The 576,716-nt window shown below is 37.2% G+C and overlaps 1 protein-coding gene across 4 annotated transcripts; it reads right to left on the bottom strand.

The window, feature by feature from the left end:
• Positions 1-277,121: 277,121 nt before the first annotated feature.
• Positions 277,122-497,919, bottom strand: CDH12 (cadherin 12). Of its 4 annotated transcripts, XM_005243727.4 has the most exons (13): positions 497,697-497,919; positions 497,483-497,626; positions 431,578-431,993; positions 399,153-399,447; positions 353,010-353,129; positions 347,032-347,199; positions 327,027-327,214; positions 317,554-317,807; positions 298,071-298,207; positions 291,862-291,983; positions 290,167-290,284; positions 284,917-285,168; positions 277,122-280,219 (listed from the first exon to the last, which is right to left on the bottom strand). In XM_005243727.4, the coding sequence occupies exons 3-13, from the start codon at positions 431,806-431,808 to the stop codon at positions 279,720-279,722; spliced, it is 2,385 nt and encodes a 794-aa protein (XP_005243784.2). In that variant the 5' UTR covers positions 431,809-431,993; positions 497,483-497,626; positions 497,697-497,919; the 3' UTR covers positions 277,122-279,719. The 4 variants fall into 4 exon arrangements, with proteins under 4 accessions (XP_005243784.2, XP_055656752.1, XP_027651561.1 ...); XM_055800777.1 differs by having other exon boundaries at positions 497,483-497,919; XM_027795760.2 differs by lacking the exon at positions 277,122-280,219 and having other exon boundaries at positions 284,912-285,168.
• Positions 497,920-576,716: the final 78,797 nt, after the last annotated feature.

The following is a 576,716-nucleotide window of genomic DNA, read 5'->3' as shown; positions in this document are numbered from 1 at the left end:
TGCTGGATTAATTTAAACTTCTGTTTACTGAAGAAACTAGCACTGCACGTGATTATAATGGTAAAAGGGGAAAGAAGATAGCATTTCAGGATATATATCAGCAAACGTGATTCTTTCTAAACTAAGCATAACATTATTATTAGTTTTTAAAACATGATCCTAGGAACGTGATGCATTCTAATGAAGTAATTCAATACTGAGATACAAAGCATCTGATAGTCAGTTATTAAGTACATTCATATTATATTAATTTCAGCAGCAGTACAATAATCAGCATTTTTTTTGCAATAAGGTTCTGTGTTGCTGTTAAGATTAACAAACCAAATTTTTAGATTTTTGTTTAGATTTTGTTTAGATTCTGTGCTTCCTGGCATCACTGAAGACTGGAACAGAAAGCGTTCTCACATTGTTTAAATTCCAGCTTCTAAAGAAGAGTGGAATAAATATACAATATGGTGACACAATATTTTATTAAATTTCATCTTGATTTTTCTTAAAACTGGGCATTTTGCAGGTTCAACTAAGTAAAAGAACATTAGTAAAAATGCAGTTAAGGAATTAAGATAGTTTGTAAGGTTATGTAAAAGTTTTAACATCATTAATTCTTCATTATTCTGATGGAAGATACACTTACAAAATAATTGTTCAACGAGTAAAGCAGTGCATAGCATAAATGATGGGAAACATCAGTGCAGGAAAGTGAAAAAAATAAAGGGAAGTATTTCCTCATATTTACATATGCTGTTCTAATGTGCTTAACTGACTGTCTTTCAGTGTTTCTAGTGCCAGGCAGGGGCGGAAATAACAGGATAAAATGGTGAATTCTTAACCACTTGTGACACTTCAGGAGGGAAATAGATGTTCTCACACTTTGTATAGTACATTGTCAGAACAAGATGTATTTGAAAAGAGAGAAATTAATGAAATACTCTGAATCCCCAGAAATTCATTTGGAGTAGCTGGTATATTGTTCCTTTGAAAAACTAGGAGAGATCATCAATATTATACTGTACACACTGGAAAACTGGGGATGTGGGGGTTCAAGCTGCATTAGCACAAAGATGTGGGAACCTGTAGGGAAATATTTTTCTCTTGCTACTTCTATCATAATAGGTAGGAGTTCCCACGTAAAAGCTAGATTATTTACTTTCACAAGTTATTTATTAAAATTTTGCACCTTCCAAAAAAAAAAAAAAAAGAAAAAAAGAAAAAAGAAAAAAAGGTTTTTTTAAAAAAAGATCAAGTTACAGTAGAATATCTAGTAAAATTAGGTTTCAACAGTGGCTGGTTGACTATGAAGGCACATTGGTATCCTGTAACTTAAATAAAGGAGGTAGTGTTCTGTGCAAGGGCCTGGGACTAGTTCCTTGAAATGGCAGTCTCTCAAAGACACGTAGGTGAGAACAGATATATGAAACATCTGTGACATGATTGTGAGATTTATTCATCAATGTTGTTAGGAGATAAAATAAATAAATACCTTATTTTTGTGTTTAAACTCAGTAACAAGAAACAGTAAGCCCTTTTTGCCAGCATTACCATAGGTACAAAGAGTGCAGTACCTGTACAGAAGTTAAATGAACTAGGTTAGGCTACTTTTTGAGAGGCAAGTATTCTGACAGGACAAGTAATGTTGAGGGTACAAATTTTACCCAGATTTTTCTGTTTTAGTACGAACTTGATATAATGAGTAGTTGTGTCTCAAGAAAATCACTTTTCTTGAAAGAAAACAAAGAGCCCACACACCTCTTGACTATCTTTTCTCCTTTAGATATCAGAGTCCTGAACATCTAGGTGAAGTACCAGGATTTATCAGATAATCTCACTACTTTTGAAAATAAAAGCCTTGTAATGGGCTTCTTGTCAGTGAAATCAGACATTTCAGAGGTGGTTCATTGTGGATGATTGATTTTTAAAACTCATCAGTATGGGATCATTTGCTACTTTTATTCAGTAGACACATGGATTGTGAAGAACAGCAGTGCTGTGGGAGAGCTGCCATCAGCCTGTATGTACCTGAGGTGGAGTGCTTACTGTTGCCAGCTGGACTCGGTGCTTCCTGTGTGACTTAATCTCTCCTTACTTCTGTCCTACCTTTATGAAAGGGAATAATAGTAATTTATTTTTCCCGAGTTTGCTCATGCAAGCACAGATAATGAAGTGATCATTGTGCATTCTGCAGAGCATGAGTGTAGGAAATCAGAGGATGTTGGCTCACAGACTTCTGAAATATTTGTGAAAATGTGGAAATACCAGGTGGAAACTCTGAAAACTCGTAGCATGGGGAATAAACAGCAAAAACTAGAGATCTGTGTGTGGTAACAGGGCCATGATCTCATTGCAATTACAGAGACGTGGTGGGATAGTTTGCATGACTGGATAGCTATCATGGATGCCTACATACTTTTTAGGAAAGATAGGCCAGAAAGGAGAGGTGGTGGAGTTGCTCTTTATGTGAGGGAGCAAGTGGAATGTATTGAGCTTTTCCTAGGGGTGGATGCAGAACAAGTCGAAAGCTTATGGATAAAGATTAAGGGGCAGGCCAACATGGGGGATACAGCTGTGAGTGTCTTCTACAGGCCACCCGACCAGGAAGAGGAAGCCAATGAGGCCTTCTACAGACAGCTGGATGATGACTCACAATCACAGGCCCTGGTTCTCATGGGGGACTTCAACCTCCCTGATGTTTCTCGGAAAGATAACACAGCGAGGCACACACAGTCCAGGGGGTTCCTGCAGTGCATTGATGATAACTTTGACACAAGTGGTAGAGGAACCAATGAGGTGATGTGTGCTGCTTATTGAATGCCTTCTTTGCTTCAGCCTTTACTGCTTAGGCCAGCCCTCAGGAATCCCAGACCCTGGAGGCAAGAGAGGTCTGGAGAAAGGAAGACTTTCCCTTGGTCGAGGAGGATTGGGTTAGAGATTACTTAAGCAAACTTGACACCCACAAATCCATGAGCCCTGATGGGATGCACCCTGGAGTACGGAGGGAGCTGGCAGATGTTATTACTAAGCCACTCTCCATCATCTTTGAAAGGAGAGGGAGAACGGGAGAGATGCCTGAGGACTGGAGGAAAGCCCTTGTCACTCCAGTTTCAGAAAGGGCAAGAAGAAGGACCCAGGAAACTACAGGCTGGTCAGCCTTACCTCCATCCCTGGAAAGGTGATGGAAGAGCTTACCCTGGCTGTCATCTCAAGGCATGAGGAGGAAAAGGTTATCAGGAGTTGTCAATGTGGCCTCATCAAGGGGAAATCATGCCCCATCAACCTGTAGTCTTCTATGATGGAATGACTGGCTGGGTAGATGAGGGCAGAGAGGAGAGCAGTGGATGTTGTCTACCTTAACCTCAGCTAGGCCTTTTACACTGTCTTCAATAACATCCTCCTAGGTAAGCTCAGGCAGTGTGGACTAGATTAGGGGACAGTGAGGTGGATTGAGAACTAGCTGAATGGCAGAGCTCAGAGAGTTGCGATCCATGGCATAGTCTAACTGGAGTCCTGTAGCTAGTGGTGTTTCCCAGAGGTCAGTATTGTGTCCAATTTTGTTCAAACTATTGTTTAATGACCTGGGTGAGGGGCCAGAGTGTACCCTCTGCAAGTTTGCTGATGATACAAAACTGGGAGGAGTGGCTGGTATACCAGAAGATTGTGCTGCCATTCAGCGAGACCTGGGCAGGCTGGAGAGTTGGTACATAGTGGAACCTAATGAAGTTCAACCAAGGCAAGTGTAAGAACCTGCACCTGGGGAGGAGTAACCCCATGCACCAGCACAGGCTGGGGGTTGACCTGATGGAATGCAGCTGTGCAGAGAAGGACCTGAGAGTCCTAGTGGACAGCCAGTTGCCCATGAGCCAGCAGTGTGTCCTTGTGGCCAAGAAGACCAATCGTGTCCTGGGGTGCATTAGGAGGAGTGTGGCCAGCAGGCTGAGGGACGTTATCCTGCCCCTCTATTCTGCCCTGATGAGACCACATCTGGAGTGCTGTGTCCAGTTCTGGGCTCTCCAGTTCAAGGGAGACAGGGAACTGCTGGAGAGGGTCCAGCGGAGGGTTACAAAGATTAGGAAGATTAGGGGACTGGAGCATTTGCCTTATGAGGGAAGGCTGAGAGCTGGGCCGGTTTAGCCTGGAGAAGAGAAGACTGGGAGGGGATCTTATCAATGACTACAAGTATCTTAAGGGCGAGTGTCAAGAGGATGGGGCCAGGCTCTTTTCAGTGGTGCCCAGCGACAGGGCAAGGGGCCAGGGGCACAGCCTTCAACACAGGCAGTTCCATCTAAATATAAGAAAAAAATACTTTGGGGGTGACAAAGCACTGGAACAGGCTGCCCAGAGAGGTTGTGGATTCTCCTTCGCTGGAGACATTCAAAACCCTCTGGACATGACTGTGCAAGCATGACTGTAGGTGAACCTGCTTTAGCAGGGGGTTGGACTAGATGATCTCCAGAGGTCCCTTCCAACCGTGATCATTCTGTGATTCTGTTGAATAAAACTCAACAAAAAGAGATAATGCAAAATGCAATTGCTCACCACCTGCTGACTGATGCCCAACCCGTCCCCAAGCAGCAACCACCCTCTCCTAGCCAACACCTCCCAGTTTATATAGTAAGCATGATGGTTCTGTCATATGGGATATCCCTTTGGCTAGTTCAGTTCACTTTGTCTTCTGTCTTATCTTTTATTCCTTATCTTCCTATGTTACAAAGTTAAATGTTTTGTTGTATTTTGTTTTCTACTATCTTTTGTTATAAGCTAGTTCTTCTTTCCTCCTTTTTCTCTTCTTCCATCTCTTTCCTTTTTCAAGCCTTGCTTCAATACATTGGATCTCCTCTTTTTGCTATCTTACTTACATATCTAAGTCTTAAAATAAATCTGAGATAATAACTTAATCTTCTCTGTACTCATACTTTCCAGCTGTTGCTCTTTCACCCACAGCCTGAAACTCCTAATCATTAAAAACATCCTGCTTGTTTTAATTTCCCACTTACAGCTTTTAAACAAAACAAAAAGTATACGGAAGAGTTTCTAACCTATATAATGGAAGAGACAACAGGAAAAAAAAAGCCCACCTTCTTAAACTGTGCAATGTACACATCGCAAGCAATGAGGTAAAATACATTCTGAACAAAAAATAACGAAATATCTTTTTCATAACTCTTATTATTCGGCAGAATAAGAAGTTTTGATGAGTGATGGTTGTTTGCTTGCTGTGAAGTTACAAGTTAGACGGATCCTACCAGAGTCAGAACAGTTAATTGTAATTAAGTTGCCAAATTAATGAGGTTAGTTATTTGAAGCCATGAATTTAGATACTGGGAATTTCACATGCTAATGGCTCATCACTGGTAAGGAGAAAGAAAAAAATTAAATTAGGAAAGCCTAAACCAAGCTGTTTTGTTCTTCTTGTTCATATTTCTGACCAATGAAAAAATGACTGGCAAAGCAGAATCTGATCGCTGATCCTGTTCATAATGAAAGACACACTTTCTTAGGGCCAGATTTCAGCCTCTGATTTTCAGCTTGCTACAGCGCAGCAAGATCAAAGTAGGATTATTATAACAGCAATGCTGGATAGCAGGCATTTAAAAAATGTAGGAAACAACAGTCATTATATATAAAACAGACAATTCAACCCCTGATTAAAAAAAAAAAAAAAAAAAAAAAAAGGTTATGATGTTGAAAACAAAGTTTTGGAAAAATTGCTGTAGTGTCAGACAGGAAGTCTTATATGAACTTTTGCACTCAGACCGTGAAATAAAATCACAGATTATGAAAGACAGGAGTTCAGATGTGACTTCTGTTGATTTCTGCTTTGTTTTGAAAGTGCTGTTGGCTAAAAAAGCACTGACTGAGTTTTGTTTACATAGGAGACCTTTCCTAGTCAGACTAATAAAATGCTGTTTGGATACTCGTATTACAAATGTGACCTTATATAATGCTCACTTAAACTGCATCCTACCTGAAGTAAACAAAGGCTTTTCCTATATGTATCATATCACTAAGGTATTTTATGCAATGTATATTGCCTAAATCTTGAGGACAGTCCAAATGCACCTGCTTACCCACTCAGAAACAGAACCAAGGTAATGCTCTTTCATTACAAACTTGTCTTGTGTGTAATTTTCCATTTGCCATGGAGTAGGAAGGGGCACAATCACAGCTGCACCCACTGACTCATGTGTGATGACTTGTTAGTCCGTGATATATTTCTTGGTGGGTCTTCTATAGTTTTAGCATAGTTGAAGAATGGATTAGGTCAGAACTTGATATTTACTTGAAGACTTTTGTGCCTCAAAATCTTTTGTATGTATTCAGGGCCTACAGGATTTTCTCTTAATAGATGTGCCTCTTATAGGACTGTTCAAAACACCTCAGCTCAGATAAAAATATTCTCCACAGGTACCCTTTCAGTGTATATAATCAGTAAAGTTGAATTCTGAGGCTAGAAATGTGATGGTTTTGTTTTCTCTAATCCTTTCCAATTTCTCAGCATATAGATACAGGGTTTGGAGGGTAAGAGAAAGATTTTTCTACCATCCTTCACTGCTCTTCCCCTTGAACCATTTCAGAAATAAGGAAGATGGCTGCCGAGAGCCATGAGAGCACAAATGTAGTTTGCAGTGACAGCTAATGGGATGTAACAAAATGCAGAGCAGTGGCAGAGTACATTGCACAAAACCCCTATATTGTACATGAACCTACTGTGTGGAGGAACGCTGGCATGTTCACATGCAGTTTCTGCTGCAGTCATTTCAAATAACATATTCAAATCCACAAGAAATCCCACCCACCCTTTATGATCCATTTAGGGCATTGTTTATTTTTTCTTAAAAAGTGGAGATTCCCTATTCAGCAAGATTGGAGCTATTTTATTATTGGAGTCTTGTGGAAAGCAGTAACAAGCCTATGTATGCTCAGGAGTCCTTCAAATATGTTCATTTTGGAGAAGCTGGTTCTCATAGTATATAGCTGCCTTTGACTTCAAGATAAAATATTTTATAAGAATTGTATGCAAAAAAAATGCAGAACTGTAGATAGGAAAATGTTCTTGAAAACTAGCAAAACCTTTATGCTGAACTTGGCTTGTTCTCATACAAAGAATCAAACCCAATCATTTAAGCAAATTTACAAGAAAACTAAGGGCCGCCCATATTTTGACAGGGGCTGTAAAACCACCCACTGCTCTCATTGTATCACATGTCCTTGCTGTACTGAATCAGCAGCATCTCTTGTCACTCGCTTCCAAAAGGTTTGCTGCTGCAGATATTTTTCAGCAGAGCAGGCTCTGAGTAAGGGACAATGGAAGGAAGGCCTTTGAATAGTTATAAAAAGAAAGAGAAAACAAAAAGGAGAGCAATGAAAGAAGCAAGCAGAAAATACAAAAGTGAAGGCATGGGGCAGACTCATGGGAAATAAAGAAAACTGCAAATGGTTGGAAATGATTAGTTTTCTGACAGTTTATAAAAATAGGTAGTAAATCTGAGAAGAAATTGTAATTGAGCCAGTTTAGGAAAACTCATGTGTCTTTATGCATGTTGTTTGTGAAATAACATAGAGAAATTATTTAATTTCTGATAGAGAGGCTCCCTAACCCTGGGCTAGCCTCTCCGTCTGTGTGTAACACATCTGTGCAAAACACTGAAAAAGACAAATGAGTCCAGAAGCAGCTATTGTCTGGTATTTTTCCGTGAAGTGTACGTTCTTAGGAATAGTAACACAGACGGGTGGGCAGGAAAATATTTTTATAATTCTGTCTTTAAGGATAGGAACCTGTTAGTTTTCTGTTCTTTATAAGAACTCAGAAGTAACCCATCTGAATATGTTTCAAACTCAATCACAGAATTCCTGTGTTAATTTGTACAATTTACCCTGCTTCTTCAGTTGCTTAAGTTTTTCCTCAATCAAAAACTTAAGCTTTAAAGAGCATGTCCCATTTTTCTGTGTTGCTGGTATGTTTGGTTTATGTTGATTTATGCTCTTTTAAATTTGTCTCATGTTTAGTCCTCCTTGAGGACTTGAATGAGAACTCAAAAAACAGTGTGATCGAGTCACAGGAGTATCAGAATCATAGCTGGACAAGGGATTATGGGAGGGGGGATGGTAAGGTAAAAGAGGAATCAACAGAGCCGTTATGTCCGGTTTGAGTGCTATCTTCAATATGACACTGTAGCACCTCATCAGGTGAGCTTGTGTTATGGGGACCTCACTTGCAAAATCTAACAGAAGATAGACAGTGCTTGTTTCAGCCAGCAAGGATCACACTAGTCTTGTCTAGATGTCCTTTTTCCTCTTGCAAACCAGAACAGGTTTCATGACAGTGTTGAAAATATATCAGACCTTTATGTTATGCCAAGAAAAGACAGCACACCCAGGAGCAAGTGCTGAAGTCTATTAAACGGAGGTGTCGCACCCCTAAATTATATCATGGCAAAGATTGACCTTCATGGTTAGAACATAAAAAATGTTTTAATTTTAATATAGTGTGTTTCAAGGCATCTTGGGAACCTTCTCACAGTGAACGCTTCACACAGTATATTTCTTTGACAGTTTGTCTCCTTTTTAAGCTCTAAGGTTCTCTCTTTCATCTTTCTCTAGCTTTTATTACAACTTGCTTTATTTAAAGTATGTATATGAAGGGACAACGATGCCTTCTGAAAAAGAAAAGCATGCAATATCTTCAGTTAAATATGGCACATGATCCACAGTTTGCTGCCAGTTTTTCTTTATTGTGCAGTTTTCATTATACCTCTTACATTATGTGTTTTCTACCATTGATTCTGGCTGGAGCAAGAACTTAAATGACTGGTAATTTAGGCATGTGGTGAGTCCCATTTACTGCAGAATAACAAACATTTGCTTGAAACTAAGTATCTGCTAGCTGCTGTTGTGAAGCTGTTTGAGGCTGATCTCTTGGTTAGGTTTCTTTTAAATATTACCTAGGCATTCAAAGACAAACACAGCTCTTTTCACGCAGAACTTTGAGAAATTAAACTCTAAGAAATCCAGAATGAGCCAGTGTTCCTGGATAACGTGCATATTAAAAACAAATGGGGACTAATGGAAGTTATTCAGTATCTTAAATTCTTGATGCTAGAAGTCAAGGTTTGATGAATGTTTCTGTTTGGATGAGTTTAAATAAAATTATTTATTTTGTGGAACTTCAAGCAATATGGTATCAAAGGCATCCAAGTATTACACATATTACTTAAAAGAAATAAAAGCTGAGAACACTTAACTGTTAAAACAATAATAAAAAAATCCTATAAAGTTCTTTCTTTTATGAAAATAACGGAATTCAAATTTGATGCATATGTCCTGTAAACCACACCATCGTACTTTGAAGTAAAAAGAAAGGCAGGATAGCAAGTCGGTTAGTATCATTATTTTGAACCTACCTAAATTACAAGACGTAAATATCACTATTCTCTTCTTGTCTTTGGCTTCAAGAGGCTCATTCAGATTTTTATTACGTATTCATTAATTTCTCTGTAAATTAAATAATTCAATTTTGTAACCCCAGTACTCCTTTTATTCATGCTGTGAACTTCCACTTATCTGTTAGAGAATAGGCAATGAATCAGAAGTCATTTTACCCTTAGAGAAATGAATCCAACTTAAGTTCCTTGAGTTTATTTATGACGTCTCAGGTTTTGAGCAAATATAAAAGAAGAAAGACATTAGTGTCCTGGCAGCCAAGAAGAAATTTGAACAGAGGTTGTTTCCAGTCAAATAGATATCTGAAAAATATTTCATTACTTCATGGCTTCACAAAGCAAGTGATGGTAGTATATTATACTGTAAGGGTGTTATAAGACTTTTATTTTTCTATATTTATTATTTGTTGTTATATTAGATAAATGTTGATTTAATGATAGCAAACTGAAGCAAGTGTATAAGTATTTTTGAAAGAGTGGATTCTTACTACAGCCCCTCAGAAACTGTACTTATCTTTATAGAACTTCCTCAAATAGTATAGGTTGTCCACTGTGAGATATTGATAAAATCTCTTAGACTCTTCCTGTTCCTTACACATCTGGAAAAGAAGTTAATTCATTTGTAACTCTGCAGAATTATATTTTAATGTTTTGAGGCAAAAACTATCTTTTATGGCACAGTAAGCTAGGACTACCTATCCTGTGTGAGATACTGTTATACAAATAATTTAATAATAAAAATATATTTTAAATTAAAGCAAATTAATTCTACTTACTTGTGCATATTCCACATCATAGATTGTTGACCAGAACCGTTGGAAAGTGAGGCGATGGGAGCGTAGGCATCTGCTAGCATAAATGTTATTCTTAGAATATTGAAACATAATTGCATAGAATGAATTCTTCATGCAAAAGATTTCAAGCCACTTTGGCTGTCCTCACACTGACAAATAATAGGTGACAAGAACAGGCAATGGAAGATGAAAGATAGGTAACAAGGGCAAGAAAAGACGGGGTAAAGCTGGGAATTCATATTGTGAAAGAAAAATACAATGAAGCACTTTTAATATGAAAGTGTAATCAAGAAAACTAGGACTGTCACAGTTAATATGAAAGCATATGTATATTTTTTGTCTAATATTTTTAAGCTTAATTGAAAATCATTAGGAACACTTTGAAGGAATTCTCAGTTCATTACAGTTCCACTCTGAATGTACTTACCAACATCCATTAACAGTAACCAAAGTTCATTTCATCGCAGCACGTGCTGCTTACATTGAAGAATCTTGTGTTTGGAAGTCAGTCACGCTCAAAGACAAAGTTCAGCAAAACCAAAACCTTTTTCCACTTCAGAACTGGCAGACTATTTTTATTCCTTACCAATATGTGGTAATACCCCATAAATCAGAGGTGATCAGTATATGCATTTTGAGCTATATGCAGATCAGACAGTGGAAATTTATCATGAGATGGGTATGAGGGCACTAGAAAAGGAAAACCAAAGCTATCAGACTGCCTTGGATTCAGAAGCACATCTATCCTAGCCTCATCTTCCAGTACAATATACACATTTATACCTTTTTATACCTATGGAGGTCCCTCACACACTCTTTGAAGTGCTGTCTCCTGCCTTCTCTCTTGCAGATTGCAGAAGTATGTTGAACATGTCCTATGATTCAGGGATATGGAGGTTGGGACCAGTGAGGGAAAGCAGGGCTTGTTTTGTGACCATCTTACTACTGGATAATTTCCTTATTCTGGGGATGTTATGTGACAACATTGTGTTTAGACCAAGGTGGGTGTATGGCGACAAAGAGGGTGGTCTGTGTGAAGATTATTGGCTGTGCAGAAGCCACTTTACCTTGTTAATCTCATGGGAAACCAGAAGCATGAGAGTGTGTGTAAGGAACAAGGGCTCATAAGAGCATTATTCTTAAAAGCAGTTTGCAGACAAGTTGAGGTAAGAAGAGTGAGGAGAGCAGCCGGAGTTCTTAGACTATTATTAATGAAAAGGATGACCTTAATGAAAAGGATAACCTGTCAGTTAACCTGCATATTGCTATCTTTAGAAATCTTGGAGGGAAGATCTGGGGAAGATGGAAAAGGGTTTTGTGCATCATTCTTTCATAGAGTTAAGCAGTGTCATCTGTCACTGTTCACTCTGCCAGCTGTCAGTTATTGGTAGGCGATACAGCTTTTTAAAAGCCAGCTATTCCTATAGTAGCCATAAAGACTCTTTCTGTGTAGTATATTGGATCTAGGAGAGCATTGTTGGTTGGTGAAATATGTTGTGAAGGAAAATGAAAACATGAGGATAGACCAGAATCTGAGATGCATGATAGATATTGGGGAGGAAACTCTCACACTAAGGTTTTGTCTTATTTGAAAATTCAGTCACGTGAATGAGAGGATAGAAAACCTACGCATTCAGAATAGGACAGAGTTTTAGTTCAAGGCTCCCATTAGACAAAGCATCTCTACAAGTTAAGATCTAAAGATGTGCTTAAAGTACACATTCTGAATAAGAATAAACTTAAACACTTAGTTTATGTTTGGTTGTTTTGGTTGTTTTTTTTCTGAATAACCATCTAATTCAGTAAGTACTTATCCAGAAGGAAAATACTGGTGTTTCTGTTGTTGCTTAGTTCAGAATAGGCAAGCCTTGTAGTATAACAGAGGCTTGAATGTAAGATGGGAAATTATGGGCATCTGTTGTGGGGGTCCCACTGGGGACAAATAAATAAGAAAGCATAGATTTCTGTCTCCTGCATCTTTTTGAGCTCATATTATAGTAGGAGTGAGCCCATGCCTTTCACAGAGCTACCACCCTTTCTGTTTTAGAGGCAGCTGCTTTGGCTAGGAAACATTGTGGACTCAAACTGGGTGAAACAAATTGATGTCTGGCCTCAGAAGCCACAGTGTCTTTTAGCTGTGATTGTAAATCTCTCTCTTTCTCTCCTCTGCCTTCTGGTGCCTCTTTCTCTTCCTTCTGCTTAACATAGAATAGCTTTCAGATGGAAAATGCAGCATTTCTCACCTGAAATACCACAATAAGAGTGTCAGCACTAAAAGAAAGACATCTTTTCTCATAAACAGTCTAAGAGGGCTTTCATGTAAACAATAAAACCCACCATACTTCATTCAGTTTAAAAGGATACAAGTGAAAAGACATACCTCTTCTTCAGTACTCTGAGGTGGCTTTTTTCGCTCAAAGGTGAAATGCCAGGCAGGTTTTACTGCTCTCTTGTGTTCTTGCAGAGGTAAAGATATAGGATGGTGTAAAGAGTATGTTGTATATGGACTTTCTTATATTGAATATACAGCATGTTTATACTACCATGTGCAGTATACAATAGTATGTAGTATTGTACGCTGTGTAAGTCTTCTTTACTACACCAGAATATATGAAATATACTTTTCAACCTTGGACATGTCTTAAAAAATGTCTATGCCTGTATTTGTTTTTCTTTTAATTTAAATCCACCACTGATTAGCAAGGTGTCACTCATGCAAGCATATGAATATCCCATTAAGCGATAGTAGATACTATGTAGAAAAGGTTTTTACTTTCACAGCCAGTGTTTTTTCTTGAGAGAACAGATGGTAATTTGAGATTTCCATTTCAGGAGTATTTAGTTTCATTTTTATAACCATACTTAGTTTTATAAATTATAGATAAGATATTTGAAATTTCAAATTTCTTTCTTATTTTTTCTTTCTAAAGGAATACTATGCACAGTTCATTGTTGCATGTAAACTGAAAGATACCTTAGTACTTTTTTGCAACTGTATACTAAAAGCAGCCACTTATATACATCTAAACAAAATCAATCACAGATAATGTTTGTTATGATAGTGGCAGTGAACTGCAAGTGGCATGCTGTTGGAAAGAAGATAGCAGGTATGGGGGAAATGAGCTCAAGACAAAGACTGCAGGGTAAATTCACTATGCAGTGCTCTAATTCCTGTCAGCTGTGTTACTAAATCAGGCTTATAGCAGAAAAGAAGCACTATTTGATTATATGATTTTAGATGGAAATTTTAAGAAATAAAGAACAGAGCTGAATTCATGGAGGCTATGATGGGACTGTGGCAGGTATGTTACATTCCACACTCAGTTGCCCTGTTCCCCCAATTACCTCTAGCAAGAATGTGACCACTCAAGGGCACTGTAGCCCCTTTTGAGCTTCCCTGGTGTAAAAGACTGCATCGGTGAGAGCCACCATCGCCACAGCAAATGTTTGTCTCAGCATTGCTATGGCAGGAAACTCACACCATTGCCATAGCAGAGGTTTATCTCAACATTGCTATGGTAGGAAGCCAACACCACCACCACAACAGACGTTTATCTCAACTGCGTTAAGGCATGAAGCCAACACCACTGCCGTGGCAGAGGTTTATCTCAGTGTTGTTAAGGCAGGAAACCTACTGATTGACACTATGGAGCAACAGGGGTGGCTAATCCTGAGAAACTTAACCAAACCCTTGTGCATGCGCCCAGACCTAGGGTTGGGGGAACTGAGGGGCCTGGAGACCTCTGAGGACCACGTGATGGTATTGGACATGCACACTACTGCCGGGTGGAAGGTGTGGTTAAGCAGAACAGTTCATGACAACCCTATAAAAGAATGGAACCAACCAACATGAGAGGGAACACTCCCGCATCAGACCTGGAAATGAATCGGACTGTTGGGACACCGCAGCTCTGGGGTGGTTGCTACTGCTGTGAACTATTTCACTTTCCTTCTTCCTTTCCTTCCTTTCTTTCTCTCTCTCCCTCTCTCCTTCGCATTTGCAAATTGGGCAAATAAAGTTCCTTGGCTCTTGACTCCATTTTGAGTCTTAATTCTGTTCTCGAGAATACAAGCAGAACCTCACTCTGGTCTTGGACCACCATGCAACACCTGGTTTTCTTCTGATGGAAATGAGGCAAGGTACACAGTAATGCATGCATGCATCTTTGCAGACATTGAACCATGATGCCACTGGATGTCATATCTAAATGTGAGAGTCAGAGAGACTTCCATAGTCCTGTAGTTTAGGCATAGCTGGAGGGACTTAGGTGTTGAAGCATTCATTTTAGATTTGTAACAGAATTCACAGCTGGAGCTACTCCTACTCCTGTAGAAGGATTTTGGGGAGATTTGTGCAACTCTGACCTGGACTCACAACTGCCAGCTGGCTGAACAGGGGACATCTTTTTAACCTGTAAATTATCACAGATCTTGTTAATGATGATAGCTATGCTAAAAATCTTATATTTAGGTTAAATGAAAGAAGCAATGAAACACCACAAGGAGTAAAATAGCTGAGAAAAGAAACCAGAGTAAAACACTTCTCAGGGGGAGTGAGAGAATGATTTCTGAGTAGTGATGAAGTGATAAAAAAAGAGTTTAGTCTGTTGCTGTGTTTTCCTGTATGTGTATATGAGGCAAAAAGGAGAAACAAAGCAAGCAGAGCCAGTCATTTGTCCCAAGAGTGGGTGAAAGACAAGATTCCTTAAGTCACCAGACTGTCTGGAAAAGTAGCTTTGGAAACCTTTTCATGTTTGTTCATCCTTTTCAAGGAAGCAGAAATTCATGCTGTTTTTTAATAACAATGAAAGAGTACCAAAAAAGAAATAACAGTAATATCCCTTCCTTTCCTCCCATCTCCAGACTAAATTTCACAGAGAACAGTCCAGCAGGATGCTGGTAGGCAGGAAAATACCAGCCAAGAGAGAGTGCTGGAGAACATGATTTCAGACTATGCTGTCAGGGCTTTGGTCCTCAACATAAAATTCCTGTTAATCTCTAGTGGACTTATTTATTTGACCATTTTGAATGGCAGTTTATAATTTCTGTGTTCCAAACCACTGTGAAAATTTGACTCATCAGAGAACCAGTTAGACTTTAGAATATTGCAAAAGTTAATGCCCTATTACACAATGAGCTATAATACTATTATCTTGGTAGTATTTGCAATAAATGACATTTCATTACCCTATTATGAAGCCTCTGGTCTAAAGTCAAGAACTTTGCCATAGTGCAAATGTAATGACTTTTAGAGCTGTGTCATACAGTGACATACCAAATATCCTTATTTTTTATACTGTTACAGTGAAGTATTAATCATGTGTGTGTCAGAGATATCCCTGGGCAAAATAAAACTTTGCTTTAATAATTTAGCCATAGTCTTGCCATAAACTGTATGGGAAAAATAGAATGAAATCTGAGGGATATGACTAATCACCTGCTACTTGTCATCTAAGGCTGGAAGACTAGAAGAAGAAAAGTTGGTGTTAGTAAAGGCCAGGAAAAACTCTGGAGCTGGCTTCTGTAGAAACTTTTGGGTTTATTTAGGAAAGGAGCTAAACAGAACTGCATTCCAAAACAGAAAGAATTGTGAGAGTGATCCAACAGACTTTGGGTAGGAAGACCTGAAAATGAGGTTGAAATCTTTTTCGTTTGCTTGGATTTTGACGTCCAAAAGTTGTAGAATTTTACGTCCTGTTTGCAGCATTATTTTTTTTTTTGTTTGTTTGCAACAAGAATAAGAATACTGTGCATGAAATGAAATAATTTGCATGAGGATAACAGAAGGTTATCATGTGGGGCAAGAAACAGATGGACATCTGTTATCATGTGGGGCAGATACCAGCTGTTTGGAGGGAACAGAAAACCCAATTCAAGCTTCCAGAGAATTACTATAAACCAATGACTGCTGGAGCACATTTTTCTCCAGTGCTAGAGAGGTCCTGATATGTTTGGGTGAATGAAAGCTGCATATATTAGACTGAAGGTAGTTATCATGAGGTTTCTAGGCAGCAGGTTTAATTTTTATGCTTATGAAAATTCCTTTTGTTAGTTCATGAAAATGGCCTTTTGAATGTATAAGCAGTTGCATAACAGTGTCTGGTCAGTCTTCAGAACTTATGCCAGAAGGGCCATTTAATATAAACTTAATATAAGGTTTGGTTCTGCAAAGTAATTTTGATGATGTTCAGCAAGGCTTTTTTTTCTGTGTCACTGGAAATAAAAGCATATGAGTTATTTCATGCTTTTATTTTTAAAGTTATCAAAAAAAAAAAAAAGCCAGTTGTTAAAATACATGTTTTGAACATTAACAGATATAAAGTAAAATTCTGTGGTGCTATTCCCTCTATGGAATTATTGTCTAACTCCAAAGGCGTTGTGTACACTGTGCTGTTTAATGGGTTATGGCCCTTTTATAGTCCTAACAAATACATTGATTCTATATAACATAAGAATAATCTTCTGGCTTCATAGTTGTTTTACTAAGAATAAATAATAATCAGCACTTGACGCCCTTTATTTCTTTGTGAAGAAGCTCTTGCAGTCAATTGCTCTATTTCTTGTCCACATCAGGGTAACAACGAGCTATTGCTATCAGATTCCATTAGCAGGTCCACAAAATGAATGTACGAGTTCAGTCATGCTGATGAATCATGTGGGTGTCTAGATGATGCCTATGAGTGGAAAAATAATTGCATATTCTCTATAACAACTCAAGAAATCATACAAAGATATGGGGAAAAAAAAAAAACAAAAAAGAAAAACAAAAAACCAAACATACACCCCCTGTGTAGCATTATTTACAATCAGAGATTGTAGAGCTAACTCCTGAAAATTAGGTGTATTGGGTTTGCATGGCAAGGTTTTGGTAGTGGTGGGGAAAACAGGGGTGGCTTCTGTAAGATGACAGAAGCTTCCCCTGTGTCCAATAGAGCCAATGCCAGCCGGCTCCAAGACAGCCCCACTGCTACTAAGGCCAAGCCCATCAGCAACGGTACTAGCACCTCTGGGATAACATTTAAGAGGGGGGTGGGGAGGGGAGGGGGGGGAAATCTGTCTAACAAATCGCAGCCATATAAGGAATGAAAATATGTGAGAGTAACAACTCTGCAGACACCGAGGTCAGTGCGGAAGAAGGAAGAGAACGTGTTTCAGATGCTCCAGGCACCAGAGCAGAGATTCCCCTGCAGCTCATGTCGAAGCCCATGGTGAGGCAGGCTGTGCCTCTGCAGCCCATGGAGATTAAGGGTGGAGTGGATATCCATCTGCAGCCCATGGAGAACCCCACACCTGGGTAGATGGATGCCTGAAGGAGGCTGTGATGCTGTGGAAAGCTTGTGCTGGAGCAGGCTCCTGGCAGGACCTGTGGAGAGAGGAGCCCACACTGGAGCAGTTTTGGTGGCAGGACTTGTGACCCCACACGGGAGCAGTCTACTCCTGAAGGACTGTGCTCCGTGGAAGGGACACATGCTGGAGCAGTTCATGAAGAACTGCAGCCCGTTGGAAGGACCAATGTTGGAAAATTTTGTGGAGGACTGCCTCATGTGGGAGAGACCCCATGCCAGAGCAGGGGAAGGTTGAGTTCTTCCCCTGAGGAGTAAGGAGCAGCAGAGACAACACGTGATGAACTGACCACAACCCCCATTCCCTATTCCCCTGTGCTGTTTGGAGGGAAGGAGGTAAAGAAATGGGGAGTGGCATGGGAAAAAGGGAGGGGGGGGAGGTATTTTAAGATTTGGGTTTATTTCTCATTATCCTGTTCTAATTTGAATGTTGATAAACTAAACTGATTTCCCTGAGTAGAGTCTCTTTCGCCCATAACAGTAATTGGTGAGCGATTTCCCTGTCACTATCTTGACCCACAAGCTCTTCATTATCTTTTTTCTCCCCTCTACAGTTGAGGAGGGGAGGACAGAGCGGCTTTGGTGGGCACCTGGCGTCCATCCAAGGTCAATCCACCACATTAAGAAATGCCGTCATTCAGGGTTCCCTTGATACAATCTCTTGATATAGCTAAATACCTTATCTCAGAATAAATTTTAAATATCCATCATTGCATTCTCAGTTTGGATTGACTAACACATGATCTTTCTTTCCTATCTTAGTCAAATTGTGTTAAGTCAATAGTCAAAATTTTGCCAGTGAAGTTTTTTTTCTTGCTACCATCCGTTATGGTTTTGATGATTTAATTCTGAACCTTTTTTATTTTATTTGAGTTTATTCAAATAAAAAGCGTGCTTGATATGTGAGGAATACACCTTTCCTAAATTCCAATAGCCATGCACTAGGGGGGAAAAATAATAAAAGCTGACAAAATGGGTTATCCTCCACCACAGACACTCAAAAAGAGAAAATAATTACTCCCCAATTCAGTCTTCTCAAAATGCATGATTGCTTTGTTTCATTATGCACTATTGAAAAAATAGTTTATAAGCTATATTCCTGCCTATAAAAAATAAAATTTCCTTTAATATTCCAATTTTGTTCTGGACAAGATTTCTGTAGTAATATCCTGCATTTTCTGCATTATACATCAGAAAACTTTGTAACTAGTAAATTTGTAACATTGTAAATCAGAAAACTATATGAAAAGCTCTTTCCTCACATAAATTATTTTGTTTGTAGCATTATTCCTTTAAGTATTTTAAAGAGCTTTTTGCTTAATAATAGCATACAACATACTGAGATAGCCTAATTCACTTTATTGTAAATGCTTCTATATACAGTATCTCTGTAGATTAGTAATCTTATCAAATATATTATAGATTGTCTCAATACTAATTACTTTCTGCATGTCAGGCTGTATGCTATAAATCATCTTTGCTTTTCAAAGTTCCCATTCAGAAGCTAGAAAAAAAATATCTTCCAATCGACTGTATAGAATGATGGTTTCTTCCAGTATTATGTCTCCTGCCTTTCAATTCTCCTGGAAGTGATTTCTGTATGTATATAAAACCCCTCTACTTGGGATGCCATCTGTTAGGTTAGCGTAGTGATAAGCCACTGACAATTCATTTGTTTATATTTAGCATATCCCAGCTTTTGTGAATATCTGTGGTGAAGCAGGTATTTCAAGGAACCTGAACATCAGACTGCAATGGATGTTTTTATTATCAATAAAGAGCCCTGCTTAGCTCTGCAGAGCAATGTGATTTTTGATAATGCACTGAAACAATGGTCTGAACGGAGGGGAGATTTATGACAATATCACAGTGCACCCTCACATTTTATTATTGTACTATGACAACGGGCTGTAAGCTCAGCCATAGGCAAAACATGCAGTTGCCTAATAGGGCAGTAGGTAGCAGTCTAGTGGCAGTCCAACGTTCCTCTTAGTGATTTTGTTAGTATGATCTGCTTGTCTTTGCTGTGGGTCCACTTTCACTCTGTGTACCCTGTTACCTCTTTGGTGCTAGAAAAAGAGATAGGATGGCAGCAATCTGCTGTCAGCACACTGAGCCAAGATCATTCCTTATTTTCCCCCATTCTTGAATAGCTAAAGCCAGAGAAACATAAAGGAGTTAACAGTTTGTGAAATTCCTGGCTCATTGGGTGCATCCATGATCTTTCAGTGATGAACTGAAGTCTGCTGACTTCTTATAGCCAGCTGTCTGCCTGTCCTATGCGGCCACTCCAGCACATGAATGATCTATTGCTTTGGATTATCTTTAAAAATATACAAAACATCTACATTAAGTATGTACGGAAGACTGACCTATGTGAACATTTCTGCATTTGCAGGAATGGTTTCAACTGACTACTGAAGATGTCCTATCTATCTACAGTCTGGTCTATTTTGGAGCAGCAACCATCTGGGGAGTCTTCAGTATAGCCGGATTCTCCATTCAGGATGCTAATTAGTAATTGAAGCATGCAAATAATGCTTACTAATTTATCTAGGCACAGCAGGAGCTACCTGGGAGAACCTCCAAGACTGTAACTGTTAGTCAAATGTTTTCATGTGAAGGTGGGGAGGAATTCAGTTAATCTTGTCTTTCAAGTCATTCCATTGGTTCATCTGTGCAGAAAGTAGCTGTGGGGTTCCTGGACAAGCCAGGGAACGGACTAAATGCGCTGTGTCCACGCACACAGGCACAGCCTTTGCACCGAGCCGCACTAAGCTGTAACTGTAGGACAACTACAACATGAACCTTGAGGCTTTTGCCACATGTTGTTAAGTACCATAACGGATGCTAAACCGACATCCATCCCTCCCCAGGGACTTGTTTTGTTCTCATTCATGTGAAAGAATTAACGTTTTTCTACACCCCTGCAAAGCCTGGAGGTAGCTGTGGACGTAGTTCTGAGGATTCACTGCACCTCCTGGGAGTATGCATCAGCTTGTTTATCATGTATTTTTGTGCTATTTTGGAGAGCCGGTTTACGTCTTGCATCTATTATAATTCTGGTTTAAATCCTGAACTCTAAACTAGCCTGGAGTGTTGAGGCAGGGCATGTTAAAAAAGGAAAAAGAATAAAGAAAAAAAAATATAGTTGCCCATGTACAGAGCTACTAGAAGAAATACTCCCCCAAGAAAAGGAAACAATGTCAGTCATCAAAACTGACTGCGACGTTCTAATTTGACGTAAGGGGGAAAAAATTTCCCACCTTGAGCATAATTAAGCATTGGAGCGTGCTGTCCGGAGAGGCTGTAGAATCTCTGTCCTTGAAAGATTTTACAGCCCAGCTGGACAAAGTTCTGGTCAATTGGCTCTAATCCACTGTTGACTCTACTCTGGGTAAAATACTGGACATGAGGACCTTTTGAAGTCCCTTCCAACCTGATTTATTCTATGATTCTGTGTTTCTATGAGAACTGGAGAAAGTAAACAGCTGAAGCAAGGAGACAGACATTTGAAGATACAGAAAAAAAAAATAATAATAGGTTAAATCAAACTTTTACACACACACACACACACACACGCACACATTTATTTTTTCTTTTAAAATGGGAGCAAACATCTCAATGGATTCTCTGTTATAGCCAAAATTGACTATCAACTAGAATATTGTATGCAGGAGTAGAAGAATTGGTTTAGTTCTTTTCAAAGTGCATGCCCACACTGTACACAATCTCATTTGCTCAAGACGAAAAGTGAAAATTAAGAAAATCTATCCAAAAGGAGAGAAAAGGGGCATAGAAAGTGGCAGTAATGCCGTGAAAAGATTTGACCTTTGTTTACTTCACCTACTTCACTATAGCAGCTTTTTCACAAGCAGTTTCCATGTAATAGAGTTGCTTCTGCAGAAAATTGGAATAACATTATGGTGAATCTAGTTCAAAGAGGACTTTTTTATCTGCTTTTCAGGGCAGGATCAGGTCCATAAATCAAAGCAATTCTGGTCTGAAGGGAAAAAGATTTTCCAATGTCAAACACATTCCTAACAGAATGAATTGCCTAAGGAAGGCACTGAAAACAGTAACCAAAAGTGGAAGCCAGGAGAAATCTTCTGGTGAAATTGGGGTAATATATCAAAGTGACAGAAATAAGACAGTAGGGTTTCTTTTAATCATTGTGTTCTGTGTAATTAAATGTGTTGTAACCAAAGAAAATTTTAACTGGGAAAAAAAATAATAAAAATGTAAACATATTTTTTTATCACACATTTTTGGTAAAAGTGAAAAATAAAGTTACAAGGGAGGAAAAAGTACATTTGTTTTCTTCGTGGGTAAAGCATAAAGCCACAGCTTTGTTCAGTGCATATTGTTAGGACCAGTAAAAGCTCTTTATATTAGTTCTCTGGTTACAAAGCAAAACAAGGTAGAGAGGCAACACATCATTTAACTTACTACATCATGTAAGTCAAGTAGCAGAGCTAGGAATAGTTGGGAATATTCCCATGTATTTGCTAATTGTGTTGCCATTTACAGATAATGTTCAGTGTGAAGTCAACAGAATATATGGAATATTTCACAGCTACTTTTGAAAATAAGCAGTATATATGAAGTGATTTCCTTAAAAAGTTAAAAATGCTGTTTCTTCAAATAATTGACATTAAAACCTGAATAGTTCAATCATGACATCTAAAAGACTATATGGTAGGATGGCAAGCACTGCAGCAGGTAGGTAAAATAGATGTCTGATTTTTTTATAGCATGCTGCCTTGAAGCACACACAATTACTAAACAAGTTTCAGATGTAGCATCTTGAATTGATTACATGCAGCGCAGAAAACTGATTTATGTCATGAGTTAGCATGTGATATTCAAGTGTTTTCATAGCTTCTAAAACAAACAAAAAAACAGCAAAAACATTTCTATATTTAATACAAAGTCAAATCTCATGAGGTCCTAAGGTTATAAACCACCTTGACGTATGCCTGGCTCTGAAATGTCATCTGATTTCCATGGGCTTCTGAATATATTTCACTTCACATTCTGCTGTTCACTCAAGGATGATCGTTTAACCCTCTCTAAAATAGTTTTGATCAAAATACAAAACTCCTTTTTCAGGGTAAATCCTCAAGTCACTAAGATTTTAGTCTGAAGACTGACTTTAAGATTTAACTCCTTCCATTTTAGCTTGCCTACATCAAAGACAATTAGCTTTCTGCAATGCTGCTAAGTAAACTTCTCCTTCCCTAAGTTTTTCCCTTTGCAGCTGTCTGTCTGTCTCATTTTCTCTCCATTGACTTGATTTATAGTGACAAAAGGGAAGGGAGATAGGCAGTATTTTCAAACTGATTCATAGGTAGGAAAGCAAATGTTTTATTGCCACCTCCAAAAGTTTGAAGTTTCTCACCTTTATTTATCTTTTAGGTCTGTTTGCTGAGTGAGATATCACCTAGGGAAAAATAATGGTGAGAAAGTGAGATAATACAGAAATATAAGCTAGAATTAGTCTGGGAAACTAGTGACAACATTCTCTATTCTGACAGCTGTTGCAGGATACTGTTGTTTCAGAAAGTCAGCAGTAATGGATGCCTCTGTTTAACATCTAGCCTGGTGCTTTATACATATTTATAAAGCTAGCTGTAGATTTGAACTTAGGATATTATCAGCCTTTGGTTGCCTCAAAGCAAACTAAGTAGTTACTGACAAAGGATAAAGTTTACAATTCACTGGATTAAAAAATATTTTTGGGAATGCTCAGGAATGTAAAGTTGGTGTGTCTCCCACTGTTTGTTCCTTGAAAGCTTCTTTATGGCTGAACAAATCCAACAGTTGGTATGCATAATGCACAGATACAGTGCCCAGTCTGTTTGGATTACTATTTGCCAGGATTTTTCATGGACTGCAGTTTTAGGAGACTCTCTTAAAAAACATACAAACAAACAAAAAACCACAAACAAACAAACAAGAAAGCCAAACCAACAAACAAAAACCACCTATTTCCTGGAATAAAAAGTTACGGTTTTCCAAGTATTAACAGCAATTTCTACTCTTACGAACGTAGACATCTAAAGTAACTTCATTAACACTCTGCACCCACTCTGAATGTATTTGATGAATGCTGAAAGAAAGTTTTTATAGCTTTTATATAAGAGAATTCTTCCCCATCAGAAAATGTTATAATCAGGTTTGGGGCATATTGCCCTTTACCGTGGAACATATGAGGGAAAAAAGTCAAACTTTGGGCCTTGATTTGAACACAACATGTTCAGGTCTATAAAAAGCCCTAGGAAAGTCAAGTTTCCAGTTGTATATGCATACTTGTGGGACATGAACATTTTAAAAATTACATTCCATGCCACAGAAATACTATAGGTTTTGTATTATGTTTTGAGTCACCACCATGAATCATTGAAGCTTTTTGTTTTCATCTGTGCACTTCCCACAGCAAGTTAATTATAGCACCTGATGCCTGCATTTAGGTTGCTGTGTGATGGCTTTGTACTCAGATTTTTTAGTATTGGTGTTGGGCAGGTAAGGTTTTAAAACTTCATCCAGAAGCTGCATCCTGAGAGGAACTGTCCTGGACAAAAGGACTTAAGCTGAATTTATTATATCCAGGATATAATAGTATGAAAATCTTTCCCATCATCTTCAGGCTAAAACCCCGATGTTTTATTTACGGGTCATAATCCACTTTTGCAGGAAGAGGCACAAAAACTACCTCAACAGAAATTACAGTTTTATAGTATGATTTGAGACCAGAAGGGAATCAGATGTCTCTGTTTTCTGGCTGTCTACTTTGGAATCACCTTCTCTGCAAAAACAGACCCAACAGAATGCCACACAAATATCACATCACCACCTGAAGAATTAAATCCACCATCTGGTCAGACAAGCCTACTAACAGGCTCCAGGGAATTGCCTCCAAACTTTGCTGAGACTAGTAAAAATCCAGAGCCCTGTATTATATGATCTGTGTTTAGCTCCTAGTGGCAAGGGCAGGAGTGATGCTAGAAATAGGGAAGAGAGCATAAAGTAGTAAGAGAAAAGCTGTCATGGTGATTTATGGGCCTGATGTTGTCAGCTGATTTAAAAACATATATTTCCTTGAATTATTCTGGCAATAAAATTCACAACTTACATATTTTTAGTGTCTAGATTTTCAGCACTTCAATCTCTGCTTTAAATCTTCAGATTTTTTTTTTTTTTCTTAAAAGAAAAAACAAGCCAACTGTTTGTCTTAGTATGTCTATTAGCGGGAAGTTTTTACTTAGGTGTTTTAAATAATGTCATATCCATTTTCATAATCATTCTTTGGATTTAACTTCTTATTGAAAGAAAAAATCATGACTCCAAGATTTGTTTTAGTAGCATATCTGCAGGCTACAGTAATGCTTTTAAAACTTAAGTTTGAGTAGAAGCATTTTAAAGCTATCAAACACACCCAATGTATTCAATCTTGTCTGTTATTTCTCCTGGTAGTAATATGTTGGCATGTCATTCAAGAAGCATGCATAAGGAGGTAGCTTTGGTTAAATATTTAAAAAAAAAATACTCGCACTACTCATCAAAACATCATCCTAAATTTCATTTTTTAATTAAACGTTATTTCACCCTCTGAAAGACTAGTTGACTTTCACTAAGAAACATAGCACACTGTAAGAAAGTCTTTAAAAGCTTGTTTTCATTAACTGTCACATTCATCAGAAAAGAAAGTGCTTACTGAATATATTTCCATCATACATTATGTAAGAGTTTTTTTTAATGTTTAAGAAAGGTGAGGTCTTGTTTATTCATTTAAGAAAGCTTATATACATTCCCAAACACACCATAAAAACCCCAGACAGGAAGGAAAGTAACTTACTTCATTGTTTGGCACTTCAAGAACAATTATTTGTTTCTGTAAGTCTCTGTGGTTTCTTAACATATAAGCTTTAATTTTTTTTTTCCCTGTGTTGCTGTGTGGACTAAAACAAAGAAGCAAAGCTTATCAGTGGAGATTCAACCCCTTTATTTTAAGAAAAAGAGGTTGCATATCACAATTCAGAGCTTTGATAAAGTTGCATTCAGAAGGAGATGATGAGGAGAAGTTCCTATGATGTTTCTTGCTCCCACGTGCACCCTAATGTGTTTAAGATCACCATGCAGTCTTTTGGTACAAGTGTGGTGACTTGTGACACACAATTGTGAAGATCAGAGTTTAGAAGGCTCTTGTTGATACAGTTAGAACAACTCCACCAGGGACTGAAGCTAGAACTCAACAATAAAATAGAGAGAAGAAGGTTATTAAATGTTCTGACAAAGCCCTCAATTCCTATCTCCCTTTCTGCCAGAACTACATTTGAGATTTTTCCCTAATGTTCCATTTTTTTAATCAACTCCAAAATGAATTTCAAAAAACCATGCTTTTATCAACATTTCAGTATAAATATTTTAACCAGTCCTATGTGCAGCATACTGACCTCCTCCATGGCTTGACATGACTAACTTTTTTCTGCCTGAATTTGTCCTGCTTGAAATTTTAGGATGCAGCTCGATATTTACTATTACCTCTCAGTTTTTGTGTATTGGAACTATCTTGATTTGTTCACCACCCGTATAGTTTCTGATACAGCTTTCTGTATCAGTATGACCTAGTGCAGGTGTGTAAACCTGGGAGGGATGGTTCATGTACTTCAGTGTGGTGATTATAGGGTGACCTGGCACAGAGCTGCTCATCTTTCTAACAGCTATGCCTCTGCGGGGACACGTTCAGACTCCTTTTTTCCATGGATTTCACATCAGCAGCCACTCTCTAACTGGGTTGTCAATACGGTCCCTTTCCAGTCTGCCATTTTCCATCACAAAATCAAAATGAGAGTAGATTAATTGCAGTGCCCTCTCTTGACTTAGGGCTTATGCAATTCATTCCATGTGTAAAGTAATTCACTCGGAGTATTCCCAGGGTAAAGCTACATATTTTCTGAGTCTCCTTTGTGAGATTCTTTTAAAAACTCCTTTAATCAGATTGCTTTCTTATGCTATTTTTGTGAAAGACAACTGCAAAATCTCCATGCCCTATTGTATTCAGACATAAAATTATCCCAAAGTACAATCTAAGCACAGACACCTGGCCCATGGAGATTTTTGCATTCCCTAATGCTTTACATTCTATAAATACATATAATACACACTTTCTGTGAACATTGCATGAGATTAATTTTAAATATAAGGTGATATAGTAATGGCATCAGCTTGGGGTTTTGGTTTGTGGGTTGTTGAGGGGGGGGGGTTGTATTATAGCAGTTTATCATGAATCTTGTTAAAAGTTTTGTTCTCATATAACCTTTATTACTCCTTTTTTTTCTATGGTAAAATAATGCATAATAATTTCCCTTCTGTTATTGCCCTCTCTGATCTGACCTTCAAATGTCAGACTTGCTGCTTTTTGATCATGCATATAATATGCACCTTGACTCACTTATGTGAAGCTATATCAGACAAAGGTCCTTTCATGATTCAAGCTTTGAGTGAAGTAATCATTTTATATCCATCATTTATACTGAAAGAACATATATCTCAGGCAAACTTAGTATCTTTCCTACTGGTGTAAAATAAAGGTGACAGAAACACACAAAAAATACAGCTTAAAGCACAAACCCAAATGTAATATATGCTCCTTTTCAGTCATTAGTGGTTGAGAAAAATCATATCGGATTGTTTAGAAGCCTAAGTAATTGTCTTACAAGCACACTTCAGTCTTTAGGCTAAATTGTATTTCACGCTACAAGTGTTTTCAGAACTGGTACAATGCCTACATAATATACTTTGTACTACTAATCTCTCCAATCATTGCATGTTAGCATAAAAACCCAAAACATTTTCTTCCTCACATAATTTTTTAACACCATTGTCTGCAAATTATTAAGCATCAGGTGTCTTTCTTTCACTTCATTATCAGCTGCATTTCTCTTCACCAATAGAAAGTTTTATATAACCCAGAAGGAAACATTAATATGTTCCCAGAGTAGATGAGCTTAATGTTGTTTCAGATTTTGAAAACTGGAAGATGTTAAAGATAGATGATTAACAAAGGAAGCTTATGCGTAAAAAATTCGTTTTTATAAGGAGTTGAATATTTTCAGAGCCAATGAAGTTTGTATAAAGCTCTCTAAATCAAGAAAAAAGAAAAATAAAGAAAAAAGGAAAAAAAAAAAAAGAAAAAGGAGAGCTTAGAAGACTTCATTTTGTTCTCCCATTCAGCTGTGTGGATCAGAAATTGTATGCTTTACTGAAGCCATTTGTTTTGCATACCTATAACAGGGGTGTAAATAAAAATCAGGTCTTGGAAAGATTTGAATTTGTTACAAATTGAATTATTATTATTACTTCCCTTAAAATTTATTTACAACTGAAATTTGTTATGTGAAAGCTTGGAAACTGTTTTCTTTTATCAGGATGGAGCATCAAATGTAAGAGCTTTCACAAGTGATCCCAAGGGTACAAAATAACATGATCAGTGTTGCACTTCCTCCTTATTGGCAGAAAAGGAAAGAAACAAAACTTTTCCTGCTCCAGCTGCTAGGAAGATTGACCACTTACTTTCTTGATAAGGAAATTGTACTTATCTTACTCTCTACTTTTTTACACATTTCTATGGAAAACATCTATCAAATAGAAGTTATTCAGCATGAGCAAGCTTTACACATTGTAAATATCCAACAAATGAAATTACTAAGTAACCAGATTTTTTATTTTTTTTTTTTAATTGAGATTGGCTAAGAGATATATTGAGAAATGGAGGGCCTGGGAATGAAATTACATGATGGAATAGAAATACCAGTTCTTACATAGTTCCAGGTCATTTCCATGTGGGAAGAAATTTGAGCTGTTCACCACTAGTCAAAATGAACATCTTTCTTTTCCAATGAAACCAAGATATTCAGGCTTTTGTGATGTGCTTCAGGGAATATCCTATGGAGGATGACTGGAAGCGAAGGACTGAGATGAGCATCATACAATGCCTATTCACTGCTCAGTAGTCTATGATTTAACGTAGGTAACTAGTGCAAGACCAGATTTTACAAGAAACTCCCAGCAGTAAAGCCAACTGATGTAATGCAAATGTCTGCTGAGGTCTAATACTCTTCTTTAATCTGTTTTCTCCCAGTATTGGCACTTTTATAAGCAAAACCTGTTATTATAGTTGGTTCTTGCTATTTCTCTCCCTTTTAAATAAGACTTTTTTTAAAGGAAGGAAAAACCCCGAGTATTTATTAAGAAGCTAGTTTATTTTGAAAACATTTGATTTAATTTTTCAGCATTACAATCATTCTTCTTCATATTAAATATTTTTAGTTTACAGCACTTCAACATTACATAATTGAACGACTGGTTTTCATTAAGAATTATTATTAAAGTTTTGTGAATTATTATTGATTCCTTTTTCTCTCAGGAAGGTGACTCTCATTTTATCTTAATCTTTACAATCTATCTTCAAACACATATGGGTGCCTCTATCATAATAGATGTGCCATTATTCAGTCTGTGGCATATTTGTGCTTGGGGGAGGGCTATCATACCCCAGTGGTTTAAGACTTCCAAGAATTAATAAACTTGTAACAAGAAAGAATCTGTAATTAGTGCTTTTATCAGAAGGTTTTCTACTGGAAGTGTAACCTTAAGCTAAATGTAGAAGAAACAAGAGTCCAAATGTATGTCCTTAAACTACTGTGAAAAACTAGATTATTTTAAAGGTTTTGTCCTTTCAAGGTATGATGGCCAGGACATTTATTTTACCCTAAACTGGAGAGCCAAATGTTTGAAATAAGAGGTAGAGGCTCATCTTTCACAGTTTTTGAAATAATCTGTTTTAAAAAATGTTGCTATGAAACCAGTTTGTGAAACAAAAATGGCTTCTTACTTCCAGTAATGATTCAGATCTGAGTCTTTTAACTGTTTTCACATCTACAAAACTAAAAAAAGAAAAAGAAAAATATTTGAGTAAAAGAGACTTTTACCTTTAATTGATTTAGTTAATCCACAAAACCCTATTTTATTCACACTCTTTCCTAGGAGCTTTTAATGAATGGAAAAGGGAATTAAAGTTACACATTGCTTTTAGGAACAGTAACTGTGGGTTGCTGACCTTTGCACCTGGATAAAGCATATGGATGCATATTTCTCACTGACAACTCACTGGCTCACATTTTTCTCCATGTCATTTGTCACAGCCTTTTGCAAACAACATGATGAGGGGCTGATCTGTGCTACAGCTGCTGATTGTGGGGTCTGTCACCCCAAACAAGTCTAGAACGGTGTACTATAGCAAACAAAGTATTTGAAACTAGTGCAAGTAGTTACTGTACAAAAGCAAAAGAAATAGGAGTTGGCAATGCTTCCAAGTTTATCAGAGATTATAATATATATGCCTGCACGTGAACGTGTGAAAACCCTGTACAACTGAGAAGGAGTAATAACAAATAAATTAATAGTATCTCTAGCACTCTGGAAATAGTGTGGTTTAATTTCAACAGAACTGGTAATAAGTGGATTGCCTTACCTGCAAAGAATAGATCTAAACCCAATGAAGAGACTGAGGAAACTGCCATGTTACCTGTTGGTAACGTAATTCCACTGTTTGGAAGGTAAAACACATTCACACATAATACATGCAGATTCAGTTCACATTTCTAAACCTTCAGATTAAAGTATTACTTCCCTGCAAAATGCATGCTATTTTTAGCAGTCCTCTGTCTGTCTGCAGGTAAATATCTGACAGGAAAAATGATCGTAAGTGGTACTTACCTGTATGCTACTTATTTGTGTGCTTTGTAGAATGAAAAACAATAACAGAAAGCTGTGAATGGCTTTTTTTGCTGTTTCTTTACCCCATCTCTTTTGGATCTGTAGTCTAAGAGACATTTTGCTACGTATCATAGCAATGCTATTTGTTAGTTTTCCTTTATCGTCAACTAAGAGCTTTGTGCTTTCCTGCCATATGCATTCTGAAAAATGATGCACCAATTTCTTGCTCTACCTTTGATAAACTATAGGTTACACCTTATTGGACCCTGTCCTGGGACCTATCAAGTCTGGCAGACCATTACACAGCTTCTACTGCATCAAAATTATTCATGTGGCAGGAAAAGTCCTCTACATATAAAATACATGCAAAGAAAAATGATACCCCTGACAGAGGCTGATCATGACAGAAGCTAAGCTTTTTAAGGTGCAAGGTGAAACACACAAGAAAAAAAAAAAATAATTTGTGCTGAAAATATGAAATACTGTATCTTTTATAGCTTGGCGAAAGAAGTAAAAGAGAAGGTTCACAGCTTCTGCACAGCCAAAAAATAGAAGTAGATTTAAAAGTAGGATGTCTTGACCAAAAGAGAACTTCTGTGGGGGGATACAGGCAGGCAGGCCTGGGGCAGCAGGGGGTGGTGGGCCTCTCTGGGGCCAGCAGCAGCGGCAGCAGGGGGTGAGCACTGGCCAAGGCCTTGAGTCACCAGGGTAAGGAGCTACAGGAGCTGAGCAGGCTGCATGCTATCAGGGAGGATCGACATGAGATTGACAGGGGCTGCACAAGAAACCTTGCAGAGGGAACACCTGAGCCCTGTGATGCAGGGAAAGAGGGGCAGGAAAAGGCCGTGCTTTAATGGGCGATGGATAGAAACTCACAAGATGGGGCAGGCTTGACACTTGTGACCTCTGGCCACAAAAGAAAGGCTCCTTTAATCTACCCTCAGATCTGAATTTACAGAATTGATAGTAATATCCTGTGTTAGGGAGCAAGCTCCATGAAGAGATGCCTCAGAGTGAGCTGGGCCTGCACAGAGCACTAGCACCAGGAGGAAGTCACGGGTGATGGTGGTGGTGGGTCCCCTTGTGCAAAGTTGGAAACACCCCACATCTGAACAGATGGCTTAGGTTGCTCTTTGCTTTCCACGAGGTTTGCTGCTTGCAGAGGTCCTGGGCTGGGGTAGGGAGGATGGTTCCAGAGAAGCTGCCAAGGGTTTTCCAATTCTCAGGCTCCCTTTCATTTTGTCCATGTGCATCACTGCCATGGGACACTGCCATGGACACACTGCCTGGAACAAATCAGGAGGGACTACAGAGGTCTGGGATGTTCCCCTCAATCCAACACCTGAAGGGATAGGTCTCAGGTAGGAGTAGATACACCTTGTGAGTTAGCAACCACCTGGTACCATGGGTAGTGCCATGGCTTTTATGACCATAGGTCCCTCTCTGAGGAATGAGGACTACTAGCAAGAGCTGGGACCCATTTGACAATGATGGTGTAAAAGTATCTTTGCCTGCAGCCTTGCTTCGTTGTTGAGGAGGATGTTGAATCTGGTATACTGGGAATGATGATGACAGTTTACAGGGAAGTGAAAAAAATGGAGGTCAGGGATGGTAATGATGCAGAATTGAGACACAATAGCAATAATTGAGATGGGGACAGCTCATATGTCTGGAGTGCTGTGATGGATTGATGGATGGATACAGGATCCTTAGGAAAAACAGGCAGTGGGAAAAGTAGACGGGGTTGCCAGTATGCTAAAGAGCAGCTGAGATACGTGGACCTTTTCAGCTCTGCAAACAGATAACAAACTTCTTGAGAGTCTGAGAGTCAGCATTAGGGAACAGAACAAGGGCAACATTGCAGTGAGAATTTGTTACGGACCACGTGATCAAAGTGAGCAAGTGAACAAAGTCATCTTTAAGCAGCTTCAAGTCTTCAGATCAGAGACCCTTGTTCTTATGGGAGAAGCCCTGACATATCCTGGGAAGATAACACAGTTGGACTCCTATAATCCAATAGGTTTCTGGAGGGTGTTGGGGCCAACTTCTTAACACAAGTGCTAGGTGGGGCAACCAGGAGTGGAGCATTCCCTATACCCACTACTCACAAAAAAGGAAGAAATAGAGGTGAGATAAACAGGGAGAACTGTGACTGCAGCAGGCAGGGAATAAGGAAGTACAAGATACTAAGGGGAGTGAGGAAAGCAAGTCGCACACTACAGACCCTAAGATTCCAGAGAGCAGATTTCGGCTTTTCAGGGAACTGGTAGGTGGGACCTGATGTGGGAGCAAAGGAGCTTAGGTCAGGTGACAGTTCTTTAAAAACAATGTCATCCTAGTGTAAGAATTGTCCATCCTGATACTGAGGAAAATGAATAGACATACAAAACTTGGCTAAGCAGGGAACTCATGACTCAGCTGTAATGCAAAAAGGCTGTACAAAGGAGGTGGAAGTGAAGACAATCTACAAAGAGCTCTGTAACAACATATTGCCTGGGCACGGAGAAATGGTGGCAGGAAAGCCAAGTTCAGCTGGAGATACCTGCGAGGGATCTAACGTGAAGAGCTTGAGCTGCTACATTAGCAGTAAAAGAATAAAAAAGGAAAATGTAGGCCTGCTACTGAGTGTTGTGGTTCAGTGACAGCAGGTGAAGATAAGGTGGAGGTAGTCAATGGCTTCTTTGCCTCAGACTTTACCTACAAGGTCTCCCAGGGCCTCTGTACATATAGGCAAGGCTCAGGGAAAAGTATTGTCAGCAGTGGAAGAGGACTGATTCAGAGAGCTCTTGAGAAATCTTGATCTACACATCTGATGAGAGGCAGAATAGCATGCCTAAGAGCTTTATTTTTCTTTCTTTTTGGCTATTCACACTTGTAAATTCTGGTTCTTTCCTTTGATCTGTGCCACAATAAAATCTAAGGCAAGCTCAGCCTGCAGCAGCATAGGAAATGAAGGGACTGAGTTCAATACTTCATCTACTGCCCTTAGACTGGATAGACAGTAAAGCTACTAGAACCAAATGTGCAAGAGTTCTTGCATAATTTTAATAAAATTCTTTTTTATTCATATAAATATCTTGGTTTTCGTTGACAGTTGGACACTGAGGTAAAAGCTAATATCATGAAATAGTTTTATTAAAAGCACATCAACATGCTATAAGTATTTTCCACTTCATATGCCAAATTTTTGTACAACATTAGGACAAACATTGGGCAGTTAAATCATTCATTATTCTTGTTTTATATCACATCATTGTGGATGAGAAAAGGTTTGTTTTCTTAAGCCGTGAACTTTCCATTTCCCTGTTAAATAAAGCAGGACCTTCAGCTTTACTAATGCAAGCGGTATTTATGGCATTATATTACAGGGGATTTTTGCTTAAATGATGACTGACATTTAGAGATCCTACCAAGTGGCTGAACCTCAAATTATACAAGATACACTAGTAGTAGCTAGAAATTCTGTCACATGCTGACCTCCTAGTCCTAGGGATTGAACAAATCAACACAAAAATACTATTCCTACTCTGAAAAGCTAGTAGGAGGGTGGATATTACAGTTTTAGATACACCTTGAAAGTGAAAGAAAAGACTTCTATAATGAAATAATATCTTGAGGGTTTTATGTAAATTAGTAGATCAGGTTAAGCATAAGTCTGTTTTAACTGCATTGCAGCCTTTTGGAAGGCTGTGTTCTTCTAATAACACAAGTGCATATCTTGTCGATATCCCTCACACAACAGCATTGTTTCTGCTTTACTGACAGGCTACTTTAGGCAAATAAAGTGCTGTGCTCTTTCAAAAAATGCTATAATATTATTTATTTGACCATATTTTTGTTTACTTTGATCTCTTGGAAGGAGAAACAATATATTAATTTCGAATAATCTGAGAACCTCAGGATTATAGTAGTTATCTGACCACATTTTGCACAAGGCTTGTTTTCAAAGCTTATCCAGCAGATGGAATTAGTTTTACCAGCTATGAAATGCATTGTTTTATTAGAAAACCATAGAATTTTTCCCAGCTTGACTTTCTCTGGAAATACATACACTATCTGTGAACCACTGATAAAGATCTGTTGTTTAAAATTACAGTTATTTTACTTATTAAACCTTAGTATTTTCAGGAAAACACAAGCTATGCTGTAAATATATATGTCTATTCGGACACAAAAAATGGCGTGCTGGGGAATTTTTAAATCTGAGGGAATGCCAGTTTGAATCCAACTGTTTAGTCCTTTTAACCGTTATGTTTATCGATGAATGCTTAGATACTTGCAGGCATATGGCAGCCTGGGAACTGGGCTGTAATAGAAAGGGTGACAAATGATCATTATGGCAATACCAACCGAGTCAGAGCAGTGGTGCCTACCACAGTGCTTGGTCTCCAGCAGCATCAGTGGGAAATACTGTCTTGGTAAACTGCATAAGCCTGGCCACTAGCCATTGCCAGTGGCCTTATACTTCCCAGTGTCTGCATCAGGCATTAGCACTCCCCGTGTACAAACAATCCCTCTGTATAGGAGACTGGTGCTGAGCCTCGGGAATCTGCTCTTGAGCTACTGCAAACACTATGCTTTGGTATTAAAGCAAACCAGCTTTGGCTTACATTAGTATATGATTTCTGCTATGTTAATTTAGCTGAGAAGTGGGGGTTCAGGGACCAATTAACAATCAGTTCAGCTATGCCTACCCCAAGGGTGGTACTATCAGTTGGATGGGTTGTTTGATCTTGTGGATCTGGAGTAAATTATTTTAAGAATACATACGTTTTTTAATACATTAGTCATTGTCTCCCATGACCTTCATACCAAGTTATTTAATCTGCTGGACATGGTAAATAGATGGTCTCTCAGGATTAATGAGAAAATGACATACAGATGACAATTTATAGTGTGTAGAGAAAATTGCTTTTATTATTACAGATGGTAAAATAATCTAAAAAAGTAATATTATATAAAACCAGCAGCAGATAACTATATTGGTGTGTGAGTACAGCATGAAGTGAAACATTTGAATTGGAGGAAGTACAGAAAAATTTTTCAAAACACCCTTCAAATGCGTTCTCATGCGTTAATAATACCTGTGGTCAAATGTTCAGGTCTTTTCTGAGATAGAGTTTGCCTAAAGGTTTACTTTGAAATCTGATATTTTACATCATACTTATGTGTACTTTATTGGGAAGTCTCCTGTGAAGATGGATATTTATTTCACAGTTTCATTTTTTGTAGCTTTTTTGAAGAAAACCATCACTTTCTGATGGTTGATGTGTTTTGAATCAATGAGCAGATTAAAGTTTCATTGTCAAAAGCTTGTGATTTCAAGATGTCAGACAAGCTTTAAATAAAAAACAATAACAAAGTAAACAGCTGGCAGAGAAAATTTTACAAAGCCATCTTAGAATCGCCACTTTATAAAAAAAACTGATTAAAAAGCAAGATTTTTCATTAAAAGTTTCCATAATATAATCTAATTCTAACAAACAACTTTTCCAAGTCCACTGCCTCCCTCTTTGAATGGTTTCCTTTTGCTCTATAAGTAACAAAATGACACAGGTTAATTTACAACCATTACTAATCAACATGAATTAAGGATAATTATGGATTAGAGATGAATTTCAGTATGGAAACCCAACTGTTAGGTAGGCACAAGCACTGTAGATTAATCATCATCTAGAAAATAAATCCCATATCTCTTACGTGGCTGTTTCTTGCTAGTTTTAATCTGGATTTTTGAAGTGAGTGGGTATTCAGCCATCTTCTATTATTTCTGTTTTCTGAAATTTTGTTTAGTGCTTATTTGTGACATTAGCTCTCTGAAAGTTTCTGTTCCCTTTCTCCCCTCTCCTCTCATTCATTAGATGCCCCAGAACAGGTAAACGATTTGCTGTCATTGTCTACAGTAACCCTGCCACCTAATATGGGGTGATTGTTGAGATGGTACTGCACATGTTTCTTAGCATTCTGTGAGACAGTGCATATCTAGGCTTTGTGAAATAAAGCAGTAGTTAATTACTTTTCTTTTCTTTTTTCTTTCTTTCTTGGGTTTTTTTTTGTTGTTTTTTTTTTATACCCAGCCTGTTTTCTAGCTGCATTGGCCCAGCTGCAAAGCTTCAAGTGCATTGATTTGTTTTGTGAGCAGTGTTGTAATTTCAGTGGTATCCATTTCAGCTGAGATTGTCCTTAGTAGTTGATGGGCTTTTAATGTTCTGATGATCAAGCATTTGCCAGTTACAGTTACAGGCTGCCATTTAACAGACTGTGTTTTATCTTTGTATTTGTATGCAATGGAGACCATACAGGTAGGTATCAGACTTTTGCAGCTTTGTTCATCTCTTAAAGGGAGTATTATCTATTAGCTCACATATAAAAAGGCATTTCATTTCTTTATATGTACATAAATGTGTTTAAAATTAGAATTTTGAGGCTGACCTTTTCTGCCTCACTCTTTCCTTTATAATCCATTACAACCATGTTATTTTCTCTAATACCATTTTTTCTGTGGTTCAAAGCATCACAAGTAATTGGCCCTTGCTTTCCACAATAATTTTTTTCTCTCCATGACCTTGCCTTTTGTCATGGTTTAACCCACAGTGTAGAGCACGGTTTTTACATCTTGCCCTGTCCAGACTGGCCCAAATGCTACTGCACGAACTATCTCCTGTTTAATTTGTTCAAAGGCTTGCCATTGCTCATGGCCCCATTCAAAATTATTCTTCTTCTGGGCCAGTTGACAGAGAGGGCTTACAACCCAACTGTAATTCAGAATGTGCATTCTCCAAAAAACCACAATGCCAAAGAGAGATTGTTTCCTTCTTATTTGTTGATGGAGACGTAGCTGTTATTTTGCTGCTCACATCCGTTGGGATCTGGCAATGTCCATCTTGCCATTTTATTCCCAAAAACTGGATGTCCTGTGCTTGCCCCTTAACCTTACTTTGTTTTATGACAAAACCAGTATTCAGAGGGATTTGGACTATTTTCTTCCCTTTCCTATAAACTTCTGATGTATTACCCCACACGATGATATCTTCAATATATTGAAGGTGTCCCAGAGCTTCACTCTCCGTTCCAGTGCAGTCTGGATAAGTCCCTGGCACATGGTAGGGCTGTGTTCCAATCCATGGGCAATCAATTCCAGGTGTACTGGACACTCCTCCAAGTGAAAGCAAACTGGCCTGCACTCTGCTGCCAAAAGGATGGAAAAAAATGCAATGTGATATCAACTGTGGCATAACATTTGGCTGCTTTTTGACTCCACTTCATTGTAAGTTCTAGCATGTCCAGGACAGCAGCACTCAGTGGCAACACGAGTTCATTCAGGCCATGATAATCTACTGTTAGTCTCCATTCTCCATTGCACTTTCACACTGGCCACGTGGGGCTATTCAAGGGTCAGTGAGTTCTGCTGATCATTCCTGGGCTCTCCAGTCAACAAATCAGGTTATGGATGGGATTCTCATATGGATGGGATACCGCAGTGTGATAATGCGTGATCAGCAGGACCCAAAATCCCAGTCATCCAGGAATCTTAGAAGTGATCGTGGGCTGGCCAAAAGGCTAAAGATTTGGGAATGTCACCATAGGAGGTGGTGATGCAAACTGAAGAGGTCCCATGCTGGGCATCCAAAAATGACTTGTCATGGTTTAATCCCACCTGGTAACTAAGTATCACACAGTTTCTTGCTCACTTCCTATCCTCCACAGTGGAATGGGGAGGAGAATCGGAAAAGGTAGAACCCATGGGTTAAGAACAGGTTAATACTTGAAATAAATTAAAATATACTAGTAGTAGTAGTGGTAGTAGTAATGAAAAGGGAAATAAAAGAAAGAGTAATAAAATGGGGTCGGGGAGAGAACAGAAAAAAAAATAAAATAAATGATGCACAAACCATTTGCTCACTGCCTGATGACTGATGCTTAGCCAGTCCCTCAGTAGCGATCCACTTCAGTTTATGTACTGAGCATCATGTCATATGGACTATCCCTCTGGCCAGTTCAGGTCAGCTGTCCTGGCTGTGTCCCCTCCCAGTTTCCCATGTCCCTCCAGCCCTCTTGCTGGCAGGGCTCAAGAAACTTGACTTGTATAAACACTACTTGGCAACAACTAGAAACAACAGTGTGTTATCAACATTATTCTCATACTAAATCCAAACCACAGCACTGCACCAGCTGCTGGGAAGAAAATGAACTCTATCCCAGCTGAAACCAGGACAGCTTTGTAAATTGATTATGGGATGCTTGGACAGTAAACTGCTGTACAGAGTGAAAGATTTGGACGTACAAAAAACAAATTCATATGAGCTGCACCTAGACTGGGACTGTGAGGGTGGGAAAAAGTATTAGCAGCAACTAACCTTGGCTTAATCTCTGGAGGCTTCCTTTACTGGTGGAGGAAAGAGACACACACTCCCAAACGCTTGATCTCTCTCTCTCTCTCCATCCTCATTCATTCTCTCAATTCCAGAAAAGTACCTAAATTAGTTCCCAGCTCCAGGCTGCATTTACAGCTACCTCACTGACTGGTTGGAGGGCTGGAGAGCCTCCTCAAGCTGAGGGAGACCTTTTCCCTCCCTCCTCCTCTTCACAGGGGAGCAAAAGCTGATCTCACAGAGGCAGTAGGCTTAGACCGTTCCACTTAGGGACTAAAAGCTAAACATTTTTTGCCCTTTTTTAAAAAAAAAAAAAAAAAACAAACAGCGTTTTCTACCCCTGCATGCAGTTTCTCCCATTCCTCTTTCATATCTGAAGGCAGCAAAACCCACTTGTTAAACCTATTTTTAACCACTTGGGAGAAACAGTTTCTACAGTCAAAGCCCCATTAACTACCCATCTCCCTACTGATACAGGCTTACATCCCTGGCTGCTTTCCTGACACTCATAGGAAGTCAGCTGTGTTTGATCTAACCTCAGCACTTTGTTGGAGTACTCCTGCCAGCAGCACCTTTTATTTAGATCTGCATTTGCAATACTTTTTTTTTTCTTACACTTAAACTCTTGTCGTGGGTCAAAGGGAACATGGCACATATATGCAGCTAGGAGTGTGTTAGTTGTTCTAAAGTAATAATTTTCTAATTAGATACTAAAAATTCATTGTAAAATAATGAAAAAAATCAAATACAAAAAAATAGCCTAAAATTATCTTAAAGGATGAAAATTTTGGGATTTTTTTCCCCAAGATCTTGTGTCAAAGTATTATGAAACCTGCTCTGTTGCCACACTGGGCTCCCTGTACGTAGGTTCAGAACTTACACCATCCAGGCCTGACTAGAACTTGGGCCAAAGACTATCAAATAAAACCAAACAATATTATTAACAGTGGTAAGAAAGGCATGAACCACAGAGGCCATGGCGAAGCCTTTGAAAATATGAGCCCACAACAATAATTTTAGAGGAAGTATTTCATATAGCTGTCTGGCTTGTCCAGATGAGAATGAAAAATAAAAAATCACCAATTTCAATCTGTGTCTCATGAAGATGGACTAAGTTAAATATATGGTTGTTTTGGGAGGCATGATTTTTTTTAAAAAAAATCATTAAATACTGAGTTTTTTAAATTGTCCCATGGGATTTAAATTCTTCATTCTTACTTTTGATTGAACTGGGATATTTTCCTTAACATTATGACTTAGGAGGTGGGACTTAAATGATTAATCAAATGAAATTTTTCTTAGCAGATTTGATACAATTCTTGCATTGATTGTGAGGAGGAATGAACTGGCCTTCTAAACCCAGTTAGCCCTATCATCAGTTGTTCATGCACCTACAGCTGAATAAAATCATTAGGTTCAGCTCCACAGATACATTTTTTTTTGCTCTTATCTCCCCACCAGTTCTAAAAACAGCTCCAGGAACACCTTGTGATTCCCCTTCCCCTATGCTCAGAAATATAATTTAAGATATAGAGTAGGATTTAAATTATGGGAAAGTCTTAAATGTCCACAACTTCACCCAGAGCCCCACAAACCCAAACTGTATTAACCACATTAGAGCTGTATACCTGCTCAGGTTTCTCTGCAATGATCTTTGAGCCTGATAAATGCAGATTAGTTAAAAAAAAAAAAAAACAAACAAAAAACAAACACATAAAACTCTAGTGTTTGTGCATCTTTTCTGATACATTGACAAACAAGTATTATAATAATAAGCAATTTATTGTAACAACTGTAAAAATAATAGAGGTCCAAAATGGTGTTGCAGTTGTTTGTGTTCTTTATCATGGGAAAACTGGCAGCTGAATATTGGACTAAGCATAGCACGACATTGCTAGTTATGTTGCTAGCGATACTAACCTTATGTTTGAATAATCGTTACTAGAATGTCTTTCACTTTTTCTGTCCTATTATGTCTTGCCTTTTTTTTCCTGATAAAACCACAAGCAAAATTGATAGTAATAATGATACATTTATTTCTTACTTATTTTAAATCCCAATGAGAATGGGACACAACAGGCGAACAACTGCTAAAGATACTAACTGTAAACTGTTACCACCAGTCTGGTGTAAATGCAGGTAAGTAAGAACAGCTGTTGTGAGTTTCGTGTTTCTCTTCTGCCTTTGTAAAGGAGTGTGGTGTGATGGCAGCACCTGATTGCTTCAGCCCAGCATTCAGCTAGCTGGTGAGTGTGTCCAGGTAAAAACTTGGGTGAAATAAGAGTACCTTTTAGCCTGTGACTTCCAAGGGATGTCAGCAGCCTCTGTGGTACCATGGAAGGATAATGTATATTGCAGGCACTTAGTGGCCTGGTTACTTGTCTGCAGTCAGAGGTGACAGACCTTGCAGACAATGATGTGTTATATGAGGTCACATACTAGTAGGAGCTCAGGCAGCCAGAGTGTGTGGCCAAGGGAAAAGCAGGACTTTCCAGAGGCATCCTTCAGTGAAAGGCAAAGGAGATGGCTTTGAAATTCTGGGTTTGCAGCCTGGGAGCAGGGCTTGGTTTCCTGTCTTTTTTCATCCAAGGGAAAATGCTTCATCTGTTGGGCCTGCTACTCCACCTAGCAGAAAGAGTGAAATGTACTTGTGAGGAGGTAAGCACTGCTTAGTGAGTTAAAGGAGCTGGCTTCTACATCCACATTTCACATCTATAATTGTAATTAAGTTTTAAGCACTGGCATGTAATTATCCACATTGCTTAATTTGTAGAATGTTAATGGGCATGATTTTGGTCCAACTAATGTTCTTGCAAACGATGTCTGGGCACGGTTTGTGAATAACATTAGTCTAGGATTATTCTAAGGAAGCAGTATGAACAGGACTATGTTGGGGATAGCAGAGTTTAGTCATGTTTACAGGTGCTTGACTGCTGCTGGCCTTTGGAGTCAGAGAACAGGCCTGTGCCTCTTTTACTTAGCTGTGCAGGTGTAGATCCTGGGCTCGATTTGGTAGATTTGTGTAGGGATCTAAAGGCTCATGCTCAGACAAATAGATGAAAAAAAAAAACCAAAAAAAGTCCATTAGAGCCTTCCAAAAGTTTCTGTAGCATTCATATCTTCAGAATTTGATCAGGGAACCTGTATCAGCTCACACATGGTGACAACTTCCAGTAATTAATATATTTCCAAGCATGATTATTTGCCTGGAGTTAAGAGCACACCTTGATTACTTGTGGGCCACAGAAAATTGTTCAGGCTCTGTAAGCTGCAATCATTCCTAATTGTCAATGGAAATTCTGAGCACTGAAATGTAAAAAAAAAAAATGTTGATCAATCTATTGGATTAACATGTCCCTGATCTACCATCCAAAGTTTATATTAATGAAAATTGACAAGATGCTTTAACGCAAGGATGTGTTTGCTTTTAGTTAACTTATAAATAGTGCAAATACATTTTAGGAATGCAATGGAGAAAAACAAAAATCTATTTTTGGATCTCTAATTCTTTAAACAGTTCTGCCAATGCCATCTGTGGTTTGTGCATTGGGATTTTAAAACTCAGCAGTGCTGATAGGGATAGATTTCTTCTCTGTTGACCATCTGTCACAGGTGCAGGAACAAGAACACATGTTATTAATTCTATAGATTAAAACTTCAGTTGGACTAGCGTGCTGGTTTATTATTGTCTGCTTGAGCCCGTGCCTCTGAACAAACTATATCCAGTTGAGCCAGCTTTTTTTTTTTTTGGTGACATTCAGAAATGAGTGTGTGGATCTCAGTTGAGTCTCTGTAAAAGAGAAGGGAAAATGTTCCATTAGGTTCTCATTAATTTACAAAGCAGAAATGTTTGCAGGAGGAAGTCTTGAACAGCTTGTTTGTTCAGCTCAGCAGCAGGGACAGCCTGCAGATGATTAGTTCCACTCATGCCCATATGTGTCATGACAGTAATCATTGATTATTACAAAAGGTTTTGTAATAATTTAGCAAAAGTTAGCAACAAATGTATACTGGTTGTTTTAAAGTGTGCAAATAACAAGGGGTCTGGTTCATGTTTGCATTATTGACTTTAAAGGAAACAAAGTTATGCAGATGCATGTAAAAGTCTCTCTAGAGTGTTATTGGTTATCATGTGTCACAGCTTTCCATTTTAACGAGCTGTCTCTTTAAGACAAGACTTAAGGACCAGATTTCCAAAAGCTCTATATGCCTCAGAGGCATGAAGAATGTGACATTCATTTCACGGTGCTTTGAGGTTTCAAAATTGTGGATTTATTTCATAATGGGACTAAAATCAAATGTGTTCCAATGCTTTTATTAAAATGGATGGCTGGGAAGAATGATTTTGTTACCCTTGTACAGGTCCAGTCCCAGTTTCCACTTCAGACTATGGCTCTCCATCTTTCCAGGGTGTCCTGAGTCAAAACAGATCAGATTTCTTAGAGAAATTATTCTTTTCATGATTGCTGTGGTATAGTATGCAAACAACTGCCTCTTCAGTTGTTGTTTCAGTCATGTGAACAGTGCAAGCTTAGGTATGTATGTAATTTTTAAGAGTGATTATGATGCACAGGCAATACCTGATTTTTAATCTTTTGACTGAGGCCTCACAATGCAGACTGAAAAGCGTAACTGTAGAATTTTCCATTTAAAAGTTTAATGGTTTATTAAGTATAACTACTACTCCACTATTGTTCATAATTAATCTTCATAAAGGACTGAAATACTTGGTAGGAAGTGATATTAACCTTTGACTTACCTATGTAATACCCTTGGTATTTACCATTGCCTTTGTTAATAGGAAGATCTTGCCTTATCACATACTTCAGGACGATGTCTGCAGTGCAAACAGGTGATGAGTGTAATATGTTGCCTCTGGAAAAGTCTTTTTTGCATGCATTATCTTGGATACTATCTTCAGAAATAGGTTAAAAGCTTTTTTTTTTTTTACAGAGGAACCTTGGAGACTAACATCTACTTGAGTTTGTGGACACGTGCATCAAATTATTTAGAGATGTGTTCCTCCTCTTTCTCTTTTAACAAAGCCAGAGAATTTAAAGGCCAATAAAACTTACTGGTAAAAGTCAACATTAATTATTTCATTGTGGCTCACTTTTATTGCTGACCTGGCTGAATGATGGGTTGGAAGAAAACAGATAGCTTTTTAATAAAGCTATGAACCGTTAACAAATGGGTCAAAGGTCTGTGGCTTCAATGGCTAGGATGTAGTAGCCAGCATGCAATGGCTAAGAAGATGTATTAGCTCTATGAAAGATAATCACAGCTTTTCTTTTAATAGGAAGATAATAATGAAGTGTCCCCTTTAAATCAGTACAAAGAAGAGTTATTAGGGTCAGCAAAGAAATGCAGAAGATTTCATTATCAACTATGCCTTCACTCAGTTTCAAAGCATCAAGCTTTATGTCCCAGCTATTTTTAGTGATTTAAGGTGGAACATTTTAAACTTTTTTCTTACTACAGTCTAACTAATTAGTCCGTTTGTCTGCTTATTGAGTGGCTATTGAGAACATTTCCTATTTTTTGTTGTGTCTAGATAACCATAGAATCATAGAATATCTCAAGTTGACAGAAACCCATAAGGATCCTGCCCTTTACAGGACTACCTAAAACTAAATCACATGGCTAAGTGTATCATCCAGTTGCTCCTTGAACTCTCACAAGCTTGGTGCCAATAAAAATGGTATTCCTTTATATTTTTCCAGATTGAATTGCATAAGCCAATTATTAACTTTATACCTTGTCTCTACTCACGCTGACAATTATTTCCCTTCTTTCTTGCACTACCTATTCCCTATTCCAGAAGAGTTTAGAAATGCCAGTCCTCTATCCATCCTTTATGCAGAATATTGAGTTCAATGACAAGTAAGCCAAGTTACACAAAGCTGTAGCACTGCAGTCTGTGCCTCGATAAAACAGGACAGGTACTAAGCAGACTGCTTGCTGAATTCCTGCTGTCTCTCAGACTTAGTTAAGTTGTTTCACATTGTGGTACAGTAGCAAAACAGCTCAGAAAAAAAGCTTTGTCTGTTACTGTTCCACAGAAAAATAATTCAATCAGCAAAAGTGTCATTTAGCATTTTGTATTGACCATTTAATGAAATCAATCTTCCTTCAAGGAAAAAGCTTGTGTTGTTTATGCTTTGGTTGAAGATTCTTTCTTTGTCTTACCTAAAGTAACCAATTGGCTGGGGGTGGGGGGGTGGGGGCTGGGTATGTGATGCAACTTCACTGTTAGCAATACTCCCCAACATTTTTTTGTTGTTGTTTGGGGGGGGGGGGAGGGGCAGGAGCAGAAGGGTGTTCAGCTTCCCAGCATAGCTGTTTTTTTAATCCTCCTCCTTAGGAATAAAGGGATTCCAAGAAGTATGAACTTCCAAGTTTTTCACAAAGGCACATTCTTCAAAAGGTGAAGCACAATGAGCTCTTCTTTCATACTTTGTGCTCTGTCAGCCTTCCTGGTAACATGTACGTAACTACTTATGTCATGTATGAAACCCATAGGAAAGAGCTTATTCCAGATTCTGAATACCTTGTGTAAAACTGTAAAGCAGAAGCTGCTGTCAGCCCTCAGCCAAGCACATGTAAACCGCTGTCTCCTCTCTGCTGTAGTCCTCAACCAGCCTTTCAGCTTGTTTTATGCATCCATTTTTCCGTTATCCATTCAATCCATAATTTCTAGACTCCTGTGTGCCCAGAATATACTGTTCATTTTCCTGCAACTTCAATTTCACTTAGAGTGTAAACATGGGGTCTTGACTAATGTAATCCTCTAGGAAGTTCTCTGACTATCACTCCTAAAATAAATTCAGATAAGTTTAATAACTGAAACCCTTGGGTGCTCTACAGAAAATCCTTAGTGTTTATACAGTTTCCTAACAGGCAATTAACTGCTAATGTGTTTGTCTATTCACAGCCCTAGAGGTAGTCTAGTTACAAAAAATAAGAAGTAGTTGTCTATTCCCAGAATAGTTGGGGGACTTTTTGTGGGGTTTTTTTGTTTGTTTGTTTGTTGTTATTTTTAAACTGAGGTTGAGTATGTACCTTCTATGCTTCAAGTGTTATCCTTCAGATCAGTCAGTTACTCTAACTGTTGGAAAGGCAACAAAGATGAAGATCTCATGGGTTTTTGAAGTACTAAATATTACATTATTACTCATTGCAAAGGTACGTTATTACTCATTGCAAAGGTTATATAAATCTTTGAAAGCGCAGTGAACTTTACGCAACAGCCTCAGTGTTTTCACATCATTACTTGAATTTAATCTGAAAATCTATCTTTTGTCATCCTTCCATTCTTGCTCTTTCTGCTCTTAATTACTGCTCTTTAATGTTGGTTTAACTCTTAATGATACAGTATCCAAGAGATACTTCCAAATTATAAAATAAAACTGTCCTGTTATGTTTGACAGGATTAATTGCATTTGGGATAAAAACTGAACATGAGTCTGCAGTATACTTCTAAATTTCAGCAATAGATAAATGCATGGTTACCGAAGCTTATTCTTTCCAGACAGATATATACTTGGAGGTATATTGTAATGTATTTTTTAAAAAGTGTGAGGAGGAAATGCAAGAGGGAAGCACTCATGTTCACCGTAGTGTAGAAACAATTAATTCAACTGAGCATCATTATCACTGAACGGTCCCAACTGTCTTCAAATGATATGTCCCAGTGCAGCTTCTCTTTACTCTTTTCAGCCTTTGTTCAACATGAGTGGTTAACTTTCCAGTAATGCTACTATGCATAAGAACTGAATAATCAATCTGAGAGTTAAACATTACATAATGATTAAGCATCTCATCCAGCAACAGGACATCTGTGCTCAGTGATCTCTGCTGGGATCCAATGGCTCGATCAATTAAATGGTTTGCAACTAAATTCTGCCATCTCTGAGCTGCTGTTATCTTCAGTGGTAAGGTTTATGGGTTTGTTTAGGGTTTTTTTCAGAGTTGTGAGAAAATGATGAACTGCAAGTGCATCAAGAAATTAATTTCCAGGGTTTGTTAGCATACTTGCAGTGCTTTAACTACTCTTAGCTAACAGCTTCTGTAGTAGAAGTTAATGTAGTCCACACCTATTTCTTACTTCTCTATATACTCTTTTAAAATTGCTGCAAATTACACAAAACTTAGTATTGGCAATGTGTTGTGCACAGGCCATCTGTGTGCTTGATACACCACATTGGTTACAAGATCAAATGAAAGCTGTAAAATAAATGGTGTAAGGTACCTCTTTGTTCATAGAACCATATGAAACCAACTCAAACCATAGAAATCAACTGTTTCACGCAGGCAACTCTTCAGTCTAAGCAGAATATTTATGTCCAGGATGGAGGTTTGACTCTAATACAATGCTAGCAGGCCAACCTACTCTCAGACTTAATAATAGAAATAATCGTATTTCATTGTGGGAAATAGCTCTACTCAAACAGCTCCTGCAAAACAGGCTAAAAGAGTATAAGCTGTTTATATGTGCAAGTATGATAACATGTAAGACTTGGCTGGTTTGAGACTCTGCTCTCTTCCTATTTTTTGCATTGTCCTTCTAGGATTAAGAACTCAGTTTGCGGAATAGATCTGGGAATGTGAAATATTCTAAAAAAACTGTAGCTGTTCTGTGTTGATTCATCGGTACCTGAGACATTTCCATAATTGTTTTCCATAATATCCATCATCCACTAAAAATAGTTTCTCATCCTGAAATATAATAATAAGTATTAGTGTCTAATCATGTAAAATCATGAACAAACTGATATTCTGAATAATCCAATCGTTGCTTACTGGAGTAGGAATAATGTACAGCTCTTTGATACTACTGAAAAAAAGAAGTAATATCTTCACATCACATCAACACTTTTCACAACGAGCCTTTTGAAGAAAGTCAAATAGTTCTCAAGTCATATTTTCTAGACTAATTTTATTTCATAGTGTAGGAAGCTATTGTGAATCCAGGGAATAACATCAAGACAATCTGTGCATAAGTCCAAAAATCTGGAGTAACAAAGAGATTTATTAGGTATAGTTCTGTATGGCCATAGAGAAGTAAATGTTTGCGGACAAGTTCACCTCCTCCTTCATTCCATAGTAAAACATATTTCTGTCTTTCTTTTTTGTCCTCTCTTAATTTCCCTGCCTCCTGTCCTTGCTCTTTCAGCCTCTAATTATTCTACCAATCCTCTGCTCTGGTCCACTTATCCTTGATGTTTAGTTCACCACCCTGTGCTGTTTTTTTGGTTTTTTGTTTTTCCTGTCCGACAGTTGAGAGAGCAGTGGGTGATGACTATAATAGAGAGCCATATACCTCTAATGCACAGAAGTGATGGGAGGAGCTGGAGTACAGAGTCTGGTGGAGTCTTGTGCTATGGCAGTGAGGTGTGTGACAGCCAAAGGGCATTTGGTGGCACACATGCACTAGGCATACAGAAACCGTCATGTAGGAAGGTGTCAGGGGCACTGGATAGGGTGGGCTGCTACAGGTGAAGGAGCATGAATTCTGTTAATGTGGGTTGATGCATGGCCAGCCAAAGCTACTAGAAAGTAATAATAGCCTCTTATTAGAAAAAAGGAATATCCCCCTTGGTCAAGTGGGGCAGGTAGAGACATCAAGACTGTACAACACTACTGTAGATTTTTTATTATTATTTTATAGAACACTGTTAATACATTTATTAATATTCAATATTAGGTCAATATTATGCCACAGGGAAAAGTGCACTCCTGGTAATTATTGGCCTATAAACCTAAATGCTGAAGTTAATGGGGAAGTGTTTAACAAGAAGACAGTAAGAATCTAAGGCAATTTAAAATACTTTTTCTTAAGTAAATGAATACTGGAAACTCTGAATGTTAAAATTCCTTGAATTTGGGCACTTCAGGTGAACTGTTTGTCCTGTTTCAGAAAGGGGCAGGAGTTCACGTAGTTTAGGACAAATACATTTAAAGATAATGGTTAAGAAATAGATCTCATATCACACTTAATTTATAGTCTTCTGTATAATTCACTGCTTCCTATAAGTGAACATTCATTAATATTCAAAAAGGAAAGGCTATTAATAAGTACATTCATGTAACTACACAAAAGAGAGCCTGCATATGTTGGTTTGATTTACACAAGATTAATGAATCTTTTGAGACATTTTAATATAAAGAAATATAACTGTTAAGGAATTATTTAATTGAACTACTTCATGAGTACATTATTACAATCATTATGGTTTATATCAGAATAATTTAATATTTATACTCAATAAGCAAATTCTACATGCTATACAAAATTATAATTGTGAGGATGTTATTTTTGTATAATAAATACTCCGCGTGGAACATAACCGTTATGTATTGGAAGCTTATTCCCCACTATGTCACTTCTTATTCCTGTATTGCATTTCACATTGTTCAATAACAGATTCACAGGCTGTCTTTCAACTGAAATTTTATATTCCTTTTTATATGGCTTTTGCTGATCCATGGGGTGTAGATGTCTTCAATCTGAAGGTAATTCTCTATTTAATTTTTAGAAAAGCTATACTGGAGGAAGATGGTTTTCAATCGAACTGCAACACCTTTAAAAATGTGTTGTAAGCAAAGTGTTGCATTTTATGCTTTCAGCTGAATTGTACTGTTTTTTTGAGAGGATCAGCTCCAGTCATGTTGTAGCTGATCCTAGGTAACGTCCCATGTCATGGCCCATTTTTGGGTCTCTCAACTTCATAGAACACTGTACTCTGTAAATTGAACTTTATTTTGTGAGCTCATTAGGAAAGAACATAAACATGACATCCGAGGTTTCAATTCTAATTGTACAGAGTAGTCTAATATGTGAATTCATTAATTCATCACTCTTTTAATGAAGTTTCTAATACACAAGTCCTCTAACCTGCAACTTGCAACCCATGCACCTGTGAGCAAAATAGATACCTGGCTTATGGTGAGAGTGCTCATCCTTCCTTCCCCACCATGCTGTGGGTATCCCCTGTATCGTACTGGGAAGCACAAAAGCCTCAGAATTTCAGCTGCTGTGGAACTGCTTCAAAAACTTTTTGGGCAAGCTGATGTAGTTCTGCCTCCCAGCTTGGAATGTGGTCTGTACCCTTCTCATTATTTAACGGATTCTGAAGAAACAGCCAGGCCATCGACATGCAAGGATTATAGTTGCAGAAGACAGCAAGCTGCAGGTGATATTGGCTGCATAATGGCCTTTACCCTTCCTGGTCACTGTGCCCTGCCCATGTGTTGCCCTCACTTTGACCTAATGGCACTGATCTCAGCACACATCAGCCCTTAGCATGAGCTGCATTAGCCGAACTTTGACCAGGAGTTGAGTGAACAGTCACACTCCTGCCACATGATTTCCAAATTCTGTTTATAAGTAACAATCCAACTGCTAGGAGATGCAGCTGTTTTTGCAGTATGTTCTTTATGCAACAGAAAGCCTTCTGGTCCCAAGAACTTGCACGCATCTGTCTTGGCTACTTTTTCAAAGCACACACCACAACATCACAATTCTTTTTTCCTTAGATATTTTTTTTCTTTTTAATCTGAGAAAAAAAATCAGATATTTTGAATAAATTTATTAATTTTTAGAATCTGTGTTCCTGGAGTATTTCATAACCCTTGTACCCCATAAACCTTTTAGAATATAGTACCCATCATATTAAATTGTTACAAAACTCCAGATTAAAAATCTGCTTATGATGACAAATATCAGGAACTTTAAGAGGCTGCTAGGCAGCTGTATCTCTCAAAATTCTAAAGAAGTTCCATACCACCATCAGCAACTTAAAAATCATTAGTCATAATTACAGAAAGTGTAAGCAGTCATAATGTAACATACTTATTGGCATTGATTAAGACAGAAGTTATGCACTTTGCAGGCCACACAGGAAAGAAATGGGAACTTCTGTTCCCTTCTAAGTTACGCTCAGGCTAACTTTTACTTTGGGGAGCTGAGAAGCTTTTCCTTCGGTTGAATGAGCAAATGAAAATTAATTAAAGCCATGGATCTGATTCCCTTCCTCCTCATATACTTTTATTGCAGATGCCAAGCAATCCATTATCCCACATGTTCAGTGTTAATTTAATACACAATTTTGTCAAAGTGCCCCTAACAATCAAGACATAAGCAACAGGCAGAGATAATCCCAGAGAAGACATAAGATTCCTTCTTTAATTATGAAATCTGTGGACTGGTTTTGGTGATGTGCAGGTTTTTGGAGGTTTTCGGATTTTTTTTTTATAGAGTCAATCTCTCCTTGATGCAAAGCCATACAGAAGTATTTGAATAAGATGGCTATACAAATAGGAGCTACAAGGTAGGGTACTGTGTGTCTGGCAGGAAGATAAAATTTGATTAAAATAAAAATTAAATAGATAGCTTGTATTAATATGGCAGTGAAAGTCATCCTGATGTTATCCCTGCATTGCCACCCTGAGGAAGGAAACATGGTTAAAAAGGCATATCAATACACTACGTTGACTAAGATTTACACATTAAATTTGTGCTAGAGAACAGAACTGACTCCAGGTTTCCTTGAGTTTCAGATAACTCCTCTAGCCCTGATAAATCATTCCTTCAGACCTCAGTTTTCTCTGTCTTTCTACAACAAAAAAGAAGGATGAATTGCTTATGCTTTCCCAACTGTCAATAGGAACTTGAGTATGTACAACTGCATATTAAAATCGTGCACACTGAAAAGGGAACTGAGCAGATCAGAGGTTTTGCAACTAGAAACAAAGAGAACATGTGAGGGATAAAAAATCTTCCAGAGTATTCTTTATTATATGATAATTTGATATTATAATACTTTTCATACATAAATGTTAGTTAGATGGGATTGCTCAGTGATATTTAATAAGCGAATTCTGCCCCATATCCTCCCGCTCTGCCCTGCCCGGTCAGGCTGCATCTGGAGTGCTGTGTCCAGTTCTGGGCTCCCCAGTTCAAGGGAGACAGGGAACTGCTGGAGACGGTCCAGTGGAGGGTTACAAAGATTAGGAAGATTAGGGGACTGGAGCATCTCCCTTATGTGGAAAGTCTGGGAGAGCTGGGCCTGTTTAGCCTGGAGAAGAGAAGACTGGGAGGGGATCTTATCAATGACTACAAATATCTTAAGGGCGAGTGTCAAGAGGATGGGGCCAGGCTCTTTTCAGTGGTGCCCAGCGACAGGGCAAGGGGCCAGGGGCACAGCCTTCAACACAGGCAGTTCCATCTGAATATGAGGAGAAAAAAAATCTTTACTTTGAGGGTGCCCAGACAGGGTGGGGAGTCTCCTTCGCTGGAGACATTCAAAACCCTCCTGGACACAATTGTACAACCAATTGTAGGTGAACCTGCTTTAGCAGGGGGTTGGACTAGGTGATCTCCAGAGGTCCCTTCCAACTGTGATCGTTCTGTGATTCTGTTGAACAAAACTGAAGAAGAAGGGAAGATGTAAAATGCAATTGCTCACCACCTGCTGACTGATGCCCAACCCGTCCCCAAGCAGCAATCAGCCTCTCCAGGCCAACACCCCTCAGTTTATACACCAACTATGATGTTCTATGGTATGAAATATCCCTTTGGCTAGTTCAGGCCAGCTGTCCTAGCTCTGCTCACTTTCAGCTTCTTGTCCTTCTACTCACTGACCGAGCATGGGAAAAATCCTTCACTTAGAGTAAGCAGTACTTATCAACAACTAAACCCATCAACCTGGTGTCAACATTATTCTCATTCAAAATCCAAAGCACAGCACTGTACCAGCTGCTAGGAAGAAAATCAACTCTATCTCTGCTGAAACCAAAATGCTACTTCATTTCATTTTCAGAACTTCAGAATGCAAGCTTTAAGTTGTACCATTTTATGGATTTGTATGCTTTCTTAGCAAATTTAAGGATAAGCATAGTTTATATGAATAGCTTCAAATGCTAGCAGATTTTCTTCTCACTTTATAGTCAATATTAGCAGTATATTTAGATTGCATTTTCCACTGCAGTGATCTATACCCATTTTTTTTTTTTTACTTGATCTTCTACTTTGTTGGAAGACAGTGTCTTTCAAAAAGCAGCTTCAAAGTCTACAAAATGCCACTGGCATGGGGACAGGGTTTAAGAAGCTGTTTCTTTGAGCATGGAATTAAAACAGGCTGAAAATTTCACCTTCCTGAATGGATAAAGAGGAAGTGCAAGGGAAAACCTTGCCCTACAAATATGCCTTATAAAATATTATCATTCATTCAGAATAGATTTTTCATCAAAATTTTGCTGTTGCCTTCTGTAAACCAGGAAAGTAATTAAAGGCATATTTATTATAACAAAATGTTCTTCAAGGCTTCTTTTAAGCTTAAAAATAAAGTAGTTTCATATGTACAGTAGTACTACCCACAGAAAACTGTATTAAAAGAGAAGTATTAAAATAGTTGTGTCAGGCACTCAAAAGTGCCAAGTAAATTTGCCTGTGGTAAAAGTTATTCTGTCATGCTTCAGCTACTGATTGTTCTATAACATGCATAAGCAGTATAGAACTGTTTCCAAGGGCAATCTTAGAATATTTGACTTATCAGTCTAGGTATTCATCCACTTAGTATATAGTTTCCAAGGATGTATTACCTTTATTTGAAACTAGCTATAATTTATCCGTGTGCTTAGAGACTCTACACCTGTTATATAGACTTCTGCTAATATTGTACACTAATGAAGAAACCAAGGAGATTGTCATCCTATGAATGGACTGTAGGTGAAATAGGGTGCATACATAATTACATACATATATACATGCATACACATATATAAAAAATACTTATGTAATTACTTATATAATTCTTTACTCAAAATGTAAGCTTAAGACTCATCTCGAATTGCATTTAGCCTGCTAGCTTCTGTCCCAGAACTGGGTCTTCTCTGTCCTGATCATGATTTTAAAAATTTGCTGTTCCCTTGATTGCAAACATTTTAACACTCTTCACTCAGTCACACTGTCCTAGCCTATGGTGAATTATTTCAAGTACTTTTATTCTTGAATTGTTAGAGATTGCTTTTGTTTGAGTTTTTCTCTGCTTTTTCTGCTTTTCATTCCACTGTTCCCAATTTACCCCCGGACAGGAACTAGCTCTCAGTCATGGTAGCACTTATCAGTCAGTTCAAAATTTAATGAAGGCACCTTCAAGTGCCAAGAAATCCATAGTCTATAGAGCTTTAAATCCTGCAGACAAAAATCAAGAGAAGGGCCTGCACTGTTGTCTGCACTGGCACACAGTTTTTCTGTAGCAGTATGCTGAAAACATTTATCAGGTACTTGTAAACAATTAACAATATTTACAATTATTTTGTTTTACAGATGAATTTTAAAAGTCAGTTTCTGTAACTGAAATATAAACCCTGTAATTCTAGACTCAATTCTTTTGTTGTCCTTTACAGTGGATCTGAGCAGGATCACAGAAGCAGCATTATCAATTCTCCAATAGATTTCACAGCTATTTGATGACTGCAGATGGATGCTAAGGTTTCAAGTGTTGACTTTCTGGACTCAACCTCTGGAGAAGCCTACTGTATATTGTGGAGAAACCTTCTGCCCATTACTCTTTTTACTTCTTGTCTCCCCAACGCTCATTTCCTTATCATTGCTGGCTCCACTTTCACACAAAGGAGTTCCCAATCTCTGTTATTTTTTCATGTTTCTCTTTAGCAGTCTTGATCTTTATAATTTCTTTTGGCCTGTCTATTTCCATTCTTGGTTATGGGCCTGGGTAGAAAGCATTTGGAATAGTCTTTCCAGGTAAATTCTACCTGGAATTTCAAAGTTGTAATGTTGTGCTGGAGAGAGAATGCTCATTTTAACCTGTGGGGATGCTCTGTATGCTGTGCAGTTACAGATAGGAGCTGCAAAGGGACAGAGCATGCTCTGTGCAGAAGGCAACTTCTGAGATCTTCAGAGCTTAGCATCTAACATCTGTGATTTCCTGCTGAGATCACACCATGTATTTCAGAGGTTTACATTGAACACAATTTTTCAGGCTTGGCAAGAAGCTTATCTTTTTCTGAAAAGGATTTGACATCCCTTGTATAGCTTAAATATTTGCTCCAGTATCTCCACCTCCCACTATACACACAAACATGGGTTTGGATGTGGGTTTTTTTTTTTGGGGGGGGGGGGTTGGTTTTTGGGGTTTTTTTTCTCAGAAACAGCTAAACACTCTTTCACTTCCACTTCCACTAGACAAAAATCTGACTTAACCAGCTGGCCACAACAGACAGCTGCAGTCAAAATGGCTGAAGTGTCCAGGATGTTAACAAGGGATACAAGATTAGCATAAAATGGAAAGTGTTTGGATATTTTTCTGCCACTTGTAAAAACTATGCAGGAAAAGAATATTATGATAATATGGACCAATAATGTCTTAACATATTTCTATCATGAAATAAAAAAGAAGGTAATTATGTCAGAAAAATATTTTCATGTCTTTAATTTTTGCAGTTATCATTAATGGCATCATACTCTTTGCAAATTTCTTGTTACCCTCCCTTTTTTTTTTCTGAACTCCTGAAATAAAAGCTAGTCTGTTCTTTCCTTCTTCTCTCCTTTCCCTTACAGTTGCAAGATCAATGCACTATACTCACAGTATTTAGTGTTTATTCTTAGAGGAGTAAATGTTCTCAGTTTTTCCAGCATATTGTAGAAGTCTGACAAGAATAAAAAAAATATTTGGTAGTTCTCCCTTTTGCCTTTTACACTGTTACTGTTTCAGTTTCAAGGGGGATCAAACTACAGCTATCTGACAAGGTTTGTTAAAGAGAACATGCATGAGCAGTAGGCATCCAGTACCATAACACCCAAACAGTTGCTTAAGCAAACATTGCTCAGAGGCCAATACATCCACAGGGCATCAAGATTCCCTTCTTTCAGCATATTTAATGATGCTGTTTGGATGAATCCAGAATTACAGATTTGTACTTTGTTATTAGAAGCTCTATGGCAGAGCCAGATACAAACATTACCTTCAATGATCAATTTTCTGATTTATTGAGAGTGTTTCTAAGTTTATTAAATACCTCACTAAGAGTTAGATGCAGCACCAAAATCCATTCATCAGCAAAAATTCATCTTATAATTCAGTATCTTCTCATATTTTGACTTACAAAAGCAATATAGCAATACAGAACTGTCCTGGTTTCATCCATTCAGTTCTTCTGTAAACTTTTTTTTTAATATCAGAAAATATTTCTGTCAGTAATAAAAAAGTTTAGGAATATATCTGCTGCTGTTCTGGTAACTTTTTGTTTCTGAGATGCTACAAAATCGTTTGAGAGATCAAAGCAATGTCTTGAAATAGTTGGAATAATTAAGGAGATTGTTACTTTGCAGAATAAGGAGTGGGGAGAGCAACATCACAAAAATTAAATTAGTAATTTCTGTTCTTTCAAGTAAGCTATCTGACTACCATTCCGGGAATGCAGATATAAGAACTTTTAACTGTTCACAATTAATAGTCAACATGTGTGAATGTCTTTCTTAAATGACAAGAAGAATAACATTTGGTGTGATGAACCAGTAAGATTTTGGACTGATCCTCATTTACAGCTGTTTCTTGGCATTTTGTATTTCCCTCTGAGTAAAGTCTGTGCTTTGTGATTCTTCACTGTGTTTCATACAGTTCAATCCTATCTGAAATCAGTGTCATACAGACCAAAGACAGCAGAAGAAGCATAAGGAGAAAATACTATTGCATATCACACGCTTCTATGAATTTGCCTGTGTACTTTCCTCCTCATAAGGTATTGTAATTAAAAGATCAAAAGATAGGGTAACAGATTCATATCCACTGACTGGCTATGGAAAAATATCCTGCTGTCAGGCAGGTTGTGTGTCTCACACTTCTGACCTGCCTTAAGAACTGCAAGAAGGCAGACTGAAATCTGAACCCTGTGTGAACTGATTCCATTTTAGTATCAATACACTTTTGACACATTTTTCCTATGATCTCTGTATCAGAGAAGTACTATTTTGATGTTCTGTAGTTTGAGCTAAAATTGAGCAACAAGGTACCAATATTTTTCAGAAAGAATTTGGAATTTGAATTTATAAGATTACAGAAGACAGCCATGGATATTGAAGATTTAATTTTGACATCTGTAAAACCAGAATTTATATTTGCATAGAACTGATGCATATTCTTTAAATTATCTCAAAAATACTAGAAGTCTCCACAGTTTGCTGCACACCTGAATTTTGTTTGTATAGCTTCAAGTCTTAAAATGCAAATTTAAATCAGCTCATTTCAGTGAATGGAAACTCAGAAACATTGTTAAATTGGTAGGATTTAGGTTCATTACAAAAAAATCCTGATCCATACGGATACAAAGTCCTTAAAACCTTACCTTCTGCTCAATTTTGTCAATGTCACTAAGTTATCACCTGTGGTGTGGCATCTGGTATAGAGCAGTTATCCCTAATCTAGACCCAGCTGGACCAATATCTCCACCATAGGATAGCACAGAAATTTTCAACTGTAATATTTTGGTCTAATAAATAATAAAACTATTTTAGTGCAGAAACATGCCTAAGCTGCTAAACTAGAGACTAGTAGGAAAGCTGTCCAAGTGTTTCTTCATGTTTCTGGTCCTAGAGAAGACAGTTTGAACTGGAATGTGTTATGTAGTAAACCAGAGCTTACAAATGTTTAAAACTACTTAAAATAAATTGGTATATCATTCCTGAGTGGAGAAGGCCCTATTACTAATTTTAAAAGTATGTATTTTTAAGTACCCTTTTTTGCACAAGTGCAGTGTGCTTAATAACACATGTATTTTGGTTTGTAGATGGAAGAATTAATTACCAGCACATCTACAGGTGCCATGAATCTATATATTCTCCATAAAAGATATGGTGTTCAGATTTGACACCTGCTCCATTTTGGAAAATTTGGTAACTCTAGCAATACAGTGTAATCCATAGCAGAGCTTGAACATGACTAGACATATTATTCAAACTGGGACTGTCTTCATACCACTTCCTTTCTTTGTCTCTAGAGTCTTAAAAGTAATTAAAGAATTTTGCCTTCTTGTGAGTTTCAATTACTTACTCTTTTGACTATTTAAGGAACAACAATTGACCACACCCTTTTATCTCTGTATCACTTTGAAAGATATCTTGCAGGGTCCTTGTGCTTTGTTTCATGGAATTTAATAACTACTAAAAACTCAGGAGTGAATATTGGATAGTACATCAGCTGCTGAGTGAGATAGTGTAGCTGTCTGCTTTTGAATTACACTATTATATCAGTTAATGCGATACAAACTTTTTTTTTTTAGGTATTTCTGTATTCAAGTGCAATGGAAAAGCATGGACAGCAGGAAGAACTAGAGAAGTTCTTTCAAAGAGACAATAAGAGGACCACTGTAACGAGCATCCAGTTAAATTCTATCACAGTACGGTCCACAGACTGACACGTATGAATAAGCCCTATGAAACCCTGGGGAAATCAGAGCACTGCAAGAAATGACAGGTTCAAATTTCATGCCTGTCAGCAGAAGGAGGAGCCAGGAGAGCAGTAGGCTTTGAGTTTCATATTTAGTTGACATCACTAAAATTGGAGTGTGGATGTGTAAATGGTAATAGTATTACTCCATGACGAATTGTATGTAGCCTGCATATTTACATATTATGGACTGGGCTAAATGAGACTCTGCTCTGAATGTATGTCTTCCCTAAACTAGCAAAGCCTGACTCAACCTAGATGGACATTTCTAAGATTTAGAGAATGATTAAAAGCAAAATATAAGGTGGTAGAATCAGGTTCTCAGTTGCCTCCAATATCCATTATATAGTAAGCGCAAATGAAGGCTGGTGTTTACAGTACCTTCTTTATGAGGCAATTTCTGTTCATGTACAGGATCTTCCTAAAATGGCTGTGGGAGCAAATGATCTGCTTATACTCTGTGTGGAGGATTCTGCTGTGCTAAAGAACCAATGTGATGATATTTTTAGAAAACATGCTAGATAGTGTCCCATGCTTCAGAATCTATAATATTTTTTTTGTCTCTCAATCTGCAGGTTAGATCTCAGAAAATCACGTTATCTCAGGATCACATTTTCCCTCCCCCAGACACCCAGAAATGGTTGCAAAGTGGTCATAATGCTTCCGTCCTGCATTTCATGCTGATGCACAGGAGTAATAACAGTTACAAGGAAATATGGAGTAAAGCCAGTAGTTCTGTGTGAATGTTGTAAGGAAAAAGAGGTTGTACCATATCTGAGAGCGGGAAGAAAAGAAGAGAAGCTATCTTCGGCTATCAATGAAGGTAAAATTATTGAAATAAGTAAGTCTGCAGAATGAAAGATTTTCTTGAAAATTAAGACATAAAGAACCTTAGAGGAATAGTTGAAGTGGTATTTGAGTTTAAAAATCCAGAGGCTTGCAAAGCTAAGTAAATCCTAATTCAGAAAGAATGTTTCAGTAGAGTTTTTCTGAGTTTCAGTGTCGCGTTATTTTTGGAAGAAAATAGATAAAATGTGGTTATGTTGGCATATGAAATGTTATCCCTTTGGGAAGAAGGGACCTGAATTAATTGCTTACCCCATCCCCTTCTCACTTTTTATGTACAGTTAGGTTGAGGAAAAATTGATCTTAAAAGACTTGTGTAGAACATGAACACAGTGTTCCTGTCCAAGTACATAGTGTATTTTCTGTAGCTGGCTGTTATATACAACATTTTTAAACTGTTAAACATGTTAAAATCATACAGGGTTGGAAGAGCTGTGAAGATTATGGATGTTCTATTTCTCAAGAAGCATCCTCAAGGAAAAAAATCTGAAAGCAAACAAAACTTGAAGATTCTTAAATGGCAAAATGGAAAACTAACAAAAAAAAAATCTATTACTGTTGACTGAATGTTTCATATTAATTTTCTTTTTATGTTTTGTTACATTGGCCACAGCTGTCAAGATCTTATTTTGGGTTTTTTTTCTGGTTTCTTATCAATTAATTTTTGCATCCCATGGGAGGAAGCTTTTAAAAAGCACAATGTAGATTCTGAGCAAACTGTAAATCCTTCACATTTTATCTTAGTTACTCTACAAATCTAGTTAAAGAGTCAAGAGTAAAATTCCAACTTTGCATAGATTTCATTGGGATTTTTTATTTTTTGTGAATGGGCCTGAATTCTGGGGCCTAAAGGAGTGGCTGGCTTTCTAAACAGGTGACTGTTGGTTTGAATACATCACCAGAAAGAAACATTATTTATCAAAATAAATGTCAACTGGAGTCTTTCTCTTAAAAGATTTTAAATTAGAATATTTCATGTTTTATTTTTGCTGTAGTGCTTAAACATGGAAGTCTTCAACTAAATGTGAGGTTTTTAGATTTCCTTCCATACTGCTGGAGGTTCTTTTGCCCTTCTTTATTCCTGAAGGTTGCCTGGCAGAACTTGTGTGTGTTTCTGAGTGTACCGTTCACTATGTGGACCCAGCTGTTTGCTGCTCCTACAGACCACTGTAGGCTAATCATCACCTTGAGAAGTGTTTGCTGTATTTGCTGCTTCCAGATACAAAACTGAGATGCCAGGGGTTCATAAAGTCATTTAACTTCTGTGTATTTTGAACAACTGTGCCAACGCTGGCAGAAAAGGGATCTCATGTCTAGGTATTTAACACTAACAGTGGCAGGCTTATGCAGTGAGTATAAAATCAGTGCAGTAACAAGCTTCTAACAAAAAATGTGTGCAAGTGTTTACGATGTTTATATGTAAGAAGGAGAGTAAATACTGATTACATAGCTTGAAAACTCCTCTTGTATTTGCAAACCATCAATAAATACGCTCGGCAATCCTCATACAGTGAATCTCTAAAAAAAATCCTTGAAATTACTCGAGTAGTTATCTTGTAATGATAATGTGCTATAAAGGTTTGTCATGGAAATAATTAAAATTATTTTTAAAAAAATGAAGAGAAAGTAGACCTCCAAGTGGGACACCTTGGAACACTGTTATACAGGTGAAACACCTACTTCGTTCTGTGAATCTCCACAGTAGTTATTAAGATGCTGTGTCAACTGTCAAATAATGTTATAGTAGTTCTTCACCCCAAAATCAATGGACATTAATATATATCATTATTTCAGTTTATCTTCCTAAGATGCATGTTGTCTATGAGGTGCAGTAAGCAAGATATCAGATCCAAATATTTTTCATGAGCAAGCCATAATACTCTGCCTGACCCAGGAGAGGTCATGACTTCACAAAACACTTGTGAAATGGCTTCTAACCTTTCTGTTCCTATGTTGGTGTTTCCATGTAGGCTCGTACTTATTTAATGCTCTTGCTGAAACCATTTCTAAGCAATGTGAATGTTATGCCCTCTATTTGCACACACAGCCAGTTACGTATCACTTCGATATCTGATGTTTGAATCTGGAGACTGAGTGTTCTGTGAAGCTGTCTGCTGATTTCCTGCATGTATTGTTCTGTCTCCAAATACTTCCTGGCTTTCTAGGAACCGTGTCTGCCAAATTTCAGTTTGAACCCTTCTGCTTTTAGGTAGGACCAAACTTATACTTCTGATAGCCTTGGATATAAAGGTTTAAGCCTGTGCAATAGGTGTCTTAATTTCCTCCCCTTAATGTTGCCTCTGCTTTTGTTGGAAATACTGGGAGTTTGGTTTTGTTTTGGTTTTTTTGGTTTGTTTTGGGTTGGGTTGGGTTTTTTTGTTCTTTTTTTTTTTTTTCTTTTTCTTTTCAGGTTTGTACCTTTAGCACCTGAAAACCTTTCTTCAACATGCCATTTCCTGTTGATGGCTCAGTTTGTGTGAGCACGCAGCAGCTGTGGTGCTTTCATCAACATTTGCCATGGATTTGGAAATCCCAGGCATAAGCACCATCTGGTTGTGCAAGGTACTCTCATAAGCCAGCAGTTCCTAAGTAGCTCAGTCACTGTAGATACATGCAACAAGCTCTATACTTTAGAAAGCACTGGGATTACTGAAGAAGAGCTAAATAGCTTATGTCCAAGGCAGTCTTTTGTGATGCTAGCTTAAGTATAACTTTAATTTTAAATGTTCTCTGGTTATCTCTGATTATGTTTTTGTACGATGTGTTAATACTTTGCTAAAGTAGGGAAAAACACAAGAAAAGAATGTAGTTTTGTGCTGAAAAGTCCTTGTCAGAAAAGGTAACTTGCATTCATTTAGTAAATTAACTCACAGATGTTCATTATAATAATAATAGGCTTGGAAAGACATCCTGTGGTCAGGCTGAAGGTTTTTCTGCTTTTGACATCGTCAGTGCACTAGAGGGGAGTAGCAGATGCTATGCAGCTATTCCTTACCATGCTCTCTGGTGTTTAAACATATTTACCGATAACTCACTGCATGGGTAACTGAAATATTTCTAATGTAGATCAGTTGATTGATGTTCTCATTAAGAAAAAACTGCAAGCCAAATCATCATCTTCATCATCTTTCTTCTTTCCAGCATTTTTAAATGCATTGGTTTGTTATGCATATGCATATGTTTGAGAGAGAAGGGTTCTGCTCAACAATTCCTTTTATCAGTTCATGTTCCTGACCATTTGCCCCTCCTTTCTGTTCCTTTTCCTCTTTTAGATTGTGATAGCACAGCAAAATTATAATTAGATTACATTTAGGGCAGTAGATCTAGACAGAGATTGTTTGATAGAGAATTGTGTTAAAAGGCAGTATCCTTGAATACAATGGTGATAGATTTACTTTATCTTCTGGCATTCAAGTTGGAATACAAAGCTATAATGCTAAAGCTAATTTCTTAAAAATGCTGAAGATAGCTAGCTGAATGCTGATGTTTGCTCAGATTTCAAACAGCTGGTTTTGTTGCTGTAGGGTTTGTCTGGCTTTTTCTTTTTCTTTTTTTTTTTTTTAATACAGAAGCTTTTTCTTTACTTACCCTTTTTATCTGCCTTTTATAAGCATTTGTAAGAATGGCTGCACTTTTTAAGAATGCATGTACTGCTATGCATGCAAAAAATGTTCATTAATTATTGCTGACTATTCTTCTAGATAACATTTAGGTTAGTCAAGCCAGAAAACAAAATTATATCACTTTGCCCGTAATACATTCCCAGTAATAAATACTGCATACTCTTAACATGTTAAGACCTATATATTCTTCTACAATCAATACAGGCAGAACAATTCTGTGTTGAGCACAGAGAAAGCCTGCAGAGAACTGAATTTGAAATGATCAGTTAGCAAGAAATTCATAAACTCTAAATTGTCCAGATTATTTTGTAGGCAAGTTTTTGTTGCTCAATCGAACAATAGCTAGAGATGTTCCACATCTTAGTATTACAGTAATGTGTCCATTTGACGTTTTGGGAGACAGGGATTTTGGCAGAATCAGAAGTCTGGAAGCAGTTGAGGAGGACGAAAAAGTGGAACACCTGGAATACTCTTATAGTCTGCGAAGGTTGGTAAGGACTTGATTCTTTCAGAGGATTTGAATAACCTGGCTTCTTGTTAAATTCAATTTCCTTTCTTAAAGAATGTCAGACCTTAATTACTTCTTTGACTTGAAGGGAAGTTTAGATAAAACATAGAGCTCTTAGGATATATTTTTCCTTTCTCTGGGCACATCTTTGAACCACCAAACCTGCTGGAGTTTGTTAAAAAAATTCTATATTTGTAAGCATATCAGTGGTAACAAATTTTACTCCAAACTGGTGAATTCCCTACAGATTAATATAAGCTATTCCAAAATATATATTTGAAACTTGCTATCCAAAAAGGAAATGTGTTTAAAATTTTCTTAAACCTATGTCCTTTGTAATTAATTTAAATCCAGTCATAAAATCCAATGACTTCTGCTAGCCCTTGCTCCTCTAGCTTTCCTTTGATTCTTGCCAAGTCTTATTAAACTATTTCAGTTGCTGAATCAATGCCTTATTAGTTAAGCTTAGCAGTAAGATGTAATTCTGTTTTTTGGCAAAGTTCCAGCTTCATATTCTTGATGCAAACAAGCACTGCTTACATGAAGGTTCTGTGGCACTGATTTAAATTGATCTGTCTTCAGCTGGTCAATATCCTTTACACGCATAATTTCCTTTCAAGTAGTGATATAAAAAATGATTGTAAAATGTGTTTTCTATCTTTTTAAATATAAAACTTAAATTAAATTAAGAAGGAAAACCAGATTTGATATATTTTGTTAGAGATTAGGTCAAGGCTGCTAAACCAGTAAATTCTTACTTTCTTTTTCCTAAATCAGGGTAAATGTACAGAAGATATATCTTAAATAAGTCAAAACTGCATATTGAAAGCAATAACATTAATAACTCAACTTTTACTGCTTTGCTGTACTTCTTGTCCTGAGATACACCAATCAGCCTCTAGAAAGCAGAAAGCACTAGCAACTCTTATAAATATCTGCAAAGCTTCTGATGAAAGCACTTTGCTACTATTTATAATTTAAAAATTGCTGATAATGCTAAAGCAGAAAGACAACAAGTTATTGATATAAGGGCATACTTTTTTCTACAGAATTTTTGTTTTATTTTGCAGTTAAAACCTCTGGGAATCATGTGAATCTCTGCATATATTTAAAAACATAAGAGTGATTTCAGATTACTTTTGGGAAGATAAAATTATTTTATTATTTATTAACTTTCCATGCAAAAATGTCAAAAGATTTAAACCCTTAATCCTTTATATTTAAAAAATATAAAACATTTTAAATAATTTAATGTTTTGAACCCATTGCATGTTTTTAGCCCTGCAGAACCAATATTATCAATAAAAGGTTTACTATAGTCAAACCTCAGACATAACTTTTTCAGTTACATCCTTTCCTGTAGAATTGATATTTAAATGGCTTTTCATGTCATGGATGATGTTGTTTTCAGAAATAACAAGGGTATATAGGTATATTTTTAGAGATATGGGTTTACCTTTTCATACAAAATGGGAGAGCATGTAAGTTTTCTTGCTTTGCTGTTTTGCTTGCTTGCTGTACGGGGCTGATGCCAAGCAAAGCTGAGATGTGAGAAAAAACAGCTTTCCCTACCCTACAGGAGGCACTGCGGAATGACTACAAATACAGCAATTGTAAAGAAGGATTGGCAGAAAGCACTAGTCCTGAAAGAGAACTTGTTTTCAAGTGTTTGTTTTTCTTTTTTTTTTTTTCTTTTTTTTAATATTTTCCCTGCTCAGCAGTGCTGTGTTTCCTTTGGAAAGCTGCGGTATACATGACTTCAGTGTTCTAATAAAACACAGATTTAAAATACTTGCTACTTTTTTGACATACTGTAAGGAAGAGTGAGCACAGCAGATCCTTGTGACTTGTCTGAGACCTCATGACCAGTTTTGTAGCCATATTCAGTGATTTTTTTTAAGCTTATCAGCTATACAAGCAATTCAAAATCTGTCTTGCAATTCATGTTCAGATCATAAACTTAACAGCATGAAGCATACAAATGAAATCTTTTGAGTTTCAGATATGAAATAACTTTTCCTGATCACTGAAGAAGATTAAATCCCTAGAGAACCAACCCCCTCTATATTCCATACAATGCTTTAGTGGGCTTGCAGGAAGCAATGAACTCTCAAAGTTTGCTTATGTTACTGCTCAGTAACCACTCTGTCCTGCTTAGGTTAAAGAAAATTGCAATAATATAACACTTGCAATTTTACAGTACAAATTTGTAACCAAGGCATACCAACGTTGTATGAATACCTTTCAACTTAAATATCTCAAATTCTAACAGTAGGGCACATAAAAAGAAAGAGGAGTGTCGTGAGTGAAATCATACCCCGATTTTGGCAATGTACTGATTAGAGTTCTCCAGCTCAGCAGGGTTGATTCAGATCACTGACTACAGTTTGGATGAATGAGCTGGTGTCAGAATCAGCCACCATTCTGTCCAAATCACTACAAAACTGGAGACTTGAATGCATGAAAAATGATCAGATTTTAGATAAGACAGGTCTCTGTCCTGTGCGGTCACTCATGAGTGGGTTGAGTTTTTCTTACATTGGCATAAAAATAAACTCTAAATGGCCTTGAGAGATGAAGTAATCATGAAAGAAATTGTGCGATAACTTGGAAAAGGGTAAATTTGTTCCTCTGCTGGTTGAGCTGAGTTTCTTTACTATTTGCTCTTTACCAACACACCTTTTTTTTGTTTTATTTGGTTATTGTTGTTGCTGTTTTTTAATTAACCAAAGAGGAAAGGGCTGCTGGAGGCTACATCTCAAAAATCCGAGGAACAGTTCATGACCCCTGGTCTGCTGTCTCATGACACCAGCTACATGAGGACAAATTCACAAAAGAACTTGAGTGCTACAAACTTTTGCAGTATTTTCTGAGTTGTGGACTACTTTTACCATAGCTGTGAACGAGGTAGGGCACACCCTATGGAACATTGTATATTGGAGTGGGGTGCCTGAGTGCAAGCACTCTGACTGGGGGACATAATGGCAAATCTTGTGGAAACTAATATGTCTTAAACTCTGCTCCTTTCTGCCGTGTGGTGCTCTTTCCTAGTCTTAAGGGAATGCTGCTGTCCTCCTGGGAATCAGAGCCTCCACCTCGTCCTGGAACTGACACTTGAAGTTTGCTTGTCTTCTTGTTTTCTAAAGCAAGTATGTACTCACTTGTAATGCTTCCACTTGGACTGTTTTTATTAAATAGCTTGAATGTTTGGCCATTTGAATGTGATGAATGCGTAACTACTTATTGTCCTCCCCTGAGTAAGTATGGAATAAATCTTTATCACTGATACTCCTACAGATCATCTAACTTCAAAGAATAGGTGAGAACACTTTCCCTTCTTTGTATTGAAACCATGTTCTGGCCCAGAGAGATTTTCCCAGATCTAGCAAAGCGGTCAGGCTTGGCACACCCTTTCTCACATCAGGTTTGGAATTTTTTTCAGTCTTCATGTAAAGCTCCTCAGAAGCTAAACATGACAATCTTGAAAGAAGTTTGTAAACCAATATTTCTCATGACAACTAATTGGTGAAGTTATACTACTATGCTTTATGTGGCCTGCATGTGAAGGAAAACAGCCTCAGGCCGGATGCCATGATGACTCTAATTAAGGTACAAAATGAAATGTTAGGAGTGGTTGAGGAGTAGAGGAGAACCAAAAGTATCCCCTGCACTGCCATGTGTTGCATCACTGCCCAGTAACAGGGCTGCTTTTCCCTATCTCTTGTGAAGGGCAAATGAATTATGGTATATATTGCACATTGGGATAAAGCATGGGCATATGCTCTGTGAGGTAGTCTTCTCTCACTATGGGAACAGGAAATATTCAGAATTATTCAGGGCATTACAGCTCATTATGACTTCTAGAGCTAGTAGTACAGCCTCACAAACATATCGATATGCTAGATCAGGAAAATGAAAGGCTTTCAAGTTTAAATTGACATCTTAAGCATATGTTTCTACCTGTTACTGCATTATTGTAACTGAGCTACAAACACACTTTTTTTTTAATCATCTTGCCTAAGCTAATGCTTAGCAAAACTGACAAAATCATGGGCTAGGTAAATCCATTATGGCAGACTGTAGTAGGCAGCTATTTGAGTGTCTACAATGCACAGAGTTGTGGACTTCCAGAAAGCCTGTAGAACAACTCAACATTTTGCTCCTGAAGCCTTGTCATACATAAGCATGAATGCTTCCCAAATATGAGGTAGCTTTTGTCATTAGTGAGAGTCCTGTTGGCTAGCAGAAGGATAATATGAAAGGAGACCAAAACTTTGATTCTTCAGAAGTTGCTGGCACACCATTATCCAGGTACAGTGTATTTAAAGTGTTTTAAGGTCATTGGCCTGGATAAAAACGATATGAAAGGGATCATGACTTCGAAGCCTAGTGATTACAGCACTCGTGAGAAAGTGTTCACATCTTGCTTGACTATTTAGTATATTAGCCAAAGGCTGTTTAATGTATAATAACTGAAAAGTTATTGGAGCAAAGACTGCAGCTCAGCTCCCTGGTGAATGTCCTATCACAAAACTAGATAGTCAAGATCATCCAAGTCTCCGTGACTCTCTTAGTCCATCAAATTATTAGTTGTTCTCTACAAAGTCATGTAGCTTCATGTCTCCTCCTCTCATCACAGGGAATGGTCTGAACACAGCTTTTGTTGTAATGAATCTTGAATTTGTTTTTGGCATAGTACAAATCTATTGTGTGGAGAGTTATTAATCGATGAAAACCTGAATTCTGGAGCCTAGCATACTTCACTGGAAATTTGGAGCTGGGGTGTGTGTATGTTTGGAGTTTGACTCCTTGGACCTGAAGTGTAAGGTCAACATTTAAGTGCATGTAACTTGTGGGTGTCTCCACATTTAAATGAAGTTGTAGCTGTGAATATATAAGTGGATGTTCCCAAAGTACCTGGTACTACAGTAGAGTACTAGGTCTGACTTCAAGTCTGAGGATTTTTTTTAATGGTCTCTTTACTTGGTCCTCAAAACAGAAAAAAACAAAACAAAACAAACCAAACAAAAAACATTTTCCTACCATGACAATGTGTAAAATTTGCTGCTAACACCTGTAGCAGCTGGTTTGCATCTCATTTTAATCCTGTTTAAACAAATAACAAAATTTCACTGAGTTACCTAACATAGGGTGGATACAAAGGAAGGGCATCCTTGCAGATACACTAAATAGTTCATCTTACTGGTGCTCAGCATTGCCCCATGACTGGGTCTGTCCCTCTAAGGAGTCATTACTAGCTTATCAAGCAACGAGGTGCCAGTTAAAGGTGCCTAACATTACCTTTTTAATTCTTCTTATTATTACTATTATAAGTAGTAGTATTTTATATCAGCTCTTAATACTAATTCAAGAAATGCCTGGCATAATCCAGAAAGACAACTGTAGTATTTGAATTGTATATGGGCCTGGGTTTCATTGATTAGGACAAGACTGACTGATAAAAAACTAGTTTGTATCCGTGGTTAGCTTCTACCTGGACTGAAGGAAAGCTCTTTTCTTTTGACAGCTGGTGTCAGGGTTAGTTTGCACAAAGCATTTTGGCTTCTAGCAGCCAAAATGTTGTTTTCCTCTCATACCAGACCCTTGTGATTGCAACAGTGTGCAACTGTCACTGTGAGAAACACAGAGAACAGCGAGTCACACTTGTCTTCCGAGTGCCAATTTGGCAAGTAACTTTGGCTCATGAGCATGTTCCTGACAGCACTGAGAGCCAGCTGTGAGCCAAGATGGCACCTGCAGTGTGCAGAGAGCCAGCTGCTATTAAGAAATGAACAAAGGTGTGCTCTACAATTTTAAATATACTTTGGCAACAATTATAAATATACTTTGGCTAATTGTAAGTTTTTTATCCATTAAGAACTCACAGAAAAGATGCCTGCTTTAATATGTGGTGCAGGTTATAACAGGCTCAAAAAAAATTGTTTAACTTGGCCTTGGTGATAACAAATCAAACAAATGGTTTATGATATGTATGAAAATGAACAAAAAAGTTGGGAAATATAGAGGGTTAGGTTACCCAAAATTGGAGTTTTTGTGAAAACAATACTCAGGCTGATAGATAGTCCTACTAGGCAGCTTATCTTAGGATCTTTCTTTGCCTCTTGTCACACTCACTTTCCTTAGGAATTTTACTTTTTTAAAGCAATCCTTACATACGCCTCATTCTTTTGTAATGATAGCATACTATAAACACAAACATTTCACAAATTGCAAAGTTACCAGTTCCCTTTGTAACCAGTTTTACTTAAATGCAGAAAATAAACAAAAAATACTAATAATTGTTTGGATTAAATAATACATAATCTGCCAAAATAAGTCCCCAAATTCCTTCCCTATAGTTACAGATCAACTTTCTGTAAGTAAGTGACTTCTTGGTTTATCTCTGAATAAAAATATTTCATCCATATGCCCTTGCTTTCTGAAGTCCAGGACTGAGTCCAGACTGATTACAAACTTGGGCTCCCATCCCACAGAGAACTTAATTGCCTGTTTAAATAATGAATAATCTCACCTGAGAAGTATGCAAAATCTGGGATTATAACAAGATGAAACAAACTAAACTCATCCCACATATAAAAACATCTATATCTGGGCTAAAGCCATAAAGAATTGTACACCTCTAATTCTGTGCTTCTTAAATAAGTGTCTGTCACCTGCACTCCTAAATTTAAGTTTCTGACACAAAGGGCCAAGTAATGGGAAATATGCTTACAGTTTTCTGGTATAGGTGCCAAAAGCTAATACAATTTCAACTCAGATTTGGAGTTTTTAAGCAGTAGTCCTGTTTTAGCTTGTCTCTCCACCAACAGAAGTGGCTGAAATACTGTGGTTGTATTACTCCTTTGCCACTCCTGTGACTGCAGGATCACAGGGTATCCCTTATAACACTCTCTCTCTCTCTGACATCATTACAATGCAGTTTGTCTGTTCATCATCTTCTCAATGAAAGAATTATGAATAAATGATGTGCTTTCCTTCAGTAGGTTTTGGATGAACCACTTCTATTGTTAGGGGTAAAAGATGTTTCTCTGGTTTGGAAAAAGCAGATAAAATGGGCTTGGAACAAAGTCCCTTCCAACCCAACCCATTATATGATCCTATGAGAGCACTTTGTAGTGATCAGCACAGCTTTGTGGTAGTTTTTAGTACTCGAGGGCAGATTCATTCAATGGTTTTGTACAGTCTGCCTGTGAGACTTATTCTGATGACAGAAATCTCTATTGCATTACATGGTGAAAGCACTGAGGCTTGAATCCCAGAGTTCTCAGGTGTTCTGGGCTCAGCACAGAGTTTCTTAGGTAAAAAATCTTGTTTATGGGCAAGATTACAGTACTTCTACACAGAAAAATATCAAGAATAGTAAAAATACAATTAAAGCAGTAGTACACACACCTCCTTAGTTTCTGTCCCTTTCCTTGGGTTTATACTCACCCTCCTGTTCTTTGTCTAGGAGCACATATTTGGAGAGGTTAACAGCATAAGTCATCAGCATCTGGAGTTATTCATTGGGAACAATACGATATTGATGTTAGTGGCATCTTCTTCCACCCCTGAGATCCAGGTCATTTTCACATTTGCTAATATGCTTTTACAGTTCATGGCTTTGCAGCTCCGTGTTACATCCAGATTCACTGCATAGGAGCTATGGCTTTTATGCATCTTAGATTCTGCTTCTTTGTTTTGTTACCTGAACAATCAGTTTTGCCTAGCTCCAGATCTGCATTTTTTTAATCGAACACTGGTAAGTTGTTTATAGCCATGGGGTCTCCACTACAAGCCTATGCCTTACCTCTTCTCATCCCATGTGTGTACATCCCTGTGCCACATCCCATGTCTCCATGGAGAGCTGCTATCGTACCAGGCCTGTATTTCTATGCACTACATCACGTTAGAGTTGCAAGTATCTCCTATCTCCTTCTAGACAGAATAATTGCTTGTTCCTACTACGTCTATACAAATGTGGTCATACTACACACAAAGATAAACAAAAGCAAAACAAATTAGCTATATAAACACCTGGTCGACTAGAGAAATTGCTGTCACAGCTAAACCAAGTTGCAAGAAGGTCAAGAATAGTTCAGGCAGAGCAAATCTGACAAACCTCAGTCTCGATGCCTTAGTGCAAAACTTGTAGATTGTTAGTGTCAATGGCAGCACTGTCTTACAGGGCTGTGTAATCACAAACTTCAGTCCATTATTGTACAATACAGCCATTAAAAAAATGTCTGGAATCCATTTCATCACTTGCAGCCCAAAGTCCCTGTGACTTTACCTCTCAGTGATGTATGGATAACTTGTTTCAAGTCTGGTGATAACAGAAAATGTATTTTTTAAAGCAGAAGCTTGAAAATATTTTAGTGGCAATCACAAGAGAATCTACCTAGAATATTATTTTTGAAAGGAGTATCTAATTAATGTGTGTCCCATCAGAAAAGTATGTGATCTGCCAGTTTACCCTCTATTATTTATTTACTAAATTAAGAGCAGTATTTGTTTGTTTCCATTATAAAGGTAACAAATGTTCTATCCCATCAGAGTTTTTAAGATTTGAATTATTTTTTCCCAAATCATAGCTGAATAGAAACAAAATTTAAAGTCATGTTTAACATCCAACAGATGTAAGATATTTTGGGGGCTAATTAAATTGTTTACTTTTTATAATACTTGATCTTATTTTCCTGTCTAAGTTTTTTTTTTAGTTTTATGTGGTTTTAGTTTCAAAGTTAAAGATTAATTTTATTTGACTATCAAAATTGTCTAAGTAGAATCTAAACTTAAATAAAAGATACTGTTGTGAAGTAAGGAGGTAAGTCAAAACCAACCAGGTTTCACCATCTGTTGCTTCTAATGATTCAAAGAACTTCTGATCAGTTTACTTGCAAACACTTGATAATAAACAGTGTTCATAATCAGAATGTCCGCTTACCTTTTGAGCTTTGAAAATCATCGGTTCTGTTGTAGATGCACTTTAGGACAATCCGTTGGACCAAATGTAAAAGAAATGACAGTCTTGTCTTGGGATGGACAAAGTGATAAAATAAAATGGCAGCTAGGTTGAAAAGTGACAATAAAGGGAGAACTGTTGTTAGACTTTTCATACTGGTAGCTCTTAAATTTAATCTCTTAAAGAAATCTCTTAACAAAAAAACTCTAACTGCTTGACTTAAACCAAGTTCTGAATAATGCATTATTATATAGTGCAATGCTGCAAGAACAACCATTTAGCATGCAACTTAGTTGAAGCTTTTGTTCATTCTTATCATTTGGCACTTCGATTTCATGCAAAAGAGCCTTTTACTAAAGAATACTTGCTAAGAAATCTCCACAAGTTCTGATTTTAAAAGACTATGTATTTCTTTTCATATATGCTATTATAAAGTATAACAAAAATGTTTTAAAAAATCACCTTGTTAATTGGTTACATTTACTAGAATTCATATCCTTAGTGTAATGTTAATATTTTCATCAACTAGAACTGTTGGAGTTTTATGTTTTAATCAAGTTTGCTATTAAGGCAGGTCATTATAAACACAAAAAAAAAATCGTTTCTCTTGAGTAACTGTGTAGCAGGAGCATTTTATAGAGCAGGATTATAGGGAGAATTTAAAGGAGGTAAGTTATTAAGAGCTAAAAGCAAGTGATTCTGATTAAAATTTCTGTTCTAAAGTGGAGGATTTAGTTATTAAGATTACATCCATATTTTCATCCAGAACAAGAAGTAGGATGTATCATTTAGCTTTTACTAATTTTTTATTTCTTGTATGGAATTTACATCCTTTCTTTTTCTCATACATTGACCATTCTTTTTACTCTGGAAAGTTATGTGCAAGAGTCATTATGCCAAAGATTTGGGTAGTAACCCCTTTTTTTCACAGCACATCATGAACTGTATTCTTGGACAGAATACATCAATTTTGAGCTGTACTATCAATACATTTTGGCTAATGTAGACACATTCCCATTCCCGATTCATCAGAATGCCTATATTCATGTCAAAATTCATGCATTTTCCTAGGCTGATCATTCATTGTTGCCAGGATTGTTCTACCAGACAGTCACATATTTCTTTAAAGATCCAGCTGAGCTACTGCATCCTTGTTGATGAATAGGAGAAAGGGTACATAGCAGTCATCTCCTAGAACAGCACCAACTCTACATTTGGTTCTACGAGTTGATGTTTTAGTGACATAGCCATTGAAAAGCACGTTTTCACCTTCAGAGTCTAAAACTGGGGGAATATAAGGCAATTTTATATAACTATATATATATGTGCCTTGGTGTCTATTAAAAGCTGACTGAGAAAATTTCAGATTAGGCCTGGGGTTAATCCTACATATACTGAAAGTGGAGTGTTCATCTTGATTATTTTTTAGTCTGTATTTCTTTTTCCTTCAGTTTATTCTTAACAGTGGATTTTCACAGTTATTTTCTTTCTAGCAAGTTTGTCTTTTTATTACTTGATGGTACCTAGGTCTGGTGGCTGCTCATTTTTTATTTTTTTTTTTATTTTTTGAGTTTCTTCTGTGGCTCTTTATCTCTACATTTTGAGAAAAGAAAAAAAGACCCCAAACCCTGAGCTAGGGAACAGATTGACAGGCACTGCTGTTGTTGTCAAGCTATTTCCAAACAGCATGGCAGGACAGCATTATTAGACTCAGGTCAACTGAAGTGATTGTGCCTTACCATCAGTCATTTCTTGACCTCTCCATTTTTTCTTGTCTCTTCTTTTATCAAAGAGTGGTAGATGACTGCAGCTCTGTGATCTTCTCGCACTATGCTCTTGCAAAATAGCTTGACGCATTCACTCCTTTGCTGTTCCTTCCTCCTTTTGTTATGTAGTCTGCAGTTTTTTGTCTTGTCCCTTTTACTTTTCCTGCTTTTATGTGTTCTAATTTTATGTAATGTTTTTCTTTCTCCATCTCCTTTGTATAGCAAATGTAAGAAGCAGGTGGCCCTTGTTAGCACAACAGGACATAAGTCCTTGTCACAAATGAGTGGTTCAGGTTAAGTCACACAAAGAACAACCATCATGGGTATGGGTGAAATAGTTTTAATAGGAATTTGTGGGAGTGCAACTTCACAAAGATTGGTGCCAAGGTTCTCTCTATTGCCTATTACATGGATAAATCATGCAAAGAAGAATCAAATTTAAAATAAATCTGAAATGGTTTACACAGACTGAAAGTGTAAAAGGGTACAGGAGATCCTCCCATTGAGTTACAAGGTTCACGGTGGACCCCTTTGCTTTCTAAACTCTTAATAGAGTTTAGGTGCAGCTAGGTTCAATCTTAGTCTCAGCCTTGGACAACAGTTTATATCTAAAGAGTATAAGGAATAAGGGAAATCCTTCCATTGGGTAACAATGTTCAGAGTGGACCCCCTTTCTTTCCAATTTCTTAATGGAGCTCAGGTGCGACTAGAGCCAGTCTTAATCTCAGATTTTGTCAACAGTTTATTTCTAAAGGATGTTTAAATTTTGTTCACAGTTTAATATTGATCATAGGATTTTAGCAGCACTTAATCATTGACTAATTTATAATTTACGAAGTGAATTAAATAAGATGTACTTAATTGTAAAAGTGGCTTAATTACAGATTCAAAATGGTAATACTTATGTTATACTTATTATGAAGTACCTAAATCAATTCACACACATATGCACACATACACAAAGGAATAGATGTATAGACATATATATATGTACAAAGGTATATAGTATATACCTGTTAACCTTCCCCCAGCCTTGTAGATCAGTGAAATACTCATGTTGAATGCCTTTGCATTTTGCAACGGGCAAAGGGTTGAGCCTCAAAAAGTAGGAAAATCATCCCAGGCCCTGTCATGAGCTTTTGGCAGTAGTCCCCCTAGTATCTCAACTTGTGAGTTTGCCATGTCTGAGAGTTGTCCCACTCAGAGGGAGATGCTGTTTGCAGCCTGTTGCAGTCCAAAAGAGCTCAAAGGGCTTCACTTAGGACCACTGTTTATAGGGTCAAAGATAATTTGCTTTAGTCAACAGTAATGCTCCATTCTGGCCACAATCCAAGTCAATAATTACTGGAATTTTTCAAAATTTCTGTGACAGCGGTACTGTACCACTTGCATTCAGATAAAGAGTGTTCTCTGCCTTGTTAAGAGATCTTATGGTTCAGATAAGGAATGCTCCAAGGCTGTCAGGTGTTGCTGTGGTTCAGGTAAGGAACGTTGCTGGTACAGTCAGTGCAGTTCCCCACCTCAGCAATGTAAGAGTTGCTGGTATGGTCAAGGGATGCTTAACCACCCAACTCATTACACAGAGGTTCAGGCCTAACAGGGATTCATGAGATCATAGACTGTCCCAAGAGAGGGGGTGAGATGCACCACCACAGTCCTCAAGATACAGCTTAATTAAAAAAGTAAAAAAAAAGGGGGGGAGGGGGGGGAAGCAAACAAGCCACCCACACATTTCCCCTGCAACAACACTCTCCTACACGCCCACATCCCAAAGACTCACCTTGCATACCTTACATATTGCATACTTACATGGAAAAAAGACTGACCAGTGAAAACATGGACCCATTGCTGAATGGTGTGCATGACTTGGTGACAGCAGACACAGAGAAGACTGAGGCACCAGATGTTGTCTTTGCATCTTCACCAGCAAGGTCTCTCAAGCCTCTATGCTTTAGAGGCTGGGTTTAGGGAGAACTACCAGTAGTGGGTAAGGATCAAGTCAGGGATTAAATTCAAGGATTTCACTTATACAAGTCCTTGGGACCCAACAGACTTCATCCAAGGTGCTGAAAGAGAAGGCCTGCACCCTTCCAAAGCTGTTTTCTATTGTCTTTGAAAGGTAGCGATTAGGGGAGGCCACAAACTGGAGGAAGGTAAATGTCACACCCATCTTCAAAGAAGGCAAAACAATCAACCCTTGATGCTACAGGCTGGTTGTCTGACTTCAGTGCCTGGAGCAAGTCCTTGCAGAGCCCATTTCAAGGCACAGGCAGGAGAAGATGATTTGAAACATATAACATGGATTTAACAAAGCGTAAATCATGCCTGATCAACCTGATTGCCTTCTGTGGTCAAACAATCAGATTTTTGGGTCAGAGAAAACAGTGGCTGACTTTTATTTGGACTTTAGCAAGGCTTGAATATTGTCTGTCCCTACATTCTTTTATCTGAGTTAGGATGCTATGGACAGATGAAAATTGTGTGGCTGATCAGGCTCAGAACCTTGTCAGTAAAAATTTATAAGCTCCATCTGAGCAAAACTCAAAAAAAAAAACCCAACAAAAACCCAACAACCACAAACCCAACCAAAAAACAAAACCACCTAAACCAAAATAAAATAAAAACCTCAAAACCAACCAACAAAGGAACTCTACACAATATATTTTTTCTTCCAAGGGGGTTGACATAAATGTATTTCAGTGGAATTTAATTGATGCTCAGAATCCAGTCCTACATTGAATTTCCTCTTTTTAAACAAAAAACAAAACAAACAAACAAACAAAAAGAATAAAGGGATGCAGTGTTAGAAAGCCCGGAAAGGAAGACCCAGACCATTTTTCACTGTATTTTATATTACTCTCCCTTACTGAAGATGACCTCCAAAACTTTTGGCTGACTCTGTAGAACTTGGAGTAAGAGACAACATGGTCCCCATTTCTTACTCTGTGAAATCGTTCTCTTGAGCCTGTGCCATCCTGTAATTGTATCAAAACTTCATAGAATCACTAGAAAATATATGTCTTCTGAAGGGAATCCCTTCAGAAAGCATTTACCAACACAACCCTATACCAGCTTCAGCTGGTAAAGGAGAAATGAAAGATTATTGGGTGTGGAGTATCTGCTAAAACACGGGTTATCTGGATTGTTGACAAGACAGTGAAGTCCTGAGGCAGTGGGTTCTTTTGGAACTACAGAAGTGCTAGATCTTTTGGACTTTATGATGCACACTCTATCCAGTGCCTAGCAGCACATACTCCTATTTCCCTTTCTTGCAATCTTCCCTTACTACTGATGGACACATTACTATAGACTTAACTGCAAAACAGAAGAAAGTAATTTCCAAGGCTATTCCTGCAACACTGGTGAGTGTGTACTGGTATAAACTGATTTTGGTGGAGCTGTGCTAATTCTTTTTATTTAGGAATTGGCCCTACATGCTGCTCAAAGACCTTAGAGTAAAAGCTGTATCCTGTTATATGTACCATCTCAACATGGTTAGCTGATAGTGCTTGGCACTTTGGTATGTACAGAGAATTGAGTCATAAATCCTCTCATCTATGGGCACCTGATTTGTAGAGGAAATTTGTGTTTGTCTTCTACCATAGCCTGCAATTATTGAGAGATTAATTATGCCAGGATTTTAAAATTTAAAATTAGGTTTTAAAACCTAAAATCAATGGTGTATAGCTCAGAAACAGAGGGCTTTTTGAATAGCTCTTCTATAATATTTTTGTATCCCAGGGATATTCTTATTCTTAGAAACATATGCAAAGCTTGGCCATAAAAAAGAAGGTAAACTATATATTTAATCTTTGCAAAGGTCTATTTAGGCAGTAGAAAACCTGAAGTCCTTCTCATGGCACCATCAGAACTTAGAAAATTACAGCCTACCTAAACCAAAATTGGCTGTTTACCATCTTTTCAGTTCTTCCTGCAACATGATTTTCTGATGCTTCACAAGGGATTCTTTTGTATCTAAAACCATAATTTCTTTCAATTGAAAACACCGTTGCTGTCCTTAAAGTCACATAGTTTGGCACCATTCTTTGGAAGTCCCATTTGAACAATTGGAACAGGCTGCCCAGGGAAGTGATTGAGTCACCAACCCTGGAGATATTTCAAAGATGTGTGGATGTGACCGTTAGGGACATGGTTTAGTGGTGGACTTGGTAGTGCTAGGAAAATGGTTGGACACAGTGATCATAAAGGTCTTTTCAAGCCTAAATTATTCTATGATTCATCTGGGTTGTATTTCCAAGTTAAATGTGCCAACAAGGTTCCAATTTCCCAGGATTATTACAGTTTTTTGAGGAAACCTTGCTTTATGCGTGACGTATAGGGACAGTTTTCCAGCCACTGATCTAATAGCCATGGCTCCTGAGCCATAAAAACAAACAAACAAACAACAAAAAAAGTAATATAAATGTTCCTGTAACATTCAGAAATTCTTCTTTGTACTCCTTGTGTTCTGCACAATAACTACTCATACACAGTACTTGGTGACTTTTTAATGAAGCATGGGTGGAAAGGGAGCAGAGAAGAATCTGCAAAACATTCTGAAGAAGGCTCCATCATTTTGAGCAATTAATAGGGATGTAAAAATCAGAGACTGGCTAAGAAAATATTAGCATTAGATGTACTCAGAGGCCTGTGTTGTTTCCTTCACTTGACGATCAGCCTAGACCCTTCCACAGTGCTTTAAAACTAAGAGCAGAATAGCGCATAAACTGGAAGGCAGTCAGTGAGATTGGTTGATATCTTCAGGGTCCTCACTCATTTACGGCTGTAGATTATGGATCCACAGCAAGTAAACTATATCCACAGTTCCTGAGTCTGCCATCTCTCCCCTCCTCGATCAGTGAGCAAGTGTTTCTAGAAAAAAGCTGGCAAGACTACAAGGGCTGAACAAAACTGTTCCTAATGCTGAACTGTACTTTGAATGTTGACAGCAAAAAGACTAGGGGAGTCCCTGGTACTATGACAACTGCTTGCTTGGAAGACTGAAAGTTAGCAAGAGGGTTAGTAAGCCTTTTAATCGCATAGCTATAGTAACCAACCTGATTAATGAAGATTTTCTTTCATGTAAATCAGAATTAATTGGGGTGACTATAACAGTTGCATATCACAGTGCCATCTGGTGTCAAAAGACTGAGAAACAGGAAAATTAAAGCCTGTTTTCTGAGGATGCTTCTCCACTTGAAACAGCGTCACATTTATAGATAAAGTGAACATGTCTGACTACCTAGGAATTGATGTGACCCAGGAATATTTCCAAATTTGGACATGCTTTTTATCTGTATCATACTTATATATGCTGTACTGCTTTTCCAGCATTTTTGGATTTCAGGATACTGTATAACCCCAAAATTAGTAGAGTTCCTACCTTCATATAATGTGCCACAACAGTTCCTGGAACATTAGAGATTAATAACCATAAATTATTATAAATTGTGCAATAAAGAGTACATTTGACATTTCAAAAGGGTGCTTTTTTAAGATAAAAAGTTGTGTGGGTTTTTTTTTTCTCCTGCAGTGATGGTCACTAACATAGTGATATGAAGGACAAGGCTTTCAAAGTTAGTTTTCTTTTTAAGGTGGCTTTCTCTTTCATCATATTGGAGTCTTAAATCCCCATTAATTTACATTAATGGGTCATTCCTGTGACTATCTGAAAATGCATACCTTGAAGGTGAAATAGTGCCGTGTCTGACTTAATATAATGACTTACCTGTCTCCCTCCCACCTTGACTCCATTATGGGCACATTACTGAATGTACAGCCGTATCATTTACAAGGTGTAAGCAGAACCTGTCTACAAGTACTTACTTGTGCATAGGCTACCTAGGAGTATGTGTACAGTTATTTGTATTATAATACCTGATGCATGCTTGGCTGTTTGCATTCAGAGAGCATCCTGTGGCCCCAGAGAAGACTGAGGTTCATTCCACTGACTGCAGGTTATAAAGATGCAGAAAATGCCCCAAAACAGCTTTATATAACTTTATGCACAAGTACAGATGGCCATGCAGCTCTTTTGCTCCTGGTCCAGGACAAGCTGATGGAAGCTGGTTGTAATCTGAAGCAGTGCAGTAAGGGTGGTGCACAGTTCTGAGCGAGCGCCACAGAATACAAGCCATAGCAGTAGGGTTGAACAGCAGCCTCTGAGCACAAGTGCAGCAGATGCAACTGCCCATCTAGACATGGCCTTAAAGATGACTTCTTCACCTCATTTTGCAGCTGTAGTATCATAGGCTAATATCCTCAAATAATTAGTGGTTTTCACAGTTTAGTTTACTCTTAAAACTGGCTAAGACCATCTTGGATTGCTGTTCTCTTATAAACTAGTAAATGAGGAAATTTTGCCTCTTTTAAATGTGCACAATAATAATAGGGATATAGCATAAACTATTATAGAAGTTTGTAATGGCTGTGTGCTTATGCTAGAAGAAAGAAGATGAAGGGCTGGACCAAGAGCTCTCAACAACAAAAAGCTACTGAAAAAAGAAAGGAATAAACTCTTCTGCATGGGGAAAAGTCATTATGAGCTTGAACAGCAGCAAAAGAGATTCAGTCCTGAGATTAGTAACATATTTTTAATAAGGATAGACAAGCACTGTAAAAGATTGGCTAGGGGACTGGGAATCTCTTTCTTTTAGCAGTTATTATAGAGCTGTGTCATGGTTTAACTCCAGCGGCAACCAAGCACCACGCAGCCGCTTGCTCACTCCCCCTACCCAGAGCGTTGGGAGGCAGGATCAGAAAGGAATGTAAAACTGAAGGATTGAGATAAGAACAATTTAATAGGTAAAGCAGAAGCTGTGCACGCAAGCAAAGCAAAGCAAGGAATTCATTCACCACTTCCCATGGGCAGGCAGGTGTTCGGCCATCCCCAGGACAGCAGGGCTCCGTCATGCATAACGGTTACTCGGGAAGACAAACGCCATAATGCCAGATGTCCCCCCCTTCCTTCTTCTTCCCCCAGTTTATATACTCAGCATGATGTCATATGGTATGGAATACCTCTTTGCCTAGCTTGGGTCACCTGCCCTGGCTGTGTCCCCTCCCAGTTTCTCGTGTCCCTCCAGCCCTCTGGCTGGCAGGGCCCAAGGAACTGAAAAGTCCTTGATTTAGTATAAACATCACCCAGCAACAACTAAAAACATCGGTGTGCTGTCAACATTGTTCTCACATAAGAGCCAAAACACAGCACTGTACTAACCAAGAAGAAAATTAACTCTATCCCAGCTGAAACCAGGACAAGATGTTAGACAAATATCTCACAAGCACTTTTGAGATATGGTTGATCCTGCATTGGAGCAGAAGAAATGTACTGACTTATTGAGCTAACTCCTTTCATCTGAAATCTCCTAGGGTTTTGTGATTCATGGATCTAAAAGAAAGCAGATAGAATAGTCACTGATAAAGATTTACAGCCTGTGTCAATCTTACCTTATGAATCATACTTTTCCAGGAGAGATCTAAAGATCCATTTGTGATGGTACAGTTACTGTCTGAGGTACTCAATCTGTTTTATATATATTCTCATCATCCTGATCACCATCTGTGCGCCTTCAAAAAGCCTGAAACATTTTCTCTAGCACTACCAGTCTTACTCAGCTTGTTTTTACCTTCCTGCTTCTGCCAAAGGTGAAAAGAAAGAAAAACAAAAGGATTGTGTAAAATAAGCACTGTGTTTTATCAGAGGGAAAATTGTTGTACTGTCTTTATGTGCTGTATTGGTTGTAATTTTGAAATTAATTTTACCACTGCTACATAAAATGTTGTGGGTTTTCGAAGATAGACCTGGTTGGGAAATTTGTGGTAAATCAAGATTTCAGTGAAAAATGCTTCTTGAAATGCTCCACAGAATCAGATAGATTTAGCCTCCATGGCTGTTTTCTGCCAGCTTGCCTATTGGAAATTAGGTCAGAAACTCTAATTTTCTAATGTTGTATGTTGGCTAATCCAGTAGTGAATATTCCCTTGAAATAAAGTTACTAGTGCTTCAGGCTTAGCAGCCTTACTGAAGGAAAACCCTGACATGTGAATGACCTAAAATTCAGCACTTTCTGGCCCTTTTTCATGGACTCAGCAATCAATTTGGGAATAAAATCTGTGTTTGAACAGACTTCAAAGTGCATTACAACTGTGGTGTTAGAAATGCAAATGCCTAGTGGCTTTCAGATCCTGTAGGACCAGATAGATATCAGATGAGCCAGGGTTTGGGACTTCTTCGCTGTAGCTCATAGGAAAGGAGCTCTACTTCTCTTATTACGCTTTACGTTCGAACTATTACCAAAGCAAGGAAGGAAAGCCTAATTTTTTGTCCATAGAGGTTATGTTCACTTTCATATGCACACATTTTTTCACATATTTTCTTGCCTATTGAATATCCCCTTTCACAGCCATAAGCACAGAACTACCTTCCTGCTCTGTAGCTGAGTTATGATTTCCAAGTTGTGCCAGAAGGCAGAAACATTCCGAATGACTTGCTTTCATTCTTAGCTTCACTTATATATCCAAGAACCATATGTAAATAACTTCTTTGTAGCTTCTAGAGCAGTATCTTTTAATTCTTCCCAGTGTTCTTATGCCATCTACAGTTCTTTTCAAACTGCTGAATTCTTTAAATATTTTTCGTATCAGGTTTCATAGCAGAAAGCTTTATTTTCAAATCAGTTTTCATTATTTTGTAATTTTATATGCTACTTAATTAAACTTCTTTTTTTGTAAATATCTTATATTTTTAAAATACAGATCAGAGAAACTGATTAAAATTACATGAAAGCTTCAAAACCCTTGACATTTCCAATAGTATTTTTGGTTTAATGTTTCAGTGGAGATTTATTTTGCAGTGTTTTATGATATAAAAAAAACTGTCTTAAATCTTTACATCAACAGTTTTGTTAAAATAGTATTTATTCTAGGAAAAGATAATACGGAAAGCTAAGGTTTCTGGAAAGATAATATTTAAAATGCAACCAAATAAATTTTATAAATGTACCTATAATATGTACATATTAAAAGCCATTTTTCTTTAAGAATTAATAGAAAAAGAAGAACAGACTACTTTTTCAAAGAAACATTTGATTAATGATCATAATTTTATATTTAAAGGGATACAATTAACAAGTTTCCTTTAATAGATTTCACTTATCAAAATATCCCACGGTCTAATTCTATATATGATCAGTCAAGCTGTGGTGACAAGACATAAGGTGGAAATATGGTATAAGGAAGCACAGAGATTTGTGACAACAGGATTAGATGCATTTCTTGAAAATGATATAGCCTTTCAATCATTTTTGTGCTGTGTACAGTTAAGGAATACACGAGTGCCTTTAGCTGATGAGAATTTTACATGTGCTGTCAAGGATAAAAACTTGTCTCAACAATAAAAACCCCTTCAGTGAGGTTCATTGTGCTCCCTATAGATAAGCAAACCACTTAACACTGACAAAAGTCAGTGTACTTGCAGACATTAGTACAAATAAATGGATGCATAAAAATCAAAATACAAGAGAAATGTAAGAGTAAGTATAAGTATCTGACTCTTAGATGGAGATTAATCTATGTTACAAATATTCAACTAAAGCATATTATGCTATAAAATATTGTTGAAAATATTTTTACTGAGAGACGCTCTTGCCTACCGGCAAGACATGATATGTCTTTTTTTTTTTTTTTCTTTTTTTACTTTGTTTTACTCCACATGCAATAAAATTAAGTTATGGAAATTTGTCTGTGAATATTTCACTTGTGGTTCAGCTGAACATACAGTGACAAAAGCTTTTTTACTTGCAGAGGTGATTTGCATTAAACATGCTGCATAAACCCCCAACCATGGATACAAGGTACATTTCCACTGAAAAAAACAACAACTATGAAGCGCAATGAAACCCTATTGTAGACAGAACCAATATTTTTCTCTAAACATTCAAAACACCTCTTTAGGTCTCTTCTACCAAGAAAAAAGAAATAACCTAAATTGTGCTGTTGAATATTTCATTTTTTACAAAATGTACTGCCATTCCTATCTGATATCTGAGGGAGAAATATTGAAGTGACCTTGTTTCCCAGTAGACTTAAGATAATTTTTCCAGCCAAGAGAAATGGGAGTTCAAAACTACCACTGCAGTTATGCAAACTATGACTAATCTGTTGCACAGATTGAATGAAATGATAGGCAAATGACTGACTAATTCTTTGAAGTATTTTAGCTTTGAAAAGACGCCAGCATGGTGCTCTTGTCATGGTTGACAGGATTGCCAAGGGAAAATGCAGAAGCAGGTATGGTAATTGATTTGCCCAGGCAGCAGTGTGGTCCAATGTACTCAGTTTGGGCCTGGGCCTCAGAAGACACATTTGTCTCACAGAGACAAAGTGAGACTTAAGACTTGCAATTTGTATTGAAAACATTTTCCAGATATACAGTCTGCCTTCAACTTTAGATATATATTTATAGCTGAAAGACACCAGGAAGAAACTTAGGCAATGGAGTTTGTTAATTTAACATTATAATTGTTTTTTGCAATTACTTAATTCTGTATTGGCTTATTAGTTATCAGTGTCAATCAGGTATCAGGGTGACCTTCCTACGGTGTGTATCCTCATCATTACTACATACACATTTATCCATCTCAAAAAAAAAAATAATCTTAGACTTGTTGCCGTTTCATCTATGCAAGTACTATATTTTTACCATTTAAACACCATATTGCTCACAGAAATGAGAAGAATTCCATCCAAAAAAGAGAAAGCATAGAAAGAAAATACTGCAAACTTAAGAATATCTTTAAAGATATTTTTCACATATTGCTGACAGTCCAAAGATTTGCCAGTTTAATCTTATTCAGCAATAGCAATCTTCTGCATTTTACTGACGCAAAAGGACCTCAGAAGTAAGAAAGAGCTTGGCTTGATGATCGCTACTCTACTGCATTTTCAGATTTGTAAGTGGAAAGGAGATAAGAGGGGAGCCATAAGCAGAGTCCCCATTTGTGATTCCCCATTACCAGAGTGTTTTCTTGGGCACACAGGCAGCTTCTACTAGAAACGTGACCTGAAACGCTCTCAAAGCTGCCCCAACTTTAAATAACCCCAGTTTAATAGTCACCAGATCATCAAAAAAATATGCAACCATATGCAAAATAACAGCCTAGGCAATAGAAGCAAGTCTCGTTGAATGCTTTTTGAAAGAGTTTTTAAGCTGCTCATGCCCATGCAGTCTACTGTATACAAAGGAACTAAATCGCTGCATTACCTCTACATTGGTTTTTTGTTTTCTACAAATTTTTATGGAAAATTTGGTACTTTGTAGGTCCTTTCATCCTGGCTGATCATATGGTCTTTTTTTATGACAATCTTGTGTAGCCAAGTTGAAAACTTCAGGACACACTGATAGAAATGCTGGATATTAAGGGTAGAGGAAGCGACTGCTGGATTATTAAGAAAGTTCAATGTTGTGATGCTACTAATTTTACTAATCTAACAGTTTAGCAGAATTTGAATATATGTAGAAATCTACTTTGCTTGAATCAAGTACTGCTACCACTTGCAATTTTTCTGGTAATTTCTTGTAGATTTTTCTACCACCTGTGTGCATGTTGCCCGGATGAAATATTTTGAAGTTAAAGACTTGTAACACTGGAATTCTTTTGGCCTAAAATGAAATCTGACTTTTGGAATTGAAATTATCAAAATTCTGAAGACCATATGTAATTTTAATGTAAGCAACACCATAGACTTTTGTTGAAGCATCTTATGCCTCTAGGAACATTCTGTTGTGTGTGCTGCATATCTTTGAAGGGGAGAATAGTATTGCCATAATCCTACAAGAGGAAATGTTTCTGTTAATTATTTGAACACATGTGTAGCTAACATAGCATAGGAACAAAAAGGTCTTAGTAAGAAAAACCTTCTCTGACTTCTGTATCCAAATAGAAAAATATTAAAACTGAAGGACTGGCATATTTCCATGTAAAGCAGGGTAAACCAACAGTTGTTTGCCACTTTTAAGGTTGACTAGTTGTGATCTGTGATTCAATCAGCTGTAGTGAAATGGTACATGGGAATCACACTGAATCATATCTGTAGCCCACTGAGAATAATCTGAAACTCTATATAAAGATGAAGGTCATCTAGTACGCTCCAGGTATCTAAAACGAGATACAGAACAGAACACATTTATCACACACACATATACACTTCATGATTGCAATCAGAGTCTTCACCAATAGACACACTATCCTGTTTAATGAATGTCAGTTATGGTACAACATATTGATAGAATATAATAATCCATTTGGGGGTCACAGTATGGATAAAAAAAAGAGAAATTTGTAATCATACTGAAAGAATTGAATCAATAGAAGAGAAATATAACTGTGCAGTCTTTTTATTTTGTGTGTTTGTAAACAGGATTCACTAGCACAAATGTATTGAAGACTGCAGTCTTACGCCAAGTATCTAGTAAAACATTCTTACTAAAAGCTCTATGTAGCCATATGAGACTAGATCTAAAACAAAATCTTTCTGTGATAGTTTCATATAGTGTTGTTTGTTGTTGTTCTTGTTTTGGTTTGGGTTTTGTTTTGGTTTTATTTTTTCCCCAGGGTGGTTAAATATCTCTTAAAAATACAGTCATTTTTATAAGTTGTTTTACATGAGTTTTAATTACATTTTTGTGAATCAGGTTATGTGTCTTAAGTTAGTATTACAGAAAGAAAACATTTATCTATACCATCTATTTTTGCTTTGTGGACAGGTATATTGACAGCTAACTCTGCAATTATTTTTTAAATGCAGTAATCCACTAAAAGGAAAAAGATGCCATTCCTAATTTTCAGATAACTGGAAATTTAATTGTCTCCAATCTCCAGAGCTGCTGCTGCCTTCTAGTATCTTTCCTTGTCATTGTGTTGTTTTACTGAATAGTAATACACATGCCTGAATAATAATGCCATGTGCTATATTGATTCAAGGTACTATAACTGCCAAGATGATTGAAATGCTGTCTCCAATGGTCCTTGACACCTCATATATCTAGATTATGATTTGCATTTGTTCCCATGGGATTTAGTGATTGTCTATATCTGTATGTCCTTTGAAACTGATGTACTTTAGATCTCTACTTAGAAGAAATCTGTGTGGGTGATGAACCATTTTATTCATAGCCCAGTGGGAATCCATAAACATAATTTGTCCTTTGCTGTCAGTTCATTGGCTCCTAAGTACAACTTTCTATGGCTTCCTTCCAGGTCACAACATATTTTGTGAGAAAATTAAAAAATAAAAAGCAATGAAGTTTGAAACATCAGTTTAAAAATCACATTCTGAATCAGGGTTGTAAATGATCTTCTGAAGTTCTGTATTCTATGAGTGTGATGAAGGGAAGGATGACTTTTGTCTTCTATTCTGCTGCAGCAATCTTCTGGAGATATTGAAAGTGTTTGATGAGGCAGTAAATTCAGGTTCACATGAAATCAGTAGTTTTCTATTTTATATTTTGAATTAATTTCTGACTTACTGTGATTCTGTCAGTTAATACACAGTTCTGGTTTCTGTTCGGTTTGGTTGATTAAAGTAAGCTGATCAGTGAATGTCCTGTGCTGGTGAAGATTTGTCAATACCTCCAAAAGCAGGTGTTTGATTTACACATATGTATGTATGTATGTATATATCACACACACAACTTTTTTTTTCTTTCTTTTTTTTTTTTTTTTTTTTTTTTCCCAGAAATGACTCTGCTACCTACTTCCCTGTTACATTTAACAGCTAATGAAACAACTGGAACTAAATTGCAAGTTGAACGATAGTATTACTCAAGACTAGCAGAATTGTTTCAGTTGGACACTATTAGGAAGGATGGGATATTGCTAAGAGGACTCGCCATGAGTTTTCAGGTCAAGATGTGTTACTATTGTTCATTTGTAATCTTAGACAAAGACCAAGCTTCTATATTATCCTTTTTTTGGCTGCTTTTGATAAATTTTATACATAGAATTTTGTTACAGAGCTAGTCTCCTTAATACTTTTCATGTTACTATGAAGTCAGTATGAATTATGTTGAGCAATATATATTGCCCTTTAGATATAAAGATGTTTGGGTTGTTTGGGTTTAGTATGAGGCTATTAGAAAAATTAAATGACTTGGCACAGTCTGCCCAGAAATACTGGCATGTCTTTCATCTTGAGAAGACACCCTGGTAACTTCTCATTCATAAAATCCCTCATATATAGGTTTCCTAAACATGTCTGATTTTTACAACCTGGCTATAGATTAGCTTATTCTCACAAGAATTATATCTCACAAAAAATGTTCTAAAACAGGATAAAAACGGTTGCAGAAAACAAAACTAACAGAATCAGACTGTGGATTTTTTTTACAAGATGCTTCCATTTGTGTAAAAATGTACATGTCTCCGTTAGAAAGTTGGCAGCCATATGGATCTAAATCATGCATAACACTTGCTGAAAAATGAATTTATAGATGGGAACTTTGCTTAGAGGGCAGATTTTGTTTTTATTGTCTAGCACAGCAAAATCTAACCAACTCTGGTACTTCACTCTACCTGCATAAATTTGTACTTCAGCTTGTATGAGCTGTGTCCTCCATCTATATGCTCAACACCTAGATCTGTCTTGTGAATTTAGGAGAAAATTATATTCTTTTTCTGGAGAAAAAAAATACCTCAGCTTTAGCTGGTATGAGAAGGGACAGATCCTTGTGTGTATTCAGATGATGTTTGTGCTCCTGGTCTTGCATCAGTTCATTTCAAACCCTGAAAAATTTTCCATGATACAAGCTGAAAGTATTCTACGAAGGTTATTCTTCCTTCTGTTGCACAATGTGGATTACACCCTCATTACATAACTGGGCATGTTGCTCTTCAGTTACAATGCAACAGTCACACTTTGCAGCATGATTACTGTTATCATATTTATAAAAGATATTATTGAGTTTTTGAGACATGAAAATTATTTGACTGCAATATCCGTTACTACATAAAAAAGATATCGCAGGTTGTTCATAATCTATTAACCCCTTAAAACCTGTAAAAATGGAACTGGATTTCATAGACTGGGAGCAGGCATCACTGTCCAGTTCACATCGAAACTGCTTCTGTGGGACTCCTTTACAGTTATGCAGACACTGAGAAATGATTGCAGATATTCATTGTAGAGTATTGTTGTCCAAAGAAAATGTCATTGGTGAGTCTCTTAAAACTTGGGCCAAATTTTCCAGTGACGTTAGTGGATGCAAAATCCTTCATTCAAAGGAGCCATTGGAAGCTTGTTGTTATTTTGTTCTGGGGTGGGGTTTTTTCTGCAAAAGTAAGGCCTTTGGTCTTTAGAAAAACTCTTTCAAGATTTCCACTTCTACAGGAAAATATTTATTCCTTTTCAATCACAAGAAGTCAAAACTGAACAATTTAGGGCATAATCACGTATATAATTTTCTTTCTGTCCCCATTTCATGACTCTAAGGAGGAAAAAATCCTTGTTACAATGAAATTAATCTGTTATTCTACCACTTCTAATCTGGACAGATTGCATCAAAAATGGTCCTAAAATTAATCTAGATTAATTTTATGAGTTTTGCTTTTATCTCCTAGCTCCAGTTTATATTAGGGCATGAATGATTTTGGCATTAAACTGCCTGCCACGCAAGGCAGTAAGAAAGCTTGAGGCTACACAAGGCATTTACTTTTCTTTATGTCAATCTTCAAAATTATTGGTAGAGAATGACTACTGCTAACACTGCCTTTTAGGGTCAATTGTTTAACTTTTTTCTTTGGTGCAGACTGTGCATTAATAGAATAGATTTGGAAAGCGAGGTCTTCCTGTAAGAGTGTGGAGAAGTGCATAAGAATTCCAGCTTGATGTGTGCTTCATACCAAGGATGTTGGTCATAGCATGAATTGGCCCACTGTTAATCAGAAGTATCTGTCTATGAAAACATAATATTGAAGTGGATTTTACAACCGTGACTCTGACTGCTATGGGATAAAACTATCTTTAATCTTGTTAGAAAGATAAATACTACTGAAAATTAGAGGTGATACTGACTTTCTAGGCAAAACTTAGAGACAAAATAATATTAATAATACAATAATATTAGTAATAACCTTGGATCAATCTGGATTAAGTTGATTTCAGTTTAAATTAAATTAAGTGGATGCACTAACTGAAGTAATTCTAACTATTGCACTGAATTTCAAAAGACAAAGAATTATGAACTAAAAGATGTAGGTAGGGAATGCATTAAGCTGCTCAAAAATATGAATGTGACAGGGGCCTTTATGTCTATAGAACTAGATGTATCAAAATAAATATCTTAAAAAAAAAAAAAAGAGGTTGCTCAGAAATTTGTAGAAACAGCCTGAACGTTAGGGGTTTCCTGTGTATCAAATAGGAAGTTTATTTAAGATACTGTGGTCCAGACGACTGGATTTAGATAGGCACATATATTCATACTGAAATATCTTCACTGACTAGGTAAATGTAGCATTGTGTGAGGCTAAAGAGATTTACCACCCTAATCTGTTGCAGGTTTGAGTTCAGAAAGGGAAATTCACTTGTCTTCTGAGCAGTTAATTAACACTGTATACAGCTTATTGCTTACCTGAGATGTGCTCTTCTGGAGGTGGGGAAAGCATTATTTTCTAGACAGGGAAAAGTAGAAGGAACAGGGAAGTTTGTAAAATATTATCTGACCAAACATAACAAGGGTTTTTTGTAATTATGTGTGTTACCTCATCTATTAAACAAGTTCTGTAGGCATTATTCTGTTCAGCCTCTAAACTCATCGATACATTATGGATTTGCATTGTCAACTGATTCTGCAGCTAAGACTACAAGGAGGGTGAGGGGAAGAATCAATTGCTATTTTTACCGATGAGTTGATTCTAAAAATATAGCCAACAGAATAACTTGAGGAGTTCTACAGTCAAATGACACTTTCAAAATATATTGTCCTCTGACTCAATTTCATAATATTTTAGAAGTAGCTATCCAATGTAGTTTTGTCCTTGGCTTTCAATCTTGCCTGTTTGTTTACTTTTGGGGCTTTTTTTCTTTGTTTGTTTTTTAATAAAGGCAAAATACCAAGAACTAATGTTTTCCTTATATTTTATATACATAGCTGTATTTTCTGTGCAGTGATACTCGGTATATTAATTCAAAGCACAAGTACCCCTCAGCCTCTTTGGTCTGCCATGTTGTTTAGTTAAAGCTAGTGTTTCCCTTCCTTGAAGCCTTCTGCTGGAGTTCTGTGCACCTGTGAGGGCAGCTGTGATTCCTCCCAGAGCACTGCTTCATGCACTGGATAGCGGTGTGCTTTGAGGAGTGCGTTTTTTATGTACTGTATTTTCTTTCTGTTTAACTTCCACTTTAAAAGAACGCCTCAAACGGTGTGATACCTTCTCTTCTGTTGCCTCTAAGAATGTATCTAAAGCTCCTTTTACCTCCTGGTTCTTAAACAGTTACTGTGATTGTGTAATTTTCCCTCAGGCCAGGTTCTAGTATGAGACTGTAAGCTTCTTGCATCCCTTGTGAGTATCTGTTCCTCTGCAGTAATAAGTAGTACAAATATTTTGTTCAGAATTAATTTTACTGAGAGGCAGTTTGGAACCAGTTTTCATCAAAATACATTTGTCTCCCCCTAGTGGTGAGTTGATCCCGGTCAACAGCTACTTATCCACCTACTTGTCCAGTCCCCCGCAGCAAAATGGGTGAGATAATCAGAAGAGCAAAAGCTGAAAACTCATGGCTCAAGGTATATTTAATTAAAGTTCCAGAAAAAGTTATTTTTTTTAATGGACTTTTATCTCAAAACCACTTTGTCTATTCTCTAGTAATTTCAGATGTGATAAAATGTGTCAGCAACATCAGAACATATCTGGATGAACCAATTGTGGCAAAAGAGACAGTGCAAAATTTAATCCACCGTAAGAATATGATGCATTGTATGGCAGATGATGCATTTGGTAAACCTTTTCTTGACTGTCCCATTTTGAGACAAATAAGATTTATTTGGCAGTAAAGATGGCAGGAAGAATGTAGAGGAAGGTGAAAGTATCATGGATGCAAGGGCTTTTTCAATATAAGTGTGGAAAACAAGACAAGTGAAAAATTGAAAACAGTAGGAGATTTTGTTCTTCGTTATGATTTTGAAGGTCTCATTCACTTTGTTGTCTATGGTAGGGCATCCCCTAACAGACTCAACTGGCCTTGTTTTCCTGGCTTTCAAAATGAAGTCAAGGTCAGGGGTATTACAGTGATACTGCACAAATGATTGCAATATGTCTTACCACAGTATTCATAAACGGAACTGATTTTTAACACATCTTTTTGCTGCTAGAATGCAGAACTGTAAAAAGGTTTAGCTTTTTATATGATTTAAAAGATGTCCCTGTTTTTTCAGACAAAGTCAGACAAACCTCAGCAGTGTAGACTGGCTTATTTTCTTTTTCAAACAGGTAGTATTGCTCATGGTACCAGAAAGATACCTGCAAACGCAAGCCTAACTTGCGAGAATAACCCAGTAGTGCTCTAGTATGTAAAGATGCACCTATGTTACCATTTGAAGTCTTACTGTAAGAGCAATTTGGAATCAAATCTCTTGATTGTCCCTACTAACTGTGCTTTGACACATCATGGAGAAGCCCTGGAGCAGTTGAAATGGATTCCTTTCAGATGAAGCTGAAGCAGAAGACACACTCAGAAGCTTAAAACACGCACCCAGGTGGTAATGAACACTGGGACCACAGGACTTAACTGGGTCTTCACAGCAAGACTGACTGCAGTACAGATAATGCAGACACTGTGGCCTCAGCACCAGCTGTCTGGCTTTACAGCTCTGATCTTGCTGTTCCGCACTACTTGCTAATGTCGGCGTAAGATATGAATATGTAAATACAATATCTACAGCACAATGTAATGTTAAAATTACCTAAGCTAGCATAGAAAACCAGGTGCACTTTCCCAAAATAGTGCAAACAGACATATCAAATTGCATCTGGGAAAATGAATAGTTGCCTCAATGGGTTGCTGCATCCTAGCTAATTGGTACCACTTCTCAATGCCACACAGATGCAGCTTCAGACTCAAGAACTAGTTTGGCCTCAGCTAAGGTATCACAGGATGGTGCTACACTGGATAATAAAAAAGAACTCCTGAGTTTGTAAATGGTGCTGATGAAAGGACAAAAGAGAACTGCTGGCCTGTTCTTTGACAATACAGAACTCCACAAGGGAAACTGGCTTTTTAAAGAAATTACAATAGCCATAGATTGTTGTGTTGTGGTTTTTTTGGGTGGTGGTGGTTTGTGTTTTGGTTTTTGTTTTCTTTCTTTTGTTTTCTTTTGTTTTCTTTTGTTTTTAATGTGGCTACGCTACTCCTTATTAGATACTAGCAGAACTCTGCCATCTGATCCTTCCACAGTCTGGATGGGCAGCAACAAGAGACGAATTTAAAGTCAAGTAGGTTCTGGGCACATCACCTCAAAACATCTGATAAGCTAGGAATGTTAGCCCAAGCTTATAAAACTAGTTTTTCTGTATTCATAAATGTGGATGTTATGACTTAAACTACTTTTATTTCTGAGTCAAAAATGTAATAAGGCAAAGAAACCACATAACAATAACTCATTGTGGAAATATAACACTATTTTTATGGTTTTTTTCTGTGGTGAGGCAACCTCTAGGCCAGAGAGGTTTGTTTTTCCTGCAATACCATAGTAATTTGAATTAATGGCTTAATATTGTAAATAGTGAAGCCCTTATTGTATCAGTGGGTCTGTTTTAACTTGCACTCAGGTTGGTGTGACCTGGTTCTGTCAGCTGCTTCCCACTCTCCTACATTCCTCTTATCTACCATCTGCCCTCCCTTGCCAAACTTAAAGCAGCCTTTCCCTCTCATCAATGTTTCTACATAGTACATTTTACAGACTTTTCCTATACTAGCTGCTTCCACTAACCTTGAATTGTTCTGCTGTCTACACTTTGCCACTCCTTGCTGCCACCTCCAGCAGCTTTGTTAGCATTTTTTATTTCCCGGCAGTTGGAAAACTGCATGTGGCACTGAAAACAAAGCACTACCTTTTAAAGCACAGAAGGTCCTTCAGCAGCTCCCCTTGTTCTCCCTTTGTAGGATGAGACATCTTTTGTTGTTGGTTCCTGTTACTTCAGTCTAAATCAAACTCCCTCACGCCAGCACTGGAAAACGTTGTTTTAACTCAACATGACATCTCTCTCTCATCGTATTTAGATGTTTTTGGACTACACTTCTGTACACTATTACAGATGCAGAGTTTTCTCCATTTGTAGATGAAATCTCACTGAAACATAATAAAACAGCATGCACAAACCAAAGCCAGTTCCAGACTAGCAACTGGTCTTTTTAATTTACCTCCTATTTTCACCATCAGATGATATCCAAGCACACCCGGGTTTAGGCTCCTATCACCTCTGGAGTTATTGGAGGAAAGATTTACATACTAGAACTTAGACACCTGCTTTGCAGATCTTTACAGCATAAAAACAATTATCTATTTTTCCTTCAGTGAAATTCGGATATTCAAATTTCAAATGTAAACTTTCGTGTTTTTTCCTCCTCAGCTAAATTCCACAAACCCTACCAGTATTTAATATGCAGTTGCATTTTCTGAGGGAATTGTGATGAGAAGGAAGCCATGGCATAAAGACAAGGACCTCCTCCTTCACCTCCTGAATATCACAAAACAATCTCCTTGAAAATAATGAAAACATGATTAAGGTCTAAGGTCAACAGATTGAAACATTTGGTTCTAGGTAATGAGACAAATGGATCCAGCATATACAACACCTATGTTTCTTCTTTTGTCTCCCTCGTAAAACTTTATGAAAACAGGAACATACCAATGTAAAATTCAGCACTTGAATTACTACTGTTGGAAAAAAAGGAATCAAGCCCATAGGAAAAATGTGATGCCTGAGCTGAAGCTAAGGAGGCAGCGTGTAGCTGCACTTCATGGTTGGTAACTAAGAAACAGAATAAGGGGTGGGTGATGGGGGGGTGTCAGGGAAGCTGCAAGAAATTCAGCAGTTAGGTAGTACTTCCACTGTTAATCACAAATATAATTAAATTATGACCACAGACTTACCAATGCCCTGATGAATTACCTATTAAAAAAGTGTGTTCTTAAAGTTATTTCTAAAGTATTGCATGACTTTGAGACTTGTTAGTCTCAGTACAGATGAATTTAAAGGAAATCTGGATGCTCTGTTGGATTCTTTTATGGAAGTGAACATAAGATAACAAACCCAACATTCTTTGTTTGGATAAAATGTGCAAGCCTTTTTATCTTAACAACTTCCATAGGTGATGTATTTTTTAGGACTGTAGTATGTCTGTACTAATATCCTACAAACAGTAATTTTACAAATGTGATAAATGAGAATGACACCACTCTCCCCTTTCTTCCCATATACTTAAATAAAATCTGTTCTTAAAAAAAATTTAGGCAAACGTATGTAGGTTAATGTACTGGACATGCAGTAACATCTGTGGGTTAATATACTTGGGCCTGCAGGCATCATGACATACTCTAATACTTTTATTTCAGTAGTCTTAACAAGAATCTCTGTTGTACCCTGACTGTTCTTTCAAAGCTTGTGTTAATGGATGTCTCTAGAAAGCAGAAGTATGCTTCTGAGCTTCGCAAGAACTATTCGTTGTACCCTGTCATGACCATTTCCATGCTGTTTCCAGCCCAGTCATCCTCCTGCAGAAACATAGCTCCTGCGATTTCTCCAGGCCACTAAAAGCAATTATAGTGGGAGATTCAGAAGAGTGGAGTATTGGGGCAAGAAGCGACAAAGATCCTGGTGGAGTTGGATGGGCAGCAGGAGAGAAATTTTCCCTGTAAAAAGTTACTCAGAAAAATGTGGATTTTGAAATGCTCTTACCTTTAGTCTTAGACTGACATTTGCCAAAATTAGAATTTTCTTACTGTACGCAATTTGCATAATGTGCTTCAATTTTCAAACATCTCAGCTAATTTACATCCATTTTGATTAAAGGTGTGCGCTCATGGCAGCAAAGGACAATTGGAATTGCCATCACAGGTCAAACTACTGATCTGCTAATCCAATGTGCTATTTCTGTCAGCACTCAATACCAGCTGCTTCAGGGAAAGAAAACACATAATAAACAATTATGTAGTAACTTGCCCAGAGGCAAATAATCTTCCTAATCTTATCTGCCTGTGTGTGTATATCATTAGTTGTGAAACTTAAGTGTAGAGAAACTTAGAGAGATAGCTGGAGGAGTAGGGAATTGCTAGGGAGGACTGAATTTATGGCAATAAGGGATCAGTAAACTCTGAGTCTTTAACATACATCATAGTAACATTTTATAATATTTGTATTACTAATTGTAAAAAATATATATATATACTTGGTCTTACCTTCCCAATATCTGCATTCATCTAAAGAATGATTTCTAAAATCACAAGAAAGGTTGTATATCCTCCTTTTTTATTATCTTTGTCCGGTTTTAGCATGTTCTGGCTCTCTAGATCAGAATTTTGCTGGGGGGTAGGGAAAGGCTCTTTCCTGCCCACATGAGGAAGGTGAGATCACAGAACAAAACCTTATGTTTCAGTTTATCTCATGTACACTTAGCTTGAATGGGAATGAGCACTCCAGGCTAAATTTCAGGATTGGGTTTTGGAAGAACTATTTTTCGCTGACTTCACTTATGTTGAATAAATACACAGAGCAAGATTATATCTATATTTGGAGGAGTAAAGTGTATCACTTAACAAAATAAGCATGCACATATGTTTTGCTCTGCACTAGCATTCTGCAGAAATGTGTTTGAATCCCTTGTCTTTTAGTATTCTGTGCTTGATGGGTTAGAGAGAGGGAGCTCTGGAGCAAAAGAAGCTACTATAGAAAAGCAATTTCAGGTTGAATAACCCCAGTGATTGTAATGGTCTCTGTATAGAGACCATCTAAATTCAGTGAAGCCTCATTTTTTAACAACCAATACAAAGTCTGAACATTTTTTTCTGTAATATAATACAATAGAAACCAAGATGCGTGATGAATTTTAGGATGTCCTACAGAGACAACATATGGCTCGTACTCACAAGTGCTTTTGTACCTCGACAGCTCTTTGTTTTTGTTGCTAAGCTGTGAGTTTCAAAGCTACCTAGTAGAATTAATTTTAACAGGAACTGGGCATCCAAATTTCTCAGGTGGCTTTGGAGAAATAATCAGCCAAAAATATTTTCTTCCTGATGGCTGAATATGCATCATAAATAGATGCCAAAACTTTTTCACGTTACCCAAGTGAGGAAAGTCCTTCAAAGGTAAATGGACCTTGACAAAAGTAAACAGGTCTTTTCCCACTCATATAACTGATGCAGCACAGCTATATGTCACCACAGGTCTCATTTTATATCAGACCTGATTGGCAAAGCAAAAGTTATTCCTGACAGCCAAAACGTTTAATGGTGATTATCACTCTTAATATTCTTTCAATTCTGGTTTTGTTACAGATTTGCTAATAAGTTGGATTTAATTAACCACATTTGATTTTACAGAGTTATTTAATAGGAATATAGAGTTATAAGAAATATTTTAATGAAACTTGCATTTGTACAGCAATAGCTGCTATGAAATCCTCTGTGTAACCCCGTACCAAGGCCAAAGGAATTGGTCAGAATCATCTAGTAGGGATGTTTAGAACTTAGATAACAGACTTAAGATTCAAGATGATTGTTTATATGTAACCTAGGAGAATGTACTAAAATGTCAAAATGAGAATTAATGTGAACTGGGGAGAGTCGAGTGAAGCAACTAGTAGTTACCTGCCAAGAAACAGTTACCTTAAGTAAAAGGTAATTCCGGCAGGGGGAGATCACGACCACCGAGTCATGTACCACCTACCCAAATAATACCCCAGACCCATTTGTGGACCTTTCTAACATTTACTGCGCAGAATCGGATATGGGAGGAGAGTATGTTAATGATTTTAGGGAAATACTATGTTTATGCATGAATACTTAATGAATATGTATTAATAAGTTCTATATAAGGTGCATGATTTTGAGCCATGGTGTGCGTTGATCATGAGAGTACTCACTCACACACCCGGCTGTCAATAAAGAAGTGTCTGCTTATCTACATCACATTGGTGTCAATAAGTTCTTCATTCCGAGATTTCAGTAACAGTTTCATTTGTTTTGTGTCACACTAGAAGACTAATATAATTTGATTAATTACAGAAAATAGGTAAAAAATGGGGGGGAAGAGATTATCAGCACTTCATGAATTTTGATTTTATGGCGAACTTTCTCTGAAACATTACAGAGCAAAGAATAATTATTTGAGATCAATGTGCAATACAACAAACAAATTCCACTCAGGGTCAGATTCTGTTTTAATGTTTTTTTTAATCTCTTTTCAGTTTATAGAATCTTAAAAGTTTATAATATAGTGATTTTCTGTTGCCATGAACTGCTGTATAATATTCATTACTTCCTTTTCAGCGTAACCAGCTGGAGACCCTTCAGCACTTTTCTGCAAACCCTTGCTTGTTATGTGCTATTTTTTCTTCTACTTTACGGTCTTTTAAGCAGCTTTCAATATTCTTGCCTCATTTCAGACAATAGGGTATATAGACCGAAGACTGAGAAGATTTCCAGGTTTCCTGCTGCATGAAAGCTTCATAAATCAAACCTTAGTAAATTTGTCTTGGAACTTCAGCATGAAGGAGACCATCATTCCCTCTCTTTCATTCAGCCTTGTACCTTTGTGGGGTTTAAGCTAGCTGTTTGCTGAAAACTAGGTTATAGCATTAGTTGTCTTCCAATCTTACAGACTGCAAGTAGTCATTACAATGGGGAATATGTTATGGAATTGTCTAATTTGGGGAACCTTCAAATGGCACATGTTTTAAATGGAACAGCTGGCCACAGCACCACAAGTGTTTGCTGTGAGCCCCACTATAAGCAACCTGTCACCTTTAGGGGAATCAGAGGAAAGTTACTGAGGTCCGGTCGAAGGAGTAGATGAGACAAAAAGGAAAGCTTTGATTTGTTTGTGATGTGAAGAAGCTGTGAAAAGGCAGTAAGCAAACAAGATGAATAGAGATAAAAAGTAAGAGCAGGATTTGCTCAAGTTTGTATGCTTTCCAATACCGTCTCTGATGTGTCTCAAGTCAGAGAATGAACTGAGAAGACTGACTTATTGAAATTCAGTTCTCAGCCAACTTTAATTTACTTTCAATGTCTTTGAAAAAAATATTTTAATGACTGTGGTTGCCTTCCTAATTGGATAGCATGACAAACCTTCCTCTTTTATTAGTGGTATGTAATTAGCGTACTGATGCATCTTCTATCTAAAAATTTGGGAGAGATCTATTGGTCTTTCAGGCCATCCTCAGCACAAACCTGGTCTCCCTTGTGTGTTCAGAGAATTGCTGCAATTAAATCCTTAGTACACAATGAAATTTTATGTACAGCTATCATTCTTATTAGCAGCAATCCATTTCTCATATTCTACCTACATTTTGACATCTCAATTTAGTCCACTTTTCCTGCTTGTCATAATTGCTAAACTATAAATAATTCCTACGCCACTAAGCCCTACTTTCATAGCAGTCATGCTGTGAATGTACTACTATAGATAACGACATGAACGTACCACTATACATATATAGTTAGGCGTATTTTATTTTACAAAGAATTCACAAGGTAGAGAAAGCACCATTATACCACAGTACAGGATCACAGAAGGATTATATGCTTTGACTAAGACAGACAGGAATTTGGTAAGAGCAGCTGGAATTAAAATGGGGTCGTCTGAATGCTATCCCATTGTTTGTAAATGTTTTTGTCTGCTCCCTTATCCTTCTGTTAACTAAGAAACATATAGCCGGCAGAGCAACAGCAGGTGTAGCAGGGCTTCACAGAAGTTGCTGGAACTATATTGGTGTTGCACACATTTCAGACTAGGTTCATTCCTTAAAGCTTTCATTCTTTCTGTGTAATTTAGAAATTTCAACTCTCTGAAATGTGTTGCTTTCTTTTGAACTTGCAAAATGTCTATATCTTTATGCTAGTCTGGTGCTCATAACACAATAAAATATCTCCACTTCAGTAAAAAGAGCCATATAGGTACAATATCTGTGAGCTTAGTGATACATTGTCTTTGTATTCAGTATTCACACTTGTATTGGAATATTTTTACCACCATATCATATTCAAACAAATGTATAATTCAATATGCATTGCTAGCTCTTTAACCATCTGCCTTTTATTTTCTATAAATTTAGAAAATAGATTAACAGGAGTGGTGTTTTAGGCAGGGATCAATAGATACAGTCTACACTGTCCAAACTGGAAGTAAGCAAATGGCTTAACTCAATTTATTCTTTGCTAAACCCCATTCTCAAAAAATTACTAATGTCTATTTACACAGGTATATTTGATTACATTCTATTTCCCAAAGAGTATTTGGTTCCCTTACTCCAAGCTGAATATAATTTTGCCTTCATTTTCTACTGTCTTTGTATTCCATAGCATTACAGCTTTGTTCCAGGTGGTTTTTTATGCAGTTCTTCTGTCTAGTGAGCTTTATTTTGAAATATTTCATGACATGTTTTATTAAAGTCTAAATCACTGCAATTTCCGCTTTTCCTCTAGAGGGCCTATTCCCCATTTTTAGAATTCAATTTATTCAAGCCTCTTCGTCATCCCATCTAGCTTTCTCATTCTAACATTGACAGTTATTTCCACATAGAGGGAGGCCACTATCACGGCTTAGAATTTTACAGAGAAGACTTGTTTTCAAAAATGAGCAACTGGCACTAGCAAGGTTCAGCTTTGGGAGTATACTCTTCACCTGTGTAAGCACTCAGAATATCCCTTTATGGGATGAAGTATGATGGGTGTGTACTCGATCTGACAGTGACAGTCTTGATCAGTCTCCCATCTGGACATCATGAGATTTCAGAAAAACTTAACAAATGTATGCATGAGAAGTCAGTGCAAAAACAGTGAACAGAGTTGTCTGCTGCACTAGTGATCACTACACCTTTTACAAGGTGAAAAAGTGGTAGATAACCCCCTGTGAATCAATGTTTGGAGATTTCTGATAAAGACGACACCTATTTCATTCCCATAAAGTTTGGCTGTGTTAAAAAAAAACAAAGCAAAACAAAAAAAAATAGAACACACACACAAAAACCAACTGCCTGAAAGGATACTTGCAAATTAGAAATATACTGAAAAAATGTGATATGCGAGTAATTCAGCATCAGAAAACTCAGAGAAATGAAAGCATCTCAACTTATGTGCAAAATTTAAACCTAGGATTTAAAAGATCTGCTAACAACAGAAACAATTATTGGAGAAGTTCCATGTCTGGGGATATGTGTTCAATCTGCAACCGTAAAATTTTTTTATTTGTGTTTCTGAGTGCAGTCTGCTGTCATGAACACATACACTCACACAAAAAGATTAATACTCATTGATTTCCTGGATAGATAGTCCTTTTTTTTCCTGAAGGAGGAGATTTATAATGTAGACTAATAATTCACTTTACCTTGCCAATAACTTCATTTTATTTTGATATCTCAATTTGGAATTTTGCAACTTCTTTGATTTTTCTTATCTGAAGAAAAACGGAACAGATATACTTATTAGTGTTGAAAGGCCTTAATGCTTGAAGCTGAACAGCAGTAGAACAAAAGTCAATGCTAAGAATTTTATTAGAGAAAGCATTTCTAGCTGGAGCACCTTTTTTAGTGAAGCCTTAAATTGGAATTTTCAAAAAACCTAGAAAGGTATTTTAAAAGGTACCAACAAGAATTATGGGTCCCTAGAGAAAAAGAAAAAGCAAGTAAACTTACTTAGATCAATTTCTTCAGAGAGTATGTACTCTGTGTTTGGAATGTTCTATGAGACAACATTGCAAACATGAATGCAGAAGAGTGGATGGCCTCGTAAAAGTGAATAATAAATTTATTATCTGTAGCAACATTGAATTTTGTGCATGTAAGCAAGTAGCAATTAAATTTTATAGCTGAAAATTAAGCCATCACCCTACCTGGGAGGTTGGCCACTTTCCTACTATGAAAAATTTCCTAGGTCCTCCTCCTTTTGCTCCCCACCCCATGTTTTGAAGCATCAGGTTACCCAGTACTTTCAAATGCATACTGAACTTCATGAATGAGCAGTTTTTGTGAAGGATGGCAAAGTGTGTTTTCCTGTAAGCAACGTATTCAACTTTCTCAGAACTGGTCCTAGTAGAATGACTGAAATGGGGAATTTTGTAGCAAAAGAGGCATAATACAGGTGAGAGAAGAATGCAAATCTGAAAATCATTATAAGTTTCTAAGCCTTTAATCGGATAGGCTACACATTAGGTTTGTTTTCTGACCAGACTGGGAAATTCTGAAAAAACAGCAAGGTTGTCAGCTGCACAATGATCTCTTGCACAGAATTGCAGGTATCTGGAGATAGGAACAGTAGCTAAGTCTCATTCTAGTTTGTTGCTTTGACAGCTCATGATTGTTTGCTTTAACACCAATTTATTTTCTAGCAGCTTGTCCAGTATCAATTTTGAATGGATTTCTTTCACTTTCAAGCTTAGAATATTCCAAGGATTTCATGGCAACAATGCCAGATAGATTTCCTGACATTTAGCTTTTTTTTTTTTTTTTTTTACATCTTGCCACCACATTTTGGCTTAATTTAATAATGCAAAAATAATTAAAAAATATATCTCAAGAAATCATAAAAAAGCCACTTCCCAAAAAAATAATCAAATGGAATTTGTACATAGTGCAACACTACAGGATAACGCTACCATTCTTTTTCTCATTTATCAGTAGTATGAAAAAAGTGTGCTCACATATCCAAACTCATTTCGTGCTACGGGACAACCCTATTTATAATCATTGCAGTTTAGAGAAGAGGAAAGCTGCATATTTTTTAATATGAAATTCAGATATAGAGAAACTTATTTAAAGTGTTTCATGAATTTAAGCTTGGAAAGTTATTGTAGGTTGCATCAGTTTGAAACCTACTGTATAGACTAGTTCTTGAATGGATTTCTCCGTAAGCCATAGGGAGAGTCAGTTCTTAAGACACGAGCATGCTTAGCTTATTTTGAACATTGTACAAGTGCTTGCTGAAAACAGCAGGTCTCAAGGAATGCTTTCACTCATACTTAGGGATTTGAGGTTGCACTTTAGGTATCTTAGTTATTCTTCTAGCAATTAAAACAGTTTTACACTTATTTCAACCCAGTAAAATGTGTTAGTACCTGTTAACTGGCATGTGTCATAAATCAGCACAAAGTGTGGTCATATCAACAGAATCACAGAATGGCCAGGGTTGGAAGGGACCTGTGGAGATCACCTAGCTGAACACCTTGCTAAAGCAGGTTCACCTACAGCAGCTTGCACAGGATTGTATCCAAGCAGGTTTTGAATGTCTCCAGAGAAGGAGACTCCATAACCTCTCTGGGAAGCGTGTCCAAGGGCTCTCTCACCCTCAAAGTAAAGAAGTTCTTCCTCATATTCAGATGGAACTTCCTCTGTTGCAGTTTGTGCCCCTGGCCCCTTGTCCTGTCACTGGGCACCACTGAAAAGAGCCTAGCCCCATCCCTTTGACACTTGTCCTTAAGATATTTGCAGACATTGATAAGATTCCCTCCCAGTCGTCTCTTCTCCAGGCTAAACAGGCCCAGCTCTCCCAGACTTTCCTCATAAGGGAGATACTCCAGTCCCCTCATCATCTTTGCAGCCCTCTGCTGGACCTTCTCCAGCAGTTCCCTGCCTCTCTTGAACTGAGGACTCCAGAACTGGACACAGCACTCCAGATGTGGCCTCACCAAGGCAAAGCAGAGGGGGAGGATAACCTCCCTTAACCTGCTGGCCATGCTTCTCCCAATGCACCCCAGGATCCCATTTGCCTTCTCGTCCACCAGGGCACACTGCTGGCTCACGGGCAACTGGCTGTCCACTAGGACTCCCAGGTCCTTCTCCACAGAGCTGCCTTCCGGCAGGTCAGCCCCAGACTGTGCTGGTGCATGGGGTTGTTCCTCTATAGGTGCAGGACCTTACGCTTGCCTTGGTTGAACTTCATTAGATTCCGCTATGGACCAACTCCCCAGCCTCCCCAGGTCTCGCTGAATGGCAGTTCAGCCTTCTGGTGTACCAGCCACTCCTCCCAGTTTTGTATCATCAGCAAACTTGCAGAGGGTATACTGTCCCTTCATCCAGGTTGTTAAGGAGTAATTTGAGCAAAACTAGACCAAATACTGACCCCTGGGAAGCACCACTAGCTACAGGACTCTAGTTAGACTATGCCATGGATCGCAACCCTCTGAGCTCTGCCATTCAGCCAGTTCTCAATCCGCTTCACTGTCCTCTCATCTAGGCCACACTGCCTGAGCTTACTTAGGAGGATGTTATGGGAGACGGTGTCAAAAGCCTAGCTGAGGTCAAGGTAGACAACATCCACCACTCTGCCCTCATCTGCTCAGCCAGTCATTCCATCATAGAAGACTATCAGATTTATGGGGCATGGTTTCCCCTTGATAAGTCCACATTGACAACTCTTGATAACCTTCTTTTCCTCCTCATGCCTTGAGATGACAGCCAGGATAAGCTCTTCCATCACCTTTCCAGGGATGGAGGTAAGGCTGACCAGCCTGTAGTTTCCTGGGTCCTTCTTCTTGCCCTTTGTGAAGACTGGAGTGACAAGGGCTTTACTCCAGTCCTCAGGTGCCCTTCCTGTTCTCCATGACCTTTCAAAGATGATGGAGAGTGGCTTGGCAATAACATCTGCTGTTTCCTTCAGCACTCAGGGGTGCATCCATCAGGGCTCATGGATTTGTGGTGTCAAGTTTGCTTAAGAAATCTCTAACCCAATCCTCCTCGACCAAGGGAAAGTCTTTCCTCCTCCACACTTCCTCTCTTGCCTCCAGGGTCTGGGATTCCTGAGTCCTGGTTTTAGCAGCAAGACTTAAGCAAAGGCGGCATTCAATAACTCTGCCTTCTCCGTGTCCTTTTTCACTCAAGGCACCTACCTTATTCAGTCGCAGGCCCACATTTTCCCTAGTTCACCTTTGCCTGCCAATGTACTTGAAGAAGCCCTTCTTGTTGTCCTTGTATCCCTTGCCAGATTTAATTCCAAATGGGCCTTAGCCTTGCTCATCACCTCTCTGCCTGTTCTGACTATATCCCTATATTCCTCACAAGTGATCTGTCCCTTTTCCCACATTCTGTAAACTTCCGTCTTCTGTTTGAAGTTTGCCAAAAGCTCCTGGCCTCATCCATGCAGGCCTCCTGCCCCCTTTGCTTGATTTTTTACTTGTGGGGATGCACCTTTCTTGAGCTTGGAGAAAGTGATGCTTGAATATTAGCCAGCTGTCTTCGACTCCCCTGCCTTCTAGAGCCCTAACCTATGGGATTCCTCCAGGCAGGTCCTTGAAGAGGTTAAAGTTAGCTCTCCTTAACTCCAGTGTTGTAGTCCAACTATTAGGTGTAACATACCTAATAGTTCAGTTTAAATTAAAGCATCCAAAATCTTGGGTTTCCTTTCTGATAAAAAGGAAAGTTTTTAATACAAAATTTCAATATTTAATGTTATAATGGCAAAATAATGTATAAATTCTATATTTACTATCATAGTACTTTATTAAATGTAGTTTAGTGAAATTCTGAATTTAGGGCTCATTGGGATAACCAAATTGCAGTTACGTCTGTATGAGATAGAAATGTAATAAAGTAGATATTTAATTTTTTTTTCAAAATCAGATATGAACCAAAAAGCAAAAGGCTACAGCAACTAGACAACTTAAGTTTGAGGCTGGTCAGTTAAAAGATAATTGGCCATGAAGGGAGCCCCGTGAACTCTAGCACACTTTGCCTGAAGTTAGGCATTACTCATTGCAACACAAAGCTCCTTACTGCCCTTGAATAATGAATGAGTAATTTCTAGTACCATCCTTAGATCTAAAACTTCTCTTGTCATATAATCATGGGTAATTGCATCAACACCAATGATATCTGTTTTTTGGGGAAAGTAGTTTTCATCCACAGAATTAGACAAAAGTAGCTATCAGTCATCAATAAAACAGAATTTCACCAGACACTACAATGGAAACACCCTGTTTAGTTAAAATTTACGGATTATACTGCATATTAAGTGAGTTAGTACCCTCTCTCCCTCCCTCTAAGAATTCTGTTTACAGATTAGCAATTGGTACTAAATTGAATACTTATTTAAGCTAACACAGGAAAACATACCTCTAATTTGTTTTCTTAATTTGTTTTTAAGAATAAACAATTGTGCTGTATGGTACACTTTGATTATACTGTAACCCTTGCCAGGAGCTCAGTTCAGAGCATTCCTGATCACAACACTGTGGACAGAGGCAATGCCACACAAATATGAGTTAACTGTTTCAGTCATAGGTCAGTCAAATGCAGGAAGGTGACTTTATTCCTGTTGTGTTCAGTCTTTCACTACAATGTCTCTGTGGCCCTTTGTCTTTCAAGGTGGTTACCTCAAAAGAATAAAATTAATCTGTTAATACTATAGATTTCTACCTTCCTTGCAACACACATACAATCAAACCATGTATTTCACTGGTCGTACGATTTAATTTTGCCTTTTGGTTTCCTCAATACCACTTCCCTTGGGAGAATGTCAGAATATTTTTGTTGTGGATATGATTATATATTGTTAAGAACAGATGAGATGCAAATTCTGTTCCAAAAGACAATTCCGCTTTGGGATAGATTTGTTTCTTCATTATCAGTTCAATGTACCTTTCAGAGAGATGCTAAAGTCCTTGCAAACTCAAGTGAAACTCATGGTTAAAGGCATTGTCCTGAACAGAGTCTGAAAAAACGTTTTTCTTCAGCTGTTATTCAGATAGATACACCACAGACTCCACACACATTCTCAGACATCCCACCTAAGCTCCCAACAACCAAGACCTGTTTTTACCATGACGCATATTACAGAGCCAGCCAGGCCAACTGGTGGGAAAGAACTGAGGCATAGGTGTGAGAAAAACTTGACCTCTAGCAGGGCTTTTTTGACTGCTGAGTCCCTCTGAATGGCATAACTTCCATCAACTACATCTGACATCTGTAGTCCCAGAATACACAACATGCTGCCAGCATGCAGGCTATTGGGGGAAAACAAGGTGAAGGACGTTACTGACTGAAAATCAGAGCAGAAGGCTTGGTACATCTCTGGATTATGGCAGGTCTCAGAGGTATTTATGGGCATGTGATTCATTCATAAGCAGTAGGCACATGCCCCTTGGTAAATATTGATTTGATACTCCAGCCCTTATTTTTTTTTTTTTTTAAATCATTATCAAACCCAAAAAGTAGCTTAATTTTCCACCTTTCATAGTTGGGGGTTTGGTTTTTTTTCAGGATGAAATGTGAGGAGCTGTCAAAAGCTAATGTATCCTGTTCTAGCTAAGCTCTTTCTGCCCTCAGCCGTTTCCAGTGGTGATGGTAGGTCAAGTTTCCTGCCAGCTATTTTCTGTTCGAGTCAACCAGTGACTTCCCACTCACTCTGAGCATCATGAGGTAAAGTGAGTGGAGCATGAATCAAAGACAATCTGTATGCCAGGCACAGTGAATTCCACAGCCCAATTCAAGGAAAAGAACAGTGACCGTCAGTGCATCTCCAACAAAGCCAAAATATGGCTGTGTTTTACCTGCCTGCTAGACAGGTGTGAATAAGGCAGAAATTCAAATACTTTATTCAGGTCCTCCTCCCAGAGAAGTGAATATAAATTCTTTTATTGCAGGATGCTTAACTGGGACTAGCCTAATATTTTTCAGTCAACAGTGTTACAAAATTCTGTTCACCTTAATGGTCGCAGACATGTAAATAAAAGAAAACATTTGATATTATTCATGGCCACCCTGAATGGATTGCATCTATCCTATGAGTCCCTCTTTCATTCCTTAGAAGTAAAAAAGCTTTTAAAACTGTTAGTTTATTAGAGCAAACTAATTTATTTAGCTTTGAGAATTCAAAACAAGTTAAGCAATCCACAGCCTTTGGACTGCAAGCAGACCTCTTTTTCTTATGTCATCTTCTTTCCATTCCATGTACATACCTTGCCCATGATCAACATAATGGTGATAAGGAGTTGTCTGGATAGTTTAGGGGTTTTTAAGACTACCAACGGAAAATCTAAGGGTCTGTCAGACACAAAATGAAGTGGAACAGGGAAAGAAATGGTTACTTTTAAAATGTCAGAGGAAAAACTTTTTAAAATGTTGCACAGTGTAATCTTTCCTTCTCATTCTGCCATGGATTTTCTCAGGATATTCACTATGACCAATGTGTTCACATGGCAGAAGTGAAGATCTAGTTCAGCCTTGAAACATGAATGAAGTTATGCTTTCAGCTCTGAAATAGTTTGCTTATTCTGATTCATCTATATTAAAGTCTGACTTTTTTGTGATTAGGTCTGTTGCAGAATGTGTTAATTGCTTAGTTTGCACTGCATGCTCAGTAGCGTAAGTTTGTAGAGGAGAAATAGCAGTTCTGGTTTCCTTAGAACTGTGACATTTATTAATTGAATAAACACTGTAAGTGTAAAGTGTCTGTTACCGTTGCTGATCATGTTCTCACTAATACTGTAACAAACGGATTGTTAGAGTACTTCTGATGGCTGTAATACATCAGGACCTAAGGAGAGGTGCACATCTCAGTGTGATAATGCACAGCAAGTTACTGTCTTGCTGCAGCTGGGTTGTGATTTATCAAACTATGGTGCAATAGACAAAGTGACTGTGACCTGTACATGCTGTTTCTCAGCTATTCTGCAGAAAGGTCAGCTAAAAAACAGCAGGTGATGCTTGGAGATAACCAGTGCAGCCTTACTGTCCACAGGTCTGTGGTCTGACAAGAACTACATGCACTTCTGAAATCATGTAATTGGTTTAACTCATCTTTGTCTGTGCAGTGAAGTTCAATGCTAGCTCTCTGGGAATTTCATGTCTGGTATTATTTGTAATTTTTTTTTTCTCCAGTGTGGAGCCCCCTCAGTTGAATGTGTCTTACAGAAAGTACCATTTAAAAAGTTTGTGGTTATGTGCACTAGGTGGCTAATAGTGTTTACTATCCATAAATGAATAATTAAGAAACTTGTTAAATGAAGATGTCTAAGCCTTTAAAGAGGAAAAGCACTAGAATACTGACCTGATAAATGGATATACTCTCCGTGCATTACACATGAATATATTTCATAAAACCCGTAGGGCTCTCACAAAGTAATACCTGTTTAAAGAGTAGGTATGTTAAAAAAATAAATCACTGCTAGGTAACTATTAGCTTGACAGGTTTTTATCTTTTATTTCTAAATTTAAAAAAAGTTATCGTAAGTTAAACTGATACTGAATTTAGGCAGAATAAAAAGGAAATTTGGAAGAATTCAAGAAAAAAGACAAATCTGCAGAAAAGTCAAAGTGTTTATGAATTCTATCATCCTTGGCCAGTCTATGCATGCTTGGCACATCTGAAAACAAAGACCAGTCACTTAAGTTTTGCCTTAAGTTACACAATCTTAATTTCATTTAATTAGTGTCTATAATGTACTCCTTTTACTTACACATAGGCCTATATTAATCTGAGAGCCCCCTTAAGCCAACTAATGTATCAATAAATGCATGCTGTAAAACACTCCTTGGCCCAAAAGTCTGCAGTTTAAGTAGAATAAACAAGGAAACAGCTGGTCTGACTTGAGGTTCATGAGTCTGCACACCACAGCAGACTTTTCGGGTCTCCTAAGTTCCAGTCTAGTAGCCTGCATATTGGTGTATGTTGTGTATGTGGTGCTTCCAAAGTCAGTAAAAGCTTGCTACTTGCAGAGTGCTTAACTCTCATCAAGGAAAACATTGAGATCTAAGCTTAAAAGTAAGCAGCTAAACAATACCATTTAACTACCCATGTGCTTGAATGTGTGGACATGCGTATGTGAACAGCTTTTTTGAATCAAGACGAAAAGTCTTTGTACTTGTCACAATATAAATCAATGCAATACTGCAGACTGCATCCTGTGAAGCAGCCTCTGAATTCTGATCAACTTTCTCCTCTTGCTCTCAAATGTTTTTCTCTGAATAGATGAAAATTGTTTCTGATATTTTTATTACTTTCTTGATTAAGATATGTTCTTTTTAAGTGGTTTTAAATACTGATATTCTCTGCTGCCTGTTCTTTCTTGTTCCTTCAAATGATACTTGCTTGGTAGACACAAAGTGAAACAATCAGCATTCTTTCTGGATCAGTTTAAACAACTCCTACACTACCATGCTAATATTAATTTCATTGTTATATTGCCTGGAGACACACATAACTGGCTCATAAAACCAATTCTGCCAGAAAATACTTGCTATCTTTCTCTTGCAAAAAACTGGTGATATTCCTACATGGCCCATATGTTTTTCTCAACCTAGACTGTTCTTTTTTTTGAAAAAAAAAAGAAATATCTACAGCTAATAACTTTTCCTTGTTCCTTGCTTCCCATCTTTCTCAAGTTTTATTCATGAGAGTCCATAATGCTGATGGACTCTAATGTGCTGTAGACTCACCACAACTGTGATACAGGTCCTAAATTTACACAGAGTATAATTACACTTATTACAGTACATTCTATTTTTGACATGAATCATGACTGTGTTTATCACAGCTCCAATGTCTGTAAATTATCTTTAGGGTGGGCGACAATAATGTGTTGCTGCCAGAGTTCCTTTTCCTTCCAGACAACAGCAGCCCTTCAACTAGCCTTGCCTGCATCCGTGAATGCTGTAAGACCATCCTGAAGCGGAGCAAATGAATGCTTAGGCATTTCTATCCATGAATACATTATCTAAAGGTGGATCTCTTTCCCCTTTAGTTGTTCTAGTGATATCTGTCCAGTATATCCTAAGAGTGCCAATTGTAGAGCAGCAGAGTTTCACAAGTCCCATTCTAGGTCTGCTGCCTTCATTGGCAGTTGAATACTAAATGGCTCTTCCCCTGAAATAGCTATCATCCTATCATGACCTTTTTGAATGATTTCACCCGTTGTTTCCATACGAGTCTGAACTGTTTTCTTAGGCTGAAGGAATAAAAATATCCATTCCAAGACATGCAAGAGGTCATCTCCCCCTTTTTTCTTTTGCCACTGCATGATAACAGAAAAAACAGAGAGGGTGAGAAACCACCAGTAGTCAGAGGTGAAGGGTAACATCTCGTCAAGCTGCCCATCACGCAGATATTAATTGGCCCAGATGTTGTATACATTTCTGTTGTTCATCAGTGAGTTGAATGGATTTAGCTGTATCTGTGCCTTGTAAAAGAGGCAGTAGGGGAGCTAGATCTTCATTAGTAATGCCCAGGAGGGGACGCACCCATTGTAAATCCCCCATCAGCGTCTGCACATCAGTAAGAGTTTTGATCTCAGTGGTAATGGTGGTTTTCTGTGGCGTTATGATGCTGTCATTAATCTTCCATCCCAGGTATTTGAACAGAGATTGCTTTTGAACCTTTTCTGGTGCCACTTGTAATCCTGCTTGTCCAAGTGTTTGCATAAGTTGTTGTAGGTTCTGTTCCATAAAGGGTTGCAGTTGAGCTACTAAAATATCATCCATATAATGATAAATGAGAGCATGCAGCCACTGTTGACGTAAGGGTTGTAATGCTGCAGCAACAAAAAATTGACACACGGTGAGGCTGTTGCACATTCTCTGTGGAAGGACTACCCATTCATAAGAGTGAGCTGGTCGATCGCTGGCAAGGTGAAGGCAAATCGCAGTGTCTGCTGGATGTAATGGTATGGTGAAAAAAAAAAAAATAGTCCTTCAGGTCTACAATTAACAAGGCCCAATCTTTAGGTATCATAGTAGGAGTTGGTAATCTGGGCTGGAGCGCTCACATAGCTTGCATAAATCATGAAGTAAGCAAAACTTTCCAGACTTTTTTGGTATAACAAAGATGGGAGCATTCCAAGAGCTGGTTGATGGCTTAATACGGTGAGTATTTAGTTGTTCTTGTACTAGCTCGTGCGCTATCTGCAGCTTCTCTTTTTGTAGCGGCCACTGCTCCACCCAGACAGGCTCATCTGTAATCCAGGTGAGTTTCAGGATGGGAGGCTGCTGCCAGAAAACTATACCGGGGTAGTTAACACTACTCCCAACTGAGTCATTATTTTGCAGCCAATGAGGGTAAAAATGCCATCTGGTAAGGGTAAGATCATTACATGTGCTGATGCTATTTTGTCTTCCACTTGACTAATGATTGGCTCCATGCTAGTATGTGCCAGTGAGATGACTCCAATGCTGCTGTTTCCTGTAGCCAGTCTAGTAGGCCAATGTTTAAGCCACACCTTTTGGGTGATGCTATCGTCAGCTCCTGTGTCAAAGAGTGCAACAAAGGTACAAGCTTCATTTCATCTTTGTAACGTGACTCTAGCTTCTGGACGGTTGTTCATTGACATAGTGAAGCATACAAGTTCCTCTCTAGATCCAAAGTTTCTAGTCCCACGGCTCGGTAAAGAGTCAAGAGGTGGCACACATACTGTATTTGTTAAATTTTCCAGGGGAACTAATTGAGCAATTTTGCTTCCCTGTGGTATGTGGAGAGGTGGATATAATGTATAAGCCACAATAACAATTTGTCCCGTATAATCAGCATCAATTAGCCCCAGCATTACAAAGATACCCTTTAGTCCAGCTGAAGATCGGCCTATTAAAAGACCTCCCAATTGTTGACACGAGGGGTGTATTGGGCCAAAGGTTGTGGATGGAATCTTTTGTGGTGTTGTGTCAATCAGAGTGACATCTACTGTTGTTGCCAAGTCTATTCCCAAGCTACCCCAGGTTGCTGGGAGGCTGGGCCATGTGTTGGCAGGACCACTTTTGTCTGCATGCGGCCGCCGTTCACGCTCCTTTTGCAGTTTCCCTAGCACCAACAGGCCTTAGAAGCATGAGAATCAGACTGGCAATGGTCACACCATACAGACACTGAGCAGGTACAGTGTTGATGACCTTTCTCACCACAGCAGAAACAAGCTCCAAGTGGACCTTTTAGTTTGGTTCGCGGTCATACTGCAGATTTGAGGGCAGCTGCCAGCATCTGGGTATGGGTTTGCATGGCTGTAGGTACAGCAGATCTTACAGCATCAGAGACAAAGGCAGCTTGCTGGGCAGTTGCACTGTTTACCATTCGTTCCAGCATTTCCACCACCAGAGCTGTTCGGGGAAGGGAGGACAGAATAGTCTTGGCCCTTGGATTAGCATTTTCAAAAGCTAGCATTCGGAGCATTTGCGCTTTAAGATCCCCTGTCGTACTGTGGTTTTGGTCTAAGGCTTGCACTAGCCCGTTCACAAAACTGTCAAATGGCTCAGTTGCCCCCTGCTTGACTGTTGTAAAGGAAGGGGCCTTGCCTTCTGATGGGACAAGTGTCAGGGCTTGTTTTGCAGCCAGGGCGGAGGCATTATGCATCTCCATAGAAAACATTAATTGTACCTTTAGGGTCGGCATAAATGTCACGACCCAACAGCATGTCCTTTTTAACATCACACAGGGGGTGCCCCTAGGAAGCATCAGAATCTTACACACTTGTCTTTCCCATTCCTTTTCAAAAAGCAAATACTGTGCTGGTGAAAGAAGCAATCTGGCTAACAAAGTACAGTCACTGGGTGTCATGATTTCAGAGTCAAACAAATAATTCAGCAGGTGCTTAACTGGTTCTGATTGCAAACCATACTGTGTAACAGTTTGTCATAGCTGCTGCATGAACTTCCAATCAAAAGGTTTCCACACTGCGGCTACTGAACTGTCTGGTAATGTGGTGGTCTGCACCGGACGTGCAACAGCAGAGGCAGCCTGCCACTCTCCCTCCAATATAGTGTCTCTTATAACCCCAGACCAATGACTTTGGGAAGCAGCATGCTGGAGGATAATGCCTTCCTGGGTCAGGACATGAATATCACAACCACCAGTAGGCAGATGACATTAATTCAGTTGCTGCAGCAAGCGGTTTAGGGTCCAGTCAGACAGTTTTGTTTGGGGACGGGGCATCGGGGCAGCTGGGGTGGGTTCATTTTCTCTATTGGACTCCGCTCTCATACAGAGGCACGCTCGGACCCACTCTTGTACTCTCTGCCTCATCTAGCACTGGGGGTGGCTCTCGGTAGCTTTCCGGCCGGCATGGACCATCCGTTGCGGCAGCACCCTCCAGTGTCGGGTGTAATAGCTCTGTTGCAGACTTTTTAATAGGCACAATTATGCCTTTCGCAGTCAGAACGCCTTGACCAAATAATCGTAGACCCCAATCCCAGACGATGGGGGTAGACTCCATCAACTTGGTTTCCCAACCAAGGAGATCTGAAGCAGCCATAGCCATCTTTTTCTCCGCAACCATTGACCGTAAATGGTTCATGACCTCCCTCCAGGTTGGTCCCAAGTCCTTGGCCGACTTGCTGCCTCTAAGGGTCGCATCCCAAAGGGAATCCCCAATCTCTTGCCACTCAGTCACACTAAACATCAATTGCAGGTCTTTTCGGTGTCCTTTTTCCTTCGCCCACCTGCATAGCTCATGGAGCCTCTTTGTGCTCACGCTAGCCCCTCGCTTAGCAAGAATCTCAGATAAAAGCGTGAGTGCCGCCTCGCTTTCCATTATCAAGAAAAAAATGGTCTTACCTGTGCAGGTCTGTGCAGGACGTCAATGCTGGATTCAGATGCCCTTCTTCCTGCTCAAATTCCTCTCTAGCATCTCCCAATTCACAAAGCAAAGGCAGAGTTTTCTGCGTTCCCATCGTTCGGGCACCAATTGTTAAGAGAGTGGTCTGAGAGTCAAGAAATTACTCAGTATGAGTTATGCATCTTGCTCATCTGTATTGGCTTCTAACACTTCTTATATAGCCTCAATACACAAGCATGTTCCCAAAGCAAACATATAATTGGTTATTAGCCCCTAAAGCACGCGCTCCTCTCACACCGCTAGTTATCATGATTAGAACAAGCATTCTATCCATGCAGCAGTTTGTGTTTGCTATGTTTTAGCCTTGCTGTTTGCTACTCCCTTTATTCCCATTCCGCTCCCTATCTCCCTTGGCCTTGCACATGTCTTCCCTAACAGCTGCAGCTTGTTACAGCCACAGCCTGTTAGTACGACAAAGTTACTTGGTCTCAGGATTCAAGACTAGATCAAGGCCACTTTCTTGTTAACTTCAGCACAAATCTAATTCCAGGCCTGGATTGTGCAGATCTTTAGGGATTCTGTGGCCACACTTCTGCAGCCATTCTTCTACAGCTGATCTTTTATACCTTCAGTAAGTTATTAGCATACTTGTCATTTAAAGCCTATTCCTGATTATTCAGTTTCTGGTGAGTATAAACCTAATTCTTTCTTCACAGTCCAGGAATAATAAAGAAGTGAATGGCAAAAATGCCCCTGGGAGGAAATAAGATCAGGGTACATGCATGATGTTCAAAAACAAACTGATTTTTGCAAACTTGTTTGCTACTCAGATTTGGTTAGGTATATTTTATATTTATATTAAAAATGTATCTACTATGCAAAGGATCCATATAGTCAGAAGATCCAACAACTGTCATTTCCAATGCCTCTAAGGAAGAAGGTGCAAATGATATATAAATATTAAAAAAAATTGTTTATACCACGTTCTCAGCCTTGAGTTTGAAAGGCATTTACATTTTCATCTGTAAACATCATAAGAATTCTTGATACACTTTTTGTATGGGTAAATGTCCCCAATAGGCAGAAGACTTACCAAAAAAAAAGCTGAAACATGGTCACAATGGTAGAGTAACTGAAATCACTGTGCATCCTACAGCTTAAATTGTTAGAGTTTAAATGAGGAGCTATAGTACCAGCATCTGCTTATGGTGAAGAGTAAGAATAGCCAGGAAAATCCTACCTGAAAATTCCAGGAGGGACTTAACTTTCATAGAAGTGGGAAATCTCTGCTGGTACAAGCCAGGTGGGGCAACACACCAAAACTCAGAGCCCCATTTGTAAGTTACTTACCATTGAAGTTTTGAGTGTAAGGTTAATAAACCCTTGTAAACATGAAGGGAGAAAACTTTCCCAAGTGTACCCTCAGTAAAAGGTCACCTTGTCTACAGTTACAAGTTAGCATGGTTCAATAGTAAAGCAAATTTAAGGGATATAAGAAGGGTGTTCATTCAGTGGAAAGGGATCTGAAGATTTAATGCAGTGCTAAGACATCTTGGTATGAATCTGCAGAGATCCATGAGCCAGTAAGAAACTGTTGTCTCTGGGGCTGTTATACATCTGCAAGTTTATGACTGTGTAGCCAAGTGTAGATGGTAGAAGTCCCACAGAAAGCAGCACTACACTGTGAGGCTGGCAACAAAATTCTTTGCATTTTGGACTGTGCCAGCCTTGGAAAAAAAAAAAAGGGCACAGAGCGGGAAAGCTCATTCTAAAGTGCTTTGTCTATTTAACTGCTATCAGCGCTGACAGGAAAATTGAGAAAAGGCAAAGATGCCTTTGATATGTATCTGTCAAACATCACTAAACATCTAATTAACTCTTCTCAGTTTTAATCTCTTGACATTTGGGATGTACAAATGGGGAAATATGTCCTATCAAAGGAAACCAGGAAAACATACTTTGCTTTTCTTGGGTTTCTTGTAGGGTCCTCAGCACAGCTGTACAAGAATCTAGCTGGCTGCAACCAGGCTTTTACCATCCCATACCAGTTTAACTTCAAAAAGTAGTTCCCACACCTTGCCCCAGCACAGCCACCAACCCCCCACAAGGTTTCAACAGTTCATCTACTGTCCGTGCTATTTCTTCATCCTCTTCAGGCCAGCCCACCCTGCTTCTTACCTCTGCTGCATCCAGATTCTTCTTCCTCCAGGCTCTTCTCACAGCCAGCCTCTCCTCATCTGGGCCCCCTTCTTCTCCCAGGGCCTCTCCTCAGCTCTCCTACAACCAGGATACTCTCTCTCCTCCCTCTGCCTCTTCCAGGTCTCATTTCATCCCATACTCCTCTCCCATGCCCCTTAGAGCTATTTAACTACTTATCAGGAACCGGCCACAGCTGCACATTGCCCATGTCAGCCAACCCACTGCCCCTGAAGCCAGCCCACAGCTGTATATTATAAACATTAATTAACCTGCCTTCATTCCTCTATAATTCCTTTACATAAAAGTTGTGTCTATTGTTCACCCCATAAGATCTTTCCGTGAATTCATCTCTACTCTTGCTGCGGTTCCAGTTGGGGCAGCAAGAGATACCAATGCGTGAGCCACAGGACTTCTAGATATAGAAGCAAGAATAATCACCACATTATGGATTGTTTCTTCTTGCCTTTTAGAGATGTTTCTGTCTCAACAGAACGTTCCCAAAGTTACTTTCATCACTATGACTTAAGATCTCATAATCTTCAGACTTTTCCTTTCAGAGACTTCTGGTATGTGTCTCTATAGTTTCTACTATCCCTGGAACACCTCCTGATCTCTCTACAGTGGAAGCGAACTTCTGGTGTCAGGTAGATAACTAAGAAGTTTGCTTGTCACCTTTTAAATTATGTTAGAGTTGTAGAAAGTAGCACACATATTCTCATTTTTATAAAGCTGATTTTGGAATCAGAAGATGTACAGGAAGATGATAATTCATTTTCTTGATAGACACCATACATTTCTTTTTTAATGTCACAATTTTCAGGTCAAGCTTGTTTGTATGTGCTTTTCCATATGAAGAATGACAACCTGAAGATCTCTGTCGCAGGAGAGTACAGGCACAACAGACAGACAATGCCTTTGCATCAGCTGTAGAGCTCATATTAAATTTTAATTGAAACTTCTTGTCCGTCCCAGTACATTTTTATTTTTTGACAGGGTTCAGTGCTGATGTTACACCTTAATTTCACTTTTTTTCTGGAGAAAGTTAACCATATGTAAATTTTAGATAGCTCTGAATCTTTTTAATTTTTTAATTATTGTTAATTATAATTAATTAAAAATAATTATTTAATGTGTTCAAACAATGCTGTTTGAACAGGTTAGTTTTTTCTGTGCACTTTTAATGGTATAATATGATACCAGAAGAAACACAATTAGTTCCTTGGTATTAAGTTTTGACATCTAATCTTGAAAGCTCATGAAAGGGAAGAGACATTTCTGCAATAAAGGTCACAAAAAAGACAGGAAAGTAGAAGCTTTCCATTTAGAATGTTGAGTTCTTTGATTTCTAATACTGACCTAAGTGAAGGCTTTGTGAGGGCGTCATTTAATCCACACAATTTGATTCAGTCTGTTGTGGAAGCTGGGCTGCACAACCCAGTTGTGGGGAGAGCTACCTCTGCCAAGCAGAAACTATGAGCAAAGTGGAAATATAGCTAGTAAAGACCTGTGCTAGCCTGCTTGCAGTGTGGGAGTGATTCTGCAGCATTTTTTGGTGCTAACTTGGGCAAATAAAATTTCAAGCTCTTCCACTGCGCATATTCACAAGTGAAAAGAAATGCTTTATAGCCTCAAATAATTTTGACTAAGCCATTATCACTTGAGTTTAAAATCATTCTGTGATTCTGTGATCATCTCTTGAGTTTAAAATCAGCTCAAACTGTTAAAAAAACTTTATTACATAAACAATTGTGACTGAAGCACAGACAATTTCCTGGGAATTAATAACCAGTGAAAGAAGCTGAAGGTATGAACTGCAGTCAAGTGCCATTAGATCCAGTCAGTCATTAAACTCCTGGAAATGCCCTATGCTTCAGTCAATATTTGAGAAAAAGAAGAAAACCAGTTTCTGCTTTATTCTGATATAAGTTTTGGACCATTCTACTGACTTTGAATTTACTTTGATCTGTCAGACAGTAGAAATCTGGTTTCTTCATTATGAGGTTGAACTACTTCATTTATCACACCTTTTGTCTTAGCATGCAATGTACAGTACTGCTACATGAGTACGTCATTGAGGTATGTTGTTATTTATATTTTTGGAGAAAATAATAGGAAATAAAACCATGCTTACAATTACCCATACAAAATACTACCATGTTGAAGTGTTGCCAGTCTTTCAAAAAGGGTTTTGCCATTTTCCGTGGAAATGTAAGCTAATCAAAAATTAGTTACTGCTTGATCTAAGAAAGCTATTGAACCATATGGAAAATATATACCAAAACTTAAATGTAATGTGTAAATAAATCAATTGGCTTTTAAGTGTAATCGGTAACCTGTAGCTTCATTGTTTAAGGTACTGCTGTCAGCTATAAATGTCTATTTTCTGTTAATATGTGGCTCTTCATCCAACAGTGTGCTTTGTTATTTCTTTGTGACAGTAGGTCAGAAATTGTTGCCTGTCAAAGCAAGAATGATAAATGCAATTGAAGATCTGGTTGTTGTTTCAGAAGTGGTTTTAAACATCAGTAGATCAGAAAAGCAGCCTGTAACTATGAGTGTCATATATTCCTAGTCTTTCCCTCTTCCCCCATCCACATTCTATATAGAGAATGGCTTGGTAGAGTTGAGAAAAATATTGGCTTAGATTTGGCTAGAATTTCAATGAAGTAATTTACAATATTGTAATACAGCAGAAATGGGCTTCATGCCTTTTTAATTCACAAATATGCCTCACTGTGTTTAGGTGACAAGGCAAGTTCTGTACTTTGAGAAAGCTTTCAAAAGTATATCATTCCTGGATGATATATAAACAGAGGAAACTGAGAAAGCTCTGAGCCATTTCAATTATTTTGCCACAAGATTTGTAAAAAGTAAAAAGAGTCAAGCCAGAAAATACAGAAGATCTGGTAGTTAAGAAAATAAAGAATAATATGGCCAATGCAATAATATGCTAACTGGAAGGACTGAGGGGAGCAGGAATGGATTTTCTATATGCAGGGATAAAAAAAAAAAAAGGGGGGAAGGAAGGAGAGACTTCAACTTAAAGACCATTTCATAGTTACATTCAGACAGTGAATTGAAACAGGTAACAGCTTTTTTACATTTTAGTAACAAACAAAAATCAGAGAAAATATAAGCAATTAAATACAATCAGGAACTTGCAATTACATATATTGAGTAGTAAACTAAAAAAAGATGACAAACTGAAAAATTGAGAAAATACACATTAATAAATAAATCCAGCAGGTAGAACAGTCACAGCTTAGGCTGTTAAAATGTAACTGCTTTGTAGCTAGAAAAGTGGATCTTTTTTTAAGACACTTTATGGGGCATTACATATGATGATTCTATACTAATTTGTTCAATTCACATAAATCTATTTTATCATTGTAAATATTTTTGAATTAACATGAATATCAACACATCATGCTGAAGTCTGGTTTAGTTCATTTATCATCAACAATCAATAAAAGCTCTGATTCTAAAATATTTGTACTGATGAATTGCTGTAGTAAAAAGAAACAGGGATAAATTAATACAGAATAATAGTACTTGGTAGCAAGAATAAAGTATCTTTTCTTTATCCCCAAAATAACTGAGATAACTAATTACTTTTTCTGGTTGTTAGACTTTCAATGCCAATAACAATGGAGGAAGAAAAGGAATAAAGAAATTTAAAATGAAGGACAGTCTGAACCACAAGTTTGAACACACACAGCTTGTCCATAAAACAGCTAGACCTTCACCCTCATCTCATGTGAGGGATTTATCCAAGGTACTGTGCAACATTGCAAACTTTATAAAGTTGTCCTGACCAACTGCTGTGCCCCTTATTTGTAGCAGGAAAATCAAATGTGCTAATGCCTCAGCTTACACAACACTAAACCCACAGAAACTGCTGAGTAATGATTTTTAACCTCACATTTTCTTGTATAGCAGCATATATATTCTGTTATAGTTCACTGTGCACAGTACTAGCTAAAACTGACAAAGATCATGGCTCAGGTGAATATATTGCCTGCAATCTGCAGCAGCTGAAGAGCCAGCACAATTTGACTCCACCAACAATGCTGTGGTAAATTTCCAATGGAGAGGAAGGGCAGACAGCAAGGGTACCAGTGTTATAAATCACCAAATCTACAGATGCTAGAGCTTGTAAGTTTGAACTAAAGAAAATATAAACCTCTAAATTTATACCTGGATACTTAGATCATGATGAAAGGTGGAATTCAATCATATTTGAAAACATTAATTACCGCTACTGTAGACCATTTGCTTTGCAGATATTGCCAAAAGAGTAGTGTCCTCCTGATCATCTCAAAAACTTTCAGGTTCCCTGCTCTTCCCCTCAAGCCCTCATTCTGGGGAGAAAAAACCTCTAAGTAGTTACAGGTACCCATTAGGTACCTATTAGTTTTGGTGGCAGCTCTGCTGCAGTAGAGAGAAACTTTGATTAGCCATGGTGTTACCTTTCTTAAATATCTTGTGCAGACTTATCCCTCAAGCCTTTATTAATGTGATTATTATGCGTTCTTCTCTTATTTTGGGGGTGAGTTTCTGCCTTTCAAAGCATACAACGCACTCACTGTAGAAGATCAGCGGTGGTACTTCCCAACATCTAGCATGACAAGATCATATTTTTTTTCTCTTACTCAGTCACATTTTCTCCTTCAAGAGAACAATGTTTTATAAACATTTTTTAAATGATATTTCCATTCATTTTCCTTTGTGGTTATAGCTGGGAATACTATAGTAGAAAAAAATCACATTTATAGTTAGGTTTTACACAAGCTTTTGGAATATTATAGTTTTAAAAAGATCAAACTCTGCAAAATGTTAGTAATCTAAAATTTATCTGACTTTAATGTGTTCTTTTCCTACTTAGACTAAATGCAAGCTTTGGAGATAAGTCAATATTATTACAAAAAGTAATTATCAACATTTTAATAGCGGTTCCTGTTAGACTTTCTATCATTGGTCACAAAGCCACACAGCAGAGGAAATATTTAAACTGTATTTTGAATTCTTTGCACATATATGAAATGGTGAATATTAAGCAAAATGCCATAGGTTAAGATGATTTTGCTAGCCTTGAGCTAAGCTAATATAAAGACCAGTATCAGGTAAATCAAATATATTGCCTGTACTTACATAGCTCAGTTCTTCATCTTATCTTGTTGGCATTTTGTGTCATTGCAATATGACCTGGAATCAAATGTGAAAGTTTCCTCTGATGTACAGTAAAAAGCTTACTTCAAGACCTGCAATGACCATTTCAGATTTAAAGTAGCAATATTAAGCAGTCTGGTCCTGGAAAAGCAATGCCAATAGAAATAAAAACAGCTGTAGAATACAAAACAGAGGAAATACCAGCTGCTACATACGGAGACCAGCTCAGAATACGTTACCATATAACCTGCACTGTAAAATATCTGCTCTGGAGGACTAATTGTGCAAAGCAGGAAATCATGCCTGTAGAAGCTGTGTTCATATATGTCAAGAGAATTATAAACTTCTTTCAGAAGGATGGACTTCTCTAAATGATACCAAGTACACTGAATAAAGCACAGTTTTCACTTGTTTGTTTGGTTGGTTTTTTTGATTTAGCAAGAGGAAAATACTGAATACTAGCTGGATGCTGACCCAGATAGTGTACTTACAGGCAGATGGAGACCTGCTTTATCACCATACTGTACATGACACCCAAAAACATTTCATTTCTTCTGATCTCCACCAATATGAGGCATCCCTTTGGACTCCAAAAAGTATAATGGTCATGACCTTTTGTCAGATACAATTTGACATGAAGGGTAATTGTAGCATCCACTAGGAAAGCAGCCAAATGAGTGTTTCTAGTTATTTTTGTCATGTCTGCCTTTTCTCAGTGTAGTAAGAAAGAGAATATTTTGTCCATCATTGCCTCACCTATAGCAACAGAAAAGGACTAATGGGCTAAACACTGATGGTAGCAAGAGCTCAGGAAAAGATGGGTATGGGGGGCCCAGCTGATGCGAGCAACAGGTTTTTGAGAAAAAGAAAAACAGCAAGAAATCATATGCTGGGGAGAGGATGATAAAAATGTATAGAACTTTTCCCTTCCCCAGTGTCACTTCAGTTGTCCCCAAGTATCCTTTTCCCTCACAGCCATGATCCTTGTAGTCCCTTTGTTTATACCCCACCTGATTTCCACAAATCCCATTTTTAGAGCTGCAGGTTATATGGTCCATCCACCCTGCAGTTGTTCTCACTGTCTGGAACTTGCACTACCGTTTCTCTGCTTTTCATTTGAAGTGAATGCTTACCCAAATTGTGAATGTATATGCAAATGCACTATAATTACGAGTTCTGGCTTTACCTTTTGTAAACCAGCAAAACTAGTCTGTTGTTACAGGGTGTTTCTAGGAGCTTAGCATTTGTCTATACTAGCAAATTATGAAGAGGGCCCAGGCAAGTCTGGGAAAGTGATAAATGGCACAAGCTATAACTGCCCCAGAAAGCAAGCCAACAATAAAACAATGCTGCTGTTGCTGACAACTCATAGTCAGGGCCTTTTGAGCTTTCTGGTTCAGCACTAGTATATAAATGTTCTTGCTTTATTACACTTGTCTTGTGTGGAGTGCTTTCCCAGCTATCAGTGCTCACCGGAACACTATTCTTTGTAATGGAACTATGCTTTCGGGAACTGGACACTTCTAGAATATCTTAGAATCCATTTTTATGAGTTCCCACTTTCCTCTTCTGACTCTAGTAATTACAGGTAACTGTACAATGAATTCAGAATACCCAGAATGGTTTTGTATCTAGAGAAACCTCTATAGAAGGTTAAAAAGGACAGAGATGTTAAGAATTTAAAAGAAATTAATTGTGTTTATAAGTTTTTCAATTAAGTTTAAGTTTATTTTCGCATGTAAGAGTTGGCTAGAAAATTAATAGGTGTTTCACAGTCTTCCTAACAAGAGGCTGGGTCTTCTTCAGCCATTAGTCATCAGGTTTTCTTCACAAAACCAAGTTTAGTCTTGGAAGGGATCTCCTTTTTCCATTATATTCTATAATCCTCTTAAGGTTGAAGTGATGGTTGGAATGGAGAGAAGAACAGTTTTTCAGACACCGAATACTTTCATTTTCTCTCCACCTCTCTTTCCACTGGAAAATGTTTAGATTGTATCCCATAAAACACATTCTACTAGTTGATATGTATATTTATATAGGAGGCTATAATTTGACAGCCATTATTTATAAAGAATATACAAAAATGAAGTTCATGCGTACACTTCGTTACTGATCTTTTGATTAAGACCACAAGAAAAAAATATCATGCTGGGGTAATGGTATTCTTGAGATATACTGTCAGTACTGACTTTAGGGCATACCCTCTAATGTATTTACTTCACCTTAATAAATACCTGCAGAATGAAAGCATGAGAGCTCAGATGCTTCAACAACAACCTCATGGGAACTGGGGGCAGGGTGGGGAACATGACACAGGTTGCGGGGACAGGGTGGCAGGGACACAGGTGGAGGCAAGAACCATCATGGTGGGTTTTTTATCCCTTTTTTCTTTTTCTCTGCCATGACTTCCCACTCCTTAATGACCAGGTCCTTGATTTATTTCACTGTAGAAATCCTTCTCAGTATCTTTTTCTCAGTAAAAGGGGAAACTTGTCTGTGTTTAAATGGCCATTTAGCATCTGGTTCCATGAAAAGTACTTCCCATCTGCCAGATGAGTATTTTACTTCCATTTAATTTTTCACTGATATGGCACTCTAAATACCTGAGGAAATCGAAATCCCATACCTTGACATAGCACTGTGACTGCTCGTAAGTGATTTCACTCTAAGAGTGATTTTTTAAAATATCCCTTTCAGACAAATTGTGAAGTATAATTTTCTTCAGGATTCTAAAAGTGTAGACTGGCCTTATAAAGATGGTATGTCACAATCTGATCAGATGTTTAGTGGATGATGTATTAAATGAGCTAATTTGTTATCAGAGGAACAACCCTGTAATCCTGAAAGAAGTTTGGCTTCCTGAGTTTCCTGTACATGACGAGGGGTCTTTGAAATCAAGACTTTTGACCACATGGTTCAAGCCTTACCCCACCTTTGGCTGTGAACTTTCTCCTTCTTTCAGCGCTTACCCTGTGCTGACTGGTATTGGCTTCTTTATTTAATGCAATCAGAAATTCTTAGTTTCATCTAAAAGTGAAGTGCTGGGTTTTTTCTCTTAACACAAAATGCATAGGAAAGCAAAACCAGGCTAATGAGTCAAAACTCTGATTTGATTTTTTAAGAATATGTGTTAGAGTATTTGTGGCCTCAAGGAATGAATTAAATTGCTCCTGCTCCATTTGGTATATTCAAGTCATAAAAATTCACTAATTTTATAAAGTATGCAAAGCAAATATTATTTCCCTTCCACCTTTTTTCTCATGACAGGAGATGGTGCATATTGACTGTGACCTCAGTTTAAGTGATATGCTACCATCTGAGAGAGGTAATCCTGGAATAACACATAAATCTTACTTGAAACTTTGACTTTTCTACCAAAAAGTTTGACAGTACTACTTTTTCATCACAGACAAGGAAGGATTTCAAATCATCTTATGTTGGGAGCTTCCAAGTCTTCTAACATGCAGTTTAGGGTAGTGGAGTTTATTTCATGTGGTTCCTTAGGTGGCTTTGCACTTTTATATTTCAGAATGCCAGAGCAATTAGGCTATGCTCACACTGCATGCTCCAACTATCAAACTGATGACAAGTCATAATTATGAGATTTTTCAGTTGATGCCATGTGATTGGATTTTCAAACCAGAACAGAAGTAATAAGGTACTGAAGTTGCCTCCTGGAACTGTAACTACTAAGGAGGGCTTTTCCTGAAAACGGGGTGAAAAAGTGAACTGGGTGCTGTACACTGGCAGTCTCCTAAATTGGCTTGGAAAGGTGTGCGATATATCATCCTAATGTTGTTAAGGCAAGAAAGCTACTGCCTGGAAATGTGCACTTATGTGATTCGAAGTTTTAGTTACTCATGAACAAACAGTGCTGCTTTAACCTTTTATTCACGTCTCAAGGCACAGTGCAGAGAAGGCTGCTGTCATTCTCATTTTACGAAGCCAGAGGTGTAGACAAGCAAGCTTTCTAAATGATCTGGTCAGATGCATAAGATTGGCAGAACCAGGAGGCCCCTGACCAGGTCACTCTTACATGTTATGCTTGGGATGCTCCTTCCTTGGCCACAGTGCCTCTGCACTGTGGTAACTGATCAGCTGTGCCAAAGACAGTTGCACAGCCTGTCCTGTAGATCTGCCAACCTACTACATGTCCCTCAGTGGGATCACAGAGCAGTTGAGATCTGTGTCCTGGGCTGCACACTTGGAGGAACCCAGCAAGAAGTTGTATTTCTTGCAGCAGGGATAAACCACAGCATTGCCTCTGCCATGTGGCCAATGGTCCCCTCTCTTCTTGTGTCACTGCTATGTAGGATCTCACAAGCTAGTAAAAAAAAATAAAAAAAGAAATAGAAAGAGGCATCTCTGCACACTGTCAGCACAAATACAGATGATAATAACTGAGCATATACAAGAAATCTGTATTTGCTGAGTGTTTTGATTAGCATGTTGCTTTTAATATATATTTTTAAGTGTCAAACTTTGACAGGTTATGAAATACCATATCTTAAATGCAGGCAAGCTTTAATACCAATGAATCTTATGAAATACCAAGAAAAGAGGGAAGGATTTTGTTTGACCAGAAAAATATTTACATGCTTAGTCATCCTATCCCCAAAAATTTTAGGAGTGAGGAAATTTTTTCCTTGCTGTGTTACCTTATTTACTTGTCTGGATTTTGTCTGTTAGATTATAATGTTACGAACTATGAACTACTTGACACCTCCACATGATGAGCTTAAAATTCAATACACGTCTGTTCAGTTCTTTCTTCAGGCAGGACTGCAGGGGAAAGGACCAGTGTCCTCTGAAGTGTCTTGGCAGCAGGAGGCTGATACCAATAACAGCTTCAAAAACCTCTTACTAATAACCTCAGGACCCTGACTGCCACTCAGCAATATTTTGTGCAGCCTTTGGCCCCTCACATTTGTTTTATCTTTATTTTTATGACAAAGAATGAATGTCCTTCAGTCGACAAGCTACATCTCAGAGGACAGCCAGGCTTATAGACTGGTAGACACAAAAGAAATAATCAAAAACCCCAACCTCCAATCTTCAACCCCCAAATTATTTTAAGATAGAAAGATATTTTTTTAATAAAGTGCATATGTGTTTAGAATAGTAGGGAAATAGGGTTTATAGTTCTGCCTACTTGATGCATTGCAGTAGTTCTTTAATAAAGAATATATTCTAAAATATTCTGGTCTTTCTTTTTCTTTAAATTGTTTGCAAAACATCTATGCATTTGTGCTTAGCAATATGTAGCAAGGTGAGGTCCTGTATCTTTAACAGAAGATTCTACTCATGCAGAATTGTGCCAAATGGTCGTCCTACTCTTTAATGTGCAAAGGGCAGACACTCAGTGAGACCGAAAACAATAAAATGACTAAACATAAATGATGGCAAAATATTGTATAGCTGGAAACAATCCTTCATTTCATGGGAGGTTCATATATTTTTGTGCTCTCATGACAGTCATCTGAGTTAGGAGCTGAACCAGAAACATACAAAACAAAATTCAAGAAGAGCAATTGAAACCAAAAAAGTAAAGCAAAAAAGAAAATAGCTCAAAACAATCCATGCTTCTTCCAGCATGATATGAATGGCTAAATATAAAGAAGTTGGGAGTATCCAAAACACAGCCTTGGTGGAGATACTACGTACTAAACAATCTTTTAGATAGACTTCTTTGATATTAACATCAGAGGCATAATTTTTATGCATTTTATGCTAATTCATTGTAGAGGTTTCAGTTAAGGTCAAGAGTCTGCTTAAAATTTTGCAGCATGTAATTACAAAGATAAACAATTCTCTAGCAAACATGGTCATTTTTTTTAATGTAATTTATATTTCAGAATGAATAGTTGCTGTGTAGATGACGTCAAATTTTCAGTGAAGAGAAATATAACTATGGTATCAGGTTTTCTGAAGACTCAGGGGAATTATGCAGATGTGAATTTATCCTTTGTGCTTTTTACTCTTTGCATTTCATCACCCATTCATATTTTAAATGTTTTTCGTCCCCCTTCCCATTTTTTTTCTTTGAAATCTTGGATTTTCATGTAATGCTGCTTCTGGTAAAGGGTGTATCTGAAGCAGGTTTTGGCCCATACATGCAACTGAAGTGTACTTTATTTTTCTTTACATATGATTAGGAAATATAAACTGATGCAAAAGTTATTTTTTTCCAGTTTTTACTTATCTTTATTTCCCAGCCATGATGTCCATGTTGCCTTTGTCAAACAACAGTAACATTTATTGCAAGTTCAAACCAAAGTTCCCACTGTCTTCATGACAAGGGATTTCTTAACCTGTTGCTTGGATGAGTTGTAAGTCTGCTGCGTCTTACCACACAGCATCTCTTCTGGTAGCAGTTGGTTGGGTCACTGTACATTGTTTCAATCCTTTGAGTGGAGGCCAGGTATCTAAATTAATTTAACCACAGAATAAAAATATGCTCAGCTCTGAATGCTTACCAATTATTTACTGTCCATACAGCACCATGCCTTAATTTTGGTTGCAAATGCTGGTGAAGAAGAAAAGTTCTAAAATAAATGTTAGCTGTAATGACAGCTTTTTATTAGACATTTTAAGATATCCAAAATGTGGGTCATAACTTACCTCCCATTATTGATCAGTTTTGTTCAGCCTGCATTCTGTTCTCAGCCCTGATGGGTTATCTTCATGGCCTTCCATGGAACAGAGCTAATAAGCAATAATTTGAAAGGAAAAAATGTATATTTACGGTCTCTTTCCACTGTGTTTTTTATTAATTGCTCTGAGATAATGCAGATTCTAAGTAACTCATTTGTTCTCAGTCACTGGTAGTGGATATTAACCTTGCCAAACAAAAAAATTTTGCCATTCTGTTCTCATCTATATCGAGTATTCCTGATAACAAGAAAGAACAAGGTATATAGTGGGATGAGTGTTTAACAGTTAAAGCACAGTTTGTGTCCTACAATGGTCATTATTTAGATTATGGGAAGATTTATTAAATATTAAAGATGAAAAATCGGAGATTTTTCCTGGAAGTGCTTGTAGTACTTGTAAAATTAATACAACTTTGCACAGGAAAAAAGGGATCTAATCCATAGATTGAATACATCTTGGTGAGGGTAAATAATCCAGACACCTTTAAAATTAGTATTTCCAGAATTAATTTGAGGAAGCTTCTTACTCATGATGAGATGCAAGAGGCAACAGAAATATGAGGTTTGAGACTTGAGTGATGCTTGGTTGCCTGCCATCCCTCTCTGCCTTAACCAACATGGAAGAATGTAGCACCAAGATGTGTTTCTTAAGAGAGCCTTAAGGTGCACTGATCCCAGTGCAATAAAACTATTCTAAGGAAAAGGAAACGGAAGGATCTTGTATCTACATTTTAAAATATTTGTAGTCTAAAAAGATAACAAGCTATATGGAGAGTGGTCAGGCCTAAGGTAAGTATCTGGCAATATTGAAGAAGGGATATATATATGTATGTATATATAAACAGGTGTTCCAGGAGGAAGATGGCTTCTGGATTAGGTTACAGAAGTTGCCACATACCATCAAGCTGTGCATGGTAAAGTTGTTTTTTGTTGATATAGTGCCAGAATGTGATGTCCTTATTTGCAGCATGACTAGAAATGGAATACTGTTGTACTGTACAAATCAGCAGAATTATCTCACTGAGACTGACCAATGGTATATGAGCTTGTTCAAAAGCATTATTTAAAATCTCCTTCTAGTGGCTATTTTAAGTAGGAGGATTTCTATTAAGTGCCAACATACTGTAATAGAAAAGAGTTGTGCTTTATGGAGACAGATTAGTGACTAAAATTATTAATTTGTCTTTAATGACTATTTTAGACAGCAACTGGTTATCTACTCCAGTTTCTATCTTATTTTACAATTTATCTTGCTGTGCTCTTTGATGAAGATTAAGCTGTTCTTGTTTTTTATTGGTTTATTTTTTACATAATATGTGACTGCCTCCTTTCAGTTTTTTCCTGATTTCCTACATTAGGGATTTCTTTTTAACACTAGAAATTATGTTCTAATTTTAAATAACTGGATTTAGTCACAGTTTTCTGTACTAGGATATCCAACTGCTAGAAGACAAAAACAATTGCCTGAGTATGTTTTATTTTTCATAATCTCTCACTCACAATACCTTCTGAAGTCCTGTGCAAATTTTTTTAAAAAATAAAGGCAGCACAATCCATAAAATTATACTGCTGCTCTTTTCTCTTTTTGAACACCTCTACAAAATACACATGATGATATGGCAAATTTATTTTATTTCATTGTCTGAAGTCAGTAGCTGCCCAGCTGAGGGTAAGGCTGAGCTCTTCTCAGCCCTCAGCACCGCGGAGCTGCTCAGGGGCCAGTCTGTCACCCAGCGGCCAGCAGGCACCACCTCCCACCTGCACCAGCAAATACTGGTTTTCCCAGTAATTTGAGTCAGTGGAATCAAATCCCCTTTTCTTCATATTCTGTTATGAAACTATGATTCAGTTATGGCAATGTATGAAAGCGAGAAGAAACCCTCCAAAATCTAGTTCAGAAGTACTATTCACGAAGTGGTATTATTCCTGAAAAGGAAAACTTTTTCTTATTCAGTGTGAATATTCCCTGAGCCTTTATTCAAAACTGTTTGCTTAAGTATGAAAGGTTTTCTCTCCTGTTTGCTGTGCTGGCCCTGGGTCCTGTGCAAACGGGGTTTCTACTCCCAGATGCGCCCGCAGAGCTCAGCTGTGCCCTACGCTGGGGTTGGTGGAACTGGCTGTGCCCGGCACGGGGCAGCCCCGCACCACCTCACAGGGGTCACTGCTGCTGCCAGGGCCTGCGCCCCTGCACCTGGTATAAAGACAGCAGATGAGTCCTTCAGCGTGGCCTCTGATTCCTGAACTAGCAAAATGCTCCCAGGGCCTACTAGTCCTACCTCCTCTAGGCAGGTAAATTTCAAATGATTAAGTTCAGGGTGCAGAATATGCCAGAAAATGGGTTGAACTTTTGCCCAGTTTCAGAGAGTGTCAGTAACTGGTGCAGTATCTGGAAAAACCGTCTGCTCAGTGAATAGCACCTGCACACCTTCACGTGTTTTCTCCAAATTCTCCATAGTAAGTTGTTAATATTTAGCATTATTTCGTACATCCACTACTTTTCACAGCTGTTTCACTGCAACACCATGTGAGTCATCGTCTTTGAAGCTGACTGGTGATATGACTGGAATCCAGGTATTTTAACCGATGGATCCACTTGAAATTTTATTTTTTTTAACTTCTCTTCGAAAATGTCTGCTAATGAGTATGTTCTTCCTGTCAGGACTGACCTTCCTTACTGATACCTTCCCATTAGTACTTCATGCTTTCCTCCCAGAAGTCACCAGCTTTTTCTCATTTACTTCCTGGAGGGAGTCAAAATGGCTTTTAATCATCTCTGAAATGGAAAGCCAGCTTTCTCTGTGGACCTGCAGGAAAACACATCAGGTAAAGCTGTCACATCCCTGGAGTTTCTTCTTGTGGAAATGTTCATTAACAGTGGCAGCACAGGGAAAAGCTGACACTGTCATTATTTTTCTCTAACATATCAAGGACACAAGATTATCAAATAAGTAAACATAATGCAAAACAAAAGAAAACTGTATGAGATAGTAGTTGTCTTTCTCAAACATGCCTCCCTCGCTTGTTTTTTTATTCCTACTGTAACTTTACATACCAGGGTACCAGTATACTCTGCAACATGCAAAGGTCCCTGCTCCTAACCATTTTTCCAAACCTGCAAAGTTCCCAAAGTTGGTCCTGCAGAAGTCAGAAACCAAACAAATGGAAATTGTGATTCTTCCAGTTTTTTAATTTTTGACTTAATTTTTAAGAACGTGTCAATGCATAATTACATTTAAACAAAACTCTAGGTCTGCCTGACTCTTACTAATACTTAAGCACATGCCTAAATGGTATTCTGAAAATAAGACAGTTTAGAGACAGTGGACTGAACGTAAAACTGCTGGAAGCAAATACAGTTCTTACTAAATTTCTCAGGAACAAATTAATATCTGACTTAAGTGGTGCTAAAAATGAAATGTGAAATCTAAGAAGGTCTAAAAAGCAAACCAGAGCTTACTCTTCACTACTTGGATGGTATGCCAAATACCATTGTTTTGGCTTGATGTTTACAATCATACCACAGATTGGTATGAAATCACTTTTTGCTTATGATGCTGTGATATTTTATATTATTAGGAGCAAGAATGAAGTCATTAACCAACTACAGTTCTAACTGAATGCATCAAAATCAATGATTTTACAACATATGCTTCCGAAATTTGGGAGGCAAACCCCTCGGTGAAAGTCACTAAAGTCACTAGCTAAGAACTTTCACTCTGTCACTGTAAGTGCTAAACTTGCTTTGAGAAACAGTAGCCTCTGCTGCATACACAGAGAATATTTTCTTGATTTCAATTTATTCAGTAAATTGAAAGAGTTTACTAGGTCATCCACAACTGAAGTAAGAAACTAGGAAGTAGGAGAGCGTTTTTTGTTTTTTTTTTTTATCCTTCTTATTTTGAATCTTTCTGTAGAAGTGAGGTAAAAATCTACCAGTGCGATAATCTTACAGTTACTTCTGACTAGGAGCAACTAATTTAATCCACATACTAAAAACACTACTTTGCTTAGTGTCAGTTTAAATTAAATTCAAAATATTTTATGATACATATAATGTTACTCTTTATTGGGAACATTTGAGGTCTTTTTTTCTTTTGTATATGTTAATATCATCAGTGACCCCTTAGATTATCAGATAAAGTTCCTGCCTGATAATTCATAATTTAGTCTTTTTCAGTGGTGCTTCCTATGGCTTCATCTACAAAAAATTATTTAAGTCAACACTTTCACTGCCCTCCTCTGAGGTTCTTGCTGCTCATTTCCAATTCTGTGCTATGTGGGCCTTTGTGCTGCCTGGGCAACAACAAAGCTGAGGAATGATTTGGATTAAAATAGACTTTTAAATATATGTACATTTCTAAATCTTAATACACCCAGAATGATTAATCACATATATGTGTATATATATGGTTTCATCTAGATCAACATAAATACAGTTTGACAACAGAACTATGATTAAAATTTCTAGATAAATGACTGAAACTATTTGAAGGTAGAATTGGGAGCAGAATACTTCTTTTTGTAGCAACACCATATTTCCTGACGTAAAAGATATGTTAAATTGTAACCTTCAGTTGTCTATTCACTGCAAAGAGATGTGTGCTGTTGTATCAAGGCAAAAAACAGAGATCACAAATCTACTACATAAAAAAACGAACATGTACTTTTTGTTTCTGTATAACTTCTAAATGTCCATAAGATGCACTTTGTCTTGAAGTGTACCTAGAGTTGTTAATACGAGCAGAAACTAGTGCCTTATTTCCACTAAAATGCTTACTTAGAAGAACATACTGTCAATAACTGATTTATCTTTAGGAGACAATTCAGCTGATTTCACTCAGGGTAAAAGTAACAGAGTTTTTTTCTGTTGATTTCTGAGAGTGTAGAAAGCTGACCTGAAATTTTCTAGCATTACTTTTTAAAAGAAAAAAGAGGAAAAAAAATCTCACTTCACTGTTTTCTAGATCATATTACAAGATTATCAAAGCATCCTCTTTCTGTTTAAATAAACTTCTTAGTTTTAGATTTTAAACTTAATGACGGGGGTAAGGAGAGAAAATATGAACTAGAAGTGCAATATGACAACACTAAGCTGCATTTTGGGAAGTAAAGTAGGAGAATTTTCAGTTGACTAAAATTTTCAGGGTATTACTTTTAGTTATCAAATGGAATGAGAGTATTTTTCAATGATTCACACTGTCATAGTTTTGGAATACTCTAATTATGATTTCTAGTATTTTTATAAGAACGTACATGTGCATTATAGTGCTGAAGAAACATTTACCAGACAGTTAAAATATTTAGATATTGCCCCTTTTAGAAGTCGTTAGAAAGCAGAATATTTGACTGTTATTTCCTCCATAGAAAATTGAATTAACAAAAACGTTTTGCACCGCATATTTCAAAGCGATGGATGTGCTGTAAGGTGGATAAGTAACAGACAGTGGTGGAGAGTGAATATGTAAACAGGGAGTTCAGCCGCTTATGGCATGTTTTAGCGCATGGATCCACAAGTTTAGGGTTTTTTAGCAGCAAAACAGACTTGTGTAGTTAACACCTGCTTTACTTGTTCCCATATTCACCATCAACACATGGCTTCTTTAGAGCAGATACCCCACAAAGTTTTCTTTTAAATGCTCTGTGAACTGTCTGGATTTAAAAGAACATTCCATGAACCTCACAAGTTATTCCAACATATGCTTTCTAATTTCACTAAATCTTTCCTTAAGTTCCTTTAGCATTTTAAAAATACAGTTGGAAAACAAAATCCTGTATGTACACAGATACACTGACCTCTACCTTTCTTAACAGATTTTTATCAAGTTGAGACCTGAGTTGCTCAAAGCATTCCAGAAAAGATGCATCAAGGGCTTATCAAAGGCTTGTTCAGCTCTAAGAGTATAATTGTTGGTACTTGTGTGTTACATAGTTGGATCACTACAGTTATAGGCACCTGCATCATCTCTGATCTCTTTGGCTACAGCTGGCTGTTTATTTGATGGTCACTTCACAGCCCTGATTCACTGTTTTTGTGAGTATGGGATTGTGGCCATTTGTGATTTGCTTTATTCACTGTGGTAAAGCTAAAAAATGGATGCCTTGAAGTGTTAAAAAATTATCATGTTATTCTTCCAACAGTTATAAATAAGGGATTTAATATTTCAGACAGCTGCAAGCCTTATGATCACTATATTTGAAACAAACGAGATCAGGTTGTGGAGATCAAGATGCAAAATTTCATGCAGGGAATTACATCACAGACAGTAGCTGAGCAGCTAGAACTTCCATATAATGCACATTATGCTAACAGTTCGAAGTACTTAGATTTTCTTCCTATATTGAATTCTAAATAGAAATGGTACTTCAGAAAAAATTTGGAAAGTTTTTTAACAATCACTGGGTTTGTACACCTCCAAATTTATGGACTTAAAATTACTGAAGATATTCACTAAAAAAACATACTAATGAATAAAAAGAGCTCCTTATGATTTTTTGATTCCTCAAAGCACTGAGGTATGCAGTTAACTTCAAATGAAATGAATGTAAATTTATGTAAGAAGTGAAGGGTCTCAAGGTAAAGACGTGAACTGAATGCCAGTGTAAGCACAAAGACTTGATGGAGTAAGTCCAAGTGCTTTACTCAGCTAGCATCTAATAGAGTAGTACCCCTTGCAAGGAGGGCAGGATGATTAATTCTAAGATTAAATATAAATCTATATTAGTATTTTTGAAGTTAGGGACATCAGACAGATATTTTCTTTTACATAAGTTATTTTGCTGGAAATGAAACAACCTTCCCCATTTCAGAATCAAGGAAAATTTGTCTCCTCAGCCATTTATTTTACTAGATCTTGCTATGGTGATTTTTTTTTTAAGATTTATATTAAGAACATATGAGAATTGATAGGACTTGAGGGGCGCAGCTGTTCATGTTTGTACTGTTGTATGAGAAATCTGCAGAGAAAGTATATGGACTGAGTTGGTATAAACCATTACATACACAAGTTTACAGGGCCAGATGGGATCCAGTCAAGGGTACTGTGGGAGCTGGTAGAAGTGCTCACCAAGCCACTTTCAATCACTCATCAGAAGTTCTGGCTAAACGGGGAGGTCTCAGTTGACTGGCAGTCAGTAAATGTCCACCTACAAGAAGGAAGATCTGGGGAACTATAGAACTGTCAATCTGATCTTGGTGCCATGGAAGGTTATGGAGGAGAACATTCTGAGTGCCAAAACATGGCATGTACAGAGCAACCAGGTAATCGGACCCAGTCAGCATGGGTTTATGAAGACAGGTGCTGCTCCACCACCCTGATCTCCTGCTATGACAAAGTGACCTTCTTAGTAGATGAGGGAAAGGCTGCAGATGTTGTTTGCCTGGACTTTAGTAAAGCCTTTGACAAAGTTTCACACAGCACTCTCCTGGAGAAACTGGCTGCTCATGGCTTGGACCTGTGTACTGTTCACTGTGCAAAAAAAATTGCTGGATGGCTGAGCCAAATGAGTTATGGTGAATGGAGTTGGTAGCTGATCACATGTGTTATTCTCTCAGTATTTGGGCCAGTTCCATTTAATATCTTTATCAATGATCTGGACGAGAGGATCAAGTGCACCCTCAGTATGTTTGCAGGAGACACCGCATTGGGTTGGAGTGCTGACTGCTTGATGGCAGGAAGGCTTTGCAGAGGGATCTGGACAGGCTGGATCGATGGGCCAAGGTCAATTGTATGAGGTTCAACAAGGAGAAATGCTGTGTCCTTCACCTGGGTCACAACAACCCCACACAATGCTACAGGTTTGTGGAATAGTGCCTGGAAAGATGCCTGGTGGAAAATGACCTGGTTGACAACTGGCCAAATAGGAGCTGGCAGTGTGCCCAGGTGGCCAAGAAGACATGGTTGGTATCAGATATAATGTGGCCAGGAGGACAAGGGAAGTGATTGTCCCCCTGTACTCGGCACTGGTGAGGCTGCACCTTGAATACCGTGTTCAGTTTGGGGCCCCTCACTTCAAAAAAAGCATTGAGGTGCTGGAGCATGTCCAAAGAAGGGCAATGAAGCTGGTGAAGGGTCTAGAACACTTATGAGGAGTGGATGAGGGAACTGGTGTTGTTCAGCCTTGGAGAGGAGGAGGCTGAAGGGAGACTTTATCACTCTCTGCAACTACCTGAAAGAAGGTTGTAGCAAGATGGGTGTTGGCATCCCAAGTAAAAAGTGGTAGGACAAGAGGAAATGGCCTCAGGTTGCACTAGGGGGAGGTTTAGATTGGATATTAGGAAAAAATTATTCACTGAAGATATTATTAAGCATTGGAACAGTCTGCCAGAAAAGTGGTTGCGTCACCCTGGAGGTATTTAACAGACGTGTAGATGTGGTGCTTAGGGACATGGTTTAGTGGGGTCTTGGTAGCATTAGGTTAACAGTTGGACTCTATGATCTTAAAAGTCTTTTCTAACCTACATGTTTCTATGATTCTATGATTGTCATTTCCATAATGCTGGAAGAGAAGAAAAGAAGCAAGAATATCCATGGCAACTGAGGTTTAACAGAAATACTTCTGTATTTCTAGTGTTAGCTCTGCTCTGTACTGTATGCCAGCAATTTCACCAGTTTTAGAAGATGATCTTTCTTTTCCCATCTTTTCATAATTGGAAGTTGCAAAATAAGCCAAGACATTCAGTCCTCAAAGAACATTTTCATTTAATTATTTGAGGACAACTTTATAGTTTATTTTCATTCTTCTTGCCCACCCTCCACCCCAGTATTTATTTGGGTGGAAGGGAGAAAATAATATCACAGTCTTTGCTTCATGTAGTCCAAAACCCCAAGTAATTGCTCGGTTCAGTTTAGTAAATAATTACTCGGTTCAGTTTAGTAGTGTTTTTGATAATGGTTAGATTGCTACAAGCAGCAAGGACAAAATAATTGATTGCAATAATAATTTTGGAGATGTACCTATAGAGTAGAGTTAGTGATGTCCTCTCCCCTCCTTGCCCCCCTCCCCTTTTTTTTTTTTTAAATCAAGGAACAACCACTAGTGTTTAGTGATGGTACAGGTTTTTCAGAATTTCTTTGTAGTATTTTTTTTTAGATGGTTTGAAGTTAGAATATTATAGATTAGTTGTTTTTGTTCTTAGTCCTAACTGCAGACAATAGCAAATATAGCCTGCTAATTGTGAAAAAGTTGTCTGAAAAAGTGATGCTTGGGAAATCTTCAGAAAACTGTCTTCCTTTTCAGTGATGCTAATTCAGTGAAACTAATTGTTGGTATGAATGTGTAAGTTTTGCAAATCTCTCAAATTGATGTTTTCTCAAAAGTCTTGGATTTTTTTCATTATTAAATTGTTTTTATATAGGACAAAATCCAATATTTCCATTAAGACCCCTTAGGCTTAGGTGATTGAGCCTATAGTAGTAAAGCGTAGTCAGATCAACTATAAGAAGTAACTTTAATTAGAGTAACAAATTCTGTCTTTTGAAGAGAAAGGGAATATTTGTAACAAAATTACTTTTAAGACGTTGCATTTTATTCTCATCTGATAAAAAAAATAATGTGCATGTAATCTCTTGGCCAACTACTTCTGCAGTTAGTGTTCCTTGCCATGTATTAATTGGGTCTTTTCCCCATATCAGTGTGTGATGAAGGCAGTTCAATATAATTTCTCTGATACAGGTCTAACAGTCAGATACAGCACTGATTTTCTGTTGTCATCTTCTGTGTCTATTCATATTCAGAGTGTCAGTACCTTTAATGTACATGTGCAGAAAGAATAAATCCTATTAAATTGTTCATGTCGGATGTGACACAGTTTGAGATGCTCTTGTCACACTGCAGGAACTGCTAATGATATTTTTTTGGCTATTATTATTTGATATATAAGCAACAGAAATTGTCTTCTATCCTTCATATACGAACTTGGAAAAAAAGGGATAAGAAATTAAAGTTTAAATGTCTAACTAAACAGCTATGTAAGAGTCCTGAATGCATTTTTTTACATTTGTGTTATATCGCTACATCACTTTTCCATCAGATTTTCTTTTAAATGGCAGCTTTGATATTGAGTTGTACTTTATTGTGATTATGTAAGTGTGATGATCCGAGAGAAATTTAAACTTGTAAATTAAACTCTGAATCAGTTGAGGAGAAAACTAGACATCTCACAAATAGATCTTGAATATCCCAGTGTCAGCATTGTGGAGGGGAAAAAAAAAAAAAAAAAAAGTGAATTTAAATTTGTTCCCTTTCTTCTAGACAAAAACACAACAAAGACATAGATGACCACTCACAAAGCTTTATCAGTCTTTTTATTGATAACTTAATATATACATATAACTGTATATTACCTTAGTTCAGGTGACCACTCCAGTTTTATGTTTGCTTTAACACACACAGTGCTTTGCTAAATCTAAAAATATATATGTTTTGCTCTAATGTAGTATGCCAATTGTATAAAAATCACATCTAGTGGAGAGTTGTGCTTGAAGATAACTGCTTCAAACTGCAGGCTAAGGTAGTCATTTAAGATCACAACTGTATATCACAATATTTCTGTATAAGAGTCAGTCAATAGATTCTCAGTAGTCAGGAAAGAAAAGAATAAAGCCTTTTGCTGTGTAAACCAAAATTCATTTCAGCTTTACAGTTTGCCAGGCTTCATAAGCACAATTTTGTCTACATCTTTAAATTTCTACACATACAATTCTATTTGTGTACACACACACATATATATCTATATATATAAAATTTTTAACTTGTCATTCTTCAGATATGCTCGGTATTAGTCAACAGCGTGCCCTTGCAGGCAAAAGGGCTAGCTGTGCCCTGGGGAGGCTGTGACCCCATGGGAAGCCCACACTGGAGCAGGCTCCTGGCAGGACCTGTGACCCCATGGCGAGTGGAGCCCATGCTAGAGCAGGTCTGCTAGCAAGACTTGTGACCATGTGTGGGACCTACACTGGAGCAGTCTGTTCCTGAAATATTGCACCCTGTGGAAAAGACCCACACTGGAGCAGTTTGTGAACTGTAGCCTGTGGGAAGGGCCCACACTGGAAAAGTTCATGGAGGACTGTCTTCTGTACAAGGCATCCCACAATGGAGCAGCGGAAGAGTGTGAGGAGTCTTCCCCTCAGAAGGAAGGAGCAGCAGAGACAATGTGTGATGAACTGACCACAAACCCCACTCCCTATCCTCCTGTACCACGCTGTGGGGGAGGAGGTAGAGATGTTGGGAGTGAAGTTAAGCCCAGGAAAAAGTGAGGGGTGAGGGGAGGTGTTTTTATGTTTTGGTGTTATTTCTCACTATCCGATTCAATTTGCAATAAATTAATTTCCCCAAGTCAAGTCTGTTTTGCCTGTGATGGTAATTGGTGAGTGATCTCCCTTGTTCTTATCTTGACTCATGAGCCCTTAGTCATATTTTTCTGTCACTTGTCCAGCTGAAGAAGAGGAGTGATAAAGTGGCTTTGCTGGCCAGCTGGTGTCCAGCCAGAGTCAACCCAGCACACCAGTTTTCAGATCTTGATTTTTCTGTTTGTATTTCTAAACTTATTTAACCATATATATAATTACTTTCAGTGCAGGTCTGCTTTGGAAATAAACAAAAGCTACAAGTATGCAACAATTCTGAAAATCTTGTTACTTGTTTTATGTGTTGAAATGTAGGCTATTGTAGCTAAGTTTCAACAGTTTCATAGGATAAGACTTCTACTTTTTAAAAAAACAGTTACTGAATCTAGTCTGTGAAGCCACAGCTGTGAGTTTTACTAACAGCTTCTTAAATGAGGAACACCCAACACACATTACTTCCCAGGAAAAATACATAAAGAACCAAATAAATTATGTAAAATTGTGCAGCGTGTAAAAACATGCAGTTAACTAGTATTTGGAAGAACTTCATAGCAAAATGGAAAACATTATAAATATAGATAGATACTTCAAATTGTGAGTACAACAAAATATTTTAAATAAAGAAAAAGAATAAATTGGTTTATGGTTATTATTACTTCATCTTAATTTTATTTTCATTATTGCAATTCCTTGCTACATCTATAAATCAGCAGCAGTTTTTCCAAGAGCTGAAAATAAACTTACTTTCCCAATCTGTTTACAGTAACTGTTTACATAATGCTTATCTGATAATGTGATTTTTTTTTTTTTTTTGCATTCCTTCTTTTGTGTAGATTTTCTATACAATGTGCAAAAAAGGTTACACAGAAACAACTGATTCAGGAAAGACATTGCACTGTTATTACAGAAAAGCTCCGGAGTGCTGCATATTTATATACAATCAAACTCAGGAAACAGGACAGAACTGCTACCAATGCATGGTAGGATAAAAACAAATAAGAAAGAATTAAGGAAGGAAAAATATAAATTATTATTTACATTTAGAAGAAGCAAAAGAATATCCAAACTACCTAGTCAGTAACAGATGAGAAGGAAAACAGTTTTAAGTTGTTTTGTGGACATAAACACAAAGTTCAGTATTTAAAGATGTCAAAGAGAAGCACTGACAGTCTTTGGAAAAGTATAATTTAGAGAAGACCATATTGTAAGACGTTTGCAGTTTGGTTTATGTTTCAAAGTCCCCAGCACTCCAGAACCACAGATGCTTGTGGTAGACTTTCAGCCCTGTGTGCTTTGGACATTTGTAAATTTCTCTTCTAGATATGGACTGCCTACAATTGTCTCCACAGTGGATTTTGCTCTTCTGGTATTACTGTTCACAGACGACAATTCAGAAGCTATAGACACTTTATATAGAGAGTTGCTGGGTGATTTAACAGTGTTAGCTGAAAAAAAAAGCTTTACATCTGCACTTAACAGCATGACTTCTTATCAGCTGTAATGTGTTAAGCATTTTCATTCAAGCTAGGTACAGCTGTCATGGTGGATCCAGTGGCCTCAGTGAGAAGTAAGCTGCAATACCATGCACAGGAAGGTTTCAGCCTTCGAAGATTTAAGAAACCAACCCCTCACTCCTGAAAAGGCCTGCACAGATGCCTGAGTGCAGGAATGATGCATAACATTGCGTTGGATATGAAAAAGACAGGAAAGGATGACCAGAGCAGTGATAACACCGGTCAGTTACACAGGCTAAGTACTATGTACATTGCTGGTTTCAGATTCCTTTGAAAGGTTTAAGAGAGCTGCTTCTTCCTCCAATTAGTTTTGTTTTTATGTTTTAACGGGAACTCTGGTTTTACTCCTGTAAATATTTTTTATTACTTTATTTTCTTTGGGGTTTGTTTATTCTTTTTAGAATCCTTGTTTCTCCTTTTTTCAATTTATATATATATATGTAAATTTTCACTACTGTCTAATACGATAGACCATAAAAATACAGTGATGGTCAACAGTACAATGATTTCTCCTGCACAGGGCATGTTTATCACTTGAAACTTGGAAACTTAAAAGAACTTTAATGGAAATACAGGTTCCTATTATGTTAGTTAAAATACATTTAGCTTTTAAAGAGATACATTTAAATTCGCATTTGTATTTACGTTTGACCATATTTGTCAGAGGTTGCTATTTAATGGTAGTTAGATGGTGATGATCCTTGAGGAGGGAGTAAGATGGAGAAAGAAATTATAAGCATATTGTTATGTCTCAGACAGCATCTATTTCTTTTGAACTATTACTATTCCCCTTCTTTCCTAGACCATAAATTAATTTTATAGCTTGTAGGTCTGATGTGGAAAGAGTTGAAAACATAACCATGACCACAGACAGAAATAGAGAATTAGAATTAGAAACCCTTTCATGGGAAGGAACTTCTGCAACTCCACAGTCCAGTTTGCATGGTAGGAAACTAAAATTCTTTCAAACACCGAGGGACATAGATTTTTGGGTTTCCTGGATCCAAAATACAAATCATAGCTTGTTATGGGGGAATGGAGTGAATGTTATAATTTTGTTGCTACCTACAGAAGCAATGTCTAACAGTATTCTATTTTTTTAATTGTTAATATAAATGCTCTCAAGCATTAACACAAGTATTCTTTTACACTCTGTCTTGATATCTGCCACTTTATGGACTTGCTTGAAAGAATATGCTATCTGAAAGATGCCACATGTGGCATTGACAGGCAGCTATTCAGGGTATGGCAGACAGCCAGTAAATCACTCAGTAGAGTTTTCTGCCCTTCCAGCCATATTTTACAGAATCTACAATTTCTGCCTTTGCAGTATATGTCAAAGTCAGAGTTTATGTTCTCTTTAAACTTTTATATGTGGAAGTGACAAAAAAGATACACATTCTGTTGCTAATTGATTTTTCTCTCAGAGCTCATGTACACAAATCCCAGCATGTGTTAACAAGTCTGTTGCAGTCTTTCCCAGCTGTTTAAGTGCAAAGCAAGGTTTGTTTTTTTCTCTAGGAGGGAAAAGAAAATAAAGGTTTGGGTTTTTTTTCATAAACCAAGTCTTTGGGTTGTTCATACTACTAGCAGTTTGTTCAAAATCTGTGAAAAACCTTCATGCCTGAAACAAAGTTTTCAGCTCTTACCAAAGTATAAACAGATATGAAAAAATGTTACATTTGCCTATTTCATGTACAATCATTTTTTCAGCTGTTCAAAGGTTTTTGGCAGTGAACCAACTGTTCTAAGAGAAGTGGCTAGAAAGACTGCATTAAATACTCTAGTAAGGCTTCTTTCTGTGTTAAAACTTGTAATAGAACACAACCATTACTACCTATTTTGCCAAAGGGCAGTCTAGCCTAGAAATTTCATGTCGGTGGATATATATGAACATCCTCCAAGAAAGAGTAAGAAAAGGACAAGCACATGTAATACCTACTCTATCAATGTTTATATTATGACCACATAAATTAATGTCATTAAACAACACTTCCACAAGTTAACACCAATTATGCCCTGAGATGCCGTGGCATAAACTGTTTTCAAAAACCACTGATCTCTGCCCCTCTAAAATTTGAAACGTCTGTGGGATGGCTCAGATTGACTGGATGCACCTGGTTTTAAAGGATCTAAATCTTTATCCCATAACTTCATATTAAAATCTCAAAATGCAAATCTATTATTATATAAATATGAATGCTTATGAAACAGAGATGATTAATTTAAATGTGGTATGCAGGACATGGAAAAGTTTGAGCTGCAACTGTTTCAGTCTCATGTATACTCCATAATTGCTTAATTCTGGGCTGACCTTAAAACACAGGATATTGTAGTCCTTGTTCTTCCTCCAATATAATTTTATGTAAAATAGTACCAGTATGTGACAAAATAGTAATTTCTGAGAATTTTTTGTTTTGCACAGTAGTTTCGAATGGATATTCTGAACCCCAAATGGGATCTGTTTGTTTTCCCTTATCTTGTCTATAGATAGCTTTAGTAATATTTGTCTTACATAGCTCAAATTTGTTACAGTGGGATCCAGATTTGCTAAACCTCTTGCTTTCTTTGCTACTTCAGGGACACAAAGCATCATACACATTTTCTGGCTGGCCAGAGCCAAGGGTGCATAGGGTTACTGGTGCACCTCACTCAGGGAACCTGCACAGGGCCAACCAGCGGACATGGGAAATGCACACACTCCATGTATCCTGGGCCTAAACCGGATTTTAACTCGGTGAGATTTTTTTCTGCCTTCACTGTAGGACATGTATCAGCATTAGGGCTGTTGGGAAATGCTGTGGGTGAGCTCCTGGCAGCAACCACAGCTTGGTCCCGCCACGGAGTGTGGCCAGGCTGGGCTGGGCTGGGCTGAGGGGAGCATGGAGCACAGGCCCTGAGCAGCTGGGGTTGCCAGGGCCCTGCTGTGCACCGGGATGCTGATAGTTGCAATCCCTTTCACTTTTGTGAAAATGGGTAGTTAAAGGCCAGAGTTGATAATCCATTTGTCTTCAGAGTTGGCTATGGAGTTCTAACATCTCCTGATTGTGTGTACGTGAAATATAACCACTCCCATGCTTTTTTATACATAAACTCTAAAGGTGATGGACTGGAAATCCTTATAAAAGTAAAGAAATTAATTGTCTTAATAACTGTAACAATTGCAGCGTAGACCAAACAGCCAAATTCTAATGCCTTTTCCATGTCTTTTAAGAAGATACAGAAAGTCTTGTGTGTTGGGACAATAGTACATTGCTGAAGATTTTCTGGGAAGATGAAAATCAAACAGAATGACAGCTCCTAATATTTTTAGCAGGCCTTCAAGAAAACAAAACAAAATTACAGAACACCCCCACCCCGAACACAAAAAACGATCAGAAGACTGCAATTCCGTATTTGTCTCTGGCAGGTTTTTTGGCAGAGAGTAGTCTAACCAACAGCATGTCATGATCTAAGTTACATTCAGATGCTACCACTTGCAATGGTGCAGATTCTTTAGCAGGCCCGTTCCTTTCCTGATTTAATCATTGGTGTGTTCCAGGATGGCAGCAGGTTTCAACAATTTTTACCTGTAATTGTGACCTGGGAAATCTGGACATGCTGCATTCAGTTATTAATTACCAAGTATACTGTCTTGAAACAGATAAAGAGTCCTCGTGAGTATTTTCCAGAGATGAAATTTTCTCCAGCAAGTTTTTCTTCTGGGGCTTCAGAAATAAAATGTTAAATCAAATGTTCACTACAAAACAAGTATCTTTCTGTATGACATGAAAAGTGAAAATGGTCCCAAGGTGATATGCAACAACCCTTGGTAATAGTAAATAGAGTTACAGCTTCCTTTTGTCAATTTTATCTTCAACTGTGATTTAATTCTCTTTTGTCATTTTCAGCACTGTGCAGTGTTTTGATTCTGAGATTAATGGATTTAGATAAAATGTGGTTTGGATGATGGCAAGATTTTCAATGGTGTATTTTTAGAAGAATCAGAGTTTAGAGAAGGGGGAATTCTGCTAGGGGAAGGGGCTGACTACTCCAGGGTTTCCCAACAAGCTGCTGGCAGGAAAAGAAATGGGATCCTGGTCTCTTGAGGCTGTGCCTGCTGTTCTGTCCAGCAGCCTCCACGGCTGCTTTTTATGAGTAATGGTCCCAAAAAGCAGAGCCAGGAAAATGCCTTCATCATAAACCAATAAGCAAGATGTATTCAAATGCTTCCAGCAATTGTTGAGCCATTGATTCACAGTCATCCCTCAAAACACCGAGCAGGAAGAGCAGCAATTCTTTTCATTCCTGCACTGCATATCTGCAGGGCACAGGCATTAGGCAGAGAAGGCGCTGCCTAATTAGGAGGGCTTGTCCTGGCTTTACTGCAGTTTAAGAACAGCTGCTTTAAGTTGTGTTATTGGCCTGTGGATGCCACTAAAGATGCTTTCTCCCCTTCAAAATAGATCTGTTCTGTGGCCTTTAGCAAATCAATAAATCTACTTAAATAGGATGGAAATACTCTGATTTGGGAAGTGTCTTCTGTAGGGTGTGCCAGCAAGTTATCGGCTGCCTGCTGTTACCTCCTAATCCAAAAGGAGTCGTCACCATTTAAAACGACATATTGCACGATTTGTAGCATTTTCTAAAAGGCTGCTTAGCCAGGTGTAACTCTGATCTCACAGGGGCAGGAACCACAGCTGCAAATGGATGGAAATCTGGAATTTTGTAGTACCAGTGAGAGAGGTTCACCAGATGGGAAATTTAGCAGGAAATCTCAGTGCCATTATGAATCTCCCCCTCTGCATTTCCAAGTGAAATGAATGCTTGAATGCTGAAAATTATGACATATTAAGCAATTATTGTGAATTGCAGATAGCTGGCTCAGATATACCTGAGGTTCTGGAATTACAGATGGCAAATTTAACAAAGCATTTTGACATGTTTTGCTGCAGATAGTAGGGGAGTGGGTGGAAGTGCACAGAATCTCTTGACAATGGCTTCCAACAGTATTGGGAAACCCCAACAAAGGCAAAGAGGGGATTAATACACAGAAGGTTGTGGATGTACGCTGTTCAGAATAACACAATCTACTGATTCTGCTGTCAGCTGTTTAGTAATAAATATTATCCAGCAAATATCGAAGGTCTGTCCTCATACTGGAAGAGTTGCATGCAAGCATATAGATGTATTAGTTTAGTTAGATCACTGGAATGCTTTTAATGAGGACTTTTTTTATGTGAAGCATGCTGTCCTGTGGAAAAGTCAGGAAGAGAGAGGCAGTGGGGATGAAGCTGTTGGAAATTACCTATATTTATAGTGGGAATAATCTGTTTTTTTGAAGAATGATGAACAATTTTTCACAAAATGAGAACTTGCTAAAATTTTGTGGTGATAGCGTGCAAATCACCAAAAATCATAGGTAACATATGGATAGATAGTAAAATTCACTCTACTGAATAGGAAGATAGCCAACAGACTTAAGATTAAGCACTTACACTTCCCATAAGGTTTCTATTGTATGTTTGCATGCAAATATTTCAAGACATGTAGAATTACAGAGATATGCCAGGGAAGTTTTTTGTCTTCATGTCTTGTAGGACAGCCACACAGGTAAATGCTCTCAGCTTTTATTCATGTGAAAATTGTAAAGTATTTTTATATCTGCTGTAGTAATACAGTATTTTTTTATAACTCCTTAGATAAGATTTCAGCTTCCTGTATTAAGATCTCAATGTAATAGCAACATTGAGTGTGGAAAGCATTGGCTTTGTCTTTTGTCAAAGGCACAAAATAAGGATACCTACCCAAACATTTTCTTGTGCCTCTTCAGAGGATTCTTCTGACTTGTTCTGATAACAGCCACGTTCCTGAAGCTACTTCAGTAAACATATGTTATATAGGTTAAATAGCGATGAAATACGTGTGTCCTGGTCTTAGAACTACATCATTTGAGAAACAGTGTTTTGAGTACTGACCTAATCAGGAGTCTAGACTTCCTTATTGTGCCATAGACTTCGTATGTCAGGCTTTGGAAGCCTGGTACCTAAAGAAGAATATAGGAACTGGTGGGATTTCCAGAAGTACCAGGTCTTAATTCAAGCTTAACCTATATGAAGACCAACTCTGAAGGTCCAAACTGTGGTCTGAGCTGAGGGAGGTTTCAGCGCACAGAACAGATTTCTCTGTGACTTTGTAACTAACCTCCTTTTTGTGTGAAGAGCACATCTGTAAAGTGGAGATAACAGTGTGGTTTTGGAAGGAAAAGAAATTATGAATTCTGAGGGGATCTGAAAGAAATAACTTGATAAGTAAAAATAAAAAAGTACAATTTCTAGAACCTGGCATCTTCTTCTGAGCTACTGGGACTATGATATATTTATTTTGGTTTAGATAGCCAATGACCTTGGAAAAATATAGAGAAGGAAATTGAAAAATTTTAAATGTATACTTGACTAATCAGCCTCCCCTTAAAAAAAGGGGAATTTTGCATCGAAATGAGAATCTCTAGGTAGCTTTTCAGATACCGTCAAATTTGCTTAAAACATGTGGTTGAAACACAATAAGAAATGCAATGTTGATATTTATTTTACTCATTTTTGTGAGAAGTTTAAATAAACATACTGTTTTATTTTTTATAGAAAACTTTTTATTAATTGTATTTTTAAAATATGCTACTCAGAACTGTTCCAGCAAAGCAAGCAAGAAACATTAACAAAGCAAAATAATGCTCCAGTCTAAGCTAGTGCTTTTTTTCTGTGAGTAGTGCTTAGTCTTTGCTAGTAAGTCTTAATAGCTTGGTAAATACTGATGTCCCACAAATTTAATTACAAATATGTGCCATCACAGTGAAGAAGCTGTAACGAAAATGACAGATCTCAAGAAAACCTTTGCTGGAACAACAGCCCTGCAGTGAAGCTAAGAACACAATACAGCTATCTTATTTCTCCACATCATTTTACAGTTAAATGACTGATGAACATAGAAACCTGAGACAGTTGATATATGAACTCAGCATTTTGTGCCACATACAATGTGTACGCAGGCAAGCAAGAAAGACTGTGTATAACATTTGTTTGAAAGTATTCTGTCAAAACAGATTTCTCAGTAAGCACTGAACTTTTACAGTGAACTGATTTTTTTTGTACAAAATAGCCCTATTTTTTGAGATTTTTTTTTTATGAAAAGCTTACAGTATGTAAAAAAGGCCTTTATTAAGATCATAGATGTTGCCATCCCAACGTAACAAGATTCAGAGTAGTTTATGCCAACACTACATTTCTAAGAGAGGCCAGTAGGCCACTACCAAACAATGGGGATAAAAGGAGACAGGACTGAAATGAATAACTGTTGATCTGTTTCCATGTACCTCTAAACTTATTCTCAAATAATTGGAGATCCACTTTATCCCAAAAAGCACAGAATCCAGAAATTCTTTTGAACACTGAATATTCTTGAGGTCTCTATTAATACTAAATGACATTAGAAGCCTTGCCAAGTTTTATAGTCAACTAATTAAAATTAGAGATACAGAAATTCATTTATCAGATAATACTTATTCCCAGTCTAGCTCTTTAGAATATTTTACTTAACAGCCTCTCTTCATTTTTCTAACATAAGCAGTCTTTGGGTAAGAGATTCTCCAAGCTCTTCATTTTTTTGTATGACTCATTGCATTGAGTATATATCCTGTTATTTCACTTCCCCCATTGCCCATAACAGCCCTTTGAGAAATGGTAAACAAAGTAATGCAGGGTCATTTAGGGAAACTGCATTTTTCTTTTATAGAAATTCTTCCTTCAGCATAATAATTTTCTTGGCTTTATACCAGTTGTATCAATATATACAACAGTAAAAAAAGAAAAAAAAAAAGGAAGAGATAAAGTCTGAAGACAACCATTTCCTTTAGCATATGAAAGAGGAGTAAAAACCAAGATATATTTTTGATTGAGACATGTCAGTAGCATATAGAGCAAATTTATGGATTTAAAATCTTAACTTTATCAACAGACACAACAGGTAATAATTTTATACAGTGTTTTGAACTTCAGCTAGTTGCAGGAACTAAAGAATGTAGGATATAAGCTTGAAAGTGCTGGGTCAAATGCGAGAAACTGCAGGGACTCTGCAGTCATTCAGGAGCTCAGACATTTTGGATCCAAACTTTTACAGATGGAGAAAAATCAGACAGGTACTCCTGAAGATCCAAGCACAGTCAGTGCAGCTGCCAGCAAAAAGAGCAGCCAAAGCAGGAAATGGGTGGTCTAGCATTTTTTTAACAGCAGCCTGAGAAACGACTATAGCATCTACCAAAACTTTTGCTTTTCCTGGCTTCAAAATTTTTCTTACTGGACAACAAGGGCTATATTCAGGCACCATGAAAGTGAGTACAGTGTTTGAAGGATGTGCTCTAGCCTTAATAATAATTGTTTCTTTTATTTCTGTGCCCTAGCCAAAGACTGCAGGTTACTTTGTCCTCTAAAATTGCCTAATTTGCCTGTGAGAATGCATCCAAAAAAACCCCCTCTGCAATCACTAGCAAAGATCAATAGGATTAGTACTTCAGCTTCCCAACCTTAAGATGTCATGCTTCTTTATTACCACTATTTATCTTATTTATTATCTGGATCAATTTTATGTAAGACCAAGACTCTGAAAGAGACACTACCACTTCAGAATGGCATTTTCTTAGAAAGCGCATTTCAAAAACAAACATACAAAACAAAAAAAACCCTCAGGTGGACTGAATCACAAAGAATTTGGCTTTCTTCTCTACGTGACTTTCATAAAAAATAACTAGAAATGGTAGCTCTAGATTATTAGGAAACATCTCCATTTCAGACACAATCAATTCAATTGCATGGCTGGAAATCATAAAACAGCAGAAAGTTGATAAATCTTTTTGTCTCTGTTTTTTTTTCTATACTTCTATTATTCCCATTATTTTCAAAGAAATTTGAAACTGAAGAGGACTGTTGTGATCATCTCATCCAACAGGCCACAGAATTTCTTTAACCAATTCCTTCATCTGACCTGCAGTTCCTGTCTAAGCAAGAGTAGGTGACATTCAGGCAGACAATCTTGGTTCAAACACTTCAAATGATGGAATATTCCTCACAGTCATAGTAAATTAGTCCAGCTGCTAGTCATTCACACTTATTTCTCATTTGAACTTGTCTAGAGTAGTTTCGTGTATTTTGTTGTACTTTTCCCTGATAAAGTTTCAATTTTTTTCTTATCTTAAACTTGTAGATTCTCATAGGTAATGGGAATGCTATCCTTAAACACTTAAAATAGATAGATGTAGGTCTTCTGTGTGTGAGGTCAGTTTTCTAGGTGACCAGTTCTACCTCTTGGGATATTTTGCTATAGTACTCTAGAAAATAGCATTATATTAAATAGTATTACAGTCACAGGCTGTAAATTAATCCCCAAAGGTAGCTGGAATTTTTTTCAAAATTTGGTCATAAATGTCTCAAAAAAATACTTGGGACACTTTTGTATACTCAGTTCTATTGAAAAGAGCAAATATTGCTAGCTATTTTTTTCTGCATAGCTACCACAGTAAGATTTCAAAATGACAATAAGGTTCTTTTTATTTATATTGTTGAAAACACCAGTAATAATTCCTTTATTTTAAATCTGCCTTAAGCAACATCAAAGACAATAACTTTTTGATAAACAGGGTCTACTTACCAAGATCAGAAGGAATATTCTTATCTTTACAAAGAAGCAGAACTCTGGAATTCTATCAAACTACACTTCCTAGTGATAAAGTAGATACGTTCACACTCACTTTTTTGCAGCTGCTGGATTCTCCTGCATTTAATGAAGAGTAGAAATCTTACTGTTTAAAATAGAATTAAAAATAAGGACTGATATCTTTTATAGATCTCAAAACTATTAAATACTTTTACTGTTCTTAGTTTTGAAATTAAAGTCACTTTCTGTATCACAGATAATCAAATACCATCTGATGATACATCTATGTAATCCATCATAATACAGCAATGAATAAAATATTATCAAAAGTAACCCTGAACACTCATAATAAATTAAATTAAGAAAAGGCTTGAATATGGCATTTACGTCCACAAAAAAATGATTTGTGCACATATACATGTATTATTCTAAAACTCTGAATTATAAAATACAGCTGTGCTCTAAATATATGAAGGACCAATTATTGTCTTTGTGTTTAGCTGATGAAGTGAGAAAATAATTCCTTTTGTTATGTCCAGCAAAAGGCTTTTACTTGTTCTCAGAAAGGTGGTTTATAGCTGCCTGTATGCAGAAAGGCTTATCAGGCAGCTGCAAAACACGTGTCTCAGAATTCCCATTTTTTTACTGCAAATAAACTCAAATAAATATTTTAATGTTTTATATAATGTATGCACATGTACATATAACATACATGTGCATACTTTATGTATATGTCCACATACACATAATCTTCCTAATGAAAAAGAAAGTTTTGAACTCTCAACTCCCCACTATAGGGTGGACTCTCGAATGAGGAGTTCATTGCAAAAGGAGATGTCTTTGAGCTGTAATCTCTGCAGTTTCATCACGAAGGTCTGTGCCTTGAACTAGGGGAATGCATGAAAATGAATTGACCCAGGATGATCAAACTGACACAGTTCTGGACGTGCGGAGAAGCACAAACCATAGGTGTCTGAGAAAGTTTCTCGGTTGACATTGCAGGTAGTAGGTGAGAGCTTGGTAGGAGCTTTGAGGCTTCTACTGAGGCAATTTAAACTAAAAAATCCTTCTGTGCTTAGAAGTCTAGGACCTTTCACAGCTCTGGAGCATTACAACTGAGTCTTCATACGCTTATAAGAAGAATTTATGTAGATATTATGGACATTTTACAGTTTTAGCATAGTGTGAAGTAGCCAGATAAAAGCTGGACATTTTTACAGAAAATTAACAAAAAATACCTGAAAATGTCAATTAGATTAAAATATAACATTTAGACATAAGTATATCCATACTTTGTGAATTGCATATACTTATGAAAATATTACATAAGTGTTAGATGAATATTATAGTTTATGTAACATTAGTTTTATAAGAAATTCAAAAATAAAAGTATTGAAATGGCTGCTTTTGATATGGCTGAAAAATCCAATTTTCTTTATATTGAAATAGGTTATTTTGTTAACAGCTGATGTATTTCATTTCAGCCTTTAAGGTCTTAGTTGATTGGGTTTTTTTAGAGAAAGTTATACTTTATGATTGACTACGTTTTTGGTTATTATTGGTCTGATTGACTAGAATTGTTTATTTCATGTTAAAAAACATATACACCTATGTATTATATATATGTATATATGTATATATGTGTTCATACATATGCTATATATGTTATATATATAAATATATATAGTATGTAATGTTATTATATTTTATTACAATGTAATACATATATATTATATGACATAAAATATAGATAGCATGTCATATACAAATTTTCCATACTCTAGTTGTATATTGTGTTATATTTTCATGTTATGTTACGTATTATGCATATGTTACATTTTAATATAATAGTTTTAAAAATATTTAATATTTTAGTATATATTTATGGTTTATTTAACACTTCAATAGAAACCAAAATATGGTGTTACCAATTAATAAATAACTTATCACTTATAAAAAATAGTTGTTACAATGTTTTCTGGGGAAAATCAAATACTCTGCTAATTAAAATATAAATTCAAAACCATTTTCCAAACTGCATGCGATTTATGGTTGAAACAAAAAATGCAAATATTAATGTATTTTGAAATTTCAAATATTTGTTCTAAATTTGATTTATCTCCTTAAGAAATGCAAAACAATAATATTTCCCTTTTTCACCAAGTATTCCAGTTTCCAGTTTTACTCCTTTTTTTGCAAGTCTGACAGTGCAAAGTGTTAGATGATGCATTCAATGCAGGCCCAATCGTCATCTGGGTCAATATGAGTTTTATGAACAGTGGAGAATGATCTTGAAGATAACAGCGACTGTTGTATGTGCTGCCTTTGATAACTCATCGCTGCAGCCTCATCTTTCATCTCTATGGAGCAACAGTGCCTCCTGGTGGTCAACCAGTAGTTAGCGCCAGGCAACGATTTTTTTCAAAAAGTATTCGACTCCATTTCGATTGGTGCATATGAAGAAGAAACTATCAAAATTAAGTTAAAACTTCTGTGTGAATTGTTGCCCTGTAAATTGGTATTACTAAAAAATCGTTCAGGTACTTTAGATACCTGGAATTAAATACGTACTAACATACTTTGGAAGTAAATAGCTCCTTTGGGAAAAAATTACAATAAAGGCAAACTCCCTGTGCCTGTGGTCTCACCCCTCCTTGATTATGACCCAAATGTTCTTCCCCTCCCCCTGTCCAAGGATGTACTGATTAGCTGAACTTAAAAAAAATGAACAAAATTAGTTGTGCTGAGTCTTTGAACATTTTTCATGTGCATTCTCTATCTGCACTGTTGGCAGCTAATAGGAAATTTCAGTTCCTTGTCAAAAGAAATGCTTTCTAAATCATTCTAATTCCTTCCATTTAATTTTCTTCACTACACACACAAAAAGAGAAAAGAGTAAATGTCTCCCTATCATCAAATTCAATTTGAGATGTTTAATTGGGTGAAATGTGTCTTTGTGTAAACATTTCTCACTGGGCATATCATCTAAATTTGCACTGTGGAACCTGTCAGCAGAGCTTCATAACCTTATATTCTACTCATTGACCTCTAGCTGCTGTGTACTATCTAATTAATTTCCTATTCATATTTAGCTTAAATTGTAAACAATATAAGTTTCTAAGCCTTATATACAGAGATTCAGTAGTATGTAAATACTGTGGGCTAGATACTGTCACTTGTCAATATATCTGACCAGCAAAGTGCAGAGTTGAATGAACTTAGATCTTTCTTCCATGGTGGGGTTGCAGACTGAAATGAGGTTTTATTTAGCAATAAATTATTTTGCTATGCAAGAAGAATATGCCAATAAAATACTCAAATGAGTGTACGGGAGGTGAGTAAACATAAAAAGCTGGTGATGGTCTAGTATCTGTGAACAATATCATACAGAACAGGTAAAGAAAGATGTGCTCCTTCAGACATACAGATAGGCACAGATCTTTGCCATCAATGGTTAGGAAAGAAGTATTCCAAGGGCTGAACTAATTTTCCTGGAGTCTTATTATTAATGAGTTTCTCTTTTTCTATTTTTTTTTTTCTGTGACTAAATATGTCTGTAAAGCCATGATACCCAGTTCTACAACTGCAAGCGTATGGAGACATATCAAAAACCACAAAGCGGACAGAGAATGACATACAACCAAGTATTACTCAGCTTAAATCAGCTTTGTTGAATTGCTGGCCTAGAAAGTATTGTCAAGGTACAGGGCTAACATACGTTCTGAGCTTACTGGATATAATGAAGGGTGGCACTTGTATTTGTCCTAGGAAACGTTATGCAGTGAAAGACTTTTACCCTCAAAATACAAACTTGCATACTTTTTTATTAAACATAAATGGAATTGGTAAATGAACATTTAAAGCCATTTGAGTGATTTAAAGCCATTGAGAGATTTAATTTTTTGTGTTTTTTCCTCTCTAAAGCTACTGTTCCTACTGCATCAGAGTTCACACAGTTTCTGTGTATAAATACTTATGTAAATTCATAAAAGGTTAATAAACATATTGAACTAAACCTGCAGCTTTGCATAGGCTAATGAATTTCAGACCAGCAGTAGTTTGAGATATTCCTGTGCCAAAACTCTGCACTTAGGGAGGAATAACCCCATACACCAGCACAGGCTGGGGCTGACCTGCTGGAAGGCAGCTCTGGGGAAAAGTACCTGGGAGTTCTGGGGCACAGCAGGTTTCCCATGAGCCAGCAGCATGTCCTGGTGGCCAAGAAGGCCAGTAGTATCCTGGGGAACATCTTGGCTAGCAGGTCAAGAGAGGTGACCTTTCTGCTGCCCTAGTGAGGCCGTGTCTGGAATACTGTATCCAGTTCTGGGCTCCTCAGTTCGAGAGAGACAGGGAACTGCTGGAGAGGGGCCAGCCAAGGGCTACAAAGATGGTTAGGGGACTGGAGCGTCTCCCTTGTGAGGAAAGGCTGAGAGAGCTGGGCCTGGAGAAGAGACGACTGGGAGGGGATCTTATCAATGCATTCAAATATCTTAAGGGTGAGTGTCAAGAGGTTGGGGCCAGGCTCTTTTCAGTGGTGCCCAGTGACAGGACAAGTGGACAGGGGCACAGGCTTCTGTCTGAATGTGAGGAAGAACTTCTTCACTTTGAGGCTGACAGAGCCCTGGGAGAGGCTGCCCAGAGAGATTGTGGAGTCTCCTCTGGATATATTCAAATCCTGCCTGGATGCAAACCTGTGCAAGCTGCTCTAGGTGAACCTGCTTTAGCAGGGGGTTGAACTCGATGATTTTGAGAAGGCCCTTCTAACCCTAACCACTCTATGATTCTGTGATTTTACACAGGAGCTCCACAAAGAAAATTCAGCTGCTGGAAAGCACAAATTTGGGGATGCTCAGATCATGAGGTTTTGATTTGATATTGGTCCCATTTCTACCAGCCTTATGATTATAAAGACACACTGCTTTTGTTATTAAAAGCCTTATATGGGGCTTTACATCTTTGAATATTGAGGTGCTTTCTAAAGGAGACATCAGTTCAAACAAATAATTTTCTAAAAAGTGAGCCTTCTAATATCTTTGACAACAGAGGTTCCTTATAGCTCCTTTCTCCCTTGCTTGCTTGACAGGTTATTCTCTTCTTATAGGTGGCGTGAAGACCCTGTAAAGTTAAGAGATGTGAAATTACTATGGCCAAGATAATACAATTTACGATAAAGCAGAGCTTATTCAGTGTCTCCAGTGCAATTTTTGCAGACAGAAGGATCTATTGTAGTAACAGCCATTTAGCTGATTTGATGCAAACAAGTGGAATAGTAGAGTCCTTCATATCTATATATATCAAGCATTAAATGACTCTCGCAAAGAGGGCTTTTACTTTCACTCCTCAGCAGCAGCTGAGAAGAATGATCGGCTGTCTTTTCCTAAGTCCATCACTGCCTGTAGAATGATTCAAGAAGTTCTGAAAACAGTTTGCAGATTGTCACCAAAAAAACCCAACTTTCACTGGTACATAAGACTGGCTCGTTTCTGATTTAACTATTAGGAAACCACTTGATAATACTGATCAAAAAACTGTTCCTGTGCAGTAGATAGGCATTATTTGTCATTCCATTTTTCTTAATTTTAGTTGCAAACAGTTAAAGTACATATCAATAAAACTCACGAGGTTTAAGAAATGTCTGTATTTTGGTCACGATTCCCACGGTATTCAACTTGCCAAATAGGACTACTGCTTATAAGGTGATAGCCTTGTAGAAAATGTGACTGACTTGCAGAGGTATCGAAAAACAACAAAACTCAAGTGGATGGATTTACCAGGAAGTATGTACATAAAAACAGGGCTGTTCCCTTCAGTTTGGGAAAGCTAACAAAAGTTTTTCTATTGATTACAATCCATTTTTAGCTGCATGCACCATCCGTGAGCAAAACACTTGACACAATTTAAATTTATCTGCAATGCAGAAGGGTGAGAATAAATACAAATTAACAACAAGGGATATCTGTAATTTCCAAAAAAACACAAGGGAACAAAGGAGAGAAAGGAAGACATGTCTGAAACTGTTATGATTATCTTATCTGGGAGATACAAATGAACTATAAGAATTCTGCTGGTATTTCTATCATTTGGCCAGAAAAACATCTGCATTAAAGCCCTAGAAACAAATGCACTCACAGAGCTAATGTTACAATAGAGAGAATTTAAGTAACAGTGCAGATAGTGAACAGCTGACATTTAAGAATTTAGTTTTCTCTTCAGTACACATCATGTTCATCCATCCGGACCAGAAAAAAAGATGGTGATAAGCTAAGCCACTACTTTTAGATGGCCTGAGAGAAGAAACAGTGACAATGTCCCATCTAATTCTCTGTTGCTGTGATATTGTGAGGCTGAACTGTACTATCTATTACATCTTATGTACAGATCAGATGATCAATAAAAATCTCAACACCTGAAAAGGTCTCTCTGTTTCTGAGATTCCCATGGAAATGGCCGGTTCTCTGTAAAAAAATCTGACCATGAGCATTTTACTGAGAGTGGCTGCAGCATGATCACACCTGACACTAAGCACAGAAGCTGTTCTCTTGAAAACCTAGACTTTTAAATTCACCTAAAATTATTTTAGTATGGCTCTGGAGCTTACAGATGCAAGCTGTTCAGACTGGAGGAGGGGTACAGCAAGTTTGTGGTTCTACCGTATAAGTTATCTGATATGAGAGACAGAGGATATATAATGACATCCAGATTTGCCTATTATGGTCCCTGCTCAGGTCATGGGAAGATGAAAAGGGACAATTGTTTCAACCCTGGGTCAGGGTACAACTCCTCTGTAGCTTGCAGGTACTTTACCCTACAAATTAAACTCTCCACTGATCTAAATTTGCAAATGTGCTGTGGTTGTTCTGAATCTATGCTAGTTGATTTCAGCTGTAAGACTGCTATGAAACTTTCTTAAGAAAATGTAATTTGCGATTTTTCAGCAAGTTTAATTGAATCTAATATTCAATTTTTTCATGCCATCTGTAACCTTTAAAGAATCAATGGTTATACAATTTCAGTAATGACTCTTTAAAATTAGAATCGTTGAAAAGGCTTACAAGTAGTAATAAACAGAGTAAGGTGATATTGATTGGCCAGTGGAAGAAATTGATTTGAACTGTAAACAGGTATTATGCTAGAAGAATTGTATTACATACATCTTTTTGCCACTCTTATTCTGAGTCACCTGTAAGTAGATTCATGGTATACATTTGATTATGGTTTTAATAGGCTTTTAATAGCTTCAGAAGATTTATGGTTGAAGAAACATGAAAGTCTGGAAAACATAATGTAAAATGGATTGAATGCACAAGTTTCCACAGGCTTTCTGCATTTAATAGATTGTGAATGTTTATGATTTACTGAACAAATATGCTTAACCTATAAATGTGTTTGTACTGTGCCTACAAATGAGCTTTCTCAGTATAAAATGGGTTGTATACATTCTTTTTCATCTAAATATTATGTTCTGTCCTTATTTTTGCCAGACATGAAATTTTGTACTGACATTTGCAAAGCATGTAAGTATGTATGCCTCTGCACATGTTGTGTGGATTATTTCAGAAGGGAAAACTTGAAAATTACTAGAAATTCCAGTTTTGGGAAAAAAGAATAACATTTGATCTAATCTACAAACAAATATATTGTTATTATACCAAATGACACAACAAGATAAAACAAAGAACTATGGAATCAAGACTACAATAATAACAGACACCATTTAAACACAGAAGGCGGTGGTTCTCTCTGCATCAGTGGGCTTTTAATTCCAGTGTGACAGCTGAAGACACAGAGTAAGTAACATTGCAGTAGGAATTGATTGATATATTTGTGGTCTAACTTTAATTGGTAGGTAACCAATTAAATGAGAAAAAAATTGAAAGTTACAGCAAGAAGATTACACATAAAGGATAAAACTATGTAGAGAAAACAAAGAGGGGGAAAAGAGAGAATGAGAAGAAAAAAGGTGGGCAAAAAGCAAGTCTGCACAGGTTAGATAAAACTCAAAAGAACTTGAGTTCTGCAAAAAGAAGATCAAAAGTTCCTGCCAGACTTAGAATCTTACCCTTCACATCTACTACAGCAGCCTTTGCTTTAGCTGTTATTGTTCATCCCTCCTCTCATCAGCATGGGTCTGTGCTGCTAATTCTGTATTTGCACTGTCTGCAACTCTCTTATCGATGTTGGTGGAAATGTCAAGCATAAAATGTCTTTAGTATATGCAACAGAACTGTACCGAGAAGAAAATTTTGCCCTTGTTTTGTCTTCAGAGTTAACAAAGATCTGACCTTAGAAAAACATATGCAAAGCTGGGCACTTGGAACAAAGTTCAATTTATTTCTTTTAAGGAGTTGGTTGCCATGTCCTACTAACTGTATATCCATCTATTCTGATTAATTCAGTGCAATGGCACCCAATAGACACATTTCTGAAAGGGAGTTTGAGCCCTCATGGTCTGTCATTTGGCAGACATAGGATCTAAAACAGTTAAAAGGCATCACAGGTCTAATTTATACTGGTCTCAGTAGGAGCTGAACACTTTGCAAAATCCAGAAATTGGATGTAAATATCTAAATGACGGCTGGCATTTTTGGAAAGTGAGGTTACTTATTTAACTTACAGAAAACCTAATGGCTGCAAATCTGTTTTGATCTAAGTCCAAAGTTTAAGAAAACTATTAATAATACCTGGCAGCTCTCTATATTTTCTTTCTTTACATATCCATTTTTAAAAGACCGTAGGGCTTTTTTACTTTTTCCCCTCTTTGCTGTATGCTAAATATACATCTGTGTAATGCAACATAATTTCATAATACGTCTGTAACTTTGCATGTGTCCACTGTAAGAAATTCCATTCTGTTGCATTTGCAAAACAGAACTATTTTTCTTTTAAAAGTTCTCCCTCAGCTGTGTTTCTGGAAAGCACAGTGAAAAGTTTGACTTTTGATGATCAAACTAAGGAACATAACTGACACCAAATTTTAAAGTTTATACTCATTACAACATGATATGGAAGGAGTTGAAGGGTCTACTTTGTAGTGTAGAAGCACTACAAAGAAAATGCTGACATTAATTTTGTATGCAGACATGATTTTGCTTATAAGACTTCAAAGTTTCATGCCAACTTCATATAAAACTATTTCCAGTAATAGCTATGAACACACCAGTGTTCATATCCCCTATGCACATACATTCACACAAACATACATATGAGCATGGTGGGGAATCTGGAGATCTTGGTTATTATTTTTTTACAGATGTGGGTTTTTATTTCTAATTTGAGAGTATCCTTACACAAAAGCAGGGGTTACTCTTTCAAAATCCTAGATGTGAGAGCAATGCATGCTGAACAGTAACACTGTATTTGCTCTGATGGGTACTGGCAATGGCTGGACATGCTGGTAAGACATGAGATTTCTCTTTTTTATAAACACACAGAAGAACATGTTCTAGAAACACCAGGGACCACAAAATCGTGAGGACAGAAACCAAGGAGAATCAGGTACCTTGCAAGAGAACCAAAATGTATCTTGGATGTATGACAATATTTCAGAAGCTGTAAACAAAAGTCACTAAAGCTCCTTCTCTGAGGGTCGTTTGAGGAAAGGAACAAGGCAGCCAGGAGATCAGGGCCCAGACACATCCTCCCACCCAAGGGACAGGCAGGCACCAGGTCCAAGGAAGTCAGGACAGGCCTTGGCAGGGGCCTTCCCCCATGCTCAGGAGCATCTCAAAGCCCCAGCCCTTGATGCCAGGTATGCCCTGGCCATGGGCTGACCTGACCTGACCCACTGCTCTGGCACCCACTTCAACTGGACTTCACCTGACATGGCTCCTCCAAGCCCTGGTCCCGCTCAGCTCACTGGGATGTGGTGGGACTGTGCCCACCAGAGCAAAGAGGGAAGGGCATGGACCTGCTGACCTGCAGGCATCTGCTGGCCCATAGCCTGTGGCCTCTGCTGGCCCCTAGCCTTTCTGTCTATCAATTGATCAATCAATCGATCTATCTATCGTAAAGTAGCTATGGTCTTTTTCTTTTAAACCATGTTGTTTTCACTGCTGATGAGTTTTCAAGCAACTTCATATTTACTGTCAAAATTACTCTGATTCTCCACATTCACCTGAATGCTGTAAAAAATACTTATTCATCTGAATGCTTACTTTGTAAATGTTTTTATTGGCATTCAGAAGTCATGATTTATTATTTTCCTGCTTCTAAATTTGAGTCATCCAGTCAAGGTGTAGAGGCTATTCTTGATGATCTGGGAGATCAGTCATAAAGGACTCTCGTAAGCCAAGACAGACTGACATCTGACATCAAAGCAAACCATTAATCCTGCACATGGCATGCACAGACACAGAAGTTTGAATTTCAGACAAAATATTATATTGCCTTTTTGATGTTTGCTAAAACCTAACGTTCAAGGTTTGGTATTTTTATGATTGCAGTTTTGTCACGGAAACCTCATGTTTCCATGCAGTCTTTTTCTAGAATATAATATTTAATTTATATTTAAAAATGTTGATATTTATTACATTTGGATACCTAGAGACTTTATCTGCATTAGTAGGCTTTCTTTCTCTCAGGCAATATAGACACAGACAGCAAGAGAGATATTCTTCTATGGCCAAAACATCCAAATGCCAACATATCAACAGATCCAGCGCTCTGTTCTGCAAATAGTCTTTGCAAGGTGCACTATGTCCTCTTTATAGCAACAGTATATTAAGTGTGAAATGGAAAGATGTAATCAAGAAAACTATAAACATTTCACTACCACTTTTGCAATTTGGATCATAAAGCCAAGGTACAAGCTCAGACCCTAGCTACTTTCATGTTACTAGATGTAGGCAAATTTACCACAGGCTGATGTCCAAATGCAAAAAAAATTACCTTAAAGGCAGTCAAGAGGGCAGATTAACAGTTTCTACATATTTTTTTAACACACTGAGATAGATGGAAAACATTAAGTAAATTGAAATTAAGACCATAGGAATGTATTTTTTTTTATTTTTAAAAAAATCTGGTCATAAAAGAAATACTTGGGAGATCTGCAAAGCATGTTATAGAATGTCATATTTTCTTAAATTTTTCTGCATACATTTTCCTTGATTTTAAAGGATACTGAGTACTCACAGTAGAGTAAATCACAATATGCAGGAAGTTCCTCCTTTTCTTCACCCCCCTCAGTGTAAGTTATACAATGGGGTGAGACAAGCTCCTGGGTTACACCCCATGGATTGCTACACAAAGCCCCCATTCCAGGGGCAAAACTGGTCCCAAAACTGGGAGTGGGTCATGGGGATAATTCAGTTCTGAAGATTGATCTACATGAATTAAAGAGTTCATTCAGATGAACGTGAACTTGCGTGGATGGAAGGGTCAGTTGATACAAAATGTCTTTCACTGGAACATGAATTCAGAGTGTGCAAAATTAAGACTGAATGGATTGTGTTCAGCCTAGAGTGAGGTCCAAGCAACGTCTTAGTTCAGATTGAAACCTGAAACTTTATGTTAATGGACTGAAACAGTAACTGGATTTAGGAAGTAGAATTACTCTGTCTTGAACCCTATCAAATCTCTTTGACAGCTGGACTTGCTTTCTGTTCTTGCAAAGAGCACAGCTTTAAACACCAATAACAAAACCCAAGTTGATCCATCATTCTGAAAAAAATATGTAACAATGCTTAATGTAGTACTCCAGTTATTGAAAAGTCTTCCATCATCTTGGATGATTTTTCTAGTCACTCTGGTATCGTTGCCGGGGTCCTGAGGGAACTAATAGGCCTCAATGACCCAGCCCAGCCTCACCTGGGACCCCTAACCACACCCTCTGCCTATGGGACCAGGAGCCTGATTTCAGTGGCCTGGCATTCAGCTCTTTCCCCGGCTGAACTGTAGGTGTGTCTGTCTCCAGTCCTGTCTATGCCTGGGCTTTTTGTAAAAACCTTGGATCTGTACCCTAAGTGGTCTGACTTCAGTCCTGTTTTCTGGTTGGACCTTTCAGAGCTGTGCTGTAGCTCCAGTCTGTCCTGGTTTCAGCTGAGATAGAGTTAATTTTCTTCTGAGTTGCTGGTGCAGTGCTGTGTTTGGGATTTGGTGTGAGAACAATGTTGATAGCACACTGATGGTTTTGGTTGTTGCTGGGTGATGTTTATGCTAAATCAAGGACTTTTCAGTTCTTTGGGTCCTGCCAGCCAGAGGGCTGGAGGGACATGGGAAACTAGGAGGTGACATTCTATATCATATGATGTCATGCTGAGTATATAAAAGGGGAAGGAAAAGGAAGGTGGGAACATCTGGAGCTATGGCATTTGTCTTCCCAAGTAACGGTTATACGTGCTGGAGCCCTACTGTCCTGGGAATGGCCAAACACCTGCCTGCCCATGGGAAGGTAGTGAATTAATTCCTTGCTTTGCTTTGTTTGCATGCACAGATTTTGCATTACCTACTAAATTGTTCTTATCTCAACCCTTGAGTTTTACGTTCCTTTCTGATTCTCCTCCCCATTGCTCTACATGGTACTTGGTTGCCAGTCGGGGTTAAACCACGACACAGTCTTGTCTCTGGCTCCATCTTATCTTGCTCCTGACTAGACCACCCGGCTGAATCCTGGCCCTGATTTGATTTTGATACTTGCTGTACTGTTGATGTCCTCAGATACTAGCACTGGAATCTGCTTGTCATGATCAGGTACGATGGGACAATACCTGTTGTTGAGGGTACTGCCTGTGTTGGGTCACCTTTAGCTCCTGGCTCTTTCCCCATTTGTGTGATAACCCCATTCTTTCTGCTCCCTGGAAACCCTAGGAAAGGGGGACACAGCTGGTATGTTTTTATCAGGAGTGCCTGGGGCATGGTGCATGCACCAAACTTGGCTGAAGGAAGTAGGTAGAAGGAGGGTCTCGTTGGGCTGAGGAATAAAGCACTGAGCTGCTCAGCCTTACAAAACCGGTGATGGTTCTATTATGTGTGCTGGCAAAGATGCCAAGGAGATGTTGAGTTGATTTCACACTTGAAAGGCCTATTTAGAGATCGCACCTGGCATGCTCTTTAAGTGCTAAAATCTCTCCTAAGTTCTCTTGGGGATCTGTCTTCATCAAACAGGCTTACAGCAGTAGTAGTTATGCAGTGCATGCAGAGTCTATTTCTTACCATGTTTCTGTCATGGCACCATCCGCTCTACTAGAGCACTTATCTCAGGGTTTGGAGATGTGATTTTCCTGTATTTTTATTACTACTATTAATTCCTAAACTTTAGTTTAGGAGTAGCCGTGAACACTAGCAGCCATCACTTTGTCTCTGACTACCACCCATCTGCACAACCTATCTTCAGGCAGCCTGCCCAGATTTCCTTGCCAAAACAATAGCAGGCATAAGTACTGAAATCTCTCCTACACATGGGACAGGCTAGTTTGGAGACTGCTGACAGAACATAAGGAAAGTTTGCTGTTGTGGGCAGACGGACTGCTCTTTCTTACCTTCCCAGGTAAAGACCTTTGACTATTTTAACATAATTAACAAACAGAAAATATCTTTGCATTCTTTTTGTAGTCTTGCCTTCATGCTACCTTAAGTGCTAAAACAAAATATGAGGTAATTTAACCACAAGATGCTGGGGGTGGAAAACAAAAAAAAACAAATCACAAATAATTTTCCTTATAGAAAAATATTTTTTTTGCCCACAGTTTTACGGATGAGACATTTCAGTGTGATGATTTCCATCTTAATGGCTTAAAACTATTTTTAAGGTTTGTGTCATTTCCTATTCATCCAAACTACTTACTGAGTTTAAAATAACTGTGCAATTAATTATTGCTTTTATATGTCTGGAGGAAGATGAGAGTTTGATATGGGTTGTGATTTTTGGTGCTGATTGGTGTTGGACAGGCTGGTGCTGGAAAAGTGAACAGTGTTTTTGAATTCTAGATACAGAATTTAAACTTCAAGGTTCTTTTTGTTCTTTTATCACTTTGTCCTCTAATAACCAACTATTTTGTGTGTGTGTGTGTATATATCCATACAGAAACAAGCTTCAAAGATCACAGAAAATTATTTTAACAATATCTCAGAAGGTGGTCTCCAACAGCAATTTTTATTACTGCAAGGGATGTTATAAATTTTTTGCCTTGTGTCTCTTCCCACATTGAATTCAGGCTCTTCTCTGTCGGGGAAAATTGTATTTGTACTTCTTTATCCTCTAACCTACTTGTCACTGATTCCCTCCTACCTCACAGGACGTTGGGAGTGCCTTCTAACAAAATTGTAATGGTATCTGCCTTTTTTTTTTTTAATGAGCTCAAGTTCATTGTATCATAAAGAATGGAAAAAAATCACCATTACTAGTTGCACTAAAATACTGGGACAACCCAAATAAGCTCAGGATTAATTGTGTTAAATGATTTATCTGTACTAATACTAATGGAGATTGTTCACAGAAGTAAAAGTGGGTATATTGTAGGTACTAGCTCTGTTGAGACCTAAGGGGGGGGGGGGGGGAGGGGGAGGTGATGGTGTCTTTGTTTGGGAAACTGCAACTCAAAAACCTTGATCCAGCAAAGTATTTTAGTACTTTAAGCCTATCTTTAAGTGATTTATTTCACTGTTGGTGTCGTTAGGAAATATTTGGTGCCTAAGACCAGGAACACTTCCCCTAATCTATGAACTAAATGGCTTTATCACAATCTCACGGGAAACCTGTTGTAGCCTTAGGAATTGGACTACGGCTTCCTCATTATGAATCAAATACCATGACCTTAAATTAATTTCTTCTATGAATATTTGGACAGCAAAATCGGGGGGGGTTTATATACATTCTGGCCTCTTAGCTCTACACTGATGGCAGGATTACAGATTTCAGCAGACAAGTTTGGTTTTCTTTTTGTCTGTTCTGTCCTTCAGAATTTGTATCAGTCAGCTTATTTTCTGTTTCTGACTGAAAACAAGTGATAGTACTAATTACTTACAGTAAAGTTAAGTGAACATAATGGATATAAACACCTTTAAGCCTATTAAGACACAAAAGAAGAACCAAGAAAATGTTCTTTTATTACAAAATAATCCTATATGCTAGTAAATAGGGAGCCAATTTATGTTAAATTGTATTTTAGTAGACCTGGATGTACACAGATGGCTAAATGGTGCTATTTAATTTTCATTGAAAGTTTGTTAAATAAAATGGGGGGTGGGGTGGGGGGAGGTGGTTTGTTTTTTACTATTTTGTGACCTGGAAATGAGAACTGGGAGATCGATTGAGAGAAACTCATCCGTAATAACAGAGCAACCAACAATTTTGCTCTTAGTAAGCATGATCCAAATGGGGGATAATATATTTACCTCATGCTATTGGTGAAAAAATGAGCAGCATTAGTACAAGTTAACGAAGCACTTCACAGAGAGAAGTTAATTTTGACCTCCAGAATGATCACATCACTTATTCTGGCAACATAAGGACCATACCTGAACAGTACATCTTCCCAAAGGTAAAAGGCCACCTTTTAATGTTACCATAAACAACAAAATAAGAATAGATGCAGTGTAGAAGTTTGCAAATGATTCATTTTTGGGAGAATGTTACTTAACATCACATTGTTATTTACAGTTATTTTTACTGTATAAAAATATAATTATAAATATATTAGAAATTCTGTGAGTACACCTTCTGTTTCAGACTTCAAATTACCTTCTCAAAATATTTGTATTGCACGTTATTGTAAGATGCTTTCACCTTCTCTTTAGTAGTGCTTAATAGATTTTTGGTGGTGTAAAACAGTAATTCTTCCCTCTGAATAGAAAGGATTGAAAGCAAAGCTGTGTTTAGAAATGGCTGGAAGCTCTGTAATATTCTTTTCAATTAAAAATAAGTTCATCCTAAGCATTCCTTTTTGTCTTTATAGATGCTTACTGACAAAGGACTCCACTGTTTTGTGTCTGAAAAGGTACTGATTATAAATGAAGACATATTATCAGTACTGAGAAAAACTTTTTCTTCAAGGACATTATCTTTTGTGTTTCATATTTTATCAAACCATAAAATACCTCTGTTATAAGAGCATTTCCTTTGCAAATGGAAAAAAAAAGGGGGGGGGGCAAAATAATAGGTCTTGCTTGAAATTGCAGAATCTATGATAAAATCTCTGTTTTCTCTAATCTTTACCAATTGTATGCCTAACATATTCTGACAATCCTGGGGACAAAACACTTTCTTCAGAATGCCCATAGTAACTCAGCCAAGTACCATATCCCTCATACCCACGTCTGCTCTGGCTGCAAGCTATTTCTGAACCGCTTTCCTACTGTCCTTGTGGAGCATCAAGGTCTTTACCTATTTTGGGATGTGTGAACTGCTAACTCATGCCTCCTGTTGAGAAGAGAGCTTGTTTCCCAACACAGCCCTGACTGGTATCACAGAAATCCTTGATGAGCTGGCATCGGTGATGCAGCACCTGCAGCCATGCCACCTCCTTCTCAGTGTGGTGAGCTCTTCCTCACTCAGCTGAGGCTCAGCAGGAGCCACCTCTTAGGAGGCAGGAGTTTCTGGGTTTGAGAGTAACACAATGTTGCCCCTGCATGAAGGAACTTGGCCAAATATCTTCCAAGTTCCACCAGAGACACTGGTGTGGTGCTGTTGGTACATGTTGCTGAGTGACCAGGTATCTCCTATAGCATCTGTAACCCTGCTGCCACTTACTCCTCTCCTTGGCATGCTGACTCCCAGCTTTGCAGCTACCTGATAAGGGATGGTGGGGCTCTGGAATAGCAATTTATCTACAGGACCATGCAGCTGAGTAATAGACTCTTTATTTCTAGTACAGCATCTGATTATTGTAATTCTAGCCGGCTTCAGATTGGTTGTACACTTTCCCTAGCACGCAGGGTGTTCTAGCTAGAAAATACTGTAACTGTTTGTAAATCCCATAAGAAGGCTAAATATCCATTAAAGTAGAAATCTTAGATTATGTAAAGGCTGATTTTATTTTATTTTATTTTTTTCCTTGCTTTACTGGCAATATCTAGGAGGCTTCTTTATTCCTCAGCAATCTCCGCAACCTGCAGTGATATTGTTCAAAACTGTTCATCGCTAATGTGCAGAGTAAGTAGGCAGTTAGAAAGACCTCGTGAAGTAATTAATTGTCTCTTAAATATTAAATTGTGATTCTTCTGTTTAAAAGACAATTTTTATTTTTAGAAATAATTTTCCTCAAATGGCTGGGTTTATACATCTGGAAGACAATTACCACTTGAGCTAAGCCAGAGAGATAGATTGTAATAAATATATAGTATAAATGAGGCCTGCAAAGTTATAAAACAATATGTAAAAGACCTTAAAGATGTTTTTGCATTAATTTACGTTGAAATACAACTTATAAGGCTGACTGAATTACATTATAAATCATAGTTCAAGAGAACATTTTGAGACAAATTATGGAAGTTAATTTATCATTTTAACTAACACAGATAGCTCAAAGAAAAACAATTTGATAGAGCTTCTAACAAGTAGAAACCTCATATCTTCCCCTTTTAAGAAAAAAAATACATTTTCTTTTAACCCAGTGTTTTTTAAAGGCTGCTAACATTTTGTTTCTACTCTACAGCTGGCAAAATGAAGCAAATGGGAAAATCTAAATATTTTTGTAGTTGTTTGCTTCCTGGCAAGTATTATTATAACACTTCCTTATTTCTCAAGGTTTCTTTGAATTTAAAATACTTAAATGTCAAAGATCTATATTTCAAAATATTCCGTAATTCTGAAAACATTTGTATGGACATTGTTGTTCTGCAATCTCGTAACATTGTGAGACAGTAATAATAAGAACATACATTTAAGGAAATAGAGAAATACTGCCTGATATTTTTAAATATAATATTAAAATCCATGCATTATTAAGTCTGGAGAACACAGTTTTTATTTACATAAAATGAGAATTCCTTTAAATAGTATTTTCAGATAAGTTTGGGTTAGGAGTCATAATCTTAAATCAAATTTAAATGTAACTCAAAAAAACACATTTCAAGCAATGGCTTATTATATATGAGTATTTTACATAAGTAATTACTTCATTAATTATTAATTGAATATAATTACTTTAAATAAGAGATGAAAGAGTTAAAATAGAGTAAAAATGGGGAATCCAGGGAAAATGTTGAAGTTTTTTGGGTTGAGTCAGAGTGAGCATTGTTGTAAGGCCATTCTGTATAGAAAAATATTTTTACAAGTTTAAACAAGAAAATACTAAATACAAAATACTGAATATAAATAAAATTGAATAGGAAAGGTATACATCAGTAAATAGTTTTAATAATCAACAGTTTAATGATGTGATCTACATGCATACAAATTGTGGTATGTATATTTAACATAAATTAAAAGACAATATTAGAAATATTTTAGATAACAAAGCTTTTTAACTTTATTAACAACTACACTCAGCTTTGTTAAGCAAAATTCCATCAGATAGTCACACCATTTCAATAATATGATATCCCACATGCCCGTGTATGCAAAATGGCTTAAATTTTTCTAGAGTCGAAAGGGGACACGCAGTTCAGAAAGAAATTAGGTAGAAGAGACATGGTGCTAGCTGCATCTCAGTTTGAAGAAGTTTCATTGTGGAGGAAAGATCAACTTCATTCAAGAATCTCTAGCTATATGAAGACCATGCTAGTGATAAGCTAGCGAATGTTTTGCATGAGAGGTTTTATAACAGGGTCTTCAAAAAACCTTGTTTGATATGGTTTGTTGTCTTTATCCATAACTCAGTAGTTCTATGGACTTGATGAAGTCTGAAATATTACTAATTATACACTCTACCCACTGAATCATTTCAGAAAGGAACTTGAGGGTAAATGTAGATGTATATTGAATTTTAAATCTGCTTGCATAATTTCCATTGTTGGACACTTACCAATACACGTCTTGAAATGCAAATATGAAGGAAAAAAATCTAATATGTCATGTACAAAGGACTGACATTTAAAGAAATGGATATTTAATCTAAGCATCCTCTTATGAATACGGTACCCTGAAGCACACAGACAATGGCTATTGAACTTGGATATTAAGCAAACTGAAGTTTGAAAGTTGGATCATTAATATGAGGCACACTGCATTAGTGATTATATTGATTGGTAGTTATTACTGAAGTTCATTTTGTTGTCTGATAATGATTGTTTAATTACTTTAGGGTCAATGAATTCACATTAGTCAAATGCTGAATGTGGAAATGACCATGGGAAATGAGTAAAGACAAGCTGGCTGACTTTTACTGGTAATTATTAATTATTAACATTTCTGGTTATTAAAATTTCTCAAAGGCAAGCCAGTAAATTTATTCTAGTCTAATAATTTGTCTACTTGGTGCCTTTAGCATTGTACTTTGGAAATAAAATCCAAAGTTCTTAATACAAATAATGTTGTAGTGATTTGACCCAGTTCTTACAGTTAAGCTTTTATCATTTTGGAGGGTGGTGGGGGGTGAGAACCAACCTTGTTCAAACTGTGACACTGATAGCTGAGGAAATTTTTTCTCTTAATAAAATTAATTTCCATGAAAAGGTCCTCTTGGGTACTAGCAAGTTTCCAGTGAAGAAAGAATATATGAATAGAGGGAAATGAGAAAAACCAAACACAGCACCATCTTTTATGAAAACAAAATCATAAATCATAGTATCTTAGGAACTCATTTTGGGGCTCCTGAAAATTTAGTTTTTCCTTTCAATTAGTCATAATTACAGAATTACTGGGGTTGGTAGGGTTGTCTGGAAGTCATCTAGTCCAATCACCCTCCTGAAGCAGTCAGAACAGATTGCCCCAGACAGTGTCTAGTCAAGTGTTGAGTATCTCCAGGGGTGGAAACTCCACAACCTGTCTGGGGAACCCATTCCAGTGTTCGATCACTCTCACAGTAGAAAAGCTTTTTCTTTTTTTATATGTAACTTCTTATATTTCCATTTGTGTCTATTGTTTTGTAATAAAACCAACAGTGAAACTGATGCTCATTAAGAAGGCTATTTTAGGAGTGTCATTATCTATTCTGACTTTGATTGATATAGAGTGTATATTAAAACTTGCTAAGAATGATTTTTGGCATGGAACACTGAGCTCCGTGTTATAACAGTTATGATTCAGTTAACTTGTGGATCCTTATGGCTCATCCTCTTTGCTTCTCCTGGTTCAAGAAGAGCAATGCAGAGAAAGTTATATGGAAGTAGCATAGGTCCTGGTAGAACTTTTCTCCCAATGAGTGAAACCCCCATTTTAGAAATATACAGAATAACTGCTGCTTGGTCAGTATTAACAGAAGCAGGCTCTCCTATGTTTAGGTGCCTGCATCTGTGTCAGAGTGCTCAAATATGTTGAAGAACTTCAATGATATTTTTCTTCAAATTAAGGTTGAGGTAATTGCTGTTTCTAAATGTTTACTTCCAAGACCGTCAGTAAGTAGCGTACAGAGGATTTTTCAAAGGAGATTTGATTTATGCTCTTCTAAAGTGCCACAATACTATTATACAATATTTTTAATGTGTGCAGAAGTTAATGTGGTATGGTAAGACATGCTTTTACAGAGACAGTTGTTCTTTCGGAGTAGATTTTCCCTACCTTTATTTTCTATTACAACTATTTTCTGAAAGAAAAATGTGACAATTACAAATATTTTGTTTGATTAATGTCTGCACATATCAGCATTATTACTTATCTCTTTAATAAACTTAGTGTAAGAATGCTTCCATGCTTTTTTATTCTAAATTACCCTGATTTTATAAGCATATCCTTCCTTTAGTGGGATTTATGTTGACAGTTTCGTGTTGGAATGTCCACCCATGTGAAAGACCACTTTTTTAAAAAGTAAGTTCTTAAATTGAAATTCTACTCTTTGTAAGATAGACTGAGGATTAAAGCAAGCAAGCTAGCAAACAAACAAAACCCCATCTGTACTGCACCAAGACAATTGTTTCCATAATCATGGAGAATTGACCATGGGCATCATTGTTCCCATCACTTTACCAGACCAATTCATAGCTGGTCTGGCACCTGTGTTGTGCACCTGTAGCTCAAATTCAACAGAACTGGCACCTCCAGCAGTAAGGTGGTGCACATGCATAGCGGCAACATGCCATGCTCAAAGCCAGGCCAGGCTTGTGGTCCTCATGGGGTGACAGCAAAGTCAGCACTGTGCCCCACGCCTCCATGGCAAGGCATTCACAAGAAGACTCTATGCAGTGACACTGGAAGAGTTCAGAAAAGTACTCACAGCAAAAAAATAAACCAACTGCAAGAGGATAACTAGAGTAATTCTGTGACTTGAATTTTATATTTGAGGAAAGTCCAGGCCCAACAGTATTTAAGATTTTATGAATTCAGTTTGCCTAATGAGGTGCAGCAGAAGTGACAGCATCCCTAGTGCAATGTGTATGTTTAATTTTGATGAGTTATGCATGGCCAGAAAGAATAGTAATTTCCTTTTGACAAGAATTATTACTTATAAATCATGCTAGCGACACAGTAGCATTAATATAGAAGGATAAGCAGATAAAGCAGAAGCTACTTGATCCACCTCCCAGCTCTCAGAGCAAGCTGCACAGAGGCCTTTAGCTTTGGTCCTGTGGTGGATGACACCTGTTTTATTGCTTTATATTCCACTTAGGGGATTCTGCAGCCTGCCCTGTGCCACTATAACAGGGCATGGCAGGGCAGGGTGAGCAACAGCCTGTGGCACTGAGTGGGGTTCAGGGATCCCAGAACTGGTGATCTCAGAAGTTTTTGCAATATTCAGTGTTTGAGGAGGCTTTGCTAGAGACACCTTTACAGAGGGGTCCAGGTGGAGGAGCCTCTGCTCTTGGGAGAAAGCAGGATCATAGGAAGGCCCAAGTTGCAGCTCCCAGACAGCACCAGTAACAACAATCAGCTGAGAGATTGTAAATGCACAGGGTATAATCACGACCTTAGTGATGGAATATACATTTTTAATTGGGAATAACCAAAGACATGGCAGGAAAAAAAAATGCCTTAAAATGTGGGAAACATTCCCATCAGGGACCTTGAAAAGGAATCTTAAGATTACATCTCCTCTTCTTAATAGTGGATAATTCAGATAAATGTTAGGAGCTAAAGCATTCAACAACTCGCAAAACCTCTTGTCACCAAAAGGCAATTGTGTGCAAAGCAAGCATTCAATGGTTGTGGCTGCCTTGCTGTAACTTTGTTGCTATGCCATGGATGCCTTGTTGGTAGGAATTGTACAAGCCTGAATTTTGCATAGCATGATCATTTTTGCAAGTAAAATTTTGTTGCTCAAATGTTCAAAAGGGAAAGAAACAACAAAAGGGAGCTATGCTATTCTGTCTGTAAAGGCTCATGTAAATATTGTCACAATGTTCCCCTGATATCACTTCAGGATAAAGTAATAACTGTGTCATTGTGTATTTTCATAAGAATAATGAAATTCTGAAATCCTATAACCTTGGAGCAGCAGCAACTGTTTATATTGTTGTTGAGAAATAGGGAAAAGGCTTTCTTCTCCCTTGATGTGATTATGTGATTTAGCCAAGGATGGAGTTCAACATAGTTTTTAAACCAATATTTGAAGATATTTTTTTTAGATATGCATGTATGTAGGGCAGTTTGACCCCAGCTTGCACCCCTGATATCTCTTCTTAACTGGAAAAACCAGTATTGATGTGCTGCCGTGAGATCACTAACACTCATATGGCACTTCTGACAGCTTTTCTCACCACAAAGTGAAGAGGGATACTAAGCACTGAAGGGACTGCACAAAGCTAGTACTTTTCATAAGGAAATAACATTCTTAAATTACTGTTGTAAGAACTTGGTGCTCTTAGTCTGTAAGCAGTGACCATATCACAATGGTCTTCCTTTCTGAGGAGGGATGATAAAATTACTGTTACTGGCAGAAGCAGAAGATGTTTAAGGAAGTTTCTTATCATGAAAGACAGAGCTACAGTTTTAATCACCTGAATAATATGGCTCTTCTCCTTTGTCTATATCTATATATGTAAAGGAAGATATATAAATATACCCCATCCATACCTATATATATAGGAATATAAGTATATATTACTTTATGTTGTTACTTTATATATTACTCCTATATATTCCTGTATATAAATAAACCTCTAAGATTATTTGACAGTCATAACAGTATTTAGTTATCCCTGTTGAATCACATCATTTAACCTCAAATCCTTCTGCCTAAGTTTAATGACACAATACACTAGATACAATTTCAACTTCAGAAGGCCCTAATTCTAGCTTGGCAAACTATGAGGGTTATGAACATAGGAATAAGGTATGTAGTATAAAAAGAACCATGAAGAATATGCTGAATTTCTGATAAGGAAAAATAACCCATACAGGCTCATCAATAATGGTCATTACAGAAGGAACAGGAAATTTAGGCATCTGGAATAATATAAAAATATTAGCAATAATGGCTCAGTCATGGAACTGAAGTCATATAGATACCTGTGCTCATACATTATAGAATCACAGAATGGATTGTGTTGGAAGGGACCTTCAAGATCATCTAGTTCAACCCCCCTGCCATGGGCAGGGACACCTTCCACTAGACCAGGTTGCTCAAAGCCCCATACAGCCTGTCCTGAACACTTCCAGGGATGGGGCAACCACAGCTTCTCTGGGCAGCCTGTTCTGGTGCCTCACCACCCTCACAGTAAAGAATTTCTTCCTAATATCTAATCTAAGCCTACCCTCTTTTAGTTAAAACCATTACCTCCTGTACAGTAGATAAATGCAAGAACAGCTGATAGAATTAGCATATCAAATGATTTAGTCTTGTGGAGAAAACATTGACATGAAATTTTCTGTCTGGCTTTGATAGATTTATTTTCATGGCTAGGTAGCAGAAACAAAATTGAAACAAAATTGTACTGAGTTGGCTGACTGTTTTCTATAGTTTGACCAAGATATTTTGCTTTTAAATTCAAAGTATTTAAATTTAAATTCAATTTTTTGATGTATAATAAGTCTAAACTAAAAGACACATTTAGGTCAATGAAAAACTAGTACGAGAAATTTTATTTTCAAGGAACTGACAAAAATTAAAAGATCCCATTACAGCTGTGACAGTTAATAGGCCTTCCAGACACTGAGAACATTATTTGAAGAATACAAAACCAGAAAATAGAAATTATTTCCACAAAATTCTGTCTTTGGGAGTTGTAATTCTTAATTTGTTCTTTTAGATAGTAATTTCAGTAAAAACTATTTATACATTCATAGCTTATGTAGGTTCTTCAAGTTTATACAAAGTAATACAAGACATGACCTCATATTATGTAGGTCAAAGTTTTTTTTTTGTTTTTAGTATCCAAATAAGTAATTAATCTGGTATGCACTTAAATTGCCTTTTAAAAAGATTTTTCCAGAAATTATGTGTAAATGCAACACGTCCTACTATTGTTGATTTAGTCCACCAAACATATTAAAGATATTACTTCAAGAAGCACCTGAGATGCTGTAGCTGGAAGAATTTGCTCCAGAAAAAATATTCTGATACTATCTCTAAGCACAGACTGAGAAAGCATTCCTTTTCTTTGCCTTGCTTCAGCAATTCTTACAAAATTTTGCAAAGGCCCATCAGTATATTTTTTTCTCCTGAAAATGGATTTTAAACAACTTCCTTTCATTAGATTGTTACATTTAATAGCAACTTACTCCTTTTCTGTTGCTGCATATGTTTAGCTCAATAGTTGTCTTTTCATGACTGCAGATGTGGTGGTTTTTTACCTTTAGGAAATACAGATCCTAAGGAAAGATAATAAAGGTCATATAGCTTCAAATATTAACTGACCTTCATAATAGCTTGGTTTATTTCTTAAAAAGTAGACTCTCCTTTAAAGTGAATATACTGGCAGACGAATGTGTTGTAAATCCAGATACTATGTTGATAGCAGTGACAGATCTGTGCAGATCATTTCAGAAAAATATACCTTTGGTCCTTACTGTCTGTTTGTTTGCTTGTACTGCAGTCTTCTCAGACTAGTGCTCTAAAGTGCAAACTCTTTGATGCAGAAAACTCCTTTCACATTTTTGCACTGCCTAATGACATTCACTAACAAAAACAGGTAATGTCATTTGGGACCTGTGGGTAGGCAAAACAAAATACTGAACATGTTCAGGGTGTAATCCTTCTATCAAGGTTCACCACATACTAAATTCTTGCAGGCCGTATTTCAATTAGAGAAGAAATCAGTTTGATGTACAGTAGTATGATCACTATACAGAAGGATTTGCAAACAGTACATAGGTACTATTTTCCATCTTTCAGGACTCTCAGCCTAAATGCATAATTCAGATAATCAAAAATCAGCTTTTGCCATAAAGACTGACCCTGTGAACAGAAATGAGAAAATCCATGTGGGCAATTAAGGCAAGGTGCAATATATGTGTCCTGTCTTGGAAACCTCCAGTATTGCAGTAATTTCTTCCAACAGTTAAAGTTCCTAAGCTTTCTATCACTCTCTGCAAGTAGTATTGGATAACCAGAGCATTTAGTCATAGTCTGGTTTTACTGTTGGGTAGTGGATTTGCCCTAGATTCAGCTAACTGTTTATAATGAAACTCGTAATACCTTAAGTGTCATAGATAAGGAATCTTTTCCTTGCTTTTGTCTTTCTTAATTTATTACACATTGGGTAGTGCTTTAGTGATAACAATTCTATTAATTCTAAATCAAGCTGACTGAAATGAAGACGTGTCCTTTTGATGAAGCAACAAATTTGACTCTTCTGTGTGCGTACACATACATAAATATATGGGTTTCGTCTATTCACAAACATTGGAATTCTGTTTTGCAACTAATATTCAGGTTATGGTACTGTATTTGTGTATTATGATTCTGTCAATATAACTGCTTTTTAGAGCACAGGTTTGGTAAATGACCTCTTTAAATGTAAGATGAGAATATTGACATAGCAGTCTGATTCTAAATTAGTCCTTTAACTGCTTACAACTAATAAGAGCAGAAGAGGTCAGCAATAAAATGGTCCTGTCAGGTTAACAGCCAGGGCAAAGCTTTGAAAAGTAAATCTGCTTAACAGAGGGAGTGGTGATATGGTTTGTTCAGCTACATTTACTTCAGATTTATATAGAAAAAAATTGTAGATTTCATAAGTTATTTCATCAGTTTTTTCCTCTTTTGGAGAGCCATTGACCTGAAGACTGTATTCTGATATACACCATGGCCCAGATACATTACTTTACAAGCCAGGTGATTGCACAGGATATAGCCCCAGAGTTCTCAGTCCACTGATGCTTACCTAGTCTCTTGGAGATTTCAGACAGTGCAGTGAGCTGCCAGCTCCTGGCAGCAGTATGAATCTTCCACGAGTTCCTAGCATGACACATGACTGGGCCGCTAATTATATTTTAGAAGTACCAAGAAATTATTCTGAAATCCTGCTTTGAACCAATAGTTTTCACCTGCTCCAATCTCTTGACTTTGTTGTATCTGTAAGTAGGCGTATGGATCAACTTGAACTGTTTATGTTGTCCTGGTTTCAGCTGGGATGGAGTTAATTATATTCCTAGGAGCTAGTAGGGTGCTGTGTTTTGGTTTTGGTGAGACTTTTCAGTTCCTCTGGCCTTGTTAGTGAAAAGGCTGGAGGGGCACAATGAATTGGGAGGGGACACAGCCAGGGCAGCTGACCCGAACTAGTCAAAGAGGCATTCCGTACCATGCGAAGACGTCATGCCTGGTATGTATACCTGGGGGGGTTGGCCAGGGCAGGCACGTCAGACTGGGTGGGCATTGGTCGGCGGGTGGTGAGCAGTTGCATTGTGCACGATGTGTTCCTTTCTTCCTTTCCCTCAGGATTTTATTCTTTCCCTTCCCCTTTTCATTATAACTTATTGTCATTGTTATTATTGTTCTTTCATTTTCATTCTATTTCAATTATTAAATTGTTCTTATCTCAACCCTCGAGTTTTACATTCCTTTCCAACTCTCCTCCCCATCCCCCTGGGTGAGGGGGGAGTGAGCGAGCCGCTGCTTGGTACTTAATTACCAGCCATAGTTAATCCACAACAGTCCTTATGTATATGGTTAGGTGGTTAAAGTCAGCAGCCTGGAGTGTCTACATTACATTGCACTTCTATGTAGGCTTCTGTTTAAACAGAGATATTACATGAGCACTCACTTACAGACAGTTTCCTGCTTTATGGATTTAAAGAACTTTTTAAGATCACGTTAGTGATAGCTTTAGCAGGCAGACAAACATACACCAAAATGTTAAATATAGTTTTAGTACCCATTTTCAGGTACAAAGCTAAATTAAGTACTTTAGGATTAAGTACAGTTAAACTAAACATTTATAGTAAAATAACACAGGCCAACATCAGGTACAGAGAGAATATGGTATTTAAGACAACAGTCATAAGTGAAGTGTTAACAAAATAAAAGGTCACAATAAATAAACATATGGAGTAATAGTTCTGGTCCAAAATGACCCAAGCAGGGAAGATTTTTTGTTATAACCGGAGTGAGATTAAGACACAAATGAGATCAAATGCCGCTAATCAAGGAAATCTATTGAGCACTTGTATAAACAAAACATTCAAATGTTTGTTTCAAAATGTCTTGTCTACAAAACAAAAGTTCAATGTAGTGCTTATCTACCATGTAGACTACCATATGTAAACACAGTGGTTTACAGATCAGTCACTGGCTGACAGTACATCTCACTGATGTCACTGTCAATCAGACTGGGCATTTCTTCATGCTGTCATCCAGTTTTGATAAAATCAAATGAAGGCTTATGTAAATAATATCATGGTGGTTTATAAAAATCAGATTGGGTTGCAGTTGGTATGTTTGATGGTTTTCATAGGCCCTTTAACTTCCTATTGCTACCTTTCTTTAGGTATTCCTATTCTGTTCACAGCTCTGATGATGTTCTTTGATGCCTTCCCTTTAAGTCAAGCAAATCTAGTCTGCAATTTGCTGAGACACTCAAGATAATTAAGTATCACAATATTTTCCATTGCCACATATAGTTTTATAGATCTTTATGCCACTGTACAATGAAACAAAATACAGCGATTACATTTGCTGTGATTTCCAGCTCAATGTCAGAGGTTAGGGAGTCTGAGCCGGCTGGCTTCACAGCAGCTGTCTTTAGAGGCAGCCTTACTCACCTGCCATGCCTGCCTGGGTCCTTCTAGCAGCGAGTTTCTTTATTCTGGTTTTGTCTTCTGACTTTTGGAAAGTGTTTAACTTCTTTGCTGTGCTGTCATGCAGTGAGACTTCTTAATGCCTAGTCAGGTAGCTACACTGCCTCACAAAGTCATGGTAGACTTCCCTGTTGATGTATTCCCTTTAGCGTGCTCCTTTTAATTTTTTTTTTTTTCTTTTTTCTGGAAAGAGAAGAAAATGTCCAAACAGTGTGAATTAAGATTATAGAACTCCCAATTACTCTCCTTTGCTACATCATGCATCTAACCACGGATCCTGAGAAGGGGAAATAAAGTAATGACATACCTGGGTATTGGCCTCTCTTCTCCACTCTTGGTCTAGTCCACTACCACTCCTGAACAGCAGTTGCTGTTCGCAGTCATTTCATAGTGCTGGAACTGACTCAAAGACAGAACTCAGAGAAAAGCCTGACATCTTGTGTAGAGGGTCACAGTTTATTAGAAAATACAACCTAATAAAGGTTCAGAGGTATGTTCCTTCTTTATTTGGTACTTCATCAATTCAGCAGGCCTTGCACGTATTTTGACAGTTCTGCAGCTCATGGTTTCTCTTTTCAGAGTGAATTAGATGATCACTGTATTGTGTGAGAACTGCTAAGCATAATAATCTCCTTAATAATAATTCTTTTCATATATTAGGTATGAAGACATTGTTATACGCTGAGTAAAACAACTTGTTGGGTTAGAATTGTTTCCAGCAGGAGCTTGATGGTTTAAAGAAAGATGAGTTGTGCATTCCAGCTATCCTGAGCTACCCTCAGTTCTGTCTTGGCAGAAAAAGAATTTCTCCCAGAAAGAAAGAGTCCTCCCCGGTATACGTAGAAGCTTTGCTGTCAAACCCAGAGACCACCTATATCATTATTTTCAATTAATAACAGGAACAGTGATAAAATTATTCAATCCTTTTTCTGAAGTCCAGTCATGCTGCTGAACCTCTTTAATTTTTTTCAAGGAATTAACCCTGTGTCTGTCAGTGAAACAGATTTCTGTGACACAAGGAAGGGATTGAACCACAACTATGGTTAAGTTCATAGAACTAGAAGGGACTTCTATGCCACTGAGGCCACTGCCTTTTTTTATTACCTGCATCCATGTGGTGTAATTTCTTTCAGAATGCTGAAGGTAGAAAAGTGCATAAGAAAGCTATAGGTGAAATTGCAAAGAAATTATTTCTTTCCTCTCCTTCCCCTCTTTTGGTTCGCCCAAGGATAAAAGAACTCAAAATAGGAAATACATATCTGAACTGCTTCTGCTCCTAATGTGGCCTGACTCCACCATGTGTTCCAATTTTCATTACCACTGCCAGTGTTCATGCAGTTCTGAACAGGGCCAGGTATGCAAATATTTTCTTTTAATTTTCCTCATGATTCCTTCTGGTGCTTGGCAGCAGGTGTCACTGTCTGTGTAAGGCAAGAGAACAAGCAGAGTTAAAGAAAGATTTTCTGTTCACAGGGCAATTTTGCTTCACAAATTCATAATTAATCTGTTTAGAGCATAGCAGCATTACAATGGCAGGTATGAGATGTGAGGTAATGATAAAATAAAATACAAAATCAGGTAATATGTGGTGCCATTTCTTGAAAAATATTGAAATTAAATTGAGATAGAGGATGACATTATAATCCTATGAGTTTACTTCTTCAACTCAGCTACTCTATCTTTTGAAGTCGAATTGCCTACTTTTATTTTTATGCCCTATTGTTACTGAAAGAATCTAAAAGCTGCATGGAGGTACCTACTTTCACATCAAAATGAAAAGAAGTAGCAATAGTCCAGGTAATTTGATAAAAACTAGATTAAAAAAAAAATGGTTTGGTTTTGTCTTTAGGTTGTCCCTTAGTTATGTGCTTTTCACACAGTAAACACATTTAGTTTTATATGGTTATTTAACAAATAATCCTCACCTTTTGTAAAATCAAACAAGCCTTTAGCCCCATTTTGTTGCATATCTAATTTTGTAGTAAAAAGAAAGCAATTTCAAATAGCTTATTTGAAAGATACAAGAGAGTGTTGGTTGTTTTCTCCTAGCTTGACTATAATACTGAAGCTGCAATAAAGTCTTCCTTAGCTCTGATCATCACAAAGAAAGAAATAGTGCTGCTAATGGCAGAGTAATGAAGATTCTCAGTGCAGTTTACAATTAGATCTACACAGATTTAAAAGAAACAACTTCCTGAGCACAGCTTTTTTCTTTTTTCCTCCCTTTTTTTGCTGTTGAAATATAGGTGCTATTGGAACAGAGAAGACGGGCAGACTTACCCTCTTAAATTTATAATTAGTAAGAATTTACTGCTTTTTAAATATATTTTTCTGGTTTGTAGAAACCTTTGTTTTAAGGGTATCTTCATATAATGTTTAAGTGTATCTTGCTCTTAAGAGCAACTTTGAATAACTGTTCTGAGGCTACGTCATTTAATTATGTGGTAGAAATACAATGTGTAATTTCACTGCTCCTTTCTGTGCATGAGGAATGATTTTTCCCTTTTACCATTTTTGAAACAGAAATTGTACTTTTTCTTTTTTTTTTTTTACCTTCTACTAATCTGGAATTTTTAATCTGCTTATTTTTTTTAAAAAAATCAGCATATTGCTTTGACAACAGAGACCATTTTCAGGAATCTTTTGTCTCACTAAGGCATAATAACATGGAAAAAATTCTGAAGGAAAATTAATTCATATGTTTTCAAAATACTCTTTCACATGAAGTAGCAAGAAGTCTTGAATTAAACTGGTGGTTTGTTAAAATACAGCATTCTGCTTTGAAGCACATTGTTTAGCAAACTTTCCAGTATCACAGAGAAGTATTTCACTGTCGTTCCTCTGCTCCCTTATTTTCACTGAGGTTTACATCCTAGTGAAAACAGGCTTCACTCCTCAGAGCTTGTGATGTTATGAGCACATATGGTTTGTTTAGGTCATCAATGAAATTGAAAGTGTTTAGTTCAGCAACAAGGTGGGAAGTGTGTATTATTTGGGGAATATAAAAGATCAAAATTGCTTTGTGGATAACTTTACCCTATCTATATAACACCTTTGTCTGTTTATAGTGTGTTTTTTCATTATTTTTCAATGCATTCTTCCCTGTTCCCACCTATCCTTTTAATCAGAAAAGATTTTTGCTGTTTAATGGTATATGTTAAAGAATACTGCTCAGCTTAATTTTGCATATTGTACAAGCAGAGAAAGGTGAATGGGATACTTTCTTCCTGGGCATATGCAAAACAGACAGCTGTACGATTTACTCTCATTGTACCAAAGAACGTAAAGCCACCCCAACTCAGTGGCCATTTTTTGCTGCTGGAGTTTGCTTCCAGAGCTGTCCAGAATAAAAGCAATAAGGCCTGTGTGTGCTTAATGTCACTGACAACTGCAAATCACAAGCTATAGTGTATTTGCCTACAAAGGGAACTTGTTTACATGAGTGGGGCTGCTTTGCTCCTTGTATAGAAGGCAGAGTTGTCTCAACTGGGAATCTGGAACAGTCCTTATACTCAGAAGGGCATTGCCTTGGTGTAGCCAATGGTAGGTGTGGAGCATAAAATTGTACTTAAGGCCCCCAGCCTTCTTCCATAGGGTTTGTTTCTGGCTTTTTTCTTTTTTTTTTTTTCTTTTTTTTTTTTTTGGCATATAGGAGTAGGTACCATCCAAAATTTGACCGACTTTTTTTTTTTTTAATTTTTTTTTTTTTTATTTGTAAATTGAAAAGAGGCTGCTGAACTCTGTGGAATTAAAACTCTAAATGCAGTATATGTAGTACTGTGTGTGCCAGTCAGAGGTCTCCTAAACTTAGTCAATAATCAGCAAAAATAGCTGAAAGCTATCAGATAATTGCTCCTAAATATCAGTTAGCACAAACTACACAAGGACAAAATTGGTCTTTTGAGTGATCAGAAATTATTACAGTCATACAGACCTAGAGAAACCATATGAAAATTCTGCTCAGAAACTATTTTGCTTACGTTTTTGGTCTTTGGATGATAGTTCAAAAGCTTCCCTGTAGAAAAAGCCCTGGACTGGTTTGTTAAGGTATCTCTAACATGGTATTTCATTGTGTTAAATTATTAGGCACCTTGGAAATCAAATACTCCAGATAATAAACAATTACATTAATCAGTCCAGTAGGCGCAGAAAACCACAGAACTTAGTACTATTCTAAAAGCAACAAGGCTTTATATCAGATACAGGTATGGAACCAAACAGCTGTTATGTGTTACTAATAGGTTCACTGTCTCAAGTGATTTGTTTTTGGTTGTAGTCTCAAGCAGGATTCTTCAATTTTGCAAATGAATACTCTTTCTCTTATTGGAGAATTGGAAAAATTAATCTTTGTTTCTACTAAGTATTGTATTCTGATGTGACCATCAGAAGAACCAGTCACCTAAATGATTAAGAAAGTGTATCGGTTGGGGGTGGGGAGGGAAGAGACCTATTATCTAATTTTTTCCATTCCAGGAGCGAGATTATTTTTTTTTTTGTAGCAATATTTTCAAAAAATCTACATTTTAACAGAAATGTTTTTTATTAGCAGTTTTGAATGCTTTGTTGGAAACTGTAATTTATTGTTGCTTTTATCACATGGAACAAGAGAAGAGAAGCTTTTAATTTACCTAGAAATAGGGTGTATCTAGAATGTTTCTCGAAAGGCCTTAAAGACTAACCTTCTTGACTTCTAGATCTCTCTAAGAAATACAATAAAAATGGCACAAGAATGCAAGGTGAAAATACCACTGTTAGAGCCTCTCAGGCAAAAAAGGGTGAGGTTTCCCACCTAGTGCAGGCAGCTAAAACCACTTCTGTTACTGGGATTCAGATTCTGCATTTTATTCTTCCCTAATGTTTAAGCACACACAGCAGCATCAAACTGACCTTAAGCACCAACTTCAATACCATATAGTGTTATTACTTCATTTTTCCCTTTAAATCTATATTTCCCACTTTGGGAAGGCTTACATACCTATACATTATATACACATCTGTGTGTATGTGTGTGTCCATAGCTATATCTCCTGACACTATGTAAGTTCTGCTTCTTCTTATTAACAATTCTGATAGCTATTTTGGAGGCATCTTACTAAGTAGAATCCTAATTTTGCACTTAAGTTAGATTCTTAAAATTAGCCAGTGTATATCTGCATATCTAATCTCTCCTTTCTGAATAAAATAAAATCAGATCTTTGCTAACTCTTTTTGTGTATAAAACTGAAGGTCAAGTTGTGTTTTCATTAGCTTATGCAAACTCAGACTAATTGTGCTTAGAAGAGTACTGAATTTTGCAACAGTGCAAGTAAAAGCATGTATTGAGAGAAGTATTTAAAACAAGTGCTTGAACCAATTTGGATAGAGTTTTGGGTGTTTTTTTTCATCACTGGTACTGTGATTTCATTTAGTTTACTTAGCCATAATGAAACCTTTCCCCAAGTGAACTTGCTGTGACTATTGCTAGTAAAGGAGAAGCGCTGACATTTTTGCTGATATCCCATTCATTTTATTTACATGAACCCCCTACTAATGACCAATGATACAACCTACTGGAAGTGTGGAGGTGATGTCCATTTAATCTCATGTTGCAGACTTTGTCAATCATTGCTTGTATCGTGTTACTTGAAGAATTTCCTGAGAGACTCTGTTTTCTGTCAGGCTTGCTATAGAGTTCTCTTGCTGTCTGATTTCCTTCTGCTTTTGTATGTTTATAGCATTTTCATTCTTGTTGCAAAATCTGAGTTCTGCGAAGACAGTGAGCAAGGAAGACCTTTCTTTGAAGTATGTGAGATTACCAGAACATAAAACTGTTTCTTTAGCACTACATTTTCTTACATGGTTTGTTGGCACTTCCTGTTTAGAATCACAAAGCCTTACAGGTGGTTTTGTTTGTGGTTTTGGGGTTGTTTTTATTTTTAGTGGTGTTGTTTTTTGGTTGGGTTTTTTTTTTTTTTCCCACATCAAATTATCAGGGACTTATGCTGTTTAGCAGGATTTTTATGGTGGTCCAGAAGGAGGCATGCTCTGTTTTCAGATACCAGGCAGTTTTGTTTAACATGCTTCTTGCTAATACAAGTAACATATCCCCAAGCTTTCTTAGTTTCTTTGCATCACAATGTAATTGTGACTTCTGACTTCATTTTGTCTGAAGCTATTTTCATAAGTTCAGAACCCATATAGATGGAGAAGGTGTAAAATAGGTATTTCACTGACTTTTCAGAACTAAACCTGAACTGAATAGATAACTTTGACTGTGCCACGTTTGTTTTCAGTTCTGTATTCCTAAATAGCTGATGCATTCTCCCAGATATAACCAAGTTCAAAACACTGAAGTAATCTTCTGAGATGTGATCATGTAAGAAACTCTCCTATTATTGTGCCCACATGTGGCTGGTGGAGTTAATGAAGCAGTTGTGATCAAGGTATGCAAAATATCCCTACTCTAAAGCTAGGTCAGTGGTACCTCCACAGAAATCTTTTCTCTTCCCAGTGGAGGGCAGTGAGCTCCTTTTGCAAAATGTTTCCACTTTAGGAGTTTGTTGAACATAACTAGTACACTGAGAATAGAGCTTGTGGTTGGATTATAACCTTTGATAAGGTTAGAGCAGCCTTTTTGTAATAACTGGATATTGCTGAGAGGTTTGTTTTCTTATGTCTGCCAACACGGCAGCTCAATATTTATTGTTCCCTTTTTTGAGTAAGAAAGTGTCCAAGTATTAAACAGCTCTGACAATCATGTTTGCTTACCTAAGATCAACAGTTTTATCATTTCCCTAAGCAGTGTACATAACCTTTACATAGACTAATTAGTTTGAATTCCTTTGTCTTCCTTCTCACACCTGTCCTGTTAAAGCACAGAAATTTTGTACTGTAGTTTGAGATCATTCTGGTTTTACACTGAGTATCGGCAGATTATTATTCTTCCCTTAAACTCTGATTATATTGCTTTGAAGAAATTCAGTGGGTGGCTAATGATTTTATGGGATCCATTAACTATGTACATGTTATTTTGCATATGAAAACATGCAAGAATTTTTATGTGAAATTGTAAAATTTGAAGTTGCCAGGTAAGTGTACATACTCTGTTTAGCTGAATTAATGCTACTTTGATTTTGGGAAGTGTTATTTATTCTAATGGGGTTCTGTTTTTAGAAGCAGACTCTTATATATCAGACCAGATAACAAAATGAGAGTCTCAGTGTCTAGAAGTAGTGCTTCCTTTTGCAGGATGTTTACCAACAAAATGCCAGAACTTTGCACTATAATTTTCCCATCATTACTTCAGGTCATCAGTCCTTTCTTCAGCAATTTAATAAATTAGAACATTCAGGAAAAAAAAAATGTGAATTTAATTACAACAAATTACTTAAATTGGATTAAACTTATACATTGGCATTTCTATTCCAAATTTGCCAGATTTACTTTAGAAATAAACATAAATCCAGACACAATACTTTTATACTTGGGCATCTATTCAAAGATTTAACTAAATTTAACATTTGGCTTTAAAATCTGAATAAATAAATAATATATCTCTATGTCAAAAGGTAGCAGCTAACCATCCAAATGTAGATGAACAAATAATGACTCTTATTTAAGAAACCACCTTCCTATACTGAGTTCTTTTATAACTATTTTCTTCAGGGAATGTCTTCACAGTGGTAAGAGATGGACTATAAACTTTTTCTTTTAATAGGTTGGGTTTTTTTCGTAATTACTTCCATCAAACGTTATTCTTTAGTAACTAGAATCAAGCTTCTAGTTTGGAAGCTGTTCATGTATGCTACCTATGCAGGCTTAACATGAACATTAGCAGCCCATTGATATAATTACTACTATATCATAATAAAAATCATCTGATATTTTGTTGTTATACTTTACAGAATGAAGATTAACTTTTTTAGTGATTTGCCTCTTGAAAAATTATAACAGGAGATGTAATTAATGCTTCATTCATTTCCAGTGCACCTTTTTTAAGGCAAGCACAAAATATGTTTAGCCCCTGCTTTTCAGTATTTATTGAGGGAAAGACTGAACTGCAGCAATACCGATACTACTGATGATTTTCACTGACTTACTGGTCAATATGTTATTTTAATTTATTTTTCTAGTGAGAAGCAGATATGAGAATAAAACTGAAATCTAGTCAGCTGAGGCATACCCACAGATGAAGCAATAGTGATACTTGGTATAGCATAGGACAGAGAGGCACTACAGAGGGATCTAGACAGGCTGGATTGACGGGCCAAGGACAGCCGTATGAGATTTAAAAAGGCTAAGAGCCCAGTCCTGCACTTGGGTCACATCAAACCTGTGAAATGCCACAGACTTGTGGAAGAGTGGCTGGAAAGCTGCCTGGCAGAAAAGGACCTTTGGGTGCTGGTAGACAGCCAGCTGAATAGGAGCTGGCAGTGTGACCAGGTGGCCAAGAAGGCCCATAGAATCCTGGCTTCTATCAAAAATTGTAAAGCCAGCAGGACTAAGAAAGTGACTGTCTCCTCATCTCCTGTAATCAGAACTGGTGAGGCTGCACCTGGAATACTGCGTTCAGTTTGGACCCCACACTTCAAGAGGGATATTAAGGTGCTGGAGTGTGTCCAAAGTAGAACAATAAAGCTGGTGAAGGGCCTAGAGCACAAGTCTGATGAGGAGTGGCTGAGGGAACTGGGGTTGTTTAACCGGGAGACGAGTGGTCTGAGGGACCTTATTGCTCACTGCAAGCACCTGAAAGGAGGCTGTAGCAAGGTGGGTGTCAGTCTCTTTTCCTAAGGAACAAGTGATAGGATGGGAGGAAATGGCCTCAAATTGTGCCAGGGGAGGTTTAGATTGGATGTTAGGAAAAAATTCTTCCCCAAAAGGATTGTCAAGTACTGGAACAGGCTGCCAGGGAGGTGGTTGCATCACCATCCCTGGTGGTATTCAAAAGACATGTAGACAAGGCAATTAGGGACATTGTTTGGTGATGGACTTGGCAGTGTTAGGGTTATGGTTGGACTTTATGACCTTGAAGGTGTTTGCCAGCCTAAATGATTCTATAATTCTATAGATAATCAAGTAAAGACATTTTCATTTCTGTAACGAGTTTTGTGTTTCCTTGTCATCAAGGTTCATCATTAAAGGATTCATTCAAATCCTGAGATTTTTTCTCCTAATGGTGAGGTTGTAAAAAAATTTTTTTTATTATCTATATTTTATGACAAGAACACAGACTGCCAAGATTTCTATATCATTGTCCTACATGCTGTATGCCCTATAAAAAGATTCAGTCTCATCAGTGTCTCTGTAACATTGAGAAACTTTGTGGCTCATTCTCTGATTTCCTGAAAAAAAATTTGATGTGAGACTTAGAGGTGACATTGCTGGAATTTTTGTTTGGCCCCTTAATGACCTTTATTCTTAAATAAGAAATAAAGCAATTGCCTTCCTGATCTTGAACATATAAAACCTACATAAATATTTACCACAAAAAGACACACCACCACCACCCAAAAAAAAAAAAATATCTTTTTTTTTAAACCAGTATACAACCTTTTGCTTGTTCCAGGGAGAGAAGGAGCAGTCTGAGCTATACAGTGAAGAAAATTGATGTATAATATTATGTTAAAAACATTCTTTTTTCCCCTCCATAAGTAGTTTGCAGTTTTGCTGATTTCTTTATTATTAACATATTTACTACAACAAATTTCAGATTGAATCAGAAATGCTACATTTTGCTGCTCAAACTCTTTGGCATTGTCAAGCTGCATTAATCTGATACCAGGAAGTCAGAAGATAAGTGATTTAGTTCTTATTATAAGAAAAGCAAATAAAAAACAGTTGAGGTCTGCATATGGAATACCTTTTCATTATTAACAAAAATCAATCTGTCAAAGTGTATTTTGTTAGTTTTCTAGAAAATGAGTTCTGATCTACAGTTTTAGACAATGAATCCATTTTCTGAGTACACTTAAGTGTAAAATTAACTGCTCCTGTGTGACAGTTTTTCTGCATGACTTAAAAGTTGTACTTTTTTTTTTTTTTTTTTTTTTTGAGTTCAACACAGGTTCTTCTATGCAGTGACTTTCAGTTCTATATGAAAATTGAGGAAACATATTGATCACTCAGAATAAAACAGTTAAGACTACTCACAGAGTGATCAATTGTTTATGTATTTTGCAAATCCCAAAAATTAATAGTTAGAAGAAAAGTGCTGAGAGTTAAACCCGGTAATGGACTAGCTGCTTTTCCTAGCCCTGTTTCTAGGCCTTTTTAAGTCACTAACTCAGGAGAAACACATAGCAGATTTACCCATTCATAGATCAATCAGTGACACAGAATTCCTTTTCTATTTCTCCCCTCCCTTTCTACACAAGAAATGTTTTGAATATGTCCATGGTTCTGCATATTTCAGATTCTGTTATTGAAAAATCAGTCCTAAATATCCTTTTTTAAAAATGTAGATAATTCTAACCAGCAGAGAGAATGGATACTCTTCTTCCCCAGCTAGACAACAGCTTTTCAAATATGGAGCATGTCATAATAAAATAATAATTTTGATGAAAATTTGACAGAACAGTCTACCACAGAGTTTGGCAGGCAAGTTTTGAAAATCTAGCTTCAGGTTTCTAAAGTCATGGTGCCACCTTTCACACATTGCTAAGACATCTTGTTTTCAGGACTACTCAGGAAAAACCTGGTTGAGAAGTCTTGTGACCTCCAGTATGGATTTGCCCAGAGCTGTGACTCTCCCTGCCTAAAACCAACATGATTTTTACTAGGGTCCTTGCTGCTGACCAGTGCTGACCAGTCACGAACTGACAAGAACAAGGTCAATCTTAGACAGCATCTGTCTGATCTTAGAAGGATTATATTTTCCCTAGAAAATGTATGTTTCTGTTTCTCTAGGACAGGGTGGGGAAAGGCTTTCCGTTCTTAGAAAACATGAATATTCTGGTAATTGGCCTCATTGGCATGGAATGTTTTCAAAATTTTGAGCTATCAAAAAACAGAAATTGGGTTTCCAGTTGCTGCTGATAAGTGCTAGCTCTTGTTTCAACTTCATGCATCCTGAGCTTCACAATATTTCGTAAAAAATCTAGCTCTTTTTTCTTGCTAGGATGGCTTTTGGCAGTCGTGCTAGTTGTAGCCTGCAGACCAATTGTCTATACTGTATGAGCTGTGACTGTATTTGCAGAAACATGCTAATACATTCAAGTACAATCAATATTAATTCTGCTGAAAATAATACTGACATATCTTCCATCACAAAATTATACAATGTGAATTGCAATTTTATTAATGATAGATAGTCAGTGAGAAGTAGTTCTCTACTGAGGCACTTCTTATCCCTGTTTATATTAATTTGTTTATTTTAAATTCTTAATCTATTAAAAAAATATTGATTTTGTGAATAAAAACAATGCTTGCTGTTTGTGAGTCTCACTAGTGAGAAATATCATTTTCACATTAGAATATTTTTTACTGACTTGTATGATCCTGAAGATAATTTTCAACATGGATAAATGTGTATCCATACTAGAAGTACACTGTCCATTGTCTGATGATATACTGTCACTTGCTGATCATTGTAAGAAAGAAGAATGCTTAATGTCCAGGAGTGAAGAACTGAGCCCTCAGTAATTAATCATCCTCCCTAAATAGCAAATACAAACGTCAAATAATTCATGAAAAACACATACTATGAAATCATGACATATTTTTTGAAAGGTGGGTTTACAGACAGCTTAGTCCTCTAACATAGGTTAAATTAACAATGACTTAGAGCCAATGCAAAGGAGTAAATTTCTACTGGAATCAACTGAGCAATCATTTAGTAATAATAGAGAATCTGATCTCCATCTCCCTAATAATGTGCCAAGTTTAACATTAAAATATTCATATAAAATATTAAATTTTCATTGAAATTACTTAAAACTTCTCAACCATTAGGCACTAATACAGAAATTCTGGCAGTATTTTATTGAGGGATAGCAGTCACATTTTATTGAACCCCTAAAATTTTATTGAAATAATATTCTTCAAAAACTATTAAAAGTATACTTTATCATTATGTTTTATTACCAGTCTGATAATTAAATGCCTTAGAGGGATTACTACAACTTATATTTGCATAATAATCCATTTAATGAACTCAGCCTGTCAGCATGCATCTTTGGAAGTAGCAACAGTATGTCTAAAAGACAGTTTTATGCAAATTAAGTTTGCCAGTGGATCAAAGTATGTAGATACCTTTCTTCCTCATATATCACCTCTATGAAGTCAACCTATTGTCCACCGGTGGTTTTCTGTTAGTTAACAGCAATGGGCACAGAAATACTAAAAGTGCTGAGACAAGGGTTAGGTTAGAGATACAGAAATTATAACATCTGAAATTCTTGCCAAATCCTTCCTGAAGGAGCATTTGTACTTTCTTCAGTGAAGTTTATTCCAAGTCTTGAAAAATCTGATATAGTGTCAGTGGACAAGAAATTTTGTTGTGCATTTTCACTAAAGCCAGTGGACTTGTACTAGCTAAGACGGTACTGTGTATTCATTGATCCACTTAGTACTTTTTAGAGCTTTTCATCCATCAGCAGGCAGCTGATACACTTATTTTCAATTAAGTAACCTTAGACCAAATTATTAGGATTAAAAAACCCAAAAAAACCCAACAACAAAAAACAAAACCAAACACAAACCAACAACAAAAAAGCAAGCAAACAAACATACAAGAAATAAAAATCCAAAACAAACCCACGAGAGAGAGCAGGTATTTTGTAAGCCACTCCCATCCAGGCAAGCACTCACCTGCATCCTTGCACTGGTACCTCCTACCCAGAGGTAGCACTTGCTGAATTTCATAAATTTCCTGTTGGCCTGTTCCTCTGACCTGATTAGGTACATATCAACAGTACCCCTTCAGTTGAGCATTACTGACTGGCTCTCCTGGTTTTGGTGTCATCTTTAAACTCTGAGAGTGAGCTCTGCCACTCCTTCTAGGGCACTGATAAAAGATTTTAAATGGGAGAGGTTCTGCAATATTGCCCTTGCTGTTCATAAACCAAAATTAACTGGAGAAAATATACTTTGAGATCTGTCTATGCGTCATCTCAATTGCTTCACATCCATCATAGTCAGGTCACTGCAGTGGTGTCATGGTCCAGGTTGCACCAATAGACCTTCATTGCCCTGACCTGTCTCACCTGGGGTCTCCACCCAGGCACTCCCTGCCTGTTGGTCCAGGAGCTCTGTCTGGGCTCAGGCCTGTCAGGTTGGGGCACTCCGGCCTGGCCTGAGCTGAGTCGTGGGCATCCCTGTAACCAGTTCTGCTGTTTCTGAGCAAACTCCCTGGATGGACACCAGCCCTGAGTCATCCCCTCACCTTCACTGGGACTGTGGATGGGTCCTGCCAGACTGCACCAGGCCATGGAGGGTGCTGTTTGTGCTGTGAACATCTGCTGCTCCTGGCTCATCCCCCATTATGGAGCAGCCTCCCTTGTGGCACATCCTCCCTTTTGCTGCTCTTTGTTAGGCGGTTGGTTTAACCATTTCACAGTGCTACTAGATGTGCCCAAATCTGGCACTTATGTTGTAGAATATGTAGGGTCTTTGTTCACTAAGACTTACTTATTTCCAACCAAAGTCTTCTCCAGCCTGTGAAATAGGTCAGCGTAGAGGAAGGATAGACATATGGAGAATTCCAGCCTTAATGTTATGGTGGTGTAAGGTAAGAATATGTTGAAAAATCTGCCTTCATGTCATAAAAATGACTTTCTCTTGGATAAAATAAACAAGTATTTCATATAATATTATTATAATTTTCAGTGTCTTTAAGTGGTATTACTGCTTCCTGTGGCACCTACTGCTGGCAATACAAAAATTTTTCAGATTGATACAGTATTAAAAAATGCAGAATCTTAGTTTATAATTTTCATTGTGTGCACTGAGGCATACTTCATGGCCTTTCTTTTTTTGATCAACCCTGCAGTAAGAGAAAAAAGCCAACCCTAATTTTTTCCAACTTCATCTATAATATCAACGTGCTAAATCCTGAGGAAAAAAGCATAAATGGAAATATTAAAAATACATGTTGTGAATGGGATCATTGTATTCACTTTTTTTCCTAAAGTTTTCAGAGTTCTGTGACTTATAAATGTTTATTTTCCATTTAAATCAGGTCATGCTAAAGAAACCATGCCAAAGGGACCTGGGAGATCACTTGCTAATTTCAAGAAACTAGCAAAATGTGCATGAGAGACACAAGTGCTAGGTCCTCTTCTTTATCTTCACAGCTCAGTTTAGTAAACAAAATACTTCCCTTCCAAGATTTTGCAGTGTGATTAAACCAACTTTTATCAGTAGGACAGAAGTGATTATATTGGATGGTTTTGTTTCCTGAAGCAAAGTAATTTTCTGCATGACCAGTAGTAATGTAATGTGGGAGGTTTTAATAAGGGACAATTATTTTTAAAATTAAACAGAGTGCAGATTGTAATAATACAGTAGAGAAGTGCTCACGATTATTGAGCTAGTTTTAAAACTGTTAACATTGCAATGCACTTTTCAATGATTCAGAGCAGCACAGGACTGCTAAAACAACAAAGATTTTTTCCACTTTTTCGTTCTTCCTTATTCCCCACTTCTTCCAAACCTGTCTAAAACTTGAGTACCGAAGGAGCAAATTCCCACATTCATAGAGAGAAATCTAAACATTTTTGGAAGTTTTTGTAAAATTATAGTGTTAGAATAGCATGAGCATCAGAAAACAAAATGCTCAGGTCAGGAACTGTCAAATTCCAGCCAGCTTTCTGATTTAAGTACATTGATGGCAATCTTTAAATATATAGTCAAAGCCTTATTTTGCACCCAGAAGCCAGAGGTTGCAAAGAATATATGCAAATGTGCAAGAATATATGCAAGTTTGTTTTCCATGGATGAATCAGAAATTTTAGGGAACAATAGAATGTCAGAGACATATTTTAAATTCCAAAACACACTTGACAAATAAGAACACGTTCAACTGGAATTTGTTGGAGAAATAGCAAAGCAAAACACTACAGTGATTACATTGAAACTGTAATTTGAGGCAGGGAAACTATTCAGTGAATAAGATTTTATATATGAGACACTCTGCACAAGCATGTAGGTTGTAAGAACTAAAAAAAAAATACAGTGTGCAGTTAGCCAGTGGGGAGGTTAGGATGTCTAGATCTTAAAAGCACAGATAGATTCTACATCAGTCTTGTATGTGCTGGGTTTGTTGGCAGTGCTTGGTAGAAAAATACCAGGCAAGTTCTTCCCTCTGCCCCCTGCCAAAAAAAATATTTAAAAAAAAAAAAAAAGATGACTATTACTTCACAGACTTCTCATTAATCCAGCTATTGACAAGAATGGATATATCAGCATTGAATAACTCTTTCTAAACCAGACCTTACATCATGGTTAATATTGACAATTACTTATCCCATTTAGTGTTTAAAATGGTTGTTAAGAAAAAAAAACAAACAATCCTCGCATACCCCAAATGAAAATACTGTTTAATGAAGTTGTCAACTGCAGTTAGCATTGTGAGATTTTCAAAGTCAGAAATGCTGAACATTTAGTAGGATATATGTACCTATCTCTCAATGATTATTTCAAAATCTCTCTCTGTATCTGTTCCATCTGATGATGGAACATCTGGAGTATGAAACCAGGACTAGATTTTGTGTTTAGGAAGATAGTATATTTGAAATATTCAGGAGCTGAAATGGAGCTTTTATTTCCTGTCCTAGTTTGAATGATGGCAATATGGAGAAAAACTAGCATCTTTTTCTGACAAAAGTTACGCATAATCTTTAAAAGGAAAATTTTAAAAATAATTCTGTTGTTTCCAGATCTTGTGAAGTGACAGAACTTCAGATTCCCAAATAGCTGCCAAATTACTCTTTCAACAGCTCCAAACACTTTATGTACTTTTGTGTTCAAATAAAAAAACAGATTTTTAAAGAAAAACAGGGATTCCTGTCTGTTAGATTTTTTAAAATATTGTTCTTTGCTTTCTCAAACTTTGAACTGGACATTTTTTTACATAGAATTAAGAAGCTGAGCTATTCTATGAATATTAGGTCACAGCATGTTCACAGTTGTCTTTGATTTCAGTTTTTTCTTTGTGTTTGATACAAGCTTCAGCTCATTGAAGTACATTGTCTTAATCAAAGAACGTAAGCATAGCATAGAATTGTAGAATCATTGAGGTTGGAGAAGACCTTTGAGATCATCAAGTTCAATGGCTAACCCAGGCCAGGGCTGTCAAGTTCGTCACTAAAACATGTCACAAAGCACCACATCTATGTGTTTTTTAAACATCTCTTTGGATGGTGATTCCATAACCTATTATGCTTATATGCTTAGCTTTGTATACCACAAATAGTTGTAGTGATTTCTATGAGACCATTGATGCTGTAAGACCTTAAGCAATCTTACCTATTTGAAAATATTGATATCTTAATATATCTACTATTTCTAGAATGTCTGCTTTCATTAAGGAGGTAGCAACTTGTGTTTGTTTATCTTTTGCTATAAATTATTCTTATTCACTGCTATTTCTTCTATGTGTGTACAGTGTTCTAGAATGTTAAGTATTGTGAATAAATTTAAGAAATAATCTTTAAGAGACTATTAAAAAGAAAAAAGTCTTGTCTGGAGTCATTACTGAAGGAATATATAATTACAAGTCTTGAAGATTAGGGCATTTGTTACTATTTTATCCTTTTGCAGATATCAGTCTATTTTCTGAGATTGTGACATTCTGACTGTCAAACCTTTTCAACTTACTGTGTCCTTTTCCTCCTTAATACTTTTCCGCCAGGCAGATTTAGCACTGGAACAGATTGCTGTGACAGACTAAACCCCTAGTGCTGGAATGTGAGTCACTGCATAACCCCCTACAATGAAGAACCACTCAGTGGAGATGGACAAGGGTGATGTGCCCATAAAGTTCAAAGAATAATGAAAAGAAGGTGACTTTATCCCCCCCAAAAAGGGATGGAGGGTGGCCTTTGTTTTAGAGAAATAGCTATCAACAGCTGAATGGATCAATTGGTGGTGTAAATGTCTCCTTGAGTTAACCAGACCAGCATGGGCAGGAGTGAATATGTGGCTCACCCCAACATAAAGTATAAAAGCTAGACAACTAGTAAAAGAATTCTGAACAGAGAAACAGGCTTGATGTGGCTTCAACACATATTCTTTCCTAGCAATTGGGCATGTCCAGCATTGTGACAGTGACAATATTTTGAGACCAGTAATGGGTATCACATTGGGACTGAAATGTGTATTGTAATTGCTATGTTTCACTAAGTCTAACTTACATTTGTATTGTGGTTTTTGTCACCGAAATTGGGAATAAGAAAACTCTTTAACAGCAATGTAGCATTAAGAAGCAGGCATTCCTTTATTGCAGCGCTGGATGCACCAGGCATCATTCTGCCTAATATGTGTGTTGTATGTTACATTTAGGCAAGATTATATAGACCATACATACATTTATCCCTTACATTTCTTGGAATAGTCATACATATTCACTCATTTTCCAAGAATAAGTGGTACTACGTTAATTAAGCATCCCACATGCTTACAGGTATTTAAGAAAACTTCTGGGGGTCTCAAACAATAGTCAACCCTCTAGTTACAGTTGGCCAAGAATTGAACCTCAATTACCTTTCCCTATATGGACTTTTCTTGACCACAGTTCAACTTATTTTGGCAAGTCTGGTTTCAGATACAGCTTCACGAGGTCTTTGGGTTTAGTTCCTTCTTGGAATTATTGATTAACCTTCCCTTAACAATATAATGTTGATGATGGTAATTATCCATTATACTAAATAAACAGTACGTGATGACATTTTCACTGTATTTTATATCACTCCACTAAATCAGAAACCCCATGTAACATGCACCATCTTCAGGTAAGTAAACCTGATACTAAACATGACACCCTCCATGTGTGGAATATCTAAAAGAATCTGGTCACAGAGTATTTCAGTCTTGATAATTGCTTGGCAAGGTTTTAGTATCCCCATCTTACGAGACTTTCAAAGCTTGACTAAATAAGGCTCTGAGCAACATTAGTACACCTTTTAGTTGAAGTCAGCTTTACTTTAGCATTGGGCTAGATGATGTTCAGAAGGCTCTTTCAACCAAAATTATTCTATGATTCTATTGCTTGCATAGTCAGATCATCCTTTTTTCTTTTTCTTTTCTTTATTATCATCATCATCATCATCATCATCATCATCATCATCATCATCATCATCATCATTATTATTATTATTATTATTATATTATTTTATTATTTTACAAGCCAGACTGGTGTGTATCCCCATGTCACACTCGGTGTGGTCACAACTTGGTAGTCTAAATCATGGTTGAGTATTAGCCAAAGCAAGTACCAGCAAATTGAGTTCTATGTTGCTTGTATTTCCTAGGACAGGATATAACAACTTCAGCTTTCATCCCATAGCACATCTGCAATTTTCTGATGAGAACTCCCAAAGACATTTCAGAAAAAAACTGGGAAAGAATGAAAGGTTGGAGACTAGTTTGTAAGGAAAGATTTGAAATGAAATTCCAAGATGGGATTTTTTAAAATTGGAGTTTGATGTTATTCAAAGAGTTCAGGGAGAAAAGATCAAAAAGAGTAGTAGCTAGCAGTATTACGGAGCGAGTATCTCATGAGGCTTTTCCCTCTTTGGTGATTCTCATACATGGGAATGATGAGTATTTGACACAGCTGAGTAAATGCATTTATATTCAAAGTATCGCAGCTGCATTCCATTACTATTTTATAATAAATTGGTACTTATATTTGTAAACAGAAATTTGTTGGATATCTTACTATTTATTAGAAATAGTTTAATCCAGGTATTCATTCAGATGAAGGGTCTTCATACCCTGATGTTCCTCCTGAAGTTTTCTCTGTACCTGTGTAGAGGCTGATTATCCATCATCTTAATCTTTCCTGCCAGTAGTTATTTAGAACACATAAATCACCCTTGTGAACTAGCAACCACTAATAAGCTGAACAGCAGGTTTCAGATACTGTGTATAATTAAAGGTTATTTCCTTTATACTGTCCTTCAGCTCCTGCCAAATATTTGGTTGCAATTTCAGTAATCTTTCCTCTACCTGAAGTATAGTTGCATGATTTGGAGATAATAGGATTTTAGGAAGATAAACCCTGCTACTTTTTAAGCAAGAATTCCTTCCACCCATTGAGTACAGTCTGTAGTTTCTGTCATGACAGTACTTTAGGATCGGGTTATGTGTCATCTGTATAAGTGCAATGTTACTTGTGTTTGAAGTACACTGATTTCTGTTAGTTATTGGAAAAGATCAGAGCCTGCAGAAGTTGGTATTAGGCTCTAATAGTTGTGGATTCCATGAACATTGAACGTTCAGCATCATATTAAGGATCAGTGACACATCATATCTGATTGTGTGAGTAGTGCTTGCCAGCACTCTATTTTTCATGGTGAATACGGCGCTACATTATTATTTTTTTTCAATTACTTTTATGGTGTCTAAGTCCTTTTGGTTCAGTGGTCGTGATGTTGTCAAATAGAGTGACATCTGTTATGACTGTAAGACATATGCGTAGCTGCTTCCAAAGCAGCAGAGTATCAGTGGTGGAATATATTCTGTTGCAGTGCCCAGTTGAGCAAGGAAGCATATCACTCCTAGAAGACTAAAAAAGATGACTGAAGTACACTTGTAAAAATTCTAGAAGTTGTTACTTTGAATGGTATCTTACTGTTTTCTTAAACATTTCACAGAAGACATGTTTTCCTATATCAGGCCTCATTTCCCCAGAAAATAAGGAAAAAAAATGTTTTTTCAGAAGTTTCCATTCTCCTTTTTTATATAGTACTTGCATCACTCTGCTTTGCTTTTTAAGGTTAAGATATGGCATTTGCAGTCATTCTCCTAGATGTAGGTGAGGAAAGTGAGGTAGAGGTGAGGCGAGGAAAGCCAGTAGACTGCTAGTCTTTGACAAGAGTGTTTTGAGAAGACTTAGGAAAATATCAGCACCTCATAGTTATAAATTAATTTTTCATCGCTGATGAAATCTCATTTCCTCTCTTATGCAACCTTTTACTGGTAAGTATAGATTTCTCTCCCTCTGCATATAGCTTCTCAGTCACAATGTGAATATTTTCTGTCCTTTTATGTGCAACTTTCTCCAAAGTGTTTGAGTTCATACTATGCTTTTATGCTCATTTATCTAGTGTTATGAAGATACTTTTATACTATGTTTTTATTTCCTTTTTTCAGGTGTACAGGGATGATGATGATGTTGATAACAACAACAACAACAATAATAATAATAAGCATTAGTATTCCCTCAGAAAATAAAAGGTATGCAGTGGAAACATGAAAACTTTTAATTATGCCAGATTCTGTACTGCAATGAATATTAATCTGTGAATCCTTTGAGGCTTGTGGAACTGACGTACAACAGCAGGATCTTTTGGCATATTTAAAACTTTTAATGGAAGCACCACAAATTAACCACTATAAAATTTATTTATCTTAATTAAATGAAGTTTTACTAATGACACAGTATCACAGTAATAGATAGTGTAATGGTTTCTTATGGGATTATCTGTTCTAAATTTTTGTGCTGCAACAGCACTGTAATATATTTAAAGAATAAATAATTCCAACCTATCTTTCATAACTTTGTAGTGAAGGAATGTTAAGCATTCCTTTAGTAGTCTGCTCAAAAAATTCATGCCTTTAGCAGTACCTTCATATGAACAGCACCACTCTACCAGACCCATTTGTAGCTAGTTCATGTCTTGTATCTGATACTGCCCAGCACCACTTCAAAATAAGCACTGAAGACTTCAAAACAGGCAGGTGTGGGATAATAACCTCCCAGCTACATGGCATGTTAATTTACCACTTGCTACTTGGAGATGAAATGGTAAAAAATGCCGTGCAAAGTCTAATAACCTTTCTAGTGGTTTTGTAACCAAGACCTAATTCTTGTTATTACTCAGGTAAATCTCCGTAAGTATATATTATTTTACTCTTTGCAACAGTCCCATGATCACAGTGTTAGGGAGAGTACAAGCATGCTGGAGATGTTGCTTCTTCCAGAATTTAAAATACCAATCTAAAATGGGGGACAGAACCTCAATGCAACTAATCTGAACAAAGTAACCAATGATTTGTTTCATTTCCACAACTTCTATACAGGAAGAAAGCCCATTTGAAATTCTAATGGAAGGATTAGTGCTGAAGTGATAACTGCAGCAGAAATGCATAGAAGAAAATGTGGAAATCACTTAGTAAGTGTCAAAACTATAATTTGCTCCTTCCTCTTGATACACTGCACATAGTTTATCTACTCCACTGCTCTTTTGCAGTATAAAGAACGAAAGTTCAGGGCATAACAAATTAATGACACATTTGTAGCAATATAAAGGAGGAGGTTAGAAAATTTATATCACCAAAGCTACAAGATGGATTAATGTAATTTCTGTTTGCTGCCTCAGATTAAATTCATCAGTGTTTCCAGGAGAAAATGCATTATATGGAACATGCTTTGAGAGAATTTTGGAGTATAGTTATATTAGGAATATAAAACTCAAGACATTTATTATAAATACAGAGCTTAATTCCATAAAATGTTGAACGGTTTCCTGATGGAATATAGCTTTTCTTTGATAAGGTGAAGTGATGTCAGTTCTGTCTCTAGGTCTTGGAATACATGTGAAACAAAAGTATGAAACTAAAGGTAGCAAAAATTGCAGAGCTCTAAAATTACAATACTTTTTTCCTTCATCATGTTTATGTCATTACCTGATCGCTTTTCAGAAGCTTTGATTTGAATGTTTTCTGTCTAATCTTCTCAAATTATCAAATTAAAACCTAAAATAATAAAAATACAATTATACTCCAGCTTAAAACTATGCTTACCCTTTTATGCCCTCCCATTGTTCATCTACTCAAGAAGTGATAGTCAGACGTTTACTCCCTGCACCTGCCAATTTTCAAGCTAATTTTTGGCCACCTGGTATTAGTAAATTGTGTTTAGACGATCAAAATAATGCAGGTCAACAATGATTTTGCCAACTGTTTTTGACCTTTAAAGAAGAGTGTATGTCAAAGTGGCTCTTTGCAGTTACCGAAAAGACCATTACATTCTCCTAAGGTATGTTCCTGTTATCTTTAAATGGTCTATAGCATGAAATTAATCTTAATTAAGACTTTAAGAATTTTGTATGAGCCCTATTTAAACTTCTTAATTTTAGTGATTCCATAAATTATGCTGATGTAAGAAAGCTTGTACTGGGTTAATCAATTGTTTTCTAACACTGGCAAATAAGGAGTTTATAGTGAAGACTATAGCAACTGCAAGAGGTTAACATCCCATTCTTTTTTATAACTTCTCAGCTTCCAGTATGTAGTGGTAGAAAGATCTCCTGAGTTTCATCCCGGTATTTTTTTTGCCAGGAGACCTTAAAGTTTATGTAGGAATCATTGTTGAGTATCACCTGGCAATTGGTCATATTCAAGACAGCATTTTGAATGAGTTATTTCAGTGAGTGTCGTGTTTTTGCCTGACTTAGAGTAGGTCATGAAACACACAACTTACCAACACCAAGTGGTATCACCAGGCTAATGACTCTTTGCAATAGGTGGCCAGATACTTTCAGTCATTTAGTTTTTTGTACACAAGTACACTATAATCAAAACAAACCTCTTTTCATCTTCTTTTGAGACTGAGGAGGATAACTGCAATATTCAAAACATGGGCACATCATAGATAAATATTTATGGACATTCCAGTTTTGACTATTAATTTTCTACTAACTCCTAAAGCTCCAATTACATTTTTAGACTATGGCTGAACTGTATTTGATGATCTTCATTCCTAAAATATGGTAACATTGAAATACTGTCTCTTGGATTGGTTGTTACTTGTCTTTGGTGTAGGAGTAAAGAGTAAAGAATTAGATTAATCCTTCTCCTTCTCCCTGTCCAACTCTCCTCAGCCTTTTGTATCATCCTCTTGAGTTTTGGTGACTAGCAGTCTGATAATATTTTTTATTTATCAGAATTTGTATTATCAGAAATAATAATCTTCTGATGTTAATTACACTGATTTACATCTCCACCTCTTTAGCAATGGCAGTCAACAAAACTTAAAATACAAATAGCCTTGTCCCTTGGTGGGAATGACCAAAGTAAAATAGTGTCATTCTATGTACCTGTGGGAAGGAAGGAGAGGAAGGATGGAAGGACAGAAGGACAGAAGGACAGAAGGAAGGAAGGAAGGAAGGAAGACTTGCTAAGAAAACCTTAATTTTAAGGGTCAATTTTAAATTTATAAGGTGCATAACCTATAGAGGGCGTACGACTTGTGGTTCGTTTGGAATGCCTTGGAGATGCTAGACTTCAAAAGTGCAGAAACATCTGCTGTAGAGATTTTGTAAAAAGAAGTCCCCTGTGGATGCATTGCCATGTTGCTTATCTATGTGCATGCTGACTTCTCCAAAGAATATTAATAGATAGCCCAGGCAAACCTTCCCTTTATAAAGGCTCCTCTGATTATTTTCACTCATATTCCCATTATACTTTGTGCTTTTATAACTTGTTAGAAATGTAAGTCATATTGCATAGAAACTCAATCATCTTTTTCATTTGCTATTTGCATAACTGAATCAACTTATTTTTCTTCATAGAAAGCCAATATTATATGCTTGTCTACATTAGGAAAATAGGTTTTATTTTGAAAAAGTTAAATTATTAATGGTTTAAATAGCATGAAAAGCAGAAGGAAAAACGGTAATGAAATCTTGATATGTTTCAATACCAGGAGAAACTAAAGCTAACTCAGTTTAAAGGTATAATATTGCTGGACTCAAAATCATTATAAAAAAAATTACTAGAAATGGAAAAAACAATAATTTGAAAAGTCAGGAGATGAAGAAAAAGATATTTCAATTGTAAGAAAATCCTCTAAAATAATAATGTAGAAAGAAAATGTTAGCAATTTGAACATTTGTGTTTACATGATTTGTGCATATTTCTCTCTCTTTAAATACATAGAAGAGCAGTGAAAGTTCCCAGATTTGTGGCTTCTCTCATAGAAAATATTATGTTGAAGAGATCAAGAAGTAGTAGACAAAGCAAACCAAAAGCAGTGGAAAAGATCTAAGTTCATCAGTCTCTAAGGCAAACTCCATTGATGCGTGGGTATAACAGTTGGACAGTGGTAGGTCATACTGTGCTGCTGTACCTGACTGCTCGGGCATGAGCAGACACTGCTTCATGGGGGAGCTGGCGGGGGCAACCGCAAGAGGAAAAACAGCCTCACATGGGGTTTTCCTCTTAAAGGTAGTTGTGTTGTGAGAACACCATAATGTGATTCAGATAAAGCATCTTTACAAAAGCAGCAAACCCAAAAACAAACAAACAAACAAAAAAAGCTACATACTGTTTTGCAAATGGGATAAGCTTGTTAAAAAGAAGAAAATGTGGGCAAGTGAAAGCTGAATCTTTACAAGTGAGCTGGGGACAGGGTTACTGTATCTGGTGGAGAACTGCAAAAACTCAGAAGAGGCACCTGGCATTGGTAAAATAGCTGGCGTCAGGGCCCTGACTGCACCACAAGGCTCTAATTGCCCGAGGATTTGTGTTGGGACCTGCAGTGGTGGTCCCCATCAGGCGGTGCCGGGGCTGCCCCGTGCTGGGCATAGCCGGTTCCAGCCGGTTCCAGCCGGTTCCAGGCGGCTCCACCGGCCCCAGCGCAGGGCACAGCTGAGCCCCGCTGCCACGGGCGGGCGCCTCGGGGAAAGCCGGGCTGAGAAAGGGCAAAACGGTGCCCGGCAGCCAGGGCTGAGGGCAACGGGGTGAGAAACAGCCCGGCCAGCCCCGAGGGGGGAGCGGGAGGGGGCAGGGGGCTCCGAGCGCCCCCGCACAGACGCCCCCGCGGGCCCGGGGCAGCCCCCGGCAGGGCAGATGAATTTGCTCTGAGGGGAGCTGCAGCACATGGAGAATCCATGCTGGGAGAGGTTTATCCTGAAGGATTGTAACCCACGGGAAGGCCCCAAGCTGGAGCAGGGAAAGGACTGAAGAGCAGCAGAAAGGAGCTATTATGAACTGACTGCAGATGCCCATGCCCCATCACCCTGCACTGCTTGGCAGTAGGGGACATGGTAGGAGTTGGGAATGAAGGAGCGAATGTGAGTCTGGGAAAACAGTAGAGTGGGTTAGAGGAAAGTGTTTTAATTTGTTGTCTTTGTTTCTTATTACAAAAATCTGTTTTAATGGCTGATAAACTAAATTAATATTCTCCATTTCAAGTCTGTTTTGGCCATGACAGTAACTGGAAATTTTTTCCCTCTCTTTTTCTTGACCTATGAGCTTTTGCACCCTATTTTCTCCTCCTGTTCTGCTGAGGAGGCAGATTGAGAGATTGGTAGTTTGGCCCTTAGCAAAGGTTAACCCACTACACATGAGCACCCTCCCCTGGGACCCTCCAGACATACCTCCTCAGCCCATTAAACAACCATATCATGGGCTGCATCAAAGGAGGCATGGCCAGCAGGTCAAGGAAGATGATTTTCTCCCTCTACTACGTTCTTGTGACACTCCCCACAGAGTACTCCATCCAGCTCTGGAGTTCTCTGCACAGGAAAGACATGGACCTGTTGGATCGAGTCCAGAGGAGGGCCACAGAAATGATCAGAGGGCTGGAGCACTTCTGTGAGGAAAGCCTGAGAGACTTGCAAGAAGAGAAGGCTCTGGGGAGACCTCACTGTGCCCTTTCAATACTTAAAGGGGCTTATAAGGAAGACAGGGACAGACTTTTTAGTAGGGCCTGTAGGAACAGGGCAAGAGGTAATGGTTTTAAACTGAAGGAAAGTAGATTTAGGTTATCTATAAGGAAGAAATTCTTTACTGTGAGGGTGGTGAAACATGGGAAGAGGTTACCTAGAGAGGTTGTAGATGCCCCATCCCTGGCAATATTCGAGGTCAGGTTGGATGGGAATCTGAGCAACCTGATCTAGTTCAAGATGTCCCTGCTTATTTCAGAGAAGGGATGGACTAGAAGATCTTTAAAGGTCCCTTCCAACCCAAATTATTCTATGATTCTATAGGCCAATCCAGCCTTTTTTTTTTTTTTCTTAGCTTTTTTTTTTTTTAATCCAGAGAAAACTACTCTTAGAACAGCTTTGATCTGCTAGCTCATGGAGGCTCTCACTCAGTAGCAAATCCTGGCACTCACATACGTCATTGGCTGTAGGCTGAATGCTTTGCAAATATATGGCATTTAAAAGGAAAATCAAGAAGATAGTTATTCAGTAAAAATGTATAGCACAGTTACTATTGCTATTGAAAACATTCTGCATTTCACGACCATGTATTTTCTTCTGAAGCCCTGACCCTGACAACCCTCAACTAAGTTATCAGGACAAGTTTACATAACCCTACCAAACATCAACACATAAAGCATTTGATTTTGGCCTCCCTCACAGGATTTCATGGGGGGGGTGGGGGGGGGTGGGGGGGTGGGGGGGTGGGGGGGGTGGGGGGGGGTGGGGGGGAATAAATAAAAACACAACAACAACAACAAAAAACACCCAACCAAACCATCTGTAATGACTGTAGTTTAAAAAAAGCCTTTTATTATCAGAAAATCAGGTGTTCACTGCATAGCATTGGGTACTGGGGCTCCACTCAGCCTTAAAGTGTAAAGCATGTTAAATGACTTCCCCTTTCTCTAGATTTTTGTGTGCTGAACACTGTTAAGAGCTCTCTAAAGAAGCATGTCAGACTAATCACAGACTTCATTCCTAGAGACTATTTAGGTCACTGAAAAGCTGTTAACTTACCTTCGTAGGCATTAGGCTGAGCCCAGTAGTTACTTTCTTGAGCCCTTAAAGGGTGTGTTAGTTTTTTATAAAGAAACAATTTTCTGCTGGAGTGTCCCTAAGGTATTCTAGTTTTCACTATTGCCAGCTGTGACATCTGTGAAATGCCTGTCATCAGGGAATGACATCCTCAGTATAAACTGGAGGCAGAAAACTTTTTTAACTTTGGAAATATTTCAGGTCAACAGAAAGCCTACATTACACAAAAACAACTAGAAGGTAATGGTGACATTTGTGTATCACACAAAACACAAATAAAATACATCAATGAATGCCTCTTAAACTTGTTGCAGTTTCAGCTACAGTGAAACAATAATGCAATACAGTAAGAATACAATCGTATGTGTTCCTGTGAATATATGCTTTATTATGTTATACCCTTATGTTTAGTTTATGATCAGAAGTTTTCAATAAAAAACATTTCTTAAATTTCAACTCTCAAGTTAAAATGTCAGTTACCTTCTGTCCAATAAATCTGAGTTAATCTCTTTCCTGGGATTACTAATAATAGCTCGTCCTTAAAACGATGCCAGAGTGGTTAAAGAATCTGAGGTGATTGATTTATTCTGCACATGAACTACTGCAAGAATGAAAGTTGCTGTTTTCCAAGTATTTGTGTTGTCAAGCAGATAATGAGATGGGTTCGTGAAGTTAGGGATTACAAGGCACAGAAGTGCCAGCAGTTGTTAATGGGAAGTGAGTTTATTTTCTCCAACTGAAGAAAATCAAAACGGGTAATATATCTCTTATGCATCATTAAATTGACCTCTGGGTGTATATGGCACTGGTGGATGCTTTTTGAAGTGTTCTTGTTATAAAAGAAACTTGTTCTAGCATACATATTATTGGTCTGTATCTCTCTTTGCTTCTTCTGATTTCCATTTTCTACCCCTTTGATATGGGAATATTTTGCCACAATGTAAGTTGCAGTAAAGAGGAGCCAAAGAAAGGAAGACTAGTGAAGAAGAGTTCCTAACAAATGAAGTCATTATCTTCACAAGTAATTTATGTGCAAGAACATGAAAAATCATACAAATGTTTTAAGTAATTACTCTTTTGAGGGGGCACTATTTAAAGCTTTTTATTTGGAATAATGTTTAAGACACTAGGATAAGGACAAGTAGTAAACTAATTCTGGAGAGAAAGTTAAGTCAAAAGGGAATGAAAGAAGTGTATTTGAATGCCACAGCTGAGAACTCAATCTTTTTCATTGATTTTAGGTATTATTTACATTAGGGAGTTCTAGTCAAACACCCTATTTTAATGGTGTTCTCAATATTACCTTGCTAAATCTATCATACTTGCTTCATATTCTGACTGTGAGGGGGTTGAACACTGGCATAGGATGCCCTGAGTGCTGTGGAGTGTCCATCATTGGAGGTATTCAAAACCTGAGGGACATGGTCTCGGGCAAACTCTTCTAGCTGACCATGCTTGAGCATTTCTGTTGGTGTAGGTTACCTCAAGAGGTCCATTCCAACCTCAACTATTCTGTAATTTTGCAACTTGAAAACAGACTAGTGTTGCCACTATTAAAAGTGGTTAGGGGCTGTTGCTGAGTGTGGAATGTCCACAGATTCAATTGAATCCTTGTGAATGGGCAGATGGGCTGTATGAAGCAAAACAAATGTGTCAAATAAGCATTATGGCAGATAAGATCTTTTTTGGGTTTTGTTTATAGTGTCTCCCCTCTGCTCCACCCCCTTCCCCTACCACTAAGGCTGTGATTTGTTTAAACCTGTCATTGGGCAAAAGGGAGTTTTCCTATTTCCTACAGCGTCTGAGGTCACGTAGAACCCTTTGGAGGAAAGGGGAAATGCACCTACCTTGGGAGACCCATTTAGCCCAAGGACGCTTCTTTTAGCTTCCTGCCCTGCTTTGGAAGGATAGAATAAGTATGGATGAGTGTTTTTTCTAGATCTTTTAGTTTTATGTCCCAGCAGAATGGAGGTCTTTTTTCCCTCTGGAAAGCTAATCTTGTTCTAATAGTATTTTAATGTTGTGCTGTTTAAGTAGCTGGAAATTGTCCTCATTTCTGTACTTTAAGGAAAAGTCAGAGACAATTTCATCTTCATAGGCTTGCTGACCAAGGTTTTCTCCACAAGCATAGTGAGCAGGCATGGCAAAAGAGGGCCCAGATCATAAAATAAAGCGGATTTTCCTTTAATAGCTCACACTGGTGCAAGAAACTATTTGTTACTTTTCTGTGAAATATGTTACTATGTTAAGAGGAACAAGATGCTAGTGTTCTCAACTAAACTGGCCTTGTTAGGATTTTGATGAACAGGATCTGCTAGCAGTCATTCCATAGAATTAATTTAGACTAAATCATAATGCTCAAGGAACTTTGATTTGTTAAGTGATGCTAACCTAACTTTTATGATGATTACTCTTAAATGGATTCATTTATGCCAATTTTCTGTCTAACTTTGAGGCTGACTGAGTTGCAACATCTGGATTCTATGATAAATGAAGGTAATTTTTGTTTGTTCTTATTATATCCCATTATGTCAGGGAACTCCTACTTGGCATCATTTGAGTATTTTTTGTCTTGTATTCCTTTATTGCCATCCATATATATTTTTTTCCTATATTCTTTTCATATACCTATGAAAAGCCCACCCTTGTCAAATGTATGTCCTTAGCACTATCTGTATGCTTTTCAACCTGAGGCAAAGTTTCATACAAACTGATGTCAAGTGTTGCTGATGGAAATTTAGCCCAGATAGAATCATAGGAACATTTAGGTTGGAAAAGACCTTTAAGACTGAGTTCATGTGTAAACCTAATACTACCATTTCCACCACTAATCATGTTCCTAAGCACCACATCTACATGTCTTTTAAATACTTCCAAGAATGGTGACACAGCCACTTCCCTGGAAGCCTGTTCCAATGCTTGATACCCTTTTCAATGAAATAATTTTTTCTAACATCCAATCTAAACCTCCCCTGGCACAACTTGAGGCCATTTCCTCCCATCCTATCACTTGTTCCTTAGGAAAAGAGACTGACACCCACCTTGCCACAGCCTCCTTTCAGGTGCTCGTAGTGAGCAATAAGGTCCCTCAGACCACTCGTCTCCCGGTTAAACAACCCCAGTTCCCTCAGCCACTCCTCATCAGACTTGTGCTCTAGGCCCTTCACTGGCTTCATTGTTCTTCTTTAGATGTGCTCCAGCACCTCAATATCCCTCTTGAAATGAGGGACCCAAACCTGAACACAGTATTAGAGGCACATCTTCACCAGTGCCAACTAGAGGGAGACAATGCCCCTAGTCCTGCTGGCTTTACAGTTTCTTATACAAACCAGGAAGCTATTGGTCTTCTTGGCCACCTGGACATGCTGCTGGCTCATGTTCAGCTGGCTGTCAACCAACACCCCCAGGTCCTTTTCTGCCAGGCAGCTTTCCAGCCACTCTTCCCCAAGCCTGTAGTGATGTATGGGGTTGTTGTGACCCAGGTGCAGGACCTGGCACTTCTCCTTGTTGAACCTCATACAACTGCCCTCTGCCTATCCATCCAGCCTGTCCAGATGCCTTCGTAGAGCCTCCCTGCCCTCAAGTAGATCATCACTCCCCCCCAACTTGGTGTCATCTGCAGACTTACTGAGGGTACAATTAATCCCCTTGTCCAGATCATTGATAAAGATATGAAACAGGACTGGCCCCAATACTGAGCCCTGTGGAAAACCACTTGTGACTGGCTGCCAGCTGGGTGTAATTCCATTCATCACATCTCTGGTCCTGGCAATCCAGCCAGTTTTTTACTCAGCAAAGAGTACACCCAACCAAGGCATGAGCAGTCAGTTTCCCCAGGAGAATGAGATGAGATGGGAGATATTTATTTCAAAGATCCACTTAAGTTCCTCAAACTCAAGTATTTCAGTTTAAGAATTGAGAAGCAAGTTGCACAAAATGCATGGAGAATACATGGGGTACCATAAAATTTTTCATTTTGTTTCATATTACAGAGACATTATTTGTTCTTTAAATGTAACATCATCAGTGTCCCAGTTCACCATCAATAAGTTACATTAATAAATTGAGATAAAATAAGACTTTATCTTACTTATCCTGTGATATAAGTTATAAAACCTGACTCACTTCAGATGTTGATATTGTTTTCCATTCCAGACATATCTAACACTTTCCAAAACCTTGTAAACATTTTGGTCCTACCACACACACCTTAGTAAGTCTCATTACATTATCTGCCTTTTAAATCTTCTAATTTTTTTCCATATACATTTGCATTTGCTGTCCCTTCGAACATGGGATACACAAGTGACAAAAAATAAGGATTTTTTCCAAAAACTAGGAGTATATTTATCAAATTGCAGTTTACCATTTATGCAAGTTAAATGCTAAGCTAAGGAAATACCTTTTTCTCCAGAGCTTTTTCTTAAAGAAAATCTATACCCCTTTACATCCTCCTCCAAAATTAGTCTGTAACCATTACCTGCTATAAAACGTTGGGCCTTGTCTTAATCTCTGAGTAGAATAAATAATGTCAACCTTAATGCAGAAATGTCTGGTACTCTGAAGGAAGATTTTGTCAAAATATATGTACACTTGAGTAAAATCCTGACAGTCACTCCAGTAAAGATAAACTCTTTTTTTTATGTTTTATCAGCCATATGTCAGGCTGGACTATAACCTTCCATGGGAATTCATTCACTAAACTAAATTTTACATTGAAAGGATCAAATGGATTATACGGTTGTAAGGGATATTCTTTTTATTCTAGATTAGTGCAAAAATGTGGAGTACCTCCAAACTGAAGGTATTTGGAAACCCACTAGAAGCTTGGAGAGGTGCCTGCTGCTGTAGGGCTGCTTGAACTAATGGTCTGGGCAGCTGGAAATGTCCAAGCTATGTAAGTTTTGTGCAGATTTTTTTTTTTTTTTTCAATTAAAACAGCTCATTTGCTTGGTCTTAAGTATGCATTAGCTGCTTCTGTATTGCAATTTCTGTATTGATTCTATGTGATACCTGTTCATTTTGACTGTAAGAAGGCAATTTGTAGCCATAACTATTGAAGTCCTGATCACAAAAAGACGAAGAAGCTGCTGGTTATCTGGTCCTTACTATAGCAGAATCCCCAAAGGATTTACAAAGAGAAAAAAATGTGGTGTTATATATATTTATATATACATTTTTTTAATTCCTGCAGGAAGAAAGGGCAACTTAGCTTACATGCCTGTGCCTTCAGTGTTACAAGGAAAGGTGGTCCAAAGTGCAGCTGGACATTGAACCTGTCTTATTCCCTAGGTTTAATAAACATCTGTGTTGGTGTCTTCATGCTGAGGATAGCTTTGTCATACCCTGCATTTTCTATTTATCCATTTAAAGAAGGGGAGATTAATTAATTCAGGAAGCTTAAATACAACCACACATTGTTCTCCCCATTCTTTTGTTCTTGTTGCTGAATACTTGACTTCTCTGTAAAGACAGTAATGTGATGGATGGTGTACTGCAACTGTAAGTGCAAATTACAAATAATTGATGAATGTTGAGCTCTCACATTTCTCTTCTCTATTCTTTTGCATATGCAATATCATGTCATCATGCTAATGAGACAAGGAAAAAATGCATGGTAATAGAAAGTACATTGTTATACACCAATGCTGGAAAAGACTAGTTGAGAATAATTAATAAACATATAAATACCTTGTTTACATAGAAAAGAAATGTATGTTTCCATTTGTGGATTTCCATGGAAACTGCCTAGGCAATCATCATTGCTATATTTAGAATCAGAAACAGCTTTTTTAGAAAAAGAAATCTGTACCAGTTTTTCAGACTCATTAAAGTAGTAATGATCCTTTCCATGGCAGGCTGATATACACCTAAATATAATGAGTTTTACATGTTTCAGTCTGATGCTGGAATGCTTTATGATCGTTGAAATGTCTTTGTGATGTGCAGAACACATCCAGCTCCAAGACAAGTACCACAGTGGAGTGCCAGTCAAGGGACATAAACCCTTGCCTCTTTCTTAGAAGACCAAACTGCCATTGATAAAAGATGCCAGTAAGCAGGGTTGGTTTGTGTGTGTGTGTTTGATTGTTGCTGTGGTTTGGTTTTTTGTTTTGTTTTGTTTTGTTTTTTAATTTTCTTGTTTAGTTATAGTTCAGGTATAGTATTGGCCCTGGGAATACAGACAGAAATTGTTTCATCTTTCTAAAATCTATCCTGTAACTTAATACAGCTCAGTTACACTTTCCTGACTAATAAATTAAAAATCCTTTGGAGTTCTCAACACTGAAAACTCTGAAGTTTGGAAAGCTCCCCCTGCTCTTGAAGAGCCATTTAGAGATAACATCTCTCTGAATTTTGTGTTTAAAAGAAAAATCAACATCAAATGATGTAAACAATCTAATGGTCAAAAAATATTTATTTAAGTGACGACGTTTTGAGCTGATGAAAGAAAGAAGCTAATATGTTTGCATTAGAGTTAAATTGCCATAAGAGCCATGACATATGAAAAAACTGATGGTAAGGAAGAAGCTATTTCAGTTAAACCAAATGAGGAAAAAAGTTAACCATAAAATGCTTTTTGTTAAACTGCACCACGATGTTACATGGGGAGGAATATGCAAGGTATTTATTTGAGTCATATATGGTTAAGGTTACAAATTGATTCTGGTTCAGTTCAATTAGTGACCTCTGAAGATTATACTTTTGAGAATTACAGGTAGTTTATTATAGCAATGCTGTATTCTGTAAGTAAGGTGCAATGAAAGAGCTTAAATTGAAATGAAGCTTGGACATAGCCCGAGTTAAGATAAGTTTCTTCCTGTCTTCACTGTGGTATTGAAGAAAAACATATATATATATATATATATATATATATATGTATGGGATACATGCCTTTATACCATTCTGCATATGAACAGTATGTCCCTGTTACCCATAAAAAGCAAAAATCAGTTGATTGGAGGGATACATGCAACTAAATAACATACTTTTGGGAAGTGATTTAAGGACAATATCAACAAATATGTTATGCAAAGATCATGCTGTGCTCAGATCGGGTTGTACAGTACACTAGTGCAATAAGACATGAACCAGTGAAACTACATTGATGGGAATGAAAGGAAAGCATCTGAACAGCATCCAGATAGAATATATTTTTTTATTTTCTGTATTGGTCTCCTGCTACTTTGACAGGGGGAACAGCATCACAATTCTCACTTTGCCTGTTTTGTTCTCCTTGGAGTGCTGGTCACACATCACTGTCTTGATATATATCAGCTAAATATGTAACAGGATATTCATGCCTATTTTTTTTTTTCCCAAATTGCGTAATATACAGTTGTCTGTGATTGTCTTTGTGGTGAGTTAACCATGGCTGGTCGCCAGATCCCCACCCAGCCACTCCCACGCTCCCCCTCCTCAACGGAACAGCAGGAGCAAATAAGATGGTAAAGCTTGTGAGTCAGACAGGGAGATGACTGACGAGTTACTGTCAGAGGCAAAACAGACTTGACTTAAGGAAGATTAATTTTATTGCCCATTGAAAATAGAGTGGGATGGTGAGAAATAAAGACAAAAAACCTAAACTACCTTCTCTCCATCTGTCCACTCTTCCTGACAGGATCCCCTCCACGCCTCCACCTCTGACGCCTCTACCCCCTTCCCTCTGAGCAGCATAGGGGGATGGGGCATGGGGGGCTGCGGTCACCCCACAGCAGCTCCTCTCTGCCCCCCCTTCCTCCTCAGCTGTGCCCAGCTCCGGCTGGGCCCTTCCCAGGGGCCGCAGGGAACCACCCGCCCGCCGGGGGCTGCCCCGGGCCCGCGGGGGCGTCTGTGCGGGGGCGCCCGGAGCCCCCTGCCCCCTCCCGCTCCCCCCTCGGGGCTGGCCGGGCTGTTTCTCACCCCGTTGCCCTCAGCCCTGGCTGCCGGGCACCGTTTTGCCCTTTCTCAGCCCGGCTTTCCCCGAGGCGCCCGCCCGTGGCTGCGGGGCTCAGCTGTGCCCTGCGCTGGGGCCGGTGGAGCCGCCTGGAACCGGCTGGAACCGGCTGTGACCGGCACGGGGCAGAGCATGATGTTACATTGTGTGAACTTATCCCTTTGTTCAGCTGGAGTCACCTATCCAGGTAGTGTCCCCTCACAACCTCCTGTACACCCCCAGCTTACGGACTTTGAGCAGGTGGAGAAGAGGAAGAGAAAGCCTTGGTGCCATGCAAGCATGGCTCAGTGACAGCCAAAACACTGGTGTGTTACCAGCATGGTTTTAGCCACAGCTGCAGATCGTAGCGCCATAGGAGACTGCTGAGAGTAAAGTTAACTCCATAAGTCTATCCCAGCCAGACCCAGTCTCAGTCATGTTGAGACCTCTCAGACTCCAAGTGTTTGGTTGCTTACATTCCCCTCTCAATTCTGGATTATGAAGCCTTACCTATTGTGACACTTTATCAGGTTTTGCAGGGGAAGTGTGAAAAGTTTACAGTTTCTAGTATCGGTCTGCAGTTACAGGCCTTTTCTTTATTTAGAAATGTTTTGGTGTTTTTTTAAAGTCCTGATCTGACATTCTGTTCCCAGGCTCCACCTACATCGTGACAGCAATCTTATTTCATTCTGTCAGGATTATTTGATTTTCAGTTCCCTCTTTTGTAACTGTCTCCTGTTATGAGGTGAAGGGGTGGTCAAGTGCTTACCTCCCCTCGTTTGGGTTCTGGGTGTTCACCATGCCAAAGGTGCTGCCCGGTACCTTTCATAGCACTGAAAAATAAATTGATAACACGTGACTAATGCAAAAAAAAGTACTTTTAAGTCCCCATTCAGCAAATTGCATTTGATTTCAACATTGTATTTGGTGACAGCTGTCACATTAATACATCATTCAAATGTATGTAGAGTAAAATGTATTTTTTAGATTTTGCTGCTTGCATTAAAATCATTGTTTTGAGAAGGAATCTCAAATCATTTTGGAATCTTGCATGCAACAAAATCTAATTGAGCTCAACTGACTTAGCTAATAAAACTTTCATTTTTGTGGTTGTCTAATATTCAAAGCAGAATTCAGTGAAGAATAACAAAGCCCAACCCTTTGTCTGAGACACAGGTCTTTCTTACGAATCTTTTGGTACTATGGTTTTCTTGATTTTTCTCTAGTCTGAAGGGGTCGGTTGAAGTGAAAACCAATACAGATTTTCAAATCACTGTTTTCCTCTTCTGTTTGAGATCTCTGCTTAAGTTCCTTAACCACAGTCCGTGGTTTGCGTAGCACAGCTGGTCTGTACTAAGCTGCTGCTATGTATAACAGTGGTGGGTAAAAGGTCTATTTTACATGAGGATTTATGAAAGTGTGAGTGGCTTGTGTTAGCAAGTATCCATTATTCAAGTACAGGCTGTACAACCCATGCCCTTCATCTATTTATTAATACTGCAACTGACCACTTCATGCTTATCACATGATTTTAATTTAACAAAACTTACAAGGAGGGAAGCCATTACCATGAAATTATTATAGTGCGGAATGGAGTCAGGTTACAGGGAGAAATTTTCAAGGGAATTATTGAAAATACAGTGATACATATAGTGAATGGAGATAAGCAGCTCATTATTGTTTGAGAAGGTCATGAGAAGACATCTTTTAGATTTGGCACTGTTTCTAGATTAACACTGGCTAGTGGGCTGTACTTGCTCCCTTCTCTCTATGAGCACTTTCTATTCGCTTCAAGCAAAAATCAGCTGAAAACACTTTAAAAAAAATAATCTAAGCTAAAACTGGTGGCTTTTACCTGGAGCCAGTTAGGAAATGTTCTTAAAATCTGACACTGTAAGGTACTAGCTGGATTAAGAAAGACATCAATCTGTGGCTAAAGTGACTTAACATGAAAACTGGTTGAGCAAAGTCTAAGATCTGTCTGCCAGCTCAGGATAAGCAAGAAAAGGAATATGTTATTATAGCTAAAAATTAAATTATGCAGATGTCAAATTGTTAAATATTTTGGTTAAAAGTGATTGCTATCAAAATATAAACCCTGTAAATTCTCATACAAAAAGTCATTTTATTTTCATCAGAAAGGCTTCTACAATAGCTTAGCTGAACACAAGTTGTGTTCTGTGTGTTCTGTATAAAGTAGAAGACAGAGGAGACTTAGAAACTATTTCTGGATCTCATTAATTTTTAACACAATTTTAAGCTAAGTTCACTTTGGCAACTTAAGCCTTTACTCAGTTTGGGTTTTTGGTTTTTTTCTGCCATCAGCTAACCATACTATTTACTAAGTTATATGTGAACAGAGATGAATAAAGGGCAAATTAGGGATAGCCTTTTGATGGATGTGTAAGGGAAGAAGAATGAAACACTCTACCTTCCATCTTAAACCCGGAGCAAGTGCAGCCCTTTTATTCTCCATAGAGTTTCTTTTTAATCCCTCATTCCCGACCTACAAGGAGTAGAAGGGAAGAGCATGACCACACATTTCATAGTGGGAGGCACATTCTGAATATGCTGGAATATGCACCTGAATAAAAGTTTCAGTAGGCATTTTTTTTCCTATCCATGGTATGTTCACATCTGAGTAGTGTAGAGTTGAATAAACCCAATTATGTGACCACATATGAAAAGCTTGTAGATCTCCTAAAAATGCAAATGGATGGTTTCAAATCAGTATTATGTGGAAACTGAATATATATCATGTAATGAATTAGCTTTGAATTGCTAAAGGCAAAGTCAGTGAAGGAAGGAATCACATAGACAATATAGAGAAAAATAAAATTACATCAAATGACAACAGTAATATGACAGATATTTTTACATAAAAGTTATTTAAATATACCATTTAAGGCTGCATGCAGAGTACTCCTGTCTTTGACTTGTTGATCTGTCATGGTTTAAACGCAGCCAGCAACCAAGTACCGCGCAACCACTTGCTCACTCCCCCCTCACCCAGAAGGATGAGGAGGACAATCAGAAAGGAATGTAAAACTCAAGGGTTGAGATAAGAACAATTTAATAGGTAAAGCAAAAGCCGCACATGAAAGCAAAGCAAAGCAAGGAATTCATTCACTACCTTCCTATGGGCAGGCAGGTGCTCGGCCATCCCCAGGACAGCAGGGCTCCAGCACGCGTCACAATTACTCAGGAAGACAAACGCCATAATGCCAAATGTCCCCCACTTCCTTCTTCTTCCCGCAGCTTATATACTCAGCATGATGTCATATGGTATGGAATATTCCTTTTTTGGGTCTAGTTTGGGTCAGCTGTCCTGGCTGTGTCGCCTCCCAGTTTCTCATACCCCTCCAGCCCTCTTGCTGGCAGGGCCTGAGAAACTGAAAAGTCCTTGACTGAGTATAAACATCACTCAGCAACAACCAAAACCATCAGTGTCCTATCAACATTGTTCTCATGCCAAATCCAGAACACAGCACTGCACCAGCTACTAAGAAGAAAATTAACTCTATCCCAGCTGAAACCAGGACAGATCAAAAGGTTGAAGTAAATACGTAAAAAAAAACCCAAAACCAAAAAAACCCCACCCAAAACTCCAAACTATCATATTACCATTAGTTCTGTTTTAGAACTAATCAGTGCTTTGTTTATCGTATTAAATGGGACAAATACTGACTAGTAGGCTGCTAATAAAAATCATTTAATGTCTATGGAGTTCACAAAATCCATGAGGAAGTGACAAGAAAATGATGCAAATGTCTAAGATTTCAGCTGATGAAAATCAGCATTAGGTCTAACTGACTATACGATGATATTTCAAGTTTCAGTGTTTGGGGATGAGTGCCTATAAATATGGTAACGTATTTATCGTTGAATAAAGGTTGCCCAGCATAATTTTGGATATAGCAGATCAAATTATTTATCTTCTTGGGGTTTTCCGCCTTTTTTTTATTATTATTTTTAATATCTTTTCCCTGATTTGTACCCTTGAATTTGAATTAGGCATATAGACTTTTGGGGACAGGCTGACTGTAGTTTTGCATAAGAATGGAACACACATTATGCAAGTACATTGTTAGAGAAGCAGCTTGGCCTAAAGGGTGATCAAATAACACAGTGTTTGAGAATCTGTCTGCCACTGTATTACTTTGGATTATTGTTTTGCCAAGAGTGTGGATAATGTCACTATGTCACTGTCATAATGGACATTATATTAGCAAAATACTTACTTCCTTTCTTTTTCAGAATAGTAAAGTGCTATGCACAATTTCAACACATACTGAGAATCAGTATGTTCCTATTGATAACATATTATGTTAGGATTCAGGAGGCCTAGGTTTTATTGCTAAGTGCTGGTGCTTTTACAGAATATAATTCCATGTTCTGGTTTCTGGGAACATTATAAATAATGAAGTATTTCTATAATTCTGTTTCCATGGATTAAAATTGAATTGTTTGCTCAGTCATTACTTTTATTGTTCCACTTCTATGTGCTTAAAGTGTACCTGTACAGGTTTGTACTAATTCCTGAAAGAAAACATAAATGAGTCAAAAACCCCACACACTACAGTACATCCTTGGAAATAAAAGAAATGTAACTTTTTTAGGGCTCCTGAACTCATAACAATAGAAAACTTCTGAATAGTTTCAGTGACCCTCATAGTTCAGGACGTTTTCACTTGTATTTTTTGTATATATTGGAGAATGAAGAAAGAACAAGGCAAGAACATGTAATGAGTAGATTTATTGGCAATGTCTAGATATGGATAGAAGGGCTATGGACTATGACAGAAGTGATTATTAGGACTGTCTGTGTCAAAACAATACTTTCTCAGAGGAAGAGACACAATTAATGACTATATTTTCTAAATTGTTGATTATTACTAGCGTGTGGAGCGTTGATATAGTACTGCTAGAGGAATTTTTACATTATTCACAGATATGGAACTGCAGTACTTCCCAAGGCCCTAGGTGATATCCCGACCAACTCAGTGCATGCAACATTTTTTTCTAGCAATCAGGGGCAATCAAAATCTCCTCTTCTATCACCTGTGATATCAACTCTTAATCCAGCTCACATGTATCATCAAAGGCAGCATACCCTACTAATTACCCTTTAGATGTGTTGAAATAATATGATGGGGATTATCTGTGCTTATTGAAGCTTTTCAGTATTCAGTATTTATATGTGCTGGGTTGACCTTGGCTGGACACCAGGTGCCCACCAAGCTGGTCTGTCACTCCCCCTCTTCAACTGGACAGGCGGAGAAGAACATGATGGAAGGCTTGTAAGTCAAGATAAGGATAGGGAAATCACTCAGCAGTTACCATCATGGGCAAGAGACTTCATTTGGGGAAAATTATTGTATTTTATTTATTTAGCATTCACTCACAGTCTGGGTGAGTGAGCTTAGCAGGAAGCAGTTTTATCACTAATGAAGATTTAAAGATTAAATATTTTTTTAAAAAAAATCATTCTTTGCAGTCCCAAACAGCACTTCCTAATCAGCTTTATTTAGACTTTGGAAGGCTGAAGTTTTTAGCTGTGATTGAGTGTTCCGCATTGTCCTTCCTCCCCAAGGTTCTTTCGTTACCACTTTTATTGTATACATGAATTAACACATTTCTATCTTCAAGATTCTCATAACAATTCGAGTAATATGAAGATAAACTCTGAGATAAATACTCAATGCAGTCTCTTTTTCCTATATTTTGTTATTTAAAGACTGAATATTATAGCATGGGCAGTGACTCTGGGAATAGGTAGCTGATTTGAGAAATGGCATTAGTATTTCTCCCCTGCATTCTTGGTTTTATTGGGTCTCTTCTGCAACCTACCCATCACAGTACCCTCGAAAGCTGGGGCAGGAGAAGCTGGCTAAATCTTTAATTATACTGTCATTTGTTACTCTTCTGCTGCATAACTGAATTCTATAACATTTAAGACTGATTTAAATTTAAATGTACAGTTAAACAGTTAAACTCTAAACAATACAGTTGTTGGTTAATGTTCAGTATATTCATTTGCTCATAAGGAACTCCTTTTTTTCTTCTGATGTATCTCAGTGACAAAAGTTCTGTGGAAACAATGTCTACATATAAGTACAGACACACACAAAGTACAATTGTTTTGAACCTGTCTATATTCAAGATAACCTTCTTGTAAGCTGAAATTGTAGCCCTGTTTTAATAAATAGCTGTAATTATCCTCCATCAAGGAGTAAACATTCAAATGAAGATTGGGAAGTCCACATGTGCATATTTGAAGTTTTCAGGTTGATATCTCGCTTGAACTCAATATTTTCAGTGGGATGAAATCTTTTCTGTTTACTTTGGCTTCTTGGGGCTACAAAAAGCTGCATTTTGCATGCAGTAAAGTTTAGCAGCTTTGTAAACCAAGGAGAAGATAACTGCAGTCTTGCAACATGGAGACCCTAAATTTTGAAATGTCTGTCCTATATTTATATCAAGATCTACTGTAGACATTTGCCTTCACCATCTTGCTAATGCAATCTTAGTACAAAAAAAGAGGTGTTTTGCTGCTGCATGTTCTGATAGGGATGAGTGGGACTAATAACCTGTATAGCTCTGCTAATTTTTTATGGTTGTGTTTTAGGGAGAGGTCGTGAATAACAGTCTTCTAACATACAAGACAAATTTAACATGGATATGTTTTGGATATATATATATAAAATAACTTGGAGAGCTAACAGTGAGATTCAGAAGATGAGGGTACCTAAGACTAGTTCACCTGAAGCTTATCTATGTCTCACTATTGACTTGCTGCATTTTCAGGGAACTGAAGTAGTGAAATAGTCATTCTAGAATCTACACAGGTGGTAGACATTTGTGTGAGGGTGGAAACTCATTTGAAGTGTTATATGCATGCACTGGATGGAGAACTCAGTTTCTCAGATGGATTCCATAAAGTCTAATGATTTGGTGGGATGTGCGCTGGAGAAGAAAATAAAAAACGGTCCTTTAGGCCCTAGAATTAAATACAGAAGGTTTTGCTTTAGCAGTGATTAAGGATAGTTATGTTAATTACTGAACTATTTAGAACACAATCCTATTACTCCACCTACTATTCACCAAGTAAGTGATTCTTATTGTTGATCTTTGGGTTGTCCTTGCAGTTACACACTTTTTATTGCAGTCACATTCCAAGCAGGCACTCATGATTAGTTACTTTATTTGACAAAATACTTGTGGTAGCTGGGGAAAAAAACCTTCATTGCAACTGCAGCCATGGAACTGATAGTGCACTTCCATAATACAGTACCTAATCTATTTTATACATGGAGCTTTCACAGTAGTGTTTATAAGTCCTTGCATTAGTCACCTGAAACTCCATCAACTGTTTGTGTCTTAAAGACGAATACTATGCTGAAGGTTTGGTGGGTTTTTTTTCCTGAATCTCCATCCTTGCACCACTCACCTTAGTTGCAGAGCTGGGGTATGTAGCTTCGTTTATATTTAATGAACAAGTTATCGATTTCTTGCTCTTGCATTCCTCTGGCTTCACAAGAAAAGCAGAAAGTGACATGATTTTTCTCTTTCCATGATCACATGACTTACTCCTCTGATGCAACATTTCCATTATGCTGAATCTCTGTCTCTGGTACTGTGTTCTCATTTCTTTTGTGCTAGCAGGGAATGTTATACTGCGTAGCGCAATGAACACATTGTTTACAAAAGTTTACTATTAAGCTTTGTGACTTTTATGATTTTTTAAAAAATGTAACAAAGGGATTGTTTATGAGGCTAAAGTATGGCTTTGTGTATTTATTCTAGGAATAAAAGAATATTGGCTAATGTAGTTGAGCACTGTTGCTTACATGATCTGAATTTGATTCTGCATGATATAAAAGGTCTTATTTCTGCAACAGCCTGTTTGATGGAAACATGTCACTAGCAATACAACAGATTAGGGCACTGTAATGAAAAGTTTTCGCAGTTCAAAAATCCTGGATTTTATTTTTTTTAATGTGCCAGTAGCTCTGAATAAGCAGACACAAAATTAAAATATGCACAACTGATCTCATTGTTATATTTTTTAAATCTAGTACTTTTGCCCACAGTTACCTGTTTACATCTGATGCAATTTCTACAAATATTGAATTTTAAGTCAATTTCCATATCACATTGCACAGTGTTGCAATACAAACCTGAAGATTCAGTGATTAATTCAAAGAATTTGGTGTTGATAGCATTAGCACAATTTAGGATTTGTCCAACAGAGAGAGATTAATGTTCTTTAAGATATCAGGGAAACAGCTGACTTGGGTCTGTGCTTTAGAATGAATATCATATGTACAATGGCATTGAAACTGTTGCTTGTCAATAGCTGTTGGGTCACTGTGAAGAAGGTATATAGCCACTGTTAATTTTGAGGGAAAAAAAACCACAAAAAAACCCAAAATGAAAAACCAAAACACACAAAAAGACCCCACCCAAAACCCCAAACCAACAACTGAAGGTTTTCTTATACATATGAATTTAGCATCAATTTGCAGTTTCCTACAGTACATTTTATTTAAATATATTTTCTATCCGTATGGTTTATTTTGCATTTTGTAAGCTTTTAGTTTGTGTTTCATGTTAGCAGAAAACTGTCACCTCATCACCTTTTGCTTGTTGCTTCCTTTTCTAGTGGTTTTCCTGCCAAGTTCATGCTTTGCGTTTTGTGCTTCATCTCTTACATTAGACTGACACTTGTGTTCTGCAGCTCATTTTAAAGTCAAGGTACTGCAGTCATCCAGATTGATGTTTGCAGGACAGGAACACGATATTGAAATCTTTTTTGACATTGGAGATGATGCATGTTTGGTTTGCGATTTGCCTGTCTGTTTAGGCATCTAGTGCTAGAATTTCCAAAAGTAGGAAACAGTTAAACTATCTAAAGCTAATGTTCAAGCCAAAGGTATATTTTAAACATCTGTCATTTACTGTTTCCTTGAAAGAATGTTATGAAACAAAACAGGTGGGCCTTTCTTATTTGCCTTAATCACTCAGTAGTTTAACCACTTACCAAGAATTCTGTTTTTTGCCTGAGAGGAGTTGAACTCGACTAGAGTTGTGGTGGTTGCATCAGAACATAATTTGTAAAATCCATGAGGTTTTATAGCAGGAAAGTTGAACACAAAAGTCAGACTGAACATGATCTCTGTTTGTAGGAAGCTTGAGAGGGACATTTGGCGCAGCTGTATTGTATTCATAGACTCATCTGTTTTGTCTGACTTAATCATACTGAAAGGAAGTACCTGGGAGGTGAACAAAGCTGAATGTGTTGCATGACTCAATTAAATTGATCAAAAATAGGAAATAGCTACTCTGAGCCCCATGAACAACTGGGAAAAGAGGAACAGGTTCTTAAAAATGTATTGATTTGAAAAGTGCTTAGAAACAGACTAATATTTATAGGAAAAGTCACTTTGAAAGGGAATTTATTATGCTTAGTGGATTTTTTTCTAAGTTTTTCATAAGTAGAAGGAAAAATGGATGCTGAGCAAACAAAAAGTCCATTCTGGAATTCGGGATATTTTCTTTGATCTTGTGTTTTGCTGATTAAAAAGACTCTATTCCACTCTACTTGCTTGCTGTGCTTCCTCAGTTTTCATGAAGGCATAAGTCTAAATTGTGCTTCTACTCATCTGAGTTCATGATCTTTCAGTTGTTAATATTTTCTTCATGACAGATGTGGTCTTACAATTTCTAGACAAGTATTTTCCCATTTGAAGTAAAGTAATCTTTCGTGAAGTTTGGACACTTAACAAACAAACAAATAAAACCAAAACAAAACACAAAAAAAAGGAAAATACTACTTGCATTTTCCTTCCTGAACAATAATGCACTACTAAAACATACACTCTGACATCTTTTATGTCTTCTATAGGAAGAAGTGGATAAAAATAATGTAGTAATATTCTTGGGAATGATAGTTCTGATTTTATACTTAGCAGCAGTACCTGTACTGTACAATTCAGTAACATTGACAACCACTTCTTTGCTTTACTTATGACTTTAAAAAGTCCACTTGATTTTATTTCCTACAAGGGAGGTGTAGTGTAACTAGGGGGAAAAGACATACAATATATTTTTTTCTTCAAATTACTTTTGAGGGCTCATTGGTGGTAATGGGTAAACACCGCTGCATTTGGAATGTTAGAAATAGAATGGAAAAGAAAAATACCATGGTGTCAGTGAGACATAATGTTGGTCGTTACGCCTGAAGTCATGCTTTTGCATTTACTGTGTTAGTAACATAATTTTAGACAAAGAAAATGTAGAAGGTCCAGAATTGATGAAAAGTTGTGAAAGTTTTATATTTAATGATATGCAACCTGAAAATGCAGGTAAATATCTGAATTTCTTTCAGTGACATACATATCAATAAGGTTTTGAAATATTTTGTCATTATTAGGATTTTAATGGTTTCCCATTCATTCTTCAAATATGTCATGAATTTGAAAAGAGAAAGAACCTCTTTGGTGGTATTCTCCCTAACTAAGCTCACATAAAATATTTTTCAACATTTATAAAAAGAGATCTGGTTTCCTATAGACCAGTGATTCATACAATAAAAAGGCTTATTTTTGCTGGCTTTTACTAAATCAAACTATCCTGTTCTGTCTTCTACAGTGCAGCCTTCTAGCGAATCAAAAAAAGCAGGAGTAATTGTTAGTAGCTATACTGTGAGCTCATAACATTACTCGTTTTCTTGGCTAGCTGACTGCACTGTGCATAAATAAGTGCTGTGGAAGACAGAATCTTGTTATCATTTTATACTAAGGTACAAGGATGACACAAAATGGATCACATTAAATGTATGCATAAACTGATATAATTTGATAAACTGTTGGTGACATCTGAAAGAAAATACAGTATGTGCTTAGTTACATTTATATCATAGCTAAGGCCAGAAAGAAAAGAGCATTTTTCCCTCTTTTAAAAATAAATCGGGATATGTAAATCTGTTATTTAAACATAGACTGTTCTTTCTATTTTAATTATCCTACATTTTAGACTTTATTGTTGAACAGATTTATTTCTGCTGGAATACAGAAACCCCATATATTTTATATTAGCAGAATTAATTTTATAATAAGCAATATATCAAATAAGCATTACATAATGTCTGGGTTATTATTTAATAGCTCATTAATATTTTTTCATTGTTGTCTGAGTTTCGAAGTATCCAGGTATTAAAACACCACCTTTATTAACTACAGCTGATATTTTATTAACTTCCAAGAAATCATAGGCCTACAAGAACTAAATTTACAAGAGTAATATGATTTGGGTTTGGGGGGGGTGGGGGGGTGGGGGGGTGTTTGAAGTTATCTCTGCTTGGAAATCAAACTAAAAATACTTCCATACTAGTTCTAGATATGAAGAACACTTACTTGAAGTAGTATCCATGTCAACACTTACTGCTATTTTTCTTCTTTAAAATAACCTAGAATTATAGAAATACCCTGCCTTCATCTGCAGACATCCTTATGGATCTGTGTGATTTCCAAACATGTTATAAAATAGATTCTGTGAGAAAGACTGTTCTTAACCTTAATAATCTTGTATTCTAGAAAAGGAAAATATTATACATAATTTGTACCATCCATTTTATATAAGTAGCAAAACCTTGAAGGCTGCGTTACTTTATACTCAGAAGAAAATGAAAGCTTTAGGCAAATAATTAACATATATTTAGTCCATAAAAATGTAGAGAGTGATACATGAATCTCTACAACACTAACATCCTTTGGAAATAATTTGAATGATCCATTTTCCATATCAAAACATGAAGCAGCATATGAATTTCTTATTGTGAAGACCATTGCCTTTTAATAGCAGCTAAGGCATATTATCTTAAGTGATTTTTATAATGGAGAACCTATGAATATTTCTGAGAAGCTCTGAAATAAGCAGCAGGATTTCAGGGAGGGGGGGGAGGACCGTTAAAAAGGGGAAGAATGTTTTTCAAAATTATTTCTTCTCTCATTTTCCACAGGAGAATTTATTTCAGAAGATGTTGGTCATCTCTTTCTTTTTTCTTTCTATTTCTTTAATTCCCCAAAGTCATTGCAATTCAAAACTAGAGTAGTCTTCCCAAAGCACTATTGGTCCTTAAATATATGTAACATAAATACTTATTTATATTTTTAATGAAACAATCATAAGACATTGCAAACTTTTAAAGCTTCTATAGATCATTAAAAAACTACCCCACATATCTCTTTTATGGGAAATTTTACAGCCTAATTATCTTTACAAATAAAAGCTTTCTTTAGTATTAATTTGCATTGGGCCAACTGGAAATAAAGTTTATAGCTGTGCACAATAATCTGTTAAATGTGAAATGACGCACTTCCTTAAAGTCTTTGTGCTGTAAAAACATGAATTGTTAAAATAGCTAAGTAAGAAGACATATATATTATAAAGTTTTAAGTTTTTATTGTGTTGAAATGAAACTTTATTTTGGCAGTAGACTTCTACTTGATATCTATTTCCAAACCAAAGCAAGTATGTGTATTTACTAAGCCATGAATAGAAATTATGAGCTGAAAACTTCTCTGATATTCATAATAAAGGTCTGAAAATTGTTGGGTATTACACTGAAGCTGTACATAAATTGTTTGGGGTTTTTTTTATGCTATAATTTCAGTGGAAATACTAGTAATTATTTTTTCATGAATCTTTCCTTAAACTTTTGTCTTCCATGTGTAATTTGGCACTTTATGTTAATTTTTCTCTATGTTCTGAAAAAAATTAATTTTGTCAAAATCTCCTATGTCACATTCACAGTATGTTAGTTAGTACTTATAGCTGCCACTGTACATCTCTTTGAAAGTGTTTGGAAGTTAACTACTTTGAATTTGATCAACCAAAAAAGCATCTTCTTGACTTTAACTATATAGATACTATCATGAAACATCCTTAGGCCTGAAGTGAAGGCAGTGTTTTAAATTCTGTTCCAGGTCTAGATTAGGGAGATCACCTTGTGGGATGAAAATAGTGCATTCTCAAGGTTTTTATTAAAAAGAAACAGCCAACCACCATCCCAAGCCCTAGAATCTTCCTTTTAATTATGCTGTGAACTCCAGTCTTTAGAGTAGTGTTAGATACAAATTCAGTTAATGAGGCTAAGTAAGGCTTTTCACATGGTTGTACTGCTTTGAACAGAATTTAACCTGAGAGAGGTTCCTGGGATTCAACGGAGGACATCTAATCAGAACCACAAACTGCAAAAGGCCCTTTTCTAGAATAGTCGAGGGATAGTTAAGTACTGAAGTTTATACTTCAGATACTTAATACTGAAATTTAAGTCCTTCTTCTGGTATTTCACCATTACCTTACCATTAAGTTCTTCAGCCATCTCTGTCATCTCTGTTGGATTTAGTGAATAACTTTAAACTAGAAAGTTATCTAGGAGAGATTAAGCCAGTAATCTAGAGATTCCAATTGGACTCCCAAGTAGGCATGACAGCTTGCATTTAAGATCCTGGCTTTCTATGCATCAGAACAATCCTGTAAGTTAATGGGCCTTTTTATACCTTAGATGACCATTCTAACTACTGGACCATCAGACTTTGGAGTATGAGAAAATGTATAAATGCTTTCTTTTCTTTTCTTTTTTTTTTTTTTTTTCCTCTCCACAAAGTTGAAAAACCTTTGTCCAAGCGTATGCTGACATCTCAGTTATTTAGAGGAGGTGTAAGCTATTTCTTATCTAGCCTCAAAACATAAATAAAAAAATAACATAAATAAAATGTTGCTGGGGAAGAAAAGCCCTGAAATGCCAAAAGGCCCAAACCACTGTTGAGAGTATAATTTTCTGGAAAACTTCAATTCTGCAGTTGAATCATTCTGAAGGATGTGATTCTACTATTTACCTTGCTCCCTTCTTTCAGGACTTTAAGTTCTTCCTCACTGCTATTGACTTTTGGTACAGGTTTTCACATCTTTTGTGATCACATTGAAACTGTGATCTTTCAAATCACAGTTCATCTTCTTTTGCGATTATCTGGTCCAGAAAAGCATCTTCTGTTCTTGGTTTATAGATTACATATGTCAAGAAACCATCTTCAGTACACTCCGTATTATCTACTGATGTATGTGCCCAAGCCTAATGTCCTTCCAGCAGATACTAGAATTATTGAAACCCTGGTTGAACATCCTGGCTCTGTGTGACTCATGAGTAACACAATCCATTTCAAAAAACTTTCATAGGAATAATCTGAGGTTTGTCACACTTATCTCTTTGCAACTATTACATATCTATTAGGCTATCAAAATACATTTTCCTATTCATTTTGTTTAACACATACATAGTCTAGTCACTGTGCTCTAAATGGTCTTTGACCACAGTTAACATCCTGCATAAAGGAAGTAATTATAGCCATTTAATTATTCATTCAGTTCAGTTTATTATAAATCATTCCAAAATCTTATCAGGACCTCAAAGATTTCAGTGGAATTAATGTTAACTGATTATAACCGTTAGACCAGTTAGTTCAAAGAATGAACATTATAAAAGATAAACAGTAATTATTTTATATTTTAGTTATTTTGAGTGTGAGTGACCTATACTTTTTCAGTATAGATTTCCTTCTAGATTATGGATTAAATGACAAAGCTTATCTTTGGTTTATGTCAGGTGTTTGTTTGGGTTGAGTTTGCTATAACATTCTGTTGTACAACTTTAAAGATCAGAAGAAACTGTATATATGTCTACTTCGTTATTCCATAGGAGATGGTCCACAGCAAACAAGTAATTTTTTATCACACTTGTAACTTCCAAAAAGCATTGTTTCATTTTGGCAATAAAATGATGCAGACGCTATCAAAATATTTCAGCAATGAGATGTTTTTCCAGTGTTTCTAGTCTGGAAACAAGGTGATTTCAAATTTTATTGTGGGTCTCATATTTAGTCTGTCTGTCTTAAAGTACATATTATCTTTCTGAAGATTAATCCTTGGTTAGGTACTACTGTTAGCTTTTTTCTTAACCTTTGCTTGGATGTACTAAACTGATTTGATTGTTTACCTCTGCAGTGTCAGCTAGATTGCAAATCACTTTTCTGCCTCTTCTGTAAAGGAATCAATACTCTACATCTCTACTTTGTACATTTTGTTCACTGTTTCCATGGGAAATTTTTGAAAATCCCGACAGTTGTGTTAGCATCAACTATAGAGACAACAAGCAGTACAATTAACGTATGTTCCATAGTGTAAGAGGTTATACACACATGAATTTCAACTATTTAGGGCTCAATGATTTCAGTAATTCTTTTGATATGGTTAAAAAAATATATCTAATTTATGTACAGGATTAAAGACTAGATAAACAAAATTAGGCTGGAAAGTACGTATTCAGTAAAAAACCCTTCTTATCTGCAAATAAGTTTTACCATGTATATTCAAAATAGCCCAATATTCTCTGAAAAGAGTTAGGTGTTGTATGAGAAATGCCTATTGTGAATGAAGACTCAGCTGTCACCATAAAGCTTGTTGTTTATGATATCCCACTAATTCATAAGCATTAATTATATTTAGTAATTAAGGGCATCATGGGGAATCTCTTATGAGCTCTTAAACTGAATTACCCTCTGTGCTCATAAAACACGTTTGATTTCAGGTTGACCATTTGTCAGACACATATACCTGTTTGCCTGCCTTCTGCTGCTTTCTACTTTGAGTAATGAGGAAACATGAGCAAATTAAGTTATTTCTTAAGCCATACACTTAAAAAGCAGGCAAAAGATATCTTTCTGGTTTTACGTGTACATGTGCTTGTAGGTACATATGCATACGTGTGTGTGTGTGTGTGTTTGTTACCCAGTAAATTTGATCAATTTTCTCACTAAAGTAATAATTTATAAAGTTATGTTTGGCTTATTAGAAGTGAATTGTATTCATAGCTTAGAATTTTCTCCCTTGTTACTTTCGAAATTTAGCTCTAGCTCTACCAGTTCTTAAATAAACACACTTAAGTTGACTCCAAGTTACTCTGGTTATACCTTCATGCAATGCAACAAAGTCACTGGTTGGGTTATACCATGATATTATTTCATTCTAAAGAAACTTGCAGAGATTATAGGAGATCTGTTTTAGATTGCTACCATTGTAGTTTGGAATTTTTTTCAGATTGTAATTTTTATTATTTTATGAAAATCTTACATAAACTGTATGACACCTCTGTGAAATAATCACTATCTATTACTTACGAAGAGTGCTGAACTACTTTGGATAACAGATATGAAGTCAAAATATTCCTACTATTTATCAGGGTCATAATAATTTTAATTTGCTTATTGTGTTACCTAACTTGAAGTCTATTTTCTGTTCTTCCAGTCAATCTTTATATCATATTCACATTCATAATTACAGCCACTGTACAGGGGTAGTATAAGGGTTGATGAATGATCATGTAATCTGAAAAAAGCCAATTATCTATTTCACTATTTTTGATGAGAGCAAAATTAAATTGCATGTTAAATTTATGCCTTCTTCAGTAGGTGAAAGGGTGTAGCAGTCATACACAGGAATAGACATTATCTTACTCAGTTATAACAAACTCAGTAAAACAAGGTGTACTGCAAGTCATATTGTCATGCATTAATGACCTTTTTTAAGAAAGTACAATAACTGTAATTTTAAATGCCTGAGTATTGAAATATTTCCCTTGTTCATAGAAAAAAATCAAATATTTTTCTTTTAATCTTACTAAAGCTGCCATTAAAAAGACATTTATAATAAATACATATTTTGAAAGAGCATGTTTCAACCTATTGTCTGCCTCAAAGTTCTAGAAACCAATACATTATTTAATATCAACAATATTCTGTCCTTTTCATGCCGGTATAAAAGAGACATGAACAGCAGTGCATTATTTCCCAAATAATGCACTTTATCAGGGAGACAGAGACAGCAAAGACACAAAATTTATGAAGAACAGTATGAGCAAACCCATAGCAGAGCTGGAAATGAAGTTTACATCTCTGCATGCTCTCTGTGCATGGTTCTACAAACCTGTGGAAGATCTACTGTTAATTTCTGTAATTCCTGAGTCAGGAATGTCACCTCTAAAATCCCAGGTATTTAATAATAAAATATTTTACCCCTTTCTATTTTTATGTGTGGTGAGGATCCTGTTCTGTATACATTACTGCTCCTTTCATATAGTGTAAGCATATTTTATTTATACTGGAAATGTCGAAGAATTCTGGAGTCAGTAGTTTACGGGTATCTTTCTACAGTGTCCTACAGCAGTATGATGGCTTAACAAGAAATGAAGATATCAATGCAGACATGCATGGCTGTATCATATTATGCTAGCGTGCTTTCACTGTTTTTTCCTACTTTATACTCTCCCATGTCAGCTAAAAGGACTTTCCAGGGTTTCTCCACAATTCTTATGCTATAGTAACACTTTCAGGGGTCTGGAGTCTGGCCTTATATCCTAGCTGAGAATGATGCTAATTCAGTATTTTGTGCATGTAAATCAGCCTTCCAATAAATACAGTTTTTCTTAATAAAAGGTAGAATCTGACTGATTCAGTGTTTCATGAGCAACAGAAAACATCTAAAGCAATCAGAGACCTTCAAAAGTAATAACACTCAAACATTTTGTGCACAAATTCCTTTATTTCTCTAGCATATAAGGCTTAGCCTTTGGATCTCTGTCATGTCATGCAACGCAGCCAAGTTTGTGTGGGTTATCTGCTACAATAAAATATATTTATTTTGTTGCTTTTATGTTAGCACTACAAATTCTTACAGTCAGTATTAACAGAGAAGTGTTACAGCATTAACAAATTACTGAGATGCATTAGTAACTCAGTGCAATCTGGATGTAAAAACAAAGCTAACTCCAAAACAATTTGAATGTGGTATAACAACACAAGTACTATCAAACCTCAGAGGAAGTATATCCAAAGTGTTGGCCTAAGAGGAGTTTTGTCTTGGTAGATACTATAAGTTATGACTCTTGGTAGTGTTATTTTTTTTTTTTTCAAAGTGAACAAGATTGCTACATCTACTTTTGTAGTTTTGGGGGCTAAAATTGTTGCTAGTCGTGTACTGTTATGCAAGGACAAAACCAATTTCTTCATACCATTTATGCTACATTTGGAAGGGAAGAAGGTTCCTTGGATTAATTCTAGTTCTTCTAGGGTATTAGGAGGAATATGAACTGAGACAAGACTGGAGCAGAGTCTTCTGGTGAGTAATATGTGGCTCACTGTAGGCAATAAATCAGAACAAAATACACTTTGCGTTCTTCTTTTTGAACTAGATGTGACTGAGGTGTGGGCTTTTTGCCTAAAATCCAGCAAAAAGAACTCAATCCTGTGAATTCATGAAAGAAGCTGAACTACTCATAGTGATTACAACATACATTGTTCATATTTCCTTTGTTTGTGAGAAGTAAAACTATTTCCTCTATAACTTATTCATATTGCTTTACAGAAATTTCTGTTCGTATGCTGGTTGTTATCTATAAAAAATGGTGATAGATGGTCTTCTGCCAACCTTTATATTGGAAGACTTCCATGGAAATTTAGATTCAATGCCTTTTCCTGAAGTCAGACAAGCATGTGAGTTGAGTGATATATCTAAGGTATACAAGTCTACCCATGAGTTTAATCAGGGAGAAGATGCTGTTTTGGCAGTGTGTTGTACAGGAGATTCCTTCCAGCTCTGTGCCTTAAAATGCAGTCTGCTGCTCTTGCAAAAAGCAGTTATATAGGAATTAACAAATTTATCAATCTGCATCTTACAAATTCCCTCCCAGTCCTGGGGTGGGTTGACCTTGGCTGAATGCCAGCTGCCCACCAAGCTATCACTCCCTTCCTCAGCAGAACTTGGCAGTGGTGGGAATAAGATGAAAAAACCCTACCTTGTGGGTCAAAATAAAGGCAGTTTAGTGAAGAAATAGCAAAGGTCACGCACATGGAAGCAAAGGAAAACAATAGATGTTATTCTCTACTTCCCATCAGTAGGTGGTGTCTAGCCACTTCCCAGGAAGCAGTTGCTCCAGAAGACAAACGTTGTAAATAACGAATGTCCCCAATTCCTCCTCCTTTCTCTTAGCTTTTATAACTGAGCAGATGCCATGTGGTATGGAATATTCCATGGGTCAGTTTGGGTCAGCTGTCATGGCTCTGTGCCTCTGAAGATCTTGCCCACCCCCAGGCTACTGGTGGTGGTGGTGGAAATGTTGGAGAAAGAGCTTTGATGCTGTATGAGCCCTGCTCAGCAGTAGTCACAACACTGGTGTGTTATCACCATCTTTCTAGCTACCAGTACAAAGCAGAGCACTATGAGGGCTGCTAAGGGGCTCAGCCAGGCCCAGTACAAGTCCTTATCCCATAATTCCACAGGGAGAATCTTTTGGGGAGACTCTCACTTTGGGGGTCTGAGCTAAATGTGTACACTGAGAGATTTTATGCACCGTGTCGGTGCCACCCCTACCTGCCTTTGTCCCATCATTTATGTATTCACCAGGGAGAAGGAACAGCTTTTACTATACCAGTTGAGGTATTGGAATAAAAATTAGGAAAATTCTACATATACATTCATTCTTCAGGTTTTCAGAGGATTATATTACTCTATAAATAGGTACCTGGTAGTTCTGTATCCTTAGTCATCTATATCCAGGATATAGATGAAATATATGTGGCATTCTTCTAGCCATGCACTTTTTCTTTTCCTCTGAAAACCAAAGAAAGACAGAGTAGTATGTGCCAATGTGTGATCTGCAGATTGAATCAGGATGCAGCCAAAAGGTGGTGGTGGTGGTTGTTTTTGTTAAGCTCAGTTGACAGCTAAGTACCACACAGCTGTTAACTCACTGTATCCCCTAACACCCACTGGGACAGGGGACGGAGTAGGAAAAGCAAAACAAGACAACTTGTGGATCAGGATAAAGGTAGCTTAATAAACAAAGGAAAAGAGGAAAAAGAAAGACACACACCCAAACCCACAAAACAATCAATGCAAAGGCAATGACTCACCACCTCCCCCAAGCAGACCAATGTCCAGCCAGTCTCTGAGCAATGGCCACCTTCCAAAAAAACCTTCCTCTTCTCTGTTTTTATTGCTGAGCAAGACATTACATGGTATGGAATATTCCTTTGGTCAGCTGGGGTCAGCTGTCCAGGCTGTATTCCCTCCCAGACTCCTTCCAACACCCAGACTACTCACCTCAGGGGCAGAGTTGGAAAAAGAGAAAGCCCAGACTCTGTGAAAGCACTGCTTAGCAGCAGCCAGAACACTGGCGTGTTATCAACACACAAATCCAAACCCAAGCACAATACAGGCTGTTATGAAGAGGGTTAACTCCATCCCAACTAGACCAAATACAGAGGTGTAGTAGACATAATTGCTGTAGCTGTCAGGCCCTTGGATATTTCTTTCCAATTCTATCACAAAATTCATATCCCAGCTGGATCTTAATTTTGCTCTTCTGTGGTCTTGTCTCAGTAAAGGCTCTGCACTTAGATTATCCAAATGGGTCTTCACTCCACTGATCTAGTTGGGATTCTTTTATTCTGACCATGGGTGCCTGAGCAATTTAGATGAGGTGTCACTAGTGTCTTTTTAATAGTGCTGTCACCTATCTTTCTGTACTGTAAAAATATTGATTCATACATCTAAGGGATCAAGGTGCCTTTTTACGGAAGTCCATTTCAGTGGCAATTGTCTGTCACTTAGTGTCCTTTCCCTCAGTATTTCTGATTACTTGATTTCCCAATTAAGAGTTAGTATTCTCATTAATCCTCAACGTATTTCTTCTGTTAAACATCTCATTCCTGAGACACACCAGTCCGACAGTGTTTTTCAGTCCTTTTCTGCATTACTGATGCTTCACAGCTTTGTGCAGTTCTATTCAGGTGTCAGGATATTTGGGCTTTTGTTAGTAGGACTTGTTGTTCAAGCAAAACAAGGGTGCAAACAGGTCATATGGGTGCTGATATATGAACGGCTGGTTCTCTTTTGTCTTTCTGATATCACAGTTACTTTGTGCTGAAAAGAGAAAATCTAATCTTTACACAGCATTACAAAGATACCATGCCTACATGGTGCTGAGCCTGAACTAACTGCTCTTGGGACAGACTTACTAGCCCAGGCCTTGTGCCAGGCTAATGTTCTGCATTCTGGGTTCACAGCAGTATTGTGCTCTTTTGTGCTATGTGAATATACTAGCCCTCTGGGATGCAGCTTAAGGCTCCTTGTGTATGCTTCAGTGGTCCTTATAGACATAGACACGCAGTCAATATTGAGGAGACATGATCTGGAATAAAATATGGAAATAATTATGGTTATTGAACAGTCCTAGATGTGTATTATGTCCCAAGAAGGGCAACAAAGCTGGTGAAGGGTCTAGAGAACAAGTCTTATGAGGAGTGGCTGAGGGAACTGGGGTTATTTAGTCTGGAGGAGACTCAGGGGGGAACTTAATTGCTCTCTACAACTACCTGAAAGGAGGTTGTAGGCAGGTGGGGGTAGGTGGGTAGGTCTCTTCTCCCAGATAATATGCACCAGCACTAGAGGAAATGGCCTTAATTTGCACCAGGGGCGGTTTAGATCAGATATTAGGAAAAAAAAATCACTGAAAGGGTAGCCAAGCATCGGAACAGGCTGATCAGGGAAGTGGTGCAATCACCATCCCTGGAAGTGTTTAAAAACATGTAGACATTATGCTAAGGAACATGGTTTATTGATGGACTTGGCAGTCCTGGGTTAACAGTTGGACTTGAGGATCTCAGAGGTCTTTCCCAGCCACAATGATTCTATGATTCTATGATTTTAAGTATCCTATGATAAATGAAGCTACTTTCTTACATCAGCATTGCTTGCATTTCTAGAAGCAGTAGAACTGTGTACAGTCTGAGATTGAACTCAAGAGGGGCAAAGAGAGCAGGGTGGTAAAACCAACACTTTTGAGAGGCTATCAGGTTATTTTCCTCTCGAGGAGTATGAAGTCTACATCAGTTTATGCTAGACCCTGATGCTTTTTTGTCAGTGATTTATAGCACTGATTTAATCCATTAATACCAAGGTGTCTCCATGGGTTTTTTTCAGAAAACACTATCTGGATGTCAGCAGGATACTGGCCCACACACTTTGCTGGCTGTTTGTTTTGGTTTTTTTTAAGTTTCTAAGTTAAATAGCACAGTTTTCCTGCTCAAGGTATCATATTCCTAATAATACTTACTGAGTTATGTAAGCATGTGTTTATCCCCAAATGGAAATTTAGGCATTCATTGTTATTCACAGTGGATAGATGCACTGTGATTTTTGTTGTAGCTTGCAAGCTTCTTTTTGTTGCTAAAATTTAGATGATCAGAGAGCTTTTATGTGAATATTTAATTTTTTTTCTGCAACCAAGGTGTTTTCCTTAAGTGTTCAAGCCCAATCAGAGAAGGCAGAGAACAAATTACAAATGGTAAAATTCATAATAAACCCCCATATACTGCTTTGTGTATTTTGGTTTTCGTTATCTGATGACTGACAGTTGCTGTTCAGGCTGATGTTTTGGCAGTGCCTTTGTTTGTTTGTTTCTCTTTGTCTTTCAGTATTGAACTATTTTTTTATTCCAAAACTATGTATCAAACAGATCTCTGGCGTAAATCCATTGACTTCAACACTTATTCTTCAGGGCAGTATTTGGGGGAAAATACATATGTCTATTTCTAACTACTCTAACTCGTTCTGCAGTAAATTAGAAATTGAATTACATGCATGTTAGATCTTGGTAAATTCTTTCATTAACAAGTATAGTGTTATAGTGATACTTAGAAATTAAATGGAATGTCGATCCATTTTATATTAGACAAATATAGTCAATGTTCATCAAACAAGTATCTTCTAATCACTTACATAAGGTGTTCTAACAACTCTAGCAGTTCAGAGAGATCTTTTTTAATTATTTGAATAGCTCTCCTTGGCCTGAATAATTGCTAAATTATTCACCATATATTGTCTTCAATTGTTTCATATAATCTAATGATCAGGAAACCATTGGAAACTCTTCTTATTTTTTGCTTTAATCAGAAAGTAAACAAGAGCTTTAAAAATTACAAGTTTTACTTTTTATGTATGAGAGGTACTATTTAGCCTTTTATCATTATTAGGCTTCTGTCTTCCTTTTAAGTTTCAGAAGTTCTGAAACAAAGTAGAAAATAATAGCGGCATGTAAAAGTAATAGTTTTGTTACGTTCTCTTGAAAATATGGGGAGGCATTCAGAACTGGAAAGGAAAAATTATGACACCTGAATTATAACAAGTTTTTTTTCTTTTCATTTTTCCACCAGCTTTCTTAGAGTAATAAATTTCTTGGCATAAACACTATTTCTGTTTTAATATCATAAATATAGCAGAAGGAAAATCTGAGGGAAAAAATAGTCATGCCTTATCTGGCTTGATTTTTTATGTCTGTTCTTGTGTTACTCTCTTGTGCTGCGGACAGAAATGATAGGATTAAAACCTTTTCATAATTTTAGCAAGGAATTAGGGGCAGAAATGTTAGAATGTAGTATCTTTTCTTATCTGTGTTACAGTAGAGAGTGTGAAAAATTATAGCTCACCTTTTGCAGTACTTGGTCCTTCTGTATTATAGTAAGAACCAATTCCTACCTTAGATGCGGTATAGAGATAACACAGGATAAAACAAACAAAACAAAAAAAAAAGTGAAACCCTTGAGGACTGAAAAGAAAGCAAGCAACTTTCACAAAAATGAGGAACTTGATCTAAAACCTGTTCATCCTCTGTAGAAGTCAAATGACCTCATGATCAATCTGTCAGTGTGCTTAAGGTCATACAGGAAAGTTATTCCAGTACCAGTCACTGACAGTTGATCGGTCCCCATCCAACAGCTGCAAGAAGAATTTCATCCTGGAACCTAAATGATGGAAATAACAGGAGTCAATATATTCATAACATCACTAATACTTGTGGTAGACAGAACATTTTGGTCTTCTCTCCCTTTTCTACCAGCTAAAGCTGTCCTACTCTCTAGTTTTTCAAAGCAATAGTGAGCATTCCTCTTTTACTGTTCTTTCCATTATCTCCAAAGTTTTCTATCTTTTAAAAAGAAATTTTCCACATTAAATGAAGGTGATGTAGTTATGTCAGAAATTTCATTTAAGAGCTCTGATGTACTGTGTAGGATTTGGGTGGGCATAATTGTTTTTCTTCAAAACATTAGTTATCTGCTGCTCGCCTGTGCCAGTGATCTGCTGCCCCAGTCTTTTTCACTATTGGTTGTACTGTGGGGGTGTATTTTGAAGAGGCAGAACCAAAATTGTACGAGGTATTTTAGCATTCAGCTGTTCTAAGGAGGCCCTTCTAAGACTTTTGTATGAGACTTTGAAGTCCATTCTTGCGTCATATAAAAAATAGTTAATGCAAACTGAGCTTTATTCAAAGAGGTAATGGCAGATTGACATTTGACTGTTCTTCCATATGCAAATTATTATTTCAAAGCAAAGTCTTTTATGGTTTGTAACACCAATGTATTTTTTCCCTGAAAAAAACCCCAAAACACTCTGCTGCGCATTCAGTAACTTTTAAGTATGCATTTCCCACTTAAACCAATACATTTCTTAAAAAGTAAAAAAAAAAAAAGTGAAAGGAGAACTGTTAATTCAATTATTTTTTTTACTTCAATGAAAGCAAAACAGAAGATAAGGCTATATGGATAATTGCATTGCTCTTGAAAGAAACATTGAGTCTAATATCCTGCTAAGGCTCATCATACTTTGTTCTTTGTAAAACCTTGTTAAGAGGTGCTAGAAGGGAAATAAAAAGTGGAAAAGATCTGATGCCTCCTTTGATGTGGGTAGTTAAAAATAAGAAGCTGTTTCAGTGATTTTAAAAGGTCATATTTTACAACTGTTACTAAAACATAGCCATTTATGTTAAAGCGATTCTTATGGAGACCCCCCAGAGTGATAATTTTGGACACAACAATAAAGACATTTAAGTTCTTCTAACACCTGTAATCCTTTAATTTGATTTGTAACTATTAAGCTTTCAAAGCCTCACTGTTGCAGGATCATATAATTGATTTTTCTTTACTTTTTGTTCAGTGGGCAGATCATTGTAACTTGACAGAGTGTTAAGATATCCATGATTTCTAGGCTCGATAGTAGCTGTTTAGCAATTCATTGCCTCTGCTTAGGGAAACCAGTTTACATAATGACACTAGAGTGTCAAGTTTTACTTATTTACTTTTTCAAGATTTTAAGGTTAGGATATTAATATTTAGATTAACCTTGTTTAGAGGACAGGAGTTTCTGAAGGTATGATTGGTTCAGTCCTGAGCTGTACTGCAGTTTTGCTTCAAGTGCATTTTTCTTCTGATTTTAATTACAAAGACAGGTTAGTAAGTTCATTGCTGAAATGCATTGTTAACAGTTTGCTAATGCAGTCACGGGGAGACTACAGTCTGACAGGAAAGAAAAAATCCTTAAACTCATCATGACGATGTGATTAGAAAAAGTTCATGGAGCAGTGGACAGAATAATTGAAAGCAGCTCAAGTACAAAAGGAAAATTCCATTCTTCATTGTCTAGGACTCTGAACTAATTGATTAACTAGTAGATTTTGTTTTGAATGTTTTATATATATATATATCTTTAATTGGTGGGTATAGATTAGCATGGCATTGGTATCCCATGACTTTCAGATTTTCTGTATAATTTGAATCATTCTTTTCAATATTATTGCAATCACAGCAACAGTTCACTGCTAACAGGTAGCAGAAGTCTCTGATAAAGTAGCCAAAGCTAGTGTAGTCAGGGGAATTAGATAAATGGTTCCCAATATCCTTTCTGACTATTCATTACTTGTTGAAACATAGATATATGAAAATACTGACCTATTCATAGTGTATTAGTGAACTGATAACCAGCCCGACTACCTGATATTCGCTTGCAGCTGCTCTTGGAAACAGAAATATCCTTACTTTGGGTGGGAGGAATTTGCTGAGGCTAGTTTGAGGTTCAACACATTCTGGTATTGCGCCACACATTAACTCAATTACAATTTGTATGAATTGAATAATGAAAGCCAAATTTGTATAATGATAAATTCTGTTAATAAGGCAACAACTTGGAAAATTAAGGTACTTTGCCATCTTTTGATCTTTGTGATCCTTATATTTTTTAAGGGCATTGCTCCATTCAGCATTTGAAGAACGTTCATTAATGCTAACATTTCCTCTGAAGATTTTTTAAGAGTTTGTAAATATTAATATTCTTTAAAATTAAATTGGAGGCAGCAGTTTTAAATGTATAAAAGATATCTACATTAGGTTGCAGACTTATCAGAAGCTCTAAAAATGGGATAGCAGGGTGTGTTCCCATGGGTGCAGTGTAGAGTCTTGGGTGCCACTTGAAATGCCCACACAAATCGAGACATGACCCTTACAAATCAGATTCATGTCTTCCTTTTCCTAACCATAATTGCCTTTTTGTAGTTAACTTCACGCTTAACCTCTGGTATGTCCTGTTGCTTTTTTGCTGGGAAGGTGGAATGCAAATTTTGAAATACAAATCAACATAATGGAAAGTTGCTCAAAGTATTGCATTTATGTTATGCAATTGCATTCTGAAAGGAGAGTTTTACTGACCTTGGGGAAGGCAAGTAGAAAAATTGTTTCCACAGAAATTGGATGTGTATTTTCCAGGAACCTTTAGATAGACCTTATGAGTCTTTGATTAGATAGGCACAGCTTTCTCATTTTTGAGCTTTATTATCTAGCTGAAGCACTTTGAAGTAGTCCCACAGATTTCTGCGGCAGGAAAAAGTCAATTACAGTCTTGAATTATTAGCAGTTAGAAACCAATACATTGTCAGATAAATTCAGAGACCTCCAAATTAGTAACTTTTTTATTGCACAGCCTGAAATTCTCAGCAAATACATGTGTCTAAATTTATTCCATTAGGAGCTCATATTGTGTTTTGCATGATTGTGTCTAAGCTATGAAGATTTAAAAATAGATGTTAATTAAACACAACTCAAATACACACTTTTCTGGGAAAACTACTCAGTTTTCCACAAGTAGGTGAATATACTTTTAGTACCTTAGTAAATGTATGCTGGAGAACTGGTAAAATAATATGGGCAGAGTCCTAGGACGTGCTTGCATGGTACACTGACACTCAGCCTAGCTTCAGACAAGCTGTTACATCGGCACAAAGCAGCTGAGCGCAGTTCTGCACAGATCTACCACTTCAGGTTGCAGAGTCCCAGCAGACCAAAGGTCTAACGGTGCTCCCTTACTTCGTTGGACTCGTCTACTGGGTTTGCATGGCAAAGTCTCAGTAGTGAAGGCTACAGGAGTGGCTTCTGTGAGAAGAGGACGAAAGGTTCCCCCACGTCCAACATAGCCAATGACAGATGGATGGACCCACTGCTGGCCAAGACTGAGCCCCATCAGGGACAGTGGCGGTGCCTCTGTGACAGCATATTTCAGAAGGGGGGGGAAAAGGCTGCACAATTGCAGCAGGAGAGAGGAGTGAGAGTATGTGAAAGCAACAGCTCTGCAGACCCCCAGGTCAGTGCAGAAGGAGGGCAGGGGCTGCTCCAGGCACCAGAGCAGAGATTCCCCTGCAGCCCATGGTGAAGCCCATGGTGAGGCAGGCTGTGCCCCTGCAGCCCATGGAGGGTAACGGTGGAGCAGATACCCACCTGCAGCCTGGGGAGGACCCCACACTGGAACAGATGGATGTCCAAAGGAGGGTGTGACCCTGTGGGAAGCCCACACTGAAGCAGGCTCCGGCCAGGGCCTGTGGCCCCATGGAGAGATGTGCCCACACTGAAGCAGGTTTGCTGGCAGGGCTTGTGACCCTGTGGGGGACCCATGCTGGAGCGGTCTGTTGCTGAAGGAATGCACCCCGTGGAAGGGACCCATGTTGGAGCAGTGTATGAAGAACTGCAGCCCATTGGAAGGACTCACTTTGGAGAAGTTCATGGAGGATCATCTCCCGTGGGAGGGACCCCATGCTGGAGCAGAAGAGTGTGAGGAGCCTCCTGAGGAGGAAGGAGTGGCAGAGGCAGTGTGTGATGAGCTGACCACAGGCCCTGTTCCCCATCCCCCTATGCCGGTCAGGGAGGGGAGGAGGTAGAGAAAGCAGGACTGAAGGGAATAAAGTCCCTGGAAGAAGGAAGGAGGGTGGTGGGTGGGTGTTTTAAGATTTAGTTTTATTTCTCATTATCCTACTCTGATCTGATTGGTAATTGTGGCAAAATGACTACAGTAACATTATAACATTAGAGACATTTTAGGGTAAACCTACAGCTGCTACGTCCAGGCTGCAATGAGGTTGCTATGCACTCTCCAGTAGTTCCCCAGCCAACACAACCTGCAACCTTAGGACATGCTGAAGGGAACCGACCTGAACGGGGCGCAGGGTGTGGAGCGGGGTGAAGACACCACAGCCTGGCCCTGTTGTACCCCCTGCAGGGAGGGGAACTTGAGGATACCATTTACTGACAAACCACATAGTAGCTGTCAGGCAGGGAAGATAAGCGAAGTTGTCAGCTGTTGAGCCAGCAACTGTGGCAAGATCACTTTCCTCGGATGAACTTTGTTCATTATAAACTTATTATAATACCAAAATACACTTCCATCTCAAAGCTACCTGCCTCCAAGGTACAACCACACTTCGCTGAGCATGCACTTTATATTTTTATTTGACTGTACCTTTAGAGGTAAAGCGAGAGAATCTTACACCTACCAGTAACAAAAAGTTCATATGACTAGAGTTGCTCAAGCTCCACCTAGAAAAAAAGATATAATATAAAATAAGTTAGGAAAGGGAGAAGTTAGGGAAGACTCCATCATATATGTTGGGACTGGTTGACAGGCCAAACCTGTTTTTTCCCCCCATAGGGTTAAAACTGTACTATACTCGATGCACACTTAATGATTAAGTCCAGCTGGCTTTTATTAGTGATTAGACTTTGTGTGTATACTATTTTATGCTTGTTCTTGAAGTTGGTGTACTATCCACAGCAGTCTTGAACCTTAATATTTCATTTATCTGAGTAATAAAAAATTCTCAGCTGAGGTCTCTTTTGTGTGAGATTCCAGAAACATGAGTAATAGATTTAACTAGTGAATCTGTCACCATGAATCCCTGAATAGGATGGGTGAATCACCCTCCGATGCAGTGTGCTGTCCAGTAGAGTCTCTGTAGTGAGCTCTTGTAGAGGAATGAAGGCAGTGGGTTGATCAGCATTGATAACATGCAGCTGTGGCCTTGCCACGAAGGCAGGGATTTGATTGACATGGATGATGTGCAGGTGTAGCTCGTTCCCACTAAGTAGTTAAATGGCACTGAGGATTGTGAGGGAGGCGCAGTGTGGTCTGACCTCTAGAGGAAGGAGAAACAGCATGGACAGTAGAATCTGAGCAACAGTAAAGGCCTTGTTGTAGCCTGTTAGTTTGTTTGTACTGCAACAAGCTCTGACAAGCCAGTTGGGTGCAAGGGTCTTATATTTCCTGGGATGTTGGCAGGCTAGTTGAAGGTAAAAGGTTGGTGAAAAACCTTCCCCCTTAATGTGACAGATAACAAATTAAATTTGTTTTCCTTGAGTTAAGTCTGCTTTGCCTGTGATTGGTGAATGATCTCTCCCTGTCCTTATCTTGACTAGTGAGCTGTTCTTTGTATTTTCTCTCCCCTGGCCAGCTGAGGAGGGGGAGTAGTAGAGTGGCTTTGGTGGGCATCTGGTGTCCAGCCAGGGATGACCCACTGCAACCTGTCACAAAGCTGGAATCTGTATGGCACTACTGCTTTGAGCTCCAGAGCAAGCTTAACTGCAAACTAGATTGATTTTCTTTCTAAAATGGGGTACACTGTGGTGAGATGGATGCTGGTCTGTTCTGCACTATCATGTGATCAGGGACAAGCCCCTTAGTAGAGGATGCTTCAGCCTCCTTAGTGTTCCTGTGAATTGATATAATAAGGTTAATGCACCTTTACTGATAACTGAAGGGGTTTGGATCCCCTGCTTTTTCTAAGAAGTTAGTTTTGTTGCCATATTCTTGGTGTTGCTACTACTAAGAGAGAACAATAATCTTGTCATCTGTCATTATAGAAAATGTTTCTTCTGAAAGTTAATGATGATGTTTCTAGCCAGAGTGAATGACTATAGCTTTATTCATAAAGTTCAGGAAGTTCATCTCTACAAGATAAATTCATAAAGGAAGTTCATCTCTACAAGTTAAAAATAGAATACAGAAATACATGCTCAGGAAAGCACCAAATTACAGAATTATAGAATCATAGAATCATTTAGGTTGGAAAAGACCTTTGAGATCATTGAGTCCAACCATAAACCTAACGCTGTCAAGTCCACCACTAAGCCATGTCCCTAAGATCCATGTCTAGACACCTTTCAAATACCTCTAGGGATGGTGACTCAAATTAGATACCATACTTGCAGTAGTATAAAGCTGTTCTGTTTTCCAAAAAGCTTAAAAATTTGAAATGGTTTTGTGAAAATTCAGTTTTGTAATTGTGTCTTCTAAATCAGAAGTCCTTCCATGTATTTCTGTGAGTTGCTCAAGATTATATATGAAGCTAGCAGGAAAAAAAATTGACCCTTATATTTTGCGCTGGGTTGAACACTGCTGTATGCCTTCAAGCAACTTTGTTTTTATTTAACATTATAAGCTATGTATTTCTGTGAAATTATTAAATAATATTATAGGGTGCTTGAAAACTAGTTCACATCAGACATCCATGGGTATGAAGATGGACTTTGGTATGCATGTCTTCTGAGATTTAGCCAGAATTTTTTTACAAGAGGAGAACTTCATTTTCAGAAATATATCTATATCAAATAATGCTTTAGCTCTATCCTTTGTTCATTTTCCTACAGATGTTACCCTTACAGTTCTTCCCACAAATGTAAAAGTTCTCAGTTCTGAAATGGCAGTATGCATTTTGTGATGATAAAATGATGTCACTTCAAATGCAGTGTATTTTATGTCGTGCAATGCTTAAAAGTTCATGTTTATGCACATCTCTTCATGTGATGGTGTCACACATACAAAGGACGAACTATACCAGCATGCATTGTTATGATGTATCATTGTTTAAACAAGTGTTATGACTGGCTGGAATAATGAAGGTTTTGGGTCTGCTGATCACTGTATATGAATAATATGAAGTGAGCCAGTCTCTGCCCTGAAAAATCCATAGCCTGAACAACAAGGTACAACAAGGAGTGGGGAGGGGCAAGTAGTTCTTGGGAAGTCCAAGTAAAGGATTCCTAGTAGAACCTTCCTGGAACCTTGAACAGACTTAAAGAGTCTTTTCTTCAAAAGAATGTCAATTCAACTTTGAATTGTAGATATATTGAAATTATACTCCTCTGTATAGTATAAAAACCCTGTTGTATTGACAACACCATACTTTCTTTCATCAAGGGACTCTGTATGTCATCAGTTAAAGTGTGGAGACAAGTTCAGTTTTATAGCCAGCTTGTTCTCATTTGCTTTTAAAGTCTCAAGTTGCTAATTAGCAGTGCACAGTGTGCTTCCATATACAATAAATGAGACAAAGAACCACCTCCTCACCCATAAGAGTATCTGTATTTTATATTCCTTTGTCATTGCAACTATTTATACTTTATTTCATGTTATTAAGCATGAAAGATTAATAAATGTTTATTTTTTTCTAAATGTTATCTTTCTTTATGATTCATTATCTACCCAAAGAAAACAACGCCAACAATAACTTCTACCCAGTAATTTCACAGAGTGAGAAAATAGTGGCTTCCTCAAAGTTAGGGAAATAGTCTATTTAAATTTGACAAGTAAAGGCTGGTTAAGGTTTAAATGCAGGATGAATAATATGAGGTAGCTCTTAATAGGTGGGAAAGTACAGTGAAGTTTTAAACGAACAGAACCCAGCCTTATGGCATATTAAAGTGCCAGATTCTACCATGGAATGAGAAGATGTAAATGCAGAATAATTTCAGCAATTTAAACAGAAAAAATCCAGATTTAGTCTGTTAGTAATGACAGCTGGATCTGACTCCAGGTTCCTTCATTATTATGTGACCTTGGTGACAAGATTTTCTAAGACGTTCTGATAAGAGCCTTTGGCTCAGCGTGTACTATGCATGTTTAAGGAACCTATAATTACATTTCTAAAAATGGTGTCTTTGCAATTCACTGCTATGATGTTTGTTTCTTCAGTGAATTTCACCTCGCAGCTTTCTGGCAAAAAATGAAAAATAAGAACTCACAGTTGAGGTATAATGGAAAAGAACTGGATTCTGTAGTGGATTAACATTTATGGTATATATAAATATAAATTATTTTTAAATGGTCAACATTTTCATAATCCTCATGCTCAAATGGTGGAATAAGCATTAAATAGTTCAAATCCATACTACTCATGGTTTATGAACATTTCCAAGTAGGATCCAGCAGAAATGTCTCCTGTTATGTCCTTGATTCCCTTAAGGAGCCACACCTCTCGGTTATGATCCACAACACATCCATATTAACCTCAAAAATTTTGCTTTTTTAAAAATGTTTTATAATATTAACAATGCTAGCAATCTGTGTAACAGCTATAAACAACCTAATAAAATCTATAAAAGCAGTCTTTTCACACTTTAACCTGCAGGACTATATTCATATGAAAATCCCAACCAGAATCAGAGGCCTCAGAAAAAAAACAGAAAGTAGAGACACAGCATCCTTCTTACCAGTCGTCTTCGTAGACCAAAGGATGGGAGAGAGAAATCAAACCCAGAGACAAATTAAGGTATATGGGTGAGAGTACAAGTGTGCTTTTAGTGATGTAGTCAAGAGCATTCAAGGATTCTTGCTCTATTAGCAATGAGAAAATGGTGTGAAAAATGGCTGGATGGAATACCAGGAGAGCTCATTTGTTAATGTAAGGCTCTGCAACATCAGCACTTTCTTTCAAAGTAGCTCATCAAAGATTATAGCCTTTACACTAGTTTAAACCTTTATTTCATACCCCTATACTGCACAAGATAAGCACATTCCCTTGCCTTGAAAAAGACTGCCTAATGAAAAAGGATGTCACTGGCCACAATTGCACTGGAAACGATGCCTTTAACAGTAAATCACTGTAAAATTTGCTTGCATCATTTTCTTCTTCTGTGCCTTACCAAGAATGGATGAATTTGTTGATGGCTTTTCTTAATGCTGGAAACGCCACTTGATCTTGTTTTTGTGTTCTTCTGAAGGCAGAAGAGAATCATGAATTAGGTTGCATGTCAGCATATTATCCTTTTCATGCCTCTTTTTCCCTTTTTCTTTGTTATTTATGGAATGTTGGCAAAGTTGTGCAGTATTGTTTCCATTTTCTCTTCTGTGTTAAGTAGGCAGGAACCCAAATTTAAACAAAAGGAAGCAGAGTAAATGGAAAATCACATATAATACCTTGATAAGAAAGCACTGAATGCCTTGATACCACACCATTAAAACTACCTGACAGAACAGCAACCATAGCATTCAGAATGACTAGCTTAGACATTTGAAATTGTTACGCTTGTTTAAAGATAACAATTATACAACTGCCTGCACTACAGAATACATCTTGTGTGTCAGCCTCTTTTGATTTAATTTTTCTATTCTTCCACAGAATCTCTAGCAATAATAAAAATGAACAATCATAAATCATAGTAAGTAAAAGAAAAAAAAAAGAGTTCTGTTTAATGGAAGTAAAAAAAGGTTGGGAGAGAAAAAAAATACATTTTTATAGAGCATTAGATAAAGAGGGAATTTACTTCTCAGGGTTAGTTTCACAAGCTGCATGCCCTCAAGAACAACTTTTCTTCAGGAAGTTTTTCTGTGGAGAATTTCAGTGATGGATACAGCTTGCCCTAACCTACAAGAAAAATATAAAATGGGCATGAATGCAATTAAATTTGCAGTGGTTCCCCCCTCCACATACACATTTTCTGTGTATTTTTACAAATAACACAGTAAAAAATACTGTAAAAAATATATTTATACAGTTTAGTCACAATGTGCTCATTGTGTGGCTAATTCTTTAACTGCATGAGATATTTTTGCAGCATATATAAAGCAATGTAGACTACAACACTGTTGATGATATTCATTGGTGGTACAAACATTTTTGTGTGTGTGTGTATATTGACAGTGGAACAGAGTTAAATAAAGATTGTTAGGTATGCTGAGTCTGGAAAGGCAAAAAGAAAAAGATGTACGTAGCTGGGTATCAGAAATAGGTCAAAGTGGCAGATATTACTGGATGATATTGTCCAGATTGGTGTGCAGCCTCCATCTGTAGGTATATTCCAAAAATGACTGGACACAGACCTGGACAACCTGCTGTAGCTGAGCCTGCTTGAGCAGCAGGGTTTGACTAGATTACCACAAGAAGTCCCTTCCACCCTAAACTGTGAATTTTGTATAAATAAATACAGAATGTGAATATGTAGTAGTTATTTTTTTTAAATGGTTATATAAAGTAAAACATTGATTTTTACTGTAAGAACTGTAACCGATCCTTTAAAAAAATAAATAGAAAAAAATCTCTGCCAGGAATAACTGAGGGAAAGATATTAAATCGTTTGACACAACTGCCTGCAGCAGTACTATTCCAAAAAGGTGGGGTTTCCATCTCTGTCTAACAGTGTGCTTCTAGATTTTTGTTATTAGAAATTTTTCATTTATGTAGTCTACTTCAGTCTATTCTGTGGATCAAGACCTTTCTACAGTGTTACCAACCTTTGGCCACAGTCACACATGATTGACCAGACTGTGATATTTCCCATCATCAGTTCTGCTTTTTCTTCTTTTTACCTTTTTTAATCCTGATACTTGCATACTTGGATGCTCATTGTACAGTTGGGCATTTGCTACTGTCCAGAGAAATGAAGTTGTTTCACTAAAAAAACCCAAAATCTGTTTTTCTCCAGAATTCTTGCTTCTGTGGTATGCATGAACACACTATTCATATTATCTAGTAAGAAATTCTTGACAACTCTACCCTTAGCATGGCGCACATGTATTTTTTCTTTTTCTTTGCAGTACTGACTTCTCTGCTAGGACAAATAAAGGGAAGTGGATACTGGGAAAGATTAAGCTATAGGTACCGCTCACTGCGTTCTGACTCCATTACCACAGAAAGTAAGCTGAATCACAAGTACAACATAAACTGTAGAACAAGAACACACATGCTTTATACTTTAGTTTTATTGCATTATACTTTGGAAATGGTAAGGTTTTTTTCATATTATGAATACATTTTTATTAAGACAAATCTTACAAAGACAATGCTAGCTGAATGAGCAGACCACTGCTAAGAGAAACTCCCTTTATATAGTTTTTATTTCTTTCTGAGCAAATACAGACAATACATTTCTGGCAAACAGAAATTCCAGGTGCAGTTATATAAAGTTAATTAAAGGAAACTTCATTCTAGAACAACAACTTTTGGTTGTGTGGTTGCTGGCAGGATTATGTTTATGTGATAACTGACAAGAGAAAGATGGGAATAGAATTCCTGGCAAGAAACAAATGCAGGTTGCAAACATTTAATAGGACATTTTTAATGATCATAATGAGGAGGATGTGTAGAAGTGAATTCCTGCCTACATAAATCCTGTATGGTGCCAGACAAAACAATTGTCCTCTTGGCAGGACTAAACTAAAGCATTTATTATGTGGGATAGTATAATCAAAAATTGCATTTTATATGAGAAAACAAAAATAAAGATTGATAACTGTCATTTGTAAATACAAATAAAAGAGGGTTGGGGTTTTTTGTTTATTTAAAAAAAAATATAAACTAACATTCCATTAAAAAGAAGGAAGAAACTGCGTAGTCTTAATTATGATGTTAAACTATTCTACAGGTGTAGTGTAATTTCAAAGTTGCCTGCTTATTGTAAATAGTATCATATTTTTATTGTGACAGGATAATTCGGCTTTCCATAGCTAAGAGGGAAAGGATTTGAATGTTTTTCACTGCATTAGTAGTCGTCCCGATTCCTTTTATTTTTATTTCTGTTGAGAGCTGTTTTCATGCGGAGTGAAACTACTGTTGTCATGAAACAGCATTGTACTTTTAATAACAGTCATTTGGACAGATTCATACTTCTTGCTGTGCACAAATCGCTTCAGGACAGCGCATAGGAAGGGCTGTGTGGAATCACATCATCTCTTATGGAGCAGAAAAGACTTTATGGCTGTAAGCATCTACTACACTGTAGGGATTAGTTTAGCGTCTCACCAGTGTCCTTAGTCAAGTCACAGAGAGGAGGCAGAGCCCAGACCCAGTATCCTGCTGGTACAGAATTTTGGAATTACTGGGCAAACTGAAAAAGTCTTATTTGTGCAGCAGTGTCATTTATTGAAAATCAGGCTTGGAGAGATTCTTTTCAGGCCATTTTGGGACATAAGCACAATTTAGTCTAAAGAAGGGAGTTTTGATAACCTGAAAAAAACAATGACTGAGCAGAGAATTTGTCTGGGTGTTCAGGTCAATATTAAAGTGTGCTCTAAGATCCCAGCTAGCCATGCATTCCACCTACATCACGTTTGGAAGGGTAAGGCTGAGAAAGATGCCTATCCATTTAAATCAGAGGTTCAAATCCTGACACTACGGGAGAGGCTGAAATTCCTCTGAGATGAGATTCCTCAACTGTCAGTATAGAAATGAAAGCTAAAGTAAAGAGAAAAAAGTCAAAAGCCATATATTTGTATGGGGTATGAGTATATGCTTAGGTTAAAGGCAAAGCTGTGTTTTTTTGGGGCCACCTCTGGTCTGACCTTTTCAAAGATGCTCACCTAAGATTTTTATGAAACTCATTACAGCCATTCCTAAGATCAGAGTGTATCATTGTTTTTCAAAACAGCGCATCTGGAAATGCATGGAAGTTTTTAATTTTTTGGATCTGGGGACCTGTTTGGATTGTTTTCATACCGTGATATGGAGAAAAATATAAATGTGCAATTCCTCTAGTTCTCAAAAAAATGCTGCCTGCAATTTTCACCGGATGTATCAAACTTTACTAAAGGACAATACTAACACCTTTACTCAAAGAGACAGGATGGTAAACAAACGACATTAGATGACAGTATGCAGGATTGAGTAACTTGGTGACAATTCTAAACATTGAAGAAATGTTAAAGTATGTCAGATGAAGTTCACCCGGACGGACTTTCCACTTTTGTCACTCAGATTATTCCTTCACTTCTTTCTGGGTGAGATTCTAGTGATTTAATAAGTAGATTTATTTTAGTGTTTATCTTCCTGAATTAGTGTGAACCTTATCAGGAGACCTTTGCATAAAGCCGATGGAATTGGAAAAGTTCATAGCAAAGTAAAGCAAGTTCTTTCATTTCTGCTCAAAATTTAGGAATGAAATTTGCAAGGAACAAGTGTCCTGATAGGAAATTCTCTTCTCAGTGATTTATGGAAAAGATTCACAAGGCTTTCACTGCAATGTGCAGTAATGAGGACAAAGAAAGATGACTGAGGACATACTTGGATAACCTAAATAAAGAAAACAAATATGTTCTGTGCCCAGAAGGCTTGAGACAAGAGAACACTTACAGGGGAAAATGAAACAGAACAAACAAACAACAACAACAACAAAAACCACAACACAAAAAAACCAAAACCCCCCAAATAACTTTACAGCACTTAATGATTCAAAGCAACAGTGACTTTAATGCCACTATAACAATATAGGATAGGATATTATCCTATCCTATTATATTATAAGGATTATAACAATAGGATAAATACAATGGGCATGTTGGGGAAGAAAAACCTCTTTTGCTTTGTCCTTTGTACTGTCTGACCTGACTTAGAGCTGTGGGTTAATTTCTGCCTTGTTTATTGCACAAGAAGAGGTATGCAGTTTCCCCCTATACTTTTCTACTACAGTTCAAAAGAAGGACAAGATGTGCAGGGAACCATAGGTGCCACTTTTTGTTGCTTCCTGAAAGGGCTAAATGGATGGGATATGCAAAGCACAAGATGAGCCTGAGCTTCCTAACTTAGTGGGCAGCAAGACGTTCCACTTTGGAAGTCAGCACTGCAAATGAAATCCCTGCAAATATTGGTGTATGTTTTACAAGACAAAGTAATAAGATCTCCAGAATGTTCCTTGGTTGGGGTGTGATGTCTACGCTGTCCTTTATCTTATGCTTTAAACACATACACAGCAAGATGAGTGTTTCATTGCAGTACAGGCAAGGGTAGTCATCTTTGTTTCACCTTGGTGTCAGATTCAGCATAGGCCAGTAGCTATAGTACAAATACTTAAAGGGTGTTTTAAAGTGCAATTTTTGCTAACTTACGTAAGAAAGACCCTAGATAATGCTTATCACCCCTTCAGTTCTCAGTACTCAGTTTAATCCAATGATAAGAATACCTTTATTTCCAAGCCATGTTTTCCTTTATATAGTTTAATGATGCAACAGTTGTTAATATTGCGTTCCTAGTGTGCAAGAAATATTAATGGCTATATTAAACCCTTGTACTCAGAGTACTTAAATTGTTACTGTGGTAGTTTGACCCTGGCTGACTGCCAGGTGCCCACCAAAGCTGCTCGATCACTGCCCTCCTCAACCAGACAAGGGAGAGAGAATATAACAGGAGGCTCATGGGCCAAGATAAGGACAGGGAGAACACTCAGCAATTACCGGCATGGGTAAAACAGACTCAACTTGGGGAAATTATTTTAATTTATTACCATTCAAATCAGAAAGAACACACACACACCCCCCATCACCCCTCCCTTCTTCCCGGGCTTAACTTAATTCCCCATTACTCTACCTCCTCCCCCCGAACACTGTAGATGGATGAGGAATAGGGGTTATGGTCAGTTCATCACACGTTGTTTCTGACGCTCCTTCCTGCTCACACTTCTCCCCAGCTGCAGTGTGGAGTCCCTCCCACGGGAGACAATCCTCCATGAACTTTTCCAGTGTGAGTCCTTCCCAGGGGCTGCAGTTTTTCACACTGCTCCAACATGGGTCCCTTCCACGGGGTGCATTCCCTCAGCAACAGACTGCTCCAGCATGGGTCCCCCACAGGGTCACAAGCCCTGCCAGCAAACCTGCTTCAGTGTGGGCACCTCTCTCCATGGGGCCACAGGCCCTGGCCGGAGCCTGCTTCAGTGTGGGCTTCCCACAGGGTCACACCCTCCTTTGGACATCCACCTGTTCCAGTGTGGGGTCCTCCCCAGGCTGCAGGTGGGTATCTGCTCCACCGTTACCCTCCATGGGCTGCAGGGGCACAGCCTGCCTCACCATGGGCTTCACCATGGGCTGCAGGGGAATCTCTGCTCTGGTGCCTGGAGCAGCCCCTGCCCTCCGTCTGCACTGACCTGGGGGTCTGCAGAGTTTCTGCTCTCACATAGTCTCACTCCTCTTTCCAACTTCAGGGTTTTTTTTGTGCAGTTTTTTTTTTTTTTTTCTCCCTTCTGAAATTTATCACAGAGGCACCACCACTGTTCCTAGTTAGCTTGGCCTTGGCCAGCAGTGGGTCCACCTTGCAGCTGGCTGTCATTGGCTCTATTGGACATGGGGGAAGCTTCTGTCATGTCACAGAAGCCCCTGGGCTACCAGAACCTTGGCATGCAAACTTGCTACAGTTACACAATCGGATATCGTGTCAGGAAAGAGAAGAAGCGTTAAGAGCTGGTGAAAAAAGCCAAAGGAAATCATAGGCTGGATGAATTTGAGACAGAATACACATGGCATAGTTTCACAAAGTAATTTTCATCTAGAATTTTCCTTCCCTACTCTTATTTTATTAGTAAATTATCTTTTTTTCCTCTCCTTTTTCTTCCAAAATCTTTTGTCTTTTGGGCATTGCACCATCATGCACATACTGTATACAGACCTTCGTCTTCATTCTCTTTCTGGCTGTGGATTTTGTGATATAAAAACAAATTTTCAGAAAGCTTTCTGTAATAGGATGGCTGAGGAAAGGTGAGCTGCATATCCATGGTACAAATTTATATGGCAATTTTAATGGAATGATTTTGGAGTAAAATACTAGTGCTCAGCTTAAAAAAGGATGAAGACTGTAGATCTGGCATGTTTTACTTGCCTTTACGACCCAAGAATTTGATTTGGGACAAAACTCCCCTCTTGAGTTCTGGGCAGGTTCATTGAACAGTCTGTGGTGAGGAGTGGAAGAAGGGTGGGAAGGAGGCAGAGAACATGGTGTGAGTGTGTGTGGGAGAAACCCCAAAATGCTTAATTTTGACATTTCAACTTGCTGTTTCAAAATGAAATCTCAACCCTAAATTTGATTAAATTAAAAAAAACAAACAAACAAAAAACCCCCACCCCCCCCAAAACAACAAAACAACCAAACTAAAACCCCACAAAACAAAACTAATCACAACAAAATAAACAAAAAACAGGCAACAAGAAAAAAAAAAAAAAAAAAAAAAAGACCTCTAATTTTTTTAGCTTTAGTAAAGAATGTTTACTTTGACTGGGTGTTATGTTTGGAGGGGATAGAGTGAATGCCATTTCTGTAAGTAAACCTAAATCCTTTATTTTTGTATCTTACCTAAATACTACATTTTTTCATTGTTTTTGATGCAGGAGACAAATCAACACAATCACTTATTGCACAGTTGTACCTGCAAAATTAATTTTGTAATCCTCATTCTAAAACCATGTTTTTTTTCCTAAATAGCATAGTTTTGTTATTATTAGTAAATTGTCTAATTTACTGTACTTATAATTTAATGTAGGTACATTGCTTAGTCTAGCAGAAATTTATTGTAATTTAAGATATCATCTGTTGAAATTCTCTTAAGTACTGTGACTTTCAGATGAGATGCAAAGTGTGAGGTACAAGATCCTGGTTTTAGGTTGTAAGCAGTATTTTATTACATCATCATTAATAAGACTGTAGAACACCAAACTGCTCTGGATTGAAGCACTAAAAATAAAAGGTGGTGTCTGAAATTTAGCTTGATCAAGTACTTTATATAATTAAGGATACTTTGACTTAGTTATAAAGTACAGCACAAAGCTAGCCAGCTATCTATATTTATCATTGTTCTGGTGATAAAATTAATTCAGAATGAGGGTGTGCCATAAAATCTTTCCTGCTAGATAATCTATAATACAATATTAAAGGTGATTTTGTTTGTAACATCAGAACAGGAGTTTTCATACCAAGTTATGCCTACATAAATGAAATATTCAGCTTGAAGTCTGAGGCACAAGGGAAAGCCTCACTTGGCTTCAGGCTCTCATCACTGTAATTGTTGAAACTATAAATTTCTATGAAACTACATAAATTCATATGAACACAAACCCTAGGAATTCCAAGCTGCCAGTTTTACCCATCTGAGAAATGCTATTGAAGATTGTTGCCTTAAGACAATTTCTGCATAAAGTCACCTCATCATGTGAACTCCTACTGTTTTAATGTTTTTGGATGGGGATGAACAAATAATCATTCTCACAGAGGGAATCTAGAAGGCATCTTATACTGTTGATAGTTGATATGACTGTAGTTCATTGGTTGGACCATTGCTAGAAGTCCAGCCTAGTGCTGAATTAGCAGTAGTGAGGAATAACTGGCTCTGATTTTCCCAAAACTTCTGATTCTGGACCTGTCCAGGTATCCAGAGGTGGCCTGCATATTACAGCTTCCCCATAAGTGCTCTTTCAAGCAATTACACTAATGCACCAAAGGGAATGAGGCAGTGATCCAGACCTTCCACTTCTCCTGTATTTGTTGTCATGTCCTGGGACAACAGGGAAGAACCAGATGTCTTCCTTGCGTTTTTCTAATTCTAAATACCCCTTTCCAGGCACCATCTGTCTTTACAACAAAATGATGACAGAAGCCCTAATGTAACACATGCTGCACTGAAGTATTATCAAAACCGAGGTTTGGTTTGGTGGTTTTTAATGGCATTAAAACAGGTGCTGTGATTAGTTGTCATGAGGTACCTCATGAATATTGTAGGTAAGGAGAAGATTTCTCTCCTGTAAAGGAGAATAGCAAAGAATGTCCTGTTCCATCCAGTGATTGTACAGTGTTTTCAACTTCTCTGGTTTACAAAATGAAATGCATGCAAAGACTCATTTCCCAAATTAGCTGGTACAAGCCCCACTGCTTGCTGTGAGACGCCTCTTGGGATGCTTTTTCTCCTCCACAGTTCCCACACTGTTTTGAAGAAGTTTGCTATGCAGCTAAGTTCCTATTGCACAATGGTTTAAATAACTTTGGCACATGTATCTGTTCATTAATTCCCAGCTGGATCTATTTGAGATATTGTGAAAAGGGTCCCTCTGCCCTCCATGACCAACATGCCTGTATTTATTTTGGTTTTCTTTGAAATATATTTGCTCAACCCAAACTCTTAGGCAGAACTGCCAATTAGATTTGCTGTTGGAAACCACTGGCAAAAGTTGCCTTTTGACATAAAAAAAAAAAAAAAATCTTTAAAACAAATTATTGTTTAGAAAACATGTTATCTGTAATATATTGTTGAAATTAATTTCAGTAATTTAAAAAAAAAAAAAAAAACAACAAACAAAAAAACCGGAAACTTTTCAGGCTTCTTTCCTGAACTAATTAATGTTGATGTCAAGGAGCACTTGGAAAATTTTTTAACTTCTCCCACCAATTTCAGATTAGAATAATTTTCAGAATTGTCACAGAATGGGGAAATTTTCTTTCCTCTTTTTTTACACTCCATTAAAAATCAATGCCAATTTCTATCTTTGGAATAAATAATGTGAATTGAAAGCTAAACCAAATAGTAAATGCTAAGAACATGTAACAAAATTCTTGTAACAAAATTCTTCCCTTTTTAAATTAATTGTTTGTTTAGATTAACATTCTGTAAAGTTGAAAGTCATGCTAAATTTACATTTTTTCTCTGTCCATGTTTGATGAATGTCTTTCTGTGATCTTCTTCATTATTCAGCACCTTTTCGAAGTGGAGTTGACCAGGTTATTCCTGAGACAAGGCCGATTAATCCCTGAAGCAACAACACAGTGCATCCCAGCAGTCAAACCAATAACTGCAGACTGAAAGTTAGCTGGTAAATGGGATTAGGAATTCTGTTATGCGACTGTAGATCTACACACCTCTAAGATGTTAGTTTTCTCAGCATCTTTGCCTTAAAAAGCTTATTCATTCTAGCACAGGTGAATGAGTCCTGCTTCTATCAAGAATAATTGAGTACTACATACTTCATCTTAATTATGTGGCCCTGGGATATTAGTCAAGCAAACATCCAATTATGTCCATCTAAAATATTAATAGTAAAATTAATAATGGTTGGTTTAAGTGTAGGCTAAAAGTGAAGTAAAAGTTCCTTTGTGGATACAAGCTTCCATCTACACAAGGCAAATACCAGTATTTTTATCTTCTACCTTGTCAAATAACTACATTTCTTGCTTAAAGGTCATTTCTTTGAAATGATGGGATAGTTTACATGAAACTATCACCTCTCGTAGTGCTTTATTAGAAGCAGTATACTATATTCACTTTAGGACCTTATACCCTTGTATGATATGCTGCCCTCAAGAAAATGTTTGAAAAATGCTAATAGGAATCTGGGGAAAAGGGAGAAAGAAATGCCTGTCATTCTTCAGGCTCACCTGCAAGTGGCACAGTGCCTGTTATAGGTTAGAACATTCCCAAAGGCAACCTTTGTCAGCTGCCAGGTATCTCCACAGGCTGTTCAAACGGACTGGTGAAGTGCGGGAGACCTAGCTATATATTCTTACTTTAATTATAGTCCCCAAATAATTACACCGGGGAAAGGTAAGGCATTGCTTTGAAAAACTCACCAAGAATGTCATTAAGAATGGGAGATCTTCAAATGATTGTACTGAGTCTAGGCTGGCATCTGGCTCAAAAGAAAAGTTGGCATGAAGAATTATGCTAGAGTGCAATACAGTTAAAAATGTATTGGATTAATTTGTCTGTAATTTTCAAATAAGAAAATGATAAGGCAAATGTTATTCATGGTAGAAACACTCCAAATCCATATTACTCTCTTCAGTAACCTTTTTTTATAAAAAAGAAAGAAAAGGGAAAGAAGTTTATCCATGGAACTACTTTAAGATCTTTGAAAGATTTTTCCAAACAGCTGAGGGACAGTCAGCAAACCACTAGATGACTCTTCTAAACCTAAAGATTTCAGGCTTGCTAATTTTTGCTATTATTTTGATTATGATGGTTATTTCATAACGTCAGTAAAGCTTTAATATTGCCAGTGCTGTCTACATGCCACACAATGATAGGTGGTGGAAAAAATAATTTGACCCCTTCTGATGTTTCATAGCTGTGTTTTAGCTAAGGATGCAATCGTGTTTCCACCTAGCATCTTGCTGAACCTTAACTATTAACCTTCTATTTGATAGAAACATATTAATTCGCAGCATGAGCATTAAGTGTTGTCATTTCCTAATAAGTCTTCCATAGTGATTAGTGGCCACAAGTAAATGGACGTATTTATCTCTGTTGCTTTTAGGATCAACAAGCCAGGAGGAAAAGGAACTATTTAAAACAGAACGAAACCATCTAGAAAATTACTTCATGACTGCATCTGCATATAATCAATTATTTGTGTTGAGCTCATAAATCACATCAGTCTCCTCACAGAGATCTAATATTGACAAAGGTTTTGGTAAAGGGATGTACACACAATCTCTTCCTGGGCATGTTGTTGAGAGCCAAGTTCTTCAGTTTGCCTTTTAGGAAAGCACCAATAATATCAAAATAAAGAACACCACCACTACTGCAAAAAACCCTCAAGAAACTCAACCCAGACAAGGTGAAATCTAATTATACTGTGGGTAGAGAATTTTTATACTTTAAAGACTGTTATTAAATCTATAATGTGTATAACAGTAATACTAACTGGGGAAGAAGAGGACTAATTAAATACATACTTGTTTAATAAACTGGTAGGTATATTGATGGAATTTCTTGAATTAAGTATTTAAAATCCCACCTTATGAAAATGCAGTGTTAAAAAATTACTACATATGATGCTTTATTTAAGACCTGCTATCACTGAGGTTAGAAACCAAAATACAAGATGGGATTTACAATCACCCTATAAGAGTTTAGGGACCTAAAGTGGCCATAGTAACATTTTCTGAAAAGATGGTTCTTAATGCCGACCTGAGGCTTGCATCATTAATGAGGTTTGGAAGCAGTGTTACATCTTTGACATTATTACTCCATTTTGTAAGGACTAATACAATTAACAATGTCCAAAATAGATTTATTTTTCAATTAGCAAAATAGAAAATGACATGATCCTCTGCAACTATTGACAAAGAAATAACTTGTCAAAAATTGATGCAATCTGATGTTATGAATGTTAATATTAATGTAGGTATGGATTTAAAATAAAATTGATTTTGTCAAACCATTCTTTAAACACGCCACATCATATGCATGTATAAGAACAGAACACAACCCACAATTTTAAATGTGATAACTTCTTTTAACTTAAAGGGAAAAAAAATAAAGATTGCTGTAATAGATGTTTATACACCTCTGGACGTTTTTTAATAAATACTTCTGTCTGATTGTTCTTTTCATGTTTGAAAGAACCCCTTGTGGTGATTTAGATCTGATTCCACAGAACATGCGCACCTTCTGAAGACTGTTGCAATTAGTTTTCCTAAATGGGAAATCAGTTCAAGAAAAAAAAAAAAAAAAGGTGATGTTTACTGAACTATCTGTTTAGTTTCATAGAAACTTAATAATGGAATTTCATTTTAATACTCATAGTGGTGGTCCGATGTAGAGGAATGAAGCTGGCTTAATTATCATTGATAATACACAGCTGTGGGTTGGCTTCAGGGGCTGTGGGTTGGCATATGTAGATAAGGTGCAGCTGTGGCTGGTTAAGTTAAGTTAAGTTAAGTGGTTGAGAGCCAGTGAAGAGAGAGCAGACGAGGAAGAAGCAGAGACAAGGGAGAGAACACATGCCCTGGGTGAGGTGAGACGAGGAGAAGGCAGCAGAGGTATGAAGAGTGTGTTGCTATGAGATGGTAAGAGACCTTGTTGGTGTTTGATAGTTTGGAGAGTGCTGTGACAGTCAGATACATCTAAAGTTGTACTACACATGGGAAGTGATTATCCCAGCTGGACCCATACATACTATTTGTCATGTATGCAAGTTTTCAAGTACAAAACTATGTAATGAAAATTGAGACAGAATGCCTCTTTTGAAGTGCATGGTAGTTTCTCGGTAAATTCCTATTGGTATTGAACATAAACCAGTTCACAAAACAGTACTATATCTTTTGGCAGCCGAAAACTGGTATAATAAACTATAACAAAACAGTCAAAGCATGAAGAGTATAGGTGTGAGAGTGAGGACAAAGAAATAGCCAGTCTAAAGCAGCTGAATATTGTAGTGGGACTTGGCACTGAGACTAGGCCAAGCCACCTAAAGAAGAGGTCTAGAAGAAATGAGATACGGTATTTTACACATACCACTCATATATATATATGTGCGTGTGTATATATATACATATATAAATAACAATATAATAGCAAAGTAATATAATGCCAATAGTATACTACAGTATAATAGTGACAGAATGGAGAAGCCTGAAAGTGATGAAAGATATAAAGAAAGACATGTGAGAAGAGTGGTATGTTAATTACCAGACTTTCATAATAAAGATGAGGGACTAACTACTTTTTCTCAGAGGTTAATTATTTTCCAGTGAATGTATCTTACTCACTTAGATTTTTACCTAAAATTTTCCTTTTCTCTCCAGAAAATTCTCTATCTACTTTTTCTTTCCCAGCTCACAAGCAGTGTGGTGGTGTACTTTATTTTGTGCACCCCTCCAACACCTGACCTCACCCCAACCCTGCTACTGGTTACATAGTTTTTTAAAGCTATTGAGTTCTTTTTGTCAAGATGGAGGAAATTCTTACTGATCCTTAAAGATAATTTGACACAAGGACAAAAAAGGGTATTTTTCACTGGATCTATTATGCACATAGTTGAAGGGAACCAGAACTATAGTAGAAAAAAACATGAGTGTGTTGCTTTTAAGTAGTTTGGTGAATAAATCTATTGGTGTTGAGTAAGAGAGATAGGGTAACAGTTTGAGAAAATTGGGTAAAATATCACTGCATTGAAGACAGAAAAAGTAGAATATGCTAGACCTTGAAATGGAGAGCAAAATATTAAGGAGAAAGAGATAAAAAAGGGAGGCATGGGACTTAATTTTCATATCTATGATTACTTAAGTGACACACATAGTAGTTAGAATACAAGGAAAGCCTTTCCCAGGCAGGCTATATTTGTGGAGTGTAATTCTGGCAATGTAGAAATTTTGGACTCTTACGTTTGGCGCACAGAATTTCATGTGAAGGTATCCATTACTTTGTTATGCTTTATCTAACAACTTGGAAAAGTATGTTTAGCTAGTGGACATGTGTTCAGGTCATCAAAGATAACTGTGTGTATGAATCCTTAGATTAGATAGCTGAACGGCCCGTATGAGTAATGCATAAAGATTACTTCATTTTTTCAGTGTTACTGATTTGCTTGATTAAGACTACAGTTCAAAATTATTAAAATTACATGGATACTTGCCACCGATGTCAGTATGTGTGTCTTGAAGTCCTCTAACGTAGAGTCATCAGCATTTGCTGTGCAGAAATAGAAGTACTTAAATGAAACTGTACTAAATAATGTACATAGGCCAGTATTCACCCCTTCCTGGAAAAAATGGGTTTATATCTAAAATTTACAGGGAATTTCCATATACAGCTTAAACTAACAAATAATTCTTAAACTCAGTTGAAGGAACTATTTACCTTCCACATACACCTTAAACATTTCTTCTCAAAGATATTATGACTGTGAGGATCTGCTGCTGAATAGTTTCTGAAATTTGAAGGATTTTCACATTGTACTCTATTGGCATTCACACTTTAAATTCATAAACCTTATTAAAAACATGTTAAAGGAGTGGACAATAATGCAGATGCAAGATTTCACTATCTATTTCTCAACTGTTAACATTTTCCTATTAATGGTGTGCACATTTAAAAGAGTCATGGTATAGACAAACTTGTTTTCTCTTCACTGTATTAATTCAATCATGTTTGTCTAATGAAAGAGCTTAGAAAAATGAAATGTGAACTGCAAGCAGAGCCATACCCTCTTTCTCATACTTCTACAAATAATAAAGCTGAAGTGCTCTTTCTCAGAGAAACTGCAGTGGAAGAAGAAAAATTTTTAATTGTGGCCTTGTGACTTTCTTCAGTAGAACATTTGAAATCCCTTTGTGAATTAATTTCAAAGTTTATTTTTTTTTGCCAGAAGGCTGAAATCTGAGATTGTGAAAGCTGTTGTAGACTGATATATTTTAGTATAGCTATGCACTAACATACGCCATCCCAATTTAAACCCATAAGACTTGTATGATATTCTTTGCTGGATTCATCAAACAAATATTGTATTGGTTTTGCATATATGTATAGAAATGCACATTTTGCTTTCATGCACAAATAGTCTCTGCATGCTGTAGGAACCCTACTTCTAAAAATACAAGTATTTCAGTTGCTTTAAAATGGAATTTTTGCTTGTTTGCCTAAAAGGTTTATCTGAAAATTCTTAGAAAATAAAAGCTTGTTTATATAAATCATGGGAGTGGGCAGGAAAGGCAGAGAGTAATTACATTTGTAATTAAACAGTTCTTAACAAATATTTTGAATACCTGTAGTATTCCTCTGAAACTGGATGATACTTGTTTTCAGTTCAGCTTCTTTTTTGTTTGCAGAATTGAATCTATAATTTACAGTAGAAATAGGGATTGCTGATCAGGAAAAACTAAAGAAAAATAGATTTGAAAAGTTTATTCCCGTCAATGAGTAGCACAGTTTCACTTTATGTTCTTTTATATTCTCATTTACTTCAGAAGTTAAGTGCTTCCTAAAAATGAATACAATTTTTCTCCTTCCTCTGAGGCAGAAAGGTATTATTTTTCCCAGCTTGAAATGAGAACCAGTCTCAAAGAGATTTGTGTTATTGAACAACTAACAAAGGAACGGAATGTCTGAATTTCATGGTTACTGCTGTAGAGCCAAGGCTGGCAGATTGGTATGTATGGTAGGGAACAATATGGATACTCATATTAGGAAAAAAAACCTAACACCGAAACAAAACAAAAAACCTAAAAGTAGAGACAACTGAGACAAAATCGTGGGATACTTTCTGTTATATTGATGGGAGAATTTTGACATATAAAGAATTTTAAAAGGGATTAAGGCAATTGGTCATTTCTTTCAGATGTTATTATTTAGCTGCTAATGAACCTTTGAAAGTATCGCCAGGAATCTAGAATTATTCTGTTTATCTTTTAAACACTGAATTGTGACATGCAAGTTAACAGACTACTTACTCCAGAGTCCCTCTGTAATTGATGAAGACAGCTTGCCTCAGATGAGACTGCATTTCTCACTGGAGGATCCTGTCTTATTTCAGAATACAGAAGGAGACTAAATCATTCTGAGAAACTAGAACCAAAGAGAAAAGCAGTATGTGTCATTAAATATCTTCCTTTTCTTTTTTTTCCTTTTACATTTTTTTTTTTTTACACCAGCTTCTCTGGTATGCTTTTAAAGCCTGCAGGTCATTATTCTTTTAGACACTCATTCTGGCGTATTCATGAGCTTGTTTTCCTCTGAGAAACAGCTTTTTCAGGGATTCATTAATTTCTGAGGTAGAGAACGAAACTGTTCTTGTTAAAGAAGGAGGAAAAAATAAAAAATATATATGAATATAGTTTAACATATCCATAAGAGTTGTATTATAATTAAGTATTTACTGTGGTGCAGCAAAGAAAATAATCTCATTTCTTCACACAGTCATTTCTGATGCAGAAGAAAGGCTCATTTATAATTGCGTGTACAATGGTGCTAACTTCAGCTAGTTTATGTAACTAGATTCTTTCTGCCTAGAGCACTCAAAAAATATCTGTCATTTAATTCAGGCTGTTGATCCTCATAGATCTCTGTCCTTCATGTTAAAACAGGGAGCAGGAGAGGTTTTCTAACATACTGAAATGCATTAAAAGCTTGTTTTCCCCATAGGTAGCCAGTGACTGTCAGTGCCACGGCAGCCAGTGAAGCTTCTAAAATGGGGTAGTTTCATGACACAATTTCTCGGGAAAAGTGGAAAATGTTTGTCTTGTGAGAGTGTGAGAAAGCTTATTTTCATCTGGTAGTTCCCACTCATTCATGGCCTCAGTTCAGTATAGACAAATTCCTACCTTTAACAACATGAGGTTTGGAGAATTGAACAGATTATAGATGTGCCCAAAATGTTTATGTGAAAGCACTTTACAAAATCAAGCCAAAATGAAAGTTTAACAAAAACTTTTCTTCTTCTTTGCTCTTGCAAATCAGTATTTACAGATACTATTACAGTAACAGGGACGAGCAATAGCCACCTCTGCCTTTGTCACTGTAGGCTATTCTACATATTATTAGCAGCTACATGAAACAGCCCAGCTGGAAATTGGAGATGGAGAAGGATATACCTGCTTAGAAACCTGAGTTCCTTTTAGAAAGTACATAAAACCTGTGCACTGATACCTGCACTACTACTTATTAGTTTCCAGACAAATGGAAAATGGCTTTTGGCCAGTGCAGAGAGCACTCAAAGCAACTTCACGCACATCTACAAAATCCCGTTATGGACAGCTGATGCCGTGTTGACCTGATTTGTTACACTTACAAAAATTGTTTGACAATTATTTTTTACTTTTATTTTAGACAAAAAAATGCATCAGAACTGCTTAGGCTATATCCTTCTTTTGTTCACAGTAAGAAAAATTCCAGGGCAAGTTATAGGGGTTATCATCCTGACTTTCAAAATCTGAGTACTTTGCGGTTATGTTTGCCATATAAGGGTTCCAAAGAATGATTTATTTATTTATTAATGTCTGGTAGAGAAAAATGTTACATAATAAGTAGCCTTCATGGTCTGTATGGTTGAACTTAGTAAATGTGGAACTAGCATCTGGTGGAGTTTCTCAGAAATTTTTATGGAAATAAGTTGTGTCTCAGTGTGTTGTTTCCTTAAGTTCTGTTTTACGTAGTTGCTTTTGTTTGTTTTTTGGGATGCGCAATGGATAGAATGAAAAAAAAAAAAGGCAAAACACCTTCTAAAGACAGGAATGGACTTGCTCTAATCCTTTTGCATACTTGAGAGTTATGTAGTATGAATGAGAATGAAGTAGGTTAAGAAAACCACATAAAACCAATAATTGAGATTAAGGAAATTCTGAAGATAAATGCATTTTTAGTTTTTCAAGAAAAAAATTTATCTCTGAAAACTAATAATAGTGAAGACAAAGTGTCATGCTGAGAGTCTTTGAAAGGTCACAGGTAAAATTTAAATTGCATCCAAAATGTAAAATTTTACATATAGAGTGCTGAAATTTTGGCATAGATGTCATCAGAACTGATGAGTCTATAAAATCAACCTTAAATTAAAAGGAAAAAAAGTATATTTGCCCTTCAGCAGTACTTGTCGTGTAATTGCTCACCAATATGAAAAGGGCTTATAGTTTTTGCCATAATTCATTGAACATTCACCTGCCAACTGTAGTAAAGCAGTTCAAAACCCAGATTTGTGTAACTCCTGAGAGATAGATGTGAGCAAAAATCATCTATTTAAACAACCCCCTGGCAATGGGATCAGAACACTATGGCCTTTTTTTTACAGCTCACCAGGTTCCTAGCAAAACCTCTGTATCCAATGAAACTACTGAAAACCTCAGCCCGTCTAACTACTCCCATGTGTCTGTGAAAAAGATAAATGGTTTCAGTCACTTCACAATGAATTTTGAAAGTAGTTGTCAGCATTCTTTGCTGACATTGAAATTTCTGCTTATATTCAAAACCACTTCACATCTTTTCCTTAGTGCTTTTGAAGTAACAGTGAAAAAATACTCTGCAGTGGCACACTGTGCGTTTACATTATTTTATAAAATGCAAAGCTTTAAAATGTAGACTAATCAATATAAAGTTGCTCATTCAAAAATTATTATAATATACTGGCAATATTACTAATGTACATATTATAATTATTTCTCTAGGAACTTCTTCATATTCATATATCTTTAGTAGAAATTATGATGCCATTCAATTTTCCTGTGTTAACACGCTAAAGAACACAGAGTTTTAATGCTATCAGCATAACAAAATAATGATTTAAGGACATTTTAAATGTCTTCACACATTTATTTATTAAACTTATGAAATATTCCTGAGTAAACTGCCACCAAAATAACCCTCAGAGCAACAAAAAAGTGAAAGAGGGGCCGGGGGGAGAAGGAGAGGCTATGTTTAGATTTGCTGTATAGAGGATATGGCTGTAAAATGCCTTCTTCCTCTTCTCCACCCCCACCCCCCACCCCCAATCAAATTAAATCAAATGGTTTGCCCTTTTCCAAATTAATAAAGGTTTCCCATAGGACTCCTAACATAATCCTGGAAAGCTCTTTCTGTTCAGAATATAGTGTTACGAGGGTTGTCCATCAACCGCACTTTAGTTTATAGCTAAAAGTCTGTTCTCAGTGTCTGAATAAAAAATCTATTCTAACTCAAAGTGCTTGTCATTGGAACTCTAAATTGCATAATGTGTCATTAATAGTAAAAGCAAAAAAATTCAGACACACAAACATTTTCTATCAGTGTTAAATAATCATGAAACATGTTTAATTAAAAATTCATAAACAAAGCCAAGAATATTTCTGTGCATTATTACTGGAATAAACTGATGTCAGAGAAGGTTGTCTCAACATTTTGGAAAGCAGGTTCAGCATAAAGAAATACTCATCAAAGCTTACAATTTCTGTTCTGTGAAAATGTTTATATTTGAATGTCTGATTTCATTTTATAAAACAAATTTATGACAGTATTCTGAAAATATTATGGTGTGCTGTGTTTCCAAAAACTAATATGTAGCAAATGATACTGGAAATTTCTAAATTCCTGGATCCTTTGGGCTGCCTAATTCCAACCAAATTGGGACCCAGGTGCAGCAAGTTCTAGCCCAGGGGCTGTCCAGCGGAGGTAAGAACTGCTGTTAGAAGTCGATGCACTTTTTGCCTGCTTCATTTATGCACATAATTGCATAGGATTCTAAGAGAATGATCCCACTGTGGGCATTAATTTTTACCCTAACAATAAATCAGTACTAGAGGCAAATTTTGAAACTGGACATTTCTGTAAGATGATGCAACAGGCTTGTAAGAGCCATACCTTGCCTCTTGAAATGGTAAGAAAGGATTGGGTTTTTTATCATGATTAAGAAATTTCTTCCTCATTGAGGCCTCTCTGATGATCATACAGTTAAGTTCTGGTCATAAATAAGCAATCACAACTCTTTCTGACTTGGAGTGATCTGCACTTTTGTCATAGCTGAATTTGGTCCGTTGCTCTTAAAGTTGTGAGCACTCATCAGGAGAATCATTACACTAAATTACAATAAATACAATATGGAGAGCCGTTGTCTGGTACTTGCTATTAATTTATGTTTGTGAAGTGCACAGAATCCTCTACAACTTTACTACACTTGGCACACTGTTGTTTTGGTAGGATTCAAGCCTCTCTTTGCAGTCAGTGAAACTACTGGAAAGAGCTCAGAGCCTGTTGATTTCTCATTAGCTGGTATTTGATTGATAAACCATTTTATTCTTCTTTCTGTCAACGTCTGGGCGGGCTGAAGTGACTTCATTTTTGAAAGAATTGTTATCTCTGGTGCTAGTGTATCACTGTAGATTACGCAAGGCTAAACTCCATACACCCTCATATGATACTTTTTAAAATATTTGCAGATTTTCAGGATAATAGTCCTTTCCCATAACAGTATTTAAAAAGCTCAAGGCAAGTAAATAAATGCCTACAACAAGAACTAACGCTGAAAAACATTTGCTTTGTGAGAAGAATAGAATGAAGAACTTGTGTGAATCAGTTGATTGCTGCTGCAGACTGAACAGGTTAAGAAATTGTACTTGTATGGAATTTAACATTGGTTGTATTAATTCCTTTTAAATTTCAATCTGAATTAAAATGAAAACCTAATTCTTCTAGAGTTTATCAGGATTTCACTGTTGACAGTAAGGTTATTTGCATTTAAGCCTTTCTATGATCTATTGAACAGATTTAAAAAAATAAATGGTTGTAGATACATTGCCATTTTTAGATCTCATTTCTTAATATACTTAAGACATTTTTGTTACTGGTAGTAGCAAGTAATCTTACTACCTCAGGATTAATTGACAATATCCAAGATTACTTTTATGATGAAAACACATGAGAAAATAAGCAAGCATGCATGCGATATCAAGGAATCATTTATCTTAAAAAGTAGAAATAAGTCAAAAAGAAATACCTAATACTACCTGCTTTGATCTGTTTCTTAAAGGGCACTTACTAAGTGTAACTAAATCCTATCAGATACAGTGAAGTTGAATGTACTGTAACAAAAGTGTATCTGCCCAGTGTTTGAACACACCAAGGACCCTTCTCTACCTCGAGAGGAGCCTTACAAATCTACCAGCCATCTGAGGGCAGCAAAGACCCAGACGCTCCGAGTCAGTTAGGTGAGCCGTGGACAGAACCAGATGTGTCAGAGTGCCTTTCTTCCACTTCCCTTTTTCTTTTCCCAGCTAATTTTCGGAAGATCATGTCAGTGATGGTGGAAAGTCTGGCACTGCAGTCTTTTCAGGTAAAACTGGACAAGCCTCTGGTGGTACATACTTGATGGCACACCCTTGCCGTGAAAAAGGTTAAATGGCTTTCAACAAGCATTTCCTACATTAATTTGTAATCCCAGGACATATTGGTAAAGCCTGTTTCCTCCACACTATGAATGATATGAACTGAATCGTGGCATAAGAACCAAAACTTTTCTTCTTTGTTCCTAAGGTGCAAAATATAGGAAGTTTTCTTGTGGTGCACTGCTTTAGTACTATTTCTTCTTTCAACTAGCATACTTTGCTGTTCACGTTCACACCTGCTTTTTCTGTCACATTGATTACAACACATCTGACTACCATGATCTTCATTATTGTTTCAGTTCTCTATAAATTCCAAAAATGGAGACTTTATGTAGTCTTATGAGACTTAATGAGCCAAGAGAACCCCCAAATATCTAAAGCCTTTTTAGTGCTAAATTATCTTAAATGATAAGAATATACATTTCAGTTTCCATATATTTACTTTCTACTGTTTACTTGTCAGAAAATGAACTTAAAAAGAAACGTATAAAATATAGATGAATAAGCATGTATAACCTGCAGCCCTCTTGGCTTGTACTAGACAGAAAATTTCACAACTGAACACATGAAAAGAGTCAAAATTTCTGTCAGGACTGAGTCAAGTTCCTCTGAAATGTAAAGCAATTGTTGTAAATTGAAATTCTAAAACCTGCAAGCTGTATTGTTTGGTATGTCACTGGTGCTATGCAGCTATTGTTAGAATGTTCATGAAATTCCCATGCTTTAAGCTTCTTCACTCAATGGTTTTCAACCAGTATAGTGCCATTTTTTGAAACTTTTCTTCTGTTTTCATTCATACTAATTCGTGGAAAAAATGCTTTAAAGCTATGCGTAAGTACATGTATTTGGTTTAAACACATTTCCTGTTGAAAGTACATTTCCTGTTCCGATGCCAAAGTAGGCTGTTATATTTTTGTATAATTTTTAAATGAAACATCATAAATATTAACTAACATAGTAAATTATACATGATCTCAGTGAAAACGTGTTCTGTACCTAAGAACAGACTTTGCAACTAAAAATAACAATTATTTGCATATACAAGGCTTGTGCCAGTATAAATCAGGAGTGTCTCTAGTAGAGTTTATGGTGTCACATTACTGTAATGGATGACACCCAAAGTCAAGCATTCAAAAAAAAAATATCATGTGATAAAATTATGTACGTAAAAAAAAAAAAAATTGTTCAATTTCTATCTTTTAAGTAGTTACCTAGCGTATCCAGTTGCCCTGTCACTTACAGGGAAAAGTGTTCTGATATCTCATTAAAATTTGCTTACTGTTTTCCCATGGATTGAAATGAAGATATATTTTTTCTCCTAAATTTTACTTCTCAAGCTCTTGGTTTCTGAGCATTACAAGAGGAAAGCAGGAAACAGTTTCCTATGCATATTTTTTAAAATCATGACCTGCAGTAGGCTCTCTTACAAGTACTTCTTATGCTATAAATAGAAAACAGAACAATGTTCTTCAGTTACATTAAATAGTGCTGATCCAGCATGTACAGCACAGACAAAATGAACAGCTATCAAGCACTTCTTAGGAAAAACACTTTTGGACTTTCTTTTATTTTGTAGTTACAGAAAGCAACTTCAGGTAAGAAAAAAAGTCAAAACAGTGCTTCAAAATTGGTTGTCGGACTAGGCATCTAGGTTTTCTGCTTCAGAAAATTGAGTCAGAGCAGCCAATCTATTAGCCAAACACTGAGAGGGAATCGGCATGTACCTGGATAGATCTAGCTGGAGCATCTTCAGTCCCCGTCCTAAGAAGCATTTAAAGACCAGTCTGTATTTATTCTTGATTGATCAATCCCAATCTTCTTGTAAAATAGGTATTTCTGTCTTCTTGTCAAATAAACATTCCTCAGAGGAATAAATGAAGGTTCATTCTTTCTTGAGGCAGGGAAGAGGAGTTTTCTGGGGGCTTTTCAGAGCCTGTGAAAGGTGAAGGATTAGCAGCGGGAGAAAAACCCAGACAGCAGAGTGCCTTGCTTGTGAGCCTAACCTTTCCTATGAAGCATGTTGATTATTTTTACTGGGTATGGGATAATAAATCATGTGCTTTTTTTGCACACAATTATTACATAGCTTCAGGAGGTGGTGTGAGGAGCACAATAGTGGCCTCAATATGCTCGTGGGAGAAGTAAGATGCTTATTTACTGTAACCTTCATAGGGCATTAAAACTGAGGCTCTTAAAGTTCTGTGTGCATGCTTAAACTGCTGAGCTGTTGCATAGGAGGGAGAGAGTTTCTTGTTCTGCAAGGTTAGTTTTTTCTATTGTTTTGATTGATTTCTGCAAGTGACTTTTGCAGACTTTGTGATACGCTAGGCCCATTATGCATGGGATTTCCATTGACAGTTTACAAGAGGGAGGATTTCCTTCTGCATTTCAGCAGGATGTAGATGTGTTACTGAGCACCATCAAGGCTGAGGCAGTTATGCAAATTTAAACAGGAACAGGCATGGAGCAAGAGAGGATTTTTAGGATTACACTGCATTCTGATTTGTTCTGCAGCTGTCTTTCTACCTTAACCAAAAATCCTCCATAGATTTGGTGGATTTGGCAGTCCTGGGTTAATGGTTGGACTTGATCTTGAAGGTCTTTTCTGACCTAAATCACTCTATGACTATTGCTGAGCAGTCAAAGCTTTATTTTTCCTACTCTGCCACTCCAGTGAGTAAGCTGGGAGTGCACAAGACACTGAGAGGGGACACAGCCAGGGCAGCTGACTGCAACTTACCAAAGGGATATCCCACGCCACGTGATGTTATGATCAGCAGTAAAACTGCAGTGGTCTTCCTTACACTTATTAAACTATCTTCATCTTGTCCCATGAATTATCTGACTCCCACTCTTCCTATTCTACCCCACTTGCCTGTGAGTGGTGGTGTGGTGCTTAGGTGCTGGCTGGGGCAACCCACCACAGAGCCTCTATCGTATCCAGAAAAGAAGGTAGAATTCTGAATTCCTGAATACAGAGAAAATTATAAGCATGATGGAGCCATGTTCAGCTCAGACTTCTACCAAAATGGAGAGATCAGTCATGGCTCACAACATTTTATCTGTTTCATGTTACGCTGTTTCATTTAGTCCTGCAATGCTTTAGCACGAATGCATAAATGGTCTCTGAATTACAAATCAGAAGTGGTGTGCTATTTCTAGAGAGGCTGTTCTTCCCTACAGTCTTTACAGACTATTTCAATGGGAAGAATGGTCCTATTTAGTTTTTCCCATGTATGTTTCCTCTGTTGCTTAGTGTTTGAAACAGGGGTTTCACTCTGCTCATGACAACAGTTTTCTAGAGCTATTATCTAGATGAGTTGTCAAGTCAATACGTTGTTTCATAAAATTTGAGCCCTGGCAGGGCATTCTCCTCTCCATAACCATCAAGAAAAAATTAACACTTCTGTCAGCTTGGGCTGCAGAGCACAATCGTCCAGACAGGCAACAATTCAGACAAATCTCTGTGCTCAGTATCTGTCACTGAATATCTATGGTCAGCAGATAGTTTCATTAAATCACTTTTTGAGTTTACTTACCATGCCCTCTTGACTACATATTAGGTACTTCTGTCACATCATCTGGACCAAGAACAACTAAAGTATGTGAGCTGAGATCATTTAAGTCGCTAAAATTGCAATTATAAAAATTAGTCCTATAGAGCAAAATTAATCACTTACCAAATGTGTGACAGCATTACTGAGAACAATAGGCATTCATTGGTGAGGTCAAGTCAGCAAACCTGAAAAAAGATAAACTGAATTTCTGTCCTCAGAGTTCTCCTTTTAGGAATTGAAAAGTAATGTCTTGCTGTACTGTATTTGAAACATGTATATGTATTTCATTTCTCATTGCTAAATTTCCCTTAGTTTCATAGAATTTATTTTTAGTAATTTAAGACTAAGAAATACAATTGAGCTAAGAAATATTAAGCTGTTCTTTATATTTACAAAGGAATGCTAAGTAAAAATAGCAGAAAAATCAGGACATAACTCCAGAGTCCTTCAGCTCCTTTTTATGTGTCCTTCCCTTCACAGAAAGTACGTGAGTTGCATACTGTAGAATGTGAGAAAATATACTGGAAGTTTTGATACTGCCCTTAGATTTTCCTTATTAACTTCATAGTCTGATTTCTGCTGATGACAGTTTGCAGCACATTAAGTTGGTGTTTGTTCATTACAAAACATCTTATGTAAACCCAAACTAAAAAATTTGCACCTGTACTGCTGCATCATGTATTTTTTGGTTAGAAATTTCCACCATGAAAGTTCAGCTGTAATCAGATATGCAGCAAGATCCATAACTGCAAGAATAAAGAACTTACAGGAGGGAAAAGATCAAACTTCAAAGTAACCCAGAGAGGCTAAAGCAGCAGGGATTGAAAACAATGAGAGCATTCTGAATAATATTAAATGTGTTGCCCTGCCTTCACTGACTACAGAGAGAAAATGAACTCCAAGGACAAAATTAAAAATGTAACTATCTACTGCAAGCATGTGACCAAATAATATAAGACATTCTGTTAAGGCATATTTATTTTTGATCTCTCCTAATATGATGCAATTTCCTCTCTATACACCTTGATAGCTTCAGAGAAAGAAGGGGATTAAATTGAATTATCTTTTCTGACAAAGGCACACAGCAGAAAAGCATGCATTTGGCTAGTAAATGTATAATACTCAACATGTGAGAACAGTTAATCACCTCTACTATTACAATGCATAACAGGAAAGCAGTAGGCTGCTCTCCTGAATAATGGACTAACACTGGCCACTCATCCAGCCAGACAGTCACTATATTCCCCCTTTTCTTACTTTCTTTGTGTGTTCTCAGGACACAGGGAAGTAACCAGGACAGCTAATTAAATGAAAGACATGCAAAAGATGACATGTAGAGGTTACCATCTTCATGCAGTAATGAAATTATTTTTTTAAAAAAAGAGTAAGCCAAACTGTCATCATCACTGAGCAGTCAGTGTCGATGTCCCTGTTAAAGACAAAAGCATGTAAGTACTATATAAAGGTGTTCAGAATTGAGGGAAATATGGCAATTACAATATTTAAAATCTGAGGGGAATCATAAAATATGAATGTATATATGCATGTGATGTGTCATAAAAAAAGAACTGGCTTTATCTATGCAATTCAGAAAATGAGAACTGAGAGAATGATGATGTGAGGATCAATTAAATTTACAATGAGGAAATACGATTGGTCAAACTGGGATAGTAACCTTTTCCAGCACTGGCATAAACTAATATCCCAGCAAAATATCTAGGAACAGACCAGGTCATGTGACTCCTCCATACGCTAATCAAACACTGTTCAGGGACTCACTGGGTAAAACGGGACTCGCCAGATGGGACTCCTGTATTAAGCAACCCACAAATTATTACTTTTTCATTAATTTGTCCAGCCTCTTTTATATCCTATGTAAACTCTGAGCCTCCACAGCTATCTCTACTACTCATCGTGTGAAGGCCAAATCCATTTTTTAATTTACATCCTGACTTCTGCTTGTTTCATGAGATGCCCCTTACTTCTTGTACTGGAAATGGCAATGAATAATTTATCCCTTTCCAGATTATTCACATTGCTAGTAATTTTGTAGATTTCTAGCCTATTCCGCCACTTCTGCCTGAGCAGTCTCTCTAAAACAAGTATTGGTTACTACGCATATGTAGTTATGTCCCTAATGCCACTGAGTTTACTAGAGGTTAGAAGCCTAAGTAGACAGGATGGTTTTAGCATGTCACAGAATAGCTGAGGTTGGAAGATGCCTCTGGAGATCATTTAGCACAACTTCCCTGCTTAGAGCAGGTTGCAACCAGGACAAATCCAGCTGGGTTTTGAGTATCTCCAAAAATGGATACGCCACACCTTCTCTGGGAAACATCATCCACTTCCTGGCATCCTGACAGTAAAGAAACATTTTTCTTACATTTTAATGGAATTTCTTGTATTTCCATTTGTGTGCATTGCCTCTTGTCCTGTTACTATGCAGCACTAAGTCTGGCTCCATCTTCTTTACTTCCACTCACCAGGTATTTATACACATTGATAAGATCCCTCTCAGTCCTGAGAGTTATTTAGACTGGGACCACAGCAATGAAAGTAAGATAGACAAAAAACTATCTGGGTATTCTATTTGCAAACTAATGTTGAATTAGAAAAGTTTATCAACAAAGTAAATAAAACATTAAAAAAGAAAAAAAAAAACCAAACAGGAACTCATCCTAGTTTTCCTCAAAATACTAACTGATGCTCATGTTCTGAAAGCTTATCTGAATTTTGGTTTAAATAATAAAAGAAATTAAATCAGGTTATAGATTTGCCATTAAGAGAAGGTGGTGAAGGGGTGTAATATAAACTTTGATTTTCATTCACACTTAATTGTCACCTTAGTAGGGTTATTATTAGGAGTTACTTCATTATTTGTTCTCATGAAGATCTGTAGAGCTCAAAAATATTTTTATACACACAGGATTTGAATGTCTCTGTCAATAATAATAATAAAAGTAAGAAAATAACTGCAAAGAATTTACAAACCCAAATCTCAGCATGTAAAATCCAGTCACTAATGTCATACGAAATGCCTGTAACCCAGTGGATTATTATATTTTCTTCCTCTATTCATTTAATAGAGTTTCATTATTCCATAGCAACCAGTCTTAAGAACTCTTTCATAACAATAGAGGTAGATCTACAATGAATATAGGATCTGCAGAACTGTATTTTTTGCTACTGTGAAGGATCAGTTGTGTTTATGTGGATTTGTACACCTTATTCTTAAGGCAAGAATATTTTCAAGGTAGTATCTGGAATAATACTATCAGTAATCTGTTGAGTCATTTATTGCTCTTTTCTCCGTAATGAACTCTACTTGCATAACCTAGAGTAAATGCTCAGTAACTATAATTTTAATTTGAACAGCAAAATTTAGAGCAAATTTATAAAAAAGTAGAAATTGTGAAAGTATAACATATTCAAACATCTTCCTGCAAGAAACATCATCTATTTCATTGCTTACCAAACCCTTGCTGCATTTCAAAAATAGCATCAGTTTCAGATTTGTGTGGTAGCATTCCTAAATCCAAATATTAGCAGTCTTTTGTTTTCTGAGCCCACAAAGACATTGTGTAAACTTTCCTAAGTAGTGGCATTTTCAGCTTTCTTGGGAGGGCAGAGAAGACATTTCCTCCTTCTCTGAAATTCCTTTCAAATGATCTGTTATACATAATTCTTCAGTTCTGTATGCCCACAATGTAAGTTTATCAGCTAGATTTCCTTGGATACTTCCCTTCTTAGCCGAGTGCTTTACATTTAGACTTTAATTTCAGCACCACTAGTGCATGTCATAACTAACTTTAAAAGTGGATTTGTTTGTGTCTTGAAGTATCTCAATGCCTTCATGTGCAGAAGGCATTTTATAAAATGTCTTGTGATTTGCAAGGCGGGGGGGGTAACTTCTGAGACATTTAAGATGATGCTAGATGTTTGTGCACATGTTTAGAAATCTAAACAAAAACATTTCACTCAGTTCTATCCCTTCTGTGCCTTTTAAGCTTTATCTTAGTTTCCTGTCACTCTGGTAGAATCTGAGGTTTATGGCTCTGTCCACAATCAAGAGAAAGACAGACATCCACGTTAACATCTTGATTGTGCAAGTGGTTGTAAGGACTATTTTGAAAATATAGTGCTTGAAAACTGAAGTAGTTATCTGATACAATTTACAAAGGCACTGGAGTTCCTTAATTCCGTTGACTTCAGGTCATCCCAGATACCTTGAAATATTTTAAATCTTGTAAATTCAATATTTATCTAATTACCTTTTAAAAAATAAAGTGTTAAAAACCTGACAAGCACCTTTAAGGGGGGGGGGGGGGGGGGGGGGAAGTGAGAGAACATGGAATTAAACACAGATTTCCTGGATCCCAGCTTACACATAAATGAAAAGTAATTATTTTCTTTAATTCTACAGAGCTGTTTAGAAAAAAATACCCATTAAGTTAAAATTGTTTGATCACTCTTAAAAGAAAGGTCTTAAAAGATTTTAATTATGATTTTACAGGACAATTGCATTAGTAATTACATACTTTAAAAAAAAAATCTTCCTGGAGGTTTATTAATTATATGATAGAAACATCTCAATTACAAACCTCTTGAATGTCAAAAATGTTCATTTGATATTCAATTTGGTATTAAATTAACATACAACAACTCACTCTCAAATATTAGATTGCATGTAGCAGTATGTTTAAGACCACGTTTTCTGTCTACCCATGTTGGAAGTCAGGCACAGACTGTTCTGCTTAGAGCAATTGCCAACCTAGTCAAGAGCGGTAATGTCCACCCAGTACCCACTACAAATACACGCAACTTTCTCAGGAACAAGCATGCCACGATGTCAAAATATCAAACACTGCTCTCACTTATGCTGACTTTACTAGTGAAATACATGTAAAGGACTAATGCAGTTACTAAAAGCAGAGTTTGGCTGCGGGACTGCACACCTGTAAATGAGCAGTGTCAGATGCTTATTTTATCTGTGGCAGCAAGGTAGGAAGCATGGCCATGCATATGCTACATGCATATTTAGCATTGCTACCTACGTTAACAAGTGGGAATTTTGTATGAATCAAATCTATGTTGTAACTAGTAGCAATGTTTTGGGTTGGTTGGTTTGTTTTCCCCCAGAGCTCTGGTTTAGGCCCACTCTGCAGTATTATGTTGCCTTTGCTATTCTATCAAGATGTGCAAAAATTAAAAACATCAGTTTCCATATGAAAGTTGCTCTGCTGGTAAATAGGCCCTGCCACTCCATCTGCTTCCTTGTCCTGTGAAATGAGAGCTTTTGTTGGCTTAGTTTGCCTTTCAGGGAACATAGGATATCTTTGCTGATAAAGAAAAAAAAAAAAAGAGACCTTTCTTGTTACCATATGTTGTGTCATTTCCTCAGCACTCTGCTGATAGAAGCTATAACAATTGTGGTTTTAATACCACCCTGTCCAATTGTACCTAACGATCCAACACTTATTTAAACTATACACCTTTTAAAGTTTCATTGGGATATTAATGTATACAGCTTTGAAATACCTTTACATTTCCCCGAGAGTAAAGGGATCTTTGTGTACATTAATATCAGACTTGTGAGCTAACTATATCTGGTAGTTATTAATTCTTCAGCAGCAGCAGAAGTAAGCTGTAGAGCTGAGGTGAATAAAAGACCTCTGATTCATGAAAGACTTGGGCTGACCTTGCCAGTGCCATTAATCACGTGTAGAGCTCAAGCAGATTATATAGCACTGTGGAGATTTTAGAAGGAGAATATAAGGATATATGTACTTTGGGGGACATAAACCATTTTCTTACAAAACATCTATGCCTTAGATCATCAGTAAAAGTCACATGAAACAGTTTTACAGGAGATCTTTCATGGCATAATGCCTTGTGCATATCTGTATTTCTGTTACCTGTACAGCTACATTTACGCATGGATATGTACGTAAAGAGTGGACAAACATACTGGTTTATATTTTTATTCTGCCTCTGTTAATATTTTGGCAAGAGCAAATTCCCTCTTCAAAAGGCTTTCTGAAATGTATTATGTGGGTGTGACAGTGATATGCAATGATATGCTGAACTGTAGCAGATGGTCAGTTGAAAAAAAAACTATCTCTATAATATGTGTCTATAGTACCTACAGAGTAACAATCTAATTGCAAAGAAAGTGATGTGGAGTTCTTTACATGTACTTCTTTAGCCGTAGTTACAAGGGAAAAAATTCTTGGTACTAAAAATACAATAATACTTTTAAGAAACCCTCTCCATTTTACATTCTAATACTAATCTAATTTTAAAAGAAGAGGGTGAGCCAAGGGAAACTTCCTTCACATAAAGGAATAGCTGCTTTCATCTTTTAATTATTTTGGAAAAATGTAATATTTGCATGAACATTTTAAATATTCACTGATGTATGCTAAGATCTTTTCCTTTTTAATTTGGGATTTACATGTTCAGAGTGAGCAATAGCATTTCAAATGTAATTTTTCAGTGAAATTTTGGAAGAAAAAATATGACATCTTGACATATTGTTTTCTTCTTTTAAAAAAACCAAACATAATCCCCAAACACAATGTACACACAACCCACCCCCCCACCCTCCTTAGTTTTAGTCATTAGATATACTCCAGGAAGTGATCTCCATTTTTGTTCTAAAAGAAGTCAGCACGTTGCTATTGCTTCTTGTCTTAAAGTTCTTGTCCAATTTACCATTCAGTTTTGTAACACCATCCCAGCAGACTTTACCACTTAAATGATAAAAGTTTCAATAGGCACTTTAGTGGAATTACGAAAAAGCTACCACTCTTCCACCATGATGCCAGAAAGCTATCTTCTTTCTAAGTCAGGTCAGTAAACTGTACCTTGTAGGCCTGAGCTTGTCTCAGTATAATTCCAGAGTAACAAAATAACAACAACAAAAAACTGTGTATATTACAGGATTTATCTTTCCTTTGCAGATCAAACCAAAACTGACAGTATGATAAATGCAGTAACTTGCTGGAAACAGTTGCCGTCTTTTATAATCAAATGAATCCTGTTGTGTATAAAGCTTAGGTTTATCTTTTAGATTTGTTGTTGGTTTACTTTTATTTTTGTTTCACTGTTGTAGTTGTACTTAAGTGACTTTGTCAGGGTTATAACTTTCTTCTTCTCCAAACATGTCTGCCAAGATCTTAAAACGAGGTCCCCAGTCACTCAGATAGTCATAATCCTGGTCTGCCTCTGTAGTAAGGGAGTCTATAGAGCTGAGAGACTCTGCAACAGATCCATTTCCTTCATAAGCATAGGTTGCCAAGGAGTCATAAGGGGGTGCAGTCGGATCTACATCATTTTCCTGCAGCCTTTGATTAATGAAATCTCTTATGTCTGTGTTATCTTCCACTGGTGGTCTCTGACGTGGAAAACACAAGGTGTCTGGTTTTATGTCCCTGCGTATTTTGTTATCTTCAATCACTTTGGGATTCCTCAGGGCACCTATGTCAAAAGCCTGGGTGTCCTCTTCTCCACCTCCTTCATCATCATAATGGATAACATTATCTCTGATATCTTCTTTAGAGGTCATCAGAGTGTCCTTTTTCTTCTGCCTCCGTAGTGCTACATACAGTACCACAATGACTGTAATGAGAGAAAACCGAAGTTAAGACACGCTCAAAAATAATTTGCTACTCTGATGACATACCATTATATCTTCCTTTGAAAGTTGCAAGCAATCAAAGGGACCTTTTTCCTTAGAGGATATGCTCCTACTATTATTTTAAAAATAACAGTGCTCTAGCCAATGAAAAGTCATTTGCTGTTTGATGTATGAGTCTAACTTAGTGCTTGCTGTGCTTCTGAAGGAAGTAACAAATAATTGTCTTACTGGCCTGCTTTGCAAACAAATATAATTGGAAAGACTTCAGATTTTTAATTCAGAAAGGGAGAGATGGGTTTTTTTTTAAAATGTCTTCTGTTGCCCAAAATCCCCAAATATCCATATTGCAGAGCAAAAAACCCTCCATAATATTAGAGAAGGGGTGTGTGTGTGTGTGGGCATGATGACGACTGGTGAGAATCTCTGAAGTGGAGAAAAAATAATCCTACTTCAGCTTTTTATAGAGCACACTGGTTTCTTCAGGGATCTGCTTTGAAAAATCCCATGTGAAATGGTTCTGGAGAGAAAAGGGGTCCAAGAGAGTTGGTTGATTTTCAGGTATCGCCTCCTCCAAGCTCAACAGTGCTCCGATGAGCAGTAAATCAAGCAAAGGCAGCTGGAGGTCTGCATGGATGAATGAAAAGCTCCTGACTAAGCTCACATATTTTAAAAAAGAAAGACACATATAGGAGGTGAAAACAGACAGGTGAAACAAGAGGAATATACAGTGGCTGTCTGAACATGCAGGGATGTTCATTAGGAAAGTCAAAGCCCATCTGGCATTGAATCTTGTAAGGGACATGAAGGACAACAAGAAGGGCTTGTACAACATCAGGGGAAAAAAAAAAAAAAAGAAAAAAAGAAAGAAAAATCCGGGCCCACTCCTGAATTAGGCAGGGGCTGTGTTGACAAAGGACACAGAAAAGTCCAAACTACTCAATGGCTTCTTTGCCTCTGTCTTTATTGGTAAAGTTGTCCTTCAGGAATCCCATGTCCCTGAGATCAGAGGGTAAGTCTGGAACAAGAAAGACTTATCCTTGGTGGCAGAGGATTAGGTTAGTGAAGACTTAAACAAACTTGACGCACAAGTGCACAGGACCTGATGGGATGCACACGAGTGGTGAGGGAGATGACTAACATCATTGTGAGGCCACTTGTGATAATTTTTGAAAGGTCATGGGGACCGTGAGAAGTTTCTCAGGACTGGATAAAGTGTCACCCCTATCTTTAAGGAAGGCAAAAATGAGCTAGGGAGCTACAGGCCAGTCAACCTCACCTTGATCCTGGCAAAGTGATGGAGCAAATAATTCCGGAAACTATTTTCAAACATAGCAAGAACAGGAAGGAGATCAAGAGTAGTCCGCATGAATTTATGAAGGTGAAATTCTGCTCCACTCATCCAATAGCCTTCCACAGTGAGGTGACTGGTGGATGAAGGGTGCAAAGTGCATTATTTTTATCCTAACTTTAGCAAAGCTTTTGATGCTCTTTTCTGTAACAACCTTCTCAGGAAAACTGAAAAAGCAACAGTGATCAATAGACCAAAGACCAGACGGAGGTCAGTCACCAATGATGTACCCCAGGGTTGATACTGGAACCAGTTTCATTTAACATCCTCATAAAATACCTGGATCATGGGATTGAGTGCACCCTCAACAAGTTTGCAGGTGTTACAAAGCAGGCATTGTGCCACTATTCAAAGGGACCTCACCAGGCTGAGGGAATGGGACAACAGGAACCCCATGAAGTTCAACAAAGGGAAATGCCAAATCCAACACATGGTGAGGAATAATCACATACTGTAGATGTTGTTGGCTGACTGGCCAGAAAGCAGCCTGGTAGAGAAGGACCTAGAATCCCAGTGGACAACAAGTTCACCATGAGCCAGGAATGAGCCCTTGTGGCAAAGAAGGCCAGAAATATTTGGAACTGTATTAGGAAAAGCACTGTCAGCAAGACATTCCCCTCTGTTCAGCCCTAGGCAGGCACATTTGGAGTTCTACCTCTAGTTCTGAGCTCCTCAGTACAAGACAGACATGGACTTTCTGGAGTGAGTTAGTGCAGAGCAAAAAAAAGATTATTAAGGGATTGGAACATCTGCCATACAAGGAGAGGCTGAGAGAGTTGGATCTGTTCAGCTTGGAGAAGAGAATTCTCAGGGGGACCTTACCGGTGTGTAAATTACCTGATGGATGGAAGTAAAGATGGAGCCAGATTTCTCTCAGTGGTGCCCAGCGACAGGAAAAGAGGCAATGGGCACAAATGGAAATACAGGAAATTCCATTAAAATGTAAGAAAGCTGCTTTACTGTCAGAATAGTCAAGCAAGCATTGATCATATTGCCCAGGGAAGTTAGGTGTACTCATTCTTGGAGATACTCAAAACCCAGCTGGTTACTGAGCAACCTGCTCTAACTGACCCTGCTGTAAGCAGGGAGGTTGGACTACATGATCTTCAGAAGTGCCTTCCAGCTGTGATTCTATATAAAATAAAACGTTACAAACTGGTTTTATTCCAAATGGCATCTCAATGGCAATCAGCGTGTGGTAGGTTTTCTTTCGTTGTTTTTGGTTATTTTCCCAATAGTTTGTCTTTGGAGATATATTTCATCGAATGCAAAATCTTCTTATACAAAACTGGCCTTTTATTATTTTTTGTTCCCTAAACTGCCTTTGGTAGAACTGACAGTGTTCTAAGTGCTGTTGGTGAAGTAACACAATAATGAATACAGGAGTTGAAATGATTATAAACTCATGGTCAGGCTGTGTGGCCTAAAATAACTCCTGATTCTGGTGATATGTTGACTATCTTTTTTTGTAGAAATTAGTTCAACAAGAACGACTTCAACTACTATTTTAATGACTCTGTTTGAGGCCAGGTTCATAGCAAGAAATGAAAACCTAAAAGGAGATTTTAAATTGATCAATGGAATAGTAAGGAGAAAGTCTGGATGTAAGATAGACACCATTCTCTTAGGTTACACACAGAAGTGGAGATCTCATTATTTATACATTAGTTTTTCTACGTAATATTACCAGGCTGATTAGAATGAAGCGGGTTATTAAAGGACCAAAACCTCTTTTCCAAGCCTAATCTCATTAATTCAGTCTAGCAATCTGAGCAGAGTGGGAATTAAAATACCTTCATTAGCTTTGTATTTTCCAAGAGCATCAATCAGCAGCAAAGCTGGTAAGGAGTCCTTTGACATAGTTATTTTTCATTGAACATGCTGGTTTTTTTAAAATAACCTGTTTATTTCAACAAACCATTAGGGAAACAGAAACACAGTTCCATTGAAGGCCTCCATGATGACCCAGCAAATCTGGAGGAAATTCAGGCTTCCCACTTCCCCAGATACTCTGCCATTTTTACTGGACACAAATGTGGCAGCTTGTCCTGCAGCTGTGTGTTTAGGGATTCTAGGCACTTTGCTCTGTAACATAGAGGTTAAGACAGAGCTCTGATTGACTTATCTCTTCATGTGAAAATGTTAAAGGTTTTTTCATAGTGGAATTTCTTTGATGCTGAGGCTCACCCCTGGCTGCCTTTATCCAGGAAACCTCTAAAAGTAAAAAAGTAGTCCCAAGGTAAAGGAGACAGCATTCTTTTTGCTTCCAAAAAAAAAATGATCTGTTTGTTTTGTTTTGCTTTGTTTTAAAATTCTTCAGAATGGGTGTACTTGTTAGTAAGTTCTATTCATGGGAAGTATGACTGTCTGCCATTCTTCCAAGCTGAAACAACTTTTCTCACAACATAAAAATTTTACACAGAACAGAAATTCTGACTTTTACCCACTGCTACTCAGAAGCTATTATAGTAATTTACTTAAATGGTGGATTACTGTATTATTCAAATGCAAGGCAGTATCCATATGTTATATTCTGTGTCTACAGCCATTTTTGCCTATGCATTAGACCTATGTAAGGAGTATTATCAGATCTAGGAAGCCCAGAAGAGTCATAGGCTAGCATCTGTAAGCATCAGTCTGTTTTCTGCAGCCTACGTTGGGCCTGTGTGAGCTACAAAGTTGGTTTTATTTTGTTATCAGTTCCTTAAGGGTACATTATAAATAGGTTGCACATGACTATTGACTGCTTTGGGCATGCAGTAAATAAGGCAATATTTAAATATAATGTAGATCAAATGACAATGCCACCCTATGGAATCCATGCCTGCCTGAAATTAAAATGTGCCTGTAAAGTTTTACATGGATCTAGCCAGTCACAGTCTACATTACAATTATTTTAACCTCTCTCATTTCTTTGTTCTGCTTTTGCTCATGCTGTCTTGAAGAATTAAAGGCCCTTAATAAGTACTTACTGCTGTTACTCTCAGTAGGACCTGTCTACCTTAGTAATTATTTAAAAATATCAATCCTTCAGGAAAGGTATTTAAACAACACTGTTTCAGAGTAAAAAAGAAAATAATGGTTTGGATTCCACAGAAAGCTTTTTTGTTTTTCATGCAATAAGAAATACCTAGGTATTATTCAGATTCACAGTCATGGTCGGTGCTTTGGAATGTTTTTTCAGAAACATAGAAGCATTAAAGTACTCATAAACTGCCACACATTTTCAATGGCTTTTGTTAAATGATAGATGAGGCTAGTAACAACACAAATCAGTTCACAAGTGAATAATCAGAGTAACGCACTTCCCACAGTTTCATAAGAACTAACCTAGAAGTATAACAATACACAGCAAAATGGCAATCAGTGCTCCTGTGCTGAGGCCTACTGGCAGGAATATTGCTTCCACGTTGCAGGATTGGATGGTACCATCAGAATCACATCTGCAAACACGGATAGTCAATGTGTTTGTGCTGCTCTGGACAGGGTAACTGCTATCTTCTATTACTACTGGAAGAAAGTACAGCTCTTGCTGCCTTCTGTTGTAACCATTTCTCCTGGTTTCAATCCCAGCAGTGTTGTCTGTAAAACATGACACAGTCATTACAGGATTTTTATTGTGTACGTCAATTCACCTTTGTAGTTTGTATCACCTTTAATAATAGGCAGCCATTTCATTTTGGAAACTCAGTGAATGACATGATTTATGTAATTGCATTGTTTTATCGTTACAGAAGGTATTGTATTATGATTTGGTACAGCTGTTTCTTGCAGAACATTAAGTAATATTCTGTTTCTTGTAAACTTCTTAGCTTGACAGCTGAAATTTTGAAGAAAACATAAATAATAATTTGAAAAAGCATTACAGGTATTATATTAGGAAGGCTTTTCAGTTTTTCTTTTCTCCTTATCTCCTTATATTCCAAGCCTGTGGTCCAAAGGACTTTGCACATGTATTTAGAAACATCTCAATTAATTCATTTCTCCTTCAAACTGTAAGTAATATAACTGGACAAAATGCAAAACCCCTTCAACATTCCTGCCCGATTAAAAACAAGTACAGAAATCAACTGAGTACTTCATAATCAGTATATTTTCCCTCAATTAGTCATGAGTGTGTTCAGAACTCCTAGAAGTTATGTTTTATCATTTCTTCCCAGTAGATATTCAGTGATCGCTGCTTTTCTTGAATCAGAGTAGCAGATAAATGATGTGCAGATTAAAAGAATTACATTGAAAATAAACTCCAAATGAAATTAGCAGAGAATTAATTAGCTGACAGATTGGAATGAAGGTAGCCTGCAGAAGTTGCCATTTTTCCATCTCGTCCATGTTCTTTACTATATCTTTAGGAGAGGTCACTTGCTGTCTATGTTACAACTTTTATCCCTTGGAGTTTTGTCACTAGGTAGAAGGATTAAGGGCTCTGAATTCCACGCTGAAATACTTGTGTGCAGTTCTAATTAAGGACAATAAGAATGAACCCTAAATATCTGAAATCAGATATGTTATGACACCTTTGAGAAAGCACTTGACTGAAAAAAATGCTTATTTCAGAAATTCCCTTTTATATCAAACTCAAACATGGCACATGAACTCATCAAGTTTAGTGACATTTAGTTTTGAAAAAGTGTCTCAAAATTGTATGAATCAAACAAACTTCCACCTTCAGCTTGTTTTTTCCCTATGATTAATCATCTACACTATATAAAGATTTTTAGATCTATTTTGGAGTAATCCATCTTAATCTTATTTCTATTATTTCTATTTCTATTAACAGAATTATTACTGTTCTTTTTCTTTTTTTGTCAAATTTTTGTGTTGAAGATCACTTTAATACAGTGCAACCATCTGACTTTCTCCTTTGAGAAGAATCAAATAGATCAAGCTCTTAAGTCTTTGACTTTGAACAATTTTTGTTGCTCTTCTATGACCCCTTTCAATTGTTCAGGGTCCTTTTGAAAATATGGACACAGACACGTTTGAACTCCACAGAGCAGCCTAGAGCTGCACCGCGAAGCTGAGACAGCTTCTGGTTCTTCAGTCTGTTGGCAATAAATTCATTTTCAGGAAGTGTGTGATAGTTTGGAGAGAAGAAAAATTCTCTCTTACATGAGCGACTGAGTGTGCTCAGCAGGGAAGCCCCCTCTGGAGAGCAGAGTGAGGTCAGCAGAGTGGAAAGAGAAAGATGGGTGGTTCAGCTGGAAGCACTCCAGCTCTCCCAGGCCCTCTCACTTCTATTCACCCTTGCTGGGTTGGTCTTAGCACTGCTGAAGGCATAGTCTAGAAACGTAACATTTCCCTGTCTTTACATTTATAGAGACTCCAAATGCAGCTTCTGTCTGGCTCCTGTCCTCATTAAGTTATATTTTGAGTACGGAACTCAGAAAAGTTTATTCTCTTGAGTGTGCTACAAACATATTACACCTGCTGTGATATCACACCACCCATGATTTTTAGGTGTATAGAATAACATTGGTTATTGATCTTCCTGACGTTTAAAAATATTAAATGACACCTTTACTTGTAACAGCATTAATTGTTACACAGTGGACAAGATTGTTTCCTAAAAAAAAAATAATAAAATATCAAAATTCCTTTCACAAAGTAGCTGCTTGGGACTAACATAATTGCTAACTCAAAAGATAATGGCATTTGTGTTTTTAATTTAGGAAAAAGGAAAATAAAGTTGTGTTATTATACTTTTAAATTGTGCACAGAGCAGACCTTCCAACTTTCTGGCAAACAAAAGGCAGAAGATATTGAAAATATTATACAAAGTTTCTGTTTGCACAGATTTTTCTAATAGCTCTGTAAATCATCACAAATTAAAATGGTTTTTATGGTTGGAAAATACTCCCCAAAGCTGTTTTTTCTGTCTTCCTTTTATTTCAGTAAATAGTGTACTACTTTTGTCTTTTTTATTAGGTGTTAGGAAATGCTTTTAACAGTATATGTATAGGCACATACACAAACAAATATTTATGCATGAAAAATTGTGTGTCTTGGTGGCTTGTAATTCCATTTTAATGGAAATACTGCAATTGTTTTTATACAGTAGAGAAAGTTTCTTAGCAGACTACTGAGATCCAAAGTAATCTGGCTGTCAGTATTACTGGTTAAACAGGGAAATTTAATTATCTAATAATATTTGAGAAATTTCCTCATCAAACTCATATACTAAGCACACATCACAAAAGCTGTAAATGAGAAAGGTCATTGAGTTTAATTACTGTACAGTATTTTAAAGTTTAAATATTCTTTTGAGGAATTAAGTATGTTAAAATCACCTGAGAAGAACTGGAAGACACATTTAAAGCAATAGTTTGTTATTATTAAAAAAATAATAATCTTGGTGAAATTAAAGGGTATTTTAGGAAATGGACAGAAAGAAAGAAATTAAAGTTCTTGCTTTAAAGAAATTTTGACAAAAAGATCAGCAAAGGTATTTGGAAATATGTAGTATTTATGTTATAAGACCACGTAATTACAAAGGTACTGCCCATATGGGCCTTCAAATGTGTTGAAAAGTGAAAAGATGAAAGTAATTCATGTAAAATATTTGGATGATCAAGAGGTATATTTTCTTGCTTCTGTTAAGATATAGATAACTTTTTTTTCCTCTTTAATTATAACCATTACTTATAACCAAAGTTTATTATGCTGAGTTTTCCAAAGAAATACTACCAACAGCTAAGTAGGGAACAGAAAATAACAGAAACTTCAGTGCAGCATTAATGAGAAGCAAACTTAAGCATTGTCCAAAATTATAAATCCAGTGGGACACAGATGTAAAACATTTAAATGTTTTTGGCATAATTATAAATCCAGTGGGACACAGATGTAAAGCATTTAAATGTTTTTGGCATAATTACAGTTAGATATCAAAATATCACAACATTTTTATATACTAGTAGCTGTTAAACCCAGACTGTTTAGAGTAAGCACATCTGGAGAAGAGTAATGACCTAATCTTCCAAGAGCAGAAGTAAGCCCACTTGAATCCATTGTGAGGTTGCCCCTCATACTCGTTGAGCTCTCTGTCTCGAGAAACCTATTTGAATGATCTCTGCTAAAATGCTGAGCTACATATTTTTGGTTTCAGAAGACACTATTATTTAGGTCTGCAATATTATGAATTACTATGGTTTCATTACTGTATTTAAAAATCATTAAATTAAATTCTTTGCTCATCTGTAAAAGGTTTTAAGCTATCTATGACATACCAATATAAAATTCACCTAATACATTTGGGAATAAACTGTATTTGTCTTGCCATCTTCACAAAGGAGCTATATAAAAAGACAAAATAAGCACAGTTTATTTTTCTGCTGTTTCAAATCTATTTCTTCCTGAATTTTCTTAATGATAAAGGTCTTCATGATTAATAGCCGTGCTTATTTTGTTGGCTTTAATACCATATGACCAAACATTGACAGAAGTGTATGGCTTCAAAAGCAATGTAGGTGATATACTTGAATGGTTTTAAAAAAAGCTAAATAAGTGACCTCTGCAATTTTTTTCATTCTATGTATTATCCATTTCTAGTACTTTTTAGGACTTGGATTACTTAATTCTCAAGAAAATAACCTTTACATCATCAGTATTATGTAAAATTTAAATTAAAAATAATAATGAATAAAATTAATAAAATCTAAAAACATAGTTAAGAATTATATACTTTTTCTTTAAGTAATACTTATAACCTACATAGTTATATAGGCAAAGGAATGTTACTGAACTTTATTGGATGGTTTTAGGTGTTCTTTCTCTGCTAAGTGAACACTTTTTGTGAAAAGTTTATCATATCACAGCTTTTTAAAGATCACCTAATAGCTGATAAACTCATTATTATTTTTTTTTCTTTATTCGGTTAAAGTAATTAGTGGTGAAAATTTGCTACAGTTTATTATGATGTTTTAGATGTGTCTGTTCACAACTACATTCTTGAAGATGTTTATGGTAGAAGAAAAGATCAATTTTTTCATCTTGGGCTGTTCATTCCCATTCAAAGAAGCATTGAAGTGAAAAAGAAAAAAAAAGATGATCAGTTATGAGAAAAATTAGGGGCGAAATCAGATATGTTAATTATATAAATCTACAAATTTTTAAGAGTGTTGTGGGGGTGTTACACTGCAGCAGCACTGTCCATATTTAGAACTAATTCTTCTGCAGGACTATGCATCCTCCAGAAAGCACAATAGGTGGTACTTTGAAAACAGTTAGCAAAGTAATAGTATTTAAACAAAGCAGCAATAGTGCCTTGTTTAAGGGTATACCTGCATTGGCATATGGGTTCTTCCTGAGATTTTGAATGATTAAAGGAAAATAAAACAGGTAGCAGTGTTTTTGCAGGCCTGTAGGGAAATCTCAGCCTTTGGTGTTCTGACAATTCCTGTCCCCTAAAAATGAGAAAAGGTGCAAACCTGAATTTATATTAATGTATGTCCTAGATAGTTTAGCATTTAGAAATGTCAAATAAAATTAGTCTGTAGACATGACTGTAATACAAAGTAATCATGTTTGTCATTATAATCACAGCCTGCTGCTCTGAAAGAAAGATACATGTAACCAACTTACTTCTGTAGTCATGGACTGTGAAATTTGGTTTGTTGGAAGCCTCAGTTGACAGTCTGAAGGAAAACCTTTGCCCAGCGGGTGACAAATCTTTGTCTGCTGCAGTGACAGTCTGTATCACCTGAAACCAGATTAAGATCAATTCTGAAGTCAGTTCACTCTTCTAAAAGAAGTTTTGTAGAAGTGTAAAGTGAACATCAAATGAAGCAATGGAAGCGGAATCTTGTTGGATTACTCTCATTCCCCTAACATTTGGATGCTGGAGGCAAGACGTATGAATAGTTTAGCTTCCAGAGAACTCATGATGTCTCCGAAGGTCTCACTTTGACATAGCTGAAGGAAATCAGAAAGATTTACCTTATATTCATAGCAGAAGTATTCAATAATTGTCCTTTCTACCAAAATACTAGTGATTGTTTTAGGTGAGTATTTAAAGACAGTTCACTTTGTCTGCCACTCCTACTATCACAGTTATGACCAGTACATGCTGTAGTACTTCACAAAGCTGCACCCTAATTTTACTAATTACTAATTAGTACTTCTAATTGAAGTAGAGATGGTTGAAAGGTCTGCACCATCTAGGTATGAAGAAACTTTTGGGTCCCAGAGTCTTATCCACTAGATTTCAGGTAAGTGCAGTACTTTTAAAATGTTTCATAGTAGGATTGCCACTGATCTTTTAAAGAGGAAGGCATTTTTTATGTAACAAAGGTGTAAAATAATATTTGACAGCTCAGTGCTTGTCTCAGCCTTCCCTGTGAAGGGTTCCTCTTTCAATTCTTAGTGCCTGGATAAGAAACTAAAGGTGTCTAATAAACTAGAAGTTAAATTATGTTGTATGGTAGTTAACTGAAACACATTAAACAACAAAAAAAGATGAGATAGGGATATCATATGAAGTCATAGACAAATCTGTAATAATAGCGGTAAAAATCACACAGACTGATTACATGCTACACACATACAAAGATAAGTCATTGATTACACAGCAGGCTGAATATGTTCCTTCCATGGCTGGCATCCACTCTCTAAGTTGAACAACTGAAGTTACAAGTCTTGTCTTGGAAACAGTATTAGCTGCTAATATGTATGATGGTGGGCTTTGGTGTTTTGCAGCGCTGTGTTTAATTACACAAATTTTGCACAGAAGGAGCACATGCCAACAGCTTCTCGGGCCAGCTCTACTAATGCTGGCATCACTCATGGTGTCAGGTGATATTCTGCATCTGAAATAGGTTTTGCTTGCTATGTATATATATTTCAAATTGCTTAAAAGACCCAAGCTTTCAGGAGGATTGTCTTTAGGGTTGTGCGTTCTTTTTCTCAGAATAGGACACTGAAATGTGTGTAATTCATCCTACTCCATTTATGCACTGTAGTTTTACCCTTGTCTTTAAGGAAGGGATTCCTTCTCCTGTCACAGCTATTAAATGCACAATAAAGAGTGGTTCAGGCTCATATAATCAGGGATAATAAAAATACATAGACTACAAATAGACTATAAAGGTCAACAAACAGCACTCCAAAACATATTTCCAACACAGACATTTTATTTGTAAAAGAATTCTAACTAAGATGTCATTTTCAGACCCAGAAATTTCTATTGCTATAAACAAGCAAAGAAAAGGAAAAAAAAACCCCAAAACAACAACAACAAAAAACCCAACCAAAACAGCAAGTATTACAAATTTGAAATACCTGTCCTGGCTTGGCATTTTCACATACAGATGTCTCATACGGAACTGCAATTTCAGGAGGAAACTCGTTGACATCCAGGACATTTATTATAACGTTGACTTTGCTGGTTAATAGTGGATTACCTATAAATGATTTTTAGGACAAAAACATTAAGGGATACTATGTATGTTTGTTGCATCACCAGTGTCCATGGGCTGTCATAAACTGTTTTGATCCTAGTACTGGGGAAAAGCCCTTGACTTCTGTTTATTTCTGATTTGTACTAAGGAGAAATCAGAAGCAAACTTCTTAACATTTCATACCAGACTTTGATCTGTTATTCTTCATTGGGTAAGGAAGCAACCAACATGATTACATTTATCAGACCATAAATTAAAGGATTTGAACTTGCACTTGTAATAAAAGATGCAAACTTTTCTCAGATCACTTTTCACGAAGTCTGTGGGAAATGCTTCCAATGATTAAAACAGAATTCTGTTTTGCACAATGGAATGCAAAAAATCAATATTTATTACTTAGCCAGTGTTTACATCTTCAAAATATTAAGGAGGTAAGTGGACCGTACCCATTTAGAAGGTGAGGAAAAGTAAGAGAGAAAGATACAAAGAAAAATCTTGCTGAAAGCCAGAGTCAGTGTAAACTTAGCAGTGAAACATGTAAAGCTATCAATCAACTTATGGTTAAACCATTAGGCTATGTTGTAACAGATATTATTTTTTAACTGCATAAGTATTTGCAAACAGCAAATGCATTTGTGCAAAATAAATGGTAAAAAAAACCAGTACATTGTGCTTCTTTCCATTGTCATAACAATGCAGATAGTCTTCACGAGTCACTAGATGAATTTTATAAACAAGTTTACTGGCAAATGCAATCTATGAAAGAAAGACACACTAATTCAATACAAAGGAGACAACAGTCTTTTTTACTTTATGCTGAGACCTCTTGCAACATAGATACATAAAAAAACAGTTTAGCTGGTGAGTGAAAAGGGTAATTATTTTGCATAAGAGTGGCAGCCACTAAACAAAACAGTTCAAGAAATATATACTATGAATCAAGGTGGTGTAGGAGTGACAGCATGGGGTCATGATTTCAAGTACCAGAAAAGTTTTCTTGAATCTTCAAGCATCAATATTAGAATCACAGAATGGTTTGGGTTGGAAAGGACCTTAAAGATCATCGAGTTCCAACCCCCCTGCCATGGGCAGGGACACCTTCCACTAGACCAGGTTGCTCAAAGCCCCATTCAACCTGGCCGTGAACACTTCCAGGGATGGGGCATCCACAGCTTCTTTAGGCCACCTGTTCCAGTGCCTCATTACCCTTATAATGAAGAGTATCTTCCTTATATCTAACCTAAAGCTACTGTTTTTAACAGAACTACGTGATCACATAGTGGTCAGAGTTGAAAAGGACCTCTTAAGATCATCTTGTCCAAGCCCCTGCTAAAGCAGGTTCACCTACAGCAGCTCACACAGTTGTGTCCAAGCAAGTTTTGAATGTCTCCAGAGAAGACTCCACAACCTCTGGCCAGCTTCTTCCAATGCTCTGTCACCCTCAAAGTAAAAAAAAGTGTTCCTTGTAAGCAGATGGAACTTCTGTGTTGCAGTTTGTGCCTGTTGCCCCTTGCCCTGTCGCTGGGCACCACTGAAAAGACCCTGGCCCCATCCTCTTGACACTCACCCTTAAGATATTTGAATGCATTGATAAGATCCCCTCTCAGTCTTCTCCAGGCTAAACAGGCTAAGCTCTCTGAGCCTTTCCACATAAGGCAGAATCTCTGTAGCCCTTTATACATCTTTGTAGCCCTTTCCTGGACCCTCTCCAGCAGTTCCCTGTCTCTCTTGAACTGGGGAGCCCAGAACTGGACACAGCACTCCAGATGCAACCTCACCAGGGCAGAGTAGAGGGAGGGATAATCTCCCTTAACCTGTTGGTCAGGCTTCTTCTAACTCCCCCCAGGACCTCACTGGCCCTCCTGGCCACCAGAGCACACTGCTGGCTCATGGGCAACTGTCCACCAGGACTTCCAGGTGCTTCTCTTCAGAGCTGCCTTCCAGCAGGTGAACCTCAGCCTGTGCTGGTGCATGGGATTGTTCCTCCCCGGGTGTAGGACCTTACACTTGCCTTGGTTGAACTTCATTGTGTTCCACTAGGCACCGACTCTCCAGCCTCCCCAGGTCTCACTGAATGGCAGCGCAACCTTCTGGTATACCAGCCACTCCTCCCAGTTTTGTATCATCAGCAGAGATGAACACTTTGTCCCTTCACCCAGCTCATTGATGAGTAAGTTGAAAAAGACTGGACCCAGTACTGACCCCTGGGGAACATCCATAGCGACAGGCCTCCAGCTACACTCTGCACTGCTGATCACAACTCTCTGAGCTCTTCCATTCACCCAGTTCTCAATCCACCTTACTGTCCACTTGGCCTATCACTACATGTTCTTGTGAAAGATCCCTCTCCAGCTTTCTTGTAGGCCCCCTTGAGGTAGTGGAAGGCTTCTGTAAGGTCTCCCTGGAGCCTTCTCTTGTCCAGACTGAACAACCTCAGCTCCTTCAGCTTGTCTTCATAGGAGAGGTGCTCCAGCCCTCTGATCCATCTTCATGGTCCTCAGTGGACCCTTCAGATTATTTGCATTAGCTGCTTACTTTGTAGTTTGAATAAATCTTCACATTTCAGTTGTTTATAACTAACACAGCAAGGAGCAAAGCCTCTTCATGGTGGCACTGTAGAAATTTTACATTATTTCTTTCTTGGTTTTAGCATTTTCAAGAGGCCTCTGTCAAAGTTAAAAGGTATTTCCCAATGCTTCCCTAGTTAAGTAGGATCAGCTGCAAGTAGAAGTGTGCTGTACCTGTTTACAGGTAGTGGGTAAATTGACCATCTTGCAAACTCAGCTTAGAATCTAAAAAACAACAAAAAACCCCAACGAAACCAAACACACAACAAAAAAACACTACCCATATCACACAATATTTAATGTTACTTCCTATGAACATACCTAATTAATAGTGAACATATCTAATAGGAACTCTTTGAATCCTCATTCATTTCCAATTTAGAGTCATCCCTGCTCACAAAATGTCTCTTTGGAGAAAGGCATTGTGTCCTATGAATGAAAACAGGTTGGTCTAGCAGCTGGCAATTAGGCAGTGATTCTATAGATGCCTAAAGAGCTGGAAGAAATCTAGATCACCTGCTCGTAGTTGAATTGTTTCCTTTGTATAAGAGGAAACAAAAAAGTTCTAAGAAGTTATTTTAGTCAGTAGAGTGCAGGACCTCGACTCTGAATATATACAGAGAGCAGAAAACCGCTGAGTAGGTCAAGTTCACTCAGTTACCAGCAGAAACAACCAAACTTGAAATTTCTCTCCTAGAAGTACTCATTGCAAAGAACACAGCAACTCACAGAGAGCAACTTAGGTTTTCCTTTAGGTTTTGTGTGTTTATTTTAAGGTAAAACACTGTCGAAGAGGAGTTCAGGATACATTCTTCACATTAGAGATTAATATGTTGCCATGAAAGCACAAACACAGATGTTACCTTGTTTCTTTTCACAAATATGTTAACAATGCTTTTCCAGTAAAATAATGAATGTATTCAAAAATTATGCATCATGTACATGGGAGATATTAGCTGATTTTGATAATTTCTGTTAAAGATATTCGTTTCCATAGTATCTTACATTTTTATATATATATATATTTTAACAGTCTATATATTATGGAACTGTATATTTTTAAATTGAACAAATGGATTTGACATACAGGGTTTCATTTTGAAATCAGCTGGCAATTAGGCAGTGACTCTATAGATGCCTAAAGAGCCAGAAGAAATCTAGATCATCTGCTCACAGTTGAATTGTTTCATTTATATAAGGGGAATGATGGCAAAGCCAGTTTAATGTATTTTTTTCTCTGACTCGATAGGGATAAAGCTGGTGGGCTTTGTTTATAACTGGCCTGTTCAAGAAATGACAATTTGCAGAATGACCATTAGGGTGCGTGTAAAAGTTGGTAGAGGGGTTGTTGCTATTATTGTCTCACAGTAAGAAAGAAAATAAGTATTTTAACAATAATATTTTTTTAAGTAACAGAACTTACTATTTTGGATCCTGTATATTTTTAAAAAGGTAAGTTCATGGAGAACTGAAAATACTTGGGTAACAACAGTGCCCGTTCCTGAGGGAAGTTTATGCAACTAATTGCAGTACTGGGCCACTTTCCTTAGATAATCATGTATTTGTCGAGGCACTACTCAGTGCACTTTTTCTCTAACAAGATATGGCAGTTTCATTGTTTCTATGTCAGCAGTGAACAAGTCACAATTATTATTTTTTTTTGTAACAGAAGTTCTTGAAATTTATCAATTTACCTCCCCTCTTTTTCTTCAGATTTTTCTTCCCTTTATCTTTTTTTTTGGTTGTATGCAGTATGTCACCCCTCAAACCCCAGCTTTTTCTTCTGTGCTAGCTCTTAGTCAGACAACTGCATGTAAAGTTTTGACAGATAGTATACCTTAAATCCTTCAAAATATTGCCAATTACTGGCATAGTACAGGTATGGCAATTGTTTTTAATGCTGTGGATAATGGTCAATGTATAAATATTTTGAGGTACACTGAAATGAGCCACAAATATGTTTTAATTGTAGATTCTTGACTAGGAAATTGTTAAAACTGAGAATTTCATAATATAACCTACCTGCTACAGCTCTACATAAACATTACGTGTGCTGGGAAGGTGCACAGACAAGTAAACATGGAAGTTTTAGCTAGCTTTAATTACTCTTGGGAATAATAAACAGATTTACATCAAGTTTATGAAAACTTCTGCCTTACTGCATTAAAAAAAATTACAAATCTCAAATGTTCTTTGCCCACCAACAAATCTAAATAATTAAGCTTTACTGAAACATAGACCATTATGAGACCTTCCCTCAGCATCTACCTGCCTTTCAGTTTCTCTGAAAACAAATTACAGTTCTGCTGGAATTTCTGTGTACATGTACATATATCTCCATATACTCAAAATCACTTGTGATAGTTGCCTCTGTTAGTGTATTTTTTGCCCAGACTACAGATAAAATTCAAGTGTTCATTTGACTGGTGACCTCATTATATTTTCAGGTTCCAGCGAGTGAGCCCATAGGGTTGGGGTTTTTTTTTGACATAACTACAACCAAGAATTTATATTTTTATTTTTAAAAATGCCTAAGTTCTCTCTTTCCAAAATCTCCCTCTTCCTGTTAATAGCATGTACTGCTTTTTGAAGACTCAGTGCCAAGCAATACATTGAGGAAAACTTGTTGTTTGTTTTAGAAACCTGCATTTCTGGACACATAAACACAACAGCATAAATAAGAAATATAGCAGAGGTCCTCTTCTACAACCTGTTGATGTCAACAGAAAGATGTCTCTGGCCTTTACACAACCACTGAGTGACTTGTATTCAAAGGGTTGTATGAGAATTTCAATTTGACAGAATCATGAAGGAGGAATAATGTACAGAAGGATGGCAATGAAGAAAGTTAGAGCTGCATAATACAGTGGTAAAAGGGAGTTCTTATTTAAAAAAAACCAACAAAACAAACATAAAAACACACACACCCCACTATGTAGGAGAAGACACAAAGACAAGAAATAAAAAACAAACACACACACACCACAAATCATATAGGAAAAGAAAACAAATGGTTAGGTATAAAGTCTTGGGCAGAGAAAAGACAGAAGAGCAGTGATGCAGCACACAGATTGGTTAATTTAGGGCCTTAAATTTTGACTCAATTTTAGTGGAATTTTTGAATGAGAATCAAATGAGTCTTCAATTTTTTCTGCCTTTCAAATGGAGATTGGCAGACCTGTTATTTGACTAACCTAATTTCATATGGAGTGAATTACAAAATCAGAACTCGGAACTGGAAGGTCTCCATACAGCTCCTCATGCTCTCTGTGCTGACAAAATGTTTTTCAGCTTCTGATGGAACTGCAGCAACATGAGGGCTGCTAGAAAAACCTTAATATACAGGGCTGTTTGAACGTCACAGCTAGCCTCACAGTGAGTCTGGTGAAATGATATTTATTGAGCCTTCTTAAATAATCTCTTTGCAAAACATGCACTCTTCACAGTATATTTATGCCTGAGCACTACATTCTGAAAAAAACACCACCCATTAGCATACTAATTCAGTTTGTGTCATACTTACTAACTTTACTTGCAATTATAGAGAAATTGTACTGTGCTGTGCTTTCTCTGTCCAGTAATTCATTAGTAGCAATGGTTCCTTCAGTAGCATCTATTGTAAAGTAGTTGTCCACATCATTCTTCCAATCGATAAAGTATCTGTATGTGAAAAATATTAAACAAAGTAGATGCAAATGTTCAAAGATTATTCATTTATCATAACAGCAGTCTAGCTAGCTCAAGTTTTGTTATTTTACTCTTCCCAACTACTATCACTGCAGGAAGAAGACAATAAAAAATGATTTATTTATTTCTTTTTTTGCAGAGTTGGAATGCTCAAGGGAAAATGGGATATAATAAAAGATTTAGTATTTCTGGTGTTCATATTATTTGAAAACTCTGAGCTCTCGAGAAGTTGATGTACAGCTTCTGTGACCCTGATCACTTGTACCAGTCAGTTTGGAAAGCACTAGATAGGCTTAGAGGGAAAAAAGAGAAAAGATACGTGAAATAGTGCTTAAGGTATGAATAGGAATGAAGAGTGGATCAGATCTTGTCTCTTTACATTCATTTGTAGCTGCAATAGGCTGGTAGTAGCCTCACAGGGTGTACAAAGATGTTTTCTAGTGGATGTATACAGGCTGTTGGCACTGAGTCTACTCAAAAGTCCATCTCCTAAGGGATGTTGGCATTCACAGTATGGGAGATGGAGAAGAATGCGGTTGTTCCCCCACATATATAGGAGCAATAAAAGACTCTTTGCCTTTGGGAATAATAGGCAACTTCAGCTTTCACTGGAGCTGTGAGGAACTGGGGGGAAAGGGTGTGTGTGGGATATACCATTGGTTGTTTTGTTCTCCTAAGCCTTTGTCGAAAGTAGGAACACAGAACAAATTCAAAACTCAGAATGTGTACTTATTTGTTATTTATACTTAGCAAGGACTTAATAGAAAGCAGAGATGCACTTGTAAACATAGCTGCTTAAAAGCAATCTGATAATTATTCCAAACCCATCTGCCTTAAATGCTAATTAATTTGAAAATCTGTTTTCACATTTGATGCTACTATTTGTAGGTATAACAGAATAATAATTTTTCTGATGCAGTGCCACCAGCTACTAATTTCTTTTACATTGCTACTCTCTTCATATCTTGATGATGTTTCTCAAAAGCTAGGCAGGATGAAACTGAGAAAGCCATTTGTGAGCAGTAGGCAATAAGAACAAAACCGCACTCAACAGCAAGTACATTTAGAAGATCATAAAGGCCAGAGGAATGTTCCTATGGCATCACATTGCATGTAAACTAATGAGAACAAGCATAAAAGCTATTATTTCCTTCTCTGATTAGTGTGATTTATGGAAAGAATATATGGGGAATATAATGATAAACAATGTTTACTGCTGTAGAAGGAAGCAGTGGTAGAAAGGGATATTCCCAAAGGAAATATATCAGATTGGGACTCAAGAATGCCAATAGCTCAGGAAGACTTGAATAGCAAAAAAAATCACCAGTAAGGTACCATGGTCATTTGGAAGCATTTTGTTTAATCAAAATTACAAGAAAATCCTATCTGTAGATTAAATAAGTTATTTATTCAATTGACAGGCAACATTAACACTTATTTGAAAAGCCTCAGAAAAATTTTGCTAGAGGCAAATTTTATAGTTTTGCGCAGCTGAGCAGGCACATTTTCTTAAATGTGATATTACTGTCTACCCACATTTCTAATTTCAATTTCATTCTGCAAAATCTGTTTGACATAAAAAATTTTGAAAAATATAAGCCATTTAATTAGAAATATCATTACACTGAGATACTCTTTAGGGAGCAGTAAAATTACTCTTTCAGGCTTTGCATGTTTAATAGATTGTAGTTTCTTCCAAAATTAAATATGCAGCCACAAACAAATAAATGGGATCAAAGCATGAGAAAGTAACTTTGCTTATCTTTCCCCTTAGGAAGATTAGTTTTGTCTAAGTACTCTACACACCACAGCATGAGCCAGGGAAGAAAACTCAGGACTTATTCAAAGCACGGCATAGGTGATAGCCTCCTCCACCAAGAAGCTTATATAGAAAATAGAATATGAAATAGAATAGAATATAGAAAAAGAAATATGAAAAATATGAATATATAGAAAATATATTCAGTTTGAAGACTGTTGCATTTGAAGTTGCATTCAAGCATGAATATTTTTAGGATCTGAATCTGATCGTTTATACTGAAGCATTCAGACAGGTGATTAACTTCATGCACAAGCCTAGTATGCCTACTCCAAAACATAATCATTGGCAGGATCAAAGTCCACAATAAGCACTGCAAGATTAGCACAATTCCTGCTGATACTAATGGCAGAATTCCTCTTTGCTTCTGTGGAAGTGGGTTCTGTGGGAATTGAACAGTTTGATTAAAACAGAACTGTAGCAGTTGTTCCAAATTCATTGTCTTCACCTGTGTTAACACTGTGTTAACTATTATGTCAGCATTGTTAGCATTTATTTTTTTTTTTTAACTGTGGCATTATCTTTAAAGACATTGCTTCCTTCTCTTTCCATGTACTGCACAAATGGTAAAATCAACAAGGGTGGAACAGTCAGCTTCTCTCATCCTAAGAAGCTATATATTCAATTATACTACAGAAGAAAGAGGAGTAGAAATTATTGGAGATGTATTGTAAAATATATATATATTTACAGGAAAAACTGCAAACAAGCAGCCATTCTTTTTCCTTTCATTGGTTGTCCATGCGCCATACACATGAAAACCTACCTGGCAGAAAATAATCTTACAGATAGCTCTTCTGGACATACTATTGCTCCCAGATACTTTAGTAAGTCTGTAAGGCTTAGTAAAAGAGTTGACCCCATATGGCTGCTTTTCAAATGGGAAAATTTCAAATACTTTTCAAATTTCCCAAAGGGAAGTAATTTTGGGGGGAGGCTGTAAAAGAAATGCAGTTTCCTTTTACATTCAAAAAATACTCTTTCATATCATCTGATGCTCAATGTGAGATTATTTGTAAACAGCACAGCAACAGTTAGTCTCTTTCTAAGGCAAATAGTACTGCCTGAGCTCTGACTTTTACTTGGAAACACGCTTTCAAGAACAGAAGAAATGGGAAAAGCGTCTCCCATCAAAAAAATCAGTAAGTTTCCAGGTATAAACCATGGTATCTGGGGCATAAAGCCCTACATTTCCTGTTAGACTGTGACGCAAAGAGGAACACTGTTGAAATACTGGTATTAGGACAGCTGTCTAGATCTTCTAGTCATGGTCTAGCAGTCTGAAGCAAGTGTGATGGGTCTGTCTGACTGCTCATAGTGCCTGAAAGACAGATCATGGATAACTGCACTAATCCCAAGAGGCAGCTCCCTCCTTGAAAAGTTAAGAAGTTACTTGTTGACATAGGACACAACAGTATTATTTTTCAGAAGCACTTAAACAGGCCTGCTTGGCAGCTCTGAGTACCAGGACATTGATATACATTTCATAGTCACTGAGAGGGATGAAACTTTGAACTATATGTCCCCCTGAATATTCTTCCCAGCAGAGGACTGTATTCCAGATCATATTATTCAAGGCAGAGGATGTGTGGGATAAGTGTGGAAGGATAACACCTTTGCTAACATTGTCTGAGTATTCTCAAAAATAACTGTATTTGTACATCAAGTAGGACAGAAATGATAGAATGGAAATATTTGGTCTATAAAATGACAAGAGTCAAGTCTGTAGGACTGTCATCCAGAGTGTTCACAAAGACACACGATGTCCTCTTAAGAGGTCCAAGAATAATTTGCATTCATCTTGCCTAAATGGTGAAGCTGTGTGTAGCTCATGGGATCTCACAGGGCGCTCCTCCAAAAGAGGGCTCATCTTCTTTTAAAGAGCAGAGGACAATAGGGAAGACCGTGTGGACTCTATTTGCAGCACAGAACGTAGCAGAGTGCTTGATGGAGTGCTGTTGAATACATGAGTGACTGCAGATCACCCTTGTGAGGATAACAGGAACTCTGAGCCATCAAGCAGACAACTGGAGTTGCTTCAGAGTTATACCATGACTAAAAGAAATGGACAGCTATCCTGCTGCTGCTATGGAAATATGCATGACAACATGCTCAGGACGGATGGGAAGTAGCAGGAAGCTAGGGAGGCTGTGAAGCTCAGGACTTCAGTTATGTTTTTTGTCCTAAAAATGTGGAGGGGAAGACTTACCCTGCCTAGTCACAGATGGCCTTTGGAACAGTGGGTGTCCATCCTCACCACCAAAAGTTTACAAACCTTGCCAAAGTCCCTCTTTGTTGTTCTGTCTTGATAGCGACAGCAGTGGTGACACAATGCAACAAAAGAATCATGTAACTGCATGCAACAACTTACAATATATCTTTTTGTTTTTTTTTAATTTGATGCTTAAACACAATGCAGAGTATGTATTTGTGTGTCCATGCATTGGCCCTAATTGGGAATTTACCAGCTGTTCCCAAAATTGCAGAGGAAGGCATATTGTAGCTTGGACATAGCTCAAAAAGGGGCTTTTAGGAGAAAGTTACAAAGTCCTTTGCAAGGCAATAGCTATTTTTTTCCTTTTTCCAAAATTCAGCTGAGGATTCTAGTCTTGCTAGTATTACCTTGATAATGAATAACGTATACTGTTACGGTTTCATACGCAAATCCCCATTGAATTCCATATACGTGCACACATTCTTATGTATGACAAGTTTCTGTTGAATTTCTACCAGCTAAAAAAATATTAGAACCACCATCGGTACTCAGTATCATTTTCTCTTCCCAGCTCTCTTTTGATAGTGTTTTATTGTCTCCAGAGGAGGACAATTGCAAAGTACTGGCCTAACTGTTTTTTTCTATGCTTTTCAAGACCATAAGGACACCTTATTGTGAGCTGATTGTGGTTGTTGGGATTGTTCTAGTGACAGAAGCACTCTCAGGTCTTCTTTTGAACAGGGTGTCATAAATGCAGAGAAGGTAAAACTAACAAAGAATCAAGAGGTACCAGAAAAATTTCCCAGTTACACAATGCTGGCATGGTGAAAGCTGGGTCATATCAAGGTCTAAGCGCTCTCTTGTGCATTCCTAGCCCAGAGGCACCCCAATGTATTTATCCTTGCTTGTACTCGCATGTAGCTGACAACTACATCTATCCATACTGAAAAGCAGTATCCAGGTCTCAGTCAAGCTGCTTTGACATTTTAGACTGAAAGGTCCCAGAGACTAATTAATGGAGTGAAGTTGCAATACCTTGCTAATATACACCCATGCCTCCTCAAAAGTAAGAGCAACTAGCAGGAACAGTCTTGCATAACTGCCATTTCACTGCCTGTGAGACATGAGGGGACTTATGAATGTGGAGAAAAAATATTTGTTTCCAGAAAGTTTTCTTTCTGATACTGCACCTGAAAGATGAACAGGCAGAGCACTTGGCAACATGGCTAAACTCAGAGCATCTGAAATGGAATATGCAGTTCTTAAAATTTGTTCATGATATCACAGCCATGCAATTCAAGCCAGGAAATGAGCAAGGTAAGACATATATAAGTGTGTGTATTTTAGAAGAAAAGATTGTTTTAAAACCAGACTGGGAGGATTAAGGCCAAATGACACTGAAGTAAAACTCTAAAGCATAAACCTTAAAAGAGTGCTAAAGCACAGATGATCGGTACTACCATCACTTACCAGTGGTGGCAAACATAAGGAGGAGAGCTCTGACCTGTCCAAGCTGCTGAAAGTAACAGTGAAAAAAAGACACCGTCTGCACCCTTTGTCACTGTTTGTATAGTAAACAGGGAAGGGAAACATGGACCATGACCCTAGAGATGCTGTTAAGCTAAAGGCACTCAGACCAAACTTGCTTCTGCCACGATAGCATGCATAAAGAAAATCATCTGAAGGAGTAAAGCACATTATTCAATTGGAATTGGCATGAAAATGGAAAGGAATAATCCAATTCAGTGAGCAGTAATGCATTTAACGTTTAATTACTGGCTTTCCCTTTTTGTTTTACTGTTCCATAAATAAAGAACAGTAATCACAACCAGCCTCCTCAAAGAAGAAAAGAAAAAAAGCCAATAACCAAACCTCAACAAAAAGCGAGGGGGGCATTCCTTCATTTTTTTTTTTTTTTTTTTATTTGATATAGAGCTATCTTACATCATCTGTCTTACATCAGCATATTCTTGTCTGTATTTCAATTTCCGTTGTGGAATTGTACCTTAAGCAGACTCAGATGGTGAATCTAAGAAAATCCAAATGACAAATTTTCTGTGTACACTCAATGACTTGTCTGCCAACCCCAGTTTAGAAAGTATCTTATTACTGCAAGCTGACTACAGCTTGTCAAACCCAAGCAGTGGAATGAAGAATTTTAGATGTAAGAAAATTCCTGATGCAACGGGAAAAAAAGAGATTAATTACTAAGAAAAATTATGCTTTCAACTATACTTTTCCAACTAAAAATTTTTTCCAAGTATGTACTTGGTGCTAATCATACTCAGTTACATATCTGCTCTAAGGTGCAGGTCCAAATATTTTAAAATACAAACACATATTTTTTAAGATTGCAGTTATTAAAAAGTAGAGAAAAAGAAAAATCACTGCTACAATGAGAAACAAGAAATTCAGACTTCAAGTCAAGCCTGAAAGAGATTAAAATGTTAGAGAATGTAATGTGTTGAAGCGTGCAAACAATTTTGTGTCCTCCAGAATCCTATCCTGGCACTGAAAATTCCTTCCTGCAATTATTAAAATGATCCATTCACTAAGTTATCTTTGTGTAAAACTCAAAATAATTGTATCACCATACGTGCATACATATATATTTGAAAAAATAAGCCAGTTCTTTGTTGGGCTTCTCAAACGTAAGTGCTGAACTCTGCTTCTTACTGGAAATATCTTCTATTCCAGTTAAGATTGAGGAATGATTGTCATAATTTTGCTAAAGGTGCCATCAAGAATTTTTAGAACAAGTCCCCTGTAGACCATGCACGCTTAGAGAAGCAATTAAGTTAAAACAACTGTAATTAGATGTAATGAAATATTTTCTTTTCCTTTGCTAAATGATACAGTCATCTGATTTATCTACTTTTAGAGCTAAATAGGATAGTTAGATTTGCAAAGTTTTCCTCAGAGCTGCAGCACTTGAATCAGTATCAGTTTTCTAGTTTCTTTTTCATACCTTCATTTGATTTAAGGATTACCCTTTTTTTCTGAGTCTTGTGGTTTTCTATTGACTTAAAAATGCTGGCTCATGGGGTTTTACAGGAGCAGCAATGGTAAATACCATTTTTTGTCCTCTGTACAGCGTGATAACATGAAATAAGATGCAATGCAGTACTTGCCTAAGAGTAGCAGACAATATCATGCAGCACCCTTGCATATCATTCATGTTGTCCTGTGTTAATACAACCCCAGGGTTCCTTCTTATATTTTTAAAGTGCCTATTATGCTGTACAACCCAGCAACTGTTGTGCTGTATACATACAAAGTATTATTTATATGAAATTAGACATTTAAAAAATAAAACACCTTTTCTTGAATAAAACTGTTAATATAAAAAAAAGATTTGAATAAATAATTTACTTAATATAATGAAAAGCAATAGCACCTCTTTTGTGCCAAAATTCCTAGTTTTTTAATACCCTGGGTTTGATACTGTGTTGCTCTGTTTGGAGGAAGTAAATCCAGTCAAACTTATCTACTCTCACATAAAAACGTAATCTGATATATTCATAGTAATAGTTATTAGAAAAATCTAATTTAATAACAGCAAAATAACACCTGAAGTTCTGCTGTAAAATTTTCCTGTCATTAAGCAAAAGATGTAAAGTCTGTGGTAATGTTCCAAAGTGGCAGATGCTGCTCTGCTAGGATGCCTTTTTTTGTTTATAGGTTTAAATAATTTATTAAGCCACCTCCCTTAATGGGAACAGAAGCTTTTTGAACCTTTGCTGAGTATCTTCAGAATACTGCTGAGATGTTAGAGGTCAAACCAAAGGAAAACCTTACTGGTCTGCCATCAGATCTTATGCTCTGGGTAATCCCTTGGGTATTAGCTGGATCCCGGAAGAACCCTAACCATGCTGATACATAATAATCTCAATACTTAAGTTTTTGGGCTTTGTTTTTTGTTTGTTTGTTTGGGGTTTTTTGGTTTGTTTGTTTTGGGTCTTTTTTTGGGCGGGGGGGGGGGGGGGGGGGGGGATACCAGGAATGAAGAAAATATCCCCCAAAAACCTCTAACAAACAAAAAATAAACTCTAGCTGAAATGTTAAAAGGAACCAGCTCTGCCATTCACTACTATCTGACTATTGCCATTAAATCTTAACATTTCTCCTAAATGCCCAGACATAGTCACAGAAGGGTTTCTGCTGCTGTTCCTGTTAAGTTTAAATGGTTATCTCCTACTCTTACTTCCCTCTCTGCTTCTAATCAGTATTAGTACTACAGTTCTCCCAAATGCATTTTCCTTTTAAAATGGAATGGGCCAGGTTGTAAAGGAGTAGTTTGTTTTCAGCTGGTTTCTAACCTAAGCTGTTTCACAAATTGGGTTAATTGACAGTTGTGCTTACAGAGTTGATATTAATAAAGCTCTCATGGGTAATGCTTTGAAATGAACATCTCAAAGTTGCATATTCAGATGCAACCAAAAAATGAGCAGCCAATGTAGTTGGTCTAACGTGCTCTAAGCATCTTTACTACCATATCATAACACAAAACCAACAAGGTGAATGTAGGTAGAAAGGTCTTAGTGGCATTGCTTTATTCACAGGTAGCAAAACCTAGAGATTGATGTGCGGGTGATGCTATCTATGTAAGTGGCACAGTTGTCTTTCATATTATACCAATCACACTTGCCACACCTAAAAATGAATGCACCCCCAATTTACTGATATGTTAAAATATTTCTGACAGTTTTACCATGACTTTTCTTTCATCATTCCACTCAAAATGACATATTTCTTTATGATTCAGTAGAGATTTTTGAAGGTATGTAGTACAGCTATAAAGCTGTTGTAATAGTTCAAGCTGAGCAATTTTGAAGATCCCACTGAAGTAATGTCTCTACTCTTTTAGTGGAAGGATAACTTTGTATTTGTTAATATATTTTGGCTTAAAAAGCGGAGAGGTTTTGGATTATTTTGGTAGAAGCCAAAATAAGTTGTTGTACTCCTCTGTCCCCTTTTCCAAAGCAGTTCAGCAGTGTAATTTCTTGGACTGATATCCTGTGATCTGTACTTCAGCCTTCCCAGAATGAATCTTGTCTATACTGCACATCAGATAGGGGATGCCTTGAAGAAGGACAGATGGAATTGCTGTATTTTGGGAGAAAGAGCAACCACTTCTAGTCAGAATGTCCCATGTGTATCATTTTCATGCCTTTCTTATAACACAGGATCTTTCACAGGAAAAAATAACACAGTTTGAATCTTCTGCATACAGCATGACTAGGTTCACAGTCCTTCATACATGGCTGCATTCCGTATTTCTAATCAGGAGATTGAATCAGGTTAGTGATTTTAACAGTCTGTAGCTTACCTGATCTGGGATGAGAGATACCAGTGCAAACAAATTATACTTTGCTCCTTTAGTGAAAATCAACCATCATGTAGAATTAGCTGACAAGGAAGCAGTGGCTGGAGACAGCCAGACTGCAGCAATGGGTCAGAGTCAAGCGAGGGAAGTTGTTCAACACGAGGGAAGCTGTTAAACTTTTCATAAGATTTATAAATCTTACATAAGAACTTTAGTAGAACACACTGAGCAATATAGAAAATAAAATGTGCTGCAGTTCAGTTATCAGCCCTTCCAAACTGCCAGTTCTGCCTGTCTACAAATTCCTGTCCTTCCTCCCCCCTCTCCCTTTAAAGGTTTTGTTCATTTGCGTATCACACCCTTCAGTCAGCTCCACTGTCTGATCTGCGTTTCTCATTACCAGCTGGCTATCTTATCAAAAGCCATTGTCATTTCGAAAATGCATTGTTTTTATTCGATTTTAACATCATTTTTCCTGCTTCATTGAGCAGGCATAACGGCAAGACAGTCAGGCAGAAGGAAAGCTTTGTCCTGTGGTTTAATGAAGTCTCAGTTGTTTGGACTGTGAGCAGCAGCAGAAGACAGGTTGGACTTAACACCCTCACTCCAGGCATAGCAGTCAATATTGCTGTGAAGGGAAAGCAGCACAGCACTTTCTCTAACAGCACCACAAATTAAAGGCCCTGAATACCATTTCACCCTGATTTTGAAAGGTGCATATTTGCCCTCTGCAGTGCTGCCCAGGGCCTGTCCTTTCCACCTTCACCCTGCCCACAGCGTCAAGGATCCGCCACCCGCCTTCCCCAAGGCACCCAGTCCCTGGAGGGCGTGTTGACATTCAGTGAAGAGCAGAGCAGAGCTCCTGCTTTGCTGGTTTTAGGTGGGCAAAGGGTGTGCTGGGCTGGGCATCTGGACGTGCATCAGTACCTCTATCCATGGGCAGAGAGAGTACAGAAAGAGAGGGAGCAAAGGATTCTGAGCGGGCCTCCCCAACCCTCAAGAAAGCTGAGAGAAGGAAAACAAATGTGATGACTTTGTCAGAAATTCAGCCTCAATATATATACGCTGAAACTTTATTTTGTACTTGGGCACATGGGATCTAAAACCCACAGCGTAAGGTGGAGATGCTTCCTGGGCCTCTGTTTCCAGGCCTGGCCTGAAATGCTTCATCTCCTGACAAAGTGCTAAGGCAGTAAGCAGCATAGCTGCCATAGAACAGAGCAGGCCTAGTGGCATAAATTCAACAGGAATAATCTTTGATAGCTTTACTTTTGCATCATGTAAATATTAGCTCTGTTCTACATCTTTTGGATACTAAAATCTGAACAAATCTCTCATATTTTTCCCAGAAAAAAGCTGACGTAAAAAGCTCATGCTGAGACAATCAAAGAAAAAGCAAACAACAGCAATCATGCTGACCCTAAAGCAAACTGCATCACCCAGCAGAGAATTTATTGCTTCCTTAGATCGTCAGCTGGGACTCACTTGACTTGTCAGCTGGATCTGCAAGAAGAAACACTCAGTGAAGTCGGGAACTGGAGTCTGCATTGTTGCTTTGAAGCTGGTTTGGTGAAGCTCTCATAAAGCAAGAGATTTTTCAGGACAGCTCTGACAGTGCAGGAGCTGTTGCATTTTCCTTTTTTGTTTCTCCTCTCCAATCCTCTGCATGTATAAAGGAACCCAGAATCTGCAGAGATCAATATAAGGATGGGGTCACCTTTTCAAAGGTTTTACAGATTTCATGAGGGCCCCAGGCAAAAGCTGCTGTTGAAGCACCTCATTGCCCCCCCTTGCATGCTAATGGTCTGACCTGAGCCAAGTCAGGTCCCATCATTTGCCTCTAAAATTGGTTCTTCTCTCCTCCTAGCTGAGCCGGAATTTCTGCGCTGTGTTTCCTCCACACTGTTTTCAGATTTACTGCCTAAAATAATCTGTTATTATAAATCTGTAGATACTATTTACATGAATGCTGACATCAGTTTTTTAAACTATTTGCTTTTGTGTTTGCCCATACTGAACCTCAGCTTTATATTTAGATTATCTTTGCTCCTTTTCACATCCAGCCATCTTAGATGATTCTAGATTGCCAGTCTCTCTGTTTCAGCTTAGAGAAGATGGAAGTGGCAGAATCACAGAAGACTGAGGTTGGAAGGGAACTTTGGAGGTCATCTGGTCCAACCCCCCTGCTCAAGCAGGGTCACCTATAGCCAGTTGCCCAGGACCATGTCTAGGTGTGGGTTTTTTTAATATCTCTGTGGAAGGATGCTCCAGCACCTTCCTGGACAACCTGTGCCGGGGTTCAGTCATCCACACAGTTAACAAAGAATTTCCTGATGTTCAGAAGGAACCTCCTGTGTTTCAGTTTGTACCCACTGCCTGTGGTCCTGACACTGGGCACCACTGAAAACAGCCTGGCTCTGTCCTCTTTGCACCCTCTCTTCAGGTATTTATATGCATTGTTAAGACTTCCCTAAACCTTCCCTTCTCCAGACTGAACAGTACCAGCTCTCTCAGCTTTTCCTTATAGAAGGGATACTCCAGTCCCTTCACCATCTTCATTGCCCTTTGCTGGACTCTCTCCAGTATGTCCACATCTCTCTTGTACTGGGAAGCCCAGAACTGGACACAGTAAAAATACAAGTATCTGAGATCTGTCTGCATCTACAGTCAGGATGTAACTGAAACTGACGAACACGTAGATGCCAAAAAGTGTGTAACTCTCAAAACCCCTGTTGTTTAAACTTAATTAAAAAGCCTGAAAGCCAAAAAAAAAAACCCAAAAACCCAACCAAAAAAAAAAGCAACGACTCCCCCAAAAAAACCTACAAAACCCCCACCCACAACACCCACCCCCCCCAAAAAAAAAATCCCAACAAATATATACGAAACTATATGCCATTATTATTTAAACATAATAATGAACTTTAGCATTTTAGGACAGCAAAGTAAAGCCAATGTTTACAAGCAGACCTAAAGGAGAAATTTAGATTGAAAGGACTTGGTATCTGACTAGGTTGCCATAGTTAAAATACTTATTCTTTTAGAAAGGGATGTAAGATCTTTAATTAAAAATGTTGAGAAACTTAATTTTATGCTAGGAAGATGGTTTCAGGTTTGCCTTTGTGTACCACTGTGCAGAATAACCAACTAACATCCTTCCCTGTAGCATGTAAGTTTTTCTTAGATGGTTTAAGTCCTAAGCCTTCATAATTCTCTTGGTGTCAAGCCCTGAGAGGTTCACAGATTGTGGTGATATGGCTACAGCCATTAAACCTCTGTTTTAATCTCACAATTGCTTTCTAGAGTGCTTGAGAAATCCGTTGCTGGAGAACTTTGGAATAAGAGCCCTTGATCAAAAATCAGGAAGACTATTATTTGAGCTAAAGTAAAATTACAGTGTGTGCCTCTGGGATGTGAACTGGCTTTGTAAAATCATATCACCAGGTGGTACAAGTGCTCTGAAGTAAACCAGACCTATTACGGTCATATTGTTCCTTTCCCCTCACTCTGGCTGCTTAGCTATTCTCAATTAATTTAAAAGCTTTTCTGCCTTGGAGCTGAATGCATGCTTCTTGATTTTCAGCATCCACTTCTCTCACAAACAGGTCATTCACTGAAAGCTGTGGTCCATGAACTTTTGAATCTATACATACTTCTAGTTCTAAACTGACTGACATTTTATAGGTTAACTTGCTATTTTTCACAAGCTTCAGTAAATTGATGAATTACCAACTGTAAATAAATTTTACTGACCTCTCTCAGTTTTAAAATTTGGGTTTAGCTTCTTTTGACTTGCTGGAGTTGGGAAATAATATTTCATGCTGCAAGCGCTTCCAGGACATGATCTAGAAAATATGCATGTCAAATGAATCCTAGCAATCTTTTATTTGGGAAAGCCTGACTTTCCTCTAGTGCAGGCTTTCTGACTTGTGCCAGAAAGTACTCACCTTTGCTCCATGTTCCTGCAAGTCCTGTGAAAATCCACACAGACCGAAAGTCAGTCTGCATGTGCTCCAAAATGACAAAGAAAGATTTTTCAGCTCAAGCCTCTTGCTGTTTTCAATGAACAGGCTTCAGCATCACAGAGGACTAAGTAACAGTACATTTACCTTCCCCACCAAAGAATTCTGTGTGCTCCCTTCGGCCTTAAGTCCGTAGATTTAAAAGTAATGTTAAAACAAATCTTACTTTTCTTGTAGTGGCTACTTCTAGTAGCTTCAAGCTGATCACTGGAACTGAGGTACCACAGTCCTTGATTTAATACAACTGAGTCACTTGTCAACTGAGCTGTGATAACTCTCTGCTTGTGTGCACCTAATCCATTGCAAATGTGAAATAAAACATGTTAATTTAAAGTACCATGAAGGGGATTGCCATAATAATTTGTTACACACACCTTGCTTCAAGGTAAAGGTAGAGCAAACAGATAGAGTCAGTTGCTGTTGAATAGAAGGAATTCATTAAAATGTAAGAAAACAGTTCCTTTTGAAAGACAGTTTATACACAGAAAAGGAACATTTTTCTGCCTTGCGTTTGAAGAGAAGTCACCTTTCTGTTCACTCATTTAAAACCACCCAGCTGCTGAGGAGGAAGCCAGCTCATTCAAATCTAGAGAATGGCAGAGCAGTACATGGGATCATATTGGGGGGAGCTTAAGAGGAAGACAACAAAGGCATGGAGGATGCGATTGCCTGAGGTCACGACGACGAAGTCTAGGAGCCAGGGAAGAAAACAGAGTCAGAGTGAGAAAGTCAGGGAGAAATAGAAGGAGGAAGTAGGAATTGGTTGCCCTACTATCATTTCCAGTGTTGCTGGAAGGTAGGTATATGGGGTGGTTGTTGTCTATATGGTAGCTGAGTGCTCACTGAGCCAAATGAGACTGGAAATTAGGGAGGCTGGTGGCGAAAGAGCAGATGTGTCAGCCAAATATATCCATTGAGATTCAGAGAAAATGTTGGGATAGAAACCCAGTTTCTAAAGTTCTAGAAAGAAGATCAAAGTAACTGGAACAAAGAGAAAAAAAGACATCAGACCACTGAGATCAAAAAAGATGTCTATCATCAGCAGAAGAAAGGAAGGCAGCAGAACAGGTCACCAATGAAGCTAATGGGATGTGGTTCAGGAAGAAAAAAGCAGAAGCCAGCTGTGGGAGAAGGAAAGATGGACCGTGAAATAGGAGACTGGTATTAAGACTGCCAGAGTACAGGACATAATAAGAAAACAGTGAGCTAATAGGAGGACTGAAAAAAAAATAGTAAGGGATCTCCAGCAGGAACTGAGAGGTACTGGTGCAGGGATTTGGACTGGCTAGTGGATAAATTAGAACTCGGAGGAGGTCTTAAAAGTGGTTGAGGAGACTGGGACTTCAGTAAAAGGCAAGGGATGGAGTGGAGGTAAAATTGTAACAAGAAAGAGACAGGAGGTAACAGAGCAAGTGTGCAAAACTTACTAGAGCATCTAAAAACCAAGCAAAATGCATGAGTCCCACCATCTTTTACCTGTGCAAAACCAACTGGCAAAGCATCTTGTTCCCCTCCAGTGTGATACCATACACAGAAAAATAGTTATCACTTAGTCTGTTATTAAATGAAGAGGCCTGGGGTGCTAAAACTAGATGTCCTAGTCTTTCTATGTATGTATGTAACTATCAGATATGTTTTGATGTCACAGGATGGGACTTTCCTTTTTGAAGAAGCAGCAAATTCAAAAAGTGGATGCAAAAAATAGAAGAATTATGGGACTGGAAGGTCAAGCACTTTCCTGTTACATATGCCATTTTAATTCATCTTGTCTGTGGTTGTACATTAAGATAAACTGTTTAAGGATTCAGGAAGAAACTTACTATTTGTATTTTCTTGATCTTTACATGACAAAGTATTGCACTGGGAAAACAGAACCTATCTGTGAAAGTTTTCGGTTCACTGTGAACTAGTTCAGAAAATAAATAAGGCTTTTTCTTTGGCAGAACATGCACGGAATACAATTTTGTCCCCAAGATACTGAGGGCAGGATTGACCCGTGACTAGTACACATGGCTTTTTTCTTTCTTTAGTATCACAGTTTCATGACTCTGGACTTGGACAGGAAAATGGACAGTCCCCATAGCTTTCCTGCTTTGAGTCATTCTTGTGGTTCATAAAGAAAAACTCCTGAATCAAGCAGAGAAGACCTGAAGGGCAGTGTTGTGGCACAGAATATGAAACTCATTGTAACTGGAGTCGTATCTGAGATTCACATCAGGGACAATAATCCTTTCATGCTTTATGCCAGAAGATCATCTCCAAGGAAATCTGACAGCTTCAAGGGTGTCAGTGCAAAGTTGTTGAACTTCACTCACACCGTTAGATAAAGCTGTTCTAGAAAATATTGCGGATTACTCAGTCTTGCTATCCATTTGCACTGTCTTGTTATTTAGACAACTCTGTCTATACATTTATGCTGTATGGACATATATAAATGCAATTTTTAGGAAGTCCTAAAATTCCTTTTACCAGAAGTACAAGGATCTTTACTAAAAACTTTACATATTTATAAATTATGTATGTTGTAATACACTACAATACAGGTGCTTTTCTTTTTTTTTTCTTTCCTTTTTTTTTTTTTTTTTTCTCCCAGACAGAAAGTAAGCATCGTAAACTAGGGGAGTTTGAGAAGAATATGAGACCATTGTTTTCAGAAGTGCTTTGGGATTTTTAATGGCCATGAAGTACATAGGACTTCATATTGACATTTCTGCTGAGCATTTCTTGCAGCACTATGGATAAAATGGGAATAGACAACATAGCTCTCCTGAGACACATGAACTCCAGATTTAACACAGGTTGAAAATTAGGTTCACTGGGGTAATGTTCCAAAACAGCTTCAAAGCCGTTCACCCTTGCTGGTGTTGAATACTTGCAGCCCCTTTTCTCCTTGTGCTTAATTTCCAGTTTCTTACTGAATGTGTGCTCTGTACACTTTAATTTCAACATCTCTAACAAATATCCCACAAAATGAACTTTTTAAATTTCCTGACTTGTCCAAAAACTTGATTCCAGTAACAAAAGAGAAAAATAATATAAACCACATCATATTCAGTGGCTTCTGGTAAATTATTTTTCTTTTTCTAACAGCTGAATCCAGTCTTCATTCTTAGCTGTTACCTCCCCCTTCTTGATGTGTCTAGCATAACAGAGCTAAAGCTTTTGTCTGATAGCATGGATTTAGTTGCTGTAACTAGTGCTGCTTCCTTTCACGTGCGCTGTTCTAGCATGTTTTGTTCTCCAGCATTTTGCCTTCTGTTACGTGCAGTCCAGATTTTTTCCAAATCTCTATTGTTTGGCAGCTTGTTGATTTGGTTGCTGTTGTAATGAACATTTTAATGGCCAAACTGTTCTAGAAAAACATTTCAGAGAAAATCAATTAATTGGTAGAGAAACTGCCACCCAGAAAATTGTATGGAGTGTTGTTTCAAAGAACATTACTTTCTTTTCTATGTTTGATTAGAAGGCATATTTACTTAAAAGATGCTCCAACACCTTTTTTGAAATATGATGAAGTTGATGGAGCCGTTCTTTATATCTATGAGTCGATCTGGATTTTAAAGAGCTGAAAGACCATAATTGGTTAAGACACATTAAGAAGTTTTAATCACATGCTTTGTAACTAGTTTATGGTTTTCAAACTTCTGGTCGGGTACTTTTTTTTCTTGTAAAACTTATGGAATATTTAACACTAGTATATCAGCAACTATCAATTGCATATAATTTCTTTTTCTGATTGGACTAGTCAGCATTTGGATACAGGTAGGTTCTTCCAGAGCATAACAGCATCATCTGATAGATACATTAGTAAGAAACTTATAATGAAATTGAAAAAGCGGGAGATCAAGCTGAATACAGAGAATCAAATATATCCTCAAGTAAATGAGAGCAAATAAAGATAGTTCAAGACTAAAAAATGAAAATTGATTGAAATAAGTGATCTTACAAAGCTGGAAGAAAGCTGCATGAAGAGGTTTCCAGCTTAATCTTCTCAGCATGTCAGCTGGGTTACTGGAATACATCCCTCTCCTTAAAGCAAAGTATTTCCCTCCAAAGTCCATCAAATTCACTGTGTAACTTACTTCTGTGTAAGAATGGGTCCCTCGGAGAAAATGGTAATACTGGAAGTATTCATGTTTTTCCCCGGACATGAACCAGCTGAATCAGTTAATAAAAAGTGACCCTGGGAGCATGTCCATAGTTTGTCAGTGTAAGGGGTCATCAAGCAGAGCATTGGGACTAAAATGTAAGGGTTTTTTAATAATATTTCTGATTATTTTTTTTTTTTTTATTCCTGATATTTTAACTGTAGAGGGGCATTTGGACACCCACGTAGTGATTTCAAGGTTAACAAAGGTAGACACAGTCACTTTAAAACAGCTTAGGATTCAATATTACAGTGAGCAGTGTATGGAGAAACCATCGTGAGACTATTTTTCGTGTGTAGTTTCAAATATAAGATCAGTAACCAAAGCCCTTGAGTCTCCTAGGAGGGTTTGTGAAGTAAAAGACTCTCACTGAGGAGTGGTTATCTATTCAAATGACTCTGCTGTCATATCATTATGACATATGAAAATATGATTAAAGGCTTGCTGTCCAGTTGCAAGAAACTATGGTTTCCAACATAATATTGACTTCAGTGGATTATTTTCATAGGCTACTACCAGGTAAAAAGGTTCCTACTTCATTCTTTGTTAGTATATATTTCAATCCTTTATCAGGGTCAGGGAAGGAACGTGTCTCACAGATTCATGAACAAATACATTTCTGTATTAAAAAAGAATGAAGAATGTATTTTTTTTTTAAACAGTGAAACAAAAACATTAGTAATAGTTGTAAGCAATAATTAACAGTGATTCGACAAAGCAGGAGCTAAACAGTCACTGTTACATGTTAAATTTTTGCACATGATTACAATGCATAATCTACCATGTTTATTGTACATTTTGAGAATGTATGTACTAAGTCAAAATACATATAATTAATAAACATGGATTAAAAAGACCAAATTAAATTTGGAGTCAAATATGCATGAGTGTGTATGCACTTGGTAAACACTAGTGGCATTTTCCTGTTCTGTCATAGTCCCATTTGATAAATATTAATATTTAAAGATTGATGATTTCCATTATGTCTGCAATATTGCTCATGAAAGTCTGGGAATAAAAATATTTCCTGAAGTCAGTTAGGTCCAGCCTGAATTGGTATTGGAAGTATGTATAATGACCGTCAATGTCTTAGACAATGTCTGCGCAGGAGCTTCCTTATTGGTACATCAGTCTCGTTTACTTTATAGTTTCTAATGTGACTGGAAATACATCCACAAAATCAATATACTACATTTGTATAACAGCTCCCTTCTCCCTTTTATTTCAGGAAAATAAGCTATACCAGTAAATGAGAGGTTTTGCTGGCAGGGGTTTACTTGTGCTGAAGTCTGCTGAACAGAGCCATGTTGGTCAGCAATCATGTCCCCACAGCCTTCGCCAAGACAGATGTAGAATTATTTATCAAAGCATTTGTTCTTTGCCAGATGTAGAATGTAAGTGGATCTTGTGAAAGGGGCAGTGCTCACTGTCACCCATTGAGGTATAACACAGACACAGCATGTACAATCCCATTTTCATTACTATACTTCAGAGCTGCTTTTGTGGAAGCACCAGACACCAGGCAAAACAATGTATTTACTTCCTTAGTCTGAGCACACCATCTCTGAAGTCATGTCAGTAACTTATGTGATCTGTATGATAAGCAGCTCTCAGCACTTCTCGTATTTTTTCCAGATCACCCACCCAAACTATCATCTCTTTTCTATATGTTACAGTGACAGACTTGGATCATTTTAAATCTTTTTACTAAGCTCTTTGCCACCAAGTCTTACTGTCAGCAGCCCTTTGGGTTGTCTGAGAATTACTGAAGGAAGAAAAGCTTTCTTACCTAACCGAGCTGCTGCCAGCATCGAGGTCTTGTGCCGTCACTGCACCTATAATGGTCCCCACAGGCGTATCCTCATACACCTCCATTGTGTACGTAGGCTTGCTGAAAACTGGAGGTTCATCCATGTCCAACACATTTATCTTCACTGTAGCAGTATCTTTGAATGGACCCACCGAGTGAAATCGATGGTCAAGATGGAGATTGGAAGCCTCAACTTTAAAGGTGTATGCCTTTTTTGTTTCAAAGTCTAACGGCTGTGGAAAGAACAAAAGAAAAACATCAGATTTGACTAAAAATTAAACATTGCAAAATCACTTTGGTAGGATTAATCTGCCATAGCTTAAAGATGCCTTCAGTATAAACTTCAGCTCCCGAGCTAATTGCCTAAGCTTGTTTTGCAGTTCTTCTCATGCCAAGGTGGTTTCTGAAATAGGCCAGATAAATCATACCCAGGAAACGACTGTTTCTCCACATCAAAAAAAATCGGGATGACTGGCATGGATGTAAACAGTTACAATGTAGGTGTCTGAAGTTAAATGAGTGAAATTCATGTCTTGCAAATGAGCTTTGTGCAGGTTAGCCAGAGATTTGCATTCACAACTCCCATGCACAGGCAATCAGCTGTCTTTAGCTGATCCAGTTCTTTAAATAGAAGATTGCGTTTGGCAGAGAAACCTTTCAGATGACCATGAAAATGATGGAAGTGAGCCCAAATGAAAAGTCTGATATATACCAATGGGTCAAACCAAACTTTAGGTATGGCTTGGAACGTGATTTAAAACTTCTTCTGAGCAAAGTTTTTCCTGTAAAATGTCTCAGCAGTGAGCTGCTATTCATGCCACATATTTGACCCACATGTACTCTAAAAAATGTGGACTTTGACTCTGCCTTATGATCCTAGATGTAATCCATAAAGTCTTGAAGGCAGCATAGCAGCTCTGGGCGTTTGATGGAAATGCATTGCGCAATCAGATTGTTTTGGGGTGGGTTTCTGTCAATGTACATAAGTTTAGTGCCTTTGGTTTTAAAAAAGCAATCATCTCAGAAACCTTAATGCAGTCTTACTTAGTTGAAAAGACACAGAAGCTTTATTTTCAGTTAAAGGGTTTAGCTGCACTGGCTTTCATGTTGTTTTTAACGTTACTGACAAAGGCTTTTCCTGCTGCCTGGGTAACACTGGCACCTAGTGGTTTCTGCCTATAATCGCCAGGTTGGAAATAAACTAACAGAAAGGATATGCTATATGGAAAAGAGCAGGATCACAAGTGTATGAGCAAGAATATGCCAATGTCTGTCATTTTTTTCCCAGCTGTCATTACCGCAGTGTTTCCAGTCATTTGTCACAGCCAGGATAGATCTAAATTCTGGCATTTTCTGCCCTTATGAAGTAGCTCCATTAAAATCAATCAAGTTACCTTGACTTACATTAGCTGAACAGCTAGCATAATAATTTTAAATCCGTATGAAAGACATCGTAATTTTAATAGACTAGATGGTCAGTCTTTTCTGAGCTGGGGATTTAAAATTAGCCATCCAAGTTTATATGCCACAGAAATAATCAGGCTTGAAAGCCAAGTACTACTAACTGATCCACTACCACCTGCAACCGTCCTCCCACAGACAAAATTTCCAGTGGAAGCCAGTGTTAGTTGCACCTTTATAACTGGACTGACAGAAGAGCATAAACAAAGACTAAAAAGAAACAAACAAAATTAAGTGTGGAAGATCTTGTGCCCCAGAGTTAAAACCCTAAGCTGTTGCCTTCACTACAAATGGACATGCTGCTTCATTGTCCAAATTGTTGCCACTGTCTTTTCAGTTTCTATACTAGTCATGTTCACTGTTACACGTTGCCAAAAAAAATCCTCCCCAAAACAAACAACTCCCCCGTCAAATGCTTCTCCAGCTAATTACATAAATTGTTAACATGTTTAAAAAAATATTAAGGGGAGAAAACCTAGAGTTTAAAGAACCAGTCTGGAGTGGAAGAAGTCTAAGTATGAGCGGTTAAGCTAGAGCTACATGATTAAGACAGAGAAAGTAAGAAATCTAAGCTTTCAATTAAGTAGACATTCTAACTGATGCCTTGTATGTATCTTTGATACCCCCAAAAAAAGGGTATTAAAACTGTTCAGACTAGCTCCTGTGATGTATGAGAATATTTACAGATAGATGTACTAATGGTAAGAGCCATAATTCCTGCGGTCCTTGCAGGCTGTCTTTCACTGAGTTACTCTTCAAGGCAGGAGTACCAGATCACAGTCCTTGGCCAGTGCCAAGTCACAACTTTCATAATGTAAGGAGAACAGAGTGCTTGTTCGAGGACGGACAGAAAGAATAAGGTTCCAAGCAATTCTATGTACTGGTGTGCTCAGGCTGGCATATTTACTGAACAGCAACCCACTAGACAGATAAAGTGACTGCATTATTTCTATCCCCTCAGCCTTATGGGGCAGCACTGATATATTTTCGGAAAGACGTTTGCCCCAAGAAAAGAAAATGTTTTGCCTCTGTAATATCAGAGCAACCCATTCTCTCTTTCTGTCCTTCTATGGGTCTGATGATAAACACAGTTAGAGGTTAAACAATACATGGCCAATGCAAAGCTCAGTTGGCACTCAGAACAAGAAGAGAGAGGCTGAAAGTGCTGAGCCATCGTCAGAGAAAGAAATCAGTGACAGAATTCCACAAAAGAGCAGAATTTAAACTTTTAATATAAGTGAGGCTAAACTGCAACTGAAATGTCTGTGGAAAGATGGGAAATGTTGCAAATGGTAAACTGAAGATTTTTTTTTTTTTTTTTTTTTTTAAGATTTTATACAACATATATAATGCAGCAAAAGAGTATGGCTTTAATGTATTGTGATTATGGGAAGTCCATGCTACAATCTCCTGATCAGTTCTGGTCTTCCCAGTTTTGAAGAGTTGAGACATATAGATAGCTATTGACAGTCTCAAATTTTGGCATTTGTCTGATATGTCCAGTCTATCTGAAAACAGAAGAATTGAATGTCTGTCTAGTCCTCAAGCAAAAACCTTTTGGGTTTTAGTTTTAAAGATGTTAAAATAGCATTTCTTTGGGTTTTGTATTTTGGTGTTGTTTTTTGGGTTTTTTTTGTGGTTGGGGTTTTTGTTTTTTTTTTTTTTTTTTTTTTTTGTGTAGTAGATCCCACTAAAGTCTGTGAAGAAAATGAGTAGGCTACACAATATTTTAGCTGCCTTTTCTTTTTTTTTTTTTTTTTATTTTTAAACACATATTTTGCTGTTACATAGTAACTGTCTGACAGTGGTCAGTACTATTTTCACCTAAAACCTGGAATGCTGCTAAAGGGTACAAACATAGCAGAATGCTGGAATCTCATAGAAAAAAAACCTATGACATTATTGAAACATCTTTCAATTAACCAGATTTTAATGGAATGGTTTCATAGAAGTGTTGTTTTATAAATAACCAACAGGAATATTGATTCTTTCTATTAAAAAAATATATTCAGAAAGCTAAGTTTGAGTAAGGCTTTTATTTTACAAAAGTTATGAGTTTTTTCCAATGTAAACAGCAATTTCGGTAATACTAAGTCAATGTCCTATTAACTGTGAAATATTCAACAATTAGAGGAATATTTCTAATTGATATTCTAAGTACCAGTGACAGAATAGATGCATTTGGCCCCCCTATCAGTTCTTACCTGCCTTTTCCTATATTACAGTTACAAGCTGCTCTATATAGTCACATAGTAAAGCACTATCAGCATACACACAACTGTGTGCAGCCAAGGCATTCTACAAATCCCAAAATCAAATAACACATACTGACAAATCACTTTATCTTGCAACTCTGGAAGTACCATGAATAGATTTAGTATGACTAGGAAATCACATAAACAGCACTGTGTTAGAAATAAATACATTCTGAAATATTGGTTTTCCGTCTTCAAGGTAGACGTTAAGAAATGCTACTATACAGATGTATCTGTCTAAAATTACATATTAAATAGATAGATGGAAATATGGGTAGATAGATAGATATAAAGAAGTAAAGAATTGAAAGAAAAAAAAAATGGGCTGAAAGATGTAATGAATTCTGAGAAGCACGGCAAGAGTGAGAAAAGAACTATCCCGTGATTTTGCTCTGCTTTTTATCCACACATAAAAGATACAACAGCACTCTTTGTGGCACAAGCTTTCACAATCCACACCTACAATGATAAAGAAGCTGTATTTTGGGATGAGGTTGTAAGCCCTAGGTATATGGATAGTTATGGACAGTAGCGCTGTGTTGAGAGAAGGTGCGTATCGTCCTTGGCTTGCCTTCATATTAGCATTGTGCAACTGTAGAACAACTCTATGTCATATGTGCCCATCCCAAAACCTGGCAACACTTTCCCCTTGAAGGTGAGTTGAAAGTCTATATATTTTGTGAAATATTGCCATCAAAGTGTTTGCTGTGGATTGACATGTTTCAGTAACTGCACTTCTGCACTGGATTTTAAATCGCATAAGGAAATAATTGGTATTACAGGGCAGGTTGATTTATTAAAACAAGCTCCAGATGAACCAGGAACTCTCATTAGGTAGGGAAGAGAGGGCACAGTAAAAAAATGAGATCTATAGGCCAGATCTGAAGTGAATATTTCAAAATTTGATGGGAAGTGGGCAAAATATATGTACGCTCTTATCTGGGGAAGGGGAGAAGCTGACCAATGTCAGCGATTGAGCTGTCTGTTGCTCTCAAGCTCTCAAGCTCTCAACCCATTTATGCAGGTGCCTTTCACTGTTCTAGAAAAAAAAAAAAACAAACCACAAAACAAAACAAACCTAACAGCTGTATCTGCAAACTACAGAGACTGAGCATTTCCCCTTCCTCATTCTTCCCGTCATTCTTCTCTGTGGCTGTCATGGTCTTTATGATTGCATCTGCACCTGGATCACCACTTTCTGCCTGTACAGAAGGATTTAATATCAGCTGCTTTTCCTCCTCAAAATGTAAAACCACAATTCCCACGCACAAACTCGAGTTATGATTATAGGCAGACAGTGCCTATGCACACACATGCAAAGGATATTCTCTGCCTCTGGAGAATCAAGGGGTGGAGTGAGCAGTCTGTACAGTCTTGCTAGTAAAGCAGTTAGTAGCTGTAATGCAATTCTGGCTGAGGGATATCAACAGTCTGCCTTATGCTCACCGTTGTAGTGTACCGATGCTATCAGACTGCTCTTACATTATAGCAATATCATACATGGGCTATCCCACAAGCAAGACAATTTGGCTTAGTCGACAGTCAAATTACTACTTGCTGACTCCAACTAAAGGCTTTTTAAAAGTGGCCCCTGAGGTTCCAAGGAAGCATACACTCCAAATACCTTCCTGGAGCTACGGAGTCTGTTCATTGTTTCCCCAGTTTCTGTTATTTTATCGTCACTAAAGTTATTGTTTCTCATTATGTGGTGCTATGTCTGCCCCGACACCGTGATTTCATGGTACTGCTTTGCCATCTGATCAGTTAGCAGTGGTACACAGCTTACAAAAAATAAGATGCAAATGTTCCCTGAGTTTCCACTGACCTACGTGGAGAAGCTCAAGCAGTACAGTACAGCAGTGTAGGATCATACCAGGTGAAGCCTAGAAACACTTTTTTCCTGGGTTTAATGACAGTCTGCACTAATTAGTAATGTTTGAGCTAGACTCAGTGCTTGAACCCTGATCAATTACTGGATTAGCTCATGCTGAGCCAGTTAAGGGGCTTCTGCACATAATAGGTTTATTCTATAAACTTATGCTTAGTTTAATAAACTTAATGCCAACTGTTCAGTGAAGCTTGGATCCTTCTGTTTTCTGTTGGATGTGGTCATTAAGGATTTCTTATCAGTTTCAATAAAATCGGGAGCTTGCCTGGGACTGACACATTTTCCCCCCGTACCCGGGAGCACTACTCCATGCTCCACCTGAGGCCACCACATCTGGTACAAAGGAGATGGTCCCTTCTGTCACCCTGCTTCTTGTAGCTTACACTCATTGTAGTTTGCTGACACATTCAGGTAGGATGACAGATAATACATAAATATAAAACTCAATAAAAACTTTATTAAATAGCTCAAGAGAAGGGAAGAAATTGGTCATTCTGTTCCTAAAATAGTAGTATTTCTACTTTTACAAACAACTGTATACAGCACTATCCTAAAGTCCACACACTCCCACACTTTTTACCAATACTATTTTCTCTTTTTTTGAGAGAGAAGGGAAGCTCTTACAGTACTAACCACACAGTGGTGCTAAATAGCATTTGGATTTTTCTTTAGCAGACTATAAGAAAAGCTATTCCATTTTTAATATATGTAAATAGCACAAGAGTATTAGTAATCAAGCTTATATTGGATCATAGCATGAAAATAAATTAGCAACCAAAACAGATGACTTAAGATGTGCACATTGTCCAGCTGTAGCTGTTTGTGCCCATTTAGTGTCCTAGAAGCAGAGAATGGCCTTTTGCCTCCACCAATGCATTCAGCATGCTGAAAAGAACAGCTTGGCTTGTGCAATTTTTTATCATCAAATGTATTTTCCACCAAAAATAAATGCAGTCCAGGAAGGCTTCATTTTTCTCAATTTTGATATAGAAATGTCTCCATCTGGTTTTGCATAACAACAGAACACAAAAGCATTTACACAGTGAATGACAGTTTCTGGCTGCAAGAAATTTTTCAGGAAAAATAAAAGCAAACTTTATAAATGGTTTTGAAATGGCTCAGCACTGAATTAATGCAGTACATCCAACATCAGGATATGTTATGATACCAAAACCAGTCCAAACCGGTTTTTAAAGCACAGGTACTTTTTATTAGTGGCTTTGACTATTTATTATTTATAGCTCCGAATTGAAAGTGTGGTCGTATTCATTCACCAGCTTTGACTTAAAGAGGACTAAACGCATACCTAACTTAAATATTTGCGTAATCCCACAAGGTCAAGTCAGTGTTTTGAACACCATGCAATGTGGAATTGCTTCTCTGCAGGCAAATGAATAGTGCTGTTGCAGTCTTGTACAGTTCAGGTAACATGCATTTTAATAGGTGTTCACAAAATTGTGTTTGTCTAGCACTTCTGAAAATCTGAAAACTGCAACCCATAAAGGCACATTTGTATTATTACAAGCACAGAGGATAGGAAAAGACAACTGAGTTAACAGTATCATTATGAATCAGTATTGCTCTTGTTTAACCAGGATCCAGTAAGGAACTTAAGTGGATGGATTTTGGGTGATTCAAAAATGTCTTAAAACACTTGGATCATTTAAAGCTTGGTGAAAGGGAGCTTTTCCTAGAGAAAGGGTTTGTGAAGGACAATGTGTAGAGTCTGTATAAAGGCATTCTTTATGGGATGACCTGCGTATTGGGTTTATTTTCTTTCCACACTCCGGCATAGAACAAGGATAGTATTCCCTGACCTTCACAGCCTGTCACCATCCCCAGGCTCACTACGATGAAGAAGATTAAGAAGGGATTAGGACTATATTTTTTCCCCCTCCTCTTCAATGGCAGAGAGCTAACATTTACATTAGGCAACATCAACTGATGTTCTGCTGTTGTAAAGGTGCCCTAAACTTTCAGATATGCTGTATCTCAATACTGAAAAGGCTGAATAAATGCAGTAAAGTATCTGGACATAGAACTAATTATGTTTGTTTGTTTGTTTGTTTTAATTAGTGGTTCATACAGATATTATATAATTCCTGATGTAGCAGTCTCAAAAGTACCAGGTGTTTTGCCTGTGCTGCTCTTAAGATAACTGTGTCAGGCAAATTCATATGTGAACACGCTTCATCAGTAAAAACTACTATATGTGTGCTGTTTGAATCTGCATAGCCAATTTGAATGTTTTGACTGTACAGTCTAATACATACCTACTTAACCATAGGTATGGAAAAATTCCATTGCTGTGTATAAAAACAATCAGCACAGCTGAGACTTTGAACTAACCCAGGAAGAACTGAATCCTAGCAAAAACCTACTTCTGATGCTCAAGCATACATTTTTCAATGGTTCCCACTCATTGACATTTGTGATTGTCAGTGCATACAGAGGGGCATGCAGCTGGTCAGCCTGACAGTCCCAGGTGGAGCTATTTTTGACTCATCTGCACAGAGGGGAAAAAAGTGATGAGAACAATTTTTAAAAATTAAAAAAAAATTACAAATTCACATAAGGAGGAAGCAGTACATTAAAACTCTTAGTCAGAAAAGAAGGGGGTCTGTGAAGAGTGGAAAAAGTTTGCGTCTCATTGACAAATTACATCTTGTGGGTATCGTAGCTTCTATTTTATGTCACTTAAAACTAGCAGAAGAGTAAGTGACTTGACATCATCTGGTCCTTTAATGCACCTATAGATAATTTACTTTTTTCTGTGTCAAGAAGCTAAAGCCAGGAATTTTGCTGTTAGAATGAGTATAATGCAAATACAGATCATTGGTCAGAGCCAGGGGAAATTTAATTACCTAAATTCTAAATTTTATTGGAACTAACACTTCTTTACTCCTAAAGCTTGTTTTAATATACATGTCCAGAACTCTTTCTTTCCCAGACCCTGACGAAGTGCTCAGATCATAGATGTGTTTATTTTACAAAAATTACACCTGCAAACATGAGCTGTCTATGAAACATAACCTGGCCTTTCAAAATGAGATGATGGTTCTTTCTGCTAAACAAGTTGATCACTGCTGTACATGTACATGCCTGGGCTCAGAAGACGATCATTGGTTAAAATGTGACCAGTCCCTATTTTGGATCTCTACTACTGAATGCTTTAATCACTAAATTCCAAATCACATTTATCCTTTCTATCTTCAAAATTCATAAATTCAGTAATCTTGAACTTACTATAGTACACTAAAGCAACATCAACAGCTGAGATGCAGTGTGCCCCCTTGCATGAGTATCTGATAACCAGCTATTTGGGATGCTATTAAGAGACTGGAAGTAGGACTTGTCGATTTGCAATCATCTGGGACGACTCTACCCTGAGTAAAAACTCTGTTCACCACAATACTGTACAACAGCTTCATTATTAAAATAAAAAAACATAGCATCAAAGTTTTCAAAACAAAAAGTTTATAAGTAAAAATTAAATATATTATCTTAAACATAAAATAAACCTCTTTCATTCCATGTTCTGAACGGGAACATTTTTCATATGGTTTTAGATGGAACACTTCCCACAAAAGAGAAATTTTACTTTCTAGACAGAGATAAGAATTAGTTCTCTGCCATTAAAATTGACATTATTTATGAAAAGTCATACCTGATTGTATATGAAAAGAAACACTACCAATTTCTTTTAAGACTAAGGCCACAACCACAGATTCTAATAAAGATAGAAACTACTATGTGTTCTTTATGAGGTATAATTGTACAACATTTACTTCTCTTACCTAATTTCTCACTTGAGCCACAGGTACATACACCCCATCAGTGCCACATACCTTTTTCAGTTTGATGACTCCTTCCTGCGTGTTCTCATCTGTTGTGATGTCAAACAAGTTTCCTCCATCTCCTGGAACTATGTTGTACTCAATTTCTGCATTCTTCCCAAAATCAGGATCCACAGCTCTGATCCTTCCAATCGCAGAACCAACATGGGAGGACTCAGGTACTTTTAAATGGAAGATACCTGTGAAAAAGTGGTAGATAGTCATTCTTGGGATTTCTTGATAATTAACACAGTATGCCTTTTCAAAACGATGGAGCCTGTGCAAAATAAACAGACTTAAATCATCTAGTTAAAATGATGAGATCAAAACAACAAAGGATTAGAAAATACATATTCATGTTTTACCCACCGATTTCCCCTAATTTCTAGATTTAGTCCAGTGCAACTGTAAAAGCCTTAGCATCGCTATCTATTGAGATAGCTATCCGTATTTCTATCTTTAATTTTACCCACATGGTTGACTCTTTTGAATTAAATTCCACTTGTAGACAGTACATGTTAATAAGCATTTCCCTCCTGTGTTTAACGGGTTTTAGTATCTGAATTCGTATTTTACTGAGAAAATATACACACGCATTTCACAGTAGTTGAAAGGAAAAATTCAGTGGAGAAAGGATTGATTTCCACTCATTTCTGTAGTAGTCAGTATTACAATTAGATGTACAACTCCAGGGGAGTAGGAGGGCCAAGGGAGATGACAGAGAGTAATGTTTATACATTAGCCACCAGAGGGTGCTCTGACTAAAAGTTCACTGCTAAATATAATTTTTTTTAGCTCCGCATCTTTTATTTTCGGTTTATTTACTATCAGTGGTAATAAAAAACCAACACGTGAAATTTACACACTTTAAAAATAAGCATTACTACTGATACGTAAGGACAAAATGATTTAATTCAGAGAAGCAGCTCTGCTGAAAAAGCACAAGACATGACAGATAAAAGAGCTAAAAGAGGTCCAAAGTACTTTGAGTCAACCTTGACTTTAACGACATCCATAGCAGCAGCCTTAATTTAAAACAGGGTGCCCTGGCTTATTACAGCAGTGCTGCAGTGCCTGGCTCCCCTGCTCGCGGCACCCCTCGCTGCAGCTGTCATTTTGCACAGCTGCCGGTGCCCACCGCCACGACCAGTATTTCCAGTGGGCAGGTAGTGCTCACCTTTCTTCATGCAGCAGCCTTTGCTGTCAAAACTACCAGCAGCTTTTGGAGCTGATTTCAGCAGGCCTGGGGTATTTGATTTGCTTCATCCTGGCTCTCAACAAAGCTAGCGTTTTGCTTGCCCCATCATTTTGTTTTCCCTGGTCATTCTCCAACAGCTCTCACAGAACAGCCCCTCCAGCGCAGGAAAATATCGGCAATGGCCTTCCCTGTTCCTCTGCGTGTAAACACGTAGGAGGAAATTTGCACCTCTTTTTCAACAGTATAGAAGGGCAGGCATCTGTGACTAGTGGGAGGCATATTAGGGGGATGTCTCAGAGATTTCTGCCTGGTAGCGGTTCAGTCACACTTCACAAAATAAGGCTCTGAGAAGTTGTATATCATGCAACAGCAGGTTAGATGACTTTCGCATCCAGCCGCTGAATTAAACAGCAGACACGGTTCCCTGTCATTATCTCCTCACAATGCATGCTGTGTCAGCTTTTTCAGCTTTACAAGCTTTTTCTAGGTGAGGAAAAAATTGACACTAGCACTGCTGGATTAGGAGCAAAACTACTGTTTTTGTGAGCTAGTAGTTTGGGCTATGGTACCTATAGAATTGTCTGTTTGAATGCCTCTGAAAAAAATGTGTTTTGCCTGCTTTCTCTCTCTATCAGTATGCAAAGTATACCTGAAGGCAAAACTTGCTTTAATTGTTTGAGAAAATCCCTGTAAGTAAAGTGTGTTTGTGACAGCATCCACATTTGGACATTACCGTGTGTAGCTTTGTAGTAATCATTGAGTGAGCTACCTAAAAGTTGTGCAATTATCACTTCACTTTCTTCCAACACAACATAATAAAGGAAAATTTCCTTCTTTTTTCAAGGGAATGTACTAAAGGAACCTCTTGCTTTAACAGCTGGAAAGGAGCATTATGACACAAAGTTCAGCAAGACAATAGCAGTCTCAGCTATTTCTTAGTTATACTTCAATGAATGAGTAAAAAAATAAAATTTTAACATGGTATGCAGAAGAGTCACAAATCCTCCTATTATTTAATGTCACAAACGTGTGTATTGCTGGGTCTCTGCTGTGCAAGTTATTCAGAAGAGGTGGAAGTAAAAGGATCTAAAAGGGCTTTGCCTACACTTGAATCTTATATTTCCACATCACAGTTCTAGCCCTGATGCCCAGATCTTTTACAGACACTTAGATTGGATGACAGAAATCATTGCTGCAGTGTTTGCTCTTTACAGCCACAATTTTGGCAAACATAAAATGTAAGAGCATATGATAATGGATTTTTCCTTTTTTTTTTCTTTCGCCTAGTTGATCTGTTCTTAGTGAACTGAAGAGCACTCAGATCCATTAAAACAAACATTTCTCTATAAAATATTACACCTGGCTGTAAAGCACATGGGACTTAGATGAAGTCAAAGAAACATGGCATTACTCGTTTCAGATTGTTTAGGCTTTTATCAGTTATTTTCAATGACTTGGCATTTCATCACTTCCAGAAATTCAACAGCAATAAAGATGGGGTTATCCAGATTAATTTGAAACTCTGAAGTAATCGTCAACTCTGCCAGAGTTAGATCTCTGAAGATGTAGTATGTAATTACACTGCCATTGTCCTCCTGTAATATTATTTTCACAGCATATGGAAGCTGTTAATGGTGCTACTGCGACAACATACTTTCAGAATAAAATAAATGAAAACAAATAAAGTGTATTGTTGCCACCTCAGGGAAAAACTTAAAGAGAATATAATGTATAGCATGAAAAACTTATTTTTTCCCTGTCTTTGTACAGAGGACATTTGAAATGATCACATGAATGCTGCATATGAAATATAACAAAAGGACAGTTTTGTAGATTTTTATTTTTCTGTCTCTAGAAGACATTAGTTCTTGCCCTAGACTTGCTGTGACAGTTTAGCATTATTCAGTTTTTATTGTCCATTTCGCCTGTGTACACTACTACCTCCATTTGCTATAGAGGTATATTGAAACAGGCCTGAGTAATAGCCTTTTACTCCCAAAGGTCCTGAAAACCTTGTTCTCTGCAGCTTCTAGGAATGATGGAACAAGCAGCTCAGCCAACGTTATGCAGCAGCTGGTTATGCTACTCAAACAGTTCTGTCAAATTCTGTAGATTGTCTCATGTGACTTCTCTGCCTACAAAAATCTACTTGCATAAATCTTTTTAAAATATGTTTTCTACGTTTGATGCTGTCCTTTATAAAGGATGAGTGATACAGATGTACCAAAGGAGCAAGCCCTTACATCCCTCAGACTGCACCATGAAACTGGACTCTGCAACTAGTTATCCTTTTGATGATTTCAGTCATGTATATTGCATGCGAGTCAGAATATTTTCACATATAGGAAAGATAGTAGCAATGCATATTGCCTGATCAAGACTTTTTGCTCTGTTGTACAAGCAATTTTAAGAAGAAAAAAAAAGGTGTTTTTAAGGCCAAAAGTCATATGCCAGTTGACCTGTTTAACTTATGCAACATTTTGCACTTAAATTACACTTAAAATTCAACCCAGAATCCAAAATTAGAGAAAGCCCAGTGATTATGTATCTCAGCATAAGCATTCAGGCATTCCCTTACAAAGCCTGTGTAGCGCCTCTGTGATTCAAGGTGTGAAATTTCTTCAGAGTTTCAGATCGAGCAGCATCAATGAGAATGATACAAATAAACGAGTGATGATGCTATTGAAGATTTTAGGCTGCAATGACTGATAGGGCTTATTACTCAGCCCAAAAGCATTCAGGAAAATGTAGTTAGAGGCAAGCTAACAACACATACAATCTGCCTCTGAGTTTCTAAACCAAAGATGGTTCCAAAGTGCATAGTGGGAAGAAATCAGAGCTGAGTGACAGGTAATCAGTCATTTTGACTGAAATTCAGCACACACTTACAGTTCTTTTGACGTGATTAGATTAGTTTTAGTTCTGAAGGCTCAAAAGCTGTTCTGGGGTTTGATCTGTCCTTAGAAAGGTTTTTTTTTTCTTGTTTTGTTTTTGGTTTGGGTTGGGTTTTTTTGTTTCTCCATACCTGCAGTTTACAGGTACACCATCATTTAACAAAAAGGTTTTCAATTCTGGTAAGAGTAAGAAATGAAAAGCACCATTACATGTCATCAGCAAAACGATCAGCAAGAAATAATCCATGTTAGCATCTAAGGACAAGCTAAATGCATAATGGCCTTCAACCAAACAGATGTAAATGCTGTTTGAGGGTTGTTTTTTTTTATAATTTCACTATACATGTACTGTGTGTATGCAAGATTACCCTCTCCTGCTTTTTTTTTGTCTATATTTTTTTCACTTGTCTTTGGCAACTGCTGAAGTATTGCATTGCAGATAATCATAGCAGCATGAATCTTACAGGAAACAACACTGAAATAAAATAATTTCTTTCTTTTGGATCTAAATCTTTAATTCTTACTCAGGGAAAAAATAATCAGATTATGTATATTATAATATTCTTGTTGGCTTAAATTAACAAGGCATTTCAGTTTTTTTACCCTGGCCAGGTCATAAGGGCACTGATTTCTGTCTGTTTAGGAAGAATCTAAAGACAACTGTTCATATTCACTCATTGGTGTTTTAACAATAGTGTAACAGGCAAAAGAAAGGATGCTGTAAATACAAGCGGATAGTGTACTAAACCTGTTACATCAGTGTGGTGGTTTGATGCTGGCTGACTGCCAGGTGCCCACCAAAGCTGCTCGATCACTGCCCTCCTCAACCAGACAAGGGAGAGAGAATATAACAGGAGGCTCATGGGCCAAGATAAGGACAGGGAGATCACTCAGCAATTACCATCACAGTCAAAACAGACTTGACTTGGGGAAATTAGTTTAATTTATTACCATTCAAATCAGAAAAACACCTCCCCCCCATCCCTCCCTTCTTCCCGGGCTTAACTTAATTCCCCATTTCTCTACCTTCTCCCACCGAGTAGTGCAGGGGAATAGGGGTTATGGTCAGTTCATCACATGTTACTGACTCTCCTTCCTCCCCACACTCTTCCCCTGCTCCAGTGTGGGATGCCTCCCATGAGAGACAACACTCCATTAAGTCTTCCAACATGAGTCCTTCCCATGGGCGGCAGTTTTCCCCCACACTGCTTCAATGTGTGTCCCTCCCACAGGGTGCAGTCCTTCAGGAACAGCCTGCTTCAGTGTGGGTCCCCCACAGGGTCACAGGGCCTGCCAGCAAATCTGCTCCAGCCTGGGCATCCCTCGGATCACAGCATCCCCCAGGCATCCACCTGCTCTGGTGTGGGGTCCTCCCCAGGCTGCAGGTGGGTATCTGCTCCACCGTTACCCTCCATGGGCTGCAGGGGCACAGCCTGCCTCACCATGGGCTTCACCATGGGCTGCAGGGGAATCTCTGCTCTGGTGCCTGGAGCAGCGCCTGCCCTCCGTCTGCACTGACCTGGGGGTCTGCAGAGTTTCTGCTCTCACATAGTCTCACGCCTCTCTCCTGGGGCAATTGTTGCGCAGTGGAACCCTTCTTAATGTGCTGCCACAGAGGCACTACCACTGCTGCTGCTGGGCTCAGCCTTGCCCTGCAGTGGGTCCCTTTTGCAGCCGGCTGGCATTGGCTCCCTTGAACATGGGGGAAGCTTCTGCCATCTTCTTACAGAAGCCACCCTTGTAGTTCCCCTGCCACCAAAACCTTGCCATGCAAACCCACTATGATGAGCTACAGCTAATCAGCCTAATAATTAGTGGCATGTGATGTACATGCTCCTAAAGCTGGGAAGATGTTATTTAGCATAGCAGAGAGATACATTTGTGCATCTCCTAGCTGTGGCTCTGACCTGCAGGGGGCTGGAACTTGCAGGGGGCTCTTCCCCTGTAGAGGAGAGGCCAGATGAGCTTTGTCACCTTGTTCTTTGTGACAGATCACATCTCAAACTGACTGTCTCAAAGCTTGTTAGCTGAGCTCCTGCAAAACTTAACAATTGTGAACAGGTAAGGAGCCAACATCTGCCTGACATCAGTTTTTGGCCAGGATCAAGGAAAGAGCCATGCCGCTGCTTTGAGGGATGTGCCTGGAGATGGACAATCACACCTACCCATGCAGTAATCGTTTGTGCCCCACGGAGGAATGTGGTACGTGCCCTTGTCTGGGAAATGACCCCCTTGAACTCCCTATAAAAGACTGTGTCACCAAACAACAAGTGGTGATCCTGAGACCCCTGCCACTGATGTGAATAGAGACTACAGACCAACAGGACGCTGCTGCATCCATGGTGGTGACCATCTCTTGCAACTCTATCCCAACTGCTTGCTAGATTTCCTTCTTTCCTATCTTTCCCTCTTTCCTAACGCTATTTTCTTACCACAACATGTGAATGTTTTGTTTACATAAGCACACGATAAATTTGCTTGATCAGCGGCATTTAACTTTGTTTGTGTCTTAATCTCACTCTGGGTATAACAAAGAATCTTCCTGGCTAGGGTCTTCCCAGACCAGAACATTCTTTCATGCAGTTTCATGCATAATCTGGCATAGGCTGGTAAAATTTCAGTTATGGCAAGGCTTCTTCCATCCTCAAACCTACTGCTCTGAGTTAGGGTTTATGGCCTTATTAGATAACAACAACATAACCATTCTTAAAGTTCCCAGTTCTCTGCTGTGGATCCTGGTCCACTCCTAGCAAGAGCTGCATCTCTCCAGACTGAAGAGATCCTGGATGTCCAAGGGTTCCCAGTTCTTCAAGGGAAAATGAACAGAAGCAAAACCCATTCTGGGTCTGATCTTGCTGAAGTCTAGGGTGATCCACATGATGGAGGTTCCCCAGATCTGGCAGCTACTGAGTCTATCAGGACCTCAGGTGAACTAGCAGACTGGGGTTTTGAGGCTGTCCTCTTTTTTCCTGAAAAAAAAAAAGTCCATCATACCTGGTGTAATTTTTGTATACCGAAAAAAATCAGTTTAACCATTTGCTGTTTTTTCTACTGATAAGTTGTCACAAAGCTTTCTAAAAATAAACCTCTCACTTGCATGCCAGAAACTAATTCCCCAGAGCATAATACCCTCCTTGTTGGAGCAAGAGTTCAGGAAATGGGAAATGCCAGTTCATTTTCTCATCGGAAGATATTCAGACCCAATGCTTCTGTCTCCAAAGAGTGCTGGGTGTAGCAAAGACGAGAGAATATTCTGTTTAACAGCTCAGCGTAGAAATCTAGGAGCAGTTGTTTGAAGCCACAGACACTCATATGTGTGTGTCCAAATACCTAGGCAAGAATAACTCTTAAATCTTCTTCGAAGGATCTTAAACTTTCTTTTGTATGGTAGCACAATTTTACTAGAAGGGGAAGAAAATGTTTTTTTTTTCTAGAACATCTTCATTATTATAATTAAGGGTTTCTTCTAGCCAATATGGAGCTGATTTCTGACAAGCTGAGGAGACTAAATCGATTTCCTGAGTAACTGTTTTAATTATGCAAATATTACTGTGTAGGAAAGACCCCACCATTATCACTTCCCCTTCCATTGGCCTTGCTATATGGTCACCTGGGCAAAGCCTGATCTGTGAATGTATTCATGTGTTCTACAGCGTGCTTCCTGGGTCTCTGAGGGCTTGTGTGGAAAACCAGTTCTAGATGATCAGTTTCATTATGTATCATGACTAACAAAGAACTGTTCTGCTAATACACAGTCTACTGATTAAGAAATTATTCCCAAACAAAAAAAGGCAGTAAAAAAAGTCAAAATACAATGAGAAAACTAATTATTTTGGGTTATAGTCTAAAAGCTTGAATCAAATGTTTTTATGTAAGATATATATAGTGGTTATAAAGAATTATCAAGGTGTAGCATGCTTTATGGATAGAAAAAGAATAGTTTTCAGGATAAACTGTCTTTCCTTTTTCAGAATCTCAGGCAGCATGTAATATTCATTTGTCAGGTAGGTCTATTGGTAATATTTTAATGATCACACCGTTACCATGAAATAAATCAATACACTTATTCCCTCTATAAAATTTAAATTCCATGATATATGTGAAATGTGAACATGATAAAAAGTATATTGCCAAGGATGGGACACAGAGTTTGTAATGCTCTGCTTAACATCTCTGCTTCTTAAATACCTTGCGGGAGCTTTCTCATATATTCTTTATTACTCTGGCACAAAAGATAATAACACAATCTTACTACAATTCATTCACTCTTAAAAATGTGGTCAAACCATTTACTTCAGGATCTAAGCCAAGTGCTCTAAATCACCTGTACTGGAAGAATCATTTTTCTCTCCATCGACTAAAGAAATAAGGTCCCTATCTTTAGTCCTCCAAGTCACACCCAAGTTGCACATCTAAAATCACCTAAACAAAACATGCTCGAATCCATATTACTTAGAAGACTCCCTGTGAAGCTTTGATTTTCACATGCTTATTGGGTAGATTTTATGTAAATGGTTTTCCCTAAAATATATATTACTTCTTTTTTCACCATGTTAGCACAGTCTGAAGCAGAATATTATTTTGAAATATAAAAATGTGAAATAATCATCAAGTGTAAGTGCCTAATAGTTGGTGTTCTTTGTTTTCAGTATTGGTTTACTGTATGCAGTTTCCTTAAAATACTTGAGAATTAGTGTGTGATATAGACCAAAAAATAATGATACAATAAGATGGCAATTGGCCTCACATTTGTAGTCTTTTACATACTTTACAACAAGTATGATCAACTTAGCAAAAGTGATTTTTATGACTTCCAATTTAAGTGTTTAAAGTGAGATCTCTATATAAATACTGCTGCTTCTGCAAGGAAATCTGTGGGTAGTGACTCCTTTATTATAGATCCTTCTCTTGAGAGTGTTGGCAATCACTTTTATAAGATCAACAAATTTGTTATGGAAGCCACCGAGAAAAAATATAATTGTCATGTATTCAAGAGAAAACTTGAAAGAGTTCCTCTAGGATATTTCTACTATTTTATTTTTATTTTTGTAACTTGCTCTAAAAAAATTCAACTACATGTGTTTTGGACTAAAGGGAAAGCAGTTTCAAAACTGCTCAGTATCTGCAGCTTCTAGGGCTGTCAGTAGGAACTTTGGGATTGTCACAAGCATTGTTTTGAGCATCCCAGTTAATGATCTTGGAAGGAGTGGGGCACTCCTGAAAATCTAACTACAACTGTGGTTATTAGGTATTTCTGAAAATGATGAGCCTAAACTATTGTGATTATAATTAGATAATTACTTATGGTCTGTTTCATTGCATGTTGCACAGTAGCCTCTACACCTTTCAGAAAGCAAGCCCACCACGGTCAGAAGCAGAACGGCTGTGTTCATTTCTTATTTGGACAGAAGGCCTTGAGGAAAAAGGCAGATGCTGCCAGAAATTATAGTGATGCAGCAAGTGACACTGTAGTCTGTGAGTTACTTTGCAACCAATTCTCAAGGCATTGCAAGGCAACCCCATGCTGTTAAATCCGTAGCCCTAGCCACTCTTCAGGTTCAGAGAGTGGGTGGAGATGCATGGTGCTTTTCAGCCATCCCAAGGTTACCGTGGATAATGTTATGCATCCAGTCTAAATACTCTCTGCGTTTTGAATGCATAATTTCTTCATCGCTCCCCACAGAAAACACATTGGGGTGGAATGAATGTCATGATTCCTGCCAAAGGTTGTTGAATTTCTATGAACTGTATTTGTTTACACCTTCTATACAGAAGGTAGCAGATGTAAAGTACAATTATTAATGATAATAATCTACTATGATGATAATGATGTGTTTAAAAATAATTGACCTATAAATCTTACTGTTAATGATCAGTTACCACTTAAACCTCATGAAACGGGGCTAATGAATTGGATAAGTGCAGACTAACAACAGGATTTCATGACCAATAGATAATATTTAACTTCTAACCACTATTGTGCTCATTTGTATTTCCTGGACTATTGCTTACTGTGCAATCAGAGCATTACATTTTACCAAGTGATCTGTAAAAATACAAATTACCTGTATTTTCACTGGTTATAGAGTAGTACCAAGAAATAGCTATATTTGTTTTCATGCTCTGCTTTGCAGTTGAGGGTCCAATCTTTCTCAGTTTAGAGCTTTAAAGAAGTTTTTTGTTCCATTCAACCAGTGCTCTAAACAGTCCTTTCTTCTAAGCTAGCCTTTGCTAGTTATGCATTCTTGAGAAAGTTAAAAAACCCCAACAATATAAGTGTAGCGTATCTGAGAATCTCTGGCAACTGAATATTTCACCCTCCCGTTTATTTCTCAGGTTTTTGGTGGTGTGGGTGGTTTGGGGTTTTTTTTGTTCTCCCCCCCCCCCCCCCCCCCCCCCCCTTTTCAAAATACTATGCTTTAGTTGGCTTTTGTGTCATTGTTCAGTCTGAATCAAATGTTTCACTCTTCAAAATGCTGTATGATCAAGATCATGCAACAGTGACAACTACCAAAGAAAAAGAAGTTTCTAGGGAGCTTTTACTAAGACTGCCTCCACTTTTGGGGGCAAATCAGATCTCACTGAAAGTGCCTGAAGAATTCTTACATGGAAAGGAATAAGCAAGAAGTAAGAGAAAGTTGGTTAAGTGTAAGAAATCTGTATCAATGTAGGTTTTTATGTTAACTCCTTTATGTTGCACACACACAAACAGTAACAGAAGCCTACTTAATTGTCAGGTGCTGTGACCCAAGATGGGCTGCGTGGCCTGGATTGGAAAGCATAGGCTCAAAAAGTTACAAGTGTTCAAAGAAATTTCATGTGCCAGCCCAGAAGCTACCCAGTACAGAGTGGCCTATTTCCATGTTATTAAATTCCTTTACCCACACCAAAATAGGTCAGCTTCATGGAATGTAACTGCTGAGAATAGTTCCTGATCTGCACTAATTTCCCCAAATGCCCTGAATTTGTCTAAGAAAGCTTTACTTGGTGTTGGTCAAAACTGTGCCCAGTGCCTGTGCTCAGGCTAACAATACTGATGACCGAAATGTCCAGGGACTTTCCCTGACACTCTCATGTCATTCTTTAAGTCTTCAAAGGAAAATATAATGAGCCATTTTATACCTTCTTTTAGTCTATGTAAAAATGTTTACAACTACACTGGTTAAGTGGAGGTGTAGGGGGAAAAAAAAAAAAAAGAACTGAGGTTTTTTATGAATAACTGTCAAATATGTAGCTAATATAGGTGGGTTGAATAGAAACAGCAGGCAAGGGTCACTGAGCTGTATGACAGTGCAGTGGCCAAACCAAACAAGATGGAACTATAAAGAGCTTATCTGGGATGGTGAAGACTCATAATCTCATTATAGCAAAATGTCAGGAGACTCAGAGCTGAAAGTGACCCAGCAAAGGATGGTGTTGGTTTAGCAGTGTTATGGCAGAGAAAAAAACCCAAACACTTGGGGAGCAGGAGGAGATGGCTGCACTGTAGTTATAAGATGAAAATGAGATCAGGGATAAATTTGTGTCTCTTTCAGGAGAAAGGAGACAAGAGCGCATGTTAAATGTAAAGGTAGACAGGGTGAGGGGGAAATAGAAAGCCAGAGGAGGGTGAGAGATGCAGACAGTACAGAGGTGTGGAGACTTGGAAGGAACCTGGATTAAAGAGGCTACCCTAACTCCTCCTCTAATTCCTGTAAGAGCACTGTGCAAATGCTGGTCTGTTAGTATTTCTTCCCTTACTGATTTGACTATTGTATTGCTGTTGTTAAAGCTGTAGTTAAGTGACTTACTGGTATTAAAATCCAGAATTATAATGAGCTCTTCATGGCTGCTGGATTCATGATTGGCTTACAATTGCATGGACCTGTTTCTGGAGTGTTTGTGTTCCTGTCTTCCATAACTCCTTGAAATGGTTGGTTAAAATATATGTTCAATTAAAAAATAAAGTTTTAGTTTACCCAAAACTCACAGGTAAATGGAAATTAGACTCACTGATTTTCTGATGTTAAAAGATTTAAGCTTGGTTTACAAAACCAGGCTGGTGCTTTTGTTTCCCCTTTATGTCATATGGCACAGTAGTTAGAAAAACTAAAAAGTGTGTAAGACTAGGATGTAACCTTCTTCCCTTTATGACTGAAAGCAAGCTCTGACATGGTGTCCCTCCTAATCACAGCCTGCAGGCTTGTCTGCTATGAATCTGTCCACCTGTCCTGTGTAAATATCTCCCATTTGGTATGAAATAAGTAATTAGTTGCCGGAACTGAATTAAGGCCTCTTGTCTGCCAGGAAAATTCTTTAATCAATGAAAGATGCAGTCATTTTCATTCCAAGAGCCAATGAAGATGCAAGTGCTATATACAAAGCACAACTTTTAACAGCAGAAACAAGAGAAGCATATTTCCCTATCTAAACTGCACTAGGTAGAATAACCTCCCACAAAGCTGGGCAGACTTGTTAAAATATTTAATTAGACATATCGGAGCTCTGAACCTTAATCCCAAGTAAGTAGGGAGGGAATAAATCTTCCTCATTTTTTTTAATCGAAACTTTTTTGTTTTAATCTTTAGACTAGTGAAGACAATAATTTTGTAATCACACAATCCTTTTCTCTAAATGCCTGATTTACTGCTGGGTGGGATCTGCATTATATACTTCTGAAATCTTTAAAAGCAGATACCGTTATCTGAGGAACTTCTCTCATAGGCCACTCATCCAAAGCAGTGTGTTAAAAGGTTTTTATTTTTATCTCACATGGACCAGAAGACCTTTTACTTGCACTTTGCATATGAACCCAATTTTGCAATAAAATCTGAGCATGACTGGTTCAAAGCCTCATGAATCAAATCAGTCACATTAGTTTACCAAGTGAACAAAATTGACCTGCTTTTATATAGTAAACCCTATGCTAAATTGTGCATTTGCAATTTCTGTAATGTACTAAGCTTCCCAGAATATATAAATAAATAAACATAAGAATTTTCTATCTACAGAGAGTGTATTCATAAGTATTTATAGACAGGCCGTTCTAAGTTCAGCAGTCGGTGGTCTTTTCTTTCAAAATATTTCTACAGATCTCAGTACTTTAAAGTAACCTATTAAAATATGCTATGAACCAATAAATAATCACTGAAAAAAGATGCTGTCTAAAAAGTAATAATGCTCAACTCTATTTCTAATATTATAATTGTGAAATAGACGATAGATCTATATAATAGACCATCCAGATAACAGATCATTCAAGTAGCATGCAAAGGTTATATAACTAAGAGGAAAAAAAAAAAAAAAAAAAAAAGGCTCTTTTTTTCTTGCACTGAATTTCCTGAAATTGCATTGATGAAAGACATTTTTTTTCCAGTTTCTGAATTGTCTGTTTTGCTCGCTCTTCCATTTAAGTTTATTGCTTCCTCTGCTGTCTCCAGTGGAGGGTTTAATGCATTATGTAAAATGCATTGTACTGGCCACTTTTGAAAGCCAAATCCAATCAACTGAAAACTTCTACAGTATGGACAGGCAGATGACATGCAAGGTCCTAGGAATGATCCTTCAACCTTGCCTTATTTAAAGTGTCGTTGCCAGAAAGATTAATTTCTGTTTCCAAGCATGTTAGCATTCCTGGAAATTTGCCATGCTCTTTTATGCAAACTAACTTGAGGATTTCACTAGGATGCTTCTGGAAAGACCAATGACAGCAAAAAAAAAAAAAAAAAAAAAATGGCCTTTGTGATGTCTAGGTGTGACTCTACACCCATCTGAACTTTCTAAATGCGGTTTCAAAACAACTCTGAGGTAATGGTTTCTGAGCATGAGAGACCTGGGTTTTTTTAAAGACAGGACATGCAGAAGCAGACAAATTTCAGAATTCAAGTATTGGGTCCAAGCCTTAATTGATTTTTCTTTTATTAAAAACAATTCTCAATCATTCCCCTAAATATAGACTTCTCCTATGAGTTGGAAATGATATGATAAAACATAGCTTTAGCCAAAGAGTTCTTTTGAATAAAAAAAGTAAAATCAGGGTGTGTCACCTTAAAAATAAACCAGACTTATTTCTGACTTCAAAAGACACTTGAGAATGGTCTTTTATTTACCAATATCAGAATAAAAATGGTATAACTTTTATAATTCTATTGTACTTCTTCTATATCAGGGCTTTATCCTCTAACAGTATATTTATGTCACATTAAAATAAAAAGACATAGCGTTCCTTTGACTGAAGTGATTCACATGTGCCTTTACTGCTCAGCATATAAGGGTTTATTTCTCCAAATTGCTTTTGCAGCCACTCTGCCATCAGTGAACAAAAGAAAGACAGGAAAACTGAAGCACAATAACCTTACAAAATATGGATCAACCACTCCACTTAATTGGTTTTATTCCATAAAGTGTAATTTATACCAACTAATTATACGGTTTTTGTCATTTAAATGCCGAAGTAAATATAACCCATCCATCCTTTCTTGAAGCTTATTTTAAGAGTTGGAAACAAGCCACAGCTGTCCTTGCAGTTAGCTCAGACTGGTCTAATGCTTCATGAGTTAAGGCTTAGTCCATTAGTTTCAAGGGAGGATATGCTGAACTGTCTTTGTACTTAACCAGCTATTGTGTATGTGAGTAGCTGAGACAGAAAGGCCATCAGTTCCCCTCTGAACCAGGATGCATGCCTACAGATAAACAGCTTTTATCCACTCCTCTCTGTTCAAAGATAGTTTTGTATTACACCAACTTTTCATTTAATTGCTTGAACATCATTGCTATGATAGGAAAAGTACTTCCCCTTTCAGTCTTTACCTTATTTTTTCTGGTTTTGGCAAGAATCAAACTTTTGTATGAAACATTTATTTTAGTATTTATGAAAATGTTCTAACTTTAACAATGAAACATGCACAGTAATGCAGAAAGTCAGTGTACTAATGGAGTCGGGCAAGACATATATAAAACACTTTTGCAAATAAATTCCTACTAATAAATTCATTCAGATTTATTTTTCCTTCTAGTTATACAGAAAATACCAGTTTTCTGAAGTGTCTCAGCTTTCTGAAATGTGGGCCAATAGATACCTGCAGGTCATACAACTCTGACAGAAATATATAATGTTTAGAGGTTTCCCCTTGTTACACTCCTCATTACTATGAGACATGCAAGGTGGGAGTTCCCCACTGAATATCTTCAAAAGCACAGGTTCTAAATAAAAAATTCCATGTTCAGCAGGATAGTCAGTGGTTTTCATCACTGCATGCTGATATCCCAACCGAACCTGCCTGTCTCCTTAAAGGACCCTCTATGAGATGAAGGTGTTCAGTAATACACTTTTGTGGCAAGCTTGTAATGTATTATTTATAAATGTAGCATCTTCCAAGTATTAATAATGTATATTCTCCCACTTCTGCTGTGAAATATTTTTTTTCAGCTTACCTGGGTTCAGAAATTAAATTTAGACTTTATTTTGTTATAATTAGTATCTTCTGATTTGATAGGGTAATCTATAGCACGGTATCCTTGGTGTAAGCCCTTTGGGAAACTGTGGTCCTGATTATGTGATGTAAAAATATTTACCCTGCAGTAGTTAGTGTTCAATGACCTTCAGTCCCTTTTTCAGTTTGCACTTGGACTTCCTGGCTTTGCTGACCAGTGATGTGATACTGGAGGTCTCAACTTCCAGCAGCAGTGACGGTTCTTGAGGTCTTGCCAGGCTTGAACTTGGCACCAAGCTGGACCTAATTTTAAAGGCTTATTTTTCACATAAACTAAAATTCTGCACAAGTATACTTTTAGATATGGTAGTCAAGCCAAAAAAACCCTCCATTTCTTGGTAGGTAGTTACTCTGAATCATTGCAATGTTTTCAAAGAGGAAAACTGAAAAATGCAGTTACTATATCAGAAATAAAATCCAGGCTCAACTTTTTTGTCTATCAATCATATTTGTTTAGCTGTAATTAGCCTTGTGTCTGTGAATTTCAGGTACAGTATATGTCATCCCCCATACTGCTTAATCAAATAGGACTGGCTAAGTAAATCCCCATTGATCAGGATTTTTACTTTTACTATTTTGATTAAGCAGAAGCCTTAAGTTTACAATAATATAAATATGTTGCCCTGTAAGGTAACACCACACACCCCTATACACACACACATCCACACACCTCACCCCAAAACAAAAAGGATGTTTCAGGTAACTGTCTGCCTTGACCAGTCTTGTTCCAATACACTGGAGTCCCCACACTGACATTTTAGCTTGTAAGCCATGCAAAATATTTATTATTTTCAATATCAACATGAGCTCCCAATATTATTCTATTCTGTTTTTCTGAGAGTCACTGCTATAATTCAGCTTCTATGACATTTGATATAATAGAAAGAAAAGGTTTTCAACCCTATTAACATTCAAAGCACAGGACAAGCTTGGTCTCTTGGGTTTTTCACTCCTTCATAGCAACAATTGGGCAAAGACGTCATAACTACAGTGTATGCATTAAATGAGACCTTAAGACTATCATCTTCAAAGAGAATGATATATTCCATGATTTCTCTGTGTCATGAAAACTGTCTGAAGTTATGTGAGACTTGTGTATTTTTGTAGCACCATGAAGGCATGATTTTTGTAGCAGATGAAGGCATACAATAAAATAGAAAATTACTAAGGCCCCTAAGAGCAAAGAAAGTAAAATATGCAACTGAAAATCAGACATGGGAAAGAGCACTGGACCCAAGGATCTTGCCAATGCACTGAGTTTTTAAATTTCCAGGCAGTTACATTATTTCCTTTTGCACCTGTGGTACCCTTCCCGCAGCAGGGTTTCCAGCTGAAAGGAAGGAGCAGACTGCAGTGCTGGGTGGTTTAACAAGCATTGAAGATGAGGACAGTGGGAATGTTGGTTCAAAGAGACCCTCTGGGATGATCTGCTTCCAGATCTGGAGCATCTCACAAGTGTTTTGACAGAATGTCAGGCAACGCAATGAGGTCCATGTGAGCACTGAGAAAATAAGGTAAAGCTGGACAGACATCCTAAGGGTGAAATATAGGCTGGCAAGCAAAAGCTGAAGTTAAGGACATCCATAGTAGCATAGTCTGAAATTGTCTTACTATGTACAAGGAAAGACGGAAAGGCAAAGCTTTCAATGCCTGGCTGAAAAAAGGTGTAAGGAGAAGGCATTCCCATTATTGGAAAGTAGTGGTGCTTGCTAAAGCATGGGTGCCCATAGAGAAGGTGCAGAATTCATTTTGTTCATAGGATAAACAGGCTTCAGAAAGTTTAAAAGAATTTTCTACAACTGTTGTGATTCTAGCTGAAAATTTCAGGAAAATTCAATTCAAAAAAATGCACAATCCCCCCCAAAAGTATATAGCTCAGATAAAGAGTGTAGTTACCAGAATTCTGAAGAATGCCTCAAAAGGTGATGGTAGGCCAGTAGGAAATGCAGTACTGGTAGATCATACAGAATCAAACTACGGTCCAGTAAAAAGGATAAAAAAGCAACAATATAAAGCCAAGGGTTAAAATGGGAACTATTATGGGTAGCTTTAATGCCCGATGCTAAACAAGAATATCAATATAATAGGCATGTTTGAAATCTGTGGGGAAAAAAAGAAAGGCAGGCAGGAGCAAGATGTACAGGAAAGGCAAAGTAGACCTTATCAGTGGAGGAATAATGATGGTTTTTAAATTAAGTTCTAAGTCAAATAAGACTTAAGGAAGAGAACCGTATTAACACTAGCTAGTTAGGAAAGGTTCTTTAATTCTTCTAAATTTTACAGCAGCCATAATGAGTTTAAACGCAGCATCTGTGCAGAAGCAATAAGAACCAAAATTAAATTATGATTGTATTCAGTTAAATAAAAATAAATTTTCAAAAAAGTGGAAATAAATAAAACTGAGGGATGTTTTTATAGAAATTCTGAATGGGATAGCTAAGAGTTAAATCACTGTGGGTGCTGTCTAGGGACAAAAATGCACAACACCCATTAAAAAGCAAGTTTTTTAAGGGTAAACAACATAGCTAATAAAAGCAAAAAGACATCTGTCAAAAAAATGAAGTTGTATCTCAGAGAGGACAATAGAAAGAACCATAAAACCTGCTTTATCTATAAAACCACAATAAAGACAAAAAATGAGTTTGAATAAATCTCTGGCAAACAAGCTGATAATAATTGTCTTTTAAAGACATCTGGAGCCAAAAGCCTGAGAGAACTGTGTAAAGCCAACCCAAAATTGAGATATAGAAGTGCTTAGAGAAGATAAGATCACAAATGTAAAACAACATATTTTTTTCTTTGTGATCAGCACAGAATTGCTGGAGAATTTTTCTGTGCTGGAACACTTCTTTACGGAGGACTCATGAGAAGGTTAAATTAGCTATAGAAGCAGTTGTGGAATGAACAGACATAACAGTAACAAATCATTGGGATTAGCTGTTAGATGCCCAAGAGCCTGCAGGATAAAATAACTGAAATATTATGACGTGTAATATTTTGCTTTAAACCGCTGTGGCACAAGAAAGCTTGGAGGTGCTAATATAACACTGATTTTTTTCCCCAGAGACTTCCATGGTGTTTGGGGGAGCTAAGGATGAATATGCCTGACATGTACAGGGCAAACCAGTAGGAGCAGGATTGATGGACTCACAGAGAATATCCCATACTGAAAAAAACTCAACAGAAGTCTCCTAGAAAATGGTTGTATTTTGCAATGTTTTCTGGATTCTTTAAAGAGGCCGACATGCAGGTTGATATGTAGGGATGGATTCAAAACAAAGGAGGAAGCTGTTTGTTGTGCGGTACATGATTAATCTGTGTACCTCACTAACATAGGATGATGTGGACTTTGTAATTTTACATACATTTCAAAGCAACAGGGTAATTTGCTGTGAGAAAAATTAATTGACAGTTGTTAAAGACAAAGACACCGACCATCTGGCATAAAAACTGTTAAAAACTGAGAAAATGTTCTATAGTACTATTTGGCCTGTTCTTATGCATACCCTCTAGATGTCAGTGTAAGAGAGAGAAGGCAGGGCCAGATGGATCTTTGTCTTGGTCATTTTTACATATCTGCAAAAATGCAATATATTCTCATACTGAGGAAACCCCAGAATTTTTCTGGTGTGGTTTGGTACCTAAGGAGCATTTATAATAGATAAATGGGATTACAACTCGTGCAAGAAAAGAGACACAAAGTAAAAAGCTACCATGATCTTCAAATTCACATGAATGTTCTAACATGATTTTGCCTTACTAACAACTTTTAGCAGCTAATTGTTATGGCATAGTTGTCAAGGTTTATGCTTGATTAGTTTCTGCATTTCAAAGCTACAGAATACACAAAACTTCAGTAAATTTAAGGAGCGCAGTAAGTGACAATCTTGCTAATCATACTCAGCCTACGAAACTTTAAATTAGCATACTTCTGAAAAGCCTCATTTAAACTAACGATATGAAATGTTATGAATTGTCAGCGTATGATCACTATTTTCAGTCTGTAAGTGTTTTCAGGGACAGATACAATCTTCTGAGCCAAGACGTGTGAAAAAATCCATTCTGATTATAGTAATAACAATGCTTAGCGTGAGCCAGGTCTATCTTTGGTACCTGGAAGTCTCAGGTTATACCCTTTTGTCATTTGAAGGGGATGATCCACCTTCCCTTAACAAACTAGTATTTCCCAAATAATTTTTGAAGTGTAAATGAAATACATTTTCAGGCTCAGGATGGACCTGTGAAATGATGATATATTTCCTCTTAAACGATCAAAACTCATACTTTCAAATAGAGATTTATATTATTTAAAAAAAAACAGCAGTATATTATATTTTTTTTTCACCGTATACTATTCTTCTTCCTGGGTGTCAATTCCTTATCTAAAGAATTTTTCACATTAACACTTTCAGTCATGCTTAGTTGAAAATTAGTTCATTTGGAATACAACATACTCTTAGGAAATCTGGGTGGGTTGTCATTGACATCCGTGAGAGTAATGTTTACAGTGGTAGTACCGGCTAGTCCTCCCAGCTGTCCTCCCATGTCCTTGGCTTGGATTAGAACTTGATATTGTTCTTTCACTTCTCTGTCCATATTTGGCAAAGCTGTTCTTATTACACCTATGAGAAGAAATGGGAAAGAGAAAGTAAAAGTAAACAAAGGGCTGTGATTGTCTAGTACTACATTTTAATACTGGATCTCTTGGACCAGGAATGGAACTCTTCCTAAAGGGTTGATCACATAGAAACATGCATATCGCTTGGGCCTTTAAAAATGTGCTCAGCAGCTATACAGCCTTTCAAAATGGCTGCTGTGTCTGTTCAATCAGGACACGAATGGTTGAAAAAGATCGGTGCATTTTCACAAGGAATGTGAATGGCGTGAGCATAGGTTTGCCACATTGAGATGGAAGAACACTGCATTTTGCAGAGCAGGGCAATGCAGGAAGAGGTAGCAATGCATTTCAGAGCCTTTTCAAACAATTATTTTCAATTGTTTCCAACCAATCACTTGCCATCATAGTTAAGCTAGTGTAGGCCAAGACAATGTTCCTTCTGTAGAGAAGGAAGTCTTTATTAGAAGAACTTCCTTTGCTTGAGAAAGGTTTCTTGATATAACACACAGATGCAGTGAAAACTTTAGGAGTTTCCTTAAAGAAATGTAATTAAAATATAATGGTAAGATGTTTCCCAAATGACTCTTAGTCTTCAGTGATTTTGGATAGCTGATATCTAAATAAGTATGCCATAATCTCCCTTCTGATATATTAAGAATGTGTATGATAAAAGGAAGACTTGTAGAGAGTAAGAGGTACTACTGATCATAGAATTAACTGATAAGGTTGTAAAAAGCTGTAAGGATTTGCGTGCTCAGGTCTTTCTGTTGAAACCAAATTTATATGAGAAAATGCATTTCTTTGTCAAAATTTGACAACTGCATATTATATTGCAAAATGCTATATATTCAAAAATGGTTTTCAGAAAATGGCTATCTGGACATTGGTGCATATAGCATGCACCACTGAAAAATAAACCATTTGGAAGCGTGCTTCTCCTCCAAAGTTATTATTGTTTTAGAAATTATTATTTTCTACTGTTAAACCATCTGGGTTTTCCCCTGGTGTTATAATGGGACTGGAATGATAAGAAACAAACTTTAAGGGTCATTCCTATCTTCATAGCAACTAACCACTGCTGTGTTCACAAGTAAGAATAGGAACCATTAGCTTACAGTACTTATTCAGAGTCTAGAAATAAGTTTGACCTAAATCTGCTATTTCTGGAACCTATTAAAAGTTCCCATTGAATTGAATTGTCTAACAATTTCCTTTCTCTCCACTTGTAACACTGGTGATGATAACAACATTAACAGTAACTACTATTTTCTACCTCAGGATGGCATATAATATAGTGCATAGATCTGGAATATAACCAGCAAATATTTAAAAACATTTTGATAATGCAATACTATTATTTTGAGCTTTTGAAAACAATTAGCGTTGTTCAATACTTTGTTAGTTCCAGACAGAAATCCTGAATTGTAAAACTGTAAAAATTTGTTCATATTCATGTGATACTAATAAAAAAAATCTTTTTTGCAAAAAGGATGAACATTACTAGGTTTCCTCTTGAATCTCTTGATCCATATTTTTGCATTGTGCAGACTATATGTTCCACAGTATTTTGCAAGACCCTTGCTATGCTCATTCTAAGGAGAACTATGAGAATTAAATACTTTTCTTGTTATACTAGTAAACCAAAAAAACAGTATATAGAAAAAACTGAAAATGGGCAGATGGGTTGTGAGCCAGAGATGCAGTTCATCTGATTGTTATACCTGTTTTAGGTACAATTGTGTGGCTTTCTCAGTTAGAAGTATTCCAGATGGTCTTCATAAAATGAAGTAGTAAAGTTTCTAATCACCCACTGTTTATTCCTGTCTGGAAGTATAAGGGCATTCTATATATTTTTTCTGTAAAAAACATTTGTCTCCAGCAAAAAAAAAAAAAAAAAAAAAAAAAAGAAAGAAAAAAAAAAGAAATCAATAAGAATAATTTTAGTGTCTAGCATTTTGTTTTCTACCTCTTCTATTTCAAAAACATAGAAAAAACTCCTGAAAAATACTATTTCTACCAAGATCATCAGTTCTTATGGACAGGGCAAAGGTGATTTACTGTTACCTAACCAGCAAAATAGAAAAATAAGATGGAGGGAAAAATCCATGGGAAAGGAAGGACTACAAATTCTGGTATTCCAAATTCAGCTTCACAAAGAATATCCAAAATTTAAATTTATAAATGTAAAAGTTTATAATGTGGAGTCATTAGAAGCGTGTAACAGTGTTCTGAGTGTTTTCAAATCCTCCTACCTTAAGATTTTACAATAAAGATTGCTCAGTTCCAGAACTGAATAACTTTGATCTTTTATTTTTATTTTTCTAAATGTCAGCAATATCAAATGTGCTGAAAAGTATGGTCTTAATGAGGCTGCTAAAAACTGAAAATAGTAGGTATGGGACCTGGTACAGAAGACATACTCTGCAAAGCTATTAAGCCATAATTCAACAGGAGATGATCGACTTAACGTGGGAGAGAAAATTCAGGTTCCATGAAAAAGCTCCTGAATAAATATTAACATCAATACTCCTGCTGATACCAATTTGGATGTCATTAATATACCTGAGGTCAGAATATGGACTAGAATACTGAATCCAAGAAAAAACTGGATGGAGACATCTAGCCGTAAGAATATTGACCTCATAAGTGCATAAGAAAATTGGGTGGAAAAAAGTTTGTCAAAAGGACATTTTAGTAACAGAACAGAATGCACAGACAAAAGATAAGGGAGGTTATCTGTCTTAAGAGGAGTGCTCTATGTTAAAGAAAACTCACATTAAAATCTGAAAATCAATTTCAAAGCATCCAAAAGTAACCCCCACGTATAAGATCTGAGGCCTTAAAAGGCATCAGTCCAACAGCTGCTTTCCAGAAGGGATTGTAATGCATTTAACCTTCCTGCAAGAGCAATAACAGTTAACTCTCCCATGTCCACATAGTTTCCTTACCTCCAGCAAAGCACTACAAAAGATTAGGAGGTCAGTAAAGAACAGGAGTAAAGGGACAGCTGTAACATTCAGACACAAAAAGGTTAAAAACTATTTAAGTGTACTAGATTCATAGCTGAGTTAATGCTTATCATCTATCAGGAATGATCTGAGAAAGGAGAACGTATAAAGTCATGTGCATGCCAAACCCAATCCTTACTTCACTCATAAAGTTATGGTCAGTGATTTCACCGTTACTACTTTGCGATGAGATATTGAGGTAGGAATAGAGACTTCCACAAGCACATCAGGTTTTGTGTGTAGAAGCTAATAAGTGAAGAGAATATTTGGAACTGTTTGGAAAGGAATAAAGAACAAAAGTATCATCATTCAACCATTTTATACATCCATATGAGCTGCACTCTTGAGTACTGTGTGCACTTTCTCATCCTGAGGAGAAGGCTGATCACTGTTATGGAATGGCTTCTGTTTAAAAGAAGCCTTCAGTCTAGAAGAGTCGCAACTGGGGGAGAATATGGGTCTGAAGGCTGATCACTGTTATGGAATGGCTTCTGTTTAAAAGAAGCCTTCAGTCTAGAAGAGTCGCAACTGGGGGAGAATATGGGTCTGTAAGGTCATGGGGAACTGATAAATAGGAATTAACTGTTCCCTGTCTCATGCAATGAAGTGTGAGATAGGAAATCAATTAAGAGGTTTTGCATTCCAAAGAAGCAACAGGAGCTGGTTCTTCAACCCAAAAAAACTTTTGCTGTGGAATTTCTAGTCACTGAGTATGTAGCTACTGTGCTCCTAAAGAACTCTACTGGGAAGTGGACAAGGTATGGAGGAGAAATGCTATCGGAGTTTTAGTTACGTGGACACTGCTAATCAGCCAGGAACTTCATAAGAACAAGTTGCTGAAGACCAGAAGAGTATTCAGGAGATGCATTACTAAACAATTATTCTTTTATCCTTCATTAGAGCTAGGCAGGCCATCACTTTTGGAAACATGATACAGGACAGCATTGACCTTTGATCTGACCTGGTATGGATGTTCTTAAGTTCTTTGAATAACTACAAGGGAATGTATCAAAACTGTCACTGGAATTCAAGAGATGGCAAACAAAAGCCAGCAACAGCACCCAAGGAAATGCTTATCCATCTGCCAACAGTTCTGAGTCTGTCATTTTGTACCCAAATGGCTTTCTTCCCTTTCCTGACAAAAACACTCAAGGCAGGTGTCTGGCAGTAAAACTGCAGTGAAAAACTATTGTATCATCTCCTCGGTTACAAAATAAAGAATTGGAAATGCCAGAAGATCTGTGGTGCTGCCCAAGATTTCTGGATTTTAAAGCAAGTCAATGAGCAGCATCCTGTGGATTATTCATTCACATACTGTTTATCTCTACAGTCACTGCTAGACCCACAGATAACTCTCATATTGTAACCTTTCTAATGCAAGACAGATTACAGCACATTATTGTTGCTCCTAGAAGCACGCATCTATATGCTTTCTTCTGGTATAGAATTGTAAGCTATGTTGGGCTAGCTGACTCCTGAAGCTTCCTTTACAGCTGTGTCCATTTTTTTACCACTAAGGTCCACCTGGGTAACTCATTAAAGATACTTACAGACAGATGTGGAAGCACTGGGTTTGTTTGATGTTTCAGGGCTAGTAGGGTCCAGGCCATGACCTATGGTCCACTCACTACTCACTACTGAGTAACAGGCATATGATACAGAAATTCAACATGCCACAGGAAAAAAAGCTTTTATTCAAGTGCTAGTAACTATTAATATTTTTTTCCATGGGAAACTTGTACTAGAAATCCAACTGTGGCTCCAGTAAAGGTTCTCCTTGCCATTTAATTCCTCCTCAATCTTTACAGACTGAAAAACATAAGTATAAAGGTAAATACCTTTTTTTTTTTCTCCCAGACACTTGAGAAGTTCCATTCCATTTTCAAAACTAAAATTGTTCACTGAAAATTGCAATATGATCTCCTGCTAAACGGGACATGTGAGAAAGGATTGTTCCCATTGGAGATAGTGTGCTAACAGCCTTATGAGGCTTTTACTGCCAAAATATTGATTGATTGGTGATAAAGGCCCTTTAACACACAATTTGACATGCAAGTACAGCTTCACTGGGAGGAGAAACTATTTGCTGAAAGGGGCATATGGACAACTATGCCTGTAACACATTCAGGATGACACAATGTGTGGCATTCACCATGTAGGTTATTGGCTCCTGAACTGAATTACTAATTATAGAAACAAGAATTACATTTAGAAATATAGGACAAGATACTTAATTAACATGTCTGCCAACCTCCCACATACTTCAGCCTCTTTAAATGTATTATCCTTTTCTGCTCACACATCCAGTAACCCCAGACAAACATACTATGCCTCAGGAAAAGAGGAGAGCAGGAGATGATTAGCTGTTCCACAGTTTCAGATTAGCTCTATGTAGCAAAACAATTATTCCTAGACAATTTCTGACTGTAAGTTCAGCAAGTAAAATGCTGAGAAAAAAGAATATAGACCCAAGATACAAAACTGAATCTTCAGGGAAAAAAACAAAACAAAACAAAACAAAAACCAAAAACAAAAAGTTGAATGCATGTAGCAGATAAAACTTTAGCAATAGAGAACTGATAAAGCATTAAAAAAAATTAAAATAATTGCCCAATGTATACATATCAGATATTCCAGGATTGATGCAATTCATTCAAAACCTAGTCAACACTCAAAACTGAATCATGTGCAATTACTCTACTGGCTTTTGGCTGTATCAGCCCAGTCCATATTTACTAATTGATACTGCCCACATGAATCAAACCCCAAAGTTTAAATCTTCCATTGTTGCTGATAAACTATTTACCTGTCTTCGGATCAATGGAGAAATACGGTTGTCCCTGAAGAATGCTGTAAACCACTCTAGCACTGTTTCCATAAGTGGGATCATCTGCATCTGTTGCCTTTACTTGAAGTACATATGCTCCTGCAAAGAAACACAGGAAATCACATTTCCAGTATACAGCAGCGATCAGGGTCATCTCAGACACATTAGTCCTGTTGTTAGTGGATCCTGTCATAATTCTTGTTCCACTGGAAACAAAGTGATAATAAAACAGTCAATTCTTCACCTCAGTGCTAGCAACCATCTAGTTAACAGCTGAGGCATAACGGGAAGAAAAGGGAAAGCATCAGTAGTTATTTATAAATAGTTCACGATGTATGTGTTGTTTACAAAAACTTTTTTTCCCAACACTTATAGGATAGAGGTCTAGGGAAGTGCAATATTGGATTTTGAAAAATGAGTATACTCCAAATTTTTCTGAAAATGTAGACAACTGTGGAAGTAAAACATGTGAGTTGCCTTTAAAACAAGTATTTGACCAAGCAGCTCCTGAATCTGCCAGTGAACTAATCTCTATGTACCTTAGAATAAACTATATTGCAGCCTTGTAAAGGTGGAATTTACATTTCGATTGTAGGATGAAATTAGGTGTTTGGTTCAGCCATTTGTCTTCCAAATCCAGGCTTGAGTCTTCTTGCCTTTCCCATACAGCTCATTAGGAAACCAAAATATTATGGAGGACGAATCTCCCCTTGACACTCTATTTTCAGTTGTGGTTATAAACCAGACCTAGTGTAGTTTGCTTTATATACTGACTTAAAGGGGAACCATGGAGCAAAATAACTGCACATGAAAACAGAAAACTCACTGGAAATGGCAACAGTCTTGCAGAAATATCTTTTCCCTCCTACTAGTTAGTTGCTGAGCAATTTACCTGCATTGCCCCACAGCACCATAACGAAAACAGTGCTCAAACTATAGTCTTCAGCAAAACAAATAGCCACATATTTAGGCTTTCCCATTAGCTTTGCATAATTAAGTGGCCTATGATCTTCTGTGTAAATGAATGTTGGAATTTGCAATGCTGATTTGATGAGTGAAGGTTAAGACAACCTACATAAGAGCACAAGAAGGAGTGTTATCTCCACTGTTCTCGTTTTAAGAAATGTCCTGCATTTGGAGGCCATTGACATTTTTTCAAGAATATCTATGGAATACTGCAAGCACTTCAAGACTGCTCCTTTACTGAAAAGAAAACTGTCAAGTTGCAAAGGATGTTCACAATCTAAAATTAACCTTAATGGACTTCCTGAAGTTTTTTTCTCAGAGTGTCTCACTGAGAGATGCTCCATGTGAAAGGTCCTACAACTTAAGACAGGAAAGTAACTGATAGCAAAGGTAGCTGTTTGGAGGATTTTCCCCCTCACTCAATCCCCTCTCCCAATCCCCTCCCCCAATCTCTCCATATGGGGATTGACAATGGTGGTGAAGGGTTTGGAATTAACATTGTAAAAATACTTGCTGCTTGATGGCTGGTCATACAAGACTACTCCTGTTACAGTCGTTTATTGAATGAAAAGGTATCCCAAGAGATATTATTTCTATCTCCTGAACAAGACAAAGAAATATAAGTGTTATTTGACTAACAATCACTTTTAAAGTCAATAGGTTGATCATGGTGTAAGCTGAGGGCAAGTTTCCTTAAAATCAACTTCTAAAAGAAAAAAAAAAAAAGAAAAAAAAAAAAAGATTAGCAATCAACAAATAAATGAAAAAATAAACCACTGAGAAGGATTCAGTTAACTAAAACCCTGAGGTTACTCTCTTGATTTTCTGGATGTGAAGGGTGAAGAAAAATACATGTTAGAGAAGAGAAAGCACAGGTTCAGTATAACGATTGTGGAAGCTGTATCTACTCAAACACTTCTGTCTTTCTTTACATAACACATAACTATAACTATAACTGACTACACATTAAAGAGCTTAGACAAGCCCAGCCAGAGGAATACATTTTCCTATTGGAATGACAGACAGAAGCTATCTAATACTTGTAGAGCCTTTGATGGCTTTCATCTATTCATGTCCATAAGGATTATCTTTGTAATAGGATCTCCTACTTTCAGTTGATTTCTGCTTCAGAAATTAAGGGAGCCACAGCAATAACTCAGTTCTACTCCAGTGACCAAGATTCCTCCTTTCAAATTTCCTCCCCGTTCCCTTAAAAAAATACGTTCACTATATGTGGCACCTTTAGGCCCTTACTGCTGTGGGAGAAAAAGCAAGACCTGCTCCTTTTGGAGCAGTAACTTTGACAAACCATGTCATGCTCGTTCACTGTACAGTACAACATCCCTTCCCAGTACACACACACCTGGCTTCCTTCATTGCTACAGTATCTCACTGCCTTTCCAACCTAAAATATTCAGTCTACTTTTTCCTCTGAAAAGAAATGATACCTTTTGACATAGTTGCTGCCACCTTTCCTCCTTACCAAATTGTTCAGTCTTCTACTGTGTTCTGACCTTAAGCTGCTGAGTTTTACTCCCCTTTGAAGCGCTGGAGCAAGGCACCAGATTCCCAACACGCTGAGGTCTGAACTGGAACGTGGTAACTGAGTGCTCTGGCTGACAGGTGTGCTTCCTCAGGACTGGTTTGCTGAAAAAAGGTGGTACTGTCACACATTCCTGAGTCTCTCCTGGGCCAGGACTCATTTCTGATGCCACACTGGGTGCTACCTAAGGGAGCTGATTTTAGTTTGCCTTCTGAGTACAAATGTACAAAATTTTATCATCATGTTACCAAGACCTTTACTTTGCACCCTGAAGGGAGCGACATTTTGCATAAGAGAACAGGACAGACAGACCGAGATTTACAAATGCAAGGGCAGAACCTAAGTTTACAAACAAAAGTGCACCTATTTTCTGAAGTGCTGAACACTGGGAAGAACTATCAAAGGTCAGGATTTAAAAATCTACTGTTCTGGAAGGCTAGCCATAACAGCCTGCCTTCTCACAGGTTATCAAGAGAGAACTTGCATACACCATAATGAAGTTCTCATGAACACTTGAGACTATCTGATAAAACAGTAGACCTGTCACACAGAGGCCATCACCTCAAGGGGGCGAGTCACACGTTTTACTAGTGACTTCATGATGACTCTTTTCAACAGATAAAAGGCTTTTGAAGTTAGGTAGAGAGGAAAATCACATGTTATCTAATTAATACCTTTGCAGTACTTTTGGACTTTAGCATCTATCATCTTTAAGAGTTTTGCTTCACTGCACCTCACTTGCAAATCGAAAATACCACATAATATGTCTGTATGTCAGCTTTTTTTTTAAAAAAAGAATTCTTAAACCTAATGTTGTAGTGATCTTGAGATTTGAAATCAATATTAACTGATACATTGAAGCTGCAATGAGACAAAATAAATCATAAATGTGATTCTGCTTTGAGGAAATTATTTAAGAAGAAAGCATTGTGCCTTTGAAGTACTTAAGGAGTTAGCTAAATAGCAATGCTTGTTTTCTATCCATTTCAGTTACAATTCTGTAACTGTATTTATCACTAGCAAAGCTTTCCTTTTAAACCTTAGAAGCTCACTTCACGAAAAATTAATGACAGTGTACTTTGAAAAGGACTGTAAAATATGCTAGTTTGCTATGCTAGGTCATATTCAGAAGGCAGATTTAGCTCTGGTAAAGTTTGTGCAAAAAATGTTGCAGTCCTTTTCTTAGGGGAAAAAATATGTATCCTTTAAGAACTTTTTACTTTTGTATGAACAGTGTGATTTATTCATTTCTTTATAGAATTATAGATGAAATTCCAACTCATTTATTTGCTATATTATTTTATCAAATCAATACCTAGAATAAATCTGGTATTGACTGCTTTTGGTTAAATGACATTTCATTATTGTTGTTATGAAAGAGATCAAGAAGGAAGATTATGTGTATTTAATAGCTAAAAAGTTATTTATATTTTATCTCATTATGCCTACCTTTTTATGCACATGGTAGAGTACTTAATTCTATTCAGATCTGCAGTAAAATATAACCCAGAACAAAAAGTCGTATGTGATGAATAAGATACATCAGCATGACACTACCTGCTAGCATAAGTGGAATTCATAAATGTACTTCCTCCGGGTGAAATAAAACAGAAAATAAAACTCAAATCCAAAAATTGTAATTGATTTTAATACTACCCTACAGAATAACCTTGTTTCTAAAATGCAGAGACATGGAATTGATGAGTGGACTACTCAGTGGATAAGGAATTAGCTGGGTGGTCCCACTCCAAGAGTTGTGGTCAATAGCTCGATCTCTGGGTGACCAGTGGTGTCCCTCAGAGGACTGTATTGAGACCAGTCTTATTTAAGAACTTTGTCAGGGACATGGACAGTGGAATTGAGGGCACCCTCATCAAGTTTGAGGATGACACCAAGCTGAGTGGTGTGGTTGATACTCAAGGAAAGGAATGCCATCCAGAGGAACTTTGCCAGCCTAGGATACGGTTGGCTTTCTGGGCTGTATTCAACTCTGGGTCCCCCGGCGTAAGAAACATATAGACCTGTTGGAGTGAGTCCAGAGGAGGGCCACAAAGATTGTCAGAGGGTTTGAGCACCTCTCCTGTGAGGACAGGCTGAGAAGGTTGGGGTTCAGCCTGGAGAAGAGAAGGCTCTGGGGAAACCTTATAGTGGCCTTCCAGTACGGGCCTACAGGAACCCTGGGGAGGATTCTTTGTCAGGGATTGTAGTGATAGGACAAGGGGTAATGCTTTTAAACTGAAAGAGGGTAGATTTAGATGAGATATTAGGAAGAAATTCTTTACTGTGAGGGTGGTGAGGCACTGGAAGAAGTTGCCCAGAGAAGCTGTGGCTGCCCCATCCCTGGAAGTGTCCAGGCCAGGCTGGACGGGGCTTTGAGCAACCTGGTCTAGTGGGAGGTATCCCTACCCATGGCAGGGGGGTTGGAACTCGATGGTCTTTAAGGTCCCTTCCAATCCAAACCGTTCTGTTATTCTGTGATTTACGACTGAATGCAGGGATTGCTAAGACTTCAGAATAAAAGGAACTTTGCAAAGCATACTAAATTAACACAAATCAATAACTACCCACTCAGTATATTCATCAGCTTCTCCCAAGTTCAAACAGGTTTAGGTAAGAAATGTTAAATTAAGATATTCAAGCAACCTTAATTTTTCTTGTTATGATGTAAATATTTAAGAAGTTGTCATGTGAGGTATTGAATGTGTTATTGGGAGAATTTTTAATAAGCAATGTTGGCAATTTTTCATAAATTTAACCCATACATGTCTTGGGAGACTGAAGTAACAGATATAGCAGTAAATGTGTTTGTCTGTTTCTGACTGTTCAAAGCAAAGCTGCTGTGGCTGTGAATGGGTTTTGGAGCTCATCCCTTATTCCATCATTTATTTCCTAACACCTAGTAATAGCAGCTTAAAACCAATTAATATCTTTTTAACAGAGCAGTGACTATCTCCCCTTTCCAAAACTACCACGACAAGCCAGTGGCTCCTACTATATCACCAGCAGCAACTTCCTCCAATACAGAAATCATTTACTAAAACAAAGATTTGCTAAAATAGTGTGAGCCACAAAAAGTGCTTTCACCATGATACTTACGGTGGAGTTCATGTAATCTGTTATCAGACTTCTACCATATAGGCATCCACACTCATGCCAGGCACCTGTAGCTTGCTTTGCACTAGGGGCTGGGCACAGGGAGCCTGGTAGCACTGGTCTGCATGTACCAGAGATGAACAGGTAGGCATGTGAAACATTGCAGATGAATCCATATCTAGGTCTAAGCTCTCACACAAAAATGCGATGTTGCAAGGTGAAGGAAGCAGCCAGCAGCAGCCAGCAGCCTGCCTGAAAATTCTGCCAAGGACCCAGATGCCTGATCATCCCTGCACATACCAATTCCTAGTTGCCTAAAAATATTGGTTTATGTTTTCTTAGCTACATGCTCCTGGTAATTCAACCTTGTTACACAAAAGAAGGAAGAAATGCTGATTTACAAACCAGGTTTTATAAAGGCCGAGATTCAAAGTCATAGTCTAGCCTGATAAACAGCAGGCACTGAATATGAAAAATAATTCATTTCACAGTGACAGCAATTTCAATGGTATTAATTAATCTGTCAGGTCTTTTACAAAAAAACAAATAATATGTAAAGCTTATATTTTTTATTAGAGGTCATTCACAACAGACATGGTTTTTTTGTTGTTTTGTTTGTTTGTTTGCTTGTTTTAATGTGCTTCCAGTCATTTACTAACTTAAATACATACCTAATATTCTACACAGGTTTTCTGAAATTAGTTTCTCATCCTTTCAATATTAGCAAGCATTGCTCATTGTATCTAACAAGCTTTCTACTTTACTGCAAAGCGTAAACCCAATATATTTTTAAAAATAGACTCTAAAATCTAATTATTGTTTTTCCAGGCAATAATACAGGGTGCTACAGCTGTAAATCTTTAATGCACAAAGGTAGTGATGGAGGATCACATTTACTATAGCTCATGACATTTTAATTAAAATATGTACTTACATCACTACACGGAATAATCAAATGAACAAAACAAATACAGTATTTTTTGTTCTTTGGAAATAGCTTATATGATAGCATCTAAAAAGACTTATATTTATAATTTTTTTATGTGTAATCAATAAATATTTGATGTAAGACATTATAAAATGCAGAAGAATGGAATGATGTGCTTACGTAGTTATCTACATTTAGAAAGAAAAGAAAAATGCTAAACCATTCACATGGCTCAAGGTAATGGTATGGAATTTTAATGAAGATTATATTTTCTTTAAAATAATACAGACAATATTGAGGACTAACATTGTAAATAGTTGGTTTAGTCACAGCAAACACACTGGCCTGAATTTTACTCTGGCTGAAGTCCAAAGGCAATCTAGCCATAACTGCAAATAGAATGGGGTCCAAGATCTCTAGTTCATTGGCCAAACTGACTCAAATAGCACCAAAAAGCCTCACAGTTTATATTAGAATGACTGGAGGGAACTATAAAAAGCCTGAGTTTATACCATAATGAGAATGCTTATGAAATAAGGATTTGATTTCTAGAACTATTACCATTTTTTCTGACAGTCTTTCATTAGTAAAAATGCTACTTCACCGAAATCAAGTCTCTGGAAGAAGAGAAGCATTGATTACATCTCTTCCCATTCAACGAGCACTAGAAAGAAATATTGAAATTTTCTAATATACCCAGTTTGATATTTTCAAATTGCTTATGAATGACCAGGCAAATTTTGATAAAAAAAATACTACAAAATCCAGACTTTCCCCAATTTAAAAACAGCACTTAATTTATTGATTTTTTTTTTCTTATAAAATACTAAAATATTGACCTTTGGTACTCTTTCAATCTGGAAGTAAGTTTTGCCATCACCAATGTGTAGATGGGGTACCTTGCTGACTGTGGAGCTATTGCTGGCTTCCAAAAAACCAAAGAGGAAATCAAATTTCTTATGCTTAGTTTGCTGAACTAAAGGGCATGACCAAGAATTCATAAAACTCAACTGGAACTAGATAAATGAGTTATTTCACTGTAGAGGAAAATGAGACAATTCAAGGCTAGAAGAATAAGACAACAGAATTATTTAGACATGGTTCCTTCAAAAATAAGGTATAGTCAATTGAATTGCGTAGACGAAGAAAGGAGGTGGTGATATGTCAAGTCTTTTCTCATTAAGCTTTCACTAGGCCTGCAAATCCCATTAAGTTTGGTAATGAATACTAAAATTCCGTTAAGTAGTGGTAGTGCATTATTTTTCACAAAAAGTGAGAGGGACCTGCTTTGTGGTTTTGAAGAGGCAAAAGAGGGCTGGATGGGAGCAGTAAGGTTTGGGGTAATCAAGAAGGGAAGGGATACTGAAATAAGAGCAGGGCTTCAGCACGTTGTAAGTGTTCCACAGGCTCTGGCTGGAACCTCTCTCCACTCCATGTAGATCAGAGGTTCAGTCAGGGCAGGTTGCTCAAGCCCTTGTCCAGACAATTTTTGAATATCTCCAATGACAGAAATCCCACAACCTCTTCAGGTGTTCCTATGGATCCTTCCAGCAGTTCCCGAAACAAGCTCAAGTTTCCTTTTTTGAAGTCGATGGCTGTGATTTCCCCATTTGTCTTGTTCGCTTTCTTTTGTGTCTCTTGTTAGTAGGAAATAGTATGAGACATTGTATGTGAATTTTCATGGAATTTTCTTTTTGTAATGGACTATTAAGGTAGTTGCATCTGCTCATGGTGAGTAAAGATCAAACAGCATATCTTCTGTCATAAGCTTTCTTTTTTTTTTCTTTTTTTTTTTGTTTTTGTTCCCCCAACATGGTTTTCTTGTACAGGTAGACGAGTTGTCATCATCTTACTGTGTCTCCTCTACCACATGTGTGATTTGATGGTTTTGTCACTCTGTTGGTGTCTAGTACTTTTGAAAGAAATCAGACGATTATGCAAACATTTTTTTATATGGACAGGAGGAAGGAGGGGCATAGCTGTTGGCAGAGAAACTCACTACTTTGTACCATATTATTCCTAAACAATTCCAAGGATAGCACCTTGGCAATCCAAACAACTTCCATCCTCTTTACAGAATTCAAGTAAGAACCTAATCAACAGGTATCTTTCTTGTGGTTTTTTTCTTTCTTTTTTTTTTTTTTTTTCTGGGATAGAGTTAACTTCTTAATACCTGGTGCAGTGCTGTGGTTTGGATTTGGTGTGAGAATGATGTTGATAATATACTGACAGTTTTTGTTGTTGCTGGTTGCTGGGTGATGTTTATACTGTCAAGGACTTTCCAGTTTCTTAGGTCCTGCCAGCTGACCCAAACTAGCCAGGGGTATATCCCATACCACAGAATGTCATGCTCAGTATATAAAGCTGGAGGATGAAGAAGGAAGGGGGAGATGTTCGGAGTTACAGCGTTTGTCTTCTTATGTAACCACTACGTGTGACGGAGCCCTGCTTCCCTGGGGATGGCTGAACACCTGCCTGCCCATGGGGAGTGGTGAATGAATGCCTTGCTTTGTTTTCCTTGCATGTACAGCTTTTGCTTTCCCTATTAAACTGTCTTTATCACAACCCTCGAGTTTGTCACTTTTACTCTTCTGATTCTCTCCCCCAACCCGACATGGGGGGAGTGAGCGAGCTGCTGCGTGGGGCTTGGTTGACAGCCACGGTTAAACCTCAAAAATGACTCACTGCAGCACTACATTGCAATTCAGATCAGGAGATCCCGTCTCAATAAATATTCCCCTGACCTGCCACTAGCAGTTTTAGCAAAGCTCCAGTACTGGGAGAACATGTGCATCTGTAAAGAGGGATGCTGACATTGCCCTTTTGGGGCTTATCTTTTATAGATGAAATTACCAATAATATGTTTTGAAGATAAACTCCTGAAGCTGACTCACACAAAAGTAATGTGAGGAAGGCATATTTTACTTGGAAAAACTAGTTTCCAGTTTATGTATTCATGGCTGTGCAGCCCTGATAATAAGACAAGCTTGCTGGCTCCATCAATATCTTGAGTACTAGACATAATCAGGGAAGTACACTTTTCCCCTGTTTTGTATTCCAGACATCCCACTGAACATATATATATTTTTCTCTCAGCTGTCAGAAGCACCCATGTCCACAAAAGTAATACTGCCATTCCCTATTGTAATTGATGAAGAATGGCAGCTTTTTGCTAATACTTTTCTCTGCTGGTAGCTAAAAGCAGCTGTTGCAAGTCTCAGCATTTAGTGCACAAACATATTTCTAGTATCTCTAGAATAACATTTGATTTACGGTGGCAACAACCCAGGGAGTATGGAAGCTGGCTTTGTTAAACTGCATTACATATGCACTCTGATTTCATCTGGAAAACAGTGCTTTAACTCTTGAGGGTTTTTTCTTGGTGAATTGGAAGACATGGCATTGTGAAGGAGAGATTTTTTTGTTTCTCCTTCCTTATGCCCTAAATGCGTTATAAATTAGAACTAAGGTTTTAGAAAGAGTCAGCACATTTTATTACCCACACTGGTTTTGTCTCTTAAAATCTTTCTTGCAAATTAATTAATAGGTCACTTTCTTCTGGCCATCCCTGTCTCCCTCAAGGATGATGAGGGTAAACAAGGGAAACCCACAGCTGTGGTTTTTTTAGATAATTATTTAGCTTGGAAATCAGCAAAGCAATTATTTTCTTTTCCCTTTTTTTTTCCTACCCTCATCTGTTGGGGTCGGCCAGAGTTAAGCCACTATGGGCACGCAATCTAGCTAAGCTAATAATGACTCTGTTAGGATTCAATATTTATTTAATTTATTTATTTTTATTAATTTAGGTTATTTATTTATTTATAAAGACATTCAGCTGCTTACACAGTCCCAAGGCTGTGATAATGTTTACAGAGGTTGCACTTCTGAAGAAAACGAGGAGCTTGAAATAGCAGCTAATAGTCTATACCCAGTACGCGCATAAAGGAGTAGCCTGGTAAAGTAACTGCTGGAAATAAATGCACAAGGAGCGCAGCAGAAGAACCAATTAGCAAATACTAAGCTTAATATCCATCTGTTTGAGAAATACACCTCTTGAAAGTGATTTTTCCTTTCTGCTTTCAAGTCTGTGGATTGTTTTCCTCTTACCAATATGACAGAAGTTCCTCTCACATATATGAAATCTAGCAAATAGAAAAACATAACTTTGACTTTTGCTTTTATTATCTTGAAAACTTGATAACTTTTCAGGCCATGACTCAATAGGGATTTAATTTTGCCAGTGTACCCATCATAGCTAGGATGTGGGAGATAAAAATAACCAAAACACCCTCTAAACACGATAGCTATGCTGGCAAAACCCAGACTGTGCTGATAAAAGCATTTGTGGATTTATGTTTTGTAGGGAGGTGGTATAAGTTTTATTACAAAAAAGAACCGTTCTGGTATCAAATGCTGATGACAAAATCTATGAACTAAAGAACTTTGCCAAAAACATTGCATGAGATTAAATTTACCCTGTATTTTCTTCAAAAGAATTGTGAAATGTCAGCTGTTAGCCATACTTGATGCGCTGAAATCTTAAGGGTTTGAGGAAAAGTGAGTCATCCCCAGAATAATAGCAGAGCTGGTGTTCATTTATTAATCTGTGAATTGGTTTCAGTGTGATCAAAATATTTTTCAGATGCAAATGTTCAAATAAAAGGCTAGGTATTAAGCTCAGTTTGAGTGAGGAAAGCGATACACTGAAACGGATTCCTAGCTTTTGAAAGCTAATGCAGCTTGGTGGTTTTCGTGTTGTGGATCTGTACAGCAGCAGTTAGTATCAGCTGCATGCCTTTCAATGACATACCACCCTTCTAATGCCAGATGAAAAAGTACCAGCAAAAGAAGCATTTCTAAACAATCCAGGAAATGACATTCACTTTTCTCATGGAAGATCTCCTGGAGATTCTTAAGGTGTCGCAAAAGTCTTAAAATTGTGATACTCCCCCAATCCCATATTAAAAAACCCCACACAACAACAAACAAAAAAAAAAAAACCAAACCCAAAACAAACACAAAAACCCTTAACACACACACATCACACATACAACTGGTAGGTATCACAGAAAGAATTCAGGAGAAACCATGTAGTAGTGTATTTCCATTATTTTACGGTTTGAAGTTTTCATGAGCTGATGTTTCACACCTCTGTTCTTCAAATGTCAAATGATTTATTCAGAATTCAGTAATAAGAAAAGTTGAGCCTTACACAAGACACAAGAAAAAAAATGGTTAAAATAACTTTGCTTTGATTCTCAGTAGATGTTCAGATGGCATATGCAGGCTGGTTTGCTTCATTTATTTTTATCAGATGTTGGACATGGTTAGAAATAATTTAATACTATGTTCACCCAGGCATCTTCACGTGAATAAAGTTAATTTCTACATCAAAATTTGGTGAAAAAATCTTTTCAGTTTTGAATGACAGAAAGAAGTTTTTCAGGACATTTTGGCCAGTTATATTTTAATAGAGTCATACACTTAAGATCAAATTTTGGTAACCAAATTTCATGCTAATCTGGTGACATTTCAAGGAAACGAAGTTTGGAGATGTTGATACTGAGCACTCTTAAAGGTTGTTTTGCCTGCATCAGCTCTCTTCCTACCTACTTAAAGAGTTATGTCTAAATCTCTCGAGAAGAATGTGGAGTAGTCTTCATGAACATTTTTTCTTTTTTTTCTTTTTGTATTTACCTTTAGACCTATCTCCTTCTCAAAATCTACAAATCTTCTAAAGCAAACCTGGATTAGGTAGAGACATGATAACATACAAAAATAACCCCAGAACATAACAGTGACTTTTACACAATCTAGTATGCAAGGTGATATTCTGTGAATGGTCCTAATTTTTCTTTATTTTTTTGATCAGAACATTGCTTTGAAGATTTTTCTGCTACTTTAAGATCAAAGCACTGAAGAATCTGTGCAATTTTACTCTATACATCTGCATTAAAATTTTAAATCTCATCTGATCCATTCAGTGACTTAATTCATAGTTTCTATACTATTCTACATAACTTCCTACATCAACATCCAACTACACTAACCTTCTAGCAGTGACAGGGAACAGTAACCCACATGCTCATGATAGGGGTCTGATAATAAAGATTTCGGAACTTGGGACACCATGGGCATCCTCAGGCCTAACAAAAGGTTCCCCTTGTGCAAATTCATTTGCAAAGTAAGAAAAATGGTAGAAGAGGCATTGTTGCTTCAAGTGACAGCAGGCTCAGCCTTCATCACAAATGGTATTTCAGAAAAGAAGGTGGAAGAAATCCACCTTTTTCTCAGGGTAATATGGCCCCGTGTAAGTCCTGGTCTGATTCCTGCAATGGTTGATTTAAACCCTGAAACACAGGTCGTCATATGCTTTCCAAACATCTCTTACTTTTTACCACAGTAGTTGGTCCTTCATAAAACAAAAATACGGAACTAATTTACCCTTCTACAGGAGCAAGGTCAGGACCAATGAACTGACCATAGAGCAATGAAGACAGATTTTTAATGGATGTACAGAGACAGCTTGCACAGGGCTGACTGTGGTGACTTTTCTCCTCGGCTGGGCTTTCTGTTCCCTCTTAGTGATTAAGAGAGATAAGAAATTGAAAACACAAGGTCATATTAAACATATGGAAGTTTTAAATATACCCACTTAAAATTAACTGTGAGTGTGACTGTCTTGCCTCAAATATATCAATGTGAAAACTCCCTTCTTTTCATGTGTCTGCATTGTCTTCTTTTCTAAAATCATATTACAACTCTCTTGTGTATCAGTCTGACTTCTTATTGATCTGAACAGTAAATCCAGTTTTGTATTTACCTCATAATTTGGATCAATATAATGTTTTGACAATACAGTATTGTTAAACAAAACCTCAAGCATCCTTCACAGCATGCAAATTTCTGGACTGTGTGCCACTGGACTAGGGACTTACAACCAGTTTTTTTTAAGAAAAGCCCAGTGAGCCAAAGAAAATGTCAGTGTTTCACTGGAGAAATGCACTTCCCAGGCATAACTAGGAGGATGTTCTTTGCCAAAAGGCCACAGAAACACGTCTCTGTTTCAAGATACTGCAGGCAGAGTTTTTCTCAGCATGAGGAAAGACAGTGACTGAAGCAGAAGACTGGAATAGAGAGATCTTGCCCTGTTCTTACTTCTGTACCAGACTGTTGACAAAGTATTTATATATTTGATAGATTCCCCATGATAACATGGAAACATAAGCCTTCACACTTACAGTGGTAGATGCTGTTCTAAGACAATTTAAGGCATGGTGATTTTTGGTGCTCTGTAGTGTTGTGATAACAGAAAGTTCTTCTATTATATTACTGGTCATGACATAGTAATATACATAATTCAGAAATGTAGCATTGGGCAGAACATCAGACTATCCCAATCTAAGCTAATTAAAGCAGTATACCACAATATTCAAATTCCTTAAAGTCCTATCTTTGAAAGAATTACGGACTACAGTCAAGAAGCACACAACAATCTCAAGAGCTAACAGAATTACAAAGCATTGCTTATTTGTGACAATACTTTATGATATCTTAGGAGGCATACTTGATTTTGTTTGTTTGTCCTCTTAAAAATGGAAAGATAAAGTGTGGCTTTTGGAACAAACAAACAAACAAACAAAAAAAACCTCAAGCAAAACCAAGATTTTTCATATGTGTAACTGCTTATAAAATTTTATGTTTCATTTATTTAATTATTCACAAGTTTACACACCTGTTTTCTAAGACAGTTTCCTGACTCTCATGGAATGTCAATATTTCTTTCATTTTCTCCTTCTCAGTTTCTTCTGTATAAGCACTCCTGATTGATGGAGTCTCCAAATCTAAGCGTTTTCAGTAACATGGAAAAAATATTAACAAGTGAGCCTGAAAGACAGCTATCTACCTATCACAGGTGGAATCAGACCACTGCTAGCAGAGAAATAGAAGGAAGTTGGATCTTCTGCATAAATTTCACTATTGTATTTAAAACCTTTCCTAGAATATTTTTGTGTGTATAATCAGCTAACTGGCAAACAGTTTCAAGATATCTGGAATTGAGCTTTTAAGTGAATGAACTCTTCACCAACACAAAAAAGCCTTTATTAATATTCTTGTCCTTTGTGACTCGGTTTTTATCTCCTAAGAGAGATTCAAGGCAGTGCTGTGATTCCAGCATGAACTACTACTGCGGCAAGTAAGAAATGTGACGGAGTATATGGGGAAGAGGGAGGTTTGATGCATGGGACAAACCCCCCTCCTTTTCTGCTTAGAGAAGACTATTACTCTAAGATAACTCTATTTCAAAATTAGTATAGTTTTCATCAGTATGTCCTAATTGTGGGTGCTGAAGTTTTACTGCTCAACTTCAGGCACTTGAAAATTCAATCTCAACACTCTAAAAGTTAATGCACCTGCCCACCCCAAAATAGAGACAGTGTTTATCAATTAAATCTTCATTCAGCCCGTGTCTAAAAATAAATGTCTGAATCCTTACAAGATAGTCTGTGTTATTGACTGCGTGGATTGTGGCTGCAAAACTTCAATCTGGAATTATGCCAGTTTGGTGGCAAGTTAGCCAGCGTTCCTGGGGTTATTTTAGGTGATTTTAAAGGCTGTATTCACGTATGTGCCACTGTTGTAACCTCTGTGTGTCAGTGGTAAATCAGAAAACCAGACCTCTGCTCTCATAACTCCTTCTTCTAGCCGTGACTGGCAAAGAAAACTGTTCTTATAGCTAGTTGAAGAGTGTATCTTCTGGCAAATTGTAATTATGCTCCTTGCTTTTTTCCCAATTAAGAATATTTCAGCTCATGTTATTCTGCACTTCTTGTTGTAAAGCCATGTTTGGGAAGGGTGAGATCCTGTTCATCCTAAAATTAGCAACAAAACTCTCATTACCTTGGATAGTGAAGGACATACATTTAGATATCCTTGTTGTTTTGAAATTTGAAATCCATCTAGCTCTGTCACTCTTGATAAAACCAGATGTTCCCCATGATGTTGACACTTACCCAGAGAAACTGGATTAAAATTAAAATTTTCAAACTTGATTTTGTAAGCTAATTATTGCTTTTGAGCAGACCTTCTGGAAGAAATATTGACTCAAAGCATTGCTTGAATGATTCTGCAAACATTCTTTTCTTCAAATCATTAACTATGCAGACAATTTATTCTGCATCCAAAATACATGACTGAACACTGTGGGAACTCTTAAAATATAAAACCTCCTGTCACCTGACACAGATACATTTCATTATTAATGCAAACAAGAAATACAATTTCAAAATATTTTGATCCCTCTTACAAAGTGGTATGCCTTTGAAAAATAACATTAAACATCTTTAAAAAGAGTTCTGTTTAGAGTCTAAAAGATTTAAGAAGATTTTATGAGTGTTTTATTTTTACACAAATAATTTCTCTAACTTTCTATATCAGCTTGAAGATTTTTAGCACTTCCAAACACAAGGTAGCCCAGGTCATTTTACTAAATTCAGTTGAAACTGATTCAGACCAAATGTACTTCAACTTGTAAGTGTATCATGGATGCCAGAGGAGAAAAAAAAAACCCCAACAAACACCAACAACCCCCCAAACAACCCTTAATATGTTATTATTTATATCCTAAATCTAAACATTTTTGACATAATTTTCTTCCCCAAGAGCCACAATCACATTTGTCAACTTAACTGATCCCTGAAATGAGATCCAAATTATTAAACAGGGTGATAAAATTAGTAAACAGGCCTCAGGCATAAGACAGCAGTTGGTTTTAGCATTCATTTTTGCTTCAGTAACTACTACAGGCCTATGGCAAATGACATAATTCAGTATTATATAGGATGATACTGCAGTCCACTTGAACAGTCCCTTATTTCTGCAGCAGAATATTCTTCCCACCCCTCCACCCTCCACCCCCCACCTCTGGAACCCTTTAGATGAAGCGGAGCCTGTGCATTTGCAAGCACACATTGCAGCTTCAGGAAGAGGTGCTAAAATTTCCAGGATCTGAAGCAGTAAGTTCTCAATTTTCCTCTTCAAACTTACTAAGGCTTCTGCTCATGAGACAACTTACTGTCTAACAGCAAAACCAAACCTAAAGAAATAAACATGTCAAATCTTCCATCCAGCTGCTAAAAGCATTCTCTCTTCTTTAGAGAGAGGTGGTACTTGACCTAGACTGATCACAGGTCTCCTCGGCTGCAGAGAAGACTCATTCATACCTTTTGCAATTTCCAGAGGCCTACATCTTTGACTTCTGTATTCCTGTTTCCATAGACTTGAGCTGGTGAGCCACACAGAGCAAAGTGATTTTCTGCTCCAAATTCAGCCAATCTAACCTGCACTCTTTCATGTTTACTTACTACATTAGCTTATCCTCCTCGTTTCTCCTGCCCCATGCCTATTGTGCCTGTTCTGCAACCATCTTCCTCTTCCAGCTGCATCTTTCTCCTCTGGGACTTCCACTCTCAAACCTTGCCCAAGCCCAGCTCGATAAAATGTTCTTTAAGCAGCTCCTGCTTTGTCTAGGTTTCTCTTGACAGAACAAGAAAGCTTTTTCTGTAGTCTGTCTCTTTCCTAGAAAGCAATGCTTCCTGACACAGCTGCCATTCAGCTGCTCAGTCATTTTTCATCCTTCAACTCTAACCAACCTACTTCTCTTGTTTTCACCTTTTTTAGTTTTATTTTATAGTGATATTTGAAATCACTATTTTTGACACATTTCAATGTTTTAAATCAATTATGGGATTAAAAAAAAGTGAGATTGTATTTTCTGGTAATGTATTGCATATCAAATAATTGACACTGCTCCACAACTATGTTTTTTTCTGGCCCCACTGCATCTAATGCCAACAGTACGTTTCATGTCAAGAGGCTGGCAAGAATGAGTGTGTGTCACAACTAGCTAAACTATATGGAATTTTAGTGAGAAATCTAAGCAGCATCAGGCCACTTCTAATTGGCTGGTGTTTTTAATTTATTAATGTCTCTTTCTCTATGGGCCTCTATGCTTTTCTATCATTAAAAAAAACATCGTGTGAATGGGGACTAGTTGAGGAGAAACTTACAGGAAGACAGTGGAGAAAACAGGGTCATTCATTTAATTGTTATTGCAGCTACACATAATACAGCATACAATCTGGTTTTCTTAAAATTCTGTAGGCATGTGAAGACTGCATTGAATGAGGGAATGCACTCTTTGACCATTATGTAAAAATGTTTAATTAATTTTCATTTGTCGCTTTCAATATGTTTCTGTTACATGCTTGGGACTATTAGGGTTTCCAATCGTGACTGAATTCTGCAGCTGCAAATTACTGTCCTTAAGTAATTCTAAGTATTTTCCCACTGAAAACTCACAAGCACACATCAGTTGCTAGTTGTGGTCACAGAAATAAAAATCCTGCTTGGCTATACTTATTCTTTTACATTGCCTGGAATATGATTTGTTTATTTAGGACAAGCACAAATTTTTGGGAAAGTGTTCTGTAATATTTTCCTCTACTATATAATGTAGATGGCATAGATGTTAATTTTCATAAAGTAATCATTCCTAAACTTTCTTCTCATGGACCGCCAGGCAGTAGCAATGTTTTGTATGGACTGCATGCTGTTTAGGCAGAAATGAGCTCTGTCAGTACATGCAGTTCAGCCAGTTACCTGGCAAGCTACAGGCAGTGGAATGTAGTAGTGGAATGGATGAGCAGAAGGCACCAGAATATGCTGTCTTCAAAGACCACTGTGGATTCGGTCACCTGTCTTATCTGCAGGAGAGCCCCTGACTGATTAACCGAGACTTGCACACCACTGGTAAGCTGCAGAATGCATTTAGCAATGACTGTCATCATTGAGAATATGTCTGTCATCACACTTGAAAATAAATTACTACTACAGAAAATCAACTGAGTTGTGCTGTAATAAAATAGTAAATGACGGAACTTGTACCCCAAAAAAACCCCCAAGTTGTATATATTATTTTGATTACCTATACTCTATTACCACTTTATTTGATAGAATTATTAAATAATTTCTTTACTAGCTGGTCATAGCTCTGAACAGATAGTTCAAGTGAACACTTAATAAGCTGTTATAGTTTCTGAGTAATTTTTGTTGTTCTCTTAAATATTCACATGGCATTTATTATGCAACAAATAACAGTAAGCTTCCACAATGGTCAATTGTGGCAGTTATATTGTTAGCCACTAACACCTTTTTTCTCCTCTTACTTAATTTTTATCACATCTTACGAAATATTTGGGGTTATGGTAGATGAACAGCCTCTAAATTTCCATTAGAAATTTTCCAAAGAGAACATCCATGAGATGGTGCCATTCTCCGAGCAGGATACAGAATTTGGTCCATAAAAGCTCTTAATTCTTATTCATAGATATTTTTTAATAATCTATATCTGCACATTCACCATTTTATCTACATCCTATGCATTTATGAATGCTATGCTTACTGTTATTAAAAGACCTATGCTTATGACAGCATCTGTTTCTCAAGGCAGGGCAGATGGGCACAGATGACCCACTATGTTAGTCAGCAGTAGAGTTGTCTGCTGTCATCATTTGCTCATAACTTCCTTTTTTTCTTTCCTGAGGAAAAAAACCCTCATGTTCTAATGCAAAACCTGCATGCAATCTAGGGGGAAAAATAGTAAAAATAAAGCAAAACTTTATACCTCATTCCCCTGCTTTTTCCCTCAGTATCACTGTTTAGGTTTGTCTTCCATAATTGCTCAGAATGTCTTACTGTTGGCTAATATTTTCCTTTTTTTTTTTTTTTTTTAATAAAAAAATGTGATCTTAGATTTGACAGAAGCTTGAGCTGGCTCTACCCATTAAATAAATAAATAAATGAATGAAAATAAATTACAGGCTTATTCTGGTTTACTTTAGAAGATATAATAAATTTGAAGTGATCATTTAAAAGAAGCATCATTTTACATCTATTGTTAAAGGTCCTTAGGGTTGAACTAGTGAATTCAAGTCCAGATTCTCATTTTAGCAAGAACTTTACCCTCTTTTTATCCTCATGCCACATCTTAATGTGACTTCTGGTAGTATCCATGGTTTTGCCTGACCCTTCTTTTGAATACACCAGAAGACCATTGCACACAGTCTTATGCCCTTACCTGGTCTTGTCTTAATGAAAGCACTTTCCTCAGCCTAATGTAACATTTGTCAGTAAGGGGGTCTTCATCTGCCTCCATTCCCCAGAAGTGACTCCCACCTGCTACAGGCCACCTGTCCTTACTGTTCCTGGCCCAGGTATGTCAGTAAACCAAACGCACCTACAGCTGACAGCGAGAAAGCTTGAGATGCCTGGGGAACAAGGCACATAGGCAGGCATAAACACTGCACTTACCGAGAGTGCGGGCAAAACAGATTAAACTGAAAACACAAACTAGACGGTTTGGTGCTAATTCTGGACACTCTGCTATGTGGCTACGAGCCAACACAGGGCTAAAAGCCACACAGGCATAATAGTGCCAGTCTACCCACCTGAGATACGGGACGTGACAGTCTCTGCACAAACGTGGGCTAATGCGCACGAACAGCCTCGGGAGCAACGCGGCCCCTCGCACCCTGTGCGCAGCAAACTCTGAGTGGATCCAAAACATTTCTCTACTTAGTGCAATAAATGTATACATTGAGACAAAAAAATAAGCATCTTTATATAGTCTGGTTTCAGGTTTTTCATAACTCTGGAATGACCTGTAAGCAAAGACCTCCAAGGAAATCATCTGCTTTCTCAAAATGACATTCCTATTTAAACTTGGCGTCTTTCACACTTTACTCAGGGCAACGCTAATGGATTTTGGCAGGACTGTCACTTTTATAAGCATGCTTTCTGCCTAATCCATTCTCAGAACACCTTCACTTTTACCTTCTCACAACTGGTTCTCAGTATATTTGTTTTTCTATGGATATTTCCTTAAACTAAATATCCTTTCTACAGACAAATGTAGTCAAACTTGTTTCCAGGACTTAGACATTCTACTTTCGCATACACAAATGCATGCAAGTTGGACTTGTGGCATGAATGTAGCATATATATGTGTGTATATCTATCTATATGTCTTCCGTTACTGACCTGACAAAGAAATCTTGTCACATTTATAATGTGTATGATTTTATATTGTATCAAGTTTCTTGGGATTTGGTTTTTTTTTTTTTAAAAAGATGGTACCAGTAACAGGCTTTCATATGCAAACTACACAGTGTCAAGGCCGTATATATTGAATCACACAATTGCTAGAAAAGCATCATGTAATAGTTTCTCAGGTTTTTTAGCCTAATGATTCCGAGTCAGAAAAAGGAAGATTGATGATCACTTTGAGTTTTAAATTAAAAAAAAAACCAACAAACTAGTAAGAAAAGTAAGTCATGCTAGTTTCATGCATATGCGGATCAAGCCAAATCTGTTGACCCTGACTAATTTTTTTCAGGCCAACACTGCTTTCTACAATGGACTGTATTATTAGATATATTTCTAGAACAACTCTTGTCTTCTGAAATTGAACTCAAACGACAAGAACCACAACGGTGTGGAAAAATTGACAGGTATTATGGCATTAATCCAAAATTTGACAGAATCTGACTTTTACCTCCAGTGTGCTTGTTCTCCTTGACTGTGGTTCTTTTCCGTATCTCAGATTGTGGGAAGGATGAATGAGAATATTCAAAGATTTTTTTTTTAAACTTTATTTTATTTTTTAAATTTGCCTTTAGTGGAATTAGTTGCTGTTCCTCAACTGTGATGCAAGGGCTGACTTATGCATTCATTATTGCTCTTTTCACTGGGGGAATACATTTAGTTAAAGAACAGTGACAGTGCAAGAAAGATGACTACGCTTACCTGGTCTTGGCTTAATGAAAGCACATTATTTCTTTCCTCTGTCTTAACGCAGCATTTGTCAGAGAGGGGGCCTTCTAGTCTACAGACTGTATCTTTGAGAAATACTTCGTTTTATGTACAGTGGTGCCCTTGTGGCAAGATAACCATCTCTTTATTCAGAGTTTTTTAAACAAGCAAAAGAAAATAGTGTGGTTTAAACAAAAATAAAGCCATTAGTTGCCTCTTATTGCCTTTTTTTGACTGCATGACAGTTATTGGCTATGAGTAATGAGTATTGTTTACAGGGTTTGTGGCACAAACCACCAAGGAATTGTTCTGACAGCACACTACACACACTAAGGACTCCATACAGATGCTACTGATGATCTGGGGCAGAACTCACTCAAAGGGACTCACTTCAACAACGTTGGAAGTAGATATCTGAAATCATATGCTTATTTAATTTCTTCCCCCCACACCCCACACCCCCCCCCAGTATTTATACACTGTATGTTCTCATTTGGCTTCAACAATGTGTGGTCATTAGAACAACATCACTCAAATTATGTCTCATTTTTCACCCCTTTAACTTCCTGATTATAATGCACTAAAAGAAGCATTTGTATTCCTATCATTACAAGGACATACTGAAACAAGTACGGGATAATTTATCTTTTTTGTTCTTTCATGCCCCTGTAATAAGAAATTTGTGCCATCCTGTATAAGAAACTATGGAATAGATTAAATTATCCTTTTTTTTTTGATATAGCAAGCAACCAAGCTATGTCACAGTAGGACAGACTTCCCTATATGCAACCTCATGAAAGGAAAATAACTGAAAATTACAATGTTCTCATTATTACTATGTAAGTCATATGATAGCTGGCAAAACACTTCTAATCATAACTAAGCCTTAGTTTGGAGGGGAAAAAAAAAAAGGCATGAAATGATGAGCTTTCAAAATCCTTGGACTCTCATATATGAAATATAGAAACTGAACACACTGTACTAAGTACTGTGTTAAGCCACATAGGGCCATTCACCATTAGTTTTTTGCAAAATAAAAAATTACAAATACCACTGCTCAGAGGCAGCAGCACTATGGCAACAAGTCCCTGCTCCAACATAAATCCTGTAAAGCACACTGTCACCCTTGTGAACGCAGTGCACTCCATCATATTTGCACAGAGCTAATTTAATTGTATGTTAATAAAACATGCAACTTAAAGATTTATTCCTATTGATACAATTAAGTATTTTCTACAGAAGCAATCCCTCTTCACCAAACGTGAAGTTGGATGTTCTGTTCTAGATAATTTATTGTAGTTTCTCTGGGCTCAGAGTTTGGTAACACCAACACTCATGTAGTTATCTTCATAACTAATTGTTGTCACATTTGCTTTATTTTTCTTGGTGCACAGAAGAGAAAGCTATTGATTTATCTTCGGCAACCTACTGGTATGCCACCATATGGCATATGAGAAAGACTTACCAAATCTCACCTTCATATAAGTATATCCAATGACACACTTCCATCTCTTCTTACCACAGGAAAAAGTCTCTGTAAAGGATACCAGAACTGCAGAAAGGCTAGGAAGCCTTTTGTCCCTCCTTTTCAGTATGTACCTAGACCTAATTCTCAATAACTACCGTTCAATTCCCAGGGATAAAGCTTTGGGTCTGCTGACAAGTAGCTATTAGCACCTTATTACAGAGCCTTTCTGGGGACAGAAAAATAGGCAGCTGCTCAGGACAGCAGAGCACAAGGAGTGACAAAGAGTCATAGCCTGTAACCTGCTGCACCTGCTGCCCATTTGGCCTGCAGTTTCCATCCCCTGCTCTTTCTGTGTGTGCTTTATCAGGTAACACTCACACTGGCCTCCTGAGCAATACAGGAATTCGACTTGCAGGATGTGTAAAACAGCTGGCTACCTGCAAAACATCTAACTAGCCTGCTCAGGTGTTATCCAGGAACTAAATGGGCAGATATTTTTTTTCCCAGCCCTCTGCAGTCATTAACCAATAAAATAAGTATTGTATAACTTAAACATTGCACTAAAAATAGTCATATGGTGAATGTGTTTTAAGCTTTTATTAAAAAAAAAACAACCACAATTATGTGTATGAATTTAATTTTATACAAAATTTAAATATACTTCTCTTCACTCCTGCAGTTGACTATATTTTTACTTTCTCTTTAATCCGCGCATATCTGACTTTTATCAAATTAAATGTAAATATGAAAGGAAAATCTAACGAACATGATGTGTGCTGTGCCCTTTTCTCTGCTTCCTTCATGTGCTGAGAAAGGATTTTGTTCCAGAAATGTTGCTTTCAATTCCTTGTATTTTCAGGTCATTATATTAAATCCCATACACCACTTCAGTTTTCTTCTATTATAACACATTTGATTTTAAAAAGTCTTTAGGCAAAATTCTGTTCTCAGTTACACACATGCAGCCTGACTGAAGTCACTAATTACCATTAAATCAGATAAATAACTTATTCTTAGGGAAAGAAGGTAAGAATGAGAGCAAGGGCAGGAAAATGAAGGACTCAGAGCTCAAAATAATAGGCAGACTTGCAGAGATAATTTAATGATATAGACATCACTGAGGCTGAATGTGAATGCTCCTTTGATTTTGTGAGCCAACGTTCATTTAAGATCAGTGACATGTACATGTTTTGTCAGTTTAATTTAAAAGACAATGGGAAAAATGTGTTTAGCTGTGATTACATTTATAAGCACCATGCTGGCTTTCAAGTTTTCACTATCGCTATTTGTGGAAGGTACTAAATACTCTCAAAGCAAAGGGATGGAAGATCAGTTAAAACACAAGGGTCAAAACACCAACCCCTAGGAGTATAACCCCCCCCCCAATAGAAGTAACAGTGGAAGCAGTGATGCAGACAGATTACGTGCGTTGCTACTACAACCTCCTCTGCCCCTGAAGTAAACTATCTAAAATTACCTCATTCAGTCTATGCAGCTTCTTGTCACCCTGTGCTGAGATGAGTGAGACCCTGGCTAGGTTGTAAAAGAAAAAAGCCACAATGCCAACATCAACCACCCCAGGCAGGGAGCAGACCGCTTTGGTTAACTACTTTTAACGTTCATAGTGGTTTCTTAATGTTGTGTTATCCCACAGCCAAACAGCTACCGCACCACCCTGCAGCCATTCACTAGCAGGGTTAACAGCAGGTACAATGTGGATATTATGGGCCGCACAGTTGTCCAGCTACCATTGCACCCAATCATCAGGAGACACAGCACCCGGGCTGCTCCCACCCATGCACTTCCACACACGCATTTATCACCTTCTCTAGGTCAGACCTTGTGCAGCTGAGGAGCCAGAATCTTGGCTGAGAGCTCTCTGCACCTGCCCCCAGTGCAGCACCCCCCAGCCTGGCTGAAGCAGCCTTCAGTAGGCGCTCAAGACAAGACAGATGATTTGCGCCTAAAGCAGATGAGGAGTGCTCATGTCATTCTTTCTGCTTGCTTAAACATGGGGATGGTACTGCTGAGGCACAGGAACTTTTAAAATTGCCACAATTGCAGCAATTGCCTGATTTTGGCCTTTTATTTTTTTTTAAACAAAAAAAAATGCTACCAGAAGCATAACTGCATTGGCTGGCCAGAATTTATTAAAACACTGTCAAATTACATAAAATTTACTAAACTGTATTTTCAGTGGTTAGCGTCACATGCCTGGCTTCAGTGGACTTCAAGCTTAAAAATTTAAAAGCTTTTTGTCATACATACTGTAACTGTGTATAATAATACATTTTCACTAGTCGTGGATGAATTTCAAGAATTTCAGAGTTCTGATTTTCATCAGATATAGATTTGGGACTTTGAAAGTTAATCAAAAATTCTTTCTGGATCTGTTGAGGATGTAAAATTTAATTTGAAAACCCATGAGAAGAGACTCTTTCAAGTAAGTTTCTAATACTCTGCAAGCAATCAGCCAGGAAAAACTGCAAAACATTTTTGCTTATGATTTCTCAGAATTTTTGACACCACTCTCTGTTAGAAATGAGGTGAAGACACACATGAAAATGATCAAATAATGGAAAATAAACATTATTTTCAGAGCATCTTTGAATTTTCAAAACTGGATTGATTCTAGAAATGTGTTAGAGGAATGCATGTTTTTCACTTAATAGGTTTGTATTTACCTCATAATTTTAAAGTATATCTAAATACAACACATAACTGACAAAACTGCTTTTAAAGTGGCTGCATATACCTTGTCAGATGGTCTCAACAATGCCATAATGGTCAAATGATGAAATAGTGGAAATGGTTCTCTTCATTTATCTTATAAAATCTAATACTTGCTAATTATTTTGTGGGTTTGGAGTTGGTTTGGGGTTTTTTTTCTTCTTTCTTCTTTCAAGCATGAGATGTAAATAGCACTTCCCTGCCATAGACCTCTGTTATTTTCTTGCTTTTCAGCTGGCTGCAGCATGAAGCTTAGCGGACATCCTACATATTCACCAATCAACAATCATTGCAATTCTCTTATACAAGATAATTAAAGACAATACAGTCTGAAAGACTTCCTTCCAAGGAATGCCAAAACAGAAGGCAATGTACAAGAAGGAAGCCTCACATGGATTGTGAAAATCTATTACCATTCAAGCCTCACACAAAAAATGACTTAATCATGTTTCAGTTATGTTTCTTGACAGTGAGGTTGCAAAAATGTGTTCAAAACCTCCTCAAGAAAAACATTCTGATTCACAAAAGGAGCCTTCAAAGTTTCAAATCTATCTTCAGTCCCCAAGTTGTATACTTTACAAATTTTAACATCATATACTACTAAGTCTGGTGCACAGCCCTTCTGTGAACATTGCTTTTAAATAAGTAAAATCATTGTGTTCAAGAAATGACAACAGAGTAGACAGACAGTACCTGACTTTAACTTTGTTAAATCTCTTTAAAAACAGGTGATTACAGGGTGCTGTACTGCAAATCCAAGAGGTTTCACATAAGCTTTGTTTATTTTTTATTTCTTTTTAATTCTGTGGTAGATCAGGCTTAGAAAGGTGGAGGAATAACACAGGAACTTTTAAATTAAAATTTTCATTGTCTCAAATGCTGTGAAAAACGTGTCAACATTTATGGCAAATGAAGCATGGAACACAAAACTGTGAACACAATGGTTGAACTGGGCAAGTAAGTATTCTGCCTTAATATCTTTTCAGTGTCAGATGTGGCTAAACATTTAAAGTATGGTTCTACTGTGAAAAGAATCTGTCAGAAAGTAAGTGTTTGTTACTCTGGAGATCTGTTTCTTGTGTTTACTCATGTGACTGAAAACATCAGACTCTATTCCAGCTAGTTACATTCATTTGATCTGCAAGGCTGGCTACACAGACATGATTGAGTGTGCTTACTTAAGTCTCTGACAGCACGAACGTAATTGTTAATTAGATTCCAAGAACAAAATCTTAATTGCTGATAAAGATTCTGTATCAAAGCACAAATGAGCAGTTTCACTCATGACAGCATTTGGGTAACGTTGAGTTTGATATGTCTAGGCTTTAGACTACCCCAAGCACGTGAATGTTTAGTACTTTAAATTAAAGCTGCAATAAAAATTAGACTGCTTGAGTTTGCTTCATATTTTAGTAATCGTATACAAACATTTCAAATGCTTCTTGTGAAAAAAACTAAGAAAAACCTAAAAAAAAAAAAAAAAAAAGAACATTAGAAAGACAATCTATGGGGAGCCAAAAGAAAACTTTCTTCCATATCCACCCCAAGCTGGCAGGACATCTGCTCAGTGCCCACCATCTGGGTGTGTCTAATTAGAGACTACCTGGAATAGGCTCTCAGAGAGCTATTGCAGAAACAGCTCCACAGCAGATGCAGCCTCAGTCCCTGAGGGCTGAAAGATAAGGCTGCAAGAACAAGGGAACCACTGAGCAATGGGAATATTGTATCGCCTTGTGCAGTAGTTCTGTACAGCGAAATGCTTCCAGAAGAGCCAAGTATTGCTCGCACTTGGAATTTACATGAAATCCAACAGGGAGTGATGATCACACAGACCAGCAAGTACAGACAGTGAAACAACACACTGAGACATAATAAACACATGCAGTCCCATACTGATACCTCTGATGCATCACAGTTTAGACTGATGTGGTACCATTTCTTTTTTTCCTTTCTTTCTTCCTTTTCTTTCTTTCTTTCTGGAGGGGGGGTGTTTTGCCTTGGGTTTGGGTGTTTGGGTTTTTGTTTGGGTTTGGTTTTTTTTTTTTTCATTTCTAAACTATTATTTCCAGATTTTAAAATCACTTCCATTTCAAATCATATTCAGTTGAAATTTAACGCAGGACTTCTCCATTTAGTTTCCCACACTCTGGCCAAAAAATCCTCTGGTTTTCAGAGGTTAAACAAATTAGCATCAGGGGACAAAAAGTTTTTTTCTTTTTCTAGGTTTTCCTCCCCACAAAAGTATCATGCTAGCCTAGCATAGCACTTGGTGCTTTCCACAGACTGAAACACAACACTCAGCATCTTTAGGTAACTCATACTGGTGAAAACCAGACGCAACTTCGGTTTTACTGGAGATGCATAAAACTGACATGGTATATGTCAGAGAGCTCAATTCCTTTTTGACTTTCAGATATTGATATGGATCTTAAAACGCCTTCATTTTGTAGGGCTTGCAACAGGGAAGAGTGAGCTGGGGTCTGCTGGAGCCCTGTTTGAGCCAGCCATGGACACGGCATGAGTTGGCTCATGGTTTATGGCACAGTGCCAGCCACAGAGCCATCCAGTCACCTTCAGTCCTGTCCACAGAAGAGCCATCATCAGCCCTACCACCTTGTTAAAATACAGCCATGCTTTTAAAAACACAACCCGTAAGAGCTATAACATGTCACAAAGTTTATACCTGCTCCCTGAGCTATTTTGGTTATATTTTGCTTACAAAATACCTGCCATTGTCTGGGTCTTTCAGGCTATGTTGTGTGTCTCCAGTTCTTCACTCCGGCTTGCCTCCACTTTGCACAGCAGAGGGAACAGCACCTGAAGGGAGATGACTGCAAGGTCCTTAGCAGCCTGGCCCCCTGATGCTTCTGCTCTTTGGGGTCCACAGCAGCCTGTCTAGCGCCCGAGCTGGCTGTGAATAGACACTTCCAGATACTCTCCTTTTGGACTGGCAACAGATGTGGACAGCTGAATAAGGTCCCCTGTAAACATCTGGAGGAGCTGTGGCCAGCTGCAGTTGCCTTGGCCAGAGAATCACTCACTCTATTTACTTGAATCTTTTGCATTCAAGCATTATAATTTTCCTGCATAAGAATATTACACTGAATACAGTGTAATAACATCCATTATGGAATTGTAAATATAAACGATGTTTTTACCTACAGCAATGGCAATATTAACTAAATTCTTAGGAAGAGAAATATATTCCTCCTTCAGGTTAGGCTAATTTCAATTAGAATTCAGTGCAGCTTCTCGGTATTATCACCTGCCTTTTACAGGCTCAGTGGGGTTTTCAAGCATAAAAAGGTGATTTGTCAGGTTCTTACTGGTAGCTTAATAAAACTGTGAATTAGTGAAAGCCACTTTAGCGAGTAAATTTGAAGACAGTTGGAGATCAGTAGCTTCAGCTTTGACCGCACAGTGCACCCACCCTATGACATGAGAGTGATCAGAGCTCAGCAGTCTAATGACGAGCGCAGGAAGGCATTAAGCCAGTTGGGACCAGAGGCACATAGACAAAACACTAAGTGGGTTGCAAACCACTTAGCTATACCTGTACTTTTAAAATACTCAAGGCACATAGAAAGGGTGTAATTCTAAGCTTCTTCTAGAGGAAAAGGAAACCTACTTTCTCCACTAATATTTGTCATGTGAGAGAAGCTAAAAATACTGGTAGATGTCTACACACACACACATGCCACCCCAAAATCCTAGTAACATTTAATATTTATAAACATTTTAAGTATCCTTACAGATCTGCAGTTATATACCTTTTGCACACTGACATCTGGGATAAAAGGCCGTTTACAATTCTGCTGGGAACTCTACTGTTAAAAATGCTTTGATACACACAGTAGACACCATGCAGTCCCCAAGCTGATCTCAGATCCAGTTCTCACTGCACAACCGAGTCTACACAGAAATTTGCAATAGCCATGCGGCAAAAAAGAATCAATCTTCAGCTAAGATTTTCATTTTAAAAATTTCCAAAATTAAAAAAAAAGTTTTCAAGGTTTTTCAATGTTTTTTGACTTTCAGAACACAATCCTAAACACTATTTGGATTTTGGAGGGTAGAAAAATGACTCAAAAACTGAGGTTCAGCTTAATCAAAGATATTTCCAAATTTATGCTGAACAGCTTCACCACAAATTTCTCTGAAATAACACTTAGAAAGGTGAAAGCATTTCGTTTGGAAACTTTCATGCTTTGATTCCAAAATAAGTAATTTTTTTAGGTCAGTGAAAGAAGAAAAAACAGTTACTTGTACAGACCAACTTGTATGTCATAACCCAGTTTATTTATGTCTCAAAAAGCAATTTTAAAAGAACGGTAAATAGTTTTCACATACATCTCTGGCTCGCCAATAAGATTAGGTACTGATAACTCTGCAGGGCAATAGTATATGTATTTCAAAACATAGGCATAGATTTGTGAAACAAGAACATACAATGTCCAAAAATGGACAAGAAAGGAAAATTCAATTTCTGATCACAAATTAAGGAACTGCTTTAGGAAAGGGACCAGTGGCAAAAGCAAATACATTGTACATTACCAAGGTGTTACATGTCAGTTCTTATTGTACAAATGTAAAAGAAAGGCAAAGTGACCATCTTCTTAAAAAAAAAGTGAATGAAAAAAAGCATCTGTAAAGGTCATCAGCCTTTCATATGGCCTGTGGCCAAAAAAAAAAAAAAGTCACTGAATGTTGTATGTCACCATAATGCTTAATTTAAAATTGCGTTGAACTAAAACACATGTGAGAAAATATCCCTTGAGACAAAGAGCTCTGGCAGCAAATGCCTGACATGCTTATATTATTTCTCTCTTATCTTAAATACTACTAGCAGAATTTTCCTCAGTATACTTAGTTTAATAAGCATGTAATCAGTGTGGGTCTTTTGCTATTCTACATATTGTATGAATATTTTAGACAAGCAGTAGTTTAAAATTAAAAGCTGTATGCTTCAAATCTATTTTAAAGAAGTATTTCAATATGTTTGAAATTGATGCTAAGATTAAAGGATATATTGCTTTGCAGAATCGGGGCATAAGACCTGTAGGAATACTTGGGAATTTGCTGAAAATTAGAACTAATTGACAAAGACAGCGGGAAAATGTTCAGAATTGATGTGAACAACTGTAAAAATAAAAGTTCATGGGAATTTATCAGCCTAGTGGAAGATAAGTTCTTGGTAACTTTCCCAATTGTATTTTCAAAATATACTTCTACATGCAGTACTCCCTTTGGTTTTACAGCACCTAGTCTCACAAAATTCTGTGGATTTGAAGAATCCTGTTCCTTCTAAAAATATGGTGAGCTTTTTCAGAAAATGGAATATTTTTGTTTGTTTGTTTCATACAGGTAAATAACAAAAAAAGCATATTTACTAATGTACACAGATAAGATCATATGTCCTGTGGAACTGGAGAAACAAAAGATGGAACAGCAAACAAAACAAATAAAATTAATATGGGCCTGGGAGTTCTGGCTAGACTCCATTTCTAATATTGCAGTACTGCTTCAATGTCAGAATGGAGTCCCTAAATGCGGATGGGAGATCAGGGGAAAAACTTCAAGGAGAAGAATGAAGTTCTGGGTTGCTCACATTCATAAATCTATCCAAGAGCTTGAGTTTATCTATTTCTGCATGTGGGAATACAGTTGCAGATCTGTAACTCTGTTTCCCCTTAAAACTGAAATCCTGTCAGATTCTTTTTTGAATGAAAAATTTGAAAATTATATACTTCATCACAGTAGACTTTCAGTAGATAATATTTGGTGTTCTGCAAATTGGAATATGGTATCTGACTGTGTGTAGCTCAGGTACCTATGAAAAAATAGAAATAAATCAAACTGGGAGCCCCATTTTTTCCTCAAGGATTTTAGAAAACAAACACATATCCAGGTATCAAACAGTTAAGATCAAATATTGGTACCAAGAGAATTAATTTGATATGACATTTTATTTGTCTAGCTTGGATGGGACAGAGCACAGTATAGACGAGCATCTAGTATAGATCGGATTTTGAAGATAAACCATAGGCATTTTTAAACCATAGACATTGGTTTATCTTCCTGATGATAAAAGGTATTTCTAACAGTGAAACAATATTTGTTATTCTCTATCATATAAACTTTATGACAGGGATGAAGTATTCCATCTTCAAGACTCTTTCAAAATTAAAAAAAAACAAAATACTGGAACATATTATGTTGCTGATTTTCTAGAACTTGATGATTTCCTGACCGGTTGCTCAGGACAAAGCTACAGCATACAAGCATGTCATTCTTCCTGCAAAATGTCAATAAAATAACAATAACAATAATAATAATGATTATTATTTAAAAAACCAAAACCAAACAAACCAAAAAACAAAACCCAAAACCAAACACAAAACAAAGCAGACCCTAAATGCCACTTCTTTTGACATGCTAATAGGTAATTAACAGTAGGAGGAGATTTTCAAAGTATCACAGCCTGTCAGGCTTTCAGTACTACACCATTAGGAGATTGGATACAGACCACTATTTACTGGGTGACAATGAGGCACCTTCAGCCATTGCGATTTAGGGCTGGGAATCAGGCAGTGAACAGCCACGCAACTATGAAGGTTTGTTAAAAAAGCTATCAAGTGGATTTTAATAATCCATGCACAGTCCTTCCCATATACTTCCCATATACATGAAGACAGACAACATGGTTATCGTCTTAACTCTCTAAAGTAATCATGCTCAGATTTTTTAATGAGCATTAAACTCTTACCCTGTTATTCATCTATTAGCTGCTTCCTAGCTTTTTATTCCATATTTTCCTATTCCTCAACTTTCTTTGTTTCTTTTTTTTTTTTTTCCTTGAGTACTTCATAAATGTATTAAAAAAGACATTCTAATTCTTAAGGTGAACTTCCCCTAATGCACTTGCACATACACTCTCACATGTGTTTTTTCAGTTCTGGTAACATATATGCATTAAGAAACAAGCTGTGTAATGAATATTCCTTCTCAGTTTTCACCATCTTCAAGACTACACCTATAAAACAGAGAAGTAACATTACACGATGCTTTTATACACAACTACAGCACAGAGATAACAGAGGTCATGAACCATAAAAAGAGTCACTGCAAAATACAGTAAGACCAGATGGAGTTTTTGTCTACCTGGTGTTATTTGGATGCCTAACAATAAGACACATATAAGAGAACTTATTACTGAAAAGGTGCTGTAGCCTGTAAGAAGCACTAATGAGAAAAAACGTATTCTAGATACCTTCTTTCTCAGAAATTATTTACTGGAGAAAAACAATTTTGAACCCTTTTCTGTGTTAACAGCTCAAACCAACCTTATTCTGACAAAATGCAGAAGCCAATGATGTTTCCTCCTGAATGCTCAGTGGATGCATGAGACAGATTATTTTAAGACACTCTTCTATGGTGGTTCAATGTTTATTTCCTACCTCTTCAGTGAATGCTCAGACCATCACTCTCTTGAAAAAGGAGGAAGCTGATCTGTTTTATATAGGATCTTTAAATATTCATCAGGCTAAAAAAAGGGAGAAGGGAGAAAGGCTAAGAAACACTTTCTGGCCTCTGGTGGTTAAAACATGGGGAGGGGGTATTTGATAAAGGAAAAGATTAAAGCTGCATCTGCAGCATCTTGTGTGAGCTTTCTACCTGCCTTACTGCAAAATCAAAATCATGTAACCTCTCCTCAAGCCACATTTTGCATGTGATGTAACTCTGAACTCTGAAAATGTCACTGACTGGCTTCCAAAAAAGAATTAAGTATATCTACTTTATGGTTTCTGACAGTGCTTATGCATTAATTGGCATCTAGTTGCTCAGCAATGTAAAGTTCAGATGGTTCTGTGTGCAAGCAGATTGGGGCCAGGCTTAGGCGACATTTTAGGCACCCATGGAACAATTTTATAGAAGTTTACTTTTTCCATGTTCAGGCAGGCACTAATATGCTTCATTTTGAATCAGAAAAATAAATCCATGTGGACATCTAACCCTGAATGGCATACCCCAAATAACCTACTGTAGCAGTGCTGAGTCTGATCCATGTCTGATCTGGTTGGGCTCCCAAGACATTGCTCTAACTGCCTGGCAAAATTTCCAGAACATTTTGGTTCACATTTATAATCCATGACGCAGAATTTAGGTGCCTACACATTAGGGATGCTCGGCCTGGCTTGAGGAACTTGATGGTACAGCTCAAACTACTAAAAGCTATTTGGGAGTCTAAAGGCTAACTGCATCATTAGATTAACTGAATCATTAGATTAACTAAATCATTCAAATCCATTTACGTGCCCTGCATTTAGTGACATCAAGAAAAAAAACCCTACAAGATGCCTATAAAACTCTTTCAGTGCCAAGTTAACTTTACAAGTCTGGCCAGAGAACATGCTGATGAAAGACTTTCACTAACAAGATCTTACTAACAAGTCTAAAACCTCTTCTGTTGAATAGCAGTACTGACATCACACACGGTGTCCACAAGTAAGTCAATACCCAAATCATAAAACAGATTTGCAGTGTGGGCAGGAAAGCCCACGTGGGCTTTAATGCAGACAACCTGGGTAGCAGTAGCACTGGAAATGAACCATTAGGACACCCCTGCAAGGTAGCTGGTCAGTTAGTATCCTGAAGTCCCTTGTACTACAGCTGCCATAAAACCTATCCTGTCATCACTGTTACTGTCCCCTTGTGCTATCAAAAATAAATTGATAAAGGTGGCTAAAATATAAAGCATCCAGATCGCAGTATAGGTATTACTGAACTGCCACAACTTCAATTCTACAGTAAATCAGTAGGATGTGCTGCTGCAGTTCTTATCCCATATCCTTCCTTTAAATCAGCAGTTCAGAGATATCTCATTGCTGTGCAGTGGCCCAAAGAAAAAGTTCCCTCTTTACAACTTGCCAGTTCAATTACCAGCTTTGTATGGATTTTGGAATTTAAGGAGCTGATGCCTTGCTGCCACCTTTTCATTCAGGCAGAGAGCCTGACATATTGGCACCTTTCAGGTCATTTACGAAAGGTTTTCTTTGGGAAGAAAGGTTAGAACTTGATTTTGTTTATTTGTTACAAAGAAAAGCTGATGTAGGAACTTAGAATCCAACATTTTATATTGGGGCAATTCCTAGTACACCAGTGTTCGAATCTTGGTCGTGGAAAATAAAAGCAGCAAATCATGTATGTTCAGCCACTGCCTTGCCCTCCACATTAACAGTTCCCATCCTTATTCCTCCACTAGTACTGCAAATAAAATGAACAACAAAGTTCTTTAATATATCATAGTAAAGCTATTTTTTCTTCTCAAATAGAGGGAAGTGTGGTGGTTTTTTTCTCTCCTGTTGTATTAGCAACTGGATGATCTTTTAAAGGCTCACAGGAACATCCACTGTTAGAACAGTAAGGCTCTACATCTCACTACATTATGCTCAGTGATTAATATTGCTTTAGGACTTAAAATCTGTGAACAGAGGATTCATTGAGAATCACATGCAAGAGCCATGAAAGAATCCCAGGACTATCAAACATCTGCTGAAAACCATCTGACAGGGTTTGGTTTGTGCTCAGGCATGAGGTGATATGGAGTGAAAGCAGTAAGAAAAAGTGGATGAATCTGGGCCTACTGAACCAGAGAAGTAGCACGTGGGGCTGATAATTTGAGCATCTGTGTATGTATCATCACTTGCCAGAACATAATTTGTTGGCTTGAGGACCTGAACCTGCCCTTCAGGCATCTTTCTCATCTGAATTCTCTCAATACTGTTGAAAATACCAATTACCATTGTCCAATCACTAAAAGGACAGTAGAAACAAAGGGGGCTTAGAGGCAAACAGAGAAAGTGATTGAGACGTGAGGAGTTTTCCATGTAGAACTTTAAAGATTTCATCTGTTTAATGTAGAAATGAGACAAAAAGATGTGGCATGCTAGAGACGTATAAAGTAGTTAGGATTATACCAAAATTAAATCATCCATTGCTATTCATCTTTTATCTTCCAGACTGGAAGTTAAAACTGTTAAAAACAACAAAAGAAAATGCTTTGTAGAATGGAAATACACAGTTGAGGAAATATACAGTCACTAGACCTAACAAAATGGGGATCAGAGAAGTATTTGACATGCATGTGAACCCAAACAACAACCTTTTTAACAGAGTTAGACAACAAGTAAGTAAATTGTGCTTGGATACAACCTACTCCCAAACAGACTGTGACACGATGGTCTGCCTAAATGTGTGTTTAACTTTACTCCTATCCCTACTTCTGTCCATTTACAGAGACGGGAAGATAGATAGGCTTCTAAGGTGATGTTCCTACAATATAGGATTCCTAGCTACAAAATTATCTCATGTTTCAGATAAGTTCAGATAAGTTGGGATACTCCTTTAGATCAGAACAAATGGTATTATCCTTTACCAGTTAGATTCTTTATCCCCAAAACTTCACGTCAACCTCAGTGGGATGACTAGCAGTCAACACACTATTTCTAGTGAAAATCATCAGTTGTGAAGAATTGTCTACCAAGATGCAAATGTTTAACTGAAATTACACATCTGAAAGTATCTGCAACAACATTCTCTGTCACTGACTGGTGCAAATTGGTGTCAGGCAGTCCTTGCCGGAGGTCCCCTTGCCTGCCCCATGCTGTTTCCCTGCTCCCTCAAGATTGCTCCATAGGAATACTCATACCTTGAAAGTCATGTATTTATGCATCAATATCCTTCCAGCTTCTTATGAAAATAAAAGGATTGTCCTGAGGTTTGTTACCAAAAATGATAGCAGTCTCTTTAGCAGTGCCAATCTGAATCAAGTCCAAAGCAGTATTAAAGGTGTTACATTCCTCTCCAGTAGCTCCTGAAATAAAATCTGAACAGTCTGTAAAGCTTCTCATCTTCCTCTGCTGTAATTCTTTACTTTCATACCTGCCTGAAATCAGCACTGTTTCTGTTTCCAGTCTTCACCTTTCTAACCCTCAATGATTTCACTTTTACTGCTGGCCTCTGCACAAAAGGTGCCCAGAGATAACGGGCAAGTAAGGATGTCTGGACAGTAGAATTTTGCTTTACTGGGATATTTCACATAGTTTTGGCCTTTCATTTCATGCTGCTTCACTCCAGGGGAAAAAAAAAATAATATTTGCACACTCCAGAAAACAATACCAGCACCGCTTAATTTTTAGCGGACAGTTTGTTTCATTTCTATTAGTCTTCATCCTACTTAGTTATGACCTGTTTAGCCTGCAGACTGACTAGCCTGTCTGGGAAGCATGGCAACCTGCCTTATCAACTGCACAGCAGAGAAATCAGGGAACAGACAAACCTGCCAGGTTCCCAGCTCCTGAGAAGACTGCCTGGCCTACAGGTTCTCAGCCAGGCAGTGCTTGGCTTGTCAGGCTGATATAAAGAATGCTTCTCTACTAATTTGGGAACCACCTGTTTAATTTGCCAGTCACCAGCTGACCTGGGGGATGACTCACCAGGCAGCCATCTGTTTTTTCATAAAAAGTTTTGACAGAATTACACTTGCATCTTTCAGTTCTACAGAAACTTAGCAAAAATGGCTCTTGTAGAAAGGTTTCAACCATCTCTGTCAGAAACTTTGTTATCAAAGGCTGGAGGGACGTCAGGCTTATGTTCCCACAAGATCTTTAATGGTTCCTTAGTTAGGAAAAGCCTACAGTGTATGAGACAAACATTGGGCCAGATTGCCCATCTATGCTGTTCCTTACTACGAATAAGGAGAAACATTAAGTATCTAGGATTCACTAAACCCATGGTTGACAGACAGATACACCTACTAATTGGCTTACATGTCATTTAAAGATACTCTAGTATGTGCTATTCCTCATTCTGCAGATATTTTTAGACCTCTGCTTTATGTAGACTTTCTTTTCCTAAGGTATTACTTTTAACTGCAGTGTCTTTGCTTTTAGACTTCAAGCCTTATGGGATTTTCTAAACGGAGACTAATTTGTCCTTAACAGAATATTTGTGATCAGTGATTTTTTTTTTCTCTTAGCTCTTGCTAAGCCAGATTCTCACGAACACTTTTCTTATCACTCCAGGCCTTCCTAGGATTACATCTAATTTGCCACATGGAGTTATTTCTGCACAGAGAATTAAAGCCCTTAATCATATTTGGTTTAGTGACTCCCATTTGCTTAGCAATCTTGAGACTATTTTGCCTTCTGTTTTGTCCTCCTCTAGGGCTGATGATGACTTGATTGATTCACACAATCCATTAGTGACTGATTCCTTAGACCTGTTATCTTAGAACAGAATATCATTCATGTCTGCATTTATTATTTTGGTTTACTGCACTTATACAGAAAAATGGGTGAGAAGAACACTAGATATGCACACACTATCCATGCAAAATATCCATAAAAATCCATTTAAATTTTGGCTTGTTCTCATTACCTGCAGTGTCTTTATGAGAAGATGGCTAGGAGATGATTACTTGTCGTAAATGAAGAGCTGCCTTGTGCCAGTGAAACCTTGCCCTTGTTTCTTCTGTGAAAAATTATAAATAGAAATAGGCTTATAAGAAAAAAAATAGCTCAGTGGCTAGAAAGCAACTTTAAGGAAAAATTATGTTCACAGCCATGCAGGCAGGAGCTTCAAAAGCAGCTTTTATAAAACATATTTAAGTTTTACAGTCACTCAGTGGCTGAGAAGAGTAATACATTTAAAATATGTTTAATGTTTAAAACCGCTTGGTGGCCAAAAGAACAGCTCTTGCTGAAAAGATATTTAATGTTCAAAGTAATTTTGTGGTAAAGAAAGAGCAACTTCTTGTTAATTTTTAACATTTACAGCTGATCAGTGGCTACTAAAACAAATATCAATACATGTTTTATGTTTAGGGATGTTATGTGCCTGTATAAAAACAATTCCTATGTCTCTCAACACTACACTAAAACATGCCAATATCTTTCAGCAACAGTATCACTGACAAAAAACCCCCACATAATCCCAACAACTCTAATGCAATATATCTTGAACTTAAAGATGATTATGCAAACCACAAGACTGTACTAATAATTACAAGCCTCTCCTTATATACTGAAAGAACTAATACTCAGCACCATTAAAAATACCTATATATACATTTAGAGAGAGAAAAACAAACAAACAAACAAACAAACACAAAACCCAAACACCAGAAAAACTTAATTTAAAAAAAAATGAAAGTATTGGTTCGTTAACCTAACAGAGGGCTCTGCATCAAAAGACTTGGGTGTGATAAAATATAAAATGTTATTTGATTTACACTACTGACCTGAAGTTAGCATGTGGATAGGAACACTGGCTTTATTTGCTGTCATGAGTTTTTAACTTTGTCCATTTCCAATTACACATAATAACGTAGGTTTGGATATACATGAAGTAAGACTCAAATGCTTTGCATGAAATCGGCACTAATACTGACATTTTGGGACTGTGAAACTAGCTAGCAGAAAACATTTATACAGTGTATCACCTTTTTAACAGTAAAAGCTGCTCAGACATTCTGCTGTGTGCATGTTTATAAGGTCCTGTGTGCCACAGCTTTCATTTTACATAGATTCCTTCAACTAACAGTATTGGCCAAATTTCTTTATTTTGCTGACAATTTCCAACAGCCACAGTATATGAAAAGAAACTCACAGTAAGTATGACAATAGCCATAACCCTTTAAACAACAAGCCTTCATTCTCTGTATTGTTTTCTTCTTCCTTTTGGTCTAAAAGGATTTTGTTTGGAAGGTTTTTCACAGTAGTGGAAGCTGCCTAAGTCACCTAGTGATCTATCGTAATGTGAAGAAACACTTTTGTTTCAAAAGCTTTTACTGCCTACTTGTAATTTTCTCTCAACACCTCAGTGTTTCATTTTTTTTTTTTAGTTTTATTTTGTTTTGTACTGTATTTTTGTGCAATGTCCCTTATACATGAGGAAAAACTCTTGGACAAAAGGCTAAGCAGCCATAACCTGCCTTTCCTTCTGCTCCTTCCTTAAAACTCACCTCTCTCTACAGTGGCGATAAAACTTAATCTGATGATCACTGCAGTAGCTGTTTCTTTTTACAATTAAAAAAAAAAAAAAGAAAAAAGAAAAGAAAAAAAAAAAAGGACAATATCTGTAATTAACAGAGCTTTTCTAAGTTAGAAACCACCAAAACACCCCTTGTGATGGGTAAACTGCAATCTGACATAGCCCCGGGACAGAGAACTGAAAGACAGTGATGGGACATGAACTTTTCTGGTGTGGTCTGTATGACCTAGGGGGTGGATGAACTTGTACAGTCTGTAATAAACTACCAAATTAGAGGACATGTGGATATGACACTGTAAGGATGGACTCAGTACAGCTTTGTGAAGAGAAACTGCCCTTCACAAAACCTGTTAAATGTTTTTGGTGGCTCTAGATTACTTGCATAGGTAAACAGTATCTAAATTTCCAAAAAATAATTTAGCCAAGCTCCTAAGCAAAGGCTCTTAAAAAAAAAAAGGATAGATTGAGGGAGAACAGCTTTTTCTAAGATAATATCCAGATAAAAGTAGAAATCAACTGGTAGGAATAAATTGCTGGTCTTTATATGAGGGGGGTTTCCGCTGGCATCTCACTTGGATTTGAACTCATACGTTGCCAGTACAAAAGAATACTTAAGCAGGTGAGATCTTGACAAAATGAAAGCTTGACTGCAAAGTGTTACAGGGGAATCTTAACGTAACAAGTAACTGGGGATAGGGGATTTAAATCTGAGAAATACAAAGTAAGAGGCATTGAAAAAAAACACCTTATCAGTACTTTCATAGAAGTGGGTTGTAGCTCTGTTGCCTATTAATTCTTCATCTTGAGATTCATCACCGTGGAGAACCCTCCAAAGTTTTCATCTCAATGATCAACAGTGGACAAAAAAAGGGGAAATGATTGATGGGAATTGTTGGGCAAGGAAAAGAGAATAAACAGAAATATTCAAGATATGTGTATCTTGAATATGATATCCAATTCCCATCATTGTCTCTGAGGGCTTGATAACACCAGAAAAGAGCATGGAGACCAGGCTGGAGCTGGAGGGCCTGCAGACAGAGACTGACAGATCATACTACCACTTCTCTCTCCATGAGTGTGTGTAAAACTATCCAAAAACCTAATATCTTCCACAACAGCCTGGGTATGTTTGAGAAAGTCCTTAAAACAATATTGCCAGAAGTTAGGAACCTATATAAAGGGAAGGATGGCTCCATATTTGCTCCAATGCTTTACAGTCCTTCCTTCCCCAGCCTCTGCTCACTGTAAGCTTCAGGCTACATTCAGGCACACGGTTCTAAGCTATTCCCAACTGGACTGCAGGTTCCTACCCACCAGTTCATTAGGTTAGTTTCCCACACAATGTAATTAATCCTTTTGCATGCAACTACATAGATGGATATATTAAATATATGTTCCATTTGTGAAAGTATGTATATAAGCCTTCGTCAATGTTTAAATATAAGCTAATTGCATATTCACTTCAGAAAGAAAACTGCCAGAAAATTTAGAAAGACTATTTTTAGGCTGTCAGTACCATGGGAAGCAAATCCGTAACACTCTTCAAGTAGCTGCCTTGCTCCATGGAGGGTACCCAGTAAAAATAACCTGGTATCAACTTTCCTGTACCATTGACCACTTTAGTGTTACAAGATAGTGTTACAGCTGAGGCAGTTTCAAACAGAATCTTCAAGCCTATTCTGTAATACAGCTATTTAATGTGAACATATTCCATTACTTGTTAATTAATAACCTAAAAAGCAGAATAATTGCTATGGTGATCTGGAGTTTGTAGAGCACCCCTAAGGAATAAAGAGTTAATCTAGTGGAAAGGTATGAATTGAAATTGCCTGGGAAAGAACATATGGAATCTATCTGTTATGGAATTAATGGGTTTAGTACAGCCCTAGCTGGTTTGTTTATAAGCATAGAGGAATAAGGAAAGATCTTAGAAAACATGAGACTCTGACAGTAGAAGTTATAAATTTGTCATATGTAATACATGCAATTAATTAAAATCAGCATATTTAGTGAAAGAAATGCATGAGAAATGCAGATGCATTTCTGTGCACATTTTTCTGTATAAATATATAAAAACCTATAAGATTTTTCCTTACATACAGTGTTTAACACTGGTATGTCCCTAATCAGTCATCTGAACCAATAGCTTTAATAAGGGGATAACCTTGGTTAAACTCACCATACATTTGCATGCTTACATGAGGTATATATTGCAACAGAAGCTGGCACAGATGCCAGAAGCAAAACCACAGTTGATTAAACTGTACTTAAGGACAACATATTTTGCTAATACTAACTTATAAATGGGAAATTACAGCCCCATTTTCAGTTCTCATACATAAATTTCCATTTCTGGTTTGTTCTACATTTTGGAACTCTTATAAAATCAAAACAATATTTTCAAATAAAGACATTGACGAAACCAATCCAATATCAGAAAAAATATATTAGGAGTTCAGCCTTTAAGCTTTTATAAGCCTCTTATTAGGCATAGGATAACAGCATAGCAATCTCTGTTTTTAAAATATTAGTTCTGCATTGTAATCTGACTCCATCTGCTGTGTTTCTCTGCAAGGAATTTCACGTCATTATCCTTTCCAGAACAAATTCTTTGCTGTAAAGTATTCTGCATCCCATTTATTAGGTGAGCAATACACTGTCAGCTTTGGAAGTACCAATACCCTTCTGCAGCTATACAGCAACTATACACACTTAGGAAGTACCAGAAATAATGGAAGTCATAGAAAGGTACAGTTGCCTGCATGCTGGTAACCAAGGGCCTTTTCAAAAGAAGATATTTTTTTCATTTGTTTGTTTGTATGCGTGATTGACTGTCCTCTCCATTACACATGAGCAAATTGGAGTGCACGTATGGAAGGAGTGAGGCTAGCTGGCCACTCAAGCCTCTGGCATAAAACCCGTAGACATGCTAGTTTGTAGTGGGCTTAAATCAGAATTTTAGAGCACTGTAAACATCCTGCTAACATTTTTTTCTTAGTAAAAAGTATATGAGGGAATTTGGCTCCCAGTAAGGAAGGCACCACTAAGTAAAAATGGCAATCCTAAAATTATAACTTCAAAAAAAGATAAAAGATATGCATTACTATAATCTTTTTTAAGGAGTCATATCGACTGGAGAGAAAAACATACAAACCCCAGTGTACAGCTGACAGATATGTCTAAATCATATCTATGTGCAGGAAGCCAGATATTGAGGATCCTACAAATTTCCGTCTTTTTTTACCTTTTCCAGTAAAAAGTCACCGAGGTCCAGGATAAAGCTGATGCAGTATTTTACTCTAACTTGATGACTGGAACTCTGAATCTGAGGATGAATGCTACGGCATTTTTTCAGCCACCAAAGCTTCAGCAACAGCAATTAGTACGGAGGCTAGAGACATTACAAAACTGAGGACAATGCAGCCATGCAAATTTCTAAACTGATTGTGAGGGGTCTGAAGGACACTTTTCTTCCCAGGACTTCACAGCCCCATGCAATCCTCTCATGTCTGCAGACTGTGGTACTTCAAGGGTGTTTTATACAATTTCACTGTCCAAATGGAATATATACTGTTTGTTTACACTGGGTGTTAAGTCTTGAGGACTGTATTAGCTACTTCTCTGCCCCTCTATTCACCTTTCAATATGAACTCTGGCATTCATACTTTGCTCCTTAGTACCAATAATCTTAGGAGAAACTACAAAACTGAGTAAACCTTTGCATGCCAGTGTCATGCAACAATAAAAGACTCTATCAATATAAAAAATAATAAAAAGTCACTAGGCACAAAAGCTTGTCAGGCTCATAGAAATGACTACTAAGGGGGAAAAAAAGTCATGTTGTAATGCATTTCCCACCATGGAAACAGTGTGCATGAGTGCAGTTCATAATAAACACTGTTGCAAACGTACAGTAAATGAAGTTTAACACATTTGGGAATTGAAAACTAGCAACTAGAAAATGAAAATGTAAAAACATAGATAAGAGGAAGAGTTTATCAGGGTTTTTGCCTAAGCCAAGAAAAAAACATATGCTGCACCAACTAAAAAAACAAAAGTGATTTTTAATGTCATCCTCGGGCAGTCATAGGTCTAGGCATCTCTGTAGGTGCAACTAAATGCTACTGATGATACGCAGCAGTACTTTTAGATCCTTTGAGAAATCTGTGCTTGCACAAGGCAGCAAAAGCATGGGTAAGAGCAAGACAGTAGAGAGACCTACATCTCAGAAGGCCCAGTCTCACAATCTCCTGGCACAGGATAGGCGACAGAAGGTATTTCTGGATATTTTTGCTGCAAGACAACCTAAGAGCAAAAATTGTTATCTGCTTTAGTAACCACTAATTGGAGTTTAGGCCTCCATTTAGGGCACAATTTCCTTGCCTTGACTTTTCTGATCAATTTTCATCCATCTTTTATTTTCTTATAGAGGAAAAAAAACCCCAAAACCCTGTTATAAATACATCTTACAGACATTGTGAATGTGACTGAATAAAGTGAAGATCACGAGGATGCATCTTTGGCATGGCATTTGCTGCTGTTCTCCCAAAGGAGAATAAATTGAAAAACATTTCTTTTAAAATGATGTATGCGTGACACAGCATATTCGGTTGCATCTCATTTAGTCATGCAGCTGCCGGTCAATGTAAAAGCCATAATGCATGGCACACCTTGAAGAGAGTTTCCCACAAAATAATACCACTGTTAGCATTTTGTCTGCTACTGCACACACATACTTAAGAAAATAAGAAAGGAATATGGAGAGAACAGTGAGAGACTGAATGCATGTACTGCATTCTACTGTGTAAATAGCATTATTCATTATTATTTTGCTTATTTCTCTCTGATAGTGCCTCAAAAACAATCTAATAACTAACCATACATTCACAGGTGAGAAATTTTTTCTCTAAATTTGCCACAGAAATAGATTTGAATATACAACAGATATTTTCCATCTATAAATAATATAACAGTAATATTACTAGGCATCTCTATAGGGGCAAGAACAATAGTGCGCCTATATAGTGAATCTATAGATGCACCTCTGTGGGTGACTATACTAACCCATCTCAACACTTGTATGAGATTAAAAAGATCACCTCTACATGTCTATTCATATCACATTTTATCACATTCTACTACTTTTTATCACTACAGTTAAAATACCACCTCACTAATTCCATGTAACAACTTGTGTAAATAGCTAGTTGTCTCCTGGATTGTGTTTCAGAACACCACCACCTGAGCTGCACAGCTGAAGGGACAACAGGATCCCTCTGCACATTTAAGAGTCAGAAAACTTCTGAAACTGTTAGCAGCTACAGGGAGTATTAAATGACTACTGCTGGCTTGTGAAGTACTGGGAAAAGACAATTTAGGAGAGAAAATGGCAATAAGCTGAAACTAGCATTGGGAAGTTAAAGGCCTCCCAGCCCAGAATGAATTAATTTCTGGTGCCTGCAGGGAAGCCTGAAGTGCCATCTGGCAGCAGGACACAAGCAGTGTGCTTGTGTTGCAAACACACTGCTCAGGACCATTCCAGAATCAGCCATCAGGCAGTGACCTGAAGGGCCCATTTAGTCTATTCTCCTGCTCCAAAGCAGGATCAATACTCTTTATGTCTTTCCCAGCAAATGTCAATGGTAGTGTCAAAACTCTTCAAACAAAAGTGCTTCAGTATCCTTACTACAGTCCACTTTTCTTTGGAAAGAAAATTGTTCTCTCCTCTATATACTAGCTTCTTTAAAACTTACCATGTTTCCAGTCAGTCTTCTCTCTCCGTTTTTTTGGTTTTTTGTTTTTTTGTTTTTTGTTTGGTTTTTTTTTTTAACTTATGTATCCAATGCACTCAATATTTTCTTCGACATCAGGTTTTTAAGACCCTGTGCCAGTCTTGCTGAGCCTCTCTGACTCCCGTTCTTGCACTGTGGAGCACCAGGTTAGGGCAATCATTGCTTTCAACACCCACAGTGCAGCAGGATATGGATAAATAATTGCCTCCTAATTCACAATTAGGGGGTCATGCAAGTGCTGTAGGACTTTAACAGCCACAAATAAAAGAACAGTAATGGTAAGATGCTGTTGTACCATCTAATTCTGTACAGTAGACAGTCAACGTAAACTAGGAAGACAGAAGAATGTACTTCATTATGTGAAATATCAGGTTTGGGGGTACACAGAACTCCTGGACCTTAGATACCTGCCTTGAATTTATTTTTTTTTCTCCTCCTGTCCTCAAAGACTGACAAGTATTCATTTTGCAGGAGAATGAGTTTCTAAATAAGCAAATAAAGCTAAAAAAACCCTGTAATCTATATATTTCTAAGAACAAAGCCAGACATTTCTAATAATAAGTTTTAGAAGATACATTTTCATGTCAGCCTTCTTTTTCTTTCCTCAGCAGGAAATGCACATTGAGACAATTATGTAATCTGCAAATAGTTATCAAAGTGTTTAAAGCTTCTTACTCACCCACTGGAGACATTTCTGGGACACTGGCAACATAAGGCCCATCCAGGAACTTTGGCTCATTATCATTAATGTCCTGCACTTTGATGATGAACTCTGATTCAGGCTCTAGTGGTTTCTTGGTGTCAACATCTACAGCCTGAGCCCGGAGTGTGTAGAAAGGTTTTTCTTCTCTATCTAGGCTTCTTATGGCGTGGATGTCTCCTGTGGTCTCATCAATGGTAAAAACCGTGCCAGCACCATCTCCTGAAAGGGTATACTTAACAGTGCCCACTCCCTTGTCCAAGTCTGAATGAAGCTTGAGAATACAAAAAAAAAAGGGGGAGGAAAAGAACGTTAATGGCTTTTTCTAGGCTGGAAGGAGCTTTTTTTTTTCTCTCTTATGTAATAAAAGGCATTAGAGGAACCAGTTTCAAAGTCCGTAACTGCCCCTAAGTGCAAGAAAAAAAATGAGTAGCACATTACCTAATTTTTTTTTATCCCCATCTAGTACCCAGAATAGAAAGCATTTCAAAATTCCACCTGCTTTCTCTCATGAATAATGTTCACTCCTAAAACTGCAATGAAGCAGGGCTTTAAATTTGTTATAAACTGAAATTTCAGACTAAGGATGGAAAACCACCAGTAAGCACATCAAACAAACATGAGATGACATGACAGTGTCAAAAGTTTTCACAGGCATTTGGTTTTCTAAAGAGTAGAAGGGAAGTCTCTAATTTTCATTTAACATGAAAGACCTTGACAGAATCCTAAACTCAGTCTCAGACCTGGTTTTAAAAAAGACAATATAGACCTCTTAATTACAGTAAATGCTAAACAGAATTAAAAATACTACCTCTTACACAGAGAGGTGATTGCTTGTTTCTGTCCTTTCTGAGATAACCACATTGTGGTCAGTGTTAAGCTAGGAGTTCTCTTGTTCATTGGAATAATATAAGACTCAATCATTCCTTCCTTAACTCAATTATTTTTGCCTTAAATACAAATATACCCATTTTTGAGGCTATAAGTATGTTAAATCTCTATTTCTAATTTGGAAAAAAGAAATATCTGACTATAGGTTCTTGGACATTTTTGTCCATTTGATCAGTGTCTATACTACTGTAACGTGGCCTTAAACACTATGTCAAATACAGGAATTTTTGTAATCAAAATACAGTATGATTAACTTCTTTCTCAAATGCCTTCATCTGTTTCACGTTCATTCTTTAAATACATCTAAATGTTTTGAATATATATTCAAGGTTACATCACTGATGCTGAAATAGCTTCTAAAATATTCACCTGCTTGTCCCATCTAATGAGAACTAAAGAGATCTGCTATAATGGACACAGGTTGTAGAGTTTTCAATAGTGAATTCCCTTTAGTAGTATAGTAAAGTGATTATGGGTATAGGCTTTATTTACATTATATACTGCCCAAGGTGAAACACAATAGAGGAAACACGGGACATGAAAGGAGATTATGTAGAAAATGAATTACTGAGAAACTAAATGGTTTTGGTAATGGGGCAAGAAGCTAAGCTACAGAGAAAGAGGTAAAGGCAATTATTAACATTTATAGCTATCGCCTTGAAATTGAAAATAGGTCCTTGTGACCGCGGAAGAGGTCATGGTTTGTGGGACAGAGCGAACATGAATATAGCCTATCTATGCCTACTTTTTCACCTCATCATTCCTGCTCAGTGAATATACTAGATTCTGATCTTTATCTAGCTGCCCCCTGCATGTGATTTTAAATTATCTTTCCAGTCTGAAGCATTTTGTTTCTGAGATGTTAAAATATTTCCTTGCTTGCAAAATGAAAAGATAATGCAGCCTGACATAATTAATGCCTATTTCTTCCTCATCATTTTAAGTGGCTCACAAGTTCCCTGCTGTTCCATTATACCTTGATCAGTTAAAACTTATAATTTTCCTTCTACTATCATATAGAGGCTAACAGATACACATGAAGTGGAAAAAAATAATGTTGATGACAAAGCTCAAAGAAAAAACGCTAGAAATTATACCACACCATTTTCTTCCCCTGTGTCCCTGTATTAAATAAAATATGTCTGGGCTTTACTGTGAAGCCTACCTTGTTCCATACTCCTGGAAGTAAAAATATCACAGAGCAAAGGAATGTGGTTTCAAAGCAGTGATTTGTAAACAGAGAAGTGTGCCAAGAATATTGTCTCTACTCCCATCTCCTGTCATCAGATTTGGCTCTAAAGCTGAGATGGTTGAGTATCTTTCTGATTGCCAGCTGAAGGGTTTATGTTCAACTAGTAACAAATAAGGCTGCGTTGCATGTGTTATCCGAACACTTGGATTATACCAGAGAGAAATAATTATAGTTGCTTCCCCTAGCTGGGGAAAAAATTCAAGAAGTATAACAAGAAAAAAGCAAAACAAGGGCTCCTAAGAGGAAGAGTGAAATACAAAGACAAGCACAAGCATAGCTTTTTTCCAAATGCATTGGAGAAAAAAAACTTTATAACTGGCAGCATTAGAAATTCTACAGTTATAGATGTGTTTACTGTGCTTCACACTCAGCTAGTATAACCGAGGAACCATTCCATTGATTTAAGCAAAGTTGTATTGCTTTACATTAGCTGGGATCTGTCACATTGTATTTATTCATCAAATCTTGCTAATCTGCTGATTTCGATACAGGCTTCTTTAGATGCCATTGCTGAACAAAGCACAAATGTATGCTATTTGCAACCCACATTGAGCTATTTGTGAGGCAATTCAACATTACAAAGTCCCTAATTACTGTAGGGGAATAGCTGATTGATTTAATTAAAAATGAACTGAATTCTGCAATAACCAAAGGCATACAGTACTGAGATTAAATGGAAGGATGGAGAGTGAGGAACTAGCATTGGTTGGACTTGGGCAAACTAATTATCCTGACTTTCAATGCCTGAAATTTCAAGAAAGCAGTTTAGGCTAAAGACTCAGTGCTTGCTAGTGTGTCTCTGATTTATGTATTACAAGCTGCATTGCACTGGAAGAAAATACATTTATTTTTTGTGCTGAAAAATATACAGAATATTTGTCAGAGACCAGCTTTTCTGACACTGTGTCCAGCAGTAGTTTTGGGTTTGTATCCTGTTTCTCTTTCTTGCTTATACTTATTTTCTAGTTCTTGCTCTTCTGCTATTTGAGCAAAGCTACAGGGCAAACAAGTGCTCAAATCTTACCTAGATCCCCCACGCGTGTTTACATTTCAGAATTACTTGAATTTACTACAACAGGGTGGTACACGATTGTATCCACATGGATTTTCCCTACTGTTACATTTTGTTTGTAAATTTTGAATACTAAAAATGCCACAAAGGTTTGGAAATGCGAGGGATTCATTTGTACTTTTGCTCAGTTCTGCACCGTTATTCTCACTACCTAATTAACACAGAGTTTATTGTCAGATCTTTGGGCAAATCCACCTCAAGTGTAAAATCAATCATTTTTTGCAGCAAACTTTGTTAGTGCAGAAAATCATGAATATTTTTCTGTGATGACGAAGACATATCATCCCATAATTCTTGCTAATCTGTGCAAACAAAAACACATATGGCAAAAGAAAAGACTGATAAAAAAAATCAAGTATGAATAATAAGATGGAGACAATTTGTGAAATAAATTGCATTAATCTATGCAGAAACTGTAACAGTGTTCTTGAATCATATCCGATACCAGATGCCAGACTGAGTCAGTCTACAAATCCTTTCTTGGGTAAGATGCAGAATGAAAACTAAGAAGGCAAAATAGTCAGTCAACTCAAGTTATTGCCTAAAACTGCAAACAGGATGACAACCTGAACTGAGGAAATAAGAAACAGCCATTATTGTTTGGAAAGCATGGATGCAAGCACAGCTATTTTGGCAATCCTCTACTGCAAAAGTCTATGTGTTGGAACAGGGATGCCCACTACGTAAGAGGAGGGTGTAAATAAGTCTAAAGAAATCTTTAATACTAACCACCCAAGAAGACTTTCTATTTGGAATATTGCCCTTTTAAAAGATATTTATTCTACACATATTTTCTATTAGCAAGAACTTTATGGTCTACGCAGGTTGCATAGTTCCTTTTAAAAACTGGTAATTAGATTCTTTCACAGTGTTTTTATATAAATGTATTTTTTTCCTTCTCTCTAAATATATAAAAAAGTTGAAATTTTTGCTGAGATAAAAGTTGGAGGGAGGTGGGGGGAAGTTTTTCAGAGACTTTAATTCAGGAAACTGAATAATGAAAAACAACAATGCAATTGCTGCTAATCAAACGGAATCAAATATATTTTCTTTCCTACCCTCTCCATCACACACCCACACCTACATACAACGCTCCAAGGACAATTAGGGACAAGGCAAAATCTGCTCACAAATCTGCTCAGTACCAATGTTTCTTGATCCTAAAACTATGAATTACCTTGGGCATCTTCTGAATAGTCATTTAACATGCATTAATCAGGCAAGACTGCAAGCTAAAGCTTGTGCTGGGAGGAGTTAGGACACTATTACAAAATGGGTCATATGAAAAAGAAGTTGTAAAATAAACACATGGAAAAAAGTAATAACTAAAATCATAGAATCATAGAATCATTTAGGTTGGAAAAGACCTTTAAGATCATGGAGTCCAACTGCAAAATTATGAGGTGAAAGAAAAAGGAAAAAAAAAAAGAAAAGAATGGTTTTTAAAGGTTATTTGGAAAAGATGGTTTTGTTTCCTCTTGAGACTGAAAATTATTTGCAATGGGAAGGGGTGTTTTTGTACTAGCTCTGTACAGGGCTTTTACAAGCGACCCTCATCCATGACTAGGCTTTCTTAGTGCTACGAGAATTTTAAACAGTAATTAAAAATGTCAATTAAAGGATGTATGTGTGTGTGTATATAAAAATATACCAAGGATAAAAAAAATAATTATTTGAACTAGCCAGCTGTGCATATCTTATGACCATGATTAATTTTCTTAGGGATGTATTGCTATGGTTTCTTTTCCTATGTTTAGTAAAATGTTTACTTCCATGAATTGCATACTTCTGTCTAATTTTTATAAAAATAGTAATAGCCAACATGGTTCTGCATTTTGAAGTATCTTTTGAACAGTGTCCAAATTATATTAGAATATGTTCTTATTCAAGAGGAATTAAATAACAAGGTTTTCCACACTTTTTCTAATGATTTCTGTTTGGCAAATAAAGCTGAACTTTATTTAAATTAAACACTGATTACCCAATTAAATAAAACATTATCTCCTTCTGTCACAGGGATTTAGTTTAAACATACTAAGTCAGACCAGACTTTGCCAATAATGAGTGTGGTTGGCATTTAGTAATATGATGGTAAATAAGTCATTAGCAAGGAATAAAAACAGTACCTGACTTGGTCAATTCAAAGGAATCCTCAACCCTATCAACATCACTGACTTGAGGGGTCAGGGACTGTTATTTTTCTAATTCAACTCTACAAGTATGGGTTTTTTACATTATGCAGATTTCAATAGTAACTTTTGCAAAAGCACATTCCAAAATTAGTACTTTTTAAAATGAAATTTCATTTCCTATAGACACAAAAATATGCTAAAGAAAAAAAAAATGCACTAGTAAAATATTGTAATAAAAATCTATCGAAAATATGTCTTTATAGATTAACCATACAAGTAATTATCTATGTAAGTTATAACTTGCATATATTTCTGATGATGACTTTTACATCACCATTTCAGTTGGAGTTGATACATATGGAAAGTGTCCTGGTTCTCTCTGTTAAACTTTAAAGTAAGAATCAATATCAGAAGTTGGTTTTTTTATTATGTTATTGTTACTGAACTCATATAATACCACGTTATGATGTGCTCTGTGAATGTATGTTGATAGGTTTAAGGCCACAGTTATGTTGAATTCCATTTGAGAGAAATGTTCTGCAGAATGGTTACAGCTGATGGGACCATGAATCGACTGAGGCCTCTAGGCATTGCCATGGTAAAGCAACAACATAATCACAGCTTCCAACAACAAATTTCAGTATTAGCCGTTAGACAACAGTGGAAGACAAAACTTGAGGAAATTTATCAACTTCTAATTTCTTCTTTCTTCAATGCAGTTTTATACATCCTGCTGAACTAATACCAGCTACAATGAAATGTGCAGCTGCTGATGACAGCTCAGTGGCAAATGATCTCACCATCTTTTTTTTTTTTTTTTTTTAATTTCAGAGTTTTTCAGAGTATTTACAGGAACAGAGCAGAGAATTGAATCTGAAACCTTCACAGTCCAAAGACCTTAGTGCATCAGATGGGAAAGGTGAGGTCACGCCACACATCTTCATGCACAGATGTGGCCTTTTCCTTTCTTTTCACTACTGTGTGCTTCAAATCTATGGTAAACCTATCTTCTGGTTCAAAGGAGTCTGTGCAAGACATCACCTCTTACAAATTAATGCGTTTCAGTTGGCACCAGTGGAGCTGGTTTGATTTACATCTGTGAAAGCACTGGCGCTCCCTCCGTACCAGTGCCTGGCTGGAGTCCCCGTGGCTAAGTGGGAGCATAACGTTGATGCCTGAAACTGAGAAATGAGGGAAGGGAATTGGCCACAAACAGAGGTCTGGAGAAAAATCATCACAGCTTTCAGCAGCAGATACTTGTATTCCCTTTCAAGGAAATAATTCTTTCTCTTTTTTTTTTTTTTTTAATTCTGAAAACTAAATGAAGAAAAGACAACATTACAATCACATTCTGAATTCTTGCTATTTAATTGTGCAAGACCGGCAAAACACCCAATGGCACTGCTGTAATTAATTAAAATGGTAAGTATTAAGCGGTGGTGCTCTTTTTAGGTAGTACATATGATTGTACTATTTCTTCTTGAAACAGGAATCACTGTAAGAATATAAAAATGCCCTGCGTGTTGCTGGATGCTACATACTGACAGTAATATATTATTTTGCATTATGCTCCCTGCCGTATCCTTTCTGGAACATATATAAAAGATCAATGCACGAAAATACAAAATATGCTGTATGAACAAATAAAATAAAAATAGATACTAGAGACTTAGGAAGCCTTTACATGAAACATGTTATCTTCATAAGAAAAAATGTAAGAGACCTATTAGAGGAGAATTTATACTCCCTAATGACTACCTAATTATATTTATGAAGATAGTCTCTCTGAAGATCACCAGATAACCACTGTTCAAGAAGTTGAGAACAAGCAGGAGCTTTATTTTACAAAGTGTCACTGAAATTAAGCAGTTGGCAAGGTTAGATATTTTCAGTCTAAAATGAGGTGTTTGTACTTTGAAAAGAAATGACAAAAACTATTTGCTTTCAAGGGGGTGTGAATGTGATCCATTTTCTGTAGAATTAGACTCTATAGATGTCTTAAGCTACAAGGTATAAAATCATGGTTTATTTTCCTTATTCCTTATATGGTAACTAGTTGGGCTTTACATGGAAAATATACCATTAGCATCAGAATACACATGCTTGAATACCAAGTCCAACATGATCAATATATGAGATGCCTCATCTCACCTAATAATGCGTCATGACACTGTGAACAGGCTTTATTCTTGAGATTTAATTTCCCATAGATGCTATAACTTCAGCTGCTCAGTTGCACAACCATTTTCTCTCATAGGAATTGACCTGCTGATGCCAGTTGGGAATGCCTTTCTGTAGGCTGTAGGATTAGCTATGAATATGTCACAGAGAAGGCAGCATACTGTATGACATCCTGTTGCTGAAGTGACAGAAAAAAAGACAGACGCTTATTGACAGCCGCCATGGCAAACAGGGGCTATGGAATGAAATCCAATGCTGGAAGAGATAATGGCTCTGCATAGCTTCCCATTCCTTCCTCTGGTTGCTTTTACTCCTCCAACCCAAATGTCTGGAGCTAATTGAGTTCCTTTGAACTGCTTTACATCATACTGCCCCATCTAATTAAAGCAGCTTTGTAAGTCTGGCTCTTCTGAAATTAATTATGGAAAACTCCAACTTCCTGCTGGAGATACACTTCTGAGGAGGCAGCATCCTATGTGAAGGACAGTAACTGTGGAGCAGCATACATTTCCACACCACAGCTGCAACTAGGAGAAGAAATATATCTTCAACTATGCGTTCATAAAAATTTAAAGGAACAGTAGTCATGAAGACAGTTATCTTCTTCCATTAATGAGTCCTGTGTTAGGGGACTGTGGTTAGGAGTTAGCTGACCTCCATAGTTGTAGAAATGGTGCACCTGACCACACTCAAAGGGAATCCCAAGCCTGAATCTGGCTCCCTGGCTGAGCTCTGCAAAATATCTAGTAACAGATTCTCTGGACAGTCAGAGGTTCAGTGTAGCTCCTAGAAGCACATCCTCTGTAAGGCTCCCTAAACTAGGTTTACCCTGCTTTAGGAAGCCACAGTTCTCTGACCTGCAGAGACATGAAAGGACACAGATCACCATACAGACTCCTGTTGCATTGCCCCATAGTCTACATACGCTGCAGACTCTGTGTGTATGTCTCAAAGATGATAACATTAACAATAATCTTTTAAAATCACTGATACATACACAACTTTTAAGTACTTTTAATGGTAGCTCTGTCATAAATCTAAAAGAACAAGTTCCTGTCGTTAGGACATGAAAAGAAAGACTAGATCTGTCGGGTGTCCTTGTTTTTGAGTAAACACAATGTTGGAAACATATGCTGAAAGAATAGCAGTTTAAGTCCATTGCTTTGGAGAGGTCAAAGATTCTAAACCGATTATAAAAGCTTATGTTCAATTTGACATTGATTGCAACTTTAAGTAGCAAATAAATCTTCCGCTATTTCATTTTTTATTTATATCAGTATGCTTTTCCATTCCAGTCTGATCTTGGGGGGGTTTAGAGCAAAGGCCTATTAAATTCTTCTGGTGCTGATTAAACTTTCTTCATTTTGATCTTTCCCATAATACATTTTATTTCCACAATTTCAAATATTTTTCTTCACTGACAGCATTGGAAATTAATATAAAAACTCTCTTCCTCATGTATTTAAATTTAATGTTATATTAAATACAAAAAAACTCTTCTGTTAATCACACCTACTGTACAGCACTGGCCATTAAGGTGTCTCTTTTTGGTTTATGACACACTAGAACAGGCAGGAACTGACAGAGTAGAAAGATTCTGCCTCAACCTGCCCATCACTGTGACAAGGCATATTGTCATGAACTCTGTGGCTACTTCTCTGTTCTAAATAGGAAAAAAAAAAATCTTAGTTCTTATCACAGAAGTGAAAAATACTAATTTTAACACATACATAACAGGCGTAACTTTAGGGCATTTACAGGCACAGAATTGTATGAGTGAAATATTCTACTTTCTGAATTTTTAATATCTTTGTCTTAACCTAAGTTGGATAAAAAATCCCCAGGAAAACAAGCATACCACGACACAAAATAAAATGCAAAATCATCCAGCAGTCATGAATCAATAATGCTTAATGTGTATGAGATACAGGAACAGAAAGCACAGCAGAGAAGCTGAAAGAATTCTTTTGCACCCAGGTGTCTCAATTCCAAGCAAGCGCAATCATGTGACCCATGTTCCAGCTGTAAGATTTTCTCAAAATAATATTTGTAAAGGCTGTATTAATGAAATCACCTTTTCACAGAGCAGCTGTTGATTTTCCTCAGATTCCAGAAGCAGCATAGGAAAGGGTTATGTTGTATGTATTTATTTCATTATGCTGAAACAATACAGGTAGGTGACACACTGCATGGTTTGCATTTTCTTCCAGCTTGACCAATAGAAACCTTTTTTGGCAGTTTTGCAGAAACAGTTATTTTCTTTCAGTGGGGTCTTTTAATCAATTGATCTCTGGATGGGAGAAAAGCAGGTTCTTAAGACACAGGTAGTGCCAGATAGAATTCAGGCTTCAGGCTTGAATTATTTAAAACAGCATTTATATGGCACCACACAGAACTGAACCAAATCAGAGAAAACCTGTATATATTGTAAATTATGGATACATACATATTTTACATATCATTAAGCTGCACTGCGCAAGAATACTGGTTGCTTTCTTTTTAATAAAAACGTCACACATATATACTAACAAGCAAAAGAAAAATATCTTCCACAGCTCAAGACTAAATTATTTCTGCTTAAGTGGAGCAGTTTAATTATAAATCTGAATGGTGATTGTCTCTGCTGGATTGTCCCAATGCAATCTTTTAAAAAATGTGTTGAGTTTACATGAAGTTATAGCATTTACTTGCAAGATTTACTCATGTTCTTAATGGATAAAATAAATGTTCTGAAGAAGTAGGGGAAAACACAGTATAATAGATAGAAAAAAATTAAAAATCTTTGTAATTGGGAACAGAAATTATTGTATGGCTGTGGTAAGATCTCCACTTTCTATAGCTGTGGCTGTACTTTTGTTTTATACAGACAAAATAAAGAACAACCACCTCTGCCGCTGCTATTGGGGATGGACAAGGAAGAGACAAGCATAGAAGTCATTTTACCCCAGACAGAGGTTGGCAATTTATTGCTACAAAGACCTTGGGAGAGGGAAGAAGCAGGAAGCAAGGCAGAAGAGTGGTGTCTGGGTGAATTTATATTCCATCCTTTTCTGAAAGAGCTGCCCAACAAAACAACAGAGGTGTTGATTTGTTCCTAATCCTTCTGCATATGGTTCTTCCTGAAGTCCTGGGGAAAATAATTTTCCATGGCAAAATCTCTCCAGGACCCAGGGAAGCCTAATTGTGTCCATAAAGCTTAAATCTTGGCCTTGAGAAAGTCAATGGCAAGCCTCCTATTGTCTCCGGTTTTATTCAATAATAATTAGGGCCTTGCAAGTACTAGCAGAATACTCTCCTGCAGAGTGCTAGCGGGGTACCCCCCTGCAGAGTGAGAATAAACATTTGCTTTGTTTAAATTCACACACTCAGGTAGATTTTCTTTCCACTTTTAAGTTTTAACAAACTGAAGATCTCACAATAGAAACAAGTCTTTTCTTGTGTGGAAATAACTCACCATGTCTCTCTCCCTCTCTCTCCCCCACCCCTCTGATTTTCCAGAACCTCAAATAAAATTATTTGATTGCTTCAAGATGGAAGAGATACGATAAACTTGATCAAATAATGCTTTTTTGCAATTTTAACAATAAAACTTCAGTCAGACAGAAATTACAATAAAATCCTTCCACTGGTGCAGGAATTACTTGCTATGTGACAGGGGTTTTATCTGTTTATTACTGTTCACAGAAGTAAAACTTCTTTCACTGAAAGTACTGCAGATATCAATAGTTAATTTGGATTTTCAGTAGTTGCTAATTATGTTCAAGGAAATAATATTCACATTTTTTAGTAATTTTTGTAAAAAAAAATATCCCTTTGGTGTGGCAGATGATTTGCACATGCCTTTTTTGAACATAAGAACAACCTTACCTATTAAATAATAAATTTATGGGCTGGAGACCTTCTAAGCATCAAACATTACCTATTTCCCTTGCTGTCTGCCTTTAAGTTCTCATGGATTTGCAAGATAGTTCTCAAGTTCACCATCTTATTACGCTTGCTCCAAATACAGAAACCAGGATTGAGGAACGTGTTAATGCCTCTCTGAAAAGGCAATGTAAACACAGCTTATGGCAAAGAACAATTTTCTGCTTTGTTCTGACAAATATTTTTACTCACTGAATAATAGAGAATCTCTACTGTGAATAAGGCGTTTTAAGCAAACATACAACCTAGCAAAAGATGAATTTTAACTATACCTGAAAGACATGTGTATAGAAACTACATATTCATTAATGAGATCACAAAACACTGGTACCTATTTAGAATTAGATCAGCTAATCCTAAACTAATTAGCATCTCTTTGTTTATGAAACTCTTACTCTAGCAATATTTGCACCATAAATCGAACTACATTTAACAATAAAGGATAATGTATTCTAATTTACGTAGGACAATAAGTCAATTACTGGAAGAATCCAATTCATTCAGGAAGGTAATACATTAACAGAGTGTTCTTGCTTAAACCAAATCAAAGAATGAACAGGTAATTACACATTGACTAATGAATTTGCCAGAAATAAGCAAGCCAGAAAACTAGTTATTTCTTTTGCTCATCTTTTTTGAGAGGAAAATACTCTAGATACACAAATTACTGAATCTGTGGAAAACTAGTGTCTCTAATTCTATTAAGATATTTATTATTAAAATATTTGTTTTCAGTGCAAAGTTGTTTGTTACAAAATCTCATTTCTTTCAAGGATATCTGATGGTGATTACATTCAGCAGAACTGTATTGTATAGATTGAATTCAGTGAAAACTGCCTTACAAGAGTATTCTCTTGTAAGTATTGCTTACAGTATTTGAAGAGTATTGCTCTCTAGCACTGAGGCAAGCTGTATTTTCCTATCTCACTCAGTAGGCAAGATCTACCTCCTGCATGATGATCACAGTGTCTGACTATATGAACATATCAGGTGCAGCCTCTGAAAAGAACAGTGTGTAAGCCACCTGTGGAAAGGCATGCAAGGAGTACTCTGTAGTATTGCATTTTATGTGTAGGAAGTAGCACATAATTGCCAAAAACCACATCCACAGAAGAGCACAGATCTATTTGTACCAGCCACATGCCCCATAAAGATTGTTCTGTGTCCTGGTTTCAGCTGGAAGAGGATTAATTTACTTCTTAGTGTCTGGTGCAGTGCTGTCTTTTGGATTTGGTGTGAAAACAATGTTGACAGCACACTGATGGTTTTGGTTGTTGCTGGGTGATGTTTATGCTCAGTGAAGGACTTTTCGGTTTCTCAAGCCCTGCCAGCGAGAGGGCTGGAGGGACATGGGAAATTGGGAGGGGACACAGCCAGGACAGGTGACCCGAACTAGCCAAAGGGATGTTCCATACCGTATGACATCGTGCTGAGTATATAAACTGGGGGAAGAAGAAGGAAGGGGGGGGGACATCTGGCATTATGGCGTTTGTCTTCCCGAGTAACCGTTACGCATGATGGAGCCCTGCTGTCCTGGGGATGGCCGAGCACCTGCCGGCCCATGGGGAGCGGTGAATGAATTCCTTGCTTTGCTTTGCTTGCATGCGTGACTTTTGCTTAACCTATTAAATTGTTCTTATCTCAACCCCTGAGTTTTACATTCCTTTCTGATTCTCCTCCCCATCCCGCTGGGTGAGGGGAATGAGTGAGCGGCTGCATGGGGCTGGGTTGCTGGCCGGGGTTAAACCATGACATTCTGTTAAAGGAACAATGGGGATTTTGACTCAATGTGAACAGAAAAATGAAAAAAGCTTTATGTACAGAGCTTCCCACTCCTACCCTCACCTTCCACACCTGCAGAGGGAAATAGCCATTCTTGTTGAGCTGCTATGAGACCCAATTTAGAGCTACATCCTTTACTCTAAAACTACATCTTTTGAGAGGCTGGCTCAGGGGTATGAAAGGAATACAGCAATCACTTGCAGTGGGCCTCTTCCAGCTTTCAGAATAGATTCATCCCTTGCTGGCATCCAGCTGGCCTTGTTTTGACTGCTGCAAAATATGCTTTGAAAAATCATCTAGCACAGACAAAAGAAAATATTTAGGCAAAAATGAGCTTTTAATTTAGTATATGTGTGCCTTGAAAATGAATATTTTTTGTTTTAATGATACGTTTACCAGAAGCATGAATTGGTGTGGGATGCCAAACATCTGTCACAATGAAATTTTATGCTATGAAATCATGAATAAACTATGTCCCAGCACACCTACTGCCTTATCAGGATGATGATCTTCTGTAAGAATTTAATTGAATAATAAATTTTCTATAAATGTACTTTTAAAATTGGTAAAATTAGTGAGAAACCCTTGCTAAGTATTTTGAAATTCATAAACGCATCAAGATTTCTTTGCTAATTTGTTCATTAATTTCCTGATCTGGTTAGACTGGGCTTAGCCAGTGTGATTAACAAGCCATTATAACACCAATCTTCCATAAGATAAAAATAAATTTAAGATTAGTTTGTATTAAACAGGACTTCTTAGTGGAGTTTTCATTACTGGAACAGCTGGTACCTGGAGCAACAGTAATTTACTTTCTTCCTAATTTGATATACCAGCTGCAGCTAGTAGCAGTGTAGCATTTCTGTCATTCTGAAGCATTCATTTCGTAGTCAACTGTGTCAGTACTGTGGGCTCCTGGTTTTTTGGGGACTTGTGTGACTCCATTATTATCAGCACCATGGAACTGTCCATGGAGTATGGGAATCATTGGGATTTTTCTTTTTCAGTATATAATCTTTACCCCTGTAAAGATAAACCTACACAAATCCATTCTTAAGTGTGATATGAATGTGAAATGGCATTTGTATTTTAGAAGAGAAAATCATAGGAGAACTTGAATACCTCTCTTCATTCCACAAATAAAAAATTGTTTTGTTCATACACATAAAGAACATCAGAAATGCTGATTAACCTCCCTCTCAAAAAAAAAAAAAATCTGATACATGCCCTCTCTGCTGAAGCAAGTTCGCCCTGTTTGCCTGAAAAGGCACTGTTTTAATTTTTAAGAATGATCAACAAGAAACATTTTTGGAAGATGGAAAAAAAAATATACAGAGTGGCTCTCCAGCTTGCCCGTGATCTGTGAATGTCATGACTTTAATAGGCAGATGAACAGGTGTTTCAGCTAGGCTGGGCTGTACAAAGCACAGCTAAGAAGAGACACATACCCATCTATAAAGAGGTTATAAAGAAGCAGCTATGTATTTCAGCTGGAGGATATTTCTCCCCATGACTGCAGTGCTGCATTCGAACATACATTGCTCCTCAGCACAGCAACACAGACACACCAAAACCAGAGGGAAGCTTTTAAGGTGCTTCCAGATGACTTCCTAAAAGTGAAATAAAACATTTCCCCTCCCCATCCCCCCACCCCCCCCCCCCAAGTATTACTATGTTTTGTGGGATAATCCTGCTGCTACACCTATCTCTCTCCCAGATAGTATCTGTGCTGTGTTGCACCAGGGCAGCAGATAGCAGCTCTTTCTCTACTTAGTCCGCAAGAACTGCTACATTTCCTTGCTGAGCAGTACTGCCTGCTGTGAAAAGAATGGAAAAGCACTTTTCCCTGTGGACAAAGTAATAAACTAGTCATGGCAACAGCAAATTAGCAGCACATATCAGCACTGCAGGGTGTATGTAGGATTTGAATAGCAACACGCTGTCAAAGTCCTGGAGGTATTATGAACTTTGACTGACTATTATGAACTATGAATTGAAAGTTAATGATGTTCAGGTTCTACAAACCCATGTTTATTTAAGAGCTATAGATGATAACTGTACATTGATTTACAGATGGTGTTATCAACCCAGTTTAGAGGAAGGGGAACAGACAAAGAAATAGAATGGTAGAAAGTAGCTCAATGGTACAATCTGTAAACAGAATTCAGTGAAAAAGTAGTGACTTTAATGGCAGTACACTCATTGTTTAGCTGCCTTCCAGCATGACAGCAGCTGTAGATGAGCTTGTTTTTCATTGTAGATGAGTTTGTTTTTCATTCAAGCCACAGAACTGCAAAGATCACAGAAGTGAAGCAGAATAATCTAACTTTGTACAGATTCAGCTGGGCACACCTAAGAGATGGTCAACCCCAGTAACTCCAGCTGATTCTGAAGACCAGAGATTACAATCTCAACAGACCACCAACTAAAGCAAACTTGTCCTCCTTCCATATGAAACTGGGTCAGTTCAATGAAGGTTTAAGGATGAAAGCTCTAAAGGTCAAGACAGTGGAACCAGAGGGACTATGAGAAGGAAATCTGGATCATTTATCAGAACAAAAGTGAATAATCAAATTAAGTTTCCCTAGCTGCTGGTTTTACACATACAAACATATACCCACATGGTTTGCACATGCTTCTTTTAGAGTAGCTCTTTTCCCAGTGAGACATGGAAGAGCGAAAAGAAAAAAATAAACCCAAACAACATGATCAAACATGTGTAAATCATATGCATTACTAATGGATGCTGCAAAACAGCTAGAAAATGTTTCCAAAAGAAAGGGCAGATGAATTTTACATAGCCTGTATTTTAAAATTACACATTTTATGAGACTTTAAGGAAAAAAACGATGGCTTTTTTGACTGTGTTCTACATACAAGATTTCTCTATCACAGATTGTGAATAATGTATACATCCTTTCTCTTTCATATATAAAAAGTTTTGAAATATTAATTTTTGTAGTTTAGAAAAAAAATACAGGGAATATTTTCAAGAGCACATATTCAGGAGAAAGTACTTGCTTCCACAGGAATAAATACACTATTAAAAGCATAAACCAATGTTTAGAAAACTATGTCAGTTCTTCATAAATCCTTTTATCCTTTTTTTACACCTAAATTTTTCTCTTGAAAAAATTATCTTTTAATTGGGTTATTCTAGGTTTTTTTTCCATTAAAATAAATAAGTAAATAAATAGACTTCATATTATCTTTCATTACTGTAGTGAAAAAACCCTATCTACATAGACCATATTTCAAAACCAAATATATCACAAAATATTTTTCATTTCTTTCATGATTCTAACTTTGCGTCACCTGTTTCATACTTTGTCGTATCAATCAATTTATTAAAATTGAAATCTCTCAGTGGCTTCAATGTAAATTTGACCTGTCTCATCATTTTTGTTGTTCTTTGTATGTTTTTTTATTGTGAAAGATAATGGCTGAACACATTCTAACACAAATAAGACAGACAGTTAACAAACAAAAGCATATGGGCAAACGTAACTTTTACTCAGGCTTCATTTTTTATTTGTAGTCCCCCTGTAGAACTCACAGGCAAATCATAAAGATTTTTTTTAATATATATGTGTATACTTACATACACACACACATATATATTTGTACTAGACCCCCACTGAATATAATTTTGGGGGTTATTTTTTTTTTAATGTAATTCAACAGCACAGCAGAATATACAATTGAAATTTTTGCTTAGGCATCTCTCTTGTCTCTGTACTTTGGAAGCTCATTTCTTCTAACTCAATAGCCTGTCTCTGCTCTGATTTTGTTCACGAGCATTGTAGACTATGAGGGGTGTACTTTACAAGCATGGAAATATGACATATTTATACATATAAATTGTATAAATATAAATTGTAATATGAATACCAGAAAGAGCTACTACAAAACTGTGACCATACTCTCCTACTTTATATTACTATTCTGCATAATTTCTTCCTCTCCTTTAGAGACCTGATTGTATAAATCACATCTACTCAGTAGGTCTTCTTAAAAGGACTGGAAAATTATAGCTAAAATTTAGGAGAAGAGGGCTGACTAAACATGTCAGCACTGACCTAGCCTAAGGTAGTTTCTCCCTATCTACTTTTTATTAGACATGAGGTTCACCTATGTTAGCAAGTAATGTGAACCTGTAAAAGTGGATCTGTAGAATGAAGCAGTTGGTGCTGAGGAACAATTCCTACAATAAATTCACCTCAGGGTTTTTTTTTGCTGCAGGCAAGATCTCATCTAGTTCGATGGACTAAGTATCAATTCCTGTAGTGCATACTCTTGGCTTATTTTTATCCAGAAGTGATCTAGTCTGTACTCTCCAAGACCTCTCCTGAAGTGAACAAAAGTACAGTAGGTCTGAATGATGAAGAGATTTGCCTCAAAAGTGCACTTGAGATTGGAACAAAAATTGGAGATATGCCATTTACCAGGTAATGGGCAAATGCCACAATTCTGAAACACAGTCAGGATTTCAGTATTTAAGAAGGAAAATATCCCCTTCTTTATTTTGAGAGAATCAAAAAGAATTTTTCAGGAAAGGTCCAGTTTATGTTTTGGACACAGCTCAAAATGGAAGTGGGCTTTAGTTTATGTTTTTGTTGTAAGCAAAAGCAATTTCTCTTTAAGTAAAGATATACAGCTCTCATCAGCTGGTTATAAAATCGGTGGTGGCATCATGTGAACTGGATTTTACCAGGAAAAAATGAAAATTTAAGTTAAAATCCCCAAATCTGAAGATCCATTTTCTGAAAAGGATTTGTGTTAATAAAGTCTGTTGATGTGTGTGGGGTATTGGCAGCATTTAGACAAATGTCATCATTATCTTTCTTTGCAGGCATTGTTTTAGGCCCTTCTTCATTTTGTCCTCTAGTTTATAATACCCATGAATATTAAGACTATAAATTACTTTCAGCTATTTAAATACATGATCGTGATATAATGTCAATGGCTTTGCAAAGTCCTTGTATACTTTTGCTTATATTTATCTTTGTAACTTTTTTTTCTTCCTGCAGTTTGAGCTAAGTTACTGGAAAATAACACTGGAGATAAACTACTGAAGCAAATAACTTCTGCATACTTATCTGACTCATAACATACCAACTATTCATCATTAGCAAACATGGTGATAGAGCCCACACAAACACAGAATGAAATAATCTTTGGTTCCTGTCTTGTAGATGTCAGGCAGAAGTGTTGCAGGCTTCTTTTCCTCCAAATAATACCATTTTAAGTTTTCCCTAATAGTAAAAATATCTGTATAATGCATAAAATGTGACCAAATGCACTACACATTTCTTATTATCTTGTATAGCTCACAGGAAAAGCAAAGCCAATAGGTTAATTACTTATACCATTATTTTTTACAAGTTTTTAACCACTGATACTTGGAGATAATTAAAGAAAATGAGCAGCCTGTCAGAATTATTTAATACGCTAAGGAAGCCATTACTTCAGAGTCAGTCTCTGAGGCTGGGCTCCCCAAAGAAACGTGTTAACAATCTGTTCCAAGGAACACAAGTGAAGAAGCGTAAAGCATAATGCATATAGATTATTATGAGCACAACATTTTTGATTGCCTGTTTTCTTTGTCATTTTAATAATTTTGTCATCTAGTCTGATGATCCCTGAATACAGTAGGCTAACAAGGAATCGACAGCATTGCCCTTTTCTCCCCTTCCCTCTTTTGCTTGAGCTTACTTCAGCTTGCAGTTACAAATTTGACATTATTAATGTCAAGACTAAGAATGGACTTGGATGCTAACTATTTAATCTAAAGAGCACTGCAGTGTCTGGATGTAGAGGAATTAAATCATTAATCCTTTATTTCATTCCAGGTAGGCAGATATGCCCAGCTTTCTCAATGACCGTGTTGTTCAGCACAGACAGAACTCCCTCCTTGTCAATTCAGACAATATTCAACTGTAGACCATTATTTCTATTAAAATGCATATAAAAATAATAAAAAAATCAGAAAGACTGACTTTGTAGTCTCTAGGGTTTCAATATAATTTTGATAATTGCTCTGACAAGTAATTCAGTCTTTCCTGTGCTTCAGCTCCCTACTTACGGAAAGAGCTAATGCTTTCTTGCCTCACAGAGCCACTGTAAGGATAATCATTGCAATGTTCAGATGCCTTAGTGATGAGGCCCATAAAAACACCTCTCTGAATCACAGTACCCTATAGAGATGGTAATAAGTGTAGAGAACAGAACAATTCAATTTTTTTGTAGGATCAATTACAATTTCTTAACCAAAAAAAAAAAAAAGTTCCTCCAACATAAAAGACTAGGTTACACATTATTTTTTAATTGAAAAAATATCTAATTTTACTACCCTGGGGAATAAAATTATGCTGTAGTTGCTAAAAGGCTCATCTGGCAGAATTTCACACTTGGAAAGAAGAAATTATGTAGGAAGTGGAATTCACAACCAGACCTTACAATAGCTTTCAGACATGACAAACAAAGCATTGCAATGAACATGGCAAAATGGCAAATACATTAAACCAGTCCTGTTTGTATCCCACATGAAATAACTTATTTTTGATTCTGCATTTTGTTATACAAAAAAACCCCAAATTACTTTTTCAAACGTAGATAGCAAGTGTGTTATTTCCCTTTAACTTTTTGATAATACCAAATTAGTCTATCAGCATAGAAAATCCTCATAAGTAAATACTGTACTTTTTTAAAATGTCAGCCACACATACCTTTACTGAAAAGAAATTCTTAGTAAAACTGGTCAATGTTTCAAGTCTCAGCATCTTTTTTACAGTTCTTAAACTGCACAAATGCTGCCTGCCAGAATTCATTAGGCTTATGTGGGAATTTCCTAATTCCACCAACACTCATTGATTTTTTTCTTGGACTCTACTACTGGCGTCAATTAGGGTTAAACTAGAAGCAGTTTACCTGCTGTTAAGCTGATACAGCTGGATTTTACAAGCAGGAGCTACTAACTGGCTTATGTGATGGTGCTGCAAAAGTGCTCTCCGATACTAGAAGATACACATTCCATTAATAACTTCAGTGACACTCTTTTTCTCTGCTTGCTCTTTGACAAGTTTATGCTTCAGTTCTCACAGTAAGGAAAAATTTAATGTAAGATTAATTAGACTGCTCTGCACCACTTTTTACATTGTAATCCTGAAATCATATAAGCCATAATAAATAAATATGTAAAAGCCGTAATTTTTGAAACAATAACTCTTGTTAACTATCCAAATATTTTGACACCCTGAAGAAAACACCTTTGGATCCTATGCTATGAAACACTAAAAAACTGTACTCTCTTCAACACAGCAATTCTACATCAACACCAAGGTAACAAGGGAGGGGGTGGTAAACCAAAACCAAAAAAGACACATAAGTATCTGTGATCAACAGCTCAGACATCACTGCTCAAAAGCAGCGACACCAGAAAAATTTGAATAGAACAACCTCTGCTGAATGGCACAGTGCCATCGCCAGGAACTGTGGTTTACTCACTGCCATAATCACAGAGAGAAAAGACTACTAATTAAAACACATCTATTGACATTATCCTTTAAGATACTGGAACAGAAAATCCTCTCATCTTGCCTCACCTTATTTCTTTAAAGGGCATGGAACTGGCACAGAAAAGAAGACCCAGAGAGGTAAAGAAAATTCAAAAATCAAAAGGCTGGTGTACACATTCCTGACAGGCCTAAAATTTTATTGAACCAGCACATAAAACATCTACTCTGGTTCAGTTTATGTGGTATTCCTTTTCTGTCTAAAGACTGTATGAAAACATGTAAAGAACTCTGAAAGTTTTCAAATTTGCAAGACAATGACTTGTTCCACAGAAGCAGAAGGTATAACAAAAGCTTCTTTTCATTTACTTTTTGCTTTTCAGCTTATCAGTCAGACTTACATGATGTGATTTCAACTCTTACGCACTTTCAAGTGGTCATTTTAATTTCATTAAGCAGATTGCAACATATGATTTAAATGACCTATTGCATTTTCTGAAAAGGGCGTAAGATTCGTATAAAAAAATAAAAACAACACAGCAAGAAGACATACAGGAATATTTGCGCATTTGATCTGTCTTGTGCAGCCTAAGTTTGTGCTTGTGTACAGGTACTGGTGCAGTTTAAGGGTTGCCACGTTTGTGCTGTATGCAGATGTCAAGATTGTTTGGGAGGTTTCATTGCACCTGATCGAGTCGCCTCCCATCCCCAAGCTGGCCTGACCTTGTTCCCTCTTGTCTGGAGGCTGAGGGAGAATCACAGAGGCAGTATGGAAAATGGAGTGTGCAGGCAGCAGCACAAGCTCCGTCATCAGCTACCAGGGCAGTAAGTGCAGCCGCAGCCATGCCCAGCGCAGGCGTTCAGTGACTAGGTGCTCTGAGCTCTTTAGTGTTAAGGGATCCTCTGAGGGGTTTGTAGGGGGCCTGAGCAGGCTCAGCTCTTCTTGAGGATCTTTATGAAGAAGACCGTCTGCCATTTACATGGACTAGAAAACTAAAGAAACAGTGTGAAATGGTAGGTAGTATAAGATCTTGAAAGGCATGACTATTTGCAACAGTATCACAAGCCTCTTTCTAACTGGACTTTTTTTCTCAGGAACACATTAGAATGCTGACCTGCTCTACTGTCTTAAATCTTTTGAATGTAATATTTTTACTAATAGAGCTGCATTCACCACACAATCAGTACATTGCCAAATGAAGTACTGCAGATATTTTTATTTTTCATATAAGAAGTAATGTTTTTTATTTTCACAAGGAGAAATAACATTTAAGGAAATACATTTTTCTGTTTAGAACTGAATTGTTCCTTGATCATATTCTTGCCCATCAAACTGTCCAAAAAACTTTCAACAAAGTTAAATGAGTCACTTTTAGGGACAAGACCAATATAAAAACATCTCATTATTTTCTCCTAAGTGGAGGATAACGTCTGTTACTGTCAATGGTCCCCACAGAGCAATGATGTGCTGCGCTGCGCACAAGTGGCCTCCAACCCAGAACTCTGTCTCTGGTAAAGTCCAAAAGTGAGTACTCAGAGAAAAGCGTAAGGTTAGCAAAAGTACAGCTCACCCCATAATTTCCAAGCCTCCAGTAGTTTCTGGAGACATTGGTGGTGACTGTAGTTATTAGCCTTCAGGATATTGATTTTTCATTAACTTCTTCACTTTCTGCTCACACACGTGAAAAATTCTATATATCCATAGCACCCTGTGGTGCAGAGCTACCTATTTGGGATTTATAAATTTTGTGAAGAATAACTTCCTTGTCTTTGCTCTGACTGTGCCACCTGTTGGCTTCATTTGATGTCCCCCATCTTGCATTGGTGAAGAAGGGATTCCTCCTCCTTTAGCCTAACCACTCTGTTCTAGTTATTTTGGAAACCTATCACATCTCCTCCTCTTTGTCCCTTTTCCAGTCTAAGGAAACTATCTTACTCAGTCATTCCTCACCTAGGAGTCAGTCCAAAAATACTGACTGCCTTTGTATCCTCTGTACTTCTCCCTCTTCTTTGGGACACATGTCCTCTATGAGACCAGAGAAAAATAATTCACACATGGAAGATATAGGCTCACCAGCAATTTAGATACAAAGCTGTGTTAATGACTTTTATTTTTTTCTGCCACTGCTAAGAATTTTTAACATCCCATTTGCTTTCTTGGCACTTACTCTGCACACTGAGCAAATGTGCATACAGCTATCATAAACCAAAATCTCATTTAAGAGACATTATGGCTTCCACAGAGCACAACATTTCATTAATGAAGTTAGAATTATTCCCCTCCTCCCCCAGTATGTACCACTTTATATCAAATTTAATCCCTAATTTTAATCCCATTTCCTAAGGTCCTTCTCCCATTTTTCCCATTCAGCCTTTGTCTTTACAAACTCAAATAGCTTAATATGAACAGCAAACACGGTCAGCTGGATATTCACAAACCTTCCTGGATCATTTCTGATCATGTTAAACAACATAGGCCCCAGCCTAAATCCTTACTGATACTGAATATAGCACAATAATGTCCAGGTTGAAACAGTCATATTTTTTTCAGTGATCAGTTAAGTATTTTCATGACACGTGGAGGAATAATATATCTGTTACTAAAAATCTATTCTTTTAGCAAGCAGTAGCAAGGTCATAATGGCACTAGTTCAACAATATCAGTAATAACTCCAGTTTACATATTCAGGGACTGACACTTAAATACAATGTACACATGAAATAATCTCTGTAATTAAAGCTGGTGCTAGAAGACAGGAGGTTTTTTCCAAGCTTGGCTTTGTTCTCTAGACACACTTTTTTCTTGTGTTGTAAATACAAGAACAAGTACTGCACACAGCTGTTTGGATAAAACCCATTGTACTTCTGGAGCATTTTTTACTATTTAAGCTTTCACTGCCATGGCTCAATCCATAACATTCTGACTACCACCACTGGAGACAATAACTCCAGAATACAATGAGGTACAGGTATGTGAACCTAGAGGAAGAAAAATGTCATTGTTTAACAATAAGATGAAAAATGTTAATGCAGGGAGGTAAGAGTTTGCACACTATGCTGTCATGTATGGGGGGATCCTCTGCAATCCCACTTTCCTGCTACAGTGGCAGGGGTCCCACCAGTTCTAAAAGAACCAGGTTCTTGACTGCATCCATTACTATCTACACATTTATTACTACTAATTTTTAAATTTGTATAGAACTGCCTTCTCATGCCGTCTTATTTCTTGAGTATTTCTCTAAATCTTATTCCATCCATTCTATTTTAACCTGTTTTTTTCCTACACTTTTTATATTTTATAGTGCAGCAAGAACCAACAGGGTGTTTTTTTTCTTACATGTATTTATCAAACAAAAACTCCTTCAGCAGAGAATTAAATTTAAGGTAGTAACTAATAATTAAAACTATTAGGTTTACTTTCAGCATGTGTCAATACTGGTAGGCATTTTCTTCATTCATTATTATGTCTTTCAACTTTTCTCCTCCTTTTCTCACCTTCCATGAGGTATGAGCCCTTGGGCTGGGTGGAGGAGGGAAAGTTTCGACTTCAATGCCTTTCTCCTCAGTCATCCTCTCTTGCCTATACAGCACTATAATATATATATATATATATATATATATATCACCGCCATGCAGTGGGCATAGAACACATGCTTCTGGTACCACACAGTGAACTAAACCAAGGAATTTATCAGAGTTTAAAAATAATCCTGGAAAGAAAAAGAGGAATTTTCAACCAGATTGTGTTTATACTTGAGTTAACCTACCCTTAAAACCAGCATAACCACTTGTTTGTAAAAGACTCTACAACATTGCTGGATTATTTTGGATTTTATAACCTAAATTTAGATTAAATAAATATTCAGGAAGAAGTGGCAACATAGAGAGAACTATGCAGGAGCATTCCTATAACAAAAATATTTTCCAGTACTGGGACATCTGAACAATACTTATTTTAATATAATATTTTATTTCCTCAGTTTTAGTCTTGTCACTTCCCACTTTTCTTTGTTAAGACTTTTCTTGACTTTTAATTCATGTTGGGATTTTTTTCCAGGTGAATGTAACCGAATCTGCTTTACACAAAAATTATTATGTAGCAAATGCAAGGATCATTTATGAAAGCAGTTCTTTTCATTAGACTTCCACCAACAGGTGGAAAAGGTAAGCAAGCTTTTGGGTACACAAGGTCTATTTCCAATCAGAAGAGAAGGTGTGGAGTTTGAAGTTAACTGTAAACTGGGTTCATTGCTCACAATGTAATTGGATATGTAACAGACCCTCCGTAAAGAGGAAAGGAATCTTAGCTTTTGCAGCAGAGTAGATGTCTGGTACAGGGAGACAAAAAGAAGGATTAAGGGATGGTTATCTCTAGAGGGAGAAGAGACAGGTCATTTACAGCCTGTGGGACATGGAAGTGGGTGAGGGAGAGGGAAACAGCACATGCCATGACACCAACACCTGCTCCAAGTTCATTGCTTTCCTTATCAGTTAAGCGTTACAAATTGTGGTTCAATATATATACTTCAGAAGCACAGGGGGGGTTGCACCTTAGGATGTCTACTGCGAAAAGACTCTCAGGACCCTGATGCACAAACTGTGCTAGATGCAATGGCAGCACCTGACAAGACTGCCAGTTCCAACCATCTCTTCTGTTTATGTCTTACATACAAGGATATTAACTACAGTGGCAGAAAATGGGATAATCTTCCAGCTCTTTAGCTTCTCCTGTAGGTTAGTGCTGAGCACCCGATTTTCTTGAAGATCATGCTCAGCTAATAACTGACTGATTCTTGCTAGGAACATGTTTTTGTTTCAGGATATCTAGCATTTTATTTGGAAAAATATGAATTTAATTTTGAAGTTTGTTAATAAATTTTATTTTATACTCATATATTGTTTATGAATTTCAGTGGCCATTTTTCATGCTATGTTTTCATAAAATGTAAATAATTCTGCGTATTTTATTGAAACAATGAATTTAAATGATGTAAATATTCACATTTAAACATTTCTGGTTTAAATTTTAAGTGGAATTATGAAACAGATTTTATCAATTTAAATTTTATCAATTTAAATTTCTGAAATTTGCTGTTCTAATTTGTTTATTGAAAACATTGTTTTTATACCAGATCAGTGTCCCTTCAAAAAGAGCAAAAGAAACTAAAGTCCACATTTTGAAAATATGAAATAATAAATATGAAATCCTGAGCTTTCAAATAGTCTCCTATTTAATTATTATTCTTTATTTTATTATTCTTTCTTTAATATTTCTGTATTTCATTAATTCTTTCATTAATATTTATATACTTACACTTTTCCTGCTAAGAATTTATACTTTTGTTGCATGTTTGAGTGAGGTATTACACTATTTCCTTGTTTTTAACACCTCACATGTTGCAGCAATCATAGATTTTATTCCATTTCTGAATCTCTTTGTTACTTTGGTTCACACGTTGTTACCCAGATACAGGAATGGCTACAGGTATGTAATACTTTTCCACATTTTGCTGACTGGTGAATTCTACTGAATTACTTGGCATTCTGATGCTCTTCCAGAAAAGAGATCTCATGATCTCAACTAGTTTCTCCTTCAGTTCAATTGTAATTTATGATCTAGGTTTCACTAGTTATAAATTCAATTTTGAGTTGCTGACATACGTAATACATGCCTATGCCTGATCATTCATAGTATCAGAAACACTATTTCCAAGGCTGGCAGGTCTGTCAGCAGTTCTCAGCCAAACTCCAAATTTAGATGAAATAAATTTAACGTCCTCAGATTCACTTGGATGAAAAAAGGAGACAATATTTTCATTTGTCTATCCACCCCAAGTCCTTCAAAACATTTCATACATCTTTTTCTAAAGCATTCTTTCACATATTCCATAGTTCAAATGAACGTCCTTCCCAGCTGAAGCCATTTATACAAAGTTTCCAAATAAATAAAAGGCTTTGCCTTAGCAGTTTTATTCTACAAGCTCATTTGTAATTCTCCCTCTGTTGACAACATAAACTTCATACTCAGGCTTGCACCATTAGCACCATCCGTTCAGCCCTACGCAGAGGTCTGGTGAGAGCTGGTGATTTTGTGCCAACAGGATCATCTCCACAGGCTTTCAGTCTCCTGCACTGATCGCTGAATTATTGGGCAATAAAGCCTTCTAAGTTTGAGAGTTTTAACTATTTCAGTCTGTGACCTCCTTAGGAGACCAGAACAATGACCACAACCTTTTACATTCCCTAAAATGTGGGTTACAGCTCAGGAAGTTGATCCTTTCTTTTCAGTTTGCTCTCTCTTGGTCCTGAACTCGCTCTTTCTCCTCTCTCATGCAATCAATGAAAGCACAGAACAGAGTTCTCATCTTTGTTTCATCTCCAAATACCTCATATAATTTTCATGAATGCAAGGACCACATGCAAAAGGTGTTACTACTATCAGTATTTTGCTTCCAATATTCCCGCTTTGAGCTAACCAAGTAAATCAATAAACAAGTGAAGACACTAGATCAATAAGAAATGTTCTGTTGTGTGCAAGCTGTTCATCTCTAGCACACATGACAAGAAAACTAGGTCTTTATACCATATACAAATACAAGCTTGCAAAAGCAAACATTAAATGCAAGTCTGACTTGCTCATGAGTGTTTGTGTTTCCATGGTCCCACTTCCTTCTCACACTTTCAGGTGCAGCTGTCAAATTGCTCTTTGCCTCACATTATGCAATATACAGGATGCAAAGCTTTTAAAGTCATCACATTTTTCACCAGCCAGACATAACTGTTAGAGACAACAGTCTCAGCTCAACACAGCAAGATAAGAACTCTGGAGTTCTGCCCCTAGTTCTGACTCACACTTTCTTTTACCATTTAATTTCTCCTCATCGATTTTCCTATCCGCAATAAGTTGTGACAATCCTTTTCCTTGAAAATGTGCATGGTATAAACTCAGTCAGTCAGTTTAATACACCAGACTAATGTGACCATGCCTGATCACAATATATATTATTGCCTAAGGACCAAGCCCAACAAGAATTTCACTATAATATCTGCAGACAGAGGTGGGTATATGAATTCCTGTGTGTTACAGATGTACTGATCAACCTCATTCTTATAAATGCTATTTGGGAGACCTTTCATATTAAAGTCATCCAGGAACGAGTAACTGTGATGTTCTGCATCATGCGAGTCAACACATTACTAGCAGTGTTCCCTGAAACATTTCTCATCTCTTGGAGGATGGCACTGTACAAATGTCTAGTGGAAATGACATACAGGTCTCTCTCTAATACTGTTATTTCAGATGTGGGCATAAAATCTGATAAGCTAGGAAAAACTCTTTTGACAGCTTTAAATATTATTATTGTGACACTCTCAGCAGAAATCTAGTAGAAATACATTTTTTTAAAAACATCAGATTAATCGAGGTACCGTTATGAACAGAGACTTAAGCTGGTTTTGGGTTTTTTTTTCTTCAAAGGGCAGTAGCTTCAAATTCACTACCTATATTTCTTTTCCTTTAAATTTATTTTTTCTTCCACATTAAGTCAGTTCTTGTGAGTAATACCAAAATGATAGTCACAGCACTATAAATTTGTTTCTCTGAGAACAGATTCTGCACAAGCAGTGCAAAATTTCCTTCACAGACTGCCCTGTCACCCAGGCACTCATGCAACAGGGAATACAACTGTAAAATCCGAGTGTGCACTCTGAAACAGGTGATGATTTAAGCCTGGTGGAAGGTGGTCAACATTAATTTCACTATATTGAAAACTGTGCACTAAAAAAATGCATAAATGAATTCTATGCTCATATTTCAGAAGTAGAGGATAAATTACTAGGTTTCAGAAAAGCATTCTGTTCTGGTCACAGATATAGAGCTCTGCTTCCTCCAGATCAGAACTGTTTCTGCCTTGATATATGGGGAAACCTGTGAAGATGATGAGGCTTTCTCAGGACTGCGTCAGATGAAAAATACCATATTGTTATGTGCACCCTGTAGTGCCATAGGACAGTTGTGACTACTACATTTTTCAGCTGGCAGGGATCACAACTAAAAAATATCTGTTGTAGGTTGCATGTAAGCATGTATAATGTAGTGCAGGTTTGAAGAACAAAATGTTGGAAAAGATATCGGTTATTCATTAGCAAGATACTACCTAGTAAGCTGAGAATATTTTGATTCTTGCACACTGGAAACCAGAACAGAAACGGCTGTTATCTCAAAGAGGACTTCGCAATCCTTTCCTATGTACCAAGCCAGTGTTCAGTAGGAGTTGCCACACGCCTGTCTCTGCAAGCTTAAGGACAGCCAGCAAAAACCCTTACTAAGCAACTGTACAGGTGTGCAACACAAGAAAGATGTAATGTGTTTACACACTAGGAACACAAAGACACATATATAAATCCAAGCATGCTACATGTACGACAATTAAAACTTTTGCTAGCATTATCTCAATAATGAAGAACCTGCACTGTTCTTGCCTATTTTGTTCTCTTGAACTTTCATTTTCTTATGCTGCCTCTGCATGCCACTATTGAAACACATCAAGCAAGACAGGTTGCAACAAGATTTATAATATTCTGGTGGGGTTGCACCCCCTTGAGCTAACCCTGCATAAGGGCAAACAAAACTGCTACCTTGTTAGTAGTTAGAAAATTTTGGGATATGGCCATGCTTGAGGATCTGATACTCAGGTAATTTATCTCACCATTCAGTGAGGACTGAGCTTTGGCACGAAAAAAAGAATTATGAACCTTTTTATCTGATTCCACACATGTGGCACTTCACCTGGCCTTCTGGAGCTTCACAGTATTGGGAAGAAACATAAAGCACAGCCAAGTAAGTACATGAGCAAGCCTTATTTTACAAGCCTTCTAGCATCCCTTCAGTTTTCACGAGTCACATGGCAACACCATATTCCAGTTCTGCTTTTTAGCCTGGGCCTGCTTACATGCCTCTCTACTAAAGGGAGCTATCTTTTGTTTGGTAATCTGATGGATTTTTATGGCTCTTACATATCATGAGGTTTCCAAACTTCGATTTAATATTCAGGTTAAATGCTTTTAATGTGTCAACATGAAGCACTATTTCCAGATCTCTAACTGTGAGCTAGACTAATCCCCATCAGTTTCTAAACTATATTTTGATTTGCAATCTGACACTTCTTGAGATAGTCTTCTAAAAACGTACATAAAAGGAATTAAGCGCATTGGTCAATAAGAGCTGACATTGTTGCTGCAAATCTGTGTTCTTTTACAGGTGGCTCCCAAAATTAACTACTCTCCCCTAACCGTGTAGTGAAATTCTCAGCTGATTTAATAGACACATTAAACTCCTGTTTATAAATTACTGTGACATTATTAATGCAGCAATTCTACAATAAGCAATATAAACGCCAATGTGCATGTCCCTATATCAAGTCTGGCTACAATGGCTGGAAGAAGACGACAAGAGACCTGCGATTTCAGGTCATATGAAATATCCTGCACTTTATCATATACATAATATCGCTTTAAAATATAGCACAGTAGTATTATAAAAATAATGACTTTTAAAATAAATTATTCTGGAATAAATCTAAATTATGGTAAATATAAATCAAATTATTTCTGTAGTCAATCCAGAACTCAATTGTGTATCAAACCTTAAAAATTTTATGTGATTTTTAAAAATTACATAAGATCTAAATATCTTGAATATCCACTGTTGAGTACATTTCAGTATGTTCACAATGGTTTGGATTGATATTAAATTATAGCATGGCTATTAAATTTATACTAAATTAAAGCATGGCTTTAATTGTCTGTATTTAAATGCACAATTTCTCTAAAGAAGTTCTCCCATTCAGTTCTCTACCTTCTTTGAGAGCTTTGTGGAATATAAGGAGGAAAAGCTAACATCTCTATCTTGGGGTTTTTTGTAGTTTTGGGTTTGGGGGTTTTGGGGATTGGCTTTTTTCTTAAAAGATTAGGCAAAGATGACATTCAAAACCTGTCAGGTTCCTTTTTCTGGTATATTGAAGCAAATAGTTTATATAGATAAAATAAGTTCTAATAAGTATCCAAAGGATATTTAGCAGGTAATGAACACTGTTGAAAAAATTATCACCTGCTATGAATTGTATATTTGGGAAGCAGATTTTTTGACTTAATGTTATTGATGTACTAATTAAACATCCTAATTTATTTTGTCTTTCATCACCAAGATCCTTCCATATTCTATTTTATTTACTAGGTAACAGAGGTATACGACGTCTTACCAAGAAACGTCACTATAGCTTGTTCTACGCTGCAATTAGATCTTTCCTAATTTTTGAAAAGTGCTATCTTACTATCTTGCATAAAGGAATAAAGATTAATGAATTACAGGGGTGCAGCAATAACATCTCTGTCTTCTGAGGTAAAAAGCATAGCAATCATGTTGTCTGTGTTACACCATCGAATGTGATTAGAGTCTTTACATCTTTAGCTAGTGGCCAGAACAAAGGTATGTGTTAGAAAAAGTGTAAATTTGTATCAACTGGGTGTCACAAAGATAAAACGTTTCATTATGGGATCCCCCTTCAGACTGTAAAACAAACTCTTTATATTATCTCTGTGATACAAACATACACCTTTGTAAATTGTTTTGACTAGTATGTTTCAGTGCTTAACACTAATGCCTACATGTGTAATATCTAAATACATTTTTGGGTGGTTTGTCAAATCATCTAGTGAACCACATGTAGTCTTTTGCTGTTTTACTGTGTAGGGAAGTGGCATCTGGGGACTCAGGCAATGAATCCCTGACCTCTTATTTTCATTGAGTAAGGGCCTTTATTTAAATTCATACATAGCATCCAATTATATACTGTGCTACTTTTTTCTTCAGGTCTCACTTTCAGCTTTCCTTTCTGAAAAATCTGTTATTTAAATTCACCTCACACACCCCTTGAACAGTTGGCTATCAAATTACTTATGCCTTATTACAGAAACGGTCATATAATGAGAGAGAGAATTGCATAAATTCTCTGCATGTGTGAATGTGCATGTCTGCACACAGAGTATAAAAGCTATAATGCAACAGTTTGAATTACAAAGCAATAAAACATATTTGAAATACTTGAAAACAATCTGAACAATCAGAAATAAAACCAAATGATGCTAAGGCATAAGACAGAAGAGAAAAAAGCAGGTATCTCTGTTAGTTGAAAATGGACTTGGAGTAACCATACCAATCACAGAAATGACTGTGCATTCTGGGCTACAGATTTCTGGTTGAAATCTTATTTCTGATATCAGTCCAACATTTGTTGCTAAAAATCAAATGTGCTATTACAGCAGATTCAATTAAAGATATTTGTGCACCACAAACTTATTTCAGAACTCCCCCCTCTTTTTTTTTTTGTTTTTGTTTGTTTGCTTGCTTTATTCCAAAACGAAGGATAATGAAATAAGACAAACATAGAAAGGTAGAAAGTAAATATTATAATTTTGTGCACTAAAAATAATAATAAAATCTATAGTGGATATATGAGAGGTGGAATGGTAAAGGGGATGAACAGAAGGAACTCCTGTCAGTTGAAGAATTGCCCCACCAGAAATAGGTACACCTTTATAGCACATTTTACTATTTGTCTGTGTTAATTCAACTTTTAAAGAAAGAGTAAAAAATTACCTTTCCCACATACTGAGGTTCAGAGCCCATGTACTCCTCCAGCACAAAAAATTGATTCCACACCCAGCCTCGTTTGACTCGCTGAGCAGATGACCTCCTCCCTGGCATTGGGACAACATTATCTCTTGGCTCTGCTTCTAAAGTTTGTTGTGGTTGTGGATGCAGTGGCGTCAGGAGACCTCCATCAAACAGGACCCAGAGAAGCAGGGATAAGCAGTTCCTTGTAAGCATTGGCAACGGCTTCCCTACAGCAAGTAATAAAAACTCCAGCACTTAATGCAGAGCAGAGGAATCCAGGTTTGAGGTGTCTGTGGCCTCCACCACTTAGCTTCTGATTTTATTGCGGAAATGCTAATGCAGGCATTAATCCTTCTGATGACAAGGTTTTTGCCGCATTAAATTCCATCTAAAGGGACCTATAAAAGAGATTTACATGGCAACATCAAATTACATAAAATTACATTGAAGCGTTCATCAAAATTCTCACACCTAGTTAGTTTCTAGAGACAGAGAAAAAGATTAGGAATCACAGTTTTCAAAGATTGCTATTTTGATTGCAGCACAGAGCTGCTCTAGAACATTCTAGTTATTACAGGAATAGCTCATTCTTGCTCTGCTTAGCATTACCTTTATGTCTGTCTGAGGACAGGGCCATAGCCTTTGCTTTATGACCCAGTTATCAGACAAAACTGTTATCCATCAGTGATGTAAAAATTATTTATTCTGGATTTACACAGAAAATATTGGAGAAGACCCACTCTTCACCCTACTGTCTAGGGCAGGAATGCTTTGCTTGTTGTCTCTGCCAGAAAGGCATCCTGGGGTTTATTCTATGGCCTGCTGTTTGTCTGTGCAAGAAATACTACTTGTAGGATTTAAGATGGATGCATTTTACATTTTTAAAACAAAAATACAATTTATATCACTATGGAATTCACCACTTTGTTAAGGCCATATTGTGTTATTGATTTTTAAGCAGAAGCTTCTACCAAATCAATGAGAGTTCTGCTTAAAAATCAATGGCATGATAGACCTTAGAAAAGAAGAAACAGTAAAGTACCTAACCATATATATTTTTCATTTTCAAATAGTGCCAAAGATTATATTTTCCTTATAAATAATATTGTTACTATACATAACAATAAATAATGTAGAAAATCTTATTTGTTAGGTGCATGCTGAAGTATCTAAATAGAAAGGATTTACAATTGGGAACCTGGAAAATCTAACAGGTTTTGAAGAAAAAAACCACCACCCTAGAAAAATAACTGCACTCCCTTTTCTAAATTTAGGGTGAGATTTTCTGTTCTGATTAGAAAGGCTATTCTAGGTCTTACCAAAAAAGAAAGTAAAAAAATGTGGTGAAAAGGAATCTAGTGCAAATGAGTATTTTAATGCTACCTTCAGAAAGGATTAAAAATGAAGGAAGAACTATCTGTTCATAATCCTTAAAAAAAACCCAAACAACAACAAAAAAATCTTTTGTGTTGAAGACATTTCAATTTTTTTTTTTCATCTAAAGGAAAATATTCTAAGGTACAATGAGCGCAAACTTCCACTTGCATTACCATTTGTACTTCATGTATTTTATTTCAGCAAAGAAACTTTAATATAGGACCCTACCACAATAGAGAGCTGCACTCAATATTAATATATTTGATACGTATTTCTATTAGCAGCTTTTTTAATTTAACAGTTCACATGACTTTTTGTGCTTCTGTCTTCAATGCATTCAGTGGTATATAACATTAGGTTCAGACTGTGTTCAGCCATAATTCAGTTCCAAGACTTTCAAACTCCTGTGCCTTTCTTGATCCACAGTTGCAGGGTGCATGCCTAGTTTTTATGGCAAAATCATAGTAATCATGAAACACAGGGAAAAAAAAAACAAAACTGAACAAAGAACTCAAAGCACCTTTCTGAATTACCCAGCCATAGATGCAAGCTGGAAAAAAATGACATAAAAAAGTTCTGGGATAGTCTGCACTGCTTCATACTGTATTCAATTTAACTGCTATACCACTGCTCTTTGCCGAGGAGGCTCTGTACATTACAGCTCTCCCAGCGGAGCTCTGCCTCCGGCCATGTCTGTCAGTCTGGGAGCTTTTAAAATGTTATACAGCACCAAAAGTAATGCGAAGAGATTGAAGAACTTCAATGAAAGGAGAACAATTCCCCCTTGGCTGGAAGGTTAGTTACCAAGTGCAAAACACAGAGCACTTTAACCCTTTCTCTGTCAATCTCCTAGGCTGCCTTCCACACCATGTGCTGCAGAGCCAGGAGAGAGCAATGCCAGTGCTTGCTTCATTCCCTACAGCTTCACAAAGCTGGTGAATAGCAGTATCAAAGAAAAATGGCAGGCTAATAGGTGTTGCAGGTCAGGACTGCAGCATGAGATACCCTCATCAGCTGCAAAAGAGTTCACCATGAAGAATTTTCTTTTTTTAAAATGTAAATCTCAGCTGTTAGGAGGCCAGTAATTGAGATCCCAGTACTTCAGCCCTCAAGGGAACCGCTCCAGCTTGAGCAGTAGGAAACTGAGACACAGGGTCATCCCCTGCCACCTCTTCTTCTCCAGCGTTTCATTGCTGGCTTTGGAGTGGTGAAGTGGCCAAACAGAATATATTTAAAATCACAGTTTGAACCTGTACAGCAATTCAAAGGTTAAGGCTAATATTTATTTTAGTCTGAGTGTATTGTTTTGCATTTTCTTTTTAAGTGTTACTCTTCCAGCCAGGATACCTAAACCTGTATTGGTGTTTTTATGTTGTCATATACTCACTAGACATTTAAGTCTAGCACCTTTATATACTTCTGCCCTGAAAACTGCTATGAGAGCTGGAAGATAAGGATTTAGAAATCCAGTCAGAACATTTAGTCATAAGGAAAGTACTATATTTCCTATTTTTTTTAAGGAATTACTTCCTCTGATGCTTATAAAGAGAGGCTTAATTAGTAAGAGAGTTTTGCACAGATATGCCAGATTTTTCTTAACTCTAGTTTTTTTCTTTTTCAATATTAGCTGTTGCTAGTCATTTCTTCAGACAGTCTTATTTGGATTTAAGTACCTTTACGCATGACTTAACCCACAAAAAGAGACACAGAGGGAATGCCTGTATGAAGTTACCCTCCCTGCCCCACACACATGCTTTTATGCAGTGAGATTACATTTACTCTTTTCCACAGTTCAGAAAACTGAAGTGACCCAGCAGCAATCATGGACAATCTGTTAAAACACGGTAATTAAGAAATCTAGATCCTATGTACTCTGTGCCCAAAACTGCACACTTAGAAACTCATAAAATGCAAAGGATGAATTAAATATCACTACTGTGATTATTTATTGAGAATAACAAAGTACAGTATAAATGGTTCTCCTGCAAGAATTTTGATACTGACCTGGATTATACTGCTGTTAATCTAAACAGCCTGAGCAGAGGAATGTTTTCAGAGTAGCAAAACTGATGCATGCTATTACTGCTGCAATAACACTATCAACGAGAGCCATAGCACTGCAGACACAAATGGTCTCACCAAGCTTGCAAGGGTTATCCCTTCTAGAGAGGACAGCTATACATCCTCTGCAATCACTAGTACACAGATAAGGCCAGATTTAGAGAAGTCTGAAAGGAAACTCTAAATGATCTTTGATTTTGTCATGGTTTAATCCCAGTAGGCAATTCAGCCTCACCGAGCTGCTCACTAGTCAGTCCCCTTGCAGTGAGATGGGGAAAAGAAGCAGAAGAGTAAAAGTAGAGAAAACTCATAGGCTGAGACAAAGACAGTTTAATAGGGAAAGCAAAAGCTGCATGAGCAAGCAAAGCAAAATAAGAAGTTCATTCACAACTTCTCATTGGTAGGCAGGTGTTCAGTCATCTTCAGGAAAGCAGGGCTCCATCACGTGTAACAGTTACTTGGGAAAAAACCCACCATAACTCCAAATGTTCCCCCTTTCCTCCTTCTCCCCCTGAGTTTTATTGATGAGCATGAAGTCATATGGCATGTGATATCCCTTTGGTCAGCTGGGGTCAGCTGTCCAAGCTGTGTTTCCTACCAACTTCTTGTGCACACCCAGTCTACTCACTGGTGGGGCAGTGTGGAGAGCAGGAAAGGCCTTGGCTCTGTGTGAGCTCTGCTCAGCAATGACTAAAAGATCTCTGTTATTAACACTGTTCCCAGCACAAACCCGAAACACAGTACCATACAAGCTACTATGAAGAAAATTAACTCTATCCCAGCCAAAACCAGTACAGAACTGTATGAAGCATCTACTTGCATCAGACTGCAGATACCCGAATGTCACATGCACACAAGCAAGAAACACTACAGCTCCACGAAGCACTCAAAAATGTCTTTAGCACAACAAAGCTGATAATTGCATCTCCGTGAATGGAGGCAAATTGCTTACTGACAAAGTATCCATTATATGCTGATGGTGGGAACATTTCTGCAGCCACCTTAACCATAAATCTACCAGCACAGAGAATGCTTTTGCTTATGTGAAACAACAGCTAACGTAGAGCAACCATCTTCCTACCCGAAAAGAGGTTTGAAAAACTTGGCAGTACTGCAAAATGGTTGATCCATGCCAGATGGAAAGCCAGTTAAGATCTATAACTGTGAATATGCTGTAATAGCTGACCATCTATCCTCACTTCTCTGCAGTATCTTGAAATAAGAATATACAACAACAGAAAAAAAGTCTGTGCTGTCAGTATCTATTAAAATTAACTGCTAAAGTATTTGAGAAGATATATCTTGAGGTTAAAGGAATGGTAAAAGTGCGTGGAAAAGCTCAGTTCATCTCTCACCTTCATATGCTTTCTCTCACCTTAGGCACATCAGGATGATATTCTCAAAGGTATTTAGTTAAAAGAATTCCTATTTGATTAGACTCTAGATATCCATATCTTTTTGTCAGTTTGACTTTATTGAGCATCAGAACCTATCTAGAGACTTTGGAAATAAAAGTAATTTTTGTTTTTTCTGCCTTTTTTATTTTATTTTTTTTTTAGTTAGGGTAGGAAGTACTCGGCAACATCAAAACAGAGGTTAGGAGGGGGATTGCAAATGAACAGATTTGAAACCTCCAACTACGAAGGAGAATAATTCTCAGTATCTACATCCTACAAGTCAGAAGACTTTCAACAGAGTGATTGAGCAAACCCCACCTCTACAACTCCAAAACCCATTTGTCAAGTGTAACATCTGGAATCCGTGCCAGGTAGCTCTCATGGGGCTTAAAAGAATGTATGTCTCTACCTGTTAAGAAAATACCTGACTTACTGGAGTCTTAACATAGAATTACAGAATCACAGAATCATCCAAGTTGCAAATGACCTTTAAGATCACCATTAAGTCCAACCATTAACGTACCACTGCCAAGACCACCACTAAACCATGTCCGTAAGCACCACATCTACATGCTTTTTTAAATACCTCCATGAATGGTGATTCCACCATGTCCCTGGGCAGACTGTTCCAATGCTTGACCACCCTTTCAGTGAAGAAATTTTTCCTAATATCCAACCTAAACCTCCTCTGGCATAACTTGAGGCCATTTCCTCTTGTCCTATTGCTTGGTATCTAGAAGACTTACCAGTCTACAACCTCCTTTCAGGTAGTTATAGAGAGTGATAAGGTCTCCCCTCAGCCTCTTTTTCTCCAGGTTAAACCCCAGTTCCCTCAGCCACTCCTCATAGCACTTGTGCTCTAGACCTTTCACCAGCTTTGTTGTCCTTCTCTGGACACACTCCAGCACCTCTGTGTTTTTCTTACAGTGAGGGGCCCCACACTGAACACAGTATTTGAGGTGCAGCCTCACCAGTGCTGAGTACAGGGGGACAATCCCTTCCCTTGTCCTGCTAGCCACACTGTTTCAGATGATCCAAAAGAGTTATTCCTTGACCTCTGTTTGTGTGGAACACAATAAGCCATAGAAGCTGTTGTGGTTTAACCCCAGCCAGCAACTAAGCACCACACGGTTGCTTGCTTATTCCCTCCCACACCCCCAGCAGGAGGGGGGGAAGAGAACTGGAAAACCAGATGTGAGAAAACTGGTGGGTTAAGATAAGTACAGTTTAATAACTGAAATAAAATTTATTGTTATTATCATAATAATAATCTTGTTATAAAAAGGAAAATAACAAAAAGAGAGAAATAAAACCCAAGAAAGACAAGGGATGTACATTAAAATAATTGCTCACCACCAACTGACCAGTCTCCTCAAGTAGTGGCCCCTGGCCAACCTTCTCCTTTTGTTGCTGAACATGATGCTATATGGTATGGAATATCCCTTTGGTCAGCTGGGTCAGCTGTCCCAGCCGTGTGTCCTCCCAGCGTTTTGTGCACTCCCAGTCTGCTCACTGGTGGGGTGGAGTGAGGAGCAGAAAAAGCCTTGGCTCTGTGTAAGCACTGCTCGGCAATAACTGAAACATCCCTGAATTACTAACGCTGTTTCCAGCACCAATCCAAAACATAGTCCCCCACTAAGTATGAAGAAAATTAACTCTAGCCCAGCCAAAACCTGCATAGAAACCTAGAATGGCTCTCTAGCTATATAGGCTGACCCCTCATGAAGCTGAACACCTGAATCCTGGTCTCTGCATCAGTGGTTATTTATATCAAGTTGATGATGAACAGGAGGAACAGAAACCCAATACCCTATACAAATTCCAAATGCTCTGTAGCTTATTGATGACAGCACTCTGATAAAATGTGAGAAATATGGATAGAAAATGCACAACTGGAAGATGAATCGTGGTGTTTCTGTAAGATATTTATAATCATCTGGAAGAGAACTATACTGACTGAACTACTGGACAACAAGCAGATGACTGCCTTTCTCATGCAATAAGGTGAATTTAACTCTCCTTTTGTTAAATTCTATTACAAAAGCCCTCAAATCCTAATATTTCACATCAAATATTGTGCTTGATATAAAGTTACTAATTATGCAACTAGGCAAGAAAAATATGAGTGTGATTAAGGCTATGATTTTGGGATTTGACTTTCAAAGCCGACCCCTCTGTATATTGAATGGATATTTGCAGAGTTGTATTTTCTATACTGATACAAGAGTTCAATTTGAATGTTAGTTATGACTATAGATATCAGAAGTGATAGTGATATGAATCTGGAATACTCTATTGAGTTTTTACTGGCATAAAACCAAAGTGAGATGAGAATGATGTCCCTGATCTTCAAGTATGAATACCCTTTTAGCACATTCATAAGAAAGTTGCCACAAAGATATATTATAGTACAAAACCCATGTGAAATACTATACCAGTACCCAATAAACATATTTATGAAGTGCCTAACATTGGAGAGGAGTCTAATTATATTTGGCATTTCTAAGCACTACAATAATAAAAGTATTATAGCTCTGCAGACATGCATTAATAATTGGCTTTCTAGTATATAAAAAAGTGATTACTTAAGAGAGTTTGGAGACACAACAAAATCAAACGACACATACTTCAAAAAAAGCATAGCTGTACAATGCTGAGGGTTATAGAAAAAGTAATGAAAAAACCCAATACAAAAACATTCTTTGTGAGTGCAAAACAATAAATTGCTTCTATATGCAACTATTTATACACAGTGTCAGCCCTATCATCATTGGCAACAGTTACAAGAGATCGTTTATGACTTAAATATAAGCCATGGAGCCATCATCTGCTACATGGGAATTTATCCTCTTTAACTCACAGCATGCGTAAGAATATCAGGGACATAACTGTTAAAAAAAAAAAAAAAAAACAAACACAAAAAACACCCAAACAAAAAAGACTGAAACTTTCATTATAAAAATGAAAATACATCAAGGCTCCAAGGTTCACTGAACTCTTGAAAGCTAATTCAGGTAAAATGAAATTTTCACTACAGGTTAAAAATAATTAATGTTTATTTCAGTGAAATTCAGATCAAGGCCAGTACTACTCTGTAAATACATAGTGCAGCTCTACAACTTAATAATCAGTTAAAATTAAGAAAAAAAATGCCTCAGAAAAGCACAGAGTTTCCTTCACTTTAGGAAGATGGTCAGATGATGAAGTGACATCATCAATTTTATTTTTATGGTGTCTTGTATCATGTCATGTTAGTCTTGTCTCAGAAAAGTACTATGTTGATTTTGTACCTACTTAGTCAATGATCTAGAATCTGTATTTTTGAAGAAATTATAAACATTTTCATTTCTGGTAAGAATCTGTAAATGTAAATGCTAAAGTACAGACAATCAAGAAATCATCCTTCACCCTACTGTCCTATGTTTTCTTGAATGAATACATGAGATGGGGGAAAGGAGAGAAAGGCAAACAAATCAAAACCTTTCAACACATTAGCAATATTTTTAGGGTAAGAATTAAGAGATCTCAGGCTGCAACTCAAATATATTTATAATTTTGTAAGTAACGCAGGATACTGAAATGAATGTGAGCACATTTTAATGTGCTCTGGAACATAACATTTTGTTATTTCTTAGGGTATTTCTGGTTTGCCCAGCCTGTCAAGAATTCTATTAATTACTTCATATTGCAAACATACTTCAGCTAAGATCCCAATATTAAAAGACTTTCTGCTATTGGTCAAACTGATTATAATACATTTTAAATAATCCATTATAATTTCTTGTGTTAGAAGGACCACATAAATATACTAACTTACAAAACTAACTCAAAGTTAGATATTTTAAAATGAGTCCTTGCAGACTTTTGTTTGTTTATTGTGTATATAATTGCATAATTATTGCTTAATACAAACGGTGTATAACCTTAGACACTTAAAACTGAAAATATGGGTCTTCTATCGCCAATTATTGCAATATGGATAAAACAGACTTAAATGTCTCTGTCTTCCTCACCACAGTATTAAGTATTTAATTCTTAATATTCCTTTCCATAATACATTATGGAAATCCATAGCTCAGCTTGTACTCTCAGCCCAATTCTTAAAGTTTCTTCTGGTCTTCTGGAAGGTTAATAGATCTGTGCTGACAATACTGTGTTATGTAATTTACTGCGTTATGTGATTTCAGAGGACGGTACCCCCTCAGGAAAAAATTACAGACAGCAGTTTTGCCCAACAAATTTCAAGGCATTAATCTTGTGAATATTAACAGGTAGCCCCAGAGACAACAGGACTGAGAGATAACCCATCAATTATCTTAACCTTGAGAACATTCAGCTCAGGCCTCTAAATATTCTGGAATCACCTAGTTTACACTGTGCTTATTCCAATGCTCAATAATACATAACTTTTACGCTTAGTAATTTATCTCTTTTCACAACTCAATTTGACTTGTTTTTACCTACCTACATATGCTATTAGGACTGGCAGTTGTAATGACCCTATGACTCTTTTCTGACCGATGATGAACTAATTTAAAAATAAAAAATTTTCATGGATTTTAAAACATCAGAAATAGTAACTCTAGGGCTTTTATTTTTATTCCTTAGAACAGTGTTCTCTGTTTTGCCCACCATTACAGCATGGGAACATAAGGTCATCACAGCAACTGAGCCAGGCTGTAGTTACACTGAAACCAGCTATTCTAACTAGAGTACAGTCATCTATAAATAACCTCAGCCAAAGTAATCCTTGTTTGTTTTTTTGTTGTTCAGAACCAGGCATGTTTCATGAAAACTCACCAGCTATCAGAGCTGTATGCGAATAGGTAGTCTCTCCTCAAGAAACCTTTCACTCAAGTAAAACCTCCCACTCTCCAGTCAACGTGGAATTGTTCCCAACCGAAGTCAGTGATTAAACTCAGAGATGTTAAAAGCAACCACAAGGCTTTTTGTGTACAGTGTCTAAAAAAGATAGAAAAATATTCTTGCCTGACATTCATCTTTATAAATCCCCGTGTCTCTTGTGTGCAATTGTTCATTTCCTAAATTCAAGACTAATGAATTGGGTAATTTTATGACAGATGCCTGCTGTGAATGTCAACAATTATGGCCTAATGCAGACAATAGATGAGATGGTGTAGGAAGAAATAGAGGGCTCACTTTGATGACACACAAGCCTTATCTGTCTTGTTCAGAGAAATAAAAGCAAATCTTATTTGTGAAAATATTGTTTCATAGTATTTCTTACTTTTCTTAATTTTAAATTAAAAGGACAAGAAAAGAGTATATTAGAAGAAAGACAGGTCTTGTCATCTATTAACACTCAGCAACACTCAGAAATTAGCATTCAGCACAATAAATTATTGGAGTCTTCCTCTTACTGACCCATTAAGGCCAACCATAAACCTAACAAGGTGCACCACTAAACTATGTTCCTAAGTGCCACATCTACTCATCTTTTAAATAGCTCCAGGGATGCTGACTCAACCACTTCCCTGGGCAGCCTGTTCCAATGCTTGACCACCCTTTCAGTGAAGAAATTTTTCCTAATATCCAACCTAAACCTCCTCTGGCATAACTTGAGGCCATTTCCTCTTGTCCTATTGCTTGGTATCTTAGAAGACTTACCAGTCTACAATCTCCATTCAGGTAGTTATAGAGAGTGATAAGGTCTCCCCTCAGCCTCTTTTTCTCCAGGTTAAACCCCAGCTCCTTCAGCCACTCCTCACAGGACTTGTGCTCTGGACCCTTCACCAGCTTTGTGGCTCTTCTCTGGACACACTCCAGCACCTCCGTGTTTTTCTTGCAGTGAGGGGCCCAAAACTGAACACGGTATTCGAGGTGCAGCCTCACCAGTGCTGAGTACAGGGGGACAATCCCTTCCCTTGTCCTGCTGAGCACATAATTTCTCATACGTAATAAGCAGCTTGTTTACTGCATATATTTCTTTTAGTTTTTACAATAAGCATAAATTGTAGTTATTGCAGTTTATGAAACTGTGGTTTAGGTAGGAAATCAATAATGTCTTTTTAAGGTTAAGCTCAGTGAAACAAAGTGCTGAAATAGTCCCTGATGAAATTGCACCTTAGCTGAACTCACAAAGAACAGCATTATGGAGAGGATAATGTCATACTTGCAGCATTATAGATTGAGGCCAATCAATCAGATATATTGTGATCGCTGAAGGTGCAGTCCTATTGTACTAAAAAAAATACCTTCAGGCCTCAAGGTAGAAAGACTGACACATTTAGTCTGAAGAAACCTAAATCCGGTACTTCCCTAAAATGAGTGAATTCACCTTACCAGAGGACACAACCCATAGAGATACACATATTTATTTTTTTTCAGGTAGAACTGGAGTACTAGACCAAAGACTAAGCTAGAAGAAAGGCTAATACTCTCTACTGAAAAACCACAGAGGGAGCCATTGCTTTTGTGGAAATAAACATATAATTCCTCTGATGTAATTTCTGACAAGTGGTCAAGTGTGACCCACTGTATGGTTCTTCTCAACACAGAATCACAGAAAAACAAAATGGTTGAGGTTGGAAGGAACTTCTGGAGTCTATCTAGTTCAACCCCCCCGGCTCAACCAGGGTGAGCTACAGCAGGTTGCCCAGAACCACATACAGCTGGGTTTTGAACTCCCCACAGACAGAGATTGCATAACTTCTCTGGGCAACTTGTTCCAGTGGCCTGGCCCTTCTTCAAGTTTTTGATCTACTTTGCTGCCCACTTACCAACACTTCATCAGTTTCTCTATGAAGATATTTGCCAGATAGTGTGAAAGCCTTTTTAAAGTCAAGGTAAACAACATCCACACTCTCCCTTTATCCACCGCTCATTATAGAAGGCTAACAGGTTGCTTGAACATGATTTCTCCTTTGTAAATCCATACTGACTACTCTCAGCCACTGTCTTGTCCTCCACATGTTTGGAAATGGTTTCCAGGTTTCCAGGGCTTCATTACTTTCCTAGGGACTTAGGTGAGGCTGACTGGCCTATAGTTTCCCACATCTTCCTTCTTGCCAACCAACCTTGAAGGTACGGGTGACATTTGCTTCCAGCTCTTGGAAACCTCTCTTGATTGTCATGACCTTTCAAAGACAACAGAGTGAACTTCCAATGACTTCAGCCAGCTCCCACAGCATAGATGCAACCCATCAGGCCCCATGGACTGTGTACATCCAGAAAGTGCTCCCAACCTGGTCCTCCTCCACCAAGGGCAAATCTTCCTTGCTGTATTCATTGGCAGCAGGTACTTCCTGACTTTGTGGAGTTTCAAAGTCTCACCCTCCAGCACAGTGACCAAGCCTCTTCATTTTTTTATTCAAGCCAAACCACTAGATGAGTCAAAATAAACTCTCATTTGTCAAACCCCCATCTTTTCCTCCTAGGAAGGGAGTCTTTGAAAGTACGAAGGAATTTTGGAGAAGGTTTTAATACACCTTTCAATTTAATCCCCAATTTCTTCTTTGTAACTGCATGAACCTCTATTTATTATTACTAGTAATAGCATTTGTTAACACAGGAGCTCCAAATATAGGTATATGTGCTACACCAGTTTGATTTTTCAAAGCCACTGTAGACTTCAGATGCTTGGTGAAATCCTTAGAATGCTTTCAAGCAAAAGATTTACAATTTCACAGTGATAAACATGCAGATACTCTCTACATATTAAATGCACTAAATAAATGCTATTTGGAAGACAGCATTTTAATGTAATGAACCAAAAGATTACCTCACCTGTGATATCTAAAATACTTATATGATTTTTTTTCACATAAAGCTCTAAATTTTAATACTTTGGGGCCATATTTTATCATAAACATAATAAACTTTGGTGACACAGTTGTTATCTGGATAATTTTCATATGTAAGTAAAGAAAGCTCAGTTGCACAGAGAGCTTTATAAAACAGATCTGTAAATTAATTAATTTATATCTCTAATATTCTTTAAAAAAGGTACTCAGCTTCCTATATTTCTCTAACAGAGATGATAAAATTATTTCTTATCAGTCTATGACAGATTATTCAGAAATAAAAAGTGAATAATTAATATACCATAACACCAAGAATTTGCTTTTTGGGGTGTAAGGTGTTAAAAGCAATTGATGACATGAAAGATAGTAAAAGATTATCGCTTAGAGAAATTCCAGCTGAACTGCTTTTATGACTTTGCCTCACTTTAGTTAAAATTTTCTCTGATGTTAGAGCTTTTGAAATTCCTGGGAGGGTTTTATCCCCAGGAAGAATCTTATTTTCCATTTCAAAAAGAACTAAAACAATTCTTTATTTTTAGCCCTTTTGATACATATACACATTTTTATATGGTTTGTGGCATTAAAGTGCATTAAACCCCAAACCTTGCAACTTAGAAATTGAATAAAGTTTAACTTTTCAGATTATGTCGACCATTATTGGCTTTTCTACTCCTTTGTGTTAGCAGACGAAACATAATGCAACAAACTCATGTGAGCAACAAGAATTTTCATTGATTCACCACTTGCAACCCTGTATACCTCAGCATGTGCTAAACTACTGGATATGCTTCCACCTATTTACCTGCTAGCTTCATTCAGACACAGAGACAGAAAGAAATTTCTGGTAAGGACCAAAGCAATACAGAGACCAGAAAGGAGCCCAGCACCTCTCACCTGACATGTGTGAAACAGGATCCCTTGCAGCATTTTAAAACCTGGACTGGCACTAAGGTCACCCACTTGAGAGCCCTAACTATATTTTTATAATACTGGAGAAAGGGGCTATCTGTGTATTTTTCCTTTCTGTTTTGCTAAATGTTTGGAAAGTCTCATTTTCCATCTCAGAGTTACTGAAATTTCCTATGTTTCTGTATGAGTAGTTACCACAATGTTTCTGCTTACTTGTCTGAGTAATGATGGAAAGCTCAGAAACAGATCTATTGTCACCAAAGCAAAAAAGAAGGTTCCAAAAGTCAGGTTTGCCATTAGCCCAGAATAAGCAATTCATCCTCTAGGATACAAATGCTCTGAATACAAAAATTACTATGCCTTTTGAAGGCCCTTCCCAGAGCAGAAAAAAAGGCTCTGCTTCTCTGTTATGTGTGTTAGCCATCATTATGGTATTCATGCATGACTAATGATAATTACACATTTAACTAGCTAGCATCTGGGGCAATAGCTGGCAGCCTGGCTGGGCAGTAGCTCCTGTGAGCAGCAGACAATCAGAGCAGAAAGAGTTACTGTATTATTTCTTAACACAGTGCCTGAAATGGCTCTCAGCTAATCAATGAAATAGACTTACCTACTCAGCCCTTGTTCAGAAACAACCTGAATAATAGTTATGCAAATAAGAACTTTCAGTCAGATTACAGAGACTTTCATATTTTACTGTTACTGAGAAACAACCACACCACAGTTATGTAAGTGAACCTGCAGACAAAAGTGCAGAGAATTGCTAATTGCCACATAAATACAAAGACAAATGTCAGCAGCTGTGTAACATCCTGGTTGTCTAAGTGGCTCAAGTTACATAAATTAAGACCAAAATAAATCTCCAGCGTTCCGGCTTGTCACCACATTGATCAACTCACCCCTTTACTGCTCACTTATTAATTGCCTTCCTTATCTCCCTCTCCTACCTGCCGTAGCCAGTCTTTGAACCAGCATTTAGAGTAGGGCAAAGGGAAGAGAGAGGAAATGGGACTGTCCTCTTTATTAAAATGCAACAGTTAACACAAGACATGAAGTTGATGGTTAGGCACCTGAATTACAGAGGTTTGCTTCAGAGACTGTATGTGCAGAGTACTTTGGAAAATCAGGACAAGTATTTAGATACATGGTAGCATAGGTCATGATACATCTTTTCATGATCAGTCTGTATAGGAGGCTAGACTATATGCCATGTTAAAACTTAGGGTTTGTTTACTTGTGCAAGTACTGGGGAAAAAAATTCCAGTATCCTCAACGATGCTTTAGTTCACATGCTTGCTCTCTGAAGGGATCTTTGAAACAGAGAGACCAAACTGTGACCAGTCTGATTCTGAAGAACACTAGAGTCTTTTCAAGTATTTGCAGCAAAACTGACACCTTTTCGTTGTTGTTAATTGACTTTCAGAGTTAATGTCCCTTTCAGCCTAAGGGAGGTAGCAAAGTTTTGCCTCACAGATGTCACTTCTGTTCTGCAAAGATTAAGTATTCCATTTCCCACAGAAAAAAAAAAATAAAAAAATTACTTTTCTCAGAGCAAAACCAAAGCCAAGTATTACAAACTCTCCTACCAAAATCTTATCGATTTTTCCCCCCCTTCCTAGGAAATCAAGACGAAACCCTCAGGTCTCTAAGTTTCTTTAACTTACTTCAAATATCAAATTATTCTCAGTCATTCATGTAATACAATCCCTGCATTAGGCAGGACAAAGCTTTCATGACAACTGCATTTGTTTTGGTCTTTATGCCAGAAATTTCAGAACAAAAAAATTTCCTTTATTTTGTATTGCTCTATGTGTATATTTATACATAAATACACACACACACACATATATACAAATATTTGTATATATGCCTCATAAGAAAAATAAAAGTGTATTCCTTACAGGCATGCCTATGAGTGGTAAATCGTCGTAAAAATCACCAAATATATTTGCTGCTGACTAACATACAGTAACTTTCCCAATACAGTATAAAAATTCTTTCTACTTCTAAATGAGTATGAAGAGTAATTATTTCTGAAGGACATCACCAATGATATGATCTCCTCAGACTTTTTTAAGCTGCAAGTTTCCCTTGCCATACAATATCCACTCCAAAGAAGACTCTCAGCAACTGAGTTGCTGTTCTGCAGTGGGAAAAAAATCCCAAAGTAGCCACTTAGTACATCTTCCACTTTCCACAAAGTGCAGTAATCCAGTGCCTAGATGTGGAAATAAGAAAACAAAGTGTATTCTTCTACTGAAAAAAACCCTGAATATAATGCATTATCCCAAAGATTATAATCTCCCTGTACAATACTCATATGCACCTTCTATCATTTTGTCTTGTGTGCCAGTAATGTTTTTTTTGAATTTTAAAGCACTTACTGTAGCACTTCTACTTTCCATGCTTCACTTTTACATTTTTTGGGGGGCAAAACTGGAACTATAGATTTAATTTTGACGTGGAAAAGAAATAAAATGAAACCTAACGTGGCCCAAAAGACTCCTGAGGTTACAGGAGATGAAAAATCTGAAACTGAATGGATAAATTGTAAACACAATAGATGCTAATATACAATTTGCATTCTTGCAAATTAAGGTATTAATGAAAGAAATAGTTCTTGCTTCTTAAATTCTCACTGCAGTACTCAAAAAGTACAGCACAGTTAAGAAGGCCAGAAAACTTTAAAGATGTGACAAGCAGCATTGGATGCTTACTGAGTTTTAAAGATTTAAAGACATTTCAATGACGTAACATGCTGAGTAACAATTTTAAATGGCCAAACGTTTCATACACTCTTCTGAGATATTTTCTTTTCTTCCAATCCTACTTCAGTAAGGTTATTATATTACTGCAATGAGAAATGAAATAAGTAAAATCTACCACTTTTAAAGGAAAGTTTGGTATATTGCTTCATGCTACAAGAATGAGATGAAAGTTGTTTTTTAACAACCAAGTGGTGATACAGCATTCAGCGGTGGTGCAGTAGAGAAAATTACTTTTGTTAGCCGTACGGATGTGTTAGATTGCTGCTGCTGCATGCCAGGAGATGCACATCTGCTGTTTCTGCAAAGGAGCCAGCCAGAAAGCCCAAGAGCTGTAACAAGTTGACGTGCATCCTGGAGTCAGAAAATTTCTGCCTCGAAAATATCTGTCTCAGCTCTGAAAACAGCCCCTCAGTAGCTATGGTGGTGCCAGCCTGGATTTCAGAAGACAGTTATTCTCGGGGAAATTTCTGCAGTAGAATTGCTGCTTTGATTTCTGGTCACAGCAGAGAAGCTTAAGGCTAACCACTGTGGTGAACTCTCAATTAACCCAATGGAAGTCCTCTTATCCGTAAAATTTAATCACTAGCATCAGGAGCTCCTGTTGGGGGGTGGGATGAGAAATGTATCTCCCACATGGCACTGCATCTTATTGATATCAATATATCTTATTGATATTGATTTTTAAACTGAAAGGGGACAGATTTATATTAGGTATTAGGAAGAAATTCTTTACCGTGAGGGTGGTGAGACACTGTAACAGGTTGCTCAGGGAAGTGGTGGATGCCCTGTCCCTGGAAGTGTTCAAGGCCAGGCTGGACGGGGCTTTGAGCAACCTGGTCTAGAGGAGGATGTCCCTGCCCATGGCAGGGGGGTGAAACTATATGACCTTTAAGGTCCCTTCCAACCCAACCCATTCTATGATTCTGTGATTCTATGACAGTGTGGCGTGGAAAGGCTGTGTCTGTATTGTGGGATTCTGGGATCACTGAAAGAGTTAATCTGATAGGTCTTCACATGAAAATCCCCAAATGTAAGTTAAAAAACATTATTACTTTTTAGTTTGTAGAAAACAGAGGCAAAGAAAGGAGACATGTATACACTAGCAAAAATAATTCAATTAATGGAAAATATGCTCTACTAGTATTGTAGTAAGTAGGACGTTTCATAAGGTGAAAAGCTCTCTCTTTTTGACCTTCTAGATCTGAACTGTCCCTCAATTGTTTTTTGAAAATTACGACTGACAATTTGCATGAAAACCTTCCTATCAGACAGTATTGTTCTTTAAGTTAAACCCCGTAAAACTAAATACAATTTATTTTAGAAACACAATGAGGAAGTATTTTTTAAATGCTGATACCTTTCACAGTTTTTGAAAATAAATTTTTTCAGACATAAAGTATCTTTTAAAACCAAAATATTTTTAAATTAACAGTCAACGTTAAAAAGTCTATTGACCTCAAAACTCAAAACCTAAAAAAACCCCACATGTTCATTTCATACAGTATTTTGAAATTTTATCTTTTATTTGTAAACTCTGCTTTATTCAAAAAAGACAAAAGATTCCTTCCCTTTTAATATTATCAGCTTTTTAGATCAACCCTATGTTGAAATCAAGAACCTTTCTAAAACAGGGTTTGTTTCCAAAAGGATTTTTAAACAGAAAAAATACCCCTATTCTTTAATATTATAAAGCATTCTAGGGTAGGTCTCTCATGAAAACAGTATGGTGTGGTGTAATAAAAGAATTGTTTTCCATTTTCTGTTAATAGAAGAAACTCTGCAAACTTATGAACAAAAACATCAGAAAAAAAAAAAAAAAAACCAACAACAACCAAGTACACCAGTAGCCCTGTATAATGGAATCACTGCTATCATAAATTAAATGGAGTGCTGATCAATTTGAGTTATCAGTTGTGGGAGGTAAAAGCAAAAAAGAGAGAAGATTACAAGATGTCATCCAACAAAGCAAAGTAGAAAACAATAATTCAATATAGAACACAAGCCAGAAGTCTGCCCAGATGGTTTAATACGTCATATCATCAGAGAGGTAAAATCTACGTCCCTATGATGGGCAATAACCTTATGAGTTAGACTCCAGAAATTCAGCACCTACACTCACAGAAGGCTCAGCAACAGAAAGAGTTATTCAAAGGAGGCTACAGTATTCCTGGAATGCTGCAGGAGGAGCAAGGACTCAGAAGGAAAGATTTTGAAGCCAGCCTGTGTTTATGTTCACATGATTGAATACTGTAACACAGCAGCTCTAAATATTTCTCTCCATAAAAATGACAGTTTAATTTTATAAAATCAGCATAATTTTCGTGTACCAAATGCTGAGTTGTGACATAAACCACTTATTTGCATGAATTTCCATCATGCTGTCAACACCAAGTTTCTTGGCAAACCTATATGCTTGCACCTGCTCCAGTATTGAGGCTAGCAAACCAGCCTCACTAGGGCCCATAACCTTGGCTTTGCTTTCTTCATCTACTTTTGCCACTTGTGTTCTCCCCTCATCTTTCCCCATTACATACAGTAACAGCAAGTCCTTGCTTTGAGTTAAAATCCACTAAGTCGATCAAGATTTCTGTCTTACAAATCACTGCCACCCAAAACCTGGTGCTTCCGATTTAGGAAAAGGAAAAAAATAAAGATAATGGTGTTAAACAGATTTCACTTCACTCTTTAAAAAAAAAAAAATAGTGGAAAATGCTTAACAGAATTTAATCTTTATTGGATTTGACATTGTTTTTTTAAGAAATAACTATTTTACCCATTTTTTTAATGTCTGAATTAAGAAACCCTTCTACACTTCGTTCTCTACCATTAAAGTAGTAAGTGAGTATATTGATTGAACAATCTAAAGAGCTGAAAAGTTTCAATTTCCAATGTCAGTTTTCTGATGCAAGGGAAACCAGTCATGTTATTCTGCATTTAATATAGCCTTAGTGAAGATTAGAATCTGGCTCTATATTCTTATTCTATATTTTAATTTTATTCTGCAGTCATTCACAAAACTTTGGAAGCCTAAATAATACCTCCACAGTCCCACAGCTACTAATCAACAGCTCTGAAGAATGAGGAATAAAGTGCCAACTTCATAGACCAAAACCATTTAGTTCAATTACTTGTGGAGTTATACAAATTAATATTGGCCTTTTATAACGTTAAATGAATTCTGAGTTTGGCCCCACACGTTTATTTACCAGCTATCACTTTTATAATGAACTACATTCTTGTGAAGAAAACTATTAATAGTTTTCAAAGAAAAAAAGGAAAAGAGATTTTGTATTTAAATGATCAACTAAAATAGCTGAAAAGGTCTTAAAGTCTGTTATGCCTGTTCATATAATTTTGTAATTGTTCTTTACAATATACAGTCCAGTTTTAAATGTTAACTGAGTTAGTAGGTAGCTTTCAGGTAGCTATCCACTTCCGTTAAGAGACAATTCACCAGTTCACTGATTTCATTATATCCTTATACTTTCCTTTTTATTCAATTAATTGTTTCTTTACAGATACAGTACCTCTTAAGATAAGGATCTGGTTGCCTATACCATACTTAAAGATTTTATGTTGGAATGAATAAAATACACTGTTGCAGAACAGAGTACACACACATAGTATAGGGATGATTTTGATCCTAAACTTTATTTTTCGTTCCCCACAGACTTACATGACCAAATATTTCTGGTGGTTGGTTTTGGTGGGTTTTTTTCATAGTTTGGTTTTTTTTTAACAAAAAATAAGTAAAACACAAAAGTAGTAATATCACTATAAGTACATTCAGCATTTCAGGGCTGCATAAATTAGTGATTCCTTAGCAAAGTCTGCTCTTGTTCCCATTCAGATTCCATGAACTGAAGCTTGGCAGGATATTTGCACATCATCTTTTCAATAGAGAAAAACAGGCTTCTTAGGCACTGTCTAGGGTGAAAAACATAATCAAACAGCCTGAAGTTGCTTACACTCAATTCATTCTGATTGTAACAACAGAGCAGATTTACCCTGTTGAACAGAAACTGCTTAAATAAGTTCATCGCCCTACTTCAGTCTCTGTTATCCAACAGTGTCTAAGATTAAAACTGTGATTTGACATTATTGCATTAAGACTAATAATTTTTTGCTGTCTACATAAATATGCATGAGAATTATAGTACCTATTCATACCTTCAAGTATTCATACATAAACATTTTATCAATCTACATTAAAATAATTATTGATCTGTAATAGAGTTGGTACTCTGAATCATTGAAGTCAGTCAGAAAAGTATTAAAAAGTAATTTTTTCATGATGTGTCATCTATGCTTTATTTCATTCTGAAAGCATCCTTTGGCATCTGTATGCCTACTGGGATTCAGAAATCTGTAAGATGATTTTACCACAAAAAAAGACTCACTTCGATGTAAACAGCCTGCCACTGAGCTGACAGCAGACTTCATCAGTCACAATCCTCTCTACTTCTATCTCCAACTTTTTCAGAAGTGAAAATTCAACCGTTTAATGGGTTGGGCAAGAACAATTACTATTTTGAGACTCCATATGAGATAGCCACACTCTCCCTTAGGAGAAGGGGTACCTGTGATCACCATATGTCACTCCAGAGAGCTGGTCTGAAAGGGCTGACCTTGTGTCTCTTTCCGATGCTGCAAGCAGAAGCCTGACAGGACACTTACCCATCACCGTTAATAATCAGAGAAAGCCAGGCTCCTGGAGCACTGTCTTGGCTGAAGAACAAGATTAAAGATGGTTACAGATTTCCACATGAGTTATTAGCTGTTAGGCTGATGTAAACATGACTAACGGATAATGGAATTAGTTTGGCTGAGCAGAAATCACCCGGACGAGCCTAACACTTCTCTTCCACCGTGAAATATTTCATAGAGGGAGAAGGGTAGGGAAAGTCTGGCATGTCACTTTGAAAGCCTGGGTGGGTTATGACATTGCTTGAAACACAATCCTCTCAAGAAGGCAAATGTGCTTTTTGTCTTTGCACAGGCAATTTGGAGCTCAGTGGAAAAATAAAATTAGCATGGGGATTAGAAAAAATGACAGAAAATGTTTCTGATCTCAAATTGCTTTCTGATAGACTCACCTACTTCAGTAAACGTATTTCAGTAAACTACTGACTGGTTTTGTCACTATGCATTTGTCTATGAATTTGTGCATTTATTTTGTTAATAAATTTTTAGCCACTTAAAAGTCAATGATGTGGGTCTTACTGGTTTGCTGCTTTATTTTTTCTCTTTTTTTTTTTTTAAATTAAAAATTTATCATTTAACTCAATAAGCAGTAACAGACCCAGACCTGACACTTCATTGTTAAGCAGACACTAAGCAAACTGAATTTAGTATCTTGCAAACTTGCCTGCAGGAGTCAACCAGTCATTTTTTTCCTGAGCAATCAGTGATCCAACTTTAAAAATAAAAGATCAAATGTTCTGGATTTCAGATATACAGATAGACATCTAGATAACCACCAAGGACAAGCAAGTTGTTGATACAGTGTTGATACAGATTTTTATCAGTGTAACTGACACACAAATCTGTTTAGCCTTATTAAAGAGGCTAGAAACATACAGTTGAAAAGTATAGCATTCACACAGCCTGCAACAACAACTCACAAAACAAAATAAATAAGGGGCGGGGGGGGGGAGGCGGAGGGCAAGAAAGAAGGAAGAGGAAGAATGACAGGCTAAACTAACTTCACCTTCCACCCCCATTTTTTCTTATGAAGAACAAAGAAAGAGGATAGGTAAACATGAGGAAAAAGAAGCACAGGGAGGACTAGGTGCTAGTGAAAAATCTAAAGTTCTTCCACACCCACATAAGTCATTAAATCAACAGAATGTCAGTTGTCTATAATTCATCTCTATGAGTTCATTATCTCCCTTTTGTTTCACTGAAGTTGATCAGGAAGAAGGAAAAGGTGAGGAGAGGGGAAACATTTGTGAAAATGATGCTGAAAAAAGCCCAACAAATAATTTTCCCTTCCACTTTTGTTGCACGCATTTTAGAGCAATGATATGAATGGCAAGCCAAACTTTTGTGATTACAGGATCTGGAAAGATTTTTAAATGGCATTTCAGAAGAAGAAAAAGTAGCTTGCAGGGGCATTAAAAAAAAATTAAAAAATCAATGTACATCAGTTTCACCTGGAATGAACTCCTCAGGTCCCTAACATCTCGAAAAAAAAATGATACTTAAGTTTTCTCATTCTTATACTAGAAAGATTGAAAAATATTACACATACTCAGTGCTGCAAATTTTGGTAGTTAAGGATTTGGGACAAATTTGCTTTCAGGATGTAGTGCAATTGCAGTTCTATGAATGGTTCTTATAAAGGCTATAAATTTCCTACGGCTCCTTTTTCTGCATACGGTTACTGAAGATAACATATCTAGGACATGCAATACTTCTTCTATTCAAAACAGCTGCAATGCACAGTGGGGTGTGAATATGTAGTGCCCTGGGTGAACAGCATGACCTTCCTTTGGTCACTATAGACCTTTTTCCCCGATGTTGCTTTTGGTTCTGCTCATTCTCTGTTCAAAAGCATGTGCCCACTCATTGCACAAACTCATTTCTCCACTCAGAAGCTGAAACACTGAAAACAGTCTTTTCTAAGCACTAGATTCAACCATGGGAAAGGCAAGTAAAAATGGGAAGAGAGAAAAAAAAGGTGAAAATATTCTTCCTTTAAAAAATCTGTAAATCACAAGGTAACTAAAACTTCATTCTTCAGACTTCATAACATAGTCTTTTGCATCCGCCATAAATAATAATACATTAAAGGAGATTTTTTTTTTTCCTGCTACCTTTTCAGTTGAGCAAACAAAACCTGATGACACTCCATTTATTTTTCCATTGGAAGATGTAGGTAGAATTTTATTCATGTTTACATATAGAGGTAGTTAAACTCTTCTGTGTGGTAAAATACCCTTCCATGGGCCTCCTCAGCACACTGTTCATTAAAACCAGGTTCATAATATTTACCATGTAAGTTTTTGGCAGAGCTTCCATTATAAAGGAAATAATTTCCTCTGCATCTAATACACTTAGTATGCACCTCCTGAAAATACTGACACAAGTGAAATTCTACTGTAAGCTCTACAGCTAAATCGTTAATAGATACCTTACTATTTTTATCCTGAACTCTGTTCCTGAACTTTTCTGGGGAAAAAACCCCAACAAACTGACACAGCATGGTAACAGTAATGCAGGCAAACCAAGGAAGTACATGTTACAAGGTAACAGAAAGTGGTTTTCATTTTTTTCTATTCTGTTTGGGAAGAAAAAAATAAACAACCCCACAAACAACAACAAACATGCTTGTGGAACTAGTAACATATAAAGAAAGCACAAACGAAAGCGGTTTATAATACAGCAATGTGGTTATTCACAGCACAGTTTGATGGTGGTGAATATGAAGCACATCAAACTTCTTAAAGATTCAAGAAAAAATATATTTACTACATAAAAAGTTGTTTTCATCATCTTTCAAAGGCAAAAAACCAAACAACTGATACACATAATATTAAAGTGGTGTATATAGTAGGACTGTTCATTTACACACCCATCTGCCCATCTATAACATATAAATAAACGTTTTAGAGTGTAGCATGTGACTTTCTAAGTATTGATGAATAGAACTTCTTGACAGATCCTCACAGAATATGAATAACAGTGACTATATTTCACAAAGAGATAATCAAAGATAGAGCAAAGTGATCTGAAAAACACCAACGGGGCAAGCAACAGAATATCCCAGGGCTAGGATGTGAACTAAATCCAGCCCTGTACCTTCAACACCTGCTTGGTCCTTCTTGGCTTTAACCAAGAACCAAAAAGGTTCATATATAAAGGTTATGTAATTTTAAAAAACTGTATCTTGAGAATACAAAATAGAATTAAGAGTTGACAGTGTTACATACAAACTACATGGTCTAGCACAGCAAGTGCTTTCCTCAGCTTCTGAGGTTTCACTTCTGACATTGCCTTGTTGATGCCTTTATGTGCAAGTAGTCACCTGCACAGAGCATGCAACATGCTTTTGGGTTTATGATCTATCATGCATGTAACCTTGAAATGCCCACATTTAATCAAAAAGAAAGCGTCTGAAACACCACCAGTTTCTTTAATAGCTTAGAAGCTCCACAAGAGCACAAACCAAGGGTTTTTTTGATGAAGGAAAGCCATCCAGGGAAAGGAAGGCGGGTGGTGCTGGTGGTGGTGGAAGCTACGCTTCATTTCAATTTTTCAGGCTGACTGCAATCTGTAGAATATAGATTGCACAACATTTATTGGTTCAGTTATAATCTGAGGCTTTTCTAAACTGTGTGTTATGTCCAAAGGGATATTACTTTGTAGAAAAGAATAAGAAACTTTAATAGTGAGCTGTGTTATGAATACCACTGAACTCTTCTCCCCCCTACTGACAGTGGGGGGAGCGCCCACTTTACAGAGGACATAGCCCTCTACAAAACCTGTTCATAATAATTACATTTTAATAACTATGTGCGTAATTTGCTGCTTTTATTTAATATATGCTACTCTCTTGTATCCTACAGAACCTTGCTGAAATGCGCCATTATTTTCCAGATGAATTGGTTATATTTTTTTAGCATGACTTATTCGTGATAGTCCAGCGTTATCTTGAATTTGATTTCTACACATTCACCAAAAATCAGTTTTCTTATTCATTTCACGAACTATCTACACATTTAAGGTGCTTAACCTGACCATAACCTCTGCATATTTTAACTACCGATAACATGATAATCACTAGGAAGGAAGTATATACAGCTGAAAGAAAATAACAAATGGGTTGTAGGCATCAGAGTAAATTTCTTGTATAAGAAGATCACACCTGCTTTTCTGATCTTTATGGTGCCTGATCTATGCAGATGAAGTGGGGACTTACTCTACTATCTTCTGGATGCCCCAAACACTGTGTTGGAGAGTTAAGATTCAGTTTGTCCTATCCTTATATCAATAATATCTTAGCACTAAGCAGTTACCAACACATTTAAAAATCTCTTTAACTGAACCCAAGTTAAATGCATATTTCCCCTCCCTCTTTCAAAATAATACATTTTTTTTCTCTCTCTCTTCAAGTCTACTAATTATAAATGTGTTCAAAAGAGAGTTGGTCTATTCAGCTAAGGTTAAACCTGAGTATTTTTTCCCCCTTCTCAAAACCAGCTATAGCTGCTATGTTCTCACAGGGAAGATGGCAGTAAGGCATTTATAAACTTTTCCTTACTTTATACCCCAGAGAGCACTCTTAAAGAGAACCTCTGCTCTACTGCCTCCATCAAAAATCATTACCTTTCGGTGAAATGTTTACATTCCTATAGCCATGCTCCCCCATCAGCTCCATCAAAGCACCGACAGTCTTTCTCCTGGAGAATTACTGTATTTGCTACCTATGCAGGAAATCAACTGACTGTGCTTTTTGAGTAAAATAAGTACTTTTCTGCTTCCTTAGATATGTGTGTTTTTCATATCCTGTGCTTGACTGACCAATTAACAACTTTTTACTCAGTCAGAGAAAAATTTCATCCCCTCTCTTCCTTTGGTGAACCACTGATACATTTCATTGTGATATATAATCAATAAATAAAGACTACTTTTATATATATTTTTTTCCATATTAACAAACATACCTGAGAAATATTTCAATACTATACAGCTATGTAACTCACTATTATTATTAAAATATGGTGGTAATTAGTCATTCTCAGGTGACTAATCTTCAGATTTTTTTTTCTAAGCCATTGTCAACTTCTTCTCATGACAACCTAGCTTTTACCTGTACAATGATCAGCAGACCTGGGCTTTTTGCATTCATTATTGCATGCTGAAGATCACTGTCATTTTATTTTTTGCATAAATTATGTGGATTACTGACTCCCACAGAAGCCTACTGTCAATTTTAATATTTTTTTTACACAAGACCTTCAGTACTTTACTGCATGAAATCTCAAACTGAAGTGACAATATGATTTTTCCATTCCTATTTTTTTATTTATGGTATTACTAAATTGAAAAGGCCACAGCCATACAGGAGTGTGTGCTGGTTTTGGCTGGGCAGAGTTAATTTTGGTTCACATTCATTAATAAGGGGCTATGCTTTGGATTTGTCCTGGAAACTGTTGATAACACAAGGATGTTTCAGTTACTGCTGAGCAGTGCTTACACAGTCAAGGCCTTTTCTGCTGCTTCTCCCAGCGAGTAGGCTGGAGGGGCACAAGAAGCTGGGAGGGGACACAGCTGGGACCACTGACCCCAACTGACCAAAGGGATATTCCATACCATGTGACATCAAGCTCAGAAATAAAGCTAGGGGAAAGGTTGGCCGGGGGGACTGCTGCTCAGGTACTGGCGGGGTATTCTTGGTCAGCTGGTGGTGAGAAATTATTTTCATTTGCATCACTTGTCTTTCTTGTGTTTTATTTCTCTTTTTTTTTTTTTACTTTCCTTTTCATTGCATTCTTTATTATTCTTATTTTTCATTTATTTTTAATTATTATTATCATCATCTTTATCATCTTTTTAATCAATTATTATCATCATTATCATTTCTGTTATATTCTATTTCAATCATTAAATTTTTCTTATCTCAACCCATGAGTTTTCCCACTTTTACCCTTCCAGTTCTCTTCCTCCCCATCCTACTGAGGGGTGAAGGAGTGAGTGAGCGGCTGCGTGGTGCTTAGTTGCCGGATGGGGTTAAATCACAACAGAGTGTAATTTTTTCAGATGGAGATGGTGACTAAAATCCTACATTTTGAATATTACTTTTCTTGTCTGCTTTCCATCAGCTTTTCAAAGGACTCAAGTTTGTATAATGTATTCTTAGCTAACTGAGCATGCCCAGCACAGACACTAAATTAAAGTCATATTATCATAAAATGTAACTAGCTAGCCCTTTTTTTTTTAAAAAAAAAAAAAAAAAAAGTCAGCTGCCTACATATTTTCCATTACCAGCAGAAGACACAGCCCAACACATGGATTATATCTTTGTTCATGCTGTCCTAGAATGTGATTATTTCAGGTGATTGGCAATCTGTCATTTTGCTAATTCAGTGTATGACAGTATGGGACAGCAGCTGAAAGACCTGCATGACTCTCCTTCTTTGCAGGTTGCTGGATTTCTTTTTAAACCTCTGTGAATCCTTGCTTGCAAATGGAATAAAGCAAAAAACTGTATCTCGTCCTTTATAAGGCATCATTTCAGAGTGATTCATCTGTACCCTGAATGAAAGTGTAAAGGTTACTAGCAAGTTGGCAAAATTTATTTTTTTTTTACAAATTTAAGACAGCCAAGATTCCTTTGGAAGCAAGAAGTGTTACAATTGCTGAGTAAGAGCTATTATTATTTGGTTTACTAAAAACCAGTTTACACTCTGTAATCTATACCTTGCACTGTTAGCCTATACAACAGGCTTTCATAGCTTGTTCTATTTCCTTGTGCACCAGAGGCTCATATAAATAGGTCAAACTTTTTGTTGTTGTTATTCAAATAACCTTCACACACTGTAAGGAAAATATGTTTTTTCTTCAGTGCCATGGTCACAAGTCTACTGTCTGTTTAAAATCCTAGTTTGTGGTAACAGCAGCGTATGGGGTAACTTTGAAAGGGAATATATATAAAGTCCCAGACTCTAGTGACTTAACTATAACCTCCAGTGTCTCATGCTCAGTTGCTGCTGGGCTGCACTGTACTGAATGATAGGTGTGTAATCAAGCTCCCACCTTTGCTCCATGAGAATGTAAAATGTTGTAAAGAGTGCTATGATTTGTGCAAAATCTCACACTCGGAAAGATCTTTTCACCAAGCTACTAGTCAACTTCAGCAATCCTTAATATCCTTTTATAAAAATATACATTTATATATTGTCATAGGTCACGGCTGAAATCCATTTCTCATTTTGAAAAAGTTTCTTTTCATCCTTTGTTCACATTTTAATTACCAATTTCATGTTATTACTGCAAAATATCACACACAATATCTGTGCCAATATCCGACTTGGAAGAATCAGCAGACAACCTGAATGTTTGCTTCCTATAAAGATATTTCATGACTTGACCACTTCACTGTCTCAAAATCCTTATTGAAAGTTGCATTTTACGTCCCATGTATCTTCCAAAATTAAAAAAACGGGGGGTTTTCCTTATATTTACTAATCCATGGATGAGTTGTACCCATATACTGCTAAAGCAGGTATTCTAGAGATGGATTTAATCATCTTGAGATATATTTGTACATCCTTTTATTTATTATTTCCCTTATTATTTTTCTCTACTTTTACTGCTTAGTATTTCCCTATTTTCCCTTTTGTGTTTTATATGGTCTAAATTCTTAGCTCTTCCCAGTGCTGTTCAGAATCTCTGGTCATCCTCCTCCGTTTGTTTCTTTCCCTCAGATTAAATATCAAATATGTTATCTATTATATCAAAAAAAGTATATTTCCCAGAAGATATCTTAGATGCCAAAGGCAAAAAGTAATCTCAGGATTTATTTATTTTTTTTCATAAAAACATTGAAAAAGCATGTCTCCTAGAATTTTTTCTTTCTTGGAGCAAAAAACCTTCCTTTTCCACATTTCTTTAATTATTTGACTCTCTCTATCTGGAAAGAATTCCATCATAATTATGTTTTGGAGGTACAGGTGATTTGGTGGTTGGTTTTGTTTGTTGTGGTTTTGGAATTTCACTTTTCCCCAGGGAAAGGGGGAAACCTCCAGCTACATGAATCATGGGTAGGGTTGGAGTCTTTCTTTGACTTTGAACTTTGAAGTACTTTGCATCTCCTAAAATGTTACAAGAACAGTCTCTCGGCAATTCCAGCTATTTAACCAAGTAGTACAAGCTGTCACAATTAGGACACGCTGTCACTCTTTCTCCCATTTATTAACTTACACATGTAGTTCAGATACTTTAATAATATGGGTAAAATTGCCACTATATACCATGAATTTTAACTTCTCACTCCCTTTTCCCCTGCTTGGTAACTTTTTCACTATTTCTGACGTAGGAGTGCCTGTATCTGAAATTAGTATTTTTCCTATGCAGATAGATTATTCTTTTTTAGCTGTCCTATTGATCACTTGCACCTCAGGAGAATTTTTCTCTTGTAAAAGTATTCCCCCCTTTCCAGCTCTAAACACCACTATCCCTTGCAAAGCCGTAGTCTTTTCAGAAAGAAAAGAAAGTGACTGCATCTTTTTCCAGATAGGCTTGTATTTACTCATGTCTGTAGAATAAATGCTAGGGGTTTATAGTTTCCAGTTCTAAACCGCATGCACACTTCTGCCTCACGTGTTTTTTCTGGGGCTGTTGGTAGTGTTCTCAAGCCCGTTTGCTTGTTTCCTAGCCAGAATCTTCACTTTTCAAGGAAAATATAACAAACCTCATGGCCAGGTGCATATAACGTGATTGCGTGCAAAACAGCCTGTAGGAACAAGCAAGGAACAAGAGATAGGAGTGTTTTTGAAATCCAAGCAGAACACTCTGCCACATGTATTTAATAAGTCTAGACAGTGTCTCAAAGTGTCTTGCTCATACTTTTCTCTCTCTTCCACACACTAACGGGTTCATTTAAATTGGCATTAATCTGTCCCAAACCCTTGGGTCTTGAAGTCATATATCTGAGAACAGAACTAAACATGGCATTTTTCAAGTTCTGCAGCAGATCTGGGTACATCAGACTGACACAAGGACACTTAAAAGCAACTTCAGGTAAGAGGGCCTTTTTGCCTGAGAGAAGCTCAGGCTGTTAACATTTCTAGCTACCCTTAGTGTATTGATACGTAGCAATGACACAAATTCAAAGAATCAATCATAATTAGTTTTGCTTTTCATTCCATTTTAAATTTCTCATTAAAGCTACCAGCCCAAAGTCAGATGCACATGGAGCAGAACACAGACTTCCACACATATTTTTGTATATATCATTTCTTTGTGGCAAGAATTTACTTTGTGGGTTTTGAGCAGTCAGTAACGTAACGCAGCATCTCTCTCAAACTATTCTTTCAGTTTTGCACACAATACTATACATATTGGAAAGTGACCTAGTTTTTTATCAGTCCATAAAGTTACAGATCATAAATCAGATGATTTATGACTAGCTAGACTATGCCTGAAAAAGTTTGTGAATGCAGATTTATAGGAAGGTGACACTAAACCAAAAAGAAGCAGCTCTGGATTTAACTACACATGGATGAAGTAAGTTTCAAATTTTAGCTCAAGGTGTATGATTTCTTGGATATACTTAACTACACAGTCATGAGATGGATTATTCTTTCAGCAATTTTTTTCACGTCTTACGATGTTTTTTGCATCATCCATGTTAGATTCAGCTGCAAGATTCCTCACACACAGACCTTCATATGGCTCGGGAAGCCACAGAGCCTCTTACACGAAAGTATTTCCTGACCTTTTACTTGACCAGAAGACCAACTTCATAAAACAAAAAATCAGGTTGCCCTGTCTCTCACATGATAGACATACAAATTATGTGACTGGATACACAGAAATTGCACAGTGTGACAGGATGCAATTACATCTATGTGATGCCATCACACAACTGGATGTGAACCTGCCACGTGCCAGACATACTGCTAGTGATATGAGAAGCAAGAAGCAAAATAAGGGAAAAGAAGACATAGGAGAAAAGGCCATAAGCAGACCACCATGAGAATGAAACCAACACTGCTCACATCTAAGGGACCACTGAGCAAAGAGGGCCACAGACAACACCTGTTGGACATGTCTGTCCATATAAGGGTGTATTATTGCTTTGTTTTATAGCCTTAATAAATATATGGGACTTTCCATTATATACAAATATGTAGAGATTCTTCTAGCAAGATACTTCTAGCAAGAAGGAGAGGTAAGCATAGGGTGTAAACACCTCAGAATCCATTGGGGCCCAAAACTAAATGTTGTGACTTACATTTTGTAGAGTATGTAAGTAGTAAAGACGTTAAAATATGTATGTGAATGAGAGTGCTAACATCAGAAGTAGCTAGGAAGTGGTCTATATGTTTTTACAGAGATTTGTAGTTAAATTTTGAAGATTAAATAATAGTCCAGAAAAAAAAAAAAACAAACCAGGCTGTAGGCTATAAATTCTAAACTGTGCTCAGAGTTGCACAAATAGTAACTGTTTGCCAACAACTGGTGTACATACACATCTCAGTTTTCACTGTTACCTCTCAGGCTCACAAAAGAATTTAAAAACTGTTTTAACAAATAATCACTTTTAACAGCAATGTTAAATGAATGTATATACGCGTGTACAGCCTGGTTGTCCTATCAAGACACTAAAGATAAAACTCTAGCAGTCCACTTTTGATATCATCAAGTCACAGTAATTAGCTAATTTTTAGTTAATTAAATATGCAGCAAGTAGCTAATACAGTGTGTAAAAACTCTTATCCTCCTTGAACTGCACACCTCTCTAAGACCTGAACTCTCCCTCCAAACCAAGTACAACAAAAAGGAAACACTGGAAAGGGATGAGAAGAACAGAAAGCTACTGAATAGCTGAACCGGGACCTGTGTAGGTTTTTTAGATATATATATTCATAGCATTTTATTCCTTTTACCTTCAGAGACAGAGCTCATTGAATTAAACCTAAAAACATGCAGTACTTCATTTAGTCAGCATTACATTTCCAGTGTTCTTAATATGTCATCACAGTGCTATGCATCTGCAACCTTCTACACTTCGGACCCTGTCTTTGTAATGGAAGCTGAGGTCAGATTAGAAAGATTATGAACATTATTTAAATATCTATTTAAAATATTGGTGAATCTGTGTTTACATTACAATACTTCATAAAAACACCACTGAAATGAAAATCACCATCTTTCAGGATCTTTTCATTCCTGAGCTGTAATTGCCAGAATCATGTCCCATTTAACTTTTTAGTTTTTCAAAATGGAGTAGTTGTGGCTTCTGATGTTCACTCAGCACACTCCCTTTGCTGATAAAATGAAATAGACAATAGAAAATAACCAAACTATGTGACTGAACATTTTAGTGACAGAGAAAGGAATCACAATTTACACACAGTTTGCTTCCCTTCTACAAGAAGCTTCAAAAATCTATATTCAGCTTTTGAAATACAGTAAGTTTCTATCAACCTCATTGCATTTTGGAGGGGCAGGGGCTGGGGTCACACTCAGAGCCTTCAAAGAAGCCTGGAGGAGTTGCACTGTAACTGTTCTGCTTCATATATATGGGGTACCTTATTTTATATTTATTTCTAGTTCACCAAAACCAAAATCTAAACCTTGTCTTGAAGGCTGTGTATATATTTAGTGATGTATATGTACATACCATGTGTATTGTTCTATTATATAAATACATTCAATAATAATGAAAACCAAATGCACTTAGCCTGTACCCTAATGGTTAGCTTCATTCAGCTGAGATCTGTAACTTCAAGAGAAGTTAAGAGAAAATGTACTGGTGGAGTTGAATTATTGACAGCAGTGGCTTTAATTAGGCTTCACTTCGGTTCATGTCATCACTACTGCTCTTTCTAGCTGCATACAGCTCGCTCAGAAGAACTATAGAGAACTGTCTAGCCAGTCTTAAAAACTAAAGTCAACTGTCATTCATGCTTCCCACAGCCATGGATCTCTGGATTGTATCTGACACATATTTCTGTATTAAGGCTGTCATTATTGACAAGAAAAGTGCTGATAACTTTTTCTTTCATAAGAAAATGCTGCCGTGGTGGAACACCCACTCTTCAGCATATCAAAAAAGAACTCTCAGAGAAAAAGAAAAGACTTTGTTATCCGAGAAAGAAAAAGACTCTGTACAGAAAACATTTTATCCAGCACTAACCAATGGATCAATATGGAAATTAGTATTTAGAATTAATTTTTGTCACCTTATCATCAAAAAAAAATGTTTTAAACTCATGAGACTGCTTAGTTACCTTCAAATCATACATACTGTGATAGTCTCTCCTGGAAAAAGTTAAGCCCAAAAGCATTTTGATATTTTCCTGATTATTATTTTTCTGCTCTATGGTGGTTTGGTTCCCCCCGCCACCGCCACCTTTACAGCTGATTTTCTTTGTACATTGCTGTGACAAACAAATCCCTTCAGTAATTATATGTCTCATAACTATTGTTAACTTGTTATTTTAATGATATTTTAACTTTCAAATTTAATTTTATTGTGTACATTGGAGTAGCCTAACACTACTATCTAGGGCTAATTAATTACCAATTTTACATTTTAAAAGGTTTCAGAAAACTAGTTTTTGAGGGTTTTTTTCTTTTGGTTTGGTTTTGGTTTTTTTGTAACAGAACGTACCATTCAAATACTCTTCTTCCTTTTGTTACTAAGCTTTGCTGGCGAAACAGATTTCGCTTTCAACCAAAGGTTTGTGTGCTTTTTTCTACTATTTTATTATATAAACAAATAAAATCCTTCTGTAATAAACTTCTGAAAATTAAATTATTAAAAAAACCCACCAAAACCATACCAAACCAGAAAAACAAAAACCCCTTTTCTAGGGAATAGATTCACACTTTTGTATTATGCAACCATTTGACCGTATGGATGTTGGAATATTCTAACTTGAAATCCTGCGCAAGTATTTGGAGTTGAAAACAGAGCCATAAATCAATGAAAATTTAATTTCACCTAGATTTACAGTGAGAGCTCAGTTTTGATCTATGACATCCATGTCCCAGCAAACTGGCCATTCTTAATGTTATCATGCTTCAGACGCATGCTTCCATCACCAAAAAATAAGGTTTAAGGGATATTTGTATCACTGGTACAGAGCTACAATAACGAATTAATAAACTGAAAGTGTCAGAGAATGCTTTGAAGAATGCAGGTATGATAAACCGACATCAATCAGCATGCTAAGCCTCTGATTCAGCCAGTGTTTCTGTCCCAGCCCCAGCTCCAAGCATGGGAGCACCCCATTGATCTGAGACAGCCACAGACCTGGCACAGCAGGGTGCACTGGAGGAGCAGGGGACTGCTCCAAAAACACGAGCCTGCCTCAGCTTTGGTCCTATTAGGGACAAGTCAGACCTGTGCAGTGGCAGTAGCAGCAGCAGATGGGGACAGCAGGCCTGGAGACTGGGGGCTTGCAGGGAGGTGATGGCTGGGTTTCCTCATAGATGCAAACCCACAAAGACCTTGCATCCTGTGGAGCTGGATGGTCCGCCTCCCTCACCACTCTGCCCTGTTCACACCTCACGGGGTTTTGGTTTTTTGGAGTTTTTTGGTTGGTTTTGCTGTGTTCATAAAAGGCAACTTCAGAAAAACGGAGGTATATTGATGAGTCAATGTACACAGCTAATAGATCTGCTGCTCAGCTCGTAGTTGCTCACACATTAAATTCTACAAAGATGAAGAAATCTCCCTGTCCTGAACAAGTCACTAGTGTAGCTAGCATTATAAACCAGAAAACAAAGAGGCAAAAGGTTTATGTGGCAATATGTAATCATGGGGCATTGAAAGCAAGGATCCTGTATTTTAGACATAACAGAAGAAAATTAGGAAAGATGCAGCAAATAAGAAATCAAAATTAAGCCTCAGCATATGAATAAGGGAGCAAGATACAGAGAATTATACTACAAAAATTGGGGGGGGGGTGTTGTTAAGTGGAAGAAAGAGGGAGAGAAAGAGGAGGAGAGTGAAAGAAGGGGAGAGGGAAAGAAGAGAGGAAGGGAAGAATGTAAGAGAAGAACAGACCTACAAAGAATACTGAACATAGAGTTTCTACTGCCCTGACTACAAGCCTGGTCTCGGACCAGGTTTTGTGACTAGCCAGGGCTTTTGCTGACTCCAGTCCCAAGGGTAGTACTTAGCTTACCAACAAAACCACTTACTTCAGGCAAATTCCAGCCACCTTGTCAACTAAGGCCTGCAGCAAGACTTTGATGGAATTTTAGGTATTCTTAGTCCTTCAAAAAAATCCCCATGAAGTCTTCACCAAAATTACTAGACTTCCACATTGGTTCCAAACCAATATTATTTTAGAATAAAGCAGCCTGTTTTAAGGGTCTTTTTCCCCTTCTTTTCTTTTGAAATGTCTGGTTCTCCATCCCTGCCTGATATATGTAAGATCATAACTCACTATACTTCTGGGAGACTCCTGACTTCTCATACGGCAAAACAGTTTAGCTTCAACCATAAAGAATCATTTAAAAAAAAAAAGACCCTTCAAGCATCACAGTACTTCAAACAAGTCATAAAATCTATTAAATCAAACCAACAAGAAATTAAAAAAGCTAAAGTGCAAGGTTTTGCTTTTTATCAGATATCAAAACAAGCTACAAGGATAGTTGGTAAGAACTAAAACCATTTATCTTATTTTCTCTATCTGAAACTAGGGAATACCTGTGTAAGTAGAATTTTTCAGACATTGGCACCAATTGCTCCATTTTTCTGATCACCTAAGTAAGTGACATCAGTGCAAGAATTGAGCCATTTGAACCAGAGTAAACTATAAACTTAGTTTCAAGTTAAGAAATCACCCGTAGTATTATTGTGAAGGTTCTGTATTACCTCTTTCATAAGTTTTCATTATATCCTAATATAAATTTGAACTTTGTCTGAAGAGTTCACATTTCCTTTCAAACTTTATGTAATTTTCTTGTATACAGAAGTTGTCTTGTCCACCTTTTTCAAATGGCATACCAAAGAATAAAATGATTAAGTAACTCTTTTATAAATACTTAAGTACCTAAATACAGGCAGTCCAAATTATATCACTTTTAAAGAACTGGGTATTAAAAATTAAATTCTTACAATGAAGTACATTTTAGATTGAGAAAAAAAAAATTGCCTATTGGCTCCTAGACTGTGTGCCAATTACAAGCCAAATTATGCTGTTCAGTGCTATTTTTGTGAGATTTTTTTTGTTTAATATAAAGAGCTAATGCAATAAAGCTGAATGAAAAATAATCCTGCTCATCCTATTGCCATCATTACTGAGAGTATTGCTAGTTGAGAAAGGGGGAAAAAGAAACCAACAGGAAATTCAGCTGCTAATGAACACCTCTAATCTTAACTACATCTATGAAAAAATTTGCTTTGCCTGACAGTATAACTGAGCAGAAAAAGCGGGCTTACAGTGTTAAAAAAAAAAGACACCTTCAAAAATTTTATAAACAAATGATCTAATTCCACAAAAGGAGTTTGTATGAACTTATTATTTGTATTACCTATGAGAAGACTGAAGCTTATCTGCTTCTATGTGAACAGAAGGGATTTATGGATTTGATTGCAGAATTCTAATTAAAGCATTAGTGTAAGATTAGGAAATGATAAAATTTCCATTTAATCTAAACCACTATGTATTATAGGGGGAAAAAAACCCCAACAAACGAAACTGCAAACCCTAAAATTCTCTCTCCTGCCCTTCTAAGGGCTTACTCTCATTTAAAAATATAACCAGTTATTAAGCTTGTCAGAAGTTTTCACATTGATCTAAATATTTATCTTCATTTTAAGACAACCAACCATAAATGTTGTATTCTTCAGTTTTTCATATTCTTTAATAACATCTCACATTACTATGGGTGCATAAAAATGGCAACAAAACATTCTGTAACTCATCCTTAGTAGCATGTTTTTCTTGTACCAGTACAAATATTCAAATGAGCCAGCGCTGAACAGAAATGCAGCCCTCATGTTCTATCTTAAAGAAAATCAATTTACAATATCCCACATGAGCCTCTCATTCTGTTTTTGTTTGTCCTTGTTTTCTCCCTATTAAATGAAAATTGCAAAAACTACATTTTTACTGCTGATTTATTTTTGTCAATTAATGAAACATGCATATCTGTTTTAAGAGATAAGATTAAGGGACTTAGTTTTAAAAAACTGTATGAGTAGTTGGATATGAATTGTATTTCTGTAGAATCTATAGTACATTAACATTTTTGCTTGACTTAAATTCCTGGAAATAGACACAGTATACAGACAATTGTTCACAAAGACAATTAGAACATGAGAAACAGGCTATATAATCAAAAGGAAAAATAAAATGTTGCACTCTAAATACATGGAGATTGGTTTTGGTTTTAGTTTAGTTAGGTTTGTTTTTTGGTTTTGTTTTGTTTTGTTTTGTTTTTTTCCAGCAAGGCACTAGAAAAATAATATGCGTCTATACAGTCTAACTTAGCTTTAACTCTCTTCTGCCCTGTAACTTCCAGACAAAACCAGCTCCATCACAGCCTTTCTATGATCAAAAATAGAAATCTGCAGAAGCTGGCTACAGGCAGCCTTCAGGAATACAATAGCAGAGTTGGAACTACACAAAACCAGCCCTAGAGTGCGAAGTGAGGGAAGACTTGACAGCCCACCAGCCCAGCATGCATATTTAATCAGAGGAAACGTTCCTGAGATGTCTCTAGCATAGGAGTCATCTTGTCCCATGCCTGGGGGTTCAGCAGCATAGAACAAATCTCATTCACATAGTAAATGGAAGTAACTCATGTCTCTTCTTCATCTTAAGTAATTTCTCTTATTTTTTATTTTTATGCCTTAATTACATTGGCATCTTCCTTCCTCTGCCCAAAAAGTCAGGGACTGGCTGACTTTGTACAACAAAACTCCGTCACTTCTGTTTTTCTGTGTCATTCTAGTTCTTGATTATAATAATTCTGAATTATTTTAAAAATCTCTGCTCTAAGCCACAGCCAGGTCTGACATATTTACAGGAAATACATACTATGAAGCCTGCAATTTTAATCAGTGGGTTTTTTCTATCTAAATTCCCCAACATGGTATTCACACCCCGTCATGTGAGCACTTTCCAAAGCACTGCACTTAAGGAGCTCCACTCTCCTTAAGTACATAGAGAACTGTCTTCCAATATGCCACGAGAAGTAACTGGGTAAAAGATTCTTTCTTCATTTTAGTTAGCCAGGAAAATATTTTGTTATTTGTATGGTTAAATAAAAATTATGCAAATAAAAAGTAATTTCTATACAGAACTTTTTCAATATTCATGTCAATGTATTAGGACTGTCTAATACCATTTTAACTTTCCTAATACTTTACTACATAGGTCTGATTAAAAAAAATAGACACATTAGACACCTGCTTTTGCCACACATCTGTTCTGCTTGTACTTTTATAAATGTAAAAAACCAAACCATCTTCTATTTTAAGCCTGTTGCATACAAAGTTTCTTTTTTTTCTTTTTTTTTTTTTTCTTTTTTTTTTCTTTCCACTGGCAGAACAAACTCTAAACTGCTGTAGAAAAGTAACTGATTCATTTTTGGGTCATGCACTATCAAAGCAATTACTATTTATCAAATCCATATTATTCACCTCTTATTGCACAAAGGTGTTAATTTCAGTATTTGAAGTGATTAACAGTGACCTCCTTGCATGACCATGAAGCACTGTACAGAACAGAACCCTGTTTCAAAAGATCTGTTGGCACTCAAACATGTTGTTATTATTTTTGTTAATTCATGGGAGTTGGTGCCTTTGTAGACTAACGCGAGACAAAGAAAATAACTCTTCCTTAACCTTAATGAAGATTACAAGATTGGAAACCTTCCAAAAAATGTCTAGATCACTCTGGTGATGCTGTGTAACAAATTATCTTTTCAAATTACAAGCTGAGTTAAGTTAAAGGAAGCAGGGAAGTGAAGTATCACCTCGTTGTACATCTTTCTAATCAGAAATGCATGAAAGGCCTAACTTCTGCATTGGCAAGTTCAGAGCATGTTCCCGAAGAAACCCTACCTGAAAGATCCACAACAGTAATTGAGACCTTGACTGCATTTGCCCAGTGCCCAGCCTGAACCATTACATGGTTGTGGTATGTGCTATGAAAACAAACCAAGCACAGATAATTGTTGTGGAGGGGCTTACCCCAAAGCTCTGGGCTACACCTGACCTGCTTTAATGAGTATGTATGCACAGAAAAGAAACTGAGAAGCACAGATGAACGTGGAAGAAATTTGTGCCCAGGTAACACATTTGGAGCAGAAAGCCAGGAGGTGATAATAACCCAGGTAGCAATGTCCAGATGGTTTTAGCTATGGAGAAAGTAAAAGAAATTGGCCTCAGGTGATGTGACCAATGAAGCTATTGCTGGTTTACACCAACCAGCTATGTTAGAAAGTAAGCAATAAATAGTGAAAACAACAGCCCCTCATGGAGATCATCCTTGCACAGAGATCCTGTTCTACTGAAATATATGGTTTTCATCATATGCCATTAAGAGGGATGGTTCTGTCCCTGTGGCTTCCTCACCCATATTAACTAATCTAAAATATTCAGTTCTGTAAGCCCCCATCATATCCTGTGGTTTAGTTTCCCACTAGGATCCTAGGCTTAGGTGGCCAGTAGCATACCCAGCAGAGACCCACCACATTGTGACTAGAACAGAGATGCACACTGTAATTTTTTTGCAGTCTTCCATCAATGAATTGTAGCCCAGAACAGCTCCTGAGCTTTCCAAGGTTTCCACTGCACCTACAGCAGCCACACAGGTAGCAGCATTGCCAAAAATCTGATTGGTGTGCTGTGATACTCATGAATCAATCAATTTTTACTTCGAATTCTTACAATTGAAACAGTCCATACTGGCCTCTCCCAGCGGTGCTTCTATTAGAGCCCTTGTACCCAGAAAACAAACTCTTTTGAAGCATCAATCCTTGCACTGTGCATCTCTTTCCCTTTCCCTATGCCAGTGTACCTCAGGCTGATAAGAATGCTAATTAAGCTCCTACTGTCTGATAACATATGCACGACACTATTTTTACAGTATTATCCAAATATTTAAAATGTTTTGACAGACTGTGCTCTGAGAACACTTAACAGAATATCAAATGACTAAATCACAGGAGTTCTTTAGATGACATTACAGCTGATATGCTGTATGTAGCACAGGCACATGCTCAAATACAGTAGATGGTATTTATAGTTTGTGAAATTATAAAGATGGCATTAAGAGATTAAATATAAATCAATGTTTCACTGTTTTGGGAGGATGAAACTGTTGCATTATTGCTTTCAGTGTTTTTCTTTTTTCTGTCTGAAAACACAGGCATATAAATCTGAATTTGTCAGTAGATACTAAAAAAAATCTGTGGCAGTTAAAAAATACTACTTGCCTCCCAGGTTACAAGGAAAAGGATATATTGTTTTATCTATTTACCACAGTAAGGTACAAGAAAAGGTACATTATTGACCTTTCTCCCCTTTGATTTTTCTCTAAATTATTGAAACATTTAACATTGAGCGTTTTGTCGCCATTGTAGAAAATAAACCAAACTGAAACTGAGCAGTCAGCCTCAGAGGTCTGTTCTCCCATCCCTGTATGCACATACCCTCTATTAGCATTAATGAGAATTATCCATGTATATGGATGAGAGATCAGACCCCTTAATTTGTTTAGATGAGACGCATTTTAATCAGTGTGAGCTAATGCATAATTTTGTGGTTCACTTGTGTGGTCGGACTCTTAACACGTTTGAGGTTTTAACTTCACATTCCAGGAGTGCCTATGCAGGCCGAGAATTTTGAAACAGAAGAATGTCAAAATATTATTCAAGGATATTATTCTCAGGGCGCTTGTCCCCTGCTGAGAAGAGGAGCCATAGTGACTTTGAGAGACCTCACAAAAACAAATTGGGACAGAGAGCGACTGTTGAATGCCAGAAGCATGATTTTGCATTGAATCTCTATCATTAAAAAAAGTCCTACAGCTGTCACTGGGGTCTGTTGTAATAAATCATTGCTCTTGTTTATTATACACAGGTCAATAAAGTTGTATTCTTGGTGAAGCTTCAAAATTTGCATTACCTCCTAACCTCACAGCAACCTCAAACCAAGCTCAGTAAACATGTTTATACAAACAAAACAAACATCAAGAAAAAATATTCAAATGCATTACACAAACCCCAAAAACACCGTACAAGGTAAGACCAAATACCTGCTCCAGGAAAAACTTACACTTTGACCTGCATTTGAAAACGAGTTTTAGTCTCAAAAACAAAACTCCACTTTTACGTCACATACACTTTCTACTGCTTAATTTTTTACTGGTAATCATTTTCCTAACTCACTTCCAACAATCTTGCTCCAAAGAGATCAGGCTTTTTTTGAGATGCATAATAGAAGACATTGCATGTTTCCACAAATAAAAAGATACAGACAGATACATGTAGAGACTTTTTTTCCCAAGAGAAAATACTCAAGACATCTCCCAAAACTGCAGAGAGTGGGTAAGGGACAAGAATTTGCACCTGTAAAAATGTACCTATATAAGAGAGCATCAGTGCATACCCATTTGGAAGATGATGATCCATAGTTGCAATTAGGCCTTTTTCTTAATCTTTCCTTCAAAGTTTCACATTATTGGATGTTCAAAACTTCTATTTTTAAAACAGTTTTCGGCTATTCTCTTGTGCTTTCCAAGGCTCTGTGTGAAGCTATGAGTAACTTGTATGGATCATCTTAAATAAAGGTCTATGTAAAGGTCTATGTAACCTTGTACTACACCCCACAATTAGCCAGTCTGAAACATACACAGGCAACTAAAAACACAGAAAAAAGTTTAAAGAGTTCTAAAACTATCCTCATGTTACAGTTTTTCTGCCTTGTTCCCACAAAGAACAAAGAGCTATTCCTCCTGAATTCAGCACAACGCCAGCAAGATCTAACCAGTAACTGACACGGGCACATGGTGCTTCAGTTTCAAGAGATAATATTTTTAGCCCATCAAGTGACGGAGAAGTGAGCTGTCCACCTGGAAAGCTGGATTCTTCTGTTCCACCATGTTGCATCACTCTTGACGTCGAAGTGGGGAAGTGGGGAGAGAGAGATGGTATAAACACACGTGGAGGCATACACTCTATGCTGTGTACATACAAAATGCCACACACTTGGAGATTTGCAATTTAATATGCAGTTTTAGGAGAATTTATGAAAGGAATCAGGAGCATGTGGCAAAAGGCCCATTATAAAGGCAATTAACACACGAGTTTCACAGGAGGGTGCATTTTCTTCTTATATATACACACCTTTATTTATTTATTCCAAATGTACTATTCCACCAAAATGATAAGTGAGTGATAATAGAAAGAAAACTACAGTATTGAGGTGTATTTTTCATCCTAGTAAAGACTGAATGTTTTTTAACTTAGACAACATGTTGCACCACTGATTTCTTCATGTGAAAAGAGTATTTTAAAGTCAATACTGAGATTCACAATACAGCTTAAATACAAGTAATAAGAGAAATTCCTCTGAGATATCTGCTTGGACTAACTTCTTTAAAGAAGTATTACAGAGTGTGGATAAAGAAGGGAACAATTGGGCAGTGAAGTTAAGTATTTGCATCAGAAATAATACTTAGTAAATTATTAGCAACTTATTCTTACAAAAGATGTTTTCCACATTTTACAAAAATATTTAAACAAAAGATTGTTATAGGCATTTTCTAAGTGAGTCATATTTAACTGCTATCTAAATTTAACGTAATATAAATAAGAACTTATTTATGTGAGTCTGAGGGACAAACAAGCTGTAGTGTGTAGTTACAAGAAGGACTGCATAGCTTATCTTAACTGGGGATGAAGAACTCACATTTCTGAATCCTTAAAACTGATCCCAGCTGGATATCATACTATATATTGGGAGGTTAAATAAACTCTGTCCGATAATCCCCAAATAAAATCTATGCACAAATAAATTAATCTCACGGTCTCCAAATAATTTCTCATAGAGTTTCATTCCCCTCCCAAGGCCAATCTATGTTCAAGACACAATCCAGCACATATGCACAGCATTCCAACAACCTTCCCGAGCTATAAGTGTAGTATCCAATGTTGTTGTATCCAAGCTGTACCTTCAAATTGCACCTGTTTACATAGTACCTCTGGATTCAATGAGAGGAATCTCATCATGTTTATTTAGTTCTCTGAACATTTAAACCAGACATCCAATAAAACATAACAAGATTACACTTCTTTTGAGTGAAAAGCTCAACGCCAGCAACAACTTCTAAATTAAATAATCTAATGTTTCTAGTACCTCATTGATTCACAGAGCTGGACTCCGACATCTTTTAGTTGAGGTATTGGAGGATTTAGCACTACTGAAAGGTAAAAGCTAAGTTCCTATTCTGTTCTGCAGAAACAGAGGCAGAAAATAACAACCAAGAGAACTTTCCATGTTTACTAACCAGGTATGTAGTCACAGATCTATTAAACAGAAAATTCTCTCTATATATATACTAGTCTACCTGTATCTATAAATACTCGCATTGTGTATTTGCTATAGAATAAATCTAAAGGATGATGCTCTACTGTAGATGAGGCAATTTGAATGGAATCCAATAATCATTGCTCAAAAAAAAATAATTTAAAAAGCATCCTTTTATGAACAACTTTGTTTGGATTCTTCTCTATTGCTTCAAATAAAGTACAAAGTATTTTCCCTTTTCATACCTTTAGAAAGTTACAGTCAAGAAGGTCTTCATCTGGTAAGTAATTTTTTTTTTCTAAATCTTTAAGAATCTTTCCAGGGTTCATTCACTTATTTTGTGAATTGGTGTTGTAACAAAGACTTTAAAAAATGTATTTTAAAAAAAAATACACATGGGTAATAATCCATGGAATTTTACTTATAGTTTCACTTCCATCTGTTTTATTTATAGTACTCTGTAAATGATTTAGGGTTGTGACCATCCCACTGTAATTTAATTTAGCCTTAATTGCATAAAAATTATTAAGACAATAAAAATAGCATAGTTACCTGATGAAAAAAAAAATTAAAAAAGTGAAAGATGTTATTTTGGTTACAATCCATGTGTATAGATACATCTTAAAATTAACAAGCAACTCAGTGGTGGAAACCTAATGAGGAAACACTTCACTGTGGAAAAAACATATGACGCGAAAGAAGTTCATAAACATTGCAGTCTTTCCACAGAGAATTCACATCAGGGCAAAACTAATGTTTGTATATTTGTAAATTCTGTGGAGAGACTTATTCCTTTCCCATCAATTTCTGTAAATACCTTAGTCACCATGGCTTAAGTAGATCAAATATTCTGATGCAGTGAAAGAACCGACTGAGTAGCTCTCATGCTTGATGCAAAGGAAATATGTCCCACACAATTTCCTTTCTTTCTTCCTTTCTTCCTTTCTTTCTTTCTATCACCATTTGAAAAAAACCTTTACCTGTATCTGCACTTGCAAACAAAGTTAAAATTAAGGACTTTGCCTTCAGAAAGCTGGAAGCACATCTACAAAATCAATTTCTGGTGAAGTTTAAAGGCATAGAAGCCTGGGAAAGACTCTGGGATCACAGAGCCACTGTCACATGGCAAAGAGCCACAATAGCACCTGCCAATGCTAATGGAGAAAAAGAGGTTAAAACCTTCTGGGTCCTGGATCCCTTTCCACCCTCTCCAGAAATCTATTACTGAGTAGCTAATACGCCCCTCAAAACTTATAGATATAGGAATTCATGACCCCAGTGGACAGTGAAAATCATAATCGCTCACACAGCCTAGAAATGCAATTGAGTCCATAGATTCACAATGATCTTATATAAATTGAGTTAAATTCAGTCACACTGACTCTGAATTCTTAGTTACAATTTTGCCTTGATATTCTGCATATTTGCAGCTGCTCCTTTCTATAGCGATAAATGTAAAATATCGGAAGTCAGAGAGCCCTTTAATTTTACACTTTGGTCATTTTTGTCTGAATTTTTCATCTATTTTACACAGGTTAATGTTATAACTTTTTTGAAGAAAAGGAAAAAACAGCAAACAAAAAAACCATTGATACAAAGAGATATTTAGTGCTCAGAGTTATGAAACAGACTTTAGAAAAAGGTGCACCTGTTCATCACCTACTGGAGCCATGCTGTGATGGCACAAGTCAGAAAAGGAATAGCCCTTTTCTTTCTCTTTCAACGGAGAAGATGCTTTTTTGAGGGCTGCTTCAATTCAAAATGGTGAACTGGAAAACTATCCAGTTTTGTGTCCTTCTGTGACTTCTTACTAGAATATCAGGTATGTGTAGTTGCAAGTTAAGCATACCAGTAGTCTTACTGTACTCATCACCAATAGTCACATGCTAAAATATGCCTGTAAACTGTTTTGATTAAAGATCTTAACTATTTCACACATAACAGCAGAAGTAGTAGTTTATGAATAACTATAAACCTGTTAATCATCAAAACTAAAACTATTAATATCAGATATGAAAAATTCTGTGCCAATGTCAATTAAAGCAATTATGGATAAAACAATACAATAAACCAAATTCTGATGCAAAAGACTTTCTAAATTCACAATTGAACACAGTTTCATTTTAAAAAAGATGTACTGTTTCTCAATTCTTATACTCCACTAGATCTTCTGAACAGCATTTGCTATTGAAGTGCAGTTGCACACACATAAGCATACCCACACAAAGACCTGTTTTGATGCTAATTGAAAAACATTCAGAAACTTCCATCACAACATAATAAAGCTTGGTAGTGAATTGTAACTTAAGTGCTACCAATACCTATCATACCTCTGAAAGAAACTGCTGATTGCCATGTAACCGCTTACCATGACACTTGATTAACTGCATGAATGTATAGAATTTCTAGGGTTATGACATTTGGAAGAAGGGGCAGGCAACTCAGGAGGAGTACAAAGATGTTGTGAGGTTATGTGGGAGAAAATTAGAAGGGCCAAAGACCAGCTAGAACTTGATCTAGCTACCCCTGTAAAAGACAATAAAAAATGTTTGTATAAATACATTCACAACAAGAGGGCTAAGGAGAATCTCCATTCTTTATTGGATGCAAGGAGAAATGTAGTGACAAAGGCTGAGGAAAAAGCTGAGACTTTTAATGCCTTCTTTGCCTCAGTCTTTAACAGCAAGACCAGTTGTTCTCCAGGTACCAAGCCCCTGAGCTCTAAGACAAGGATGGGGAGCAGAACAAAGCCCCCATAATCCAAGGAGAAATGGTTAGCAACCTGCTACGCTACTTAGACGCACAGAAGTCTATGGGGCCGGATGTGATCCACACAAGTGTACAGAGGGAACTGGAGGAAGGGCTCACCAAGCCACTTTCAACCATTTATCAGCAGTCCTGGTTAACTGGTGAAGTCCCAGTTGACTAGAAGTTAGCAAATGCGGTGGCCATCTACAAGAAGGATCAGAAGAAGGATCCTTGGTCTGTCAGTGTGACCTCAGTGCCAGGGAAGGTTATGGAGCAGTTTATCCTGAGCACCATTACATGCCATATGCAGGACAACTTGGGTATCAAGCCCAGCCAGCACGGGTTTATGAAAGACAGATACTGATCTCCTTCTACAACAAGATGACCTGCCTAGCGGATGAGGGAAATGTTATAGATGTTGTTTACCTGGACTTTAGTGACACCTTTGACACAGTTTCCCACAAAACTTCTCCCAGATAAACTGGCTGCTCATGGCTTGGATGGGCTCACGTGTCACTGGATAAAAACATGGCTGGAGGGCTGAGCCCAAAGAGCTGTGTGTGAATGGAGTTAAATCCAGCTGGCAGTCAATCACGAGTGGTGTTCCTGAGGATTCAGTATTGGGGCCAGTTCTCTTTAATATCTCTATCAATGATACAGATGAAGGGATCCAGTGCATCCTCAGAGAGTTTGCAGACAACACCACGTTGGGTGGGTGTGTCTGGACAGGCTGGATCAAAGGTCTGAGGCCAACAGTACGGAGCTAAGTGCTGGGTCTTGCACTGGAGTCATAACTCCACGCAATGCTGCAGGCTTGGGGAAGAGTGGTAGAAAAGCTGTCTGGCAGAAAAGGACCTCCAGGTGCTGGTCAACAGCCATCTGAACATGAGCCAGCAGTGTGCCCAGGTGGCCAAGAAGGCCAACAGCACCCTGGCTTGTATGAGAAATACTGTGGCCAGCAGGACAAGGGAAGTGATTGTCCCCCTGTACTCGGCACTGGTGAAACTGCATCTGGAATACTGTGTTCAAGGAACTACTGGAGAGGGTCTGAAAATGTTTAGGAGACTGGAGCATCTCCCTTATGAGGAAAGGCTGAGACAGCTGGGCCTGTTTAGGCTGGAGAAGAGAAGATTGAGAGGGGATCTTATCGATGCATTCAAATATCTTAATGGCAGATGTCAAGAGGATGGGGCCAGGCTCTTTTCAGCGGTGCCCAGCGACAGGGCAAGGGGCCAGGGGCACAAGCTGCAACACAGGAAGTTCCATCTGAATATCAGAAAGAACTTCTTTACCTTGAGGGTGCCAGAGCACTGGAAGAGGCTGCCCAGTTGCAGAATCTCCTTCTCTGAAGACATTCAAATCTCGCCTGGATGTGATTCTGTGCAACCTGCTCACTCCAGGCAAACCTGCCTTAGCAGAGGTGGGTTGGACTAGATTATCTACAGAGGTCACTTCCCCCAACCATTCTTGACTCTGTGATTCACAGAACTTATTTTTTTTTTACCTTTCTAAATTGAACTGAATCATCACCAATTTCATAGGACAAGCTTCAGCTTTCATTATTTTTTCATTTTTGTCATAGCTTTGCAGACGTAAGTGCAACATAATTGATGAATTCTGTTATCAGACTGAGATATGCAAGCTTCCCCCCAAAATGTCATACTGCACTTCAAATACACCTCTTTAATGTATACAAAGATCACTTACGCTTCATCTTTATTGTCTGAAACAAGCAGCTACTGGACTAGTTGCCTCATACAGTCTTTAATTTTATATTCCTTAAGGATAGGTGATCCATGGTGGTGACTTAGACTTGAATTTTTAAAGTTACAATACACTAAGGAAATTCACATTTGCTTACTGCTAAAAATGACAACCAACATGTTAACCTACTCTTCCCGTTTATTTTTTTTTTTCTTTCCAAGTACATATTTCTTACAGCATTCTGCTCTTGGGAATTTATTATATATATTTTATATATATATATAACTGGAAATTATTTTCTGGCTATCTGCAAGACAGAGTTTGAGCAGTGTGCATGGAAGTGACGTACACAGTCATTTCATCAAGAACCTTATCTCTTTCTCTGCTTCTCAGTCTCATCAAGAAGAAAGAACATCAGTACTGATGGGAATTATTAGGATGAGAAAGTTTCTGTTACATCAAAACAAGAGAACATTGTGGGATTTCAAGTTTAGCAGGTATAAAATTCAGGAAAAAAACCCCAAACACTTAAAGGTGGGTAGCATAAAGCAGCATGCATTTGTGCCTTGATTGCTTCAATTTATCTTTTATGATGACTGCTAATTTCATTTATAGAACTTCTTATAGAATTAGTGGAGGAATAATGCTAGAGTATTTGCCTGTTTTATTGATACAGAACTTGTTCGTTTTCATGATGAAAGGGGGAACCACAATCTGTAATTACTATCTCTTCCCTCTTCAATGATACATTTGCATCTACTCCCACTCCGTGTTGTTGAAGTGGTTAATAGCTGAGACATGCTATATAGCAGTTCTCCCTACCTGCTGCACAGTGGTTAGAAAACCAGAGTTATATGGACTGCCTAAGGGCTCCAGGGAAGTCAATAAGAAAACCGATTCCATCACTGGGACTTGAATTAGTCCTAAATACACAGAAGAAAATCCAGCTGGTACTACAGTACTTATGTTCATCTTACAATTCAAAGAGAATCCTTACAAGCATGGACAAGTCAGAACTAGCAATAAGAATTTTCTGTAATTTACTCTGAAGTTAAAAGTAACTCTAAGCAAGTAGGAGGAGAGGCTAGAAGATAGTACGAATGGGGACTTGTATTAATTATAACACAGAGGAAGTTATGGCCAGCTATTACCACAAGCACTACATACACCATTTGATTTGCACTAGCAGTAAATTATTTCTTTAAATTCAGTTAGAGGAATTAATGTTTATAAGACCTGTGGAATAAACAGATTTATGCCCAGTATCTTGTATTTATAAGACTCCTTGAAAGAAGGTAATGAGGGTCTCTTGCAATAATAGGTTCACATAATGAAATCAAATCAAGTTATTATTGTTAGTGCAGATATAGTAGTGCAGGTAGAAGGGAGAGTCTTGACTTTATGTATAGCAAGTTATAGGAGTGTAGAAAGAACCATCAGTGTCCTTCATACTATCTTCAGAACTGTTACTTTTGATTTTTGCATAGCCAAGAATAGTGCCTATTTCCTCATGTCTTCTGGAATATAATACGTCTCAGAAAGAATAAGCACTGTAATTTTCTTCCACTGAGAAACTGAATTGATGCTACCACATGTCTGACCTGCTCCTGTCCTGAAGGAGACTCGGGAAAAATTCAACTCAGCAAAGCAAAACTCCAAAGAGAATCTTTGCTGAGATACGGCATACAGGGTGACAGGTCTGTATTGTCTTCATCGCAGCCCACTGGGTAAAACACTGCCTGACCTCTACATAGTCTAAGTCTTCTGTTCAACTTCTGTATATTAATACAGGTTACATAAGAATTACATGGCTACTGAACTTTAGTGTAGGACAATATGAAATGTTCCTTCTTAGTGATCACACATTGTAGAATTTGAAGTTAATTGACGTAAGAGTCTACACTGATTAACATAGCAGCATATTGCTCTGCCACGGTTAGCATAGTTTGGTTTTTCACTGGAAAATAATATTTTACATTAAAAGCTTCATGCTGTATTTAACACTCTATGCTTTACGTGTTGGTATGCTGATGACGCAAGTTTATTAGTGGGAAAATTCAACTACAGAGCAATACAAGACGACAATTGTCACAGAGAGTGCACACTGCCTCCTGATACCTTCACATTTTTGAAAATCTAAATCTGTTTTCTTATAATTGCTTTTGCTTCAAAGGAGTGATTGTGACATTGATGATCATAATATTGAGTGAGATGCTGACAAGAGATCTTGTCTACAAAGACAGCTAGCTCCTCCTGTGTTCATAAGACTTGTTTTGTTTTCTTTCACTTTTGAAATACAGAGTATCAGATCTTGATCCAGTATCACTGGAATCAATATGACAAATGTTTTAGTGGATCAAGATATGGTATTCTCTTTATTTTTTCAACATAATGTAAGATTAAATAGTTGCTCTAAATCCAGTATAGTTGATAAAACTTATTTAAGGAATTGTCCCAGTAAATGTGTCATTGATCTCAGTGTGAATAGCTTTCAGTGATGAAATATAAACTACAAGATGTCTAGATACCTAGGCATATGACCTTTTATAATTTCTTCCATTTACATGAAAATACCAGTTCAACCTGAAACAGCAGAAAATGCCAATGTAATCCTATCAGACAGATGCTTCCAGTTTCTGGCCTTACGGAAACTAACAATATTCTGGAATAACCTCACTGAAGTCACTTGATTTAGTTTGTATGTTTGATACATGATATACTGTATCTACTTGAGAGAAGAGTTTACACGCTGCGTGCGGTTTCAAGAAGCACTCTCAAACTGCAACTGCTAATGTTACCTAGGTGGTCTTCACAGTGAAATTCTTGAAAGAAATGACAATTTAAACACAACAGAGCAAAACAATGAGACTGCAATCCTCTGGGTTTGGAACAAACAATTTAAAGACATTCTATCTTACTTACATGAGGCAGATTAAAGACTGTCTATTTTACCACAGTTTTAGGTGAACATCAGTCATTTATTGCAAAGAAAAATGTAAAACAGTTGATACACATTGAACATAAGGTGTTTGATTTTGAGACAATACCTAACTTGGTACAATTTTTACCCACAAATATGGTAGTGTTATTTATGTACATGTTCATAACACAGAAAATTGTACAGGGCTGGTGGTTAGATAAAGACTTATTCTAGCCTGGTTTACATGCAGTTGAGGCACTACGATTGTTCTAGCATGTAGCATGGAACTGCAGCACAGGAAACATTAACTCCCTTCGTGATCAGAGGAGCAGAGCTTTGCTTCTTTCACACCCTGAGAGACCTTAAAAAAAGATGAACTAGTCTTACAGACACTCTATAGCCTGTCACCTGCATGATTATGGATTAGGGATTTTAAAAATTTGATCTTATCATAGGAAAATGTCATGTCATGTTAAAAAAAATAAATATCACTGCTACCCACTTTTATAGTGTTTCTTGCATTAGCAAAGCACAGACTGGGAAATCAACAAAAATAAATCTATTATTTCTAGTTCTTACTGCCTGAATACTTCTGCTATTTAAAAGGTGTCTGTAGACCCAATAAATGAAAATCAGTTCTCAGGCATAACTTAGAATCTTTATTCTATCATCACAGCAACAGATTCCTCTCTCCTTTCATTCCATGCAGTCAAAGGAGTTAAGCAAAAGAGAGGGGAAGTATTTCCCTTTACTGACAGACTGAAATTTTTACTTTCAAAATAATTTATAACAAGCCCCTAGTACAAATTTGCAGTCTGATCATCTGACATTCAGTCACTGTTTGCATTTATGGGGTCACTGTTTTGGGGACCATTTCTCAGGTGCTGTTTCCCTGCATTCAAGAGTCCATTTTGACCCCAAAAGCATTAACTCAGCGAGCTCACATTTCTTCCTGTACTGTCATGTAAGATGTACTCTACACAAAATAAGGAACATCGACCTTGAAAGGAAATGGGGGGGTGGGGGTTTGGGGAGGATAAATAAATCCCACAACTAAACCCATTCAACAACCCAGACTGAGATCTAAGCTCTGTCAAAATGATTTCTTATTCCATTTTACTGAAGCAGTGCCATGCTTTATCACTTCTGTGTTCATGTCTTACAGCTGAGACAGCCCACTTGAATTGGTAAGTTGTTTTAGTTAAAGTATACACATGGTATTCACATTGGCAGTATGATTTAAAGGGGCAGACCATTTTGCAGGTGAAATACAGCCAGAGCTGCAACAGGAAGCTGAAATCCAAACCACTAAAGCACATGGAACTAATTGCTGTGTGTCTCACTCTGCTCCTTCTCTTCCCCATTTACAGAAACACTACAGTCAGTCTCATGACACGGGTGACTCAGTGGTGGAGGTGGCAGCTTTAGATCTTGCAGGAGCTTCTGCTGAAGACTCGTAATCTTAAGTAGAACTGGTCAGGTAATCTCAGCTAAACCTAACGTACTACTACTGTCTGTACCATTACCTCACTGCACACACATTTGTACACAAACTGCAATATAATGTGGACAAATGCTGAATTTGCCTCGTGACTATGAAATGTGCAGATGTTGAAAGACCCAGATAAATTATGACTATAAAAAAGGTGCTTTTCAAGTCACCAAAGTCCTCAGTTTACAACCAATAAAGTTTACACTTCGTTACACCTGCTCAGAAGTAGTCGTGTTTATTTATAGATATTTTTACAGAGGTGGGTTAAGTTGCTTAGCTTCTTTGGTCCAGTCATGGTGCTGCTTTAATAGGATAGATCAAGTATTACCATGCAGGCATAGACACATGTTTTTTAAAGCAAAAGGCTCTCTATTAAAAGTGCAAACCATAGCTAAAAAGGGCTATTTGCTCAAACAGCAAGGAAATGAAAGCCTTTTTCTTCTTTTGATTTACAAATAAGGAAATTCAGATCCAGAATGCTTGAAATGCCCCATAGCGCTGCTTAATTTTATTTTAATGTAATTGAAAAGTCTTATGAAGGCAATGTTGAAACTTGAGCTCATTTTCTATTACACTGCAGTACTGTACCAAACTCTATGCATTTCATGTAAATTAACAACATTATCAGACTACAATGAATCTAAACACTCCTCCATCTGTACTTTGTGAAATGTAAATAAATAAAAACTTGAAAGTAATGCAAATGAAGTCACTCGCAAAAGAGCCATAAAATTCAGAACTAGGTCAAAAGTGAATGCACTAGTTTTCAATATAATTTTGTCTTAGGTTTTAATGTTCACCTTCTTATGTTCTTGCTGCCAATTGATTATCTTTCAGTGAAGTTTACACGTTACCATTAAATGTTAATAATGCATAAATATTAAACAGACCATGGTAAAGTTAGCAACACTATAAATATCCTCAACCTCTGTAGCCAATACTAGAAATTACTAAGGTCAGTATCAATAGTCAGAATCATAAAAAAACCTGTCTTTCTGGAATGGATAGCAATAAACAATGGACAAGGTACAACTGTTATTTAATACAGCTATCTCTTCCTGCAGAAACGTAGAGAATGGGGGAACTGGTGTGAGGAAAGAAAGCTAAAACTTTTAAAACAAGACATTCCTCGATGTTTCATTATTTTTTTATCCTTTTGTCTGTATATAATACTTACAAAATGCTTTAACCACCTTAAGACATTGCATGTTCTGAACATCCTAGGGATATTTTGTTCTGTAGTTTGCTTAAGAAACAAACAAACCAACAGCCAAAAAGCAGCCCACTGCAGATCCCTGTCAGACAGGGCACTGTTAAAAAAGCAAAGACTTAAATGTGCATGGTTGCTATAGATTTCAGTCCCACTAGGTGACAACAGATAGCTAAAGTATACATGTGCAATAAGCTTTACACTTGCCCAAGTGTGCTAAATCATTGTGTTGGCTCAAATTTGTTTTTTAAGAGCTTTGTTGACTTCACAGCTGGTGAGTTGACACTTTCCATCACTCCACCGCTTGGCAACAGATGCCTCTTACTTATGCACAGATGCCGAGTATCCACCCAACCCTAACATTAGTGTTGTGTTTTGAACTAATTGGGCCAACACAGTTGTAATTAAGATTTGAATAATTAGAAAACTAACATGATTACTTTCACAATTAATCCTTATATAGTACTACTGTGTTCTTTTCGGTCTATCCTGCATAGCTCTCATTTCATCAGGTCTTCTAAATGCATCAGCCTTCTAAACAGTGGAATAAAATAATATTTTGCAGATAATATTAATGTCATTTTAGAGGGCTGCTTTCACTCTGATTTTAAAGAGTTACTGTATATAATTGGACTAATATTTCCTTTCACTACATTTTACCATTACATGGATCCCTTTACAACCATTACACAGGAAGAAAAAACATACACAAGAATGAAGAAAGATTTTTTTTTAAAACCAGCATGTGAGTATACATGGATTTAGTGTAATATAAAAGATCTTTAAGATGAGCTGATCTGATGCATCCTGTTGTACTCTTTGACTTGATGACTGTTTTAAAATGATGGGTGTTGAGGTGTAACTGTTAAGCAAGAGATTATAGCTGAGGGGAAAGGAAGAGTCTCTTTTAAATGGTGAGTCTGTCCTGTGGAAATGGCAACTGTAGGACTTGCAAACAATAGCAGATAGTCTGGTTCTAGAGAACACGTAAATAAAAGAAGAAATAGTAGGAAATAAACAATTGAAAAATGGATGTGATTAGGAAATGTCCATTCAAAGCATGAGGGGTGTAACGCTTTCATCATCCAAAGCATCTAAGGATGGATGAATGTGTAAACATCTCACGCTCTGGGTATTAAACTAATTTTAAGCAATGCTCAAGATTTATCTGACAGTAATATGCAAAATTAAGGTGTTCATGTACGTGTATGCTGACAGAAATGACAGCATTTCTTCAGATGCATTTACTATCATATACACACAATAGGAACTCTCTTATCTGCCACTAAAAATCACCACTAGTTAAATTTTCATTCTTTGGCATTACAAAGACTGAGAACAATAAAGAAAAAAAGATAATAGCTGTATAGGAATATTAATAAGAAGTAAGATTTAGAAAATGTACATTCTGTTTATAGAAAGTAAAAGATAAATCTTTTTTTCTTTGGCATTCTAGCTAATCTACACAGTTTTTGGCACAGTGCAGGAAGCTTGGTATTTTTGAGTTACAGATCACTTTTAAAGGTAAAAATATTTTTTTCACATGACAGCTATAATCTCAATTGTGTGTTACAAAAAAAGCCAAGGAAAAAGTTAAATACATACTATCTGCAGTTGGAATAAATTGCATCCAATTATGGGGAGGAGGGAGAATTTGTTGCAGGTATCCTCTCTTGAACTAAAGATTCATGTTTTCTAGTCTTCTCCAGGTGTTTAAAGCATATTGTTTGCACAGATACCTAAACTTGCTTTAAAGGGCATTTCAGGAACATACTTATCAGGGAAAGCAAAGAAACAGGACCAGGGAAGGAGGAGTTGTTCAAAAGAGTATATTAAGTGTTAAATGGCAGCAGCCAGCAGCAGCTCAGCCTCCCCTCAGATAGCAGAGTTCAGTTCCCCTGAGGCAGGAGAATGAGAAAAGGCTATAATTACTGGCTAGCATTGTTAGTGAAAATAAATATACCGCTTCTATATTCCAGAAGAAATACAGCCTCTTTCCCCACCAATTCCTTAATCCAAACTACAAATGCTGCTTTTTATGGATATGATAATCCCCTGTTAATATCTGACATAAGAGCAATTTGTGATCACAAAACAATCTCTTGTAAAAGTTTGAGTTAATTGTTGTCAAGACAGTGATTCATTATTTCCTTAGGCACAGAAAAGGGAATATGATGATAAGAAGCTGTGGAAGGAAACAGGATTCCCAGAAAGAAGTTACGCTAGCCCATTACCCTTCATTTGCTAAATGGGGACAAAATGAAAGAAGGAAACAATTTCTTGACCTGTATGTTGGGCAGATGGAGGACTTTTTAAATGTTGGGAAGAGAAACCTGTCTGTGGGCAACGTAGGGGGAAAAGGAGACAAACCAATATTCAATATTACATGGCAGAGAAGTATCAGCAGAGAACAAAAGTAATTTAATTGCTGATAAACATCAATTTGCCCAAGACAAAAAACTCAAGAGCTGATAGCATCACACAAGTAATCAAATCCTCACCTAAGTCTCAAATTGTCAGAGCTGCTGTACTGTCCAGCACAGGGCACTTCTTTGGCTTAATGACCCCTCAAAGAAGGAGCTTGTCTATTACTCAACATCCTGGCCACTGTATGACACTTCAGCCCCAGACCTAACCGTACAGTAGAAAACAAGATGTAATAGGTCTGAGGCTTTGGCATTGTTAAGACAGTCAGTGAAACTCCAAAGCTCTCATGAATGCTTATCAAACCGACATGCTGAGATCTTCTAATTCTATCAATCATAGCCAGCATACTTCACAGCCATACCCTGATCCAGCTCCTGTTGAAGTCAGAGAAGGTTAAATTGATTCCTCATCAAGGTTTGACTGTTCTCAAATTTAACTGTAAAACAGATTTTGCCAGTTATTGCTGTAGGTTTTGCAACTGTGTGGCAATATACTGAGCAGACTCCACAACATCTTTCCATTGTGTGGTTGGTAAACATGAAATCCATTTTAATAAAATTAAAGCCAGGTTATAGCTTTACTGTAGTAGGGCTGCTTTCCAATGCCTTCCATAAAACACAGTGTATTGTTTCAAAAAGGGTTGAATAAGATTATCTGATTATAAATCTCTTGTCAGTGATTATCAAATAACATTTGGTTTCGTAGAGAGCTTAAGAAGTTTTTACGGGTTTAGAATATCAAATTCCAACACGCATATGTTTATATTCTCATATAGAATTACAAGGTCATACTTCAAATGATACTTAGTTTCCCTTCCTGTGGCTGTGTTTTGCTTCAGTATCTGAGAGCTATATCATTTTGCATAATCAAGAAAACGAGTATTATAATTTTCATTTGTATTCCAAATTATATTCAGAACAAAAATAATGAATTAACAATGTTTTAAAAGTGATTACAGGGAAAGAAAATGTTGGAAAAGCCTAATGCATCATTATGTATTTGAGAAAAATCTGAAAACTAGAACAATATTTTTGATTACTAACACTTTCTTTTTTGACAGGAGATATTTCTCTGTTTCCTTGCATTATGTTTTACCTTGCATCCTACTCACAACATCCATCTTGGCTTTATGGCGCTCTCTGCCTTTTCAAATGTTTGGCTTCAGGGGTATTTATGCTACTAAACATTATATTTGGTAGACTTGCTTTAAAAAACACTTTCTTTTTTTATTTCCTGACAAGCTATTTAAAACATCACATTCATGCCTTATGTATTGCACTTTTAAAAAATATATCCATATATTCCATGAAATCTAGATCCGTCTCACCCAAATTTGTTTCTTTGCAAGAACTGCAATTTATATTTGGGGACATCATTGCTAAAGAGGTATGAAAGAGACATTTTCCAATACAAATACTGTAGTTTATTTCTACTAGGGAGGGGGAAAATTTCCTATCAGAAAATTTAGAAGAACAGCTCCTAAAATGGCTAGTTTAACTATGGACATCAGTAGTACCAGACCATTACAATTCACATTTAGAATCTGAAAAAAAGGAGGGCAGGAAAATCATACAAAGGATATAACCTTCAGCACTTGTATGTTTTATAATTTTAAATGGGACAAGCCATTAAGTTCTGGTTTTTAATTAATCATTTTTACAGAAGACAGAGACAAAAAGTCAGAGGCGGAGAGTAAAAGAATAATATATACTAAATTATGCTTTGAAATGATAAAAAGCTATTTCTCTACCATGGTATCTGTCCAAAGAATACCTAAAAAACAGCTGGTAGAAAGAGAAATGCCTGGTGCACCTAAAAAATGCATTCAAAAATGTTTAGGTAGATCAGTTTGTGTTTTGCTTGGTAGAGCCTGCACTGATGGAAACAACTGAGGTAGGCTGCATGGTGACCGGCTTCACTTGTTCTTTAACCAGTAAGACTATATCAAGTTAGATTCATTAAATCTCAGCTCTTAGTTCAATTAATCTCCTGTCACTAAGTATCTGAACAACATGAACCCAGTTCTTACCTAAACTAGGCAAAAGACATGCACATATTTAGAAATAGGTGTGAGAAATTCCATTCAACAGAAAATTATTTTTTACCTGAGCTAGCATCCCTAAGCATGTATCACAGAAAGGGCTGTACAGCCACCAGGCAATAAGAAATGAATGGTAATTCTGAATGTTCACATCCCCTTTCCAACCCCTCCACACAACTGTAACAGCAACATTTAGAAAGACAGTTAAGTGTGTGAGTTTTCGATTTAAAATATTCATGCTCATTGATCACAAATAGGGCAAAAAAATGTCATACAGTTATTACAGGAAAAAAAATGAGTTGATTAAAAAAGAGTGACCTTTAGAAAACATTTACAAAAAATGTCCATTGTTTGTTGGAAGATGCTCCAGGGAGTTCCAGACAGAGTGAAAAAAAAATAAAAATCTAACCAAATAAATATACAAATCCACCAAGTTTAAATAACAAGCTTGGAGAAAAATGCTTCCATGGGGGAAGGGGGAGGAAGTTTCTGATATTTCCTTTGTTGTTGGGGTTTTTTAACTTTACCTATTAAACACATCCAGATGCTTGCCCTGATGTCTGTGCTCCATTCTGCTATACATAGGATCTCCTCTACACCTTGGCCAGGATTACTCACGTTCAAGGCTGCTGGAACTCAGATTATGTCCTTGCCTGTTACATTTTGGCTTCAGGGTAAGAAAGACTGACAGGTAATTGTTATGTGCTACATCTGAAGGGTTATTCAGAGTAGGATTGAAGTCCATTGATGGACCTGAATTTAGTTGCTTACATGTTCTGTGCAGCAGATGAAGGACATTTCCATTCCAAACAATAACAAAAGAGAGGAGGGGGGGTAAGGGCATGAGGAGACACAAAGACAAATATAGAAGAAAGTGATGGTGCCTGGAAATTTCAATCGATTTACATGCAGTGAGGACCAAAAAATGGGATAGAAGTCTTTACAGTGAATCACAAAACCAGCAAGGAGAAGTGATGGTCTTTAAAAAGCACTGCAATTAGCAAGCTCATTTGAATGTTTTCCTTATCAGCACATACCTACTCCTCACCAGCTCTTAACCTCTGTATTTATTCTGACATACCAGGTATATAGCATTTTATCTTTATTTATTTGACATATGTCTTCCTTCAAGTGAGGCAGAAGGACCAAATTACCAAAATATCTGTTTTATAGAAAACCTGAACCCCACTGTCTAGGAGATCAGATTAAAAAAACCCAACTATTTACAAATGAGAGTAGGAAGCACAGTTGTATCCCAACAGGACAGCTTCTCAAACAGTAATAGAGAAAAGGGGTTCTTTATCGAAAGGCAGAGGGCTTTTTTTGGTTTTATTTTTTTCTTCCAACAGTGACAATCAGGACTTCTGTAACATTTGTTTAGAATTACAGCAAGGTAGATCTACGCTAGATAGGTTTACTTATGCACTAAATGAGTACTATTTACCCAGAAAAGGAATAAGAACTGTTACTTGTAACAGGGAATGCAATTAATTTATATTCCATTTACTATTTTCAACAGATATAGTTAAATACTCAAAAATTATGGTAAACAAGTACCAAGGTTACTATTAATATTTTAGGGAGAAATAAAAAGACAGTTAACAAGAAAAGATACAAGTTTACTAAATGGAAATGAAATGGCTTTTCCAGTTTAATGATTGAAATGTTACTTAAGCTTGAAGATTTTTTACAGAAATGTTGTTGCAACCAAATTTCAGTGAACTCAGATTTGGCAGAATGGTTTCACCATCACATATCTAGCAAAAGTACTGAGTAAAAGTCTGCTCAGGCTGTTCAAAACAATGGAAATTTTAGTTAAGAAATACTAGATTTTAGCTTTTCTTCATGCTACAAATATTCTTAGAAAACTGTAATTGAATTTTACTATCTGGTATATTTGTTCCACTTAACAGTATTGGGTTTATTTGCATTATTTTCTTAATATAGGAAAAATGAACCATGGGATAGAGCTTTTTTTTTTTTTTTTTCCTTTTAGATTACACACTGAACTAAATATAAAACATCTATGAAAGAGTGTAACATGCATGCACAAAATCAGTATGCCTGAGGACAGAATGCCAAGGTTATTCTTAATAAACTTTGTGATCTTTTTATAGGTTTCTGAGAGTTGCTTAAAGTGCCATCTCAACCCCATATATAGAAACACTGTATTCTACATGTATTAAGGATCCAAGGGGACTGAAGAACATAAGGGAGTGGTAAGAGAACTCAGAACCTGGGTCACCAGTTCAAAGCCCTGTGGGTAGTCGTTGAATTGCATAAACAAACTAAAAACTTTGAGAAATAAATAAATGGCCACCGACAAGTGTTCAGCAAATGTGTGTCTGCATTTACAATTACATTTAGCACTTGCTGGCAGCCTTCAGAGAACAGCAACTAAGAACCTACCTAACGCTTATAGACTTGAAATGACCTGTGTCAGAAAGCTGGATTTTGGGATCAGTGCTGGAGCACACTGTTGATCAAGAAAGGTCAAAAGTGCTTTCTGGAAAAAGAGTGGGTTTGCATCCTTATTTACCTTCACAGGTGGGGGCGGGTGGGGGGCGGTGGGGGTGGGGGGGGTGGGGCGGGGAGGGAAAAAGAAAAAAAGGAAAGTATTTCAAACATTTTTCTAACCAAGTTAGCCACAACTTTCTTTTGTAAGTACATTCAGTGTGCTGGACATAGTATTAATGTGGTCAATGAGTAAATGCATGCATCAAAAGAATAAAACATCTGATTTAAATTTGGAAACAAAGCCTATTCATCCAAAAAAACTGAGTATTTGAGTATTTATCATCTGCTTTGGAGACTGTTCTGAATATACCGTACTCTGAAAGTTGAAGGACAATGTAATTCTAGTATCTAAATTTGTAACTTCAAAACTTAAGTGGGATACAGCAATTTATTGTAAATCAGATGCTTTGATACTTCCTTGTTTTGAATCTCAGACCTATACATTTCTTATGAACGTTTCCATAAAAGTTTCCATTCTGAGCTTTGGCTCCCAGTCCGGGCCATTCAGGATAACAGCACAGAGATGAATTTCAGCACCCACAGACCCCAAATCACACTCTGCTGGGACACAGGACAGTAAACATTGTTTACATTATACATATGTCAACCAGTGTAGTCATTGCCTTAAAAAATATTGACAGCTGACACATCTGCAGCAGAAAGATGCCCCTGCAGCCCCGGAACTGTCTGGTGTACATCAACAATTCTGATGTTTACAGGAAGGCTCTTTTCCCCATCAATACTGAAATGATACATTTGAGAGAGACTGAACCACAGCTGCTCCTAAAGTAATCTGACCAAGTCACAAGATACAGTACCGTAGCTCCCATCTGGCTGGGAGAAAAAGAAGCCTCTTTAAATGATCCACTGCAATATTAGTATTGTAAAACATATGTCTTTGACTTCTGCTAAATACCAAGTCCAGTAATAAATATGGCGATGAACAGTTTGCATTTTATGTTGATAAAGAAATTATCTACATGAAAGAGTAGTGCCTCAGCCCCCGCAACTACCAGGCTTGAAGATTCAACATAAAAGCAGATTAAAGCTTTCTACCCTTCAGAACACCACTTCAGCTTCAAAACTTCGCTACAAAATTATTACCTCAACAAATATTCATGCAGTGACACATGCCAAACCCAATGCCTTCAATGAGTTAAATCTCTGCAAATCAAGTGGACGTTAGTGAAAGTTTCTATTTATACAAAGGAGGAGAAGGTCTGAAACTCATTCTTCAATATGGTGCATCTCTGAAGAAAAGCAATAAAAAGAGAAGACAGGAAAAAGCAGTAGCAAACACTACCTTTGCCTCTAAATCAACCAGTTATGATTCTGAGGAGTCATTCAGAAGCTGCAACTTTTCACATTGGCTTGAAAATGACAATGCCTTTGAAAGTATGCTGAAAACTTACATATTTGCAACGTATATACAAAAACATATGCTGCAATATATGTTTCTTTTTAACTGGAAGATCTGTGTTTGCAAGAGCGATGACATCCTGAGTTACCCGAGTTAAACCTTGCAGAGTTTTATTTCCATGAAGCAGTTAAGAGCATGCGATTTCTGCAGTGTAGACACATAGACTCTGAAACTGGAAACAGAACTGGCTCTTACTGGGCTAGCTACTTACGGTACGCTGAGATACTGTACACAGAGCCCCTGATGCAAAGAGCGTACAATCAAAAACAAAGTAAAGAAAAACGGGATAATGACACGGTAGAGTGTGGGAGCACATACATCCCATTCATGTGAGCACTGGAGTGTTTTCATGGGGGGGGGTGTCTGTTTCAATTAAAAAGAAAAATTTACACAGGTGTCCCAAGTGAGAAAGACGATGTCCTTGCAGCATCAAAGGAAGGAAGAGAATGGATATGAAAGTGATGAAGCATTAAATTGTGGCAGATGAAGAAAAGGAAAGGAATGAAAGAGGGAGAATGCTAAGAGGAACAGAATGAAAAGAAACACAAATCATTAGGAAGAAAGAGAAGCTATATAAAGAATGTGGTACTCAGAGGTGCAAGAATAGATTCCCAGGAAACAGACTATGATAATAACAGCAGGAGGGATGACAAGAGTCTGGTGGGACACAGTGATCTTGCTATGAAAGCTGATGGTAGTTTTCCAATGCACGTTAATAACCCAGGCCTTGAGAAGCCTCCCTTTCTGGTAAAGCAAATATATCTTTGATAAAGAAAACTGGGGAAACTCACAAACACCTGAAGTTTATTCTATCTCACTCTCACCCTATCCTCTTGAAATGGCATCATATCTCTCTTCACCTTACATTAACTGGATTATTAAATATAGTCGTCAACAGTGGTTTTCTTTTTCATATATGTCCAGCACTGGTTTAGCAGGATTGTTCCTTGCTGCTCTATGGTTGGTTTTATGTCAGCTATGACAGCTCCCTTTGCTTTACCCCTTTTCAAATCTCAATTTAATAAATTTCCTTTAAAAAGTTCCTAAAACATTAAAGCATTATCATCAAACACTAATTTTCAGTGGAGTTGGGTCAGATAGTATTCATACTCATCTGTCGGTAATAAGGAGATGTAGCTAGAGGCAAAAAAAATTAACACTGAACTCAAAGAACTTGAAATATCTGGAATGCAGCTGAACTTTGCATACAGCTACATATGTAATACTATTTGATATGGCCTTAGAGTTAAAAAAAAAAAAAAAAAGGTCCAGAAAAAGGAACTAGGCTATACTGACATGTCTTCCACTGCCTTCCTGTGTAACCTATGTTCCTGTGTTTAACAAGTCTGAAAAGCTTCAATGAGTCAGGTACCCCAAATTATTTGTTTAATGAGAAATGGTATTTCCCATATTGCTGAAGTCACTTTTGGACTGTCACCACGTATGAAGAAACCAATAATCCACCAATGGAAGAGATCAGAAAATAATTATAGCATTATTGTCTATTTTTATCAAAACACGAGGAAGCCCAGCATTTCCCTGTATTTTGTGAACTGTCATATCATACAATCTCTGAGGCTAGCATACTGGAAAGTAAGTGCTCTTCACTTAGAAGCAGATAGAACATCTGATCTTGTAAAATAATAATAGAGATGTAAGTGCATTTTAAGACTTGTTTAGAAACCCACAGACACACTGCCATGAAAGCGTGATTTATTTATTTTTTACTTACAGCAACAGCTTTGTGAGACAAAAGGGGAACAAAGCCATCACGTCAAATAGTGTAGTGTTTGTAGTCAGTCCTTGTGAAAGACTGAAATGGAAGTTTTGCCATGTGTATGTAACTTGAATGTCTGCAACTGCAAAGGAATTGTTTACACTATAATTTTTTCCATGCGGTGCATTAAGTTATTGTCTTTTGATTTTTTTTAATGAATAGTCTAATGTATATTAATGAATACTAATTATGCCAAGATATCATTTCATGAAAGAAAAAAAGTGAAGACAGGTATAATGGAAGCTGATTTGTGCATTGAAATATTTCTGCCTTGGTCAAAAATTGCATCTCTGGGTAGAAACACAAAACTTAGTAAATGTCATATAAATGCAACGTGAAAAAAGTAGCAAGCCATATGTTACACCAAAATGAGGATCAGTGCCTATAACTACTTCCAAAACCAACCTATTTTAGAAGAAAACAGTGAACCTATTGAGTCACCATATAAACAAGCACGACTTTCAGAAATAATTTTTAAGAAGGTAAATATACTGATAGGTAAAACTGTTTTTATGTCTTAATATTATTATGTCTTAATAATATTAATGTCTTAATACATTCCTGCAAAACTTCACATCATTTTCCCATATGCTTATGTTTTTGCAACAAATAGAATGTGGTATTTCTCACTGAAAAAGCTAACAGAATAAGTAAGAAATCTGCAGGTAACCAACAATTCCCCAAATTGCCTTTTTTTTTTTTTTTTCTTGAGGAAGGGTGGAGTGGAGTGGGAAAGGGGCTTGGTAGGTATTTTTGGTGAAAAAAATGCGTCTCCATATTAGGTAGCTGAGCTTTTAATGCAATATATATTGCTATGAATTATATTACCAGCATTGGATGATAATCAGCAATACAGATACTTAATGACAGTAAACCGTATCTGCTGAAAAAAGCTGTCCAATTAAGCCACACTTTTATAATCTACCTAGGAGTTATATATCTGTTTAAGACAGCAAGATTTGAAATAAGTTAACTTTCCATTGAACTGTTTTCCCTATAATGACAGATTTTTAAACACATTATGTTAATTTTTGTGGGAAACAGAAAGAACATGGCCATGTTTAATACAATAGACTTTAACTTGGTCCCTTACAGTATTGAAAAGTTTGGGCTGTTTACTAGCTCCTTAATTACGTCCCCTGACAGCATGGCTATTAAATGTGAACTTGACTCAGACTATCAAATTCAGTTCACTTTAGGCGTTTTAGGATGGATACGCCACAGGCACACCAGGTTATTTAACTAATTCCAAGCTGTGCAAGCATCTCTCACTTTTTCATATTAATCATTTAATCTTTCAAGACAGCCTCCCTCATGTACTCTCTCATTTCTTTGCAGATAAAGATCTTGAAGCACCAGTCTATTTCTTTCGATGCCACACTTTCTATCACCCCATGAAAAATACATCCTCTCCCTCTTCAATCCAACACTACTCCCCCCCCAGCGACTACCAAATTAATTTTCTGAATTTTCTGGCCACTCGTATTGAACTAGCACCCCCACTCACCCTTATCCTCTTCCTGAACTGCTAATCCTGCAAAAACAACTATCCAAACCCCACCAGCCTCCAAGCATAACACACACCAGTCACAGCCCTCACTCTGATGGTAACCTGGAAAGCTGCATGCATATTCTTGATTCACATTTCAAAAATCCCTTTCTGTCTTGTTTAAATGCCATGGGACTTTGAAGCCTTGTGTCTATGTGTTCCTGCTTGCACAGGAGCAACACTCCTTATTCAAAATAAAGTTTTACCTTTGCTTTCCAGCTGCTGTGCTTCCTCAAGTAAACGTACTAAGCACAAAGGGGGAAAGTGCACTTTGCCTTCCCTCCTCCCTTCTCACACTCCTGCACATTTCTAACATTTTTACTTTTTTTTCCTCTAAGCTTCAGATAACCACTGAATCGGAAAAAAAACCTGCAGCCATTCATAAGAAGCTGCTTAAAACCTGAATCCCTCCAGAAAGGAGTTCCAGGCTGGGACACTTGCCTCTGCCCCCAGCCCTCTCCTGACAGGCAGCCCGGCTCCCTTGCTGCAGTGCAGCCCGTCAGTTCACTCAGTTTGAACTTTCAATGCAGAAATTCGGCATGATGCAGTCAGCCAGATAAAGCAGCACTTACCTTAATTGAAATCTTTTCTCTGGTAAAGCTGGAGCATCAGTCAAATCAACAGTGATTTGGGGGTAATCTAAGTTTCAATCAGCACCCTCCGGGTAGCTGCATACTGCTATGCCTTTTTTTCCTTGATGTTGAACTCTTCACTGTCTAAAGGAGAGAGAGAGAAAAAGATAAGCTGAAATCCTCAGAGGCTCCTAGGGAGTGAGAGAAGACGCACCAAAGCAATGTTTCTTAACATGAGATTCTCAGCAAGTGTGCTCAGGTCTGGAAGATCGCGTAACTGCTGTGATAGGCTCCTGTCATGTCCCCTGAGCCGTGAGATGATCATTGACCTGATTAGCTCCGAACACTCCCTACATGCAGAGAAAGCACTGAGAGGATTGGTGGGTCGCAAGGGAATTGGGAAAGGCACCAGGGCCACTTGGGAATCTTCATTCTTCCAGACTAATGGATGTGCTGCAGCTGAGGCTGTGATTTGTGAGGAGGTTATGCACAATGTTAACCGTCTAAGGACTTAAACAAATGTGCTTTTGCATGCTGTTTCTCAAGGTGCACCAGCATTCAACTCAGGGTAGAGCTGAGTAATTAGAGACTGATGTAGCCGTTTCGTAATACATGGCTCACTATATGCAATGTTCTGTAAGATGAGAGATAAAGTGGATTCATACATTTGTCTCTGACCCTGGAGACAATAGCAGTTAATGGGTGGAATAAGTGAAATTAGCATGGTGGGCTCATATTAGCCCCCAGATGGCAATCAATCACCATGGAAAGAAAATGAAAAGAACAGCAAAACCCAAACAGACTAGAATTATTTAACAAGTGTATGTGGCAATTTCAATAAAATATAGAGAAAGAATGCCAAATTAGTACAGAAAAGACTCTTCAACACGGAGATAAAATCAGCAGCAATGCACAATACAAGTTCTCTTCTATGCTTGCAGTAGTGGGGGAAAAAACCCACAAAGAATGCATTTAAAGGACCTAATTTGCCTTTTCATTTATGCTGATACAAATTAATCTATTAAAGATGACAGCTTAAATTTAGATGGTAAAAAAAATGAGGTGTATTTTTTACCTGGTTTTGGTTCTAGGATATTACAAAAACTAAGCTTCTGTGTACCAAGTATTCAGGCTTATATGGTCAAATGAGTTCAGCCAAAGTATGCCAACTTTTATGACTGCCCTCATCTGTTATTTTCCTGCTTCTTGGATGCAAATATGGAACTAGCCAATTGACTCAATTTTCCATTCAGATTTATGGAAATACCAGTTTGTGAGTAAGAGAGGAGTTCACAGAATAACCTATCTAGTGGTGGTGGTCTGATACACCAATATAAAATGGATACATTTTAATTTTGATAGCAACTAAAGAAGAATATTTGGAACTTATAGCGGCAATGTTAGTTCAGATGTAGTTGTCATAAGTTACTCTATGAATGCTAAAACGATAATCATAAACATATATTGAAATTCTTAATCATATTTATTTACCTTGGATCTGTTTTTATCATTTTTCAGGTAAATTAGTATAATTGTATTTTAGTAGATTAAGCAGTCAAAAAAGCAGTTTTGAAATTTTTAAGCGGAAGAAATGGATTACATATTCACTTTCTCAAGGCATTCACATCAGAATTCTTATTATTACAGAGAAAACAGTATGATGTGACTTACATCACTCGGAAGCAATGAGAAGAGTTCGCACCTCCAATTTATTTAGCAAGAAACAGAATACAACGATTTCTTACCTTAACTGCAGTCACCCTAACTGTAATGCCTGAGAAACAGGTAATAAATGTAAGTGCCCCATATTACCACTACACAGCCAGTATGAAGAAACCAACTTTTCTATCCTAGCAGTGCTGGCTATGTATTTTTCATGATCCTCTTCTCAAAGTGCCTCTCTCTTCCTACTAATAAAAAGCTCTTGCATATAGAAAATCTGGATAATAAGATTGTCTTTGGCAATATTTTATATTTGGACAACAAATTTTTTTAGAATGTAAGTTATCTTTTATTATGATTTATAGAATGCCTATCACCCAGGGATTCCCATTTCACCTGGGACTAATGGTAACAAAATAATCAAATAAGAAGGCTTTCACATGCATTAGTATGAAACATAAACACATTCTTGACCTTGAATAAATGGGTTTCATTTGTCAGAACTACAGTGATTTGCTGCTACAACCCTCACTGAAAAAGAGGTTACTTTCCTTACCCATAAATTTGTATCACAGAATGGGCAGCAAGTCATCCCAACACCCATGATCTTATCTGTTCTGACATGACATCCTTCATGGAACAGGTAATCCACAGACACACACTGTATTATTTATGACTTCAAATACAAAGAAAGAAATTAAATATGAAAAAGACCTTATTAAGACAATTTCTTTGCCATTCCTGAAAGCTTCCAATTTCAGTTTTCTTGCTGTTGTGTTTAGTTAAGTCCTAACTCTCATGAGCCCTGAAATTTTCAACACTTCTTTGAAACTACTCTTCCACCACCCATGAGATCCTCATATTAGGAATACTTTTCCTATTACTATCCCCTTTTCAAATATCTTTCAGTAGTTTTACACTAAAAATTCCATTTTTATAATATAAATTGTAATCTTTCTCACTTAATGTTCAGTTTATCTTTTTAAGGTTTAAAAGTCAACGTTTGTCAGAAGTCAATAGTACATAACTGAATTATTTTAATTGTTTCTTAGAACAAGTAAAGGTCTGAAAAATAAAACACCAGGTCCAGAAAGGGGACTAAAGCACGAAGGGATGAAATTTGAAGTGACAAGGTAATTTATGTTGTTGCAAAAACAACTGGGACTTACTGTTGACTTGGACAATTGGGTAAGAAACTGGCATTGTTAATTAAGTGTTAACAAGTGGAACAATAATTTGAATAACTCATAAATCCGGATGCAGTCTAAATAACACAAGCGAAGCCACTTGTTTTGGGTCCTATTCCCAATCTGAAATATAACTTAAAATGTTGAACTCCGTTCCTATCAATCATCTAAATAAATGGACAGAGGTTATTCAGAGCAAGGATCAGAAAAGGAAAATACCTTCAATAAGAGACAATATAATCACTTATATAGATACAAATAATTAGACAGCCTTCTCAACTCATCATTCTTATATAAAGGGGACAGACATTAAACCAGTAAATAATAATAATAATTAAAAAAAAACACACCAGGGGAAGAAAAAGGAATAATTCTCAATGCAAACCATATTTAACTTTCTGAATTCGCTGCCATAAGCCATGACTGTAGCAAAGAATCAAAATATACATGTATGATAAAATATTGAAATCACAACAGGATTTAAAATGTATATACAAGAAAAAATTCTTTGTTTCAGGACTGTTCTTCAATGAGAAGTAAAAATATTACTTCATGGGCAAGACAAAATAATAACCGTAGGAAAAAATCCTCTACCAACTAATATAATCTAGTAGCAAAATTTAGAAGACCTTTACAGTGTCATTGCATAAGCCATGGTATTTTTACTATCAAAGGTCATTAGATACTCATGCTTCATTAACAGAACAATTTTGTTGGTTTGGAGTATATTTTAACAGATTAATAGCATTTTTCGTAAGAGCTGTATTACCCAAATTCATCATTTGAATAGACTGAATGCCAAAATAAATACAGAACCCTATATTAGTGTAAGTTTCATAACATTCACATAAAGATCTTCAGTTCAGAGACATGAACTACTGCAGCACGATACTTCACCATATATCAATGTAAATTCAATACAGAATAAAAGGCCATAGAGCAGGGGTCCTCAAACTTTTTAACCAGGGGGCCAGCACTTGGATGCAGCGGCAGGCAGTCATCTGCGGCTGCTTGGTTCCCCCCCCCAACCCCCGGCAGGGGGGGTCTGTAAATATCAGGGGCCAGACTGAGGACCCTGGGGGCCATATCTGGCCCGCGGGCCGTAGTTTGAGGACCCATGCCATAGAGGAACAGTAAGAAAAGCAACGGAATCACCTACATGCTAACACATTCACAACTTCTCCCTTGGCCCAAATCCCACAGTCAGTTGCCTCAGCTTTGCTGATGCTCAGGAACTCAATGAACTACAATTGAATTGTGTCTACTATATCCATAGCTTCAACATAAAGAATATTCTTTTTCTACAGTGAAAAAGATCTTCTGGTAGGAAAAAGATATACTATACCATGATATATTGAGAGTGTCAATTTGCCCAGTAAATTCCTTTTTAAAAAGTAATTAACAAAAAAGGCTATTGTCTGCTTCATTTTGGCTGGACAGACAGTAACTAGCAATCAGGTGTGAGAGTACTCTAGGATAGCAGCAAATCCAGCACAATAAAAGACTTTATAGAAAAGACTGAGTAAATCCATCTTTATCCCTCATCTCTCCTGAGAAAAACCTATAAATAATAAACCAATTAATGATATTAACAATGTTCTGAAGAAAAAGAAAACCATTTGAACTTTCACAACCATTAGATTTTCTGCATTTTGGCAACCAGATTTTCCCCATGGCAGCCAGAGACGAGTAACTCTCAGTAGTACCTGACAATTGCCATGCATTTTGGCACTGAAATTTTGCTCTCATCCTCATTAACGTCAAAAGCACAAGCTGAGCGGATTCAACTTCAAATTCTCAACTGGCTTACATTACCATAACTGCACTGATTTAAGTGGAACTGTACAGCAGATTTATAAATTAGTGAGATCTTGTGTAAAAGCAATACAATCTGTCATCAATGAATAGCACACTAAATTTCAAAGATCAACCTTCTAGCAACATCATCCAACTTGTTATTTTTGATACGGATTGCTTTCTTCCAAATTTTATAGCCACAGTGAGTACAGACAACACAGGAAACCTGTTTGCATCTAATAAAAAGTGTAATCTTGAACATCCGCCACTTTAGTTCAGCAACTTGTTCTACAGGTTCTTGACGGTAAGATAAAGATGTGATCTAGATGGAAAGAAACACGTGAATCCTAGCCACACTCAGTATACAACTGCTCACTTCATCAGACTTCTTCTGGTAGCTCGAGAGGCTCAAACACATTCAAAGTGCTCTTGCTCTTACTTGATCACTGTTCTTACTCCCAGTTTAGCAACAAAATAATCAGTACTCTTCTTTTTACTTAGGCCAAACTTCCAAAGATAAGTAAAAATAGTGCTTTAAGAAATTTCTGAGCATGTTATGCAATATACAGTTTGAGCTTTGCTGTACACTTTTATTAAACTAGGGTGGTAGGCTCAAGCATTTCAGTGTTAGTGGTCTTTACTTCCTTGGAGGTATCCTCAAAACATTGGAGATATTTAGGAGGTACAGGTAACCCTTTAAGTAAAGGTCCACAAAATGCATAAAGAAAGAAATGTAAATTTTGGAGCACTGTAATAAGAGTGGAACCGTTCCAAAAGCATAATGACAGTGGGAAGGCTGGTGGTGACTAAATACTCCACAATTCGGTTCTGGAACATGTTAAAGAATATTGTTCTTCCCAAGAGTAGGGAACTTATGGGTAGAGAAGGTACATAGCCCTGTGAGTGAAAGGAAACGTGGGAGGACAAAGTTTTGAAGGTTGCATTCAGATCTGGTAAAGAGGGAAATAAAGGTATAAAGATGTGAAATGGAAACAGGGCACCACTGTTTTGATTGTCTCTTCAGTTTTACTACCATCTGAGAAAAAAATACTTTGTATCACAGAGGAATACAGTTTATGTTCAAGCACCCAGTGAATTATGTTTTTACATAATTATAACAAAAGAAACAGAATGGACAGTTATTTGAATATAATATGTGCCTACAAATCTATTTATTTACAGATATGTATTATAAAGGCAGTTTTGTCAAAACACGGAATCCAAGTTCTGTTCAGTCTGGTATGTCTTTCTGTGTGAGAGAACCTCAGAGCTGCTAGAATATACTCTGCAGAACAGAGGAAATTTCAAATCTGAAGTTAGTTTCTCTCTTGAATAATTCTGTCAGTAATACACCTATAAAGTTCAACTGAAAACAAGTTACACGGCTGTAACAAAGCGCATGGTTTTGTAGCTAAGCGTGACATGTAATTTCTGGTCGGGGTCTCCTTTTTGCTGGGGACTATAGACCTTTACGCATAACAGCGAAACCAGAAGCACCCTGCAAGTTGCATCACAGGAATATTGTGGGAGACAGAATGACTCAGAGACATCCTTTCTAAAATACAATTCCTCCCTCACATCTTTCTTGTTCAGGTGAAGGGAACAGCGTGATTTGTGGTATGACCTGTCTCAGCAGCAATTTGCAACAATTTCCCAGTAAAATCTGTCTGCTCACTCCCTTTTGCCATCCACTTGTTCTAGCATGCAGGGGTAGGGGAGAGAGGATAGTGCAGAAAGTAGTGTGCAGGGATGCAATACACTGTTTGTAACCACATAAATATCTTATACCTATCCATTAGCCTCCATGTTCCCATCTCTCTGAATAAGGAGGGGTTGCTTGTCCCCTTGAAGGGGACAAAACTAAACTGCAATTTAGTCTTGGGATTCTCCCTGGCATTTTTATAGCTGAAGCCTGCTCTGCTACTTACTCAGACTAATGCTATAAATCTAACACACTTTAAGGGCCACATTTTCGGTGCCATAAACCATCATATCTGTCCATTTTTCAGGGGAACCACAGGGCTTTTATAATACCTAGAGAAAATCAGTTCTTAGGAGGTGACAACATCCCTGTCTGAAATTGTTCAGATATTTTTGGTTTCTGGGAAGGCTCAGAAAAACATAGTAACAAATATAAACATTATTTAAACCAAACTTTCCAGCAATCCTAACTTGTGTGTCTCTGACTATTTTTCAGTCTTCTAACTTCAAAGGAATTTTGTTTGGGGTTTTTTGTTTGCTTGTTCTGTTTTGTTGTTTATTTTTAATTTTACCCTTGGCTGTTTTTCCTCACATGACGCCACTCCTCTTTTTCAGTTTGTGCATTTCAGAGTCGTCTTTCAATCTATTTTTTAAATAAATAAAAAAAATATCTTTTCTTTCTCTTCAAGTTATTCTAATGTACTCATTCTCTAGGCATAGGAAACATCTTGTTCCTTACCTTAACCTGCTCTCTTTCCACTTACTTATTCCTTATTGTTTCTTCCTACACAATTCTAGTACTGCAAGCATTTCCTGTCTTTCTTCTCTAAGGATTATTGGCGCCATCTCTCTTAATGTTCCTCCTTCCTTTTTTTCTTGCTGGGTTGTTGTTGGGGTTTTTTTGTTCGGTTGGTTGGTTGGGTTTTTTGGTTTTTTTTGGAGGGGGGCAGTCTTGGAAGGAAAGGTATTTTCCTTCTGCATTTTCTGGCAGTGTTAGAATGGATAGATATAGAAGGAGAAAACAGAGGGGAAATAACAGCTGCATTTTTTCCGTATACACATAATAAATTCTTATGTAGGAAAAGGAATGAAGTGCTGACGAAATTGCTTTTATCATCACATTCCAGTTCAGGAGGAGCTGGAAATGCCGTAAAGGAGCATGACTGGAAAGGTTTTAATTCCAAGTTCTCTCTTGTTCCACATGGTCTGAATGAAGTTTTCTCTCATATAAGAGACACTGGCCCCTTGTCTATATAGGAAGACTGCCTTCTGTACAGCCAACAGGGAAGAAGACTAGGCTACACTATAGAAAGTACCTGTAACATTATTTTGATGCCAAACCCTGAAAGAATAGACTGATGGGAACAGTGTCAAGTATGACAAGCTCTCATTTGGGGTCAGCTCTCTCCTTCCATGTGTGCCCACACTGGTTAGCACTCAGGCTAGGTTCTGCTGTGGGAATACCCAAGCTACACCACACCAAGCTGACAGTGGACAGGAGGGGCAGGTAGTCCCTCATCCCAGTCTTCTGAGCAGAGCAAAACTTTTGGAGCCTTTCAGGAATGTAAGTAATTTACTTCCTTCCATGTGCCTAATGGCAAGATCATTACTCCTGAAAGTACTGTAATCTGTCCAAGTGTCTAATAAGTTAAGTGGCTTTCATGACGTCAAGAAGCTGAACTGCATAATGCATATAGATCTTATTTTTGGATACCTACAAAAATGAAGATTCCAATCTGGTACACAGACACTGAATCTAGTACACAGACAGTGACACACTGCTTAGCAGAGCCTAACCCTGTAGAGTTTTCTTCGTGTTTGTGCCACTCATACCATTAACCCTTCCAATGCCCTCCTATTAAAGGTAGCAGGCTACTACTGCATTAGTTTGCTATAGCCTATAATAAAATTCTGAAGAACACCGTTGCTTCCTTCTGAACAGCTGTATGTTTTTCCCAATCTGCCTGGGGTTTTGATTCTATCCTGCACTTCAGAAACATCAGTCTCATGGGCCTTTGTGATCATCAGGTTTCCTAAGATTTCCCTTAGATGATCAGCAGAGATAAAAGAATGAAAAGGTAATAATATACTAAACTGCCTTATAAACCGTTCCCTCCTGTAGTCATCATTTACAATCGGATCTATCAATGCCAACATTTTAAAAGCTCAGAAGGCACAGAAATAGATCATGATATGAAATGTGACGCTCAGTTCTAGCTGGCAGGAAACTGAAGGGGGCAGGAGGAGAACAGAGCAAAAAACTGTCCTCCTTAACTCAGGCAGCCCCTTCACTCAGGGGCACAGAGACTATGGTCTGGCAACATAAACTTGGGCATCACATCCCACAAAGAGAGTAAAGACATAGCCTCTTAAACTCCACTGCAGCTTTCTGCCAAAAACCTGTACAGAGCATGCTGGAACACAGTTTCTTTGATACAGTCTTGCTGTGGAAACATGTTGGAAGATAACATATTTTCACAAAGCACAGACATCCTTAATCTCTTTTGTAGATGGCATGGTTTGAGACAGTTGTTTAAGTAATAAAATTTGGCCTCCAGTGGTTAAACTGAATAGAGTTCTCTAGCCACAGAAGGCAGATACATCATACAGTACATTAAAAAAAAATAATGGTTCAGGTTAATAATTATAGCTTTTCTGGACAGGAGATATTATGTGATCACACTCATTTTAGAACATTACCCTTACTTCCCCCTTTTTCTGAATATGAAGGAATGAAAGACGGCTTAATTATAGTACTAGGAAATTACCTTCCTTTTGGAGGTGGGGTGGAGAAGATGGTCTTATAATCACAATACAAAGTTGAGACTGTGGGATATTACCTTAAAATATTTATTCTCAGTTAGTCTCTCTGTTCCATTTGCATCTGTAATAAGTAACACGTTTAAATGACACTCATGTATATGGAATGAGACTAGAAGAATTTGGAAGCCAGAAGGTACAGGTCTTGCTTCCCAACTTCACAGAGTTGCATTTTCTTTCATGGTTACAAGTTCTGATTCATGACTGATGTGAAAATGTGTAATATTAACATTGTCTGTTTAAAATGGTGGGTAAGAAATGTAAACACTACATATTCATTCATGTTAATTTGTCTCTTTACAAGCATAGCCAGCTAGCCTGTGTTCAGCTATCTCCAGAACCATCTATACTGATTATTAATCAGTTTGCAGCAACTCTGCATCTTTTTTTTCTCCCTATTCATGAAGACACTTCTGAGAATAATAATTATGCTACTTAGCCTTTATCTAGTGCTTCTCATCTTTCAAGTGCTTCACAAATATTAATTCATAAATTAGTCTTCCCAACAACTCAGATTACTCCCATTTTACAGATGGAGAAGCATTAGCAGAGGGCAAGTGACCTGACTGGGGCCATGGAGAGTACAGAAAGGGGAGAGGACTAAGGGGAAAGGTGCTTATAACTAGAAAGGAATAGAGGCAGATGGGACAACGACGTGATGGTTCAACAAATAATGATATGATACCAGTGAATAATTTGAGATATAAGAGGGCACACAAGAGGGCAAGCAGTGCTAGCCTTACCATGTATATGCTGAAGGATCCACAAATAAAAACATCGAACTGACAAATAAAACATATTGTGTACTTTTTTTAAAACAAAACCCAGTCTGTTCGTAGATACTGGCAAAATCTTGAAAGTAATCATGAGCAAAAAAAAAAAAACCTAAGGTAAGGAAAATGGAAAATTCTAATTTATAGGGCATCTTGTTTGATGTAGGGCTAATGCAAAGACTGCCCAATACTAGTGACATAAGTTCAGTTAAGAGTGTTACACCTGGTTCATTTTGCATCTAGGGAGGCTGATAGAAAGCATACTGTCTGTAAGACTAGATCTAGATCTCAGACTTAGTTCAAAATGAATGCAATAAAATAGACTTGCCTCTTAAATATTGCCTTTCTGCTTTCCAAATAACCTCCGATAAATTCTCTAGGTATCTCGCTTACTTCTTGTTGTTTTTAATGTTATGATAAAAACTTCCTTTTAATACAGACCTCCGAAATGACTGCAGGAAAAAAATACTTCTACATTAGGAAAGGAGAACTTGCATTAACATTATTGTATGGTACTGCTGACAGGAAGACTTTTTCATTAAGGCTGTGAGAGATACATCATTGCCTGGAATTTAGGACAGCAACTGGGGATGCGAGATATCCAAGCTAAACCCATGATCTGAATGACTGAATGATCTAAGAGCAAAAACTGTTTTCTATGTCACAGTTGATAGGAACTCGGGGATTGGTTTTGGATTGCGGTAGAATCCTGACAAGTATTCTCCCCATACCTACCCAAATCATAAAGCTCCAAATGGTTACAAAAAAATTCAAAGTACCTTATGCTCCATGCAGACTGGGAACAAACTAAAAAGGCACTGAGACCTGTACAAAATCCACCAGATATACAAACAATTGGCTAGGGTTGAGATCACTTTTGCCCCTTTTTAAGAAATTTTGCTTTCTGCTCCATTGATATGGCAAATGCTTGTTTCAGTTGCACTTTATGCAGACATTGATGTTTGGTATATAATGCTGTATTTTGCTGATCAGTGACAATAGGGTCAAGGTGGTGACCAATCTGTATACACTCATACTCAAAACTCTCACACTGCACTGACATCATAAAGAAAGCCCCAATAAGAATGAAAAAGAGAGAGGAGGAACACAGAAAAGCTCCTGTTAATTTCAACCACTACAGTAAGGTATGTGCTGCAAGTTTTAGGGCTAAGAGGAGAGGTCTCACTCCTGCACTCTGTGCATTTCTTTCTCAAGTTACCCCCTTGGCTGAAGATGCCCTTATAGGGAAATATATTTACCTATGGAATAGAGACACCCTCTCTGTATCTTGGAAAATTATTTGCTTCCCAAGCTCTAAGAACCTGGGAGAAACTTCTTATTCCAAAAAGGAATAATCAAAACATACCTTTCTTTGCTTCTGTAAGATTTTGAAAGTAAAGATCATTGTTTTCTTTCTTTCAGAGTTCTACATCCTCTTAAAATCAATTTTCCCTATAAAATTTATTTAAGACACATATTAAGGAAAAGGTGTCCTGTAAATTGCAAGATGGAATAAAGTCTCTATTGGTGTTATCTTGATGTTACTAGCACAACTTTGTCATGGTTTCAGCATTTGTAAGCTTTGCAGCCACTATGCATGCTTACCAATCCAACCACTGACAACAGCAAGCAGCTTACCACTTCTGATCTCAAATTTTGTAGCAGTGAGAAAAAAATTGACTGGGGAGAGTTTCTGCAGCATTTTGTAATCAAAATGACACTATCAAATTTGTGATTTCATCCAGTGATTAATTTTTTATTACTTCCTGTGACACAATGGGGTTTATGTTGTTACAAACGAGTAATGATCACAAAACCTCCGTTAACAGGTCACATACACAGGTACAGGACTGGTGAGAACAATGCTTGGTCATGACAAGAGGGTATTACACCAAAACCGAATACTGCATTTTGGCAGTGAAGTTTAGTCAGGTTTGCTTTGCTTAGGCCAGCCTGTTGGAGGTCTGTGTAAGGCCACAGACCACTCTCAGTGAAATTCAGAGCACTGTGCAGAACCGACTTTAGCAGACAAAAAAAGTGGCAAAGAAAACAAAGTGCCTGGCTCAGCTGTGATGTGGCTTAGCATGGAGGAGAAAAACCTTGTTTATGCAACAGACATAAAACCAGCAAGGATAGGGAACAGAAGCCCTGAGTTTCTTCCCAAGCGAGTGCTATAGCTGCCAGGTTGTGCATAAACTGCTGCAGCTTCATCTTGTGTTCCCTTTCTTCAACATATTTCAGCTCTAAGAGGAAGATCTGGATTTTATTTATATGTCTCCAGGATTATATTTGGAGGCTGCTGAGGAAAGACAGAACTCAGAAGTGCTGCTTATAGAAACTTAATTACTGTTTTAGGAAGCAAGTTCTTTTAAACAATGATTTATTTTACCTAAATCTGTCAAAAAATAGGCAGTGTTATGCAGTTCAGTGCTGTAAGTTAAATGAGTAGTTACCAAGGCAGGGTGTATGCTGGTTCTTAGATGTTGGAACCTACAAGTAATCTTTACATATCAGCTTATCTGTAACAAAAAGTTGTTAATACAATCTGAATGCTGCTGATGCTAATGTTTTGAAGTACTTCAGGCTATTCTAGGCTAAGCAGGAAAGCGTCAGTTTTCTTTTTCTATTACTCTCTATATTTGCATAAGCTTTAGCTTTGTATTCTTCAACTAGGAAACAGTATGTAATTATTTTAGATGTCTTCTTTTATTGCTTAATTAAAACTATAGAAAATGGAATAATGTAAACTATCACACTGACATTTGCACAGCAGCACATTCGCAATCAACCCAAAGCATATTTGTCGTATGTCATTAATGATATAAAAGATACAAATTATTTATGATATTAATAAAATATTGATTAGTTGAACACTATATTAATAATATATAATTCTGATCTCCATCAACATGATACCAGGATGAAATTGCTTTAATTTGGTTTAGAAAATAATTAAATACAGACTTACACTCATAGAAAAGAACTCTTCTGCCTTATAAACAGTAATAAAATACATGCCTTGGAACAACCTCTAAGTAAGCACCTGCATAAGAAGTGTGTTGTAACGATGAATGAATTTACAGTGCTGTATCATTGAGCATTAATTCTGAAAGTGCTACTTTTTCAGAGAAAAGGTTCTGCATTAATAAAAGACATGCAAAATCTAGAATTTGAAACGAACACCTGAAAACAAAATAGAAGAAAGCATCTGTACGTTGCATAATTTGTTTTCTAATTCAGGAAAATATATGTGTGAGATTAACAATAAATCCGCACACATTACTTCTTCAAAACCCTGAATCTTCAAAACAGGGAAACAAAGAATAATGAAATGACAGCTAGGATGGGTCAGAAAAAATCCCGTATCTCAGTATAACTATGGAATTAACACAACAGAGATTCATAAGCAATGCTGGCCACAACTGACAATCTCTAAAAGTGAGTGTATGTTGCTGTTCTTCCAGCAGGTTTTTACAGTGCTTCAGTCAGTCTCCCAATAAGTAAAATACTTATGAAGGTGGCCTCTCTAAGTGGTTGTACTGCTTTTCAAGTGTCTGGGGCTTTCCCATTGTTTATGTCTACCTTCACCTCAACTTTTCATCCTTTATATCTAAATATGTTCAGATGGTAAATTAGCTTCCTTTTTGTATGCATCTTTTTCCAAACTTTTTTTTTTTTTTTTGAAGTGCACAGGAAAGCTACAGCAACAGTGATGACCTCTGTACCCTTTCATTTGTAGCACAATGCTGCCCATTTCTATGCCTCATTCTCAATACTAATAGGCATATTTCCAGTCAGTTCGCTTCCACTTGGTATTATATACATTAGCAATCTTTTTATACAGGTCCCATACCAAAAAGCTCAAGAGTATCACATTTTGTAAAATATCAGAAGCAAATATTCATATTCCAGAACTTGTAAGTGATTTCATCCTCAACAGCAAGCAGACCGGGAATGGTTGCAAGTCACACAGACATACCTGAATTCGTTCCAATTAGTTCAAACACCAGTAACAGCATAGCAGGGCTCAAAGAACTAACTGCAAGCTAGCTGCCCAAATACATGCTTTACAATATCACACCCAGCAAACAGTAAGTTTGAGACAAAAGGAATAACATGGGACATAACCCTCACAACCCATCAGAAAAATCCACCCCGTGGTTTGACTTGTTTCGCTACGATCTCAATGAAAGTTGTTCCAGTGAGGTAAGTGAGATCATTTAGATGAAATTTGTATACCAATAGATTGTGGGCCAGACCCTGAACAAATTTTTTGAAGACACTATCCTTACATGTGCCGATAAGAGCAAAAAAATTTCAATGAACTCATTCACTTACATTTTAACATTTCCAAGACTGACTTCTAATGTCATAATCATGTTCGTAAACATAGTTTACTCAAATTATTCATGAATCATAACTCTTGAACAAACGAAAAAAGGCACTGGTATTATATATGTATACGTGTAACTAAACTGAGAAACTTCTTAATAACTCACTGCTAAAATATGTTATATAAATATTTATGCATAGGTGGAATTATTCATAAGAAAAAAAGGTGGTATACAACATTCTAAACAAAACCAAAGTATTCAGAAGTTTTCAGAAGGTATTTTTCGGTGCAAATATATTAATTTTCATAACTAAGAGTTCCACTGTAAAGAATGCTGTAATATTTCTGTATGCCTTGAAATATCTTAAAACTGTACAAGACTCTCATGACTGATTTATTTAATTGAGTTTGCGCCATCATAATCATTCTCCTAATTTAAGCTAGTCATTTATGCTACTGATAGTCCATTATTAGAAAAGAATGTCAGTAAGCTTTCTTCCACCTGAACACAGACATCTTCCTCAGAATGAGATTTATTATTCTTGGCTGGCATGTAGCTCTTCCCTCGTAGATTATGAAAAGATCATAGACAATTTTCTAAGATTAGATATCAAAATTCTAGCCAGTTAACATCAGGTGAGCAGAATCCTGCCATTACTTGCCACAAGCCTCCTTTAGATATGTACAGAAAAAATACTTGTTTTTTTAAAAAAAGATACATTCTGGTCAAGTGCTTTGTCTTTCCCTGTCAAGCTTTTACAGATACATGCTACATTCCCTAGTTTTTTGGATAGACATTCCAACAGAGTCTTATGAGCTAATACTATGGCATGTCACTTTACTACATCAATGATCAGGTAATAAATCTCAAGTGCAAACTAACTTCAGTTAAACAAAACAATACCTGGTAAATATTTTTTTAAAAAAAATGAAAAGCAGAAGTATTGTTCTTTAAGATCCAAAATGCGCATTACAAACTATCAAAATACTCAGAGCATGCCATTTAGTTAGACAGATATAAACCTTGTACAGAATAAACTTCCACATGAAGTTTTTTAACTTACTTAATGCTACCTAAGTATATGGTCAAACTTTAAGTAAATGGTCTCCTTCTACCGTTTACTATTTAAAGATTTTCTGTGTTTTTCTCAAAGCGATCTTACCCAAATCTTGATCATTTTGTAAATATTTTTCCTTTAAGATCCAGGCTGGGGGAAGGAGTAGAAATGAGGAACAAAATTACACAAATTTACTTTCATATCCAAGATATTTTATCTTACTAGTCATTACGTCTTTTTTTGCAGGTATGCTTTCGTTACTGGGTACGTTTTCAATGTCAGCAATGAGCCATTCGGTTCCTACTATTTCTGCCTCTAAATAGCCATGAAGTCCTGCTATGCATGAAGTAAACTGAAAAGTAGGACTGACATCAGTGGGAAGAGAATACACACACAGCCTGGGTGGGTTGCTGTGTTCCTTAACAGAAAGAGGCTTGTGCTACAATACCATCACAGGATAAATCTGTTCATTTCATAAATGAGAGAAGAGCTGTGAAAGATAGCTATTGTAATTTCACAGCTAAAACTTCACATCATTTGGATGTAACTGTATGATAGCTGTTCCTGTAAACAATACAAGTATTCCATGTTCATTTTTTAAACCATACTGTAAGCACCTTATCCTCAGTTTGGTATGAAGTGCAACTCCCAGCATTTGTCATTTAACACAGCTCATACGGAACAAGCCGCTTCCTTCCAAGATTGTGGTATTTGCATAGTCCACGTTCAAGAAAATGATAGGTAAATGTTGTTAGATCACATTCACTTAATGACAAAAAAAAAAAAAAAAAAAAAAAAGAAACCAGACCTTTCCACTAAACACAATGTCATTTCCTGCTGAAAAAAAAATGAGATCATTGAGATCTGTTCTCTATCACAATAACTTAGTGAAGCACAGAGGCCTCCTACAAAGCAAATACTTCCATTAACTACAGCCTTTCAGAATTCAAAAATTTTCCAGATAACAGTGATTTACTAATTAAAATTTGAAAGGTATCTTCACTACAATACACACAGACACACTTGTCCACACTTATACATTGTACACTTTCCATAACTGATACACTCTCCACAGCAAGCTTTGATTTTATGCATGTTTCCCTAGCAATGTACAAGATTTCTCCGCAAGGGTATTCTGGAGGAATCTGTGACCAGAACACTCCCCTTAGAGAACAGCGCTGAAAACCGTGTACTGTGGTACGAACCTTCAATATTGCACCTTGCATGCAAAGGCGTTATCCTGTAAAAAAATAAATTATAAGTAGCTCAAATTTAATGGTGTTTTTTCTTCAAGCAAAACTGTAAAAATTCTACTGAAAATTCTGAAAGAAATTATTTTAAAATATTTTTCCTATTTTTTCCTGATAGAAGACAAACTGGTGCAAAGATGAGACATTTTAATGTTGAAACAGAACCCAATTTTGTTATCTTGAAACCTTGGAATGAAAAAGAATTTGTCTTGCATGCCAAAGTACTGCCTGTTAAAATAAACAAACAAATAAATGCCTACAATTTGATTGTCAAATAAATATTAAGTAGCTACCTAAATTTATTTGATTGAAAATTGATACACACATTTTATGAGCATCTATAAATTGATCTAAAATATAGAATGCTAATTTGAATTGAAGCTACTTTTAGGTGTAGACTATGGTCTTATATAGTCAGAAGGAAAAAATACAGTCTATAACTTCATTATTTTCTGTTGACAATATAGGATATATAAATAGGGGAAAGAAATACCACAGTTTTAATAAATTTTGTTTTTAAAAGGCAAGTAAGTCCTCTTGAATATTTCAGTGAACACTCAGCAAAAAAGCAATGCAAAGCCCCTACGTGAAATAACTGAGGCACATGGTTTATTTCTTCATTACTCAGGAGTTGAGACAGAGGAACAAGGCAAGGTAGCTAAGACAGGGGAAGAGCTGTTTAAACAATATCTTGTTAATAACTTATTTTCTGAGCAAATTATCCATGCCAGCTATGTGAAAAAGCAGCTACAGAAAATGAGTGGCATGTCTAGCTAGACATTATATCAGCTGTTACTTTTTCAGAAATGAATGTAATTTTATTTTTATGCTATTTTGTAAAGTCAATATTGTCATCTGAATTTTTAATACATCAGTAAGAGCTTTTCTGTAAGAAAACATATGCCTAAATTAAAATGCTTTGAAATTTGATTTTCTTCTAATTTGTTCTAACAAGTTAAAAGTGTACCTGACTTCCCAATATACCTATCTTAATATGTTTTTGGGGTTTTTTTAATATATATATATTTATGTTTTGTTCCATACTGTATTTTAATTGCAATTATAAACAACTTCAGAAACTGAAATCAAAATAAAGTGGGTTCAGAGTTTAGGGTTGTTTTTTTTTTAGTTTCTTTTAAAAATAACGTCAAAGTTTAGCTGATTAATTCATTCCTAAGTAGGTGTAATACAGATTCATAATAGTTTTCAGCTTGATTTCAGTTAAGATTTTTCCCTTCATAGCTCCATTTTCCTGAAATAAAAGAAGCAATTTCTATTACAAAGACACCCATGGTTAAATTCCCCTTCACTTAAATAAGGTCAGACTTTCACCTTCTGATGTTTATGCTATTTTACCTTTTTATGTCCTTCACTGTAAGCACTAGGCACTGGGCAAATGAAGTAGAATTAAACTGAGATGGAATCAGTATTAACACGGTTTGCTATTGTTTAGCCCAGTATGGTTATGTGGAAATACAAAGGTTATAATGACAGCACAGTATGGAACAACATGAATTCATTCTCATAACAGTGATTGTAATGTTAATGGGACATTGTGCAAACATGACCCACCCCATTACAATTTAAGGAATTTAATCATATGTCCATGTTCAGTGGCAATTTAATTTTCTTTTTACTGTACTACTACTAATAAAAAATCACGTTATGTGTATATTACAAAGAAAGAGAAAACACCTCACACTGATCACTATCTCTAATCTCCCCATCTGTCACTGTGCGATGTATGAAGCAACAGATACATAGTATCACTGTACATAACCCCAGCTCAATACTGATAACTCCATTTCCAATTCCTGATGTTCCATTTCCAGGCACACAAAGAGCAAGAACACGGTCAGGAATAGTCAGCAGGGATTTAACAAGGGGAAGTCATGCTTGATCAACTTGATAAATGTTTGTCTGTGGTGAAATGAATGGCTTGACAGATGAGAGGAGGACATTGGATATTGTCTACCTTGACTTCAGTAAATATCCCGTAAAATCTTCATAAAGAAGCTGTTGAACTGGATGAGCAGACAGTGAGGTAGATCAAAAACTTGTAGAACAGCCAGGGCCACAGGGTGGTGATCCATGGCATGAAGTCTAGTTGGAGGCCAGTAACTAGCAGTATACCCTAGGGGTTACCATCGGGTCTGACCCCGATCAACACCTTCATTCATTATCTGGATGATTGGACAGCGTCAAGTTTGCTGATGACACAAAACTTGGAGAAGTGGCTGATACACCAGAGGGTCATGCTGCCATCCAGAGGGACCTCAACAGGCTGGAGAAATGGGTAGGCAGGGACCTTGCAAAATGCAGTGAAGGGAAGTGCAAGCTCTACCTGGGAAGGAACAACCCCATGCACCAGCACATGCTGGCGGCTAATCAGCTTTGCAGAATAGACAGCTAGGGAAAGCAGCTTTGTAGAAAATGCCTTGGGGGTCCTGGTGGACAACAAATGAAACATGAGCCAGCAGTGTGCCCTTTGCAGCCAGGACAAACGATGGTATCCTGGGTTGCATTGGACAAAGTATTGCTAGCAGGTAGAGGGAGGTGATATTTCCCCCCTACTCAGCACTAGTATGGTCACAGCTGGAGAGCTATGTCCAGTTCTGGGCTGCCCAGCACAGAGGAAATAGGGAGCTATTGGAGAGAGTTCAGTGAAGGGCCGGCCACAAAGATTATTCAAGGACTGCAGCATCTTTCACATAAGAAGAGGCTAAGAGAACTGGGACTGAAGGCTCAGGGATACCTTATCAATGTGTATGAATACCTGAAGGGAGGGTGTAAATAAGAGGGAGCCAGGTTCCTTTCAGTGGTTCCAAATGACAGGACAGAAGCAATGAGAACAAACAGAAAACACAGGTTGTTCCCTCTGAATGCAGAAAAAGCTTTTCCACTGTGAGCACTGGCACAGGTTGTGCAGAGAAGTTGCAGAATCTCCACCCTTGGAGATACTCAAAAGTCTTATGGACATAATCCTGGACAACTGGCTCTAGGTGGCCCTGCCTGAGCAGGTGGTTGGGACCAGATGACCTCCAGAGGTTCCTTCCAACCTCAGCTAATCTACGGTTCTATCAGTTTTAGGTATTGATGACAATCTCTCCTTAGGTGTGACCTAAGAATACTGACGATCAGAATGCCAAAATGCTTCAGTTTTTTCTGACACATAAAAAAAAAAAAATAATCACATTCTATTTGCTTCATGTTTTGATCTTACAGGCACTGAGATTTAACAGGAGCATTTCATACTAATATGGGTCAGTTCCAACAAAGGGATATAGCAGTTACCAAAATAATACTGCAACAATGGCTGCCAAAAAGCATACAGAAAACCTACATTTGTAAATACCGTTACATATAATACTATGTAACCAGAGAATTTGTTGTTTATATATCCATAAAGCAAGGATATCTTAAGGCAGGGAGTTCTTACAGGGTTAAAATACAACAGCAGAATTACAATACTAGGAGCTGAATGAAGAAGATTAATCTGAATTCAAAAATCCTCCCAGTTGTGGCCCAGGAACAATACCTGAATTACATCATTCAGTTTTGTGACTTTCTGCAGCAGCAAGAGATGGCAACATGACATTTTTTAATGCTGCGAAATGGCAAGCATAAAGCATGCAAATACAGGAATGATTTAGGTCTTGAGGAAGAAGCATAACTAAAAACAAGGACATGATGCTGTTTGAACACATATTCAATATGCTCCACAACCATTATTTCTTGAAGTAAATAGGATGTCTTTGCCAGTCTCCTGAAGTTTTACTGTGTTGGGTTTTTTATTTGACGTTTCCAAAAATTGTTCTGCAGTAATCAAAACCCAAAAATTTTATGTGTAGCCTACAAACTCTATCCATGTATAATACTTGATTTGATAGTCTTTTTTTGCTACAATACTCAACAATCTGTCAAATAATCAGCATTAATAATTTCTTTTACTTTTTTTACTTTCTAAAGAGAAAACCACAGGGCAGCCAAAGAGGGGAGCTGACCAAACCGGGGTTCTATAGTTCCGCAGTTACATCACTATCAGCTCCTAGCCTGGAAGTTCAGACCCAGCTTTGGTTTATTTGTGAAGAGATGCATTTGTATCCCTGGGCTGAAAAGGTACTATGGCTCAGCTTTCCATACAACGACATGCACAATTTTCTATATCCCGCTTAGGTGGCCTCAGGAGCAAGCAGTAGCTTTTCTTTACGAGGTATAATTTTAATTGTGTTACAATTCACCTTTGGTGGATTCAACTGACTTAATGTTACTTGTAGTTGGCTTCAATTTGGCAACTTTAAATTACTTCTAGATGAGGGGACAGGTGATCACACAACCTGAAGTTGGGGTTCACCGGTGATCCAGACAGGGAAGTGTCCTGACACTGTTTTTAAACCTGTACATTAAATGTAATGCTGGAATTTAAAAATATAGTTAGTGCTTAAAATTAATTTCAAACCATTCGGCAGCCTCAAAAGATATGCCTATGCTATTAAGTTAACCATTGTCTGTGAATGTTCCTGGGCACTAGGCTTAATCGTTCATACTGCAAAAAAATTAGAATAGTTTCTGGCACACTTGCAGCTTCAGTATTTTCTTGCAAGTTATTCCTGTGCATGGCTTAGGAGGTAGCAAAGAACAGCAGAGTTTGCATGAAACCATCCTGGTTTGGAAGCCAAGGGAGTTTACTTACATTGCTCCTCTTTGTTGTCTGCTTTTTAGCCTCAGTGTCAGAGAATCATAGGATTATAGAATGGCTTGGGTTGAAAAGGACCTTTAAAGGTCATCTAGTCCAACTCCCCTGCAATGAACAGGGCCCAGTCCAACCTGACCTTGAATGTTACTAGGGATGGGGCATCTACCACCTCTCTGGGCAACCTCTTCCAGTGTTTCACCACCCTCATTGTAATGATCCTAGTGTGTTTCGTTTGCTGATACAGACATAGCCAAAGTGACCAAGATCTGCAAGGATGACTTGTTCTAATGGTGTTCCATCTGAATTTCAAGTTAGGAAAAAGGAAGCTATAATGGCAAATGCATTATCTATGCTTTATAAACTTTGAAGAGAATGTAAAAAACCCTCTGCCTTTCAGGGCTGTCTGGCACATATCTAAAGCCCCACTATTACTCATGAAGACAGAAAGGCACAATCAAAAGAAATTCTCAACAATCCTGAACACATAAGCAATAACCGCTAGACACAGATGCAAGACATCATGATTGAATAATTCCTTGTAGTAAGTAGCAAATTAGCATACTTTTTAATACAAGAAATCCACCAGACAATGGAAAAATGTCATTTAAAATACAAAGGAGAAACAAGTGGTTTGTAACATTCACACCGTAAGTCTTGCGTGTATTCTCAGGCTGCTGAAAAGCACTTTACACTGTTCAGGCACTTTTTGCATTAATGATCTCCAGTTCTGACTGGTCTTTCAAATGTGATGGCTCAGGGCTGCCAAATCCTGCATTTGCCTTCCAAGCAGACAAGTGCAGATGTACCATTTAGTCTTAAGTTCAGTTCCCAGAACAGCTCATTTCCACAGTGGAACAAGGTGGGGGTGGATGTGGGTGGTTGTTCTGTTTGTAGGTGTGTTGTGTTGTTTTGTCTTTTCCCTCCTGATTCACCAAAAATCTATTTTATAGATGGCAAGCCCTGTGCCTGTTAGTCATTTAGGGGAAAATGACTAAAAAGATCAATTCTCTCTCTTTTTTTTTTTTTTGTTGTTGTCATTTGTGTTGACATCTTCAAAGAATTTTACTTACTTTTTAACTGCTGTTATTACTGATTTCTATCCCATTAGTCAAAACAGGTGCCATCTTACATGATGAAACAGAGGAAAGCACAAAAACCTGCAAGTGTTTACTGTCTGCCACACTGGAACACTATTGCGGAAAATGATAAAATGTTTTTTGACAAGTAAGAACAAGATCCAACTCTCCTCAACATAGGTCAGAAAACTGCCATTGCTAGCAGCTGATTTCGGATCTGATCCAAAACAAATGAAGAATACAATGAAATGTCAACAACCAAGCTGTTTTCACTATTTGCTAAGTACTCTAGGATGGGAAATAACCAGAGGCATCACCTTAAAAATAGCTATCACAAAACTTTGATTAACTTGTGTTTGCACTAAAAAGAGTTCCAATGCTATTTGCTAATCTTAATTTTTGGGGAACATTGCTTTCTGTAAGACAGACATTACTTATGGTTTGTTGATTACAGTCATGTCCTTGACATCAGTAAGTACTTAACTAAGTACTAGGTTAATGATGGAAAATTGCTGGTAAAACTGATATTTTCCATATTCTGTGTTGAAAATATTTCAATGCCAAACAATGAGGGACTCATATTTCATGATTAAAATGCTTTTTAATACACACTCAACTCACTCCAGAAATTGCTTGGGCCTTTATGGTAGCATAAATATTGATTCCTTTCACAAAAGACTTTTTACCTTCTAGAGTAATAGACATACTAAAATTAGAGTTATGCAAACCTCATTATTTTTGTTGCATGGGGCGTTTCAACATTCATCTCTTCTACCAAGAGGTAAAAAGAAATGGAAAGTTTCATTTTGTGAAACATTAGAAAAAATATTCAATTTGTAAGAAACTACAATATTCTGAAGTTCCTTAAGTTGAAATCCTTTAGTTTGATTCAAGTATACCCAAAAATACTTCATTTTGAATCTCTTCATCAGTAAAGTTATTCTCCCTTGGTACTGTATTTTTTTCAAAAGGAAATAAAGTTTGGGAGTTTCATGCCCTTATTTTTTTAAAATGTAATGAATACCTAATGATCAGGTGCACACATAAAGAGAGATAACAGAATTAATAATCTTGTTTAAATGAACTGCTTATAATGCAATATTTCTTTTAGATTTTTCTGATATATGTTTGTGTCAAAATAAAATGCAGTGTGCATGTGAAAAATCTTCAGAAAATTTTCTTTGCAAAAAGTGATATGTTTTTAATTCCTAACTGTGGTGATGCTAAATTATATGATATATTTTTCAGAACTAGACTTCCAGAAAAAGGTGCTGGAAAATCAGTTTCTATTCCTGAAACTCCTGTTAGCTTCTTAGATAACTGGGGTGAGCTATTTTTCTATTTCCAACTTGGCTTCTTCACCATAATGAATATAAAGTATTACATATAATTTTAAAAGTAAAAGAATTGGGGTGGTGTTATCTAGTTAGGACTATGCGATATATAGAAATAGTTTTGTACTGTGGTCTTTATTAATTTTTACATCTTTTATTAATAAGAGATTGTAATTCACAAGAATATTAAAAACCTCACACATTTACTTCAGGCAGTTTTGTTTAACATTTGAGAGCAATCTTCCAAATAACAGAACAGATTGCTTAAGAAAAAGAAATACTACTATGAGTGACTGCTATCGCCCTTTGGATTCTATGCTCAGACTACCATCCTCCCTATCGGTCTAGAAGTAACATCTCTAACTGCTGCTCTGGACTCTGGCTGCACTTTGAACAGCTGACTCCCTGTTCAGGTTCACTGCCTACCAAAATAGCCAATCTTCTGTGGGAAACACTATCAACAGCCTGTTGATTATTTTCAGGAAATTCATGAGGACATTACACTAAGAGTTTATAGGAAAAAAAATCCTTTGTATGCCCCTGGGAATATATGTATAGATAAGTAGTTTCACAGCAACAGCTTTATTTTGAAACCACAACATCCCCATGATATCAGGCAAATTGATCCACTAAGCTTTCTGAAATTCTTTTCTTTGATGATATTCCCCTCCCAACTGATAACTTAGTTTAAAATATTTATCAAGACACAGAAAAAACCCCAACATTTCCACTGTAAAGGAAATAATAGGAAGACTATATAAAGTGTGAACTTTAAAAAGATGCTGCCCTCAGTTACACATTCACAATTCCATTGTACTTTATGTTAGCTAAATCTCAGTGGTCGATGTAACATTTTCCTGCAACACCATTTTCAACTGCATGCTCTACAGAATCAACTATTACACACAACACAAAACTAATACAGGTACAAAAAACAAAAGAGAACAAAAACCCCTCAAACCAATTAGATATATTTTTCTTGAATTAACATATGAGACAGATATGGAAAAAGTTTAAATGAAAGAAGAATGTTTCCGATCTACACAGGTTCATACCCTATTCAGAGAAAGATTTCTAACCAAAGTCTGTTCCAGAAGCTTAAAATGTGTTTGTACTGTGTCTGTCTTGAAGCAAAACAGAGTGTAGAGCTGACATGGAGTCAGGAGGACTGGTAATTCCGAGTGCTACCTGCTATGGATTGCTTAAACCCTTTCTGCTCTGCAAGGCAAGGTAAAACTAAAATTTAGAAACCAAACAAGGAAAATACTGTGCAGGTTTCTTCTCTCTGATATTTCTTACCCTTCTACTCTTGGTAAAACTCTGTCTTGAAATAAATGTGAACATTGAATTTTACTTGTGGTTTGCACATTCACTGCTTCAGATAGAAGACAGACATTTCTGTTCTACCTCAGAGACTTGCAGACCTATGATTCAGGAAAGGACTGAAGTTCATGGTTATGTCTTTTCTCGTCCTGGATGAAATGAGCTGAAAACCTTTTTTGAATGAAATACATGCCAACCAAAATCAAATCTTTACCTCCAAAAATCTTAATAAAAATCCAGATAAAACAATACCTTGAAAGTAATCTTTCAAATAAACTAGACCTAGCAACATCATAAACCAGTAGTAAGTGATGATTTTTAGCAAGCAACCAGAGTTCCTATAGTAATCAAATTTTCCCTCAAAGACCATTATTGTGTTCTGGAATTTACTTCTTCTAAAAGTATACAGAATTGGAAAAAATAAAAACCCAAACCACAAAACCAAACCAACCAAACAGAAAAACCACCCGAAAACCAACAAAGAAACATAAACAGTGAAGCCTTATAAATATCCATGTATATAAAAACTTCCCCTTTGGGATGCAATTATAAGTCTGAGTTCCACAACAAAACCAAAACTTATCTAATAAAAGGAAGTGAATTATTTCATTTTACTCCAGATGTCAGCCAGCCTGACTACTTATATCATGAAAATTATGGGATCATGTTATTCTAAATTCATACAAGTTTCACAGTAACTGTTCAAAATCTTACGCATCATGCCATTGAAACAAACTTAAAACAGTATAAGGAAAATATAAGGATATTTTATACAAACTTACAACAATATAAGGAAAACATTACAATTATGTTGGTATCTAATAGATTTGACAAAATACAAGATGGAGGATTATCTTTCATAGTTCAGAACATCTTAAAAAGATGCAATAGAAAGACGTATTAGGCTAACAGAGCTATGGCAAAGCAGCAGATAAAAGCAGATAAAAAACCCTTAAGAAATACAGTAGCTCCTTTTGCTTTTATAGGTTTTCATCCTAAAAATATTTGCAAAGTCTAGAGCATGAAGTAGGTGGTCACTATACTCAAGCACCAATGAGAAAAATACGTGCAAGTCTGAAGACTGAGTAGCAAGGATATCAGCTCTTGAGCAATCCAAGCTTTAAATACTAAGTTAAAGGTGTGCAACCCTAAAAAGGATATTTGCTGTGAACAAAACCAAATGAAAACTACTTCAAAACCCCAAACAGGGAAAATTAGCCAGATATACAAAAAGTCCCAGTTCAAATAGCAAACTGGGATATTCGAGGACAATTCTTGACATGCAAATAATATATTCAGCTGGGTGGTGGGAGGTGAGGGTGTGTGTTTTGTTTTGTTTTTTTTTTTAGATTCATGTCTGATAACAGAAAGAATTAGTCTATACGTTCTGTGCAAGTACCTGTTTCCCTCCCTTGTCTTACAGCATCCTCACCGACTCATATTACCTCTTTTTATCTTTTAAAAAACCTTCTACCTGCCCATGGGAAAGCTTATTCATGGAAGATGATCAGAAATCTAGTTATGGAATATGGAGTGTGGATATCTAACAAAAGTGAACTCATTATACACAAAGTTTATGGAATTCAATATGTTATAATGTGTATCTGGATAAAAGAATACAACATTCAATGCAGGACAGTGACTGAAGAGATAGATATATTCATGACAAAAACCCAGCAAAATTCAGAGATCTGTAGAAATTCAGACAGATGTAATGTTAACATGTTTCACTCTTTGCTTTCCTCCATCTCACAGACTGTATCAGAGTAACATTAACACAACCCCAGCTAAAAGAACACCCTGAAGCCAAACAAAGATCACATTAATCATGCAATGCAAGATGTATGGCAACCCACATGGTGCAAGCAGGCCAAGTAAAGCTACATTAGCTCTCTAGTAAGTTGATCCAAGCCTGTATGTTCTTTAGATTTATCCTGTGTCTGCACATCATCAGCCTGTGCGTTCTTGTAGGAGGTCATGTGAAAAATCATTAACTGAAAGATACAAAGAAATATTGTAACATTTGATACCTAATGTATTTTTTTTTAACATTCTATTCTACCTCCTTAGTTTGTTATTTTCATCAACTCTGACACCTTACCATTAACTTCAGGTAGGCAAACAGTTCTGAAAAACTCAATGAACATGAAGGACTGTAAGACAGCACAACTTTCATTTTACACATCTGAGTTTTGTAGATAATGTGCTATATTGAGCATGTATTTGGTAGTTAAAAGAAGTTTCCTCATAACATTAAAATCTCTTTGAACTCAGAGGTTTAAATTCACATGAGAACAAACGGATTATTTTCTGGGTTCCATAGTCTAACCCGGTGTCTTAGAAAGTATCACTGCATTCTCCTCTATGCAATTAATTGTGAAGCAGCATTGTGAAGGGTGGAGGGGATGGGTTTCCTGCTAGTCCAAAGGTATGGAGCACTTCAGCCTGGAATGTCCAAAAAATTCCATCCTGGAGGCTGGTAATTGGATTGAACTCCTTGAGTTCTGAGATCTAAGCAGCCCACAAAATGACCCACTAAGTTTCTGCATATTAGACACATATTCTGCACTTAGACATGGATCAGATTTTCAGCTGAATTCAGGCAAAGTGAAAGTATGATCTACTTTGCTTTTAGACTGATTTATGATGTTCACCACTAACAGTCTGATCATAATCTAGGTAACATTCTCAGTAAAGAGAGAAGATGGACCTCAAGGCATCCATCACTGAGTTGTTATATTCAAAGTAGTGTTGAGGGAAAAAGAACACACTATATATAGGAAGCCTAGCAAACAGATATTAGTCTAATTACAGTAACACTTCTAATCCAAATTAATGCAGAAAAAACACTTCAGACTGTGCCCATGTCCTCTCTTTACCTAGGTGCACATTGCTTCTATGTTTTTAATTCCAGCCATAGCAACTGACCTCAAGAGAAAAGTATCCTAGCTTTGTTTTTTTCCCATATTCAGACATGGTAATACAAAACCAAACCAAACTCCAAACAGAGCAAAGCTATGCATTACACCACTAACAATACCCACAGGACTGAAGTAAATTGTTCCTCCTTCTGTTCTACCTATGGAAAAGAGAAAAAAAAATCCCAACAAACAAACAAACAACACCGCCCCCACCCCCACAAAAAAAAAAAACAACAAAAAAAAAAACCAAAAACCTGCAGCCAAGACTGCTGTGAATAGCTGTCTTTGTCAGCCCAGCCAAAGCATCTCCTTGAGAGGAATTTCTGGTGATATTCCAGCTAATTAGCAGCATTGTTGCTTTCTCAATACATTTTGCAGAATCTTTTATGAATGACTTTACTACTACTAGGTAAGAATATTTCATTTTGTGTGGTTAAGAAACTATTCAGTGATCCAATAGCCTTGTTTCTTACCCTCAAGTTTCATCTCTTTTTCAGAACAAACATGTAGAACTTGGCATTTTAACTGAAAAAAAATATAAAATAATCAAGCATTTGTGCCTAAACTTTTACATCTCTTTTTTTTCTTCTTTCCTTTCAAAATAAATGTATATTTGGATGTACCAATTACAGTCATACCTATAGGTTTATATTCTGGCTTGTGTATTTAGCTCTACCTCGCTTTACTGATAGCTACTTAAGTACAGGGAGCACTTAGACAACCATCTTGGGTTCTAAAGTTTTTTTCCTCCTTGCATTTTTCCCCCTCCTTTTTATTACATTATACTTCTCTCTCCCCTTTGGATGTTACTTTTCCCAGAGGAAGCTTTGGAGAGTTGCACTGCAGGAACCCCTGTGCCAGAAACACAGCCCAAGGCTTTGGTTCCCAATGTATAGCCCCTTTACTCGACTCAGCCCTGAGAGCTCATGTAGCAACACAGTGGGCATCTAGGATGGGGTCAGGAGAGTAGGGAAATTTGCTTTTCTCTTTCTTGTCTCCCCTACAGGTGTGCCAGGCCTTCTACACTTTCCCTCAGTTCTCAAAAAAGGCTCAGTTCCAACAAGGCTAAACACCTGGACTCAACAAGGTCATGGAGAAGAACAGACAACAGAGACCTCTGATCTCCTCAGACTATGACCAGAAACTGAAACCACACTGCAGCAACCCTGAGTTTTTAATCTGGGTCCCATGTCTTCTCAGACTGCTTCAGGGGCTGCCTCTTTTCTCCCTGCCTCTCAGGTTTTGGGCTAATGATGTGAGCCACCAGCACTCCATGCCAAAGTCTGCCTAGCTCAAACTGCAGCCTGACAGCAAGACCAAGGCAAAATACCCTCACTTCCCTTTCCTCAAGTGTTCGATGAGCCTACATCCCCAAACTACTTATGAAATAACTGAAGGAAAATAAAATTATACAGTCAGTTGGGAGATTTGACACGAGCTCTGCCTTCCTAGTCTTCTGCCATCACCCCTGGCCACCTGCAAAGAAGCATTCATTGAGTGGTAGCTCACCACGCCACTGTGCCTGGGATCAGGTAGGGGTTTGCCCACCTTTTCCACCACTGGTTACCCTCAAAAGCATGTCACGGGCAGAAGGGACTTTTTCATGCCTGTGGTACTAACAAAGTGCTGCTGCTGCAGCTGATGAGGCCACAGTTTCTGCAGTCCACATTCTCAAATACAAAGAAACCTCAGTAACTACACAGTTGAAATGGTAAAAATCACACTCTTCCTACCCCCTCTTATTCCTCGACTCTTCCCGGGGCTCCTGGGGGCCTGACCATGGGCTGTGTCCCACTTGCTCCAGAGGACTGGTGTGCGTGCGCACAGAAGGGTGGGCTGGGGTGGCAGGGGGCCTTACGGCAAGCTGCTGTGTGCAGTCCTTCAGCGGGGGCACACGGTGTTCCTCAAGGGGGTTCCTTCCTCCTCAGCCTTGGGCCCACTTAAGTGTATTTCCATAGGTTCCCTCAGCGTGGCCAACACCACCGATGGCACTGCACAGCCCCAGCCCTCCCAGGGAGGGGGGGAATCACTCGCTCCCAGGCAACGGGGTCAGCCAGTGCCACCCTGAGCAGCATAAGGAAGGGCCCACGAGGGTTCTGCTAGCCCTGGGCTTCAGGTCCCCCTCTGTTGGCTGGCTGGCGGGAAGGTGCAGCTAGGGCAAGGAGAGAGAACAATGATGGTAACTGCAGGGTAGGAGTACAAGGAATAAACAAACAAAAATATCTTTGCTAAATGTTAGCAGGTGCATTTTTCTTATCCTAACACCACTGCCCTTTAGATATATTTGTACACTGAAAATCTGGTAATGTATTATGAAATACACTGGAATTGATAATTGCTACGTTGTGTTAATAGTGCCAGCATTTTCCATTTCAGAATGTTTTTAACAACAAACCATTCCAGCATTTTGTGAATGGAAATCCTGTGGAGACGTAGTCTGTCATGTAAAAGGTGGCCAATGTTGTACAGTCCTTATTTTTATAACTTTCCCACCCAGGTTTCTTGAGGATGATAGGCAGAGATGGATTTTTCTCTGCCTCTTTTTTTTTTCCCCCCCTTTTTTTTTTCCTGTGCTGGGCCAACAGAAATCTAAAGCTTTCAATTTCCTTCTCAGCATTGTGGAAACATATTACATTATGTCTAGAAACTTACTACTGCACAAAATACAGGGATGCTTTCTTATAAAGTCTGCCTGATGGTCAGTGTACATAATACTAAAGACCCAGCAAGAGGCTGATTAACCCCCAGGTCAACATGGAGAAAGAGGAACCTTAAAATTCTACCATTCATCTGTTTTTTATATATTTTTATCCTCTTCAAGGAGGAGGACCAAAGAATTGAAGTAGGGATAGGGTCCTACATAAGCTATAGAGAACTTAATAAACAGATTATCTACGCATGACATGGAATCTTGCTCTGGCCCCAGTCATCTGCCTTTTCTGAAGTTAAATGATTTCTTCTTAACTCTTAGAAATGTTGTAGACTGTTACCTAAATCAATCTCTTGATCAGTTTTTAATTATTTGTTTTTTTCTGATCCATGTTAATTTCTGTCACAATGAATGTTTAAAAAGCTCTCTTTTTTAAAAAGCTCTTTTAAAAAAGTCCTTATTCTGAGAACTAGCAGCACACAGGAACTTTCAAAGAAATATCGATTCCCTTGATCTCTATTTATTTTGACATATAAATATGTCAAACAACAATAAATAATTCTGTTCTTCCTTTTCCTATATTTAAAAGAACAAAACACTTTAATTATCTGAAAAGGAACATTAATACTGAATGAAATATTACAATTATTAGTGGTGGTTTTGCTCTGAATTTCTGCCTCTCTTGGTCACTTTAAGGAATGCTGTTTAGCAAAAAGTTCAAGAAATAACGTTATTATAGAAGCTGAACAAGGATATCAGAATCCATTTTTATTTTAGCAAGTATTCACATCCCAGCATTCTGTTGCTTTAGATAGCTCAGGTTGATTAATAAATTATTAATATTTTAATATGCTATGCAAAAGCAGTCCAAAGTCTCTCAGTTCATAAAGTCAGAACTATCTCAGACATACCACAGAACTATCATTTCACACAAAACCATTTTAAGAGACTGATGAAAGAAACTGAGCTGAAAATCTAACATTGTACTGAAACGTTGTTTTTCAAAAGGACCTTAATGCTCAACAAAGGACATTACAGAAAAAAACCAAAACCCTAGCAGTAGAAAATAAGAAGGAAAAAAGTCAATGGAGGATTTCAAGTTTTTGCTGAACTGACCCTAAGTTTAAAAAACAAATTGATAACGTGTATGGTTTCTAATACTTCTGTGTGTGGTTTTGTGTGGTTTGTTGTTGTTTGTTTGTTTTTGTTTAAAGGTATAAGTTAATCTAACTCAAGTGTACTTTTTTTTTTTAATTTGGTGAGCAAATAGACCTGTTTAAAGCAGAAAGGCTATCACTTATACAACAAATTCTTTTACTGTAGCATATTGAATGTTTTCTATTTTAGAATAATTTTTTAAACTCTTTTTTGTTTCTGGACTTGGGCAAGAAGGCATGTTCAAATGCTTCAAGTTAATATACAGCATTCTTAAAAAAACATGAAACAAATTTCAAATCAGAAATACAATTAGCCCTATTCCAGGGTTAACAAACATTAGGACATGCAATGCCATTACTTTAGGTTACTTTTTACAGAAAATAGTACTGTTAAGAACTGTGGGTTGAGAAAAACTTAAAGTGATCAGAAATAAACTATATATGGAAATAATCCCTGAAAATTGAGTTATAAAATTAAATTAGAAAAGCACCATTGATTACTGCAATCTGCTGTAGTGCTTTACGCAGCCTCAGTAATTGGTACATCAAGAAAACACCATATTAGAGTATGACCAGATTGATTGTATCAGACACTGCTGATCCTGGTTAAGTGGTTGTTACCCCACTGCTTGGTACAACTATTTCAGTTCTGCTGGTTTTATTTTTTACCTGACCATTCTCCATCTCACTTCATGAAATGATCTAAGATAAGGACATAAACCAAAGAAATAACAGAAGCACCCTTTGTGCTGAGTGGAATATGAATATGGGTAAATAATACAAATCTGTTTTAGCTAACAAGGTAAACAGAATCTATTCAAAACCATCATAAAAACAACCTTGTTATATTCAATCAATTTTCTAACCATAACTGCTCCTTAAGGAAAAGAAAAAAAACCTTGAAACTCTCTTCGAACCCTTTTTTTTTGTTTGTTTTTTGCTTTTGGTTAATCAATAAAGATATGTTACTAAGAAGAAAACGCATCTTTGAGAGGTTTGCACATGGCTTCTGGCTTAAATGGAAAAATAACATTTTTAAATTACAACAATTCCAAGTGTAAACTTATGTTTATAAATTAATATACTTTATTTTTTACAGAATGCCTAATTCGTGTGTCAAAATTAAATAAAATTCACTATTGTAAAATTTCATACATGCTTCTATCATATATTCTTCTCTGTACCTTTTTAAATAGAAATATAGCCTGAGGAACTAATCATTCTCTAAGCCTTTCAAATAAGGCTGTTCGTGTGGATGACTTGCTTTGAAAGGAAATTTTTTCTGCACATTGATGTGTGCTGGTTTGTGTTAGATGGAGAAAGGGTGGAAAAAAAGCTGAGTTGCAGAGCACAGCAGCATGATATGTAAGTGGAATTTATTTCACCAGGGAAATGGGTAGCTGCAATTATTAGTGTGTCAATGTTGCAAGATAAATTATGTGATTTGTACACTTCAAACAAGATTTATCTCTTTACTCCTATATTTAAAAACCTAGTTTAATTGTTCATTTTTAAATTCTTCATGTTTCATTCCAGCTCCATACACTAACCAGATGGATATAAAATGTAATTAATTCTATAGCCAGTCAGGCTCCTTCAACCAGAAATATCAAATGTAAAGTACTTATGAACCATCAATTCTTTTGTAATAACATGTAAACATCCCATCATCTACTCTGGCAACTGACAGAAAATGTTGCACATTAAACTGAAACACAAAACTGATGCAAAAATGGGATTTCTTAGAAATCTGATAATAGGCTTTGAATTATGTAGTTAAATCTGCTTTTATTTTTTTCTGGTATTTTTACATATTTGTTCCAACACAATATCAAATTTGATTAATATCCTTGTTTCAAACTGAGTTAATTTGGATTATTGTCTAATAAATTAACTACCGGAATCTTTATTGTGCTTAATTTCATACTACTCTGCATATATGTGTGATTTTTGCTTTCTCCATTCGATGAGAATTGTACCCTAATAAGGTCTGCATTACTGAGCAGCACAGCCCAAAAGTAAGGAATTACCCATGCATTCATACACACAAACTATATTCCCAGCAGAACCTCAGACCCCCCTGGTTTCCACAGGATTTTACTGTCTCTTCCACATGATTTTCACTGGGGATTGTCCCTGAGACATTCAGCACAAGCATCCACATCACATCAATTCATGCAAAACTCATTTATCAGTGAGAGATTAGGTTAGATAGAGATTAGGTTCAGAAACACACAGCACTGAATTATCATATGCTTTCTTACAGTGTTCCTAAGAAATTTCAAGAGTCAATAAAAGGGCTGAAATGCTTCCTGTCCTTTTCTATAGATCAACATATGTCCATAACACTTTACCCTGAAAAGTCCTTCAAGACTCAACCTCTCTCAGCAACTCAGTAACTACCCCAAACTTGAAACACTCGTCAGACAGTCTAAGCAGACACTGTAGACAATATTATTAGAGATATATTACATCTCTTTTCCACTGCCTGTAAGCAGACCCATCTCCTTGCTCTCTTAAGCTTAAACAAAATCAATAAATCATAGTGAGCAATTCTGTAAAATGTGACTTTAGAAAGAAAAGTTACAATAGCGAGATGTGAAAACATTCAGAACAATTCACACCATCCAGTCTTCTCTCAGATCACCTAGACTGAGATTAGAAAGTAGATTCATATCCTTAACATACTTTAAGTTTTCTCCAGAATATGTCTAATTTACCTGTGAACAATCAAGATGGTGCCTTAACTCATCAGACAATGACTTAGTCAAGCTGTGTCACACAGCAGAGAAACAAAATATAGTCCTTTCTATAAATATGATCTGCCATAGATTGCCAACCACTAACTGAAGAACTAAAATGTAGTTCAGACAGTTGTTCAACTTCCTTTCTGATGACAAAGTAAATTTTAGTCTTCGTCCTTGTTTGACTCAGAGGCAGCTTCCCTTGCAACATGAAGTTTTACCAGAATTCAGTTTGTATATTTGCATATAATTTTAGAGATTGGACAGACGGAAATTAAAATGTACCTAATTTCCAATTGCATTCTGTAAAAAGTATTTAATATCTACTAACATTAATAATTTAAATTGCATTTGAAGAAGGTGCTTCATTTAAAGTGCCTGAAATCTGTCTTTGTAACACAACTCTTCCTGAGGTATCAAGAATAGGAAATATTAGCCAAAATGAACTAAAAGGCTTTAATATGACTTTCTGGAAAAAGAAAGAAAAAGACAGAGAGAGAGAGAGAAAAGAACAAACCAGAGAGTCAGAAGGATTTTGCCACAGACAAGGTGAGAATACTCACCTGGTATGCGGCAAATGCCAGCTTCAGGTCCCTTAATCTATTTATCTTTCACATCCTAAGTGAGGAGCTCCCTTGGAACTACTCTGGAATATTTGGGGGTCAGTATCTCTCAGTTGCCTCCACCGAAGCTGTTTAAATCGCTCTATTTGTATAGCGAACCATTTTTAAGTCTTCTAAAATTTGATGAATCATTATAAAAATGGTTCTTGTTAAAAACAAATCATTATGTTTAATAACAATTGAAAGAGAACCTGATCTTGCATCATTATATTTAATAACAATTGAAAAGAGAATCTGATCTTGCATCTCCCACAGAGTCAGGGAGTGAAGCTGTTCTCTTTTTGATCAAAACACTACAACCTGGATTTCAGAAAAATTCTCAAAATAACTATGCTGGCATGAAAAGGATTTTGCTTTGATGAAAAGCACATTTTCCAAGAAGAAAAAGCATCTGAAACTCACAAAAGTATATTTATTTCTAAAAAAAATAATAAATGAGGAAGGGAGAGGGAGACCATCTGTTTAACTGATTCATTGAATATTTATAAACTGCTACATTAGATGTTTCAGCATATAAAATTACAAACCCACGCTTTAGAAACAGAGTTACAGTGTTTGATATTGCCCTAAAGATTAGCAATACTTCAGATTACACAACTGAATATGATGGATAAACATAGTAGTAGTATTAATGTAACGTGTCTAAACAGCATTTACTTTGAAGTAATGTGTCTCTGTCCATCTCCTCCTTCATGACTTCAAGAATGGACACTTTTAAAATGATTTCACATAGATATAGGAAAAATAAATACTTTAAATGTCTTCATGAAATAAAGTGCACTTGAGCAAGCTTTAAATTAGGTAAAAAGCACAGACTTGTCCTCTACTTTAAATAAACTTCTACAGGCTTCTGATATAATTTAACATAATTATGATCTGTGGTGAACTTTTTGGGATGATTTCTGAAACATCAAAATGGCAAACATGTATTAACTTAAAATCTTCTAACTGAGAATTAGTACAGTAATGAATGTTTGTAATTAGGAGTACTGTTTTGCAATGAAAGAAGTGATTGTAATCCAATCTGAGTTTACCAGTGCAGCGTTTGAATAAGATAAGAATTGGCTTTTAGAGAAGGTTGGTTCTATTTTACTTAAACATTTAAACCTTCCTGTATTCAGATATCAGACTTGGATACACAAAGGGGTCTTTATCATACTATGTCTTGTGTGATTTCTATTACTTGTGGGACATTCTTCTGCACCAACACAATTAGTACAGAGCATCTACATAAATAGTAACAAATGAATTTGAAAGTTAAAACTAAATTCCGGCCTTCTAAATTAAAGATGTATGGTCTATACTGGAGGAGCAGGGAGGAGGAGCAGAACACTGTGGTCTGGGATGTAGTATTTGCTGTCCACTCAGGACACTGAGCTAAAAATAAGGGGTCTGGAATTAAGTTCCTAGTAAGAGTTCCTATGGAAGTCAAAGGAGGCACCCTGATACATTCTGGATTAGAGGAATAAGCTTCTCTTTTGATTCAAATGGGAACAGAATTATTTTAATTCAGTTTTCCCCAATGAAACATTCCCTCCAAGCTTTTTTTCAGTAAAATCTATTTCTGGACTTTATACTCCTGTGAAAAATAATACAAAATACAACTTCCAAGTTTCGTAACAGATTACACACATGCAACTTACTGACATGTAGGAAAGAGGGACAGTCTGCCAAACAGTGTGAAAACTGCACTGTGTCTAATTGCACAGGGGCAAAATTATATCAGAATTTCTAAGTGCACTAGGTACTAGAAAGACATCAAAAGTATCTTCATACTTAGTAAGGCCTTTTTTGTCCTGTAATACCGGATTCCCTAAAGTAGGCATTTAGTGAATTCACTGAGACATCACAACAAACCTGAGCTGGAGCACTTTACTCAGCATTCAAGGGATCTGCTTGGAGTAAAGGTAGGGTGAACAAGCCCCTGAGTGCTCTTGAGTTGGCTGCCATTAATCCCCATTAGATTTGCACTGAAGAGCAAGTCAAACAATATGCTGCTGAGCTAACAGAACATATCAAACTGCCTCAAGCAGAGAGTTCAGCGGAGCCGATGATACTATAAGATTGTACTTAAATATTGTAGGATGCTCACTTCCCAGACCAATGAAACCTTAAAGCTGCGATTTAAAAGATTTGTTAGCTTGCTGTGTTATCAACACAGGGTGTTAGGAAGTAAGAACACTTCTCTTTTTAACATTTTGTGGTCACTAAGGGCAGTAAAATCTCAGGAATTCCCCTTGTGTTCTGCTGTACAAGGTCAACAGCAAGACCAGAAGACAAAAGAAATAGAAAATAAAAGAAATTATTAAAGAGAAAGAAGGCATGCTGATGAAAGGGTGTCAGGGAGGCTACGAAAACAGTTTTGCTGAGTTGCTATGAGACACCACAAAAAGAAGGTTAAGATGTTAAAGTAAAATTCGATATGGTCTCAAGGCTAAACAGGCCAGAATTTGCTGAAGCATGTGCAGAAATATAAATACAGAGAGATTCTTACCATGGCAAACCCTCCAATTTCACTCCTGACTACAATCACGAAAGTGCAGATGCAGGGGAAGAGCAGAAAACTAGCAATTAAGAGGACACCTTGTAAATATTAGCTTGCTGCGGCTACTCCCAGAACAGTTCATCTAGTATGCTTCTTGTTCATATAATCCCTCAGAACTCCATATACTTCAAATACACAGAGAAGCTCGTCCACTAGATTTTCTTATGAAAGCTAACCCACTTTTGATAAAGGCAGTTTTGAAAAATACCTGGACCTATGTTGAAACACAAACCAGTTTTATCAAATTGTCACATTATTTACTGTATTTCTGGAAAAAAAATATGGAGCCTATCCTCAAGACAAGCCTGTAATTATGCAAAAAATAAGGGTGTGGCTAACACAGAAAGCTGTCATCACAGCTACATCTGCTGCTTGTCCTTTATCCTTCATAGTCTTCTATACTTCTGAAGTGAAAAATCACAAAATATTTTGATTTTTTTGGTCTTAGATTTCCATTGATAGAAAATTTACCTCTAAAATGTTTGCCTTGTATTTTCAGGTTAACAAATATCACTCCATAAATTATGACCTTGGCATGCCTACCAACTCACAGATTTGACATTAATAGAGAGAACAATCTCAATGCAGATGCTTGTTTCTTTCCTAGGCTTTTACAGAATCTCATACTTTCATATTTCATTTAAAATGTAGGCCCACTGAAATAAGATACAATTTAGCTGAGTTCTTGCTCTGTCAGCGTAATAGCTTACTGACATCAGCTGTTATAAATGTTCATGGAGAATTTATCTGATTATCACAAATGTACATCTGAAGTAATTATGTGCATTTACTAGCAACTTTAGCGTAAATTATTTTTTTAATTAAGTTTAAAAGGAAAGAAAGTTATTGAATGAAAACATGAATGCAACACAAATCTCAGCTGTTCTCATGGTGTTTAAATCTCAACTAAATGACATCCAATAAAATCTGTGAATCTTAAGAGTGTTCCACAGTTGAAAACAAGTATTTGCACTAAGCAAATGATTCAGGATCAGAGAGCTTTGTATTTTTATAATACGTGGGATAATCAGCACTTCCAATGTTTCCTCCACAAAAGGCAGAACAGGTTTTTTAAGCACATATACAGTATAGTATATAGTAAAACTGCACTCAAATTCTAAGTCATGTGGCAGTTAGCCACAATAAGTGTTCCTGTTGCCTTTATATTCTCATATACTGCAAAAGTAAAGTGCTGCTGTATTCTCTTAACAAAACTGATTCTTGAAATTTGAAGTATAACATATGCCCCATAAACCTCCATGTACGATTATCTCCACATATATTCTTAACAATTTCAACCGTCCAATTTTCATCCTGGGTCATTCCTACAGTAGTTTTCCCCCTCTTTTTATTAATAATTCACATTAATTCTTAATGTTTGTTGCCTTCTTTGGCTTCTCTGTTCAACATCTACTATTTGAGAAATACTAGTTAACAGCTAGCAATACACATACCTACTGGTTAACAAAATTATAGCCACACCATTATAGTTAAAGCTACGTCAATACTTCCACAATAAAAACTGCTTTCCAAGATTTATAATTCAAACAAAGAAAAAATACTACTGGGATGAAGCTCAGCATATGAGGTCATAGCCCACAACAAATTTGTTTTACCAATTTTCAAACAAATTGATTCTGCCATTTTGAGTGCTGCAAGTGTAAATCAAAACAGAGATTTACCTGTTTAAAGATAAACACTATTGGCCATACACTTATCTGTGGCAGCATGAAGATTTCTATGGCCTTTCATTAGGAACAAACTTAACCTTCAACATAAATTGCATATTACTGATTTTTTATATAAATATGCCTACATATATATATTCACATGCATAATAAAGGGTGTTGTGACCCTTGCAGCTGACATCTCCCTTTGAGGTCTAATTCCATTATAGAACATGTCCACTGATGCACATTGGCTTATATGAATTACAGACGTGACCCATATTTTACATCTGTCCTGCTGTGAAGGTGCAATTTTCCAAAGGAAGCTTAAGCACAAAATGCTCCACCACCTTTGTTCCAATCCCACAGCTGTGGTCAGCGTGCTATCTGGCTGAAAATCTTTGGGCTTACTGGGCTTTGTATGCTCAAAAAAATATAAATGGGCTTATCCTTCATGCTGTACTTGCAGACTCTGCATGCACAGCAGGCCCATTAGGATCTCCACAAGGACTCCTACTTATCTTGAACACATTTAAAAAACTGAAAGCAGATATTTATAATCAGTCTAGTTTCCTTCTGTCAACATACAGCATCAAGTTCTACAAATGTAAATGTCAAATTTACACTTGTTCCAAATATAATTTTCTCATTTTCTAAACTGATACATATTAATATTCCATAAGTGCTGGGAAGATGAACCCTTGTACTACTGCAATGGGTTTAATAATATCCTTGACCTAATTCAACAATTTCCACTGACAGCAAGGCTAATTCAGTTTCTTATCTGTCTTACAACTGAGAAAATTCCTGTCTTGAAAACAGTGTCAATCCTTATTACTAATTTCTAGCACTGAAAGTTTTGTCAAGAGTCCTTCAAGGGGTCAACTTTCCTTCTAGGGGAAATTTGCATAGGATGGTTTGCCAATAATGCATGCCTTTGGAGAAATTTTTGCATCAGAATGAGAATAAAATGGCATCTTAAGGTCCTTACAACAGTGCAACCTTTCTCTCCTATGACACCATTTAAGAAGTAAAAACCACCTCTGTATTACCTCAGAGACATCATTATGATGTCAAGTTATCAGACACAAAGTGCATTGGTCCAGCTGAAAATGTAATGTGCGTACTAAGTAACGTGGTCTGGAAACACCTTTTTCAAGTCATACTCTGTCTTGAAAGCAAGACAAGTGCCATAGTGACTAATTACGTGGTGATTCAATTGCTCTATTTTACTACACTATCTTTTTTAGACCTGTTTCAACTCGAGTTGCATATAGTTACTTTCACTTCCAGGCTACCTTCCACCTATCCATCTGGAATTAAGTTTCTCCATCTTAACTTTTTATACTATGCTGCAATTCTCTTTTCCGCCAATCTCTTTTTACATTCACATTTTTTAAGACAAAATATTCATGTCATCTGGTTTGAAGAAGTTTATTTCTTTTGGAGAAGACTTCTTCCTTCCTCTTTTCCCATTTTTTTTTTTTTTTAATCTTTATTCCATTTCCTCTTTTAAAACTGGCTTGGAAACTAATCTCACTGGGTTAAAGATCAGTGGACGTATTCCAGTAGAAACAGCACATTTCCCCTCATCACAACTCAAAAAATTGAACAGTACTGGCTAGTAAGTTGGCTAAATTGTCAGCTATCTTGGCCTCTGTCATTCTGGTGAATTGTAAAACTACTATATCATGATGATCACGATCAAGAGAAGAAAAAACACAAAACTTTTATATCACGTTATTGATTCCAGCCTTGACTCTGGCTTTTCATCATTTTACTAACTTCTAGGTTCTTCTGATGAGCACTGTCTTAACAGTATTTCCCCTCTTGCTCTTCTCATTTAATTTTTCTCTATCCTGCTCCTCAGCCAGTTCTTTGCATAGTTTTTTTTTTTTTCTTTCTACATAGCAGTGTATTGAAGTGTTTCAACAACTACTGTAACAGTTTAGCAGAACTGCTGATACCATGATATTCTGGAAGACTGGCAGAAAAACCTATGAAAAGTCAACAGCAGAAAGATATGTGTATGATGGCCTTGAATGGTGAGATATGTGAATGTATTTATACTCATGGGAATTCACTGATTTTTAGCTTTTGAGCCTTTATGTTAATATCTCTCATCTATCTTTTCACTTGTCCAAGCCCCTTTAGATCACCATTCTTCGCTTAAAAAAATGGTTGTACTTTGTTTTTATGTATTTTTCCTTGGCATTACAATGATGTAAGTAATGTTAATAAAAATATTTAACTTTTTTATTCCCAGAGCGCCAAAGGAAGATTTAAATTGACTTGAGAACACTTTCTAGTGTCCTGGTTCTTCCTCCTCATCTCCAGTGTAGAGATATTAATTCTATTCCTGTATTTTGTAACTGGCTTATTAAATAACCTGTTTGAATATCTTTTTTTTTTTTCCTGCCTCAGTTTACCTACATGAAAAATCTATTTACCATGTTTGTTAAGTACACTGAATGTAACAATGTTGGAAGCGGCCTTATTATTTTTATGGTAAGCAAACAGACAGATTACATATGTAATCACCACTGGGAAACTACAGAATTTTAGATGTTTTTTCAAGAGCATCAGAAATGGCAAGTCAGCAGGAATTGGGCTTTGCCCAGCCTTCTAAATTGATATAACCTTTTTAATATAAGAATCCCAATTGCTGCAGCAATTGCACATTAATTGTTCTACAGGTTGTTTTATTTGAAAACACCAAGTTATAGTATGGTTCTCAGTATGAGGCAATATACTCAACTAATGTGGATACAGTACAGTCCTGGAAGTTTGTCATTACACACTTACAAATAACAATCCCCTAAAATCTCTGTTTTTATTCCGTTCTAGGCAGAAGTGCAGACCTAGTGTAAAACTGTTACTGACTATGGAGAGGCCTGAAAAATTAATGGATTTTACTATTAAGCGTTAATTAAATATATAAGGGCACATTTGTTAAAAACTGTAAAGACAGGAAAACTGAAAGCTTGTGGACTCTCCCTCCTTTGCAAGAGGAAGGAGAAAATTTAAACAATATCTCTGTTTGTGTGGGGGTTTTTTAAAGTACTTTTTCTATTATTTCAGAAAACTACTTACTGTTTGCAAAACTGTTTTACAAGCCATTTGGGTAAGATCACTAAATATTTGGAGACAGCAAAGGCAGCAAGTGTATGTATCTGAGAGCAGTGAACACAGCTCTAATGAAGGTTGGTAAGATGTGTGTTTCTACTGGAAAATCTAGTTTTTAGAACTAGCAAAAAATTAATAAAGTTACTAACAGAATGACTGGACAGTTTTCCAATAACAACAGGGCCTACATAAATGAAACATTTGAGTAAACAGTAGACTACATCAAGAGAAGAATAACTAACTACATAAGAAGTTAAGCACTACCAGAGTAAGAAAATAATTTGAGTTACGCCCTTCACCTAAAATAAGATCTGACAGACTCAATCTTGTCTTCAGTGCACTTACACCCAAATGGAATTACTTGAAATTCAATGGTATGGCACTTGGGTTCAATAGGGTCTCAGGGATGTATGAGGGTTGAATGAAACTCAATTTTGTTCTGATAACCATGCTTAGAAAACAATTTTCCAGATTCATGTAAAGATTTCAAGATGCCATAAATATTAGATATATTTCAGGAATTTATTATCTAATCGAATATGGATATTTTTATTAAAATAAACTTTGGAGTGCATGGTTGCTTGACATACTATTTATGAATTTGTGGAAGTTTAAAAAGGGTAAACAGGAGCATGTCGGTTTGTTTATAAGAAACAGATGACATCCTGCAGCCTTTTTTCTTCTTTTTTTTCTTTCTTCTTTTTTCCACAAAATGAGATCTACCATGTAAGATGGAGGGAACACCCTGAAAAGCCACAAGGCCACACATCCAGTTAATTAAAAAACAGAGTGTGCACTTTTCTGCAAGAAATATCTGCTTGTGTAGCTGGAGTAACCACAGCGACAAACACTGCTTCTATTTCTGTAAACTGGAGTAACTCTCATAAAATCAACCATACAAGCAAACCTTTAAAAAAATACCACTACATATAAATGCACACAAAATTGCAGGAAGAGTTTCATAGTGCCAATGCACTTCAGAATTTTGACTCTTCCCTTAGTGATCCTTAAAGCATATGAAATATTTTAAACCCATGTCAAGGCAAGCAAGGGAAAAATTCAGCCCCCTAGAGCAGGGAGGGGTGTTAAAACATTAATATATTATTAAATGCTTATTCATATTTCTACAAAGTGTCTGTACTGAATATAGCCCCAGCCAAGAACTGAACCTAATGTCAGGCTCTAATAATTGTAGTCAGAAGCTAATGCAAAAGCGAACAGATTGAAAACCTTCCCCTCCTCTCCAGGGACAGAAAAGGCTGTTGTCCCCAGGAAGCAGAAAGTGAGGGAGAGAGAGTGCAGGTGTTGATATCATCCCATCCAGTATTAAGCAGAAATGATTGCCTAATTGAATAACCTTCTGCTGGTAAAAAGACATTTTCAGAAATGGGTGATCCCACCCTCTTGCCCTTGCAGCAGGTGGCATTCAGTCAGATGGACAAATACAAACATCAATGTAAAGAACAGGACAGACACCAGCTGTAACTTCCATCTACTCAGACACCTGGGGAGCAAATTTTGACAATGTTGCTTGAGGGAACAGAAAATGAGATGTTTTTTAATAGGCTAAAGACTGAATTTGGATTTTAACATTTAACTCCCATGAGCAGAGCCATTCCAGTTTTTTCCAATTACAGGAAATCTGACAAAGGATGTCAAAGACAAGTCTCTTCTTTCTAAAAGGGACTTGTATCTTTCAGCTGACTGTTAATTAAAGAAAAAGGAACATACTGGGTTTTAGGGACATGATAGCAGCAAGGGGAAATGAATGGATGGTTGAGGGCTGAAGATTGTGAAGGTGAGGGGTCATTTCTATTGCTATGTATGCTTCCTTTGTCATTTGTACAGGTTGCTAAAATTCTTTGAATGGCAGTTTCCCAATAATACAGCACAGATAATACTATTTTTCCTCCTGCTTTTTATTTTTTCTATTACAGATACCCAGTGTGGGGCAGAAGCTCTTTTCTTCTGTTTAGAAGCAGTTAGCCCTATCAAACCACGATCACTTTGGGTTATCAGAACATTTTATTTTATATATATATATACACACACACAATTATTATTATTATTTCTATTAATAAACTGAAGTCCCCTACCAGAACCCAAGCCCATACTTTAAAGATTAAAATATTAGCTCATCAAAGCACTTGAAAAAAATCCTTAACCTTCATGTCTTCTTAAATGAATGAAATTCAGGCATCTGCTTAAAGGTTTGACTGAATGATGGGACAGCTAAAATGCATCTCTAAACCTCAGCAGAAGTCTGACAGAATACCCACATACCCAAAAAAGTAATGATATCCATTTCCCTACAACACATAACACAAGTCTGGGGGGGGGGGGGGGGGGCGGGGTGCTCACAACAGAAGGGAGGGAAGGGTTTAATTACAAATGCCAAGCACAAATGTGTAATTCATAGTATAGTGTAGGCAGAAACTCATTTCAGATGAATGATGGGGACACTAAGCAAGAATCCTTACAGTGTTAACTAAAATGCTTGCTTCCTCAACTCCAAGGCCAAAACAGTCCATCACCAGCTCCCAATTCTTCCTTCATGGATTGATAGTTTCCCATGAGTTTGCAACTATAGCAAACGGGTCTGACACTGAATGATTTGGTGTGTTTTATAAGCACCCTCCTGAAAGTTATGTCCAGAGTGAATATTCAGACTGAATTTTAAAAGTCACGAAGAGGGTATTCCGAAAGATATGGTTCAGATGCCAAATGATATAATTCATAAAGCTGCTCCTGGGAAAAAATCCATAGTAATCTACTCCTGCAGGCCAAATGCCAGCTTTACTGCTGGGAATTATGCCCAGGCAGTAGACTTGTCTACTGGCAGTATATTCCACAGGACTAGTCAGTCTGCACAGGAAAGGATTAATGACATAAAGACGCTACTGCTAACAACAGAAAAAGTACCAACTGCCTGTAGACTAAAGCAGTTGCAGCTTCCAGGGTGGTAACTGTGGTTTCATTATATCCCTCTTGAATTGAAGAGAGTGGTGAGGTAAATTGATGATCTAGCTATATAATTTGCTAGGTCTTTCCTAATCTAACACATTTTAGGCCCCTTTGCAAGGAAAACGGGGGAAAAAAACCCAACCCTTCAAACAACATGTTCCCTAAAGGGAACTTATGGTGTGTTTCTAGATCTAGATACTGTGACACAATAAAAAGATTTTAAAGTACACAAATAACAGAGGAAAATAACCAAGACAAACCTGCTAGAGAGGAACTACCTCCCCCCAAGAGCTAGCAGGCCCCAAGGGATGCACAAGGAAAGCAATCAATCCTATAAAAGTGATCCCAAATGCAGGACATCATAATACAGGTTCTCCTCGAGAGCAAACATCTTTGTTGTTTTAACACAGTCCAAAATATACTGATCCTCTTGCTGACTTGTTCTTGATCTTGAAGCCAAATTTAGGTACCATGGAAAACAAAATATTTGTAAGTTAGCATGCTGATCTGAGGATGACTCTTCTGTTTCCAACAGATAGTTAAAAATTCTAATCCCTTCAGCCTATTAATACCAAAATATGCTAGGGCAATCCATATTTTGTCACAGCTGCCTCTTTTCAGTGCAGGATCTATGTGCATAAGGTGGAGGCTTAAGTCTACCTTGGACTATGTTAATAACTAAATGTTCTGACAAAGAAAAAAAACCCTAAACCATGCATTTTTTACTATTTACAGCTGATCTGTGAATAAACTCAAGCTCAGAAATACTTTCAGTATGTTTCAATACAACTAACTGAATATCAGCCCTCCTCTCTAACCCACCTCCAATACACCAAATCCTACAGCAACACTTTATCTTCCAAATAACTGTCAATTTTTGGTCCAGATTCCCAAATTGGACGTACAAGGATGTTCCAAAACAGATTCCTTCCATCTGTTTGTATTGGTTATAATAAATGTATTTTTATAACTTAAATTGCACTGTCAGGAGATTTTTTATGACTAGCTTAAAGGGACAGATAGTTTCCTCACTAATCACCAAATTAGTAATATTTGGGGAAAACATGGTGTTTGTTAAAGAAATGACCATTTATTTTATGGCATTGTCAAAACACAGTCTAGCTTTTTTTTTTTTAATTATAAGGCAAATGCAATTAATTACCCAGACTAGGCTGTGGCTAGCAGAACAAGCCACTCTTAAGCAGGTTATTCCTTTCCTCTCTTATAAGAAGTGCCAAGGAATCTTCAACAACCACAAGTGTTCAAGGCCTAATTTTACATCTCAGAGTAGAGCTAAAAATCTCAGTAAGGTTGCAGCATATTACTAGCCATATCACGGACAGTATAATAATTGAAAGGAGAAATCAGTTCTGAAGAGTGTAAGATAACCATTCTTCAAAATAAGTAAGCAGTGTGTCAAAATAAAATCATTTCATGTACTGTAATATCTATGCTGACACTTACCCTCCTTTAGTTCACCCTTAGGTTTTACTGCCTGCAAGAATTCTCCCTATTTATAATATCATAGGTAACAGTATCTCAGTCACAAACTGTAGCTGTTCTGTTTGTGATGGGGGAAACATCAGTACAGTAAGTCTACTACCCAAGAGGTAATATTATTTCAATATTTTTACTGTTTTTTTTCCATAGAAGTAGGAGGGAAGTGTTCGCAGACTCACATGAACTATCTGTTTACTTAATCTCTGACCTTTTGAGTCCTTACATTATGCACTTATGCTCCAGATTCTTGCAACACACTGCAACATGGCAAGGGCCATAAAAGAAACCGGTCTTTTCACACTCTAGACTACTGCTTGGTAGTATTATCCACTATATTAGTATTATTTGAATATGTGTATTATTATATTAATAATATTACATTCCATTTTGAATGTATATTATATATTTATTACACAGAAACTATATATCCTATTCAGTCTTAGGAGTCAGCGACGAATAGGTGGTAGTGACTTCAGGAGACTCACGTTCCTCTGAAATGTCAGATTTCAAACTACAGGATATAAAGGCATAAAAGAGAGCTAATCTAAAATATCATATATTGAAGCTTTGAGCCCTGAGGAAAAAAAAATAATCATTGACAAGATGACAACATCCTGCATGACAACAAGCTTGATGTAGTGTGCAATAATCTATTAAAATCAGAATTAATGATGCAGCAATTGAACCTGTTCAATTGCGATGACATGAATTGTCCTGAGTGAATAGCACACTACATTAATATTTTAGTTAAAATTCCTGAACTATGCGGTTGGTTAATAAGCTGTAGTACAGGTCGAGAATATATGGCTGTTCAGTATACCTGGGTTATGAATAATCCTTATTATGGAGAAAGCAGCCTCCTCTGAGATTCAGAACAGACATGTCAACGGAGCAGAGGGAGTTGCATTATTAATCATGCCATGTTCAAATGTATGTCAGCAACCAACAGAGGTCAGTACATATCCCACAGCATTATGCAAATGCATGCATTATTAAGACTTTTTACTGCTTCCTGAACACTTAATAATAATCACAATATTAAGCACAATAAACTACCACTATATCTTAAGAAAGGCTTAAAAAAGTTATAAAAATATCTCACTACTTTATATTTGGATTAAGGACTGACATCAGGAAGAAACAGAAGTGGCTCTTGAAAATAACAAGTTAGTAATAATGATGTTATTTCAAGGGAATCTACGTTTGATTAGTCAAACAACAAGTGACTACCTATGGAGCTATATAAAAGGCCTGAGACAAAAAAATATGTTGAGAGGAGTCTTTATGAGATTCCATTCCTTGTTTCCTTGCCTGACTACCCAAGGTTTTAAGCTGCTGACATGCACAATTACTGTGAATCACATGATTGCTTCACGTTCAATTTTCACTTAGTCTTACTACACTTAGAAGTGCACTGGCACACTGGACATTCCTGGGAATGACTGATATTTGAAGTCTTTGAATATTAAAGTCATTTTCACTTGAAGAACTGTAAAGGAATACAGTTTTTGAAGAACTTGATGTCACTGGCAAACATTTTTTCCATTAAAAAAAAAAAAAAGAATTGAGTTTTGATTCCCACTCTTGTCTTATGTTTCCTGGTAAGAAGTGTCTAGGCTTTAACGAAACCAATGACCACCTAGAGAAAAGCAGCTGTAATAGAACTGTTCATCAGCCCTTATACAAATTCCAGTAAGACAAAGTTAGCAGTTTTGGGAAATGGAGACACTTAAATTTCTTAGTCCCAAAACCCTGATAGTGAAGATTATCCACAACTATGGCTACATCTCCTAGTGAATAGTTTTGGTGCATTTTTTAATGCAAGAAAAGTGCACAAGCATATAGTATTGTGACCAGAAATATTTCCAGAGACAGAAGTGTAAGGTACTAATAATTTGCAAGGAAAAAATACTATCACAGTTTTCATACAGAGCTGTGGTTATAAGCAAAGGGAACACAAATTCAAGAAGCAGATCTAATTCTGCTAACACAAATAATTGTCTTTCTAAATGTATTTTAGTTACAGTGAGATTTAATAAATTCAAAGTATAGTTAAGCAATAGCACACTAATCACCTAAACAGATACTGAAGTGACAAACACTTCAAACAAACTTATGCCTACACAAAGCACACACAAGCTCTCTTCTTCATGCCTGAAGCATTTGATATGAAATAACACAGTTCTGGAATTATATGTTGTGAATTAATACGGCACTACATGACCTAATGTTGATTACTATTTCCAGACCACTTCTGTCCTATGACCCAGCATCTCAGAAACTCGCTCAGGATTGTCAAAATCTATCTGACTAGACATGCCAGAATATACTAGTATAGAAGCATTGTGTTGAGCCTTGGAAAAATACTAAATTTAAATAGCATGTTTAATGCACTCTCCTACGTATGTATCTTTTTATTACACTGGCTGTAGAGTCTCAAAACACACAGTAAAGCAGCCACTGATTTCCATGCAGTTCATTGGCAAGTCCAAATACTGACTGTATTCAGGATATGTTCTGTAACCATCTGGACATCATAAAACAGAAACTAAGGAAATTAAATTTGAGATAACGTGCCAATTTGATCAATTCAAAGCTAAGAGTATCACTTGCAGTTTTTCCAAGAGGTGACATACATGTGTGTTACAAATTGCATTTTCCAGCACCAGCTATGCCATTGGGTTAAACCCACAGTCTGCAACAAAGCAGTGTATAGTGCCCAGCTACTGGGGTTATGATTGTAGTACCTGGTTTTGAGCATCTCCCTAATAAGTGCTGTGGCACTTGTATCTGCTTCACTTGACAGAATGAAAGTGAAGTTTGATAATACATGCACATGTAGCAGTATTTAGTGTATTTTTAATAGATGACTCCGGTATTCTTTTTCTTAATTAAAAAAAAAAAAAGTCATTCAGATTCATCAATTTGTGACCTCTTTTAGTTATTCTGAGTATGTTTTGGCTGGGGAAAAGAAAACAAAAACCAAACCACCCAAACAAACTCAGATAATAATAGAAAGCCACTCAGATAATAATAGAAAGCCTTTTCTAAATAAGATCCTTATTTTTTTTTAATAAAAAAGATTGCACGTTTTAAAAAGAATAGATGAACTCTACAGAAAATATTTGGATTTTGGTAAATAGACATTTTATTTGACATAGTTGTTTTACATATTAATTGATGAAGAACCTTGATTTCTTTATACTGTCTAGATTTTTTTGTATTTTTCCAGTGTTGAGAATACAACAATAATCAGAAGATCAGTTATTTGTACAGCTTTCGCTGCTTGTATTTAGATGTGTCCCAGCGAGAATAAGTATATCTTTTGCTTATATACTTTATCAATGTTTCCTATGACATACCACCTTTGTTCATACAAAATACAGATCTTGGCAGACTTTATTAGATTTTACTACTTTAATTTGCTTATCTGTTCATAAATCCACCAAAACAAATTGTAATTGAAAAACCATCTAATAATATTACCTCTGTATTATATCATCTACATACCTCTTAAGTAAAGTTGAGATGATGTAAAGGTGATATTTGACCTCACATTTGGATTCTGGATGCAAGGCTCATTCATGCTTAGAAAGAGATTTACCTTCACATGTAAAACACCACATAAGATGGCTATTGCTTATGATTAGTGATATGTAAATTAATATCTTTCATTTCTTTTAAAAATTGCAAAGAAGTCTAAAGACTTCCGAGTTTTCTTGCTTGCTAGGCTAGGGATATCCTTTAATAATGTTTAAAAAAATCTTATTGTTGTTATTATTATTAACCTAAATTTTTCTCCCATAGTACCAAGATTATGAACTTGATTCACAGAACAAAGAGCAAAATTCTAAAAATCATACATGATATACTTTCACTTCAGATAGTCCTGGTTTCAGCTGATACAGAGTTAATTTTCTTAGTAGCTGGTGCAGGACTGTGTTTTGGCTCTGATGTGAGAACAATGTTGATAGCACACTGATGGTTTTGGTTGTTGCTGGGTGATGTTTATACTCAGTGAAGGACTTTTTGGTTTCTCAGGCCCTGCCAGCCAGAGGGCTGGAGAGGCATGGGAAAGTGGGAGGGGACACTGCCAGGTTAGGTGACCTGAACTAGCCAAAGGGATATTCCATACCATGGGATGTCATGCTGAGTATATATAATAAGCTGGGGGAAGAAGGGGGAAGGGGGTACATTTGGCATTATGGTGCCTGTCTTCCCAAGTAACTGTTAAGCCCTGTTTTCCTGGGGATGGCTGAGCATCTGCTTGCAGATGGAAAGTGGTGAATGAATTCCTTGTTTTGCTCTGCTTGCATGTCTGGCTTTTGCTTTACCTACGACCTGTCTTTATCTCACTTTTTCCTCTCCCCCATCCTACTGTGGGGGGTGTGAGTGAGCATCTGCACAGTGCTTAGTCACCAGCTGGGGTTAAACCACAACACAGGTAAAATGACGGATACTCAGATTCTTGTGTAATTAAATGAGTGAGCTAGCCTTGTGCAGACTGGCAAATGGCTGTAAAACGCTACATCATCTGAGATTTGCAATCATGCTTTTCGTGCTACATTTTCAACACTGCGATGTTTATTATATTAATAAATGGGAACGGAGATATACTAGTTTAAGAGTCAGTCCAAAGAGAATGATATTGTCTCAACATTGTCAACAGAGACCTGGAGATGGAATACAGTCCTCATGGACACCAAGACACAAAGACCCTGGGGAAGAGAACTGCATGGTACAAGGAGCGTTATGCCATTCCCTGCTACCTGGGATTGAAAGGAACAACTACAATAAGGCCGCATAACTACTGTCGAGAAGATGGATCACCATCACTGTAGCAACGAACCAGAAAAACTTGAACTTCAGGTGAACTTTTCTTCATTATAATACAAAAACAAACCTCCTGCTCTGAAGCTACCCAACTCTAAGGCAAACCACGCCTTGGGCACGCCTCTTTGGACATGCATGATAACCTGGCTCGAGAAGGCAAAGACTGGCAACAATCCATGGGCCAGAGGAGGAGCGAGGTGTGTCACTTGGCACAAAAGATTGCTCCTTCGCATTCCCAACTTTGAAGATCTTCCCCACTAAGGATCACAATGATCGGAAAGACCAGCAGGACACTGCCTGGACTTGGGACCACAGGGACACCTTGGACCTGTGGTGGTAGCTATAATCGTCTTGTCTTTTTATTTTACCTTTTCTTCCCTTCCTGGCACTATCTGTCGCACGCTACTTACGGGCAAACAATAAAGTTGCGCTGTTTGATCAAAGCATAACCCCTTGGCGTGGTCACCTCAATTTTTTGCCCTTCGTGATCATAGTAAACGAACCATCACAAGTCCACTGAGTGGACCGTGACAACTGGAGACAATTATCCATGTAACTACAGGATTTAAAGCCTTAGGTGAGACTGAAAAGTAATTAAGTTTGAACATTTGGTGCACACTTGTATTGATCGTGTTACCACCAGTGAATACCTGCTCCAACAGAATACTTTATTCATATATCACTTTTTTTACATATTGTTTCAATAATCATTAGCCAAACGAGTAAATTTGCCCTAGTAAAGGACAGCATGACTCTTTCTCCACATTGTACTTCCATAAACATTTTACACTGTGACAAGTCCTTCCCAGGCCTGAGAAGCAGCGTCCATGAACCTGAGCCATGCCTCCCTCCATAGTACCCCTGACTCTGCTATGGGAACATTTTTGTGATATGCAATATGGTACAACAATCTGCTTTTCTGCTTAAACACAATCAAAGGCAGATCATAGACATGGTAATATAAATTCAGGGATTTCTGTTATTACAGAACAGTATTTCCACCACCCCCCCCTTGTTTTCTTACTCTTTCGCTTTCAAACATAAAGCATTATTATGAGGACCTTCCTTTCTTCACTTAGGTGAATAACGAATATTGGAGCTCAAAAGTAGTTGCATCATGTGCAAAGCGGTGACTGAAAAGATGTAAAAATCAGTTACAAAAGAATTTACAGAAGTTTGAAGTTTTGGGAAGGTAAGTTTTCAATCATGTTACATTAGGATGTAGTGCTTGTGTTTTAATCAGAATCATCTCACCACCATATCACAGAATTTTAGAATCACAGAAGGGTGGATGCTTGAAGGGACCTATGGAGGTTATCCGACCCCCCTGCTCTAGCAGGGGTATCTAAAGCTGTGCCAGTGCTTGGTCACCACCCGAGCAAAAAATTGTTTTCTGCTATTTAGATAGAACCTACTGTGTTTTAGTTTGTGCCTATTGCTTCTAGTCCTGTCACCTGTGCACCACTGTGTCCACTGTCTTAAACAAAGGATGTCAACAGATCTACCATTTACACTTCTACCTGGCACGCATACATAAAAGCTTTCAATGCTGACACCATAGTTCTGCAGCAGAGAAAAGGCTGCCAAGAGGGTCTTAGGAAGCTGGAGAACACCTCAAACACACATGCACACACATTGAACACAATACACAAGTAATACAAAAATGGCAGAGGAGAACAAAGGAAAATGTTTTGATAAACATATTTGGACATTTATTTGGTACCCTGCTACACCTGAAGGGACAGAGCCATAGCTTCATTTGACCTATAACAGTGATCTAAAAAACAGTGATGAGACCTGAGGGAAAGGGTCTGATCATCAGACTTGACAATGAAAGGGCTAGAGAACCTGCCCTGTGATGAAAGATTAAAGGAGTTCAGTCTTTTTTTTTTCCCCTGGAGAAGAAAAAGCTCAAGGGACCCTCATCACAGCATTCCAGTACATAAAGGGTACTTACAAAGAGGATAGAGACTCTTGCTTCACAAGGAGCCACATGGAGAAGACATAGGGCAACAGATACAAGTTGCACTAGAAAAAGTTTTACCTTGACATAAAAAAAGATTTTTTTCTCCAATAAAAACAATTATTCATTGGAACAACCTCCCCAGAACCATGGTAGACACATCACTGGATGTTTTCAAGACTTGATTGGAAAGGGTGCTAGATGAGATGATCTTCCAAGACCCCTTCCAACATAATTCTGTGATAGGTCCAAGGTATTACGGCTACGGTCTCATAATCATATGTCAAACTCATTTCCCATTAAAAGTTTATCTCTGAAGGAAGATGTGATGAGGGACAAAGAAAGCTTACTGTTCTTCAATACAGACATGAGCTTTTCTATGCCTGGACTCGTATAAGAACTCATATACTTTCTTCATTCATGTAATATTTGAGATAGCTAAAAGTGTTTGTGGAGTTTCAGATATCCTACATTCTTCTTTTATTTTCCCCAAGTATATCATCCTGGTTTCAGCATGTATGGAGTTAACCTTTTTCTTAGCAGCTAGTAGAATGCTGTGATGTATGAACAATGTTGATAACACACTGATGGTTTGGTTGTTGCTGGGGATGTTTATACTCAGTCAAGGGCTTTTCAGTGTCTTAGGCCCTACCAAGTGAGAGGACTGGAGGGGCATGAGAAACCAGGAGGGGACACAGCCAGGACAGCTGACCCAAACCAGCCAAAGAGATAATCCATACCATGGGACATCATGCTTGGTATATAAACTCAGGGGTTAGCTGAGGCAGGGGATTTCGTTGCTCATGGACTGGCTGGGCATCAGCAAGCAGTTGTACTGTGCATCACTTGTTTTCCTTTCTCCTTTTCCCTTTGGATTTTTATCCTTTCCCCCACCTTATTATAAATACTGTTATAATTGTTGTTCTTATCTTTTTATTCTGTTTAAATTATCAAAAACTTTATCACAACCCTCAAGTTTTACATTCCTTTCCGATTCTCCTCCCCACCCCTCTGGGTGGGTGGGGGATTGGGCAAGTGACTGCATGGTGTTTGGTTGCTGGCCGAGGTTAAACCACAACATACATAAATGTTATTTTCAGTGATCTTTTGATCCTACACTTCTCTTGAAGGATCATATTCAAAATCCAGGCTGCCCTTCATATCTACCTATGATAGAGCGATGTATCCAAGCTAGTTTTAAGTTAGCTAGTCAGAATACTGTAAACAAAGTAGGCAACATGGAAATCAAAACAAGGAATCATACATGCCAAAACCACGGAAATATTTTCTTTTTGTTATCCCACTCTCTGCCAGTGTGTAACCAGTACAAAGGGTAATTACTCCAAATATACCTACACAATCTAATTTTATTCTTTTGCATAGCCACAACAGTGACTGCAGGACAGAAATCCATAAGATAGCGCTTGCAGTTATAAGAAAATTGAATAGCATCCTTTAATGGTTTTACTCTATAACAGTTAACAACAGTTATCACTGAAACCCCAACACTTCTTATATTTAAGAACAGGAATAACTCGGATTGTTGTTATGTTGAAAGACTAACAGAAAACACCACCTGTCTAGAACTTGAATGGAAAGCATATGAAACTAAGGGCAGATTTTATCTGAACTTAGAATTATACTTCAGTAACTTTCCTTAAAAAAAATTCATGCATGAAAATCTGTAATGCAAACAGTAGTAATTATTTCAACTTCACATATGAAATGAATTTCAGGTGTAATAATCAGTAGGATTTTGATATAATCTCTAATTCTATATTTCAGAGCCTTGAAAATAACACCAATTAAATAAAAATTATGCACGTACCAACAAATTAATTTTAAGAGGGACTACACGGGGTCTACAGAAAGAACAGGTTTTATTTTTAGTGTGTGTGTGGTGGTTTATTATGCACTCAAATTCACCAAAACGTTAGAAGACTGAGGAAATAAATTCTCTCAGACCATTATTTTCTAATAATGTTTTATTTGCTCCACCTGTTTTTTTGAAAGTCAAGCCCTTGCCAGTCTAGAGAGTAAGAGGAACACAGAGTCATTGCAGACAGGAAGGTAACAGTAAACTAATAATTATGTTCCTTAGCTAGACACTATACTAGCAGATTTTTCTAAACCTTAATCCTATTGGGATTAGAGTCTAATACATGACTAGCATATATTGTTTGAAAATAAAACCAAGGATATTAACTAGTCTTTACTTTACATGCTTCTTTTGTTATGAAGGCAATAGGAAATAACAGTTGCTTTTAAACCTTGTTCAAGAATTTTCACCAGTTTAAGCAAAATTGATTTTTACAGCATGTACTACCAAAAAACCCCAACTCTCAACCACCTAGCCCAGCAAGTAGTAGAGTCACAGTAAAGGGTAAGCTACTCAGCACAGAAAGAATCTTGCAGAGTCGGTTGTGGGCCCGTGAAGCTGCAGAGGCGAGGGAGAGCCCTAGCTGGAATAACCATCTTACTGCCCCAGCCCCTTTGCTCTCTCACAGTAGGGATGGCAGTAACAGCTTCCTGCAACTCTAGCACGAGCAAACTGGTCAGTGCTGCCATGGCCTAGATTCAGCATCTGATATTTTTATCATCCCCGGCAGCTGCTGGGTTAGCATACACTTACAAACAGCCCTGCAGAGTTTGTAGATTTCCTCATATCTGAATCTTGCGTAGATGCATAATATTATAAGATGACAAAATCCCACACTTTCACTCTAAATATGTTTAAATCATTATTTTAAAGGAATTGAAATCTCTTCCCACTTGCTGCTTTGTCTCAAATAGGTGGAATGAGGAATAGATAGAAAATTAAATACAGATGTGAATTCCAGCCCTACTCAGAACATGACAAAGGCTCCCACCTGCTAGATCTACGAGAACTGAAGAACCACTTTAAATTGTGACCTAACACTCCTTTGCATTCAACATGATGTTTTCCTTCTTTCACTTACTACAACCTGTGTAAATTGCCAGCAAGAGGGCTCCAAGACAGAGATACACTGTGCCCATCCCTCCCTTTACAGAATTTTGCCTGATACCATACCATAGGTACATTTTTAAAGTTTCAGCAAGACATGTGAGGGTCATTTCTGCACAATTCTGATGCTGTAAAGGCCTCTCACATTTTTCCTCAGTTTGTTTTCCTTATTTATCTGCATAGTTTGGGTTACACAGCCAAAGCTGCACAAAAATACAGATCCAAGATATCAGAACAAAACCTCATAAATCAGTACACAGTCCCTGAGAATCTAGCTCTGTTACTATGTCATAGTGAATGCAGTTTGTCTCAGAAAAAGTTAAAATAAAGAGGGTAATTTGTAACAGGATTATCTTGCTAGACTGTGGTCATTTTCCCAGGGCTCCAAGGTTCAGTCTTGAAGTGCTCCACATAAGAAAACTCCAGAGCACACTGAATACTACCCTTCTCTTCCCATCTCTGCCTGCTAATATTTTTGTTAGGAATGCAGAAGGAAACTACTCCTGTGCTCCATACATTTTGCTGCTGACACTAAGAGAGATGGTGAAAAAATATTGCTGTAACCCTTATCATCATATAACCTTGTATTTTCTCTGCCAATACAACACAGTCATCATGGTTCTAACATTTTGATTACATGTAATCATTTCAAAAGGTAAGGACCATTATGGTGACCACAGTAGCACTTAGTATTTTTCACTTTCAAAGGATTTGACAGGCATCCTCTAATCAATTCTCATAACCTTTTAATTCTGTTTAGAGGGCTATGGTGCAAGAAATTCACTCCTGACCGTAAACAAGCCCAATGGTCTCAGCTTTACCAGTACAGTTAGAGCAGGCTAGTTAACACGTTACTGTACAATGTCAGACATTTTTTGTTGACATCAACAGCAAGTTGATTTTATATGACATGTCTGAAAAACGAGGGATAGTTAAGTCTTGCTAAGCAATGAAACCTTGGTTTTCAATCCAGCAGATATCATTAAGTAGTCTGATTTTTTAAGCCTGTGAGTGATCCTACTGACTTCAGATTTGAAGATTAAGCACAGCTACAGATGTTCAGGTCTGGGAATGCAACAACAAGTGCTTTCAGGATGAGGTTGACTGAATATACAGCTGAGGTTGAAGACACAGATTGTTCTGCATCTAATTCTAGATTTATTCTTTTAGATCATGCTCTCTGTTAGCCACCCAAAAGACAGCTTGCCAATTCATTACCTTCCCTTTCTCCTCTCTATTTTACTGTGCATAAAGGCAGCAGGCACATATTTGAGACGTGCACAGAACCATAGCCATACACTTTATTTTATACACTACATGCACTAGCAACTATTAAAACCTGATGATGCTGAATGGTTGTGACAGTTATATATCTTATAATGCACTCATCACTGCAGTACTTTCTGTTTGGCTGCTATATACTCACCGGTTCCAGAAAAAACGGAGGAGGCCTGCTTCAAACTTGCTGGTTTTATACATGAACAGGAAAAGAGAATCACAAATATGCAAGTGAACCTTTTCTTAGAATGCTGCTTAGAAAGTTTCTTTAAACAAGATGGGGAAAATTTACTAATTAATGTATAATGATCCTCAGACATAGATACGTAAGCAAACATTATACCTGCAGGGAGCTGGTGGTTGCCCATAAATTTCACAGATCTTAAGAAAAGAAATAACTACATAACTGTCATTGTATCAAAAAACCCCCCACAACCCTCCCCTCATCAGCAGGCATATCATCCCCTTCCTCTTTACTTTCTTTTCTCTCATTTCTCCCCCTTCGATGGCAAGTTTCCTAATGTTGTTTAGAATTTACTGGTTTCAGCTGCACACCAGGTGGTATGAGAAGCCTCCGTTAATTAAAGAACACCGATACCATCCACCATCAGCACTTTCTTTTAAGCACATATAAAATAGGACATTGCAAGGAAGACTTTCAGACAGGACTGAAACTTGCTTCATCTTAATCACATACAAGTGCAATATGTATCTTGTGCCCCTTTGCCGTTTTTCATTCCCCATATCCTACAATTCATTACTCTATGCATTTATTCCTCAAGTTCAGCCCTTTTATTTTAAAATTACTCCTTGAAATTAATGTCTTTTCTGACTTATTTACTTTACTTCCAAAACAAGACATGATAACTTAGCATTTTCCCATGGCTTGTCTCATGCTCATCATTCTGCCCAGTTCCCAGGCCTGTCTTTCTCCTGCATTATAGCTGTAAGAATACACCTAAACCGGACCGGCAGCTGTGTGTAAGGAATGACAGATCTGCTTACCTGCATTAAACCTAAGCTGGGCATACTTGCTTTGGCATTTCTGGAGGAATTATGTAGCAACAGGGGACTATTTAATAAAAATAAAGTGTCTGGTGTTCATTTCCTCAGATATTTACCACAGCCTTTAGTGAGAATCCCTAGCTGAACCTCCTTTAATAGATAGGATCCAGATGTCTGGTAGCCCTTCTGCTCATAGACTACATCTAGGAAATATAGGACACAAGTGCTGAACACTTTAGACTTCCTAAGAAGCCAAGTACACCTCAGACTCCATCCAGACAAAAATCTAATTTACAGTTTAGCCTGCTATTGAATGTGCAAGATACAAATCATGTGAAAGCTGAAGCCAGGAAATCAAAAGCTATGCAGATTCATATTTTATATTCATTCTTCATAGATTTTATAAATTAGTCCCCTATACAGCATTACAGTACAAAGAAGCTTTATGGAAAAGTTAGAGCACTCATTAAATGGAAATAAAAAGTCTGATTACTTGAATTCTAATTCAGAAATTCCAGCATGAAATGGAAAATTCCCACTAGACCTGACAAATCTACTAGAGAGAATTTCTTGAATACACAAATACATTTTTTTTCTCTGGATCCAATATATCTCTGGTACAGATTCAATTTTGTAAATTTCAGTGTAATTTTCAGTCCCTGCACATCACAGGTCTAGTAAAGAAGTCTTCTATGCCTAAAATAACACCGGTTATTTTAAAATAATCAATGCATCAGGCAGATAGAGCAACCACAGCATGTTGGGCCGTGAAGAAAGAGGTTAGCCTAATGTTCTACAGCCCAAGGGAAGGACAGATGATATTTATATTACCTCTGAATATGAATAAGAATACTAAAGGTTATAGGGTTATTCCATTAACTGGATCCATCACCGGACAGCATGAAAATTGTATTATGTTTCCGGACAAGGTCTTGGGAGAACTTTAACAGATCCTTTGATGTTATTTTTGATTCTGGTTAAATTAAGTGAAGGTTTTACATTTAAAAGATTTTTATTTGGCCATAGATCAATACTCAATTGCACGATTCAATTTATCCTGTCCTGCATACTGTAAAAATTTTCTTGCTGTGATTTATGGGCATATTTAATTAGCAAATGCTATAGAACTAACAGTCTTGCAAATATTTGTCTTATAAAAAACAGCTGCAAGTCATGTACAAGTACAACTTCTTAATAAGACTCGATTGAGAATTTTAATTTCAAGATAACTTAGTTTAGGAAGTTATCCTCTGAAAAATGCAGAGATGCTCATAGTCTATGTCCTCCACCTTCCTCCCACCCAAAACTAACACAAGGTATAACTCTGACAGTTATATGATACATTGAGAAGAATTAGGAAGACAGCGGTGATATAGTTGTGTTATGGTCTGGCTCAGTTTAAGTGTCAGTCTATGCAACCTGGAGATTCATGACTTCATCCACAGAAAGATTGATTGCTCAACTGTCAGCTTCCACTGGCTAGAATAAGAAGATACAGTCTGTTCATAAAAATGTTCCAGTCAGGTCTTCTAGAGACCAAAGTGAAGGTGGAAAGCTCCTGCCTCTCTTGCTCTTTGCTCACTTGTCATGTATTGGAAATTTTGTTCTGAAACTAACTCTCCTATTCTCCCACACAATCTCCCACGCAAGTCTATGCTTGCAGAGAGATGAGAGGGTCTGAAGCCACACTTCACGGAAGGAAAGAAATGGGGAAGTTGCTCTGGCAAGCCTGTGGTAGAAAATTTAGTCAGGAGGCACTATGCTGCTTCTGGATAATGGCAACAGGAACTCTCATTACTGATCAGCAACAGCAAAAAGCCTTACTACTCATCCTTCCCTCAACAGTAACTGTCCTCCATCCTTTCTATTCCAAACCCATCCTCCATCAGGAGCAACACTCCAAACTGCCACATCGCTTGAAAACTGTATTCCTTTAGGAGATGGATGGCCACTGCTACTAAGGCAGTTTTACCGCCTCAGATAGTCCGCTCACCTGGAAAATGTAAGCATGTAAAAAAACCCAGCAAACGAACCCCCACATATTCTAATCCATAAAACCAGGACTAAAACACCCTCTCTTCTCATGTGCAACCAGAAATAATTTATTTTATCCTATGGGTTGAACAGTTAGAGGAAATCTGTTAATTCTTAGAAGTATTTGAAAGTTCCTCAGTTCTAACAATAACAGGCACCCAGCAGTTAAAGTGCCATGCACAGATTCATACCTATTATCCATAGAGAATTAGAATTACACTCAGAGTATATGACATGTAATACCTGTATGCTTTGTGGGTCAGGTAAGGTCACTCCGAAATTATTACAAAGAACCAACATAGAGGAGACGGGATATGGAGCATTCATTATTAGTAGCCCTGTTTCCCCTCTGAGGGGAAAAGATGTGCTGCTCGCCTTGCAAATAAACTAGGTAAAATCCTAGTGAAAAGAAGGCAGCTTTGTCATTGCTGTGCGAGTTGACAATTATTTATTTTTTTAATGTGTGAAACAGAATGCTATATAGTCTGAATGTTAGATCTGCTGCAGTGTGTTTAATATGGGACCCTACCACGCACAATGATCCAAAAAGATTCAGGAAGAAATTTATAGATGACTTAAGATATCTACTGAGAATTTCCTGAAGGAAAGTAAAGACAGAGCAGTCATCTGCTTCCTCTGACCCTTTCTGTACCTTTAGCCCAGGAGCACTTGGTGGAAAAGCAAAAATGCGAGGCTATTGTCTTAGATAATATTAAATTCTGCAAATTACCATTTGGCTTCCATAAATCAAATCAATTCAAAAGCTAGAAAAAGCCCAAATTATGCTTTCTTTGCTTTCCGATAGGCGGGACAAATACTGCTTTACCATACCTGGTCATGCAGTTTTTAAACTGTTCACCACTTCATCAGTTTAACTGTCCATGTTAAATACTGGCTCTCTTTCCTATTTTCCATTGCAACCCATTCCCCAATCTCCTCATATCCCTCCACCACTTTCCAAAATATCAGTGCTCCCATCTTCTTAAATTTAGAAAAATGTATGACGTCATACCTTGTGTAGTATGTAAATATCATAATCTTATGCTCCTAGATATAAAATTCACAGTTTACCTGCTTAGACTTCATAAAATACTAACGTTTTAAAGTTTTCCTATATCAAATAAATCAGACATTCAATGGAACAGAAGTAAACATGCATATTCTTAGGCAGGCCATCCACTTAGCTTGGTGTGAATACCAGACGAAACGTATTCAGAGTTTAAAGAGGAAAAGTACACAGCAAAACCCAACAATCAGAGATGATGGCTAAGTGTCAAAATAAGCAAGGGGAACTCCGAAGTTCTAAGCTATAATTTACGGACAGCCGTGCCAAGTCCTTTGGAACACAGAGTTGAAACTTACATTTTGTCATCCTTCTTTACCTCCAGCAACTTCTGAAATAAATGCAGTTTTGTACACCGTCAGCCATTTTTCAAAATTAAGGTAAAACATGCAAGTTTTGAAAATAACTTCAAGTTACAAACACAGTAAACACTGTACATTACTCAAGAGAAATTTATCTCTGTGGGATTTTTTTATCCTGGATGGCATGAAAATTTCAAGAGCTTTCTTGTGTATAGTTATATTTTAACAGACAGACATAGGAATTTAGAAGACCTAAATGTAGGTTTATTTTACCTGTAATAATAACAAAAATAGTGTACCATAGTATATCATACTTCAATCAACTTATTTCATAGACAGGTCACTAAGCAGTAGCATTTTATCTAAGATTGCCATCTCACAATACAGATAACATCAGATTATCTGAAAGGATGGTTGATAGCAGATCAGTAGCAATCTAATCTTCTGTTGTCAAAAGAGTATCATCACAGAAGGTGACTGAAATATGTAGGGTTCTACTGCCTTAGATTAAATTTGTGCAACAGTAAGAACGAAGAACACAGAGAATACATTACTAGAAGTACTACTGAAACACCAGGAATTATCTGTAGGACATCTGATAAAAACATTTTAGGTATCTTCTGGGCTCCTTCACACTACAATAATTAAGAACTTTGTCTCATTTACTCCTCTCTATAGAAAGTACAAATTATACTTACTATTATCCCTTAGGTAATGGCTTGAAATGCTTTAAGAAAACTGAAAGTGTGAAGAACCAATTTTGTTATGGCCAGACTACACTACAGCAGCACAAATAGGAGGCTGCATAAGGGACTATTCATTTCTCTGCATTTCAGGCACCTAAATTAGCTGTCTAGGTTAACCAGCTAATCCTCTAGTGAAGTTAGAAAGGTGTAACCCCCCTCATTATTTATTGGGAAGACTAATTCATTGCCTCCTTTTCTTTATCATTCAGTTTTAGGAATCCAGTAAGCAAGACCAATTGGCTCCTTAAGACAGAATTTTACATCTAGGCACTACCCATATACATTATACAACTGATCTCTTACAAGGTTCTCAACTCCTACTGCTGAAATATTGAACAAGCTGTGGAAATTATTTATAATCACAGGTCATCTGGAACAGTAAGCTAACAGACAAATATAATCACCTTCATTTCAAGATAAGACACTCCAAGCCAATGAGCTAACTCGTATATTACTGGTGAACAAGTCAATGTATTCCTTCAGAACAGTACCTTTGTAGCTATGTGCCGCAGCACTCTCCAAGCTATCAAGCTGCAACAAGGTCTTCTACCATCACATATCACCACACTCTTCATGCCAGTCCCTCTGCTGCCTTCTCCTAGTCTCTCCTCAACCAGGGTGTATTCTCTCTTTTCTCTCTACTTCTTCCTCCCTCTCTTCCTCGGCTGCTTTCTCTTCACTGGCTCTCAGAGACTTAACAGAACGAGCCACAGCTGCACCTTATCTACATCAGCCAACCCCGCCCCTGAAGCCAGCCCACAGCTGTATGTTATCAATGATAATTAACCCAGCTTCATTCCTGTACAGCTAGGCTCTTTTGTGAATGTGTCACCTTCTTTAAGGCAAGAGAAGAAGTAAGGTTATTTTCAATCAAGAAAGAGTATTACTGTTTTATTTCCCAGGTTTTTCTCATGTGTTTTCCAGTACTAAAAGTTATCATTTTAAGGCTGCAGGCTTTAAAGTCATTGCAGCATTTCCATAACCTGCAAATTACTTCGTATTTTAATCTCTGTTGGCTTCATAAATTCCATATACTTACATTAAATAATAAATGTTGTTGAAAAGCAGCTATTATAACTAATGGGATATTTGACACTGGTTTCTCTACAGTTTTTGTGATGTCTCAAGGAGTTCTGCATGTTGTACATCACAATACATATGTGATCATTAAAATGTTCATTTTGATCAATGATTAATTAAAGCTTCTCATAGTAACTAGTCATACTAACTTTATAGTGCTGATAAATCCCCAATGGTCTGGTTGTCCTTTATTTTCTAATTATACCAGCCCTATTCTCTTCTTATGAAAGTTACCAGGTTCAACTAAATGAGTACCTGTATTTTTATGACATGCAAATAGAGCTAATACTGTGCTGATGGATCCGCTGAGCTTTACTTTGCTGGGGATGTTTACAAATGGTTTCATAAAACCCTTTTAAGAAGAGATTTTTTACGGCCTGTGTAAACTCACCGTGTGCTGCTTAAATTAAGAAGTGTAACAATACAAGTAATATTATGGTCTTACTAATCTCTGGCTAGGAATTGAATTTGTTGGAAGTATTTCAACAGACTATATTTTTAAAAAATATACCTGAAGCATATTTATCTGCTAAATGTACTGTTTCAGTAATCCCTGCTGCTAAGTTGTCTCTTCATAAGTTAGCAACATAACATTTTGCCTTGGTTAATTATCATCACAATAATTCTTTCTTTATGCTTTTTATTATTATTATTTTATTGTTCTCTAGTTTCAAGCAACTAAGAAAAAGCATTTAAGCTTGTGCTGAGTCCTTCAGATCAGCTCAAAACATACTACTGGATTTAGAAGCATCTTATATCCATACCTTAAGTCAACCAAGTGTTTCATTGTTAATAAGTAGAGAGAAGATTTCCATAAACTTCACTATACTTCTCAGTTACAGACTTCGACTTTAAAAAAAATTACAGTCATTAAATTTATGTTAAAAACACATTCATGGAAATCACTTTGACTTCTGATCAACTGTTCTTTTGATTTCCTCTCATTTAGACATTCCTACCTATTCGAAAGGTTAGTTGTTAACCTGAGTTTGTTCTTTGTCTATGAGATATTCTCTGAACAACAACATTCATCCAAAATATAGGATCATTTAAAAACTAAAATAAAATATGATGTCACAAGGGACAGGAACATTACTGATGTTACAGTGAACTTGTGAACTGTCTCCTATACTAAAAATGTTCATGCACAAGTTTTCAGTTAAGAGCAAAGGCAATAAACAGCCATATATAATGTCCTTTAAATGTGCTAAATATCTGCCACTTGCTTTCCAGAAGTGTTTATTCTTAGGGCTGAAAAAAAAAATTAAGAAAACGCAAAAAACATGGTTAGCACTGGATGTACACAAGTGGAATGAACAAAGACTTAAAAACTTGGAGGGTATTCTCTGCTCTAACTGGCTGTATTGGGCCTGCCTGAGCCCCACAGCAGCCCTCATTGTGCTGTGCCTGTACTGGTAGCTAGAAAGGGCGTGACAACACACCAGTGTTTTGGCTATTGCTGAGCAGCACCAGGGCTGTCTCTCCAACCTTCCCACCACGCATGTGCACCAGTAGGCTGGCAGTGGGCAAGATCCTGGGAGGGGACATAGCCAGGTCAGCTGACCCAAAGTGACCAACAGGATATTCCATACCATATGACATCTGCTCAGATATAAAAACTAAGAGGAAGGAGGAGTAAGGGGGGGAATTCATTATTTATGATGTTTGTCTTCCAGAGGAACTGCTGTGCGTACTGAAGCCCTGCTTCCTGAGAACTGGCCAAATGCTGCCTACTGATGGGAAGTAAGGAATAACAACTTTTGTTTTCCTTTGCTTCTGCATGCACAACTTTTGCTATTGGTTCATTAAACTGCCTTTACCTTGACCCACAAGTGGTTTTTTCCATCTTATTTTCTACCTCACCCCTGTTCGTCCTAGGAAAAGAGTGACAGGGCAGCTTGGTGAGCACCTGGCATCCAGTCAAGGTCAACCTACCACACTGGCCCTTTCCAGCTACTTCTGAAACAAAAGGACTTTGTTCAGTTTTGGTTTAGCTACCTGTCAACTCAGGAGCAAGGTTTTCTCCTAGTATGTTAAAAAGACTGAGTCCTTTACTGGCTGCATGGGGAAGGCTTCCTTAAAAAGAACAATTTGTTGTTTTCTTCTTTTGCCATAATATTGTCAACTATTATGTGTAATTAGTTCATATTCTGACAAGAGAATTTCTATCTCATCAAATTTATTCCAACAATTTTAAATTGCTCTACTCTTGGTTGAAATTACTCATGTAACTATTAAATACACTCTAGACTCAAACTCTTCTTACTGTATGCAGTCAGCAAAAGTACTTGCAGAACCATTAACAACTATCATTTTAATGGAAATTTTACTGCTACAAATTCAACTTAACTTGAATTTATTGACCTAGGTCTTCAACCAATGTAAAAAAACCTTAAATCTCAGTTTAATTCATTGAGTTATGGCAATTTTAAACAAAATGAAAAACCTGTTTGATATGTTACCTACATTTTTTCCTATTGAATCACTTTTCGGTCATGGGGGCATACTGACTCCCCCCCCCCTCCCCCCCCAATGAAAATGAGATCTTCAAAATGAGGGAACAATAATTAAGCTCACTGATGGGTTATACATATCTGATTTTATATTATTTTCTTTGTGTATAGACATGGTTTAAATCTACCAAAGCCACAAACACACACATCACACACATGCAAAATCATTTGTTCGATATTGGGCTTGTCTTTGGTACAACAAGGCTAGTTTCTTTGGATCATCCCACAGTACAGGACATTTAGCAGAATCTCCAAATTGGCAATTCAGACAGGTAAAACAGGATCCTGCTCTGAATCTATCTCTAGAATAGAAATTGTGCCTACATAATTCACAGACCTGTTGGGAGTTCTCTGAAATATAAAGGTAGTCCAGAAAATACACTCTGTTTTGATTTCACCATGCCTCTGTAGAAAACCGTGGTCTATTTGCATCTTCTGTACTGTGTGCAGTTCTGGCCCTCCCCTCCTTTTACATCTTAAGGGCTTGGAGATGATCAAAGAGATGGTGTGTGTTCCTACACTGAATGCCTGAGTGAGTTTGATCTCCGCAGCCTAGAAAAGAAAAGGCTGAGAGTTTTGGTAAAATGTTATTAAATTAAGTAAAAAGGAAGAAGACATGGGTAGTGCTTGATTAAGCACTCTCTTTCAAAACAAGACCTGTGGGTAATTAAGCTAGGAAGAGCCAGGCTCAAAATATCTGATTGCACTGTGGAACTTGTTGCCAAAGCATATTTGACTGCCTATGTTACACAGCGGGTCCAGGGGAGACTTGAAAAGTTCACGAATATGATTCCACAGATGGTTGCTTAATACCTAGATAAAATGTTCATACCAAGAGTTCCAGACCTGAAAATAGTTGAGGGCTGGAAAGCCATAGTATAATACCATAGAATAATTTAGGTTGGAAAAGGCCTTTTAAGATCATTGAGTTTAACCATAAACCTAAAACTGCCAAGTCCACCACTAAACCATGTCCCTAAGCACCATGTTTACAAATCTTTTAAATGCCTCCAGGGATGGTGACTCAACCACTTCCCTGGGCAGCCTGTTCCAATGCTTGGCAACCCTTTTGGTGAAGAAATTTTTCCTGATGTCCAATCTAAACCTCCCCTGGTGCAACTTGAGACCGTTTACTCTTGTCCTACTATTTGCAACTTGGGAAAAGAAACCAATAACCACCTCACTACAACCTCCTTTCAAGGAGTTGTAGAGAGCCCTAAGTCTTCCCTGAGACACCTTTTCTCCAGGCTAAACCATTCCAGCTCCCTCAGCTGCTCCTCATAGGACTTGTTCGCTAGACCCTTCACCTGCTTCATTGTTCTTTGGACACACTTCAACACCTCAATGTCTTTCTTGTAGCGAGGGGCCAAAAACTGAACACAGTATTCGAGGTGCAACCTCACCAGTGCTGAGTACAAAGGACATTCACTTCCTGTACTCTTTTTTAGGTCTTCACATTCGACAGCTGTCTGAGACAGTGTTAGGTTACATGGATGTGAGTTCTGACTCAATGGAGCCATCCTTATGCTTTACTGCAAGTGTGCACAACCTAAACTAGCAAATCCCTACTTTTCATCTATTCCAAATAATACATGGGAAGAAGAAACATGAAAAAGTGCTAACTTTCACTCTATTTCATTAATTATTCTTAACTGGTTTGTTATGAGGTAATTTCAATCTACCAAACAAGCATTGCACTAACGACTCATTTTCATTTATGACTTCCAATAGAACAAATAGATTAAATCTACAGTGCACTTACATTTCTTATAGCTTTATTTAATACAGCTCTGATTTTCCTTTTGAATTCCTAAATAATCATCTAACAAAAAGATTCAGAGAGGCATTCCCCCACCTCTTTCACCCCATGTCTCTTTAAACAATGCTACAGACATACAGTTGTGATAAATGTCAATTATATACATCTGCAATTGTTCCATCCTTTATGGTTTAGTTGTGACATGGAATGATGCTCAGATGTAGATCAATGCTGCATCTCTTTCCATTTGTTCTGTCCTACTCTGGAGTGAATAAAAAAAAAAAAATCCCACTGGCCTCCTTTTTCATTTATTCATTTAATCTTCTTAACACTTCTCAAGCCTGTTACTAAGAGATAATCAAGAGAAGAAAAAACTACATCTGGAAACTAAGTAAAAGTTCCTATTTTGGGGGAAAAAAAAGCTTCCAGAGTTTCTAGTGATCTTTCCAGCTGGCACAAGATGTAATGTATAGTATACAGCAACCCGGCTCTGTCCTTTACACCAGAGAGAGATTAGTTGCTCCACACAGACTATAAACTACAACCGGCAACCTTATGCAACAAGAACAGGCAGCCACAATCCACTGAAACTGATTCAGTGCCAAATGCCTCCAACCAGCCTTATGGCCAAGGGACCAAACCATAATTCTTCAGGTAAATACATTCCACTAAATGAGTCCTTTCATTTCATGCAAATAAGAAGGGGAGCAAATGAGAGCACAAGAGACAGAAACTGGAACATAGCGGCAGCACAGCAATAGCAGCCCACATCCGATGTAATTAGCAATCATTCTGGAAAATGTTAAGAAAATCAGACCAAGCACTTTGCATTTGGAATTAATACCCAAGGCTACATCATGGCAGGGGTCCAGAAGAACAAACCAAGGAGTATGAAGGGTGGAAAAGCACAGGCTATGTGAATTCTGCTTTCTATCCATGAAGTTGGTTAGAGTCCAGGAAGATTTCCCTAGAAAACTTTGTTCAGTCTTGCCTCCCAAAGGCCAGTGAATATATCTGAAATGGCAGCACAAATGGTAGTTACCTGCTTTTAGCCCTCTTTTTGAGGGTATTGCTCTCTACTTGAGACATTCATGTAGTCATGATGTACATTTACAGCATGAGCAGCATCAACCAAATACCATTTACTGGCCAAACATCATCACATACTATTTAGAAATCACAAAGGCAGACAGTTTTTCCTATCAGAAAGACACAGATAGCAACATAAATTGTGTCACTTCAGAAAAAAAAAAAAAAACCAACCTGTAATTTAAAAATGTTTAGCTTGCCTCCCTCATGCTATCCATTCACGCCACAATACAGACCTGTTTCTGAGCAAACCTGATTCTGAGCACTTCTGGCCTTTGATTTCAAAATGTGCCTAGAGTGCAATCTGCTTAATTTAGACACAGTTAACTACAGTACTCCATCCATTTAAAAGCCCAGTTCCAGGCAGAAGGAGCATGGGTGTTACTTTATGTCTTGGATCAGGAGGAGCCTTGGGAAGTAGGGGAGACCACCTCTTCCTGCAAGCAACAAGGGTGCCTAGGTGCCAGAGGGGCTCTCTGGTGTGCAGGACAGTAAAAATGCTTCTTTGAAGAGCACACAGCGGGGAAGAAAAGGTGATTTTCAAATCAGCCTCAATCCCAGCCTCCAGAATGAGAGTCAATCTCTTTCAAGGGAACATGATATGCTCTGTCATGTTCTGAGCTCACTACTTTGAAAAGTGCATGCTTTTAGTCTATTCTAATAAAATCAGCATTAGAGATTCAAAATGTATTCAGTGTTTAGGGAATAATAAATTCAAAAATTACTATAGTTCCATAAAACAGACACTAAATGATATTTCAAAATATGGTCAGAGTCTCCTGCTTTCAAACTGGCACTAAAAATGGAAGTTTGGAAATCCTGTGAGCAGTGCTACCCCTGTGAGACTCGGTTAAGGCTGAGACAGACATTGCAATGAGGATCTCATAAAAAAGTTTTCCAAAAGATATTCCTAAGACACAGTTGGAGTTGCTTTGTTGAAAGAAAGAGTATGAATTGTTTGGTTTTTTCTTCTTTTTCAGATCTATAGGTAATACTTAGTGAATAAGAAATTTGAAGTGGGGTGGGTTTGGGTGGGTTTTTTTGTTTTGTTTGGTTTGTTTTTTTAAAGGAGGAACATCCCATTAAACACATGCATGCATGCATGCATGCATGCAAACAAATGCATGCACACAGAAGCCTCCTCCCACCACCTGGCCACCAAGTGATAATTTCCTACCTGCTAGAAAACATTTTTTTTTATCTCTCAGTATATTTCACCAATTAGAATCATAAAATGCACAAAGTTATAATGAAAATGTGGACCTGGGTCTTCTGGAAGGGAGATTCCTCCCTGCCTGCAAGCAACTTTAAAAAAAAAAAAAATTACTTTGTCACAATATTTCATGCTACATGTTTTCTGTCATACACTTTCCCAACATGCCTGTCATTGAGTTCAGCACTGAGCATATCTGGTAAAGTAAGCAGAAACAGTATTTTAAAAGTAAGGAGAAATAGGAACAGTTGAGAACAGGGAATGAGTTTCCTTATTTGTTTTCCTCAAAAGCAGAGGCATGTATTTTCTCCTTAAAGTTCTATTCCAAAATCATTAGGATATGGATTTTTAATTTCTAAAATTTCCCCTATCAATTTACATCTACTAGTACTCCCAAAGTAGGGGCACTAAAGATATTTTATCTTTTAGAAATTGAAATTTGACTGTCTGAACTTTAATTGAACAGTAGGATTTTAGTAGAGTCATGGTGATAACATTATTTATTTTTACAAATACCAAAGTAAACATAATGGAACAAAAGGGTAGAAGATAATGTGAGGACGGGTAACTGAAGGATTTTTCCAATCACAAGTACTGCTCCATGTTTATCAGCACTGGCACATTAACTATTATCAGTTGTACATTTGGTCCAATAATAGTGACCAAAGAAGTATTTGAGACTTTTAGGATCCTATGGTGTTAATTTAATTTGATATAAAATTAATTTATTGTAAATGTTAGAAGTCATACTATTAATCTTCTGTCTACAGAGAATCTGCATTCCTATAAGCAACACTGAGAACCACAATTTTCATCAACCCCAAAAGCATCTATATGACATGTTTCACCATACAGTTTCCTATGAAAAGTATGTATGTGGGATTTTTATAATATTGCTGAGGCTGGTGACTGAAAGGCTGACTGTAATCATTACCTTGAATTATTATCAAAAAATGCAAGTAGAAAACCCAAAGAGAGTCATCATGCCTTTATTTCCCAAACAAGAAATAACTAGGACTTAATCAGTGATGAAGAAGTATTCATTAATCTTCATCTAAAATGCATAAATTACAGAAAAAATCCCAGGTATGCAGAACCCAAGTAATCATTCATAAAGTTACTTAATATAATGAGGAAAAACACACACTGAATTATTCTCTTTAAAAGTCCAGATACTAAATCTGCATTGGCATTCCTATACTATTAGGCTGCAATAAGAAAAATCTGTAAGAAAAAAATAAACTAATTCTAAATTAAATTAAAACTAAATTAAATTTTCAGCCAAACCAAATCAACCCCACCCCTCCCCAGTTCAACATATCCTGTTCTGTTGAGAGTTCCCTTACTAATCAAAAACTAATGTGAAGAAATACAAGTTTGCTTTCCATGCCTGTTCTACTACAAAGGTAGCATGTTCAATTACCTAGATTATAAACTGCTATTCTCTCTCGAATGGTGAAATTATCACTTGTAGTAAAGAATGGAGCATCAGATGTTTACTTATGGTCAGCAATGTTTGGCTCTAAATTTTCCAAGTTTAGAAAGAAAAGTAATTTACAAAATGATATAATGAAATAATTGTGAAATCACAGACACAAAGAAAAGCTCCCATGCTATTTGCCTATTTACTTTTATTTAATCATAAATTCTAGTTAAGCATTGAAGCCTCCAGACAGCCTATTCCACAACATAGGAATCATTTCAAGAAAACTGTTCATTTTTAATGAAGTGTATACTGTTCAGCATATATTATATTTAGTAGAATGACTTGTCCACAGTTATTTTGCCCAACAGGGTACATACTAAATAAAAAATGCATTTATACCATAGGCTAAACTACCAAAGACATGAAGATCCAGGTGACTCATGAGCTTTCTGGGGATTCTTGAAGCTAAACAGTAGAGAAATTTTAGAAAAGAGGAAAAAGTTAAACATTAGCAACAATATATGACCAAAGCTTGCTATTTTCCATTCTTCCAGAGGAAGTAAGGAATATCATTAAATGTCTACAAAGCCATCTGCCAACCATACGAACATACATAGGCTCTCAAATGAAGTGAAGACTGACCACAGTTATCAAAATGAATGCAGGCAAAGTGGTGTAAAAGTTGAGCCTAAAAGGTGTATCAGGGAAAACATGATCTACTTTCTATATTTAATAAGGAAAATTAAATAGCATGGAGGTTGCCTAGACTGGCTGATACTAAGTGCCTTGTCTCTTACCCTTCCATCTAGTTATGATTCATGGTGCCTGAGAGGAGAAACAGAATCACAATGCTTATAAATAAACACTGTCTTTCAGTGCTATCAAGGCTAGGGCACAGATGGGAAGATTTTGTGCAGCAAGACCCCAAACATAATAACTTTTCTTCATGTCACCATTTTAGTACCAGTAATACACCACTGAGAGGGGAAGTTTCATTCCTACCTTTTTACGGGACTAAATTCCTGATTATAAAACTAGTCATTATGAAAGTATCGACTCTGTGTTCTCAAGCAACCAAGTCTACCAGCACTGGAAACTCAATTATATCATGTATTACTATTTCATAAATTAAATTTCATAAGATATACTTGGATGAACAGAGTAACTAAATTACAGTTTGATTTATAATTAAAAACTTATCAATCATTTCATGAACATTAGCACAACCTACATTATATATTCACTACTCTGCTGTCTCCAGAAACTGTAGTGCAACTTGTCAGGCAGTATTAGTCATCAGTTTTATGTGGTAGACAAAGTTTGTGGCAATGCAGAGAGCATTTAGAACAGATTGGCAATGACAAAATGATTTATTACATTAATGATATGTGTACTACACTAGAAAACCACAAACATATGGAAAAGGATTAAATGTAAAAAGTACAGAGATCTCAAATTTTAAAGAGGTCTGTATTCTACTAAACTGTGCATGATGATCAAGGAGACAGATAGGGCAAAAATGGGCAGACAGACAGAGACATTCAGAGAAAAAGATAAGAAACATTTTGTAATAGCATCTGTATGATTACTTTTCCATTAGGTCAGAATGAGACTGACTGAAAGCACCATGAGGTCATTAGGAGTGTTTCCACAAAGTTAAAAGGTAGAAAAGTGGGATGATTTTGAAATATGAATCCTTATTTCTCTTATAATTGTAAAGTTGACAATACCAATACATTAAGCTGATATATTTATAGATTCCTCATTTACTATCGTTATGGTATCACAGTGTTTATGAACAGATTACCCATAGTACAGAGAAGAATTACTTTCCTTTTTTGTCAATACTGCTTTAGGAGTTAGTCATTTAGAGACACAGTATGGTATGTTTGACTAAGCAAAACTTTTAGTAAATTTAGAAATAAGCCAAAGAGTTAACCATTTGTCAAAGTGAATTATTGGATCAAAGTTCGCAATAGTTTTTCCATATAATTTCATACAGATAAATATACTCAACTTTATCAAGAATTATTAGACACTACTGTTAGATGAAGCACTTTGCCAGCAAGATTCCTAAATAGAAAGCACTCCTGTAAGATGTAGTTCATTACATTCTGCTTCTGGTAGAAGGACCAGTGATATTAAATATTAACACCTAACTTAATTAAAACTCTGCCTCTTCCACAATGTAAAACTTGAAGAATTCTGATTGGCATTAATAAACTCAAGCATACTGCAAAATATTTTCATAGACTTATGAATCTAACAGATCGCTTATCGTCTAACAAAGCCATGAAGACCAGAGTCCTAGGCCTTTTTTCCTGTTTATTGTTTTGAGCTCACTGAAAGAAAGAAATCAAATATATTTTCTATTCAAAAATACTCACATCAGCAATTCCTTAACCAAGAATTCTGCTTATTATTCCTGAAACATGAGAGATGGCTCTTAAATGGTTTTACTCAGCAGTTCCTACACAGCTACTTGCTCAGGATGCCTCTTAGCAACTACTGTGATGCTCATCCATAATTGTTTCATGTTTGTTGTAACATAATTAGAAAGCTGTGGGTTGCAGCAGCAGTAGAGGACCCCAGGCCTTCAGGTGTATGACATAAAGGTGAAAGCCCCGTATGCTCATTCATATAAAGGCACTGAAGTCTGCTGAAGAAAACTATTTTCTGGTATTGCAGCTAGGGGTATAAACAATCCCCTGTCTTCAGAGTTTGAGTTACCTTAGAATGCAGAGCCTTAAATTGCCACATGTGTGGCTTAAGTGCAGAATACAGTAAAAACATGGGCGAGCTGTCTGGTAGATACATCTGTCTCTTCTCACAATGCCTTGTCAGTGTGCTCCTCTTCACATCAAGCATTTATGGCATTTCACATCTGCCGCTGTTTTTAAACTAAGACAATAGTACTACTTCTCCATTATATCACAATAGAGCATAAGACCAAAGTTCAAGATATCCTTCTTGAATAAAAATGTGTATGCTTTTGTTTGACTTCAAGTGAGTATAGGGTATTTCACTGTCTTGGTGCTTTGGGAATCATAATTATCTAGTTCTATCAATAGGTATTTATCTGTCCATTCCTCCTTTTCTCATAATACTTAAATGTTGTATAATCTGGAGGGAATAAATACTCTCAGTATCTTTGTGAGACAAGAAATAAAACTTCCCTTTCACACATAGAATATAAAATATCAAAGTGTTTCTGGCAGATTGGAGAGTTGAAACCATAGATTTTTAATCTCAGCCTAAGACTTGTCTCTGGTTAAATAGTTAATAAAATAGCTGAAAAATGGGTAAGTGCTTTTATCTGAACCCACCAGCGTAACACAACAATATTTTGTGGACACATATCATGTAGGTCGACTTGCTGCAAAAAATGTAAAACAAAAACCAGGCTTCTGATTGCAAAGCAAATAATAAGTAAACAGGTATACCCTGATATTTGTGCTGGGGTCAGTTGGTATAAGATTGATACAGGATGGCAAAGGACAAAAGAAGAAATAAAACTAAATAAATAAAGAGAAAAAAAAATAAACTGGTTGGGAGCAGGTATAAGAAACAAGAGCATAACTGAGCCTCACAGTCTGAATTTGAATTTGGACATTGATAGTGAGTAAAAATGGCTATAGCTAATGCTTTCATTTGGATTTGCCTTGGTCTAAAGAGGGGGAAATTCAGACTCCAAGCATAAAGAGCATTAAAGGATGTTCACCAGAAAACAAAAAAAGTAAAGGGAAATCCTTAAATAAGATTATGCTTTTCAGTAAAGACACATTCATTAGTATGGTGGTGTAGGAAATGAAACATTTCTAACTTAGAGATTTGAAAAAGCACAGGGGAAAAAAAGTGGTTATTTAAATTAATAATAATCTGTAGGCCAATTAAAATGAAATTCCATTTAGTGAATGGGAATACACACTTCTAAAATCCAGATGCATACAAATATGACATTTTTATATTAATAGGTAACAAATTTGATTTCAAAAGGATTTAAAAAAATATTTAATGCTTTAAAAGTCTTATTTCTAGACTTTTTGTTACAGTTAAAGGCTCTGACAGTGAAATTATAAATAATTCACTCTGTTATCATCTTTTTATTTGTAAGGAGTTTTTTTCCACATTACAAAGTAATGTTTTTTCCAACTAGGGTAGCTTAGTCGAAACTCTAGAAAGCAACTGGCTTCTTCCACTCATGTATTCATTAATAAAAGGTTCTGCAAGTCATGGCCAGTCCCTCATGATGATTTAGACATGCCTAAACCACTGTCAACAGTTATTCCATCCAGAGAAAGTTTAAAATAAAACAGCAGTGTCACTTTTTTTTTTTCCATCAAAAAGGCAATGGATTTAATGCTACCTAAATACTTCAAAGGAATGCATCAATTTTCTTTTTTTTTAAAAAAAAAACTCCAGAAATTCTTCAAAACAAGTTAAAAAAACCATCAAATTGAGAATTTTATTAATTCTAGTTCAGCTTCTCATATCACTCTCTTTTAGGTAGTTCTAAGTTGTTATAGAATCTTTAAATATTATACATTTTTGTTTCTTCTCTTAGGCTTTCCTTTCATTAGCAACTGACAAATAAAATAAATGTAGAGAAATTTATTGTAGGAAATTTCCCCCTCTACTTCACGAACTACACTATGTAAAAATAAAATGAACCTGAAATCAGAAAATAATTCTACTGATATCACAATATTTGAGTCCAGTTCATTTTTGTTGGAGCTACCATGAATATCCAGACAAAAAGGCAGTTAAAAGTAATTTCAGAAACAAATTATCACTAATGAAACACGCTGGAGACATACAAAGTAACAGACTGTGGACATTGGTGGGTTTTATTTTTATGTATTCTTTCAGAAAGTCTCTGGAGAAGCAATACTCTAAGATACTATTGGGGATGGGTTTTATTATTACTTTTAGTATTATTCCCAGTTAATTTTATGTGCTAGTCTAGGGTTGCAACAATATCACAAAAGAAGAATAAAAATGTACTGTTCAGTAACATTAATGCTTAGAAAAGAGGTAGAGTTCTTAAATCAAAAGTTTAAAAAAACTATTTTAAACAGCTAATCTTTCAAAATGCTGCATTTTACAGTCCTTATGTCATAAATAATAACCATATGTCTGCTAAACCTTGAGTGAATAAGGGTACTTTAAACAAAGAAGTTGCCTGACAAAGAATTTACTAATCAATAAAATGGTTGGTATATACAAAATCTGTTAAACCCAGTCTAGTCGGTTAGCCTCTACGCGCGCATTGGAGCTGGTAGTAAGGTTGGCGTAATATTTCTTGAAATATGACAACTTAACAAGTGCTGTATCAACACAGTACATCAAGAACAGATTCCTTTTCTGCCCAATTAAAACAAAAGATTTATTACTTTGGACCTGACCTTTTTTTTCAAAATTAAAGGATAATCTTTCTTGTCTAAATCACAACTGACAGTGTACCACTGTATCGATTTAGAGCTATCCCTTCCTCATCTCTCCTGTGAAATACAGCAGAAGAGGGAGGAGCGTTAATATTCACATTTAGCTATATTTGAGCAGAGAGCACTAAGAAGATTATTTTGTCTATTCCTGGGCATGCAGGGGTCATAATCTGTACATTTAAAGCCCTTATGGATGGCTAGGGAGGGACACTAATTCCCTCCAAAGATCATATCCATGCTGACTTAAGGATATTTGCTGCTGTAAATTTCAAGCCAAGACAGACAGTAGGTGGGATGCTCTCCTTGGGGGACTGAACAGTTCACCTTAATGATATGTTTTCTCCGCTGCACATGATAGCAGGTTTCCCATGTGGTATAAAACTGCTGTAAGTTACTGTGCTGGTTTTGGCTGGGATAAAGTTAATTTTCTTCAGAGTAGCTAGCATGCGGCTATGTTTTGCATTGTGCTGGAAACAGTGCTGGTAACACAGCGATCTTTTAGTTATTGCTCCCATGGAGTCAAGGCCTTTTCCACTTCTCACACTGCCCCACCATCGAGTGGGCTGGGGATGCACAAGAAACTGGGAGGGGACACAGCTGGGACAGCTGATCCCCACTGACCAAAGGGATATTCCACACCATATGACATCATGCTCAACACATAAAGCACAGGGAAGAAGGAAGTGACTTGTCTTCCCAAGTAACCATTCTGTGTGATGGAGCCCCGCTTCCCTGGGAATGGCTGAACACCTGCCTGCTGAGGGGAAGCGGTGAATGAATTAAAATTCCTTGCTTTGCTTCGCTTGTGTGCACAGCTTTTGCTTTACCTATTAAACTGTCTACCTCCACCCAGGAGGTTTGTCCCTTTTACTCTTATGATTATTTCCCCCATTCCGCCATGGGGAGAGTTAGCAAGTGCCTGTGTGTTGCTTAGTTGCGGGCTGAGGTTAAGCCACAACAGTTACACACCAGGGTTCCAAGTACCTCTGGTTTTTAGCAGGCATATCTCAGCATTGACTAGATTCCAGTGGTTGTCTGAGAAATCCTGAATAATACAGTTTTTACACCTGGCGCATTAGAAAAAAAATCTCATTATATCCCATTATTGTAATGGGCAATAGAAAGCCAAGAACATATTAACTACAGTGCCGATAATTAATATAATGCATAATGTAGTAAGTAGTTTGCATTTCAACTGCTTTGCATAATTCTTGTAAGACTAACCATAAAATGATCTGGCTGTACTTAAAAAAAAAAAAAAAATATCTTTTACATATTGTCTTTCTATGTTGTGTACAAGTGGGCAAATCTAATTAATTCCTGATTTTTATATGAAAAAATGACAGTTTTTTTTCTAAAAGTAGTACTTTGGGGAGCAACTGGGCTTCTTTAAAAATATTACAGGTTATGGCCTGAAGAAAATAAAATGGCAAGCACTGTTTAACATCTTCATATGTCAGCATATGAAGGAAAATGGAAACAAAATATATTTAACACTGTATTCTGGTCACTCATGAATGACTTTAAACCATTTCAAAAATTTGACATTTAAAAAACCCAAAGTAATACCACTATAAAATGAACACATTTTTT

The sequence above is a fragment of the Falco peregrinus genome, chromosome 3, assembly GCF_023634155.1.
Source record: "Falco peregrinus isolate bFalPer1 chromosome 3, bFalPer1.pri, whole genome shotgun sequence".
NCBI classification, from domain to species: domain Eukaryota; kingdom Metazoa; phylum Chordata; class Aves; order Falconiformes; family Falconidae; genus Falco; species Falco peregrinus.
The sequence above is the reverse complement of the archived record's forward strand: the minus strand, read 5'-3'. Positions and strand labels throughout refer to the sequence as shown.

Bases quoted from the DNA above. Each gene is read 5' to 3' on its own strand.
- CDH12 (XM_055800777.1), bottom strand. From the start codon at position 431,808: ATGCTTACAAGGAACTGCTTATCCCTGCTTCTCTGGGTCCTGTTTGAT. The intron at 317,808-327,026 runs GTATGTGGCACT...TTCTTTCCACAG, and splicing joins GAGTCATCAAACTGAAAAAG to CCGTTAGACTTTGAAACAAA. The intron at 280,220-284,916 runs GTTAGTTCTTAT...CTCTCATTACAG, and splicing joins GTGTATTGTTATACTTCTAG to TCATTGTGGTACTGTATGTA.